At 40.8% G+C, this 576716-nt stretch overlaps 3 protein-coding genes, 2 long non-coding RNA genes and 3 pseudogenes across 8 annotated transcripts; 5 read left to right on the top strand and 3 right to left on the bottom strand.

The window, feature by feature from the left end:
- Positions 1 to 127710: 127710 nt before the first annotated feature.
- On the top strand, positions 127711 to 128537 carry LOC145793940 (vesicle-associated membrane protein 721 pseudogene; annotated as a pseudogene).
- An 840-nt stretch (positions 128538 to 129377) lies between these two features.
- Positions 129378 to 130672, top strand: LOC114323286 (uncharacterized). Its single transcript, XR_003651092.2, has 3 exons — positions 129378 to 129481; positions 130217 to 130264; positions 130538 to 130672. It is a non-coding gene; the product is annotated as an uncharacterized LOC114323286 (long non-coding RNA).
- Positions 130673 to 137048: 6376 nt separating this feature from the next.
- On the top strand, positions 137049 to 138475 carry LOC145793123 (uncharacterized). The gene is made up of 3 exons (XR_014333717.1): positions 137049 to 137213; positions 137386 to 137443; positions 138395 to 138475. It is a non-coding gene; the product is annotated as an uncharacterized LOC145793123 (long non-coding RNA).
- Positions 138476 to 138749: 274 nt separating this feature from the next.
- Positions 138750 to 140265, top strand: LOC114318106 (alkane hydroxylase MAH1 pseudogene; annotated as a pseudogene).
- A 19084-nt stretch (positions 140266 to 159349) lies between these two features.
- LOC145792497 (uncharacterized) lies at positions 159350 to 163342 on the bottom strand. 2 transcript variants are annotated; one of them, XM_082873182.1, is made up of 4 exons: positions 161499 to 163340; positions 161338 to 161418; positions 161219 to 161258; positions 159350 to 159613 (listed from the first exon to the last, which is right to left on the bottom strand). In XM_082873182.1, the coding sequence occupies exons 1-4, from the start codon at positions 161621 to 161623 to the stop codon at positions 159596 to 159598; spliced, it is 264 nt and encodes an 87-aa protein (XP_082729308.1). In that variant the 5' UTR covers positions 161624 to 163340; the 3' UTR covers positions 159350 to 159595. The 2 variants fall into 2 exon arrangements, with proteins under 2 accessions (XP_082729308.1, XP_082729307.1); XM_082873181.1 differs by lacking the exon at positions 159350 to 159613 and adding an exon at positions 159626 to 160196 and having other exon boundaries at positions 161499 to 163342.
- A 115513-nt stretch (positions 163343 to 278855) lies between these two features.
- Positions 278856 to 571744, bottom strand: LOC145792496 (uncharacterized). 3 transcript variants are annotated; one of them, XM_082873179.1, is made up of 6 exons: positions 571454 to 571744; positions 571252 to 571301; positions 570100 to 570219; positions 560312 to 560376; positions 560018 to 560192; positions 278856 to 278970 (listed from the first exon to the last, which is right to left on the bottom strand). In XM_082873179.1, exons 1-6 carry the CDS (start codon positions 571488 to 571490, stop codon positions 278956 to 278958), a joined length of 462 nt encoding a protein of 153 aa, XP_082729305.1. In that variant the 5' UTR covers positions 571491 to 571744; the 3' UTR covers positions 278856 to 278955. The 3 variants fall into 3 exon arrangements, with proteins under 3 accessions (XP_082729305.1, XP_082729304.1, XP_082729306.1); XM_082873178.1 differs by lacking the exon at positions 278856 to 278970 and adding an exon at positions 559130 to 559333 and having other exon boundaries at positions 571252 to 571353; XM_082873180.1 differs by lacking the exons at positions 278856 to 278970; positions 571252 to 571301 and adding an exon at positions 559130 to 559333 and having other exon boundaries at positions 570100 to 570226.
- On the bottom strand, positions 334996 to 336846 carry LOC114268555 (alkane hydroxylase MAH1 pseudogene; annotated as a pseudogene).
- LOC114306049 (putative germin-like protein 2-1) lies at positions 519318 to 520823 on the top strand. Its single transcript, XM_028251208.2, has 2 exons — positions 519318 to 519549; positions 520122 to 520823. The coding sequence occupies exons 1-2, from the start codon at positions 519432 to 519434 to the stop codon at positions 520670 to 520672; spliced, it is 669 nt and encodes a 222-aa protein (XP_028107009.2). The 5' UTR covers positions 519318 to 519431; the 3' UTR covers positions 520673 to 520823.
- Positions 571745 to 576716: the final 4972 nt, after the last annotated feature.

Raw genomic sequence — 576716 nt, 5'->3', positions numbered from 1 at the left:
TTAGGATCTTACAACTCTTATTTTGTTTATATATGTGTATCTCCTTTCAACTTGACAAGACCTTTATTAGGCCTCCAATAAAAAGAAGAATTAAATATGATATTTACAAATAAATAATGGAAGAAACCAAGAGGTGGGGGTTTAGAGAACAACACTGATTAAGTGCTCTAATTTTGGAGCACTAATGCTAGCTCTAATAAGCTGGGAGCAAGGATCCTCTAGAGTGATTTTTCCCTAAAGTTTCCTAGAGTGCTACATTGTGTGGTTGAGATTGCCAGTAAATCTCAACCACACAATGTAGCACTCTAGGAAACTTTAGGGAAAAATCACTCTAAAGGATCCTTGGTGAATAAGCTGGCAGTACAAGAAAAAAAAAAAAAAACAAAACAAAAGCCAAACTATCACATCAAGATGGGACCCACAACAATGTCACCACTGCTAGAAATTGAGGTTTTAGAGGCGTTTAAAAAATGCCGCAATAGGTCTTAAAAACGCCGTCAAATCCTTTTGTGACGTTTAGCACCAAACGTCGAAGATGCGGCCGTCGCTATAACTCTGTGGTGCTTTAGAAACGTCGCTATATGACAATAGGCGGCGTTTTCTAAAAAAACGCCGCTAAAAGTTCTACTAACGGTAACATGACATCACCATGCTATTTAGCGACGTTTTAAAACGCTGTCATATCTTTGATGCTATTTAATGATGTTTTTAGAAACGTCGTGATAGCCTTCTTTTTTTCTTTTTTTCTTTTTTAATTGTGCTAATTTTATGTTATTGAATTAAAAAATTTCATAACTCCCATTCACATAGTAAAAGCTTATCAAATGATAGTCCACAATCATTGTGCAAAAAAAAAAAAACATTCACACAAATCATTTGAATAACATTAAGGAGTCACCAAAATTGGATGCCTCTCTATTTGAGCCAAAATAGGAATACGAGTTCACCAAAATACAAATACCTATGAAATACAAGCAAAAAGCACAATTAAACACTTGTTTTAACAAGATTTTAGCTTCCAAAAAGTAAATTTTATTTCTTCTCTTCCACACACCTGCAAAGGGGTTTTGGGGAAGGAAGAAAGAAAATAAAAGAAAAGGATAGTAGAATAATTACCTAGATAGATAGAATACAGACACTAGAATAATTTCTTATTTAAGCATCTACCTGTGAGCTAAGATAACATCTTGTATAATGTATCTGTGTAGCCAGTCAATATTCCCACACATATAATCAAAGATGATCCTTGACCTGAAGCACACATTACTAGTCAGAAACATGAAAAATGATGCACCTTATATGACTAACATAATGAATATACAAATTTGAAACGCCCCGAATTTTAATTACTCGAAAACATTACCAAAGGCTGTAAATTTAGGTCCATTTATATATATATATATATATATCTAATACACTTGAGTAATAGAAACATAATAACACTAGTTCTCACTCTCAACGAATGTAAGAACAATAATACATGCCAAGCTTCCACTACGGAGCTACAAATATATAATTACAAACCACAAGATACATTTTTCATTCCCTTAACATCTATGATAAAATTTATATAAAAAGGTACATGGAATCCATACTCTTCAAGTAATGAATCCGAAATTCTCTTCCTGAAAAAGAATAAAACAGCGAGGGGTGAGCACAAATATCCAGTAGGAATCTCATAGTTCTACAACAATAGCTAACACATAGATAGAAATGATCATGCATGTAGAGTGATACCATATAATAAGGTGACATTTTGTAAGTTCAAAATATTATATGAAAAGTATCTTTTCTTAAAATTTCACTTGAACCTTTAAGAAAACTCCCTTCCATAAATGTAGTATCTCATCATTAGGAAGCCATAAATTTGCATTGAAAACAAGTACACTTAAGGAAGAACATCATCTTAAATTCATTAACCCGATTCCAAATTATTCCTCATTTCGTTTCCATTTTAATATTCCACATTTCATTTCCATTCTAATATTACACATTTCATTTCCATTTCCAATTACCATACTCCATAACATCAAAATCCAAAGGATTAGAGTTCAAACATAACACAAGAATCACAAACCCTTTTTAATTCAATTTCCCAATTACTTACAAAGCAAAGCTCATAATCTTCCCTTTTGTCACAAGCAATCCATTGAGTTCATCATCACTAGCCCATAATCCAATTACCCGCATGATGCCAATTTCAATCCTTAATCCATTTTCCTTCAATTCATTTATTCTTCTCAATTCATGAGTCAATTTCATTATCTTTCAACAACCAAACTGAGGCTACAACTCAGTGGTTTTCCAATCATACAAAACACACATAAACACTTCAAACTGTCATTTTACGGATATTTTGTCCACGGGATCGACACCCATGTATAAATTTCAAGACTTTCACTCAGGACACTCTAGCCAACTTAGTTATAATGGAGTCCATCCCCTTTCTTCTCCCAAACAGTGGAGCCCATCCCCTTTCTCCTCCCAAACAAACATACATATACAATGTATTTAATCACATAATCACACATGGAGTACATCCCCTTTCTCCTCCCAAACAATCACACACATATACAATGTATTAAAACACACAGTCATATTCAATGACAACCATTTCTCAGACTTATCATATTATTTACTCTTTTCAACTGGCACAATACATGTGATTCAAAATATGATTTTCAAAATAAAACAAGTGCCCTTAAAACATAACACAAGAATTTTCAAAATCTCTTTCCAAAACATACAGTTTAAATCCTCAAAATCCATTGCATTCTCCATGATATGCATGATTTATAAATAGTCCGGTTTTCCTAGTCAACATGCAATTTCTACAACAATCATAACTATCCTTTACGAATAGCCCATAACAAATATATCTAAACCGATAAATAAATTCCTTTAAAGATACGCTTTTCCAAAATCTCATATGGGAGTGATAATGCATATCAAGCTCCACCATCATCATTAATAATCCTCCTATTTCACATTTATAATGACAATTTCAATTATTTATACAAAATAACAATTTGATCCAATTAGGGCAAGCTCCTTTTTTTTAAAATTTTTTTTTAATATCAACCCAAACTCAATACAACCCAACACAACTCAACTTAATTCAACACAATTCAACATAGTCAACACAATTCAACATAATCAACACTATTCAACACTATTCAACATGATTCAATTCAACACCGCTAAATGTAATTCAACATAATTCAAGGTGAACTCTTAAATCCTCATTTCATCATTTCATCCCAAGTCTCATGCCATCCATATCATTAACAAATCTTTTTCCTCAAATTTCATTTCATATTATAGCATGATTTACAATATCCATAATAAAGGTTCATTTGCTAATTTTTAACATAATTTTCAAACACTTCCAAAATTCAATTAAACTTGTATATATATAATTCAATACCTCAATTTCATGATTCTACTTTCAATTTAGGCAAAATCATTAATTATCACCATGAATCAACTTAGGATTTTCAAGAAAAATTAAGAATTTTAAGAACAACTGAAACTTCTCACACCATTACTTTTAATTACAATTTTCCCCTTGATTATACACCGAAGGTTCATAATCCACAAGCTTAACCCAACAATTGAACCCCAACATTTCAAACCCTAAACCCCCAAATTCCATGATATAACACTATATGCTCAAAAATGGAGATTTTGTATTTATATAATCAAAATACCACAAATCTATCTATAAATGCAAGTATTGAAGAAGAACTAGGACCCCTACCTCAAGATTGGAAGCTAAGGGTGAAGACCCATCTTCAAACTTCAATGAAATCACAAAATAATCAGTCAAAATCTTGATCCTTGCTTGTTCTTCAACCTTGATGCAAGATCCATGGTGGATTTGTTGGTAAAAATGGATGAAATCAAAGTCTTGGGGGTTACGTTTTCGGACATGGAAGATGGGAGAGGAAGAGAGGATGAAAAAATGAAGTTTTTAGGCCAAAATGTCACTTTATAATGTCTGTTACCGACCTGGTCGCTCGAGCGAAGGAAGCATGGCTTGAGCATGGAAAAGAAGCTCTCAGATTTTCTGAAAACCCACTCTTCACTCGAGCGAAGAAAGTCTCGCTCGAGCGAGCATGCTTCCAGCTCAGAAACTCAAAATTGAAACAGGTGTAATTCTCTCGTTCGAACTCCGTTTTAGGTCGTTCTTGTGTCCAAATTGAAGCCCCGGAAACAAGCTTTCCAATGGTCCCAGACTCACATTCAAATTCAAAGTGTGGAAGGAGAAAATGGAAAAAGAGTGAAGGTTGGTCAAAAACTTAAACTCAAACTTGGGGCTTTTTATCTAATCTTACCTAAATACCTTGTTAAGGCTTTAATTAAGGTTCCAAACATCACCCAAGGGTCCTCAATTATAATATTTAAAGTTCACTTGCCAACCCATCAATATCAAGAGTCTGACAACCATACAAGTTTTAAGGTGACGGGCACCACTTTACATCAATCCAATGTGAATTAAAATCCAAGTCATTATAAAATTCTTTTGGATGTGAATTAAAATCCGAGTCATTACAAAATTCTTTTGGCTGACTTGTATGCCTTGAGAAAGTTAGGCATGTCAATCACAATTTGATTGAATCTTGCATTTTACTCATTACATAATACCAAGGTTGTGAACTCATACACTGTATTGAAGACTCTCTGTATTTTTTCAGAATTTTCACTTGTTTTCTGGCTCAGTGTATCTGTTGCAGTATTTAAATCTGCATTCAACTTGTCGATTTCATCTTTGTCATCTGAAGGAAGAAAAACCTGGACTATATTAATGGTTTTCGCAAGTAATAGATACTCTGTGACATTTCTTAGTGTCTGCACAGTGTAGTCTGATTGGTTCACAACAAACTTCAGAGTATGCATCACTTCACCACGGAATTCACCTTGTCCAACAGAAAGAAGTATACATCCATTCCTGGGTGATGAAAGAGCAGGTTTGTTAGGAAGAGACCAAAAAGATAAGATGGAAAATAATCATAGGATAGAAGTCAAAAAAAATTCTATTTGAAAAATGGAACACCAAGGAACAAAGGCACAGGAAATAAGCAACAAAAGTTCGGCTAAAGAAAATAACAATTAAGCTCCCAATTAGTGTGCAAATTCAAATTTTGATGGACATGGTAAGTAACGGTTTTATAAGTCCAGAGTTCCCAGTAGACTACCAGCAAATATATGTACAACATCTTATATTAGACTGCTAGTGTTTTGATGAAATTTAAAAAGAATGTTGAAGAAAATTTTGACTTGCCTTAATTTGATTTGAAGATGATTTAAAGAAATTAACATCTCAATCAATAATTTAAACAATAAATATTTGTACATCTTATATAGATTCTTTAAAAATAAAAAAAAAAACCAAACATGTAATTCCTTAATCTAGCAACTAGAATCAAGGGACCATTTATTCAAAGACAAAGTATTCATTTCTTCATTCATGAAACTGTCTGTGGCTGGACGTAAAATGAGTAATTGGGAAATTGAGATTGAAAATAAGCAATTAGGAAAAGTCCCACCTATAAGATGAATTGGTTTTACCCCCACAAACATACAAGCCATAAATTTGAAGGAACAGTTTCAACGATAAATAGTCTTCATTAGCAGAAAACTGCAAAGGGTTATTGATGTGTTACTGGTGTCACAAATCAAAACCAAATAAAAAGAAACCAAGCAAAAGTTGGGTAGTACATGGAGGTTGCACTTTCAGGGTACTCATAGTGTGTGTGTTTTTTAGGACTATGTGTTAGACTGTTCCTTTGCAGCTAAGGAAGTGAGATATGCGAACGAGATGCTTTCTCCAGATCTAACGTCTCCAACTGTTTAGATAGTAATCTTGTAACAAAAGTGTTGCAACTTTTGCTGACTTATTATACACATCTAAGTTCTAACTAAAGCTTCTTGGTTGCTTAAATGCAGTCAACATGATTCTAAAGACATGATTTGAAGAAATTCACTTTTAAAGCAGAATATGGCATATTACAACAAGTAAACCAGACATTCATTATATTTAGATAAAAAAGAAGGTTGATATGTGCACGTGTGACCAAAACATAACACCGGCCAAAAATGCAAGGGTGTGCACTATTTCATTCTCTGCGTTGAGACCCACGTACACAAGGAAGTCTCCTAATCTCTGGTGTAAGAAGAAAAATTAGATATAGAGAATAGTGTTGCAGCACAACCAATCCATAATCTAACAACAAACCACTCACCTTCCAAAACCAAGGCAATACCCCCAAAAAACAAAATTGTTGAGTCTATCAGTATAGTTACGAACTCATGAACAAAATGGAAGTGGCTGAAAGTTAAGAAAGGCAAATCAGAGCACAACCAAAATAGCTATATTAGTGAGTAGCACAGGTAAAAAAAATAGTTTGTCTAGAATTAATTATTTTGTCTCAAAACAAAGAGATAAAAGACATATAATATATGCATATGTAGCCTAAGATCTATTTATTTGTTCGATTATCTTTATTTAGATTTCTTGGAGAATTCCTTATCTTTTACTCTATTTATGTTTTCTTATACGGTTGCGCACGAGCCAAACTGGTGCAGTTTTAAGGAGGATATGGGATCAAACCATTCCTTTCGGTTCCAGGAAATTTAAAACCAGAATCGGACAGTTAAAACTATGTAACTGAACCATAAAAACCAATTTGATTCCATGATTTTAACCTATTCCAATTCAAAAAAATTTATTAAAAGAAGATCAATTAATTGCAACATAACATAGAAGCAACTATATAAATTTATTACTTAAATACTTGTCAAAAACTAAATGTAAGTCATAATATTTATGTGTGTAAACAAATATTGGTTATATTAATTTATTAGTGTGAGATTCTAACAAATTAAGAACAACTCAGTTGATTAATACATGTGAAGGTTAAGTTGGAAATTAAAGGTTTGATTTCTCCTCTCAACACCTTAATATTTTTTACTTTACCTACTACAATTAGTTTATAAAAAATAAAATCAACATAGGGAAAAGTTTGGTTTGGTTGAGTTCACTACGATTCTTTTGAGCCTTACTTCATGAATCAAACCATAATCAACGGTTCTTGATTATTTAGAATTGGAACCAAATCATCTCCTAAAAAATTTTAGTTTTCTTCTCTTTTGAATTTCCAATCTATTTTTAAAACCAACTGTGTTAACTATTTTTCCTTTTTCTTTTTATGCACTATTGAAGAGTGCAAAGTGTTCTATTATAAAACTTTTCTTCTCCAATTTCTGTTGGTGAAATGCAAACTTTTACTTGCATAATATTATATTTAAATTTTACACAAAGCATTATATTTTTTGAAATATTTTCACTTGTTTATTATAGTTTAGGCTTATTTTGTGTATATGTTCTAATAAATTTTATTCAATTAAACTATTATGTAATTTTATTTTTCGATAAGATCTTAAGATCCTTGATCTAATCATGTAAACCCCTTTGTCAATCCAATGTAACATCCTGGTTTTGACAATATGTTCATTACGGCTAGAAAATGGAAAAAAGTACAAAATAAAGTAAGCATGCAAGACCTAAGATCAGAACAACTGTACATTTAAGAAAATGCACCATCATGTAAACCAACAAACAGGAAAACGAAGATACCATGATCACTGAGGAATGAAAAAAGAAAAGAAAAATCACAGAGTAACACAATGAAAATGCCAATATAAAAAAATAATTTATGTATTGCAAACAAAATTAACAACAATATACAGGAAACCTGTGCCAAAAATGTAGCCAGCTGATATCTTAAGCTAGAGTTAGGACAGTTATCCTCTCAGAAATATGAACAGACGCAGAATGGTAGAGCCAAAACCCTCAACAACATATTCACGTATTAGCTAAACTGTTCAATCAATAAATGCCCTTGGCCCTCTCTGAAAAATCAAAAAGTAAACTTTTGGAGCATTTGATGCCTGAGATAAAATAAATTAGCAATCTATAGAACTATTATGAATATTTCATTTTGTTTTATCATATGTTTGTGTTGCAGCTCAAACAAGAATCAATGGTGGGACATAGACAACCTTGCAAAAAACTGATGTTCCATTCTGAATATTTCATTCTTGACACATCTGCTAAGAAATTGTTTTTATGAGCTGTAAAAAAACCCAAGGCCACCAATTTGTAGCTTACATAATACTAGTGATACATTAATTTCTGCAGTGTCAATATAATAATTAACAAGCTCTGTGATCTAATATGTACTTCCAAAATATTGATTCACAATTACGGTAAAATTTTTGTTGAACTATCATCTTTTTTGGCCCAATATTGTGTCCTACTATCCAAATTGTCGTATGAAAATTAGTGTAGAAGTTTCTTTCAATTCAAAAAAGAACCTAACAGATCAAATCTATTCACGAGGTTAGGAAAAGGGATCTTTGCGAGTACAATTTCTTGGAATTCCTTTATTTGGTATCAGAAACTCAGTCTCACATCATCTTCCCATCCAATCTACTTAGCCATGACCAGCTTTCAATAATTCAACAATATATTTTTATTGAGCAATTCAACAATTCAACAGACACACATATTGATGTATACAAATGTTATACATGCAATAAAATTTGAAAGAAATTGTCATGACCCGAACCCGCCCCATGGGTTAAGGACATAACCGGCCAATAATCACAAGATTACCTACGGCCTAAAAGCAAATCAGATATGTTTTAACGGAGTTAAGGGGGGCCAGACGGAAGCAATTTCAAACTTTTGTCTATAGAGCTGTGCTTACATGGCACGTCATAACATTTCTCAAACATACATTAATAACTCACATCAAGGAAAGTTAACATATAAGCTTTACACAACAGGATCATTCAAGTCATGGTCAGCCAATCAAAACTATATACAACCGTAATCCAAAGTTCTCGCCAACATGACAAAATATAACAAAATAGCAAAAGGGCGAAAACAAGTCTCGTGCGTGAGATGTATGGGCTGACCCTTCAAAACCTTGACTGTTTCATACAAACTTCACTGAGGCTGGGTTTAGACCTCCCTTGGCTCACCTACAGACACATGAATGAGCGTGAGTGAAAGCCCAGTGAATAATATCAAATAAAGAAGATATACGAACAATATTTAGAACAACATACATCAAACGGCCTTGGCCCAATTCATATTTCTATCTAGTATATTAATACATATACATATAGGTCAAGTGACTGGGGTTCCAAACATATCAAACGGCCTCGGGCCCAATTCATTCATATCCGACAGCCTTTGGCCCAATCATTCCTGTCCGACAACCTTTGGCCCAATCATTCGCGTCAAATGGCCTTTGGCCCATTTATTCATGTCAAACGGCCTTCGGCCCATTCATTCATGTCAAACGGCCTTTGGCCCAATCATTTATATCAAACGGCCTTTGGCTCATTCATTCATGTCAAACGGCCTTTGGCCCATTCATTGATGTCAAACGGCCTTTAACCCATTCGATCGTGTCAAACGGCCTTTGGCTCAATCATTTATGTCAAACGGCCTTTGGCTCATTCATTCGTGTCAAACGGCCTTTGGCCCAATCATTTATGTCAAACGGCCTTTGGCCCATTCATTCGTGTCAAACGGCCTTCGGCCCATTCATTCGTATCAAACGGCCTTCAGCCCAATCACTCATTCATGTCAAACATTTGTCCACAATTCAAATTAACAAACTTATAAGACTTATAGGGAAATAAGCAATTGGACAAATAATATACTTCAAAATATCTTTATTAAAATATTACTCACAATGTTTTGCCGGTGGAATCACCCTTAAGCTCGACCCTACACATTACATAACACATATGGGTCACAAACGATTCAATCCGTTCTTAATTCATACATCCCTCTTAGGCTTCTCTCTTATCCTTTTAACTTATTTATAATGTTCAATGCGTGCCTAAGAGTGGTTAGAAGTGAAAGAGAACGGAAAATGAAACACAGAACACTTTTACAAAATTTCAGAAAACAGGGTTCCCCGCTCGAGCCTGGCTTTTGCCGCTCGAGCGGACTCCTATGGTCTGCAAAAATACTGGTTGCCTCATTTTTACGCTCGAGCGTGAATTCGGACGCTCGAGCTGAAAGTCACACTACATGGCTCCCCGCTCAAGTGTGAATGTATTCGCTCGAGCGGACATCAATGTCTGCAAAACTTCTGGGAGCTCACATTTCACGCTCGAGTGGCAGTTTCCTCGCTCGAGTGCACTTCATGGATTCTGGGTTTTCCAGAACTGTTCTTGAGGCTCAAATTCGATATTCAAAGCCTTTAAAGCTCGAATTAAGGTACCAAAAATAGGGAAACACATTATATATCATAAGTATACAAGCAATATGAGGCCAATTGCTCGAAATCATGGTCACATTCTCAAATTATTCAACATTTCTCTTGTTATGATCAAAGCCCATGCATTCAAACTTCATATTCCCATTAATCAAACATGCATGTAAGTTTTGGCTTCCAATTCTATTCCAAATGGTACAGATAAGGCTTATGATCATGGAACTTATGAAAATCATGCATGCATGTGAGATTTGGTGCCTAATTCTTCTTATTCAACATGATTCATGCTTGAATATACAAAATTATAGCAATTATGCACATGCATGTTCATATAAGCTCCAAATTCAACAAATTCAATTCAAGTTATGCTCTTGATCACAAACAAACCTTGAACTTACAAAATTACAAATTCAAACTTATGAATTCATAATCAATTACTCACCTAAAGGCTTAAATCTTCCAAATTGTGGTTAATTCTTGAGTGTAGCTTCAAGATCACCAAGTTCCTTAGTCAAATCTCTATTTTGAGCTCCCTCTCTCTCTAAATTCGATTCTCTCACTTTCTAGAGAGCTAATTTCAGCCAAAATGAATTAAAAGAGAGGAATTGAGTGAGAATGAGCCTTTTTATAGGCTCTCTTAATCACATTTCTTTAACATTAATTAATTGAGCACTAACTCACCAATTTAATGTATTTGATTTGATCCGAATCAAATTTTAATTAAATTTCACCGTAGGCTCTAAAAATTACGCTAATCACAATGGCGGAGTCAATTTCAGTTTTTGTGGCCGACAAGGCCTTCAATTTTCAGTCTGTAACAGTAAGTTGAACAAATATTCCTATGATGAATAGATAGAAATTCAAAACCACATATAATCACATAAATGGCACACAAATCATATCGAACAGATAATCACAATCATAATTAAGATTAATTAGCATAATACGGGACATGGTTATCACAAAAATAGAGAGAGAGAGAGAGAGAGAGAGAGAACCGATTAAAGTTCAAAAACAAAGTAGAGACAGAGAGAGAGAGATCAAGTCAAAATGCCTCTCTCTAAATCTCTGCAAATGAGGATCAAGTAAGAATGCCTTCAAAACATTGATTTCATAGATCTAGAGAGAGAGAGAGAGAGAGACAGTGGACTCGTTACCTCGCCGGTGCAGATGACGGTGGTAATGGAGCTTCGAAATCGCTCTAAATCTCAAAATCGATCTGAATCTTCGAAATTGCTTCGAAATCGCTCTGAATCTTTGAAATCGCTGGTGTAGAGCTTCGATGAAGAAATGTGAGCATATAAGGGTTGAGAGAGAGAGATGTGTGCGTATTCAAGCTAAGACTCAGTGTTATTTATACTTACAGGATTGTGAGTGTTGTCTTCTTTGAAGCTCTCTTCAACAGCCGATTGATCTTTCAAGAGACGAAGCTTCTTCCTAGAGTTATCTTCTCTATCTTCTTCGTCACGCAGAGAGAGAGAGATGTGTGTACGTATAAGGGTTGAGAGAGAGAAAGGGCCCAGATTAAAAAATAAGCGTTTCAAAAAAGGCGCGTGTTTCTACCGCATTTGGAGGCGTTTTTAAACGCCTTCAATTAGAAACGGTGTCATTTTGGTTAAAAAAACGTCGTTAAAAATTAGAGAACGTGACATTTAATAAAACGCCGTTAAATTCCTAATTTCCTGTAGTGTGTCTATTTGTATAGCTCACTTCTACTTTAAACTTTTATAAATCAAACAAGCCCTTTTTCTAAACTGCAGGTGTGGATTCATCAAATTGGATTTGGTACTTTAGTTTATAAAGTTGAGAAGGTCTATGATGGTTCTGGCGAAGACCCATCTTGTAGTAGGTACGTGTTCACTTTCTATGATCTTCCTATTAACATTCTTGAAATGGATATTATGTTTACAATTATTGGATTTATCAAAATACAAAGCCAAACCTTAATTCAAATGGTTAAAGATTCTATTTATATGCTATGTGAGGTGCTAATAAAGAACTCTGATGTTGCTGCTAAAGACTTTTTAATTTTGAAAATTTACGCAGGTCAATGGTTGGGAAAAGTGTTTCGGACCATGTAGAATATTACGGTGTTCAGATGAGTGGCGAGAGCACATGCAGAATTGCAATGGATCCTCGTGTGGCCTCATATAGCACACAAGATCTTGAAGGTAATTTTATATTGTCCAGAGATCCTTTTGCTTCTGTTGTAGAAATGAAGATCGAACCAAGCATTGCAAGCAAATTTGTTTAGTTGGGTTGCGGTTTCTCTTAGAAGAGCTACTAGAGTGGTCATGCCAAAGGAACTTTCACATTCTTCATTTGGAGACCCTGTAGTGGTGTTGTTGATGAAGTATCAACTTCATGGTCGGGGTTGGGGAGGAAGTATGTGTATATATACACTAATTGTATTGTGTGCATTTCATCCTTGTTAATATGTGTTCCTTTTGTATATACTTCTTGTTAATAATATGAAGCGAATTCATAATATTTTTTCTGTCTCTCTGGGTTTTAGGTTAGCGTTCTCTCTCGCTCTCTCTCTCTCTCTCTCTCTCTCTCTCTCTGTGGCTTGCTTTAGCTGGGGATAGTGTAGATAGACTTGTTGACAATTGCATGGCACACATGGAATCCCACCTCATTTAACACCATATTTTGTGTTGTGATATTTAATTTTGTATTGAGTAGCATCTGATGGAAGAAAAATTATAATTTCTGGTAAGGCTGCATGTTGGGTGGTTGAAGAATGGTCGGGTCATATGGTACTGGGGCAAGTATTTTGAATCAAACTTCAACTTTAAGAAAGGGTGATTATATTAATCATGTTTTCCGAGTTTTTTTTTTTTTATAAAAAAAACAGAGGATTCATGACTCTTGGGATGTATGTTAAACACGAATTGATGGTATGGATCTTGACACATATCATATAAGCAATTCATATAGATTTTGCTTTTGACACACGACAATTCCTCTATGAAAACGGTTGCAACTTGCAATTAAAATGTATGATCAACATTGGTTTTGTATAGTGATGCAAGCTTTGACAATAAAGATTAAATTACTATTCCAATCTTTGAGTTTTTTCCAACATCAAAGGAGAAATAGCATCAGTAGATAGCTCATGACTAGCTTCTTATTTGTTTCTGCATGTGTATATACTCATTGTATTGCGTACATTCCATCTTTGATTATATGTTTGCTGAGTTTTGATATAAAGAGAATTCCAAATATATTCCTCTCTCTCTGTCTCTCTGTCTCTCTATTTTGAGATTCTCATCACATTGTACTGCTGGAAATACATCAGATTCAGGGAGAGAATTTTTTAGAACAGATGATCCCTGACCCTTTTGGATATATATGTTAGACACAAATTGATGGAACGGATCTTGATGCATGACATATTACCAAATTCATATAGATTTTGCTTTTGACACAACATTTGCTCTCTCTGAGACAGGTTGCTATCAAAATGTATGATCAGTATTTACGTTAGATAGTAAGCCAGCTTTTACTATAAAATATAAATTTTACTATTCCAATTTTTTTGAGTTTTTTCTAGCATTAAAGTAGAAACAATACAACATCAATACATAAACAGGAACCATAAAACTCTGATTTGAACAGGACAAGCTTCTTATTTGTTTCTGAGTTTGTGTTTCAATTTATCTTTGGTTATGCTGCTGCTGATTCAATCACGATTTCCTGCACAAACAAATTAATAGTTCTTCTATGAGTTTGTGATAGATTTTCTTTAAACTTAATGCTATGGTTGATTCTTGGATTTATTTTGGAATAATATGGTTTAGCAACTTGATGCGTAAGACCCGGTACCTGATTAGCACTTGGAGTTTTTTTCCTGTCCGGTGGTGCTAGCTGTGGCAACAGCTGCGGCTACAGCTTCTGGTTCAATGGTTGCTAGCGCTTTTTTGTCAGCTTTCTCTTCATTCACCTCCACGGACTCTACTTTCACAGGCTCTACAGCTGGAGCTTCCATTCAGTAGTGGCTGGAGTTTCTGGTTCAATGGTTGCTGGAGCCACATCTTTGGCTTTCTCTTCGTTTACTTTCATGGGCTCTATAATCCTACTATGCACAGTGGTGAAATAGGATTCATGTAACTAACTAACCAAGTATTGAGTTAATGCTTGTTTTGGTATTATTATTACTTTTTTTTTTTCCATTTTCTACGTTTTTAAAGACAAAAACAATGAAAATTTCGTAAACACTCCAAGTTTCATTTTTGCATGACAACAATTATGAAAAAATTCGAAAATATATATATTTTTTAAAAATTGTTCACCAAACAAAGTTTCTATATTTTTTGAAAAAACGAAATCAAAAAACAAAAAGCAAGAGGTTTTGCTTAGTTGGTTGGCAATTCTTCATCAAACAAAATTTCTATGTTTTCTAAAACTTAAAATCATAAAAGAAAAAAAACAAGGTTTTGTTGAGTCGAGGTTACAAACCATTCTCTGTCACCGTTTTCACGTCTTCAACCGATCCCTTCTCCTCCACTACATTCTTCGATTTCTCACTCTCTTTAGAAACATCAACCTTGTTGGAAACAATGGCCTCAACAGTGTCAACCGTCTTCAAGTCTTGTTTCACTTCTTCCACACCCCTCTTCTCAATCTTCTCCTTCAAATCTTTCTTATCATTATCTCCTTCCTTCAAATCTACAACAGTTGCAACATCTTTCTTCGAGTCACCATTTTTGTTTTCTCGTTTTTCACCCTCTTCTTTTTTTTCTTGTTTCACCGGTAAGACGTTGTTCTCCTTCACATCTTTGCTTTCTCCTTCAAATTATTCTCTTATTAGAAACATCTCCCATAGGGTGTTGAGCTGTTCCAGCCTTCTGTTTGTCTTGATCCCTTTCTTGCACAAACCACTTCAATGCGGCTTCCTGCTCTGTATCAGCAGTACTTACGATGCCCAATTCCTGAGCTACATTCTTAATACTGGTGCTCTGCGGCAATTTCCCTTTATCCTCTGCCATTCTGGCCACTGTAGCTATTCTTGCTTCCTTTTCTTTAGGTTTTGGTTCAATTCTCTCTTCCTGGTTAGGTTCATCACTAAGCCACCTGCAGTTGTCTGTCGACCCATTCAGATCAAACCAGTCAATCTGCACGTCCCTCTGATCTTGTTCATCATAGAGCTGCAGATTGTCGAAGTCCTCTTTCAGCTCCGCTATATCATCCAGTCCCTGACTTGGGCCATCCTCTCGAACCACATTAACCTCTGCTACTGTCGACAACACCATTTCGGGCTTGGCTTGGTCAACTGGCACAATGTAACAACACAGGTCATACATCCCTTCAGTTTAGTTTGCAAAGCTCTTAAGCAATGGACTGACATTCTCCTCCAAGGCCAACTTCCCTTCTTCTGCCATTGTCACCACCACGGGTTCAGATTGAAATATGAACGTGACTGTCATGTACAAGTCTGTGCTTTCAGGAATGAACACGGCCAATTTGGGTAGGTAGGAGGGGGTAATGTATACACTGGGGTCATACAGGATGGCCAGTGTATGTATTAGATTTAGGTTCCAGGGTGGGGGAACTTGGTTGTGGGCTGGAAAAGGGTTGGTAGCCACATTTGGCTTTTGGGGTTGTGCTATCACCTTGTTGTCAATGAGATCTTGAATCTCATGATGTAGCCTGTAGCATTGGTCTGTGTCGTTTATCACTTTTTGAATTGGATGATTCAGCTTCACCCTTGACGATGGCTCCAAAATAGGAGATGAAGAGACTGGATTGGACAAGGTTAAACCTCCTTGACTGTTGACAATATTTGAACTTGACAAATGATGTGGCATTTGTTCTACCTCTTGAGTTTTTCCTTGAGTTTCCTCTTGGCTTGAAGTAGCCACATTTTGTGCTTGAGGATTACCTTCTTCATCCTCGTGTAGAGATGCTATCGAAGAACTTGTGTCATTTACAACCACATTAATAGATTCCATAATAGATAATATACGTAGATTTTAAACACAAAAGGCTCTACTTCTAGTTGAATACCCTAGAAGAATACCCTCATCACTACGGGAGTCAAATTTGCCCAAATGCTCTTTATCTTTGAAAATGTAACATTTACTCTTGAAAATTTTGAAGTATTTTACATTAGGTTTCAACCCTTTCCACAGCTCATAAGGAGTTTTCAAAGTACCAGGCCTCAAATATACACAACTTATAACATAAATCGCTGTATTTAAGGCTTTGGCCCAAAAATTGAGAGGAACTTTCTTGCTTAAAAGATAAATCTAGCCATTTCTTTCACCACACAATTCTCTCTCTCAATAACACCATTTTGCTATAGAGTAATTGGAGCAGAAAATTCATGTTTGATGCCATGCATATCACAAAAATCTGAAAGAAAAAAAAAACTATTTTTGAACTCACGACCATGATCAGTTCGGATTCTAATGATACACCCAATGGTATCCCCACGTTCATTTTGGATCTTTAGGACCAATGATTTGAAAGTATCAAAAGTATCGGATTTTTCACGTAAAAAATTAACCCAAGTAAAGCATGTAAAATCATCAACGGTTAGAAAAATATATCTTTTATCTCCAATGCTCTCAGTGCGAGTAGGACCCATAAGATCCATATAAACCAACTCAAGAGGATGCTTGGTCATTAAGCCATTCACCTTCTTGTGCGGGGCACGAGTTTGGTTGCCCAATTGGCATAGCCCGCACACATGGTTCAAAGACTTACTCAATTTTGGCACTCCTCGTAGAAGTTCCTTATTGGCAATCTTAGTTAGGTCTTTGTAGTTGATGTGACCTAAACGTTGATGCCACAAGTCATGATTGCTTATGGTGGCTGAATGGCAAGTAAGATCACTTGTAACACCCTGTCCCACATCAGAAGTTTGCATGGGTGAACTTGGGCATATAAAGCACCACTATCTTGCTACTAAGTAACTTGGACTTTGTAGACACCCCATTTTTGACCGTCCTCAAGACTTGGACGTCACTGTTTGAACACACGGTGATCTTGCATGTTTGTGTTCGTTTGGAGTTCCCGGAGGCCTCGGCTCACGCGTCTTGCCTCAGGATCCCCGAACTCGACCGTTTAGTGTCTGGTTTTGCACCAAACACTTGCATCCTGCCTTGGAAGGGCAAGGTGGGGCTTGTAGACCATCCCCACCCACCACCGGCAGTGGCTAGATGCCACCGGCTGGTTTTTGCTGCCACCGGCAATATTGTTTGCCGGCCGGCACTCTTTGTTGCCGGTCAGCACTATTTTGTGCTGGTCGGCACTTTGTTTGGCCAAGATGGCATTTTTTTCCGGTCGATTGCTGTTCATCTGCTTTTGCAGATATTTTTGGACAGCTGTATTGCTTTTGCTCCCCTCCATACACGTGTATGGAGGGATCTCCCTCTTGCAAAGCTTGTCTTGTAAGCTTTACAAGAGGCATATAGAGAGGAACTCTCTCTAAGGCAAAAGGAGGAGGCTTTAGACATTTTTGAGGAGAGAAGACAGAGGAGAGCTCTGGTTTTTCCTAGGGTTAGGGTTACATACACAACCTATCTCTCTTTCCCTCTCATTTTGCACACTAGGTGTTTTGTGTCTTACTATTGCACACAAACACCTAGTGTTTCACCTTCCTCTTGGAGCTGAGGTTCTAAAGAGTGTGTTTTGAAGTTTTGGTGTTGGATTCAAGCCAAAGGAGGCCATTGGAGCACCATTGTTGAAGAGGACTACAAGGGTGAGAAACTAGTCCCTTTTTCCCCCATTTTTGCATTGATTTTCCACCTGTCTTAGAGCTGTTTTTGTGCTTATTGTATAACATAAAAAAGTTCTGTTTTTAAGCCCTCTTTATTGTTTATTAAGAGTGTTTCATTGTTTGAGGGGTGTTGACCACCCTTAGGCCTCAAAAGGCCTCTTTTTGGACCATTTTGTGTTAGCTCCGGGATTTTGGTGTTGAGGTCTCTTCACCACTGAAATCTTGAGGGATTTCAGTGGTGAAGATGATGCTTTGAAGTCCCAAGAAGGAGAGGGCCACCCCCTCTCCTTGTTGTCCTTGAAAAGGGCATACTTTGGCCTCTTAAGGAAGCCTATGCTTGAGTGTGTGTTGAGCATGTTTGGTTTGTTTTTCATGCTTATATATCCATGATATAACATGATTTCAAGTTGGTTTTGGAACTCCATGCATGTTTAGCATAGTTGCCATGTAATGCCTTATTTGTGCCTTAACATGTTCTAGGTTGTTAGCCTTGTTGGAGCATGTTTTAGGCTTGCATTTGTGAAGTTTATGTGCTTATTTTGCCATGTTTTAGCTCTGTCCATAGTCGTTTGGGTTGATCTTTGCATGCATTATATAGCTCATTTGTATTTGGGCTTGTTGGCCTTGAGTATGTGCATGTGTAGCATGCCATCTTTGCATTGTTTTGGTGATTTGGGATCATTCTACATGTCATTTCAGTCCCATTTCCATGCTTGTTTGATTGCCTTGCGTGCCTCTTTAATGCTTTGGAAGCATGTGTTGCAATGCTCCATGTTTTGGTCATGGTGTATGCCTTTGTATTTGGGCCACTTAGATGCCATCTAAGGAGTCCTTTGGCCTTGTTCTAACATGCTAAAAATCTGTTTTTAGTTGTTTAATGCACGCCATGTTTGGTCATGATAAGTGTAGTTCAATGCCTTATTGATTTGCCTTGAACACTTGGACTATTTGTTGCATGCTTGACTTGATTTATAACTTGATTTGGCATCATTTTATAACATGATTTTAGGGCTCATGTTGCATGCTAATTTGTCCATGTTTCCTTCTTTCAAGTGTGCTTGAATGTTGTTTGATTTATGCTTAAGTGTTGGTCCTTATGTACATGTGTGTGTGCATGCCATTTAGCCCTCACCTTTTAGCACAATGGCTACTGTTTTAGGCCTATTTTAGAGTTGCCTAATTCATGTTTAAGTCCATCTTTGCACTCATTTGTATTGCCATATGCATGCTTGTATGCTTGCATGAGTTAATTGCCATGCCACGTTGCATTCCTAGCTTGTATGCCTAGGTTGCATTGCATTTTGCATGCATGCCTTGTTCCTTGAATTGGTGATAGGAATAGGGCCTAATTTGTTTGATTGGTTTGCATGCATTTGAAACCAAAGTTGCATAATTGGTTCCTTGGGCCATCATGCATGGAAATGCGTGATTGGTGGTCCAAGAACCGAGGCACATGTCCCTTTGAGTCATTACAATGATAAGAGACATGGTTGGTGCATACATGCCTTGAAATATGCTGCCATGCCTTGTTTTGCCCTCTGTTGCTGTGAGTTGCAGGTTCTGCAGGAATACTCTGCCGACCGGCAGTGTAATGTGCCGACCGGCACTATTTTCTCTGCCGACAGCTTCAACTTTGTGCCGATGGCCATACAACACTGCCGGTGGAAATTTCATCTAGCCGGTGATGATCCCCTCTGTCCAAGGATGTAGTCCTGAGGTTTTGACAACCTCCAGAGGAGGAAAGGGAGGAAAACAGAGGCAGCTTGCGCATGGCGGCGCGCTTCTCGAGACGTTTTACTGTTTTCCTAAATTAGTTAATTTGTTAATTGATTAATTTGTAATATTTAATTAGCTTGCGTAGTTAATTAATTTGTAATATTTATTCGGTCCCTCCGAGCGAGGGCAAATCTGTAATAAGTGTGTGTGGGTGGTGTGTATGTCTTCCAACCTCACTTCTTTCTTCCCTTTTATTTACCTGCTTACGATGGTAGATTAAGGCACGTTTAATTTAGCATACCTTATGCTATGCATGTGTGCATTCATTCATTTATTGACATGCATTAGGCTCGGTACATCACGCTAACTGCATCAGTACTTCAATTCAAAAAACTGAATATGTGTTAATTGTGCATTTTCACATGACATGTTTAGGATAGTCGAGCCTATTCTAGCAATATTTTGTATGCGATGCATTAGGCACTTAACATGGACTTGGATCATGCATGTTTGCTAACAAGTTCTTTGTTTTGGCACGGAGTACTATGTATGTATTTCCGCTTTAGCATATCGCATGAGTGTGAATGTTACCATGACAGCATGCTTAACATGTGGCTAGATGCTTATGTGTTAAATTGTTTTGAATGCCTGTGGGTGAAGGCCGGATTGTTTGAGTTGGAAAAACTCATTGAAATCCGTGTTTTAGCCTACTTGCGAGTAGCAAATTCCAAAAGCATTTTCAAACCAAACGGATATGCAATGTTTCTTTCCAAATTAGGCAATCTAGTCTATACTTGTTTGCTGCGCGCATAACATAGTAATTCTAGGCTAACAATTGGTTTAAGAACATATAAAGTTTTCAAAAACGGATATCACGGTTAGTAGAGGCCGGTCTTCGGACCGGGCGAAAGGGGGTGCTCATAGCTGACCTTCCCCGATCGTACCCAAGCTCCCGAGCCGAGACAACTCCGGTGATGACGGACATGTGGCCTTCGGCACCGAGTCAGGGTTTCCTAAATTCTCCCATAAAAAATATTTAGGTGGCGACTCTGTATCTGGCAAAGCAGTCCATGTTTGGCACTACTTTTTCAAAAATCTGTTTCTCAAAACGATTTGCCAGATTTGGACTCTTTGGTTCAGATTAAGAACCGTGACACAAATCGAGTCCGAACTGTAGCACGAGGCCCCACGCGGGCGCTGTTACAGACTTAAGCTTTTAGGTATTGTTGGTTGACCTACAAGTTACTTGGGCCAGCAAGTAGTGGGGCATTACAAATGGTATCAAACCTAAGCCATGCATACAACTATGTGGGCCACTTATTATGGGCTGCCTGCGAGCTTGCCGTGGTATTCTAATTGATTATAAACCCTCATGAGGACGTAAGGATTTATAAGTGGAGGAGTTTGTAACACCCTATCCCACATCAGAAGTTTGCATGGGTGATTTTGGGCATATAAAGCACCACTATCTTGCTATTAAGTAACTTGGACTTAAGCTTTTGGGTATTGTTGGTTGACCCACAAGTTACTTGGGCCAGTAAGTAGTGGGGTGTTACATCACTGGTTGTGACAATACCATAGCAATTTTCTGATGTGCTCACACCATGCAAAACGGTATTTCCATTTTTGTCCAAAATCTCGCATTTATCTTTTGAAAATAATACCTCATGGTGTGAGTCACACATTTTGACTAATGCTCAAAAGATTAGCCTTAAGACCATTAACAAGCAATACACTATTCAATTTAGGTAGACCAGGAGCACTTATAGAGTCCTTACTAATGACTCTAAAGGTGTTTCTATCTCCAAATGTGACAATTCATCCTTCATAATTTTCAAGGGATGTGAAATAAGACTTGTCACCGAACATGTGACGAAAGCAGCCACTATCAAGATGCCACATGCGTAAGTCACGCGCTTTATAAGCAGTGTGAACAACAAAACAAGACAAGTCACTTTTTCTTACCCACACTCTTCTACTAGAGAGGGATCATCATGATTCTTGGGTGATTTCTTGGCGTTGAGAGTACCATTGTGAGCCATGGCATTCCGCATTGACATGTAGGGTTGTCTCCTAACCCACGAGGTATTAGGATTTCTTCTACCTCTTTGATACACCTTACCAAACAACTTAAAACAATAAGAACGAATGTGGCCATACCTACCACAATGATGACCAATAAAAATAGGTTTTACCTTCTTTTTACCATTCACACCAACTTTAGGTTAATGCTGAAATTATCAACAGGTTACACCTTTTCTTTTCCCTTTCCTTGAGTTCTTTTATCATGAGATGTAGAGGCATTCCGATGTTGCGGTTGATCACCTCTATAGCTGATCCCGCTCTTGTCTGAACTTATTTGTTGAGACCTAATGATATCTTCCAACATCTTTGACCCTTTGTTCCATAGATCAATTTTTTCCTTTGCACTTTTAAGTTCTTCTTCTTTCTCTTTGACAAGTTCCTCTAAAGCTGCTTGAGATATCTCGAGAGTTTCAATATTTTCTTTATAGATTACATAAATTTTCGGAAGCTCATTTCTCTCAGTCTCACACATCAATAGTTTTGCAGCAAGAGCTCGTTGATCACTAGCGATCTTGATGACATCATTCCTTGTCTTGGATATCTCCTTTTTTAATTTGATGTTCTCACTTTCACAAGCTTTGAATTTGACAGTGAGTTTGTTGTTTAACTTTGGCAAGTTTAGAGATTCTGTGTACAAGTTTTCATAAGCTTGTTGGAGCTCTTCACCATCTATTTCATCTTCACTCTCAGAAGATCCATTACCAACAACATACACAGATGAAACTACATCCTCCCGTTAATTCTCACCCTCTTCGGGTCTATCCAGTCAAGCAACTAGAGCATTGAAGCAAGAGGAACTAGAGGCTTGTGAAGATGATTCTGCTCTTTCATGGAATTGCATTAACACATCCCAAGCATCTTTATCATTAACGGAATGAGAGATGCATTGTTGTTCTTCTTCAGAAAGAGCTTCCCTAATGGTGTTCAAGACACGTTCACTGCTCTCCATATCAACTCTTTCACTTTCACTCCACTATTCTATAGGCTTGATAGATTTTTGATTTGTGACAGGATCAATCACAGATAGAGCTTCAATAGTTTTTTCAATTGTTCACCAACCTTATGGATCCCAAGCTCTGAGAAACACCATTATTCTACATTTCCAGAATAAATCGTTACTCCCATCAAAAGTAGGAGAATGATGGAGGTTGGCACCTCTTGCAAACTGAACAGGCCTTGGAGTAGATTAGGGAACATTAGAATAAAATGCCATGAAGGTACCCTCATCATCTTCTCCGGAGTTTGCTTCATCGGCCACTTGATCAGATTCACTCTCATTATCCCAAGTCACAGTGTAAACTTTTTTTTTGTTTTTTTTGGAAGGTCATTCAGGAGGCATATGCCCAAACCCTTGGTATTCATAACATTTGACTCCTTGTCCTCTCATTATCTTTTTCTCGAGTTTTGAAACAGATTTGAGTTTATCATTACCCTTATCCTTAGAACTAGATTCCTTGAAATTAGGCTTCTTTTTCTTAAAAAACTGTTTGAACTGTTTTGTAAATAAAACCGTCATTTCAGACTCTAGATCAATTTAGGATTCCTTACAACCTCATGAGTACTAGAAAAGGCCAACGTTTCTTTTTGTTTTTTTTCTTTGAAATCAAGTTTGCCTCAAAGGTTTGCAAGTTTCCAACCAGTTGATTAAGCTTGAGGTTATCAACATCCTAAGCCTCCTTTATAGCCATTACTTTCGATTGGAATCTATCGAGTAATGGCCTCAAAAAATTTCCAACGACTTGAGATTTAGGGATTTTTTTCACCGAGCGTGAAATAAGAATGCATGATATCACGGAGTTTGGCATAAAATTCATCAAATGTTTCATCCTCTCGCATAAAAAGAGTTTCAAAAGCTGAGGTGAGATGTTAAAGTTTTAATCTTTTAACAAAAGTGGTACCCTCGTAAATCGTTTCAAGAATATCCCAAGCTTCTTTTGCCACCTCATAAATACAAATACGATAGAGCTCTTCTTAGGTAACGGAGCAAAAGAGGGAATTGAGAGCTTTACTATTCCAGCTCGAGTTTTGATAATTAATTGTATCTTATTTATCAATTGAATTGGGAATTTCAACACCTTCAACAATCAATACCGGTTCACTCCATCCATAGATAACAAAATGTCAAACTTTCTCATCAATAGATTTTAAAAATGCCCTCATATGAGCTTTCCAATATGAGTAATTTATTCCATCAAGTAAAGGAGGTCTATAGGTTGAGTTACCTTCGCGAATCGAATCCATAAATACAAATCACAAAAAATCACACTCCTATTGCTTTGAAAATAATCAAAGAATGAGTAACATGCTCTGATACCAATTGAAAAATCTAAGTGATTCATGATTCAATTTAGATTTAATTACAATAAATCCCAAACACACAAAACTAACAAAATAAATCATCTATCACGTACAAAAGTGGTTTAGATTATTGTTTCACAATAGATAAATCTACACAAGAGATTTAACGTGGAAAAACCACAAATGAAGCACCTCCAATTGTGATTAAAAAAAAAAAACCACGGCCAAAGGCCACTACACAATCCATTATGAAGATAATGAAATTACACAAGTGCACAAACAATAATCTAACTCACTCTCATATTGTCTTCACTCCTTGTGCCGCTTCCACTAACGCCTTCGTCTCGGAATTGAATAACATGATGTTGAATCCACAACACCCACGTTGAATCCACAACTATGAGTTGTTTTGAACTCTTTCAAGGCATCCAAGCTCAACTTCTCAGAATCCACCAATGAACACTCTTGATGGTTGAATGGTGACAAGCTCCTTGATGTATAGAAATCAATCCAAATGAGATAGCAGTCTCACAATGACATCGAGGGAAACAATGAAAAGCTTCCTAACAGATTGCTCAAGAGTACTTGAGGCTGCAAACTCGAATGTGGGAGAGGCAACCCTAACAAACAACATAAGTTGCCTTTTATAGCAATCAAGGTTGCACAAACTACTCAAGTGAATGAGTGGTTGCTATAGCGGCGAGCCTAGAATGCATGCGCACATAAGTGCCTTTGCTTGAGCCACTGAACATGCACTTGAGCAGAGAAAACGAGCTCTCAAAAATTTTGCAAAGGGCTTGAAGTACTAAGAGCAAGGATTCTTTACTCGAGCAACGAACTGGTCACTCGAACGGTCCAAGAGAAAACAGAGGACAAAGTTTACATTTGAAAAGTGATTGTCCGCAGAATTGACAACTCAAGGGACCTAATAGAATAGATAATTGCAAAGAAAAAATTGATAATTGGTGGATACAAAGTGATCTTTTCTATTGAGGTTAAATTTTTTTATAACAAGTAAAAAAGTCAAATTCTCAAGCAACCTCTAACTCTACAACTAGCTTGAAAAAATCATGTCCCCATCTAAGTTTATAACAAATTTTATATATCAACCCACAAAAAACTTATATAAAATTACACAAAGTCTATTTATTTGGGGGAAAATATCATAAAGTTACCCATAATTTTAGATCAAATGTATTCTTGTTGTGAAACACTCCATGAATGATTTTTTTTACCTATAATCACAAAGTTGGCCATAATTTAAATTCTAATTAGATTTCTGAGTAGACCTACCGATAGAATTATTATATAAAATTTTGTGGCTGGGTTGAAATGTTTTCTTGTTCATTTAAATACATAACTGTAGACGTTTCCGAACGTCTCGGGAGGAGATCCCCCATTTTGTTCATTTGGGCTCACTACGGTTCGGACTCAAATTGTTGCGGTTCTTAATCTGATCTCGCAAAGTGTAATGCGAGATTGATAAATCACCAAAGAGTCCAAATCCGACAAATCGTTTTGGAAAATAGATTTTTGTAAAGAAATGCCAAACATGGACTGCTTTACCAGATACAGAGTCGCCACCTAAATATTTTATTTTGGAAAAATTTAGGAAACCCTGACTCGTTGCCTATGGCCATGTGTCCGTCATCACCAAAGTTGCCTCGGCTCGGGAACTTGGTTACGATTGGGGAAGGTCAGCTACGAGCACCCCCGCTCGCCCGATCAAAGATCGGCCTCTACTAACCACGATATCTAGTTTTGAAAACATTATGCATTCTTATACCGGTTATTAGCCTAGATTTACTATGTGATGCGCACAACATACAAGTATAGACTGGATCGCCTGAATTGGAACAAAACATTTCATGTTTTTTTGTTTTTTGAAAGCAGTTTGCTACTCGCAAGTAGGCTAAAAAATGCAGATTTTGCCACCCTCGGGTGGGCTTAGAAAACATGGTTTTGCCACTATCTAGTGGACTTAAAACTCACAGTTAATGCATTATTCCAATTCAGCTAATCCAACCTTCACCCACAGGCATTCAGGCAGATATATCACATAAGCATATAGCCTCATTGTAAGCATGCTATCATGGCAAACACTCACACACGTGCGGTATGCTAAAGCATAAAAGTTTACTGAGTACTCCAAGCCAAAGAAATAAACTATTTAGAAAACATGCATGAATCCTAACTGTACAGATATGCCTAATGCAACACATGCAGGAATGCAACTATAATAGGCTCGGCTATTCTAAGATGGCATATGATGATGCTACAGCTAACACATATTCAACTTGGAATTGAGATACAGTGCGGTTAGTATGATGCGCCGAGCCCGGTGCATGCAAGACAGATGAATGAATGCAAACATGCAAACATAAGTATGCTAATTGAAATATGCCCTAATCTAACCATCATAAGCTAGTGAATAAAAGGGAGAAAAATGTGGGGTTGGAAGACATACATCACACACACGCACAACTCATTACACAATTGCCTCGCTCGGAGGGTGCGAATAAATAATACAAACCAAATAAATAATTAACTACTCTAGCTAATTAAATATTACAAAACTCTAATTAATTAATAAATTAATTACAAAAAGGAGGTGGCCGCAGCTCCGTCTCGGAATGCTTGGATGATGCATGCTTGATTCGCTTCACTCGGAAACTCGTTGCCATGCCATTGTTGCCTCTGTTTGCACTGTTCTATACCTCTAGGGACTGTGAAAATCCTAGAGATGCCTCTAAGTTGCTCCCGGAGCATTGTGAGATGCCACCGGCCAAGGTAAAGATCCACCGGCCATTGATAAATGGTCATCGACCAGTTGTGAAGCCATCTGCTAGATATTTTTGGTCGGTCGGCACTATATGTAGTCGGACAGCCAAAGTTTCATGCAGAATCCTGTTTTGGCAGCAGCAGAGGACAGACAGTGCATGGCATGGAATATTCAAGACAATGTGTGCATGTCCATTTTCCCTATCATGTTATGGACTCAAGGGAGTGTGGGCCTCGGTCTTCGGGCCACCAATCACGCATTTCGATGCATGATGGCCAAAGGCACCAAGTTTGCAAATCAATGTAAATGAATGGACAAAAGCAATGAATGCTTCACACCCTATCATGTTGAGATCAAGGGCATCGAAACGACCGAGAATTGAGACGCGTCTTGTCACTTTAAGTACGAATGCGCCTCACTCCTCATGTTTGGTTTGACACCCCAAGCCAAACAAAATGCAATGCATGTGTGTAATATGACTCAAGTATGCAATATGAGGCTAAGTTTAGCAAAGCAGGCCAAATGCAATGCAAACTAAACATGTAAATGTACAATGTGCTAAGCATGCAATACTACAATGCAACCTAGATAGGCAACTAGGAAAAATGATAAGCACGTAACAATGCATTAATTGCAAGGATGCAACAATCATGCAATGTAATGAGCATTCTACAAGATACTAATGCATGATCCATGGACTTATACTAAGATGGAGGAACCTCAGCCACATCCCAAAACAGTGGCCAAAAGGGTGCAACAAAGGCACAAAACACACATGGAAACATGCATACACCAAGGCCCATCACCTAAGGCATTAAAGAGGCAACTCTAAGCATACTTAAAAGAGACAAACATGGGCATTTTACAAATATGCTGAGCTCTGAAATCATGCTAAGGGGAATGCCAAACCAAACACACAAGTGAAGCATGCCATGCAAAAGGGGCCCAAAGCTTGAGACCAACCAAAGGATTCGAACCATAGCCATACCAACTAAGCCTCAAAGGGCCAAGATGACTTAAATCAGTCCTAGGGTAGACCAAAGTAAGACTAGAACATGTATGGAACATGATCAAAACATGCCAAACAATGGGCCCAAAACAAAGGGCATTCAAAGCCACAAAAGGGAACATTCCACCACAACTATCACAACCAAACATGGCATGGATTACTTAATGCAAAACAGAGTTTTAACATGCAAAAAGGAACCCCAACACTCACTGATATGGCAGCTAAGAGACTCAAACCAAGAGGCATGCACAATGACTCATTTTAAGGCACAAAAGAACATGTCTTCAAAGCATGGAAAGGATGATGAATGTAAGCATACAAGCATGGATTATGGACTGAAATAGCATGGGAAATGATTCCAAATCACTGAAACAACTCAACTAAAGCATGCTTATGATTCACACACTCAAGGCTCACAAGCCAAGATGCATGGTGGCTATACCAAACATGGCAAAGATGACCAAATCAGTACCAAATAGACCTTAAGCATGGAAAAACATAACTAAAACCTTCATGAAGTCAAGCTAAAGTATGCAAGCATGATAGCCTAAATGCATGACACATGTTATGGCAATAAAGGGGACTACTAAGCAAGTGTATAATGCATGTAATGGACCATCAATCTGACCAAAAACAGAGGTATGATATGACCAAATAACACCAAAAAAACCTCTGAAATGGAGCCAAGTGAAGCTAAGCATGCATGCTACCCTTATGAGCCTTAAACACAAGCAAAAGAGACACAAAGGGAGAGGGGTGTCCCTCCCCTATACAAGGCCTCAAAACCCCTTCACCACCACTGAAAATCCTCTGGATTTCAGTGGTGAGAAGGACAACACACGAATATACCAAAACTCACCAAAGAAGGCACCAAAATAGGCCAAACAAGGCCTAAGAGGGGGAGGTCGACCCCCAACACCAAAATGACCTTAATGAAACATCTTAAACAACAAAAAAAAAAAGAACTTTTATCAGTTATACACAAAGCTCAAAGCATCATGCAAAGTAGGTTAAAAGCTAGTGCAAGAATGGGGAATATAAAGCAATAGTGCTCACCCTTGAAGAACACTTGAAGAACATCAACTCCAGCCCCCTCCTTCTGATCAAAACCAACTCAAAACTCCAAGAACAAACTCTCAACACTTCCAAAACCGAAGCATGGTGTAATACTGGGTGTCTTACTGCAAAACTAAGAACAAAACACCCTTTTGGACACTCTAACACACACAAATAAAGAGAGAGAGGGAGATATAGAGAGAGAGAGTGATATATATATCATATATATCTCTGATTTGCTGAACCCCCTCAAAGGAGAAGAGAGGTCTCCTTTTATAGAGCAAGACAAGGGCCTAAGCTTCTTGGAGAAGCTAAGGCAAAAGGGTCAAGGGGGTCAAGCTTCTAAGGGAAGCTAAGTCAAAGGTCCAAGCTTCTTGAGGAAGTTAAGACAAAGGTCCAAGCTTCCTCAAGAAGCTTAAGCAAGGGGTGCAAGCTTCTTCAAGAAGCATAGAACAAAAGGGTGCAAAGGGTGCAAATCCTCCATACACGTGTATGGAGGATTGGTCTGTGTGCTCCAGCTGGCACAGTTGGCATGCACAATGCTTGAAAAAGGCAAAAAAGAAGTCCCGGCCAGAAAATATGGCCGATTGACCAAATTAAAAGCTAGTCGACCAACAAAGGTGCCGACCGGCCATCACCAATGGTCGGTGGTAAGAGAATATGGCCGGTGACATCATGCCATGGCCGATGGGATCCGAGGATGGCTGACAAGCCATTCTCTACCCTCAGAAGTAAAAACAAACAAGTTCTTGGTCCAAAACCAAGCACAGAACAATCCAGTTAAGAGATCCTGAGGCAAGGCGCGCGGCTGAGACCTCCGGGAACTCAAAATGAACACGAACATGGATGATTATCAGGTGTTCAAACGATGACGTCCAAGTCTTGAGGACGGTCAAAAATGGGGTGTCTACAGTTGCCCCTCTTTGACAGAACTCGAAAGTCATAACAATGACGGGAGTGAGTGTCAAAGCCCAGAGACGACCCATTTTCGACAAGGCCGAAGAGTTAGACAAAGCATACAAGCTATAAATAAAGATATGTGCCCGAAGGCAGGGGCAAAATGCAAGGCAATGCACAAAGCCGAGTATAACTTATGATTATGCAAAGAAAGCTGTAACGAAGCAAATCATGCAACAGTTTTAAGCAATCAAACACAAATCCAACTACATTACAATGTAGAAAGGATGTAAGAGAATCATGTAATTCTCGATACGTCTCACACGGAGAATACAATACCTGTCCGGTTCGTTTGGTCACGCCAGCTTCAAATGAACCGTACATACAATATCGTGCCTGAAAGAGAAAGAAAACTTAACAGGTACGACACCGTTAGCAACATGCATAACAATGCAAGTAAAAAGTGCGTGACAACGCATGTGAAGGGTGCAAGACAATCCAATCGAAACAAGCATGACAATGCAAAGAGGGCATGCGCGACAACGCAAGCCGAGTGGAATGCATAACAATGCAGTTTGAAATAAGCATAACAATGCGAGAAGGTGTATAAACACATGTAAATAAAGCATACGTGGCAACACATACAATGTGTGAAGCAGGAATTGAAATATACACATGTAAGCAAAGCATGCAGTAACACATGCAATGTGTATGGCATGAATGAACACATGTAAGTAAAGCATGAAATAATGCATGCAATGTGTAACCTCTTGTAAGATGCATAAACACATATAAGTAAAGCACACGCAGAAACGTATGCAATGTGTAAAGCAAGCAAGGTATGAACACATGTAAGTAAAGTACACGCAAAAACACATACAATGTGTAACCATCTGAAAGATACATATACACACATAAGTAAAGTATGCAGTAACGGATGCAATGTGTATGATAGGAATGAACACATGTAAGTAAAGCATGCCGTAGCGCATGCAATGTGTAACCTCCTGTAAGATGCATAAACACATATAAGTAAAGCACACGCAGAAACACATGCAATGTGTAAAACAAGCAAGGTATGAACACATGCAAGTAAAGTACACACGAAAACGCATACAATGTGTAACCACCTAAAAGATACATATACACATGTAAGTAAAGCATGTAGTAACGCATGCAATGTGTATAGCAGGAATGAACACATGTAAGTAAAGTATGCAGTAGCGCATGCAATGTGTAACCTCCTGTAAGATGCATAAACACATATAAGTAAAGCACACGCAGAAACGCATGCAATGTGTAAAGCAAGCAAGGTATGAACACATGTAAGTAAAGCAATACGCGACAACGTATGCAATATGTATAAAAGGAACTTGAACACATGTAAGTAAAGCAATACACGACAACGCATGCAATGTGTATAAAAGGAACTTGAACACATGTAAGTACAGCAATACGCGACAATGCATACAATATGTATAAAAAGAACTTAAACACATATAAGTAAAGCAATATGCGACAACGCATGCAATGTATATAAAAGGAACTTGAACACATGTAAGTAAAGCAATACGCGACAACGCATGCAATGTGTATAAAAGGAAAAATGGGGCATATTCAACTGAAGCATGGTAAAGGCATGTTATTCATGATGTTGAGATGCAAATTCAGAACAAGACGAGGCATTATGTAATGCGAGACGCGTAACGAGCGTGGCAATTACAGTCAAAACAAAACAACGCAATACCACACGTTTAAAGCGATTTACAAGGCATATAAAAGCATACGAGAAATGATACTCTTTGCGCGCACCGAGCATCGCACATAGAAGACATGGCTCGAGGTCAACACGAAGGCCTGTTAATGTTCCAAAAGTGCATTTTCTTACACTGTCTTGACTAATGAAGGTGCCAAACCATATAAATGGCCCGAACAAGGGCGCGACAGGTGCATCGACCACAAGGGGAGGCCATCGGTATTAATCTAGACACTCTGCTACCCTTCTTCCCTTTTTCTTTACTTTCCTTTTTACTGGTAGTTTAAGCACATTGTACTGCCACAGGCAGATCTTACTTTTTCAAAACTATGTATATATTTTTTTTTGCAAAAAGTCATGATGGTAATGAAGCAACTATTTTGTCCAAAAAGGTGTTACACTTGTACTTTTCATGCATCGCATCGCATTACACAACAATGTAAATGAGGTTTGAATCTTTATTCGAAAAGTAAGCGTTTGCCTCGTAATAATCAGGTAACGAGTTGACTAACGACAAAAACAACTCGATAAGCAAAACAAAGAACTCGATAAACTAACCATGTGTAAATACAACTCGATAAGCAAAGTAAAAACTTAAAGAATGTGAAATACAACTCGATAAACAAATGTACAACAACTCGATAAACAAATAGACGTGACTTCGCAAAATCGGCACCAGAAGACATTGGTGAAGGTTCTAACCACAATTCCTCCACATGTTCAACTTCTAAATAGCTAATGGAACAAGAGGGAAGGCCATCGGCCATAGGGAAAGGCCATCGGCCATAATAAATGGCCATCGGCCAATAGTGGTGGTCGGTCGGCACTATTTTTGGCCGGTCGGCCATAAATGGCAAGAACCACCAGAATACTGACAACTGTCTTTCACTCAAACCTTATCCCCTACAAAAGCCTCAACTTCGTAGTTTTTCTCAATTCAACACTGATTTGCTCCCAATGGAAGAGTTTCTTGCCCAAAATCTCATAGCTTGGATTGCCAACTTGGATGGCTCGGAAAGGCTGAATTTCCAGGGCTTCGGCATAAATGCACTATTCACTCTGAGTCGTACTCCGCTGCACTTTCTGTTCCTCCATGTCGTGGCAAGGTTTTAGAATTCGGTAACGCATGTCTTTAGCTTTGGCGGGCAAGAGGTATGTCCTACCTTCGAAGATTTTCAAGTTTTGATGGAATCCGAGCACAACGAAGAAATCTTACCCCAACTTCGCTTTGGCCACGCCCAAGCTTTAGGGCCAATCTTGGCAGGGTTTTCGGCGACACGCCCTCTGTTTGTGCATGCTATCTCATTTCTTGCTTGCCTTGGGCTCTAGAGGATCTAGTGTCCGGTTGATCGAGGTTGCTGTAGACGTCCCCGAACGCCCCGGGAGGATGGGTCCCGTTCTGCTCATTTGGGGTTCACTATAGTTTGGATTCTCAAATTGTCACGGTTCTTAATCTGAACCAAAGAGTCCAAAGAGTCCAAATCCGGCAAATCATTTTGAGAAAACAGATTTCTTGAAAGAAGTGCCAAACATGGACTGCTTTTCCAGATACAGAGTCGCCACCTAAATGTTTTATTTTGGGGAAATTTAGGAAACCCTGACTCGTTTGCCTAAGGCCACGTGTCCGTCATCACCAAAGTTGCCTCGGCTCGGGAACTTGGGTACGATTGGGGAAGGTCACTTTGTGAGCACCCCCGCTCGCCCGATCAAAGATCGGCCTCTACTAACCATGATATCTATTTTTGAAAACATTATGCGTTCTTATTCCGGTTATTAGCCTAGATTTTACTATGTGATGCGCACAGCATACAAGTATAGACTGGATCGCCTGAATTAGAACAAAACATTTCATGTTTGTTTGAAAATGGTTTGATGGTGCTACCCGCAGGTAGGCTAAGACGTGGATTTGCCACCCTCAGGTGGGCTTAGAAAGCATGATTTTGCCACTTTCTAGTAGGCTTAAAACACACATTTGATGAATTGTTCCAATCCAAAAAACCCAACCTTCACCCACAGGCATTCAGGTAGTTATATCACATAAGCATATAGCCTCATGGTAAGCATGCTATTCATGGCAGTTACTCACACACATGCAAGGATGCTAAAGCATAAAACTTACCGAGTACTCCAAGCCAAAACAGAAGCTAATTAGAAATCCATGCATGATCCTAATTATACAGAAATGCCTAATGCAACACATGCAAAAGTGCAACTATAGCAGGCTCGGCTATTCTAAACATGACATATGAAATGCTACAGCTAACATGTATTCTACTTGGAATTGAAAATGCAATGCAGTTAGTATGATGCGCCGAGCCCGGTGCATGCAAGACAGATGAATGAATGCAAACATGCTATCATACTGTATGCTAATTGAAACATGCCCTATTCTAACCATCATAAGCTGATAAATAAAAAGGAGAAAGACGTGGGGTTGGAAGACATGCATCACACACACGCACACTTATTACAGTTGTGCCCTCACTCGGAGGGTCTGAATAAATAATATACAGTCCTGAATAAATAGTACAGTCCGAATAAGTACAAAACCCTAACTAATTAACAAATTAAATTAGGAAAGCAATAAATTGGCATGTAAGCCAGGGACTGCCTCAAATTTGCTCCGGATGGTGAATGATGCATGCTCGGGTTGCCTTTGTCGGAAAATCCCTTGGGATGCCCCGGTTTGCCTCTGTTTGTAATTGTTTTTGGAATGTATGCCAAGCTCCGTAAGATTGTCGATTTCTGATTTGCTGCAACAGAGGGCAACAAAGGGGCATGGCAAAGTATTTTCATATATGTATGAATGACTACCCTTCAGAGAGTGTAGTCCTCGATCCTCATGCCACAAATCATGCATATCGATACATGATGGCTGGGAGTCGAATTGCACGGCTCAATATGAAATGAATGCACATATAAACACAACAAGACCTAAACTCCATCATGTGTAATCTGGAGTGTCGGTGACTGGGAATTGAGACACGTTCCGTCACTCGAAGTACGAAACGTCCCTCGTTTCCCGTGCTCGGGCTAACTCCTATCCCAAACACAATGCAATATGTATGACATGCATGAATACAACTAATATACAACCTAGCATACACAATGCTATGAAATGGCATACACAATACACAATGGACTTATACCAACATGAGTGGACCTCAACCACACTCACATCAGTAGCCATAGTATGAAAATGTGACACTCGAAATACGTGCACACATGCACGCAAACCGAGGACCGATCGTAAGGCACAAATGCCACCCTAACAAGACATGGCAAGGCATGGAATATGGCATACAAACATGCAAGTTTCAGCACTGAAATGTGATGCAAAATGATCCCGAAACATGGAAACATGGCTCCCGATGCATGGAATGGCCCCGAAACACAAAACTAGGCATACGCATTGGCCTATAGCTATACAAAACACGCATTATTTTATCATGAAGCATGAAGACAGATGCAAGAAAGTCCCAAAACATTCATATTTTCAGTTTATAACAAGCCTCAAAAATGAACACAAATAGGGCTAATCTATCATGCAAAAATGGCCCTAGAATAGAGATTAAACACAAAGGGACAGCAGCTGGCCCCAAATGGAAAAGAGCCCTTCAACAAAGTTGGGGAGGGGCTCAAAAAATGGCACTTTACAGTTTACATAAAGCCACGAAAATAATCACAAATAAGGCCAAACTATCATGCAAGAAAAGGGCCTAAAAGAGGGGTAAAGAGACAAGTGGCAGCTGCTGTTCTCAAATAGAGGAGAGCCCTTCAACAATGTTGAAGAGGGGCTCAAAAAAAGATATTTCACAGTTTATGGAAAAGTCAAAAACAGCTCACAAATAGGCCTAAAATGCTATGCAAAAATTGGCCTAAAAGAGAGATAAAGAATGATAGCAGGAGGCCTTAAACAAAGGAGAGTCCTTCAACAATTTTGAAGAGGGGCTCAAAAAAAATTATTTTACAGTTTATGGAAAAGTCCAAAACAACTCAAAAATAGGCCTAAAATACTATGCAAAAATAAGGCCTAAAAGAGAGTTAAAGAGGCAAGTGATAGCTGCTGGCCTCAAATAGAGAAAGTCCCTTAATCAAACATGAAAAGGGGCTCAAAATATGACTATTTACAGTTTGGGTCAGAGCCCAAAAATGCAAGAAAGTATGGCTTAGATACAAAGCAAAAAAAGACTAGAAAAGGGAAGAAAATGACTCACCCTTGTAGAACCAAACTTCAGCAGCTTTTGGACCAAGGAAAGGTGCTCCTAAACTCTGTAAAACAGCCTCAAGTTGCTGGAAGTGGAGTGTGGGTTGATAGGCTATGAGTTGGTGTAGAAATGGTGTAGGAGCAAGGGTATTTTGAGGCTTGGAGCAGAGAGAGAGGGAGGCTTCAATGCAAGAGCTCCAATGGATTTTTCTAACCTTCTCAAATGTAGCTGGGGGTGCTGGTTATATAGGCAAAGGAGAGGAGAAAAAGGGGGGAAATCAAATTCAAATTTTCCCCCAAAAGGGCACCCCCCCGGATACAGGGTCTAGGGGAAAACAAAATACACAACTAGAAGGAACCAGGTGAGGGGATTCTGGCCGACTAGGTTCAGAAGGCTCAGGTGGCCGGCCGGCCACCTCCCCTGGTCGGCCGACCAGGGGTCAAAAGGGTCAATCATAATTACTGGTCAGCCTACCCAGAAAGATGGCCTCCCATGTGTACACAACACAACTATGTGGTTGAAACTCAGAAAAAGTGAACCAGGAGAGAGAAAAGACCATTTTTAAGAGGGGGTCAAAAGGGTCAGGCACAATTACTGGTCGGCCACCAAATATTGGTGGCCTCCCAGGTGTGTACAACACAAATATGGGGTTTAGGGTTCAAGAAAGTGGCCTCGGGGTGGTCAACATTGGCCTTTACGTGAGGAAAACGGGCGTCGGAGGGTGATGAAGAAATAAAGCTGGCTTTTCAGAACAATTGCTGGCCTCCCACCCTCCGACGAGCTTCCTAACTATGAAAATAAGGTCTCCACCAAAAATGAACCAAAACGGATGCAAAACGGAGGTTCGGGGGACCGAAACGCGCGGCCCAAGGCCCCGAAAATGGGCTGTTAAGCACCGGAGGTGGCGTTCGACCACAAAGTTGGTCTCTCGGGCCACAGTGTTCCTCAAAAGGGAGGAAATAAGGTGTATACCAAAAACCGCAGCAAACGGAGGTGGTTAGGTGGTCCCGAACCTAGGCACACGGCCGTCGGCTCCAAAAAATTGAAAACTGGGCTCCAAACGGGAAAAATGGCCTACGACCACAAAACGTAGCCTACGGCCATTGAGAGATGATCTATGAGACCTCTCCCTCCCTTTGGGAAGAGAAAACAGAGAAAACAAAGTCTGGTTCGCAAACCGAGGTCAGGCACGAAAGAGTCCAGAAGTTCGGAGGCAAGGCTCGCAGCCAAGACTCTAAAACTTCTGAACGAGCACTATATGCAATATCACCGAGCGCTCAACTGGTGACGTCTGAGTCTTAAGGTCGGTCAAAAATGCGGTGTCTACAGTTGGCAAAGGCTTGAAGGAGGGCAAGAGTTGCATTGCCGTGATATTGGCCGAGACATTGATGGGCTTGGACGCTTTCCATCGCCGGGAAACGACCAGATTTGCGAGGAGTCCACTATTGCTGCAGGTAATGTTTCCCACCCAATCTCACATATATATTGCTCACATCACTCAGCCCTCAGGCTCGGTTTTTCTCACAAAACCCTTTTCTCACTTTTCTCTCATCGTACATCTCTCTATTCTATATTCTCTCATTTTTCAACCCTTCCCAGGTGTGGTTGATGGACAAGTTGCAGGCTGTGGACTCTTGCCCAGCATACTCAGCTCGCGGCTACTTCTTCCGGCAACGCCTAGTCGATGCCCTTAATGAGGGATGGTGGTTCGATTGGATGTGCAGCTTGTCCGCAGACCGCATTGCATGGCTGTGCACTTGGCTCAACCTACCGGCAATGAGTTACAGCATGCCTCGACAGACTAGGATTCAATTGATTGGCTTAACTCACTGTGTGTTCTACTTTCCATTCCGGTTCTAGCGCCAGTTTGGCCATGATCAGACTTGCCCGCCAGAGGAGATAGAGTACCCAGCTGCATTTTCGGTCCTAGGCGTACAGCTTGCTCGATACGCCACGACATGGGGAACTAGAGAGCTCCTGGCCCCCGCTCCCACTTTCAGTTGCACCTTGTTTGATGAGTGCATAGATTGGCTCAATGAAGAGGCATCGATTGGGCCCAACTTAGCATCAGAGGCTTCGACCAGCTCTGGAAGGGAGGGCAGGAACACCTGACTTATCTATGCCCCGGATGTATTGCTTTATTAGTACTTCCAAGTTTTCTTTATGAATGTAATAAAAAGTAACTTTAATTTGTATGCAAGAGCAGGAGAACTCTGTATTGAAATCAATGAAATTGAAGGTTATGGGTACTGAAAATATTTCGCTTTGGTCCAAAAATGGTCTAAGTTGTAAAAAGATTAATTTGAACAAAGTCAACTTTTATCAAAACTTTTCAAAACCATTTTCGATATGGATCAGAACTGGACACGCCTGATATCTGTCACTGAGACACACAACCCCAGATCCCAGCAACTGGAAAGTTGCCCCTAGTCTGAACAGCACTGCACTGGAGATCACAACCGAACTCTTGAATGCTGAATAGACAAAGATGACCGAAGTGATCACATAGACAAAGTTGATCGGGGAAAAGTTTATGGCTGAACTTCAGGATGAAGTTGCCTACGTATCCCAAAGATGGGAATCAAGCCTTACGTAGTTCAGGCTTAGGTTCACTCGAGTATTTTCACTCTCCTTTTATGCTCTAACTTTTGCCAAGGCCACCCTTTGCGGGTTTTCAACCTTGCGAGCTCAGTTTTTATAATTTTCAATTTTTCATGCTCTAACTTTTGTCTAGGTTGCCCTATCGGGTTTTCGGCCTAGCGAGCCTCTCAGGGGTAATATTTCTTTAACTTGTCCATGTTGATCGGTTGTGAGAACTCTAGGCCATCTAGGTCCATCAAAACAACAGCTCCACCCGATCAGATAGACTTGATGATGTAGGGACCAGTCCAATTAGGTCTGAACTTGCCCCTAGGGTCGTGGATGGGAGCTTGGTTGTCTTTGAGCACCAGATCTCCTTCTTTCAAATTCCTGGACTTAACTTTCTTGTTGAAAGCCCGGGCAATTCTGCGTTGATAACCTTGAACGTGGTATAGTGCTTTCAGTCTTTTTTCGTCAAAGGGCATGAGTTCCTCAAATCTGCTCTGCTGCCAATCTGCTTCGGCTATCTGACACTCAGCCAGTACTCACAAAGACAGAACCTCAATTTCAATTGGTAGAACGGCCTCCATCCCATAAACCAATGAATATGGAGTTGCCCCGGTAGAAGTTCTAATTGAAGTCCGGTAGCCCCACAGAGCAAACGGCAGTTTATCTGGCCAATCCCGGTAGGTTTCCACCATCTTCAGCAGTATGTGTTTGATGTTCTTGTTGGCGGCCTCAACTGCTCCATTGGTTTGTGGCCAATATGTGGACGACTTATGAAAAGCCACGTTGTATTTTCCCAACAAGTCAATCACCTCTTTCTTGAAGTGGGAACCATTATTTGAAATGATCTCGTTCGGGACCCTGTAGCGACAAATGATGTTGTTTCTGATGAACTTCGCAACATGTGAAGCCTTCAACACCGCATAAGATTGGGCCTCAACCCACTTCGTGAAGTAGTCTATTGCGACCAGGATGAACTCATGCCCATTCGACCCCTTCGGAGTGACAGCCCAGATCACATCAATTCCCCAGACTGAAAATGGCCATGGCGAAGTCATGTTGTATAGCTTCGACGGCGGGATGTTTATGCGGTTTGCATGGACTTGACATTTGTGGCATCGCCGAACAAAGCCGATACAATCCTCCTCCATGGTGGACTAGTAATAACGCTGTCTGAGGATCTTTCGAGCTAACATCACCCTGTTCCTGTGTGCACCACATTCCCCTCTATGGATGGCCTCCATCAGGCGCTTCGATTCTTCGGTGTCAACACACAGCTTATGCATTCCCAGATGACCTCTCTTGTACAGTTTTCCCCCGCAGATGATGAACTGTACGGCCATTCTTCTGATTGCCCTTTTATCCTTGGCATTTGCCCCTGGTGGATATGCTTCTTTCTCCAAGAAATTCCAAATGTCGAAATACCAGGGGTTGTCGTCTTGAACCTCATCTATAGCAGCAATCGACTCGTATGCTGGTACAAATTTCTGGTCAATGATGACTGGACGCATCCGGACTCCAAAAGGGATGTCTATCATGGAAGATAGAGTTGCTAGTGAATCTGCGAACTTGTTGTTCTCTCTTAACAGATGAGCAAAATTTAGCTTCTCAAACCGAGGAATTAACAAGTCTAAGGTCTGATGGTACATTATCATTTTTTCTTCTTTGACTTTCCAATCTCCTTTTGCTTGTGACACAACAAGGTTTGAGTCCCCGATGACGTCCAACCGTTTTGCCCCTAGTTCTAGGGCTGCTTCTAGATCGGTAATGCATGCCTCATATTATGCTTCGTTGTTCGAGACTTTGAACCGGAGTTTGAAGGCTAGAGGGATACGGGAATTGTCGGGTGCTATCAGCAACACTCCTATTCCATACCCGTATTGGTTTGACGCTCTATCAAAGTACATCGTCCAAGTTTCATCTTCGATATGCAAAATGGTCTCATATGGGAATAAGTACTCAACTGCTTCACCTCCTTCCACTGGATGATCGGCTAGGAATTCTGCTACTGCTTTTCCCTTGACTGACTTGCGAGTCATATATTTCAGATCGAATTCAGAAAGCAGCAGCAACCAACGAGCAAGCCTACCCGTAAGTGCCGGTTTCTCAAAGAGATATTTGATGGGATCTAGTCTTGAAACCAACATTACGGAGTGAGCTAACAGGTAGTGTCGCAACTTCCTGGTAGCCCATACCAGGGCTAGACAAGCCTTTTCCAACAGTGTATAACGGGTCTCATAATCCAACATCTTCTTGCTCAGATAGTAAATAGCCTTCTTCACCTTGTCCTCCGATTCTTACGCGAGCACACAACCCATTGTAGTTTCAGTTACTGACAGATACAAAATCAACGGTTTCCCTGGCTCAAGTGGTGACAACACGGGTGGGTTCTGTAAGTATTCCTTGATCTGTTCAAAAGCAGCTTGGCATCGGCCATCCCACTGGAATTTCTTTCCTTTCTTCAAGAGGCCAAAAAGTGGTTCACAAGTCAAGGTTAATTTTGAGATAAACCGTCTTATGAATTGCACTTTACCCAAAAAGCCTCGCACCTCCTTTTCAGTCCTTGGTGGTGGCATTTCTAAGATGGCCTTGATTTTGGAAGGATCGACTTCGATACCTCTCTGTGTAATCAGAAACCCCAGTATTTTCCCTGCTGTAACACCAAACGTACATTTCTGAGGATTCAGCCGCAACCGAAATTCTCTGATCCTTTGGAAGAACTTTTGCAAGGCGGTGTAGTGGCCCTCTCTTTCTTTGGACTTGACAATCATGTCGTCCACGTACACCTCAACTCTTTGTGGATCATGTCATGCAATATTGTGGTCGTGGCCCGTTGATAAGTAACTCCAGGGTTCTTCAACCCAAATGGCATCACTCTATAGCAGTATGTCCCCCACGGGGTGGTGAAAGCAGTCTTATCCCGGTCTTCCGGTGCCGTCACTATCTGATTGTAGCCTGAGAAGCCATCCATGAACGAAAGCAAAGCATGTCCCACTGTGAAGTCCACCAACTCATTGATATGAGGTAAGGGAAGGTCATCCTTTGGACTGGCTCTGTTCAAATCCCTGAAATCCACGCATACCCTGATCCTGCCATCCTTCTTCAGCACCGGAACAATGTTGGCCAACCAAGTCGGGTATTCAGATACCAGCAGGAACCCTGCGTTGATTTGTTTGGTGACCTCTTCCTTAATCTTGAGAGCCCAGTTCGAGCAGATCCTCCTGAGTTTCTGCTTGATGGGTCGGGCCTCAGGGCCAAGAGGGATCCGGTGCTGTATAATCTCAGGATCGATTCCAGGCATGTCTTCGTAGGACCACGCGAAAACATCTTTGAAATCTTTTAATAAAGCGACTAAGCGCTCGTGTTCCTCCGAAGACAATGTGGACCCGATTTGAACCAGCCATGGGTCCTTCTCAGTACCAATATTCATAGTAGTGATTTCATCAACTAAAGGTTTAACAAATCTTTCCTGCTCTTGATCAATTAATCGTTGCAAAACCGGAGGAATTTCTTCCTTGTCATTTTTATCAAAATTTTGAAAGTCCTGATTCAAGAAATAAATCAAAGGCATAGAAAAGTACTCAGAAACCACAGCCACATCATTCTCATTAATTGCTTCCAAATCGTCCGATCTTTCTGTTACAACAGACTCAAAAGAGAAAGAAAAAGACGACCTAGACAAGACTGTGGCATCCGGGTTATCACGCCCAGGAATACCGGACTCAGTCTCAGTCGAGCTGGAACCTGATTCCGCCTCACAAGACTCAGTGGAATCAGATTTCAGCTCACTACTTGACCCGGTGCTGCTTGACAAAAATCCCTCCTCGTAATACCAAATGAGGGAGGGTGCGATGGATGCATCCAAAATGGTTGACGGTAGGCCCGCAGCCGTTTTATTCTCGATCATGCATACCGTGAAGTTATCCCCCAAGCAGTTTTGTACGATCAGAGGATCTAAAAGTAAACAAGCCAATGCTACCCCCATTTCACTTTCGGCGTCTGTAGACGTCCCCGAACGCCCCGGGAGGAACGAGCTCCCGTTCTGTTCATTTGGGGTCACTACAGCTCAGGACTCTCAAAATTGTCACGGTTCTTAATCTGAACCAAAGAGTCCAAATCCGGCAAATCTTTTTGAGAAAACAGATTTTTAGAAAAGAAGTGCCAAACATGGACTGCTTTGCCAGATACAGAGTCGCCACCTAAATATTTTATTTTGGGGAAATTTAGGAAACCCTGACTCGTTTGCCTAAGGCCACGTGTCCGTCATCACCAAAGTTGCCTCGGCTCGGGAACTTGGGTACGATTGGGGAAGGTCACTTCGTGAGCACCCCCGCTCGCCCGATCAAAGATCGGCCTCTACTAACCATGATATCTATTTTTGAAAACGTTATGCGTTCTTATTCCGGTTATTAGCCTAGATTACTATGTGATGCGCACATCATACAAGTATAGACTGGATCGCCTGAATTGGAACAAAACATTTCATGTTTGTTTTTTGAAAGATGGTTTGTTACTCGCAAGTAGGCTTAAAATGCAGATTTTGCCACCCTCAGGTGGGCTTAAGAAAAGATGGTTTTGCCACTATCTAGTGGGCTTAAAACTCACAGTCAATGATTTGTTCCAATTTAAGTAACCCAACCTTCACCCACAGGCATTCAGGTAGTTATATCACATAAGCAAATAGCCTCATGGTAAGTATGCTATTCATGGCAGTTACTCACACGCATGCAAGGATGCTAAAGCATAAAACTCACCGGGTACTCCAAGCCAAAAAAGAAGCTAATTAGAAATCTATGCATGATCCTAATTATACAGAAGTGCCTAATGCAACACATGCAAAAATGCAACTATAGCAGGCTCGGCTATTCTAGACATGGCATATGAAATGCTACAGCTAACATGTATTCAACTTGGAATTGAAAATACAATGCAGTTAGTATGATGCGCCGAGCCCGGTGCATGCAAAACAGATGAATGAATGCAAATATGCTATCATACTGTATGCTAATTGAAACATGCCCTAATCTAACCATCATAAGCGGGTAAATAAAAGGGAGAAAGACGTGGGGTTGGAAGACATACATCACACATACGCACACTTATTACAGTTATGCCCTCGCGGAGAGGGTCCGAATAAATAATACAGTCCCGAATAAAAGAATATTACAGTCCAAATAATACAGTCCAAATAATGTACAAATTCCTAATTAATTAACAAATTAACTAAGAAAATAAATAAACTGGCATGCAAGCCAGGGACTGCCTTGACTCCACTCCGGATGATGAATGATGCATGCCCGGGTTGCCTTTGCGCGGAAATCCATGACGATGCCCCGATTAGCCTCTGTTTACACCTTTTCTTGAAATGCGTGCCAAGCCTCGGAAGACCGCTGATTCTTGATTTGCTGCAACAGAGAGCAGGAAAGGGGCATAGCAATGTATTTTCACAGATATATACATGCCTCGATCCTCGGGCCACCAATCACGTATATCGATGCATGATGGCCGAGGGGTCGAATTGTGCAATTCAATATAGAATGAATGCACATATAAACACAACAAGAACCTAACTCCATCATGGATAATCCGGAGTGTCGGTGACTTGGAATTGAGACACGTTCCGTCACTCGGAGTACGAAACGCACCTCGTTTCCCGTGCCTGGGCTAACTCCTATCCCGACAACGATGCAATATGCATGACATGCATGAAATGCAACTAAGATACAATCCTAACATACACAATGTTATGGAATGACATACACAATGCAATAAGGTAATACACAACCGAGCATACACAATGCTATGGATGAAATGGCATACGCAATGCAATAATGGGCTTACACCAACATGAGAGAGCCTCAACCACACTCACATAGGAGGCCATCAGATGAAAACAAGACAACTCGAAATGCGTGCACGCGTGCACGCAAACCGAGGACCGATCCTCAGGCACCGAAATGCCACTCTAATGAGACATGGAAAATGATATGAAAACATGCAATTTTCAGTAGCAAAATGAGGGGTAAAACAGCCCCGAAACGAGGCGAAATGACACCCGATGTATGGAATTTCTCCCGAAATGCAAAACTAGGTACATGAAATGGCTTATAGCTATACAAAGCATGCACAATTTGAACATGAGATGAAAAGACAGAAGCAAGGCAGCCCCTAGATAAGCATTTTTACAGTTCTAAGCATGGCCAAACAGCAAACAAAAAGATGGCAAAACTAGCATGCAAAAATGGCCCTAAATGTGAGATAATGAAGCAAGTGGTAGATGCAAAGCCCAAACAGAAAAAGGCTCTTCTACAACACCGAAGAGGGACCAAAAGTAAATCATTTTACAGTTGATGGCCGGACCCAAAACAGTATGCAAATATGTCCAAAATGCTATGCAAAAATGAGGCCCAAAAGAGAGATATAACATGAAGTGTATAAAAGATACCTCAAACCATGAAAGGCCCTTAATGAAACATGAATAATGGGCCAAAATAAGACTATTTTAAGTTCCGTAAAAAGACCAAAAACAGAAGAACAATGGGCTGCCAAAGCATGCAAAAATGGGGACCAAAGAGGGGTATAATGACAAGTGGCACATGGAGGTCCCAAACAGTGATGAGCCCTTCTTCAATGTTGAAGAGGGACTCAAAATAAGGCTACCTACAGTTTACATCATGCTCCAAAACAGATCACACATAGGCTAAAAATACTATGCAAGATAACGGTATATAAGAAGGATAATGAAGCAAGTGCAATATGGGTGGCTCAAACAGTGTTGAGCCCTTAATGAAATAAGAAAATGAGCTCAAAAAAATGACCTTTTCAGTTTTGGTCGGAGCTCAAAACAGCAAGCATGTATGGCTAAGAAATGATACAAAATTAAGCTCAAAAGAGGAGAAATAGAACTTACCCTTGAAAACAAGTCTTTAGCAACTCTTGGCTTGAGTTTGCAGCACCTCTAAGCTCTGGAGAGCACCCTCAAACTGCTGGAGTGGAGGATGGAAGGGTAGGGGTTGGTGGTGTAGTGTAAAGTGGTGTAGGGTTTGAAGAATATAAGCTTGAAGATGGAGAGGGAGAGGGATATAATGCAAAGGGGCTTGAAGGGAATTTTTCTAACCCTTTTTTCAGAGCTGGCCAGCCAAGTATATCCACCAAAGAGGGGGAGAAATGGAGGGAAAAAGTGGGGGGGAAATGGATCAAGTTTCCCCCAAAAAAGGTTGTCCCCCGGATACAGATTTTTTGGGGGAAAAAAGTGCATAGCTGTAATGTACATAACCTAAGGATTATGGCCGGCCACTTTTTGGAGCTTCAGGTGGCCGGCCGGCCACCTCCCCTAGCTGGCCGGCCAAGGGTCAAAAGGGCCAAGTTGAATTAGTGGCCGGCCACTTCACATTGGTGTCCTCCCAGGTGCCCTTAACACAACCCTATGGTTCAAAATTGCAAAATGTAAAACAGGAGAGAGAATAGGCCATTTTTAGGAGGGGTTCAAAAGGGTCAAGCAACATTAGTGGCCGGCCACCAACTTTTAGGGTCCTCCCATGTGTGTACATCACAAATATGTGGTTAAAAGTTCAAGAAAATGGCCCAAGGGTGTTCAACATTGGCTCGGAAGTGAGAAAAACGGGCGTCGGAGGGCGTCGGAGGATATATAACTGGTTGCTAAAACAATTGCTGGCCTCCCACCCTTCTACGGCCTTCCTGGGGATGAAACAGAGGTACCTGCCAAAAATGAACGAAAATTGATGCAAAACGAATGTTCGGGGGCCAAAATGCGCAGTTCGGGGCCCCGAAAACTGCCTGTTAAGCACCGAAAGTGGCACTTGACCACGAAGTGGGTCTCTCAGACCTCAGTGTCCCTCAAAAGGGAGTAAATAAGATGTACGCCAAAAACTGAAGCAATAGGAGATGGTTAAGCGGTCCCGAACCGAGGCACACGGCCTGACAGCTCCGAAAACCGGAAACCGGGCTCCGAAATGGGAAAAATGGCCTACAGCCACAAAATGTAGCCCACGGCCACTGAGAGATGGTCTACGAGACCTCTCCCTCCCCTCAGGAAAAGAAATAGAGAAAACTGAGCCTGGTTCGCAAACCGAGGCAAGGCACAGAAGAAGGTTCGGAAATCCGGAGGTAGGGCTCACGGCCGCGACTCTGAGACTTCTAAACGAGCATAATATGCAGTATCACCGAGCGCTCAACTGGTGACGTCTGAGTCTTAAGGTCGGTCAAAAATGGGGTGTCTACAGCGTCCTCAGACTCCACTTTCTTGCTCTGCTCAAGCTCAACTGTTGGGTCTGTCTGCTCTTCGGCAATGTCATCCCCGGATAATTGCAGGTCAAAGAAGATCTCAAAACCTGGAAAGCGCTTCCTCTCCGTATTCAGCCACGGCTCTGGGAAGCCACAGAGTGAAAAGTCCTCCCATTCCTAGACGAAGCGTCCGTTTAGGGTACCCTGGATGGGCCGGTGCATTAACTCAAAAGGCTTCCCTGCCTGCTTTGCTCTGGCTCTCCCAGCCATCTCCTTGCATTTCCTTACCCAATCCTCTTTGGTGGGCAGATAACCCAAACCAAAGGTATGCGGGTTGTGTGGCACTTCGGCCAATACTGTAACGCCCTTCCGACCACTCTTTCCCAATCTCATCCAGGGGATGTGTTGGAGCTTGTTCATGAGGTATACTAATTGAGCACTGACGTACAACCCCTCATTAACAGCCATGATGCTTTGAACGACCCGGGCCTCAGCCAAGGTAAAACCCGACAAGAACACATCCTCCATACTGTGTTCGATTTCCAAAATTGGTGTAGATACTTCGGGCGGTGGATGAATTGAGGAATTTCCAAAAACGATGGCCACTCATTTCCCATGAGGGTATTTTAGCATCTGGTGCAAGGTGGATGAAACTGCCTTTACCTGGAGCAGCCACGACCATCTCAAGAGTAGATTAAAAGTGGCGGGAACCTCTAGGATATTAAAGTCTATCTCATGCTGTCCTGGACCAACCTAGGTTTGAATTGTTGCCGTCCCCATTATTTCTCTGCTCGTGTTGTCATATGCCCGAATCACCTGGGCTGTCAGCACAAAGTCTGCAGTCTTTAAACCGATTGCATATGCAGTCCTTGCCGGACATACATTGATGGCGAATCTGGTATCGACAAGAACCACCGGTATCCATTTGTTTCTACACTCCACAGAGATGTAGAGTGGCTTATTATGATTCGCACCCTCAGGTGGCAATTCCTTGTCGAAAAAAGTCAACATCGAGGTAGCTCCTCCCGAAAAAACTAATCCCACCAGCTGCTCTGACGTGGTTTCTATTGAGAGCTTGGCCTTGTCCATGGCCGATAAGACAGCTTGTCGATGGACTCGTGACGCCATAAGCAGTCCCCAGATGGAGATGTCTGCTTGTATCTTTTTTAACTGCTTCAACATGGCCTCGTCTGTAAGTTGCTTCTTTTTCGTTTCTCCGCCTCCTTGTCCTTCCCGGACGCCTCTGGTTGATCTAGATGTGGGGTCTAGAAATACCACCCACTCCTAGTCATATGGTCAACTTCACCAATGTACCAGGTATCATCTGGTTGATTGTTTGCCCAGTCCTTATTCGTGTGGGCAAGACATAGATCATCGTCCTCCCACCACATTCCATCGGCAGTCGACAGACACCTGTCCATCTCCGGTACAACTGTTTGTGTGCCCACAATACCTTCTGCCCATATACTCATAGCATCCTCTATCCTTGTGCACACAGCACTTTTGGTCCCCTCATGGGCTTTAGCTTTCCTGATTCTCTCAGAATTCTCGAATCTTCCCTGTTCCAACTGCGTCAGTACAGTTGGCTATTCAATGATTCCTGTATTCAAACTGCTCAGATCTCGAGCGAAATTCTTGGCACCGGCGCTCTCCAGCGATGCACTCCAATTCTCGACCCTTCTGGCCACAACTGATGTCCTCGCCCCTAACAGGCCCCGTTCCAACAGAAATTCTTCGACGACGTCTGGTAAGTCATCAAGCCACCCGGTAGCCTCTACTGATTCCTCGAAATCTGACCAGTTCACGGCCATGTCCCCTGGGCCTTGTTTGTTAAAAAATTAGAGGTCAGCAAAGTTCCCTTCCACAGCCGCTAAGTCATCTGATCTCTGATCAAATCCATCCCCTTGTATCACACAAAGCTCTGCCCTCTCTGGCAATTCTACACTTGGCCCGTCCTGACCTACTGACAAAATGTAGTCACTCGGACTATATATCTCTTCAGCAAAACTCCCAGATTCTTCGGATTCTGACTCAACAATGCCATTATCCTCTAAAATATCCCCTGTTCTGTCTTCGACAGTCGCCACCATTGGTCCGGGTTGGGTTCTGGAGATGTCCAACACGCACAAGTCAGTGCTATCGGGAAGGAACACTTCCGGCTTAGGTAGGTGAGATGGGGTGATGTAGATGCCGGGATCATATGACATGACCCCGGTCTGGATAGAGTTGATTCGTTTGGGAGGTGGAGCTTGGTTGTGTGGAGGGAGAGGGTTGGTTGTGACATTGGGTTTTTCTGGAGGCACAATCACCCCATTATCAATGAGATCTTGAATCTCATGACGTAATCAGAAGCATTGGTCGGTGCCATGACCGTGCTGTTGGTGAAATGCGCAATATTTGGCTGGGTTGTGGGAAGGGGCAAGTTTTTCCGGCAATGACTGCGGCTCTAGGGGCATCAAGTGCCCTTTTCTAATTAAAACCCCCAGAGCTTTGGACAAGGACATATATAGTGGAGCGAAGGTTCTTTGGCTTTTGGGTTGGTATTTGGTTGTTTGTGTATTACTTCCGGACGCACCGGAGAATGGCGTAGCTGCCATGGTTCTTAGAGAGGGGTTGGTGGTGACCATGCTCACCTCTGAGGCTCTTGTAGTTGCAGCGCCACTCGGGCCTGCATTAGTGTTGCGGTTGAAGGTCCTCCTGGGTTGCTCCCTATCATTATCAATCAAGCCCTGCTTCAAGGCATCCTCAATCTGTACTCCCATCTCATGCAGATCTGAAAAGGTAGGGAAGGGGTGCACGATCATTTTCTGCATCAGCTTAGGCTGGAGATTACGCACAATCATCTGAATTTGATCTTTATCGGTGGGCCTTAGGGTCATCATTGAGGCCCTGGCCCTCCATCTGGTTACGAACTCAAAAAAGCTCTCCTTAGGCTCCTGCCTTGTCGTCTCGAGATCACGGGTTGTAATCTCGATTTACGTGTTAGATGAGTACAGTGCAATGAACGCCTCGGCCATCTCATCCCAGTTCCTCTTAACATCATCTTCCAATTTTGCGTACCAGATGGACGCCACACCTGACAGGGTTCGGCCGAACAAAGACAACTTCTGTAATCTGGTGAGGCCCATTGGCCTTAAGATATCTGAAAACAATCGTAGATGTACCATGGGATCCCTAAATCCGTCGAAGTGGTCGATATGTGGCATCTTGAATCGGTCCGGCAGTGTCACAGCTGCGTCGGTATACCCATCTTCAATATCAGGGATGGTCTTGACTCCTTGGGATTTCTTGAACAACTTTTCAAGCTTGCTCAACTTCAACACTATAGGGTCCACCTCGCACTCAAAAGGTGAATCTGGTAAGTTGATTGGTGTTTTAGATAACTGGGGTAGGATCTGGGGTAGGATCGGGGGCGGAGGTGGCCCTGTAGGAACGTCCGTATCTTCCTGGACATTAGCCATCTCCTCGAGTGTTGGGACCCCGGGTGGGGGAGGAGCTTGATGTGAGGCTGATGTTCTGGCTTGATGCTGTAGCTGGGTGATTAGCTCTGCCTGCTGGGCCACGATCACAGCCTGCTGTTTGGCAAATTCCGTCTGGCGGGCAGTGTCTTGTTGCATGAGTTTCATGGTTTCTTGGAGTTGACGCATCATTGCCTCCATCCCTGACATGTTCTGCTGATCCATTTGAACTACCGGTATATGTTCCCTTTCTGCGGTGAAAATTGAGGCCTCGGCCTGACTGTCCACTGGTAAGGTTGACCATTGCTCTGGCAATCTCTGCTCGGATACACTGCGTCTTCTCGACCTTCGTCTGATAATCGGGGATAGAGAATAAAACACTGGTTGTCCGTCAACCAGATCCTCAGATCGATTAAGTCGACGAGCTCTAGTCCAGAGTGCTTGGGGAATATCTGCTGGGTCGGAAGCAATTGTGCTAAACTACCTAGCAAAAAGATAAATAAAGCAATAAAGAAATAAACAACCAGACAAACGGACAACATAACAGCTTAAAACAAACACACAACACACAGTTGGGCATCACAACACACGGTTGATAAGCTGAATACACTGTTCCTCAATGTTGATCATTGTTCCCAATTTGCTGCCCCCAAAACTGAACCTGATACCCGCAGATAACTGATTCCCAAAATACTGAACTGGTGCCCGATGGCCTGATACCAAAACTTGTGAGCTGATACATGCATTCCTGTAGAGGCCAACTCTAAAGCACATAACAAACAAGTGAGAGCCAAAACACCCCAATGTTGGGGTAGGGTTTCCCTGTCCTATTTTGTCAGGAGCTAGGGTTTCGCTACGCACGCAGAGGTTTCAAATAACCTAACATCGGGTAAGCAACCTGTCCTAGCTTGGAATGGTCACTATGGATTGCGAACAAGCACTAGGTCGAATGGTCAAAAAGGGTGCCCCGGTAAAAACCGAGGTTTGTGTTCCCATCGTGGCAGAGCCCGTAACCGGTCAGCCTTATGGCACGCTTCTCAAAGCGAGCCTCCGGTAAATTGTTCAGGAATAGCAGATGGCAAACACGGTGTCCTAGGCCCACCAATGCAAATGCAATGCAAATAACACATAGGTTTAGTCAAAACAAGATATCATGAGTTCGAGTCAAGTTCTCTAACTCCACAACAGAGTTGCCAGAAACTGTAGAGGTCCCCAAACGTCCCGGGAGGAGATCCCCCGTTTTGTTCACTTGGGCTCACTACAGTTCAGACTCAAATTGTCGCGGTTCTTAATCTGATCTCGCAAAGTGCAATGCGAGATTGATAAATCACCAAAGAGTCCAAATCAGGCAAATCGTTTTGGAAAACAGATTTTGGTAAAGAAGTGCCAAACATAAACTGCTTTGCCAGATACAGAGTCGCCACCTAAATATTTTATTTTGTGAGAATTTAGGAAACCCTGACTCGTTGCCTAAGGCCATGTGTCTGTCATCACCAAAGTTGCCTCGGCTCGGGAACTTGGTTACGATTGGGGAAGGTCAGCTATGAGCACCCCCACTCGCCCGATCAAAGATCGGCCTCTACTAACCATGATATCTAGTTTTGAAAACATTATGCATTCTTATTCCAATTATTAGCCTAGATTTATTATGTGATGTGCACAGCATACACGTATAGACTGGATCACCTGAATTGGAACAAAACATTTCATGTTTGTTTTTTTTTAAAGCGGTTTGCTACTCGCAAGTAGGCTAAAAAATGCAGATTTTGCCACCCTCGGGTGGGCTTAGAAAACATGGTTTTGCCACTATCTAGTGGACTTAAAACTCACAGTTAATGCATTATTCCAATTCAGATAATCTAACCTTCGCCCACAGGCATTCAGGCAGATATATCATATAAGCAGATAGCCTCATGGTAAGCATGCTATCATGGCAAACACTTACACACATGCGATATGCCAAAGCGTAAAAGTTTACCGAGTACTCCAAGCCAAAGAAAGAAACTATTTAGAAAACATGCATGAATCCTAACTGTACAGATATGCCTAATGCAACACATGCAGGAATGCAACTATAATAGGCTCGGCTATTCTAAGATGGCATATGATGATGCTACAGCTAACACGTATTCAACTTGGAATTGAGATACAGTGCGGTTAGTATGATTCGCAGAGCCCGGTGCATGCAAGACAAATGAATGAATGCAAACATACATACATAAGTATACTAATTGAAATATGCCCTAATCTAACCATCATAAGCTAGTAAACAAAAGGGAGAAAGACGTGGGGTTGGAAGACATGCATCACACACACGCACACTTATTACACAATTGCCTCGCTCGGAGGGTGCGAATAAATAATACAAACCAAATAAATAATTAACTACTCTAGCTAATTAAATATTACAAAACTCTAATTAATTAATAAATTAATTACAAAAAGGAGGTGGCCGCAGCTCCGTCTCGGAATGCTTGGATGATGCATGCTTGATTCACTTCACTCGGAAACCCGTTGCCATGCCATTGTTGCCTCTGTTTGCACTGTTCTATACCTCTAGGGACTGTGAAAATCCTGGAGATGCCTCTAAGTTGCTCCCTGAGCATTGTGAGATGCCACCGGCCAAGGTAAAGATCCACCGGCCATTGATAAATGGTCATCGACCAATTGTGAAGCCATCTGCCAGATATTTTTGGTCGGTCGACACTATATGTAGTCGGACAGCCAAAGTTTCATGCAGAATCCTGTTTTGGCAGCAGCAGAGGACAGATAGTGCATGGCATGGAATATTCAAGACAATGTGTGTATGTCCATTCTCCCTATCATGTTATGGACTCAAGGGAGTGTGGGCCTCGGTCTTCGGGCCACCAATCACGTATTTCGATGCATGATGGCCAAAGTCACCAAGTTTGCAAATCAATGTAATGAATGCACAAAAGCAGTGAATGCTTCACACCCAATCATGTTGAGATCAAGAACATCGGCGACCGAGAATTGAGACGCGTCTTGTCACTTTAAGTACGAACGCGCCTCACTCATCATGTTTGGTTTGACACCCCAAACCAAACAAAATGCAATGCATATGTGCAATGTGACTCAAGTATGGAAAATGGCTCAAGTATGCAATATGAGGCTAAGTTTAGCAAAGCATGCCAAATGCAATGCAAACTAAACATGCAAATGTACAATGTGCTAAGCATGCAATACTACAATGCAACCTAGATAGGCAACTAGGCAAAATGATAAGCACGTAACAATGCATTAATTGCAAGGATGCAAAAATCATGCAATGTAATGAGCATACTACAAGATACTAATGCATGATCCATGGACTTATACTAAGATGGAGGAACCTCAGCCACACCCTAAAACAGTGGCCAAAAGGGTGCAACAAAGGCACAAAACACACATGGAAACATGCATACACGAAGGCCCATCACCTAAGGAATTAAAGAGGCAACTCAAAGCATACTTAAAAGAGACAAACATGAGCATTTTACAAATATGCTGAGCTCTGAAATCATGCAAAGGGGAATGCCAAACCAAACACACAAGTGAAGCATGTCATGCAAAAGGGGCCCAAAGCTTGAGACCAACCAAAGGATTCGAACCATAGCCATACCAACTAAGCCTCAAACGGTCAAGATCACTTAAATCAGTCCTAGGGTAGACCAAAGTAAGACTAGAACATGCATGGAACATGATCAAAACATGCCAAGCAATGGGCCCAAAACAAAGGGCATTCAAAGCCACAAAAAGGAATATTCCACCACAACTATCACAACCAAACATGGCATGGATTATTTAATGCAAAACAGAGTTTTAACATGCAAAAAGGAACCTCAAAACGCACTGATATGGCAGCTAAGAGACTCAAACCAAGAGGCATGCACAATGACTCATTTTAAGGCACAAAAGAACACGTCTTCAAAGCATGGAAAGGATGATGAATGTAAGCATACAAGCATGGATTATGGACTGAAATAGCATGGGAAATGATTCCAAATCACTGAAATAACTCAACTAAAGCATGCTTATGACTCACACACTCAAGGCTCACAAGCCAAGATGCATGGTGGCTATACCAAACATGGCAAAGATGACCAAATCAGTACCAAACAGACCTTAAGCATGGCAAAACATAACTCAAAGCTTCACGAAGTCAAGCTAAAGTATGCAAGCAAGATGGCCTAAATGCATGACACATGTTATGGCAATAAAGGGGACTACTAAGCAAGTGAATAATGCATGTAATGGACCATCTATCCGACCAAAAATAGAGGTATGATATGACCAAATAACACCAAAAAAACCTCTGAAATGGAGCCAAGTGAAGCTAAGCATGCATGTTACCCTTATGAGCCTTAAATACAAGCAAAAGAGACACAAAGGGAGAGGGGTGTCCCTCCCCTATACAAGGCCTCAAAACCCCTTCACCACCACTGAAAATCCTCTGGATTTCAGTGGTGAGAAGGTCAACACACGAAGATACCAAAACTCACCAAAGAAGGCACCAAAATAGGCCAAACATGGCGTAAGAGGGGGAGGTCGACCCCCAACACCAAAATGACCTTAATGAAACATCTTAAACAACAAAAAACAAAACTTTTATCAGTTATACACAAAGCTCAAAACATCATGCAAAATAGGTTAAAAGCTAGTGCAAGAATGGGGAATATAAAGCAATAGTGCTCACCCTTGAAGAACACTTGAAGAACATCAACTCCAGCCTCCTCCTTCTGATCAAAACCAACTCAAAACTATAAGAACAAACTCTCAACACCTCCAAAACCGAAGCATGGTGTAATACTAGGTGTCTTAGTGCAAAACTAAGAACGAAACACCCTTTTGGACACTCTAACACACACAAATGAAGAGAGAGAGGGAGATATAGAGATAGTGATATATATATCATATATATCTCTAATTTGATGAACCCCCTCAAAGGAGAAGAGAGGTCTCCTTTTATAGAGCAAGACAAGGGCCTAAGCTTCTTGGAGAAGCTAAGGCAAAAGGGTCAAGGGGGTCAAGCTTCTAAGGGAAGCTAAGTCAAAGGTCCAAGCTTCTTGAGGAAGCTAAGACAAAGGTCCAAGCTCCCTCAAGAAGCTTGAGCAAGGAGTGCAAACTTCTTCAAGAAGCTTAGAACAAAAGGGTGCAAAGGGTGCAAATCCTCCATACACTTGTATGGAGGATTGGTCTGTGTGCTCCAGCTAGCACAGCTGGCATGCACAATGCCTAAAAAAGGCCAAAAAGAAGTCTCGGCCAGAAAATATGGCCGATTGACCAAATTAAAAGCCGGTCGACCAACAAAGGTGTCGACCGGCCATCACCAATGGCCGGTGGCAGGAGAACATGGCCGGTGACATTATGCCATGGCCGGTGGGATCCGAGGATGGCTAACAAGCCATTCTCTGCCTCAGAAGCAAAAACAAACAAGTTCTTGGTCCAAAACTAAGCATAGAACAGTCTAGTTAAGAGATCCTAAGGCAAGGCGCGTGGCTGACACCTCCGGGAACTCAAAACGAACACGAACATGGATGATCATCGGGTGTTCAAACGATGGCGTCCAAGTCTTGAGGACGGTTAAAAATGGGGTGTCTACAGTTGCCCCTCTTTGACAGAACTCGAAAGTCATAACAATGACGGGAGTGAGTGTCAAAGCCCAAAGACAACCCATTTTTTACAAGGCCAAAGACTTAGACAAGGCATACAAGCTACAAACAAAGATATGCGCCCAAAGGCAGGGGCAAAATGCAAGACAATGCACAAAGCCGAGCATAACTTATGATCATGCAAAGAAAGCTGTAACGAAGCAAATCATGAAACAGTTTTAAGCAATCAAACACAAATGCAACTACATTACAATGTAGAAAGGATGTTAGAGAATCGTGTAATTCTCGCTACGTCTCACACGGAGAATACAATACCTGTCCGGTTCGTTTGGTCGCGCCAGCTTCAAATGAACAGTACATACAATATCGTGCCTGAAAGAGAAAGAAAACTTAACAGGTACGACACCGTTAGCAACATGCATAACAATGCAAATGAAAAGTGCATGACAACGCATGTGAAGGGTGAAAGACAATGCAATCGAAACAAGCATGACAATGCAAAGAGAGCATGCGCGACAACGCAAGCCGAGTGGGATGCATAACAATGCAGTTTGAAATAAGCATAACAATGCGAGAAGGTGTATAAACACATGTAGGTAAAGCATACGCGACAATGCATACAATGTGTGAAGCAGGAATTGAAATATACACATGTAAGCAAAGCATGCAGTAACGCATGCAATGTGCATGGCAAGAATGAACACATGTAAGCAAAACATGAAATAACGCATGCAATGTGTAACCTCCTGTAAGATGCATAAACACATATAAGTAAAGCACACGCAGAAACGCATGCAATGTGTAAAGCAAGCAAGGTATGAACACATGTAAGTAAAGTACACGCGAAAACGCATACAATGTGTAACCACCTGAAAGATACATATACACACGTAAGTAAAGTATGCAGTAATGCATGCAATGTGTATAGCAGGAATGAACACATGCAAGTAAAGCATGCAGTAGCGCATGCAATGTGTAACGTCCTGTAAGATGCATAAACACATATAAGTAAAGCACACGTAGAAATGCATGCAATGTGTAAAGCAAGCAAGGTATGAACACATGTAAGTAAAGTACACGTGAAAACGCATACAATGTGTAACCACCTAAAAGATACATATACACATGTAAGTAAAACATGCAGTAACGCATGCAATGTGTATAGTAGGAATGAACACATGTAAGTAAAGCATGCGGTAGTGTATGCAATGTATAACCTCCTGTAAGATGCATAAACACATATAAGTAAAGCACACGTAGAAACGCATGCAATGTGTAAAGCAAGCAAGGTATGAACACATGTAAGTAAAGCAATACGCGACAACGCATGCAATGTGTATAAAAGGAACTTGAACACATGTAAGTAAAGCAATACGCGACAACGCATGCAATGTGTATAAAAGGAACTTGAACACATGTAAGTAAAGCAATACGCTACAACGTATGCAATGTGCATAAAAGGAATTTGAACACATGTAAGTAAAGCAATACGCGACAACGCATGCAATGTGTATAAAAAGAACTTGAACACATGTAAGTAAAGCAATACGCGACAACGCTTGCAATGTGTATAAAAGGAAAAATGGGCATATTCAACTGAAGCATGGTAAAGGCATGTTATTCATGATGTTGAGATGCAAATTCAGAACAAAACGAGGCATTATGTAATGCGAGACGCGTAACGAGTGTGACAATTACAGTCAAAACAAAACAATGCAATACCACATGTTTAAAATGATTTGCAGAATCCGCAAGGAATATAAAAGGATACGATGAAGGATACTCTTTGCGCGCACCGAGCATCGCACACAGAAGACATGGCTCGAGGTCAACACGAAGGCCAGTAAATGTTCCAAAAGTGCACTTTCTTGCACTGTCTCGAGTATTGAAGGTGCCAAACCATATAAATGACCCGAACAAGGGCGCAGGAGGTGCCTCGACCACAAGGGGAGGCCACTGGTATTAATCCAGACACTCTGCTGCCCTTCTCCCCTTTTGCTTTACTTTCCTTTTTACTGGTAGTTTAAGCACATGGTACTGCCACAGACAGATCTTACTTTTTCAAAACTGTGCATATATTTTTTTTTGCAAAAAGTCATGCTGGAAATGAAACAGCTATTTTGTCCAAAAAGGTGTTACACTTGTACTTTTCATGCATCGCATCGCATCGCATTACACAACAATGTAAATGAGGTTTGAATCTTTATTCGAAAAGTAAGCGTTTGCCTCGTAATAATCAAGTAGCGAGTTGACTAACGACAAAAACAACTCGACAAGCAAAACAAAAAACTCGATAAACTAACCAAGTGTAAATACAACTCGATAAGCAAAACAAAAACTTAAAGAATGTGAAATACAACTTGATAAGCAAATGTACAACAACTCGATAAACAAATAGGCGTGACTTCCCAAAATCAACACCGGAAGACATTGGGGAAGGTTCCAACCACAATTCCTTAACATGTTCAACTTCTAAACAGCTGATGGAACAAGAGGGAAGGCCATCGGCCAATAGTGGTGGTCAGTCGGCACTATTTTTTGGTCGGTTGGCCATAAATGGAAAAAACCACCAGAATGCTGACAGTTGTCTTCCACTCAAACCTTATCCCCTACAAAACTCTCAACTTCGTAGTTTTTATCAATTCAACACTGATTTGCTCCCAATGGAAGAGTTTCTTGCCCAAAATCTCATAGCTTGGATTGCCAACTTGGATGGCTCGGAAAGGCTGAATTTCCGGGGCTTCGGCATAAACACACTATTCACTCTGAGTCGTACTCCGCTGCACTTTCCGTTCCTCCATGCCGTGGCAAGGTTTTGGAATTCAGTAACGCATGTCTTTAGCTTTGGCGGGCAAGAGGTATGTCCTACCTTCGAAGATTTCCAAGTTTTGATGGAATCTGAGCACAACGAAGAAATCTTGCCCCAACTTCGCTTCGGCCACGCCCAAGCTTTAGGGCAAATGTGTGGGCTCACGATGCATGACGCTCGATCTTCAATTGGTGATGCAATGCTGGATGTTCCGTGTTTGATTTGCTGATTTTCTGATGCCGGTGACCGCGGCGACCATCATTGGCAGGGTTTTCGGCGACACGCCCTCTGTTTGTTCATGCTATCTCATTTCTTGCTTGCCTCGGGCTCTGGAGGATCTAGTGTCCGGTTGATCGAGGTTACCAAAGGCTTGAAGGAGGGCAAGAGTTGCATTGCCATGATATTGGACGAGACATTGATGGGCTTGGACGCTTTCCATCGCCGGGAGACAACCAGATTTGCGAGGAGTCCACTATTGCTGCAGGTAATGTTTCTCGCCCAATCTCACATATGTATTGCTCACATCACTCGGCCCTCAGGCTCGGTTTTTCTCACAAAACCCTTTTTTCACTTTTCTCTCATCGTACATCTCTCTATTCTTTATTCTCTCATTTTTCATCCCTTCCCAGGTGTGGTTGATGGACAAGTTGCAGGTTGTGGACTCTTGGCCAGCATACTCAGCTCACGGCTACTTCTTCCGGCAATGCCTAGTCGATGCCCTTGATGAGGGATGGTGGTTCGATTGGATGTGCAGCTTGTCCTCAGACCACATTGCTTGGCGGTGCCCTTGGCCCAACCTACCGGCAATGAGTTACAGCATGTCCCGGCAGACTGGGATTCAATTGATTGGCTTAACTCACTGTGTGTTCTACTTCCCATTCCGGTTCCAGCGCCAGTTCGGCCATGATCAGACTTTCCCGCCAGAGAGGATAGAGTACCCAGCTACATTTTCGGTCCGAGGCATACAGCTTGCTCGATACGCCACGGCATGGGGAACTAGAGAGCTCCTGACCCCCGCTCCCACTTTCAGTTGCACCTTGTCTGATGAGTGAATAGATTGGCTCAATAAAGAGGCACAGATTGGGCCCAGCTTGGCATCAGAGGCTTCGACCAGCTCTAGGAGGGAGCGCAGGAACACCTGACTTATCTATGTCCCGGATGTATTGCTTTATTAGTAGTTCCAAGTTTTCTTTATGAATGTAATAAAAAGGAACTTTAATTTGTATGCAAGAGCAGGAGAACTCTGTATTGAAATCAATGAAATTGAAGGTTGTGGGTACTGAAAATTTTCACTTTGGTCCAAAAATGGTCTAAGTTGTAAAATGATTAATTTGAATAAAGTCAACTTTTATCAAAACTTTTCAAAACCATTTTCGATATGGATCAGAACTGGACATACCTGAGATCTGTCACTGAGACGCACAACCCCAGATCCCAGCAACTAGAAAGTTGCCCCTAGTCTGAATAGCACTGCACTGGAGATCACAACCGAACTCTTGAATGCTGAGTAGACAAAGATGACCGAGGTGATCACATAGACAAATTTGATCGGGGAAAAGTTTACGGTTGAACTTCAGGATGAAGTTGCCTACGTATCCCAAAGATGGGAATCAAGCCTTACGTAGTTCAGGCTTAGGTTCACTCGAGTATTTTCACTCTCCTTTTACGCTCTAACTTTTTCCAAGGCCGCTCTTTGCGAGTTTTCAACCTTGCGAGCTCAGTTTTTATAATTTCCAATTTTTCATGCTCTAACTTTTGCCTAGGTTGCCCTTTCGGGTTTTCGGCCTAGCGAGCCTCTCAGGGGTAATATTTCTTCAACTTATCCATGTTGATCAGTTGTGAGAACTCTAGGCCATCTAGATCCATCAAAACGATAGCTCCACCCGACCAGATAGACTTGATGATGTAGGGACCAGTCCAATTAGGTCTGAACTTGCCCCTAGGGTCGTGGATGGGAGCTCGGTTGTCCGTAAGCACCAGATCTCCTTCTTTCAAATTCCTGGACTTAACTTTCTTGGTGAAAGCCGGGGCAATTCTGCGTTGATAACCTTGAACGTGGTATAGTGCTTTCAGTCTTCTTTCGTTAAAGAGCATGAGTTCCTCAAATCTGCTCTGCTGCCATTCTGCTTCGGCTATTTGACACTCAGCCAGTACTCGCAAAGATAGAACCTCAATTTCAATAGGTAGAACGGCCTCCATCCCATAAACCAATGAATATGGAGTCGCCCCGGTAGAAGTTCTAATTGAAGTCCGGTAGCCCCACAAAGCAAACAGCAGCTTATCTGGCCAGTCCCGGTAGGTTTTCACCATCTTCTGCAGTATGTGTTTGATGTTCTTGTTAGCGGCCTCAACTGCTCCATTGGTTTGTGGCCGGTATGTGGACGACTTATGAAAAGCCACGTTGTATTTTCCCAACAAGTCAATCACCTCTTTCTTGAAGTGGGAACCATTATCTGAAATGATCTCGTTCAGGACCCCGTAGCGACAGATGATATTGTTTCTGATGAACTTCGCAACATGTGAAGCCTTCAACAACGCATAAGATTGGGCCTCAACCCACTTCGTGAAGTAGTCTATCGCGACCAGGATGAACTCATGCCTATTCGACCCCTTCGGAGTGACAGCCCCGATCACATCAATTCCCCAGATTGAAAATGGCCATGGTGAAGTCATGTTGTATAGCTTTGACGGTGGGATGTTCATGTGGTTTGCATGGACTTGACATTTGTGGCATCCTTGAACAAAGCCGATACAATCCTCCTCTATGGTGGACCAGTAGTAACCCTGTCTGAGGATCTTCCGAGCTAACATCACCCCGTTCATGTGTGCACCACATTCCCCTCCATGGATGGCCTCCATCAGGCGCTTCGATTCTTCGGTGTCAACACACAGCTTATGCATTCCCAGATGACCTCTCTTGTACAGTTTTCCCCCGTAGATGATGAACTGTACGGCCATTCTTCTGATTGCCATTTTATCCTTGGCATTTGCCCCTGATGGATATGCTTCTTTCTCCAAAAAATTCCAAATGTCGAAATACCAGGGGTTGTCGTCTTAAAGCTCATCTATAGCAGCAATCGACTCGTATGCTGGTACAAATTTCTGGTCAATGATGATTGGACGCATCCGGACTCCAAAAGGGATGTCTATCATGGAAGATAGAGTTGCTAGTGAATCTGCGAACCTGTTGTTCTCTCTTAACAGATGAGCAAAATTTAGCTTCTCAAACCGAGGAATTAACAAGTCCAAGGTCGGATGGTACATTATCATTTTTTCTTCTTTGACTTTCCAATCTCCTTTTGCTTGAGACACAACAAGGTTTGAGTCCCCCGATGACGTCCAACCGTTTTGCCCCTAGTTCTAGGGCTGCTTCTAGACTGGCAATCCATGCCTCATATTCTGCTTCGTTGTTCGAGACTTTGAACTGGAGTTTGAAGGCTAGAGGGATACGGGAATTGTCGGGCGCTATCAGCAACACTCCTATCCCATACCCGTATTGGTTTGATGCTCCGTCAAATTACATCATCCAAGTTTCATCTTCGATATGCAAAATGGTCTCATTTGGGAATAAGTACTCAACTGCTTCACCTCCTTCCACTGGATGATCGTCTAGGAATTCTGCTACTGCTCTTCCCTTGACTGACTTGCGAGTCACATATTTCAGATTGAATTCGAAAAGCAAGAGTAACCAACGAGCTAGCCTACCCGTAAGTGCCAGTTTCTCAAAGAGATATTTGATGGGATCTAGTCTCGAAACCAACATTATTGAGTGAGCTAACAGGTAGTGCCGCAGCTTCCTGGTAGTCCATACCAAGGCCAGACAAGCCTTTTCCAACGGTGTATAACGGGTCTCATAATCCAACATCTTCTTGCTCAGATAGTAGATAGCCCTCTTTACCTTGTCCTCCGATTCTTACGCGAGCATACAGCCCATTGTAGTTTCAGTTACTAACAGATACAAAATCAATGGTTTCCCTAGCTCAGGTGGTGACAACACGGGTGGGTTCTGTAAGTATTCCTTGATCTGTTCAAAAGCAGCTTGGCATCGGCCGTCCCACTGGAATTTCTTTCCTTTCTTCAGGAGGCCAAAAAGTGGTTCACAAGTCAAGGTTAATTTTGAGATAAACCGTCTTATGAATTGCACTTTACCCAGAAAGCCTCGCACCTCCTTTTCAGTCCTTGGTGGTGGCATTTCTAAGATGGCCTTGATTTTGGAAGGGTCGACTTCGATACCTCTCTGTGTAATCAGAAACCCCAGCATTTTTTCCGCTGTAACACCAAACCGACATTTCTGAGGATTCAACCGCAACCAAAATTCTCTGATCCTTTGCAAGAACTTTTGCAAGGCGGTGTAGTGGCCCTCTCTTTCTTTGGACTTGACTATCATGTCGTCCACGTACACCTCAACCTCTTTGTGGATCATGTCATGCAATATTGTGGTCTCGGCTCGTTGATAAGTAGCTCCAGCATTCTTCAACCCAAATGGCATCACTCTATAGCAGTATATCTCCCACGGGGTGGTGAAAGCAGTCTTATCCCGGTCTTCTGGTGCCATCACTATCTGATTATAGCCTGAGAAGCCATCCATGAACGAAAGCAAAGCATGTCCTACTGTGAAGTCCACCAACTCGTCGATATGAGGTAAGGGAAAGTCGTCCTTCGAACTGGCTCTGTTCAAATCCCTGAAATCCACACGTACCCTGATCCTGCCATCCTTCTTTAGCACCGGAACAATGTTAGCCAACCAAGTCGGGTATTCAGATACCAGCAGGAACCCTGCATCGATTTGTTTGGTGACCTCTTCCTTAATCTTGAGAGCCCAGTCCGGGCGGATCCTCTTAAGTTTCTGCTTGATGGGTCGGGCCTCGGGGTCAAGAGGGATCCGGTGCTGTACAATCTCAGGATCGATTCCAGGCATGTCTTCGTAGGACCACGCGAAAACATCTTTGAAATATTTTAATAAAGCGACTAAGCGCTCGTGTTCCTCCGAAGACAATGTGGACCCAATCTGGACTAGCCGCGGGTCCTTCTCAGTACCAATATTCACAGTAGTGATTTCATCAACTAAAGGTTTAATAAATCTTTCCTACTCTTGATCAGTTAATCATTGCAAAATCGGAGGAATTTCTTCCTCGTCGTTTTTATCAAAATTTTGAAAGTCCTGATTCAAGCAATAAATTAAAGGCACAGAAAAGTACTCAGAAACCATAGCCACATCATTCTCATTAATTGCTTCCAAATCGTCCGATCCTTCTGTTACAACAGACTCAAAAGAGAAAGAAAAAGACGACCTAGACAGGACTGTGGCATCCGGTTTATCACGCCTAGGAATACCGGACTCAGTCTCAGTCGAGCTGGAACCTGATTCCGACTCACAAGACTCAATGGAATCGAATTCCGGCTCACTACCTGACCTGGTGCTGCTTGACAAAAATCCTTCATCGTACTGCCAAATGAGGGAGGGTGCGATGGATGCATCCAAAATGGTTGACGGTAGGACCGCAGCTGCTTCATTCTCGATCATGCATACCGAGAAGTTATCCCCCAAGCACTTCTGTACGATCGGACGATCTGAAAGTAGACAAGCCAATGCTACCCCCACTTCACTTTCTTGCTCTGCTCAACCTCAACTGTTGGGTCTGTCTCCTCTTCGGCAACGTCATCCCCGGATAATTGCAAGTCAAAGAAGATCTCAAATCCTGGAACGCACTTCCTCTCCGCATTCAGCCACGTCTCTGGAAAGCCACAAAATGGAAAGTCCTCCCCCTCCCAGACGAAGCGTTCGTTTAGGGTACTGTAGACACCCCATTTTTGACCGTCCTCAAGACTTGGACGTCACTGTTTGAACACTCGGTGATTATCCTTGTTTGTGTTCGTTTGGAGTTCCCGGAGGCCTCGGCTCGCGCGCCTTGTCTCAGGATCTCCGAACTTGACCGTTTAGTGTCTGGTTTTGCACCAAACACTTGTGTTTTGCCTTGGAAGGGCAGGGTAGGGCTTGTAGACCATCCCCACCCATCACCGGCAGTGGCTAGATGCCACCGGCTGGTTTTTGCTGCCACCGGCAAAATAGTTTGCCGGTCGGCACTATTTGTTGCCGGTCAGCACTTTTTTGTGCCGGTCGGCACTTTGTTTGGCCAAGATGGCATTTTTTGCCGGCCGATTGCTGTTCATCTGCTTTTGCAGATATTTTAGGACAGCTGTATAACTTTTTCTCCCCTCCATACACGTGTATGGAGGGATCTCCCTCTTGCAAAGCTTGTTGAATAAGCTTTACAAGAGGCTTATAGAGAGGGCTCTCTCTAAGGCTTGAGGGGAGAGGCTTAGACATTTTAGAGAGAAGAAAGACAGAGAAGAGCTCTGGTTTTCTAGGGTTAGGGTTAGATACACTCAATCTATCTCTCTTTTCCTCCCATTTTACACACTAGGTGTTTTGTGCCTTACTATTGCACACAAACACCTAGTGTTTCACCTTCCTCTTAAGATTAGAGTTCTAAGGGGTTGTTCTTGAGTTTCTTGACTGATTTGGAGCCAAAGGAGGCCATTGGAGCATCCTTGTTGAAGAGGACTACAAGGGTAAGAAACTTACACCTTTATTCCCCATTCTTGCATCAATTTTATACCTATCTTAGAGCTGTTTTTGTGATTATTGTATAACATAAAAAAGTTCTATTTTTAAGCCCTCTTTATTGTTTATTAAGAGTGTTTTGTTGTTTGAGGGGTGTTGACCACCCTTAGGCCCCAAAAGGCCTCATTTTGAGCCATTTTGTGCTAGCTCCGGGATTTTGGTTTTGAGGTCTCTTCACCACTGAAATCTTGAGGGATTTCAGTGGTAAAGATGATGCTTTGAAGTCCCAAGAAGGAGAGGGCCACCCCCTCTCCTTGTTGTCCTTGAAAAGGGCACATTTTGGCCTCTTAAAGAAGCCTATGCTTGAGTGTGTGTTGAGCATGTTTGGTTTGTTTTTCATGCTTATATATCCATGATATAACATGATTTCAAGTTGGTTTTGGAACCTTATGCATGTTTAGCATAGTTGCCATGTAATGCCTTATTTGTGCCTTAACATGTTCTAGGTTGTTAGCCTTTGTTGGAGCATGTTTTAGGCTTGCATTTGTGAAGTTTATGTGCTTATTTTGCCATGTTTTAGCTCTGTCCATAATCGTTTGGGTTGATCTTTGCATGCATTATAGAGCTCCTTTGTATTTGGGCTTGTTGGCCTTAAGTATGTGCATGTGTAGCATGCCATCTTTGCATTGTTTTGGTGATTTGGAATCATCCTACATGCTATTTCAGTCCCATTTCCATGCTCGTTTGATTGCCTTGCATGCCTCTTTAATGCTTTGAGAGCATATGTTGCAATGCTCCATGTTTTGGTGCCTTTGCATGCCTTTGTCTTTGAGCCATCTAGATACCATCTAAGTGGTCTTTTGGGCCTCATGTTATGAGCTAAAAACCTGTTTTAGGTTGTTCAATGCATGCCATGTTTGTTGTGATAAACATGCTTCAAAGCTTCATGACTTGCTTCAAGTGCTTAGACCATGCTTACATGCATTTGCTTGTCTTGCTTAATATGATTTGGCATCATTTTATGACATGATTTAAATGCTTAGGTTGCATGCTAGTTGCTCTCGTTTGTCCCTTTTAAGTGTGCTTGAGGGTTGTATAAATTGTGCCCAAGTGTAGGCTTTCCATCATGTGTATGTGTGCATGTGTTTTGGCTTCTTGTTTTGGTCATTATGGCTACCGTTTTGGGCCTTATTAGAGCTGCCCAAATCACATATAAGTCCATCTTGACATTGGTTAGCATTACCATTTGTATGCTTGTATGCTTGCATGAGTTTGTTACCATGCCATGTTGCATTCCTAGCTTGTATGCCTAGGTTGCATTGCATTTTGCATGCATGCCTTGTTCCTTGAATTGGTGATAGGAATTGGGAGTTTTGTTTGATTGGTGTGCATACATTTGAAACCAAAGTTGCATACTTGGTTCTTTGGGCCATCATGCATGGAAATGCGTGATTGGTGGTCCGAGAACCAAGGCACATGTCCCTTTGAGTCATTACAATGATAAGAGACATGGTTGGTGCATACATGCCTTGAAATATGCTGCCATGCCTTGTTTTGCCCTCTGTTGCTGTGAGTTGCAGGTTCTGCAGGAATACTCTGCCGACCGGCAGTGTAATGTGCCGACCGGCACTATTTTCTCTGCCGACAGCTTCAACTTTGTGCCGATGGCCATACAACACTGCCGGTGGAAGTTTCATTCAGCCGGTGATGATCCCCTCTGTCCAAGGATGGAGTCCTGAGGTTTTGACAACCTCCAGAGGAGGAAAGGGAGGAAAACAGAGGCAGCTTGCGCATGGTGGCGCGTTTCCCGAGACGCTTTCTTGCTTTAATTAAATTAGTTAATTTGTAATATTAATTAGCTTGCGTAGTTAATTAATTTGTAATATTTATTTGGTCCCTCCGAGCGAGGGAAAATCTGTAATAAGTGTGCGTGAGTGTGTGTATGTCTTCCAACCTCACGTCTTTCTTCCCTTTTACTTACCTGCTTTGATGGTTAGTATTAGGTCACGTCTAATTTAGCATACCTTATGCTATGCATGTGTGCATCCATGCATTTGTATTGCATGCATTAGGCTCGGTACATCACACTAATTGCATCAATGCTTCAATTCCAAACTGAATATGTGATAACTGTGCATTTTCACATGACATGTTTAGGATAGCCGAGCCTATTCTAGCAACATTTTGTATGCGATGCATTAGGCACTTCACATGGACTTGGATCATGCATGTTTGCTAACAAGTTCTTTGTTTTGGCATGGAATACGATGTAAGTATTTATGCTTTAGCATCTCGCATGCGTGTGAATGTTGCCATGACAGTATGCTTGCCATGTGGCTAGATGTTTATGTGTTAAACTGTTTTGAATGCCTGTGGGTGAAGGTTGGTTGTTTGAGTTGGAAAAACTCGTTGAAATCCGTATTTTAGCCTACTTGCGAGTAGCAAATTCCAAAGCATTTTCAAAACAAACGGATATGCAATGTTTATTTCCAAATTAGGCAATCTAGTCTATACTTGTTTGCTGCGCGCATAACATAGTAATTCTAGGCTAATAAATGGAATAAGAACACATAAAGTTTTCAAAAATGGATATCACGGTTAGTAGAGGCCGGTCTTCGGACCGGGCGAAAGGGGGTGCTCATAGCTGACCTTCCCCGATCGTACCCAAGCTCCCGAGCCGAGACAACTCCGGTGATGACGGACATGTGGCCTTCGGCACCGAGTCAGGGTTTCCTAAATTCTCCCATAAAAAATATTTAGGTGGCGACTCTGTATCTGGCAAAGCAGTCCATGTTTGGCACTACTTTTTCAAAAATCTGTTTCTCAAAACGATTTGCCAGATTTGGACTCTTTGGTTCAGATTAAGAACCGTGACACAAATCGAGAGTCCGAACTGTAGCGCGAGGCCCCACGCGGGCGCTGTTACAGGTACCCTGGATGGGCCGGTGCATTAACTCAAAAGGCTTCCCTGCCTGCTTTGCTCTGGCTCTCCCAGCCATCTCCTTGCATTTCCTTACCCAATCCTCTTTGGTGGACAGATAACCCAAACCAAAGGTATGCGGGTTGTGTGGCACTTAGGCCAATGCTGCAATGTCCTTCCGACCACTCTTCCCCAATCCCATCCCGGGGATGTGTTGGAGCTTGTTCATGAGGTATACTGATTGAGCACTGACGTACAACCCCTTATTAACAGCCATGATGCTTTGATCGACCCAGGCCTCAGGCAAGGTAAAACCCGACAAGAACACATCCTCCATACTGTGTTCGATTTCCAAAACCGGTGTAGATACTTCGGGCGGTGGATGAATTGAGGAATTTCCAAAAACGATGGCCACTCCTTTCCCATGACGGTATTTTAGCATCTGGTGCAAGGTGGGCGAAACTGCCTTTACCTGGTGCAGCGACGGCCGTCCCAAGAGTAGATTGAAAGTGGCGGGAACCTCTAGGATATGAAAGTCTATCTCATACTGTCCCGGACCAACCTAGGTCTGAATTTTTGCCGTCCCCATTACTTCTCTACTCGTGCTTTCATATGCCCGAATCACCTGGGCTGTCGGCACAAAGTCTGCAGTCTTTAAACCAATTGCATACGCAGTCCTTGTCGAACACACATTGATGGCAGATCTGGTATCGACAAGAACCACCGGTATCCCTTTGTTTCTACACTCCACAGAGATGTAGAGTGGCTTATTATGATTCGCACCCTCAGGTGGCAATTCCTTGTCCGAAAAAGTCAACATCGGGGTAGCTCCTCCTGGGAAAAACTAATCCCACCAGCTGCTCCGGCGTGGTTTCTATTGAGAGCTTGGCCTTGTCCATGGCCGATAAGACAGCTTGTCGATGGACTCGCGATGCCATAAGCAGTCCCCAGATGGAGATGTCTGCTTGTATATTTTTTAACTGCTTCAACACGGCCTCGTCTTTAAGTTGTTTTTTTTTTTGTTTCTCCGCCTCCTTGTCCTTTCCGGATGCCTCTGGTTGATCTAGATGTGGGGGCTTGAAATACCGCCCACTCCTAGTCATATGGTCAACTTCACCAATGTAACAGGTATCATTTGGTTGATTGTTTCCCCTGTCCTCATCCGTGTGTGCAAGACATAGATCATCGTCCTCCCACCACATTCCATTGGTAGCCGACAGACATTTGTCCGGCTCCAGTACAACTGTTTGTGTGCCCATAACACCTTCTGCCCATATACTCATAGCATCCTCTATCCTTGTGCACACCGCACTTTTGGTCCCCTTATGGGCTTTAGCTTTCTTGATTCTCTCAGAATTCTCGAATCTTCCTTGTTCTAACTACGTCCAGCTAGCTGTTCAATGATTCCTGTATTCAAACTGCTTAGATCTCGAGCGAAATTCTTGGCACTGGCGCTCTCCAGCGATGCACTCCGATTCTCGACCCTTCCGGCCACAACTGATGTCTTCGCCCCTGACGGGCCCCGTTCCAACTGAAATTCTTCGACGACGTCTGGTAAGTCATCAAGCCACCCGGTAGCCACTACTGATTCCTCGAAATCTGACCAGTTCATGGCCATGTCCCCTGGGCCTTATTTGTTGAAAAATTGGAGGGCAGCAAAGTCCCCTTCCACAGCCGCTAAGTCATCTGATCTCTGATCAAATCCATCCCCCTATATCACACAAAGCTCTACCCTCTCTAGCAATTCTGCACTTGGCCCATCCTGACCTACTGACAAAATGTAGTCACTCGGATTGTATATCTCTTCAGCAAAACTCCCAGATTCCCCGGATTCTGACTCAACAATGCCAATCTCCTCTAAAATCTCCCATGTTCTGTCTTCGACAGTCGCCACCATTGGTCCGGGTTGGGTTCTAGAGATGTCTAACATGCACAAGTCAGTGCTATCGGGAAGGAACACTTCTAGCTTAGGTAGGTGAGATGGGGTGATGTAGATGCTGGGATCGTATGACATGACCCCGGTCTAGATAGAGTTGATTCGTTTGGGAGGTGGAGCTTGGTTGTGTGGAGAGAGAGGATTGGTTGTGACATTGGGTTTTTCTGGAGGCACAATCACCCCATTATCAATGAGATCTTGAATCTCATGACGTAATCAGAAGCATTGGTCAGTGTCATGACCGCGTTGTTGGTGAAATGCGCAATATTTGGCTGGGTTGTGGAAAGAGGGATGTTTTTTCGACAATGGCCGCAGCTCTAGGGGCTTCAAGTGCCCTTTTCTGATTAAAACCCCCAGAGCTTTGGACAAGGACATATATAGTGAAGCGAAGGTTCTTTGGCTTTTGGGTTGGTATTTGGTTGTTTGTGTGTTACTTCCGGATGCACCGGAGAATGGCGTAGCTGCCATGGTTCTTGGAGAGGGGTTGGTGGTGACCATGCTCACCTCTGAGGCTCTTGTAGTTGCAGCGCCACTCGGGCCCGCATTGGTGTTGCGGTTGAAGGTCCTCCTGGGTTGCTCTATATCATTATCAATCAAGCCCTGCTTCAAGGCATCCTCAATCTGTACTCTCATCTCATGCAGATCTGAAAAGGTAGGGAAGGGGAGCACAATCATTTTCTGCATCAGCTAAGGCTGGAGATTGCGCACAATCATCTGAATTTGATCTTTATCGGTGGGCCTTAGGGTCATCATCGAGGCCCTGCCCTCTATCTGGTTACGAACTCAGAAAAGCTCTCCTTAGGCTCTTGCCTTGTCGTCTCGAGATCACGGGTTGTAATCTCGATTTGCGTGTTATATGAGTACAGTGCAATGAACACCTCGGCCATCTCATCCCAGTTCCTCTTAACATAATCTTCCAATTTTGCGTACCAGATGGCCACCACACCTAATAGGGTCCGGCCGAACAAAGACAGCTTTTGTAATCTGGTGAGGCCCATTCGCCTTAAGATATCTGAAAACAATCGTAGATGTACCATGGGATCCCTAGATCCGTTGAAGCGGTCGATATGTGGCATCTTGAATCGGTCCGGCAGTGTCACAGCTGCGTCGGTATACCCATTTTCAATATCAGGGATGGTCTTGACTCCTTGCGATTTCTTGAACAGCTTTTCAAGCTTGCTCAACTTCAACACTGTAGGGTCCACCTCGCGCTCAAAAGGTGAATCTAGCAAGTTGATTGGCGTTTGAGATAACTGGGGTAGGATCTGGGGTAGGATCGGGGGCGGAGGTGGCCCTGTAGGAGCGTCCGTATCTTCCTGGACATTAGCCATCTCCTCGAGTGTTGGGACCCCCGGTGGGAGAGGAGCTTGATGTGAGGCTGATGTTCTGGCTTGCAGCTGTAGCCGGGTGATTAGCTCTCCCTGCTGGGCCATGATCACGGCCTGCTGTTTAGCAAATTCCATCTGGCAGGCAGCGTCTTGCTACATGAGTTTCATGCTTTCTTAGAGTTGACGCATCGATGCCTCCATCCCTGACGTGTTCTGCTGATCCATTTGAATTACCGGTATATGTTCCCTTTCTGCGGTGAAAATTGAGGCCTCGGCCTGACTGTCCACTGGTAAGGTTGACCATTGCTCTGGCAATCTCTGCTCGGATACACTGCGTCTTCTCGACCTTCGTCTGATAATCGGGGATAGAGAATAAAACACTGGTTGTTCGTCAACCAGATCCTCAGATCGATTAAGTCAGCGAGCTCTAGTCCAAAGTGCTTGGGGAATATCTGCTGGGTCGGAAGCAATTGTGCTAAACTACCTAGCAAAAAGATAAATAAAGCAATAAAGAAATAAACAACCAGACAAACGGACAACATAACAGCTTAAAATAAACACACAACACACAGTTGGGCATCACAACACACAGTTGATAAGCTGAATACACTGTTCCTCAATGCTGATCATTGTTCCCAATTTGCTGCCCCTAAAACTGAACCCGATACCCGCAGATAACTGATTCCCAAAATACTGAACTGGTGCCCGAAGGCCTGATACCAAAACTTGTGAGCTGATACATGCATTCCTGTAGAGGCCAACTCTAAAGCACATAACAAACAAGTGAGAGCCAAAACACCACAATGTTGGGGTAGGGTTTCCCTGTCCTATTTTGTCAGGAGCTAGGGTTTCGCTACACACGCAGAGGTTTCAAATAACCTAACATCGGGTAAGCAACCTGTCCTAGCTTGGAATGGTCACTATGGATTGCAAACATGCACTAGGTCGAATGGTCAAAAAGGGTGCCCCGGTAAAAACCGAGGTTTGTGTTCCCATCGTGGCAGAGCCCGTAACCGGTCAGCCTTATGGCACGCTTCTCAAAGCGAGCCTCCGGCAAATTGTTCAGGAATAGCAGATGGCAAACACGGTGTCCTAGGCCCACCAATGCAAATGCAATGCAAAGAACACATAGGTTTAGTCAAAACAAGATATCATGAGTTCGAGTCAAGTTCTCTAACTCCACAACAGAGTTGCCAAAAACTGTAGAGGTCCCCAAACGTCCCGGGAGGAGATCCCCCGTTTTGTTCACTTGGGCTCACTACAGTTCAGACTCAAATTGTCGCGGTTCTTAATCTGATCTCGCAAAGTGCAATGTGAGATTGATAAATCACCAAAGAGTCCAAATCAGGCAAATCGTTTTGGAAAACAGATTTTGGTAAAGAAGTGCCAAACATAAACTGCTTTGCCAGATACAGAGTCGCCACCTAAATATTTTATTTTGGGAGAATTTAGGAAACCCTGACTCGTTACCTAAGGCCACATGTCTGTCATCACCAAAGTTGCCTCGGCTCGGGAACTTGGTTACGATTGGGGAAGGTCAGCTATGAGCACCCCCGCTCGCCCGATCAAAGATCGGCCTCTACTAACCATGATATCTAGTTTTGAAAACATTATGCATTCTTATTTCGGTTATTAGCCTAGACTTACTATGTGATGCGCACAGCATACAAGTATAGACTGGATCGCCTGAATTGGAACAAAATATTTCATGTTTTTTTTTTAAAGCGGTTTGCTACTCGCAAGTAGGCTAAAAAATACAGATTTTGCCACCCTCGTGTGGGTTTAGAAATCATGGTTTTGCCACTATCTAGTGGACTTAAAACTCACAGTTAATGCATTATTCCAATTCAGAAAATCTAACCTTCGCCCACAGGCATTAAGACAGATATATCACATAAGCACATAGCCTCATGGTAAGCATGCTATCATTGCAAACACTCACACACATGCGATATGCTAAAGCATAAAAACTTACCGAGTACTCCAAGCCAAAGAAAGAAACTATTTAGAAAACATGCATGAATCCTAACTGTACAGATATGCGTAATGCAACACATGCAGGAATGCAACTATAATAGGCTCGGCTATTCTAAGATGGCATATGATGATGCTACAGCTAACACGTATTCAACTTGAAATTGAGATACAGTGCGGTTAGTTTGATGTGCCGAGCCCGGTGCATGCAAGACAGATGAATGAATGCAAACATAAGTATGCTAATTGAAATATGCCCTAATCTAACCATCATAAGCTATTAAACAAAAGGGAGAAAGACGTGGGGTTGGAAGACATACATCACACATACGCATACTTATTACACAATTGCCTTGCTTGGAGGGTGCGAATAAATAATACAAACCAAATAAAAAATTAACTACTCTAGCTAATTAAATATTACAAAACTCTAATTAATTAATAAATTAATTACAAAAAAAGAGGTGGTCGCAGCTCCGCCTCGGAATGCTTGGATGATGCATGCTTGATTCGTTTCACTCGAAAACCCGATGTCATGCCATTGTTGCCTCTGTTTGCACTGTTCTGCACCTCTGGGGATTGTGAAAATCCTGGAGATGCCTCTGAGTTGCTCCCTGAGCATTGTGAGATGCCACCGGCCAAGGTAAAGATCCACCGGCCATTGATAAATGGTCATCGACAAGTTGTGAAGCCATCAGCTAGATATTTTTGGTCAGTCGGCACTGTATGTAGTCGGTCGGCCAAATCTTCCTGCAGAATCCTGTTTTGACAGCAGTAGAAGACAGACAGTGCATGGCCAGGAATTTTCAAGACAATGTGTGCATGTCCAATCTCCCTATCATGTTATGGACTCAAGGAAATGTGGGCCTTGGTCTTCGGGCCACCAATCACGTATTTCGATGCATGATGGCCAAATGCACCAAGTTTGCAAATTAATGTAAATGAATGCACAAAACCAATGAATGCTTCACACCCTATCATCTTGAGATCCAGGGCATCGGCGACCGAGAATTGAGACGCGTCTCGTCACTTTAAGTACGAACGCGCCTCACTCCTCATGTTTGGTTTGACACCCCAAACCAAACAAAATGCAATGCATGTGTGCAATGTGACTCAAGTATGCAATATGAGGCTAAGTTTAGCAAAGCATGCCAAATGCAATGCAAACTAAACATGCAAATGTATAATGTGCTAAGCACGCAATACTACAATGCAACCTAGATAGGTAACTAGGCAAAATGCTAAGCACGTAACAATGCATTAATTGCAAGGATGCAACAATCATGCAATGTAATGAGCATACTACAAGATACTAATGCATGATCCATGGACTTATACTAAGATGGAGGAACCTCAGCCACACCCCAAAACAGTGGCCAAAAGGATGCAACAAAGGCACAAAACACACATGGAAACATGCATACACCAAGGCCCATCACCTAAGGCATTAAAGAGGCAACTCTAAGCATACTTAAAAGAGACAAACATGGGCATTTTACAAATATGCTAAGCTCTGAAATCATGCTAAGGGGAATGCCAAACCAAACACACAAGTGAAGCATGTCATGCAAAAGGGGCCCAAAGCTTGAGACCAACCAAAGGATTCGAACCATAGCCATACCAACTAAGCCTCAAAGGGCCAAGATGACTTAAATCAGTCCTAGGGTAGACTAAAGTAAGACTAGAACATGCATGGAACATGATCAAAACATGTCAAGCAATGGGCCCAAAACAAAGGGCATTCAAAGCCACAAAAGGGAACATTCCACCACAACTATCACAACCAAACATGGCATGGATTATTTAATGCAAAACAGAGTTTTAACATGCAAAAAGGAACCCCAAAACTCACTGATATGGCAGCTAAGAGACTCAAACCAAGAGGCATGCACAATGACTCATTTTAAGGCACAAAAGAACACGTCTTCAAAGCATGGAAAGGATGATGAATGTAAGTATACAAGCATGGATTATGGACTGAAATAGCATGGGAAATGATTCCAAATCACTGAAACAACTCAACTAAAGCATGCTTATGACTCACACACTCAAGGCTCACAAGCCAAGATGCATGGTGGCTATACCAAACATGGCAAAGATGGCCAAATCAGTACCAAACAAACCTTAAGCATGGCAAAACATAACTAAAAGCTTCATGAAGTCAAGCTAAAGTATGCAAGCATGATGGCCTAAATGCATGACACATGTTATGACAATAAAGGGGACTACTAAGCGAGTGTATAATGCATGTAATGGACCATCAATCCAACCAAAAATAGGGGTATTATATGACCAAATAACACCAAAAAAACCTTTGAAATAGAGCCAAGTGAAGCTAAGCATGCATGCTACCCTTATGAGCCTTAAACACAAGCAAAAGAGACACAAAGGGAGAGGGGTGTCCCTCCCCTATGCAAGACCTCAAAACCCCTTCACCACCACTGAAAATCCTCTGGATTTCAGTGGTGAGAAGGTCAACACATGAAGATACCAAAACTCACCAAAGAAGGCACCAAAATAGGCCAAACAAGGCCTAAGAGGGGGAGGTCGACCCCCAACACCAAAATGACCTTAATGAAACATCTTAAAAAATAAAAAATAGAACTTTTATTAGTTATACACAAAGCTCAAAACATCATGAAAAATAGGTTAAAAGCTAGTGCAAGAATGAGAAATATAAAGCAATAGTGCTCACCCTTGAAGAACACTTGAAGAACATCAACTCCAGCCCCCTCCTTCTGATCAAAACCAACTCAAAACTCCAAGAACAAACTCTCAACACCTCCAAAACCGAAGCATGGTGTAATACTAGGTGTCTTAGTGCAAAACTAATAACAAAACACCCTTTTGGACACTCTAACACACACAAATGAAGAGTGAGAGGGAGATATAAAGAGAGAGTGATATATATATCATATATATCTCTGATTTGCTGAACCCCCTCAAAGGAGAAGAGGGGTCTCTTTTTATAGAGCAAGACAAGGGCCTAAGCTTCTTGGAGAAGCTAAGGCAAAAGGGTCAAGGGGGTCAAGCTTCTAAGGGAAGCTAAGTCAAAGGTTCAAGCTTCTTGAGTAAGCTAAGACAAAGGTCCAAGCTTCCACAAGAAGCTTGAGCAAGGGGTGCAAGCTTTTCCAAGAAGCTTAGAACAAAAGGGTGCAAAGGGTGCAAATCCTCCATACACGTGTATGGAGGATTGGTCTGCGTGCTTCAGCTGGCACAGCTGGCATCCACAATGCCTGAAAAAGACAAAAAAGAAGTCCCGGCCAGAAAATATGGCCGATTGACCAAATTAAAAGCCGGTCGACCAACAAAGGTGCCGACCGGCCATCACCAATGGCCGATGGCAAGAGAACATGGCCGGTGACATCATGCCATGGCCGGTGGGATCCGAGGATGGCTGACAAGCCATTCTCTGCCCTCAGAAGCAAAAACAAACAAGTTCTTGGTCCAAAACCAAGCACAGAATAGTCCAGTTAAGAGATCCTGAGGCAAGGCGCGCGGCCGAAACCTCCGGGAACTCAAAACGAACACGAACATGGATGATCATCGAGTGTTCAAACGATGATGTCCAAGTCTTGAGGAGAGTCAAAAATGGGGTGTCTACAATAACACTCATCATTTTTATTGTAATATTCAAATATGCCATTATTACATCATTTCAAAAATGAATTATGTATAAAATTTTCGGTGGTTACTTTTTTCCAAATATCTCTCAAAATTAAAAGGCGGGGAGGACATAGGCTCATAAGATTAAAGTGGTATGATTTGCTATACACTATCTATAATAAAATATGGGATATTGAGATATAGATAACTACAAAAATATATTTGTATTATTGAAAATAAAGTCTTACTAAAACAAATAAGAAATTTTAGAAATTAAAATTTTATTTCAAAAAATATTTGGAGGCTAATTCCTGTCATCATGAGAATTAGTGGTGCTCATGGATCGTGTTGAGTCGGGTGGTCTCTTATCCGTCATTTGTCCAGACGTAGGAGGATTGAAAAAAATCAGTCTGCATCCGTCGACTTAGTCAGTGGATGCGGATTGAGTGGGTTGTACAGGTTGGTGAGTGGTTGCAGATCGATTTGGCATTAGGCTTTACTGTTTTATGGCTTTTTTTGAACTATTTTAGAGTAATTTTTTACTATTTTAGACCTTATTTGATTCTAATTTTTTTTCTTCATTTTTTAATTAAAATAAAGACTAAATTTTCATATTTCATAAATAGCTAATATTATTACTAAATAAAATGTCTTTTTTTAGAAAAAAAAAAATTACTAGTAGGTCCTAATAATTAGACTCAATTCACATTAATAAGTCTTATTAATTCGTCATTGAAAGGTTATCTCAATAGAACCGTCGCTAAAAAAGAATTTTTGCGACAATTTTCTAAAACTGTCGCTTGACATTTTCTATAATGATTTTCTAAATTTATTACTAAAAAAATTGATAATTAGTGACGTTTTCTGTGAAGATAACACATGAAAAGAAGTTGTTCAATGCGGGGCCAAGGACTTGTTTGGGGAAAGTTGTTTGTTTTCACTCAATTAAACAAGTATAATACACAACTACCATTGCTGGAAAATCTACTTTTAACGGCATTTAAAAAACACTGTAGACCGCTCAAACTCTGCTCCACGCGCGAGGGCGCGAATCGTTGTTCTTGCTACTACAGTTCGGACTCCTGTCACAGTTCTGAATCTAATCTCATAAAGTGCAATGTAAGACTGATAAATCACCAAAGAGTCCAAATCCGGCAAATTGTTTTGAAAAATCAATTTTAATCAAAAAGCGCCAAACATGGACTACTTTGCCAAATTTCAGAGTCGCCACCTAAATATTTTGTTTTGGGGAAATTTAGGAAACCCTGACTCATGCCAAAGGCCATGTGTCCATCATTACCAAAGTTGCCTCAGCTTTGGAACTTGGGTACAAGAGCGGAAGGTCATGCAATGAGCACCCCTGCTCACCCGATCAAAGATCGGCCTTTACTAACATGATATGTTGTTTTTTAAAACACATGTATTCTTATTCTGGTTTATTAGCTAGCTTACTATGTGATGCGCACAACATACAAGTATAGACTCAATCACGCGGATTGGAACAAAACAACTCATGTTTGTTTTTGAAAGTGGTTTGAAAGTGCTACTCGTAAGTAGGCTAAGATGCGGATTTGCCACCCTCAAGTGGGCTTAGAAAACATGATTTTGCCATTTCAAGTGGGCTTAAAACTCACAATCATCGAGTTGTTCCAATTCAGGCAATCAAACCTTCACCCATAGGCATTCAAGTAGTTAATCACTTAAGCAGTTAGCCTCATGGCAAGTATGCTATCATGGCAGTCACTTACACACATGCAAAATGCTAAAGCGTAAACACTTATAGTGTACTTCGAGCCAAAAAAGAAGCTAGTTAGTAATCAATGTATGATCCTAGCTATGTTAAGATGCCTAATGCAACACATGCAAAATGCAACTAAAATAGGCTTGGCTATTCTAAGTTGTCATATGAATGCAAATTGATAACATGTATTGAAATTGGTGTTGAAATACAATGTAGTTTGTTTGATGCGCCGAGCCCGGTGCATGCAAGACAGATGAATGATGTAAACATGCGAGCATAAGGATGCTAATTGAAACATGCCCTAAAACTAACCATCGAAAGCTGGTAAATAAAAGGGAGAAAGAAAAGGGGGTTGGAAGACATGCATCACACACACGCACACTTATTACAACATTTGTGCTCTCGACGGAGGGTCCGAATAAAAGCTACACTAAGCTATGCTACTTAGTTACAAACCAAAACTAATTAACTAACAAGCTAATTAATTATTACAATCCAAGTTGAAACAAATAGCTATGCTAAGCTAATTAGAATATTACAAAACAAATCAAATGACTAATTTACGCGAACTAATCATAAATAATGAAATGGCCTCACGGGCAAGGAAGTGATGCATGCTCAGTCAGCTTTGCTCGGAAATCCACTACCGTGCCTCATGTTGCCTCTGTTTGCACTGTTTTGGACTTCTGAAAATTGTGCCAACTTCCAAGATGATTCTGATCCACCTTAGGACCATGCTGAGAGGTGGTCGGCCAAGAGGAAAGGCCATCGGCCAAAGATAATGGTCATCGGCCGATTTTGATTGTCGATCGGCAGATTAGATGGTCGATCGGCCACTACTTCCTGCAATTTCCTCCTTTTGCTGCAACAAAGCACTAACAGAGGCATGGCAGTGTATTTAGAAGAAAATGTGTGTGCAACCACACTCCTTATCATGTCACATGCTCAAAGGAGTGTAGTGCTTGGCTCTCGAGCCATCAATCACGCATCTCAATGCATGATGGCCAAAGAGGCCGAGTTGCACAAATCAATGACAATGAGTGCACACAAATAACACATAGGACTCAATGAACGTCTACCTTATCATGCATGATCAAAGATGTCGGTGACCTAAGGAATGAGGAGCGTTTCATCACTTCAAGTATGAAACGCCCCTCGTTCCTCGTGTTTGGATTGACGTCCAACCCAAACACAATGCAATGCAACAAACATGCAAGGATAGTGCAACAAACATGCAAGGATAATGCAACATGCAAACAACATGAACATGCAACAACATACTAGCAACATAAGCATGCAACAACATGCAAACAACAATGTCATGCAACAACATGCAAACAACAATACAATGGCAAGGGCTATGAAATGCAATACTCAATGGACCAAACCACATATGGACAGACCTAAGAGGGTCCAAAACAGTGGCCAACACACCAAAGCTTAGGCACAAAAGGGCCAAGAACATACACTCATGTGATGGCTCATCAACTAGGCATAAGAAAACAACTCTCAAACATGATGAAGAAGTGACAAATGTGAGAGTGTAGCAAGGAAGTAAGCTCTGGAATTACATTCCAAAGGATGCCAAATCATGCACATATGACAAATAAAGCATGCTAGTGGGCTCAAAGCTAAAAGCTAACCAAGAGACTCACACCATGGCCATAACAAGCAAGCCCCAAAGGGTCAAGGTGACTCAAAACAGTCCCAAGTCAAAACAAGGCTAGAAACACGCTTGAATAGGGCTAACTCATGCTAGAATGGAAGGCACAAAACATGACGCATACAAGGCCAATAAGGATGATTACACTATAGCTACCAAAACCAAGCATGAGATGACTTTGCCAACAAAAATCAGAGCTATGGAATGTCAAAATAACACCAAAAATGCACTGAAATGATAGCTCGCAAGCTTAGGCATGATGGCATACACAATGACTCATGTTTAAGGCATAAAGAACCAACCTTCCAAAGCATGGAAAGAGTAACAAATGTGAGTTCATGAACATGAAACACGCACTGAAATCACATATGAAATGATACCAAATCATGAAAGTAGCCCAAGCAATGCATGCTAGTGGCTTGGAAACTCAAAGATAGTGAGCTAGATTGAACCATGGCTATACAAAGCAATGTATGTATGACCCAAAACACTTAAAACAGAGCTAGAGCATGCTAAAACATGACAAAAGCTTGCTGGAGTTAAGCTAAAATCATACTAGAATGATGGTCTAAAGCACTATACACATTAGGCCAATGAATGGAATTGCACTACAAGTGCATGGAGCATGCAAAAGGCTATCAAACCAACCTTAGACAGATGTATAACATGGAAAAATAATACCAAAAACACGCTGAGATATGGCCAAAACATGCTAGAAATACATGCTCAAACATGAGGCATACAAAGTTAGTTTGTGAAAATTACACTACAAGTGTAAATAGCATGCAAAGGGTGATTAAACCAAACCAAAACAGAGGTGTGCCATGCTGAAATAAGGCTAAAAAAAATGCTAAGAACAAGCCAACACAAGCTTAACAAACATGCTCAAACATGAGGCCAACAAGGCAAGCATACAAGACACAAGGAGAGGGGATGACCCTCTCCTATTTGGGACCTCAAAACACAAGTTTTACCACTGAAAATCCATTGGATTTTAGTGGTTAAAAGGCCAAGAGAAAGTGATCTCAAAGGCCTAAAGTGATGGTGCAAAACAAAGCCAAACAAGGCATGCAAGGGAGTAGATCACCCCCAACACCAAAGAAACCTTAAACAAACATGTTAAGCACTAAAAATCAAAACTTTTGTAGTAGAAAGTTAGGCCTAAAACAACATGAAAATAGGGCCAAAAGCTTAATCAAAAACAAGGGTTTAAGAGGTTAGAAGCTCACCCTTGTAGAACAACTTTAGAGCAACAACTCCAGCAGCCTTTTTTTGATTAAAACCAGTCCAAAAACACCAAAACCAACTTCAAAGTGCCTCAGCAACAAGAGTGTGGTGTTTCACTAGGTGTTTGTGTGCAAAAGTGTGAAGAAAAGGCACTTTTGAGCACAAACAAGCACACATATAGAGAGAGAAGAAGAAATATAGAGAGAGATATATATATGTTTTATATATCAACTTTTCAGAACCTCTAGAAAAGGAGAGGGGTCTCCCTTCTTATAGAAAATTAAATCCTAAGCTTGTTGGACAAGCTAAGGGTTTGATTCAATCCCTCCATACACTATGGAGGATGAAATCTGTGCTCACCAGCTGTCACAGCTAGCACAAAAATATCTACAAAAGCAAATAAAAAGGCCTCGGCCAAAAGATATGGCCGATAGTCCAAAAAGAGTGTCGATCGGTCAAAAACAGTGCTAATCGACCATCACTGATGGCCGATGACAAGAAAACATGGCCGATAAGCACAAGGCTTGGCTGATGGGTTGTAGGGCTGACCAACAAGCCACCCTTTTCCCTCAGAAACAAAACCACAAGTCCTTGGTCCACAACCAAGTACAAAACAGACAAGTTGAGAGGTTATAAGGCAAGGCGCGCAGTCGAGACCTTTAGGAACTCAAAACGAACACGAACATGGATAATCATCGAGTGTTCAAATGATAACATCAAGTCTTGAGGACGGTCAAAAATGGGGTGTCCACAGCCGCTATAGGTACTAAAAACATCGCTAATTCTTTTTGTGAAATTTAATACCAAAGTCGACAATGCGGCCGTTGCTATAGTTTTATGACGTTTGGAAAACATCACATATTACTATAGGTGGCGTTTTTAAACGCCGCCAAATGCCCCACCTAACGACACTATGACGTCACTATGATTTTAGCGACGTTTTCAAAACACTGTCGTATCTTTTTAAAAAAAAACTTACTGTTAGCTTTAGAGTTAGGTGGCGTTTTAAAAATCGCCGTGATATCCTTCTTCTTTTTTTTAATATGAACAAGGACCTATTGATGTAGTAATAAATAAGAGGGCAGCCTAAATAGTAATAGATATATACGGTTTTAGAAACACATAAACGAACAAATTTAAGCTCAAAGCATTAATCTTTACATGCTTACAAACTCCAAAGGCCTTGTTACATAAAGATTTAAAAAAACAAAAAACAAAAAGTTAGGTCAAGAGGGTCTCATCAGAGAGTAAAATCCATTTTTCGGGTGTAGTCAATTTTGGGGTTGGGTAGTTATCTGTTGTGGGAATCCTAATGATGCTGCAGTAGTTGCAAACAGTTGCGGAGGATTGATGAGTAGCCGTTACTGATTGTTGCTCATTGACAGGGAGAGGTGATTGCCTCCGGTGGTGGCTCCAATCTGACCTCCATTGCTGCTGCTACTAGGATACTGAACCTACAACAACACGATTAAAACAATTTATTAGCCGGTCTAATTAATTAACCCAGTTATACCCAAATCATGAAATGGGTTTCAATACAGACTTGATAGTTTGATGAGGGTGAAAACATGTGAAGCATTGAGTTTTCACTCTCATTGACGAATTGCCCGGGTCTCAGTGAACATAGAATGTGGGTTTGGCTCAGAAGTTGCACTATCTCGGTCTTATTGTACTCTTCTCTTCTATAGGAATTAATTCTATATGGTTCTTGTTGAATACTGTGCTGGGTTCACATTAATATAAGTTATGGAAATTATTAATATTATTAGAATAAATAGTTCAATTAAAGAAATTATTAATATTATTGAGCTAGATAAATAATAGCTTCTTCTAAGAATTTAGTCCATGTAGAATGACCTAGAAGCCTTCAGTTCTAGTCAAGCAAAGAATAACACAAGCCAATCTGAAATGAAACATGGCATGACAAAAAATCTACTCTAATGCACAATATCAAAGTTGTGCAGATTTCTCCATAAAAAAAAGGCATGGAAGAGCTTTTTAGAAGAAATTATAACAAATGTATTACGTACAGGTTCTGAACATACTTTATTTTTATCTCTTTTCATGCTGCAATTTATATTAGTACCTATTATGTGATAACCCTGCTCCGTATTATGCTAATTAATCTTAATTGTGATTGTGATTATGTGTTTGATGTGATTTTGAGTACCATTTATATGAATATATGCGGTTTTGAATTTCTATTTGTTCACCGTAGGAAAATCTGCTTGACTTTTTGCTTTGGAATTTAAATTGAAGGCCCTAACAGCCACAGAAGCTGAAATTCACTACGTCATTGTGATTAGCGTAATTTTTAGAGCCTACGGTGAAATTTAATTGAAAATTGATTTGGATCAAAATAATTAGATTCAGAACAATTAATTAGGCTTTATTATTTAACTCTAATCAAATGTGATTAGTGAGAGGCTATAAAAGGAGCTTTATTATACTTATTCATCTATTTTGAGCTTAAAGCCGAAAATTGCTCTAAGGAAAGAGAGTGAGGGTCGGCTAGAGAGAGAGAGGGGGGACAATTGAAGTTTTGATCTTGAACTTGAATGATTTGAAGACCAACTCAAGAATTAAGCATAAGTTTGGAAGATTAAAGCTCCTAGGTGAGTAACCAACCCTTAACTCATGAGTTTGAGTTGTGATTTTGTGAATTGAAGATTAAATGGTGAGTTAAATCATGAGTTGTGTTGATTTTGATGAGATATGCACATGCATGCATAGAATTGCTATGAATTGCCATAAATTTGCATAATCTAACATGTAGCATGTCAATTATAAAAGATTGAGAGTTGGATCATACATGCAAGCATGTTTTTGTTGAGTTTCATGAGAATGAACACCATTTGCATCATTTGAAATAGAAATAAAGTCAAAATTGGCATGCATGTTTGATTATTAAAGATATGGAGCTTATATGATGTTTGAATGCATGAGCCATGATTATACAAAGGAATGTTGATTAATTTTGAAGAATTGGACCATGATTTTGAATGATTGGCCTCACGTTGCTTACATCCATATACTATATAATGTATTTGCATGTTTTGGACCGAAATTATGAGTTTTGGACCTTTGAAGGTCTAGTTTGAGCCTCAAGAACAATTCTGGATTTTCCAGAATTTGGCATGTCCGCTCGAGCGGGGAAAGCGCCGCTCAAACGGGAAATACGAGCTCCCAGAAGTTTTGCAGACATGGATGTCCGCTCGAGCGGGGACCCATGTAGTGAGATTTTCAACTCGAGCGCCCGACTTCACGCTCGAGCGCAAAAATGAGGTAACTAGTACTTTTGCAGACCTAACAAGTCCGCTCGAGCGGGGACCCCTATTTCAGAAATTTTGTAAAAGTGTTCTGTGTTTCATTTTCCATTCTCTTTCACTTCTAAGTACTCTTAGGCATGTATTGAGCATTACGAATGAATTAAAAGAATAAGAAAGAAGCCTAAGGGGGATATATGAATTGAGAACGGATTGAATCGTTTGTGACCCATATGTGTTATGTAATGTGTAGGGTCAAGCTCCAGGGCAAATCACCCAGCCGATCACTGTGAGTAGTATCTTAATAAAGATATTTTGAAGTATGTTATTTGTCCAATTACTTATTTCCCTATAAGTCTTATAAGTTTGTTAAATTGAATTGTGGACAAATGTTTGCTATGCCATATGGTTGGGCCTAAGGCCGTCTGCTACGGATGAAAGAATGAATTAGGCCTAAGGCCGTCTGCTACGGATGAAAGAATGAATGGGCCGAAGGCTGTCTGACATGAATGATAGTCTGACGTGAATGATAGTCTGACGTGAATGATAGTCTGACACGAATGACAGTCTGACACGAATGATAGTATGACATGAATGATAGTCTGACTCGAATGATAGTCTGACACGAATGATAGTCTAACTCGAATGATAGTTTAACACGAATGACAAGAATGAATGGGCCAGAGGCCGTGTGACAAGAATGAATGGGCCAGAGGCCGTGTGACAAGAATGAATAGGCCAGAGGCCGTATGACAATAATGAATGGGCTAGAGGCCGTATAGCATAAATGAATGGGCCAAAGGCCGTATGACATGAATGGATGGGTCAGAGGCCGTATGACATAAATGAATGGGCCAAAGGCTGTATGACATGAATGGATGGGCCAAAGGCCGTCTGACATGAATGATTGGGCCAAAGGCCGTCGGATATGGATAAATTAGGCCTGAGGCCGTTCAATGCGTTTGGAACCACAGCCACTTGACTTATATTGCTATATATATTAAATAGAAATATGAATTGGGCCCAAGGCCGTCTGATGTACGTTGTTCTGAATACCGTTCATGTATCTTCTTTATTTGATATTATTCACTAAGCTTTCGTTCACGCTCATTCATGTGTCTGTAGGTGAGCCAAGGGAGGTCCAAACCCAGCCACAGTGAAGTTTCTGTGAAACAGTCAACGTTTTGAAGAGTCAGCCTAAACGTCTCACGCACGAGACTTGTCTTCGCCTCTTTTGTTCTCTTGATATGGTTTGTCATATTGGCGAAACGTTGGATCACTTTTGTATATAAACTTTGGGTCTGACCAACTTAGACTTAAATGATCCTGTATGTACAGAACCTTGTGTTACTACATATTTTGATGTGAGTTATTAACATGTACGTATATGTTTGTTATGATGTGCCATGTAAGCACAGCTCTATAGACAAAGTTTTAAATTTGCTTCCTTTTGGCCCCTTTTACTCTGATGAGTTACGTCTAGTTTGGTTTGAGACCGTAGGTAATCCCTTGATTACTGGCCGATTATGTCCTTAACCCATGGGGGCCGGTTCGGATCATGATATATTACGTCCCACAAAACATTCTATTCAATTTATAGACTTTTCTCAGTATTAATTTATCTATTTTCGCCCTTAAGAGCCTGGGACCAGAATAACAATTATATCCTGCGTAAAATCTATTATATCTTCACTTCTCTCTAATCTTATACAGAACAAGGATCTGATATGAAATCTATATTGGTATCACAATCAATAGTGCATTGAGCCATTAAATATTAAAAGGAGAAGTACTGTATAGTAAATGTTAAACAAATAGAGCTCCAAAAACAAACAAACAAACAAAAAATAAAAATTTTGAAAAGAGTTGTAAACAAGGTAATATCGCTTTACCGATACTTCCAAGCCCAATTTTCTCACTCGATTTGATCTATAATTTTCACTTCCACAACTCCATCGTACCAGTTTTTCTACATACTCAAAGCCTAATTTCAAGCTAGAATTATTAGAGCCGCCATTACAGTATCTTGAGTACGGCAATAGTATCTATACTAGATCCCAACAAATTAAGCTGAAATTTTAACAACTAAACACAAAAATTTGCAGTTTCGATTTCAGTAAACAAACCACAAACAAGTGCAACGAGCAAGAGACATTTCAAGGACACAAACCGATTTCAAGCGAGTAAAGTCGTGAAGTGAAGAACAGAACTAACCTTTTCTTGCTGGAGACCGTTCATCGGAATTAAGCTGTGAAGTTAAAGCTGCTACAATACCATACTGGAATAGGAATTGGAAAGTAATTTCACAACTCAACAGAAGTTAACAACTATGATAAAACCATAAATGTAATTTCATACTTATCATAAAACTCAATTAACTTATTGTAAAACTCTTCAAACTATATTTTGAAAACACTATTTCATACTTGAAGTTGTGTTGTCAAAATATGCTTTTCTAATTTCCTTAACTTATTTTTCTTTTTTATTTTATTTATGTTTTTATTCCAAGATTGGTTTCATAGCAAATATCTCTTTTTTTGACTCATCAAAACAATTATCTACTAACCGCTCAAGGACAGATTTTCCTTCCTTGTACGTTTGGCTCTTTTCATGGGTAGTCTCCTAAAAATGAAAATGTAAAGTAATTAAACACCACAATCAAGTCAACTAAACACGTGAAAACCATAATCTTAAGAACTCTGCCTCATGCTCTTACGTATTTCCATCCCAAAATTGATCCACACCCAACGCAGAAAATGTCAGCAACAGTGTGCAATCTGGTTATCAAAATTCTTTCTTCTCCCTCTGTGACATTCACTCTGTTAGATATAAAGAAGCAAGACAAAACATAAGAACAATGAAATGTCAATGTACAACATCAACGACTTAAAATGTTACAAAGAGCATATAATTTAGCATGCCAATCCATTGCATCCTCAATTCTCCAATTCCCAGTTTGTTTGTTGAATTCTGATAATCTCGCAGTTCCAGAATCATATTTTTTCTCACATTTGAACATGAAAGAAGTGAAGAATAAGATTGAAAAACTAATGCTTTAAGACAATCAAATACTTATCTTCGATTGGAAGTGTAGACTCATTCACATTCTTTGTATAAGTGTTCTTGGAGATACAAGATTAAGCATTAAAAACCTAAGGAATATCAAATTATATTACAAAATTATCTATTAATTTGGGAGGCAACCAGAGAATCACATCAATTTTATTATTTTAGACAGCCCTAATACAAACGAGCACGGGTAATAACATGAAATAATGAGGCAAAACAAAAACCAATAGCATGTAAATTATTTGTAAAGTTGAGTGACTTACAGTGACTCCTGCACGAACCACAAATTTGTGTGGAACATTATTCACACCAAGTGAGATTTGAAAAATTTTAATGCTATACATCAAAGTCTTAATGGACGAATTAAATAATCCAAGAGAAAGAATGCACGTGGCAGTTCTAGAGAAAAACTACATTTTCATCACCCCTACAGAAAAAGTACTGATACATTACAACTACTTAAATAAAAAGAGTCAAAAGACAGGTAATAACATGCTTTCTTGCATAAAGCTCACACAAGCTTTTGATAACCAGCACAATAAAATTAGATCTCAGATGGTTATAAACAAAAATTTAATCTAACCTCAGATAGTAATCTGCCACCAATTTTTCCAATTTTGGTTTTAAATATACACATTTCTTGCACCAGCTTGCCATCCTACAAATCCAAGTAAATTCACATGACAACCCAACTCAATTCAATATAAGAGGAATCATAATCCTATGAATAAAAAGCAAGGGAAAAAATTCCACAAAAAAATAAATAGTAAAAAAAAAAACAAAACTGAAAAAAACTGTCATCACATCATAGCATGACCTTTCCACCAACAATCAATGGAACTTTTGTCTCAAAAGTTTTTACTGACCGTACTTGTTATTCTTAGTTGACAATCAATAGAACTTTTGTCTCGTGGCATAACCTATTAACCCTAGTTGTTACTCCATCAAATGTTCATATTTTATCTTTAAACCAGTAAAAGAGAAGTCCATTGCCAAAAAAAAAAAAAAAATGGCAGTATGTCAGGATTCTATTGATATCTCATCAAATTAAGAGGTGGTGCATATGACCATAACATGACACCCAACCTTAAGTACTCAGTAATTGTAATAACTTGATACCTGTTATTCCTAAACACCGACACCACTCCCGGCATCTCTGTTTCCATTTTTTCAATACAAAAACAATTTGTGAGTCATGGATATGAATTAATCAAATGATGAGAAATTGTTATAGTACTAGTTTCATCAATATGTACCGGTTACTTGGGAAGCTTGGTCCTCTGTCATCTTGGTTGCAAGGCCTCTGAAACCATGTCTGTAGCTATATATATGACATGCCCTGGCTTGTTCAACACTGTACCACAACATAGTCATCAATAGAACACAATGGGATCAACACAACCAATATTACCCACCAACACCAATTTGTATTTCAACCTTGAAAATTACTAGAATTTGATGTGGATCAAATAAAGGCATATTGAAGTTGGGGTAAGAGTATATCAACCAATACTGTTCGATATCATCTTATAAATAAATCTAGCATTCAACAAAGCCATTTGAAGATGAAGAAGAAAAATGCAAGATCAACAAAATTTGAGTGTAAAAACAGTGATTTACAATTCAAGAAGGGAAGAAAAGAGCACTGGGTTGACCTTCCTTTATGAATAGTAGTAAGCATTTGGTGGTTCTGCAACAAAATTTCATCTGGGTCATAACCATCTATAGACTACATACACCTGCATATAATTTTAAAGAGATAAAGGAAAGAACTTCAAATTTTCATCAGACTATCCACCAAGCTCATGAAACATCACAACACAGCCCAATTACACACCTTAGAAGAAAAACAGAAGCCAACTTCAGCAAGAAAAAGGCAAAGAAATAGATTAACAATACAACTACTATGTAGTAATAGTATTTCTTGATGAAACCATTTCCAAGTCTCCAACTGGTTTCCATAAATTTTTTTAGAAGAAAATTTGTCTATCACTACAACTAGATTTTTTTTTTTTCTTCTAAAAACTCCTTTAAAACACTAATTGTAAACCCAAACACAACTCTAAAAATATAGAAAATAAATTATTATTTTTAAATATTCTGGGAATAATTACCAATAAATGTAAAAATGATGATGATCGAGGCTTCAATCAATGCATCACCAAAGCCCTAATGGGAATCACAAAGAAGAAGGAGTCATCTCCATCTCTCTCTCTCTCTCTCTCTCTCTCTCTCTCTCTCAAACTCTCAACGTCATCAACTTGAAATGCAAGAAACTCACCGATTTTTTCTAGATCCATTTTCCATCAAAATAAATTTCAGGAAAGAAAACACATACATATCTTTCGTAACCATGGGAAACTTCTCTGTACGTTCAATCGGAACGTTGAGATCTTTCGTTATCTGACCAAACTCGACGGGAAGGAAGAGCTTAAGAGAGAGAGAGACAGAGACAGAGCGCGTGGGAGAGTTAAGACATTCAAAGGCGTTTTTAAACGCCTTCTTCTATCAAAATGGTACTGTTTTATTTTTTACAAATTGTGACATTTATCAAACGTCGTTAAATATTAAAAAAGACGGCATTTCAAAAACACCATTAAATCTCACTTTTCTTGTAGTGTACCATGTTCAAGTTGTGGAAGGACAAACTGTGGCCCCTAATTTTTCCATTATTCCATATATAAAGCATGACTTGAGGTAAAAGTTTCCAAAAAAGATGGTCTTGAAGTTAATTTTAGTGGTAGTTGGATGCAACGAATGAATGTTTCCTTGAAATTAAATTAAAACCATACAATGTTTCTATTGTACTTTGAGAAACTTGTTATTTTCTAATATCAATTGAAAATTGGATTTGTTGATATAATTTTTTTTGGTGTTGTTTGGTTGATTAATTTAATTATACAATATAAATCGCAAGCATGAAAAAGAATCAATTACAAACAAAGAGGCTTGAGATCTTTTAATGTAAAAAAATCCAACTGGAAAAAATTTGTGGGACTTGGTCCAATCAATCAATCCACTATAAACAACAAAATATACAATTTGTTGTTGGAAAATTTATAAAGAGGTAGTTGTGAATTGAAATAGACTCCATTTTGAATGAAAGGATGTAACCTTTAATGGTGTCTTTTTGTTTTAAAGGAAGGGTCAAACCTCCATTTGAATGAAAGGGTGCAAACCTTTCATTGTGTCTCTTTATTTTAAAGGAATGGTTATGTCCCTTCTTCATACCTTTTCTATTCAAATTGAATAGGTGCCAACAAAGCCTATATAAAGGTAGTCCCATTCCAATTTTGATTGATTCTGAAAATTCATTTTCCTTACCTTCATTTTGCTCTCTTGCATCCATTATTCTTCATATTATTTTAGGAAAAATTCAGAAAGTTATAGAACACAAGGTTCTAGTTTGCCGAACAAATTTGTTTGAAGTGCTACTACATATTTGTGAAGATCATTGTATCCTGGGAGATAGACGCCACATAACCGTAAGCACCGTAGCGGGGCGAATCTGTCTTAAGGGCAAAGTGTCACACACTCAACTTGGTCTTTAATTATTTAGTCGGTTCTACAAAATAAATTCTGTAAGTTTTATTTTATTTTGCTTGAATTAGTTTTTATTTATTTTACTTACACAGAAGATTGTTCCAACAATCATAAGACAAAATCGAATTTATTCTGTTTACAGAATTTTTTTCATCTGTTTCCTTTTCTCTTTCTTTTTTTAAGAAAATTATTTTTTGTGGATTTTCAAAATAATATTCTGGTTGGAAAAACAAATAGTGATTATGTGCTATTTGACAGATAGTAGTAATATACTGTCTATTTTCTTTGACAACTAGTAGTACGATACTGGTGTCATTAACAATTCAGAATATATTTTTGTGAAATTTTTTCAGAAATTAATTTTGGGTTTTAGAAATTATTTTCTGAGTTTTCATTACTTAAAATTCTGTTTTAGTATTTTAATTATTGAAGTGTTACAGAAATTAATTTTCTATGTGAAATTAATTTGGTTAAATAAAAATTTTATTTTATTTCCAAATTAATTGGAAAAAAAATAAAAGTTATTTTCTTATTTCTTTTATTTTACAGAATTTAATTTCCTGTGTGGAATTAATTTGGTTAAATAAAATTTTATTTTATTTCCAAATTAATTGGAAAAAATAAAAGTTATTTTCTTATTTCTTTTATTTTACAGAATTTAATTTCCTGTGTGGAATTAATTTGGTTAAATAAAATTTTAGTTTATTTCCAAATTAATTGAAAAAAAAAATAAAATTATTTTCTTATTTATTTTATTTTACAGAATTTAATTTCCTGTGTGGAATTAATTTGGTTGAATAAAATTTTATTTTATTTCCAAATTAATTGGAAAATAAAAGTTACATTCTTGTTTCTTTTATTTTTACAGAATTTAATTCTGTGAATTTGGTTTAATTTTCTGTGTAGTATAAATTCTAATTATAATTTTGTTTTATAAATTAGAATTGATGGCTATTGAAACTAATGTCCAAACAAGTACTACTGTGGTGGCTGCAATTGCACCAACCCCCTCTCCTGTGGTGACAGTACCAATAAATCATGGAGAGAAACCAGAGAAGTTCTCAGGAACTGACTTTAAAAGATGGCAACAGAAAATGTTGTTCTATCTTACAACTCTGAACTTGGCTCGTTTCCTCTATGAAGATGCTCCTATCCTGAAAGAGGATGAACCGACTGGCAAGTGGTTGCTGCGGTTGATGCCTAGAAACATGCCGATTTCCTTTGTCGGAACTACATCTTGAACGGACTTGACAACACATTATGCAACGTCTAGAGTCCTATCAAGACAGCAAAGGAACTTTGGGAATCGATGGAGAAAAAGTACAAAACGGAAGATGCCGACTCAAAGAAATTTGTGGTTAGCAGATTCCTAGATTTTGTAATGATTGATTCAAAAACTGTGATCAGCCAAGCTCAAGATTTCCAACTCATTCTGCATGACATTCACGTAGAAGGCATGTCTCTCAGTGAATCCTTTCAAGTTGCAGCCTTAATTGAAAAATTACCAAAAGGCTGGAAGGAATTCAAGAACTACCTCAAACACAAGTGCAAAGAAATTTCTATGAAAGAATTAATTCTGCGTTTAAGGATTGAGGAGGACAACCGCAATTCTGAAAAGCGGGCTGGTAAGCTTCCTATGGAGTCTAAGGCAAATGTGGTGGAACATGCTTCAAAAACCAAGAACCGAAAGTCTTTTGGAGAAAGTTCGTCACAAGGCTCTAAAGGGGGGGGATAATAAAAAGTACAAGTTTAATGGCAAATGTTACATCTGTGACAAAGAGGGACATCGGGCCAAAGATTGCCGTAGCAAAGGCAAAAGCAAAAGAAGAACAAGCAAGAAGCCTGCTTAAGCCCACATGACTGAAGTGGACAATATTTCCAATGGTATAAATGATATCAATCTTTCTGCAGTTGTTTCTGAGGCGAATCTTGTCGGAAATCCTAAAGAATGGTGGGTGGACACTGGTGCTACTCGCCATATTTGTGTCGACAAAAAGATGTTCACATCTTATTCTACAGTGGACAAGGGTGAACAACTCTTTATGGGCAACTCCTCAACTTCCAAAGTTGAAGGACAAGGAAAGATTGTACTTAAGATGACATCTGGAAAGGAACTCACTCTCAACAATGTGCTGTATGTACCGGACATTCGCAAGAATCTTGTTTCCGGATCTCTGTTGAGTAAGAATGGGTTTAGGCTGGTATTTGAGAGTGATAAATTTGTACTTACTAAGAATGGGATGTATGTAGGAAAAGGTTACATGTCTGATGGCCTTTTCAAGTTAAATGTAATAACCGTTGTACCCTCAGTTATTAATAATAATACATCTTCTTCTTACTTGCTTGAGTCTTCAAATTTATGGCATGGTAGACTAGGACATGTTAATTATGGATCTTTGCGTAGATTAATTAATACGGAATGTTTACCTAAATTTGACATTGATTCAAATCATAAATGTGAAATTTGCGTTGAGGCAAAATTATCTAAAACTCCTTTTCATTCAATTGAAAGAAGTACGGAACCACTTAAACTAATTCATAGTGATATTTGTGATTTTAAATCAATTCAAAATAGAGGTGGGAAAAAGTATTTTATCACTTTTATAGATGACTCTACTAGATATAGTTATGTTTATTTAATTCGAACCAAGGATAAAGCTTTGAAAACTTTCATTCAATATAGGAATAAAGTTGAAAATCAACTTGGTAAGAAAATCAAGAAACTTAGAAGTGATGGAGGTGGTGAATATGAATCACCTTTTGGTGAATTTTGTAAAGAACATGGAATAATTCATCAAACCACCGCTCCTTACTCACCTCAGTAAAATGGAATTGCTGAAAGGAAAAATAGGACTTTAAAAGAAATGATGAATGCCATGTTAATCAGTTCTGGATTACCTCAGAACTTGTGGGGGGAAGCAATAGTTTCTGCTAATTATATACTTAATAAAGTATCCCGAAAGAAAGTGAATCAAACACCTTATGAATTGTGGCATGGAAGAGTACCATCCTACAAATACTTAAAAGTGTGGGGGTGTTTGGCTAAAGTGGCTATTCCTAGTCCTAAAAAGACTAAGATAGGTCCTAAGACCATTGATTGCATTTTCATTGGTTATGCTAAGAATAGTAGTGCATATCGGTTTTTGATTCATAAATCAGAACATACCGAAATGCATGTAAATACTATTGTTGAGTCAAGGAATGCATCATTCTTTGAACATGTATTTCCAAATAAGACTAGACAAGAGACTAGTAACAATAAAAGATCTCATGATGCTATTACTAGTTAAGATCAAGAACATGATCAAGAACAAGAGCAGGAGTTAGATCAAAATGAGGAAGAAGAACCTAGGCGTAGTAAACGTGCTAGAACCTCAAAATATTTTGGTCCAGATTTCCTAACATTTTTGTTAGAAAATGAGCCTTTAACTTTTAAAGAGGCTATGTCCAGTCCTGAAGCTTCTTTATGGAAAGAAGCTGTCAATAGTGAAGTTGAATCCATCTTGCAAAATCACACTTGAGAATTAGTGGACTTGCCACCAGGTTGTAAACCTCTTGGGTACAAGTGGATTTTCAAAAGGAAAATGAAAGCGAGTGGATCAATTGACAAGTACAAGGCAAGACTTGTGGTCAAAGGATTTAGACAAAAAGAAGGTCTTGATTACTTTGACACATACTCACTGGTTACTAGAATAACATCCATTAGAATGCTAATTGCTATTGCATCTCTATACAATCTAGAAATTCATCAAGTAGATGTGAAAATCTCTTTCTTAAATGGTGAGTTAAATGAAGAAATTTACATGGAACAACCAGAAGGTTTTTCTGTTCCAGGAAAAGAAAAGAAAGTGTGTAAATTGGTTAAATCATTATATGGTTTAAAACAAGCGCCAAAACAATGGCATGAGAAATTTGACAAGGCAATGATGTCAAATGGATTTAAAATTAATGAGTGTGACAAATGTGTTTATATTAAAAACACAGACAAAAGTTATGTCATTGTATGTCTTTATGTAGACGATATGCTCATCATTGGTAGTAATAATGACATGATTAAAACTACCAAGAGAATGTTGAATAAACATTTTGACATAAAGGGCATGGGCATTACTGATGTAATTCTTGGTATGAAAATTACCAAAACATCAGAAGGTTATGCTTTGTCACAATCTCATTACATTGAGAAAATACTTGACAAATTCAGCAAAGATGATGATCATCTTGCTAGAACACCTGTAGATGTTAATTTGTATCTTTCTAAGAATGTACAGGAAAGTATTTCTCAATTAGAGTATGCCCAAATTATTGGAAGCTTAATATACTTGATGAACTGCACTCGTCCAAATATAGCTTATGCTGTAAGTATATTAAGTAGATATACGAGTAACTCAGGAGTAGAACACTAGAAAGAAATTATAAGGGTTCTAAGATATCTTCGATTTATTCGTAACATTGGGCTGAATTTTACTAGATATCCAGCAGTACTTGAAGGATATTGTGATGCAAATTGGATATTGGATACTAGAGACTCGAAGTGCACCAGTGGGTATGTCTTTACTCTTGGTGGTGTCGCTGTATCTTGGAAATCTTCTAAACAGACTTGTATTGCTAGGTCGACTATGGAATCAGAATTCATAGCTTTAGACAAAGCAGGGGAAGAAGCAGAATGGCTTTGCCACTTCTTTGAAGATATTCCAATATGGCCAAAATCGGTGCCTGCTATATGCATACATTGCGATAGTCAATCTGCAATAGATAGGGCACAGAGTCATATATATAACGGTAAGTCTTGACATATTCGTTATCAACATAATACCATAAGACAACTACTCTCTAATGGAATTATTTCCATTGATTATGTGAAGTCTAAAGACAACATAGCGAATCCACTAACCAAAGGGTTAACAAGAGAGTTAGTTGAGAATTCATCGAGGGGAATAGGACTAAAGCCTATTAAATAAGAGTTACCACAACGGCAACCCAACCTAGTTAACTGGAGATCCCAAGATCTAGGTTCAAAGGGACAACCAAGTTGTGAATGACTCAGAAGGATCGCTGGGGAGTCTAACTCCTACCCATTTCTATGATGAAATAGTGATGTCTGCAGCGTTTTAGGTTAAGTAAAACTTTTAATGATTCTTATATCTAGGTAAACCTAGTGGAGTATGGCAGGATACTCTTCATAAGAATCACCTATGTGAGTGTGAATTGGGCCGGTTCTATAAAATTTGTGAAGGGTTACAAGTCTTTAGAGCACTCATGAAAGACCAGGTTGTTCAGGGCCAAAATGAACACAATAGTGAGAACTAAACTGTGTCTGGAGATATACTGTGTGAGTTCTATTGTCTTGGTTTACATAAACAACTGAACAGTTCAAGACATCATGTTCACTGGTTAGCTAGTAAATCCGATAGTGTCTCACAAGGGGAGGTTCAAAGCCAAAAGCTACCTATCCTTTGCAGAATATTTCCAATTTCTGTACTCTCTGTATTTATATCATGTTGTTGCATTTTCTCTCTGTCAATTTCATTCATGTGGGGGATTGTTAGAAAATTTATAAAGAGGTAGTTGTGAATTGAAATAGACTCCATTTTGAATGAAAGGGTGTAACCTTTCATGGTGTCTTTTTGTTTTAAAGGAATGGTCAAACCTCCATTTGAATGAAAGGGTGCAAACCTTTCATGGTGTCTCTTTATTTTAAAGGAAGGGTTATGTCCCTTCCTCATACCTTTTCTATTCAAATTGAATAGGTGCCAACAAAGCCTATATAAAGGCAGCCCCATTCCAATTTTGATTGATTTCGAAAATTCATTTTCCTTGCCATCATTTTGCTCTCTTGTGTCCATTATTCTTCATATTATTTTAGGAAAAATTCAGAGAGTTATAGAACACAAGGTTCTAGTTCGCCAGACAAATTTGTTTGAAGTGCTACTACAAATTTGTGAAGATCATTGTATCCTGGGAGATAGACGCCACATAACCGTAAGCACCGTAGCGGGGCGAATCTGTCTTAAGGACAGAGTGTCACACATTCGACTTGGTCTTTAATTATTTATTCGGTTCTACAAAATAAATTTTTTAAGTTTTATTTTGTTTTGTTTGAATTAATTTCTATTTATTTTACTTACAGAGAAGATTGTTCCAACATTTGTTACTTAAAAACCAACAACCAAATCCACAGCATTGAATCCTTGAACTAGTTGGTATGCTTCTTGTATCAACCAAATCCAAATCTTTTTCAATAGATGATTGAGTGTTGAATCCACAACACTTATGAATCTACCATGGACTAAACACAATACATCAAACTAACTTCGGAATCCATCAAAATATTTACCACAATAAGAACAATGATGTAGAAAACTTGGAGATTGAATGATCTTCGACAAAATATGTTATAAAATATTCCAATCATGCATTGGTGCACCCTCTAGGGCCCTCTTTATGGTTGAGGTATCCCAAGATGACTTAAATACTTTTTTGAGGCTTATCCATGTGATACACCGACTTGAATAAATCAAAACTGGCACCTCCCGCTCAAGCCTATAAAATATTGCTCGAGCATATTTCAAACGAGCATTCTGGTCCTACCTTGCTCAATCCAACTTTGACCTCGCTTGAGCACACTACTTTCAAAAATTCTAAATTTGTTCACGGCTATACTAAAAGCTTGTATTTTGATACTTCATGAATTTGTACTCAACATTATATTTGGATGGTTTTCACTCCAAGATGATTCCAAATGAAATTCAAATTCAAATTCATATTCCTATCATGATTCAATTTGGATTTCTAAAAATAATTACAACTCAAATAGGTTTTGTTTAAGGAATTGAAAAATCTAACTAGAACATGATTCTAGTAACTATAGGCATTTTTTTTTTTTTTTTGGGTGGTGCGGTGATACTCTAAAAAGCTCAACCACATTAAGATAGTTAATAGTTTTGAATATGAAATGAAAGAACTATACAAATTATACAAATCAAAGAGAAAGAAACTAATCACTAACAGACAAAACCAAGATTTAACCAAGACACCAAAAAACATGTCTCATAAGAGAGACACTAAGACACCAAAATTTAACTCATTGTGATGCTCTTGCACTTCCCTTTTCTTTATTGGTGTGATTTGTTTTGTACCTTGTACTTGATTCTTACATCAACAACGTCTCTTTTTTGCCGATCAAAAGAAAAAAAAAAAAAAAAAAGACACTAAGACAAGAGATAAAATCTCACGAAACAAGACTTCAAAGAAGCCACCAAAGATGTCGAAACTCCACCAAGATCAATGGTAGTTCGCTAAGCAAATATTCACGAACAAGATTTATTCCAAATTGATGAACAAGAATCTTCCAAGAACAAGATCTAACAAAGAGGACCATCAAGTGCCAAAGGCCACATTGAGAAACTCTTCAAGGGGAGCACCTAATGATTGAAGTCTATAAAAAAATCTCATAGAGATCTATTGAGGAACTGGAAAATTTAATAAATGAGTGAAAGTCCCTTCAGCTTCATATCAAAGAGTCCTTTCTAAAGCTAATCCAGACCAAAATTGATTTTTTTTTTTTTTTTTTAGGTCATTTAGGCTAAAAGTCCATTTCTGAAACTTTTGAGCCAATAGACCCAAGCTTAAATCTTTTTGGGCCAAAAGGACGTTATTTTTTCAAAAGGATACTTATTTGTTCAAAGTTTACCTATATGTCTATCTATTCAAATGCCATACTATTTGTACATGTGTCACCTATCTATGTAACTGTCTATTCAAATATTATCTATACACGTGTCATCTATCTATTCAAATGTTCCACTATCTTTACACATGTCACGTATATATTCATCTATTTGTTCAATATTACTTATTTGTTCACCTCACTACCACCAACTGTCAGTGCTAGTCGCCAATAATTTTTTTGGCTCCAGACTATTTATCTTTTCAATATTTGTTGAAGAATTCAAAGATTAGATGGCCTATTATGTCAAAGAAGAAGGTGAGGATTAATGCTCCACACTGATGAAGGCACTCATGGAAATTGAAGATGTTGAATAAGAGTTGTTTTGTTGTTTGATATCTATTTTTACCTCTATTCTTTACCTTTTCTTTTTGCTCCCTCACCAACTTGTCGAAGTTATGTTAGCAAATGATTGGGCTTGTTTGTCGGTATCAACCTAGTTGGGATTGATTAAGTTTTGCTATGATGCTTTTGCACCTCGCCTCTCTTTATTGTTGTTTTTATCATTGTTCTCTATATAGTGTAAGATTTTCATCAGTAAATATTCTGTTTGGTGATCCAAAAAAAAAAACTCTTATACAATAGATATGTTTAATACCAAAGGAAATAAGTTCAAATACATATATGTCAAAACTTTGATTGACTTACCTAAAAGTAAACATAGACTAAGTCAGGGCCGGCCCTGAGATTTAGGGGGCCCAAGGCGACCTTGGGAAATGGGGTCTTTCTTACATTTAAAAAAAAAATTGATAGATAAAATGATAAGTTACAACAACTCTTTTTATTTGTTTGTAGCCAAATCTTCATTTTCATTCTCATTCAAACATTCAATAGGCTCTTCAACACCCAAATCTTCATTATCATTCTCATTACATTGATTAAGTTCTTCAATTAACAAATCTTCATCAACCAAACATGAACTTTCTATTTGTTTCTTTCTACCAAAAAATTTATCAAGCGCTCCCGATTGAGATTGAATAAAATTTACTAAATTTTGCTTCTTTTTCCTTTTTTCACATCCAGAAATATACTTCCTTGGAGGCATGACTACTCTATATAATCACAAATCCACACAAATTCACAATCACTGATCTCTGCATATAATATACTTTTAGAATTAGAGCATAACAAAAATTATAGGCTTCCGCTAAAGCACATAAATTAGGTAATTTTCTAATTTAAAGAACAAATTATATAGGGCAAGAAATTAGGAGGAAAATTAGGGCAAAAACTTCCTCCATTTAAATGTGATATATATATATATATATAGAGAGAGAGAGAGAGAGAGAGACTCATGGTTTTGTCGCCCAAAATTGTTAATGCTCAACGTCCGTCAAATATGGAGAAGAGGAGAGGACTGAGGGTTTCATCAGTCCAATGCGAGAGAGAGAGAGAGAGAGAGAGATGTTTTTCTTTCCATATTTCTTTTCTTTCAGTGACCTATGTTCTTAGCCTTAGGGTGGATATTATAAATTATAATGTGTTTCTTGTTTTTTGGTCCATGTCAGCTGGGCTTCTAATCTATCATGATATATATATATATATATATATTTACGCCCCCATATACAATTTGGGCTTATAGTATTTTGGATTTTTTTTTATATCTAAAACACAAAATCATATTTTAGGGCCCTATTTTCAGCCCAAATCTGAGGGCCCAAGGTGCAGTCCTCTTTGGCCTGCCCTCAGGGCCAGGCCTGGACTAAGTAGCTAGTTTTTCCATTGTTTTGTGTTAGATTAACCATGAGCTATCAAGTTTTGTACAATGAAAACTTAGTTTGGAAATATTAATACAATTGTGTGCCTTTTATTTGGAAATGTAAACATTGTTGACCATTGCATATCTTTTTTAATTACTGAATCAATTTCCAAAATGAATGAAGTACTAAGATTTCAAAGTTAGCATAGAAGTTTCCCAAGTCAACAGGCTAAGATTTCTTAAACTACGTTGACATGGATAACTTTAATTTAGCAAGAGTGTGTTCAATTAATTTTACGCCCACCAAGTAAATAACAAAGACTTGCATGAGCATAGGCCATATTTGATGAACAAAATTGTAGCTCATTCTAAAATCACAAATTACAAAGAACAAACTAATGAGTTTTTCATGATTTTGAGTAATTATTTCTTGCCAGATAATCAAGTTTTGAAAGTAATTATTGCAAAATCAATTAATGGTGAAAAAAAATTTAGACTAATTTGAATTCAACCTCAGGCTTTATAGTTGATTATCAATCAAATCCACCAAAAAAATAATCAAATAAATAAAAATTAATACTAGGTTTCATGAAATAAATATTATGAAAAATTTTCATCATTTAATTAATGTGTGGTATTTTATTGTGTGTGTAATCTAAGGGTGAAATTTTTTCATAATATTTCTTTCATGATGCCTAGTGTTATTTATCATTAAATATATATATATATATATATAATAAAATAAAAAATCATGCAAAAGAAAACCACGTGGTTAGTAATCTCTCAACATACTTGTCAAGTTGCTCAAATAAACCAACAAGTAAGGGGAAGGAAAAAAAAAAAAAAAAAAGAAAGAATCTAGGTTTACCAATGGTAATAGGAGTGATAAGAATGTTTTAATTATAATACTAGATAAGCTTTACATATTGAATAGTTCAAATATTAATACGGCTTCCAAGATAGGTCTATAGAGACTTAACAACACTCTCCAATTTAGAAAGCCACTTGGAGAGAACCCAAGTCATTTAAATATCATGTAATATGTCCCTGGTGTATTGATTTCACAACATCACCCTTTACAACTTACTAGTAATCACATGGCATAATATCCAAATTTTAGTATTTAAATTTAGAAAATAAAACAAATTTAATAGATGAAAAAGTTGTGAAATTCATTCGATGAGATAACAAATGTCATTTTGTTTCTTTTTCTTTCTTGGTCCTTTTTTTGTTAGGACAAACAAATGGTTCCTCATTAAATGTGAATCGTCAAGTTATAACCGATGAAAAATTATTGGGGGTCCCTCCATCGTTATATGTTCATATTTTTTATTAATCATTATATACGTACTATGATCCCTTATGCTTTTGAATCACCTAATATAAAATTATAAATTTTACCTTTTCAACCAATCACAACACTCTTAAAACATCACATGGTCATACTTCAAAAGTACCATAACATGATATGCATACCCAATACATTATGCATGTGACAAAATATTAAGCCTGCGTTTGGTTGTGTTTTGTAAATGTGATTTGAGAGTATGAGTTGTATTTTGAGTTTGTGTGTTGTAGAATTATGATTTGAGTGTAGAAAATTTGTTTGGTAAAGAGTTTTGAAAATAGTTTTGGAAAAGTGGTTTGATTTGAGTGGGGAATTGTTGATGTGACATTTGATATGTGATACAAAAATTTACAACTCATAACTAAACATACAATTCAAAATTATTTTAAAGCACATAAAAAATTTAAAAATTTTCAGAAAATATTTTTCCCAATTATATAAATGAATTGCAAAAAAAAAAAAAAAAATCTGTACAGCAGAGGACATCCGGGCGGATGTCCCTAGGGACGTCCGGGCTGAAGACCCCATGGACATCCGGGCGGTCTTCCCTGAGGCAAAAAAATCACAAAAAAGGCTGCTGATGCATAGAGCTCTCGGCAGAGATTTTGAAAATTGATTCCAAACACTCAACCAAACATCATACTGAAACACACCTGTAGAATTACATTTTCAATTCACAACCAAACAGAGCCAATATTTTCGTTTGGTTTTTTTATGAGGTGAAATTTTTTAAAGGATTTTTTTTAGTTTTTTAAAATAAAATTTTTAATTGAATAAATAATTGTAAATAAAAAAGTGATTAATTGATGAATACGATGTGATCTTTTCTATTGAGATTAAATTTTTAACTTTTTAAATTTTGTTCTTTTAACAAGTAAAAAGGTTAATTCTCAAACGGCCTCTAAATTTACAATTAGCTTGAAAAAACTTGCCCCCACCTAAGTTTATAACAAATTTTATACATCGACCCACAAAAAAACTTACATAAAATTACACAAAGTCTATTTATGCAGGAAAAAATTATCAGAAAGTTACCCATAATTTTAGATCAAATGTATTCTTGTCATGAAACCACTCCATGAATGATTTTTACATTTAATTTAAATTCGAATTAGATTTGGGTAAATTATCAATAGGTCCTAATAGTTAGACTTAATTTTCATTAAGTTCTATTAAAAATTAGTCCTAGTACAATCGTCGCAAAAAAAAAAAAAATTTATGACGCTTTGTTGCATATGTCATTAAAAATTGACAGTTAATAACTTTTTTTGTCACGATTATTATAAATTATTGCTAAAACTTATAATTATGATATTTTTATGTGAGGAATTTTTCAAATTGTCATTGAAAGTTGAAAATATGGATGTAAAAATAAATAAATAAATAAAATGACCAAACCGATTGAACCCCACCAAACCGGCTATATTTGGTCTTTTTTAACAAGAATCGGTCTACGCGGTTTTTAAATTTGATTTTTTTTTTTCGATTTAGTATCCTTTCAAATACCTTGTGCACTGAACTAAACCAAAACCGACCGCTTCCACATATAAATGATATTAATAAGTATAACAAATTATTAACCTTGATTAATTAACCTTATCATTTCTATAATCTAAGTTTGTAAACTCTTATTATATATAATCTTAACTCTAACTCATTATTCTTGAAATCTTAGTATTTTTAACCTTTTTTTTTTTGTTAATCTAAGAATTGAAAAGTATTTATGGATAGATTGGATATGTTGAAGTGATGGACAAACAACTAATTTAATATTTTTATATAGATTAGTAATTATATTAAAAAGTGACACAAGCGATTAAACCATACAAAACCAAACTGTTTCAATCGGTTTGATGGGAGAAGCGGTCTATATCGGTAGTCAAAATAATAAAATCGACATTATCGGTTCAGTGAATAATTTTACCTAAATACCGATCATACCGAACTGATTACATCCCTAATTGAAAATTAGTGACTTTTTTTTTGTAACGATTTTTTTAAACTATCTCTAAAACTTATAATTAGTGAAATTTTTTGTGACAAATTTTTTAAACCGTCACTGAAAATTAATAATTAATGATATTTTTTTAATAATATTTGAAAAAAATGTCGTTAATTACAACAGAACCTATTGAATAATAAGTTTACTTATTAGGAGTTAAACGTAAATCTCCATTAGGTTTCCAAATGTAGACCTACTGATAGATTTATTATATAAAATTATGTGACTAGGTTGAAATGTGGCTGGCTTTTTTTGAATTATTTTGGAGTGATTTTTTATCATTTTAGACCTTATTTGATTCTATTTTTTTTTTTTGTTCTTCATTTTTTATAATTAAAATAAAGACCGAATTCTTATATTTCATAAATAGCTAATATTATTATTGAATAAAATGTCTTTTTTTAAGGAAAATTTACAAACAAGTCATAATAATTAGATTTAATTCACATTAAATCTTATTAATTCATCGATAAAAAAAAATTGTGACAAGTTTTTTAAAACTATCGCTTGATATTTTCTATAACGATTTTCTAAATTTGTCATCAAAAAAATTAATAATTAGTGAAATTTTCAATCATGATCCTTTGTTTGGAGAACAAATTTGTGAAAGGACATACTGTAGGGATGTATTTTCTGAATACCAACACGTGGCAAGGTGACGCCGACGTGTCAGCCAAAGTGCCACGTGTCCTGGTTGTGACGCCGAGGTTATCTCGGCGAGGTCGAGGTTGTCTCCGAAGATATCGGAATCCGAGATAAGCGGATAATGGATAAGGGGCAAGAGTCCTAGAGTAAAGAGAAGACTTTGCTAAGATAAGGATAAAGCTCTTAGGGAGTTTTTATCTCTTCAGAAATCCAAAGTACAGAATTGGAGTCCATAGAAGTCAAGCTTCTAGTGGGACTAGGATTGAGTAAACTATAAAAAAGAGGCACCCCCGTGGGTCTAAGGTACGCAGTTTTATGCTTTTGATACTCAAGCTTGTGAGTTTAATACTTGATTTATCTTTGAGAGATATACTGACTTGATCGTCGGAGTGCCCCCGGGTAGACGAACCACCGCGGGATTCTTATATTTCTGTTATAGGTTAGTCAGGTGCCATCCATTCTGCCGGTGCTTTCCAGCTGGTTACTAAGCGGGCAGTGTGATCAGAAAATCACCCACACAATTTGGCACCGTCTGTGGGAACTTAGAAGAATAGATGGCCAGTAACGGACAGAGGGAAAACATTGGGGGCGACACTCCTGCTGGGAGTGGTAGACCAATTGACCTTGACGTTGAAGGAGACAACTACAATACAAAAACTCATGACCAGGGCCATGGAGAGAAAGACGTCGGCCAGGAGGGCGACGCTTCGAAGAGGACAGACCAAAGCAAGTATTATAACGAAGATAACCTTCAGGTATAGAGGGATAGGTGCCTACGGAGGGATGAGGAAGTAAAAGACTTGGCAAACAAGTTGGCAGACCTACAGTCAGTGGTCAACTTCATGATGCAAAACAATGTCATGCAGCCACCATACCCGCTGCAAGATACGCCGATGCCAGCAACTAACACCCAGAAGGGAGGAAGAAGAACAATCCCCGAAGTCTCTCAGCACACCAGGAGCGGAAGGCACTCTCACCGACCTTCCAGGGAAAGCGGACGAGAGGAGCCGAGATGAGAGGAGTCCCGAAGAATGTATCACACGAAGGACCTAGAACCGAAGGAACATCGGCATGTTCAAGGGCATGCGCTTTGCTTTGACACAACACATGGAGAGAGATCAAAACGAGCCCACCACGAGGCTAAAAGTAGTGTGCCGAAGAGATTGAAGTCCAGAGATAGCCGAGCTCCAGGAAGGAGTAAGGAAGACTTGAGAGATTACCTCAAGAGGAAGCAACAGAATGCTGAAGCCGAGGTAACTTTCCCGGTTAAGCCGAGGACACCATTCTCGATGGAACTGGACAAATTTCAAGCACCAAAGCGATTCAGTATGCCGAGGTTCCAAATATATGATGGTAAGTCAGATCCCAACTTCCATGTCGGGCTATACCTGAATTCGATGGCATTATATAGTGGGAACGAGCCGTTGCTCTGCAAAGTGTTCCCCTCGTCCTTTGGGGAAATTGCATCAGATTGGTTCCATAAACTACCGAAGGGAAGCGTAAAGACTTGGAAAGGCCTGGCCGAGATGTTTGTGGCCAGGTTTGTGACGAACAAACTGCAGCCATTGAGGGTGGACGCATTGATGGCTCTAAAGATCAGCAAAGACGAAGGCCTTAGGGCCTATGCGAAAAGGTACTATGAGGTGTTCAATCGAATACCAGAATGTAATCAAGAAGTAGAGGTCGTGTCATTCAAGAACGGCCTGAAAGACAATTGTCCACTACGGAAGTCTTTGGCAAAAACTTTGCCAAAAAGCATGGAAGAGCTCATGGCGAGAATTGAGAAATATGCCAGAGCCGAGGAGGACACATCGGGGAATAAGGAGGTAAAGCAGGAAAAAGGGAACGGCGAGCCGAAGCGAAGCCGAGGTGACAACGGATTTAACAAATCGGAGATAGAATTGAGGGGTAAACAAGCAGTGACGACTGTGTTCCGAATCCCAGTACACAAAGTCCTGGATCAAATCCGAAATCAACCTTATTTCAGAGCACCAGCAAAGGCCCCAGGGGAATACATGGGAAGGAACGTTGGTAGGCATTGTGCTTACCACAATGAAGAAGGGCACCCAACTCAGGACTGCAGAGCCCTAAAAGCATACTTAGAGGACTTAGTAAGGCAAGGCCATCTGAGGGACCTCGTCGACGAAGCTAGGACAAGAGAAGAGAAGACAAGATTGCCTTAAGCACCAACGGCCCCGCCTCCCCCAGCACAGCAACCACAGGGAGGGGGACCTAGGGTGGTTAATGTAATTCACTCAAAAGTGAACGAAAGCGACATTCGGAGAGAAACCCAAAGAGTAAAACACCTACAGCACGTGAACTAGGTCAGACATAAAAGACCTCGGCCTGAAGAGTGCCGAGGACCGATGATAGCCTTCACTGAAGCTGACCTAGAGATGGTCTAGCATCCGCATAATGATGCCTTGGTAGTATCCCTCCAGGTTGGGGAGTGCCAAGTAAAACGCATCCTAATAGATCAAGGCAACTCTTGTGACATCATGTACGTTAGATGTTACAAGGAGCTAGGCTTTCACCCAGACGACATGGAGCAATCGAATGGCCCGAAGGTCGGCTTCAATGGAACGCCGACGTGGCCACTGGGCGCAACAAGCTTGGAAGTACAAGCTGGCACTAAGAAGATCAAGACAGAATTCATGGTGATTGACACACCTTCACCATATAACATCATCTTGGGAAGGCCATGATTGCATGCAATGGGGGCAGTTCCCTTAATATTGCATCAACTACTGCGGTTCCCAATAGAGCATGGGATTGAAGAAGTTAGAGGAGATCAACTGCAGGCAAAAAGTTGCTCCATGGCAGCAATGAAGTCTACTTGCACAGCGTTCGAGAGCCAAAAGAGGCAGAAATTGAAGATGAGGACGTGGAAGTACTAGAAGACGTCGGCAAAGAACCAGCCGAGAAGAGCGAAGAGGCACTAAAGAAAATCCTCGTCCAGGATGGAGACGAAGAACGCTTCTTTCTTCTCGGCTCGGGCTTAGCCGAAGAAGAGGAAAAAGAGTTGGAGACTTTTTTAAGAGCCAACATTGAGGTGTTCGCCTGGACACCTTACGAAATGCCTGGCATTGACCCCGAGGTCACTTGCCATAGACTGAATGTCGACAGGTCGACAAAACCTGTGATTCAATGAGCCAGAAAACCGACGTTGATGCACGTCGAAGTAGTAGAAGAAGAAGTGGATAGACTTCTGGAGGCCAGGGCCATCCGAGAAGTTCATTACCCGACATGGCTATCCAACACAGTAGTGGTAAAGAAGAAGAACGGTAAATGGCGGGTCTGCGTAGATTTTACAAGCCTAAACAAAGCTTGTCCCAAAGACTGCTTTCCTCTACCCAAGATTGACCAGTTGGTAGACGCCACATCTGGACATGGAAGGATGAGCTTCCTGGACGCTTACAGAGGATACCACCACATAGCCATGTACCCTCCAGACGAAGACGAAGAGAAGACATCATTTATCACCCCGAAAGGACTGTATTGTTACAAGGTAATGCCTTTTGGGTTGAAAAACACAGGAGCAACTTACCAAAGGCTGGTAACCAAAATGTTCAAACACCTGATTGGCCAAACAGTAGAAGTCTACATCGATGACATGGTCGTGAAGACCAAGGAGCCTAAGAGTCATCTTGCCGACCTAAAAGAGGTATTCAAGATCCTCAAAACATATCGGCTCCGACTCAACGCATCAAAGTGCGCGTTTGGAGTTGGATCTGGTAAATTTCTGGGGTACCTGGTAACAAGAAAGGGCATAGAGGCCAGCCCAGATCAGATCAAGGCCATCCTAGACCTACAGAGCCCAACATCGGAAAAACAGGTACAAATGCTTACTAGAAAGGCCGCAGCCCTAAATAGGTTCATAAGCCGAAGCTCAGACAAATGTAAACCCTTCTTCAACCTGGTGAAGAAGACCACGGACTTCCTATGGACTGAGGAATGTGAGGCCGCTTTGGCCAACCTAAAGAAATATCTAACCACGGCTCTGGTCCTCTCGACACCTGAACCTGGGGAATAGTTGTTTTTGTACTTAGCTGTGTCAGAACACGCAGTAAGTGCAGTGCTAATCCGAGAAGAACAAGGAGAACAAAAGGCTGTTTATTATGTAAGTAAAACCTTAGCCGACGCAGAAACAAGGTATCTACCACTAAAGAAATTAATGCTGGCCTTAGTAATGGCCTCAGAAAAATTGAACCATTACTTTCAGGCGCACAAGATTGTGGTGCTCACAGAGTACCCACTGAAGTCCCTATTGCAACAAGGAGACTTAACAGGAAGAATCGCAAGATGGGCAGTTGCCTTGGGCCAGTATGACCTGGAGTTCAGGCCCAGAACAGCAATAAAGGGCTAAGTTCTGGCCGACTTCGTGGCAGAATTCACGCCTAAAACCATCGAACATCGGGCTCCGTTGAGCCAGGATGAGCATTGTCCCAGCAAGCAAGGAGAATCCCAACCTAAGGCAAAAGAGCAAAGGAAGGAAAAACTCAAACCCTACAGCATCTACATCGGCGACTCATTCAGACTGTTTGTCGATAAAAGTTCAAACCGACAAGGAGCAGGGGCAGGAGTACTGCTGATATCTCCAGATGGAGAAATAATAGAACAGTCCATCCGTTTAGCGTTCAAGGCCTCAAACAATGAAGTGGAATACGAAGCATTAATTGTAGGGCTAAAACTGGCAGCAACAGTAGAAGCAGATGAGGTAATCGTTTTTTGTGATTCACAGCTTATTGTTAACCAGTTAACAGGAGAATTTGCAGCCAGAGACGAAAGGATGTCGCATATGCAAAAGAGGTCATCAGATTGGCAGCCCTATTTCAGAACTGCCGACTACTCCAAGTTAGCCGAGATGACAACACCCACGTCGACGCGTTGGCTAACCTGGCAAGTTCAATGCAGACTGGAAAAACAAGGACAATTATGATCGACTATATGTCGGGCCCGAGCATAGAACCACAGAGCACAGAGCACAGAGTAGGAAGCAATGTGTGTGGACATGGGGCCAAGCTGGATAGATGCAGTTGTTGCATTCCTGAAAGAAGGAAAGCTGCCAGAAGATCGTAAGGAGGCACACAAAGTCAGATTGAAATCGGCAAGATTCAATTTGACAGCAGATGGACACCTCTATAAAAGGTCCTTCACTGGACCCCTTTTAAGGTGCGTACACCCTTTGCAGGTTGAAGATTTCCTATATGAAATTCATGAAGGAATTTGTGGAAGCCATGCTGGGGGCAGATCATTAGCCCACAGGGCCATTACCCAGGGGTATTGGTGGCCCTACATGCAAAAGGATGTTGAAGCCTACGTGAAGAAGTGTGAACAATGCCAAAGGTTTGCACCTTTGATACATCAGCCAGCTGCTGACCTAAACCCAGTATCCAGCCCTTGGCCGTTTTCCCAATGGGGCATGGATTTTGTTGGGCAACTTCCCCAAGCAACTGGGCAGAGAAGATACTTGCTGGTAGCAACAGATTACTTTACGAAGTGGATAGAGGCAAAACCTCTTGCCAAAATCCAAGATGTAGATGTCAAGAACTTTATATGGAGAAACATCATCACCAGATTTAGAATTCCAAGAGCAATAGTTGCCGACAACGGAACACAGTTTGACAGCAAACTCATCAAGAACTTTTGTGCAAAATTCAAGATCAAGAATTACTTTTCAACACCAAGTTTTCCCTAAAGTAATGGGCAAGCAGAAGCATCCAACAAAGTAATTTTGGATGGAATAAAGAAGAGGCTGCAGGCAGCAAAAGGAAAGTGGGTAGACGAATTGTCCAACGTGCTTTGGGCATATCGGACTACACTGAGAAGATCAACAGCGGAATCCCCCCTTGCCATGGCTTATGGCACAGAAGCAGTCATTCCACTGGAAGTCGGCATCCCAGGGATCCGAACCCAGGGAGTTGAGAACGGGACAAATGACATACTCTCAGCCCGAGATCTGGATCTTTTGGAAGAACGAAGAGAGAAAGCTGCAATTCAGCTCGCAGTACACCAGCAACAGCTTGCCAGAGCTTACAACAATAAGGTCAATCCAAGAGATTTTCAAGCCGGCGACCTAGTCCTGAGAAAAGTCGTCGGCAACAAGAAGGATCCTAGAGAGGGCAAGCTTGGCCCAAACTGGGAAGGACCCTATAGAATTACTTCGGTATTAGGCAATGGAGCGTATCGGCTTGAAGATAACGAGGGCAAAGCACTGCCAAAACCTTGGAACACTTGTAATTTGAAATTCTTCTATCATTAGATGTGCATTATTTTTGGCCGAGGTCATCAATAAAATCTTTTCCCTTTTCTTTAAACACATATGATTGATAAAGTTACATATTGGTGTTTTTGGAGACATGAATAATGAGAACCCAAGTAGAACTCAGGTTCACATTGGGGGCAGAGAGAAGACAGAGACACTTAATTCACTTGTTGAAATTTGTAGCAATTTACAAGTTGAAGTTAAGCCAAAATGGTTCCTTATCTTCACTTGTTGAAATTTGTAGCAATTTACAAGTTGAAGCTAAGCTGAGATGGTTCCTTATCTTCATTTATTGAAATTTGTAGCAATTTACAAGTTGAAGTTAAGCTGAGATGGTTCCTTATCTTCACTTGTTGAAATTTGTAGCAATTTACAAGTTGAAGTTAAGCCGAGATGGTTCCTTATCTTCACTTGTTGAAATTTGTAGCAATTTACAAGTTGAAGTTAAGCTGAGATGGTTCCTTATCTTCACTTGTTGAAATTCGTAGCAATTTACAAGTTGAAGTTAAGCTGAGATTATTCCTTATCTTCACTTGTTGAAATTTGTAGCAATTTACAAGTTGAAGTTAAGCCAAGATTACTGTTTCTCTTCGCTTGTTTAAATTCGTAGCAATTTACGAGTTGAAGCAAAGCCGAGGTTATTGCTAAACACTTGTAGCAATCTACAGGTTGGTTAAACCAAAGAAGATGCTTAACACTTGTTGAAATTTGTAGCAATTTACAAGATAACGTTAAGCCGACATATGATCATCTGTTGAAATTTGCAGCAATTTACAAGTTGAGGAAAAAGCAAAGTATGTTGTTTAAACACTTGTTGAAATTCGTAGCAATTTGCAAATAGATTATTGTTTAACATTTGTTATGTTAATCCTTGTTGATCCCTGTTACAGTATATGTTAATCCTTGTTGAAATTTGTAGCAATTTACAAGTAGGCTAGACCGAGATCACCGTTTAAACACTTGTTGAAACTTGAGAACAAGTTTGCAAAGTTAACATTGAGTAGTATATGTTTCACACTTGTTAGAATTTATGAAAAGTTTACAGGTCAGTATCTTGCCGAAGTAAAAGTTTTGTAGCTATTATACCCGAGGTATGTAACCCACAGAAGATTGCACAAAGGAGGCAAAGTATGAAAGGCATACAAAAAATTCTAAGTATAGAATCAAACAGAGGCAGTCAAAGAAAAGGCAAAAAAGAATGCAGTCATTCAAAGAAAGATAGTTATGTTAAAATATCCAACACAAACAGAAGGCACATCGGTCGTACAGAGAAGCTTCTACTGTCCAAGAAACAAAAAAGTACAAAAGACAAGAAAAGAGGGACATCAAAGTTATGATTCTTCTACTTTAGGCGCAATTTGAGACTGGACCTCGGCCGATTCTTGGAGAACTACCTCGGCTGATTCCTGGAGAGCTACTTCGGCAGTCTTTTCCACCTCGATTTCGGTGTCGATCTGCGCAAGGGTTTCATCAAGACTTTTTTCGGCTGGAGGAACGTCAGATGAGGCCTGTTCAGGAGTAGTTTCCTTGGCAACTACATCACCATCATCATCTTGAGTCAGGTCCAAGACCTGCTCATTCAGAGAAGGAGACTTAGGCCCAACGGCCTCCTTGGATTTCCTTACTAAAGCCTCATCCTCACCTTCCTCCTCATCTTCAGACTCAGATTCAGATTCTTCTTCAGCTTGACTTGGAGGTGGAGGAGGAGGAGGGAATGGGAGAGGAATAGCTTTGGCCTTGCACAGAGGTGAATCTTCAGGAATATTGAGCTTTTTGGCCAGGGACATCCAACCAAGGGAAAAGCCCCTGTTGCATGCCTACCTAACTTGTAATTTGTATTCCTCTGTAACATCGGCCATTCATTGGGCATAGGCTTTTTCGTCGGCCGCTTTGATTTCAGCGTCTTTAGTGGCCAAGGCCTCCTGAAGTTCCTTTTCGGCTTGGGCCTTTTTGTCCTCGGCTTCCTCTTCTCGGCCTCGGCAACCTTCTTGATGGCCTCAGCAGATTCGGCCTTTTCTTCGGCTAGGGATTGGGCTTTGGTGGCAGCCTCAGCCTGGTCTTCCAGTTTTTTCATTTTTGATTGAAGAGTTTTGTTCTCCTTTTTAAGGGCAAAAACCTCCCTCTTCCTGTCGGCCAACTTTGCCCTGTTTTCAAAAGCTTGCATAGAGAGAGAGTGGGCATGTTGAATGGCCTGAAAGAGCACAGGGCAAAAATTATTATAAAATTTTACAAAGTAAAAGAGAAGACAAGTTTCCATGTAAAGACACTTACTTGGACAGAACGTTAGAGCATAAAGGCATAGTTCTCATACTCACTCATCTTGGCATTCCGCTCAAGATCACCTGGGAGAAGTAGGGCGGTACTGAGTGCTACGCCAACATTAATGTCATCGGCACTATTGCTGGCAAGAACAGGCTTATCTTCTAAAGTAATTTCAGGCGTCCAGGGGACTTTTGGTATTCTGGACCCCAAGGTCGTCGCAGACGATGACCTCGGCTTCTTTGATTGTGTGGACTCTGATGGCTGCGTCTCAGCAGACCTTTTTTTGGGAACGGAAGTCGTCTTCTCACTCCCTGCCAATTGTGAAATTGTCAGGGTATCCTCAGCCTCAACTTCAGTGGCTTTAGCCTTTGGCTGGGTTTTCTTGGTTCGTTTCGGCTTTGGTGGGGGCATGGTTTGCGTTGGTTGAGCATCGACGTCAACAGGGAAATCGGCAAGGAGGTCTTGAGCAACGGGCTCTGGGTGACCCATCGCAGTAGTTTTGACAAGTCTTCGCCGACGTTTTCGTTCTTGTATTGGGACCAAGTATGGGGCCGAAGTAGATGGTTGATTGGTTGGGTTAGATGTTGACTCTTGATCTGTTCGTGATGTAGAGACGGTTTGAGTTGTGGCAGTAGGAGGAGAAAGGCTTTTTTTCTTTCTTTTGGGGACGTCGGGCAAAATCGATTTGTATGTAGGAATAAAGTTGAGAAGAAAATGTGCTTTTCTTTTGTGAACTGGCAAGTCCAGGAGTTTTTTTAGGTCCTTACTGGGAACATAAGATTGGCGGAAGTTTTTTGCTGGCTTACGAACGCCTGCAAGAAGAAACAGACATTAGAAACAGATAAAATATTGAAGACTTGAACAGAAACAACTAAGTATTGACACTGGGCTCTTACCCTTGCCCTCTTTAACTGATCGGGGAAGAGGGTAGAGATGGGCGTCCTCGTCTGCGCCAAACTCCCAATTTCCCGAAGCAATAACATAATCATCTCCAGCCCCCTTGTTGGAGTCTGGGAGGTCGGCTACGATTTTGAATTCTGTAGACCTCGGCTTAAGATAATAAATGAAGCCTTTTTCTTTCAAGTTAAGGGCACACATGGTGTAACAATACTGTATGTCGGCTAAGGTGATCCTAACGTTTTCCTGTTTAGCTAAGGCGATAATACCAAAAATCACTCGATAATAGTTGATTACCAGTTGCATGGGGTTCAACTTTGAAGAATCTCGTGAAAAAGGATGTTGAGTGGGAGCCGGAGTCCGCACTCGGTAAAAGCTACAATGGGAAGGGGCATGGCATTTTCTATAGGCATGATGGAGTCGTCATTCCCAGCCAGTCTCAGGTGGACATCGGCAGGGATGGAGAACTCTTACCTAAAGTACTCAAGTTTGGTTGGGGTATCTACCCTATGTCTCCATATACCCATGATATCGGCTTCTATTAGAAGGGTTGAAATTCAGAAAGATGTTTCTTATTGATGGGAACTCAGCAAACAGTGAAAGTAGGTGCAGGTTTTACTTTTTTCCTAAGTTATGGGTTCTACAAACAAATCCCAAACCTAAAGCTATGAAGATGAAGATCAAAGGTACAGATCTGGAAAAGATACAAAAAAACAGAAAACAAATACGAAGTTTCAGAGTCAAGAACAAAGATGGACTATTAAGAACATGAAGAATACAAAGGGTTGAAGGCCATGAAACAGTAGCAAGACGTGCAAGAAACACTAAGAATAATACATGTATTCAGGGCATAAGCAAAAAACAAAATCAACGCATTCAGATGTATGATCTACAAATTGATTACTTAAGTAAAGCAGTAGTAAACAAGAAATTTCAGGAAAGATCAAGAACTGGAATAGAAAGAAACAGATGCATACCAGAAAAAGGGAGGCCGGAAAGGGATTTGTCGACGTCCTACGACGGTTGCAAGAGCAGAAGACCGGTGGAAATCTCGTCGGAAGGGGTGAACGGAGAAGGATGCAGAGCTTTGGAAGCTTGAGCAATGGCAGATTTGAAAGAAAGAGTTTTAGAGAGAGAAAAAAGCAAGAGAACTCAGATGCAAAAGTGAAGAGACGAAAGAAATGGGGAAAGATTTTGTCAAAAAATGAAAACGGCGGCAAAAACAATCAATGCGCCTAAAAGAGCGCATACGTCAGACGGCGCATGTGAAGAAGAGATGACTTATGGGCGCGTCACAGGCACGAGCCAGTAAGAAAGAAACGCGTGTCTAAAACGGTTGAATTGAAGTGCATGAAAGCTCATGCGCGTAAAAAGTTCCTTAAAAATCTTTGATTTTTTAGGGAAAGCATGTCGGCCAGAAAATGAATGATCTCGGCTGTCAAATCTTAAGCCGATTTACTGGAAGAAAATACAGATATAGGTTCCATCACCTCAGAATGCCGAGGTAATAGAACCTAGGGGGCAGTTGTGGGGATGTATTTTCTAAATACCAACACGTGGCAAGGTGATGCCGACGTGTCAGCCAAAGTGCCACGTGTCCTGGTTGTGACGCCGAGGTTATCTTGGCGAGGTCGAGGTTATCTCCGAAGATATCGGAATCCGAGATAAGCGGATAATGGATAAGGGGCAAGAGTCCTAGAGTGAAGAGAAGACTTTGCTAAGATAAGGATAAAGCTCTTAGGGAGTTTTTATCTCTTCAAAAATCCAAAGTAAGTACAGAATTGGAGTCCATAGAAGTCAAGCTTCTAGTGGGACTAGGATTGAGTAAACTATAAAAAAGAGGCACCCCCGTGGGTCTAAGGTACGCAGTTTTATGCTTTTGATACTCAAGCTTGTGAGTTTAATACTTGATTTATCTTTGAGAGATATACTGACTTGATCGTCGAAGTGCCCCTGGGTGGACGAACCACCGCGGGATTCTTATATTTCTATTACAAGTCAGTCAGGTGCCATCTATTCTGCCGGTGCTTTCCAGCTGATTACTAAGCGGGCAGTGTGATCAGAAAATCACCCACACACATACTTTGGAAAAAAAGTTGTTCAATGCGGGACCGAGGACTTCTTTGGGGGAAAAAGTCGTTTGTTTTCACTCAATTAAAAGTGGTGGTTGCAAGTATAATCCACAACTACCATGTTCAAGTTATTGTGGAAGGACAAACTGTGGCCCCAAATGTTTCCATCTTTCTGTATATAAAGCATGACTTGAAGGTGAAAATGGTCTGGAAGGCAATTTTGGTAGTTGGGTGGTGTTTAAATGATAGGCAAGATAAAAAAAATATTATGCAATGTTTTATGAAATTTTTTTATCTTTCGATTAGTGTTTGGTATTTTATTATGTGTATAATTTAAAGGTGGAAAATCTTTATAAAGTTTTTCATAATATTTCATTCATGATATCTACCATTACTCTTAAAAAAATATAAGAAGGATGCAAGGAATGGAACTTGAATAAGTGCAAAGAAGAGAGGGATGCAATAGTATCTGAATGTAAATGTAGTTGTTTTCTTTTAGCACCTTAATGGAAATCTTATGGTGTGCACTCTTTTAGGGGTGTATATGATATGCACCTTTTTATAAAAATATATAATTTTATTATAGAATTTCGTATCATCAATCATAAATTGACGTAACAAAAGTGTTCAAAATTTTGTGATTAATATTGTAAAAGTTTATCATTTGGTTGTAACATTTTTTGTTACGCCAATGTGTGGTGAGATTACGTATTTTGTAATTGATTTTATGAAATTTTGTGATAAAATTATACACTTTTTTGGTAGCATTTCCCTACTTTAGGAGGATATTTTTTGTGTCTTCATACTAGTAAAAATATAGGAAAAATTTCAAATCAATGTATAATCTCAAAAATAATTACAAATTAATGATAAATTTTATTTATATTAATAATTAAAATTATAAAATTTTCTATGTATATGTAATAATTTTTTCAACATCTATGAAGTAAATTCCCCAAAAATATATTGTAAAGAGTTCTCATCAGATCTCTCAATTTTGAATAGAGTCGTGTTACTATACATATTTATTTTGGAGTGTATATTATATATAAGTTATATTTGTCATAATTAAATTATTTTTAGTTATAACTAAAAAATAATAATAAATCATAATTAAACATCACATAAAATATAACCAAATACTTTTTTTTATCATAATCAAAATAATAATTACAATTATCACAATAAGTCATAATTAGGTCACAATTAACATCAAAATATATTCAAATAACACAAATATTATAACTGTGGGATAGGTGGCTAGGGTTGTTAGCTGAGGTGCCACGTGGATGGACCAAGTTACCAAGATATGATGTGATCATATCTGAATCCGAGATATTCAGATAGAACATCAAGCTACCTATTTGGATAAAGATGAGACTTTTGAGGAAGTTCATCTAATCTGAATAGTGTGAGTTGTAATAGATGTTATCCTTATAAAGGATAGAGTCCTATGAAGTAAGACTTCTAAAAGGAGTTGGACACTAACCATTATAAAAGTGAGGCACCTTCGTAGGTCTAAGGTATGCTTTTATTTGTGATGTTTTTTTATTGTGAATTGTGTACTTTTCTGATATCTTTGAGAAATAAGTTGATTGACTTGATCGTCATAATGCCTCTGGATAGACGAACCACCGCGGTATTCTCATCTTCTTGTTGGCAAGTGGTTGGCTCAATCTATTCTATCAGTACTCTCCAGCTGAGTTCCCTGTTTAATTGTGTGGTTGGAAATCAACACTCACAATTTGGCGCCGCATGTGGAAATTTAGTTAGAATAGATGGCCATCATTGTGCAAGATCAACATGTCGGCGACGACGAGTTTAGCGAAGATGGAGAATGCGTCAACATTGATGGAATGAAGACCCTTCCAGAAAGGATGAATGCAAAAATAAGGGGGCATAAGCGCTCCCGATGAGATGAAGATGACCTTCAAGTAGCAAAAACATTGGCCTAGGTGAAGTAGATCCAAGATGGAAGAGTATAGCCTAATTAGAGCATATCCCAGATAAAAGAGCATAGCCTTAGTGAAGCAGATCCAAGATAGAAGACCATGGCTTAGGTAGAGTAGATCCCAGACGGTAGAGCATGGCCTAGGTGAAGTAGATCCAAGATGGAAGTGCATGGCCTATGTAGAACAGATCCTAGATGGAAGAGCATAGCCTAGGTGAAGCAGATCCAAGATGGAATATCTCAGCCTAAGTGAGCAGATCCTGGATCTTAGATCCCAGAAGACAAGATCTCGGCCTAGATGAGTAGGTTCGAGAAGACAAGGGCTCAGCCTAAGTGAGCAAATCCCAGAAGACAAAATCTTAGCCTAGATGATTAGGTTCAAGAAGACAAGAGCCCAACTTAAGTGAGCAGATCCCAAATCCAGAAGACAAGATATCAGCTTAGTTGAGTAGGTCCAATAAGACAAGAGCTCAGCCTAAGTGAGCAGATCCCGAATTCCAACTAGATCCTAGAAGACAAGATCTCGACCTAAGTGAGTAAGTCCAAGAAGCCAATAGCTCATCCTAGGTGAGTAGATCCCAAATCCCAAAAGACAAGATCTCGGCCTAGATTGTTAGATCCGAGAAGACAAGAGCTCAGCCTAAGTGAGCAGATCCCAGATCTAGAAGAGAAGATCTTAGCCTAGATGAGTAGGTTCGAAAAGATAAGAGTTTGGCAAAGGTGAACAATTTTGAAAAGATCAGAACTTACCGTAGGCGAACAGAGTTGAGATAAAACAAAGCTTACCTGAGATTAGAAGATCTTGACGATAAGAGATTGTCGAGGCCTTGGAATGTGGCTTGATGAAATTTGGAGCTTGACTCTAATGGTGTCAATAACCTCAGCCAAAGTATTAATAAAATACTAGTATCGACTTTGTTCATTACAAAATGTTGTTTACGAGATAAGACTGAAAAAGTCTTAAGGCAATGTTCCCATGGTGAACAAAGCGATTAACTTAGACTTGCCATGATGGCAGAGTTGAACTAAGGATAAGGCGATATTCTTGTGGTGAACAAGGAAATTAACTTAGACTTTCCATGATGGCAGAGTTGAACTAAGTATAAGGCAATGTTCCAGTGGTGAACAAGGCGATTAACTTAGACTTGCCATGATGACAGAGTTTAACTAAGTATAAGGCGATGTTCCGATAGTGAACAAGGAGATTAACTTAGACTTGCCATGATGGTAGAGTTGAACTAAGTGTAAGGCGATGTTTCAGTATGAAGCAAGGCGAAACTTGCTATATTTTGGTCGGTTTGTACGAAAAGCCGAGGTAGATAGTGCTCTCGGGGTACTAAGGTCAAGCCTCAAGTGTTTAGTTTGGGCGAGCCAAACGCAATAACCTCAGTCATGGATGTCTAAGTTAGACTTAGGCAAGAATCAAGCGATACATCCTTAATGTGAACATAAGGGACACTTAAGTTCACATTAGGGGGCATGAAGCATGGATGAGTATAACACTTGTGAAAATTTTTAGAAAAATGTAACAAGTTTAAGTTATCCGAGATGATAGATAGAAGTTCTATTTGAGGCATGATAATCATAGATGATTAATTATTCGAGGTGTTCTGATCTGAGATGATTCATTACTATCCGAAGTGTTTTAGCTCAAGACGAATGTTCAAATTATGCTGCTTAGAAAGACGAGAAAAAGTCCAAGTATGAAAACATACAAGACATAAAGAAAAGGCAGTAAGCATACAAAAGCAGCATTCAACACTTAGATGAAAAGAGGAATTGCATTAAAGGAAGAACTTGTTCCATCACAAAAGAAGGCACATCGGCCCGAAATGTCAGAAATTGCTCTATAGAAAGGATTAAAACTATTCAAAGGAAAAGAAAAAGTACAAATAGAAAGAAAAAAAAATCCTAAGTATCAGGAGCATTGTTCTCTAACTGATCAACCTTGGCATTTGGCGTTGTATGCATTCTTTTCAGCCGTTATCTTGGCATCGATTTTTATCATGTTGACCCTTGAATGGGGAACAACCCCTGAGTGAGTTAACTTGGGCTTGCCAAGAAGATAGAGCTAAAACTAAGTTAAAATGATGTTCTAACGAGGAACTTTGCATTTAACTTAGGCTTGTCATGAAGACAAAGATGAACTAAGTTAAAGAGATGTTTCAAAAAGAAACAAAGCGAAACCAGCCATGATCTGGCTAGTTTGTGCGAAAAGCCAAGGGGGCAGAAAAACATAGATGAGTTAATGAAGACTGAGTCAGTGATTTGAAAGTGATACTTGGTGAAATTTTCAAAAAAATTTAAGTCTTGGCCTTTTTAATAGGCCTTAGCGTCTGCTCCTTGCTGGTTAGTGCCTCTGCTAGTTTCTTCTCAACTTCAACAGCTTTCTTTTCAGTGGCCTTAGTAATGGCCTTAACTTTGGCAGTAATAACTTGGTCCTTTTGTTTCATGTGCTTCTCTTCCGAGATGTTGAGTTGTTAGAGACATGAGAATGTTGGATTGACTATAAGGGGATGGAGTGGATTGCAGAATTATGACATCAGGGATGTTAGCAAGAAAGTCTTCTATGATAAGAGTTCGGCGAGACATTTCGTCATTGGTTACAATGATGGTTACTCGCAAATAGGGCAGTTAAAGGATTATCAAGGTCTAAGGCTGGAAGCTTAGGACCTTGGTCTTTCCTATACCTGGTTCTAGCTGCAAGATTGTTGCTATGGCAGTGTTTTCACTACCATTGAGATTGTGGGTTGATGCGTGGAGCAGTTGATAAAGTGAATGGCTACTAGTCTAGTTCAATTGGTAGAGTTTGAACTTTGGGCACGAATGTCATAGTAATGAATGCTTCAAGAACAACGATGATGGTTTGCAGAGGCCAAGTGAAAAAGAGAGTTTGAGGACACAGAGAAAGATGAAATGGGAAAGTAAAAAGGTTTTACTGGAATGGAAAGAGGTGACAGATTGTAATGATTCAAGTTTCTTGGGAGACGTGTGATGTTTGATGTTAGGTGACGTCTAATGGGGTGGTGTGTGTCAATTATGGGACGTATTGGCAACCAATGAAGAGGCAACACATCATGATGTTGGTATGATAGTTAAGACGACAGATTTCGAATCTTGATGTTCTTGAACTAGCAAGTTATGACCTCGGCTAGTAATGCGATCTTTGTTGAGCAGATGATCTCAATTGAGAAGTGTGATCTCGGTTGAGATGATAATCTCAGTTGAAAAGTGTGATCTCGGTTGAGATGGCTATCTCGATTGAGATGATGATCTCGGTTAAGATGATTGATCTTGGTTGACATGATGATCTCGGTTGAGATGTTGATCTTGGTTGAGATGATGATTTCAGTTAAGATGTTGATCTTGATTGAGATGTTGAATTTGGATGGGACAAAACTTGTTTGTTCTTGGTTCTTGATCAGTTGATACTAGAATCTTGATATTCTTGAACTAGCAAGTCATGATCTCTACTAGTAATGTGACCTCTATCGAGATGTTGGACCTGGATGAGATAGAACATGATGGTTCATGGTTCTTGGTTCTTGGTTTATTCTTGATTCTTGATTTTTGGTAAGTGGACATTTAAATCCTTGTTTCTTTACGCCGGTGAGTCATGATTTTGGTCGGAAGAGCATCTCTAGCATGTTGTTTAGCCGACATGTTGAAAGATGAAACGATGTAGGTTCCATGACCTCAGGTTGCGAAGGTAATAGAACCTAGATGCAATTGCGGAGGCATATTTTTTGGTTTGTCCACGTGGTTGAGGTTGTTAGCTAAGGTGCCATGTGGATGGACCAAGTTGCCGAGATATGATATGATCATATATGAATCCGAGATATTCGGATAAAGGAAAAGAGTCCTAGATAACATTAAGCTACCTATTTGGATAGAGATGAGACTCTTGAGGAAGTTCATTTAATTTGAATAGTGTGAGTTGTGATAGATGTTATCCTTGTAAATGATAGAGTCCCATGAAGTAAAATTTCTAGAGGAAGTTGGACACTGACCATTATAAAAGTGATGCACCTCTGTGGGTCTAAGGTATGTTTTCATTTGTGATGCTTTTGATTGTGAATTGTGTATTCATTTAATATCTTTGAGAGATAAGTTGACTGACTTGATCGTCATAGTGCCCCTAGATAGACGAACCACCACGGTATTCTCATCTTTTTATTGGCAGGTGATTGGCTCAATTTATTCTGTCGGTGCTCTCCAACTAAGTTCCCTGTTTGGTTGTGTGGTCGAAAATCAACACTCACAATAACTTAGACATATAATACACACCCTAAAATAAGATATGTATTATAAAAATTTTATTTTATCATATAATATGTCACTAATGTATTGATTTCACAGCATCATCTTTTACATCTTGTAGCAATCACATGACATTATATCCAAATTTTTATATTTAAATTTAGACAATATTACAAATTTAAGAGGTGAAAAAATTGTTGTTAGGTTTTTGTAACAATATTCAAAAATTGTTGTTAGGTTTTTGTAAATTGCAGTGAAGCCTGGTTAGTGACTATGAGGTAACCTTTTCCTCATGTCAAAAGACAAATACAGAGGGATAAGCAGAGGAAATGCAAATAGATGGTATGGGGAGCATTCACATTTGTTCAAACAAATACTTCTTGATCACTAGATGTTTGACTTTTTTCAGTCATTCGCATATTCTCTTATCGAAGATCTAGCCATCAGATCACTACTAGGATTTGAATCTAGTGTTTGTCGAACTCCAATAGCCACATACACACTTTTATCATGGGATCTATGATTTTCACACGTTGCATCACATTCTTTCATGAGAAATCTTCTAGAGGTTGTGCACATTGTGTTTTCAAGTAAATGTATTTCTTGGATATTCTTGTGTGTTTTTAAGATATAAATATGAAATTCCTTACTTGCTCAACCATATTATTTTTGTTTTTTCCTTTTTGTTCATTGTTTTTGGTGCTTGTGGTTGGTTTTAGTGAGGGGGAGTTTGGTTAATCATTGTAGGAGAGTTTATTTAGCATGAATTTACATTGATTGGTTTTGAAAGGGAGATTTGTGTAAATTGGTTTGCATGCTGATATGTATTGCTTATTGCTCACATGCTATTGATTATTATATCAACATGTCCTTACTTGTATGGTTTATGCTGTTGCTTTACTTGACTGAGCTTCCTTTAACAATTCATGACAAAAAGGGAGAGAATTTTATAGGAGAATTTGTTGAGAATTTTTTTAGTGTGGTTACATGTTTAAAATTTTCATCTATTCATACTGCATGTTCTTTAAAAAAAATTTCATCTATTCATGCTTCAAGATAATCTTGTTTGCTTTCATATACTCTTGTGTTACTAATAATTGTTTTGCAAATCATTGCATTAATAATTGTTTTGCAGATATTGACCTTAAGAAAGCTATCTTGGTTGGTTAGAATGGGTTGGGGTGTTTAGGATTTTCTTTGTTAGGTGTGTTTTGTCTCGGAATTACCAAAGGGAGAGATTGTTAGGTTTTTATAATTAGCAATCCCGTTTGACAAAACTCCTTTTAGTTGTAATTTTATTCACTCTTTTGTTTAAGTGAGGATGTGAGTGTTTAGATGTGAATCCAACATGAATTTTGGCTATGCATATGAGTTTGTGATTTTGAGCCTTTTATATTTGTCACTTGACTATGTACGGGGAAAGGAGTTTGTGATTTAGAAAAGATGTGATATGTAGTTTGTGATCTGGGAAAGATGTTTCACCGCTGGAACAGTGAAATGTGCACTAGAATGGTCGGCTTTACTCACACCGCTCAAGCGGTGAAGTGTGCACTCAAGCGGTCTTCGCGATCCTATTTATTATAAAGTGCACCGTATGTTGTTTTTAGGGTTTAAGCCGTCCAAATTCTGCGAGAACAGAGCTACTCAGGTTTTATATGTTGGAAGGTATTTTTATAAGTGTTTCCTTTATGATTTGAAAGTAATTTGTGGATCTACGAGTTTCATATTGGTATCATCAAGGGGTTTGTGTTTATTCTTTTTGTCCACAAAAGAGAGAGAGGTGCTCTTCAATGGATTCCGGGAAATTTAGGCCTGAAATTTTTGTGGATTCCGAAGTGGCTCATCATTGTGTATTCAACATCAGCATGGTGAATTCAACGTTGGGCAAGATGATTCCGATGAGAAGAATGTCGTAGAAGAGGCACATCGGGGTCGGTTCAATTAGAGCGCGGATTCGCTAGGTAGTTGAGGGTATGCATGTGTAATTTCTTTTTATCCTCTTAGTGGATTATTTTGTAGTTTTGGTTGGTGATTTTTATCACAATTGGGGACGCTCTAATTGTGATTTTTTTCACGTTAAATCGTTGTGTCGTTATATTTTTGATTGTTTGATTGAGATTGGTATTCATTACTTAAAATTGAAATATAATCACAAATCAATATTTAGAAAATTATTTAAATTTTTCAGGTGTAAAATTCATTCCATAAGGCAACAAATGTCATTTTCTTTCTTGGTCCTTTTTTGTTAGGACAAACCAATAGTGCCTTAATATATGTGAATCATCATACTAGTGGCCACCCCAAAAATTTTTATTGATGAGGTCGGTTAAAAAAAATTAAGGCAACATTTGGTTTAATTTTTAAATTAAAGTTGGATGATAAAAATTAACAAATATGTTTCGTTAATCAATTTTTAAAACTCTTTTTAACATTATTTTTTCTCTCTCCTCTCTTCTTCTCTTTTTTTTATTATTTATTAATAAATCAATCGATTAATTTTTCTTTATCCTCTCTCATTTTCTCACAATCTACACCTCAGTCAATCGAATTTTCTATCACACCCATCTATTTAACTTCGAAAAATAAAAAATAAAAATAAAACTATAAATCCTTCCGAAATTATTTTTAAGAATTATAATCAAACAAATTTTTAATTTTTAAAACTCTTTTCAAAAACTAAACCAAATAGAACCCAAGTTTTAAAATTTTTATTAAAAACAAGTTAAGTTAATTAACATTTGAACTTACACTACAAGAAAATTGGGTTTATGAGACGGAACTTTTTGTGACGGCACATTTGCCGTCGCAAAAAATGACTTTTTGCGACGGCACAACTTGCTGTCGCAAAAAACGTGACCTTTTGAGACGGGACAACTTGTCGTCGCAAAAAAGTGACCTTTTGAGACGGCACAACTTGCCGTCGCAAAAAAATGTGACTTTTTGAGACGGCATAACTTGTCGTCGCAAAAGAATGTGATGTTTTGAGACGGCACAACTTGCCGTCGCAAAAAATGTGAGTTTTTAAGACGGCACAACTTGCCGTCGCAAAATATAGAGTATTTGCAACGGCATAAAATGCTGTCGCAAAAAAAAATGTATTTGCGACGGTACAAACTGTAGTCGCAAAAAAAAAATGCGACTTTAATAGGTACCGTTGCAAAAAAAAAAAATATATATATATATATATTGTGGCTTTGAGACGGCTTCATATATATAGTCACAAAATGGTTTAAATAAATGCAACGGTATTTTTCTATCACAAAAAAAAATTAAAAAAAAAACGACGTCGTCTTACTCTTTTGAACATTTCTCTTTTCACCCATTTTTTCTTCTTCCTATCTCTCTGTCTCTGTCTCTGTCTCTCTGTCTCTTTCTCTCTCTTACTCATCACTCTTCTCTGTCTGTCTGTATCTCCCTTTCTCTATTTGTCTCTGTCTCTCTTCTCTCTCTCTCTCTCTCATTCATCACTCTTCTCTATCTGTCTGTCTCTTTCTTTCTCTCTGTGTCTCTGTCTCTCTTCTCTTTCTCTCTATCACTCATCACTCTTCTCTGTCTATTTGTCTGTCTGTCTCTCTCTTTTTCTCCGTGTCTCTCGTCTATTTCTCTACTCTCTATCTCTTTCATCTATCTTCTCTCTCTGTCTTTCTTCTCTCTTTTTTTTTCTCTCTCGCTCTCTCGCTCATCTCTCTCTATCTCTCTCTCGTTTATCTCTTTTCGCTCTTTTTTTTTCTCTCTCTCTCTGTCTCTCTCTCTTTGTCTATATCTTTTCACCCATTTTTTCATCATCTTCTCTCTCTTTTCTTTCTCTCTCTCATTCATCAATCTTCTCTCTCTGTCTGTCTATTTCTCTCTCTCTCTCTTTCTCTCTGTCTCTCATTCATCTATTTCTTCTCTCATCTCTTTTCTTTCTTTGTCTCTTTCGCTCATCTCTCTTCTCTCTATCTCTCTCACCCATCTCTCTTCTCTCTACCTCTTTCACCTCTCTCTCGTTCATCTCTCTTCTCTCTGTCTCTCTCGTTCATCTCTTTTATCTTTATGTCTCTCTCGCTCATCTTTCTTCTCTTTTCTGTCTCTTTTTCTGTCTTTCACTCTCTATCTCTTTATTTTTTTTTCTCTCTCTCTCTCTCTTCTTTATCTCTCTATCTCTCTCCGCCATTGTGTTCACCTTGCTCACTCTCTCCGTCTCATCTTCTCTATTTACCGAGCTCTCCACTACAAGAAAATACACTTTTACCGACCACTTTGTCTTTCTCTCGCTCATCACTCTGTCTTTGTCTCTCTCTCTCTCTCTCTCTATCTCTCTTCTCTATCTGTCTCTCACCACCCATCTCCTCTACCACCTTCACCACTACTGTAAATGCCATTCCACTACTACCACTATTGCCACTCCACCTCTACGACTATCATTACTACCACCATCGCTACAACTCCACTACCACCACTACTACTACCATTATCTCTCCACCACCACCGCTACTCTATCTCCTATACTATTACCACAACTTCACCACTAATCTCCTTCGCCACCACTACCACCACCACTATCACCTCTTATCCACCACCTTCACCACTACTGCCACTCCCTATCCACTATCACAAAAAATTAGTTCTTGATTTTTAGTAACAGAAAAAAAAAATGAGTCGCAAAAAAATATTTTTCATTGACCATAAAAAATTAACTTTATTTTAATAGAAAATATTTTTCATTAAAATATTATCCCTGCTTCTACCAAATAAAAATAATAATAATAATTTTTTATTCATTAAAATAAAATGAAACAAATAAATTTTCAACCTTAATAACTAAAAAAAAAATAAAAAAATTCATTAACTATAAAAAAAATTTATTTTAACAAAAAATAAATTTTATTATCGTCGTGAAAAAAAAAAAACCATTTTATCATTTAAATATTCATTTATGATGGAAATTAAAATAAAAATAAAAAAATTCTCATTCCCCCCCTCTTCCCATTCCCGCTCCCCCCTCCCCAAAAACCCAAAATCCCCAATCTGTTTCTTGTTTTCCATTCCCACTCCCCCCTCCCCCTCCCCCCAAAAACCCAAAATTCCCAATCTGTTCAACCAAAATCCCCAATCAGGTTCTTCTCCCCACCCCCCCAAAACCCCAATCTCTCCTTCCGTTTATCTCTCTACCCATTTGTCTCTCTAGGTTTTAGGGTTTTGAGTGTGAGAGAGATGGGGCAACAATCTTTGATCTACAGCTTCGTGGCTAGAGGAACAGTGGTTCTCGCCGAATTCACTGGAAATTTCACGAGCATCGCTTCTCAGTGCCTCCAGAAACTCCCTTCCTCCAACAACAAGTTCACCTACAACTGCGATGGCCACACCTTCAACTATCTCGTCGAAGACGGCTTCAGTCTGTCCTTCTTCCTCTCATTATTTCATTCCATACCTCTGTTGCTAATCTATCTATTTTCATCTCATCGTAGTTTTGATTCATGCTTTCTTGATTAGATTCTATAATCTTATTTTGATTTCGTGACTCTGTACTTGCTTTAGTTTCTATAATCTTAGTTTTGATTCATTTTTGGCATTCATATTCCAGATTTCTTATTCATTCAACTGCTTATGGATATGTAAGCTCTTTAACTCCGGCACTTCCTTCAAGAATAAAGCGGGTGTTCTACATGTCAAGTGAAGGCAACAATTTATTGCATGAGGTAAATAGTACATCACATGCTTGTTCGTTATACCATGCATAGTGGAACAGATGTTGTACTCATAATGTATTATTTTTATATCCATTCCTCACTTAACAAAGAAGACCTATTCTTGTATACTTGCCATTAGTCATTACTATGCTACAAAGGTCCTATGTGTCTGGAACTCATTTTATTCAGCGTGAGAAATCAATGATTGAAAAATAAAAAAATAAAAAAAAATGAAGAGAATGAGTGTCATTTTACTATGATTACATTTGTACACTATGAATTGCAAAGGATATTCTTGTTGCATTCCCTGTTGGATTGATCGACACATCAATAACATGTTGGATATTTTGAAAGTCCAAGTTTTCACTTTTATGTAAGATATGAATATCATAGAAATTAGACGTCATATTTTGGAAAATCATCCTTTTCCCCTCACCCTGAGTAATGTGATGGTTAATTTTTCTACCCAATACTGAATCTGTCAAGTAATGTGATGGTTAATTTTTCTTCTTTTTCCTAGAGAACTATGTTGGTTATGTGACAAATATTTTCTCGAACAATAAGGTATGTGATATGCTACAACTATCGTGATTTTCTTGTTTCAATGATTTATTTATTTATTTTTAATTTTGAGCTTTCATTTTAATCCTCATCTAATTTTACAACTTTTGTTTGTTTGAGAACCTCATGTCAAACCCCACCTTCTTTGCCAGCATGCTAAGGCAATTGATCCTATTCCACTAGTTCTGATGTGTACTGAGCAAACATACTTTGGTTACCTTCTTATGGCCTGTGCTTAAAGCAAGTGCAGTTTGATGAACCAGAAATGTCTAGTGGAGTGAAATTTTTATTTTTTCAGTTGTGGCTTGTCTTACATTTTTCAGTATTACATATTTGGTCTAAGATGTTGCAGTGTAGCCCTGAACTTATTGAACCGCAATAGAGTGTGGAGTATATGTCTAGGGGAGTGAAATTTTTATTTTTTCAGTATTACATATTTGGTCTAAGATGTTGCAGTGTAGCCCTAAACTTATTGAACAGCAGCAATAGAGTGTGGTGTATCAGAATCCACAGATTTTCTTTTGAGTTGCATATTCTTTGATATTAATACTTCATTGTAAAAGTTCATGTTAGTATATCTATGACTTATTTTTTCTGCTGTCTAAATAATGTCTGTGCTTTCTATTGAATAGGTTTTTCCTAATGTAAACCCAACTGTCCTGGATTAGTTGAGGACTATTGACTGCATCATTTATGCTATGGGATCCCTTTTTACTTCCATCTGCCCATCTCTGGTAACACTATCAACCAAACTGAAACTTTTTCGGGATAGTCTTTGCAATTTTAATTAGTTATTTATTTTTTGTTTTCAGTAGGCAAGCTTGTATTACTAAGAAAAACTAGAAAAAGGTGAAGTGGATATACAAATCAGTTTTGTCACCAGAAGGAACATTGTCAAGGCCCATTACAGAGATCTTTTTGTGATATTATAATATTATGGGGTTATTACAGAAACGTGAGTCTTGGGCTATTAAAGCAGCTGAAAATACATGAACATTGCTTCTTTGCTCTCTTATTAAAACTTGTCAATCATTTAAAGGATTTTTAATCTCTATGGTTGCTACTTGCTATGTCATACTCCTATCACATGCTGGAGGTTTGGTGGCTTATCTACTCCATGTTTTAATTTGTTCATCTATCAGTTAATCAATTGAACGGAACTATTATTGACAAAGATACTTGGAATCCATAAATAAACAAAGGCATATTCTTATGTTCACCTTATTTAAATTATTTGCTGTACTAATTATGCATTGTATATCTAAGCTTATCTACTAATCTAAAATTTGAATGAAAATATGTTCTTGGAACTCTTTTTGTTGCCTTACTTTGATCACTGTTGTGGGTAATGGTTCTCTAATCTTGTTTTTTCTGTTGATATGAAACAGTTGTCATCAGTGGTTTGTTAATTGGGAAAACAAAAGAAAGTTTTTAATTTCTATCTTGTACTGATCATTCTCCATACATAGGTTTTACTTGGCATTGGGGAGATCATCGCTTCAAGGTCTTGCCCCAAGGTAATCTTCTATCAAGGCATCATGTGTATGCTCTTTGACTAGAAAAGAGTCTGTCGAGTAATTGTTGTAAATTTGGTTGATAGTTCAGGAAGTTACTAATTCCTTTGTGATTGGCTCTGCTGAAAATATTCAGTTGAGGCCCTTAATTCCTTTGATGTTCGGATGACATTAATTATATTCGAAGATTCTAGCTATTAAACACCTATTGTGGCTCTTATTATGTAGGGTTTTCAACATTGTTATGTTGTATTAATGCATTTACTTCCTTTATAGGTACTTTTGTTGAATGGTATTCATGACCGAGAAACTAGCGGCTTTTCTGCTGCTTGCTTTGTAACTGCCATTGCAGATGCTCTAAATCGAACTTATGGGGATCCTCATAATTGTCTCAAGAACCATGTAAGTAGGTAAATTAAATTGTTAAAACTGTTTACATGTCAAGTAAATTTATTATAATAATATCATAAATAAATTTCTTTAAAGGATACTTGTTAGCCTATAAATCGGCAAAACAACTTTATTTGCAATGAAGTTTTATTTCTCAGGTTGCTTACGTATGTTGAGGATTCTAATTTGGTATCTCGAAAATATGTCAATATTTCTTTCTTTGTTGTTTTCATTACATGGAATATGTGCAAATTAATGGATTTTTTTTGCTTTCTAGAGGTTTGGTTGTATGAGGGCTTGTAAGTAAAGAATGTTTTTGCTTACTGGACTCACTCGCAAGAGTGTTGATCATGGGTCCTACTGAGAGATGTTTGCACTACATAGGTGATATGTTGCAAGTGTCGAAGAAGTTTCATTGTAGTGCCCAAAGTTATGCAATTTATTTTCACTATCCCCTCTTCAACATTGTACTGAGCATTTCTGATTCTGTTACAAATTTTCTATACAAGGCCACCACGGTTATAGCTGCAGCTGATCAAATTGCCTTTCATATTCTAGGTGTCCTTGAAGCGTTTTTTGGCATCGAGACCCACAATTTTGCAGTGCAATGGCCGGACAGGGGGTGACAGTTAGGCAAGGAGGGTTTGTGTGTCATAATGCCTTCACAATGACTTGAATCCTCGGCATGTAAAATATGGGACCCAAAGTAAATGGCTCATCCTGTCTAGATCTCAATTTTATTTATGAAAGTGAGAATTTAAATGCAATTTGTTTTATTATTTTAGTAATGAAATTTGGTTTATGTTATTTTGAATTATGAACAAAATTATGTATTTAAACATTATATATGTATTATGGAACATTATGTAGTGGGATAATTTTGTTAATGTGTAATTATATGAATGGAAAAATATTTTATTATGAAGAAATTGTTATTTTTATATTATTATAGAGAAATTTTAATATTTTTATCGTAGGACGTTTTTTTTCTTTTTTGCGACAGCATTACACCGTCACAAAAAATAGAAAATTTTAATATTTTTATAAATTTTGTTACAGGTTTTACTTTTTGCGACAGAATTATACTGTCGCAACAAATAGAAATTTTATTATTTTTTAATACTTTTTGTGACGGCATTACACTGTTGCAAAAAAAGAAATTTTCATATTTTTAATATTTTTTGCGACGGCACAACACCGTTGCAAAAACAGTGTTTTGCCATTGAAAAAATAGACTATTAGCGACGGTATTTTTTGCCGTCTCAAATAACATTTTTAGCGACGGTAAAATAGTGTCGTCGCAAAAAAGTCAAGAAATTTCAAACGTTATTAGCGACTTCACAGTGTCGTCACAAAAAGGCACAAATGCCGTCGCAACCCCTCCATTTGCGACCCCCTCTTGCCGTCGCAAAAAGTCATTTTGCCATCCCAAAAAGTATTAGCGACGGTATACCGTCGCAAAAAGTTAATTTTTTTGTAGTGTTATTTAAACTTCTCTACCTTCAAATAATAAAGTTTTAATAAAATACTATCATCTTAACAAAATAAAATAAAAAAATATTAAAAAATACATAAATTATCGTATTTGATTATATGTCATTTTTTTGTAATTGTCATAATAACCTCATTGTCAATAGTGTCCAACACATCTTTATATTTATATATATGTGCATATATCTCATTTGGTTTAAGTCTTGAGAAAAAGAATATAACAAAGAAGAATTAGGTTCCAAATGAGTTTTGATTTCTAATGGAGGAGGTCCCATATATTTTTTTTAATGGGATCAATATGTTATTAAATAATTTTTTTACCATAATTAAAGTAAAAGGGCACTTGATATTTACTTAAAATACGAATTATCCCTTGTGATTTGAAAATTTAAAAATATCCTCTTATCAATATTTTTTATTTAACCGAATTAATTGAAAATTTAAAATTTCTAACTACTCTTTTATACAATAATAAAGTTACTTGAATTAATAATTGAAATAAATTTCTAATATCATTAAAAACTCTTAATTGATATGATAATTTATTAATAATAAGGATAATTTGTTATGAAATTAGAAATTTGAAGGGGTGAGATATACTTTCTAAAATTACATGAAGCTATTTGCATTTTAAACAACTTTTAAGGGAAAAATATTAGAAAATCCCATATGGGAATCAATTACTTCAACCAGTCTCATGAATTTTCTAATACAATGATAGGTCTTATTTATTTTGATAACCTTACTGTGAGATCCCAATTTGAATTTTGGTATGATTTGGCAAATAGTTCTACACTTCCTCATTGGAGGACGCCGTCATAGGGAAGTTTGATCCAATTTTTGGATCACATTTCCGTCACCCAAACGTAACACTGCAACATAATATTTTAATGTAATACACAAAAAATTTCTTTGTGTATTTTTCTCAAGCATAACATTTCAAACGTAACAATTCAATATAACATACTAAAAAAAATAAATAAATTTTTCTCAAACGTAACACTCCAATAAATAGCAATAATTAAGGAGATTATAATAACAAATAAGTTATTATACATCTAAAAAAATTAAATAGATCGAAAAAATTATGAAACTAACTAAAATATAATTCTAACCTATATGATTTATCAACAACTCTCACAAATTTTAAGATATACTTATAATTTACTTAAATAAAAAAAATCAAGAATTTTTTATAAGGCGAAGGGTAGATGCCACTTCCATCACCCTCTTAATGGAGTCGGCCCTGCCCAAAGTCATACCCCACTCACTATACCCTTCAGATAACCTGAGCATTATGCATGTGACAATATATTAATGTTTCGTTTGGTTTTTCTATACATGTCAGCAGTGGCGGAGTCAGAAAATCAAATCAAAGAGGAGATTTATTAATTATATTATTGAAAAAAATTTCAAAAATATTTAACACAAGTTTTTATGATTGATTTCGAGAAACATCAAAAAAAATAATGTTATTTATAACTAGTGTATCATAAATAATATAAAAAAATATGGATATAAGTCTTAAAATAAATTATATAATGATAAAAAAAATTTATACAAAATTTGATTAAAAATTTAATATAATGGTAATACCACATCATCATTAGTATGTGATATCACCAACTAATAGTAAATAAACACATAGAGAGTGAACCTTACATGTCAGATGTAACTAACAATCTAATAAATTTCATATCTTTATAGTGAAATTAGTTATACTTACATGTCAATAATAATTGCATCACCGTTACATTCAAAAATTTTCATAAAATTTTCATAGATGATATGATTTATAAAAGTCTCTTCATTTTCATTCAAAACAATCATTATTGTTCTCATAATTTTCAAAATGTCATTGACATTCCACTCTAATAATATTTTTGTAATTTTTTTTATTTAAAATATTTTCTTTATATTTGCAACAAAACAACAACAACAACAACAACAACAACCAATTAGTACACATTAATATGTGTTTGGGAGGAGAAAAATTAAGTACACACCTAACCTTTGACATAATACACAAAATGGTGGTCTCCAAGACTTGAACCCATAACCTTAAGGTTATTAGGCCAAGTCTTAACCATTAAATCAATAATCACCCTCTTTCTTTACATTAAAAAAAAAAAAAAAAAATTATTCAGGAGGGCATGTGACCCCCTCGTCCTTGGCTGCCTCCGCCACTGCATGTCAGATATATTAATGGTTCATTTGGTGTTTTTTATGAGGTAGTTAGAAAATAAAAAAAAAAATTGATCATTTTTAATTTTTTAAAAATAATTTTTTTTAGTTTAATTAATAATTATAAAGAAATAATTAATTAATATATACGATATAACCATGTGCTATTGAGATTATATTTTAAAATTTTTAACTTTTTTTTCGCAGAAAATTAGAAAGTCACTTCTGAAATGACTTCTAAATTTGTAACTAGCTAGAAAAAAGTTGCCACCATCCAAAAGTTTATAACAAATTTTATATATTAATCCACAAAAAACTTATATTAAATTACAAAATGTCTATTTATATTCAGAAGAAAAAAAAAAATCAAAAAGTTACAATTTCACGTCAAATGTATAGATTTAATTTGTGAGACCACTCTCTGAATGATTCTTGGCCTTCAATTTAAATTCGAAATAGATTTCTCATTGATAGAATTTTATATAAAATTAAGTGACTGGATTGAAACGTTTTTTCATAATACATAACACTCATCATTTTAATTATAATATATGAATATAGTATTATCACATCATTTAAACAAACTATGTATAAAATTTCTGATGGTTGCTATTTTGCCAAAGGGTCCGGACTGTCTCCAGTCTAGATCTGACATAGTGTAGTCCAGTTGAGTCCATTAGACCCACTTATGAATCCTTTTTTGATAATTTGAACCGTTCACATTTTAGGATTTGTTAAGTATATTATTCTTGTAAAAAATCACGTCAATTAGATAACAGATATTATGTATTCAAATCACTTTTGTCCTAAAAAAATAGACGGTCAGAAAATTAACAGTTCATAAAAAAGTGATCCAAAAACATAGTATCCGTTATCCGATCGAAGTGATTTTTTATATAGATAATTTACTCAACAAACCTTAAAATGTCAATGATTTTAATTATCAAAAATAAGCCAAAAGTGAGCCCAATGAGCTGGATTGGACCCTCCAGTCTAGATGGTAGACTGAAAGCAAGCCCCACCTTTGCGAGAAATATGAAATTAAAAGTCAAGTGTTTTGGATCTAATCTTCTAATTTTGATTTTTTTTTTCTTTTCAATTATCTCTCAAAATTTAAAATTGAAAGGACTTGGGCTTATAATGTACTTTATCTGTAAAAATATAGGGGAAATTACTGTACAAAGAATGTTTCAAAAATTAATTACAAAGTTATGGAGAAGTATATGAATTTACTTTTTAATATATGTCAAGTTATCATTAATTTAAAAATAATTTTTTAAACCCCATTGGAATGAAATTTTTCCAAAAATATTTGTGTTATTATATAAAGTTTGCATCTCACTCAGTGTAGATACGCTTTTTTTTCTTTTTCTTTTTTAATTTCTAAAAATACCCATAAGAAAGAATAGTTACGTACAAGAACGGCTAGTAATGTTCTAGATTTCAATTTTTTATTAATTGAAAAAAAAAAAAAAAAAAAAACTCGCAGCTACCGTACAAGATCATTCTATTACGGAAAATTCTATTTTAAAAACTCTCATATTATATGTATCTTTAGTTATGTTATTTTTTTCTTTAATTATGACTAATTTTTTTTCTTTAATTATATCATTATTTTGAAATATTTGGTTATGACTTTTTTGTATTTGGTTATGACTTTTTTTTTTTTTTTTTTTTTAGTTATGACTCAAAAATTATAAAATTATATTATTTTCTTCCGTAATTATAAGGTATATATAATACACATACCGGTGTGCTTACCTTTCAAATACATATAATTTGAATTTTACAAGTCAGATGATGGAGCAATCATTAAAAAAATTTCTTCACTTAAATTCTATATCATATGCATTATGTTACATATTTTTATAGTATATAATATGTATTTTATGATAAATATTAAATAATTTTTTGATAAAGTTACGATAATTTATAATTTAAAAATAAAATTACACTTTTTTTTGATAATATTACATATTTTTGTAGTAATGTTACGCATTTTATATTGCCACAAAATGCATAATTTTATTTTTAATAATAAATATCACAAAAATATCACAAAAGTACATAATAAACGTGTATATGGTATACATTCATGTTCGGATCTCAACATAATAGAACTTGAGAGGTCCGTAGGGTCCGACATGGGTCTTATTTTGATAAAATGTATAATGTTCATAAAAAATTTAGAGTGATCCGATAATCGTAACATTTTTATTTTATTGCATTTGTCTCAAAAAAAAACGAATGGTCTATTTCAAATATGTATTTGTTGCTCATTTTTTTTTTCTAGACTAATGTGATAAAATAAAAAAGTAACAATTATCGGATCGCTCTACATTTTTTTCATGGATAATATATATTGCGAATCCTATAAAATGAACAGTTCGAATTATCAAAACGGGATCCATGTTGAGCTTTACGAGTCTTACAAGTTCTATCATTTTTTAGGGCTGAGCAAGGAATCTGTAAAATCCGTAATCCGATCCGGTCCAGTCCAATCCGATAGGTTTGGATTGGTTTTTTGAATCCGTGGTTCAGTTCCGGATTGAGAATTTCAAAATCCGTAGGCCACGGATCGGTTCTGGATTGAACTCCACGGTTCCGGATTGGAACCGATCTGGACCATCTAGAAATAATCTATATTTTTATACTATATACCTTCCCACACCATATAATTTCTTATATGATATAAATACTAAAATGTAAACCTAATCCAGGTCCAGCAGCTTCACCTCACTCATTCACGCCTCTCACTCTTCTGAGGTCTCTATATCGATGGTGTCTCTCTCTCTCTTCTCTTTCCCATCTCAGACTGAGTTCTCTCTCTCACACTCTCATCCATCTCAGATCAGATCGGTGTGCTGCTGCTCGTCTCTCTCTGTCGGTGAGCTCTCTCTCTCTCTCTCGGTGTTCTCATCTCTCATCTCTCTCTCTCTCTCTCAGATCGGTGACTATTTTTGTTTATTTGTCTTCCTCTTTCGGTGAGCTCCTCTCTCTCTCTCTCTCTAACACTCTGAAATAGGTTTAATCTCTAACACTCTGAAATGGGTTCCCAGATCATCCATCGCAGATTAGATCGATTGTTTCATGTCATCTACAGTGGATTCGGTAAATGTAAGTAGGAGGTTTTTTTTTTCTGTTTTTATTTTTATTATTTTTATGTTTTCATTATGTTTTTATTTAGATCGATTGTTTATGTTTTATGTTTTCATTATGTCACACTCTGAAATGTGATTGTTCATGTTATCTGGTTTTGTTCTGTTTTATCTCAAACTGAGTTTTCTGTGTTTTTTTTTTTGATCCATTTGAACCCATGATTTATAGCTTGGATTATTAACCTGTTTATGAGTTTCTTTATCAACAGTCTTTCTTGATGGTGCAACAATTGTGCCATCTATATAGCCAAATAGGTCATTGCAAATCAGGATCAATGTAAATTGGTCTCTCCATAACAGAATATTTTTTAATCAAATTTTAACAGATACATGGTTGATAATATTGTGGAGATGAACAGTTAAAGAAGAAAGTGGAAAGAGCTGATGGCCAATGGCCATATTAGTAAGAGAGAAAGAGGGAGACAAAGTATATGAGAGAGAGATGTCTCTGGCTCCAATACCATAAAATACTGGAGGACCCAAACAGGGTTGAGAATGTATATTCATATATGGGAAGGATTTGACAAAACCCTCGTTTGAATATTTACAATAATACCCACAAATGTGTACAACATTTATAACATTACATCCTAACACAGTTTTCTCTGGATGTGCATCTCTTACTAATAAAATATAAGAATGCTTTTAATTAAAATAGGGACTTGAAATTTATTGATCTATCTTAGTTGTTTACTAAGATTGGTGGTAGTTACTGATTAATGATTAATGATTCTGTTCTTAGAATGGGGTAAAAGACCCATTTTGTTTGCTTTGCACCTAAAGAAAGGGACCCATTTTGTTATTTAATTATTTAAATCCGTGGTCCTAAACCGATCCAATCCGTGTTTCAACGGATTGGTTCGGATTGGTTCTACAATTTAAATGGATTGGATTGGTTTTAATTTTTCAGGAACCGTAGATAACGGATTGGTCCTAGTTTTCTCCCAATCCGGACCAATCCGGTCCATGCTCACCCCTATCATTTTTATTCACCCAAAAAAAAGTTCTATCATTTTAAAATCTCTTTACATCAGTGAAGCTGAATTCCCACAACAATTCCCCTTTTGTGTATCCACTTTGGTTGTTGATACATGAACTGATGAACTTTTAATGCATTTTGAGTATTGCTATGCTTTAAAAAGCTGTCTTGGTAGTTGATGGATTCTTGACCAGACAGTCTAAAGTTGAATAAAATCGTTATATAAATCTCCATCCATATACATATTACTTGCATTGTTCTACTAAGACCTAGAACAAAAACCCAAATGGCCTCACTAGGCTACTATGAAGTCCTACCAGCACTTATATGCTTTCTCTTCCTTTTCTTCCTATCCACCACCGTTGATGATGTGCTTCCTTGGAACTGGCCTCTTTTTGGGATGCTACCGACTCTTCTCTGCCATGTGCACCAGATCCACGACTGGGCCACCAAACTTCTATGCCAAGCCGGAGGTACTTTTCTATTCAAAGGCCCATTTTTTGCTAACATGAACATGTTGGTAACTGTTGATCCATCCAACGTGCACTACATAATGAATTCCAACTTCTTGAATTTCCCAAAGGGTCCTCAGTTTCTCAAGATTTTCGACGTTTTTGGAAACACGTTTATCAATTCTGATTCAGATATGTGGAGAAACCAAAGAAAACTTGCTCAATTACAACTCAGTCACCCCCGGTTCCACCGACTTTTGGTCAAGACCACCCAAGATAAGGTGGAGAAAGGATTCATCAAAGTTCTTGAACATGTCTCCAAACAAGGCCTAGTGGTGGACTTGCAAGACTTGTTCCAAAGGCTAACATTTGACGCCACTTACATACTTGTCACCGGCTATGACCCTGGTTGCCTCTCCATCGACCTTCCTCATGTTCCCTTCGCCAAAGCCATGGATGATTTCACGGAAGCTATCTTTATTCGCAACATAGTCCCTGAGAGTGTTTGGAAGTTCCGGAGGTGGGTAAGTATTGGACATGAGAAGAAATTGAGAAACGCTCGCAAAACCCTAGATCATATCATAGAGAAATATATTTCCATGAAGAGAGATGAACTTATCAAAGTAATCAAATTGAATGATGAAGAAGAAGAAGGTGTTGATCTGTTAACATTGTATTTAAATGAAGAAGAGATAAAAAAATGACGATAAGTTCTTGAGAGACACCGTTTTAAATTTCATGATTGCAGGGAGAGATACGACTAGCTCAGCTCTCACGTGGTTTCTTTGGCTTGTTTCAACTCACCCGGACATAGAAGAAAAGATCAGAGCAGAACTCAAATCAAATATACCAACAAAAGAAGCTAACAAATGGAGATTATTCGGCATAAAAGAGGTAAGCAAACTAGTTTATCTACACGGTGCACTATGTGAAGCATTAAGGCTATATCCACCAGTTCCATTCCAACACAAAAAGCCTCTAAAACCAGACACACTTCCAAGTGGGCATTATGTTGATCCAAAAATGAAAATATTATTCTCTCTATATGCAATGGGGAGGATGAAATTCATATGGGGAGAGGATTGCGTGGAGTTTAAGCCGGAGAGATGGTTATCTGAGTGAGGAACGATCAAACATGAGCCATCTTACAAGTTCTTCGCGTTCAATGTAGGACTGAGGACTTGTTTGGGGAAAGAAGTTGCGTTCACTCAAATGAAGGCGGTTTCGGCTGCAATAATCCATAACTATAACATTAGAGTTGTTGAAGGACACCCTGTGGTTCCTAATGCTTCTATCATTCTCTGAATGAAGCATGGCTTGAAAGTTAAAGTTACCAAAAGATGGCCTTGAAATTAATTTTAGTAGTAGTTTGGGGTATTTAAAAAGTGTAGTTAGTAGTTTGGGGTATTTAAAAAGTGTGTAGTAGTTTGGGGTATTTAAAAAGTGTAGTAAGTATGCAATGATTAGAATTTCAATAAGTAAAATGAATGTTTCAAAATAAATGTTGATTGTTGCTCTCTTTTAGCATATTGCCTAATTGGTTAAAGCTGTAATATATTGTTCAATAAAGATGACATTTGGGTTTATTCTTGTGTATATGAAAAAAAATTGTGAGAATGGTGATTATATGTGGTTGTGTTTTACTCACGTGCTTATGTTTTGATTTCTTTGTATGTAGAGGGGTACTATACCTATTTTCTTAAGACCTCCACTAAATAAATTATTTTCCTCCCTCTTTTCTTTGGACCCATCATAATATTTAAAATACTCCTTTCTTTGAACCTTCTCTTTACCACAACTTTTCCTTTAGCAAACCTCCTCTTCTGCCACCCTTAACTCCAGCCACTTTTAGCATTGCCTCTGGTGGCCCACCCCAACCCTTGCCTTATCCCCTAACACTCTTTCGCACCTCCATCATTGCCTAGTAGTAGCCCTTCCTCACCCCAGCTTTTCTTCAACCATTTTTCTGTTTTGTATTTGAATTTTTTTGAAATAACTAGGACCAAATGAAATTGATTTGTCTTGTCGTGTTCCATTGAACAAACTAAGTTTGTTTGACTGGAAATGATTGAACAAATCAAATTTGTTCGGTTCTAACCGATCGAACACAACAAAATTGATCAAGTTTGACTTTAGTAGTCTGAACATCCTTAAAATCTTTGACAATGAAAAATCGAACAATATTTGTTCGACAAATTAGAACCGAACAACTCAATTTTTGTCAAAATCATATAAAATTCATCAAAATGATAACCAACTACACTCAAACATTTCTTAAACATCAGTGAAATATATTATTTCAATACTGAAACCAATGAACATGGTCTCCTTATATAGGAGAAAGAAGACAAGATAAGGACTAAGATACATAGCTATCTCTATATATATCTTAACATATCTATCTACAGAAACATAGCTATCTATATACATTAACAGCCCCCCTCAAACTCAAGGAGGATACATATCAACCAACTTGAGTTTGGAAACAAGTTCAATGAAGTGGCCAGGAGGATAAGCCTTAGTGAAGATGTCAGTATGTTGATTAGCAGAAGAGATCTGATAGAGATGAACAGTACCATGAGTGACAAACTGACGAATAAAATGGCAGTCAATCTCAATGTGCTTGGTGCAATCATAAAAAACATCAATGTGAGCAATCTGAATAGCACTATGATTGTCACAATAGAGATCAGTAACACCAGAGGGGGTAATATCCACGTCAACAAGAAGCCAACGAAGCCAGAGAAGCTCCTGAGTAGTATCAGGAAGAGCATAGTATTCGGCTTCTGTACTTGAACGTGCAGTAAGAGACTTTTCTTGTTGTACCAAGAAATAAGAGAATCACCTAAGAAGAAAAGAAACCTGTAGTAGAGCGGCTAGGGATGGAAATTTAACCCGACCCGATGGGGACCCGACCCCCCAATCCCGATTGGAACGGCTTTTCCCCGAAAATTATCCCCATAGGGCCGGGAATGGTATTGAAAATTAAATCCCTGATGATTTTCGGGCCGGAAACGAGGATATGTTCCCCAGCCCCAGCCCCAGCCCCGGCCCAGGCCCGACTTAATCCTCGACTAATCCCTGTATATATATATTATATGTTTAGGGTTATTTTGTGTCACTTCTCTCAGCCTCTCTCTCACTCACATCACACTCACTTCTCTCAGCCTCTCTCCCTCTCTCTCTCTACTGTGCAGTTCTTGTGATGAAGATCAATAGCGGATGTGCAGATGGACGAAAGAGAGACGACGAATCAAACCCCCCTCTGACGACGACGACGAAGCAGAGAGCAAAGAGAGAGAGAGAGACCACCAAATCAGACCCTTCTCCTCCGATCCATCCTTCGACGACGACGAGCCCCACCTCTTCTTTCTCATCATCCTTCTCCGACGAGTGCCACATCCTTCTCCTCTGAGACCTCCGATGACGACGACGTTCCCTTTGCCACGCCAGATTTGAGCAGATGGATCTCTCTCTCTCTCTCTACTTAGATCTATCTCTCTACTCAGATCTGTGTGTTGTTAATGTTGTTTGATAATATTGTTGTTCCTACTGTATTTTTTTTTTTTTATCCGGGGAATTTTCGGGGTCGGGGAAACCCGATCCCCGTTAAGGGACGGGGACGGGGATGGTAATAGGTTCCCCGTCGGGGAACGGGGCCGGGGACGGGGACATTCTTACCATCGAGGATGGGGACGGGAAGGGTGATCCCCGGCCCCGCCCCGCCCTGTTGCCATTCCTAAGAGCGACGGTCAGTAGAATCCCCAGCCCAATCAACATCGGAGAAGGCACGAAGCTGAAGAGAGAAGTGGGCAGAATAATGAAGACCATGAAACAAGATGCCTTTGAGATAGCAAAGGATACAAACTAAAGCATCATAATGAGGTATACGAGGAGCCGACATATACTGGATAGCAATATGGACAGCATAGGCAATGTCAGGACGAGTAATAGTAAGATAGACAAGGCTGCCAACCAGCTGACGATATAGAGTAGCATCAGAGAGTAGAGTGCCATCAAAAGGAGTAAGATTACTCTAAGTCTCCAGGGGAGTGGAGGCAGTCTTGCAATCTATAAGACCAACACAAGCGAGGAGATCGAAGGTATACTTAACCTGAGAGAGAAACGAACCCGTGGAGTCATGGGAGATTTCAAGACCCGAGAAATAGCTAAGAGGACTATGGTCTTTCATCTCGAAATGATGGCTAAGAAACTGTTTGAGGCGAAGAACACCATCCACATCATCACCGGTGATAATTATGTCATCCACATAAAGCAGAAGCAGGGTGGTCCCTTGAGTAGTTTTCCACACAAAAAGAGCAGTATCATAAGAACTGGAGGTGAAACCATAATCATGAAGAGTAGAGTTGAACTTGGCAAACCAAGTGCGTGGGGCTTGCTTAAGAACATATAATGCACGTTGAAGTTTGCAGACCTTATGAGGCGGATAAGTAGACTCAGGGAGAGTTTGCATGTAGACCTCCTCTAGAAGATCACCATTAAGGAAAGCATTTTGAACGTCCATTTGAGAAAGGTCCCATTAGCGAGTGGCAGCAACAACAATCAAGCTGCGAACAGAGGTAAGATGGGCAACAGGAGCAAAGGTCTCCTCATAATCAATACCATATTCCTGGTTGAAGCCTTTAGCAACAAGGCGAGCTTTGTATCTCTCAATAGAGCCATTAAGGTGGGTCTTGATTTTGTATACCCATTTGCAGCCAATGACAGTCTTCCCAGAGGGAAGATCAACAACGTCCCAAGTATAAGTTTTGTCTAAAGCCTGCAACTCATTAGTCATAGCATGCTACCAAAGAGGATTAGAACAAGCCTCGCGATAGAAGGTAGGTTCATGAGTTGAAAAAGCAGTGGAACCAATAATATAATCATGAAGACGAATAGAAGGTTGTGTTACTCGGTGTGGCCAAGTAGAGGGTGAAGGAGCCAAAGGGCATGGGAGTAACGCAATAGGAAAGGAGCATCCTAAGGGAGCAAGAGCAGAACCATCAGAGCGAGCAGGCTCATGGGCAAGACCAGTAGGCAGTGATGTCTCTAAAGGGGTAGGTAGGGGCCCTGTATCAATCTCATTAGAAAATAGATCTGTGGAAGGGTTAGTAAAAAATAGAGAGGGTGAGGGAGTGGATAAGTGGAATTGGAAAAGGGAGGAAAACATTTTGTGTTCCCAAAAAATCACATAACGAGAGATACGGAGGTGCTGGGAGATAGTATCACAACAACGATACCCTTTATATTCAATACCATACCCCAAGAAGCAACAAAGACATGAACGAGGTTCAAGTTTGTTGTGTTCATGAGGTTGGAGAAAAACAAAACATGTAGAACCAAAGACCCTAAGATTGGGGTAAGGGAGACAAGTGCCATGCAAACACTCATAGGGAGTGTGATTATGAATGACAGGCATAGGGATACAATTTATAGTGTAAGCAGCAGTGAGAGCGGCTTCGCCCCAAAAATTTTCCGAACAAGAGGAAGAGAGAAGGAGAGCTCGAGTAGTGTCAAGAATATGACTATGTTTCTGTTCAGCAGGTCCATTTTGTTAAGACGTGCCAGGACAGAAACGATGAGGCTGAGTACCATGACTCTGAAGAAAAGAAAGAAAATCATAATCCTTATATTCCATGGCATTGTCGGAGCGAAAGATCTTAGTAGTTTTAGAAAATTGGGTTTGGACCATTTAACAAAATTGTAATAAAGTTGTTTGAGCTCAGAGCAATTTTTCATAAGAAACAACCATGTAAAATGGGAAAAATCATCTATAAAAATAACAAAATAACATGTACCTCCCATAGTATGAGTAGGGAAGGGGCCCCAAACATCAGAATTGATGAGATTAAAAGGCATAAGAGAAATAGAGTCACTTTTATTAAATGATAAAGCAGGTTGTTTGACAAGTTGGCATGACAAACAATCTAAAGTTTCAAAACTAACAGGACCTAATTGACCACTAGAAATTATAGACTTTAACCGACCGATAGAAAGATGTCATAAACAACAGTGCCAAAACTGAAAAGGAGATAAAATAGGAGCAGTAGTAAGAGCTGTTAGTTGAGAAGAAACCTGAACATAAAGGTGAATGAGTTCATAGAGACGTCTATGCTTACGGCCGATCCCAAGAGTCCGTCCTGTCTGAGGGTCCTGCATCAAATAACCAGTATGAGGAAAGGTACCAGTTAGACCATACTCACATAAATGACCAATGGAGAAAAGATTTAAAGTAAGAGTAGGTATAAGGTACATATGAGATAAAGATAAGTGAGAGGTGGAAATAGAACCAACATGACTTACAGACAAAAGAGACCCGTCAACAGTATGAATAGAAGGAACATGAGGATTAGAAGAGAGAGAAATAAAAATAGTAGGATCAGAGGTCATGTGATTACAACAAGTTGAGTCAAAGAACAAGGAAGTTTTACCTGAGGTGACAGACAAAACAGTAGAGGGAGGAGTACCAAAAGCGGAGAGAAATTGTTGAAACATGGCTTCGACATCGGTTTGAGAAAAGACTGGAGTAGAAGGGTCTATAGGCATAGAAGAAGGTAAATCCTCTAAGGCAGTAGCAGCAGCAATGCGATGAACATGCATAGATTTAAACTGATTCCCAGAACATTGAGAGTTGCCCTATGAAAAACTCCCAGTGGAAGAACCATTGTGAGAGGATGAACTAGGAGAGGCTCGGGTTGGATTTTGGAAGCAATCTTGTTGTAAATGACTAGGACCAGTCTTGTTGCAAAACCGGTAAACTCGAACTGGACAATGAGCCAAAAGATGAGTAGATGGAAGACCTCGGTTTTGACAGTAATTTCAAGTAGTGGACCACTGTTGTGAAGAAGAACTACGAGTCTGGGGAGTAGCAAGAACAGAGTCCACAGGGTGTGGATGGAGAGGACCAAGCCTAGTTTCCTCTGATAGTAGTTCTGAAATAGCCTGCTCAAGAGTGGGTAAAGGAGTGCGATGAAGGAGAGATGCGCACATCGGCTCAAAATGGGGAGTTAGAGCCATAGGAAAATTGAACCAATCACTGTTGGTCACAATAAGTAGTAAACAGAGCAGCATCCTCAGTATGGGGCCATGGAGGTTCAGAGAGAGCAAGCTGATCCCAAACAGAATAAATTTTAGAGAGGAAATCATTAATAGTCTGAGTTGGCTCTTGGCGCATACGGTGAAGATGGATCTGAAGCTGATATTGGTGAGCAAGACCAGTAGTCTGATATTGGTTTTTCAAAAAATCCCAGATATCTTTTGCTGAGTGGAAATAGAGTCAAGTTGGAACTGACCAAACTGAAGGCTGATAAATGTAGTAGATGTATTCCAAAGCCAAGTGATAATCTGATAGTTCTTACTGTCCCAATCCTCTAAGCGGTCTACATATTTGGCAGCTGATTCAGCGGTCTCTTGGGTGGGTTTGCGCACATCCCCAATGATAATACGCCAAAGTTTCTTGCCTTTAAGGAAGCCAGACATGGCTTGTGCCCATAAGACATAATTGGACCCGTCAAGAACAACTGAAATAGGGTGGTAAGAAGAGTCTGGGCGATCCATGGAAAAAAACAACACTATAGATGCAGAATTTGAAAAATCGAGGGTACCAGTGAATTCAGAGGGTCGAAAACAGTGAGAAACCAGTCTGAACTGGCCCAAAAAGGCCAAAAACTAGACTGAATCGGCCTATTGAATAGGCTGAACTGGATTAGGGCTGACGTCAGCAACAACGTGCATCAGTTAGGCACGTATGATTGAGGTTGCTCAAGCGGGTGAAACGGCGCAAGTCTGTGGTGTCTAGGGCGCAAGCAGCTGAGACGGCTCAAGCAACTGAAGCTGACATAAGACATGTAAGATAGCGGAGACGGAAGTGATTGGCGCACCGGCGACAAAAGCGATGCGTGAAGGCGCGTGAAGTCTGATCTGAGGACACCGTTAGTGGCGTTGGAATCGTTAAAAGATTCCGAGCACTATGGTAAGCTGTGTGAAAATTTTAGAGAATAAAAAGAATCTGAATAGTGATGGAACTGGGATAAATACCAGAAAATGTAAAGCTTTTTGGTTAATGAGCCATAACTTTGCTCTCTGATACCATGCTAAAACAAGTTAAGAGAGAGAGAGAGAGAGAGAGAGAGAGAGAGAGAGAGAGAGAGAGAGTCTCTATGAAATATATTATTTCAATACTGAAACCAATGTACACGGTCTTCTTTATATAGGAGAAAGAAGACAAGATAAGGACTAAGATACATAGCTATCTATCTACAGATACATAGCTATCTATATACATTAACATATACGTCTAAACTATGATATTTTTTTATTTTTATTTTTGTTCGTTATTATCTTTTTCATGTTCTATATGGAAGTTAATTTTCAAGAAAGAGAGGAGCCGAAAAGGGAGCCATCGGTAAGAGAGGGGCTAGGCTTGCTGATGGAGTTGGAAGAGAGATGAGGTAGCCGCAAGTAGTGATGGGTTGGTGGGATAGGGTTAAGGTTAGAATTTTGTTGATTAGGAATGAGGATAAGGTTAGTATTTCATATTAGAGTAATTTTGTAATAAAAAAATAAATAGAGAAAGTGGAAATCCTATGATAAAAAAATGGGAGCTATTAGCGTCTCTCTTACATGAAGCATGGCTTGAGGGTGAAAATTTTGTTAAATGTTACCATTTTCTTGTGTTTTGTTTGGTTCCTCAGAATAAGATGGAATGGAATAGAAATGTGATTTCTTAAGCCTTACTATGGTCAAAATGGTTAAAGATGGTTCTTTAATGGTGAAAGATGATTCCTTTAATTTGATATTATTTTTTAAATCTAATAAGAGTAAATATATTTTTATAATGATTATTTCATTTCAGTTAATCAAACACTACCTAATAAAAATTTTCTATATTTCTACGAAACACAATGTTACCTAATATATGTAGATTTTTAATTGGTACTAATTATGCAATATAGTTGTGGAACAATTTGATCTTGCAAAACATGAAGAAAAAAAATATCCAGGTGATTGGTCATTTAAAAATTATCAAATTGAATTTTTATATTTTTAAATAAGGGTTTGGATTCTCTCAAAATTGGTCATCCAACTTCTAATAAATGTTTGAGCTTTGTGGGTCCATTTTGGACCGGCCTCGGTAATCTAAACCATTCATTTTTGAGGATTTGTTGAGTAGAATATTCATATAAAAATTAAGTTGAATAGACATTCATAGCTATATAATTTAATTACATTTGTTCAAAAAAAATAGAATATAAATATAAGTTTTTGAATAACTATCTATTTTTTGTAATATAACTGTGATTCAAATATATAGTTACCGATATTCGATCATCTTGATTTTTTTTTAAATATTCTACTCAACGAATTTTAAAAAGTAAATGGTTTAAATCACCAAGGTCAGCTCCAAAATAAGTATACCAAGCCCAAATACTCTCTGAAATTGAGATGACCAAATTGATAGAATGAATACATACCCTTAAATAAAGATTTAACAAAAAAACAAAACAAAAAACAAAAAAAACAAAAAACAAAAAACAAAAAAACAAAACAAAACAAATACACAGGTTACTTAAAATAATTCAGATTCCAAATACATATTAATCTCTTAACTAATCATAAAATGTCACATTACTTCGATTCTAGGACCTTTAGCTTCTTACGTTGGAGGAAAATGTGAGCAAGCAAGCATTGAAGAACTCCGAAGTTGGAAGCATGCCTACCCAACAAGATACAGTATAAAATATTAACCAAAATCACATAGTAAAGTCATTACCAAAGAATAGCCATAATTTATGTTGATTTATTCACCAGTAAACTTTCCCCTTTAATCTAGCTTAATGTTTGTTTTGTGTTAAAAAAAAAATAAAAATATAAAATAAATAAATAAATAAGCACTAATGAGGAAGAATGGTGCTGAGTTTATGCAATGGAATGGAGATTTCCATTTTAATAGGGGAAGATTATTTCTCTCTTGATCTTATGCATATTATTATTATTATTATTATTATTTGGGTTAATTACCCATAGGTCTTGTTATAAGGACCTGTGCACCATTAAGGGTTTGTTTGGCATGTGCTAAAATAGCACATGTTATTTCAGTACATTATTTTATTTGGGTTAAATCACCTCTTTATCACATCACTTTAATCCCAACTTATATTTTATATTTTTTTTTATAAAAAGTTAAAAAGTATACTAATCTAACACTTCCTAAACAATCCCTAACTCTCACAAGTGTTTGTATAGATCAAAAAGTTCTACAAGTGTTAGTGACGTTTCTCTGTAACATTTTTTCAACTGACGCTAAAAGCTAACCATTAGTAACACGTTTTTTTTTTTTATATAAAAATGCCACTAAAATAATAAAAAATAGAATTTGTGGTAACAATTAAAAGTAAATAGGACTTTTTGATACATAAAAAATTTAAAAAGATTTATTAATACACCCATCTTTCACTACAAGAAAAAGGGGCTATTGCAATGGTTCTTTTATGGCGTTTATGAAAATGCCATTATAAATTAATGAAACACAACGTTTTGAAAAGCGTTGTCTATAATATCAGTTAAACGGTGTTGTATTGGGTCAAGTTATTGACCGTTCAAACCTCCATCTCTTTTAACCTAGTCTCTCTCTTTTTCAGTCTCTTCCACAACTCAGTCTCTCTCTCTTCCAAAACTCTCGATTTGAAGATCTCACTATCATTTTCACTCTCATTCTCAAACAAACTCGCTCGCTCGATTGCAAATTTTGCATTTGATCTCTATTATGTCACTCTCACACACTATGGTTTGTACTTCATCGATCTCTGTCACTTGCAATCCGACTCTCTAGCAGTTTTTCATTGATCTCTATCGCTCGAGGGCTTTGCTCTAGCTGTTCTTCATTGTATTCGAACTCGAACTCAATCTGTTCTTCATCAAATCGCAGATCCAAAACCCATATCATTCTTGAACCATATCGATCTCTCTTGCTCTTATCTCAGGTACATTTTTCATTCTCTACTTTCTCATTGTCAAATCTACTAATTAACTCCGTAATTTTTTCATTCTTTAGTTTTTTTTTAAAAAGAAAAAAAACTAGTTTATATAATTTGTGATGATCTTACTGTTCTAGTTCTTTAGATTATTTACGATTTTAGCATTGCAATCTATTTGGGAAAAAAACTAGTTAATATTCACTTGATCCCTGTCTTGAATTGGATGTTGTGTTTCATTGCTTACTTGACGACTTCTCTTCTGAATATTCTGCCAAGATGAATAAATTACTTGGTTTGCCTGAAAACAATGATGATTCTCTAAGGAATCCACCATGGATACAATGTTGTATACAATTCGTTCTTCTAACCAAGCTGGTACTTCTTCAAGGAGTGGGCGTTACTATATATGTTGTACTGAACTTGTTCTAAAGTAGGCAATGCTACCAAGTTGTGTAGGCTTTTGTTAGCATAGTCAATTTGTATGTATGTTGTGGTCACTAACTAGGGTTTTGAAGGGGTTTCGGCACAGAACAAGTTAGTGTATATTTTGTATCTATTATGGTCATAGTTGGGTTATGAATGGACCTAGAACAGTAGTACAACTTAGTGGATATATGTTTTGAAAAGTGCCTATGAAGTTCCATTTAGTTTCTAGAACTAGTTGTAATTCAAGTTTCAGCTGTTCTTAGATCCACTTAAATGAATACTCTAGTTTAAGATGGTTTCTTGGTTATGCATAGCCTTATTTGTTTCATTCTCTTTTTGAGGGCATATTTTTTTCTTTAATTATAGGGATAGTGTCTTGTGTTTCTATCCGTTTTGTTGCTTCCAGAAGTCAGGATATCTTCCATGAATGTTTTGTATGTTTCTCATGCTCCAGAGGATAAAAATCAGATTCTAATATTATTGCGAGCGCTGTATACCAGCAGTTTTATAACCAATATCATAATTTATGAACCTAAATTTATTTTGCAGGAAGTAGTCAACTTCGCCTGTTGGATAAGATCTTCATGATCACCTTATAACTAAAATTTTTATCTGTTATTCTTTCGGCCCAAGTAACTTTACTCAACCCTAGAGATGCATTATAAGAAAATCAATAGCTCTTCCTTGGGAAATTTAGAGAATCCAAAAAATTTGAATCAATAAACTTGTGAGGTGTATGGAAAATTTGAAATGGTTGGTTAAGGTAGTTGTTTTGAAGAAGATCATATGTTTTTACTTCTAGAATCTTTATCTCCAATTTGTTTTTGTCTTTCTATTCTAAAAATCTCAAAACATTAAAGGTTGGGACCATCTAAGCTTGTTGGTGGATAGTCTAAGAAGTTGGATGGATCAACCTTGATAGTTCCATAGATTGTATCTTTGGTGGGAGTGGACCCATTAATGATTGGCCCATTAGTTCATATACTTAGAGCATCAGTATCAAGCTCTTCAAAATCATTTTTTAGCTAAAAACTTCAAAAAAATCAACTCCATCAAACTCATTTATAGCTCGTCAAAATTTACAATGGCTACAGTAACTCGTTATAACAAACGAGGCACTGTTCATCGCTATTTGTGTGTTACCGGATGTCCGGCAGGAAGTCCGGCCGGACGTCTGGTCGGTTAATAGGTCAACGACAAATTTTTTTTTTCTTTCTTTAAGAATTGTTTGGCTGGTAACTTATCAATTTAATAAAAAAAGAAAGACTAACAAACATAATAAGAAAATAATATTTAATAAGAATAAGTTAGAATAAATAGTTTGATGTAGTAGGTGCTAAAAAGTGAGTAGCTAAAATAATAAAATAGCTTTAATTTAACTAAAAAATTAAAGAGTTTGGTGTGGATGCTCTTACAACTAGATTTGGACACATGTCAAAATCTAGACAACTAAATCACCACGAATCCAATTGATTTTTTGTTATATAAAATATTTCACGATTTTTCGTGTTAATTAAACTTAATCATTTTATGATGACGATTTGGGTTACAGGTACTTTCATTTTGTGTCATGTATTTATGATTGGTATTGCAACTACATGTATATGGGCAGTAGTGTATTTTTATTTATTTATTTTTAATTGAGTGTCCTAACTAGTTTACGTACATGTCAATTATTCTTAGAGTTCTGCAATTAACAATCAGATAAATCTCTAATGACTCTTGAGGTGACTTGAATTCAAGATTTTAAATCTATACTCAAGTCTTTATCACTTGATAATACGAATAGTAATATATAATAAAAATTACAATGATAGATCCATATATATTTTTATAAGTTGCGAAATCAAGATCATTATCTAGTTATGGGGTTGCTTTCAGAAACACTCCATATTTCTCTATGTGTCAACCATTGTAACTCCATTAAAAAAATATGGAGTATTAAAAAATTCATTTTAAGTAAGAAAATGCTATTTGTATAAATATTGATATGTATAGGCCTCTTTTGAGAAGGTAAAAAAAAAAAGTCAGCTTATTACTTTATTGATTAAAAAGTCAAAAAAAAAAAAAAAACTCTTAGTTTATTTTAGGATCTGTTGAGTACTTAAAAGTTAAAGGTGCCAATTATTTGCAGGTTAATACAAATTCTGACGAGGCGATGAAGAAGTTTATTTTGGCATCTATTGGGAAAAAAATGGAGAGAGTGGAAGGCTAGAGTTAAAAAAATGGGATATATGTCATTCGACAATTATGTTGATAGGCTAACTCATTGACCTGAAAGAGTACATGAGCATCAATGGCGGAACTTGGTGTGGACTCGCCTTTTTCCGCACCCCGCCTTTCCGAAAGGGTTTGAAATAAAGGCCTTACAATTTGGACTCCCGCGATTCTGAATCTCGTCTCACAAAGTGCAATGTGAAATTGATAAATACTAAAGAGTCCAAATCCAACAAACCATTTTGAAAAATCGATTTTAAATCAAATAATGCCAAAATTAGACTGCTTTGCCAGATACAGAGTCGGTACTTAAATATTTTATTTTGGGAAAAATTAGGAAACCTTGACTCGTGCCAAAGGCCACGTGTTTGTCATCACCAAAGTTGCCTCAGCTCGAGAAGTTAGGTACGAGATGGGAAGGTCCTGAAATGTGCACCCCCACTCGCCCGATCAAAAGATCGGCCTCTACTAATCACAATATGATTTTTATAAACATTATGTATTCTTATTCCGGTTATTAGCTAACATTACTATGTGACGCACACAAGCAAGTATAGACTACATCGCAAGATTTGAAACAACTCAACTCATGTTGGTTTGCGAAAATGGTTTGGATTTGCCACCCTTAAGTGGGCTTAAAGTTACGGATTTGCCACCAAACACAATGGGCTTAAAACATGATTTTGCCACAACAAAGTGGGCTTAAAACTCACATTCATTGAATCGTTCCAATTCAAACAACAAGCCTTCATCCACAGGCATTCATGCATTTTAGCAAGTAAGCACATAGCCTCATGGCAAGCATGCGAAACATGGCAGTATGGCAATCACACTTATGCAAGTATGCTAAAGCATAAAACTCACTGAGTACTTCAAGCCAAAACAAGAATTAGTTAAAAAAATACGTGATCCTAACTATACAAGATGCCTAATGCAACACATGCAATAATGCAATTAATAGGCTTGGCTACTAAGCATGGCATATGAATCGATTTGAACAACATGCGATTAAACATGTATTCAAATAAGATATTGAAATGACGATGCAATTTGAATGATACGCCGAGCCTCGGTGCATGCAATACGAGATGAATGGATGCAAGCATGCAAGCATAAGGTATGCTAATTAAAAATGTCCCTAATCTAACCATCGAAAGCGATTAAATAAAAGGGAGAAAGACATGGGGTTGGAAGATATACACGCACGCTAGCACACTTAATACAACATTATGCCCTCATAAAGGAGGGTCCGAATGAATAAGCTAAGCTAATCAAACTAATCTAATTAAACTAATTAGACTAATTATTACAAGTCAAATGAATAACTAGTAAACTAATTACAAACTATTACTACACTTTAATCAACTAGTAAACTAATTAATTAAAACAAATGCACACTAACTAAGCATGTAAGGCATTAAACTATGCTGCCACTGCTCCACCTCGGGAAGTGGAAGATGTATGTGCTCGGTTTTCTTCCCGAAAAGACCTCTGTTATGCTCTCAAGAGGCTCTGTTTACAGGGTTGAGCACACTTCATAATCTTTCTGCTTCAACTTACCAAATATTTGCTGAGGGTTACACCAGTGACCTGTCGGCCCTAAATGGTTGCTGCCGGCCCTCTGTTGGCCAAAAGGGTGCCTTGTCGACCAGAAATGAAGCCTTGTTGGCCATTGGTGAGGCACTACCGACCACTGATGCTCTGGGTCACCATACTGCAACGGAGCACAAATAGAGCAAAATGAAGGTTTTTCCAAGGGTATGTTTGTACTGTACCCCTTCGTATTATCTCAAAATCTCAAAGGAGTGGCACACTTGGATCCAAAACCACTGATCACGCAATTTCATTGCATGATGGCCAAAGATCCAAGTTGTATAATTTCAATAAATGCACAAATATGACTCAAATGACCACCATCCTATCATGCATGATCAAGGGTGATGGAGACCAAGGAAAATGACACATTTCATCACTTTTGAGTATGAAATGTCCCATTCGCCTTGTGTTCAAACTAACGTCCGATTTGAACACATGCAATGCAACACAAAGAATGCTTATCTTGCCTCTTTTACTTGTTCAATTTTGTTTACTCATTTTACATTACCGATCTATTCTTTAATTGATTAAGTCCATTAGTGAGTGTCCTCTAAAGGAAAGAGAGCTCAAACCAAAGATTCTTTTAGGCATGAAAGAGACCTCATGCCGTTGATAATGAACCCCAAAAGGGATTAAACCATTAAGCACAAACATCTCAATTTCATGCTTTAAACAAGCAAATGGTTTAAACCACTTTCAAAGCAAACAAAAGAGTAAAGAATGGAGGGAGGTTGCAGAGATTTTAAGTGTGGAAGTGGAGTGCAAAACAACACTAAAACATGCTTTGAACTTAAAACAATGATGATTAAAGCATGAAGACACCAAGCTAGTGAAGGAATTAACCCTATAACTATGCAATACAAGCCTCAACTGAATTAACCAACCCAACATAGAGCCAAAACAAGTCAAAACAGAGGCAAAAACATGCTGGACTTAAGCTAAATTAAGCTAGAAAAACATGCTAACTCATGAAGCTAACTAGGCATGCAAACAAGATACAAGGAGGGGAGGCTAACCCCTCCAATTTTGGACTACAAAATAGGGTTTTTATGACTAAAAAACCTCTGAAATTCAGTAGTTAAAAGGCCTAAAAAATTTGGTTTGAAAGTGATGAAAAGATGGCATAAAAGCTTAACAAGCTTAAAAGCAAAAAGGATGGACAACCCCTTAACTCAAAAGAGCTCAAAGCACCACTTTTAGGCCTCAAAAATAGAACTTTTTACATGCCAAAACCAGCCCCAAAATAGTAGAAAAAGATGGCAAAACAAGTATTGAAAGCAAGCTTAAGTAATAAGCGTTATACCTCTTGAAGCAAAGGCACAAAATAGGCAACAATCCAAGCCCAAACCACTTGCTAGAGCTCAAACCAAGTCTTAATGAACCTCAGCTCAAAGAGAAGTAACTTCTATCGAGGAAGTGTATGTAAAAGTGTAGAGAAAACAAGCTTCAAGACACAAAATTGTGTGAGAGAGAGAGAGAGAGAGTCTTTTTTGTCTTCAAATTTGTCTAACCCCTCCACATGCAAGAGAGGGGTCTATATATAGAAAATACAAATCCCTTCACAAAGATCCAGCCACACACGTGTTAGAAGATGCATGAACCTATGCAAACAGCTAGCACAAAATATCACAAAATATCTGTAGAAAAGGTTGATGGTCGGCCGGCCATCACTGATGGCCGGCAAGGCTTTAGTGATGCCGGTAGGGCAAAAACCATGGCTGGCAGCCTTCAAGGATGGCCGGCAGGCCATCAAAAACTTCACCCTGAAAAGACCTAAGCATGATCCAAAGATGAGGCAAAATGGATGCTGGGTTTAGAGAACTCAAACCTGTGGCGTTTTGCCGTGGACTTCGAGCGTTCGGTGGGCAATCCAACTCATTATCGGATGTACCTACAAGAACATCCAAGTCTTAAAGAGGGCGTCAAAAATGGAGTGTCTACACTTGGTCTAATATTGGGGCACTTGGAAGGCACAGGTATCATTTAATGCTGCTAGTTCAATGAATTATTTGTATTAAATTGTTTATTGAACTCTATTGTAATCTCATAAGATGAGTTTGTTCATTAATAAATTATCATGTGTTTGTGTTCATATGTAATAGAAAAAAAAGTACGAAAAGCAAAGAAATTCGGAAGAAGAAAACATTAAATCACATAACCGGCAAAAAACCATTCTTAGTTGTTTGAGTAGAGGTAAATAGTTTCTTTATGTTTCAAATTGAAATTGTATATTTTGATTTTGTTACTTATTTTTAATTGTAATTAAAGCAAATAAATAAAAAGAATGGAGTTCCGGCAATTCGCTTAAAGGTGTGGATGGTTGGGTACTCAAAGGATAACAAACCAAGTATTGATAAAGTTGCTGAGGTCATGGTGTGTAGCTTGGTTGCTTCTTTCTCTCTCTCACAATTATGATTGTTTTCATGATTCTCTTATCAGTTTTGTTAATATAAATTTTATTGGTGGCTAATTAACTAATTAACAATTGTAGACACAAATGAAGGAGCTTGGGACACAATCCAATGCTACAGATGAAGAGATTATCACACAGGTTTACAACTGAATCACATTGTATTGAATTGTCTTAATAGTATATGTCATCGTTCCTGCATTATAAGTTTCTTTAATTTGGGGTACGATGATCATGATTATAAGATTGTTAACTTTTCTTTCATAGACTGTGTGCTTGATGGGAGTTACTGAGAAATACAAGGAATTGGCCAAGTACAATCTGAGGTAGCTATCATCCAAACCATAGTTCCTTCCACACTTTTTGGGGTATTATTATAATTGGGAGTTTCTTTGTAGTTTTTTTCAAATGTTATCAAATCGTTGTTAGGTTAAAGATTTTGATGAAAATCAAAAGATGAATAAAGGATCTTGGACCTGAGAGATAAGGAGTTTGTTTTCTTTTAAATTATTTAAAAACATGCTTATCATTCTCAAAGTTTAATGTAGTATAGCTATATTTTTATTACCCCTATTAATTATACTTCTGGAGGCTTTGTTAAGCTGTTTGACTAAGTAGTATTTGGAGTGAGGGGAGCTATAATTTGTTGGAGTTGTTTTCTTCTTTTAGCTTATTTTCCTATGAACTCGATACTCTATTTAACACTGTTGTTCTTTATTGAGCTAAGTGTTCACTGTGGGTTGAGTGATTTAGTTGTCTTATATTGTGAGTTTGCTGCAAACAGTGTTATATTGGTTCTTAATGCTATATTTCATTTGTGTGCTCTTATGATTCTAGGTCAGCTTTATCTATGTTAGGACATGAAGATGCATGCATATGGTTTACATATTGTCCAGGTTAATGCTAGAGTGTATGGAGGAATAGATGGAATTTTGTTGGTTGGACTTTATTTTGGTTAGGATTCAGTTTTGTGGTCTTTTGAACTTGTTCATTATCCCTATTTCCTTTGTATATATGGATGTTGAATAGGTTATTCAGATCAAATCTTTTAGTTGCTGATCTATTTAGGCTTTAGCCTTATTTAGTTGTGGTAGGTCCTGGGGTATGCCCCTTGGAAACTTGTAAATTTTCTTATTTTATTTTATGATTTATTCACTAAAAAAAAAAAAAAAACTCTTTGGTAGCTAGTTGCTTATGCGATATTAGGTGAATATTTTTATCTGATTGTAATTTTGATCATATTTCATAATCAAGAGAGAGAACCAAAAAAAAAAAAAAAGGTGGCACTTTTTAAAAAAGGCCACCAAATGACGTCATGATGATGCGTTAGTCTGTGATGGAAATGGAAGCGGACGTCAAAGATTTTATGACGTTTTAAAAAAAGCCGTCTAATAGTTGTAGTGACAGTTTTCAAATGTTGTAAAGCTATTACAGCGGCCGTATCAACGACGAAAATTTTAAATGTTGCTGTAACATTTTACGACGTTTTTCAGGCTTTTAGCAGCGTTTTTAACTCAAATTTCCTGCAGTGTTTATAACAGGACTTTTCAGTTTCTTATTATTTTGTATTGTTATATTATATATGACAGGCCCAATTTGCATTCGGCCTATGTGCGAAGATGGGCCCATACTGAATTGCTATTTAAGAAGTTCAGCCTAAGCTCGGTGTGATAACTAAAAAATGCAAGTTATTTATGCTAAATTATCAGCCAGTCCTATCCGTTATGATTATTTACCCAATAAATCTTTGAGTGAGAATTTTATGGATCTATTAGTTTTAAAAATCATACTTTTGCAGTTGAAATCATTAGAAAGTAGAGAATTTGATGTGAAAATTGCAGATTAACAGATTAGGTTGTAAGGTTAAAATTGAAAACATAGCCCTATTAATTTAAAGTAAGACTTGTTAGGCATGTTTTATTAGTAGGATTATAGCATATGATTGAAATTGTTAGTTCATGGACTCACGATCCCATATTTGATTGCAAATTTTATTAATTAGATTACATGTACAACGGACATTCAATCCAATAAAATTGATGAATTTTTAATACTGAGAGAGATTAAGAATCATAATTTTAAGTATAAAAGTAAAAGAAAAAAAATGGTTATCTCACTAATTTAATTGAATAACTAATCTTACACTATTTCATGAAATTATTAATTTTTTTACTATTAATTTCATTAATCAAGGCGGTTTGGTATAAAGTCCGGTCTATCATACCAGCACATAAGTCTTCATTAGCCTGGGAGGAAATATTGTTTGGCTCATATTGTTGTTGGGATCAACAGGCCCTATTTGTGAAAGGTAAAAAAAAAGCTGCTGGAAATCAGGGTTTTAGCGGCGTTTAGGTCTCAAAAACGCCTTCAAATCCTTTTGTGGCGTTTAGCACCAAACGCCGAAGATACGCCTTTGCTATAACTTTATGGCGCTTTAGAAACGTCGCTATACTACTATAGGCGGCGTTTTACAAAAACGTCGCAAAATGTCCTACTTACACCACTATGATGTCATTAGTGACGTAGGCACACCTGTAGACCTTTACATGGCGTTTTCATAAACGCCGTTAATTCTGCTAATTCAAACCATTATCTCCCAATTCAAAATACCCAACGGTAAGATATGACGTCATACTGACATTTTTAGTGGCATTTAAAAACGTCGTGGAAGATTTTTTTTTTTTAAATTTGAAATTGTGGTAATTTATTTCTTTGCTTGTTTAAATTTAAACTGTAACAATTACAATAAAAGTAAACCAAATCTACTCCATATAAATAACAAACAAACAAGAACACCATTGATTCTCATTCAACTTGAATAGCAATAAAGATCAAATGAGAAGGAAAAAACAACAAAAATAACTAGTATTAGAACCATATCATGACCAGTCCCGCATCAGATTAAAAACTAGTTATGAATTAGTGGTTTGTTGCATCAACCAAACATGCATCAACTAGTTGTGATTGTAAAAATTCATGAATATACAATCATCAAAAAGAAAACAAAAAGAATTTGTTGCTTTAACCCCAAGCTCCACCAACCCTTGTGCCTTTGTCACGAGTTATCGTACTCCTGGTAAGAAACAGTAAGAGAGAAATATCAGATAAGCTGGTTATGTTCATTTAAACAATCAAATGCACAACTAACTAGAATACTCAAAATACATTATAGAAATATTGCAAGACTGTTTGTAAGAGAGAAATATCAGATAAGCTGGTTATGTCCATTTCTTAAATCGATTCGAATTAATGCTTGTAAGAACCTCAAATCCTTGCCAAATGCCATGCATAGCAGCAACAATAATGAATTCAAAAATCTTAGCCTAGTGGACATAAGAGGTTGTGAAAACATGGAGTCCCTCCCGGAAGGTTGGTTCTGGTTCGCCACATCGAATCTGAGACTTGCTTATCTACGACTGCAAAAAGCTCGAGGCCCTACCATACAACCTCAGTTCTCTTCAAGTGCTGAAAGTATAGAAATCCCCTACAGGAATTGTCTCCAATTGGAGTTCTCGGACAAACCTCAGTTCACTTAACATCAACACGATCATGATCAGTAAGCCTCCATCAGAGTGGGGTTTGCATAGATTACCCTCTCTTAGAAACCTCCTTCTTAATGGTTCAACAGATTGCCCACCCCTTTGACTGCAACCTCTCTGTCAACATTTTCGAAACATCATCTTGATACAATCTTATACAAAGAATTGTTTCCAAGTCTCAATACAACTTCTCATATCCTTATACCTCCCTCAACTTGCTCAATGAAATAATAACAATTGCAATTTATTCAATAAAATTGAGGAAGATTATGTTTATACCCTGTTTTTCAAAGCTGTCAATCTGTCAACATACTAAGAACTAGTAAACCAACACCAATCAGATAACTCTTTCATTTTTTTTAACCAATCAATACTAAACAGGTACTAGGATTGAGTAGTCCTACAATAACATCAAAGAAACCCCCCCAAAAACTTAATGTACGACAAAAAATCTTCCACATACAATGCTTATCTAATTCAATTCCTACTGCCAAAGCCATCTTCTTTTGATCCTTGGCTGTCTATAAAAATCTGCAATCTATGGGATGACTCTTCCCTTTGTACAATATGTAAACAGCCAAAACGGTAAGCCCACTCTTCAAGGCTCATCACTCATGTACATATAAGGGAAATAGGAGTAAATTGAATCTGTATCCTGAAACAGAGAGCTTAATCAATAAGTTGGATCATAGATCTGATTTATGTCGACATACAGTAGTCATTTGCTGATCACTGTGGTAATGCCTGTTGGAATGGAACTAAACAGAGGAATAACCGGGTTGACAACTGGTTAAACAATAACCCACAGTTTAGTGGCAAAACAGATCTCAAATTTGTATGTAAGGGACCGAAGAGATGACTTGGACTCTAGAGGGGCTCCCACTTATTTTTGTTTACGAAAACATTGAAAATAAAAATTACAGCAATTAGGCCCTTAATAATTAGAACCTAAAAATGGGAATATTGAAATCAACAGAGGTTCTGGATATAAATATTATAGGATCTACTTACTATAATATCTCTCAGGAATACTATAATCTACTGAAGCAATTGAGTTGTATTTTCAACACCAAATCACACTATGTCTTAATAGATTTAGAAAGTGAGAAATGAAAAAATAGTGATGTTGGTACTTTTACCTTGTTAGTTCTTCTTCTTCTCTTTCTTTGAAAGGTGAACCTATATTTAATAAGAGCAAGTATTGTAATTAATAAGATATTGTATTTGTCAAAAAAGCTTTGATTAAATGATTGCTCACCTCTTGGGATGAAAATGCATGAGATTGTTGTTGATGTGACATTGGCCGAACAGTGGGATGACTACTAAGTGAATCCTCAACCTATCATTCAATAAGAGGCTTAAGTTGTATATTAGCTCTAAGAAATTTAAAGTAATAACTAGTAAAAATAATTAAAATACCTGTTGCCTATGTAATGGGTTTGAGGGTGCAACAACTGGATCAACGGGCACGCCTGCAGCTTGCAATTGAGATTCCAAAAACTAAATTCGTGACTGAAAATTATATATTTTGCGTATTCCCACATGATGTATCCTATATTTTTAGAAATTTCATATCTGTGCAGTATCACATGTCCATGATTTTAAGATCGTGTGTGGAGGAAGAGAAATTTTCCTAGATGAGGAGCTGAAATGGAGGAAAACATATATAGATCAAATTAGAAGAGGGAATAGGGCAGGAAACAAGAGAGAAAAACAGAGCAGATAAAACAGAAGATTTTGAAAAGGTTACATGAAGGAAAAAAATTGTTAACTCCATAATGGAATCATACTAATCAAATTTTAGACACCAAACAGTGGAGAGTTTTGACATGCTCAAAATTTCTTCCAGGTCATCAATCAAGCAGAGTCCCTTTGAATGTTCCTCAAAGGAATAAACCTGCAGCAAGTATGCAAAGCAGCATCCTTGGGCGATTTCTTTCAAATCATATTTTCCAAATACCCGTTTTCAATTTATTTTTCCAACTCATATTGTTTTGTGAAGTCGTAAACACAACTTCAACTAATTTTTGTATAACTTTTTTTAAAGTCGTGTTTTCATAACATAACTTTCCAAAAACCGACATGAGTACAGGAAATAACTTCAAAACAACTTTTGTACCAGAACAAGCCAGAAAATATTACCAGCTCTGGTAGTGGGAAGGGGAGACAAAATGAAAACCACTAAAATTAATGCATAAAAAACTTGAAATTATTGAATTGTCATAGTTCAAAATTTATCATCAAATTACAACATCAACACATTGAGTTTACAGACTAAAACATGCAACAGACAGGTAATTAGCGCAATTTACAAGCAGATAGTGGACTGTTACCACAACCCTAACAACAATGCCCAAAAATAATGACAATACAGAAATAATTCGCTAAAAATCAATCAATCAAAAGAATAGAACCTAAATAGCTAGCTTTCCTCCTTTTTTCCCCAAAAATAAAATAATAAAAACAATGCCACAGCCTACAAGACATCAAAGTAAAAACAAATGAAAAGGAAATACACAAGGACAAAATTTATCATAGGGTATCTCATTAAGTAGAAATGCTAGAAGAACACAGTGTATATCTACTGTATCTTTTTCTGTGTTGATTAATGCTAGAAGAACACAGTGGTTTTAGCCAAGATGTAGAATAAGGCAGGGGAATCCATTGTCTCAATATCTCTTTTTATTGGTGATTCAAGTTATCTTTTAGTTTTGAGATGGGTATCCCATTAAGTAGAAATGCTCCAGTAATGAATCACTTGTTTGTGGATGATTGTTTTATTTGTATGAAGTTGGGCATGGAGGAAGTATGGATTCTGAAATGGTTTTTAGAGGCCTTTTGTCATCATTCCGGGATCATTATTAATTTCAAAAAGTTGGACTTGTTTGTTAGCTTGAATATGTCGGCTTCTTGCAAGGAATTCTTGAGTAATTGCCTGGGGGTGAAGTTAGTTGCTAAACCGGGAATATATTTTGGTGTGTTGTCTTGGACCATTGACAAAACCATAAATATTTTGACAGCCTCTACCTTACAATTGTGGTCTCTTTAAATGGACCAATAGGCTCATGAGGTAACCCATAAATTATAGGCCTAGCCTGTTGCAATACAACAAGAAAAGAAGAGTAAATTACATCAACCATCTCGAGATTAAAGGCTATTTTGGGAAGTTGCTATTTTAGCACCAAAAAAATAAAAATAAAAATTCTACCCAAAACAATAAAAAATTCTACCGAAAAAAAAAGTCAACTCTTTTCTTTATTTCTCCGCACATTATTTCGTAAAAAATTAAGAAGTCCTTTAAAAAGTTAATTTTCAAACACTCAGAGACAGTATAATAACCCATATAAATTAGTACTATTACATTGATATCTTTTTTGGCAAGCTTAAAGTGATTGCAAGAATACAAATGGTTCGTAGACACATAAATAGACATAGATAATAATACATATATCATTTCAATACAAAAGAAATGATATCATTTTTTTCTTCATACAATTAATAAATTATTGTTGAAAAGAGAACTACATATTTTATGAATTAAAATCTTATAAGAGTCTAATGTAATTATGTCACATTTATAAGACTCGATATATTTTTCGCAAATTTTAAGAGAGAGTAGTGTAATTTATCCAAAATAAAAAGTCAATTTGCAACATAAGATGGTTCCCACAATTAAAAAAGCAAAAAGAAAAAAGCAAAGTTTATACTCAATACCCAACTTTCCCCCAACCCTAATCAGCATAAAGAAGGCACTCAATGAGCAGAATAACATGGAAGGAAAAAAATATAGAAAAACAAGCTCTAGTCTAGAACACCAATAGTGTGTTTGGGTTGAGAAAAAAAAAATATTTAAAAAAGATGTAAAGTTTGTGTCGTGCTATTTTAAATTTCAATATGTTTAAAATTGTAATATTTCAATTTTAACAAGTGGCAATCTTGGTGTAAGTACGTAAGCAAATTGAGTCAAGTCAAATAATGAATTATTTATATTTAGAGAAGGCAAATCTAACAAAAGTATTCAATGTAGTAGCAAAAATGACGTCAATGACAATATAACAAATAAAAAAATCCATCGGATGTTCTATTTACCTTGGGCTCATCTGGGGGATCATACTGCAGAATCCAGTCCTATTAGTAGAGAAGATAAAGAAAATGAATCAACATGAACTATTATAGATTCCATCTTGAAATGAAATAGTTCAGTCATAACAATTGGTACTTTTCCAGTGTTCCTTGTAGACAATTTTTGCAACCTTTTCGTACATCTCATGGTAGTAAATTAGATGCTTGTAAACAGTTTTATACAGAGTTAGCTGAAATAAATAGAAAAATAAAATTTCACAGCAATGCCAACTAACAGCAGACATCACCATGGCATGCTTGGCAGAATTAATTTCATTTATCATCTAAAGGTGCAAAAGTTTTTAACTGCTATAAATCCCTTCCTCATTTTTTCTTTCTGTTTGGGGTTGAGGACTATCATTGCTGGCATACCATATTCAACACCAACAAGAAAAAGAAAGTAACATACCACTGTAGGAATATCAAGACCGCGAGCAGCAACATCAGTACATAATAAGATGCCCTTCTCTGCTTTGCAGAAGTCAAAAAAAGTGGATGTACGTCTCTGCTGCTTTTGCTTTCCATGGATATCAAAGCAATCTACGTGAATGTATCTGAGAAGTTCAGAGTGGAACTTGACTAAGTTACATGAAGAGAAGAAAACCATCACTTTCTTTGAGAGATTCCTCTTCAAGAAGGAATACAAAAGAATAAATCTCTTGGCACTTGGTACAACACAATAGCCTTGCTGCAGCCCTTCATTAGTGACCTATAATAGCAGACATCTTATCAGGTTCTAGAAGCGGGTACTGAAGAAAATCACAACACACTGAATAAATTCCAACGATTAATTTACGTTCTTCCGTCCATCATCCACATCAATATAGACAGGAGTTGTCTAAAACGATAACCGAGCAAGATCCTCAACCTGAAAATTTATAAATATTTCTACTTAAGCTTCCATAAACACAGAATTTATAATTTTGGTGTTGGAAACACTTGCAATGTTCAAGCAACAAAATTAGGAAAGTCTTATCAGAATTTTATTCACTGTGAGAGTTTCTATAAAGAAAAGAATTCAGAGATATTGATAAATAAAAAAAATATTGAGTTCAAAACAATGTATGTTTACCATCTAAATAAACAAAGGAAACAATAAAAGCATGTACAAAAATACCTTCTTAGTCTGGGAAACTGAGAATAGAGCTGTTTGCCTCTTCTGCACATCAGATAACATCTCAATTAATTCAGACACAATGAAAGACACCAAATATACACTTGTATAACATTCGTATAGGTGACAAGAAGTAAACTTGAAGCATTTCAGTTACTGTAGGAACAAATTAACACATTGTAAAATCAATTATGAAGCTTCAGGGGTGAAATGCAGCCAGAAAATTGATCCCAGGTGCAGGAATCAACAAGGCAATGCAGAAAGCAACAATGTCTCAAACATTAGATTTTCCTTCCCGGGTCATTCATTCAGTCCCTTTGGGAAATCATATCAATTGGCATGTTTGTAAAATCTAAACCATATGACTCAAAAAGGTAAAATGCGCAATTATCTTCATCAGGAGGAAAAAAATCATTCTCGAGGCGTATATTTTGAAAAAAAAAGTTTCAAATAGATATAGAACAGCCTACATAATTTTTTCAATTCAAAAAATTGAACAAGAATCTTTCAATTCAGAAGATTTTTTAGATTTTCCAATTAAATTATGCAGAGAGAATAAAAACAATCACATGATATTAATTTAATGAAATAAGGTGCTAAAACAATTTCATATCATATAAGGTCTTTATTCATAATAGCTGGCATGACACTCTGTACCACATTACAGTCAATAATACAAATGACTAAAATATGATTTACCTTTGGCAGAATCTTAATAATTTGCTTCATTTCTTCTTCAAAGTTTGCTTCCAATATCCTCTTGGCTTCATCAATTATGAGACACTGCAAGTCCAAAAAAAGAAACTTAAGGGCTAGTTTGGCAAGTTTGGAAAAAGCCTTATTATGTTGATGGGCTCATGTAAAGTCTTAAATATTTCATTCTAAAATCATGAATAAAATTATCTTAATATATTGATTTTGTTTTTGACCCCCCCCCAAAAAAAAATTGCAAATATATACTTTTTACAATTAATAATGTAAGTAGCAGAGTGTTCCCAATATATGAACCCAAATTAATTTATTCCAAATAGTTGTACAAGAATGACTTCAGCTATATATATATACATATATATTTATATTCAGGTCAGAATCAAATATCAGTTCAGATTAATTCAAATCAATTTAGCTTAATTCAACAGGACATGTAACATGATTCAAATATCAGTTCAGATTAATTCAAATATCAGTTCAGCTTGAGCGAGAGAGAGGGAGAGAGAGAGAGACACAGATAGAGATAGAGATAGAGATAATGGAGCTCACCGATCTGAATCGCTGAGATGAAATTCGAATTCGATTTCGAGAGAGAACTGAAATGGCTCTGATGAATCACCGATCTGTTTCGCTAAGACCGAGTTGAATCTCTGAATCACAGAGCTAAACTGATAGAGATAATTAGGGTTTAGACAGCAGAGAGAGAGAGACAGTCGCTCACCGATCTGAATCGATTTTGAGAGAGAACTTCGAAATGGCTCTGATGAATCACCGATGTAAGATCTTGGAAATGGCTCTGATGAACGCTCACAAGTTTGCTGTCACCGATCTGAATCAATTTCGATTTTGAGAGAGAGAAAGAGTGAGCGAGCGCGAGTGAGAGTGAGAGTGAGAGTGAGAGTCAGATTCAAAATAAAGGTAAAAGAGGGAGAGGGAGAAGGTGGGACAAAAGCCATTTCAAGGCGTTTATAAACGTCTTCTATTCATGAAACGGCGTCGTTTTGATTAGAGAAAAATGCGACGTTTATGAAATGCCGTTAAATATTACAAATAGTGGCGTTTTAAAAAATGCCGTTAAAAATTCACCTCCAAACCTGATATTTCCTGTCGTGAAGTCTCGCTCTCTCCCTTTTTCTCCCTCTCTCTACATGATCATTTTAAGGGTTACAATGGTCTTTTGCATGAATTTGGGTAGAAATTAAAAAAAAAAAAGAAAAAGAAAAATGTGGATAAAATATAAATAAAATGTAATTATATTTCACTTTCATATCTATATATATATATATATATATTTTAAATTCTTGTCCAAATTCGTAATGCAAACACAACATTAAAGTAATACTATAATGATCATATTTTTTAAATATTTATCTATGATCATTTTTGGTGTTAAAAGATTCAATTTTTCAAATAATAGAAATTAAATGATGTAAATAGAATTTGTGTGAGTGATTTTCTGATCACACTGCCCGTTTAGTAATCAGCTAGAGAGCACCGGTAGAATAGATGGCTTCAGTCAACCTGCAACAGAAAGAGAAGGCTCCGGCGGTGGTTCTTCCACTTGGGGGCACTCCGACGATCAAGTCAGTATATCTCTCAAAGATAATCAAGTGCTAAATTCACTGCTTAAAGTATAAATTGCGTACCTTAGACCCATCGGGGGTGCCTTTCTTTTATAGTTTACTCAATCCAGGTCCTACTAGAAGCCTGACTTCTATGGACTCCCATTCAGTGCTTACTTTGGACTCTACAAGAGATAAGGATAAAACTCCCTAAGAATACTATCCTTATCCATCTTGAAGTCTTTCTTCATTCTAGGACTCATGTCTCTTATCTATTTATCTCGGACTCCGATATCTTCGGAGATAACCTCGGCCTAGCTGAGATAACCTCGGCGTCACGTCCAAGACACGTGGCACCTCGGCTGACACGTCGGCGTCACCTTGCCACGTGTTGGTACTTAGAAAATATATCCCCACAACTGCCCCCTAGGTTCTATTACCTCGGCATCCTGAGGTGATGGAACCTATATTGGTATTTTCTGTAGTACATTGGCCTAACATCTTTAGCCATGATCAACATCAAGGCCAACATGTCTTCTTTAAAGAACAAGATTTCTAATGAACTCTTTCATGTGCATGAGCTGTTATGCACCACTATTTCAACCGTTTCATTCACGTGTCTTAACCTCATTGGACCGTGCTTGCGATGCGCCTGTAATCTGTTTTGCGTCTATGTCCGCCGTCTGACGTATGCGTTGTTCCAGGCGCATTAAATCATTATTGCCGCCGTTTCAACTTTTGACAAAACTTTTTCCCCCCTCTTTCGTCTCTTCACTTTTGTATTCAGTCTTTCTAGCTTTCTCTCTCTCTAACTCTTTTCTCTCGAATCCGCCATTGTTCCAGTCTTCAAGCTCTGCAACTACCTTCATTCCTTCATTCTAGTGAAGCTCTCACCATTCTATTACTTCTGTAACCGCTGCCTGACTTCGGCGATCCTTACACCGGCTTCTTTTCTTCGGTGAGTTTACTATTCCTTTCGTTTTCAATTTTTTTTTGATACTCTTCATTTACCTGTTGCCATTACTGTTTTGTTCAAATGTTAATCCTGTGAATCGCATACTTTGAATGCGTCTATTCTGTGATTTTTCCCTTGCCCATGTTTTGATCACACGCACTGTTTCACCACTTTCTTGCACTTTTGCCACTGTTCTTGACCTTATACTTCTTGCATTTTTTATGCTCTTGATAGCCTATCTCTGTTCTGGATTCTGAAACTCCGTTCTTGTTTTCTGTTTTTTTGTGTCTTTTCCAGATCCGTGCTTTTGATCTTCGTTTTCATAGATCTAGGTTTGGGATTTGTCTGTAGAGCCGCCAATTCTTAGGAAAAACTGAAACAATCCTCACAAATTCTTGCATAGGCACATACCCTAGTGTTTTGCTGAGGTCCCAATAACCCTTTCTTAAAACATCTTCTTTCTGAAATCCAGTACCTTTAGTCAAGCCGATATCATGGGTATGTGGAAACACAGGGTAGACACCCCGTCCAAGCTAAAACATTTTAGGCGAGAGTTTGAAATTCCGGCCGACGTCAACCTGAGGTTGGCTGGGGATGATGACTCCATAATGCCTACAACTACCTCCATGCCTTTCCCTGTGGTGGCCTTCATTGAATGTGGACTTTGGCTCCCACTTAACACCCTTTTCCGTGAAATACTTCACTACTACAAGTTGAACCCCATGCAACTTTCCATCAATTCCTATTGGACCATTAATGGTATCATAGCTTTGGCCAAACAAGAAAACGCTAGGATCACACTAGCCGATATCCAATACTGCTACACTGTGTGTGGCCTCAAAAAAGACACCGGTTACGTTTACTACCTTAAGCCGAGGTCAACCGAATACAAAATCGTCGCCGACCTCCCTGACTCTAACAAGGGAGCTGGGGATGACTATTTCATCATTTCGGGGAACTGGGAGTTCGCCCCAGATGAAGACCTCCATCTCTTCCCTCTCCCTCGATCAGTCTTTATAGAGGGTAATGGTAAGAGCCCTGTATTCATATTTACTCGTTTTCTTTCAAAGTCTTTAATATTGTATCTGTCTCTAATGTCTGTTTCTCTTGTAGCTGTTCCTAAGCCACCAAAGAACTTTCGCCAATCCTTCTTTCCCAGCAAGGATTTAAAGAGACTTTTGGACCTGCCGATCCATAAACGGAAGGCGCCTCTACTTCTGAATTTTATTCTAACATATAGGTCAGCTTTGCCCGACGTCCCTAAGAGGAAGAAGAAAAGCCTCTCTCCCCCTTCTGCCACAACTCCCCAGACTGCGTCCACATCTCAGCCAGATCAAGGGTCAACCTCTGATCCAGCTGACCAATCGTCCACCTCGGCTCCATACCTGATCCCAATATCCCAACGAAAGCGTCGGCGTCGACTTGTGCGTACAGCTAAGATGGGCCGCCCAAAACCAGTTGCAAAAGACCTCTTAGCCATCCTTTCTTCTGATGTTGAAGCTCAACCAACACAGACCCAACTTCCACCAAAGCCAAAACAAGTAAAAAAAGCTCAGCCAAAGGCGAAGGTAACTCAGGTTGAGTCTGAGGATACTTTGCCGATCTCTAAGCTGTCTGAGAGTGACAAATCTCAACCCTCTGCTGGGAAGAGGCGCTCTGAAACCCAACCATCCGAATCTACAAAATCGAAGAAGCCGAGGTCAGCCTCTGCAACGACCTCGGGGTCTAAAAAACCTGATGCCCCCTGGGCCCCCGAAAGCACCCTTGAAGACAAACCTGTTATGGCTAGTGATAGCGCCGATGACATCAATGTCGGCGTTGCCCTGAGTACTGCTTTGCTTCTTCCAGGCGATTTGGATCGAAACACCTAGTTCAGCGAGTACGAGAATTACGCTCTGATGCTTCAGAGATCTGTTCAAGTAAGTGTTTTCTTTTTGGTAATTTTCTGTCTTCTTCCTTGTACTTAGAAATTCTTCAATAACTATTGCCTCGTGTTCTTTCAAATCATCCAGCATGCGCACTCTTTCTCTATGCAATCTTTTGAAAATCGGGAGAAGTTAGTCGAGATAAAGAAGGAATTTTCTACCCTTCAAAAAGCCAACAAGGGTCTACAATAAAAAATGAAGAAGTTGGAGGACCAGGCCGAGGCTGCCATCAAAGCCCAAACTGAAGCCGAAGAAAAGGCTGAATCTGCCGAAGTGATCAGGAAAGTCGCTGGTTCACAGAAAAATGAGGCTGAGGAGAAAATGGCCCAGGCCCAAAAAGAGCTCCAAGAGGCCCTGGCCACCAAGGAGGCTGAAATCAAGGATGCCGATGAGAAGGCATATGCTCAAGGCATGGCCGATGTCACAGAGGCCTATGAAATACAAGTGAAGCAGGCATGCAACAAGGGTTTCTCCCTTGGTTGGATGTCTCTTCTGAAAAAACTTGAAGAACCCGAGGACTCGCCTCTTCGTAATCCCGACGCTATTCCTCTTCCATTCCCTCCACCTCTAAGTCAATCCGACGACGAGTCTGAATCTGAGTCCGAGGAGGAGGCCTTGGTGAGGAAAGCAAAGGAGGAAAATAGGCCCAAGTCCCTTCCTTCAACTAAGCAAGTCCTGGACTTGACTCAAGAGGAGGAGGGTGATGAGGTTCCCAAAGATGCTGCAGCTGAGAAGGCATCCGCCGATGTTTCCTTTGCTGAGAAGAGCCTTGATGAGACAATTCAGCAAATTGACGCCGAGATAGCGGCCAAGAAGTCTACAGAGATGTCTTCTCAACAGTCGTCTAAACTTCAAACCCAATCAACTGCTGTTGCTGAGGAGTCTTGGCTTTTTGTTTTGCCTTTCCTTGTCGTTTGTACTTTTGCACTTTTTGTTTTTCAGACAATGTAAGCTCTGCACATGGCTGATGTGCCTTATTGCTTTTGAATGTCCAATTCAACTTTCTTTCTCTTGAATGCCTGCGCCTTTGTCTTTTCTTGACTGCTTTTGCATGTTTCTATACTTAGAATATTTTGCGTGTCTATAGTGTGCTCTTCCTTCTTTGTGCAACCTTCTCGAGGTGACGCACCTCGGTTATTCCAATTTGTAAACTTTTCTTAAGTTTTTTTTTTAATAAGTGCTGATCTCAGTTTAACTTCAACTTGTAAATTGCTATCAATTTCAACAAGTGTTAAACAATGATCTTGGTTTAACTTTAACTTGTAAATTGCTACAAATTGCAGCATGCGTTAAACAATGATCTTGGTTTAACTTTAACTTGTAAATTGCTACAAATTTCAACAAGTGTTAAACTTGTAAATTGCTACAAATTTCAACAAGTGTTAAACAATGACCTCGGTTTAACTTCAACTTGTAAATTGCTACAAATTTCAACAAGTGTTAAACAATGATCTCGGTTTAACTTTAACTTGTAAATTGCTACAAATTTCAACAAGCGTTAAACAATGACCTCGGTTTAACTTCAACTTGTAAATTGCTACAAATTTCAACAAGTGTTAAACAATGACCTCGGTTTAACTTTAACTTGTAAATTGCTATCAATTTCAACAAGTGTTAAACAATGATCATGGTTTAACTTTAACTTGTAAATTGCTACAAATTTCAACAAGCGTTAAACAATGATCTTGGTTTAACTTTAACTTATAAATTGCTACAAATTTCAACAAGTGTTAAACTTGTAAATTGCTACAAATTTCAATAAGTGTTAAACAATGACCTCGGTTTAACTTCAACTTGTAAATTGCTACAAATTTCAACAAATGTTAAACAACGATCTCGGTTTAACTTCAACTTGTAAATTGCTACAAATTTCAACAAGCGTTAAACAATGACCTCCATTTAACTTCAACTTGTAAATTGCTACAAATTTCAACAAGTGTTAAACAATGACCTCGGTTTAACTTCAACTTGTAAATTGTTAAAAATTTCAACAAGCGTTAAACAATGACCTCGGTTTAACTTCAACTTATAAATTGCTACAAATTTCAACAAGGGTTAAATAATGATCTCAGTTTAACTTCAAGTTCTAAATTTCTACGAATTTCAACAAGGGTTAAACAATGATCTCGGTTTAACTTCAACTTGTAAATTGCTACAAATTTCAACAAGCGTTAAACAATGAACTCGGTTTAACTTCAACTTGTAAATTGCTACAAATTTCAACAAGTGTTAAACAATGACCTCGGCTTAACTTCAACTTGTAAATTGTTACAAATTTCAACAAGTATTTAAACAATGATCTCAATTTAACTTCAACTTGTTAATTGCTACAAATTTCAATAAGTGTTAAACAATGATCTTGGTTTAACTTCAACTTGTAAATTGCTACAAATTTCAACAAGTGTTAAACAACTTTGTCTTCTCTTGCCCCCTAATGTGAACCTGAGTTCCACTTGGGTTCTCATTATTCATGTCTCCGAGAAACCACATTATGCATTTTTATCAGTCATAAGAGTTAAAGAATTCTGCTAAGATTTTATTGGTCACGTCGGTAAGAAAAACAAGTAACATCTAATGATAGAAAAATTTCAAATTACAAGTGTTCCAAGGTCTTGGCAATGCTTTGCCCTCATTATCTTCAAGCCGATATGCCCCATTTCCCAATACCGAAGTGATTCTGTAGGGTCCTTATCAATTTGGGCCAAGTTTGCCCTCCCTGGGATCCTTCTTGTTGCCGACGACTTTTCTCAGGACTAGGTCGCCGACTTGGAACTCCCTTGGATTAACCTTCTAGTTATAAGCTCTGGCAAGCTGTTGCTGGTATGCTGCAAGCTGTGTTGCAGCTTTCTCTCTTCTTTCTTCTATAAGATCCAGATCTCGAGCTAAGAGTATATCATTAGTCCCGTTCTCAACTCCCTGGGTTCTGATCCCTGGGATGCCGACCTCCAGTGGAATGACTGCTTCTGTGCCATAAGCCACGGCAAATGGGGATTCCCCTGTAGATCTTCTCGGCGTAATCCGATATGCCCAGAGTACATTGGGCAATTCGTCTACCTACTTTCCTTTTGCTGCCTGCAGCCTCTTCTTTATCCCATCCAAAATTACTTTGTTGGATGCTTCCACTTGCTCATTGCTTTGGGGAAAACTTGGTGTTAAAAAGTAGTTCTTGATCTTGAACTTTGTACAGAAGCTCTTAATTAGCTTACTGTCAAACTGTGTTCCATTGTCGGCAACAATTGCTCTTGGAATTCCGAATCTGGTGATGATGTTTCTCCATACGAAGTTCTTGACATCCACATCTCGGATCTTGGCAAGAGGTTCTGCTTCTATCCACTTTATGAAGTAATCTGTTGCTAGCAGCAGGTACTTCCTTTGCCCAGTTGCTTGGGGCAATTGCCCAACGAGATCTATGCCCCATTGGGCAAATGGCCAAGGACTGGACACAGGGTTCAGGTTAGCAGCTGGCTGGTGTATTAAAGATGCAAACCTTTGGCATTGTTCACACTTCTTCACGTAGGCTTTTGCATCTTTTTGCATGTAGAGCCACCAATACCCCTGGGTAATGGCCCTGTGAGCTAGCGATCTGCCCCCAGCGTGGCTTCCACAAATTCCTTAATGAATTTCATATAAAAAATCTTCAACCTGCAAAGGGTGTACGCACCTTAAAAGGGGTCCAGTGAAAGACCTTCTGTAGAGATGTCCTTCTGCTGTCAGACTGAATCTTGCCGACTTCAATCTGACCTTGTGTGCCTCCTTGTGGTCTTCTGGCAGCTTTCTTTCTTTCAGGAATGCAACAATTGCATCCATCCAGCTTGGTCCTATGTCCACACATATTACTTCGTGCTCTGTGGTCGGCGGTTCTATGCTCGGGCCTGACAAATAATCAATCATTATTGTCCTTATTTTTCCAGTTTGTATCGAACTTGCCAGGTTGGCCAATACGTCAGTGTGGCTGTTATCATCTCGGCTAACCTAAAGAAGTCGGCAGTTCTGAAATAAGGCCGCCAATCTGATGACCTCTTTTGCGTAGACTAACATCATTTCATCTCTTGTTGCAAACTCGTCCGTTGTTTGGTTGACTATAAGTTATGAGTCACAAAAGACTATTACCTCATCTGCTTCTGCTGCTGCTACCAGCTTTAGTCCAGCAATCAATGCTTCATATTCTGCCTCATTGTTTGAGGCCTTGAACCCCAATCGAATGGATTGTTCTAATATCTCTCCATCTGGAGATATTAGTACTACTCCTGCCCCCACTTCCTGTCTGTTTGAACTCCCATCAACGAACAGTCGAAAGGAGTCGCCGATGTAAATGCTGCAGGGTCTGAGTTTCTCTTCTTTCCTTTGTTATGTTGCATTCGGATGTGCTTCTTTCTCCTTGCTTAGGCATTGCTCTTCTCGGCTCAACGGAACCCGGTGTGCGATGGATTCTGGTGTGAACTCGACCACGAAGTTGGCCAAAACTTGGCCTTTGATTGTTGTTCTTGGCCTGAACTCCAGGTCATACTGGCTCAAGGCTACTGCTGTAACAACCCTCACCACTGTTTACTGATAAACTACCGATTACTGCTAAACTGAGACTGATTATGATTGATAACTAAAGTAATTGAACTGATTGAAAGACTGAACTGATTGACTGAAATCTGAAACTGACTGATTGAGTATATCTGTTTGAATTGCATTATCTATTAGTTTGACTGTTTGATTATCTATTCATGTTTTATGTTTAAATTGCAAATTGAAGGCGTTATCGGCGGCCGAACCAAAAATCGATTGATGTTTTAGGATCATTGGAATTTATGTGAATTTATGGTGTAATTATCTAAAAATCGATTTGGTACAATTAAAATTAGATTAAATATTGATAAATTACATAGTTTGACTTAATTACATTAGTGCCACTTAGTGGCCACTACCTTACACATTTTGAGACTTGTATACACATTGAATCAAAACATTCCATCAATCCATTCTCCTTGTTATTGCCGACCATAGAGAGAAAGAAACTAGAAGAGTTGATTTCAACTTGTTTCATTGTGAATTGGCTTGAATCTTGGTAGAATTGAAGGTTGATAGCAACATTAACCCATAATCCAAGACCTAAGGTAGATCATTGACCTTCTTCATTGTGTATTTGAGTTTATTCTTGCATGATTGATGGGTCTTTAGTGATCTAAGGCTTGAATTGGTTCAATAGTGTTGAATTATAGCTCAATTGTTGCATGCGTGTGCATATTGAGAAGTTTTGAGGTTGTAATTCATCATTCCTCACTTGCATGTCTATATTTTGAGAGTAGACCATGAATTCATCATGTTTTTGTAAGAATTGGCTCACTAGAGCATGAAATTGAAGCTTAGAATTGAGTTAAACTCATGCATGTTCATTTGAGATCATATTCATGAATATTGGTTTGAAATTGAGTTGTTTGAAACACCCTTGGGCCTTGATTTTACAAATTGAGCTTTGAATCATGTTATTCTATGTATTTACAAATGTTTTACAGGAAAAGGGCCCAAAGGAATTGAATTTGATGCATTGAAACTTGGTTTTGAGCTTGAAGTTCAAATCTAGAATTTCCAGAATTTGGACTCACGCTCGAGCGGAGTCACTGGTGCTCGAGCGTGAAATTCGTGCTCCCAGTACTTTGCACTGTTTTGATGTTCGGTCGAGCGGAATAGTTGACGCTCGAGCAGGACCTTGTGTTTCACGCTCGAGCGGCTATCGAGCACCCATCAGGCGTGATTTTCACACATCCAGTACTTTTGCCCTGTTTTGCAGAACGCTCGAGCAGGAAAGTCTACGCTCGAGCAGAAACCTTTGTCTGCATTCACGCTCGAGTGGAGTAACCTACGCTCGAGCGGATCCCCTGTTTTCTGAAAATTTTGAAAATGTTTTCTGAATGCATCTTTGCATCCTGATCCCATCCTAGGCATTCTTGGCCTAGTTTAAGGCATCTTAATGAGGATATAGATGTAGAACACATCGAGGCAAATTAGGGATTAAGTTATTTTCTTTCCCAACTGTGTAGCTTAGTGTGTGTTCAATCTGTGACTGTGTAGATTTGGCATCTGGGGACGCGCTCTAGCTTTACTGTAGCCCAGAACTCTGTGAGTAACAACTGTGTAAAGATATGTTCAAAATGATTATCTTCTGAACAATCGAATTGTACTGTTTTCTGAACTGATACTGTTAACTGAATGAATGTATGTCCTATATATTCTGAACTGTATTGTAGCATCCTTAGCAACTACTATTTACTGTTACTGTTACTGTTACAGAGATCTCTGTCGGTTCCCTCATTAAAACCACTACTGTTTACTGATTGATGGCCATCATTGACTATTCGGTCTTTCAAGACCTACTGTTTACTGTATTGCTATGCTAAAGGATGTACCACATATGACTGTACTAACTGAACGACTGAAATACTGATTTAATGAACTGTTTTCATTACTGTAAGGACATTCATTCCAAACCTCTTTACGCATTATGTTATTCACTGGGCTTTAGCTCACTGCTCATATATATATGTAGGTGTACAGGCACCAGACCACGGCTAGAAGCGTCGGGGTAAACTCCAGTTTTGTCAAGCCAACCACTGTGCCTCACTGCGAGGTTCCAAGCCTGCCAAGCTATGGCTTAGGGGTGTTTTAATTTCCCCCGTCTGTCTCTGTAACTGTTTTGCTTACTATATAGACTGTATAGACTGTTACTGTACTGCTTAATAGGGATTATGTCCCTGAACTGAATGATTGTATATATATATATGTACATACTGTTTTGTACTGTTTATATATATGTATGAAAAGTCTTTTTGCATACAGACTGTCACAGCTCATTAAACATTGTTTATTTACTGTATTGGCTTCCGCCAGCCCCTGCACTCTATTTTACTGTATTACTATTAAGCAGGCCTTCGGTAATCTCGGATTACTGGCCAGTTATGGTGCTAAATCTATAGCGGCGGGTTTGGGTCGTGACAGAGTGGTATCAGAGCGATACTGTAGACGTCCCCAAACGCCCCGGGAGGAACGAGCTCCCGTTCTGTTCATTTGGGGTCACTACAGCTCGAACTCTCAAATCGTCACGGATCTTAATCTGAACCAAAGAGTCCAAATCCGGCAAATCGTTTTGAGAAAACAGATTTTTGAAAGAAGTGCCAAACATGGACTGCTTTGCCAGATACAGAGTCGCCACCTAAATGTTTTATTTGGGGAAATTTCGGAAACCCTGACTCGTTTGCCTAAAGCCACGTGTCCGTCATCACCAAAGTTGCCTCAGCTCGGGAACTTGGGTACGATTGGGGAAGGTCACTTCGTGAGCACCCCCGCTCGCCCGATCAAAGATCGGCCTCTACTAACCATGATATCTAGTTTTGAAAACATTGTGTGTTCTTATTCCGGTTATTAGCCTAGATTTACTATGTGATGCGCACAGCACACAAGTATAGACTGGGTCATCTGAATTGGAATAAAACATTTCATGTTTGTCTTTGAAAGATGGTTTGCTACTCGCAAGTAGGCTTAAAATGCAGATTTTGCCACCCTCAGGTGGGCTTAGGAAAAGATGGTTTTGCCACTATCTAGTGGGCTTAAAACTCACAGTCAATGATTTGTTCCAATCCAAATAACCCAACCTTCACCCACAGGCATTCAGGCAGTTATATCACATAAGCAAATAGCCTCATGGTAAGCATGCTATTCATGGCAGTCACTCACACGCATGCAAGGATGCTAAAGCATAAAACTCACCGAGTACTCCAAGCCAAAACAGAAACTTATTAGAAATCCATGTATGATCCTAATTATACAAAAATGCCTAATGCAACACATGCAAAATGCAACTATAGCAGGCTCGTGTAGCACGTCCGCGAGGGACCCCGCTACAGTTCGGACTCGATTTGTGTCACGGTTCTTAATCTGAACCAAAGAGTCCAAATCTGGCAAATCGTTTTGAGAAAACAGATTTTTAGAAAAGAAGAGCCAAACATGGACTGCTTTGCCAGATACAGAGTCGCCACCTAAATATTTTAAAATGGGGGAATTTAGAAAACCCTGACTCGGTGCCGAAGGCCACATGTCCGTCATCACCGGAGTTGTCTCGGCTCGGGAGCTAGGGTACGATCGGGGAAGGTCAGCTATGAGCACCCCCTCTCGCCCGATCCTAAGATCGGCCTTTACTAACCGTGATATCCGTTTTTGAAAACTTTATATGTTCTTATTCCATTTATTAGCCTAGAAACACTATGTCATGCGCACAGCAAACAAGTATAGACTAGATTGCCTAATTTGGAAAGAAGCATTGCATATCCGTTTGTTTTGGAAAAATACTTTGGAATTTGCTACTCCCAAGTAGGCTAAAATACGGATTTCAACGAGTTTTTCCAACTCAAACAATCCAACCTTCATCCACAGGCATTCAAATAGTTTAACACATAAGCATCTAGCCACATGGTAAGCATGCTATCATGTTAACATTCACACGCATGTGAGATGCTAAAGCATAAATACTTACATCGTACTCTGTACCAAAACAATAAACTAGTTAGCAAACATGCGTGATCCTAGTTCATGTTAAGTTCCTAATGCATCACATACAGAATGCAATTAGAGTAGGCTCGGCTAGTCTATAAATGACATGTGAAAATGCACAAGTAGCATGTATTCAAGTTAGATTTGAAATACTTATGCAGTTAGTATGATGCGCTGAGCCTGGTGCATGCAATACTGATGAATGATGCACGCATGCATAGCATAAGGTATGCTAAAGTAAACATGTCCTAATACTAACCATCAAAAGCAGGTAAGTAAAAGGGAGAAAGAAGTGGGGGTTGGAAGACATGCACACACGCACCCACACTTATTACAAGTTTGCCCTCGCTCGGAGGGACCAAAAGAATTATACAATCCGAATGATAAATCGACTATCCTAGCTAATTAATTATTACAAACCCTTAATTAATTAACAAAATAAATGCAGCAAGAAGGTGGCCGCAGCCCTGCCTTGGGATGCTTGAGTGATGCATGCTCGGATCCGTCTCGCCCGGAAAGCCCGTACCATAACACTGCCACCTCTGTTTATACTGCCCTGTCTCTCTGAAAATTGCCGAAACTCCAGGACAGGTTCCTTGCATGCTGCAGAGCACCACCGGCTAGGGGAAATTCCCACCGGCAGTTCACAACTTCCATCGGCTGTTTATTGGGTCACCGGCATTTCAAAAAGTGCCGGTCGGCACTAAATTCTGTCGGTCGGCAGAAGCTCCCTGTAGAAGACAGTTTTGACAACAACAGAGAATAGACAGCATATGGCATAGGATTTCAGGCACATGTATGCATGGACACACTCCCTATCATGTAATGGACTCAAGGGAACATGGCCCTCGACCCTCGGGCCACCAATCACGCATTTCGATGCATAATGGCCAAAGGGTCAAGTATGCATTAAAATGTCAAATGCAATGCACACAAAACATACAAGGGACCCAACCTCAATCATGGTTGGTCAAGAGGCGAGGCAATGCACAACAATGCACATGCGACCTAAGCATGCAAGCAAACAGACAAACATGCAATATAACTACATGGCACACACAATGCTGACAACATAACATGCACAACGTATTAAAACATGGCATACACAATGCAAGATGGACTTACACCAATGTGAGTGGACCTCAGCCGCACCCACATCAGTGGCCATAAGATGAAAATGAAGTGCCTCGAAATGCGTGCACACGGGTACGCAAACCGAGGCAATGGCATATGCAATGCAATGGCATGGAAAATGATATGCAAACATGCTAATGGGATTTCAGCACTGAAATGTGGGGGAAAACAGCCCCGAAATGAGGTGAAAGTACACCCGATGCATGGAATAGTCCCGAAACATGAATTTTGGCACCCGAAATGGCCTATAGCTATACCAAACATGCACAATATGGACATGCAATGAATAGAAAGTAGCAAGGCAGCCCCAAAATAAGCATTTTTCCAGTTCAAAGCATGGCCAAACAGCAAACATAAATAGGGAAAAACTAGTATGCGAAAATGACCCTAAATATGAGATTATGAAGCAACTCACAGCTGCTGACTCCAAACAGGTTAGGGCCCTTCAACAACATTGAAGAGGGGCCCAAAATATGCACATTTACAGAACTGTAAAAACCCCAAAAACAAACATAGGTATGTCTAAGCTCTTATGCAAGAAATGGGCCAAAAGGTGGCCAAAGAAGCAAGCATACAAAAAATTCATCAAACAGCCAAAGACCCTTAATGAAACATGACAAGGGGGTCAAAATATGGCTGTTTTTAGTTCGGACCAAAGTCCAAAAACAGCAACATCAGGGGCTGCCAAGGCATGCAAAAATGGGACCCAAAAGAGAATATAAAGGCAAGTATAGCATGGAAGTCCCAAACAGTGTTGAGCCCTTCTTCAATGTTGAAGAGGGGCTCAAAATAAGCCTACTTACAGTTTACATCATGCTCCAAAACAGATCACACACAGGCCAAAAAATACTATGCAAGATTATGGCATACAAGGGGGATAATGAAGTAAGTGCAAGATGGGGACCTCAAATGACAAAAGTTCCTTAATGAAACATGAAATAGAGCTCAAAATAAGCCTAGTTCTAGTTAGGGTCGGAGCCCAAAACAGCAAGCATATATGGCTAAGGAATGATACAACAATAAGCTCAAAAGAGAGGGAATGCTACTCACCCTTGAAGACCAAACTTTGATAGCTTCTTGGCTTGAGTTTGGTGACTCCTAGGCCTTGAAGAAAGACCTCCAGCTGCTGGAATGGAGGATGGAAGCCTTGTGCTATGGGGTGTAGTGCAAATGGAGCAAAGATCCTTACACTTTGAAGTTAGAAGGGAGAGATACAAAGGGAGAGATTGTATGTATCTCTCTGGAATTTTCAGAACCTTACACTTAGAGAGGGAGGTTCTCCTTTATAGGCAAAACAAAGTGTAAAGCTTCTTGAGGAAGCTTAACAAGGGTGCATATCCTCCATACACGTGTATGGAGGATCCAGTCTGTGCCCTCCAACTGGCACAGCTAGCATCCACTCAATCTGCAGAAAACTCCGGAAGGTCGTCGGCCAGCAAAAATGGCCGGTCAGCACAATAAATTTCCGGCCGGATAAATAGATTGCCGATAGGTGCTTCCAAGGTCAAAAAATGGTCGGTGGGTGTCTAGATTGAAGCCCCAGAAGTTAGCTTTCCAATGGCGCAAACCTTACATTAAAATTCGTTCTGTGTAAAACGTTATGCCCTTTTTGGTGAAGCCGCGCAGATTCGGTCCAACCGGGATGATGCCCAACTTCAGCTGCTCATATCTCTCCCACCCGGACTTGGCTTTAAGAGATTCTTGAGTGCAAAATGAAGCCCCGGGAGTAAGCTTTCCGACGGTGGTGGTCCCATAGCTAAATTCCAAGTGTACGGACAGATAAGCCCGATTTAGCGAGGGCTGCTCGACTTGCTTCTACCCGGATTCATGCCGAACTTCTCCCAAACTAATTTTTTCCTCTCCTTTCCTCTCTTCTTCAACTCCAAACCCCTAAACAAAGTGCTTTGAAGGATTTTCCTCTCTCCTTGCCGAAGAAACTGAACATTTGCCCTGCACACCTTTCTCCGCCAAGCAAAACATCAGTGGTGCCCAAGTCTTAAGGGCGGTCAAAAATGGGGTGTCTACAGCTCGGCTATTCTAAACATGGCACATGAGATGCAACAGCTAACAAGTGTTCAATTTGGAATTGAGAATACAATGCAGTTAGTATGATGCGCCGAGTCCGGTGCATGCAATACAGATGAATGATGCAAACATGTTGTCATACTGTATGCTAATTTCAACGTGTCCTAATCTAACCATCATAAGCGGGTAAATAAAAGGGAAGAAAGACGTGGGGTTGGGAGACATACAACACACACATGCACACTTATTACAGTTATGCCCTCGCGCAGAGGGTCCGAATAAATATACAGTCCCGAATAAAAGAATAGTACAGTCCAAATAAATATTGCAGTCCAAATGATGTACAAATTCCTAATTAATTAACAAATTAACTAAGAAAGCTATAAAAACTGGCATGCAAGCCAGGGACTGCCTTGATTCCGCTCCAGATGATGAATGATGCATGTCTGGGCTGCCTTGCACGGAAATCCACTGGGATGCCCCGATTAGCCTCTGTTTTGTAATTTTTCTTGGAAAGCGCGCCAAGTTCCGGAAGGTTGCCAATTCTTGATTTGCTACAACAGAGAGCAGGAAAGGGGCATGGCAATGTATTTTCACAAATGTATGCATGCCTTGATCCTCGTGCCACCAATCACGCATCTCGATGCATGATGGCCGAGGGGTCGAATTGCGCAACTCAATATAGAGTGAATTCACAAGTAAACATAACTAGACCTAACTCCATCATGGATAATCCGGAGTGTCGGTGACTTGGAATTGAGACACGTTCCGTCACTCGGAGTACGAAACATACCTCATTTCCCGTGCCCGGTTTAACCCCTATCCCAAGCACGATGCAATATGCATGATATGCATGAAATGCAACTAAGATACAACCTAGCATACACAATGCTATGAAATGGCATACACAATGCACGAGATAACATGGTATACACAATGCGCTAACATGCAACCTAGCATACACAATGCTATGAAATGAAATGGCATACACAATGCACAATGGACTTACACCAACACAAGTGGACCTCAGCCACACTCACATAGGAGGCCATTAGATGAAAACAAGACAACTCGAAATGCGTGCACGCATGCACGCAAACCGAGGACCGACCCTCAGGCACTGAAATGCCACTCTAATGAGACATGGCAAAGACATGGAATATGATATGCAAACATGCAAAAATCAGTAGCAAAATGAGGGGCAAAACAGCCCCGAAACAAGGCGAAATGACACCCGATGTATGGAATTTCTCCCGAAATGCAAAACTAGGTACATGAAATGGCTTACAGCTATACAAAGCATGCATAATTGGTACATGGAATGAAAAGACAGAAGCAAGGTAGCCCCAAGATAAGCATTTTTACAGTTCAAATCATGGCCAAACAGTAAGCACAAGTGGGACTAAATTATCATACAAAAATGGCTCCGCAAGGGAGGCAATGAAGCAAGTGGTAGATGCAAAGCCCAAACAGAAAAAGACTCTTCTACAACACTGAAGAGGGACCAAAAATATGACTACTTACAGTTTATGGAAACCCCCAAAACAATATACAAGTATGCTCAAAATGCCATGAAAGGTAGGGCCCAAAAGAGGTCAAAACAGAAAGTGTACAAAAAATTCATCAAACAGCCAAAGACCCTTAATGAAACATGACAAGGGGGTCAAAATATGGCCATTTTCAGTTCGGACCAAGGTCCAAAAACAGAAGAAAAATAGGCCAAAAAAAAACATGCAAAATGAGGCAAAAACATGGATTTCAAAGCAAGTAGCACATGGGGTATCTAAACGGTGATGAGCCCTTCTTCAATGTTTAAGAACGGCTCAAAAAAAGCTCACTTATAGTTTATGACATGCCCCAAAACAGATTACACATAGGCCAAAAATAACATGCAAGATTAGGGCCTAAAGGAGAGATAAAGAAGGAAGTGCAAGATGGGGACCTCAAATGACAAAATTCCCTTAATGAATCATGAAATAGAGCTCAAATAAATGGTACTTTAAGTTTTGGTTGGACCTCAAAACAGCAAGCAAAATGGCTAGAAAAATGTTACAAAATTAAGCTCAAAAAGAGGGAATTGACATTTACCCTTGAAGACCAACCCTTGGTTGCTTCTTGGCTTGAGAAGTGATGCCTCCTAGCTGCTGGAAAGCTCCCCAAGCTGCTGGAAATGGAGTAGTGGTGGTGATGCTAGGTAGTGATGAAGGAATGGTGCAAGGAACTTGGATGCTTGAGCTTGGAAGAGAGAGATTGAGGGAGATGTGTATACAAGGCTTAAGGCAAATTTTTTCCAACCCTTAGACAAATGCTGGAGGCCAGTTATATAGGCCAAAGAGGGGAAGAAAAGGAGGGAAAAAAATTGGGGGAAAACAAGCCAAGTTTCCCCCCAAAAGTTGTCCCCCCGGATACAGATTTTTGGGGGGAAAAAAGTATACAACTGTAATGTACTCACCCTGAGGAGCAAGGCCGGCCAGGTTTTGGAGCTGCAGGTGGCCGGCCGGCCACCCTCCATGTCCGGCCGGCCAGGGGTCAAAAGGGCCAAGGTGAATTAATGGCCGGCCACTACAAATTGGTGTCCTCCCAGATGCCCTCAACACAGCCCTGTGGTCAAAAATTGGCAACAGTGAACCAGGAGAGAGAACAAGCCATTTTTCAAAGGGGTTCAAAAGGTTCAGGTGGAATTACTGGCCGGCCATGTGATATTTGTGTCCTCCCAGGTGTGTACAACACAAATATGTGGTTTAGGGTTCAAGAAAATGGCCCAAGGGTGTTCAACATTGGCTTTGAAGTGAGGAAAATCGGGCGACGGAGGGCGATGAAGGGATAAAGTGGTTTCTAAAACAATTGCTGGCCTCCCACCCTTCTACGGCCTTCCTACCAATGAAACAGAGGTCCCTGCCAAAAATAAACTAAAACCAATGCAGAATGAAGGTTCGGGGGCCGAAACACGCAATTCGGGGCCCCGAAAACGGACTGTTAAGCACCGGGAGTGGTGTTCGACCACGAAGTCGGTCTCTCAGACCACAGTGTCCCTCAAAAGGGAGCAAATAAGAAGTATGCCAAAAATTGAAGCAAATGGAGATGGCTAAGCGGTCCCGAACCGAGGCACACGGGCAACGGTTCTGAAAAATCGGAAACCGGACTCCAAACGGGCAAAATGGCCTACGACCACAAAACGTAGCCTACGGCCACTGAGAGATGATCTACGAGACCTCACCCTCCCTTCGCGAAGAGAAAACAGAGAAAACCGAGCCTGGTTCGCAAACCGAGGCAAAGCACAAAAGAGTCCGGAAGTCCGGAGGCAAGGCTCGCAGCCGAGACTCTGAAACTTCTAAACGAGCACAAAATGCAATATCACCAAGTGCTCAACTGGTGACGTCTAAGTCTCAAGGTCGGTCAAAAATGGGGTGTCTACAGTTGCCCCTTTTTGACAGAACTCGAAAGTCATAAGTGACGGGAGTGAGTGTCAAAGCCCAGAGACGACCCATTTTTGACAAGGCCTAAGACTTAGACAAACATACAAAATAACACAGATGTGCCCGCAGGCAGGGGCAAAATGCAAAATGATGTGCAGAAATATTTTGAAGATTAGACTTATACGCTACGCGAAGTCGGTTTGATAATTGGACTTATACGCTACGCGAAGCCGGTTTTGAAAGTTGGACTTATACGCTACGCGAAGCCGAACATCACTCATGATCATGCAAAGAGAGCTGTAATGAAGCAATTATGCGAAATAAATGCAACATTTTAAGCGAATGCTAGGCAAGCAAGTAAACTCGAGCCAAACTACACCTCGTGCAAAAAGGATGGAAGAAAATTATGGAATTCTCACTGCGAATACAGTGTGCATGTGTGATAGACACACAGAGCGAACATGTGATTGATACACAAAAAGGTGAGCACAAAGTGTGATAGATGCACTAAGTGAACAAGTACGATAGATACACAAAACGGGAGTGTGTGATTGATACACAGAGCGAACGCGTGTGATTGATACACAAAGTAGGCATAGTGTGAGCGTGTGTGATTGATACACAAAGTGGGCAAAGCGAGTGTGTGATAGATACACTATTTGAGCAAAGTGTAATTGATATACAATGGGTAAAGTGAACAAAGTGTGATGGATACACTAAAGGTGAACACAAAGTGTGACAGATGCACTTAGTGAACAAAGTATGATTGATATACTAAATGTGAACACGAAGTGTGATAGATGCACTTAGTGAACAGGTATGATGGATATACTAAAAGGGAACACAAAGTGTGATAGATGCACTTAGTGAACGAGTATGATGGATATACTAAAAACGAACACAAAGTGTGATAGATGCACTATGTGAACAGAGTGTGATTGATATACTAAAAACGAACAAAAAGTGTGATAGATGCACTATGTGAACAAGTGTGATGGATACACAAAAGGTGATAGATGCACTATGTGAACAGAGTGTGATTGATATACTAAAAACGAACACAAAGTGTGATAGATGCACTATGTGAATAGAGTGTGATTGATACACTAAAAGTGAACACAAAGTGTGACAGATGCACTAGGTGAACAAGTATGATGGATACACAAAAGGTGAAGACAAAGTGTGATAGATGCACTTAGTGAACAAAGTGTGATTGATACACTAAAAGCGAACACAAAGTGTGATAGATGCACTATGTGAACAAGTGTGATGGATACACAAAAGGTGAACACAAAGTGTGATAGATGCACTATGTGAACAGAGTGTGATTGATACACTAAAAGCGAACACAAAGTGTGATAGATGCACTATGTGAACAGGTATGATAGATATACAAAGCGAGAGTATGTGATTGATACATAGTGTGAACGCGTGTGATTGGTACACAAAGTAGGCATATTGTGAGCATGTGTGATTGATACACAAAGTGTGATAGATGCATTGAGTGAACAAGTGTGACAGATACACTGAAGGTTGAGCACAAAGTGTGATAGATGCACTAAGTGAACAGCGTATGATAGATATACTAAAAATGAACACAAAGTGTGATAGATGCACAATGTGAGCAGAGTATGATTGATATACTAAATGTGAACACGAAGTGTGATAGATGCACTTAGTGAACGAGTGTGATGGATACACGGAAAATAAACGCAAAGTGTGATAGATGCACTATGCGAACAGAGTATGATTGATATACTAAATGTGAACACGAAGTGTGATAGATGCACTTAGTGAACGAGTGTGATGGATACACTGAAAGTTGAGCACAAAGTGTGATAGATGCACTATGTGAACATAGTATGATTGATATACTAAAAGTGAACACAAAGTGTGATAGATGCACTTAGTGAACAAGTATGATGGATATACTAAAAGCGAACACAAAGTGTGATAGATGCACAATGTGGGCAAAGTATGATTGATATACTAAATGTGAACACGAAGTGTGATAGATGCACTTAGTGAACGGAGTATGATTGATATACCGAAAATGAACACAAAGTGTGATAGATGCACAATGTGAGCAGAGTATGATTGATATACTAAATGTGAACACGAAGTGTGATAGATGCACTTAGTGAACAGGTATGATGGATTTACTAAAAGCGAACACAAAGTGTGATAGATGCACTATGTGAACAGAGTGTGATTGATACACTAAAAGTGAACACAAAGTGTGATAGATGCACTTAGTGAACAAGTATGATGGATATACTAAAAGCGAACACAAAGTGTGATAGATGCACTATGTGAACAGAGTGTGATTGATACACTGAAAATGAACACAAAGTGTGATAGATGCACTTAGTAATAGAGTATGATTGATATACTAAAAGCGAACACAAAGTGTGATAGATGCACTATGTGAACAGAGTGTGATTGATACACTGAAAATGAACACAAAGTGTGATAGATGCACTTAGTGAATAGAGTATGATTGATATACTAAAAGCGAACACAAAGTGTGATAGATGCACTATGTGAACAGAGTGTGATTGATATACTAAATGTGAACACGAAGTGTGATAGATGCACTTAGTGAACAGAGTATGATTGATATACTAAAAGTGAATGAAGTGTGATTGATACACTAAATAAATGAGGTGTGATTGATACACTAAGCGAACGAAGAAAGTGTGATAGATATACTAAAGAAATGAAGTGTGATTGATACACTAACTGAATGAAGTGTGATTGATACACTAAATAAAGGATCTCAAATGGAACTTCTTTGAATGAACCGTACATACAATATCGTGCATGAATGAGAAAGAAACTTGATAGATACAATGCAATACAATGCATGATGTTCAAGGAACGCAATAAACAAGCGTAACGGCACTTTAGAAAGCACCTCATGAGGTGAGTGGCGATAAACCGCTCTACTCTGACGGGGATCTCCCCTCGTGCTCTTCGAACACTTACCTTCAACTCACAGTACAAAGGCTCTGAAATACTGACAAGGATTCTTCACGTAGAACACTTTGGATGTTGCCTTTCTTCCTGATCACATTCACAACTTTCCCTATTCTCCAACGGGGTGACAGACTAGGTTGGTTCAGTATCCAGAATTGAGGTGCATACACGCTATCTCAACCTATGTGGCTTCCATACAGATTTCAAGCCGAGGACACGCCTCTGGGTATTTAAACTAGACTTTAGTCCCGGAAATCTCGAACCTTTACGTTCTAGGCATCAGCCATTCGAACTCTAGTTTCCACCATCGCAGTTGGTCTCCTAGGAACTCATTGCGAACACAGCCAAGATGCCTCTGGCAGGGAATGGTACTCAGGGAGAGCACTTTTGATCGCCATTCTGACTTGAGGCAGACTTGATCTTGAGCTTGAGGTAGAGGCGCACTCATACTTCGGAGCATTGGCAAGACCTGAAGAGGTACACACGGAATGTAGTCTCGGAACTTACCGAAGTTGAAACAAACTCAGATACCCGACATTTTCTCTTTTCTTTTGCTTTGCAGTCTGGAACCCATATAGCTTCAGATAGGTCCTGGTTTTATTGTTCCCACATGACCTGGGTTGAACCCTGCGGGTTTTTTTTTTATGAAAGAACAAATCTTGTTTTGCACAGATGTGGAGAACGGCACGGCACTCGGAGCACAAAACGATTTTATTTTTGAAATTGCGAGATGAGTTTTTGACCAAGTATTGAGCCTACGACTGAACATAGCAAAATGACTCAATAAGGAAATAAAAGGCACACAACCTAGACACATCGAGTAACACTCGAAACGACTCAAAACAAGAATCGAGATAAAACAAAAAGACACGACACTCAGACGTGCACAGGGAGCCTGTTTCACCGGGTAGTGTTTCTCACCCTTTCTCATTTGTGGTTCTCACATCACTCGGCCCTCAAGCTCTGTTTTTCTGAAAAATCCCTCTTCTCACTTTTCCTCTCATCGCACATCTCTCTATTCTTCAATCTCTCATTTTTCAATCCCTCCCCTGGGTGGTTGATGGATAAACAGCAAATTGTGGGCTCGTGCCCCTAGCATTCTGCTAGATTCTCTTTCTTCCGCTCACAACTAGTGAATTCCTCCCACGGAAGGGTTGCGCTACAACTGGGTGTGTAGCAAATCTGCAGCTAACATCAGTTGATGATGCTTTGCTGGGGAGTTTGGACGTGATAAGATCTGTCCAGATGATGGAGTGGAAAATCTTGCCCCATTCTAGTTCGTGCTTCGCACTTTGCTTGATACCTCGTTGCTTGGAGGATGTGAGAGCTTTCTGCCCTTTGTTGTGCCCTTTTCTGGCGAATACGGTGCCCTTTTCGACAAGTAGAGTGCCCTTTCCGGCAAGTATTTTGAAAAAGGGGAAAAGACAGAACACCTGACTCAACTATGCCCCCAGTTCATCATTTTGACCATTTTTTGTTTTTGCTTTCTACTAAAATAGTTTTGACCAACATGAGAGTTAGATTAATGCGCTTGTTCGATTTTCTGATTTAAAATCATGCAAGTTAGGCTATGAGCACTGTGAGTTTTCCTTTTTTGGGTCCAAGAAATGGTCCAGTTTTGAAAAATGGAGTACTTTTCGAGAAGATTAGTCAACCTCAGTAAAAATTCTCAAAAACTATTTTTGCAAACGACCACTGCTCAACGAGCACGGAACCTACTCTTGAGATGTACAACCTCGGACCCATAGCAATGGAAAATTGCCCCTTGTCTGAAGGACACTGCATGGCAACGGAAAGTTGCCCCTCGTTTGAAATGACACTGCGGCGTTTTGAATGGCAACGGAAAGTTGCCCCTTGTTTGGATAGCACCGCAGCGCATTATAGTCAGTCCTCAAAGCGACGAACACAACCAGACTCTCAGATACAGAGAAGACAAAGATGACCAAAACCATCGCATGGACACAATCGAATTTGAAGTGTTTTACGGCTGGACTTCAGAATGAAGTTGCCTACGTATCCCAAACATGGGAATCAAGCCTTACGTAGTTCGGGGTTAAGGTACACTCGGGTATTTAACCTCTCATTTTTAGGCTCTAACTTTTGCCAAGGCGCCCGTTGCGGGTTTTCGACCTTGCGAGCTTTGTTTTTCTTTTCTTTTCAATTCTTTTCTTCTTTTTTTGATATTATTTTCTTCTTTTTTCTTTTGTTGTTCTTTTTCTTCTTTTTCTTGCTCTAACTTTTGCCTAGGTCGCCCTTCCGGGTTTTCGGCCCAGCGAGCCTCTCAAGGGTAAAAGTGTAGCTTGGTCCATGCCAAATGGTTATAGGGTTTCAAAGCCATCCGTATCCAGGAGAGTGGCTGTTGATTTGCAAGAGGACTCATCTTCAGCTCTTCGAGCATGTCTGATATCTTTGCCCCTAGTTCGAGGGGTACTTCTGTTCTAGCTTTGCAAGCTTCTTCTGATCTTCTGATCTTTTTGATCTAACTTTCCTGGCCTCTTGTTCGAGGGCTGCTTCAAATCTGGCCACACAGGCCTCACATCGTAGTTGACCGTTGAACCTTCTGAATTCAAGTTCAACGTTTGGAAGCGAAGGGGTTGAGTCTCGAGGCTGAGAGCGATCCTAGGCTGCACAATCTCAAGAGCGATTCCACACAGGTCTTTGCAGGACCGCGCAAAACATTTTGTTTTTGAAAGTTTTTAGGAAAGCGACAAATCGCTTGCGCTAAAGATAGTGTGAAACTAGTCTGGATTAAGCCAGGGTCCTTCTCAGTACTTACGCTAACAAGCATGATTTCATTCATTAAGGGCTTAGCACGCCTCTCTTTCTCTCGAATGATCAAAGTTTTGCAAAACCCGAGGAATTCCTTCCTCTTCGTTTTCACCGCAGTGTTCGAAAAGTTTTAAAAAACTTAGGTCGATGCAATGAATTCAAGGCACAGAAAAGACACGGCTTCTAGTCAGATACTGCTATCTCAATTGGAATTTCTGGTACAATTGGCACAAGGCAGAAGCAAACACAAGAGTGTAAAAATCACTACTGTTTCATTCAAAATCTTTTGGTATCATTGGCTCCTCGGCAGAAACAGACTCACAAAGAAGCGAAAAGACAGATGCAAAACAAAATAATGATATCTGAGGTAACACCCCCGGAATCACCCGACTCCTACACAACAAGACTAACTCGATTCAACAAGACAGACTCAATAGGACTGACTCGACACAACGAGACAGACTCATTAGGACTAGCTCGATACAACGAGACAGACTCGACAGGACTGACCCAATATAACAAGACGGACTCAACAGGACTGACTCGATACAACAAGACAGACTCAACAGGACTGACTCGATACAACAAGACAGACTCAATACCCAAGTCAGAAAGTAGAATAAACAACATTCACAAATGCTCAAAATAGTGCGTGCCATCCATCACATCTGGAGTAAACTAAGCACCGCCGGTAAGTGGTTCATCCCTCGATCACATAAAAACACAGGTCCAGAGTACCCGGGGGATATCAGACCCTTCTGATGCTATGGTTCCAAGACTACTTAGCAAAAGGGAAAACTGACAGCATCTCAGCCCAACTTCACCAAAACAGATACGAGCATAGTAGGATGACTGTGTCCTCTACTAAATTCTGCCCCCAAAATTCTGCCTCAAATTTGATACCCTCAGGTAAAACTGATTCCCAAATACTGAACTGGTGCCCGCAGGCCTGATGCCCAAACTACTAAACTGGTGCCCGCAGGCCTGATGCCCAAACTTGTAGACTGATACATGCATTCCTATGGAGATGCACTCTAAAAGCACATAACAGATAAGTTAGAGCCAAAACACCCCTATGTTGGGGTAGGGTTTCCCTGTCCTATTTTGTCAGGAGCTAGGGTTTCACTACGCACGCAGTGGTTTCAAACAACCTAAATCGGGTAAGCAACCTGTCCTAGCTTGGAATGGTCACTATAGATTCCGAATATGCACTAGGTCGAATGGTCAAAAGGGTGCCCCGGTAAAACCGGGGTTTGTGTTCCCATACTGGCAGAGCCCACAACCGGTCAGCCTTATGGCCATGCCTTGACAAGACAAGCCTCCGGCAAACCGTTCAGGAATAACAGATGGCAAACACGGTGTCCTAGGCGCACCAATGCAAATGCAATGCAAAGAAACACATAAGTGTAGTCAAAACCAGATATCATGAGTTCGAGTTAAGTTCTCTAAATCCCTAGCAGAGTCGCCAGAAACTGTAGACGTCCCCGAACGCCCCGGGAGGAACGAGCTCCCGTTCTGTTCATTTGGGGTCACTACAGCTCGAACTCTCAAATCGTCACGTATCTTAATCTGAACCAAAGAGTCCAAATCCGGTAAATCGTTTTGAGAAAATGGATTTTTGAAAGAAGTGCCAAACATGGACTGCTTTTCCAGATACAGAGTCGCCACCTAAATGTTTTATTTTGGGAAATTTAGGAAACCCTGACTCGTTTACCTAAGGCCACGTGTCCGTCATCACCAAAGTTGCCTCGACTCGGGAACTTGGGTACGATTGGGGAAGGTCACTTCGTGAGCACCCCCGCTCGCCCGATCAAAGATCGGCCTCTACTAACCATGATATCTAGTTTTGAAAACATTGTGTGTTCTTATTCCGGTTATTAGCCTAGATTTACTATGTGATGCGCACAGCACACAAGTATAGACTGGGTCGTCTGAATTGGAATAAAACATTTCATGTTTGTTTTTGAAAGATGGTTTGCTACTCGCAAGTAGGCTTAAAATGCAGATTTTGCCACCCTCAGGTGGGCTTAGGAAAATATAGTTTTGCCACTATCTAGTGGGCTTAAAACTCACAGTCAATGATTTGTTCCAATCCAAATAACCCAACCTTCACCCACAGGCATTCAGGCAGTTATATCACATAAGCAAATAGCCTCATGGTAAGCATGCTATTCATGGCAGTCACTCACAAGCATGCAAGGATGTAAAGCATAAAACTCACCGAGAACTCCAAGCCAAAATAGAAACTTATTAGAAATCCATGTATGATCCTAATTATACAAAAATGCCTAATGCAACACATGCAAAATGCAACTATAGCAGGCTCGGCTATTCTAAACATGGCACATGAGATGCAACAGCTAACAAGTGTTCAATTTGGAATTGAGAATACATTGCAGTTAGTATGATGCGCCGAGCCCGGTGCATGCAATACAGATGAATGATGCAAACATGCTGTCATACTGTATGCTAATTTAAACATGTCCTAATCTAACCATCATAAGCGGGTAAATAAAAGGTAAGAAAGACGTGGGGTTGGGAGACATACAACACACACACGCACACTTATTACAGTTATGCCCTCGCGCAGAGGGTCTGAATAAATATACAGTCCCGAATAAAAGAATAGTACAGTCCAAATAAATATTGTAGTCCAAATGATGTACAAATTCCTAATTAATTAACAAATTAACTATGAAAGCTATAAAAACTAGCATGCAAGCCAGGGACTGCCTTGATTCCGCTCCAGATGATGAATGATGCATGTCTGGGCTGCCTTGCGCGGAAATCCACTGGGATGCCCCGATTAGCCTCTATTTTGTAATTTTTCTTGGAAAGCGCGCCAAGTTCCGGAAGGTTGCCAATTCTTGATTTGCTGCAACAGAGAGCAGGAAAGGGGCATGGCAATGTATTTTCATAAATGTATGCATGCCTCGATCCTCGTGCCACCAATCACGCATCTCGATGCATGATGGCCGAGGGGTCGAATTGCGCAACTCAATATAGAATGAATGAACATGTAAACACAACAAGACCTAACTCCATCATGGATAATCCGGAGTGTCGGTGACTTGGAATTGAGACACGTTCCGTCACTCGGAGTACGAAACGTACCTCGTTTCCCGTGCTCGGTTTAACCCCTATCCCAAGCACGATGCAATATGCATGATATGCATGAAATGCAACTAAGATACAACCTAGCATACACAATGCTATGAAATGGCATACACAATGCACGAGATAACATGGCATACACAATGCGCTAACATGCAACCTAGCATACACAATGTTATGAAATGAAACGGCATACACAATGCACAATGGACTTACACCAACACAAGTGGACCTCAGCCACACTCACATAGGAGGCCATTAGATGAAAACAAGACAACTCGAAATGCGTGCACGCGTGCACGCAAACCGAAGACCGACCCTCAGGCACTGAAATGCCACTCTAATGAGACATGGCAAAGACATGGAATATGATATGCAAACATGCAAAAATCAGTAGCAAAATGAGGGGCAAAACAGCCCCGAAACAAGGCGAAATGACACCCGATGTATGGAATTTCTCCCGAAATGCAAAACTAGGTAAATGAAATGGCTTACAGCTATACAAAGCATGCATAATTGGTACATGGAATGAAAAGATAGAAGCAAGGTAGCCCCAAGATAAGAATTTTTACAGTTCAAAGCATGGCCAAACAGTAAGCACAAGTGGGACTAAATTATCATACAAAAATGGCTCCGCAAGGGAGGCAATGAAGCAAGTGGTAGATGCAAAGCCCAAACAGAAAAGGACTCTTATACAACACTGAAGAGGGACCAAAAATATGACTACTTATAGTTTATGGAAACCCCCAAAACAATATACAAGTATGCTCAAAATGCCATGCAAGGTAGGGCCCAAAAGAGGTCAAAACACAAAGTATACAAAAAATTCATCAAAAAGCAAAAGACCCTTAATAAAACATGACAAGGGGGTCAAAATATGGCCACTTTCAGTTCGGACCAAGGTCCAAAAACAGAAGAAAAATAGGCCAAAAAAAACATGCAAAATGAGGCAAAAACATGGATTTCAAAGCAAGTAGCACATGGGGTATCTAAACGGTGATGAGCCCTTCTTCAATGTTTAAGAACGGCTCAAAAAAAGCTCACTTATAGTTTATGACATGCCCCAAAACAGATTACACATAGGCCAAAAATAACATGCAAGATTAGGGCCTAAAGGAGAGATAAAGAAGGAAGTGCAAAATGGGGACCTCAAATGACAAAATTCCCTTAATGAATCATGAAATAGAGCTCAAATAAATGGTACTTTCAGTTTTGGTCGGACCTCAAAACAGCAAGCAAAATGGCTAGAAAAATGTTGCAAAATTAAGCTCAAAAAGAGGGAATTGACATTTACCCTTGAAGACCAACCCTTGGTTGCTTCTTGGCTTGAGAAGTGATGCCTCCTAGCTGCTGGAAAGCTCCCCAAGCTGCTGGAAATGGAGTAGTGGTGGTGATGCTAGGTAGTGATGAAGGAATGGTGCAAGGAACTTGGATGCTTGAGCTTGAAAGAGAGAGATGGAGGGAGATGTGTATACAAGGCTTAAGGAAAATTTTTTCCAACCCTTGGACAAATGCTGGAGGCCAGTTATATAGGCCAAAGAGGGGGAGAAAAGGAGGGAAAAAAATGGGGGGAAAACAAGCCAAGTGTCCCCCCAAAAGTTGTCTCCCCGGATACGGATTTTTGGAGGGAAAAAAGTATACAGCTGTAATGTACTCACCCTGAGGAGCAAGGCCGGCCAGGTTTTGGAGCTGCAGGTGGCCGGCCGGCCACCCTCCATGGCCGGCCGGCCAGGAGTCAAAAGGGCCAAGGTGAATTAATGGCCGGCCACTACAAATTGGTGTCCTCCCAAATGCCCTCAACACAGCCCTGTGGTCAAAAATTGGCAACAGTGAACCAGGAGAGAGAACAAGCCATTTTTCAAAGGGGTTCAAAAGGTTCAGGTGGAATTACTGGCCGGCCATGTGATATTTGTGTCCTCCCAGGTGTGTACAACACAAATATGTGGTTTAGGGTTCAAGAAAATGGCCCAAGGGTGTTCAACATTGGCTTTGAAGTGAGGAAAATCGGGCGACGGAGGGCGATGAAGGGATAAAGTGGTTGCTGAAACAATTGCTGGCCTCCCACCCTTCTACGGCCTTCCTACCAATGAAACAGAGGTCCCTGCCAAAAATGAACCAAAACCAATGCAGAATGAAGGTTCGGGGGCCGAAACACGCAGTTCAGGGCCCCGAAAACGGACTGTTAAGCACTGGGAGTGGTGTTCGACCACGAAGTCGGTCTCTCGGACCACAGTGTCCCTCAAAAGGGAGCAAATAAGAAGTATGCCAAAAATCAAAGCTAATGGAGATGGTTAAGCAGTCCCGAGCCGAGGCACACGGCCAACGGTTCCAAAAAATCGAAAACCGGACTCCAAACGGGCAAAATGGCCTACGACCACAAAACGTAGCCTACGGCCACTGAGAGATGATCTACGAGACCTCACCCTCCCTTCGTGAAGAGAAAACAAAGAAAACCGAGCCTAGTTCGCAAATCGAGGCAAAGCACAAAAGAGTCCGGAAGTCCGGAGGCAAGGCTCGCAGCCGAGACTCTGAAACTTCTGAACGAGCACAAAATGCAATATCACCAAGTGCTCAACTGGTGACGTCCGAGTCTCAAGGTCGGTCAAAAATGGGGTGTCTACAGATACTTACCACGAGTTATACCGCACACACGTGTCCAAGTGAGCTATAGGATGTCCTAGAAAAGCGATTAGGGCATTACATGAGCATGTTAAGTGTGTGGTTATGACATGACGGAATATATGCTAATGTGTTAACTTGTTTAAACAAATGACTGCCTATGTTGATAACTGTTATAACTGCCTATAGTGAAATGGATAATGCAAGAACTACAAATGAATCTGAATCCTCATCCTCTGAGGCAAGAATGACAAGACTGGAAAGAATGATGGAACTAATAACTGAAAGACTAGATCAACAACTGAACCAACAGCCCCCACCTCCTCCTCCGATACAGCCGGAACAGAATGTGAATGTTAATGATGGGGACATAATTGCTCTTACCCAAAAGTTCAGCAAAATAAAACCGCCATCCTTTCAGGAAGGCCTTGAACCGTTAAAAGCTGAAGCATGGGTTCTTGAGACTGGAAAGTTATTTGAGGTGTTTCCGTGCTCTAAAGCACATAAAGTACTGTTAGCTACCTTCACCTTGCAAGAAGAGGCTAGAAGATGGTGGATGCTTATCCGTGATGACAACACTGTTATGACTTGGGCTTAATTCAAAGCAGCCTTCTTTGAAAAGTATTTCCCTCAGTGTGCCAGGGATAGGAAAGTAACTAAATTTGAACAGCTGAGATAGGGCACAATGTCCGTTGCTGAATATGAAACAAAGTTTACTGAACTTGCCCGTTATGCACCACACATGATGGACACTGATTACAAGAAGGCTAGAAAGTTTGAAGGCGGCCTTAATGTTGCAATTTTGGAAAGGATAAATGTTTTGAAGTTACCAAACTATGTAAATGTTCTTGACTGAGCTTTGATGGCTGAATCGAATATTGAGGCACTGAAAACTGAAACACCAGCATCTGAATGGCGTGGTAAAAGGCAGGGTTTTAAATTCAAGAAAGGCAAGCATAACTGTAGACGTCCCCGAACGCCCTGGGAGGGTGAGTCCCGTTCTGTTCATTTGGGCTCACTACAGTTCGGATTCTCAAATTGTCACGGTTCTGAATCTGAACCAAAGAGTCCAAATCCGGCAAATCGTTTTGAGAAAACAGATTTTGAAAGAAGTGCCAAACATGGACTGCTTTGCCAGATACAGAGTCGCCACCTAAATGTTTTATTTTGGGGAAATTTAAGAAACCCTGACTCGTTTGCCTAAGGCCACGTGTCCGTCATCACCAAAGTTGCCTCAACTCGAGAACTTGGGTACGATTGGGGAAGGTCACTTCGTGAGCACCCTCGCTCGCCCGATCAAAGATCGGCTTTTACTAACCATGATATCTATTTTTGAAAACATTATGCGTTCTTATTCCGGTTATTAGCCTAGATTTACTATGTGATGCGCACAGCATACAAGTATAGACTGGATCGCTTGAATTGGAACAAAACATTTCATGTTTGTTTGTTTGAAAATGGTTTGATGGTGCTATCCGCAAGTAGGCTAAGACGTGGATTTGTCACCCTCGGGTGGGCTTAGAAAAACATGATTTTGCCACTATCTAGTGGGCTTAAAACTCACAGTGAATGAATTGTTCCAACCCAAATAATCCAACCTTCACCCGCAGGTGTAGACACCCCATTTTTGACTGACCTTAAGACTTAGACATCACCGATTGAGCGCTCGGTGACGTTGCATATCGTGCTCGTTCAGAAGTCTCAGAGTCGCGGCCGTGAGCCCTGCCTCCGGATTTCCGAACCCTCTTCTGTGCCTTGTCTCGGTTTGCGAACCAAACTTGGTTTTCTCTATTTCTTTTCCTGAGGGGAGCGAGAGGTCCCGTAGACCATCTCTCAGTGGCCGTGGGCTACATTTGGTGGCCGTAGACCATTTTGCCCATTTCGGAGCCCGGTTTTCGGTTTTTCGGGACCGTTGGCCGTGTGCCTCGGTTCGGGACCGCTTAACCATCTCCGTTTGCTCTAAATTTTGGCATACATCTTATTTTCTCCCTTTCAAGGGACACTGGGGTCTGAGAAACCCACTTCGTGGCCGAACGCCACTTTCGGTGCTTGGCAGCCCTTTTTCGGGACCCCGAACTGCGTGTTTTGGCCCCCGAGCATTCGTTTTGCATCGATTTTCGTTCATTTTTGGCAGGTGCCTCTGTTTCATCACCAAGAAGGTCACTGGAGGGTGGGAGGCCAGCAATTATCTTGGCAACCAGTTATATTCCATTTTCGCCCTCCGACACCCGTTTTTCTCACTTCCGAGCTAATGTTGAACACCTTGGAGCCATTTTCTTCAACCCCAAACCACATATTTGTGATGTACACACATGGGATGACCCTAAAAGTTGGTGGCTGGCCAGAAACTCCAATTGAACCTTTTGAACCCCTCCTAAAAATGGCTTGTTCTCTCTCCTGTTTTAGAGTTTCCAAATTCGAACCACAGGGTTGTAATGAGGGGACCTGGGAGGCCACCTTTTTGTGGTGGCCGGCCACTAAAGCAAGTTGACCTTTTTGACCCCTAGCCGGCCGGCTAGGGGAGGTGGCCGGCCGGCCACCTGCAAGTCCAAAAGGTGGCCGGCCATGATCCTCTCAATTGGCACTTTACAGCTGTATAGCTGTTGTTCCCCAGAAACATCTATATCCGGGGGATATTTTGTGGGGGAAAGCCTTGGTCCTTTTCCCCCACCCTTTCCTTCCATGCTCCCCCTCCTTTTGGTCCCTATAACCAGCTGCAAGCATTGGTATTGGGGGTTAGAAAAAATCATCTTCAAGCTTGCATGCAAAAATCCTCCTCCATCTCTCTCATTTCCTTGAAAACCTCCAAGTCCAACACCACCATCTCTTCTACACAACCAACCCCCACCCTTCCATCCTCTATTCCAGAAGTTTGAAGGTGTTCTCCAAGGCCTAAGGAGCCACAAACTCAAGCCAAGAGGCAACCAAAGTCAAGCCTTCAAGGGTAAGTAGTATTTTTCCTTTTTTGAGCTTATTTTGGTATCTTTTCTTAGCCATATGTGCTTACTGATTTGAGCTACAACAAAAACTTAAAAGGTCATTTTTTTGAGCTCATTTTCTTGTTTCATTAAGGGCTCAACCCTGTTTGAGCCCCCCATCTTGCACTTGCTTCAATATCTTCCTTGAATGCTATTTTCTTGCATGCTTTGGCAGCCCATTATGCTTCCATTTTTGGGCATTTTACAGAACTAAAAATAGTCTTATTTTGAGCCCCTCTTAAACATTGAAGAAGGGCTCATCAGTGTTTGGGACCTCCATATGCCACTTCATGTTATATCCCTCTTTGGTCCCTTTTTCTTGCATGCTTTGGCAGCCCATTATGCTGCCATTTTTGGGCGTTTTACAGAACTGAAAACAGTCTTATTTTGGCCCATTCTTCATGTTTCATTAATGGCCTTTGGCTGTTTGATGGATATTTAGCATACTTTGTGCTTTGGCCATCTTTTGGCCCATTTCTTGCATAAGAGCTTATCCATATCTTTGTTTGATTTTAGGGTTTTTACAGTTCTGTAAATGTGCTTATTTTTGGCCCCTCTTCAATGTTGTTGAAGGGCCCTAACCTGTTTGAGGGCAGCAGCTGTGAGTTGCTTCATAACCTTACATTTAGGGCCATTTTTGCATGCTAGTTTTGCCCCGTTTCGGTTAGCTGTTTGGCCATGCTTTGAACTCTAAAAATGCTTATTTTAAGGCTTCCTTGCTTCTGTCTTTTCATTCCATGTATCAATTATGCATGCTTTGTATAGCTGTAGTTCATTCTATGCGCCTAATTTGCATTTCGGGAGAGATTCCATGCATCGGGTGTACTTTCGCCTCATTTCGGAGCTGTTTTCCCCACATTTCAGTGCTGAAATTCCATTAGCATGTTTTCATATCATTTTAGCCATGTTGCATTCTATATGCCATTTTAGCCATAATGAATCGCGTATGCCATTGCCTCGGTTTGCGTGCCCGTGTGCACGCATTTTGAGGCACTTCATTTTCATCCATCGGCCTCTTATGTGAGTGTGGCTGAGGCTCTCTCATGTTAGTATAAGTCCATGTTTGCATATGCCATTTTAGCCATATCGCATCGCGTATGCCATTGCCTCGGTTTGCGTGCCCGTGTGCACGCATTTCGAGGCACTTCCTTTTCATCCATCGGCCTCTTATGTGAGTGTGGCTGAGGCTCTCTCATGTTAGTATAAGTCCATGTTGCATTCTATATGTCATTTCCATGCCATTGCATTGCGTATGCCATTGCCTCGGTTTGCGTGCCTGTGTGCACGCGTTTCGAGGTACTTCCTTTTCATCTATCGGCCTCTTACGTGAGTGTAGCTGAGGCTCTCTCATGTTAGTATAAGTCCATGTTGCATTCTATATGCCATTTTAGCCATATTACATTGCATATACCATTGCCTCGGTTTGCGTGCCCGTGTGCACGCATTTCGAGGCACTTCATTTTCATCCATTTTCCTCTTATGTGAATCTGGCTGAGGCTCTCTCATGTTAGTGTAAGCCCATATCATATTTCCATGTCATTTGCATTGCGTATGTCATTTTCTCAGTTTGCGTGCCCGTGTGCACGCATTTCGAGGCATCTTTTTTTACAGCATAGTGCATACTAGGTTGTATCTTAGATCGCATTCTGTCATTTTCTCAATTTGCGTGCCCGTGTGCACGCATTTTGAGACATCTCTTTTTTCATAGCATTGTGCATACTGTAGACGTCCCCGAACGCCCCGGGAGGAACGAGCTCCCGTTCCGTTCATTTTGGGGTCACTACAGCTCAGGACTCTCAAATTTGTCACGGTTCTAAGTCTGAACCAAAGAGTCCAAATCCGGCAAATCGTTTCGAGAAAAATAGATTTTTGAAAGAAGTGCCAAACATGGACTGCTTTGCCAGATACAGAGTCGCCACCTAAATGTTTTTTAATGGGAAATTTAGGAAACCCTGACTCGGTGCCAAAGGCCACGTGTCCGTCATCACCAAAGTTGCCTCGGCTCGGGAACTTGGGTACGATTGGGGAAGGTCACTTCGTGAGCACCCCCGCTCGCCCGATCAAAGATCGGCCTCTACTAACCGTGATATCTATTTTTGAAAACATTGTATGTTCTTATTCCGGTTATTAGCCTAGGTTACTATGTGATGTACACAGCATATAAGTATAGACTGGGTCGCCCGAATTGGAACAAAACATTTCATGCTTGTTTATTTGAAAGATGGTTTGCTACTCGCAAGTAGGCTTAAAATGCAGATTTTGCCACCCGCAGGTGGGCTTGGAAAAGATGGTTTTGCCACTATCTAGTGGGCTTAAAACTTACAGTCAATGATTTGTTCCAATTTAAACAACCCAACCTTCACCCACAGGCATTCAGGTAGTTATATCACATAAGCATATTGCCTCATGGTAAGCATGCTATCATGGCATTCACTTACACGCATGTAAGGATGCTAAAGCATAAAAGTCACCGAATACTCCAAGCCAAAACAAAAACTCATTAGAAATCATGCATGAATCCTAAGTATACAGAAATGCCTAATGCAACACATGCAAGAATGCAAACTATAGCAGGCTCGGCTATTCTAAACATGGCATGTGAAATGCTACAACTAACATGTATTCAATTTGGAATTGAAAGTACGATGCAGTTAGTATGGCGCGCCGAGCCCGGTGCATGCAAAACAGATGAATGAATGCAAACATGCTATCATACTGTATGCTAATTGAAATATGCCCTAATCTAACCATCATAAGCGGATAAATAAAAGGGAGAAAGACGTGGGGTTGGAAGACATACAACACACACACGCACACTTATTACAGTTATGCCCTCGCGCAGAGGGTCCGAATAAATATACAGTCCCGAATAAAAGAATATTACAGTCCAAATATTACAGTCCAAATAATATACAAATTCCTAATTAATTAACAATTAAATAAGAAAACTGTAAAACTGGCGTGCAAGCCAGGGACTGCCTTGCTCCGATGAATGATGCATGTCTGGGCTGCCTTGCGCGGAAATCCACTGGAATGCCCCAATTAGCCTCTGTTTTGTGATTTTTCTTGGAAAGCGCGCCAAACTCTGGAAGTTTGCTGATTCTTCATTTTGCTGCAACAGAGAGCAGGAAAGGGGCATGGCAATGTATTTTCACGGATATATGCATGCCTCGATTCTCGTGCCACCAATCACGCATATCTATGCATGATGACAGAGGGGTCGAAATGTGCAACTCAATATAGAATGAATGCACGTGTAAACACAACAAGAACCTAACTCCATCATGGGTAATCCGGAGTGTCGGTGACTGGGAATTGAGACACGTTCCGTCACTCGGAGTACGAAACGCACCTCGTTTCCCGTGCCCAGGCTAACTCCTATCCCGAACACGATGCAATATGCATGATATGCATGAATGCAACTAAGATACAGCCTAGTATGCACAATGCTATGAAAATGAGATGTCTCGAAATGCGTGCACACAGGCACGCAAACCGAGAAAATGACAGAATGCGATCTAAGATACAACCTAGTTTGCACTATGCTGTGAAAAAGAGATGCCTCAAAATGCGTGCACACGGGCACGCAAATCGAGGTAATGACATACGCAATGCAAATGACATGGAAATATGATATGGGCTTAAATTAACATGAGAGAGCCTTAGCCACGCTCAAATAAGAGGCCGATGGATGAAAATGAAGTGCCTCGAAATGCGTGCACACGGGCACGCAAACCGAGGCAATGACATATGCAACGCAATGGCATGGAAATGGCGTATAGAATGCAACATGGACTTATACTAACATGAGAGAGCCTCAGCCACACTCACATAAGAGGCCGATGGATGAAAATGAAGTGCCTCGAAATGCGTGCACACGGGCACGCAAACCGAGGCAATGACATACGCAATGCAATGGCATGGAAATGACATATAGAATGCAACATGGACTTATACTAACATGAGAGAGCCTCAGCCACACTCACATAAGAGGCTGATGGATGAAAATGAAGTGCCTCAAAATGCGTGCACACGGGCACGCAAACCGAGGCAATGGCATACGCGATGCATTATGGCTAAAATGGCATATAGAATGCAACATGGCTAAAATGATATGCAAACATGCTAATGGAGTTTCAGCACTGAAATGTGGGGAAAACAGCCCCGAAATGAGGCGAAAGTACACCTGATGCATGGAATCTCTCCCGAAATGCAAATTAGGCGCATAGAATGAACTACAGCTATACAAAGCATGCATAATTGATACATGGAATGAAAAGACAGAAGCAAGGCAGCCTCAAAATAAGCATTTTTAGAGTTCAAAGCATGGCCAAACAGCTAACCGAAATAGGGCAAAACTAGCATGCAAAAATGGCCCTAAATGTAAGGTTATGAAGTAACTCACAGCTTCTGACCTCAAACAGGTTAGGGCCCTTCAACAACATTGAAGAGGGGCCCAAAATAAGCACATTTACAGAACTGTAAAAACCCTAAAATCAAACAAAGATATGGATAAGCTCTTATGCAAGAAATGGGCCAAAAGATGGCCAAAGCACAAAGTATGCTAAATATCCATCAAACAGCCAAAGGCCCTTAATGAAACATGAATAATGGGCCAAAATAAGACTATTTTCAGTTCTGTAAAATGCCCAAAAATGGCAGCATAATGGGCTGCCAAAGCATGCAACCAAAGAGGGATATAACATGAAGTGGCATATGGAGGTCCCAAACACTGATGAGCCCTTCTTCAATGTTGAAGAGGGACTCAAAATAAGACTATTTTTAGTTCTGTAAAACGCCCAAAAATGGAAGCATAATGGGCTGCCAAAGCATGCAAGAAAATAGCATTCAAGGAAGATATTGAAGCAAGTGCAAGATGGGGGGCTCAAACAGGGTTGAGCCCTTAATGAAACAAGAAAATGAGCTCAAAAAAATGACCTTTTAAGTTTTGGTCGGAGCTCAAATCAGTAAGCACATATGGCTAAGAAAAGATACCAAAATAAGCTCAAAAAAGGAAAAATACTACTTACCCTTGAAGGCTTGACTTTGGTTGCCTCTTGGCTTGTGTTTGTGGCTCCTTAGGCCTTGGAGAACACCTTCAAACTTCTGTAATGGAGGATGGAAGGGTGGGGGTTGGTGGTGTAGAAGAGATGGTGGTGTTGGACTTGGAGGTTTTCAAGGAAATGAGAGAGATAGAGGAGGATTTTTGCATGCAAGCTTGAAGATGATTTTTTCTAACCCCCAATACCAATGCTTGCAGCTGGTTATAAGGACCAAAAGGAGGGGGAGCATGGAAGGAAAGGGTGGGGGAAAAGGACCAAGGCTTTCCCCCACAAAATATCCCCCGGATACAGATGTTTCTGGGGAACAACAGCTATACAGCTGTAAAGTGCCAATTGAGAGGATCATGGCCGGCCACCTTTTGGACTTGCAGTTGGCCGGTCGGCCACCTCCCCTAGCCGGCCGGCTAGGGGTCAAAAAGGTCAACTTGCTTTAGTGGCCGGCCACCACAAAAAGGTGGCCTCCCAGGTCCCCTCATCACAACCCTGTGGTTCGAATTTGGAAACTCTAAAACAGAAGAGAGAACAAGCCATTTTTAGGAGGGGTTCAAATGGTTCAATTGGAGTTTCTGGCTGGCCACCAACTTTTAGGGTCCTCCCATGTGTGTACATCACAAATATGTGGTTTGGGGTTGAAGAAAATGGCTCCAAGGTGTTCAACATTGGCTCGGAAGTGAGAAAAATGGGTGTCAGAGGGCGAAAATGGAATATAACTGGTTGCCAAGATAATTGCTGGCCTCCCACCCTCCAGTGACCTTCCTGGTGATGAAACAAAGGCACCCGCCAAAAATGAACGAAAATCGATGCAAAACGAATGCTCGGGGGCCAAAACACGCAGTTCGGGGTCCCAAAAAAGGGCTGCCAAGCACCGAAAGTGGCGTTCGGCCACGAAGTGGGTTTCTCAGACCCCAGTGTCCCTTGAAAGGGATAAAATAAGATGTATGCCAAAATTTAGAGCAAACGGAGATGGTTAAGCGGTCCCGAACTGAGGCACACGGCCAACGGTCCCGAAAAATCGGAAACCAGGCTCCGAAATGGGCAAAATGGCCTATGGCCACCAAATGTAGCCCACGGCCACTGAGAGATGGTCTACAGGACCTCTCCCTCCCCTCAGGAAAAGAAACAAAGAAAACCGAGTCTGGTTCGCAAACCGAGACAAGGCACAGAAGAGGGTTCGGAAATCCGGAGGCAGGGCTCACGGACGCGACTCTGAGACTTCTGAACGAGCACGATATGCAACGTCACCGAGCGCTCAATCGGTGATGTCTGAGTCTTAAGGTCGGTCAAAAATGGGGTGTCTACAGTTGCCCCTCTTTGACAGAACTCGGAAGTCACAAGTGACGGGAGTGAATGTCAAAGCCTAGAGACGACCCATTTTTGACAAGGCCGAAGACTTAGACTAACATACAAAATAGCGAAGAAATGTGCCCGCAGGCATGCCCGCAAGCAGGGGCAAAATGCAACCGACAATGCAAGCAGCTGAACATTACTTATGATTATGCAAAGAAAGTTGTAATGAAGCATACCATGCAACAGTTTTTAAGCAAGAATGCAAAGCAACAACTATATTTCATGCAGTTAAGAATGCGGAGAATTGCTCAATTCTCGTCGCGTCTCACACGGAGAAGATACGATACCTGCGCGATTCGTCTGGTCACACCAGCCTCAAATGAACCGTACATACAATGTCGTGCCTGATGGTGCTGGGGATCTCCCGCTTCTTCTTGGTTGAACTGCAGGTACTACTTTTCTCCCTGACTATGGTCACAGCTTTCCCTATTCTCCAACAGGGTGACAGACTAGGTTGGATCAGTATCCAGAATTGAGGTGCATACAGATGCTATCTCAATCTATGGGGCTGCCATACAGATTTCAAGCCGAGGATATACCCCTGGGTATTTAAACCAGACTTTAGTCTCGGAAATCCCGAACCTTTGCGTTCTAGGCATAAGCCATTCGAACTCTAGTTTCCACCGTCTCAGTTGGTCTCCTAGGAACTCACCGCGAACACAGGCAGGTGGCTATACCAGACCACGGGAAGTCGTTCGGGCACGACAAACACCAAAGGAATTGCACCTTTAGAGGATTTAAGGTCTCCTAGACCGGGGTGAGTACACAGGACAGTGCGATTGAGGTGCGTGGAATAGTGCGAAGAGATGCATGCACAATGCAAGGCTTAGCACACAGCTTATGACACAATACTCTGCTTAATCTGGGCACACAGCTCTTTCGGGCACACAGCTCATTTCGGGCACGCAGCTTATTTTGGGCACATAGCTCGTTTTCGGGCACACAGCTCGACTCTGAGCACACAGCTCATTTTGGTTTGCATTTTTGAACACACAGCTCAAATACTTGAATTTCTGAACACGCAGCTCATACTCTTTGTCGTGATCGCGCAACTCACACTGATCGAGAGTTGAACACGCAGCCCAAACATTGATTTTCTGAACAAACAGTCCAAATTGAAGGTGAACACGCAGCCCATACTGATTGAAAGTTGAACACGCAGCCCAAACTTTTAAATTTTCTGAACACACAGCCCAGATTGATGGTGAACACACAGCACACCCTGATTGAAAGTTGAACACGCAGCCCAAACTTTTGAATTTTCTGAACACACAGCCCAGATTGAAGGTGAACACGCAGTACACCTTAATTGAAAGTTGAACACGCAGCCCTAACTCTGATTTTCTGAACACGCAGCCCAGATTGAAGGTGAACTGCCCACTCTGATTGAAAGTTGAACACGCAGCCCAAACTTTTGATTTTCCGAACACGCAGCTCGAATTGAAGGTGAACACGCAGCCCACTCTGATTGAAAGTTGAACACGCAGCCCAAACTTTTGATTTTCCGAACACGCAGCTCGAATTGAAGGTGAATACGCAGCCCACATTGATTGAGAGTAGAACACGCAGCCCTAACTCTGATTTTCTGAACACGCAGCCCAGATTGAAGGTGAACACGCAGCCCACTCTGATTGAAAGTTGAACACGCAGCCCAAACTTTTGATTTTTCCGAACACGCAGCTCGAATTGAAGGTGAACACGCAACCCACTCTGATTGAAAGTTGAACAAGCAGCCCAAACTTTTGGTTTTCCGAACACGCAGCTCGAATTGAAGGTGAACACGCAGCCCACTCTGATTGAAAGTTGAACACGCAACCCAAACTTTTGATTTTCCGAACACGCAGTTCGAATTGAAGGTGAACACGCAACCCACATTGATTGAGAGTAGAACACGCAGCCCTAACTCTGATTTTCTGAACACGCAGCCCAGATTGAAGGTGAACACGCAGCCCACTTTGATTGAAAGTTGAACACGCAGCCCAAACTTTTGATTTTTCCGAACACGCAGCTCGAATTGAAGGTGAACACGCAGCCCACTCTGATTGAAAGTTGAACATGCAGCCCAAACTTTTGGTTTTCCGAACACGCAGCTCGAATTGAAGGTGAACACGCAGCCCACATTGGTTGAGAATAGAACACGCAGCCCACATTGGTTGAGAGTAGAACACGCAGCCCTAACTCTGATTTTCTGAACACGCAGCCCAGATTGAAGGTGAACACGCAGCCCATTCTGATTGAAAGTTGAACACGTAGCCCAAACTTTCGATTTTCCGAACACGCAGCTCGAATTGAAGGTGAACACGCAGCCCACTCTGATTGAAAGTTGAACACGCAGCCCAAATTTTTGATTTTCTGAACACGCAGCTGGAATTGAAGGTGAACACGCAGCCCACATTGGTTGAGAGTAGAACACGCAGCCCTAACTCTGATTTTCTGAACACGCAGCTCAGATTGAACCTACAGGATGCGATGACGGAACTTGCAAAAGTTGAAACAAACTCAGATGTCCGACATCTTCTTCTTTTCCTTTTGCTTTGAAGTTTGGAAACTATATAGCTTCAGACGGGTTCTGGCTTTACTGTTCCCACACGGGTCGGGTTGAATCCTGCGTTTTTTTTTTTGAAAGAACAAAATCTTGTTTTGCACAAATGTGGAGAATGACACGGCACTCTGAGCACAAGACAATTTTTGAAATTAAGAAATGTGTTCTTAACCGGGCATTGAGCCTACGACTGAACACAGCGAAAAAGATTGAACAAAGGAAAAGAAAAGGTAAACAACCTAAACACATCGAGCAACATTCGAAGCGACTCACAACAAGAATCAAGACAAACAAAACAAAAGACACGGCACACGGACGTGTTACAAAGACGAGAGACCTCTCAGTATGCGAGGAGCTAGTTTCTTCGGGTATTGTTTCCCACCCTTTCTCAATTGTGATTCTCGCATCACTCGGCCCTCAAGCTCTGTTTTTGCTGAAAAAGCCCTTTTCCTTACTTTTTCTCTCAGCGCACATCTCTCTATTCTTTAATCTCTCATTTTTTTATCCCTCCCCTGGGTGGTTGATGGATGAACAGAAAGTTATGGGCTCACACCCAACATAATCAACTCGCGGCTATTTCCTTCGGTGACATCTGTCGATGCGCCGGATGAGGGAATGGGGCATCTCGATCCATTCCAATTCGTGCTTCGCACTCGGCTTGATACCTCGCTGCTTGGAGGATAGGAGAGCTTTCAACCCTTTGTTGTTAACTTCAGTTATCCCCTTTTTCTGGCGGGTAGAGTGTCCTTTCTGGCAAGTAGAGTGCTTTTTCTGGCAAGGATGTTGACAATGAGGAAAAGACAGAAAGCCCGACTCAACTGTGCCCCTAGTTCATTATTTCGACCATTTTTTGTTTTGGTTTTCTACTAAAACAATTTTGCCAACATGAGAGTTAGATTAACACACTTGCTCGATTTTTGATTTGAAATCATGCAAGTTAGGCTGTGAGCACTGAAAATTTTCCTCTTTTGGGTCCAAGAAATGGTCCAATTTTTGAAAAATGAAGTACTTTTCGAGAAGATTAGTCAACCTCAGTAAAAATTCTCAAAAACTATTTTTTCAAACGACCACTGCTCAACGAGCACGAAACCTACTCTTGAGATGCACAACTTCGGATCCATGGCAATGGAAAATTGCCCCTTGTCTGAAGGACACTGCATGGCAACGGAAAGTTGCCCCTTGTTTGAACGGCACCGCGGCGCATTGAATGGCGACGGGAAGTTGCCCCTTGTTTAGATGGCACCGCAGCGCATTGAATGGCAACGGAAAGTTGCCCCTTGTTTGGATGGCACCGCAGCGCATTATAATCAGTCCTCGAAGTGATGATTGCAACCGAACTCTCGGATACAAAGAAGGCAAAGATTATCAGAACCGTTACATGGACATGATCGAATTGGAAGTGTTTTAGGGCTGGACTTGATAATGAAGTTGCCTACGTATCCCAATGATGGGAATCAAGCCTTACGTAGTTCGGGGTTAAGGTACACTCGGGTATTAACCTCTCCTTTCTTTTTTTTCTTTTTTTTTTTTTTTTTTTAGGCTCTAACTTTTGCCAAGGCGCCCGTTGCAGGTTTTCGACCTTGCGAGCTTTGTTCTTCTTTTTTTTTCAATTTTTTTCGTTTCTTTTTCCTTTTTTTGATTTTCTTTTGTTTTGTTCTTTTTTTTTGCATCTTTCTTTTTTGTTCTCTTTTTTTGTTTTCTTTTTTTTTCTTGCTCTAACTTTTGCCTGGGTCGCCCTTCCGGATTTTCGGCCCAGTGAGCCTCTCAAAGGGTAAAAGTGTAACGAGTCCATGCCAAATGGTTTTGAGATCCTGAAATTATCTGAATCTAGGAGAATGGCTGTTGTTCTAGCTTCGCAAGCTTCTTCTGATGAGATCTGATCTTTTTGGTCTGACTTTCCTGGCCTCTTGTTCGCGGGCTGCTTCAAATCTGGGCACACAGGCCTCACGTCGTAGTTGACCGTTGAACCTTCTGAATTCAAGTTCAAGGTTTGGAAGCAAAGGGGTTGAGTCTCGAGGCTAAGAGCGATCCTAGACTGCGCAATCTCAAGAGCGATTCCACACAGGTCTTCGCAGGACCGCGCAAAACATTTTATTTTTGAAAGTTTTTAAGAAAGCGACAAATCATTCGCGCTGAAGATAGTGTGAAACCAGTCTGGATCAAGCCAGGATCCTTCTCAGTACTCACGCTAACAAGCATGATTTCATTCATTAAGGGCTTAGCACGCCTCTCTTTCTCTTAATTGATCAAAGTTTTGCAAATCCCGAGGAATTCCTTCCTCTTTGTTTTCACCGCGGTGTTCAAAAAGTTTTGAAAAACTTAGGTCAATGCAATGATTTTGGGGTGCAGAAGATTAGGCGAAAAGTACTGCTGTTTCATTCAAACTTTCTGGCACAATTGGCACATGGTCGAGGCAAACACAAGAGCGTGAAAAACCACTGCTATTTCATTCAAATCTGTTGGTGTAACTGGCTCCAAGCAAGAACAGACTCAAAGCAAAACGAAAAGACAAACACAAAACAAAATGGTGATGCCCGAGGTAACACCCTCGGAATCACCCGACTCCTATACAACAGGACTGGCTCAAAACAACGAGATAGACCCAAAACAAAAAGAGACTGACTCAAAATAAAAAGACAGACTCAAAACAAAACTGCAGAAATGATTCAACACCCAAGTCAGAAACTACAAAACTAGCATTTGCAAATGCTCAAAATAGTGCGTGCTATACGCCACATCCGAGGTAAACCGTGCGCCGCCCGCAGGTGGTCCAACCCCTGATCACATACTTGCATTATCCTCGAAATCCACCAACCTGGTGGTGACAGACTTTGCCGAGCTTGGAGGGAGGATGACTTCATTATCAATCAAATCTTGCACTTCGTGGCGAAGACGGAAGCAATTGTCGGTGCTGTGACCAGTTTGTTGATGGTATGCACAGTACTGGGTACCATCATGCTTAGCTGGAAGAGGACTCGGGAGAGGCCGAGGCTCGAGGGGTTTGAGATGCCCTTTTTTGACGAGGATTTGAAGGGCCTTAGACAAAGGCATATAGAGGGCATGGAAGACTCTGCGACCTTGGGGTGGATAATTCGAGGCTTGCTGACTTTTGCTGGGCGCACTCAAAAAAGGGTCGGCAGGTGTTGCCTTGGCTCTCTGATCTTTTCTAGGTGCAGGGTTAGGATTGGAAGGAACTGTTCTGGCACGACGGTCCCCATCTTTATTTTCCTTCTGGCTTAAACTGCTCTCGGCCTGAGTGGGGAAGATGTCATCTATAGTTTTTACAGCAACTGCGAACACCTGCTGTTTATTCAATCCTCCGGCTTTCAAAACCTCAACAGCCCACAGGAGTTGTTCGTAGGGATCGGTGTCCATCTTCATCTTGTTCTTACCACTCGCCTCGGCTTGGTAGAAGGTTTGAGTTGCTACATCAAAGCGGAGCCCCGTTGTTGTCGACATGCCATTGCCGGAACTTGGGATGGCTTCAGGTTGGCTAAGTTCGATTACAATTCGTCCCAGTAGCAGGGGCTCCTGCGATATGAAATTTCTAGCATACGATGCATTTGACGGCGGAACCGACATTCTGCAGGCTAGATCTGCCACGGATCTTTGAAGGTCACCAATCATTCCCATCAACTCCAATGTGGTGGGCTCGCGGGTTTGAAATGACTGGGGTTCCCAGATCGGATGTGCGGCAGGTGACCTGGGTGGGTGTGGCACTTCACCGTCGGTATAACCTTGCAACGTGATTCCTTGGTCCAATGTGGTTGCCATAACCACAATTTCTTCCGAATTTTGCGCCATCACGAGTTTTGCTGAACTGAACAGAGGTGATGTGACTGGTGACTGACGGATCAGATGGACTGGGTTGGTGACTAATGAATCTGAAGAACCGGTGAGCCTTTTCCTGTCTTGCCTCAGCAAAGGGGAATACTGGTTGCTCTGAACCGAATCTTTCAACCTTGAAAGAAAAAACACGCAGCATCTCAGCCCAATCTCACCAATACAGACATGAATATAACTGAATAACTGCATTCGACCACTGGTCACGGTTCCCAAAATTACTGTCCCCAAAACTGAACCTGATACCCGCAGATATAACTGATTTCCGAAAATACTGAACTGGTGCCCGCAAGCCTAATACCCAAAATACTGAACTGGCGCCCGCAGGCCTGATGCCCAAACTTGCAAACTGATACATGCATTCCTGTAGAGACGCACTCTAAAGCACATAACAGATAAGTGAGAGCCAAAACACCCCTATGTTGGGGTAGGGTTTCCCTGTCCTATTTTGTCAGGAGCTAGGGTTTCACTACACACACAACGGTTTCAAACAACCTATAAACGGGTAAGCAACCTGTCCTAGTTTGGAATGGTCACTATGGATCCGAATATGCACTAGGTCGAATGGTCAAAAAAGGTGTCCCGGTAAAACCGGGGTTTGTGTTCCCATACTGGCAGAGCCCACAACCGGTCAGCCTTATGGTCATGCCTTGACAAGACAAGCCTCCGGCAAACCGTTCAGGAATAGCAGATGGCAAACACGGTGTCCTAGGCGCACCAATGTAAATGCAATGCAAAGAAACACACAAGTGTAGTCAAAAACAGATATCATAAGTTCGAGTCAAGTTCTCTAAATCCCCAGCGGAGTCGCCAGAAACTATAGACGTCCCCGAACGCCCCGGGAGGAACGAGCTCCTGTTCTGTTCATTTTGGGGTCACTACAGCTCAGGGCTCTCAAATTGTCACGGTTCTAAGTCTGAACCAAAGAGCCCAAATCCGGCAAATCGTTTTGAGAAAACAGATTTTTTGAAAGAAGTGCCAAACATGGACTGCTTTGCCAGATACAGAGTCGCCACCTAAATGTTTTTTTAATGGGAAATTTAGGAAACCCTGACTCGGTGCCAAAGGCCACGTGTCCGTCATCACCAAAGTTGCCTCGGCTCGGGAACTTGGGTACGATTGGGGAAGGTCACTTCGTGAGCACCCCCGCTCGCCCGATCAAAGATCGGCCTCTACTAACTATGATATCTATTTTTGAAAACATTGTATGTTCTTATTCCGGTTATTAGCCTAGGTTACTATGTGATGTATACAACATATAAGTACAGACCAGGTCGCCTGAATTGGAACAAAACATTTCATGCTTGTTTATTTTTGAAAGATGGTTTGCTACTCGCAAGGAGGCTTAAAATGCAGATTTTGCCACCCGCAGGTGGGCTTAGGAAAAGATGGTTTTGCCACTATCTAGTTGGCCTAAAACATTTGATGATTTATTCCAATTTAAGTAACCCAACCTTCACCCACAGGCATTCAGGCAGTTATATCACATAAGCACATAGCCTCATGGTAAGCATGCTATTCATGGCAGTCACTCACACGCATGCAAGGATGCTAAAGCATAAAGCTCACCGGGTACTCCAAGCCAAAAAAGGAAGTTAATTAGAAATCCATGCATGATCCTAATTATACAGAAATGCCTAACGCAACACATGTAAAAATGCAACAATAGCAGGCTCGGCTATTCTAAACATGGCATATGAAATGCTACAGCTAACATGTATTCAACTTGAAATCGAAAATACAATGCAGTTAGTATGATACGCCGAGCCCGGTGCATGCAAAACAGATGAATGATGCAAACATGTTGTCATACTGTATGCTAATTGAAATATGCCCTCATCTAACCATCATAAGCTGGTAAATAAAAGGGAGAAAGACGTGGGGTTGGAAGACATACAACACACACACGCACACTTATTACAGTTGTGCCCTCGCGCAGAGGGTCCGAATAAATATACAGTCCCGAATAAAAGAATATTACAGTCCAAATATTACAGTCCGAATAATATACAAATTCTTAATTAATTAATCAAATTAACTAAGAAAGCTTTAAAACTGGCGTGCAAGCCAGGGACTGCCTTGCTTCTGATGAATGATGCATGTCTGGGCTGCCTTGCGCGGAAATCCACCGGGATGCCCCAATTAGTCTCTGTTTAGCAGTTATTCTTGGAAAACGTGCCAGACTCCGAAAAGTTGCTGATTCTTCATTTTACTGCAACAGAGAGCAGGAAAGGGGCATAGCAATGTATTTTCACAAATATATGCATACCTCGATCCTCGTGCCACCAATCACGCATATCGATGCATGATGGCAGAGGAGTCGAAATGTGCAACTCAATATAGAATGAATGCACGTGTAAACACAACAAGAACCTAACTCCATCATGGATGATCCGGAGTGTCGGTGACTTGGAATTGAGACACGCTCCGTCACTCGGAGTACGAAACGCACCTCGTTTCCCGTGCCCGGGCTAACTCTTATCCCGAACACGATGCGATATGCATGATATGCATGAATGCAACTAAGATACAGCCTAGTATGTGTAGACACCCCATTTTTGACCGACCTTAAGACTCAGACATCACCGATTGAGCGTTCGGTGACGTTGCATATTGTGCTCGTTCAGAAGTCTCAGAGTCGCGGCCGTGAGCCCTGCCTCTAGATTTCCGAACCCTCTTCTCTACCTTGTCTCGGTTTGCGAACCAGACTCGATTTTCTTTGTTTCTTTTCCTAAGGGGAGGGAGAGGTCCCGTAGACCATCTCTCAGTGGCCGTGGGCTACATTTGGTGGTTGTAGGCCATTTTGCCCATTTCGGAGCCCGGTTTCCTGTTTTTCGGGACCGTTGGCCGTGTGCCTCGGTTCGGGACCGCTTAACCATCTCCGTTTGCTCTAAATTTTGGCATACATCTTATTTGCTCTCTTTCAAGGGACACTGGGATCGGAGAAACCCACTTCGTGGCCGAACGCCACTTTCGGTGCTTGGCAGCCCTTTTTTGGGACCCCAAACTGCGTGTTTTGGCCCCCGAGCATTCGTTTTGCATCAGTTTTCGTTCATTTTTGGTAGGTACCTCTGTTTCATCACCAGGAAGGTCACTGGAGGGTGGGAGGCCAGCAATTATCTTGGCAACCAGTTATATTCCATTTTCGCCCTCCGACACCCGTTTTTCTCACTTCCTAGCCAATGTTGAACACCTTGGAGCCATTTTCTTCAACCCCAAACCACATATTTGTGATGTACACACATGGGAGGACCCTAAAAGTTAGTGGCCAGCCAGAAACTCCAATTGAACCTTTTGAACCCCTCCTAAAAATGGCTTGTTCTCTCTCCTGTTTTAGAGTTTCCAAATTCGAACCACAGGGTTGTGATGAGGGGACCTGGGAGGCCACCTTTTTGTGGTGGCCGGCCACTAAAGCAAGTTGACCTTTTTGACCCCTAGCCGGCCGGGTAGGGGAGGTGGCCGGCCGGCCACCTGCAAGTCCAAAAGGTGGCCGGCCATGATCCTCTCAATTGGCACTTTACAGCTGTATAGCTGTTGTTCCCCAGAAACATCTGTATCCGGGGGATATTTTGTGGGGGAAAGCCTTGGTCCTTTTCCCCCACCCTTTCCTTCCATGCTCCCCCTCCTTTTGGTCCTTATAACCAGCTACAAGCATTGGTATTGGGGGTTAGAAAAAATCATCTTCAAGCTTGCATGCAAAAATCCTCCTCCATCTCTCTCATTTCCTTGAAAACCTCCAAGTCCAACACCACCATCTCTTCTACACCACCAACCCCCACCCTTCCATCCTCCATTCCAGAAGTTTGAAGGTGTTCTCCAAGGCCTAAGGAGCCACAAACTCAAGCCAAGAGGCAACCAAAGTCGAGCCTTCAAGGGTAAGTAATATTTTTCCTTTTTTGAGCTTATTTTGGTATTCTTTCTTAGCCATATGTGCTTACTGATTTGAGCTCCGACCAAAACTGAAAAGGTCATTTTTTTGAGCTCATTTTCTTGTTTCATTAAGGGCTCAACCCTGTTTGAGCCTCCCATCTTGCACTTGCTTCAATATCTTCCTTGAATGCTATTTTCTTGCATGCTTTGGCAGCCCATTATGCTTCCATTTTTGGGCGTTTTACAGAACTAAAAATAGTCTTATTTTGAGCCCCTCTTCAACATTGAAGAAGGGCTCATCAGTGTTTGGGACCTCCATATGCCACTTCATGTTATATCCCTCTTTGGTCCCTTTTTCTTGCATGCTTTGGCAGCCCATTATGCTGCCATTTTTGGGTGTTTTACAGAACTTAAAATAGTCTTATTTTGGCCTATTATTCATGTTTCATTAAGGGCCTTTGGCTGTTTGATGGATATTTAGCATACTTTGTGCTTTGGCCATCTTTTGGCCCATTTCTTGCATAAGAGCTTAGCCATATCTTTGTTTGATTTTAGGGTTTTTACAGTTCTGTAAATGTGCTTATTTTGGGCCCCTCTTCAATGTTGTTGAAGGGCCCTAACCTGTTTGAGGTCAGTAGCTGTGAGTTGCTTCATAACCTTACATTTAGGGCCATTTTTGCATGCTAGTTTTGCCCTGTTTGGCCATGCTTTGAACTGTAAAAATGCTTATTTTGAGGCTGCCTTGCTTCTGTCTTTCCATTCCATGTATCAATTATGCATTCTTTGTATAGCTGTAGTTCATTCTATGCGCCTAATTTGCATTTCGGGAGAGATTCCATGCGTGATTGGTGGCACGAGGATCGAGGTATGCATATATTTGTGAAAATACATTGCTATGCCCCTTTCCTTCTCTCTGTTGCAACAAAATGAAGAATCAGCAACTTTTCGGAGTCTGGCACGCTTTCCAAGAATAACTACTAAACAGAGGCTAATTGGGGCATCTCGATGGATTTCCGCGCAAGGCAGCCCAGACATGCATCATTCATCAAAAGCAAGGCAGTCCCTGGCTTGCACGCCAGTTTTACAGCTTTCTTAGTTAATTTGATTAATTAATTAGGAATTTGTATATTATTCGGACTGTAATATTTGGACTGTAATATTCTTTTATTCGGGACTGTATATTTATTCGGACCCTCTGCGCGAGGGCACAACTGTAATAAGTGTGCGTGTGTGTGTTGTATGTCTTCCAACCCCACGTCTTTCTCCCTTTTATTTACCAGCTTATGATGGTTAGATTAGGGCATATTTCAATTAGCATACAGTATGACAGCATGTTTGCATCATTCATCTGTTTTGCATGCACCGGGCTCGGCGTATCATACTAACTGCATTGTATTTTCGATTTCAAGTTGAATACATGTTAGCTGTAGCATTTCATATGCCATGTTTAGAACAGCCGAGCCTGCTATAGTTGCATTTTTGCATGTGTTGCATTAGGCATTTCTGTATAATTAGGATCATGCATGGATTTCTAATTAACTTCCTTTTTTGGCTTGGAGTACCCGGTGAGCTTTATGCTTTAGCATCCTTGCATGCGTGTGAGTGACTGCCATGAATAGCATGCTTACCATGAGGCTATGTGCTTATGTGATATAACTGCCTGAATGCCTGTGGGTGAAGGTTGGGTTACTTAAATTGGAATAAATCATCAAATGTTTTAGGCCCACTAGATAGTGGCAAAACCATCTTTTCCTAAGCCCACCTGCGGGTGGCAAAATCTGCATTTTAAGCCTCCTTGCGAGTAGCAAACCATCTTTCAAAAATAAACAAGCATGAAATGTTTTGTTCCAATTCAGGCGACCTGGTCTATACTTATATGTTGTATACATTACATAGTAACCTAGGCTAATAACCGGAATAAGAACATACAATGTTTTCAAAAATAGATATCATGGTTAGTAGAGGCCGATCTTTGATCGGGCGAGCGGGGGTGCTCACGAAGTGACCTTCCCCAATCGTACCCAAGTTCCCGAGCCGAGGCAACTTTGGTGATGATGGACACGTGGCCTTTGGCACCGAGTCAGGGTTTCCTAAATTTCCCATTAAAAAAACATTTAGGTGGCGACTCTGTATCTGGCAAAGCAGTCCATGTTTGACACTTCTTTCAAAAAATCTGTTTTCTCAAAACGATTTGCCGGATTTGGACTCTTTGGTTCAGACTTAGAACCGTGACAATTTGAGAGCCCTGAGCTCTAGTGACCCCAAAATGAACAGAACGAGAGCTCGTTCCTCCCGGGGCGTTCGGGGACGTCTATAGCAGGCACTCAGGCAGTTATATCACATAAGCGATTAGCCTCATGGCAAGCATGCTATCATGGCAGTCACTCACACGCATGCAAGGATGCTAAAGCATAAAACTTACCGAGTACTCCAAGCCAAAACAGAAGCTAATTAGAAATCCATGCATGATCCTAATTATACAGAAATGCCAAATGCAACACATGCAAAAATGCAACTATAGCAGGCTCGGCTATTCTAGACATGGCATATGAAATGCTACAGCTAACATGTATTTAACTTGGAATGGAAAATACAATGCAGTTAGTATGATGCGCCGAGCCCGGTGCATGCAAAACAGATGAATGAATGCAAACATGCTATCATACTGTATGCTAATTGAAACATGCCCTAATCTAACCATCATAAGCGGGTAAATAAAAGGGAGAAAGACGTGGGGTTGGAAGGCATACATCACACACACGCACACTTATTACAGTTATGCCCTCGCGCAGAGGGTCCGAATAAATAATATACAGTCCCAAATGAATAATTACAGTCCAAATATGTACAAAACCCTAATTAATTAACAAATTAAACTAGGAAGCAATAAATTGGCATGCAAGCCAGGGACTGCCTCAAATCTGCTCCGGATGATGAATGATGCATGCTCGGGTTGCCTTGTGTAGAGAATCCCTCGCGATGCCCCGGTTTGCCTCTGTTTGCAATTGTTCTTGGAATGCGTGCCAGGCTTCGGAAGGTTGCTGATTTCTGATTTGCTGCAACAGAGAGCAACAAAGGGGCATGGCAAAGTATTTTCACATATGTATGCATGACTACTCTTCAGGGAGTGTAGTCCTCGATCCTCGTGCCACCAATCACGCATCTCAATGCATGATGGCCGAGAAGTCGAATTGCATGACTCAATATGAAATGAATGCACATATGGACACAACAAGGCCTAGACTCCATCATGGATAATCCGGAGTGTCGGCGACTGGGAATTGAGACACGTTCCGTCACTCGAAGTACGAAACGTCCCTCGTTTCCCGTGCTTGGGCTAACTCCTATCCCAAGCGCAATGCAATATGCATGATATGCATGAATGCAACCCTAACATGCAACCTAGCATACACAATGCTATGAAATGGCATACACAATGCACGATGTAACGAGGCTGTAGAACGCGCCCGCGAGGGACCCTCGCTACAGTTCGGACTCGATTTGTGTCACGGTTCTTAATCTGAACCAAAGAGTCCAAATCCAGCAAATCGTTTTGAGAAATAGATTTTTGAAAAGAAGTGCCAAACATGGACTGCTTTGCCAGATACAGAGTCGCCACCTAAATATTTTTTAAGGGGGAATTTAGGAAACCCTGACTCGGTGCCAAAGGCCACGCGTCCGTCATCACCAAAGTTGCCTCGGCTCGGGAGCTTGGGTACGGTTGGGGAAGGTCTGCTATGAGCACCCCCTCTCGCCCGATCCGAAGATCGGCCTCTACTAACCATGATGTCCGATTTTGAAAACGTTATGTGTTCTTACCCCGATTATTAGCCTAGAATTACTATGTCATGCGCACAGCACAAAAGTATAGACTAGATTACCTAATTTGGGAATAAGCATTGCATATCCGTTTGTTTTGGAAAAATGTTTTGGAATTTGCTACTCGCAAGTAGGCTAAGAAATGGATTTCAACGAGCTATTCCAACTCAGACAATCCAACCTTCACCAACAGGCATTCAAGCAGTTTATATCACATAAGCAGCTAGCCTCATGGTAATCATGCTATCATGGCAGCACTCACACGCATACGAGGATGCTAAAGCATAAATACTTACATCGTACTTCGTGCCAAAACAAAAACTAGTTAGTAATCATATGCATGATCCTAGTTCATGTTTAAATGTCTAATGCGACGCATACGGAATGTCACTAGAGTAGGCTCAGCTATTCTAGGAATGACATGTGAAAATGCACAAGTAGCATATATTCAAGTTAGATTTGAAATACTAGTGCAGTTAGCATGATGCGCCGAGCCCGGTGCATGCAATACTGATGAATGATGCACGCATGCATGGCATAAGATATGCTAAATTAAACATGACCTATTACTAACCATCAAAGCAGGTAAGTAAAAGAGAGAAAGAAGTGGGGGTTGGAAGACATGCACACACTCACCCACACTTATTACAAATTTGCCCTCGCTCAGAGGGACCGAAAGAATAGTACAAATTAACTAACTCGCAAGCTAATTAATTATTACAAATTACCTAATTAATTAACAAATTAACTAAGCTTAGAAAAACAAGAAAAAGGGCCTCGGGAAGAGGGCTCAATGCACGCGTGCTCGGGTCTTGCTCGGAAGTCCACTGCCATGCGTAGGTTGCCTCTGTTTTCCCTGCTCTGCCACTCTGAAGACCTCCAAAGTCTCAGACTTGCTTCCCTGGACATTGGGAGACACCACCGGCTGAGGAGAATGGCCACCGGCAGTAAGATGTGATCATCGGCTGTTGATGAAGCTATCGGCCACGGATGGATTGTCGGTCGGCACTCCATGCAGTCGATCGGCAAAAAGCTCCTGCAGAATCTGTTTGACAGCAGCAGAGAACAGAGCTTTGCATGGCAATGTAATTCAAGCAATGTATGCACCAACCATGTCCCTTATCATGTTTATGACTCAAAGGGACATGGTCCTTGGTTCTCGGACCATCAATCGCGCATTTCGATGCGTGATAGCCCAAGAGACAAAGTTATGCATGTTGATTTCAAAGGTAATGCAATGCACATAGTCAAACGAAGGGGCTTCTACCTCTATCATGACTCACTTCAAGAGGTGAGGCAATGCATGCACAATGCAATGCAAACTAGGCATGCGAGCTAAGGATGCAACATGGCAATGCAATGCATTCATGCAAGTATGCAAGCAAATATGCAAGGCAAACATGCAAACAAGCAAAGGGTGGACTCAAGCATGGTTTAGGCAGCCCTCACTAAGCCCAAAAACAGTGGCCAAAGTGCCCAAAAATGAAGGACTAATGGCATGCAAACATGCATGCAAATGATCTCCAACACTTCAAGCATTAAAGAGCAATTCTCAAGCACACTTAAGAGGATGCAAACATGGACATATAGCATGAAAATTAAGCTCTGAAAATCATGCTATAGGAGGTGCCAAACCAACTAAACAAAGCAAGCATTTGGTCCAAATACTTGAGGCAAGGCAAGGAGACTTTAACCATGGCCAAGCCAACCAAGCCCCACAAGGCCAAGAAGACTTAAAACATGTTCAAGGCAGACCTAAACAATGCCAAGGGAACACCTAGATGGCATCCAAGTGTCCTAAAAATGGAAGCATGCAAAAGAGACCAAACATGGAGCATTCAACACAAGCTTTTAAAGCATCAAAGAAGCATCAAGAAGCAAGCATGCAAGAATGTTATGAGGACTGAAATAGCATGGCAAGTGGTTCCAAACCACTGAGACAAAGCAAGGATGGCATGCTAGAAGGGCCAAAGCTTAAGGCATACAAGAGAGTTTGCATGGTAGCTATACAAAGCAAAGCATGGATGACCCAAATGACCAAAAACAGTCCCTTAGCATACTAAAACAAGCATAAAAGCTTCACAAAGCTAGGCCAAAACACATGAGCATGGTAGTCTAAATGCTAGGCACATGTTGAGGCAAATCATGACATTACAAGGCATGTATGCAAAGCAAGCATGGTGTACCAAAACCAACTAAAAGCAGAGGCATATTATCACATAATAAGCACAAAAATCAGCTAAGGCATGGTCAACATGAGCCTAAGCATGGTGCTCCCTCAAGAGGCAAAAATGGTCCTCTTCAAGGACAACAAGGAGAGGGGGTGGCCCTCTCCTTCTTGGGACCTCAAGGCACCATCCTCACTTCTGAAATCCCTCAAGATTTCAGTGGTGAGGAGGCCCAAACACCAAGGTCTCGGAGCTCACTCAAAATGGCACAAAATGGATCCTTACAAGGCTTAAAAGGGGTCAAACAACCTCAAATCACAAAACACTCTAAACAAACTATTTAGAGGGCCTAAAAACAGAATTTTTTTATGTTATATACTAAACACAAAAATAGTTGTAAGGTAGGAAAAAATGCAATGCAAAAAAGGGGTAAAAAGGAGCAAGCTTCTTACCCTTGAAGACCCTCTTCAAAAATGGAGCTCCAGCAGCTTCTTTAGGTTGAAACCAGCTCCAAAACCTCCAAAACAACCCTCAAGAGGCCTCAGCTCCAAGGGATGGTGTAATGGTGGGTGCTTGTGAGCAAAAGTAAGACAAAACACACACACTAAGCTCAAGAGAGAGAGAGAGAGAGAGAGAGAGAGATATAGGATAGATATATAAATCCTAACCTAAAACCAGAGCTCTCTAACTATGTTTTCTAACCCTAATTCCAAGAGAGGAGCCCTCTTCTTATAGGCAACTCCCTCTTGTATGGCTTTCAAAACAAGCCATCCAAGAGGGAAATCCCTCCATACACGTGTATGGAGGGGAACAGAGTGGGTGCCAGCTGTCAAAAAATATCTACTAAAAGTAGATGAACAGTGATCGGCCATTCAAAATTGCCATTTTGGCAAAATAAATGGCCGACCGGCAACAAAGAGTGCCGACCGGCAATATACATTGCCGATGGCACAAAATCACTGGACGGTGGCCTCAAGCCATGGCCGGTGATGTGTGGGGATGCCTCACAAGGCATTCCTTGCCCCTTCAAGGCAAAACACAAGTGTTTGGTGCAAAACCAGACACAACACGGTCGAGTCGAGAGATCCTGAGGCAAGGCGTGCAACCGAGACCTCCGGGAACTCAAGACGAACACAAACAAGGGTAATCACCAAGTGTTCCAATGGTGACGTCCAAGTCTTGAGGACGGTCAAAAATGGGGTGTCTACAGAGGCATACACAATGCTTTAACATACAACCTAGCATACAGAATGCTATGAAATGAAATGGCATACGCAATGCATAATGGACTTACACTAACATGAGTGGACCTCAGCCACACTTACATCAGTAGCCATTAGATGAAAAATGAGACTCTCGAAATACATGCACGCATGTACGCAAACCGAGGACCAAACCTAAGGCAACAAGTGCCACTCTACCAAAGCATGGCAAGGCATGGAACATGGTATGAAAACATGAAAATTTCAGTGCTTAAATATGATACAAAACATCCTTGAAACATAGAAACATGGCACCCGATGCATGAGATAAACCCCGAAACTTAAAATTAGGCGCATGGAATGACTTATAGCCATACAAAGCATGCATTATTTGATGATGAAGCATGAAGACAGAGGCAAGACAGTCCCAAAACATGCATATTTCCAGTTTATAACAAGCCTTAAAAATGAATGCAAATAGGGCTAATCTATCATACAAAAATGGCCCCAAAAGAGAGATTATACACAAAGGGACAGCAGATGGCCCAAAATGGCAAAGAGCCCTCCAACAAAGTTGAAGAGAGGCTCAAAAAAAGGCACTTTACAGTTTACATAAATCCACGAAAATAATCACAAATAAGGCAAAACTATCATGCAAGAAAAGGCCTAAAATAGGGATAAATAGACAAGTGGCAACTTCTGTTCTCAAACAGAGGAGAGCCCTTTAGCACTGTCAAAGAGGGGCTCAAAAAAAGAGGTTTTACAGTTTATGGAAAGATTCAAAACAGCTCACAAATAGGCCTAAAGTACTATGCAAAAATTGGCCTAAAAGAGAGATAGAGAAGCAAGTGATAGCAGGAGGCCTCAAACAGAGGAGATCCCTTCAACAATGTTGAAGAGGGGCTCACAACAAGTTATTTTACAGTTTATGGAAAAGTCCAAAACAGCTCACAAATAGGCCTAAAATACTATGCAAAAATTGGCCTAAAAGAGAGTTTAAGAAGAAAGAGGCAGTATCTGGCCTCAAACAGTGAGAAGCCCTTCTACAATGTTGAATAGGGGCTCAAAAAAAGTTATTTTACAGTTTGGATCGAAGCCCAGAAATGCTTACAAACAGGGCTAACATATTATACAAGAAAAGGGCCAAAAGAGAGATAAAAGGGAAAGGGACAGCAGATGGCCTCAAACTGAGAAAAACCCTTAATCAAACATGAATATTAGCTCAAAATAAGACTATTTCTAGTTTAGGCCAAAGCCCAAAAATGCTTACAAGTAAGGCTTATAAATGAAGCAAGATAAGGCTAGAAAAGGGAAGAAAGTGACTCACCCTTGTAGAACCAAACTTCAGCAGCTTTTGGACCAAGGAAAGGTGCTCCTAAACTCTGAAAAATAGCCTCAAGTTTCTGGAAGTGGAGTGTGGGTTGATAGGCTATGAGTTGGTGTAGAAATGGTGTAGGAGCAAGGATATTTTGAGGCTTGGAGTAGAGAGAGAGGGAGGCTTCAATGCAAGAGCTCCAATGGATTTTTCTAACCCTTCAAAATACAGCTGAGGGGCTGGTTATATAGGCAAAGGAGGGGAGAAAAAGGGGGGGAAAATGAATTCAAATTTCCCCCCAAAAGGGCACCCCCCCGGATACAGGGTCTGGGAGGAAACAAAATACATAGCTGGAAGGAACCAGGTGAGGGGATTCTGGCCGACCAGGTTCAGAAGGTTCAGGTGGTCGGTCGGCCACCTCCCCTGGTCGGCCGACCAAGGGTCAAAGGGGTCAAGCAAAATTACTGGTCGGCCACCTCATATTGGTGGTCTCCCATGTGTGCACAATACAACTATGTGATTGAAACCCAAAAAAAGTGAACCAGGAGAGAGAAAAGACCACTTTTTAGAGGGGGTCAAAAGGTCAGGAACAATTATTGGTCGGCCACCAACTATTGGTGGCCTCCCAGGTGTGTACATCACAAATATGGGGTTTAGGGTTCAAGAAAGTGGCTCCAGGGTGGTCAACATTGGCTTTCAAGTGAGGAAAACGGGCGTCGGAGAGCGATGAAGAAATAAAACTGTTTTTTTAGAACAATTGCTGGCCTCCCACTCTCCTACAAGCTTCCTAACTATGAAAATAAGGTCTCCACCAAAAATGAACCAAAGCGGATGCAAAACGGGGGTTCGGGGACCGAAACGCGCGGCTCGAGGCCCCGAAAATGGGCTGTTAAGCACCGGAGGTGGCGTTTCACCACGAAGTTGGTCTCTCGGACCCCAGTATCCCTCAAAAGGGAGGAAATGAGGTGTATACCAAAAATTGGAGCAAACGGAGGTGGTTAGGTGGTCCCAAACAGAGGCACACGGCTGTCGGCTCTGAAAAGCCGAAAATCGGGCTCCAAACGGGAAAAATGGCCTACGACCACAAAACGTAGCCTACGGCCACTGAGAGATGATCTTTGAGACCTCTCACTTCTTTCGGGAAGAGAAAACAGAGAAAACAAAGCCTGGTTCGCAAACCGAGACAAGGCACGAAAGAGTCCGGAAGTCCGGAGGCAAGGCTCGCAGCCGAGACTCTGAAACTTCTGAACGAGCACAATATGCAATATCACCGAGCGCTCAACTGGTGACGTCTGAGTCTTAAGGTCGGTCAAAAATGGGGTGTCTACAGTTGCCCCTCTTTGATAGAACTCGGAAGTCATAAGTGACGGGAATGAATGTCAAAGCCCAGAGACGACCCATTTTTGACAAGGCCAAAGACTTAGACAAACAGGTGAGATAAGCAGTGATGTGCCCGCAGGCAGGGGCGAAATGCAACCGACAATGCAAGAAGCCGGAGGTAACTCAAGGATCATGCAAATGCAGCAAGCTGTAATGAAGCACATATTCACAATAGATGCAACAGTTTTAAGCAAGAGTGCAAAGCAACAACTACATTTCATGCAGTTAAGAATGCGGAGAATTATTCAATTCTCGCCACGTCTCACACGGAGAAGATACAATACCTGCGTAGTTCGTCTGGTCGCACCAGCCTCAAATGAACCGTACATACAATATCATGCCCTGAAAAGAGAGAGACTCAACAAGCACAACATTGTTAACAACATGTTTTCAATACGCTATTGAATGCAGACAATCGCGGCGTTGATAGAAAAGTGCATCGCAATGCGAGGAGTAACGTGCGTGACAATGTGGGTTAAGCATGAGGGTATGACAACACCTGTGAAACGTGCACAATAGTATGAGTGGCGTGCATGAGAATGCAAGTGACGTGTGTAACAATGCAGAGCAAGTGCAAACTAGAATGCATGTTTGTCATGAAACGACGAGCAAAGAAATGCAAGTTTTTGATGAGGGCAACTCAATCGCGACCTCTGGTTTACCTTCCGGAGGGGTCACAACGTGTTCAAAAAGGATACATCTCACTTTTGACGAGCAATGATGACAGACGCACTGAAAGTTGGAGTTGAAGTTCCGGTAGGGCAATTTCGCGACAGAAAGTGCACTTATCTTGTACTTTTTCAGGTCCTGGGGACTCCAATCCTTCCCAAAATTTGCAGAGAGCTTGGTGGACACTTGGGGAACACCACCGACCAGGTCTTGTCCCAGGGAGAGGCCACCGACCAGCTTTTTGCAAAGGGGGTGGTCGACCTGTCACAAAAGGTGGTCGGCCGACCACTTAGCCTAAATCCAGGGCAGTTTAGTCTTTTCACTCTCATTTCTTTAAATACACTCGGCCAAACACTTTTTCCTCACAACTCCAACTCTGAAATCAGTCCCTCTCCCTTCCTAGAGCATTCTCCCTCTCGGATCTGCGCTCCATACGCATTTTCCAACGCTCCACGCAAGTTGTTTTCGCGAAATCTTTCAGTTTTCATCACTTTGGACCGATTAAATTTTGATTTCGGTGCTTCTTTTCTCATTTTCACCACTTGAGGTAAGTTTGTCTCAACATTTGGAAGATTTCCTCGGGGGTTGACTTTTGTTGACTTTTTCATTTCCCGAGAGTTGACTTTTGTTGACTTTTTTCAATTTTGGCTCATTTTGCTCATTTTTGCTACTTTTTGCAGATTTCTTGAAATGGCGGCTCACTTTCCCCACGGCGGAGGTTCTCCATTCGCCGGAGGCGAGCCTGACATCATGTCTTTGCATCCGAGGGTTCGCCCCTTTATCCCCGAGAGGTACAATCCTTCGCCTCATGTCCTCCATCGGGCTATTTTTTATCACTTCACTGATTTCGATGATTGAGCGCTTGGGGATCTGCTTTTGCGAGAGCCATAGTCTCACCTCTCTCATGAGGCATGAGAGGTATTTATTTCGCCCCTTTTTTACATTTCTGCAACGTATTCCGCATTTTCGTATGTTTCATGCCTTTTGCTATGCATATCTTCTCTCTTTAGCACGTAGCTTGTTCTGACGCTTAGCCCATGATAGAGTATTCTGTTTGTATTTTGTACGCTTGAATTTCTGATCATGTAGCCTATGACCTGATGGTGAACACACAGCACACATATATGTTGACAGTTGAACACACAGCCCAAACTCTGAATTTCTGAATATGCAGCCCAAGTTAAGGGGAACACACAACACACACTTGTTGAGAGTAGAACGCGTAGCCCAAACTCTGAACTTTTGAACACGCAGCCCAAGTTGAGGTGAACACACGACCCACTGATTTGTTGAAATCTGAACACACAGCCCAAACTCTGAATTTCTGAACACGTAGCCCAAGTTAAGGTGAACACACGGCCCACTGATTTGTTGAAATCTGAACACACAGCCCAAACTCTGAATTTCTGAACACGCAGCCCAAGTTAAGGTGAACACACATCACACTGATTTGTTGAGAGTAGAACACACAGCCCAAACTCTGAACTTTTGAACACGCAGCCCAAGTTAAGGTGAACACACGGCCCACTGATTTGTTGAAATCTGAACACACAGCCCAAACTCTGAATTTCTGAACACGCAGCCCAAGTTAAGGTGAACACACGGCCCACTGATTTGTTGAAATCTGAACACACAGCCCAAACTCTGAATTTCTGAACACGCAGCCCAAGTTAAGGTAAACACACAGTACACTGATTTGTCGAGAGTAGAACACACAGCCCAAAATTTGAACTTTTGAACACGCAGCCCAAGTTAAGGTGAACACACGGCCCACTGATTTGTTGAAATCTGAACACACAGCCCAAACTCTGAATTTCTGAACACGTAGCCCAAGTTAAGGTGAACACACGGCCCACTGATTTGTTGAAATCTGAACACACAGCCCAAATATTTCGATGTTGAACACTCGGCTCAAACTTTGAGGTGAACACACAGCCCACTGGTTTTGAAATCTGAACACACAGCCCAAACTCTGAATTCTGATTTGATTCTGCATATAGCTTATACATTCCATTTGCACGCAGCTTGTATATCTCATTTGCACGCAGCTTGTTTATTTCATTTGCACGCAGCTTGTTTATTTCATTCTGAAACTGAATATATGTATTCCCCGTGAATGCAGGTGTCCTCTCGTGTTACACGGGGATACGGCTTCATCGTTGCGAGAGAGTGGTACGCATAGCTCCCAGAGCCCGTTCGCGATTGGGTTGACCTAGCAGGATTCGGCCCCTTTTGTGCCGGGATATCTCGTCATCCAGCTAGCAGGACGTTGATTTGCGCCTTGGTGGAGAGGTGGTGGGACACCACCAACTCTTTTCATTTCTCATCCGCCGGGGATATGACCATGACCCCGTTTGACTTTGCCGTATTGACTGGCCTTGACGTGGGAGGTTGGGCGATCCCATATGACGAGGACATGGGCCAGTGGGAGGCTGCTTGGATCTTCTTACTGGGAGCTCGTCCATCGGTCGACCGATCCTCGGGCCGAGTTCGGTACACTTGATTTTCTTCCCATTTTAGGCATACTGAGCCCGAGACTCTGGAGGAGATTACGCAGTACGCCCGCGGGTTTCTGATGTTCCTCTTCGGGACCACTCTGTTCTCCGACAGGGGGAACACCATTGGGCTATATCTGCTGGGTGCCCTGGCAGACCTCACACAGGTTAGTCAGTATGATTGGGGTGGCGCCAGCTTGGCTACCCTTTATTGCTATATGAGCGCGACCTCCCGCGGACGGGGGAACACAGTCGGCGGCTACTGGAGAGCCTGGGAGGTACCTTCTGCCCTCTTGATTTTCATTTCTGCTTCTCAATGTATGTATATTGTACACACGACACACTTTATACTCTGTCCTGACATCCTGCACTCAGCATTCTGTATTTTGATGGCTTCTGTCCTTTTTTCACAGTTATGGGTTTTTGCATATTTTCCCGTACTAGCACCAGAGCTAGAGGTGGAGGCGCCCCTTGTGACCCCCTACTCTCTTGTTTTCGAGGGCCAGTACCGGCCGTGGCCTCGGGAGACTCTTCTCTACCTACGGCAGTACTTTGACACAATGCGGCCGTCAGAGGTAATCCAAAACTCCCAATTCCCAATGCTCTCATCTTTGGTTTATTCCGTACATCTATGGTTTCTGATCAGCCTATGCCTTGGTTACCCGCAGATTACCTGGCAGCCCTGGTTGCCTTTGGGTGGGGACCTTCGATTTCAGTTTGCCGGAGGATGGGGCTCTTCCCGATATAGGATCTTGTTCGAGGGGCCAGTTGGTAGGGCCTGGTTCCTGGGGGAACGCTTCCTTCGTCAGACTATGGGCTTTCCTGAGCCGAGTGTTCCCTCAGCACCTTCGGATGATATGCGGCTCACTGATAGGCTTACTCCCCAGGGTGTCATTGACGCTAGACTGGGCACCGATGCACTGCTGCATCTAGAGGACAGGGCGTACGCGACTTACCGTCACACCTACTTGATGCCTCCTTTGACAGGTGTCCGTGCTCCCTCGAGGAGGTCCACTGATACGCCGTCTTTAAGTCGAGCCCGGGCTGCAGGTGCCCCTTCTACTAGTAGGGTCGGTACATCGAGAGGTGGGGCTGGACTGGTCCCCCCGATTCCTCCGACTTATCATCATGCCGGATGGCCAGACATGCCGACCGAGTTGACAGGATGGCGATACGGGACCTCCTACACATTCCGATAGAGCCTCCCATGCCTGATCATCGATATGTTATTGATCCCGACTCACCGCCGGTATGCCCCACTATTTTTCATCTATCATTCAAACACTTAGACATTCCTTTATTCACTGATGATTATGAGCTTGTATCTGCAGCCACCCAAAGAGTACATGGAGGGGGTGATTGGATTGGTGGCCTCACTTGAGGGCATGGTCTTGCAGAGAGAGGCACAGCTGTCCGTTATGGGTTTCCAGGTACTCTTTAGTTTTCCCACATTTACCGTACTTCTGACGACATGTTGACCTTGAACATTTTACTGCTTTGATTGATTGTATGTGTAGAGCACATCTGACACATCACATTCATATACTGTATCTGCATGCACCCTCATTTCATGTAGTTTGCTTGCATCTGTATCTGATGCACACATTTTGAGCTGATGTATTCACATTGCACTTTTTATTTTCAGATGCCTCCAGTATATCCGCCACAGGCCGGGCCATCTCGACCTTCTCGGGGAGCCGGGAGAGGGGAGTCGTCCCGTAGACGCAAGGCACATATCATAGATAAGGAGCCTGATGAGGACGAGGAGGAGGCTACAGATCGTCAGTCAGAGACCTCTGCTGACAGAGAGGAGGGTTCCGACCTTGGTTCCGGCAGTGGAGAGGAGGCTGAGGAGGATCCCGAGGACGACAGCTCTGACTCAGATGGTGCCGGTGGTGCAGAGCCTGTTTCACAGAAGAGGATGAAGAGGGCCTCTTATTCCTGCTCTTGAAAGCATTGGTGCAGCTGTTTCCTGCTTTATTTATCTTTTTTACTAGTAGTTGTTAGCACATTGTATATTATTAGGCAGTTTTATTTTCTGTAAAACTTGTACCTTTGCTGTAAAATGTTGTAACAAAGGAAGCATGATGGAATGAAACAGGCTTTTTTTTGTTTTTTTTTTTGAAAAGGTGTTGTATTTTATGTTCTCAGCATCGCATCGCATCATTTTGTAAGTAAAGAGGTTGAATGGTAAATGTGCATTTGTGTACGTGCCAAGTTAGGTAGCGAACCGACATGACAAACTAAATAACCTAATCTTACTGAGGAACAACAACAAAAAACTCAGCAAGTTTACAACTCGATAAGAAAAACACAACAAAATTGATAAACAAAAAGTAACAACTCAAATGCACAAGACTCGGCGACTCGATTAAACAAGACTCGGTAAACATAACAGCTCGACTAACAAAACAACAACTCGATAAGCAAAACAACAATTCGATAAGCAAAACAACAACTCTATAAGCAAAGTGTATTTCGGACGATCTGGGCGACAGGATGCATCCAAAACAGAGAGAAATGGAGGCTTTTTGGCACTCCCGGTGCATGGAAATGCTAGGAACTTTCTTCTGGAGAGTAAGACAGGGCCAAATACACAGCCTGCAGCATGGCCGACCACTTTTGGGAGCTGGCCGACCAGCTTTTTGCATTTGAGGGAGGGAGAGGTGGCCGGCCGGCCACTTAGCCCAGCCACCACCAAATTTTCGACACGTGTCCCCCCGAACAGTGCCCTTTTCCCCTTTAAAAGGTCCTAGCTCCATGGCTCATTCATTTCATCTCAGTTTTGCACCAAAATGGAAGCGTTTCTCGTCGGAAATCTCACAGCTTGGATTGCTTCTTTAGACGGCTCGAAAAAGTTGAACTTCCGGGGCTTTGGCTTGAATGCACTATTCACGCTGAGCCGTACTCCACTACACCTTCATTTCCTTCATGCCGCGGAAAGGTTTTGGAACCTGGTAACACACGTCTTTAGCTTCGGCGGGCAAGAGGTATGTCCAACTTTTGAAGACTTTCAGGCTTTGATGGAATCCGAAAGTTGCGAAGAGATCTTGCCTCAGTTTCGCTTCAGTCACGCCCAAGCTTTAGGGTGGATGTGTGGACTCACCACGCATGACGCTCGGTCTCTGACCTGTAATGGGGAACTGGACATCCTCGGATTGATTTATCGCTTTTCTGACGCAGGTGATCGTGGCGACCATCATTGGCAAGGTTTCCGACAACATGCCCTTTGCTTGTGTATGCTATCTCACTTTCTGCTTGTGTCGGGCTTTGGTGGGTCTAGCTTTCGCCTGATTGAAGTTGCTCAAGGCTTGAAGGATGGAAAGAGTTGTATTGCGATGACACTGGCTAAGACGCTGATGGGTTTGGATGTTTTCCATCGCCGGGAGACGATCAGATTTACGGGGAGTCCACTACTGCTGCAGGTAATGTTTCCTACCCAATCTCACATATATAATGCTCACATCACTCGGCCCTCAGGCTCGATTTTTCTCACAAAACCCTTGTCTTACTTTTCTCTCATCGTACATCTCTCTATTCTTTATTCTCTCATTTTTTTATCCCTCCCCAGGTATGGCTGATGGATAAATTGCAAGTTGTGGACTCTTGCCCAGCCTACTCAGCTCGTGGCTACTTCTTTCGACAACGCCTAGTTGATGCCCTTGATGAAGGATGGTGGTTCAACTGGATGTGCGATTTGTCTGCAGATCGCATCGTCTGGCGTTGCCCTTGGCTCAACCTACCGGCAATAAGTTACAGCATGTCCCGACAGACTGGGATTCAATTGATTGGCTTGACTCACTGTGTATTCTACTTTCCGTTCCAGTTCCAACGCCAGTTTGGCCATGATCAGGTTTGCTCGCCAGAGGGGATAGAGTATCCGGCTGCCTTCCCGGTTCGAGGCGTACAGCTTGCCCGATATGCCACAGCCTGGAGGACTAGAGAGCTCCTGGCCCCCGCTCCCACTTTCAGTTGCACTTTGTTTAACGAGTGCTTGGATTGGCTCAATGAAGAGGCACAGATTGGACCCAGCTTGGCATAAGAGACATCGACCAGCTCTGGGAGGGGGCGCAGGGACACTTGACTTGACTATGCTCCGGACTCATTGCTTTATTAGTGCTTTCAAGTTTTCTTTATGAACGTAATAAAAAACAACTTCGATTGAATGCAAGAGTAGGAGAACTCTGTTTTGAAAATCAATGAAGGTTGTGGTACTGAAAATTTTCCGCTTTGGTCAAAAAAATGATCTTAGTTGTAGAAAGATTAATTTGAACAAAGTCAATTTTTATTAAAACTTTTCAAAGCCGTTTTTCATACGGATCAGAACTGGACACGTCGGAGATCGGTCACTGAGATGCACAACCCCGGATCCCTGCAATTGGAAAGTTGCCCCTAGTCTGAAGAGTACCGCGGCACTGCATGGCAACGGAAAGTTGCCCCTAGCCTGAATAGCACTGCACCGGGGATTCCAATGGATCCTGATAGACAAAGATGACTGAGATGATTAAATGGACAAAGTTGATTGGGGAAAAGTTTATGGCTGAACTTCAGGATGAAGTTGCCTACGTATCCCGAAGATGGGAATCAAGCCTTAAGTAGTTCAGGCTTAGGTTCACTCGAGTATTTTCACTCTCCTTTTACGCTCTAACTTTTGCCAAGGCCGCCCTTTGCGGGTTTTCAACCTTGCGAGCTCAGTTTTTATGTTTACCAATTTTTTTTATGCTCTAACTTTTGCCTAGGTCGCCCTTTCGGGTTAGCGAGCCTCTCAGGGGTAATATTTCTTCAACTTGTCCATGTTTATCGGTTGTGAAAATTCTAGGCCATCTAGGTCCATCAGAACCACAGCTCCACCTGACCAGATAGACTTGATGATGTAGGGACTAGTCCAATTGGGTCTGAACTTGCCCCTTGGGTCGTGGATGGGAGCTCGGTTGTCCTTGAGCACCAAATCTCTTTCCTTTAGATTCCTGGACTTAACTTTCTTGTTGAAAGCCCAGGAAATTCTGCACTGATAACCTTGAACATGGTACAGTGCTTTCAGTCTTCTCTCATCAAAGAGCATGAGTTCCTCAAACCTGCTCTACTGCCAATCTGCTTCGGCTATTTGACACTCAGCCAATACTCGCAATGACGGAACCTCAATCTCGATAGGTAGAACGGCCTCTATCCCATAAACCAATGAATACGGAGTCGCTCCGGTGGAAGTTCTAATTGAAGTCCTGTAGCCCCATAGAGCAAATGGCAGCTTATCTGGCCAATCCCGGTAGGTTTCCACCATCTTCTGCAGTATGTGTTTGATATTCTTGTTGGCGGCTTCGACCGCTCCGTTGGTTTGCGGCCGGTATGTGGATGACTTATGAAAAGCCACGTTATATTTCTCCAACAAGTCAATCACTTCCTTCTTGAAGTGGGAACCATTATCTGAAACGACCTCATTTGGGACCCCATAGCGACAGATGATGTTGTTTCTGATAAATTTTACAACGTGCGACGCCTTCAACACCGCATAAGACTGGGCCTCAACCCACTTTGTGAAATAATCTATCGCGACCAGGATGAACTCATGCCCATTTGACCCTTTCGGAGTGATAGCCTCGATCACATCAATTCCCCAAACTAAAAACGGCTATGGCGAAGTCATGTTGTATAGCTTCGACGGCGGGATATTCATGCGATTTGCATGAATCTGACATTTGTGGCATCGCCGAACAAAACCGATACAATCCTCCTCCATGGTGGACCAGTAGTGACCCTGTCTGAGGATCTTTCGTGCTAGCATTACTCCGTTCATATACGCACCGCATTCTCCTCCATGGATGGCCTCCATCAGGCGCTTCGATTCCTCGGCTTCAACACACAGCTTATGCATTCCCAGATGACCTCTCTTATACAGCTTCCCCACACAGATGATGAACTGAACGGCCATTCTTCTAATTGCCCTTTTATCCTTGGCATTTACCCCTGGCGGGTATGCTTCCTTTTCCAAGAAATTCCAAATGTCATAATACCAGGGGTTTTCATCCTGAACCTCATTTATAGCAGCGATCGACTCATAGGCTGGCACAAATTTCTGGTCAATGACGACTGGACGCATCCGGATTCCAAACGGGATGTCTATCATGGAAGATAGAGTTACTAAAGAATCTGCGAACCTGTTGTTCTCTCTTGGAAGATGAGCAAAGTTTTCAAACCGAGGAATTAACAAGTCCAAGGTCTGGTGATACATCATCATCTTTTCTTCTTTGACTTTTCAGTCTCCTTTTGCTTGAGACACAACAAGGTTCGAGTCCCTGATGATGTCCAACCGTCTTGCCCCTAATTCCAGGGTTGCTTCTAGACCGGCAATGCATGCCTCATATTCTGCTTCGTTGTTCGAGACTTTGAACCGGAGTTTGAAGGCTAGAGGGATACGGGAATTGTCGGGTGCTATCAGCAATGCTCTTATCCCATACCCGTATTGATTTGACGCTCCGTCAAAGTACATCGTCCAATATTCATCGTCGATGTGCAAAATGGCTTCATCTGGGAATAAGTACTCAACTGCTTCACCTCCTTCGACTGGATGATCGGCTAAGAACTTTGCCACTGCTCTTCCCTTGACTAACTTGCGTGTTACATATTTCAAATCGAATTCGGAGAGCAACAACAACCAACGAGCTAGCCTACCCGTAAGTGCCGGTTTCTCGAAAAGATATTTGATGGGATCGAGTCGTGAAACCAACATTACGGAGTGAGCTAACAGGTAGTGCCGCAGCTTTCTGGTAGCCCATACCAAAGCTAAGCAAGCCTTCTCCAATGGAGTATAGCGAGTCTCATACTCTAGCATCTTCTTGCTCAGATAGTAGATGGCTCTCTCCACCTTGTCCTCTGACTCTTGCGCGAGCATACAACCTATTGTGGTCTCGGTTACTGAAAGGTATAGTATCAACGGTTTCCCCGGCTCTGGCGGTGACAACACGGGCGGGTTCTGTAAATACTCCTTGATCTGTTCGAAAGCAGCTTGGCACCGGCCGTCCCATTGGAATTTCTTGCCTTTCTTCAGGAGACCAAAAAGTGGTTCACAAGTCAAGGTTAATTTTGAGATAAACCGTCTTATGAATTACACTTTACCCAAAAAGCCTCGCACCTCCTTTTCAGTCCTTGGTGGTGGCATTTCTAAGATGGCCTTGATCTTTGAAGGGTCGACCTCGATGCCCCTTTGTGTAATCAGAAATCCCAGTATTTTTCCCGCTGTAACACCGAACGTACACTTTTGAGGATTTAACCGCAACCGAAATTCTCTGATCCTTTGAAAGAACTTTTGCAAGGCGGTGTAGTGGCCCTCTCTTTCTTTGGACTTGACAATCATGTCGTCCACGTACACCTCAACCTCTTTGTGGATCATATCATGCAATATTGTAGTCGCAGCCCGTTGATATGTAGCTCCAGCATTCTTTAACCCAAACGGCATCACTTTGTAGCAGTAAGTCCTCCACGGGGTGGTGAAAGCAGTCTTTTCCCTGTCTTCTGGTGCCATGACTATCTGATTGTAACCTGAGAAGCCATCCATGAACGAAAGCAAAGCATGCCCCGTTGTGAAATCCACCAACTCATCAATATGCGGCAAGGGAAAGTAGTCCTTCGGACTAGCTCTGTTCAAATCCCTAAAATCCACGCACACTCGGATCCTGCCATCCTTCTTTGGTACTGGGACGATGTTGGCCAACCAAGTCGGGTATTCGGATACCAGCAGGAGGCCTGCGTCGATTTGCTTGGTGACCTCTTCCTTAATCTTGAGAGCCCAGTCGGAGCGGATCCTCCTGAGTTTCTGCTTGACGGGTCGGGCCTCGGGGTCAAGAGGGATTCGATGCTGTACAATCTCAGGATCGATTCCAGGCATGTCTTCGTAGGACCACGCGAAAACATCTTTGAAATCTTTTAATAAAGCGACTAAACGCTCGTGTTCCTCTGAAGACAACGTGGACCCGATCTGGACCGGCCGCGGGTCCTCCTCAGTACCAATATTTACTGTGGTGATTTCATCAACCAGGGGTTTAACAAATCTTTCCTCCTCTTGTTCAATTAAGCGTTGCAAAATCGGAGGAACTTCGTCCTCGTCGTTTTCATCAAAATTTTGAAAGTCTGAATTAATGCAATAAATCAAGGGCACAGAAAAGTACTAAAAAACCACAGCTATTTGATTCTCATTAAGCACATCCAAATCTTCTTACTCCTCGGTTACAACAGACTCAAAAGAGAAAGAAAAAGACGACCTGGACAAGACTGTGGCATCCGGGTTATCATCCCTAGGATTACCAGACTCAGACTTAGTCAAGTTGGAACCTGATTCTGACTCACAAGACTCGGTGGAATTAGATTCCAGCTCACTACCTGACTCGGTACTGCTGGACAAAAATCCCTCTTCATACTGCCAAATGAGAGAGGGTGCGATAGATGCATCCAAAATAGTTGCTGGCGGGCCCGTAGCCGTTCCATTCCCGATCACGCATACCAAGAAGTTATCCCCCAAGCACTCCTGGTCGATCGGAGGATCTGAAGGTAGACATGCCAGTGCTACCCCCATTTCAAGTTCGGTGTCCTCAGACTGCACTTTCTTATACTGCTCAACCTCAGCTGATGGGTCTGGCTGCTCTTTGGCAACGTCATCCCCGGATAATTGCAGCCGAAGAAGATCTCAAAACCTGGTACGTGCTTCCTCTCCGCGTTTAGGCATGGCTCCGAGAAGCCGCAAAATGGAAAGTCCTCCCCTTCCCGGATGAAGCGTCCGTTTAGGATGCCCTGAATGGGCCTATACATCAGTTCGAAAGGCTTCCCAGCCTGCTTTGCTCTAGCTCTTCTAGCCATTTCCTTTCCCTTCCTCACCCAGTCCTCTTTGGTGGGCAGATATCCCAAGCCAAAGGTATGAGGGTTGTGTGGCACTTCGGCCAATGCTGCAACGCCCTTCCGGCCGCTCCTTCCTAATCCCATCCCGGGGATGTGTTGAAGCTTGTTCATGAGGTATACAGATTGAGCGCTGACATATACTCCCTCATTAACGGCCATGATATTCTGTACAACCCGGGCCTCAGCCAAAGTAAACCCTGATAAGAACAAATCTTCCATGTTGTGCTCGATTTCCAAGACTGGTGTAGACACTTCCGGTGGTGGATGGATTGATGAATTCCCGAAAACAATAGCTACCCCTTTCCCGTGAGGGTACTTCAACATTTGATGCAAAGTGGAAGAGACTGCCTTGACCTGTGTAGACACCCCATTTTTGACCGACCTTAAGACTCAGATGCCACCGATTGAGCGCTTGGTGATGTTGCATATCGTGCTCATTCAGAAGTTTCAGAGTCTCGGCTGTGAGCCTTGCCTTCGGACTTTCGGACTCTTTTGCGCTTTGCCTCGGTTTGCAAACCAGGCTCTGCTTTCTCTGTTTTCTCTTCCCAAAGGGAGGGAGAGGTCTCGTAGACCATCTCTCAGTGGCCGTAGGCTACGTTTTGTGGTCGTAGGCCATTTTTGCCCGTTTGGAGTCCGGTTTCCGGTTTTTCGGAATCGTTGGCCGTGTGCCTCAGTTCGGGACCGCTTAATCATCTCCGTTTGCTTCGGTTTTTGGCATACTTCTTATTTGCTCCTTTTTGAGGGACACTGTGGTTCGAGAGACCAACTTCGTGGTCGAACACCACTCCCGGTGCCTAACAGCCGGTTTTCGGGGCCTCGGGCTGCGCGTTTCAGCCCCCGAACCTTCGTTCTGCATCGGTTTTGATTCGTTTTTGGCAGGGACCTCTGTTTCATTGTTGAGAAGGTCATGGAAGGGCGGGAGGCCAGTAATTGTCCTGTCAGCCAACTTTATCCCTTCATCGCCCTCCGTCGCCCGATTTTCCTCACTTCAAAGCCAATGTTGACCATCCTTGGGCCATTTTCTTGCACCCTAAACCCCATATTTGTGATGTACACATCTGGGAGGCCACCAATATTTGGTGGCCGGCCAGTAATTGTTGTTGAACCTTTTGAACCCCTTTGAAAAGTGGGTTGTTCTCTCTCCTGGTTCACTATTTCCAGTGTTTAACCACAGGGTTGTGTTGTGCATACATCAGAGGCTCTCTTTTTGGGGTGGCCGGCCACTAATGCTTCTTGACCCTTTTGACCCCTAGCCGACCGGCCATGGGAGGTAGCCGGCCGGCCACCTAAACCTTAGATAGCTGGCCGGTCATGATCCTTGCACCCTGTTCCTTACAGCTGTATATTCTGTTTCCCCCCAGATTGTGTATCCGGGGGGGTGCATTTTTTAGGGGAAACTTGATTCATTTCCCTCCATTTTCCCCCCCTTTTTCTCCCATCTTTTGTCTATATAACAGCAGCTCCAGCTGCTGGTTTGAGGGTTACAACATTTGCCTTAGGCCCCTTCCATTGTATCTCTCTCCCTTTACACTTCCAAGCTTCAAACCTCTCAAACCCTACACCATTTCTTCACCAACCCATAGCCCCACCCTTCCATCCTTCATTCCAGAAGCTTGAGGTTGTTCTCCAAAGCTAAAGAGCCACCAAACTCAAGCCAAGAGTTTCCAAAAGATTGGTCTACAAGGGTAAGCTCCATTTCCCCCCTTTTGGTCCATATTTTGCATGCTTTTTTAGCCATACTTGCTTGCTGTTTTGGGCTCCGACCCTAACTGGAACTAGGCTTATTTTGATCTATTTTTCATGTTTGTTTAAGGGTATTTACCTGCTTGAGGTCTCCTTGTCGCACTTGCTTCATTATCTCCCTTGTATGCCATCTTCTTGTGTAGTATTTTTGGCCTATGTATAAACTGTTTTGAGCTCTTTCATGAACTGAAAAGTGGCTTATTTTGATCCCTTCTTAAACATTGTTGAAGGGCTCATTGCTGTTTGAGGCTTCCATTTACCACTTGCCTTTATATCTCTCTTTTGGCCATATTTTTGCATGATTTGTTAGCCTCTTTTGCTTCTGTTTTTGGGCTCTGGTCCGAACTATAAGTGGCCTTATTTTGACCCCCTCTCCATGTTTAATTAAGGGTCTTTCACTGTTTGAGGCATCCTTTATATACTTTGTGTTATATCTCTCTTTTTTGCCTTATTTTGCGTAGTATTTTAGGCTTGCATGAATACTGTTTTGGGTCTGTCCATCAACTATAAAGTGCAATATTTTGGGTCCCTCTTCAACATTGTTGAAGGGCCCCTTTGTGTTTGAGGCCAGAAACCACCACTTGCTTCTTTGTCCCTCTTTTGGTCCATTTCTTGCATGAGAGCTTAGCCATACCCGTGTTGGTTTTTGTGGTTTGTTATAAACTGTAAAACATCATATTTTGGGCCCCTCTTCAACATTGTTGAAGGGCCCTCATCTGTTTGAGGCCTGGAACTGTGACTCACTTCTTTATCTCACATTTAGGGCCATTTTTGCATGCTAGTTTAGTCCCATTTGCATTCACCGTTTGACCTTGCTTAGAACTGTAAATGTGCTTATTTTATGGCTGTCTTGACTCGTTCTTTACATTCCATGTTCAAATAATGCATGTTTTGTATAGCCATAGGCCAATGCACGTGCCTAATTTCATGTTTCAGGTCGCATGTCATGCATCGGGTGCCATCTTTCCATCTTTCGGGGCTGTTTTGCATCACTTATTGCCCCTGAAATTTGCATGTTTGCATACCATGTTCCATGCCTTGCCATGCTTTGGTAGAGTGGCATTCGTGCCTTAGGTTCGGTCCTCGGTTTGCGTGCACGTGTGCACGCATCTCGAGTTGTCTCATTTCCATCTAATGGCCTCTTATGTGAGTGTGGCTGAGGTCCACTTGTGTTGGTGTAAGTCCATTGTACATTGTGTATGCCATTTTATTTCATAGCATTGCGTATGCTAGGTTGTATGTTAGCGCATTGTGTATGCCATGCTATCTCGTGCATCGTGTATGCCATTTCATAGCATTGTGTATGCTAGTTTGTATCTTAGTTGCATTTCATGCATATCATGCATATTGCATCGTGCTTGGGATAGGGGTTAGCCCGAGCACGGGAAACGAGGTACGTTTCGTACTCCGAGTGACGGAACGTGTCTCAATTCCAAGTCACCGACACTCCAGATTATCCACGATGGAGTTAGGTCTTGTTGTGTTTATATGTGCATTCATTCTATATTGAGTTGCACAATTCGACCCCTCGGCCATCATGCATCGAGATGCGTGATTGGTGGCATGAGGACTGAGGCATGCATACATTTGTGAAAATACATTGCTATGCCCCTTTCCTGCTCTCTGTTGCAGCAAATCAAGAATTAGCAACCTTCCGGAGCTTGGCGCGTTTTCCAAGAATAATTGTAAAACAGAGGCTAATCGGGGCATCCCAGTGGATTTCCGTGCGAGGCAGCCCAGACATGCATCATCCATCATCTGAAGAAGAGTCAAGGCAGTCCCTGGCTTGCATGCCAGTTTATTATTCTTCTTAGTTAATTTGTAAATTAATTAGGAATTTGTATATATTTGGACTGTATTATTTAGACTGTATTATTTGGACTGTACTATTTATTCGGACCCTCTGTGCGAGGGCATAACTGTAATAAGTGTGCGTGTGTGTGATGTATGTCTTCCAACCCCACGTCTTTCTCCCTTTTATTTATCCGCTTATGATGGTTAGATTAGGGCATGTTTCAATTAGCATACAGTATGACAGTATGTTGGCAACATTCATCTGTTTTGCATGCACGGGCTCGGCGCATCATACTAACTGCATTGTATTTTCAATTCCAAGTTGAATACTTGTTAGCTGTTGCATCTCATATGCCATGTTTAGAATAGCCGAGCCTGCTATAGTTGCATTTTGCATGTGTTGCATTAGGCATTTCTGCATAATTAGTATCACGCATGGATTTCTAATTAGCTTCTGTTTTGGCTTGGAGTACTCGATAAGTTTTATGCTTTAGCATCCTTGCATGCGTGTGAGTGACTGCCATGAATAGCATGCTTACCATGAGGCTATTTGCTTATGTGATATAACTGCCTGAATGCCTGTGGGTGAAGGTTGGGTTATTTGGATTGGAACAAATCATCAACTGTGAGTTTTAAGCCCACTAGATAATGGCAAAACCATCTTTTCCTAAGCCCACCTGAGGGTGGCAAAATATGCATCTTTAAGCCTACTTGCGAGTAGCAAACCATCTTTCAAATAAACAAACATGAAATGTTTTGTTCCAATTCAGGCGGTCCAGTCTATACTTGTATGCTGTGCGCATCACATAGTAAATCTAGGCTAATAACCGGAATAAGGACACATAATATTTTCAAAAATAGATATCATGGTTAGTAGAGGCCGATCTTTGATCGGGCGAGCGGGGGTGCTCACTGTAACAACCCTCATACTGTTTACTGATTAATGACCGATTGATTACCGATAATCACCGATTACTGCTAAACGGAACTGATAATGACTGATAATTGAAACTGAATTGAATGAATACATCTGTTTGAACTGCATTCTATCTGTTGATTGTTTATTTGATCTGTTCGTATTTTAGTGATTAAACTGCAAATTGAAGGCCTTATCGGCGGCCGAATCCAAAATTGATTGATGTTTAATGATCAACATAATTTATGTGATTTTGTGGTGTATTTACCTGAAAACTGATTAGGTATGATTAAATTAGATTAAATAAGCTAATTAAAGAGTTGGACTTATTTACCGTTATGCCCTTGAGTGGGCCACTATCTCAAATACACACACTTGAGCCTTATACTTGAATCAAAACACATTTGCTCAGCCATTTCTTCTTGTTCTAGCCGAATTTAGAGAGAGAGGAAGTGAGAGTCTTGAGTTCATTTCAATATTGCTTAGAATTTGAAGAGAATTGAAGGTTGATTGTTGCTTTGTGGTCCTACACTTGTAATTGAGGCTCTAGGTAAGAGAACTCAACCTTTATTGATGTGTTTGAGCTAGTTCTTGCATGATTCATGCTTCATTGTAGAACTAAGTCATGTTTTGGTTCATTGTTGTTAAATGAAGCTCAATTCTTGCATGCATGTGTTCTTGATTGAATTTGGAGTTGAGTCATGGCAAAATGTTACATGCATGTTCACAACTATGTCTAAGTCCATGAGTTCATCTTGTTTTTGAAGGTTTGAGCTCTTTTGAAACAGCATTGAAGCTTTGAAAATGATTTAAGATCATGCATGTCATGTTTGAAGATTGTTCTTGAAAATGATTTGAAATTGGGTTTGAATTAAACACCCTTGGGCTTTGATTTCTCAAATTGAGCTTTGAAACATGATATTCTATGTGTTTATAAATGTTTTCCAGAAAATGGGCCCAAGAGGATTGGTTTTGATGCTTTTGAGCTTGGTTTTGAACCTGGAGCTCGAATCTGGATTTTCCAGATTTCGCACTTCCGCTCGAGCGGAGGAAGTGCCGCTCGAGCGTAGAATTCGAGCAACCAGCATCTCTCTGCACTGTTTGGCAGTCCGCTCGAGCGGAGGATTGGGCGCTCGAGCGGAGTCTTGTCTCAAGCTCGAGCGGGCGTCGAGCGGGGATTTCACCCATCCAGTACCTTTACAGTACGCTCGAGCGGGAAAGTTTACGCTCGAGCGTGTACCTTTGTTTGCCTGTACGCTCGAGCGGGGAAACCTGCGCTCGAGCGGGACTCTGTTTTTCTGAAAATCCTGAAAATGCTTTTAAATGTACATTTTTCCATCCTCATCCCATCCTAGGCATTCTTAGGCCTAGTTTAAGACATTTAGATGAGGATATCGTTGTAGAACACACCAAGGCAAATTAGGGATTAAGTTATGAGATTTCCCAACTGTGTAGCTTAGTGTGTTCAATCTGTTAACTGTGTAGGGTTGGCGACTGGAGAGACACGCTCTAGCATACTGTAGCCCGAACTCTGTGAGTAACAACTGTGTAAAGATATGTTCAAAAATGATTATCTTCTGAACAACTGAACTGTACTGTTTTCTGAACTGATTACTGTTAACTGAATGAATGTATGTCCTATATTCTGAACTGTATTGTGGCATCCTTAGCACCTACTGTTTACTGTTACTGTGACAGAAATCTCTGTCGGTTTCCTTGTGGAACCACTACTGTTTACTGACTGATGGCCATCATTACTGCTCGGTCTTTTAAGACCTACTGTTACTGTTATGCTAATGGATGTACCACATATGACTGTTTACTGTACTGAACAACTGGAATACTGATTGAATTGAACTGTTTTCATTACTGTAAGGACATTCATTCTAAACCCCTTTACGCTTTATGTTATTCACTGGGCTTTAGCTCACTGCTCATATATATATGTAGGTGTACAGGCACCAGAACGGAGCTAGGAGCGTCAGGGTAACTCCAGTTTTGTCAAGCCAGCCTTTGTGCCTCACCGCGAGGTTCCGAGCCTACTGTTAAGGCTTAGGGGTGTTTTAGAATTTCCCCCTTTTGTACTGTTTCACTGTTTTGTATAGACTGACTGTTTACTGTACTGTTATACAGGGATTAGGTCCCTGTACTGTGTGACTGTTAATATTGTGTATACTGTTCTGTACTGTTTTTGTATAATGTATGAAAAAATCTTTTTGGCATACAGACTGTCACAGCTCAATGGACATTATTTATTTACTGTATTGGCTTCCGCCAGGCCCTGTACTCTGTTTTACTGTATTACTGTTAAGCAGGCCTTCGGTAATCTCGGATTACTGGCCGGTTACGGTGCTAAACCCATAGGGCCGGGTTTGGGTCGTGACAGAGTGGTATCAGAGCGATACTTAACCACGAGTTATACCGCACACACGTGTCCAAATGAGCTATAGGGTGTCCTAGAAAAGTGATTAGGGCATCGCATGAGCATGATAAGTGTGTGATTATGTTATGACTGAATACGTGCTAATGTGGTAAACTGTTAAACAAATGACTGCTTATGTTTAAAACTGTTATAACTGCTTATAGTGAAATGGACAATGCAAATGAACCTGAGTCCTCATCTACTGAGGCAAGAATGGAAAGAATGGAAAGAATGATAGAACTGATAACTGTTAGACTGGAACAACAACAGAACCAACAGCCCCCACCTCCTCCTCCTCCGGTACAGCCGGAGCCTAATGTGAATGTGAATGATGGGGATATTATTGCTCTCACCCATAAATTCAACAAGATGAAACCGCCATCCTTTCAGGGAGGCCTTGAACCGTTAAAAGCTGAAGCTTGGGTTCTGGAAACAGAGAAACTATTTGAAGTGTTTCCGTGCTCAGAAGCGAATAAGGTATTGTTAGCTACCTTCACCCTACAAGAAGAGGCCAGAAGGTGGTGGATGTTAACCCGTGATACAAATACTGTTATGACTTGGGCTCAGTTCAAGGAGTCCTTCTTTGAAAAGTACTTCCCTCAGTGTGTCAGGGATAGAAAAGTGACCGAATTTGAACAACTGAAACAGGGCACCACGTCGGTTGCCGAATATGAGACGAAATTTACCGAACTTGCCCGATATGCACCGCATATGGTGGATACTGAATATAAGAAGGCCAGGAAATTTGAAGGTGGCCTTAATGTGGCAATACTTGACCGGATAAATGTTTTGAAATTACCGACTTTTGTGGGTGTTCTCGACCGGGCATTGATGGCCGAGTCGAACATTGCAGCAGTGAAGCAATCTGAAACACCAACAACTGAATGGCATGGTAAAAGGCAGGGTTTCAAATTCAAGAAAGGCAAGCACAACCCAGCCAACAAGAAACAGAATACGGGGTTGACAACTAGCCCCAGCCAAGGGAGTGGTTTCATACCACCCTGTTCTGAATGTGGCAAGAAGCACAAAGGGGTTTGCTACAGAATATCTGGAGCCTGTTACAGGTGTGGCAAGGTGGGCCACATGGTTAAAGACTGCCCCTCTGCTCCACAAGCCAGTGGTAAAGCTGCACCAAGCGCAGCAGCATCAACTGTAGCACCAAAGCCTAACCCCAGAGCTACCGGGAAAGAGCCTGTGAGGCAAGGCCGAGTGTTCGCACTAGTACCGGGAGATGTGCAGAATACCGAGACCGTTGTGTCAGGTATCCTCTCTATCTGTATGCAAAATGCATATGTATTGATTGATTCGGGGTCTACGCATTCTTATGTATCGCATGCTTTTTCACGGAAATTGAATAGACCCTTAGAACCTATGAACTATCTGCTAGCCGTATCATCACCGTAGGGGGATCCATGACATGTGCTTATATGTACCCCGCATGTGAAATTATTGTTGGGGATATGCATCTGTTTATTGATTTACTGCCATTGAACATTGATCATTTTGACATAATATTGGGGATGGATTGGTTACAAAAATATCATGCCACTATTGATTGTGTGACCAAGCAAGTTGTTTTTCATCCACCTGGTCTGCCTGAATTTGTGTTTAATGGGCGTGGAGTAGTACCTCCTCCGTATTTGATTTCGTCAGTGAAAGCTGTTAAATTAATTAGAAAGGGGTGTAAAGGATATCTGTGTTCTGTACTGACTGTGCCTACTGATGATAGTATTAAAACTGATGTGAATTGTATTCCTATAGTCAGAGAATTTCCAGATGTTTTTCCAGATAATCTTCCAGGAGATTTGACTGACAGGGAGATTGAATTTACCGTTGATGTGATTCCCGGAACACAACCAGTTTCTAAAGCTCCCTACCGAATGGCCCCAACTGAACTGAAAGAATTGAAAGTGCAACTGCAGGAACTGCTGGATAAGAAGTTTATCAGGCCCAGTACTTCACCCTGGGGTGCACCGGTTTTGTTTGTAAAGAAGAAAGATGGCTCACTGAGACTGTGCATCGACTACCGTGAACTGAATAAGGTAACTGTAAAGAACAAATACCCATTGCCACGCATTGATGATTTATTTGATCAGTTACAGGGTGCACAAGTGTTTTCTAAGATTGATCTCAGATCCGGATATCATCAACTGAAGGTTAAACCGGAAGACATTGATAAAACTGCTTTTAGAACAAGGTATGGACATTACGAATTCTTAGTTATGCCTTTTGGAGTCACGAATGCACCAGCTGCATTTATGGACCTCATGAACAGAATCTTTAAACCATACCTTGACAATTTTATTGTTGTATTTATTGATGACATATTGATTTACTCCAAGAGTATGGAAGAACATGAACATCACCTGAGACTTGCCCTACAAACCTTAAGAGAACAGAAACTGTATGCTAAACTGTCTAAATGTGAATTTTGGCTTGATCATGTTATGTTTTTGGGGCATGTTGTTAGCAAAGATGGGATTTCTGTTGATCCGCAGAAAATTGAAGCCGTAGTGAACTGACCTAGACCAACAAATGTGACTGAAGTCCGAAGCTTTTTGGGATTGGCTGGATATTACAGAAGATTTGTCAAAGATTTCTCCAAAATTGCCCTACCATTGACTCAGTTAACTCAAAAGGGGACATCATTTAATTGGACTGATCAAAGAGAATCTGCTTTCCAGGAGTTGAAAACTCGACTTGTGACTGCGCCAGTTTTGACCTTACCATCAGGTACGGATGGTTATACTGTATATAGTGATGCTTCTCATAAGGGTTTGGGATGTGTTTTAATGCAGAATGGGAGAGTAATTGCCTATGCTTCCCGTCAACTGAGACCGCATGAAAAGAACTACCCGACCCATGACCTGGAACTTGCTGCAGTGGTGTTTGCACTGAAAATTTGGCGTCACTATCTGTACGGGGTGACATGTGAAGTATACACCGACCACAAGAGTTTAAAGTATTTCTTCACACAGAAAGAACTGAATATGAGACAACGGAGATGGCTGGAACTGATTAAAGACTATGATCTACAGATATTGTACCATCCGGGAAAAGCCAATACCGTTGCCGATGCATTGAGCCGGAAATCGATAGGACACTTAGCCTGTTTGCTTACAGGACAGAAAGAGTTGCTTTGTGACCTTGAAAAATCTGAAATAGAAATTGTTTTGAGAGAACAAGGTGGAACCTTAGCTGCTATTTCTGCTCAACCGGCGCTGATTGAAGAGATTAAAGAGAAACAGCAACTGGATGACTTCTTGAAGAAGATCATCGAAGAAAGAGAATCTAAACCGAGACCGGGATTCAAATTTGAGAATAATGTACTGAAATTTCAAGAAAGACTGTGTGTACCGAATGATACTGAACTGAAAAGAAGAGTTCTGCAAGAAGGCCACAATTCGAAATTGTCTATCCATCCGGGGAATACGAAAATGTACCAAGATCTGAAACAGAATTTCTGGTGGCCGGGAATGAAGAAAGAAATTGCTGATTTTGTATCCAAATGTCTTCATTGCCAACAGGTCAAAGCTGAACATCAACGACCTGCCGGACTATTGCAACCCCTACCCATACCAGAGTGGAAATGGGAGCATATCACGATGGATTTTATCGTTGGATTACCTCGCTCCAGAAAAGGTATGGATTCAATTTGGGTTATTATTGATAGACTAACCAAATCTGCTCACTTCTTACCTGTCAAGACGATTTATAATGCGGACAAATTAGCTGTCATCTATATTGATGAAATTGTAAGACTGCATGGAGTGCCTGTGTCTATTATTTCTGACAGGGATTCGAAGTTTACATCGAGGTTTTGGCAAAGCCTACAAACTGCACTGGGTACTGAACTGAGACTGAGTAGTGCCTATCATCCTCAGACAGATGGCCAATCAGAAAGGACCATCCAAACTCTGGAGGATTTACTGAGAATGTGCGTCCTTGATTTTCAGGGAGACTGGGAAAGTCATCTGCCATTAGTTGAATTCGCCTACAATAATAGCTACCATTCGAGTATTGGTATGGCGCCCTTCGAGGCATTGTATGGCAGAAAATGTAGATCTCCAATTTGCTGGGCAAAAGTTGGAGATGGGCCTTTACTTGGGCCCGAGATTGTTTATGAGACAACTGAGAAAGTGAAACTGATACAACAGAGATTGAAAACTGCACAGAGCTGACAAAAGAGTTATGCTGACGTTAGAAGACGAGACAGAGAATATGAAGTGGGTGATCACGTTTTTGTGAAAGTGACACCAATGAAAGGCCAGACTCGTTTTGGAGTCAAAGGCAAGTTAGCGCCAAGATACGTCGGACCATACGAGATCATTGAGAAAATCAATCCGGTGGCGTATCAAGTTGCGCTTCCTCCTGAAATGGAACATATGCATAACGTCTTCCACATTTCGATGTTAAGAGATTATCTCCGGGATCCGTTCCATGTGATTGAGCCTACTCGGATAGTGTTGAGTGATGACTACACTTACGAGGAACGGCCTATACAGATTGTAAACCGACGGATCAAGAAACTGAGGAACAAAGAGATCCCGTTAGTGAAAGTTGACTGGCAAAACCACGGTGGCGTGTATGCCACTTGGGAAAGGGAAGATGACATGGCCAAAAGATATCCTGAACTGTTTCCACTGAATCCTGTTTTCTTCCAGAATGAAGGTAACTCGAGTTTAGAGGACTAAACTCTTTTTAAGGAGGGGAGACTGTAACAACCCTCATACTGTTTACTGATTAATGACCGATTGATTACCGATAATCACCGATTACTGCTAAACGGAACTGATAATGACTGATAATTGAAACTGAATTGAATGAATACATCTGTTTGAACTGCATTCTATCTGTTGATTGTTTATTTGATCTGTTCGTATTTTAGTGATTAAACTGCAAATTGAAGGCCTTATCGGCGGCCGAATCCAAAATTGATTGATGTTTAATGATCAACATAATTTATGTGATTTTGTGGTGTATTTACCTGAAAACTGATTAGGTATGATTAAATTAGATTAAATAAGCTAATTAAAGAGTTGGACTTATTTACCGTTATGCCCTTGAGTGGGCCACTATCTCAAATACACACACTTGAGCCTTATACTTGAATCAAAACACATTTGCTCAGCCATTTCTTCTTGTTCTAGCCGAATTTAGAGAGAGAGGAAGTGAGAGTCTTGAGTTCATTTCAATATTGCTTAGAATTTGAAGAGAATTGAAGGTTGATTGTTGCTTTGTGGTCCTACACTTGTAATTGAGGCTCTAGGTAAGAGAACTCAACCTTTATTGATGTGTTTGAGCTAGTTCTTGCATGATTCATGCTTCATTGTAGAACTAAGTCATGTTTTGGTTCATTGTTGTTAAATGAAGCTCAATTCTTGCATGCATGTGTTCTTGATTGAATTTGGAGTTGAGTCATGGCAAAATGTTACATGCATGTTCACAACTATGTCTAAGTCCATGAGTTCATCTTGTTTTTGAAGGTTTGAGCTCTTTTGAAACAGCATTGAAGCTTTGAAAATGATTTAAGATCATGCATGTCATGTTTGAAGATTGTTCTTGAAAATGATTTGAAATTGGGTTTGAATTAAACACCCTTGGGCTTTGATTTCTCAAATTGAGCTTTGAAACATGATATTCTATGTGTTTATAAATGTTTTCCAGAAAATGGGCCCAAGAGGATTGGTTTTGATGCTTTTGAGCTTGGTTTTGAACCTGGAGCTCGAATCTGGATTTTCCAGATTTCGCACTTCCGCTCGAGCGGAGGAAGTGCCGCTCGAGCGTAGAATTCGAGCAACCAGCATCTCTCTGCACTGTTTGGCAGTCCGCTCGAGCGGAGGATTGGGCGCTCGAGCGGAGTCTTGTCTCAAGCTCGAGCGGGCGTCGAGCGGGGATTTCACCCATCCAGTACCTTTACAGTACGCTCGAGCGGGAAAGTTTACGCTCGAGCGTGTACCTTTGTTTGCCTGTACGCTCGAGCGGGGAAACCTGCGCTCGAGCGGGACTCTGTTTTTCTGAAAATCCTGAAAATGCTTTTAAATGTACATTTTTCCATCCTCATCCCATCCTAGGCATTCTTAGGCCTAGTTTAAGACATTTAGATGAGGATATCGTTGTAGAACACACCAAGGCAAATTAGGGATTAAGTTATGAGATTTCCCAACTGTGTAGCTTAGTGTGTTCAATCTGTTAACTGTGTAGGGTTGGCGACTGGAGAGACACGCTCTAGCATACTGTAGCCCGAACTCTGTGAGTAACAACTGTGTAAAGATATGTTCAAAAATGATTATCTTCTGAACAACTGAACTGTACTGTTTTCTGAACTGATTACTGTTAACTGAATGAATGTATGTCCTATATTCTGAACTGTATTGTGGCATCCTTAGCACCTACTGTTTACTGTTACTGTGACAGAAATCTCTGTCGGTTTCCTTGTGGAACCACTACTGTTTACTGACTGATGGCCATCATTACTGCTCGGTCTTTTAAGACCTACTGTTACTGTTATGCTAATGGATGTACCACATATGACTGTTTACTGTACTGAACAACTGGAATACTGATTGAATTGAACTGTTTTCATTACTGTAAGGACATTCATTCTAAACCCCTTTACGCTTTATGTTATTCACTGGGCTTTAGCTCACTGCTCATATATATATGTAGGTGTACAGGCACCAGAACGGAGCTAGGAGCGTCAGGGTAACTCCAGTTTTGTCAAGCCAGCCTTTGTGCCTCACCGCGAGGTTCCGAGCCTACTGTTAAGGCTTAGGGGTGTTTTAGAATTTCCCCCTTTTGTACTGTTTCACTGTTTTGTATAGACTGACTGTTTACTGTACTGTTATACAGGGATTAGGTCCCTGTACTGTGTGACTGTTAATATTGTGTATACTGTTCTGTACTGTTTTTGTATAATGTATGAAAAAATCTTTTTGGCATACAGACTGTCACAGCTCAATGGACATTATTTATTTACTGTATTGGCTTCCGCCAGGCCCTGTACTCTGTTTTACTGTATTACTGTTAAGCAGGCCTTCGGTAATCTCGGATTACTGGCCGGTTACGGTGCTAAACCCATAGGGCCGGGTTTGGGTCGTGACACTCACGAAGTGACCTTCCCCAATCGTACCCAAGTTCCCGAGCCGAGGCAACTTTGGTGATGACGGACACGTGGCCTTAGGCAAACGAGTCAGGGTTTTCTAAATTTCCCCAAAATAAAATATTTAGGTGGCGACTCTGTATCTGGCAAAGCAGTCCATGTTTGGCACTTCTTTCAAAATCTGTTTTCTCAAAATGATTTGCCGGATTTGGACTCTTTGGTTCAGATTACGAACCGTGACAATTTGAGAGTCCTGAGCTGTAGTGAGCCCAATATCGAACGGAACGGGGGGGAGCTCGTTCCTCCCCGTGGCGTTCGGGGACGTCTACAACCTGGTGCAACCACAGTTTCCCCAAAAGTAGGTTAAAGGTTGCGGGAACGTCCAAGACATGGAATTCAATGTTGTGTTGTCCTGGACCAACCTGGGTCTGAATTTTGACAGTCCCCATCACCTCCCTGCTTGTATTATCATAGGCTCTGATCACTTGAGTAGTTGGCACAAAGTCCGCGGGCTTCAACCCGATCGCATATGTCGTCCTTGTCGGGCATACATTAATGGCAGATCCCGTGTCGATAAGAACTACTGGCACCCACTTGCCTCTACATTCCATGGAGATGTAAAGGGGTTTGTTATGATTTGCGCCCTCAAGCGGCAATTCTTTATCTGAAAAGGTCAACGTTGGGGAATCTCCTCTCGGAAAAACCAATCCAATTAGCTGCTCTGGTGTGGTGTCTATAGAAAGCTTGGCCTTGTGCATGGCTGAAAGGACAGCCTACCTATGTACTCGTGATGCCATAAGCAGTCCCCAGATGGAGATGTCTGCTTGTATTTTCTTTAACTGCTTCAGTACAGCCTCCTCTTCAAGCTGCTTCTCCTTCTGTTTCTCAGATTCTTTATCCTTCCCAGATGCCTCTAGCTGGTCCAGGTGCGGGGGCTTGAAATACCGCCTGCTTCTCGTCATATGGTCGACCTCTCCGACATACCAGGTGTCATCTGGCTGGTTACCTCCCCAATCCTCATCTGTGTGGGCAAGACATAAATCATCGTCTTCCCACCACATTCCGTCGGCGGCCGACAGACACCTGTCCGGTCCCGGTATGTTCGTACTCGCAGTACCTTCTGCCCGCATGCCCTCAGCATCTTCTGTTTTTGTGCACACAGCATCCTCAGCCCCTTCATGGGCTTTTGCCTTTCTGATTCTCTCGGAATCCCAAAACTTTTCTTGTTCTACCTGTGTCAGTGTGGTTTGTTGTTCAACTTTCTGTGCATCCACAATGCTCAAGTCCCGAGCGAAATTCTTCGTACCAGCGCTCTCAGGCAATGTAATCTGACTTCCGGCTCTTCCGGCCACAATTGATACTCTCGCCCCTGCTGGGTCCTGTTCTGGTTGGGCCTCTTCCACCACATCTGGTTGATCATCCAGCCATCCAGTGGCCTCTGCTGATTCCTCATAATCAAACCAGTTGACTGTCGCGCCCCCTGATTCTTGGTCATCAAAAAACTGTAGGTTGGCAAAGTCCTCCTCCACAGCCGTCAGATCATTTGCCCCTTGCTCAAATCCATCCCCCTGGATCACACACAGCTCTTCATTCTCTGGCAATTCTATACCCAGCCCAATCTGGCCTGTTGACAAGATGTACTCACTTGGATCGTAGGCTTCCCCAGCAAAACTCTCAGACTATTCAATTCCAGACTCAACGATTCCATTTTTTTTCTGAAGTCTGCCCTGCCCCATCTTCGATGGTCACCACCGTCGGCTCTGGTTGGGTTGCGGAGATGTCCAACATGCATAAAGAGTTGGTGCAGTCAGGAAGGAACACCTCCGGCTTGGGTAGGTGGGATGGGGTGATATAGATACTAGGATCGTAAGATGCGACCCCAATTTGGATGAAATTGATTCTATTGGGATGGGGAGCTTGGTTATGCGGTGGGAGAGGATTGTTCGTGACATTGGGTTTATCGGGAGGCGCAATCACCTGCTTGTCAATAAGATCCTGGATCTCGTGACGCAATCTAAAACAACGGTTGATGTCGTGACCGTGTTGTTGGTGATACGGGCAGTATTTTGCTGGGTCATGAGAGAGATGAAGTGGATTTGGTAGTGGCCTCGGCTCCAGGGGTTTCAAATGCTTTTTCATGATCAATACCCCTAGAGCTTTGGACAGGGGCATGTATAAGGGTGTGAAGGTTCTTTGGCCTCTGGGTTGATATTTGGTGGTCTGGGTGTTACTTCCGGATGCACCGGAGAAAGGCGTGGCTGCCATGGGTCTTGGAAGGGGAGGGGGAATGGTGGTGACCATGCTCACCTCTGAAGCTCTTTGAGTTGCAGCGCCACTCGGGCCTGCATTGTTGTTACGGTTGAAAGTCCTCCTTGGTTGCTCCCTATCTTGGTCGATCAGACCCTGTTTCATTGCATCTTCAATCTGTACCCCCATCTCGTGCAGATCTGAAAAAGTGGGAAAGGGGAGTACAATCATCTTTTGCATTAATTTTGGCTCGAGATTGTGCACAATCATTCTGATCTGGTCTTTATTGGTGGGCCTTAAAGTCATCATCGAGGCCTTCACCCTCCACCGGGTTACGAAATCCGAGAAACTCTCCTTGGGCTCCTGCCTTGTTGTTTCGAGATCACGAGTTGTAATCTCAATTTGGGTGTTGTAAGAGTATTGCGCAACAAAGGCTTCAGCCATTTCATCCCAACTTCGCTTGACATCGTCCTCTAACTTTGCATACCAGATGGCGGCTGCACCCGACAGGGTCCGACCAAATAGTGAAAGCTTCTGGGGTCTAGTTAGGCCCATTGGCCGCAGTATATCTGAGAATAGCCGGAGGTGGACCATGGGATCCCCAGACCCGTCAAAGCGATCGATCTGCGGCATTTTAAATCTATCCGGTAGGGTCACGGCCACATCGGTATATCCGTCTTCGATATCCGGAATAGCCTTTACCCCTTGCGATTTTTTAAAGAGCTTCTCGAGCTTGCTCAGTTTCAGCGCTGTTAGGTCTATTTCGAACTCGAAGGGAGAGTTCGGTTGGTTGATAGGCGTAGGCGCCTTGGACAGTTAAGGCAGAAGTTGGGGAGGAGCCGGCCCCGTTGGAAGGTCTGTGTCCTCCGGGACGTTCTGGACATTTGGCAAGGTGTTCCTGGCATTTGGCAGGACATTCTGGACAGTTGGTGTCTGCTCTGGTAACGGGATCCCTGGAGGGGGAGGAACTGGATGTGAGGCTGACGCTTCGGCTTGCTGCTGGAGCCGGGTAATTAGCTCTGCCTGCTGGGCCATGATTGTGGCCTGCTGTTTAGAGAATTCCGCTTGACAGACAGCGTCCTCCTGCATTTGCTTCATGCTCTCTTGGAGCTGACGCATCATTTCCTCCATTCCGGCTACACTTTGCTGATCCTGCTGACTGACTGGCATGTGTATTTCTATGGCAGAAACTAAAACCTCAGCCCGACTGTTCACTGCTAGGGTAGACCACTGTTCTGGTAACCTCTGCTCAGACGCACTGCATTTTCTTGGCCTTCTTCTGACAACTGGGGGTAGAGAATGAAACACTGGCTGTCCGTCAACCAGATCCTCGGATCGATTGAGCCGACGACCCCTTGTCCAAAGTGCTTTGGGAATATCTACTGGGTCGGAAGCAATTGTGCTAAAACTGCCCTAGTAAAAGATAAATAAAGCAATAAGGAAATAAATAAACAGATAAACGGACAGCATAACAGTTTAAAGTAAATACACAACACACAGCTGGGCATAACAACACATGGTCGATAAGCTGAATACACATTGTCCTCAATCACTGATCATTATCCCTGAATCACTGTCCCCAAAGACTGAATCTGATACCTGCAGATAACTGATTCTCAAACACAGACTGATGCCTGCAGGCCTGATGCCCCAAACTCGCAAACTGATACATGCAACCCCTGTAGAGACACTCTGATAGCACATAACAGATAAGCGAGAGCCAAAATACCCCTATATTGGGGGAGGGTTTCCCTGTCCTATTTTACCAAGAGCTAGGGTTTCACTACGCATGTAGGGTTTCAAACAACCTATATCGGGTAAGCAACATGTCCTAGTTTGGAATGGTCACTATGGATCCGAATATGCACTAGGTCGAATGGTCAAAAAGGGTGCCCCGGTAAAACCGGGGTTTGTGTTCCCATACTGGCAGAGCCCATAACCGATCAGCCTTATGGTCATTCCTTGACAAGACAAGTCTCCGGCAAACCGTTCAGGAATAGCAGATGGCAAACACGGTGTCCTAGGCGCACCAATGCAAATGCAATGCAAAGAAACACATAAGTGTAGTCAAAAACAGATATCATGAGTTCGAGTCAAGTTCTCTAACTCCCCAGCAGAGTTGCCAGAAACTATAGATATCCCCAAACACCCCGGGAGGGTGAGTCCCGTTCTGTTCATTTGGGCTCACTACAGTTCAGATTCTCAAATTGTCACGGTTCTGAATCTGAACCAAAGAGTTCAAATCCGGCAAATCGTTTTGAGAAAACAGATTTTGAAAGAAGTGCCAAACATGGACTGCTTTGCCAGATACAGGGTCGCTACCTAAATGTTTTATTTTGGGGAAATTTAGGAAACCCTGGCTCGTTTGCCTAAGGCCACGTGTCCATCATCACCAAAGTTGCCTCGGCTCGAGAACTTGGGTACGATTGGGGAAGGTCACTTCGTGAGCACCCCCGCTCGCCCGATCAAAGATCGGCCTCTACTAACCATGATATCTATTTTTGAAAACATTATGCGTTCTTATTCCGGTTATTAGCCTATATTTACTATGTGATACGCACAGCATACAAGTATAGACTGGATCGCCTGAATTGGAACAAAACATTTCATGTTTGTTTGTTTGAAAATGGTTTGATGGTGCTACCCGCAAGTAGGCTAAGACGTGGATTTGCCACCCTCGGGTGGGCTTAGAAAAACATGATTTTGCCACTATCTAGTGGGCTTAAAACTCACAGTGAATGAATTGTTCCAACCCAAATAATCCAACCTTCACCCACAGGCACTCAGGCAGTTATATCACATAAGCGATTAGCCTCATAGCAAGCATGCTATCATGGCAGTCACTCACACACATGCAAGGATGCTAAAGCATAAAACTTACCGAGTACTCCAAGCCAAAACAGAAGCTAATTAGAAATCCATGCATGATCCTAATTATACAGAAATGCCTAATGCAACACATGCAAAAATACAACTATGGCAGGCTCGGCTATTCTAGACATGGCATATGAAATGCTACAGCTAACATGTATTCAACTTGGAATGGAAAATACAATGCAGTTAGTATGATGCGCCGAGCCCGGTGCATGCAAAATAGATGAATGAATGCAAACATGCTATCATACTGTATGCTAATTGAAACATGCCCTAATCTAACCATCATAAGCGGGTAAATAAAAGGGAGAAAGACGTGGGGTTGGAAGGCATACATCACACACACACGCACACTTATTACAGTTATGCCCTTGTGCAGAGGGTCTGAATAAATAATATACAGTCCCAAATGAATAATTACAGTCCAAATATGTACAAAACCCTAATTAATTAACAAATTAAACTAGGAAGCAATAAATTGGCATGCAAGCCAGGGACTGCCTCAAATCTGCTCCGGATGATGAATGATGCATGCTCGGGTTGCCTTGTGCGGAGAATCCCTCGCGATGCCCCGGTTTGCCTCTGTTTACAATTGTTCTTGGAATGCGTGCCAGGCTCCGGAAGGTTGCTGATTTCTGATTTGCTGTAACAGAGAGTAACAAAGGGGCATGGCAAAGTATTTTCACATATGTATGCATGACTACCCTTCAGGGAGTGTAGTCCTCGATCCTCGTGCCACCAATCACGCATCTCGATGCATGATGGCCGAGAAGTCAAATTACATGACTCAATATGAAATGAATGCACATATGGACACAACAAGGCCTAGACTCCATCATGGATAATCCGGAGTGTCGGCGACTGGGAATTGAGACACGTTCCGTCACTCGGAGTACGAAACGTCCCTCGTTTCCCGTGCTTGGGCTAACTCCTATCCCAAGCGCAATGCAATATGCATGATATGCATGAATGCAACCCTAACATGCAACCTAGCATACACAATGCTATGAAATGGCATACACAATGCACGATGTAACGAGGCATACAAAATGCTTTAACATACAACCTAGCATACACAATGCTATGAAATCAAATGGCATACGCAATGCATAATGGACTTACACTAACATGAGTGGACCTCAGCCACACTCACATCAGTAGCCATTAGATGAAAAATGGGACTCTCGAAATACGTGCACGCATGCACACAAATCGAGAACCAAACCTAAGGCAACAAATGCCACTCTACCAAAGCATGGCAAGGCATGGAACATGGTATGCAAACACGCAAATTTTAGTGCTTAAATATGATACAAAACAGCCCCGAAACATAGAAACATGGCACCCGATGCATGAGATAAACCCTGAAACTCAAAACTAGGCGCATGGAATGACTTATAGCTATACAAAGCATGCATTATTTGATGATGAAGAATGAAGACAAAGGCAAGACAGTCCCAAAACATGCATATTTCCAGTTTATAACAAGCCTCAAAAATGAATGCAAATAGGGCTAATCTATCATACAAAAATGGCCCCAAAAGAGAGATTATACACAAAGGGACAGAAGCTGGCCCAAAATGGCAAATATCCCTTCAACAAAGTTGAAGAGGGGCTCAAAAAAAGGTACTTTACAGTTTACGTCAATCCACGAAAATAATCACAAATAAGGCCAAACTATCATGCAAGAAAAGGCCTAAAATAGGGATAAATAGACAAGTGGCAGCTGCTGCTCTCAAACAGAGGAGATCCCTTCAACAATGTTGAAGAGGGGCTCAAAACAAGAGGTTTTACATTTTATGGAAAGATTCAAAACAGCTCACAAATAGGCCTAAAGTACTATGCAAAAATTGGCCTAAAAGAGAGATAGAGAAGCAAGTGATAGCAGGAGGCCTCAAAAAGAGGAGATCCCTTCAACAATGTTGAAGAGGGGCTCACAACAAGTTATTTTACAGTTTATGAAAAAGTCCAAAACAGCTCACAAATAGGCCTAAAATACTATGCAAAAATTGGCCTAAAAGAGAGTTTAAGAAGAAAGAGGTAGTATCTGGCCTCAAAAAGTGAGGATACCATCTACAATGTTTAAGAGGGGCTCAAAAAAAGTTATTTTACAGTTTGGCTCGAAGCCCAGAAATGCTTACAAACAGGGCTAACATATTATGCAATAAAAGGGCCAAAAGAGAGATAAAAGGGAAAGGGACAGAAGATGGCCTCAAACTGAGAAAAAACCTTAATAAAACATGAATATTAGCTCAAAATAAGACTATTTATAGTTTAGGCCAAAGCCCAAAAATGCTTACAAGTAAGGCTTTTAAATGAAGCAAGATAAGGCTAGAAAAGGGAAGAAAGTGACTCACCCTTGTAGAACCAAACTTCAGCAGCTTTTGGACCAAGGAAAGGTGCTCCTAAACTTTGAAAAACAGCCTCAAGTTTCTGGAAGTGGAGTGTGGGTTGATAGGCTATGAGTTGGTGTAGAAATGGTGTAGGAGCAAGGGTATTTTGAGGCTTGGAGTAGAGAGAGAGGGAGGCTTCAATGCAAGAGCTCCAATGGATTTTTCTAGCCCTTTAAAATGCAGCTGAGAGGCTGGTTATATAGGCAAAGGAGGGGAGAAAAAGGGGGGGGGGAAATGAATTCAAATTTCCCCCCAAAAGGGCACCCCTCCGGATACAAGGTCTGGGAGGAAACAAAATACACAGCTGGAAGGGACCAGGTGAGGGGATTCTGGCCGACCAAGTTCAGAAGGTTCAGGTGGTCGGCCAGCCACCTCCCCTGGTCGGCCGACCAAGGGTCAAAGGGGTCAAGCAAAATTACTGGTCGGCCACCTCATATTGGTGGTCTCCCATGTGTGCACAATACAACTATGTGATTGAAACCCAAAAAAAGTGAACCAGGAGAGAGAAAAGACCACTTTTTAGAGGGGGTCAAAAGGGTCAGGAACAATTACTGGTCGGCCACCAACTATTGGTGGCCTCCCAGGTGTGTACATCACAAATATGGGGTTTAGGGTTCAAGAAAGTGGCTCTAGGGTGGTCAACATTGGCTTTCAAGTGAGGAAAACGGGCGTCGGAGAACGATGAAGAAATAAAACTGGTTTTTTTTAACAATTGCTGGCCTCCCACTCTCCTACAAGCTTCCTAACTATGAAAATAAGGTCTCCACCAAAAATGAACCAAAACGGATGCAAAACGGAGGTTCGGGGATCGAAACGCGCGACTCGAGGCCCCGAAAATGGGTTGTTAAGCACCGGAGGTGGCGTTTGACCACGAAGTTGGTCTCTCGGACCCCAGTGTCCCTCAAAAGGGAGGAAATGAGGTGTATACCAAAAATCAGAGCAAACGGAGGTGGTTTGGTGGTCCCGAACCGAGGCACACGGCCGTCGGCTCCGAAAAATCGGAAACCGGGCTCCAAACGGGAAAAATGGCCTACGACCACAAAACGTAGCCTACGGCCACTGAGAGATGATCTTTGAGACCTCTCCCTCCCTTCGGGAAAAGAAAACCGAGAAAACAGAGCCTGGTTCGCAAACTGAGACAAGGCACGAAAGAGTCCGGAAGTCCGAAGGCAAGGCTCGCAGCCGAGACTCTGAAACTTCTAAACGAGTACAATATGCAATATCACCAAGTGCTCAGCTGGTGACGTCTGAGTCTTAAGGTCGGTCAAAAATGGGGTGTCTACAATAACCCATTAAACAAGAAACAAAATACGGGGTCAACAACTAGCCCCAGCCAAGGGAGTGGTTTCATACCACCCTGTTCTGAGTGTGGCAGGAAGCACAAAGGGGTTTGTTACAAAATATCTAGAGCCTGTTACAGGTGTAGCAAGATGGGCCACATAGTTAAAGACTGCCCCTCTGCACCGCAGGCCAATAGTAAAGCTGCACCAAGCGTAGCAACATCAACTGTTACACCAAAACCGAACCCCAAAGCTACCAGGAAAGAGCCTATGAGGCAGGGTCGAGTGTTCGCCCCAGTACCGGGAGACGTACAAAATACCGAGACCGTTGTGTCAGGTATCCTCTCTATTTGTACTCAAAATGCATATGTACTGATTGATTCGGAGTCTACACATTCATATATGTCGCATGCTTTTTTGCGAAAATTGAATAGACCCTTAGAACCCATGAACTATCTGTTAGCTGTATCTTCACCCGTTGGGGGATCCATGACTTGTGCATATATGTACCCTGCTTGTGAAATTATTGTTGGAGATGCACATCTGTATATTGATTTACTGCCACTGAACATTAACCATTTTGATGTAATATTGGGAATGGACTGGTTAACAAAATATCATGCCACCATAGACTGTGTAACGAAACAAGTAGTTTTCCGTCCACCTGGTTTGCCTGAATTTGTGTTTAATGGAAGTGAAGTAGTACCTCCTCCGTATTTGATTTCATCTGTGAAAGTTGTTAAATTGATTAGAAAGGGGTGTAAAGGATATCTGTGTTCTGTATTGACTGTATCTACTGATGATAATGCTAATGTGAACAGTATTCCCATAGTTAGAGAATTCTCAGATGTTTTTCCAGATAATCTGCCAGGGAATTTGATTGACAGGGAGATTGAATTCACCGTTGATGTGATTCCAGGTACCCAACCGGTATCTAAAGCTCCTTACTGAATGGCTCCGACTAAATTGAAAGAATTGAAAGTGTAACTGCAAGAACTATTAGACAAAAAGTTCATCAGGCCTAGTACTTCACCGTGAGGCGCACCTGTCTTGTTTGTGAAAAAGAAAGACAGCTCATTGAGACTGTGTATTAACTACCGTTAACTGAACAAGGTAACTGTGAAAAATAAATACCCATTGCCTCGTATTGATGACTTATTTGATCAGTTACAGGGTGCTCAAGTGTTCTCTAAGATTGATCTCAGATCCGGATATCATCAGCTGAAAGTTAAACCAGAAGACATAGACAAAACTGCTTTTCGAACGAGGTATGGACATTACGAATTTTTAGTTATGCCTTTCGGAGTTACCAATGCACCTGCTGCATTTATGGACCTCATGAACAGAATCTTTAAACCGTACCTTGATGACTTTATTGTTGTATTCATTGATGACATCCTGATTTATTCTAAGACTAGAGAAGAACATGAACATCATCTGAGACTTGCCCTACAGACCCTAAGAGAACAGAAACTTTATGCTAAACTGTCTAAATGTGAATTTTGGCTCGATCATGTTATGTTTTTGGGGCATGTTGTTAGCAAAGATGGAATTTCTGTTGATCCGCAGAAAATTGAAGCTGTAGTAAATTGGCCTAGACCAACAAATGTGACAGAAGTCCGAAGCTTTTTGGGACTAGCCGGGTATTACAAAAGATTTGTCAAAGATTTCTCCAAAATTACCTTACCGTTGACTCAATTAACTCAAAAGGGAATGTTATTTGACTGGACTGACCAAAGGGAATCCGCTTTCCAAGAGTTGAAAACTCGACTTCTGACTGCACCGGTTCTTACCCTACCTTCAGGTACGAATGGTTATACTGTATTTAGTGATGCTTCTCATAAGGGTTTGGGGTGTGTTTTAATGCAGAATGGGAGAGTAATTGCCTATGCTTCCTGACAACTGAGACCGCACGAAAAGAACTACCCGACCCATGATCTGGAACTTGTTGCAGTAGTATTTGCACTGAAAATCTGGCATCACTACCTATATGGGGCGACATGTGAAGTATATACCGACCACAAGAGTTTAAAATATTTCTTCACACAGAAAAAACTGAACATGAGACAGCGGAGATGGCTAGAACTGATTAAAGACTATGACCTTCAGATATTGTACCATCTGGGAAAAGCCAATACCGTTGCCGATGCACTGAGCCGAAAATCAATTGGAAACTTAGCCTGTTTGCTCACCGGGCATAAAGAATTGCTTTGCGACCTTGAAAAATCTGAAATTGAAATTGTTTTGCGAGAACAAGGTGGAACCTTAGCTGCTATTTCTGCTCAACCGGCACTGATTGAAGAAATTAAAGAGAAACAGCAACATGATGACTTCTTGAGGAAGATCATCGAAGAAAGGGAATCTAAACCGAGACCGGGGTTCAAATTTGAAAATAATGTACTGAAATTTCAAGAAAGACTGTGTGTACCGAATGATTCTGAATTGAAAAGAAGAGTTCTGCAAGAGGGCCACAATTCAAAATTTTCTATCCATCCAAGGAATACGAAAATGTACCAAGACCTAAAACTGAGTTTCTGGTGGCCGGGAATGAAGAAAGAAATTGCTGATTTTGTATCAAAATGTCTTCATTGCTAACAAGTCAAGGCGGAACATCAACGACCCGCAAGCTTACTGCAATCCTTACCTATACCGGAGTGGAAATGGGAACATATTACTATAGATTTTATTGTGGGATTGCCTCGCTCCAGTAAAGGTATGGACTCAATTTGGGTTATTGTTGATAGACTGACTAAATCTGCTCACTTCTTACCTGTTAAGACAATATATAATGCGGACAAATTGGCTATACTCTATATTGATGAAATTATTAGACTGCATGGAGTGCCTGTGTCCATTGTTTCTGATAGGGATTCAAAGTTTACATCGAGATTTTGGCAAAGCTTACAGACTGCATTGCGTACTAAACTGTGACTGAGTAGTGCCTATCATCCTCAGACAGATGGCCAGTCAGAAAGAACCATCCAGACTCTGGAGAATTTACTAAGAATGTGTGTCCTTGATTTTCAGGGAAACTGGGAAAGCTATTTGCCCTTAGCTGAATTCGCCTACAACAACAGCTATCATTCAAGTATTGATATGGCGCCTTTCGAGGCATTGTATGGAAGAAAATGTAGATCTCCAATTTGCTGGGCAGAAGTTGGACATGGGCCTTTGCTTGGGCCCGAGATTGTATATGAAACAACTGAAAAAGTGAAACTGATACAACAGAGACTGAAAACTGCACAAAGCAGACAGAAAAGTTATGCAGATGTCAGAAGGCGAGACAAAGAATATGAAGTGGGTGATCACGTTTTTGTGAAAGTGACACCGATGAAAGGCCAGACTCGTTTTGGAGTCAAAGGCAAGTTAGCGCTAAGATATGTCGGACCGTATGAGATTATTGAGAAAATCAATCCAGTGGCGTATCAAGTTGCGCTTCCTCCTGAAATGGAGCATATGCACAACGTCTTCCACATTTCTATGTTGATGGACTACCTCCGGGATCCTTTTCATGTGATAGAGCCTACTCGTGTAGTGCTGAGTGATGACCACACTTACGAGGAACGGCCTATTCAGATTGTAAACAGACGGATCAAAAAGTTAAGGAACAAAGAGATCCTGTTATTGAAAGTCGACTGGCAAAACCATGGTGGCGTGTATGCCACTTGGGAAAGGGAAGATGACATGGCTAAAAGATATCCTAAACTGTTTCCACTGAATCCTGTTTTCTTTGAGAATGAAGGTAACTCGAGTTTAAAGGACTAAACTCTTTATAAGGAGGGGAGCTGTAACAACCCTCACCACTGTTTACCGATAAACTACAAATTACTGCTGAACTGAGACTGATTATGATTGATAACTAAAGTAATTGAACTGATTGAAAGACTGAACTGATTGACTGAAATCTGAAACTGACTGATTGAGTATATCTGTTTGAATTGCATTATCTATCTATTTGACTGTTTGATTATCTGTTCATGTTTTATGTTTAAATTGTAAATTAAAGGCGTTATCGGCGGCCGAACTAGAAATCGATTGATGTTTTAGGATCATTGGAATTTATGTGAATTTATGGTGTAATTATCTAAAAATCGATTTGGTACGATTAAAATTAGATTAAATATTGATAAATTGCATAGTTTGACTTAATTACATTAGTGCCACTTAGTGGCTACTACCTTATACATTTTGAGACTTGTATACACATTGAATCAAAACTTTCCATCAGTCCATTCTCCTCGTTATTGCCGACCATAGAGAGAAAGAAACTAGAAGAGTTGATTTCAACTTGTTTCAATGTGAATTGGCTTGAATCTTGGTAGAATTGAAGGCTGATAGCAACATTGACCTATAATCCAAGACCTAAGGTAGATCATTGACCTTCTTCATTGTGTATTTGAGTTTATTCTTGCATGATTGTTGGGTCTTTAGTGATCTAAGGCTTGAATTGGTTCAATAGTGTTGAATTATAGCTCAATTGTTGCATGCATGTGCATATTGAGAAGTTTTGAGGTTATAATTCATCATTCCTCACTTGCATGTCTATATTTTGAGAGTAGACCATGAATTCATCATGTTTTTGTAAGAATTTGGCTCATTAGAGCATGAAATTGAAGCTTAGAATTGAGTTAAACTCATGCATGTTCATTTGAGATCATATTCATGAATATTGGTTTGAAATTGAGTTGTTTGAAACACCCTTGGGCCTTGATTTTACAAATTGAGCTTTGAATCATGTTATTCTATGTATTTACAAATGTTTTCCAGGAAAAGGGCCCAAAGGAATTGAATTTGATGCATTGAAACTTGGTTTTTAGCTTGAAGTTCAAATCTGGAATTTCCAGAATTTGGACTCACGCTCAAGCGGAGTCACTGGCGCTCGAGCGTGAAATTCGTGCTCCTAGTACTTTGCACTGTTTTGATGTCCGCTCAAGCGGAATAGTTGACGCTCGAGCAGGACCTTGTGTCTCACGCTCGAGCGGCCATCGAGCGTGATTTTCACACATCTAGTACTTTTGCCCTGTTTTACAGGACGCTCGAGCGGGAAAGTCCCTGCTCGAGCGGAAACTTTTGTCTGCATTCACGCTCAAGCGGAGTAACCTACGCTCGAGCGGATCCCCTATTTTCTGAAAATTTTGAAAATGTTTTCTGAATGCATCTTTGCATCTCATCCCATCCTAGGCATTCTTAGGCCTAGTTTAAGGCATCTTAATGAGGACATAGATGTAGAACACACCGAGGCAAATTAGGGATTAAGTTATTATCTTTCCCAACTGTGTAGCTTAGTGTGTGTTCAATCTGTGACTGTGTAGGGTTGGCATCTGGGGACGCGCTCTAGCTTTACTGTAGTCCAGAACTCTGTGAGTAACAACTATATAAAGATATGTTCAAAATGATTATCTTCTGAATAATCGAACTGTACTGTTTTCTGAACTGATACTGTTAACTGAATGAATGTATGTCCTATATATTCTGAACTGTATTGTGGCATCCTTAGCAACTACTGTTTATTGTTACTGTTACTATTACAGAGATCTCTGTCGGTTCCCTCGTTGGAACCACTACTGTTTACTGATTGATGGCCATCATTGACTGTTCGGTCTTTCAAGACCTACTGTTTACTGTACTGCTATGCTAATGGATGTACCACATATGACTGTACTGACTGAACGATTGAAATACTGATTTAATGAACTGTTTTCATTACTGTAAGGACATTCATTCCAAACCTCTTTACGCATTATGTTATTCACTGGGCTTTAGCCCACTGCTCATATATATATGTAGTTGTACAGGCACCAGACCGTGACTAGAAGCGTCGGGGTAAACTCTAGTTTTGTCAAGCCAACCACTGTGCCTCACTGCGAGGTTCCGAACCTGCCAAGTTATGGCTTAAGGGTGTTTTAATTTCCCCCGTCTGTCTCTGTAACTGTTTTGCTTACTGTATAGACTGTATAGACTGTTACTGCACTGCTTAATAGGGATTAGGTCCCTGAACTGAATAATTGTATATATATATGTACATACTGTTTTGTACTGTTTATATATATGTATGAAAAGTCTTTTTGCATACAGACTGTTACAGCTCATTGGACATTGTTTATTTACTGTATCGGCTTCCGCCAGCCCCTGTACTCTGTTTTACTGTATTACTGTTAAGCAGGCCTTCGGTAATCTCAGATTACTGGCCGGTTACGGTGCTAAACCCATAGGGGCGGGTTTGGGTCGTGACAACTGCCCATCTGGTTATTCTTCCTGTTAAGTCTCCTTGTTGCAACAAGGATTTCAATGGATGTTCTGTTAACACCACAATCTTGTGGGCCTGGAAGTAATGGTTCAGTTTCTTTGAGGCCATTACTAAGGCCAGCATCAATTTTTCTAAGGGTAGATACCTTGTTTCTACATTGGCCAAGGTCTTGCTTACATAGTAAACGGCCTTTTGCTCCCCTTTTTCTTCTTGGATCACCACTGCACTTACTGCATGTTCCGAAACCACTAAGTACAAAAACAACTCTTCCCCAGGTTCAGGTATTGAGAGGACCGGAGCCGTGGTCAGATATTTCTTTAGGTGGGCCAAAGCCTCTTCACACTCCTCCGTCCCTAGGAAGTCTGTGGCCTTCTTTACAAGGTTAAAGAAAGGTTTACATTTGTCTGAGCTTCGGCTTATGAATCTGTTTAGGGCTGCGGCCCTTCCAGTAAGCATTTGTACCTGTTTTACCGATGTCGGGCTCTGTAACTCTAGGATGGCCTTGATCTGATCTGGGATGGCCTTGATCTGATCTGGGTTGGCCTCAATGCCCCTTCTGGTCACCAAGTACCCTAAGAACTTACCGGATCCAACTCCAAATGCGCACTGTGATGCGTTGAGTCGGAGCCGATATGTTTTGAGGATTTCAAAGACCTCTGACAGGTCGGCAAGATGACCCTTAGGTACCTTGGTCTTCACGACCATGTCGTCGATGTAGACTTCTACAGTTTGGCCGATAAGGTGTTTGAACATCTTGGTTACCAACCTTTGGTAAGTTGCTCCTGCATTTTTCAATCCGAAAGGCATTACTCTGTAACAGTACAGGCCTTTTGGGGTGATAAATGCTGTCTTCTCCTCATCTGGGGGGTACATGGCTATCTGGTGGTACCCCTTATAAGCATCCAGGAAGCTCATCCTTCCATGTCCAGATATGGAGTCCACCAGCTAGTCAATCTTGGGTAGAGGAAAGCTGTCTTTGGGACAAGCTTTGTTCAGGCTTGTAAAGTCTACGCAGACCCTCCACTTACCATTCTTTTTCTTTACTACCACTGCGTTTGATAGCCATGTCGGATAATTGACTTCTCTGATGGCCCTAGCCTCTAGAAATCTGTCTACTTCCTCCTCCACTGCTTCGACGTGCATCAACATCGGTCTTCTGACTCGTTGTATTACGGGTTTGGCCAACCTATCAACGTTCAGTTTGTGGCATGTGACCTCGGGGTCAATGCCAGGCATTTCATAAGGTGTCCAAGCAAACACCTCAATGTTTGTTCTCAAAAAAGCCTCCAACTCTCTTTCTTTTTCTTCAGCTAAGCCCGAGCCGAGAAGAAAGAAGCGTTCTTCATCCCCCTCCTGGATGAGTATTTTCTTCAGTGCCTCTTCACTCTTCTCGCCTGGTTCCTTGCCAACATCATCTAGGACCTCCATGTCCTCGTCTTCGATCTCTGCCTTTTCTGGTTCTCGAATGCTGCAGGTGGCTTTTATTGCTGCCATGGAGCAATTTTTTGCCTGCAGTTGATCTCCTCTGATTTCTTCGATCCCATGTTCTGTTGGGAACCGCAATAGTTGATGCAATGTTGAGGGAACTGCCCCCATTGCATGCAACCATGGCTTTCCCAAGATGATGTTGTAAGGGGAGGGTGTGTCGATTACGGTTAACTCTGTCTTGATCTTTTTAGTGCCAACCTGCACTTCCAAGCTTACTACTCCAAGTGGCCATGTCGGGGTTCCATTGAACCCGACCATCGGGCCGTTGGATTGCTCCATGTCATCTGGGTGAAGGCCCAGCTCCTTGTAACATCTAACATACATGATATCGCAAGAGCTGCCTTAGTCAATCAGGATGCGTTTTACTTGGCACTCCCCAACCTGGAGGGATACTACCAAGGCATCGTTATGAGGATGCTGGACCATCTCTAGGTCCACTTCAGTAAAGGCTATCATCGGTCCCTAGCACTCTTCAAGCCGATGTCGTTTCTTTCCGACCTGGTTCACGTGCTGCAGGTGTTTCACCCTCTGGGTCTCCCCCCGTATGTCATTTTCGTTTATCTTCGAGTGGATTACATTAACCGCCCGAGGTCCTCCTGTCTGTGGTTGCTGTGCTGGGGGAGGCGGTGCTGCTGGTGCTTGAGGCAACCTTGCCTATTCCTCTCTTGTTCTGGCTTCGTCGACCAGATCTCTCAGATGGCATTGCCTTACCAAATCTTCCAAGTGTGCTTTCAGGGCTCTACAACCCTGAGTTACATGCCCCTCTTCATTGTGGTAAGCACAGCGCTTGCCAACTGTAGACGTCCCCGAACGCCCCAGGAGGGATGAGGTCCCGTTCCTTTCGTTTTGCGGGTCTACTATAGTTCGGACTCTCAAATTGTCTCGGTTCTAAATCTGAACCAAAGAGTCCAAATCCGGAAAATCGTTTTGAGAAAACAGATTTTGAAAGAAGTGCCAAACATGGACTGCTTTGCCAGATACAGAGTCGCCACTTACATGTTTTATTTTGGGGAAATTTAGGAAACCCTGACTCGTTTTCCTAAGGCCACGTGTCCGTCATCACCAAAGTTGCCTCGGCTCAGTAAAAATTCTCAAAAATTGTTTTTGCAAACGGCCACTGCTCAATGAGCGTAGAACCTACTCTTGAGATGCACGACCTTGGATCAGAGGCAATGGAAAATTGCCCCTTGTCTGAAGGACACTGCATGGTAATGGAAAGTTGCCCCTTGTTTGAATAGCACCGCAGCGTATTGAATGACAACGGAAAGTTGCCCCTTGTTCGAATGGCACCACAGCACATTGTAGTCAGCCCTCAGAGTGACGAATACAACCAAATTCTCGGATACAGAGAAGACAAAGATGACCAGAACCATCACATGGACATAATCGAATTCGAAGTGTATGTGGATGGACTTCAAGATGAAGTTGCCTACGTATCCCAAACATGGGAATCAATCCATACATAGTTCAGGGTTAAGGTACACTCGGGTATTAACCTCTCCTTTTGCGCTCTAACTTTTGCCAAGGCCGCCCATTGCGGGTTTTCAACCTTGTGAGCTATGTTTTTCTTCTTTTCAATTTTTTGTGTTCTTTTCTTTTCTTTTCTTTTCTTTTTTGATTTTCTTTTTTTGTTCTTTTCTTTGCATCTTTCTTTTTTTGTTCTTTTGTCATTTTCTCTTTTTTGTTCTTTTCTTTGCATCTTGCTCTAACTTTTGCCTGGGTCGCCCTTTCGGGTTTTCGGCCCAGCGAGCCTCTCAAGGGTAAAAGTGTAGCTTGGTCCATGTCAAATGGTTCTGAGATCTCGAATCCTTCTGAATCCAAGAGAGTGGCTGCTGTTCGCTGACGATGCAGGAGTCCATCCCGTGGAAGCTGAATTTGCCCCTAGTGTTGTAGATCGGAACTCAGTTTTTCTTTAGCAATACTTTCTTCTCTCTTCCCCTCTGGGATTTGGCATTCTTGCCGATCTTTGTTAGCTTGAGAAACATCCCAATTTTTTTGACTCTTCGAGCACATCTGACAGTTTTGCCCCTAGTTTGAGGGCTTTTGATCTAGCTTCGCAAGCTTCCTTTGAAAACACTTGATCTTCTTGATCTGACTTTTCTTGCCCTTAGTTCGAGGGTTGCCTCGAATCTGGCCACGCAGGCCTCATGTTGTAGTTGACCATTGAACATTTCTGAACTTAAGTCCAAGGCTTGACGATGAGGGGTCGAGTCTTGAGGCTGAGAGCGATCCTAGGCTACACAATCTCAAGAGCGATTCCACACAGGTCTTCGCAGGATCGCGCAAAATATTTTTTGAAATCTTTTAAAAAAAAACGACTAGTCACTCGCGCTGAAGACAGTGTGGGACCAATCTGGATCAAGCCAGGATCCTTCTCAGTACTCACATTAACAAGCATGATCTCGATCATTAAAGGCTTAGCATGCCTCTCTTTCTCTCAATTTGATCAAAGTTTTGCAAATCTCGAGGAATTCCTTCCCCTTTGTTTTCATCACAATGTTCAAAAGGTTTTGAAAGACTTAGGTCAATGCAATGATTTTCAAAGCACAGAAAAGCAGGTGAAAAGCACTGTCGTTTCATTCAGAACTTCTGGTATAACTGGCACAAGGCAGAAGCAAGCACAAAAGCATGAAAAACCACTGCTGTTTCATTCAAATCTTCTGGTGTCATTGGCTCCTCGGCAGAAACAGACTCACAAGGAAGCGAAAAGACAGACGCAAAACAAAATAATGATATCTGAGGTAACACCCCCGGAATCATCCGACTTCTGTACAACAGGACTGACTCGATACAACAAGACAGACCCTTAATCAAAAAGACTGACCCAAAACAAAGAGACAGACTCAAAACAAAACTACAGAACTGACTCAACACCCAAGTCGGAAGCTACAAAAACCAGCATTCGCAAATGCTCAAAACAGTGCGTGCCACACGTCACATCTGGAGTGAACTGAGTGCCGCCCGCAGGTGGTTCATCCCCCGATCACATAATCACATTATCCCCCACAAGTTCACTGATCAAGTGCCGATAAACTTTGTAGGACCTGGTGCGGCAATGACCCCGTTGTCAAACAGATCTTGTACATCATGGCGCAGACGAAAGCAACTGACGGTGTCATGACCGGTTTGTTGATGGTAGGCACAGTATTTAGTCTGATCATGCTTTGCAGGGATAGGATCGGGTAGGGGCCGTTGTTCCAACGATTTTAGATGCCTTTTCCGGATTAAGACCTCTAGAGCCTTTGACAAAGGCATATGAAGTGGGGTGAAAACCCTCTTGACTCAAGGTGGGTATTTGGTTCCTTGTGAGCTACTTCCGGACGCACCGGTGAATGGGGTAGCTGTTTTTGATACGGTGGTGGTAACCATGCCCACATCAGAAGATCTTGCAGCTGCATCACCACTGGTGGTCGCATTCGAACTGCGGGAAAATGCCCTCCTGGGCTGCTCCTTCTCCTGGTTAAGAAGGCCCCGTTTCATAGCATCCTCGATCTGTACTCCCATCTCATGTAAGTTTGAAAAGGTGGGGAATGGGAGAACGATCATTTTCTGCATAAGCTTGGGCTGGAGATTGCGCACAATCATCCGAATTTGATCTTTGTCAGTGGGCCTAAGGGTCATCATTGAGGCCTTGGCCCTCCAGCTGGCTACGAAATCAGAAAAACTCTCCTTAGGCTCTTGTCTTGTTGTCTCAAGATCACAGGTTGTGACCTCGATTTGCGTGTTATAAGAGTACTGCGCAACGAAGGCCTCGGCCATCTCATCCCAGTTCCGTTTGACATCATCTTTTCTAGCTTGCTCACCTTCAGCGCTGTAGGGTCTAACTCGAACTCAAAGGGTGAACCCGGTAGGTTGATCGGTGCCTTAGACAGCTGGGGTAAGATTGGGGGCGAAGCCGGTCCTGTCGGAATGTTCGTATCTCCCTAGACATTTGGTGCCTCCTCGGGTGCTGGAACTCCTGGTGGGGGAGAGGCTTGGTGCGAAGCAGATGCTCCATTTTGCTGTTGCAGCCTGGTGATCAGCTCAGCCTGCTGGGCCATGATCGCAGCCTGCTGTTTGGCAAATTTCGCATGCCGGGCCGCGTCTTGCTGCATGAGTTTCATACTTTCTTGGAGTTGACGCATCATTTCCTCCATCCCTGCCATGTTCTGTTGTTTCGGCTGATTGACTGGTGAGGTGACTAAAAATTGATAAAAACTGAGGCCTCAGCCTGACTATTCACTGGTGGGGTGGATAAGGGCCACTGATCTGGTAACTGCTGAACCGGTGATCTGTGCCTAATTGGCCCTTTTTACCCTGCCTCTGGTAAACGAACACTGATTGCCTTTGAACTGAATCTCTGACCCAACAAAGTCTATCAACACAAGTTCGGTGTACCCGGGGGATATTAGAGCCCTCTGAAGCTATGGTTCCCAGACTACCTAGTAAAAGAGAAAACATGCAGCATCTCAGCCTGATTTCACCTGAACAGATATGAGCATAGTTGAATGAGTGTGCTCTCTTCTGAATTCTGCCGAAAATTCTTCCGGTGAACTGATACCCTCAGGTAAAACTGATTCCCAAATACTGATGCCCGCAGGCCTGATACCCAAACTTGCAAACTGTTACATGCATTCCTGTAGGGACACACCCTAAAAGCACATAGCAAGCAAGTGAGAGCCAAAACACCCCTATGTTGGGGGAGGGTTTGCCTGTCCTATTTTGTTAGGAGCTAGGGTTTCACTATGCACGCAGCGGTTTCAAACAACCTATATCGGGTAAGCAACCTGTCCTAGTTTGGAATGGTCACTATGGATCCGAATATGCACTAGGTCGAATGGTCGAAAAGGGTGCCCCGGTAAAATCGGGGTTTGTGTTCCCATACAGGCAGAGCCCACAACCGGTCAGCCTTATGGTCATGTCTTGACAAGACAAGCCTCCGGCAAACCGTTCAGGAATAGCAGATGGCAAACACGGTGTCCTAGGCGCACCAATGCACATGCAATGCAAAGAAACACACAAGTGTAGTAAAAAACAGATATCAAGAGTTTGAGTCAAGTTCTCTAACTCCGCAGCAGAGTCGCCAGAAACTGTAGACGTCCCAGAACGCCCCAGGAGGGATGAGTCCGTTCATTTTGCGGTACAGTTCGGACTCTCAAATTGTCACGGTTTTAAATCTGAACCAAAGAGTCCAAATCCGGCAAATCGTTTTGAGAAAACAGATTTTGAAAGAAGTGCCAAACATGGACTGCTTTGCCAGATACAGAGTCGCCACCTAAATGTTTTATTTTGGGGAAATTTAGGAAACCCTGACTCGTTTGCCTAAGGCCACGTGTCCGTCATCACCAAAGTTGCCTCGGCTCGGGAACTTGGTACGATTGGGGAAGGTCACTTCGTGAGCACCCCCGCTCGCCCGATCAAAGATCGGCCTCTACTAACCATGATATCTATTTTTGAAAACATTATACGTTCTTATTCCGGTTATTAGCCTAGATTTACTATGTGATGCGCACAACATACAAGTATAGACTGGATCATCTGAATTGGAACAAAACATTTCATGTTTATTTTTTAAAGTGGTTTGATGGTGCTACCCGCAAGTAGGCTAAGACGTGGATTTGCGACCCTCGAGTGGGCTTAGAAAAACATGATTTCGCCACTATCTAGTAGGCTTAAAACACACATTTTATGAATTGTTCCAATTCAAATAACCCAACCTTCATCCACAGGCATTCAGGTAGTTATATCACATAAGCATATAGCCTCATGGTAAGCATGCTATTCATGGCAGTCACAGTCACTCACACGCATGCAAGGATGCTAAAGCATAAAACTTACCGAGTACTCCAAGCCAAAACAGAAGCCAATTAGAAATCCATGCATGATCCGAATTATACAAAAATGCCTAATGCAACACATGCAAAAATACAACTATAGCAGGCTCGGCTATTCTAAACATGGCATATGAAATACTACAGCTAACATGTATTCAACTTGGAATTGAAAATACAATGCAGTTAGTATGATGCGCCGAGCCCGGTGCATGCAAAACAGATGAATGAATGCAAACATGCTATCATACTGTATGCTAATTAAAACATGCCCTAATCTAACCATCATAAGCGGGTAAAGAAAAGGGAGAAAGACGTGGGGTTGGAAGACATACATCACACACACGCACACTTATTACAGTTGTGCCCTCGCGCAGAGGGTCCGAATAAATAATATACTGTCCCAAATAATTACAGTCTAAATATGTACGAAACCATAATTAATTAACAAATTAAATTAGGAAAGCAATAAATTGGCATGCAAGCCAGGGACTGCCTCAAATCTGCTCCGGATAATGAATGATGCATGCTCGGGTTGCCTTGTGCGGAGAATCCCTTGCGATGCCCCGGTTTGCCTCTGTTTGCAATTGTTCTTGGAATGCGTGCCAAGCTCCAGAAGACTGTTGACTCTTGATTTGCTGTAACAGAGAGCAAGAGAGGGGCATGGCAAAGTATTTTCACATATGTATGCATGACTACATATGTTTTGCACACATGGAAGGCCCTCTTTCTGTGGTGGCCGGCCACTAATCATACTTGACCCTTTTGACCCTTGGCCGGCCGGCCATGAGGAAAGCCGGCTGGCCACGTTCAACCTCAATAACTGGCCGGCCAAAATCCTTGCACCAAGTACAGTGCAGATACACCCTCATTTTCCCCCCAGATTCTGTATCTAGGGGGCTGCATTTTGGGGGGAAACTTGGATTGTTTTCCTCCCCTTTTTCCCCCCCTCTTTTCCACCCTTCTTTGTCTATATAATAGCAGCTCCAGCTCTGGTTTAGGGGTTAGAAAAATCACCTTTGAGCTCCCATATTGCATCTCTCTCCCTCTACACTTTCAAGCTTCAAACCTTTCAAGTCCTACACTCATTTCTTCACCAACCCATAGCCCCACCCTTCCATCCTCCATTCCAGCAGCTTGAGGTTGTTCTTCAGAGCCTAGGAGTGCTGCATCTTAGTCCAAAAGGCTGTCAAAGACTAGTCTTCAAGGGTGAGTCCCTATTCTCCTTTTTTGTGCTTTATTTTGTTCAATACATTAGCCACACTTGCTTGCTGTTTTGGGCTCCGACACTAACTGGAGCTAGGCTTATTTTGAGCTATTTTTCATGTTTTTTTAAGGGCCTCTCACTGTTTGAGGCCTCCTTATTGCACTTGCTTCATTGCCTCCCTTGTATGCCATTTTCTTGTGTAGTATTTTTGGCCTATGTATAAATTGTTTTGAGGCATGTCATAAACTGTAAAGTGGCTTATTTTGAGCCCTTCTTCAATGTTGTTACAGAGCGCATCACTATTTGAGGCTTCAATCTTCCACTTGCCTTTATATCCCTTTTTTGGCTCCATTTTTGCATGATTTATTAGCCTCTTGTGCTTCTGTTTTTGGGCCCTGATCCGAACTGTAAGTGGCCTTATTTTGATCCCCTCTTCATGTTTCATTAAGGATCTTTTACAGTTTGAGGCATCCTTTTTGTACTTTGTGTTATAGTTCTCTTTTTGGCCTTGTCTTGCATAGTATTTTGAGCATGCTTGTGCACTGTTTTTGGCTCGGCCACCAACTGAAAAATGACATGTTTTGGGTCCCTCTTCAACATTGTTGAAGGTCCCTCTCATGTTTGAGGCCATCAGCCATGACTTGCTTCTTTATCTCGCATTTAGGGTCATTTTTGCATGCTAGCTTAGCCCCATTTGCGTTCGCTGTTTGGCCTTCCTTAAAACGGTAAATATGCTTTTTTGGGGGCTTCCTTGAATCTGTCTTCACATTTCATGATCAAATAATGCATGCTTTGTATAGCTATAGGTCATTGCGTATGCCTAGTTTTGCATTTCGGGTCTCATTCCATGCTTCGGGTGCCATGCTTTCATGATTCGGGGCTGTTTTGCATCATATTTCGCTTCTGAAATTTGCATGTTTGCATATCATATTTCATGCCTTGCCATGACTTGTTAGAGTGGTATTTGGTGCCTTAGGGTCGGATCCTCGGTTTGCGTGCATGCGTGCACGCATTTCGAATGTCTCATTTTCATCTAATGGCCTCTTATGCGAGTGTGGCTGAGGTCCACTTGTGTTAGTGTAAGTCCATTTATGCATTGTTTATGCCATTTTATTTTATAGCATTGTGTATGCTAGGTTGTATGTTAGCGCATTGTGTATGCCATGTTACCTCGTGCATCGTGTATGCCATTTCATAGCATTGTGCATGTTAGGTTGTATCTTAGTTGCATTCATGCATCTCATGCATATTGCATTGTGTTTGGGGTAGGAGTTAGCCTAAGCACGGGAAACGAGGTACGTTTCGTACTCCGAGTGACGGAACGTGTCTCAATTTCCAGTCCCCGACACTCCGGATTATCCATGATGGAGTCTAGGTTTTGTTGTGTTTTCATGTGTATTCATTCCATATTGAGTTGTGCAATTCGACTCCTCAGCCATCATGCATCGAGATGCGTGATTGGTGGCACGAGGATCGAGGCATGCATACATTTGTGAAAATACATTGCCATGCCCTTTTCCTGCTGTCTGTTGCAGCAAATCAAGAGTCAGCAGTCTTCCAGGACTTGGCGCGCTTTCCAAGAAATCATTGCAAAACAGAGGCTAATTGGGGCATCGCAGTGGATTCTCCGCACATGGCAACCCGAGCATGCATCATTCATCATCCGAAGCAGCGTCGAGGCAGTCCCTAGCTTGCATGCTAGTTTACAGCTTACCTAGTCTAATTTGTTAATTAATTAGGATTTTGTAATTATTTGGACTGTAATATTTATTCAGGACTGTATATTATTTATTTGGACCCTCTGTGCGAGGGCAATGTTGTAATAAGTGTGCGTGTATGTGTTGTATGTCTTCCAACCCCATGTCTTTCTCCCTTTTATTTACCAGCTTATAATGGTTACACTACAAAAAAAAGTGTTTTTTGCGACGGCAAAACGCCGTTGCAAATGGTCCGTGCGCCGCCTCTAATACTTTTTGCGACGGTAATTTGGTTTTTTGTGACGGCAAGTGGGGGTCGCGACAAAGGGGGTTGCAAAAGGGCTTTAGCGACGGTAAGTGCAGTCGCCATTATTTTTTGCGACGGGAGACTGCCTTTTTTGCGACGGCAATGTTCTGTCGCCAATAATGGAAGAAAATTTGAGTTTTTGCGACGGCACAGTATTTTCGTCGCTAAAAAAGGTTTTTTGAGAGGGCAAGAATGCCGTCGCTAAAAGTGTCGTAGCTGATACTATTGCCGACGGCAGCCTAAGCCGTCGCTAAAGGTTTTATTTTTAATTACATTGCGTAGCTTTTGCGACAGTATGGCTGCCGTCGCAAAAGCCTCGTAAAATTTTTTTGCGACGGGTTGTTATGCCATCTCAAAAAAAAAAAAAAAAAACCTGTTGGTTTATTTTAAAAAAATAAAAAAAAAAACCTGCTGTTAAAAAAAAAAAAAACCTGTTGTCAAATAAAAACCAGTTATTTTATTTTAAAAAAATTAAAATAACCTGTATTAAATGAAAAATAACTATAAAAAAAATCCAAAAATTACATAATAATATAAATACATACATAAACAAAAGTTGACAAATAATGAAAATTCATAATGTTGTTACATTCATAACAATACAGAAATAAAAATTCATAACAATAAAAATTATGCCACTACATAATGTCGCATACTACATACATAATGTTGTTCACAAATTTAAATAGCATAAATCAAAATCAAAACCAAAAGTTTTCGTCTTGATTCTTTCGTGGGTTACAAAAACAAAAGTTGGTCATAATCTTTATACGCCCGCATTCCACAAGAAGCAAACTGCTACTCAGGAAATATCTGCAAAAAAACAAGATAAAAATAATTAATAACCATATAATGGTGTTAATATTTTAATTACAGAAAAATATAAAAAAAAATTGACTACTATATAATTAGAAAGATAGTTTAGTAAATAATTTTGACTAGACCGAAATCCGACTCTAACTCCCAAACCGGGAACCCGATTCGAGCCCCGTTTTCTCCCACAAGTCTCTCGTGCCTAGGCGGTCGCGTGTGCCAAGTTTCATGTTAAACCGACGCCATTTGGTCATTTTGGAGCATTAATGCCTCGAATTCAAGTTTCTTAAGGAACTAGTTTGCCTAAAGTGAAATCCGGACCGGGAACCCGATTCGAGCCCCGTCTTCTCCCACAAGTCTCTCATGCCTAGGCGGTCGCGTGTGCCAAGTTTCGTGCTAAACCGACGTCGTTTGGTGATTTTGGAGCATTAACGCCTCGAATTCAAGTTTTTTAAAGAACTAGTTTGCTTAAAGTGAAATCCTGCTCTAACTCCCAAACCGGAAACTCGATTCGAGCCCCGTCTTCTCCCACAAGTCTCTCGTGCCTAGGCGGTCGCGTGTGCCAAGTTTCGTGCTAAATCGACGCCGTTTGGTGATTTTGGAGCATTAACGCCTCGAATTCAAGTTTCTTAAGGAACTAGTTTGCCTAAAGTGAAATCCGGCTCTAACTCCCAAACCGGGAACCCGATTCGAGCCCCGTCTTCTCCCACAAGTCTCTCGTGCCTAGGCGGTCGCGTGTGCCAAGTTTCGTGCTCAACCGACGCCGTTTGGTGATTTTGGGGCGTTAACACCTCGAATTCAAGTTTCTTAAGCAAGTAGTTTACCTAAAGTGAAATCTGGCTCTAACTCCCAAACCGGGAACCTGATTCGAGCCTCGTCTTCTCCCACAAGTCTCTCGTGCCTAGGCGGTCGCGTGTGCCAAGTTTCGTGCTAAACTGACATCGTTTGGTGATTTTGGAGCATTAACGCCTCGAATTCAAGTTTCTTAAGGAAGTAGTTTGCCTAAAGTGAAATCCGGCTCTAACTCCCAAACCGGGAACCCGATTCGAGCCCCGTCTTCTCCCACAAGTCTCTCATGCCTAGGCGGTCGCGTGTGCCAAGTTTCGTGCTAAACCGACGTCGTTTGGTGATTTTGGAGCATTAACGCCTCGAATTCAAGTTTTTTAAAGAACTAGTTTGCTTAAAGTGAAATCCTGCTCTAACTCCCAAACCGGAAACTCGATTCGAGCCCCGTCTTCTCCCACAAGTCTCTCGTGCCTAGGCGGTCGCGTGTGCCAAGTTTCGTGCTAAATCGACGCCGTTTGGTGATTTTGGAGCATTAACGCCTCGAATTCAAGTTTCTTAAGGAACTAGTTTGCCTAAAGTGAAATCCGGCTCTAACTCCCAAACCGGGAACCCGATTCGAGCCCCGTCTTCTCCCACAAGTCTCTCGTGCCTAGGCGGTCGCGTGTGCCAAGTTTCGTGCTCAACCGACGCCGTTTGGTGATTTTGGGGCGTTAACACCTCGAATTCAAGTTTCTTAAGCAAGTAGTTTACCTAAAGTGAAATCTGGCTCTAACTCCCAAACCGGGAACCTGATTCGAGCCTCGTCTTCTCCCACAAGTCTCTCGTGCCTAGGCGGTCGCGTGTGCCAAGTTTCGTGCTAAACTGACATCGTTTGGTGATTTTGGAGCATTAACGCCTCGAATTCAAGTTTCTTAAGGAAGTAGTTTGCCTAAAGTGAAATCCGGCTCTAACTCCCAAACCGGGAACCCGATTCGAGCCCCGTCTTCTCCCACAAGTCTCTCGTGCCTAGGCGGTCGCATGTGCCAAGTTTCGTGCTAAACCGACGTCGTTTGGTGATTTTGGAGCATTAACGCCTCGAATTCAAGTTTCTTAAGGAAGTAGTTTGCCTAAAGTGAAATCCGGCTCTAACTTCCAAACCGGGAACCCGATTCGAGCCCCGTCTTTTCCCACAAGTCTCTCGTGCCTAGGCGGTCACGTGTGCCAAGTTTCGTGCTCAACCGACGCCGTTTGGTGATTTTGGGGCGTTAACACCTCGAATTCAAGTTTCTTAAGGAAGTAGTTTACCTAAAGTGAAATCCGGCTCTAACTCCCAAACCGGGAACCCGATTCGAGCCCCGTCTTCTCCCACAGGTCTCTCGTGCCTAGGCGGTCGCGTGTGCCAAGTTTCGTGCTAAACCGACGTCGTTTGGTGATTTTTGAGCATTAACGCCTCGAATTCAAGTTTCTTAAGGAAGTAGTTTGCCTAAAGTGAAATCCGGCTCTAAATCCCAAACCAGGAACCCGATTCGAGCCCCGTCTTCTCCCACAAGTCTCTCGTGCCTAGGCGGTCGCGTGTGCCAAGTTTCGTGCTAAACCGACGTCGTTTGGTGATTTTGGAGCATTAACGCCTCGAATTCAAGTTTCTTAAGGAACTAGTTTGCCTAAAGTGAAATCCGCCTCTAACTCCCAAACCGGGAACCCGATTCGAGCCCCGTCTTCTCCCACAAGTCTCTCGTGCCTAGGCGGTCACGTGTGCCAAGTTCCGTGCTCAACCAACGCCGTTTGGTGATTTTGGGGCATTAACACCTCGAATTCAAGTTTCTTAAGAAAGTAGTTTACCTAAAGTGAAATCCGGCTCTAACTCCCAAACCGGGAACCCGATTCGAGCCCCGTCTTCTCCCACAGGTCTCTCGTGCCTAGGTGGTCGTGTGTGCCAAGTTTCGTACTAAATCCGGCTCTAACTAGTCCCGTCTTCTCCCACAAGTCTCTTAACTTAGAATGTAAAGAATGCAAAGATACATTTTAGCTTAGAATGCAAAGATACATTTTATACTTGATCTTCTGGTGGTGGTGTATATGGATTCTCATCTTCTGCAGATTCCCTAAATGCCCGGTGGCCACTCGATGCATCAGGAACCTATGTTAGTCAATGCATAATGTGTTAATCATATTCAAATTTTATACATAATCTTGAGTGACAATTGAACTATCAAACAATTTCATTTATATGGAACCTGTCTGTTGGGATCTACACTCGGCCCCTGTGACACAAGGGCCATCATCTCAGCTCTCATCTGCTGTAAATGTGTAGAGAACTCTGCTCGCAGCTCCTCCCTCAACTCATCCCTTAGCTCTGCACGAACCTGCTGTGTGATCTGATCAATAGTCAATGGCTGGGGTGTTGACTGTGATGGCCCAGCACCATCTTTATACACCGCTCTCCGAGGCACAATTCTCCCGTATGTGCGACAATATCCATGTATGTCATGACCTATCAACTCATGGAAAATGGCATTCTTAGCCTCCAAAGTCCGACCATTCTCAGGTAGCATAGAGAGTTGACGATTAAACTCATCCTGTATTGAATAAGACATACAAGTATATGCCAGATTAAGATGGTTGACACACAAAAAATAAACTTTAAATACAATCAAAGGTGTTTGGAAACTACCAAGGTCTGGATAACCTCTGGGTCATCTCCTCTACGTGTCATAAGCCAAACATTCATCTTATCAGTAGACTCCCCCTTACTGGTCATCTACATTTTTTTAGAGATATGAAAATTAGAATCCAAATAATTTGCAAATATACAATGTTTATTTATGTACAAAAATAAAACAATAAAATGTAAACCTCATACCGTATCTGAGAGAAAGTAGTACGCCCTGTGGTATGAGCTATGCCGTGAGCTCGCCGATTTTTAGCGTTCCTACTTGCAATTTTCTATAACAGGTTCAACAAATGTAAGTATGTAAATATGATTTGTATGTTTACATATCATAAATATAACTTATTTGTATACCTCAGCATCGGAAGTACGCCATTACTCCACAAGTTGTTCCCACTGGCTTGGCACAATGTGCATAGGAACATCATCCTTCAGATTAGGATCAGAACTTCTAGGCTTGAAATACTTAGCCTTAATCTTGTTCTTGTGATCCTTCCATATGCTGTTGCAGTTTTTCATGCAGATTGGCTTGTACTCTTCTGGACATATATTCAAATTGTCCTATAAAACACAATTTCAAAGTTTAAGGCAAAGTATAACACAAATTTGGAAATCGAATTTGTGGAAAAAAATATACTTTTACCTTCACATCCTTCCAGATAACATCAACAATATCATCAGGCACATTGTTCCAGTCAAGAAAAGTAAGAGGAACAATGTTACCATTCCGCACAATAATGCCAAGTTGAGTAGTTAACTTAGCCACGTTATCCCCTATTGGACAGTAATTTTTATCAAATTGTATGTCCAGCTTTTTACCAGTACCCCACTCTTTAATGCCCTTGGCACATCCTCTACCACGTCTAATCGAGGTTGATGAAGAACTAACATGACCTGCGAGATACAACAACAATAAACAATATGCAATGGTAATAAACAAATGCAAATTTAAATAATGTGAATACAAATCATATCAAATAAACCTGAGGTGGGCTGTGAAGAAGTCGAAGGGTCTGCAAAATACAATGAGAATAAACAAGTTATATATAATGAGCATAAATAAATGTATGTGTAAATAATTTTCATACAAATCAAAGCAAATTTATATACCTGCAGATGGCTCATAAGCTGATGATGATAGCTGCTATGGTGCCACTGATGGTAGGCGTGGAGGCTGAGTACATGGTAGCTGCTGTGGTGCCACTGATGGTGGTCGATATGGTGGTACTAATGGCCCCTCAGATGGTGGTGGCACTAATGGCCCCTCCGATGGTGGCTGATGTGATGCCTCCTCTAATGGTGGTGCTACTGATGTCCTGTTATGTAGCACATCAGATATCATGCGCCGGGGATGATCAGGCTTCCTCTTCCTTCCCATAATAATCTGCAAGCAATATAACACTAATTGACATTAGAAACATAGACAATGGTTTGTCATCAACTATAATATGACATTAATTGAACTAATACAATTACGAGGACAAAATAAATTAAGAAATTGATGATTAACTACAACCTTGGCCTTAATTGAATTACTAATGTTGATTAAATATCAGCCTATTTGAACATCAACTGTTTCCCCTTCTGCGGCTTCCCTCACCCAACCAACTTCTTCATCACGAAGCATTATATTTTCTTCCAATTGTTGGCTCATGTATGGCTCGATTTGTGGATCAGTCGAACTCATGTCAAATAAACGTCTTTGAGACATCTTCACCACGACTTGCCAGTCTGGTTGTAACGGGTCTGCAACATACCAAACTTGCTCTGCTTGGGACGCCAAGATGAAAGGTTCATTGGTAATTCGCTCATCTCGGTACAACAAATGATTGAAGTTCACCAACGTGAAATTGAAGACATCTTCTTTCTTTCCGTGAATGTTGTCAACCCAATCACACTTAAACAACACATGTTTCTTCTCATTGGAATATCGAATCTCAATAATATCTGTCAATTGTCCATAATAGTACACAGACCCCACACGAGGATTCTTGTCTTTTCGACTAGCATAACTTATGGTATCTGCCTTCAAAGCTACACCACAATTTTGTGTGGCTCGACGATCATCCATGGCCTTTACTCGATACCGAAACCCATTCAGTATATACCCATTGAATCTCCTTGCCAGGTTATGAGGACCATTTGCCAATAGAATAATCTCTTCAGAAAATATGACATCAGTAGTCCTTCGCAAAGTTTGGACCTATTTAACACGAAAATGTAAAATTTGAAATGTAGATCGACTTAAGTAACTAGAATCTATAGAGTTAAATACATACATGTTCCTTGAACCAAATGTGAAAAGTTTCAAAATGTTCACGCCGAAGTTGATGATCGTCGACACGAGGCATTTTGAGCTTAAGTACTTCAAGGTGTTTGCTGTGTAGATTGAAATTTTAGCAATACAAAAAATTTAGTTGAAAATTCAATAAAACATAATAAAATATTGAGTGAGTGACTTAACCTACTTTATAAAAGGTTGAACCGCGCTTGTATTGAATAAGATGTACCGATGAGCTTGTACCCAAGAAGTATTATCAAGATAAAAGCTTGTGTTTTCACCAATAGCATGACCCAAATTATCAGCACCACTATAGTTCCTCACGGGTCGACTAGATTTGGTTTCCACATCATTGAGATATTGTGCACAAAAATTCATGCATTCTTCCATAAGATATCCTTTAGCAATTGATCCTTCAGGATGAGCTCTATTACGCACGTATTGCTTCAAAGTAAGAAGATACCTCTCAATTAGATACATCCATCGAAACTGAATCGATCCACCCAATAAGGCTTCATCAGCTAGATGTATAGGCAAGTGCTCCATTATATCAAAAAAACTCGGAGGAAATATTTTCTCTAGATGACAAAGTGTTATAGCGATACGATCTTGAATATATTGCAAATCCGTCGCACGATTCACTTTCGAACACAATTGTCTAAAGAAATTGCTCAATTCAATCAAGGGTTCAATTACATTCTTCGGTAACGATCTTCGAATAGCCAATGGAATAAGTTGTTGCATCAGAATATGACTATCGTGGCTCTTAAGACCCCCAATGCTTCTATCATGTAAGCGCACACGACGTGATATATTGGATGAATACCCGTCAGGAACTCTTACTTCCTTCAACACTTTCAAGAACAAATCTTTCTCATCCTTGGTCATCGTGAATTGTGCTGGTGGTAAATAGGCTTTATTCGACCCTCTTAACTGTAAATGTAGGGGTTTTCTAATATTCATATCTTGTAAATCATGCCGAGCATTACCACCATCCTTCGATTTTCCTGCAACCCCTAATATTGTCCACAACACATTGTCACAAACATTCTTCTCTATATGCATCACATCGAGGTTGTGTCTTATTAGATTGTGCTCCCAATATGGCAATTCATAAAAGATACTCTTTTTCTTCCAACTATGGGTGCGATGTCCAGCTTTCTCCTTCTCTACCTGTCTCCTATGCCTCTCCTTAAGGTCATCCCTCTTGTATTGGGTTAAAATACCCTCAGATTCTAATTGTAGCAACATCTCAGTTCCAGACAACAATTTTGGTTTGAGTCTAACTTCCCTACTATCATCAAATGATACTTTATCCTTCTGAAATTTATGGCCAGTATGTAAAAATCTGCGATGACCCAAGTACGATTGTTTCCTACTATGCTTCAACCAACACGATGTAGTTTGCTTATTGCAATAAGGACATGCATATTCGCCTTTAGTGCTCCATCCTGACAAGTTTGCATATGCAGGAAAATCACTAATTGTCCACAGTAAAGCTGCATGCATTTGAAACATTTGATTTGTTGATGCATCAAATGTTGACACACCCTCATTCCATAGTTCTTTCAACTCCTCAATCAACGGTTGCATATACACATCAATCTTGTCACCAGGTCCTTTCGGGCCGTCAATAAGCACGGATAAAATTAGAAATGGTTGCTTCATGCACATCCATGGCGGCAAGTTATATGGAATGAGCACAACAGGCCAAGTGCTATGAACTATGTTCATCGTCCTGAATGGGTTAAAACCATCAGATGCTAAGCCAAGCCTTACACTTCGGCAATCATTACTAAAGTCAATATTCCGATGGTCAAAATCTTTTCATGCAAGGGAGTCAGCAGGATGCCTGAAGACACCATCATCAGTTCGTTCCTCTGCATGCCATCTCATGAACTTGGCCGTCTTGGATGACATAAACAACCTCTGCAACCTTGGCTTTAAAGGAAAATACCTCATCTGTTTTGTAGCTATTTGTTTGCCACCTTTGTTAGGACCATTTAAACCACCATCACCATTTGATTTCCATCTAGAACTGTTGCATATGACACATTTATCAAGATTGGCGTCCTCGTTTCGAAACAACATGCAACTGTTCGGACATGCATCCCACGTCTCATACGTGAAGCCCAAATCTGTTGTGACCTTTTGAGCTTTATAATATGAGTCCGGGAGTTTCACACCCAACGGGAACGCGTCATTCAATAACTCAAGCAACATGTCAACAGACTTGTCTGTTCACTGATTAAGCACTTTCAAATGTAGAAGTCGAAAAATGAATGGCAAAGATGTGAACTTCTGACAACCCGGATACAATTCACTTTGTGCATCTTGAAGAAGTTTGAAATACTTTGCAGTCTCTGCATTTGGACCGAGCTGAGGTTCAGATGCATGGGGATCAGGCCCCTGTGGTTCATCACCCTCAACACTTGTACCGGCATGTGGATTTCCCATAGCCCCTTGTATCATTCCAATCATATCATCCCCAATGTCTAAATTACTTAATGTTTTATTCTCTCGATTACTATGCAGAGATACGTAAGATTCCCCATGATTAATCCAATGTTTGTATTTTTTAAAAAAACCATTCAAAATCAGATGCTCCTGTACACCATCTCATACAAAATAGTATCGATTCTCACACTTCCTACACGGACAACTGATCATCGAACCTTCAACCGTATTGGTGTAGGCAAACACAAGGAATTCATCAATCCCATTAATGTATTCGCTCGACATCCTATTTGGCAAATCAATCCAACTCTTATCCATCATCTGTACACATAAATAAAAAGAGACCATAATAGCCATAACTAGCTAGTGTCTTTTTATGTAAAATTGGGTATGAATTATTGAATAAATACAAATATCAAGTCAACTTCCCCCATGTGGGGATACAATCAAAAGGAAAATGCTACCTATAATCTTTTTCCTTTTTTTTACTCCAAAATGAAAGTGAGCAGATCTCATTTACATTTATAAATGTGGACCTCATTATTTTGTGTCAACAGTTATGATTCGGACCTCACAAAATATCGCCCCCACAATCACTACTCACTTCTGATTGGTCCAAGTAAGAAAAAAATAAAAAATAAAAAATAAAAAACAATACAAACACATAATTGATCCACACCACTATGGGGGTGGTGAGAGTCTCCCTAAAAGGGGGTCCCAAACATTTTTCTTGTGTCTATAAGTGAAAAATACAGATAAAAAATGTGATTATATGTAATATTGCTCAATAAAAAAAATATAGTTTCCTCACCTCCTATTGATTGTTAAAAATAAAAATAAAAAATGAAAAATGAAAATAAAGAGATGGTCATAAAGATTTGGAGTACAAATGCATTTCAACAGATATCGCACCAACTTAATAGGTGTCTGGCTGTTTTAAATTTTTTTATTTTTCTTAGTTCTGATATGGACTTTAACTGGGTTTGGCCCAACAAGAACTATAATGATATGAAGAAGAGAATGGGACAATGAGACTTCGTAAACCACACTCAACACCACCCCACTCCATATGATGGTAAAGTTTGTGGATGTGATAAAATTTAAAAGCAAGTACATTTTCAAGTGGAGAGGACATGCGAACCAGTAAATAGTGTCTCTAGTTACTGTATAAATCTCTATATATCTCCATATATATATGCACATTGTAACAAAAGGGATGCCCAGCTAGAGAGATGAGAGAGAAGCCATGAATGATAAGGATGCTTCTTTAAGACTACTCTGTTAAAGTGGGGATGTTCTTTATCTTTTTTTGTTTTTTGGATTCTACACTTGCAAGTTAAGAAAACAGAAAGGTGATCTAGTATCATTTAATTGGCAGAGAAAACAACAAAACCATGTGAGATTTTTACAAGAAATATATATATATATATATATATATTCGTATATAGTTATATAATTGGAGGATGATTTAATCTTAGCTAGTGGAGACTGTTTGACACTATACTTGGATCATGAATTTTGGTAGTAATTTAAAAACAAAAAGAAAGAAAAAAAAAAAAGAAAAAAAGAAGGTGAGTTTACATTTCATCCTCTTTTTCTTTTTTCCTTTATCAAATCTCTATCCCAACACAGTTTAATTGTAATACAAAATTTGGATAGAATTTACATTTGAAAGAACTTGCAAGGGAATAGTAGTTAGTGCACAAATTTACATTTGAAAAGAAATTTACATTACATATGAGATAACGATGGAAAATTATTGGATGCTCCTGGAGGGTTGGTTACTTTGTCCTCACAAACAATTACATGACCCTTTTTATTCTTAAACTATCAATTTAAATAATTATTCCTTGTAACTATGGACAATGCTATGATACACACCCTTTTGAGAGTGTGTACTATATACAAGTTATGCCACCATAGAATTTTCCTTTAACTATTGATATTAGTTGAATTTATTTTAATTTGTTGATGAGTTAAATAATCTTTTACAGTGTGTCAAATCTATAGACGAACACATTATTAATTGAGGACATTGATTCACTTTGTCTTATAATAAGAAGATAAATTTTTAGATATCATGCAACAAAACACAACTAATTATTTTAAAAATATTCAATAAAACACAAAATATAGCTAATTGTAATAAAACTATGTATCCCTAGAAACAACTAAGTTAAGCTATTACATGCACAATTATTTGAGTGTCGGCAAGTACATATTTTTTCAAAAATATGAACACAATTAATAATTTGAAATAAAATAAAATAAAATAAATAATTTAAGGGATGTAATTATTGAAATTGATAGTTCAAACCATAAGTGATACAAGAATATCATAATTTAAGAAACAAAATGAGTTTTTCACGATTATGTTATTTGTTCCCATAAGCTAAATTTGTAATTCTTTGATTGATTTTATATTAGGATAATGAGAAATAAAGCCATGTAATTAAATGAAACATGTCAAACATCATAATAGAGTAAAATTCACATAAGTTGGTGAAAGCCTAAAGGGGGACATTAAAGTTTCAACCATGATATGAGTGCAAAGGAGGTATCAAACACAACATAATACACTTCCATTCAAAACTTAACGTAACATAACACCTCTTTGATAGTAATGTATCAATGGGTTGTCTTTTCATTTGGACGAGCTATTTAAGACCATCTTGCATATCTACACTGTCATGTCAAAGCCTTTTTGGAGCCATCTCATTGGTCCATCTGTCTTTTGTAGTCTATATGTTAAGTCAGCATGATCTAATTGTTTCATCGCATCGATGTCTATGGACCTAGTTATGCATTTTTTTTTTTTTCACATTTTTTTATTATAGATAAGATAATTTACGATTTAAAAATAATATATATTTTTATGACAATATTATATATTTTATGGTTAAAAAATTTTAATAAAAAAATATATAATATTATTACAAAATATATAATTTTATATTTAAATTATAAATTATTGTAACTCTATTAGAAATTTAAGTAATAGTTGTCTTTCATTTTGGGCTTCTGTTGCCTGCTTAAACAATTAGGCAGATTTTGGTTTGGTATAGTAACATTGGAGATCTAAATTAGTTTTGGTAGCTGTCATGTTGGTAAAGAATCAAAACCCTAAGTTCTGAGATTGTGATTTGTGATTATGTCTAATTCCAATTACAAGCATATGGATGGCAACACAACAACAATACTCAACAAGCTAAGAGTAATTTTAATCAATTCACACAAGGAAAAAAATCGATTTAGATCTAAGCTTAGCCATCAATAATCTGGACATAAATGATTTTAACGTGAAAAACAATTCCTAGATGGAATACTTCAATTGTGATTATCAAAAAACTACGAGCCAAGAGGCTAAAGCAAATATACATTCATCTATATATATATATACAGAGAGAGAGAGAAAGAGAGAGAGAGAGAGAGCATACGCAGAGAGAGCCGTTGCCGTCGTCGGACCAACCAGAGCCGTTGTCGTCGCCGCCGCACCGCCGCACCACCGTACCACCGCTACAGAGAGCCGTTCGCCTTCGTAGGTCGTTTGAGGAATTTGGGGGAAAAAATGTTTCGAAGAATTAGGGATTTGGCTGAAATCATCAAGCGGCAAGATGAAAGGGAAGGGCGGGGCTAATTTTTTTTTTTTTACTTTTTGCGACGATTCGTTTTACATCGTCGCCAATGGTTGCTAATTACATCATAAAACGGCCCCGTTTTAATAAGCCCCTTTTTGCGATGGAAGTTTGTCGTCGCAAATGGCCACTGTTTGCGACAGCAAACATATGCCGTCTCAAAAGTAATATTTTTTGCGACGGTAAAAAATGCCGTCGCAAATAATTCGGCATTTACTAACTGTCCGCGTGGTTTTATTACCGACGGGACAAACGCCGTCGCTAATGCCTTTATTTGCGACGGTATAAGTTGCCGTCGCAAAAAACCATTTTTTGCGACGGGAGGCGCGCCGTCGCTATTGCTTCCGTCGCAAAAAACCATTTTTTGCGACGGGAGGCGCGCCGTCGCTATTGCTTCCGTGTTGTTTGACCCCTTTTCTTGTAGTGTTAGATTAGGATATGTTTCAATTAGCATACAGTATGACAGCATGTTTGCATCATTCATCTGTTTTGCATGCACCGGGCTCGGCGCATCATACTAACTGCATCGTATTTTCAATTCCAACTTGAATACATGCTAGCTGTAGCATTTCATATGCCATGTTTAGAATAGCCGAGCCTGCTATAGTTGCACTTTTGCATGTGTTGCATTAGGCATTTCTTTATAGTTAGGATCATGCATGGATTTATAACCTAGCTTCTGTTTTGGCTTGGAGTACTCGGTAAGTTTTATGCTTTAGCGTCCTTGCATGCGTGTGAGTGACTGCCACGAATAGCATGCTTACCATGAGGCTATATGCTTATGTGATATAACCGCCTGAATGCCTGTGGGTGAAGGTTGGGTTATTTGAATTGGAACAATTCATCAAATGTGTGTTTTAAGCCCACTAGATAGTGACAAAATCATGTTTTTCTAAGCCCACCCGAGGGTGGCAAATCCACGTCTTAGCCTACTTGCGGGTAGCACCATCAAACCATTTTCAAATAAACAAACATGAAATGTTTTGTTCCAATTCAGGCGATCCAGTCTATACTTGTATGCTGTGCGCATCACATAGTAAATCTAAGCTAATAACCGGAATACGAACACACAATGTTTTCAAAACTTGATATCATGGTTAGTAGAGGCCGGTCTTTGATCGGGCGAGCGGGGGTGCTCACGAAGTGACCTTCCCCAATCGTACCCAAGTTCCCGAGCCGAGGCAACTTTGGTGATGACGGACACGTGGCCTTAGGCAACGAGTCAGGGTTTCCTAAATTTCCCAAAATAAAATATTTATGTGGCAACTCTGTATCTGGCAAAACAGTCCATGTTTGGCACTTCTTTCAAAATCTATTTTCTCAAAACGATTTGCCGGATTTGGACTCTTTGGTTCAGATTCAGAACCGTGACAATTTGAGAATCCGAACTGTAGTGAGCCCAAATGAACAAAACGGGACTCACCCTCCCGGGGCGTTCGGGGACGTCTATAGTTTCTGGCGACTCTGCTGGGGAGTTAGAGAACTTGACTCGAACTCATGATATCTGGTTTTGACTACACTTATGTGTTTCTTTGCATTGCATTTGCATTGGTGCGCCTAGGACACCGTGTTTGCCATCTGCTATTCCTGAATGGTTTGCTGGAGGCTTGTCTTGTCAAGGCATGACCATAAGGCTGACCGGTTGTGGGCTCTGCCAGTATGGGAACACAAACCCCGGTTTTACCGTGGCACCCTTTTGACCATTCGACCTAGTGCATATTCGGAATCCGTAGTGACCATTCCAAACTAGGACAGGTTGCTTACCCGATAGGTTGTTTGAAACTGCTGCGTGTGTAGTGAGACTCTAGCTCCTGACAAAATAGGACAGGGAAACCCTACCCACCATAGGGGTGTTTTGGCTCTCATTTTCTTGTTATGTGCTTTTAGAGTGCATCTCTACAAGAATGCATGTATCAGTTTACAAGTTTGGGCATCAGGCCTGTGGGCACCAGTTCAGTGTTTCTGGGTATCAAGGGCCTGCGGGCACCAGTTCAGCATTTTGGGAATCAGTTATATCTGCGGGTATCGGATTCAGTTTTTGGGGGGGGCAGTAATTTTGGGAACAGTGATCAGCAATCGAATGCAGTTATTCAGTTATGCTCATGTCTGTATTAGTGGGATTGGGCTGAGATACCGCATGTTTTCTCTTTTAGGGGGGGTTTAGAGACTCGGTTCAGAGCAACCAGTGTTCTCCTTTGCTGAGGCAAGACAGAAAAAGGCTCACCGGTTCTTCAGATTCGTTAGTCACCAATCCGGTCCATCTGATCCGTCAGTCACCAGTCCGGTCCATCTGATCCGTCAGTCACCAGTCACATCACCTCTGTTCAGTTCAGCAAAACTTGTGATGACGCAAAATTCGGAAGAAATTATGGCAGCCGCATCAGACCAAGGAATCACATTGCAAGGTGATACCGATGTTGAAGTGCCACACCCACCCAGGTCACCTGCCGCACATCTGATCTGGGAACCCCTGTTATGTCAAACCTGTGAGCCCACCACATTCGAGTTGATGAGAATGATTGGTGACCTTCAAAGATCTGTGGCGGATCTAGCCTGCGGAATGTCGGCTCCGCCACCAACCACATCGTATGCCGGGAACTTCATACCAGAGGAGCCCCCGCTACTGGGACGAATTGTAATCGAACTTAGCCAACCTGAAGCCATCCCAAGTTCCGGCAATGGCATGTCGACAACAACGGGGCTCCGCTCTGATGTAGCAACTCAAACCTTCTACCAAGCCGAGGTGAGTGGTAAGAACAAGATGAACGTGGACACCGATCCCTACGAACAACTCCTGTGAGCTGTTGAGGCTTTGAAAGCCGGAGGATTGAATAAACAGCAGGTGTTCGCTGTTGCTGTAAAAACTGTGGATGACATCTTCCCCACTCAGGCCGAAAGCAGTTTAAGCCAGAGGGAAAATCGAGATGGGGACCGTCGTACCAGAATAGTTCCTTCCAATCCTAACCCTACACCTAGAAAAGATCAGAGAGCCAAGGCAGCACCTGCCGACCCTTTTTCGAGTGCGTCCAGCAAAAGTCAGCAAGCCTTGAAGTATCCGCCCCGAGGTCGCAGGGTCTTCCATGCCCTCTACATGCCTTTGTCTAAGGCCCTTCAAATCCTTGTCAAAAAAGGGCATCTCAAACCCCTCGAGCCTCGGCCTCTCCCGAGTCCCCTTCCAGCTAAGCATGATGGTACCCAGTACTGTGCATACCATCAGCAAACCGGTCACAGCACCGACAACTACTTCCGTCTTCGCCACGAAGTGCAAGATTTGATTGACAATGAAGTCATCCTCCCTCCAAGCTCGGCAAAGTCTGTCACCATCGGGTTGGTGGATTTCGAGGATAATGCAAGTATGTGATCAGGGGTTGGACCACCTGCGGGCGGCGCACGGTTTACCTCGGATGTGGCGTATGGCACGCACTATTTTGAGCATTTGCGAATGTTAGTTTTGTAGTTTCTGACTTGGGTGTTGAGTCAGTTCTGTAGTTTTGTTTTGAGTTTGTCTCATTGTCTCGAGTCAGTCTTCTTGATTAAGGGTCTGTCTTGTTGCATCAAGTCAGTCCTATTGTACAAAGTCGGGTGATTCCGGGGGTGTTACCTCGGGCATCACCATTTTGTTTTGTGTTTGTCTTTTCATTTTGCTTTGAGTCTGTTCTTGCTTGGAGCCAGTTACACCAACAAATTTGAATGGAACAGCGGTAATTTTCACACTCTTGTATTTGCTTCTGTCGTGTGCCAGTTGTGCTAGAAGTTCTGATTGAGATGGCAGTATTTGACCAGAACTGTGTCTTTTCTGTGCCTTGAACTCATTGCATTGACCTAAGTTTTTAAAACTTTTTTCTAACACTGTGGTGAAAACAAAGAGGAAGGAATTCCTCAGGATTTGCAAAAATTTGATCAACTGAGAGAAAGAGAGGCGTGCTAAGCCCTTAATGAATGAGATCATGCTTGTTAATGTGAGTACTGAGAAGGATCCTGGCTTGATCCAGATTGGTTCTACATTGTCTTCAGCGCAAGCGACTAGTCGCTTTCTTAAAAGATTTCAAAAAAATGTTTTGCGCGGTCCTGCGAAGACCTGTGTGGAATCGCTCTTGAGATTGTGCAGCCTAGGATCGCTCTCAGCCTCGAGACTCGACCCCTTGCTTTCAAACCTCAAACTCGGCCTCAGAAAGTTCAAAGGTCAACCATAATGTGAGGCCTGCATGGCCAGATTCGAAGCAGCCCTCGGACTAGGGGCAAGGAAAGTCAGATCAAGAAGATCAAGTGTTTTCAAAGGAAGCTTGCGAAGCTAGATCAAAAGCCCTCAAACTAGGGGAAAAACTGTTAGATGTGCTTGAAGAGTCAAAAAATTGGGATGTTTCTCAAGCTAACAAAGATCGACAAGAATGCCAAATCCCAGAGGGGAAGAAAGAAGAAAGTATTGCTGAAGAAAAACTGAGTTCCGATCTACAACACTAGGGGCAAATTCAGCCCCCCCATTGGATAGACTCCTACATCATCAACGAACAACAGTCATTCTCTTGGATTCAGACGGATTCGAGATCTCAGAACCATTTGACATGGACCAAGCTACACTTTTACCCTTGAGAGGCTCGCTGGGCCGAAACCCAGAAGGGCGACCCAGGCAAAAGTTAGAGCGAGACAAAAAATGCAAAAAGAAAAGAAAAAGAAAAATGCAAAAAAATATATATCAAAAAAAAGAAAGAAAAATTGAGAAAAAGAAAAAAAAAAGAACAAAGCTCGCAAGGCTAAAAACCCGGAAGGGCAGCCTTGGCAAAAGTTAGAGCGCAAAAGGAGAGGTTAATACCCGAGTGTACCTTAACCTCGAACTACGTAAGGCTTGATTCCCATAGGCAACTTCATTCTGAAGTCCAGCCACAAACACTTCCAAATTCGATTGTGTCCATGCGATGGTTTTGGTCATCTTTGTCTTCTCTGTATCTGAGAGTCTGGTTGTGTTCGTCGTTCTGAGGACTGACTACAATGCGCTGCGGTGCTATCCAAACAAGGGGCAACTTTTCGTTGCCATTCAAAACGCCGCAGTGTCATTTCAAACAAGGGGCAACTTTCCGTTGCCATGCAATGTCCTTCAGACAAGGGGCAATTTTCCATTGCTATGGGTCCGAAGTTATGAATCTCAAGAGTAGGTTCCATGCTCGTTGAGCAGTGGTCGTTTGCAAAAATAGTTTTTGAGAATTTTTACTGAGGTTGACTAATCTTCTCGAAAAGTACTCCATTTTTCAAAACTGGACCATTTCTTGGACCCAAAAAAGGAAAATTTTCAGTGCTCATAACCTAACTTGCATGATTTTAAATCAGAAAATCGAACAAGCATGTTAATCTAACTCTCATGTTGGTCAAAATTGTTTTAACAGAACGTCAAAAACCAAAAATGGTCAAAATAATGAACTAAGGGCAAAGTTAAGTCAGGTGTTCTGTCTTTTCCCGTTGTCAACATACTTGCCAAAAAAGGGCACTCTACTTGCCAGAAAGGACACTCTACCCGCCAGAAAAGGGGATAACTGAAGTTAACAACAAAGGGCTGAAAGCTCTCTCATCCTCCAAGCAGCGAGGTATCAAGCCGAGTGCGAAGCACAAATTGGAATGGATTGAGATGCTCCATTCCCTCATCCGACGCATCGATAGATGTCACCGAAGGAAATAGCCGCGAGCTAATTATGTTGGGCTTGAGCCCGCAACTTCCTGTTCATCCATCAACCGCCCAGGGGAGGGATAAAAAATGAGAGATTAAAGAATAGAGAGATGTGCGCTGAGAGAAAAAGTGAGGAAAAGGGCTTTTTCAGCAAAAATAGAGCCTGAGGGCCGAGTGATGTGAGAATCACAAATGAGAAAGGGTGGGAAACAATACCCGAAGAAACTGGCTCCTCGCGTACTGAGAGGTCTCTCGTCTTTGTAACACGTCTGTGTGTCGTGTCTTTTGTTTTGTTTGTCTCGATTCTTGCTTTGAGTCGTTCCGAGTGTGTCTCGATGCGTTTAGGTTGTTTACCTTTTCTTTTCCATTGTTCAGTCTTTTTCGCTGTGTTCAGTCGTAGGCTCAATGCCCAATTAAGAACACATTTCTTAATTTCAAAAAATTGTCTTGTGCTTAGAGTGCCGTGTCGTTCTCCACATTTGTGCAAAACAAGATTTTGTTCTTTCAAAAAACGCAGGGTTCAACCCGAGCCATGTGGGAACAGTAAAGCCAGAACCCATCTGAAGCTATATAGGTTCCAAACTTCAAAGCAAAAGGAAAAGAGGAAGATGTCGGACATCTGAGTTTGTTTCAACTTTTGCAAGTTCCGTCATCGCATCCTGTAGGTTCAGAATGAGCTGTGTGTTCAAAATTAAAAGACTACTGAGTTATGGGCCGTGTGTTCAAATTGAGCAGTGTTATGTTAGGAGCTACGTGTTCCAAAAAATTGAAGTATATGAGCTGTGTGTTCAGAATTGCAGTACGTGAGCTACGTGTTCAACAAAAAGTATATGAGCTGTGTGTTCAGAATTGAAGTATATGAGCTGTGTGTTCAGAATTGAAGTATGTGAGCTGCGTGTTCAACATAAAGTATATGAGCTGCGTGTTCAAAAATTGAAGTATATGAGCTGTGTGTTCAGAATTGCAGTACGTGAGCTGCGTGTTCAACATAAAGTATATGAGCTGTGTGTTCAGAATTGAAGTATGTGAGCTGCGTGTTCAACATAAAGTATATGAGTTGTGTGTTCAGAATTGAAGTATATGAGCTGTGTGTTCAGAATTGAAGTATGTGAGTGTAGACACCCCATTTTTGACCGACCTTAAGACTCAGACGTCACCAATTGAGCACTCGGTGATATTACATATTGTGCTCGTTCAGAAGTTTCAGAGTCTCGGCTGCGAGCCTTGCCTCCGGACTTCCAGACCCTTTTATGCTTTGCCTCGGTTTGCGAACCAGGCTCGATTTTCTCTATTTTCTCTTCGTGAAGGGAGGGAGAGGTCTCGTAGATCATCTCTCAGTGGTCGTAGGCTACGTTTCGTGGTCGTAGGCCATTTTGCTCGTTTGGAGTCCGGTTTCCGGTTTTTCGGAGCCGTTGGCCGTGTGCCTCGGTTTGGGACCGCTTAACCACCTCCGTTTGCCCCGGTTTTTGGCATACATCTTATTTTCTCCCCTTTGAGGAACACTGTGGTCCGAGAGACCAACTTCATGGTCGAACACCACTCCCGGTGCTTAACAGTCAATTTTCGGGGCCCCGGACTGCGCGTTTCGGCCCCCCGAACCTTAATTTTGCATCGGTTTGGGCTCATTTTTGGCAGGGACCTCTGTTTCATTATTAGGAAGGTCGTAGAAGGGTGGGAGGCCAGCAATTGTTCTGTCAGCCAACTTTATCCCTTCATCGCCCGATTTTTCTCACTTGAAAGCCAATGTTGACCACCCTAAGGCCACTTTTTCCAGCTCTAAACCACATGGTTGTGTTGTGCACACATGGGAGGCCACCACTATCATATGGTCGGCCACTAATGTTGATTGACCCTTTTGAACCCCTCCAAAAAGTGGGCTTTTCTCTCTCCTGGTTCACTTTCTCCAGTTTTTGACCACATGGTTGTGTTGTGCACACATGGGAGGCCACCAATATCATATGGTCGGCCACTAATTCTCATTGACCTTTTTGACCCTTGGCCGGCCGGCCATGGAAGGTAGGCGGCCGGCCACCTGCAGCTTGGATAACTGGCCGGCCATGATCCTCAAGGTTGGTACATTACAAATATGTATTCATTTTCCCCGGATTTGGTATCTGGGAGGGGGTTACCATTTTGGAAGGAAACTTGGTTGGTTTTCCCTCCATTTTTTCCCCCATTTTCCCTCCCTTTTTGCCTTTACAACAGCAGCTCCAGCTGCTGGTTTGGAGGTTGAAAAAATTTTCCTTAAGCCTTGTATACACATCTCTCTGCATCTCTCTCTTTCAAGCTCAAGCATCCAAGTTCCTTGCACCATTCCTTCATCACTACCTAGCATCACCACCACTACTCCATTTCCAGCAGCTTGGGGAGCTTTCCAGCAGCTAGGAGGCATCACTTCTCAAGCCAAGAAGCAACCAAGGGTTGGTCTTCAAGGGTAAATGTCAATTCCCTCTTTTTGAGCTTAATTTTGCAACATTTTTCTAGCTATTTTGCTTGCTGTTTTGAGCTCCGACCAAAACTGAAAGTACCCTTTATTTGAGCTCTATTTCATGATTCATTAAGGGAATTTTGTCATTTGAGGTCCCCATCTTGCACTTCCTTCTTTATCTCTCCTTTAGGCCCTAATCTTGCATGTTATTTTTGGCCTATGTGTAATCTGTTTTGGGGCATGTCATAAACTCTAAGTGAGCTGTTTTTGATCCCTTCTTCAACATTGAAGAAGGGCTCATCACTTTTTAGATACCCCATGTGCTACTTGCTTTGGAATCCATGTTTTTGCCTCAATTTGCATGTTTTTTTTAGCCTACTTTTCTTCTGTTTTTGGACCTTGGTCCGAACTGAAAGTGGCCATATTTTGACCTCCTTGTCATGTTTCATTAAGGATCTTTGGCTGTTTGATGAATTTTTTGTATACTTTGTGTTTTGACCTCTTTCGGGCCCTACCTTGCATGGCATTTTGAGCATACTTGTATATTGTTTTGGGGGTTTCCATAAACTGTAAGTAGTCATATTTTTGGTCCCTCTTCAGTGTTGTAGAATAGTATTTTTCTGTTTGGGCTTTGCATCTACCACTTGCTTCATTGCCTCCCTTGCGGAGCAATTTTTGTATGATAATTTAGTCTCACTTGTGCTTACTGTTTGGCCATTCTTTGAACTGTAAAAACGCTTATTTTGGGGCTGCCTTGCTTCTGTATTTTCATTCCATGTACCAATTATGCATGCTTTGTATAGCTGTAAGCCATTTCATGTACCTAGTTTTGCATTTCGGGAGAAATTCCATGCATCGGGTGTCATTTCGCCTTGTTTCGGGGCTGTTTTGCCCCTCATTTTGCTACTTATTTTTGCATGTTTGCATATCATATTCCATGTCTTTGCCATGTCTCATTAGAGTTGCATTTCGGTGCCTGATGGTCGGTCCTCGGTTTGCGTGCACGCGTGCACGCATTTCGAGTTGTCTTGTTTTCATCTGATGGCCTCCTATGTGAGTGTGGCTGAGGTCCACTTGTGTTGGTGTAAGTCCATATTGCATTGTGTATGCCATTTCATTCCATAGCATTGCGTATGCTAGGCCGTATATTAGCGCATTGTGTATGCCATGTTTCCTCGTGTATCATGTATGCCATTTCATAGCCTTTCGCATGTTAGGTTGTATCTTAGTTGCATTTCATGCATATCATGCATATTGCATCGTGTTCGGGATAGGAGTTAGCCCGGGCATGGGAAACGAGGTACGTTTCGTACTCCAAGTGATGGAACGTGTCTCAATTCCCCAGTCACCGACACTCCGGATTATCCATGATGGAGTTAGGTTTTAGTTGTATTTTCATATGCATTCATTTCATATTGAGTTGTGCAATTCGACTCCTCGGCCATCATGCATCGATATGCGTGATTGGTGGCACGAGGATCGAGACATGCATACATTTGTGAAAATACATTGCCATGCCCCTTTCCTGCTCTCTGTTGCAGCAAAATGAAGAATCAGCAACTTTTCAGAGCTTGGCACGCATTTCAAGAATAGGTGCAAACAGAGGCTAATTAGGGCATCGTCATGGATTTCCGCACAAAGGCAACCCGAACATGCATCATTCATCACCCGGAGCAGAAGAAAGGCAGTCCCTGGCTTGCATGCCAGTTTTTATAGCTTTCTTAGTTAATTTGTTAATTAATTTGGAATTTGTGCATTATTTGGACTGTAATATTTATTTGGACTGTACTATTCTTTCATTCGGGACTGTATATTTATTAGGACCCTCTGCGCGAGGGCAATGTTGTAATAAGTGTGCGTGTGTGTGATGCATGTCTTCCAACCCCACGTCTTTCTCCCTTTTATTTACCTGCTTATGATGGTTAGATTAGGGCATATTTCAATTAGCATACAGTATGATAGCATGTTTGCATTCATTCATCTATTTTGCATGCACCGGGCTCGGCGCATCATACTAACTGCATTGTACTTTCAATTCCAAATTGAATACATGTTAGCTGTAGCATTTCATATGCCATGTTTAGAATAGCCGAGCCTGCTATAGTTGCATTTTTGCATGTGTTGCATTAGGCATTTCTGTATAATTAGGATCATGCATGGATTTCTGATGAGTTTCTGTTTTGGCTTAGAGTACTCGGTGAGTTTTATGCTTTAGCATCCTTGCATGCTTGTCAGTGACTGCCATGAATAGCACGCTTACCATGAGGCTAATTGCTTATGTCATATATTTGCCTGAATGCCTGTGGGTGAAGGTTGGGTTATCTGGATTGGAACAAATCATTGACTGTGAGTTTTAAGCCCACTAGATAGTGGCAAAACCATCTTTTCCTAAGCCCACCTGAGGGTGGCAAAATCTGCATCTGTAAGCCGACTTGGGAGTAGCAAACCATCTTTCAAAAACAAACATGAAATGTTTCGTTCCAATTCAGGCGACCCAGTCTATACTTGTATGCTGTGCGCATCACATAGTAAATCTAGGCTAATAACCGGAATAAGAACACACAATGTTTTCAAAACTTGATATCATGGTTAGTAGAGGCCGATCTTTGATCGGGCGAGCGGGGGTGCTCACGAAGTGACCTTCCCCAATCGTATCCAAGCTCCCGAGCCGAAGCAACTTTGGTGATGACGGACACGTGGCCTTAGGCAACGAGTCAGGGTTTCCTAAATTTCCCAAAATAAAATATTTAGGTGGCGACTCTGTATCTGGAAAAGCAGTCCATGTTTGGCACTTCTTTCAAAATCTGTTTTCTCAAAACAATTTGCCGGATTTGGACTCTTTGGTTCAGATTACGAACCGTGACATTTGAGAGTCCTGAGCTGTAGTGACCCCAAATGAACAGAACGGGACTCACCCTCCCGGGGCGTTCGGGGACGTCTACAGTTTCTGGCGACTCTGCTGGGGATTTAGAGAACTTGACTCGAACTCATGATATCTGTTCTTTACTACACTTATGTGTTTCTTTGCATTGCATGTGCATTGGTGCGCCTAGGACACCGTGTTTGCCATCTGCTATTCCTGAACAGTTTGCCGGAGGCTTGTCTTGTCAAGGCATGACCATAAGGCTGACCGGTTGTGGGCTCTGCCAGTATGGGAACACAAACCCCGGTTTTACCGGGGCACCCTTTTTGACCATTTGACCTAGTGCATATTCGGATCCATAGTGACCATTCCAAACTAGGACAGGTTGCTTACCCGTTTATAGGTTGTTTGAAACCGCTGTGTGCGTAGTGAAACCCTAGTTCCTGACAAAATAGGACAGGGAAACCCTACCCCAACATAGGGGTGTTTTGGCTCTCACTTACTTGTTATGTGCTTTGGGGTGCGTCTCCATACGAATGCATGTATCAGTTTACAAGTTTGGGCATCAGGCCTGCGGGCACCAGTTCAGTATTTTGGGATTCAGTTTACCTTAGGGTATCAGTTTACGGGCAGAATTCTGTAGAGGCACAATCATTCAGCTCTGCTTATATGGGTTATCGTGAAAACAGGCTGTGATGCTCTCTGTTTTTCCTTTTGCTAGGTAATCTTGGAACCATAGCTTCAGAAGGCTCCGATATCCCCCGGGTACATTGGACTAGTGCTGATAGACTTTGTTAGGTCAGAAGCTCGATTCAAGGGAAACCGGTGTTCTTTCGCTGAGGCAAGGTAAAGAAAAGCCGGTCAGGGCTTATCGATTCATCTAATCCGTCAGTCGCCAGTCACATCACCTTTGTTCAGACTCAGCAGACCGTGATGGCACAAGGTTCGGAAGAATTTGTGGCCGTGATAGCAACGCTAAATCAGGGAACTGCCATGCAGGCTGAGACCAGTATTGAAACGCAGCGCCCATCTGGGGCATCTGCCTCACATCTAGCTTTGGGACCCCAGCCGAACTTTGACCTAATTCTGCCAGTTGAAGATTTGCAGTATCCGAATCCTCCAGAAAGGTTGACTCAAGCTCAGGTGCTCAGACCCCTGGTGCAGCCTAATGAGAGAACTCAACCCTTTCATGTTGATGAGTTCAATCTGATTGCAGTGAAAATTGCAAACCTTGAGAAGCAATTCAAAAAGGCACAGGGCCTTAACTCCATTCCCGACATTGAAGATGGGCAAACCGAGGCTGCCTTCCGACTCCCAGACAGATTCAAAATGCCATATATCGACCGTTTCGACGGGTCTGGAGATCCAATGGTACATATCCGACTTTTCTTGGATGTCCTAAAGCCGATGGGTCTGACTAAGCCACAGAAACTCTCTCTGTATGGGAGAACCCTGTCGGGTGTAGCAGCCACTTGGTACGCTAAGTTGGAGAATACAGTGAAGCAAAATTGGAAAGAATTGGCTGAGGCCTTTGTTGATCAGTATTCTTACAATACCCAAGTTGAAATGACCATCCAAGAGCTTGAAGCAACCCGCCAGAACCCAACAGAGCCTTTTGTGGAATTCATTGCGAGGTGGAGAGCAAAGGCAGCACAAATGACAGATCGTCGCCCTTCTGAGAGGGATCAAGTGCAGATGATGGTGTGAAACCTCGAGCATGATATGTTGCAAAAGTTGATAGTCGCTCCACTATTCATTTTCAAAAGTCTACATGAACTGGGGGTTCAGGTCGAGAATGCGTTCAACAGTGGGATCATTCCCAGAACAAGGGAACCAACAAAGAGGGTGATTTCAGGGAGTACCAACGCTGGAAGTAGAACTATTCCCGAACCCACTGAAGTCAACACAGTCGTCACAGTCAACCCTTTTGCCAAACCAAGCCTACAACCAGCCAACCCAGCCCAAGCTCAGGGCAGAACTTTCACTCCCCTCTATATGAGCCTGATTATCGCACTAAAACTCCTGATGGAAAAAGGGCATCTCAAACCCCTCGATCCTCAACCTTTTCCCGACCCACTCCCAGCCAGACATAACCCCTCCAAGTACTGTATGTACCATCAGCAGCGCGGTCATGGCACCGACCATTGCTACTGCCTTCGTCATGAGATCCAAAATCTCATCGACAATCAGACGATAGCTCCACCTTCAGACCCCAATGACCAAACATCTCCTGCCTACCTCAATCTCATCCACATACTGCCATCCACCTATGACCCCAGCATATACATCACCCCGGCCCATCTACCCAAGCCTGAGGTGTTTATCCCAGAAATCATGGACTTATGCATGATGGGTGCACCTGAACCTCAACCATCTCAAACCCGTGAACCCACTACTTCTGAGTTGATGGGAATGATTAAAGATCTTCAAAGAACTGTGACAGATCTGGCCTCCGGGACATTGGCTCCATCATCGACCATACCACATACCGGGAACTTCATGTCAAAAGGCTCCCCGATGTTGGGACGGGCTGCATTTGAGGAAGGCCAATCCTTTGGCAAAGTGGAGGCGAGTGGAAGGAACAAGATAGGGGCGGACATGGATCCCAATGAACATCTTCTGTTGGCTGTTGAGGCTTTGAAAGCCGAGGGACTAAACAAAGAGCAAGTCCTCGCAGTTGTTGCAAAAGCTGTGGATGACACTTTCGCTACTCAGGTTGGGGGCAGTCCGAATCAAAGGGAACATCGGGAGAAGGGCTATCATACCCGAGATGATCTTGTTATCTCTAATCCTCCACTCGGAAGAGATCGGCAAACCAGGCCAACACCTGCCAATCCCTTTGCTGGTGCGCCCAGTAAAAATCCACAAGCCTTGAAGTACCAACCCCGAGGTCGGAGGGTCTTCCATGCCCTCTATATGCCTTTGTCCAAAGCTCTCGAAATCCTTGTTTGACAAGGCCATCTCAAACCCCTTGAGCCTCGGCCTCTCCCAAGCCCTCTTCCGGCTACACATGATACTACCCAGTACTGTGCGTACCATCAACAAACCGGCCATACTACCGATGACTGCTTCCGTCTTCGCCATGAAGTACAGGATCTATTTGACAATGGGGTCATCCTCCCGCTGAGCTTAGCAAAGTCTATCGGCACTAGATCGGTGAATTTGGGGGGATAATGTTATGTGATCGAGGGATGAACCACCTGTGGGCGGCGTTCATTTTATTTCAGATATGGTGTATGGCACACACTGTTTTGAGCATTTGTGAATGCTGGTTTTTGTACATTGTGACTTAGGTATTGGGTCAGTCTTGTTGTTTTGTTTTTGAGTCTATCTTTTGTTTTGAGTCAGTCTCTTTTGTTTTGAGTCTGTCTTGTTGTATCGAGTCAGTCTTGTTGTATAGGGGTCGAGTGATCCCGAAGGGTGTTACCTCGGACATCACTGTTTTGTTTCTTGTTTGTCTTTTTGCTTTCTTTGAGTCTATTTCTACCGAGGAGCCAGTTGTGCCAACAGATCTCAATGAAACAGCAGTGATTTTCGCACTCTTGTATTTGCTTCAGCCGTGCGCCAGTTATGCCAGAAGATTTGAATGAAACGGCAATGCATCTTACCTGCTCTTTTGTGCCTTGAATTCATTACATCGACCTAAGTTTTTCAAAACCTTTTGAACACTGCGGTGAAAATGAAGAGGAAGGAATTCCTCGGGTTTTGCAAAAATTTGATCAATTGAGAGAAAGAGAGGCGTGCTAAGTCCTTAATGAATGAAATCATGCTTGTTAGTGTGAGTACTGGGAAGGATCCTGGCTTGGTCCAGATTGGTTCAACATTGTCTTCAGCGTGAGCGACTGGTCGCTTTCTTAAAAGATTTCAAAAAATGTTTTGTGCGGTCCTGCGAAGACCTGTGTAGAATCGCTCTTGAGATTGTGCAGCTTAGGATCACTCTCAGCCTCGAGACTCGACCCCTCTGCTTTCAAAACCTTGAACTCGAATTCAAAACGTTCGACGGTCAACTACAATGTGAGGCCTGTGTGGCCAGATTCAAAACAGCCCTTGAACAAGAGGCAAGGAAGTCAGATCAAGAAGACTAGATGTCATCAAAAGAAGCTTGCGAAGCTAGGTCAGAAGCACCCTTCGAACTAGGGGCAAAAAAAATGTCAGACAGCTCGAAGAGCCAAAGGTGGATCATTCCGCAAGTCAATGAAGATCGGCAAGAATGCCAAATCCCAGAAGGGAGGAAAGAAGAAAGTATTGCTAAAGGACAGCCGAGTTCCTATCCACAACACTAGGGGCAAATTCAGCCCCCATTGGATGGACTTCTACTTCGTCAGCAAATAATAGCCATTCTCCTGGATTCAGACGACTTCAGGATCTCAAAACCATTGGACATGGACAAAGCTACACTTTTACCCTTGAGAGGCTCGCTGGGCCGAAAACTCGGAAGGGCGACCCAGACAAAAGTTAGAGCAAGAAAAAAAAAAGAAAAAAAAAGAAAAAGAACAAAAAAAGAAAAGTGCAAAGAATGAAAAAAATAATAATAATAAGAAAAATGAAGAAAAATGCAAAGAAAAGAAGATCAAAAAAGAAAAGAAATGAAAAGAATTGAAAAGAAAAGAAAAACAAAGCTCGCAAGGTCGAAAACCCGTAACAGGCGCCTTGGCAAAAGTTAGAGCATAAAAAGGAGAGGTTAAATACCCGAGTATACCTTAACCCCGAGCTACGTAAGGCTTGATTCCCATCTTTGGGATACGTAGGCAACTTCATTCTGAAGTCCAGCCATAAACACTTCCAAATCGACTGTGTCCATGCGATGGTTCTGGTCATCTTTGTCTTCTCTGTATCTGAGAGTCTGGTTGTGTTCGTCGCTCTGAGGACTGACTAAAATGCGCTGCAGTGCTATCCAAACAAGGGGCAACTTTCCGTTGCCATTCAAAACGCCGCAGTGTCATTTCAAACAAGGGGCAACTTTCCGTTGCCATGGAGTGTCCTTCAGACAAGGGGCAATTTTCTATTGCCATGGATCCGAGGTTGCGCATCTCAAGAGTAGGTTCCGTGCTCGTTGAGCAGTGGTCGTTTGCAAAAATAGGTTTTGAGAATTTTTACTGAGGTTGACTAATCTTCTCGAAAAGTATTCCATTTTCAAAACTGGACCATTTCTTGGACCCAAAAGAGGAAAATTTTCAGTGCTCATGGCCTGACTTGCATGATTTTAAATCAGAAAATTGAACAAGCATGTTAATCTAACTCTCATTTTGGTCAAAATGTTTTTAGGATAAAACTAAAACAAGAAATGGTCAAAATGATGAACTAGGGGCATAGTTGAGTCAGGCTTCCTGTCTTTCCCATTGTCAACATACTTGCCAAGAAGGGCACTCTACCTGCCAGAATAGGGCACAACTGAAGTTAACAACAAAGGGCTGAAAGCTCTCTCATCCTCCAAGCAATGAGGCATCAAGCAAAGTGCGAAGCACCAACTAGAATGGGGCAAGATATTCCACTCCATCATCTGGACAGATCTTATCACGTCCAAACTCCCCAGCAAAGCATCATCAATTGATGTTAGCTGCAGATTTGCTACACATCCAGTTGTAGCGCAACCCTTCCGTGGGAGGAATTCACTAGCTGTGAGCAGAAGAAAGAGAATCTAGCAGAATGCTAGGGGTACGAGTCCACAATTTGCTGTTTATCCATCAACCACCCAGGGGAGGGATGAAAAATGAGAGATCGAAGAATAGAGAGATGTGCGATGAGAGGAAAAGTGAGAAAAGGGCTTTTTCAGAAAAAACAGAGCTTGAGGGCCGAGTGATGTGAGAATCACAAATAAGAAAAGGGTGGGAAATAATACCCAGAGAAACTGGCTCCTCGTGCACCAAGGGGTCTCTCGTCTTTGTAACACGTCTGAGTGTTGTGTCTTTTGTCTTGTCTCGATTCTTGCTTGAGTCAATCCGAGTGTGTCTCGATGTGTTTAGGTTGTTTACCTTTTGTTTTCCATTATTGAGTCTTTTTTCGTTGTGTTCAGTTGTAGGCTCAATACTCGGTCAAGAACTCATTTCTCAATTTCAAAAAATCATCTTGTGCTCAGAGTGCTGTTCCATTCTCCACATTTGTGCAAAACAGGATTTGTTCTTTCATAAAACTGCAGGGTCCACCCCCGACAAGTGTGAACGGTAAAACAAGGACCTATCTGAAGCTATATAAGTTCCGGACTGCAAAGCAAAAGAAAATAGGGAAAATTTTGAGCATCTGAGTGTGTTTCACCTTCAGAAAATTCTGAGATTGCATTCCATATGTACCTCTTCAGGCCTTGTCAGTGCTCTGAAGAATGAGTCTGCCTCTACTCCAAGCTTAAGCATGCTTCAAGTCAGAATGGCAATCGAAGTAGCAGCAGCAGATGTTATCTCTCGCCAATATGAACAGGGTGTGCCCTTTTTGAGCTGAGTGTGTTGCAAAGTCCTCTAAGAGGTAAATCAGAGGCACCAGAGTACATATTTGATGCTCCTCTACTACATAGAACGTGAACTTTCATATACACTGTTGTTGCATGCGTGCCGCGCATCATCGTAGAATATGCTTGCTTTCGATTCCGCATAGAATATGCTTTGCTTGTTTTATGCATAGAATATGCTTGCTTTCAATATTGCGTAGAATGTGCTTTCATACTTGCATAGAAAATGCCTGTATATTTTCAATGGAAAATGCCCCCATACTTGCATAGAAGATGCATCGTATCGCACTGTCTTGTGCATTTCAAATCACTCGCACTGTTTAGCGTATTGCACTGTCTTGTGCATTTCAAATCACTCGCGCTATTTAGCGTATCGCACTGTCTTGTGCATTTCAAATCACTCGCGCTGTTTAGCATATCGCACTGTCTTGTGCATTTCAAATCACTCGCGCTGTTTAGCGTATCGCACTGTTTTGTGCAGTTTATCATTCGTGCTATTTAGCGCATCGCACTGTTTTGTGCAGTTTATCATTCGCGCTATTTTGCGCACCTCAATCGCACTGTTTTGTGCAGTTTATCATTCGCGCTATTTTGCGCACCTCAATCGCACTGTTTTGTGCAGTTTACATTCGCGCTATTTTGCGCATCGCACTGTTTTGTGTAGTTTATCATTCGCGCCATTTTGCGCACCTCAATCGCACTGTTTTGTGCAATTTACATTCGCGCTATTTTGCGCATCGCACTGTTTTGTGCAGTTTACATTCGCGCTATTTTGCGCATCGCACTGTTTTGTGCAGTTTATCATTCGCGTTATTTTGCGAACCTCAATCGCACTGTTTTGTGCAGTTTACATTCGCGCTATTTTGAGCATCGCACTGTTTTGTGCAGTTTATCATTCGCTATTTTGAGCACCTCAATCGCACTGTTTTGTGCAGTTTATCATTCGCGTTATTTTACGCACCTCCATCGCACTGTCTTGTGCATTTCAAATCAATCGCGCTGCTTAGCGTATCGCACTATTTTGTGCATTGTACCATTCGCGCTATCTTGCGCATCTCACCTGTACTTGTTAGTGCATTGTATCGCGCTATCTTGCGCACCTTATCTGTATCGCACTGTTTTGTGCATTCACCTTGCTCGCATTGTTTTGTACACCTTTAGCATCGCACTATTTTATGCATCTTTTTAGCACTGTTTTGTGCGTTCACTCTGCATCGCACTGTCTTGTGCACTCCCTGGTCCAGGAGACCTTAAATCCTCTGGCCTAAGGAGACCTTAAATCCCGCATCATCATTCGCGCTGTTTTTCGCGCATCGTACTTGCATTTTACTTGTATTTCTTCGCACTGTCTTGTGCACTCCCTGGTCTAGGAGACCTTAAATCCTCTAAAGGTGCAATTCATTTGGTGTTTGTCGCGCCCAAACGACTTCCGGTGGTCTGGTATAGCCACCTGCCTGTGTTCGTGGTAAGTTCCTAGGAGACCAACTGAGACGGTGGAAACTAGAGTTCGAATGGCTTATGCCTAGAACGCAAAGGTTCGGGATTTTCGAGACTAAAGTCTGGTTTAAATACCCAGGGGTATATCCTCGGCTTGAAATCTGTATGGCAGCCCCATAGATTGAGATAGCATCTGTATGCACCTCAATTCTGGATACTGATCCAACCTAGTCTGTCACCCTGTTGAAGAATAGGGAAAGCTGCAACCATAGTCAGGGAGAAAAGTAGTACCTGTGGTTCAACTGAGAAGAAGCGAGAGATCCCCAGCAGCATGAGGTAAGTCATTACCAATTGCCCCTGTGAGGTACCTTCATTTCCTAGCTATTACATTGCATTTCAGCAACTACATCACAGTGCATTGCATGAATCCTCAATTATCAAACCGGCTTTGCGTAGCGTGTAAGTCCAATTTTCAAACCGGCTTCGCGTAGCGTATAAGTCCAATTACCAAACCGGCTTCGCATAGCGTATAAGTCCAATTATCAAACCGGCTTCGCGTAGCGTATAAGTCCAATCTTCAAAATATTTCTGCGTATCATTTTACATTTTGCCCCTGCCTGCGGGCATGACTGCGGGCACATCTGTGTTATTTTGTATGTTTGTCTAAGTCTTCAGCCTTGTCAAAAATGGGTCGTCTTTGGCTTTGACATTCACTCCCGTCATTTATGACTTTCGAGTTCTGTCAAAGAGGGGCAACTGTGGACACCCCATTTTTGACCGACCTTGAGACTCAGACGTCACCAGTTGAGCACTCGGTAATATTACATATTGTGCTTGTTCAGAAGTTTCAGAGTCTCGGCTGCGAGCCTTGCCTCTGGACTTCCGGACCCTTTTACCCTTTGCCTCGGTTTGCGAACCAGGCTCGATTTTCTCTGTTTTCTCTTCGCGAAGGGAGGGAGAGGTCTCGTAGATCATCTCTCAGTGGCCGTAGGCTACGTTTCGTGGTCATAGGCCATTTTGCCCGTTTGGAGTCCGGTTTCCGATTTTTCGGAGCCGTTGGCCGTGTGCCTCGGTTCGGGACCGCTTAACCACCTCCGTTTGCCCCGGTTTTTGGCATACATCTTACTTGCTCCCCTTTGAGGGACACTGTGGTCCGAGAGACCAACTTCGTGGTCGAACACCACTCCCGGTGCTTAACAGTCAATTTTCAGGGCCCCGAACTGCGCATTTCAGCCCCCCGAACCTTCATTTTGCATCGGTTTGGGCTCATTTTTGGCAGGGACCTCTGTTTCATTATTAGGCAGGTCGTAGAAGGGTGGAAGGCCAGCAATTGTTCTATCAGCCAACTTTATCCCTTCATCGCACGATTTTTCTCACTTGAAAGCCAATGTTGACCACCCTAAGGCCACTTTTTCCAGCTCTAAACCACATGGTTGTGTTGTGCACACATGGGAGGCCACCAATATCATATGGTCGGCCACTAATGTTGATTGACCCTTTTGAACCCCTCCAAAAAGTGGGCTTTTCTCTCTCCTGGTTCACTTTCTCCAGTTTTTGACCACATGGTTGTGCTGTGCACACATGGGAGGCCACCAATATCATATGGTCGGCCACTAATTCTCATTGACCTTTTTGACCCTTGGCCGGCCGGCCACCTGCAGCTTGGATAACTGGCCGGCCATGATCCTCAGGGTTGGTACATTACAAATATGTATTCATTTTCCCCGGATTTGGTATCCGGGAGGGGGTTGCCATTTTGGAGGGAAACTTGGTTGGTTTTCCCTCCATTTTTTCCCCTCTTTTCCCCCCCTTTTTGCCTTTATAACAGCAGCTCCAGCTACTGGTTTGGAGGTTGAAAAAATTTGCCTTAAGCCTTGTATACATATCTCTCTCCATCTCTCTCTTTCAAGCTCAAGCATCCAAGTTCCTTGCACCATTCCTTCATCACTACCTAGCATCACCACTACTCCATTTCCAGCAGCTTGGGGAGCTTTCCAGCAGCTAGGAGGCATCACTTCTCAAGCCAAGAAGCAACCAAGGGTTGGTCTTCAAGGGTAAATGTCAATTCCCTCTTTTTGAGCTTAATTTTGCAACATTTTTCTAGCTATTTTGCTTGCTGTTTTGAGCTCCGACCAAAACTGAAAGTACCATTTATTTGAGCTCTATTTCATGATTAATTAAGGGAATTTTGTCATTTGAGGTCCCCATCTTGCACTTCCTTCTTTATCTCTCCTTTAGGCCCTAATCTTGCATGTTATTTTTGGCCTATGTGTAATCTGTTTTGGGGCATGTCATAAACTGTAAGTGAGCTTGTTTTGATCCCTTCTTCAGCATTGAAGAAGGTCTCATCACTGTTTAGATACCCCATGTGCTACTTGCTTTGGAATCCATGTTTTTGCCTCATTTTGCATGTTTTTTTTAGCCTATTTTTCTTCTGTTTTTGGACCTTGGTCCGAACTGAAAGTGGCCATATTTTTACCCCCTTGTCATGTTTCATTAAGGATCTTTGGCTGTTTGATGAATGTTTTGTATACTTTGTGTTTTGACCTCTTTCGGGCCCTACCTTGCATGGCATTTTGAGCATACTTGTATATTGTTTTGGGGGTTTCCATAAACTGTAAGTAGTCATATTTTTGGTCCCTCTTCAGTGTTGTAGAAGAGAATTTTTCTGTTTGGGCTTTGCATCTACCACTTGCTTCATTGCCTCCCTTGCGGAGCCATTTTTGTATGATAATTTAGTCCCACTTGTGCTTACTGTTTGGCCATGCTTTGAACTGTAAAAATTCTTATTTTGGGGCTGCCTTGCTTCTTTCTTTACATTCCATGTACCAATTATGCATGCTTTGTATAGCTGTAAGCCATTTCATGTACCTAGTTTTGCATTTCGGGAGAAATTCCATGCATCGGGTGTCATTTCGCCTTGTTTCGGGGCTTTTTTTCCCCTCATTTTGCTACTGATTTTTGCATGTTTGCATATCATATTCCATGTCTTTGCCATGTCTCATTAGAGTGGCATTTCGGTGCCTGAGGGTCGGTCCTCGGTTTGCGTGCACGCGTGCACGCATTTCGAGTTATCTTGTTTTCATCTGATGGCCTCCTATGTGAATGTGGCTGAGGTCCACTTGTGTTGGTGTAAGTCCATATTGCATTGTGTATGCCATTTCATTCCATAGCATTGCGTATGCTAGGCCGTATATTAGCGCATTGTCTATGCCATGTTTCCTCGTGCATCATGTATGCCATTTCATAGCCTTTCGCATGTTAGGTTGTATCTTAGTTGCATTTCATGCATATCATGCATATTGCATCGGGTTCGGGATAGGAGTTAGCCCGAGCACGGAAAACGAGGTATGTTCCGTACTCCGAGTGACGGAACGTGTCTCAATTCCCCAGTCACCGACACTCCGGATTATCCATGATGGAGTTAGGTTTTATTTGTATTTTCATATGCATTCATTTCATATTGAGTTGTGCAATTTGACTCCTCGGCCATCATGCATCGAGATGCGTGATTGGTGGCACGAGGATCGAGACATGCATACATTTATGAAAATACATTGCCATGCCCCTTTCCTGCTCTCTGTTGCAGCGAAATGAAGAATCGGCAACTTTTTAGAGCTTCGCACGCATTTCAAGAATAGGTGCAAACAGAGGCTAATTGGGGCATCGTCATGGATTTCCGCACAAAGGCTACCCGAACATGCATCATTCATCACCCGGAGCGGAATCAAGGCAGTCCCTGGCTTGCATGCCAGTTTTTATAGCTTTCTTAGTTAATTTGTTAATTAATTTGGAATTTGTACATTATTTGGACTGTAATATTTATTTGGACTGTACTATTCTTTCATTCGGGACTGTATATTTATTCGGACCCTCTGCGCGAGGGCAATGTTGTAATAAGTGTGCGTGTATGTGATACATGTCTTCCAACCCCACGTCTTTCTCCCTTTTATTTACCTGCTTATGATGGTTAGATTAGGGCATATTTCAATTAGCATACAGTATGATAGTATGTTTGCATTCATTCATCTGTTAGCTGTATTGTACTTTCAATTCCAAATTGAATACTAACTGCATTGTACTTTCAATTCCAAATTGAATACATGTTAGCTGTAGCATTTCATATGCCATGTTTAGAATAGCCGAGCCTGCTATAGTTGCATTTTTGCATGTGTTGCATTAGGCATTTCTGTATAATTAGGATCATGCATGGATTTCTGATGAGTTTCTGTTTTGGCTTGGAGTACTCGGTGAGTTTTATGCTTTAACATTCTTGCATGCGTGTGAGTGACTGCCATGAATAGCATGCTTACCATGAGGCTAATTGCTTATGTGATATATCTGCCTGAATGCCTGTGGGTGAAGGTTGGGTTATCTGGATTGGAACAAATCATTGACTGTGAGTTTTAAGCCCACTAGATAGTGGCAAAACCATCTTTTCCTAAGCCCACCTGAGGGTGGCAAAATCTGCATCTTTAAGCCGACTTGCGAGTAGCAAACCATCTTTCAAAAACAAACATGAAACGTTTCGTTCCAATTCAGGCGACCCAGTCTATACTTGTATGCTGTGCGCATCACATAGTAAATCTAGGCTAATAACCGGAATAAGAACACACAATGTTTTCAAAACTCGATATCATGGTTAGTAGAGGCCGATCTTTGATCGGGCGAGCAGGGGTGCTCACGAAGTGACCTTCCCCAATCGTACCCAAGTTCCCGAGCCGAGGCAACTTTGGTGATGACGGACACGTGGCCTTAGGCAACGAGTCAGGGTTTCCTAAATTTCCCAAAATAAAATATTTAGGTGGCGACTCTGTATCTGGCAAAGCAGTCCATGTTTGGCACTTCTTTCAAAATCTGTTTTCTCAAAACGATTTGCCGGATTTGGACTCTTTGGTTCAGATTTCGAACCGTGACATTTGAGAGTCCTGAGCTGTAGTGACCCCAAATGAACAGAACGGGACTTACCCTCCCGGGGCGTTCAGGGACGTCTACAGTGAGCTGCGTGTTCAACATAAAGTATATGAGCTGCGTGTTCAAAAATTGAAGTATATGAGCTGTGTGTTCAGAATTACAGTACGTGTGCTGCGTGTTCAGCATAAAGTATATGAGCTGTGTGTTCAGAATTGAAGTATGTGAGCTGCGTGTTCAACATAAAGTATATAAGCTGTGTGTTCAGAATTGAAGTATATGAGTTGTGTGTTTAGAATTGAAGTATATGAGCTGTGTGTTCAGAATTGAAATATGTGAGCTGCGTGTTCAACATGAAGTGAATGAGCTGTGAGTTCAGAAGTTAAAATTTATGAGCTGCGTGTTCCGAATTAAGAATGAGCTGCGAGCAAATGAAAATGAATGAGCTGCGCGTTCTGAATTGAAATATGCGAGCTGCGTGTTCAAACTGAAGTGAATGAGCTGTGTGTTCAGAAGTGAAGTGTATGAACTGTGTGTTCAGTATAAGTTGCGTGCAAATGAAATGAATGTGCTGAGTGTTCAGAAGAAAAATGTGTGGGCTGCGTGTTCACAAGTGAAATGTATGAACTGTGTGTTTAGTATAAGCTGCGTGGAAATGAAATGAATGAGCTGCGTGTTCAAAAGAGAAATGTGTGGGCTGCGTGTTCACAAGTGAAATGTGTGAGCTGTGTGTTCAAAGTGTGATGTATAAGCTGCGTGCAAATGAAATGAATGAGCTGCGTGTTCGACTTCTAAAAACTGTGGGCTGTGTGTTCACCATCAAGAGTTCGGACTGCGTGTTCAACTTTCAAAAATGGGCTGCGTGTTCAGAAATTCAAAAGTTTGAGCTGCATGTCCAATTTCTTTCAACAAGTGTGTGTTGCGTGTTCACAATCAAAATGGGCTGCGTGTTCAACTTTTAACAAATGTGTGCTGCGTGTTTACAATCAAAAATGGGCTGCGTGTTCAGAAATTCAACAGTTTGGGCTGCGTGTTCAACTCTCAACTAGTGTGTGCTGTGTGTTCACCTCAACATTTGGGCTGCGTGTTCAGACTTCAAAGACAATGAGCTGCGTGTTCAACTCTCAACCAGTGTGGGCCGCGTGTTCACCGCAAGAGTTTGAGCTGTGTGTTCAGATTTCAAAAACTGTGGGCTGTGTGTTCACGACGACAAGTTTGAGCTGTGTGTTCAGATTTCAAGAAAATGTGGGTCGCGTGTTCACCGCAAGAGTTTGAGCTGTGTTCAGATTTCAAGAAACTGTGGGCTGTGTGTTCTCGACAACAAGTTTGAGCTGTGTGTTCAGATTTCAAGAAAATGTGGGCCGCGTGTTCACTGCAAGAGTTTGAGCTGTGTGTTCAGATTTCAAGAAACTGTGGGCTGTGTGTTCACGACGACAAGTTTGAGCTGTGTGTTCAGATTTCAAGAAAATGTGGGCCGCGTGTTCACCGCAAGAGTTTGAGCTGTGTGTTCAGATTTCAAAAACTGTGGGTTGTGTGTTCACGACGACAAGTTTGAGCTGTGTGTTCAGATTTCAAGAAAATGTGAGCCGCGTGTTCACCGCAAGAGTTTGAGCTGTGTGTTCATATTTCAAGAAACTGTGGGCTGTATGTTCACGACAACAAGTTTGAGCTGTGTGTTCAGATTTCAAGAAAATGTGGGCCGTGTGTTCACCGCAAGAGTTTGAGCTGTGCGTTCAGATTTCAAGAAACTGTGGGCTGTGTGTTCACGACGACAAGTTTGAGCTGTGTGTTCAAATTTCAAGAAAATGTGGGCCGCGTGTTCACCGCAAGAGTTTGAGCTGTGTGTTCAGATTTCAAGAAACTGTGGGCTGTGTGTTCACGACAACAAGTTTGAGCTGTGTGTTCAGATTTCAAGAAAATGTGGGCCGCGTGTTCACCGTAAGAGTTTGAGCTGTGTGTTCAGATTTCAAGAAACTATGGGCTGTGTGTTCACGACAACGAGTTTGAGCTGTGTGTTCAGATTTCAAGAAAATGTGGGCCGTGTGTTCACCGCAAGAGTTTGAGCTGTGTGTTCAGATTTCAAGAAACTGTGGGCTGTGTGTTCACGACAACAAGTTTGAGATGTGTGTTCAGATTTCAAGAAAATGTGGGCCGCGTGTTCACCGCAAGAGTTTGAGCTATGTGTTCAGATTTCAAGAAACTATGGGCTGTGTGTTCACGACAACGAGTTTGAGCTGTGTGTTCAGATTTCAAGAAAATGTGGGCCGCGTGTTCATCGCAAGAGTTTGAGCTGTGTGTTCAGATTTCAAGAAAATATGGGCTGTGTGTTCGCGACAAAAGTTTGAGCTGTGTGTTCAGATTTCAAGAAAATGTGGGCTGCGTGTTCGCGACAAAAGTTCGAGCTGTGTGTTCAGATTTCAAAAATGTGGGTTGCTTGGTCACGCCAAAAGTTTGAGCTGCGTATTCAGAAATTCAAGTGCTTGAGCTGCGTTTTCAAAATGCAAACCAAATGCTGTGTTATAGACTAAGTGTTCAGATTGAGCAGTGTTATGAGCTGTGTGCCCAGAAAATGAGCTGTGCGCCCAAAAACGAGCTATGTGCCCAGAAAAAGAGCTGTGTGCCCGAAAACGAGCTGTGTGCCCGAAAACGAGCTGTGTGCCCGAAGAATGAGCTGTGTGCCTCAGAAGTGAGCCGTGGGCCCCCAAACGAGCTGCGCGCCCGAGGTCTGCCGTGTGCCCGAAAAATGAGCTGTGTGCCCCAGAAATGAGTTGTGTGCCCAGAAAAAGAGTTGTGTGCCTGAAAACGAGCTTTGTGCCCGAAGAACGAGCTGTGTGCCTGAAAAAAAGCTGTGTGCCTGAAAACGAGCTGTGTGCCCGAAGAACGAGCTGTGTGCCCGAAAAAGAGCTGTGTGCCCGAAAACGAGCTGTGTGCCCGAAGAATGAGCTGTGTGCCCCAGAAGTGAGCCATGTGCCCAAAAATAAGCTGTGTGCCCCCAAATGAGCTGTGTGCCCGAAGTCTGCCGTGTGCCCGAAAAATGAGCTGTGTGCCCCCAAAATGAGCTGTGCGCCCAAAATAAGCTGCGTGCCCGAAATGAGCTGTATGCCCGAATGAGCTGTGTGCCCGAAAGAGCTGTGTGCTAGATCAACAGAGTGCTGTGTGTCGAACTGCGTGCCGAATGAACAGAATATTGTGTTGTGAGCGGTGGACCAAACGAACAAAGTGTTATGGTGTGAGCTGTGTGCCAACTGAATGGAATGCTATGTCGTAAGCTGTGTGCTAAGTCTTGCATTATGCATGCATCTCATCGCACTATTTTGCGTTGTGACCATTACTTGCATTGTGCATGCATTTTGCCGCGCTATTTTGTGCATCGCACTGTTTGGTGCACCTTACCTGTATCGCACTGTCTTGTGCACTCACCTGGTCTAGGAGACCTTAAATCCTTCGGTCTAAGGAGACCTTAAATCCTGTATCATCATTCGCGTTGTTCTGCGCATCGCACTTGCATTTATTCGCACCGTCTTGTGTACTTTCCGGTCTAGGAGACCTTAAATCCTCTAAAGGTGCAATTCCTTTGGTGTTTGTCGTGCCCGAACGACTTCTGGTGGTCTGGTATAGCCACCTGCCTGTGTTTGCGGTGAGTTCCTAGGAGACCAACTGAGACGGTGGAAACTAGAGTTCGAATGGCTTATGCCTAGAACGCAAAGGTTTGGGATTTCCAAGACTAAAGTCTGGTTTAAATACCCAGGGGTATATCCTCGGCTTGAAATCTGTATGGCAGCCCCATAGATTGAGATAGCATCTGTATGTACCTCAATTCTGGATACTGATCCAACCTAGTCTGTCACCCTGTTGGAAAATAGGGAAAGCTACAACCATAGTCAGGGAGAAAAGTAGTACCTGTGGTTCAACTGAGAAGAAGAGGAAGATTCCCACATCAGCATGAGGTAGGACATTGCCGAGGTAAGTCATTACCAATTGCCCCTGTAAGATACCTTTACCTCTTAGCTATTACATTGCATCTTAGCCACTACACTGCAGTGCATTGCATGAATCCTCAATTTTCAAACCGGCTTCGCGTAACGTATAAGTCCAATTTTCAAACCGGCTTCACGTAGCGTATAAGTCCAATCTTCAAAATATTTCTGCATATCATTTTGCATCTTGCCCCTTGCCTGCGAGCATGCTTGCGGGCACATCTTTGTTATCTTGCCTGTTTGTCTAAAGTCTTCGGCCTTGTCAAAAATGGGTCGTCTCTGGGCTTGGACATTCACTCCCGTCACTTATGACTTTCGAGTTCTGTCAAAGAGGGGCAGCTGTAGACACCCCATTTTTGACCGACCTTGAGACTCAGACGTCACCAGTTGAGCGCTCGGTGATATTACATATTGTGCTCGTTCAGGAGTTTCAGAGTCTCGGCTGCGAGCTTTGTCTCCGGACTTTCGGACTCTTTTGTGCTTTGCCTCGGTTTGCGAACCAGGCTATGTTTTCTCTGTCTTCTCTTCCCGAAGGGAGGGAGAGGTCTCGTAGATCATCTCTCAGTGGCCGTAGGCTACGTCTCGTGGTCGTAGGCCATTTTGCCCGTTTGGAGCCCGGTTCCTGGTTTTTCGGAGCCGTTGGCCGTGTGCCTCGGTTCGGGACCGCTTAACCATCTCCGTTTGCTTCGGTTTTTGGCATACATCTTGTTTGCTTCCTTTCGAAGAACACTGCGGTTCGAGAAACCGACTTCGTGATCGAACACCACTCTCGGTGCCCAACAGTCAGTTTTCGGGGCCCCAGACTGCGCGTTCCGGCCCCCGAACCTCCATTTTGCATCGGTTTTGGTTCATTTTTGGCAGGGACCTCTGTTTCATTGCTAGGAAGGTCATAGAAGGATGGGAGGCCAGTAATTGTTCTGTCATCCAACTTTATCCCTTCATCGCCCTCCGTCGCCCGATTTTTCTCACTTCAAAGCCAATGTTGACCACCCTTGGGCCATTTTCTTACACCCTAAACCCCATATTTGTGATGTACACATCTGGGAGGCCACCAATATTTGGTGGCCAGCCAGTAATTGCTTTTGAACCTTTTGAACCCCTTTGAAAAGTGGGTTGTTCTCTCTCCTGGTTCACTTTCTCCAGTTTTTGACCACAGGGTTGTGTTGTGCACACATGGAAGGCCCTCTTTCTGTGGTGGCCGGCCACTAATCATACTTGACCCTTTTGACCCTTGGTCGGCCGGCCATGAGGAAAGCCGGCCGGCCACCTTCAACCTCAATAACTAGCCGGCCAAAATCCTTGCACCAAGTACAGTGCAGATACACCCTCATTTTCCCCCCAGATTCTGTATCCAGGGGGCTGCATTTTGGGGGGAAACTTGGATTGTTTTCCTCCCCTTTTTTCCCCCCTTTTTTCCACCCTTCTTTGTCTATATAACAGCAGCTCCAGCTCTGGTTTAGGGGTTAGAAAAATCACCTTTGAGCTCCCATATTGTATCTCTCTCCCTCTACACTTCCAAGCTTCAAACCTTTCAAGTCCTACACTCATTTCTTCACCAACCCATAGCCCCACCCTTCCATCCTCCATTCCAGTAGCTTAAGGTTGTTCTTCAGAGCCTAGGAGTGCTGCATCTTAGTCCAAAAGGCTGTCAAAGACTAGTCTTCAAGGGTGAGTCCCTATTCTCCTTTTTTGTGCTTTATTTTGTTCAATACATTAGCCATACTTGCTTGCTATTTTGGGCTCCGACCCTAACTGGAGCTAGGCTTATTTTGAACTATTTTTCATGTTTTTTTAAGGGTCTCTCACTGTTTGAGGCCTCCTTGTTGCACTTGCTTCATTGCCTCCCCTGTATGCCATTTTCTTGTGTAGTATTTTTGGCCTATGTATAAATTGTTTTGAGGCATGTCATAAACTGTAAAGTGGCTTATTTTGAGCCCTTCTTCAATGTTGTTGAAGGGCTCATCACTATTTGAGGCTTCTATCTTCAACTTGCCTTTATATCCCTTTTTTGGCTCCATTTTTGCATGATTTATTAGCCTCTTTTGCTTCTGTTTTTGGGCTCTGATCCGAACTGTAATTGGACTTATTTTGATCCCCTCTTCATGTTTTATTTAGGATATTTTATGGTTTGAGGCATCTTTTTTGTACTTTGTGTTATAGCTCTCTTTTTGGCCTTGTCTTGCATAGTATTTTGAGCATGCTTGTGCACTGTTTTTGGCTCAGCCACCAACTGAAAAATGCCATGTTTTGGGTCCCAAGGGCCCTCTCATGTTTGAGGCCAGCAGCCATGACTTGCTTCTTTATCTCGCATTTAGGGCCATTTTTGCATGCTAGCTTAGCCCCATTTGCATTCGCTGTTTGGCCTTCCTTAAAACTGTAAATATGCTTTTTTTGGGACTGCCTTGAATCTTTCTTCACATTTCATGATCAAATAATGCATGCTTTGTATAGCTATAGGTCATTGCGTATGCCTAGTTTTGCATTTCGGGTCTCATTCCATGCTTCGGGTGCCATGCTTTCATGATTCGGGGCTGTTTTGCATCATATTTCGCTTCTGAAATTTGCATGTTTGCATATCATATTTCATGCCTTGCCATGTCTTGTTAGAGTGGCATTTGGTGCCTTAGGGTCGGTCCTCGATTTACGTGCATGCGTGCACGCATTTCGAGTGTCTCATTTTCATCTAATGGCCTCTTATGCGAGTGTGGCTGAGGTCCACTTGTGTTAGTGTAAGTCCATTTATGCATTGTGTATGCCATTTTATTTCATAGCATTGCGTATGCTAGGTTATATGTTAGCGCATTGTGTATGTCATGTTACCTCGTGCATCGTGTATGCCATTTCATAGCATTGTGCATGTTAGGTTGTATTTTAGTTGCATTCATGCATCTCATGCATATTGCATTGTGTTTGGGATAGGAGTTAGCCCAAGCACGGGAAACGAGGTACGTTTCGTACTCCGAGTGACGGAACATGTCTCAATTCCCAATCGCCGACACTCCGGATTATCCATGATGGAGTCAGGGTTTTGTTGTGTTTTCATGTGCATTCATTCCATATTGAGTTGTGTAATTCGACTCCTCGGCCATCATGCATCGAGATGCGTGATTGGTGGCACGAGGATCGAGGCATGCATACATTTGTGAAAATACATTGCCATGCCCTTTTCCTGCTCTCTGTTGCAGCAAATCAAGAGTCAGCAGTCTTCCGGGACTTGGCGTGCTTTCCAAGAAATCATTGCAAAACAGAGGCTAATTGGGGCATTGCAGTGGATTCTCTGCACATGGCAACCAGAGCATGCATCATTCATCATCCGAAGCAGCGTCAAGGCAGTCCCTAGCTTGCATGCTAGTTTACATCTTACCTAGTCTAATTTGTTAATTAATTAGGATTTTGTAATTATTTGGATTGTAATATTTATTCGGGACTGTATATTATTTATTTGGACCCTCTGTGTGAGGGCAATGTTGTAATAAGTGTGCGTGTGTGTGTTGTATGTCTTCCAACCCCACGTCTTTCTCCCTTTTATTTACCAGCTTATAATGGTTAGATTAGGGCATGTTTCAATTAGCATACAGTATGACAGCATGTTTGCATCATTCATCTGTTTTGCATGCACCGGGCTCGGCGCATCATACTAACTGCATCGTATTTTCAATTCCAAGTTGAATACATGCTAGCTGTAGCATTTCATATGCCATGTTTAGAATAGCCGAGCCTGCTATAGTTGCACTTTTGCATGTGTTGCATTAGGCATTTCTGTATAGTTAGGATCATACATGGATTTATAACCTAGCTTCTGTTTTGGCTTGGAGTACTCGGTAAGTTTTATGCTTTAGCATCCTTGCATGCGTGTGAGTGACTGTCATGAATAGCATGCTTACCATGAGGCTATTTGCTTATGTGATATAACTGCCTGAATGCCTGTGAGTAAAAGTTGGGTTATTTGAATTGGAACAATTCATCAAATGTGTGTTTTAAGTCCACTAGATAGTGGCAAAATCATGTTTTTCTAAGCCCACCTGAGGGTGGCAAATCCACGTCTTAGCCTACTTGCGGGTAGCACCATCAAACCATTTTCAAATAAACAAACATGAAATGTTTTGTTCCAATTCAGGCGATCCAGTCTATACTTGTATGTTGTGTGCATCACATAGTAAATCTAGGCTAATAACTGGAATAAGAACACACAATGTTTTCAAAACTTGATATCATGGTTAGTAGAGGCCGATCTTTGATCGGGCGAGCGGGGGTGCTCACGAAGTGACCTTCCCCAATTGTACCCAAGTTCCCGAGCCGAGACAACTTTGGTGATGACGGACACGTGGCCTTAGGCAACTGTAGACACCCCATTTTTGACCGACCTTAAGACTCAGACGTCACCGATTGAGCGCTTGGTGATGTTGCATATTGTGCTCGTTCGGAAGTTTCAGAGTCTTAGCTGCGAGCCTTGCCTCCGGACTTCCGGACTCTTTTGTGCTTTGCCTCGATTTTCGAACCAGGCCCTATTTTCTCTATTTTCTCTTCCCGAGGGGAGGGAGAGGTCTCAAGATCTTCTCTCAGTGGCCGTAGGCTACGTTTCGTGGTCGTAGACTATTTTGCCCGTTTGGAGTCCGGTTTCCGGTTTTTCGACGCCGTTGGCCGTGTGCCTCGGTTCGGGACCGCTTAACCATCTCCGTTTGCTCCGGTCTTTGGCATACATCCTATTTACTCCCTTTTGAGGGACACTATGGTCCGAGAGACCAACTTCATGGTCGAACACCACTTCCGGTGCCTAACAGTTAGTTTTCGGGGCCTCAGGCTGCGCGTTTCGGCCCCTGAACCTTCATTTTGCATCGGTTTGGGCTCATTTTTGGTGGAGACCTTATTTTCACTGTTAGAAAGCTTGTAGGGGGGTGGGAGGCCAGCAATTTTGCTGAAAGCCCAACTTCAGCATGAATCCGGGAAGGAGAAAAATCTGCGCGGCTTCACCGAAACGGGCGTAACTCTTTGCACAAGTGGAATTAAGATATGAGGCCACCACCATTGGAAAGCTTACTTCCGGGGCTTCATTTTGCACTCAAGAATCTCCTAAGTCCAAGTTCGGGAGGAGGGGAGATGTGGTTGGCTGAAGTCCGGTTGGACCGAATCTGCGCGGCTTCACGGAAAAGGGCATAACTTTTTCTACAGGAGAAATTTTAATGCAAGGTTTGCGCCATTCGAAAGCTAACTCTGGGGCTTCATCTTAGGGGGTGGCTGGCCACTTTTCCCCTTTGACCTGGCTGGCTGGCCACTTTTTCTGGCCGGCCGGCCACTTACCTGGTGGGTGACTTTTTTTCCCCTTTTAAACTGGCCGGCCATTTTTGCCCCTGTGAGTGCATTCCAGGCATGTATTTCTTTTTACACTTCACCCATGTCTGAGGGTTTGGCACTTTTGGAGGGAAACTTGACTCATTTTCCCTCCATTTTCCCCCCTTTTTCCCCCTCTTTGGCCTATATATCAGTAACTCCAGCTGCTGGTTTAGGGTTACCAAAATTTCCCTTGAAGCTCCCTTCTGGTATCTCTCTTTCTCTATACTTCCAAGCCCAAAACCTCCAAGTTCCTACACCCTTTTCTTCACCACCACCTAGCACCATACCTCCAACCTCCATTGCAGCAGTTTGAAGTTGTTTTCCAGAGCTAAAGAGTCACCAAACTCAAGCCAAGAGTTGCCTAAAGTTTGGTCTTCAAGGGTAAGCACCATTATCTCTCTTTTTAGCTTATTTTTGCATCCTATCTAAGCCATTCTTGCTTGCTGTTTTGGGCTCCGACCCTAACTGGAACTAGGCTTATTTTGAGCTATTTTTCATGTTTGTTTAAGGGTATTTACCTGTTTTAGGTCCCCTTGTTGCACTTGCTTCATTATCCCTCTTGTATGCATATTCCTTGTGTAGTATTTTTGGCCTACGTGTAGACTGTTTTGAGGCATGTCATAAACTGTAAAGTTTCTTATTTTGAGCCCTTCTTCAACATTGTTGAAGGGCTCATCACTGTTTGTGGCTTCCATTTGCTACTTGCCTTTATATCTCTATTTTGGCCATATTTTTGCATGATTTGTTAGCCTCGTGAGCTTCTATTTTTGGACTCTGGTCCGAACTGAAAATGGCCTTATTTTGACCCGTTATTCATGTTTCATTAAGGGTATTTCATGGTTTGAGGCATCCTTTATACACTTTGTGTTATATCTCTCTTTTTGGCCTCATTTTGCATAGTATCTTAGGCTTGCATGCATACTGTTTTGGGTCCGGCCATCAACTGTAAAGTGAAATATTTTTGGCCCCTCTTCAACATTGTTTAAGGGCCCCTTTGTGTTTGAGGCCAGAAACCACCACTTGCTTCTTTGCCCCTCTTTTGGCCCATTTCTTGCATGAGAGCTTAGCCATACCTATGATGGTTTTTGTGGTTTGCCATAAACTGTAAAATATCATATTTTGGGTCCCTCTTCAACATTGTTGAAGGGCCCTCATCTGTTTGAGGCCTGGATCCGTGACTTGCTTCTTTATCTCACATTTAGGGCCATTTTTGCATGCTAGTTTTTCCCTACTTGTGTTTGCTGTTTGGCCTCGCTTAGAACTGTAAACATGCCTGTTTTGGGGCTGCCTTGAATCTGTCTTCATATGTCATGAGCAAATAATGCATGCTTGAGGTAGCTACAAGTCATTTCATGTGCTTAATCTTGCATTTCGAGACCATTTCATCCATCGGGTGCCATGTGTTAATGATTCGGGGCTGTTTTGGGTCATGTTTTGCTGCTGAAATCTTCATGTTTGCATATCATTTTCCATGCCTTGCCATGTCTCATTAGAGTGGCATTTTGTGCCTTAGGATCGGTCCTCGGTTTGCGTGCATGCGTGCACGCATCTCGAGTGTCTCATTTTCATCTAATGGCCTCTTATGCGAGTGTGGCTGAGGTCCACTTGTGTTAGTGTAAGTCCATTCATGCATTGTGTATGCCATTTTATTTCATAGCATTGCGTATGATAGGTTGTATGTTAGAGCATTGTGTATGCCATGTTACCTCGTGCATCGTGTATGTCATTTCATAGCATTGTGTATGCTAGGTTGTATCTTAGTTGCATTTCATGCATATCATGCATATTGCATCGTGCTCGGGGTAGGAGTTAGCCCGGGCACGGGAAACGAGATACGTTTCGTACTCCGAGTAACGGAACGTGTCTCAATTCCCAGTCACCGACACTCCGGATTATCCATGATGGAGTTAGGTTTTAGTTGAGTTTTCATGTGCATTCATTCCATATTGAGTTGCACAAATCGACTCCTCGGCCATCATGCATCGAGATGCGTGATTGGTGGCACGAGAATCGAGGCATGTATACATTTGTGAAAATACATTGCTATGCCCCTTTTCCGCTCTCTGTTGCAGCAAATAAAGAATTAGCAATCTTTCGGAGCTTGGCGCGTTTTCCAAGAATAATTGCAAAACATAGGCTAATTGGGGCATCCCAGTGGATTTCCGCGCAAGGCAGCCCAGGCATACATCATTCATCAGAGTCAAGGCAGTCCCTGGCTTGCATGCCAGTTTACAGCTTTCCTAGATTAATTTGTAAATTAATTAGGATTTTTGTATTTATTTGGACTGTATTATTTGGGACTGTTTTATTTGGACTGTACTATTTATTCGGACCCTCTGCGCGAGGGCACAACTGTAATAAGTGTGCGTGTGTGTGTTGTATGTCTTCCAACCCCACGTCTTTCTCCCTTTTATTTACCCGCTTATGATGGTTAGATTAGGGCATATTTCAATTAGCATACAGTATGACAGTATGTTTGCATCATTCATCTGTTTTGCATGCACCTGGCTCGGCGCATCATACTAACTGCATTTGTATTTCAATTTCAAAGTTGAATACTTGTTAGCTGTAGCATTTCATATGCCATGTTTAGAATAGCCGAACCTGTTATGGTTGCATTTTTGCATGTGTTGCATTAGGCACTTCTGTATAATTAGGATCATGCATAGATTTCTAATTAGCTTCTTTTTTGGCTTAGAGTACTCGGTGAGTTTTATGCTTTAGCTTCCTTGCATGCGTGTGAGTGACTGCCATGAATAGCATGCTTACCATGAGGCTATTTGCTTATGTGATATAACTGCCTGAATGCCTGTGGGTGAAGGTTGGGTTATTTGAATTGGAACAATTCATCAAATGTGTGTTTTAAGCCCACTAGATAGTGGCAAAATCATGTTTTTCGAAGCCCACCCGAGGGTGGCAAATCTACGTCTTAGCCTACTTGCGAGTAGCACCATCAAACCATTTTCAAAATAAACAAACATGAAATGTTTTGTTCCAATTCAGGCGATCCAGTCTATACTTGTATGCTGTGCGCATTGCATAGTAAATCTAGGCTAATAACCGGAATAAGAACGCATAAAGTTTTCAAAACTAGATATCATGGTTAGTAGAGGCCGATCTTTGATCGGGCGAGCGGGGGTGCTCACGAAGTGACCTTCCCCAATCGTACCCAAGTTCCCGAGCCGAGGCAACTTTGGTGATGACGGACACGTGGCCTTAGGCAAACGAGTCAGGGTTTCCTAAATTTCCCCCAAAATAAAATATTTAGGTGGCGACTCTGTATCTGGCAAAGCAGTCCATGTTTGGCACTTCTTTCAAAAAAATCTATTTTCTCAAAACGATTTGCCGGATTTAGACTCTTTGGTTCAGACGTAGAACCATGACAATTTGAGAGTCCTGAGCTGTAGTGACCCCAATATCGAACTGAACGGGAGCTCGTTCCTCCCGGGGCGTACGGGGACGTCTACAGCAACGAGTCAGGGTTTCCTAAATTTCCCAAAATAAAATATTTAGGTGGCGACTCTGTATCTGGCAAAGCAGTCCATGTTTGGCACTTCTTTCAAAATCTGTTTTCTCAAAACGATTTGCCGGATTTGGACTTTTTGGTTCAGATTACGAACTGTGACAATTTGAGAGTCCTGAACTGTAGTGAGCCCAATATCGAATGAAACGGGGAGCTCATCCCTCCCGGGGCGTTCGGGGACGTCTACAATAATCCGCAGTGTCGGTGACTGGGAATTGAGACACGTTCCGTCACTCGAAGTACGAAACGTCCCTCGTTTCCCATGCTCGAGCTAACCCCTATCCCAAGCACAATGCAATATGCATGACATGCATGAATGCAACTAAGATACAACCTAACATGCACAATGCTATGAAATGGCATGCACGATGCACGAGGTAACATGGCATACACAATGCGCTAGCATACAACCTAGCATACACAATGATATGAAATGAAATGGCATACTCAATGCACAATGGACTTACACCAACATGAGTGGACCTCAGCCACACTCACATTAGTAGCCATGAGATGAAAAAAGAGACACTCGAAATGCGTGCACACATGCACGCAAACCGAGGACCGATCCTAAGGCACAAATGCCACTCTAACAAGGCATGGCAAGGCATGAAACATGGTGTGCAAACATGAAAATTTCAGTGCTGAAATATGATGCAAAACAGCCCCGAAACATGGAAACATGACACCCGATGCATGGAATGAACCCGAAACACAAAACTAGGCATATGCATTGGCCTATAGCTATACAAAATATGCATTATTTGATCATGAAGTGTGAAGATAGAATCAAGAAAGTCCCAAAACAAGCATATTTAAAGTTTTAATTAAGGCCAAAAAGTGAACACAAATAGGGCTAAGTTAACATGCAAAAATGGCCCCAAAAGAGAGATAATGAAGCAAGTAACAGCTTCTGGCCCTAAATGGCCAAGAGCCCTTCAACAAAGTTTAATAGGGGCTCAAAATGAAGCACTTTACAGTTTACAACAAGCCACAAAAACAAACACAAGTATGGCTAAACTATTGTGCAAGAAATGGGCCAAAAGGGAGACAAAGAAGCAAGTGATGGTTTTTGGCCTTAAATAGAGGAGGGACCTTCAACAAAGTTGAAGAGGGGCCCAAAACATGGTGTTTTACAGTTAGTGACCAAACCCAAAACAGTGCACATGCAAGCTTAAAATACTATGCAAAATAAGGCCTAAAAAGAGGTTTAAACACAAAGAGAAAAAAGAGAGCTTCAAAAAGTAAAAGTCCCTTGATAAAACTTGAAGAGGGGGTCAAAATAAGGCTATTTACAATTTGGACCAGAGCCCAAAAATACAAGAACAAGGGGCTAACAAAATATGCAAAAATAAGGCCAAAAGAGGGATAAAGAGGCAAGTGACAAAAGGAAGCCTCAAACAATGAAGAGCCCTTGAACAATGTTGAAGAAAGGCTCAAAATAAGCCACTTTATAGTTTATAACCAAGCTCAAAATAGTTTAAAAATAGGCCTAAAATACTATGCAAGAAAGAGGCATACAAGAGAGGTAAAGAAGTAAGTGTAAAAAGGAAGCCTCAAACAGGGAGAGGCTCTTAAACAAACATGAAAACGAGCTCAAAATAATGCTATTTTTAGTTAGGGTCGGAGCCCAAATATGCAAGAAAGAGGAGCTAATATATTGAGCAAAAATAGGGCCAAAGAGAGGAATAGAGGACTTAACCTTGAAGACCAATGCTTCAACAACTCTTGGACCAAGTTTGGGAGCCCTTGACCTCTGGAAATGGCCTTGAAGTTGCTAGAATGGAGTGTGGATTGGTTGGCTTGGAGATGGAGTAGAATGGATGTAGGATTTGAGAGGTTTTGAGGGTTGGAGTGTAGAGAGAGAGAGATACAATGCAAGAGCCTTAAAGCAAATTTTATAACCCCCCAAAAGAGAGCTGGAGGGCCTGGATATATAGGCAAGAGTGTGGGAAAAAAGTGGGGGAAATGGATTTCAAATTTCCCCCCAAAAGTGCAGCCCCCGGGATACACAATCTGGGGGGAAACAAAATACAGATTTGTAATGTACCAGAGGAGGGGAGTTAGGCCGGCCTGGTATTTAAGTTGTAGGTGGCCGGCCGGCCCTCCCCATGGCCGGCCGGCCAAGGGTCAAAAGGCTCAAGAAGTATTAGTGGCCGGCCACCCCAGATTGGTGGCCTCCCATGTGTGCACAACACAACCATGTGGTCAAAAACTGGAGAAAGTAAACCAGGAGAGAGAAAAGCCCACTTTTTGGAGGGGTTCAAAAGGGTCAAACACAATTACTGGCCGGCCATGTGATATTGGTGGCCTCCCAGGTGTGTACAACATAAATATGTGGTTTAGGGCTGGAAAAAGTGGCCTTAGGGTGGTCAACATTGGCTTTCAAGTGAAAAAAAAAGGGCGACGGAGGGCGATGGAGGAATAAAACTAGTTGTCAGAACAATTGCTGGCCTCCCACCCTTCTACGATCTTCCTAACAATGAAACAGAGGTCCCTGCCAAAAACGAACTCAAACCGATGCAAAATGGAGGTTCGGGGGCCGAAACGCGCAGCCTGAGGCCCCGAAAACTGACTGTTAGGCACCGGAAGTGTTGTTCGACCACGAAGTTGGTTTCTCGGACCGCAGTGTCCTTCAAAAGGGAGTAAATAAGATGCATGCCAAAAACCGGAGCAAACGGAGGTGGTTAAGCGGTCCCGAACCGAGGCACACGGCCAACGGCTCCGAAAAACCGGAAACCGGACTCCAAACGGGCAAAATGGCCTACGACCACGAAACGTAGCCTACGGCCACTGAGAGATGATCTACGAGACCTCTCTCTCCCTTCTGGAAGAGAAACAGAGAAAACTGAGCCTGGTTCGCGAACCGAGGCAAAGCACAAAAGAGCCCCGAAGTCTGGAGACAAGGCTCGCAGCCGAGACTCCGCAACCTTAGAACGAGCACAATATGCAACATCACCAAGCGCTCAATCGGTGACGTCTAACTCTTAAGGTCGGTCAAAAATAGGGTGTCTACACCAACGTTCCTTCCCATAAATTCCCCTAGTGCCCTCGCTAGTGCCCTCGCTGGTGCTTTGAAATAGGGTTGGTTCCGTATTTGATCCAGGACTTTGTGGATCGAGATTCGGAACACAGTCGTCACTGCTTGTGCAGACCTTAGGTCTGCCTCTTGCTTGTTCGGTCCATTGTTACCTCGGCCTCGCTTCGGCGAGCCGTTTGTTTTCTCTTGCTTCGTCTCCTTGTTTCCCGACGTATCCTCCTCGGCTCTGGCATACTTCTCGATTCTGGCCATGAGCTCTTCCATGCTTTTTGGCAATGTTTTGGCCAATGACTTCCGTAATGGACAATCATCTTTCAGGCCGTTCTTGAAAGACACGACCGCCACCTCCTGGTTGTATTCAGGTATTCGATTGAATACCTCATAGTACTTTTTTGCATAGGCCCTAAGGCATTCATCCTTGGTGATTTTTAGAGCCATCAATGTGTTAACCCTCAAGGGCTGTAGTTTGTTCGTCACAAACCTGGCCACAAACATCTCGGCCAGGCCTTCCCAAGTCTTTACGCTTCTCTTTGGTAGTTTATGGAACCAATCTGATGCAATCTCCCCGAAGGATGAGGGGAATACTTTGCAGAGCAACGGTTCGTTCCCACTGTATAATGCCATTGAATTCAAATATAATCCAACGTGAAAGTTGGGGTCTGACTTACCATCATAGATTTGGAACCTCGGCATACTGAATCTCTTTAGAGCCTCAAATCTGTCTAATTCCACTGAGAATGGTGTTCTCGGCTTGGCATGTGAAGGTACCTCAGCATAGGCATTCTCCTGCCTCCTCTTGAGGTAATCTCTCAAGTCTTCTTTGCTTCGTCCAAGAGCTCGGCTATCTTTTGACTTTAGTCTTTTCGGTATACTACTCTCGGTTTCGTGGTGAGCCCTTTTCAATCTTTCTCCATGAGGTGTGTCGAAGCATAGTGCTTGCCCCTGAACATGCCGATGTTCTTTGGGCTCTGCCTCCTTTGTGTAATGCATCCTCTATGATTCTTCCCTTCTGGACTCTCCTCGTCCAACCTCCCTGTTGGGTTGGTGAGAGTGTCTTCTGCTCCTGGTGTGCTGAGGGGCTACGGGGATTGTTTTTTGCCCTCCCTTCTGGGTATTGGTCGCTGGAATCGGCGTGTCCTGCAGTGGGAACAGTGGCTGCATGACATTGTTTTGCATCATGAAGTTGACGACTGATTGCAGGTCTGCCAACTTGTTTGCCATCTCTTTTACCTCATCATCCCTCCGTAGGCATCTATCCCTCCATACCTGGAGGTTATCTTCGTTATAGTACCCGCTTTGATCTGGATCCTTTGGTACGTCGCCTGTCTGGCCGACGTCTTTCTGTCTGTGGCCCTGGTCACGAGTTTCTGCATTGTGGTTGTCTCCTTCGATGTCAAGGTTGATAGGTCTGCCACTCCCAGCGGGAGTGTCGTCCCCAATCTTTTCCTTCTGTCCGTTACTGGCCATCTATTCTTCTTTCTTTCCCACAGACGGCGCCAAATTGTGTGAGTGATTTTCTGATCACACTGCCCGTTTAGTAATCAGCTAGAGAGCACCGGCAGAATAGATGGCTTCAGTTAACCTGCAACAGAAAGAGAAGGCTCCGGCGGTGGTTCTTCCACCTGGGGGCACTCCGACAATCAAGTCAGTATATCTCTCAAAGATAATCAAGTGTTAAATTCATTGCTCAAAGTATAAATTGCGTACCTTAGACCCATCGGAGGTGCCTTTCTTTTATAGTTTACTCAATCCTGATCCTACTAGAAGCCTGACTTTTATGGACTCCCATTCAGTGCTTACTTTGGACTCCACAAGAGATAAGGATAAAACTCCTAAGAATACTATCCTTATCCATTTTGAAGTCTTTCTTTATTCTAGGACTCTTGTCTCTTATCTGTTTATCTCGGACTCCGATATCTTCGGAGATAACCTCGGCCTAGCTGAGATAACCTCGGTGTCACGTCCAAGACACGTGGCACCTCAGCTGACACGTCGGCATCACCTTGTCACATGTTGGTACTTAGAAAATATATCTCCACAGAATTATCAGTGACCTATGAATATAATATGATATAAATACAATGATATGACAAAAGTTAAATTTAAAAAAATTACAAATACGATGGTTAAGATATTAAGACTAGCTGTCGGTCCTCCCATTTTGGATTTGAACCATCAAGTGGCTCCTTTAATTTATTCATGCGGTACAAGGTGAACTTGATTGGTTTGTAATGCAAATCAAACCAAAAATTCATTGAGTTGAGGGTCAATCAATCCTCCAAAGAAGTCTATTCTCGTCGGCAAACTTAAATTATATTTTTGTACCCGTTTGACAATTGTAAAAATAGGTCCAAAACACTGCCGAGCAAACTTACTCTGCAACAGGACCTCCAATCCTAAAATCATAGACCAAATTCTAAAGTGTATTCACTTATTTTAATAATTAAGACTGAATCGTATATTCAAACTGTTAAATTAAATCCAATTGTTTAATTTATTCTGGTTCGAATTAATTTACAATTTTTTTAATTTTTTTCTCAACTAAAGTATGATCATTCTGTCTATTCAAACGGTTGAATCTTATACTCATATGACCTAAATGGAATTGACGGAGCTAACAGTAGTTAATAAGTAAATGTTTTTGCTTTTGTTTTTGTTTTTTTGATTTTTTGTTTTTCGTATAAAATCAAAATTTTATTTTCTGTGTGACCAAGCAATCCCTTTCCTTCTCCCTCTTTATCTCTCTATCTATTTCCTTTGGTCTTGTTTGATTAATATGATTAATAGTGAAAGAATTAATAATCTCGTAAATTAATGTAAGATTAGTTATCCAATTAAATTAGTGAGATAATCATTTATTACTCTTCATTTTTTTTTTCTTTCATATTAAAAATTATGATCCCCAGCCCAACCCTTCTCAATATTAAAAATTTGTCAATTTCGTCAAATTGAATATCCGTCGTATATGTAATCCGATTAATAAAATTGGCAATCAAATTAGTGAGATAACAATTTCTTATTTTAATTTTTTTTTTAAAAATACCAATAAATTATATTTTGCTATTAAGATTCCTCATGAGTCTAATCAAATTTCATTGTGAATAATTAATTCTTTTTCTTCATAATTTATTCTCCAAAAGTTGGGCAATTCTATTTTCACACACTAATTCCACTGAGTTCACACACTTAATAAAAAAAATTATTAATACAATTTTGTCTTAAAATAAAAATATTATAATACTCTCATCGTCTCCTACTCAAACCATATTTCTAAAATGCCACAACCATCCTCTATTGTCAACGCCACCTCTCTCATCCGTCATCTCCTCCTGTGGCCTCTTTTCTTATTCGCCTGCAATTACTTTTCGCCATGAACCATACACTCTCACAAGTCTCTCACCATGAATCACTCAATATTGACTGTGGAAGTCTAGGATGGAGGGGGGATGAGCTAGAAGTGGATGGTGGTAGCGATAGAGGGTTGAAAGTGGCGGCAATGACAGTAAAAGATGACTGGATGAATGAAAAAAGAAAAAAGAAAAAAAAGATTTTGTTTGGTATAGTTTTAGAATATGCTTTCAAAAATAAATTAAAAAAATTCTTATTTTAATATGGTTTCATCTTTTTAGGGGCAAGCAAAAAGATTCAAAAATTAAAAAAATATTTTTTTGATATTTATTTTTGTCAAATTAATTTATATTTTTCTCATAAAATTTTTAAAAATTTGATTCAAAAATTGAAACCAAACATAGCCTTAGAGTTTTAAAATTGAAAATGAGGGCAATATTGAAATATAGATATGTGTACTGAGAAATTATATTTTTGTAATGTGTGTATTGAGAAAGTATTCATTAAGTGTGTGTACTAAGAGAAATTAGTGTGTAAAAATAGAATTATCCCAAAAAGTTTGCTTCTTCTTAATGGTTTGTTTTATTCCAAATCTACCCTTATAATTAAATATAAATAAAAAATTGTATAAACAAATTTAATTTACTTAAAAATTATATTTTTAATTGTAAAAATTAAACAAATTATATTGAACAATATTATAAAGAAGAATTTGATCAAAAGTTCTAGCATAAGATTCATCATTTTATGTTGTCTCGTATTATGAAAATATGTGGTAAATAATTCAAAAAGCCTAATTTTACTAATATTACATTAAAAGAGGGAAATACTACCATAGCAAATCCAGATACTTTTAAAAAAAATAATGAATTTTATGTCAACGTTTTTATTTAATAGAATTTGCATATTTTTAAAATTTCAAAAAGATTTTCTTTCAAACGTAAACTTGGAACAAAACATATGACGATGGAGAAATTATTTTTTTGGAAACAAGTTATCAAAAATAGGATTTAATTGTGGATATCAAAATTTGATAGGATTTTCAATAATATTGTATTAATTATTGTTGGTTTCCTATGAGTGCATGGATGGGATTGAGACTTGTTGAGTATAGATTATCCAAGGCATATTTTTCTGTCTTCATGTCTGTCTGTACTTTGGAATTAACAAGAGCAGCCATATAATCTCATCACCTTATCTTTTTAGAATCCATCCAAACACCAAACAAAAAAACAAAAGAATCCAGCCAACCACTTACAACCCTACTAAGAAACAAGGCACAGAAGTGTGAGTTTGTATTTCTCTCCTTCAAAATATGACAAATCAAAGGGAAAAAACAACAAATCTAACACACACACACTTCCTTATTACAAAATAGACTACTACCAAAACTCAAATGCATAGATCATCAACTTAAACACACAACCCAACTAAAAATCACTTCATAACATCATCAGACCAAGTACTCCTCTCAAATCCATCTATTGGCAACTCTAACCTTCAAGCCATGCTTCATGTAGAGAATGATCGAAGCATTAGGAACCACAGGGTGACCTTCCACAACTCTAACATTGTAGTTATGGATTATTGCAGCCGAAACCGCCTTCATTTGAGTGAAAGCAACTTCTTTCCCCAAACAAGTCCTCGGTCCTGCATTGAACGCGAAGAACTTGTAAGATGGCTCATGTTTGATTGTTCCTCTGTCAGATATCCATCGCTCTGGCTTGAACTCCAAGCAATCCTCTCCCCACACAAATTCCATCCTCCCCATTGCATACAAAGAGAAAAGTATTTTCATTTTCGGGTGAACACGATGCCCCGTGGGCAGTGTGTCCACTTGAGTGGGCTCTTTGTGTTGGATTGGAACTGGTGGGTAAAGCCTCAATGACTCACACAATGCAGCGTGCAAATAAACCAACTTGCTTAGCTCTTTTGCCTCGAAAAGCCGCCATTTCTCAGTTTCTCCTTCAGTTATAACCGATTTAAGCTCTTCTCTGATCTTTTCTTCGATAGTTGGATGCTGCGAAACAAGCCAAATAAACCATGTGAGAGCTGAACTAGTCGTGTCTCGACCTGCAAGCATGAGATTCAAAACAGTATCCCTCAAGAACTTATCATCGCGCTTTAAATTGAAGGTGTCATCTTCAATCAAGTATGATGTTAGTAAGTCCACAGCTTCTTCTTCTTCTCCCTCTTTTAACTCGGCTTTTTTGCTTATTTCTTCTTTCTTCATCGATACATAATTATTGATAACGCGATCTAAGGTTTTCCAAGCTTCGCTTAATTTCTTCTCGTGTCCAATCCCTAGCCAACTTTGGATCCTCCACACGGTTTCAGGCACGACGTGCCTCATAAGCAAGGCTTCTTCGGCGTCATCCATGGCTTTCGCAAAGGGTACATCTGGAAATTCAATTGAAAGACAACCCGGGTCATAACTAGTTATCAAAATACAAGTAGTATCAAATGTGAACCTTTGAAATAAATCTTGCAAGTCCACAATTAGGCCTTGTTTGGACACATGGTTAAGAACCGGGATCAACCCCGCCTCCACTTTTCCCCGACTGGTCTTGACTAAAAACCGATAGAATCGATGGTGGTTGATCAACACGCGGGCGAGCTTTCTCTGATTCTTCCACAGATCTGCGTCGGAGTTGAAAATCCCATCTCCCAAAACATCAAACATTTTCAAGAACTCAGGTCCTTTAGGGAAATTAGGGAAATTGGAACTCATGACGTGGTGCACGTTAGCAAGATCAACTGTGCTTAACATGTCCATGTTAGCAAACCAAGGGCCTTTTAGCAAAAACGTACCACCAGTGCGCCCTAGGATTTCGGTACACATTTCATGAACCCGGTTCACATGGCGGAGCATGCTCGGCAACATGCCAAGAACCGGCCAGTTCCGCGGCAAGCCATTGTTGTCACCAAAGAAATACAAGATAATGAAGAAGATGAATGTTAAGAGCACTTCAAAATAGCCTAGTGAGACCATTTTTGAGCTTTTGTGTGAAAAGCTTTTTCTTTCTTTTTTTATATTTTTATTTTCTAGATGGGATTTCTGTGAAAAGCTTGGAATGTGCTTGCACGATATATATAGGAAGGTACAAAAAATTCCTGTAATTTCTGGTTAGATCCTTATAATCTCACAAATAAATAAATAAATTACTTAAATTAATTAAAATCCTCCTACCCATATAAGTTATGCTTTAAGCAAATAAAATTTATTTACTGGTTAAGTTATTACTTAAGTTATGCTTTAATTCATTAATATCACTACAATGGAAATCATAATGAGTCTCATGAATCCGAATATAATGGTGAAATTCATATTTAAATTTGAAATAAATCCAAACAAAACACCATAATAATAATACTAATCAAATAGTGATAGTATTTACCCAAAATGAAAAGAAAATCAATGTTAACGTCATAGTTAAATTTGACAAAACCAGAAAACTTTTTGTGGAACTTTAATATTAAAACTTGGCCAGTATTGAACTTTCCATATAAAAAAAGATATAATCCAAAACGATTCAACATCCTATTTTCAAAAGGAAAACGATAAACTAATGCACTTTATTGCACATAAATCTGACCGTGACATATATAGGATTGTAGATAAAATTCACGATATATATTGGAAGGCAAATAAAATTCCTGTAATCCTGGTTAGATCCTTATAATCTCACAAATAAGTAAATTACTTAAATTAATTAAAATCCTACAATCCATATAAGTTATGCTTTAAACAAATAAAATTTGTTTACAAGTGAAGTTATTACTTAAGTTATGCTTCAATTCATTAATATCATTACAATGGAAACCATAATGAGTCTCATGAATCTAAATATAACGGCGAAATTCATATTTAAATTTGAAATAAATCCAAACAAAATACCATAATAATACTAATCAAATAGTGATACCATTTACCCAAAATGAAAAGAAAATCAATGTTAACGCTATAGTTAATTTTGACAAAACCAGGAAGCTTTTTGTGAAGCTTTAATATTAAAACTTGGGCAGTATTTAATTTTCCATATAAAAAAAGATTTAATCCAAAAGGATTCAACATCTTATTTTTCAAAAGGAAAACGATAATAAAATGCACATTATTGTACATAAATCAGACCGTGATATATATAGGAAGGTAGATAAAATTCAAGATATATATTGGAAGGTAGATAAAATTCCTGTAATCCTAATTAGATCCATATAATCTCACAAATAAGTAAATTACTTAAATTAATTAAAATCCTCCTATCCATATAAGCTTTGCTTTAAGCAAATAAAATTTGTTTACAGGTTAAGTTATTACATAAGTTATGCTTTAATTCATTAATATCATTACAATGGAAACCATAATGAGTCTCATGAATCCGAATATAACGGTGATATTCATATTTACATTTGAAACAAATTCAAACAAAACACCATAATAATACTAATCAAATAGTGATACTACCTACTGTAAATAAAAAAAAATCAATGTTAACGTTATCGTTAATTTTGACAAAACCAGAAAGCTTTTTGTGGAGCTTTAATATTAAAATTTGGGCAATATTTAACTTTCCATATAAAAAAAGATTTAATCCAAAAGGATTCAACTTCTTATTTTTCAAAAGTAAAATGATAACTAAATGCACTTTATTAAACATAAATCTGACCGTGATATATATAGGAAGGTAGATAAAATTCACGATATATATTGGAAGGTAGATAAAATTCCTGTAATCCTGGTTAGATCAATATAATCTCAAAAATAAGTAAATTACTTAAATTAATTAAAATCCTCCTACCCATATAAGTTAAGCTTTAAACTAATAAAATTTGTTTATAGGTTAAGTTATTACTTAAGTTATGCTTTAATTCATTAATATCATTACAATAGAAACCATAATGAGTCTCATAAATCCGAATATAACGGTAAAATTCATATTTAAATTTGAAATAAATCCAAGCAAAACACCATAATAATAATAATAATCAAATAGTGAGACTATTTACCCAAAATGAAAAGAAAAACAATGCTAACGTTATAGTTAATTTTGACAAAACTAGAAAGCTTTTTGTGGAGCTTTAATGTTAAAACTTGGGCAGCATTTAACTTTCCATATAAAAAAATATTTAATCCAAAAGGATTCAACTTCTATTTTTTCAAAAGAAAAACGATAACTAAATGCACTTTATTGTATATAAATTTGACAGTGATATATATAGGAAGGTAGATAAAATTCACGATATATATTGGAAGGTAAATAAAATTCCTATAATCCTGGTAAGATCTTTATAATCTCACAAATAAGTAAATTACTTAAATTAATTAAAATCCTCCAATCCATATAAGTTATTCTTTAAACAAATAAAATTTGTTTACAAGTTTAGTTATTACTTAAGTTATGCTTCAATTCATTAATATCATTACAATGGAAACCATAATGAGTCTCATGAATCTAAATATAACGGCGAAACTCATATTTAAATTTGAAATAAATCCAAACAAAACACCATAATAATACTAATCAAATATTGATACTATTTACCCAAAATGAAAAGAAAATCAATGTTAACGCTACAATTAATTTTGACAAAACCAGAAAGCTTTTTGTGAAGCTTTAATATTAAAACTTGGGCAGTATTTAATTTTCCATATAAAAAAATATTTAATCCAAAAGGATTCAACTTCTTATTTTTCAAAAGGAAAACGATAACAAAATGCACATTATTGTACATAAATCAGACCGTGATATATATAGGAAGGTAGATAAAATTCACGATATATATTGGAAGGTAAATAAAATTCCTGTAATCCTAATTACGTCCATAGAATCTCACAAATAAGTAAATTACTTAAATTAATTAAAATCCTCCTATCCATATAAGCTTTGCTTTAAGCAAATAAAATTTGTTTACAGGTTAAGTTATTACATAAGTTATGCTTTAATTCATTAATATTATTACAATGGAAACCATAATGAGTCTCATGAATCCGAATGTAACGGTGAAATTCATATTTACATTTGAAACAAATTCAAACAAAACACCATAATAATACTAATCAAATAGTGATACTATCTACCAAAAATAAAAAGAAAATCAATGTTAACGTTATAGTTAATTTTGACAAAACCAGAAAGCTTTTTGTGGAGTTTTAATATTAAAATTTGGGCAGTATTTAACTTTCCATATAAAAAAAGATTTAATCCAAAAGGATTCAACTTCTTATTTTTCAAAAGTAAAATGATAACTAAATGCACATTATTAAACATAAATCTGACCGTGATATATATAGGAAGGTAGATAAAATTCACGATATATATTGGAAGGTAGATAAAATTCCTGTAATCCTGGTTAGATCCATATAATCTCAAAAATAAGTAAATTACTTAAATTAATTAAAATCCTCCTACCCATATAAGTTAAGCTTTAAACTAATAAAATTTGTTTATAGGTTAAGTTATTACTTAAGTTATGCTTTAATTCATTAATATCATTACAATAGAAACCATAATGAATCTCATAAATCCGAATATAACGGTGAAATTCATATTTAAATTTGAAATAAATCCAAGCAAAACACCATAATAATAATAATAATCAAATAGTGAGACTATTTACCCAAAATGAAAAGAAAATCAATGCTAACGTTATAGTTAATTTTGACAAAACTAGAAAGCTTTTTGTGGAGCTTTAATGTTAAAACTTGGGCAGCATTTAACTTTTCATATAAAAAAATATTTAATCCAAATGGATTCAACTTCTAATTTTTCAAAAGAAAAACGATAACTAAATGCACTTTATTGTATATAAATTTGACAGTGATATATATAGGAAGATAGATAAAATTCACGATATATATTGGAAGGTAAATAAAATTCCTATAATCCTGGTAAGATCTTTATAATCTCACAAATAAGTAAATTACTTAAATTAATTAAAATCCTCCAATCCATATAAGTAATGCTTTAAACAAATAAAATTTGTTTACAAGTTAAGTTATTACTTAAGTTATGCTTCAATTCATTAATATCATTACAATGGAAACCATAATGAGTCTCATGAATCAAAATATAACGGCGAAATTCGTATTTAAATTTGAAATAAATCCAAACAAAACACCATAATAATACTAATCAAATAGTGATACTATTTACCCAAAATGAAAAGAAAATCAATGTTAACGCTATTGTTAATTTTGACAAAACCAGAAAGCTTTTCGTGAAGCTTTAATATTAAAACTTGGGCAGTATTTAATTTTCCATATAAAAAAAATTTAATCCAAAAGGATTCAACTTCTTATTTTTCAAAAGGAAAACGATAACAAAATGCACATTATTGTACATAAATCAGACCGTGATATATATAGGAAGGTAGATAAAATTCACGATATATATTGGAAGGTAGATCAAATTTCTATAATCCTAATTAGATCCATATAATCTCACAAATAAGTAAATTACTTAAACTAATTAAAATCCTCCTATCCATATAAGCTTTGCTTTAAGCAAATAAAATTTGTTTACAGGTTAAGTTATTACATAAGTTATGCTTTAATTCATTAATATCATTACAATGGAAACCATAATGAGTCTCATGAATCCGAATATAACGGTGAAATTCATATTTACATTTGAAACAAATTCAAACAAAACACCATAATAATACTAATCAAATAGTGATACTATCTACCGAAAATAGAAAGGAAGATTTGGGGAGTAATTCCGATGGTTGTAATGTGGTCCACTTGGAAGTGCAGAAATGAGTGTGTGTTCAGTGCAATCACCCCGAATCTGGAAGATCTTTGTGAGGTAATCAAGCTTCGGATTGCCTTTTGGGTAAAACCTTACTTTCCAGATTTCTGCTTTACAGTGCAGGACTTCATCTGCAATTTAAGCCAAATCAGAAGGTGCTTGGGTGGGTCTGTGGGCGGTATGTGAAGGGTATGTCAGTGTGGGTTTAGGCTCCTGGTTTGTGGACAGGCTGTCTGCCAGGTATGCGTCTGTGACCTGTTATTATGCTGTCTGGTATGTTGAATGAACTTCAGCAGGCTTGGGTATGCATGATGCTCTGTTGGGTGGAAATTCTGGAATAAGGCCAGAGGAGTAGTTCTAATGGAAATTCTGATATAAGGCCAGAGCAGTAGTTCTGGTTTGCCTCTGTGCAACATTGAAGTTATATGCCATGCAGTATGGTTGTTCTAATGGAAGCAAAACAGGGTTTCATCTAATTCTTTCCCGGCATAGAATCTGCTATGGCTCAGTTCTGGGTGTCCACACCTTACTTCCTTGCTGTCCAGATGAGCTAGGCTTATGGGTTGGCTTCATCTGTGTCCTGCATTGTTTTGCAGGCTGTTGAGTCTTTTGTTCCCTTTTGTGTTGTTGTTCTGCTCTTTCATTTTGGAGCTTCGAGCTTCAGTAAGCTTATAGCTCCTCTTTATTGATGTCTTGTATCCTTCTTGTATACTTTCATCAATAAAGATTTCTCTTTGCCGATCAAAAAAAAAAAAAAAAAAAAAAAAAATCTACCGAAAATAAAAAGAAAATCAATATTAACGTTATAGTTAATTTTGACAAAACCAGAAAGCTTTTTGTGGAGCTTTAATATTAAAATTTGGGCAGTATTTAACTTTCCATATAAAAAAAGATTTAATCAAAAAGGATTCAACTTCTTATTTTTCAAAAGTAAAATGATAACTAAATGCACTTTATTAAACATAAATCTGTCCGTGATATATATAGGAAGGTAGATAAAATTCACGATATATATTGGAAGGCAGATAAAATTCCTGTAATCCTGGTTAGATCCATATAATCTCAAAAATAAGTAAATTACTTAAATTAATTAAAATCCTCCTACCCATATAAGTTAAGCTTTAAACTAATAAAATTTGTTTATAGGTTAAGTTATTACTTAAGTTATGCTTTAATTCATTAATATCATTACAATAGAAACCATAATGAGCCTCATAAATCCGAATATAACGGTGAAATTCATATTTAAATTTGAAATAAATCCAAGCAAAACACCATAATAATAATAATAATAATAATCAAATAGTGAGACTATTTACCCAAAATGAAAAGAAAATCAATGCTAACGTTATAGTTAATTTTGACAAAACTAGAAAGCTTTTTGTGGAGCTTTAATGTTAAAACTTGGGCAGCATTTGACTTTCCATATAAAAAAATATTTAATCCAAAAGGATTCAACTTCTAATTTTTCAAAAGAAAAACGATAACTAAATGCACTTTATTGTATATAAATTTGACAGTGATATAGATAGGAAGGTAGATGAAATTCACGATATATATTGGAAGGTAAATAAAATTCCTATAATCCTGGTAAGATCTTTATAATCTCACAAATAAGTAAATTACTTAAATTAATTAAAATCCTCCAATCCATATAAGTTATGCTTTAAACAAATAAAATTTGTTTTTTAAGTTATGCTTCAATTCATTAATATCATTACAATGGAAACCATAATGAGTCTCATGAATCTAAATATAACGGCGAAATTCGTATTTAAATTTGAAATAAATCCAAACAAAACACCATAATAATACTAATCAAATAGTGATACTATTTACCCAAAATGAAAAGAAAATCAATGTTAACGCTATAGTTAATTTTGACAAAACTAGAAAGCTTTTTGTGAAGCTTTAATATTAAAACTTGGGCAGTATTTAATTTTCCGCATAAAAAAAGATTTAATCCAAAAGGATTCAACTTCTTATTTTTCAAAAGGAAAACGATAACAAAATGCACATTATTGTACATAAATCAGACCGTGATATATATAGGAAGGTAGATAAAATTCACGATATATATTGAAAGGTAGTGTAGACACCCCATTTTTGACCGACTTTAACACTCAGACGTCACCGATTGAGCGCTTGGTGATGTTGCATATTGTGCTCGTTCTGAAGTTTCAGAGTCTCAGCTGCGAGCCTTGCCTCCGGACTTCCGGACTCTTTCATGCTTTGCCTCGGTTTGCGAACCAGACTCGGTTTTCTCTGTTTCTTTTCCTGAGGGGAGGGAGAGGTCCTGTAGACCATCTCTCAGTGGCCGTGGGCTACATTTTGTGGCTGTAGGCCATTTTTCCCATTTCGGAGCCCGGTTCCCGGTTTTTCAGAGCCGTCAGGCCGTGTGGCTCGGTTCGGGACCGCCTAACTATCTCCGATTGCTCCGATTTTTTGTATGCATCTTATTTACTCCCTTTTGATGGACACTGAGGTCTGAGAGACCCACTTCGTGGTCGAATGCCACTTTCGGTGCTTAACAGGCAGTTTTCGGGACCCCGAACTGCGCGTTCTGGCCCCCGAACATTCGTTTTGCATCGGTTTTCGTTCATTTTTGGCAGGTACCTCTGTTTCATCACCAGGAAGGCCGTAGAAGGGTGGGAGGCCAGCAATTGTTTCAGCAACCAGTTATATTCCTTCGGTGCCCTCCGACGCCCGTTTTTCTCACTTCCAAGCCAATGTTGACCACCCTAGGGTCACTTTCTTCAATCCTAACTCCTATATTTGTGTTGTACACACATAGGAGGACACCAAAAGCTGGTGGCCGGCCAGTAATTCCACCTGACCCTTTTGAACCCTTCCTAAAAATGGCCTATTCTCTCTCCTGTTTTACAGTTGACAATTTTGAACCACAGGGCTGTGTTGAGGGCATCTAGGAGGACACCAATTTGTAGTGGCCGACCATTAATTCACCTTGGCCCTTTTGACCCCTGGCCGGCCGGCCATGGGGGGTGGCCGGCCGACCGCCTGCAACTCTGAAAGTTGGCCGGCCATGATCCTTGCAATGTGTATATTCCAACTGTATATCTGTTTCCCCCCCCCCAAAAAACCTGTATCCGGGGGACAACTTTTGGGGGGAAACTTGATTCATTTTTCCCCCACTTTTTCCCTCCATTTCTCCCCCATTTTTGTCTATATAACAGAGCCTCCAGCTCTGTCTTGAGGGTTGGAAAAATTGCCTTGAGCTTGCATATACATACCTCCCTCCATCTCTCTCTTTAACCCTAAAAAACAACCAAGTTCTACCCCTTTTTCTTCATCACCACCTAGCACCACACTACCACTTCCATTCCAGCAGCTTGGAGGTCTTCTCAGAGGCTAGGAGGCAGCTTTTCTTGGTCCAAGAGGTAGCAAAGGATTGGTCTTCAAGGGTGAGTTGATTTCTCCCTCTTTCTAGCTCATTTTTGCAAGTTTTCTTAGCCCCTTTTGCTTGCTGTTTTGAGCTCCGACCATAACTGGAAATATTATTTTTTTGAGCTCATTTTTCTGTTTCATTAAGGGTCTTACCCTGTTTGGGACCCCCATCGTGCACTTGCTTCATTACCCCTTTGTATGCCATAATCTTGCATAGTATTTTTGGCCTATGTGTTATCTGTTTTGGAGCATTATGTAAACTGTAGATAGGCTTATTTTGAGCCCTTCTTCAACATTGAAGAAGGGCTCATCACTGTTTGGGACCTCCATGTGCCACTTGTCATTATACCCCTCTTTGGTCCCCTTTTTTGCATGATTTATTAGCCTATTGTGTCTCTATTTTTGGACTTTGGTCTGAACTGAAAATGGCCCTATTTTGACCCCCTATTCATGTTTCATTAAGGGTCTTTTCCTGTTTGATGAATGTTTTGTATACTTTGTGTTTTGACCTCTTTCGGGCCCTACCTTGCATGGCATTTTGAGCATACTTGTATATTGTTTTGGGGGTTTCCATAAACTGTAAGTAGTCATATTTTTGGTCCCTCTTCAGTGTTGTAGAAGAGTCTTTTTCTTTTTGGGCTTTTCATCTACCACTTGCTTCATTGCCTCCCTTGCGGAGCCATTTTTGTATGATAATTTAGTCCCACTTGTGCTTACTGTTTGGCCATGCTTTGAACTGTAAAAATGATTATTTTGGGGCTGCCTTGCTTCTGTCTTTTCATTCCATGTACCAATTATGCATGCATTGCATAGCTATACGCCATTTCATGCGCCAAAATTCATGTTTCGGGACTCGTTCCATGCATCGGGTATCATTTTGCCATGATTCGGGGCTGTTTTGCATCTCATTTTGCCTATGAAATTTGCATGCTTGTATGCCATATTTCATGCCTTGCCATGTCTTGTTAGAGTGGCATTCCGTGCCTTAGGTTCGGTCCTCGATTTGCATGCATGCGTGCGCGCATCCCGAGTTATCTCATTTTCATCTCATGGCCTCTTATGTGAGTGTGGCTGAGGTCCACTTGTGTTAGTGTAAGTCCATTTATGCATTGTGTATGCCATTTTATTTCATAGCATTGCGTATGCTAAGTTGTATGTTAGCGCATTGTGTATGCCATGTTATCTTGTGCATCGTGTATGCCATTTCATAGCATTGTGTATGCTAGGTTGTATATTAGTTGCATTCATGCATGTCATGCATATCGCATTGTGCTTGGGATAGGAGTTAGCCCGAGCACGGGAAACGAGGAACGTTTCGTACTTCGAGTGACGGAACGTGTCTCAATTCCCAGTCACCGACACTCTAGATTATCCATGATGGAGTTTAGGTTTTATTGTGTTTATGTGTGCATTCATTCCATATTGAGTCATGCAAATCGACTCCTCGGCCATCATGCATCGAGATGCATGATTGGTGGCACGAGGATCGAGGCATGCATACATTTGTGAAAATACATTGCTATGCCCCTTTTCCTGCTCTCTGTTGCAGTAAATCAAGAATTAATAGTCTTCCGGGGCTTGGCGCGCTTTCCAAGAATAAATTGCAAACAGAGGCTAATTGGGGCATCCCAGTGGATTTCCGCGCAAGGCAGCCCAAACATACATCATTCATCAGAGTCAAGGCAGTCCCTGACTTGCATGCCAGTTTATAGCTTTCCTAGATTAATTTGTAAATTAATTAGGATTTCTTGTATTTATTCGGGGCTGTAATTATTTATTTGGGACAGTATATTTATTCAGACCCTCTGCGCGAGGGCACAACTGTAATAAGTGTGTGTGTGTGTGTGATGTATGTCTTCCAACCCCACGTCTTTCTCCCTTTTATTTGTCCGCTTATGATGGTTAGATTAGGGCATATTTCAATTAGCATACAGTATGATAGCATGTTTGCATTCATTCATCTGTTTTGCAAGCACCGGGCTCGGCGCATCATACTAACTGCATTTGTATTTCAATTCCAAATTGAATACATGTTAGCTGTAGCATTTCATATGCCATGTCTAGAATAGCCGAGCCTGCTATAGTTGCATTTTTGCATGTGTTGCATTAAGCATTTCTGCATAATTAGGATCATACATGGATTTCTAATTAGCTTTTGTTTTGGCTTGGAGTACTCGGTGAGTTTTTATGCTTTAGCATCCTTGCATGCGTGTGAGTGACTGCCATGAATAGCATGCTTACCATGAGGCTATTTGCTTATGTGATATAACTGCCTGAATGCCTGTGGGTGAAGGTTGGGTTACTTAAATTGGAACAAATCATTGACTGTGAGTTTTAAGCCCACTAGATAGTAGCAAAACCATCTTTTCTTAAGCCCACCTGAGGGTGGCAAAATCTACATTTTAAGCCTACTTGCGAGTAGCAAACCATCTTTAAAAAACAAACATGAAATGTTTTGTTCCAATTCAGGCGATCCAGTCTATACTTGTATGCTGTGCGCATCACATAGTAAATCTAGGCTAATAACCGGAATAAGAACACACAATGTTTTCAAAACTAGATATCATGGTTAGTAGAGGCCGATCTTTGATCGGGCGAGCGGGGGTGCCCACGAAGTGACCTTCCCCAATCGTACCCAAGTTCCCGAGCCGAGGTAACTTTGGTGATGACGGACACGTGGCCTTAGGCAAACGAGTCAGGGTTTCCTAAATTTCCCCAAAATAAAATATTTAGGTGGCGACTCTGTATCTGGCAAAGCAGTCCATGTTTGGCACTTCTTTTAAAAAAATCTGTTTTCTCAAAATGATTTTCTGGATTTGGACTCTTTGGTTCAGACTTAGAACCGTGACAATTTTAGAGTCCTGAGTTGTAGTGACCCCAAATGAACAGAACGGGAGCTCACCCTCCCGGGGCGTTCAGGGACGTCTATAGTTTCTGGCGACTCCGCTGGGGATTTAGAGGACTTGACTCGAACTCATGATACCTTGTTTTGATTACACTTGTGTGTTTCTTTGCATTGCATTTGCATTGGTGCGCCTAGGACACCGTGTTTGCCATCTGCTATTCCTGAACAGTTTGCTGGAGGCTTGTCTTATCAAGGCATGACCATAAGGCTGACCGGTTGTGGGCTCTACCAGTATGGGAACACAAACCCTGGTTTTACCGGGGCACCCTCTTTGACCATTCGACCTAGTGCATATTCGGATCCATAGTGACCATTCCAAACTAGGACAGGTTGCTTACCCGTTTATAGGTTGTTTGAAACCGCTGCGTGCGTAGTGAAACCCTAGCTCCTGACAAAATAGGACAGGGAAACCCTACCCCAACATAGGGGTGTTTTGGTTCTCACTTACTTGTTATGTGCTTTGGGGTGCGTCTCCATACGAATGCATGTATCAGTTTATAGGGTTTGGGCATCAGGCCTGCGGGCGTCAGTTCAGTATTGTGGGTATCAGGCCTGCGGGCATCAGTCAGTATTTGAGAATCAGTTATCTGCGGGTATCAGATTCAGTTTTGGGGACAGTGATTCAGGGATAATAATCAGTGTTGGAGGACAGTGTGTATTCAGCTTGTCAACCGTGTGTTGTTATGCCAGGCTGTGTGTCATGCATTTATTTTAAGCTGTTATGTTGTCCGTTTATCTGTTTATTTATTTCCTTTTCGCTTTATTTATCTTTTGCTAGGGCAGTTCTAGCACAATTGCTTCCAACCCAACAGATATTCCCCAAGCACTTTGGACACGAGGTCGTCGACTCAATCGATCCGAGGATCTAATTGACAGACAGCCAGTGTTTCATTCTCTACCCCCGGTTGCCAGAAGAAAGCCAAGAAAGCGTAGTGTGTCAGAACAGAGGTTGTCAGAACAGTGGGTTACTCCATCAGAGGACAACATGACTGAGGTCTTGATTGTTGCTATAGAAATAAACATACCAGTTAGTCAGATGGATCAGCAAAATACATCAGGGATGGAAGCCCTGATGCGCCAGATGCAGGAGAGCATGAGACAAATGCAAGAGGATGCCGCCCGTCAAGCGGAATTCTCCAAACAGCAGGCCGCGATCATGGCCTAGCAGGCCGAGCTGATTACCAAACTGCAACAGCAGAATGCGGCATCTGCTTCACATCAAGTTCCTCCTCCGCCAGGGGCTCCATTACCCGAGCAGGCACCTACTGTTCAGAACGCTCTGCCAAACACCCTGAACACTGTGCCAAATATCCAGAACCTGCAAGAGGACACGAACCTTCCAACGAGGCCAGCTCCGCCCCCGTTTCCGCCTCAACTGTCCAAGACCCATACACCCAACCATCTGGACTCCCCCTTCGAGTTCGAGATTGACCATACAGCTCTGAAACTGAGCAAGCTAGAGAAGCTCTTCAAGAAATCACAAGGGGTAAAGGCTATTCCGGATATCGAAGATGGATATGCCGATGTGGCCGTGACATTGCCCGATAGGTTCAAGATGCCGCAAATTGACCGCTTTGATGGATCCGGAGAACCCATGGTCCATCTTCGGCTATTCTCAGACATCCTGCGGCCAATGGGCCTAACCCGACCACAAAAGCTTTCATTGTTCGGCCGAACCCTGTCGGGTGTGGCCGCCATCTGGTACGCGAAGTTAGAGGATGAGGTCAAAAGAAATTGGGATGAAATGGCTGAGGCCTTTGTCGCACAGTATTCGTACAACATCCAGATCGAGATTACAACTCGTGATCTCGAAACGACAAGGCAAGAGCCCAAGGAAACTTTCTTAGACTTTGTAACCCGGTGGAGGGCAAAGGCGTCGATGATGACTTTGAGGCCCACTGATAAGGACCAAATCCGGATGATTGTGCGCAATCTCCAACCGAAGTTGATGTAGAGAATGATTGTACTCCCCTTTCCCACTTTCTCAGATTTACATGAGATGGGGGTACAAATCGAAGACGCGATGAAACAAGGTCTGATTGACCAGGATAGGGAGCAACCTCGGAGAACATTCAACCGTAACAACAATGCAGGCCCGAGTGGCGCTGCAAATGCAAGAGCTTCGGAGGTCAGCATGGTCACCACCATTCCCCCTCCCCTTCCAAGGCCCATGGCAGCCACACCCTTCTCCGGTGCATCCGGAAGTAATACTCAAGCCTCTAAATACCCGCCCAGAGGCCAAAGAACCTTCACCCCACTATACATGCCTTTGTCTAAGGCTCTGGGGGTCTTGATTAGAAAGGGGCATCTAAAACCCCTAGAGCCGAGGCCATTGCCGAATCCACTCCCTCTCTCTCACAACCCAGCCAAATACTGTGTATATCACCAGTAGCACGGCCATGATACTGACCAATGTTTCAGGCTGCGTCACGAGATTCAAGACCTCGTTGATAAAAATGTGATTTTGCCACCAGAAAAACCCAACGTCACAACCAACCCCCTCTCTACACACAACCAAACTCCACCTCCCAAAAGAGTCAACCTTATCCAGACTGGGGTCGTGTCTTACGATCCCAGCATCTATATTACTCCTACCCATCTACCTAAGCCGGAGGTGTTCCTCCCCGACTGCACTGACTTCTTGTGCATGTTGGACATCTCCACAACCCAACCAGAGCCGACAGTGGTGACCATCGAAGATGGGGAAGGACAGACTTCAGAAAAGGATGGGATTGTTGAGTCTGGGATTGAATAGAGTTTTGCTGGGGGAGCCTATGATCCGAGCGAGTACATCCTGTCAACAGGCCAGATTGGGTTGGGTTTAGAATTGCCAGAGAAAGAAGAGTTGTGTGTGATCCGGAGGGATGGATTTGAGCAAGGGGCAGATGATCTGACAGCTATGGAGGAGGACTTTGCCAACCTACAGTTTTTCGATGACCAGGAACCAAGGGACGCGGCAGTCAACTGGTTTGACTATGAGGAATCGGCAGAGGCCACTGGATGGCTCGATGATCAACCAGATGTGGTGGGAGAATCCCAACCAGAACAGGGCCCGGCAGGGGCAAGAGTATCAGTTGTGGCCGGAAGGGCCGGAAGTCAAGTTATATTGCCGGAGAGCGCCGGTACGAAGAATTTCGCTCAGGATGGAAGCATTGTGAAGATTGAACAACAAGCTGCACTGACGCAGATAAAACAACAGGGTTCTGAGAGAACCGGGAAAGCCAAGATCCATGAAGGGATCGAAAGTGCTGCGGGCACAAGAACAGAGGATGCTGTGGGCATGCAGACTGAAAGTGCTGTGAGCACAAACATGCCCGAACCAGATGGGTGCCTTTTGAATGCCAGCGGAATGTGGTGGGAAGACGATGACTTATGTCTTGCCCACACAGACGAAGACTGGGGAAACAATCAACCGGATGACACTTGGTACCTCGATGAGGTTGATCACATGACGAGAAGTGGGCGGTACTTCAAGCCCCGCACCTAGACCAACCCGAGGCATCCGGAAAGGATAAAGAAGCGGAGAAACAGAAGGAGAAGCAGATTGAAGAGGAAGCTGTGCTGAAACAGCTAAAGAAGATACAAGCAGACATCTCCATCTGGGGACTGCTTATGGCATCGCGAGTACATAGACAAGCTGTCTTATCTGCTATGGACAAGTCCAAACTCTCCATAGATACTACACCAGAACAACTGGTTGGGCTGATTTTTCCGGGAGGAGGTTCCCCAGCATTAACCTTTTCAGACAAGGAACTACCGCCTGAGGGCATAAATCATAACAAACCCCTCTATATTTCCGTGGAATGTAGAGATAAGTGGATACCGGTGGTACTTGTTGATACCGGGTCCGCTATTAATGTCTGCCCAACCAGAATAGCGTATGCAATCGGGTTGAAGCCCGCAGACTTCGTGCCGACTACTCAAGTGATCAGAGCATACGATAATACCAGTAGGGAAGTGATGGGGACTGTCAAAATCCAAACCAAGGTTGGTCCAGGACAACACAACATTGAATTCCATGTCTTGGACGTTCCCGCAACCTTTAACCTACTTTTGGGGCGACCGTGGTTGCACCAGGTCAAGGCAGTCTCTTCCACTCTACATCAGATGCTGAAGTACCCTCACGGGAAGGGGGTAGCGATTGTTTTTGGGAATTCATCAATCCATCCGCCGCCGGAAGTGTCCACACCTGTCTTGGAAATCGAGCATGGCACTGAGGATGTGTTCTTATCGGGGTTCACTTTGGTTGAGGCTCGAGTGGTACAGAATGTTATGGCTGTGAATGAGGGGGTGTACGTCAGCGCTCAATCTGTCTACCTCATGAACAAGTTACAACACATCCCCGGAATGGGATTGGGAAGAAGCGGCCGGAAAGGCGTCGCAGCATTGGCCGAAGTGCCACACAACCCTCACACCTTTGGATTGGGTTATCTGCCCACCAAAGAGGACTGGGTGAGGAAGGGGAAAGAGATGGCCGGAAGAGCCAGAGCAAAGAAGGCTAGGAAGCCTTTCGAATTAATGCATCGGCCCATTCAGGGTACCCTAAACGGACACTTCGTCCGGGAGGGGGAAGACTTTCCATTTTGTGGCTTCCCAGAGCCATGGCTGAACGCGGAGAGGAAGCGCGTGCCTGGTTTCGAGATCTTCTTCGACTTACAACTTCCCAGGGATGACGTTGTCGAAGAGCAAACAGACCCATCAGCCGAGGCTGAGCAGTACAAGACAGTGGATTCTGAGAGCACCAAACTTGAGATGGGGGTAGCGCTGGCGTGTCTACTTTCAGATCCTTCGATCGACCAAAAGTGCTTGGGGGATAACTCCTCGGTTTCCATGATTGGAGATGAAACAGCTGCGGGCCTTCCAGCGACTATCTTGGATGTATCTATCGCACCCTCTCTTACTTGGCAGTATGAGGAGGGATTTTTGTCCAGCAACACCGGGTCAGGTAGTGAGCCGGAATCTGATTCCACCAAGTCCTGTGAGTCGGAATCAGGTTCCAGCTCGACTGAGTCTGGTAATCCTGGGGATGATAACCCGGATGCCACAGTTATGTCCAGGTCATCTTTTTCTTTCTCATTTGAGTTTGTTGTAACCAAGAATTCGGACGATTTGGATGAGCTTAATGAGAATCAAGTAACTGTGGTTTCTGAGTACTTTTCTGTGCCCTTAATTTATTGCATAAATTCAGACTTTCAAAATTTTGATAAAAACGACGAGGACGAAATTCCTCCGGTTTTGCAACGTTTAATTGAGCCGGAGCAGAAGAGATTTGTCAAACCCTTAACAGATGAAATCATTACCGTGAATATTGGTACTGAGGAGGACCCGCGGCTGGTCCAGATCGGGTCCACGCTGTCTTCGGAGGAACGCGAGCGCTTAGTCGCTTTATTAAAAGATTTCAAAGATGTTTTCGCGTGGTCCTACGAAGACATGCCTGGGATCGATCCTGAGATTGTACAGCACTGGATCCCTCTTGACCCCGAGGCCCGACCTATCAAGCAGAAACTCAGAAGGATCCGCCCAGACTGGGCTCTCAAGATTAAGGAAGAGGTCACCAAGCAGATCGATGCAGGCTTCCTGCTGGTATCCGAATACCCGACTTGGTTGGCCAACATCGTTCCAGTGCCGAAGAAGGATGGTAGGATCCGGGTATGCGTGGATTTCAAGGATTTGAACGGAGCTAGTCCGAAGGACGACTTTCCCTTACCGCATATTGATGAGTTGGTGGACTTCACAGCAGGGCATGCTTTGCTCTCATTCATGGATGGCTTCTCAGGGTACAATCAGATAGTAATGGCACCAGAAGACAGAGAAAAGACTGCATTCACCACCCCGTGGGGAACATACTGCTACAGAGTAATGCCGTTTGGGTTGAAGAACGCCGGAGCTACTTATCAACGGGCCGCGACCACAATATTGCACGACATGATCCACAAAGAGGTCGAGGTGTACGCGGACGACATGATTGTCAAGTCCAAAGAAAGAGAGGACCACTACACCGCCTTGCAAAAGTTCTTTCAAAGGATCAGAGAATTTCGGTTGTGGCTAAATCCTCAGAAGTGTACATTTGGTGTTACAGCGGGAAAAATGCTGGGATTTCTGATTACACAAAGGGGCATCGAGGTCGACCCTTCAAAGATCAAGGCCATCTTAGAAATGCCACCACCAAGGACTGAAAAGGTGGTGCGAGGCTTTCTGGGTAAAGTGCAATTCATAAGACGGTTTATCTCAAAATTAACCTTGACTTGTGAACCACTTTTTGGTCTTCTGAAGAAAGGCAAGAAGTTCCAATGGGACGGCCGATGCCAAGCTACTTTTGAACAGATCAAGAAATATTTACAGAACCCGCCCGTGTTGTTGCCGCTAGAGCCGGGGAAACCGTTAATACTGTACCTTTCAGTGACTGAGACCACAATGGGCTGCATGCTCGCATAAGAATCAGAGGATAAGGGGGAGAGGGCCATCTACTATCTGAGCAAGAAGATGTTGGACTACGAGACCCGCTACACTCCACTCAAGAAGGCTTGCTTAGCTTTGGTATGGGCTACCAGGAAGCTGCGGCACTACTTGTTAGCTCACTCCGTAATGTTGGTTTCACGACTAGATCCCATCAAATACCTTTTCGAGAAACTGGCACTTACGGGTAGGCTAGCTCGTTGGCTGCTGTTGCTCTCCGAATTCGATCTAAAATATGTGACACGCAAGTCAGTCAAAGGAAGAGCAGTGGCAGAGTTCTTGGCCGATCATCCAGTCGAAGAAGGTGAAGCAGTGGAGTACCTATTCCCAGATGAAGCCATTTTGCACATCGACGACGAATATTGGACGATGTACTTTGATGGAGCGTCAAATCAGTACGGGTATGGGATAGGAGTGTTGCTGATAGCACCCGACAATTCCCGTATCCCTCTAGCCTTCAAACTCCGGTTCAAAGTCTCGAACAATGAAGCAGAATACGAGGTGTGCATTGCTGGCCTAGAAGCGGCCCTAGAACTAGGGACAAGACGTTTGGACGTCATCGGGGATTCGAACCTTGTTGTTTCTCAAGCAAACGGAGACTGGAAAGTCAAAGAAGAAAAGATGATGATGTACCACCAGACCTTGGACTTGTTAATCCCTCGGTTTGAAAAGCTAAACTTTGCTCATCTTCCAAGAGAGAACAACAGGTTCGCAGATTCTTTAGCAACTCTATCTTCCATGATAGACATCCCATTTGGAATCTGGATGCGTCCAGTCGTCATTGACCAGAAATTTGCGCCAGCCTATGAGTCGATTGCTGCTATAGATGAGGTTCAGGACCAAAATCCCTGGTATTATGACATTTGGAATTTCTTGGAAAATGAAGCATACCCGCCAGGGGTAAATGCCAGGGATAAAAGGGCAATCAGAAGAATGGCCGTCCAGTTCATCATCTGTGGGGGTAAGCTGTATAAAAGAGGTCATCTGGGAATGCACAAGCTGTGTGTTGAAGCCGAAGAATCAAAGCGCCTGATGGAGGCCATCCATGGAGGAGAATGCGGTGCGCATATGAACGGAGTAATGCTAGCACGGAAGATCCTCAGACAACATTACTACTGGTCCACCATGGAGGAAGATTGTATTGGTTTTGTTCGGCGATGCCTCAAGTGTCAGATTCATGCAAACCGCCTAAACATCCTGCCGTCGAAGCTGTACAACATGACTTCGCCATGGCCATTTTCAGTTTGGGGAATCGATGTGATCGGGGCTGTCACTCCGAAAGGGTCGAATGGGCATGAGTTCATCCTGGTTGCGATAGATTATTTCACGAAGTGGGTCGAGGCCCAATCGTATGCGGTGTTGAAGGCGTCACACATTGCAAAGTTTATCAGAAACAACATCATTTGTCGCTATGGGGTCCCGAACGAGATCGTTTCAGATAATGGTTCCCACTTCAAAAAGGAAGTGATTGACTTGTTGGAGAAATACAACGTGGCTTTCCATAAGTCATCTACATACCGGCCGCAAACCAACGGAGCGGTCGAGGCCGCCAACAAGAATATCAAACACATACTGCAGAAGATGGTGGAAACCTACCGGGATTGGCCAGATAAGCTGCCATTTGCTCTGTGGGGCTACAGGACTTCAATCAGAACTTCTACCGGAGCGACCCCGTATTCATTGGTTTATGGTATGGAGGCCGTTCTACCTATCGAGATTGAGGTTCCATCATTACGAGTATTGGCCGAGTGTCAAATAGCCGAAGCAGATTGGCAGCAGAGCAGATTTGAGGAACTCATGCTTTTTGACGAGAGAAGACTGAAAGCACTGTACCATATTCAAGGCTATCAACGCAGAATTGCCCGGGCTTTCAACAAGAAAGTTAAGTCCAGGAATCTAAAGGAAGGAGATTTGGTGCTCAAGGACAACCGAGCTCCCATCCACGACCCAAGGGGCAAGTTCAAACCCAATTGGACTGGTCCCTACATCATCAAAGCTATCTGGTCAGGTGGAGCTGTGGTTCTGATGGATCTAGATGGCCTAGAGTTCTCCCAACCGATCAATATGGACAAGTTGAAGAAATACTACCCCTGAAAGGCTCGCTAGACCGAAAACCCGAAAGGGCGACCTAGGCAAAAGTTAGAGCACAAAAAATTGGAAAATATAAAAACTGAGCTCGCAAGGTTGAAAACCCGCAAAGGGCGACCTTGGCAAAAGTTAGAGCGTAAAAGGAGAGTGAAAATACCCGAGTGAACCTAAGCCTGAACTACGTAAGGCTTGATTCCCATCTTCGGGATACGTAGGCTACTTCACCCCGAAGTTCAGCCATAAACTTTTCCCCGATCAACTTTCTCCATTTTGACCATCTCGGTCATCTTTATCTATCAGCATTTATTGCAATCTCCGGTACAGTGCTATTCAGACTAGGGGCAACTTTCCGTTGCCGCGACGATGCAGAGCTATTCAGACTAGGGGCAACTTTCCGTTGCCATGCAGTGCCGCGGTACTCTCCAAACTAGGGGCAACTTTCCAGTTGCAGGGATCTGGGGTTGTGCATCTCAGTGACAAATCTTAGGTGTGTCCAGTTCCGATCCATATCGAAAATGGTTTTGAAAAGTTTTAATAAAAGTTGACTTTGTTCAAATCGATCTCTTTACAACTAAGACCATTTTTGGACCAAAGCGGAAAATTTTCAGTACCACAACCTTCAATTTCATTGATTTCAAAACAGAGTTCTCCTGCTCTTGCATACAATCGAGGTTGCTTTTTTATTTACATTCATAAAGAAAACTTGAAAGTACTAATAAAGCAATAAATATGGGGCATAGTTGAGTCAAGTATCCCTGCGCCCCCTCCCAGAGCTGGTCGAAGCCTCTGACGCCAAGCTAGGCCCAACCTGTGCCTCCTCGTTGAGCCAATCCAAGCACTCGTCAGACAAAGCGCAATTGAAAGTGGGAGCAGGAGCCAGGAGCTCTCTAGTCCTCCATGCTGTGGTATATCGGGCAAGCTGTGCACCTCGGAACGGGAAAGCAGCCGGGTACTCAATCCCCTCTGGTGGGCAAACCTGATCATGACCGAACTGGCGTAGGAACCGGAATGAAAAGTAGAACACACAATGGGTTAGACCAATCAACTGGATCCCGATCAGCCAGGACATGCTATAGCTCATTGCCAGGAGATTGAGCCAAGGACAACGCCAAGCAATGCGATCTGCGGACAAATTGCACATCCAGTCAAACCACCACCTTTCATCAAGGGCATCGACTAGGCGCTGCCGAAAGAAATAGCCTCAAGCTGAGTAGGCCGGGCAAGAGTCCACAACCTGCAATTTGTCCATTAACCACACCTGGGGAGGGATGAAAAATGAGAGAATAAAGAATAGAGAGATGCACGTTGAGAGAAAAGCGAGAAAAGGGTTTTTGTGAGAAAAACCGAGCCTGAGGGTCGAGTGATGTGAGCAAATACATATGCAAGATTGGGTGGGAAACATTACCTGTAGCAGCAGTGGACTCCCGGCAAATCTAGTCGTCTCCCGGCGATAGACAGAATCCAAGCCCATCAGCGTCTCGGCCAAGGTCATAGCGATGCAGCTCTTTTCTTCTCTCAAGCCTTGAACAACTTCAATTAGACGAATGCTAGCTCCGCTGAAGCCCGGGGAAAGCAGGAAGTGAGACAGCAGGCACAAGCAAAGGGCGTGTTGCCGGAAACCTTGCCAATAATGGTTGCTGCGGTCACCGGCGTCAGAAAAGCGATGGATCAAACCAAGGATATCCAGTTCCCCATTACAGATCAGAGATCGAGCATCATGCGCGGTGAGTCCACACATCCGCCCTAAAGCCTGGGCATGACCAAAGCGGAACTGGGGCAAGATCTCTTCATGACTTTCAGATTCCATCAAAGCTTGAAAATCTTCAAAAGTTGGACATACCTCTTGACCGCCGAAGCTAAAGACGTGCGTCACTGGGTTCCAAAACCTCGTCGCGGCATGGAGAAAAGGGAGATGTAGCGGAGTGCGGCTTAGCGTGAATAGTGCATTCAAGCCGAAACCCCGGAAGTTCAACTTTTCCGAGCCATCTAGAGAAGCGATCCAAGCTGTGAGATTTTCAATGAGAAACACCTCCATCTTTGTGCAAAACTAAGATGAATTGAATCAAAGCACGGAGCTAAGGCTTTTAAAGGGAGAAAAACACTATTCAGGAGGACAAGTGTCAAAAATTGGGCAGCCGCAGGGTTAAGTGGCCGGCCGGCCACTTTTTCTGGCAGGCCGGCCACTTTTTGTTTCAAAACTGGCCGGTGGCCCTCCCCTCTGCAATAAAACTGGCCGGCCGGCTCCCAAAAGTGGCCGGCCATACTCCAATGTATGCTTTCAGCCCTGTTTTACCCTCCGAAGGAAAGTTTCAAGCATTTCCATGCAACGGATGTGTCAAAGGCCTCTATTTCCCTCTGTTTTGGATGCGTTCCATTGCCCAGATCGTCCGGAGTACACTTCGTTTTGTTAAGTTTTAATTATCGAGTTGTTGTTTTGTTTATCGAGTTGTCGTTTTGCTTATCGAGTTGTTTGTCGAGCTGTCGTGTTTCGTGTTTTGAGTTGTTACTTTTTGTTTAAACTTTTTGTTTGAGTCTTGTTTATCGAGTTGTCAACATTATTGAATTTTGTTTATCGAGTTGTAAACTTGCTAAGGTTTTGTTATATCTTAGAAAGTTGAGTTGTTGCGTCGGTTCACTACCTGACTGGGCAAAATGCACAACACACATTTCCATTCAATCTTATCATGATGCAGAATGATGCGATATGATGCTAAGTGTTTAAAATACAATGCTTTTTTCAAAAGCTGTTTCATCCCATCATGTCTCGCTTGTTACAACATTTTACAGACTAAGGCACGAGTTTTACAGAAAATAAAACTGCCCGATAATGTACAATGTGCTACAACTACTAGCAGAAAGATAAATAAAATAGGAAACAGCCGCATCTGTGCTCTCAAGAGCAGTGATAAGAGGCCCTCTTCGTCCTCTTCTGTGGAATAGACTCTCTGCCACCATCGCCATCGTCTGAGTCGGAGTCGGAGTCGTCATCCTCGGGATCCCCCTCAGCCTCACCTTCACTCCCGGAACCAAGGCCGGAGCCGTCATCTCCATCAGCAGATGTCTCCGACTGACGATCTGTAACCTCCTCCTCCTCATCCTCATCAGGCTCCTCCTCCACAACATGTGCTCTGCGTCTGCAAGACGACCCCTCCCCTCGAGAAGGCCTGGATAGCCCAGCTCCTCGGAAAGGCCTGGATGGCCCAGCTCCGCGAAAGGGCCCAGATGGCCCAGCTTGCCGAGAAGTCCCAGGTGGCCCGGCCGGCGGCTGACCATATACTGGAGGCATCTGAGAACAAAGAGATCAAATTAAATACATCAGTCCAAATATGTACATCAGATGCAGATGCAAGCAAAACTACATGAAGTGAGTGCATAAAAACACAGTGTACAAGTGGAGTGTGTGTCAGATGTGCTCTACACAAGTAGTCTATCAATACAGTAGAAATCAGTATGTCATCAGAAGTATGATAAATGCCAGAAAACTAAAGGGTACCTAGAAGCCCATGATAGACAACTGTGCCTCCCTCCGCAAGACCATGCCCTCGAGTGAAGCCACCAGTCCGATCACCTCCTCCATGTACTCTCTGGGTGGCTGCAGATACAAGCTCAAATCATCAACGAATAAAGGAGTGTCTAGGTATTTGAATGATAAATGAAAAGCAGTAGAACATACCGGCGGTGAGTCGGGATCAATGACATATCGATGACCGGGCATCGGAGGCTCTATCGGGATCGGAATCGGAGAGGTAGTCCCAAACTGCCACCCCATCAGCTCAGTCGGCATGTCCGGCCATCCAGGATGAGGAAAAGTCAGAGGAATCGGGGGAACCGATCTACCCCCACCTCTAGATGCACCAGCCCTGCTGGTGGAAGGGGCGTCTGCAACCCGAGCCTGGGGCTGGCTCGAAGATGGCATACCAGCAGGCCTCATCATCGGAGTGCGAACTCTTGTCAATGGAGGCATCAGGTATGTGTGACGGTAAGTGGCGTAGTCCCCCTCCTCAATATATAGCAAAGCATCAGTGCCCAGCATAGCATTGACAACATCCCGGTAAATGAGTATATCAGCAATCCGCATGTCGGCTAGAGGTGCTGAAGGAGGGTCCTGAGAAGTATACCTCCAAACCTGGCGCAAGAAACGCTCCCCCAGGAAAAAGGCCCTACCAACCGGCCCTTCGAACAGGAGTCTGTACCGAGAGGCACCCCACCTTCCGGCAAACTGGAAACGGAAACCCTCACCTAAGGGCGCCCACGGTTGCCATGTAATCTGCAGATAACAGGTGCATGAACCAATCAGAAATCGAAGATGTACAGGACAAATCAAAGACGAAAACAGAAAGAACTGAGAGTTCTAAAGTACCTCCGATGTTCGCACCGTGTCAAAATACTGTCGCAGGTAGAGGAGACTCTCGAGGTCTTGGCCGGTGCCGGCCCTCAAACACAAGTGAATACGGGGTCATGAGAGGTCCCGCTACCATCATCTCCGGGGCCAACGTCGGGAAATACGCATACACCCACAACTGTAGAAAACAAAGTGGAACATGAAAATGCTGAGGGCAAAATGCACAGTACAGAGTATAAAGTGCGCCGTGTGTGCAATGTGCAAGTAATGAGGAGCAGAAATGTAAATCAAGAGGGCAGAAAGTACCTCCCAGGCTCTCCAGTAGCCGCCAAGTAAATTCCCCCGTCCGCGGGAGGTCACGCTCATATAGCAATAAAGGATGGCCAAGCCAGCACCACCCCAGTCATATCGCCTGACCTGTGACAGGTCCACCAAGGCACTCAGCAGATAGAGCCCAACAGTGTTCCCTCTATCAGCAAACAGAGTGGTCCCGAAGAGGAACATCAGGAAGCCGCGGGCATACTGTGCCGCCTCATCAGGAGTCGCGGGCTCCATCTCCACCCGCCGGAAATGGGAAGAGAACCAGGTATATCGGACTCTCCCCGAAGCTCTGTCAATAGGCGGGCGAGTCCCCAACAGGTATATCCAAGCGGCTTCCCACTCGCCCATGTCATTATCATATGGGATCGCCCAGCCTCCCACATCAAGGCCGGTCAATACAGCAAAGTCGAAAGGGGTCATAGTCATGTCCCCAGTGGCAGAGAAATGGAAAGAGTTGGTGGTGTCCCACCATCTCTCCACCAGGGCGGCCATCAGCGTCCTCCCGGCAGGACAACGAGATAGCCCAGCACAAAAGGGCCCGAACCCCGCTAAGTCAACCAAATCCCGAACGGCCTCCAGGAGCTCGGCATACCAGTCTCTAGCTGCGGTGGAGCCATACCCTCGCACGTTGCGAGAAGTCACCTCCATTCAGAATGAACACATGTTTCAGCATGAAATGAATAAAGCTGCGTGCGAATAAAATGAATAGGCTGCGTGCAAAGTAAAGTAAGTGGGCTGCGTGTTCACCATCAATTTGGGCTGTGTGTTCAGAAAATCCATCTGGGCTGTGTGTTCAGAAAATCAATCTGGGCTGTGTGTTCAGAAAATCAATCTGGGCTGTGTGTTCAGAAAATCAATTTGAGCTATGTGTTCAGAAAATCAACTGAGCTGTGTGTTCAGAAAATCAGTCTGGGCTGTGCGTTCAGAAAATCAATTTGAGCTGTGTGTTCAGAAAATCAACTGAGCTCTGTGTTCAGAAAATCAATCTGGGCTGTGTGTTCAGAAAATCAATCTGGGCTGTGTGTTCAGAAAATCAATATGAGCTGTGTGTTCAGAAAATCAACTAAGCTGTGTGTTCAGAAAATCAATCTGGGCTGTGTGTTCAGAAAATCAATTTGAGCTGTGTGTTCAGAAAATCAGTCTGGGCTGTGCGTTTAGAAAATCAATTTGAGCTGTGTGTTCAGAAAATCAACTGGGCTCTGTGTTCAGAAAATCAATCTGCGTTGTGTGTTCAGAAAATCAATCTGGGCTGTGTGTTCAGAAAATCAATTTGAGCTGTGTGTTCAGAAAATCAATCTGGGCTGTGTGTTCAGAAAATCAACTGAGCTGTGCGTTCAGAAAATCAATCTGGGCTGTGTGTTCAGAAAATCAATTTGAGCTATGTGTTCAGAAAATCAACTGAGCTGTGTGTTCAGAAAATCAATCTGGGCTGTGTGTTCAGAAAATCAATCTGGGCTGTGTGTTCAGAAAATCAATTTGAGATGTGTGTTCAGAAAATCAACTGAGCTGTGTGTTCAGAAAATTAATCTGGGCTGTGTGTTCAGAAAATCAATCTGGGCTGTGTATTCAGAAAATCAATTTGAGCTGTGTGTTCAGAAAATCAGTCTGAGCTGTGTGTTCAGAAAATCAGTCTGGGCTGTGCGTTCAGAAAATCAATTTGAGCTGTGTGTTCAGAAAATCAACTGGGCTGTGTGTTCAAAAAATCAATCTGGGCTGTGTGTTCAAAAAATCAATCTGGGCTGTGTGTTCAGAAAATCAATCTGGGCTATGTGTTCAGAAAATCAATCTGATCTGTGTGTTCAGAAAATCAGTCTGGGCTGTGTGTTCAGAAAATCAATTTGAGCTGTGTGTTCAGAAAATCAACTGAGTTGTGTGTTTAGAAAATCAATCTGGGCTGTGTGTTCAGAAAATCAATCTGGGCTGTGTGTTCAGAAAATCAATTTGAGCTGTGTGTTCAGAAAATCAGTCTGGGCTGTGCGTTCAGGAAATCAATTTGAGCTGTGTGTTCAGAAAATCAACTGGGCTGTGTGTTCAGAAAATCAATCTGGGCTGTGTGTTCAGAAAATCAGTCTGGGCTGTGCGTTCAGAAAATCAATTTGAGCTGTGTGTTCAGAAAATCAACTGGGCTGTGTGTTCAGAAAATCAATTTGGGCTGTGTGCCCTAAAAAAATATCAGTGTTTGGGCTGCGTGTTCAGCTCCAAATCAGTGTGTTGGGCCGCGTGTTCAACCCTCAACCGATGTGTGTCGTGTGTTCACAATCAATTTATGGGCTGAGTGCTCAGGAATTCAAGTGATAAGAGTGTGTGTTCAGAACGGAAGCAGAATGCAAGAAAAATTCATAATACGTTACAGAAAAGTTAAAAACGAAGTAAATACCTCTCGTGCCTCATGGGAGAGATGATACTCAGGCTCCCGCAGGAGGAGATCCCCGGGTGCTCGCCCGTCGAACTCACTGAAACGATGAAAAACAGTCCGCGGAAGAACGTGTACTGGTGGATCATACCTCTCGGGGATGAAGGGACAGACCCTCGGAGGCAGAGACATGATGTCAGGCTCGCCTTCGGCGCCCGGAGAACCTCCACCGTGGGGAAATTGACTCGCCATTTCAACAAATTTGCAAAAGGGGCAAAAATGAGCAAAAATGAGCCAAAATTGGAAAAAGTCAACAAAAGTCAACTCTCGGGAAATGAAAAAGTCAACAAAAGTCAACTCCCGAGAAAATCTTCCAAATATTAAGACAAACTCACCTCAAGTGGTGAAAATAAGAAAAGAAGCACCGAAATCAAAATTTAATCGATTCAAAGTGCTTGAAACTGAATGTTTTCGCGAAAACAACTTGCGTGGGGCGTTGGAAAACGCGTATAGAGCTCAGAACTGAGGGAGAAAATGGTTTTGGAAGCAAGAGGAGAAGATTTCGTGGTTGAGGTTATGAGCTCAAAGTGTTTGGGTGAGAGAATATAAAGAAAAGAAGGTGAAAAGACCAATTTGCCCGCGGATTTGGGCAGATAGCCAGTCGGCCACCTTTTCTGGCTGGCCGGCCATTTTCTTTTTGAAAAGTGGCCGGTGGCCTCCCCTTGGGAAAATAACTGGCCGGTGGTATCCCCCACATGCTCACCTAGCTCTCTGCAAATTTTGAGGAAGATCGGAGTTCCCGGGACCTGAAAAAGTTCAAGAAAAGTGCACTTTCTGTCGCGAAATTGCTCCGCTGGAACTTCAGCTTCAAGTTCTGACATGTGTCTCATCATTATTCATCGAAATCAAAATGTATCCTTTTTGAATGTGTTGTAGCCTTTCCAGGAAGTGAATCGGAGGCCGTGATCAAGTCGCCTTCGCCGAAACACGCGTTTCCTTGCTCGTTATTTCGTAACAAACGGGCACCTTGATTTATGCTCGTTTTGCACTATCATGCACATAACTTGCATTCTCATGAGCATACTTGCATTATTATGCACATTTCTTGATATTGCCATACCTCTGTGCTTGAGCATGCGTTGTCACGCACGTTCCTTTCTCGCATCGCGAGGCATTCACTCGCCAGCATTGCGTGTGTCAAACTTTCGGAATCACATTGAATATATGTTGTTAGCATATTGTGCTTGTTGAATTTCTCTGTTTTGCAGGCACGATATTGTATGTACGGTTCATTTGAGACTGGTGTGACCAGACGAATCGCGCAGGTATCGTATCTTCTCCGTATGAGACGCGACGAGAATTGAACAATTCTCCGCATTCTTAACTGTATGAAATGTAGTTGTTGCTTTGCATTCTTGTTTAAAACTGTTGCATCTATTTGCGAATACTTGCTTCATTACAGCTTGCTGCATTTGCATGATCATTGAGTTACCTCTGGATCTGTGCATATCGCTTTGCATTTTTCCCCCTTGCCTGCGGGCATGCCTGCGGGCACATCTCTGTTTATCTTGTACGTTTGTCTAAGTCTTCGGCCTTGTCAAAAATAGGTCGTCTCTGGGCTTTGACATTCACTCTCGTCACTTATGACTTTCGAGTTCTGTCAAAGAGGGCAACTGTAGACCCCCCATTTTTGACCGACCTTAAGACTCAGATGTCACCGATTGAGCGCTTGGTGATGTTGCAAATTGTGCTCGTTCTGAGGTTTCAGAGTCTCGGCTGCGAGCCTTGCCTCCGGACTTCCGGACTCTTTCATGCTTTGCCTCGGTTTGCGAACCAGAATCAGTTTTCTCTGTTTCTTTTCCTGAGGGGAGGGAGAGGTCCCGTAGACCATCTCTCAGTGGCCGTGGGCTACATTTTGTGGTTGTAGGCCATTTTGCCCATTTTGGAGCTCGGTTCCCAGTTTTTCGGAGCCGTCAGGCCGTGTGGCTCGGTTCGGGACCGCCTAACTATCTCCGATTGCTTCGGTTTTTGGTATGCATCTTATTTACTCCCTTTTGAGGGACACTGAGGTCTGAGAGACCTACTTCGTGGTCGAATGCCACTTTCGGTGCTTAACAGGCAGTTTTCGGGGCCCCGAACTGCGCGTTCTGGCCCCCGAACATTCGTTTTGCATCGGTTTTCGTTCATTTTTGGCAAGTACCTCTGTTTTATCACCAGGAAGGCCGTAGAAGGGTGGGAGGCCAGCAATTGTTTCAGCAACTAGCTATATTCCTTCGGCGCCCTCCGACGCCCGTTTTTCTCATTTCCAAGCCAATGTTGACCACCCTAGGGTCACTTTCTTCAATCCTAACCCCTATATTTGTGTTGTACACACATGGGAGGACACCAAAAGTTGGTGGCCGGCCAGTAATTCCACCTGACCCTTTTGAACCCTTCCTAAAAATGGCCTATTCTCTCTCCTGTTTTACAGTTGACAATTTTGAACCACAGGGCTGTGTTGAGGGCATCTGGGAGGACACCAATTTGTAGTGGCCGGCCATTAATTCACCTTGGCCCTTTTGACCCCTGGCCGGCCGGCCGGCCATGGGGGGTGGCCGGCCGGCCACCTGCAACTCTGAAAGTTGGCCGGCCATGATCCTTGCAATGTGTATATTCCAGCTGTAAATCTGTTTTCCCCCCAAAAAAACCTGTATCCGGGGGACAACTTTTGGGGGGAAACTTGATCCATTTTCCCCCCACTTTTTCCCTCCATTTCTCCCCCATTTTTGTCTATATAACAGAGCCTCCAGCTCTGTCTTGAGGGTTGGAAAAATTTCCTTGAGCTTGCATATACATACCTCCCTCCATCTCTCTCTTTAACCCTAAAAAACAACCAAGTTCTACCCCTTTTTCTTCATCACCACCTAGCACCACACTACCACTTCCATTCCAGCAGCTTGGAGGTCTTCTCAGAGGCTAGGAGGCAGCTTTTCTTGGTCCAAGAGGTAGCAAAGGATTGGTCTTCAAGGGTGAGTTGATTTCTCCCTCTTTCTAGCTCATTTTTGCAAGTTTTCTTAGCCCCTTTTTCTTGCTGTTTTGAGCTCCGACCATAACTGGAAATATCATTTTTTTGAGCTCATTTTTCTGTTTCATTAAGGGTGTTACCCTGTTTGGGACCCCCATCTTGCACTTGCTTCATTACCCCTTTGTATGCCATAATCTTGCATAGTAGTTTTGGCCTATGTGTGATCTATTTTGGAGCATGATGTAAACTGTAGATAGGCTTATTTTGATCCCTTATTTAACATTGAAGAAGGGCTCATCACTTTTTGGGACTTCCATGTGCCACTTGTCATTATACCCCTCTTTGGTCCCCTTTTTTGCATGATTTATTAGCCTATTGTGTCTCTATTTTTGGACTTTGGTCCGAACTGAAAATGGCCCTATTCTGACCCCCTCTTCATGTTTCATTAAGGGTCTTTGGCTGTTTGATAAATTTTTTGTATACTTTGTGTTTTGACCTCTTTCGGGCCCTACCTTGCATGGCATTTTGAGCATAATTGTATATTGTTTTGGGGGTTTCCATAAACTGTAAGTAGTCATATTTTTGGTCTCTCTTCAGTTTTGTAGAAGAGTCTTTTTCTTTTTGGGCTTTGCATCTACCACTTGCTTCATTGCCTCCCTTGCGGAGCCATTTTTGTATGATAATTTAGTCCCACTTGTGCTTACTGTTTGGCCATGCTTTGAACTGTAAAAATGCTTATTTTGGGGCTGCCTTGCTTCTGTATTTTCATTCCATGTACCAATTATGCATGTATTGCATAGCTATAGGCCATTTCATGCGCCAAAATTCATGTTTCGGGACTCGTTCCATGCATCGGGTATCATTTTGCCATGATTCGGGGCTGTTTTTCATCTCATTTTGCCTCTGAAATTTGCATGCTCGTATGCCATATTCCATGTCTTGCCATGTCTTGTTAGAGTGGCATTCCGTGCCTTAGGTTCGGTCCTCGGTTTGCGTGCATGCGTGCGCGCATCCCGAGTTGTCTCATTTTCATCTCATGGACTTTTATGTGAGTGTGGCTGAGGTCCACTTGTGTTAGTGTAAGTCCATTTATGCCTTGTGTATGCCATTTTATTTCATAGCATTGCGTATGCTAAGTTGTATGTTAGCGCATTGTGTATGCCATGTTACCTCGTGCATCGTGTATGCCATTTCATAGCATTGTGTATGCTAGGTTGTATATTAGTTGCATTCATGCATGTCATGCATATCGCATTGTGCTTGGGATAGGAGTTAGCCCAAGCACGGGAAACGAGGGACGTTTCGTACTTCGAGTGACGGAACGTGTCTCAATTCCCAGTCACCGACACTCTAGATTATCCATGATGGAGTTTAGGTTTTGTTGTGTTTATGTGTGCATTCATTCCATATTGAGTCATGCAAATCGACTCCTCGGCCATCATGCATGGAGATGCGTGATTGGTGGCACGAGGATCGAGGCATGCATACATTTGTGAAAATACATTGCTATGCCCCTTTTCCTGCTCTCTGTTGCAGCAAATCAAGAATCAACAGTCTTCCGGGGCTTGGCGCGCTTTCCAAGAATAAATTGCAAACAGAGGCTAATTGGGGCATCCCAGTGGATTTCTGCGCAAGGCAGCCCAAACATACATCATTCATCAGAGTCAAGGCAGTCCCTGGCTTGCATGCCAGTTTATAGCTTTCCTAGATTAATTTGCAAATTAATTAGGATTTCTTGTATTTATTCGGGACTGTAATTATTTATTTGGGACTGTGTATTTATTCAGACCCTCTGCGTGAGGGTACAACTGTAATAAGTGTGTGTGTGTGTGTGTGATGTATGTCTTCCAACCCCACGTCTTTCTCTCTTTTATTTATCTGCTTATGATGGTTAGATTAGGGCATATTTCAATTAGCATACAGTATGATAGCATGTTTGCATTCATTCATCTGTTTTGCATGCACCGGGCTCGGCGCATCATACTAACTGCATTTGTATTTCAATTCCAAATTGAATACATATTAGCTGTAGTATTTCATATGCCATGTCTAGAATAGCCGAACCTGCTATAGTTGCATTTTTGCATGTGTTGCATTAGGCATTTCTGCATAATTAGGATCATACATGGATTTCTAATTAGCTTTTGTTTTGGCTTAGAGTACTCGGTGAGTTTTTATGCTTTAGCATCCTTGCATGCGTGTGAGTGACTGCCATGAATAGCATGCTTACCATGAGGCTATTTGCTTATGTGATATAACTGCCTGAATGCCTGTGGGTGAAGGTTGGGTTACTTAAATTGGAACAAATCATTGACTGTGAGTTTTAAGCCCACTAGATAGTGGCAAAACCATCTTTTCTTAAGCCCACCTGAGGGTGGCAAAATCTGCATTTTAAGCCTACTTGCGAGTAGCAAACCATCTTTCAAAAACAAACATGAAATGTTTTGTTCCAATTCAGGCGATCCAGTCTATACTTGTATGTTGTGCGCATCACATAGTAAATCTAGGCTAATAACCGGAATAAGAACACACAATGTTTTTAAAACTAGATATCATGGTTAATAGAGGCCGATCTTTGATCGGGCGAGCGGGGGTGCCCACGAAGTGACCTTCCCCAATCGTACCCAAGTTCCCGAGCCGAGGCAACTTTGGTGATGACGGACACGTGGCCTTAGGCAAACGAGTCAGGGTTTCTTAAATTTCCCCAAAATAAAATATTTAGGTAGCGACTCTGTATCTGGCAAAGCAGTCCATGTTTGGCACTTCTTTCAAAAAAATCTATTTTCTCAAAACGATTTTCCGGATTTGGACTCTTTGGTTCAGACTTAGAACCGTGACAATTTTAGAGTCCTGAGCTGTAGTGACCTCAAATGAACAGAACGGGAGCTCACCCTTCCGGGGCGTTCGGGGACGTCTACAGGTAGATAAAATTCCGGTAATCCTAATTATATCCATATAATCTCACAAATAAGTAAATTACTTAAATTACTTAAAATCCTCCTATCCATATAAGCTTTGCTTTAAGCAAATAAAATTTGTTTACAGGTTAAGTTATTACATAAGTTATGCTTTAATTCATTAATATCATTACAATGGAAACCATAATGAGTCTCATGAATCCGAATATAACGGTGAAATTCATATTTACATTTGAAACAAATTCAAACAAAACACCATAATAATACTAATCAAATAGTGATACTATCTACCCAAAATAAAAAGAAAATCAATGTTAAAGTTATAGTTAATTTTGACAAAACCAGAAAGCTTTTTGTGAAGCTTTAATATTAAAATTTGGGCAGTATTTAACTTTCCATATAAAAAAATATTTAATCCAAAAGGATTCAACTTCTTATTTTTCAAAAGTAAAATGATAACTAAATGCACTTTATTAAACATAAATCTGACCGTGATATATATAGGAAGGTAGATAAAATTCACGATATATATTGGAAGGTAGATAAAATTCCTGTAATCCTGGTTAGATCCATATAATCTCAAAAATAAGTAAATTACTTAAATTAATTAAAATCCTCCTACCCATATAAGTTAAGCTTTAAACTAATAAAATTTGTTTATAGGTTAAGTTATTACTTAAGGAATGCTTTAATTCATTAATATCATTACAATAGAAACCATAATGAGCCTCATAAATCCGAATATAACGGTGAAATTCATATTTAAATTTGAAATAAATCCAAGCAAAACACCATAATAATAATAATAATCAAATAGTGAGACTATTTACCCAAAATGAAAAGAAAATCAATGCTAACGTTATAGTTAATTTTGACAAAACTAGAAAGCTTTTTGTGGAGCTTTAATGTTAAAACGCAGCATTTAACTTTCCATATAAAAAAATATTTAATCCAAAAGGATTCAACTTCTAATTTTTCGAAAGAAAAACGATAACTAAATGAACTTTATTGTATATAAATTTGACAGTGATATATATAGGAAGGTAGATAAAATTCACGATATATATTGGAAGGTAAATAAAATTCCTATAATCCTGGTAAGATCTTTATAATCTCACAAATAAGTAAATTACTTAAATTAATTAAAATCCTCCAATCCATATAAATTATGCTTTAAACAAAAAAAATTGTTTACAAGTTAAGTTATTACTTAAGTTATGCTTCAATTCATTAATATCATTACAATGGAAACCATAATGAGTCTCATGAATCTAAATATAACGGCGAAATTCGTATTTAAATTTGAAATAAATCCAAACAAAACACCATAATAATACTAATCAAATAGTGATACTATTTACCCAAAATGAAAAGAAAATCAATGTTAACGCTATAGTTAATTTTGACAAAACCAGAAAGCTTTTTGTGAAGCTTTAATATTTAAACTTGGGCAGTATTTAATTTTCCATATAAAAAAAGATTTAATCCAAAAGGATTCAACTTCTTATTTTTCAAAAGGAAAACAATAACAAAATGCACATTATTGTACATAAATCAGACCGTGATATATATAGGAAGGTAGATAAAATTCATGATATATATTGGAAGGTAGATAAAATTCCTGTAATCCTAATTAGATCCATATAATCTCACAAATAAGTAAATTACTTAAATTAATTAAAATCCTCCTATCCATATAAGCTTTGCTTTAAGCAAATAAAATTTGTTTACAGGTTAAGTTATTACATAAGTTATGCTTTAATTCATTAATATCATTACAATGGAAACCATAATGAGTCTCATGAATCTGAATATAACGGTGAAATTCATATTTACATTTGAAACAAATTCAAACAAAACACCATAATAATACTAATCAAATAGTGATACATTCTACCCAAAATAAAAAGAAAATCAATGTTAACGTTATAGTAATTTTGACAAAACCAGAAAGCTTTTTGTGGAGCTTTAATATTAAAATTTGGGCAGTATTTAACTTTCCATGTAAAAAAAGATTTAATAAAAAAGGATTCAACTTCTTATTTTTCAAAAGTAAAATGATAACTAAATGCACTTTATTAAACATAAATCTGACCGTGATATATATAGGAAGGTAGATAAAATTCACGATATATATTGGAAGGTATATAAAATTCCTGTAATCCTGGTTAGATCCATATAATCTCAAAAATAAGTAAATTACTTAAATTAATTAAAATCCTCCTACCCATATAAGATAAGCTTTAAACTAATAAAATTTGTTTATAGGTTAAGTTATTACTTAAGTTATGCTTTAATTCATTAATATCATTACAATAGAAACCATAATGAGTCTCATAAATCCGAATATAACGGTGAAATTCATATTTAAATTTGAAATAAATCCAAACAAAACACCATAATAATAATAATAATCAAATAGTGAGACTATTTACCCAAAATGAAAAGAAAATCAATGCTAACGTTATAGTTAATTTTGACAAAACTAGAAAGCTTTTTGTGGAGCTTTAATGTTAAAACTTGGGCAGCATTTAACTTTCCATATAAAAAAATATTTAATCCGAAAGGATTCAACTTCTTATTTTTCAAAAGGAAAACGATAACTAAATGCACTTTATTGTATATAAATTTGACAGTGATATATATAGGAAGGTAGATAAAATTCACGATATATATTGAAAGGCAAATAAAATTCCTATAATTCTGGTAAGATCCGTATAATCTCACAAATGATTAAATTAATTAAATTAATTAAAATCCTCCTACCCATATGAGCGATGCTTCAAACAAGTAAAAATTGTTTACAGGCAAAGTTATTACTTAAGTTATACTTTAATTCATTAAAATCATTACAATGGAAACCATGATGGGTCTCATGAATCCGACTATAATGGTGAAATTCACATTGAAATTTGAAATAAATCCAAACAAAACACCGTAATAATACTAATCAAATGGTGATACTGTTTACCCAAAATGAAAAGAAAATCAATGCTAACGTTATAGTTAAGTTTGACAAAACCAGAAAGCTTTTTGTGGAGCTTTAATATTAAAACTTGGGCAGTATTTAACTTTCCATATAAAAAAGAATTTAATCCAAAAGGATTCAACTTCTTATTTTTCAAAAGGAAAACGATAACCAAATGCACTTTATTTTACATAAATCTGACCGTGATATATATAGGAAGGTAGATAAAATTTATGATATATATTGGAAGGTAGATAGAATTCCTGTAATCCTGATTAGATCCTAATAATCTCACAAATACGTAAATTACTTAAATTATTTAAAATCCTCCTACACATATAAGCTATACTTTAAACAAATAAAATTTGTTTACAGGTTAAGTTATTACTTAATTCATTAAGATCATTACAATGGAAACCATAATGGGTCTCATGAATCCGAATCTAACGGTGAAATTTATATTTAAATTTGAAATAAATCCAAACAAAACACCATAATAATACAAATCAAATAGTGATACTATTTACCCAAAATGAAAAGAAAATCAATTCTAACGTTATAGTTAATTTTGACAAAACTGGAAAGCTTTTTGTGGAGCTTTAATATTGAAACTTGGGCAGTATTTAACTTTCCATATAAAAAAAGATTTAATCCAAAAGATTCAACTTCTTATTTTTCAAAAGGAAAACGATAGCTAAATGCACTTTATTGTACATATATCTGACCGTGATATATATAGGAGGGTAGATAAAATTCACGATATATATTGGAAGGTAGATAAATTCCTGTAATCCTCGTTAGATCCTTATAATCTCACAAATAAGTAAATTACTTGAATTAATTAAAATCTTCCTGCCCATATAAGTTATGCTTTAACCAAAGAAAATTTGTTTACAGGTTAAGTTATTACTTAAGTTATGCTTTAATTCATTAAGTTCATTACAATGTAAACCATAATGGGTCTCATGAATCCGAATATAACAGTAAAATTGATATTTAAATTTGAAATAAATCCAAACAAAACACCATAATAATACTAATCAAATAGTGATACTATTTACCCAAAATGAAAAGAAAATCAATGCTAACGTTATAGTTAATTTTGAAAAAACCAGAAAGCTTTTTGTGAAGCTTTAATATTAAAACTTGGGCAGTATTTAACTTTCAATATAAGAAAAGATTTAATCCAAAAGGATTCAACTTCTTATTTTTCAAAAGGAAAATGATAACTAAATGCACTTTATTGTACATAAATCTGACCGTGATATATATAGGAAGGTAGATAAAATTCACGATATATATTGGAAGGTAGATAAAATTCCTGTAATCTTGGTTAGATCCTTTCGATCTCACAAATAAGTAAATTACTTAAATTAATTAAAATCCTCCTACCTATATAAGCGATGCTTTAAATTTGGTTTCCATTGCAATGGAAACCATAATGGGTACATATTTAAATTTGAAATAAATCCAAACAAAACACCATAATAATACAAATCAAATAGTGATACTATTTACCGAAAATGAAAAGAAAATCAATGCTAACATTATAGTTAATTTTGTCAAGACCAGAAAGCTTTTTGTGGAGCTTTAATACTAAGACTTGGGCAGTATTTAACTTTCCCTATAAAAAAAGATTTAATCCAAAGGATTCAACATCTTATTTTTCAAAAGGAAAACGATAACTAAATGCACTTTATTGTACATAAATCTGACCGTGATATATATAGGAGGGTAGATAAATTTCACGATATATATTGGAAGGTAGATAAAATTCCTGTAATCCTAGTTAGATCCTTACGATCTCACAAATAAGTAAATTACTTAAATTAATTAAAATCCTCCTACCCATATAAGCAATGCTTTAAACAAATAAAATTTGTTTACAGGTTAAGTTATTACTTTTATAGCAATCCCGGGTTTTTACCCCTTATGTACAGGGATCCGTACTTGTTTCCGTGGATGTTAATTGTTGTTTATGTCTTGTTTCCATCCTTCAATACATGTTATTTGAGTTATAGGATGTGTTTGGTAGGTTGGTTTCAGGTTGGGAGTGATTGGGAGCAAATGGTTGCTGCCCAGAATTTTGGTTCTTCGCTCGAGCGAGACTTTTGTCGCTCGAGCGAGCTCTGTGTTTTAGATTCTTCGCTTGAGCCAGGATTCCTTCACTCGAGCGAAATTTGAGTTTTGTGCCTAGTGGCTCAAGCGAGAAGTCTTGCGCTCGAGCGTACGTCTGCGTCTCATTTTGACCTGAGAGCTGTGTTTCTTGGCTCGAGCGAGCTTTCCTTCACTCAAGCGAGTGAGGTGTATGTTTTGGGTTCCTTCGCTCGAGCGAGCATTCTTGCACTCGAGCGTGCTTCTTAGTTGTAGACCTGAAGCTTTAAATTGTTGGCTCGAGCGAGGCTTTCTATGCTCGAGTGAGTTTTCTTTGTGTCTGGTCGCTCGAGCGACCAATCCTTCGCTCGAGCGAGCCTGTGTTGTATCAGCAGGTAGTAGCGGGTAAACACTTCACTTTTTCACCTCTTTTGTTTTGGAAACCCTAGATCCAAGCTTCCTCTCTCTCTACAAACCTTCTCTTTAGGTTTTCGTCTCCCTCTAATGTGAATCTACCCTAAGTCCTTTGTTAAAAAGGTAGAGGGTGACTTGGGCTTCGTTTTAATCTGAAAGTTTGGCGATTTGGAGCATTTTGGTTTTTGGTCTTCATCTCCATTTGAGCTCTAACTTCGAGGTAGGGATATCTTACTCCTTCTTATGAGCTTTGTCTTTAAATTTTGGCATTTTGATATGTTGGGGGTTGTTGTGTAATTTTTAGAAAATTTGGGGTCTTTATGTAATTTTCATAAAAGAGGGGTTTTGGACTAATTGAACCCATGTGTATTTGTAACATTGAAAATGGAAGTTATGTTATGAAATTGATAGAAATGGGACCTTAGGGTCGGTATTGAGAATTATGGGAAAATGCCCTAATCAGTTTGAATAAATTGATTTGTAAAATTAATTTTGATAAATGCGGAATTGAATGAAGAACAATGGAATTGGGAAGATATGGGATTAAAGGGTGTAGTTGAATAAATCTATCGCTCACCTAGTTGAAATGTTGATTATATATATATTTGGTGCACTTATTTCCCGTTTAGAAATAACTGCTTTGGGTTATCGGTGGAGGATAGTCTTGATTGTTGTAGACACTGCATGATGATTAGGCAAACTAAAACTAATCAATTGAGTGTGCTATTAGATATAGCTGTTGGTATAATACATCAAACTATGTATTGAATGATTGACTATGTATATGATAATTATTTATATACATTGTATTGTATGGGAGAAGAAAGGGGCTGAACTCCACGGTTTATTGGAAGAAAGGGGCTGGACCTCTAAACTGGAAATTGGTTGACATTGATACAGAACTGAAATATGTATCATTCGTGAAGTATGGAAGTGTTTTTGTTTCATTAATACTACACTACAATGTGTATATTATTTGAGACGTATGGAAATGTTTTGTTTCATTAATACAGCACTACAATGTGTATTATTTGAGATGTATGGAAGTGAATTTATATGTTATTGATACAGCACCAAAATGTGTATCCATCATGAATTTCGAAAATGTTTTAGTGATGAATTATAATTTCATGAAATGATTTGGCTAGGGTACTGAGCCTTGTTTTCAAACTCAAAGTTGAATAAGAAATGGAACTGTAATGTGATAAATGGATGTATAAGTGTTGACCATCTATCAACTGCTAATCTTTTAGTCATTGTTTATAGCTAGTTTAGTGTATTTCTACTGGGCTGTGGCTCACCCTATACGGGACACCATTTTCAGGTACAGGTAGCATGTCACCTCCAAGGACATAGCTTGGGAGGCTAGAGGCAGACAGACTGTTTGGTCATTTTGTTTTCCTTTGATGTATTACATGTAAATTCAAGCCAAGGGCTTAATATGTATATGAGTTAGTACTCATTTCTTGTAACCAAGTGTTGGCTTGGAAAGTTGTAAGCCCACAGGGCGTTTACTTTTGTTCTCAACATGTAATACTTTTGTAAGAACTACACTGATAAATAGAAAGATGTTTATTTCTCTTATTGTTGCATGTCAAGAATGATGGGTTTATGTATTTTTTTGAGGGCGTGACAACTTTAGTCATGCTTTAATTCATTAAGATCATTACAATAGAAACCAAAATGGGTATCATGAATTCGAATATAATGGTGAAACTCATATTTAAATTTGAAAAAAAATCCGAACAAAACACCATAATAATACTAGTCAAATAGTGATACTATTTACCCAAAATGAAAAGAAAATCAATGTTAACGTTATAGTTAATTTTGACAAAACCAGAAAGCTTTTTGTGAAGCTTTAATATTAAAACTTGGGCAGTATTTAACTTTCCATATAAAAAAATATTTAATACAAAAGGATTCAACTTCTTACTTTTCAAAAGGAAAACGATAACTAAATGCACTTTATTGTACATAAATCTGACCGTGATATATATACGAAGGTAGATAAAATTCACGATATATATTGGAAGGTAGATAAAATTCCTGTAATCTTGGTTAGATCCTTATGATCTAAACAATAAGTAAATTACTTAAATTAATTAAAATCCTTCTACCCATATAAGCGATACTTTAAACAAATAAAGTTTGTTTACAGGTTAACTTATTACTTAAGTTATTACTTAATTCATTAACATCATTACAATGGAAACCATAATGGGTCTCGTAAATTTGAATATAACGGTGAAATTCATATTTAAATTTGAAATAAATCCAAACAAAACACCATAATAATACTAATCAAATAGTGATATTATTTACCCAAAATGAAAAGCAAATCAATGCTAAAGTTATAGTTAATTTTGACAGAACTAGAAAGCTTTTTGTGGAGCTTAAATATTAAAACTTGGGCAGTATTTAACTTTCCATTTAAAAAAAGATTTAATCCAAAAGGATTCAACTTCTTATTTTTCAAAAGGAAAACGATAACTAAATGCACTTTATTGTGCATAAATCTGACTGTGATATATATATAGGATGTGAAGACCTGGTCTCTTTCTTCTATTTCTTTCTCATTTCTTTGCTCTATCTTCCTTTTGCTTCCATTGGAAAAGAAACGTTTGGAAATAACTCCCTAAATAAAGTTCTTATTCTTGTGTTGTTCGGTGTCGAGTTTCACTTGTTCGGAGAAGTGCAAGGATAGGTCTGGAGGGCTCGGGAGCGAAGAGGAATTTTGTCTGGGCTGTTGGGCCAGGGCTGCACGTGTGAGGCCCAGGGCCGCACGTGCGGGGTTAGGCCGCATGTGCAGGAAGAGGGGATTTTGGTGGATTGCATACTACTTAAAAAGCATAAGCGGAGAATGGTGTTAGAGAGCCACCTCACGTGCGGGGGTGAGAGTCGCACGTGCGGGAAGGGGCGCTCCGCACGTGCGGGGATGGGCGCCGCACGTGTTGCACTCTAGCAGTCCAAAACTCTATTTTTTCTTCTCTTTTGGTCCGAATGTGTATCTCATTTTTGACACTACTCTCTCACTCTAAACCCTATTTTTCTCTCCCTTCTCTCTAAAAATCATTATCAAACACCAAAACTCTTTGATTCTTGCAATCTTTGGGCCAAGATCCTCATTATCTTCCTCTAAATCTTGAAGATCAAGAATGGGAGCTCTTCTTGGTGTGGTGAGGGTTGAAGGATCATCTATCTAAACTAGGGCTTTTCTTCTCCATCTTCTCAAAGACCTTGAGGTAGGGAATTCTTGACTCATATATACATGTTTTGCTTCATAAATGTTAATTTTAAAGCTTCTATGAGGTTGTTGTGTTAGTTTTAATCTTGCACTAAATGAAGAGAGAGAACGGGAGTTTTGAAAGAGGGGTTTTAAATCTCAACTTCCTTTTTATCCATGAGAATGGTCTTTGTGCTAAATGTAAGAAAATTATGGTTTTGATTGGGTTTCACCATGAAATGGGAGGATTGTTGGGTTTTTGGTGAAAACCCTAGAAATTGGGGGTTTATGAAAACATGAGAAAACCTATGAAATTCTTCTTTTCTTGTGTTTAAATAAGTAAATGAGTGTGAATTTCACAAGGTGATATAATGACATGATAATTTCTTGATATAAAAGAGTGGAGGACTTTTTTCCTTTTTTCTTTTTTTTTAAACTATTGTTGAATGTATGGAAATATTTAAGCGGAAGATGATAATTGATGTGCATTATGGATTGTGAGAATTAATGTTTGAAAAACATTACATGTAGTCTTGATGAGACTATATTGCTAAGAATTGTGAAAGGGGAATTGTGGCTAAGTGTAGATAACATATGGTTATCTTGGGGAAGAGCATGGAAAAGAGGTAATGGAAGATGTGATTGTTGACATTATTGTAGAGACCTTGAAAATAAGGAAATGTTAGAAGATATGGGAAATCATTGCATTGCATATTCATTCAATTATTATTTTTGCATGGTAAATTTTGATTAAAGGTATTTATGTCATGAAAGAAAATAATGTTGTGATAAGAACTATGGAAATGTGTATGGGGTAAATACGGTGGTAAGTCCGGTTAGGGGGTGTAGATGAATTTGATAAGTTGGCCTGAGTGTCCATGGTGAAAGACCAGAAAACTGCGCGGATAGATGTCTAGCCTTCTGGTTAATACTGGTAAAAATGACAGTTTGGTAGTACTTGTAGAGTCTACTTGCAGACACTAGCCTAGGGATTACCAGTGTCGTATTTACCGCCCATATTGATTAAAATTGGAAGTTTTTGAAATGTGTTGAGATTGCTAACTTTTATTGAAATGGAAATTTTAAGAAGAGCATGAAATGAAATTTTCTTTAAGAAAGCATGGCACAGCATGAACATTAGCATTTTTATTGAGAATTGCATAACTGTATATACTTTGTTAGAATTCTCCACTTGGCTTTATGCTTACCCCTATGGGACTTTGGTGTAGGTAAAGACATGGTGATCCCGCTAAGTTGAGGGCGCAGATAATTGTAAAGAGTGCATAGCTCTTATTTTTGTTGCGATCTTTTTGTAAGTCAAGGGCTAATGTGTTTGGGTCTGAGAGACCATTTTGTGTGATCAGGCTATTGCCTTAGAAGATGTAAGCCCTTAAGGGCATTTTATTGTTTTGAGAATTGATGCTTCACATGCTATAGATTCATGTATCCTTTTATGTTGTGAATGTATACCGCATGTGAAACTTTTGTATTAAACCCATTTATTATATATATGAAAATGGAAGGATTATTGTCATTGTGTAGTGAATGTTTATTAATTTGGGGAGTTCATGTTGAATCATGTTCGGGGCGTTACAACTTGGTATTAGAGCTACCGAGTTTGAATGCTTGGGGCTCGCAGGAAGTGGTTGTTATACCATAATGGGTTTGTTTCGCATGATTAGGAAATGTTTTGTTTCATTGTGATTATGTAATAGCATGCTTACATGACTATGTGGGTATGGGATTAGACTTTTGGGATGTTATTTGCGCCTATTAGATTCCTTGAGGTCTTATTAGAAGGGTACTTGATCAATACTCATTCTACTAAAAATTCTTGGTTTCTCATGGGACGAATCTCATCACTAAAGGATAATTCGATGTGTTTATGTAACTACGTGCTTATGTGGGGTGAATTAAATTGTTTATGTGTTAAGATGTATATAATTGCTATAGTTTGACGTGTAAGGCAAGTTGCGAGCACATTTAGAATTATGTGCTAAATTTTCTATCTTGTTCCGTAATTAGGATGTTAGGAAGGGTTCAAAGTCGTGGTGGTAGAGGCGGAAGACGTGGTAGGGGCTGTCGGGCAATGGGGGCTTTAGCCCGGGAATTGGCGAGGGCATTGAGGGAGTCCATAAACATACTTAGGACGGAGACCCAAGCTTGGGAGAATGTTGCAGAGACAAGGGCGAGCTTCCTCACGAGGGAGTTCTTGTGGGCCAAGCCAGATGAGTTTCATGGCAGCCCCGAACCAAAGAAAGCGGACAAATGGATAGAACAAACCGTGAAGACTTTTGACATGCTTCATTAAGAAGATAGCGAATTGAGGGTGACTCTTGCGAGTTACTACCTCAAAGGGGACATGGGCCAATGGTAAAAATATGCCAAAGGCCGAATAGAGCCGACTTGGGAGGCGTTTGTGGTGGCTTTCCAAGACAAGTATCTACGTCCTACGGCTAGGGAGAGGCTGAGGCAGGAGTTTAAGGACCTTAAGCAACTAAATATGTCTGTGGCCGAGTTTGAAGCGGTCTTTTCTAGTTTGTCCCGATTTGCACAGGAATTGGTAGCGACGGAAGAGCGTCGTTGCATCGAGTTCGAGCAGAGATTGAGAACTAAGATTCTATTCAAGGTTGCCGGGAACATGATCCAAAATTATGATCGCCTTGTGGAGGTAGCCGCACATATGGAGATTATTGTGGAGGCCGAGGAGGAGAGACTTCGAAATTCGAGGTCTAGGGGCCAAGGGTCACAGGGGGACTTTAGGCCCAACAACAAGAGTAAGAGTACCTTTTCATCCCAGTGTCAGTCGCAACAATCTAGATCAACTTTTCCCTTGCCTAGTGCGAGCCCGGGAAAGAGTGCACCGAGTGGGTTTTCTTGCTTCAAATGTGGCCAACCGGGTCACAAGGCCTTTGCGTGTCCACAGAAGGGAGGAGGACAGCAGGTGTTGCCACCACCACCACCTAACCGATCTCAGAGTCAGACTCAGAGTAGGGGTTAGGGACTTGCTATCAGTGCGGTCAATCAGTGCACATGAAGAGAGCTTGCCCTCAGTTGGGAGGGACGTCTGGCGCTTCAGGGTCTAGGCAGACACAGAGCCATCAACAGGCTCACTCAGCTCAGACTTCACAAGTCCATCAAGGAGCTACTTCGGCTAAGTTTATACAGCCGACCTATGCTCCGAGGGACGAGCAGGTTGATCAAAGGCCGCAAGGGCGCGTGTATGCAATTATAGCACCAGAGCAGTTGCCAGGATCCTCGGTAGTGAGAGGTATTTTCATTGTGTGTAATTCTTTGGCCAATGTGTTGATAGATACAGGTGCGTCTCATTCATTCATATCTGCTGCATTCGCATCTGCATTGGGGTTAGAGGTGACTCAGTTAGCATCTCCACTCAGAGTAGAGTCTCCAGTTAGGGGTACAGTTAACCTGGATCGGGGTTGTCATGGTTGTGAGATAGAGGTTGCTGGGCGTAGACTCCCGTTTTCTTTTGCGTTGTTTGACATGTTGAGTTTTGACGTCATCCTAGGCATGGATTGATTCTCTTCGTATAGGGCAGTGATTGATTGTTTTCGGCGAAGGGTCACAGTGTGCACATCGAGTGGTGATTGTTTTTACTTTCAGGGAAACCGGGTTGATAGGGTCTTGTCGCCAGTATTTGATCCTCGTAGTAAGAATGAGCTTAGTGGTCTTCTTGCTACTCTTCTGGATAATGAGAGTGGCAGAAATCGAGTTGAGTTGCCAAGGGTAGTTTGTGAATACCCAAACGTGTTTTCCAAGGACCTTACTAGTTTGCTACCCCACCGAGAGATTGAGTTCACCATCGACTTAGTGTCTGGAACGGCACCAATTTCTATGCCGCCGTATAGGTTTGCACCTGCGGAGTTATATGAGTTAAAGATTCAACTCCAAGAGCTTCTAGACAAGGGCTTCATTCGCCCTAGTACGTCACCTTGGGGAGCGTCAGCCCTCTTTGCAAAGAAGAATGATAGGTCGTTGCGATTGTGTATCGACTACCATAAATTGAATCGAGTTACCGTTAAGAACAAATACCCTTTACCCAGAATAGATGACTTGTTTGATCAACTTAGAGGGTCTTGTTGCTTTTCAAAAATAGATTTGAGGTTGAGGTACCATCAGTTGAGAGTCTGGGAGGAGGACATCCAAAAAACGGCCTTTCATACGCGATATGGCCACTATGAGTTCCTTGTGATGCCGTTTAGATTGACTAATGCACCGGCTTCTTTCATGGACTTCATGAACCAAATCTTTAGGGAGTATTTGGACCATTTTGTAGTCGTCTTTATAGACGACATCCTTATCTATTCAACTTCCGAGGAGGAACACGAGCCTCACTTGAGGATAGTGCTCAATTTGCTTAGAAAACACCAGTTGTATGCTAAATTTGAGAAGTGTGAGTTTTGGCTCACCGAGGTGAAGTTTTTGGGCCATGTAGTGTCAAGTGAAGGGGTGATTATAGATTCTTCAAAGATAGATTCGGTACAAGATTGGGAGCAACCTAAGAATGTCTTTGAGATCCAGAGTTTCAAGGGGTTGGCAAGGTACTATCACTGTTTTGTGAGGGACTTCTCTAGACTAGCCGCACCTTTGACTAGGTTGACTAGTAAGGGAGTTAAGTTTGTGTGGAGTGAGGCTTGTGAAAAGTCTTTCCAAGAACTCAAAACTAGATTGACTACGGCACCGGTGTTGATCATTCCGGAGAGAGGCTTGCGTTACACCGTTTATTGTGATGCGTCTCAGGATAGGCTTGGTTATGTTTTGATGCAAGAGGGAAAGGTCGTAACCTATGGTTCACGGCAATTGAAAACCCATGAGAAGAACTACCCTACCCACGACTTAGAGTTAGCCGCAGTGGTGTTTGCCTTGAAAATTTGGCGACATTACTTGTATGGTGAGAAGTTTGAGGTTTTCTCTGACCATAAGAGCTTGAAGTATTTGTTTTCCCAGAAAGACTTGAACTTACACCAACGGAGGTGAATGGAGTTTTTAGAGGACTACGATTTTGAGTAACACTATCACCCGGGAAAGGCCAATGTAGTGCCTGACGCCTTAAGTCGAAAGACTGTGAGTAGTTTGGCGAGTGTAGCCATTCGAGAGTGGGCTATTGTAGCTTGACTTTTCCGTGCCCCCTTTCAGAAAGCTCGAATTGGTCCTACAGTTCGGACTCCTATCACGGTTTTGGATCTAATCTCACAAAGTACAATGTAAGATTGATAAATCACCAAAGAATCCAAATCCGGCAATTGGTTTCGAAAAATCAATTTTGAATCAAAAAGTGCCAAACATGGACTGCTTTGCCACATTTCAGAATCGCCACCTAAATGTTTTGTTTTTAGGAAATTTAGGAAACCCTGACTCGTGCCTAAGGCCACGTGTCCGTCATCACCAAAGTTGCCTCGGCTCGGGAACTTGGGTACGAGGGGGAAAGGTCATGAAATGAGCACCCCCGCCCGCCCGATCAAAGGATCGGCCTCTACTAAACGTGATATGTTTTTTTCGAAAACACATGTGTTCTTATTCTGGTTTATTAGCTAACTTACTATGTGATGCGCGCAGCATACAAGTATAGACTAAATCACTCGATTTGGAACAAAACATCTCACGTTTGCTTTTTGAAAATGGTTTGGAATTGCTACTCGCAAGTAGGCTAAAGCACAGATTTGCCACCAAACAAGGTGGGCTTAAAACATGATGATTTGCCACTTCAAGTGGGCTTAAAACTCACATTTTGATGAATTGTTCCAATTCAAGTAATGAAGCCTTCATCCATAGGCATTCATGCAATTATAGCAATTAAGCAAATAGCCTCATGGCAAACATGCTATCATGGCAGTCACTTACACACATGCAAGGATGCTAAAGCATAAACACTCACAGTGTACTCCGAGCAAAAAAAGAAGCTAGTTAGTAATCATGCATGATCCTAACTATGTTAAACAATGCCTAATGCAACACATGCAAAATGCAACTAAATAGGCTCGGCTATCTAAGATGGCATATGAATGTAACACTTGACAGCATGCCGTTAAACACGTATTCAAGTAGGTATTGAAATACAATGCAGTTTGAATGATGCGCCGAGCCCGGTGCATGCAAGACAAATCAATGCTAATTGAAACATGCCCTAAAACTAACCATCGAAAGCTGGTAAATAAAAGGGAGAAAGACGTGGGGTTGGAAGACATTCACACACACACGCACACTTATTACAACATTTGCCCTCTCGACGGAGGGTCTGAATAAATAAGCTAACTAGCAACGCTAAGCTAAGCTAATTATTACAAACCAATTAATTAACTAACTCTAGCTAACTAATTATTACAAACCAAATTGAAAATAGCTATTTTAAGCTAATTAGAATATTACAAAGATGAATTAAAATTAGCTAAGTTAACTAATTAATTACAGAAACTGACAAATTAACTAACTAAACAAAGCAGTTAAAATGGCCTCGAGGGGAGGGAGATATGCATGCTCAGTTTGCTTCGCCCAGAAATGCATTGCCGTGCCACAAGTTGTCTCTGTTTGCACTCACGGTGACCTCAGAACATCAAACGCACTTTCAAGTTGCATCTGCCCCAAAAACATGAGCATTCTGGACAAATTTGCTGCAAATGGCCGGCCGGCCACTTTAACTGGTCGGCAGGCTACCTCAACTGGCCGACCGGCCACTTTAACTGGTTGGCAGGCTAGTGCAAGTGGTCAGTTGGCCACTTCCCTTTCCAAAACCTCAACTTTGCTGCAACAGAGATCAACAAAGGCACAACAATGCATTTACAAGGAAATGTGTGTGCAACTACTCTCTTTATCATTTCTCAAGCTCAAAGGAGCATAGTACTCGGCTCTCAAACCACCAATCACGTATCTCAATGCATGATGATGGCCAAAGAGCCAAGCTCGCACAATATTAGTGAATGCACAAACAACACATAAGAGCCTCCGCCTCTATCATGCATGATCAAGAGGGTTGGCGACCAAGAAACGCAACACGTTTCATCACTTTAAGTATGAAATGTGCCACATTCCTTGTGTTTGGATTAACGTCCGATCCAAACACAATGCAATGCGAACAAGATGCTTATCTTCCAATGCTAAAGTGGCATGCACAAGATTCTATCCTGTAAACAATGCATGCATGGCATGTTTAGAAGGTAAGGCATCAAAGCTAGTGAAATGTATTACACATGAGGCATGCAATATCAATTTCAAATAGTCAAACCACATATGGACAAACCTAAGATGCTCCAAAACAGTGGCCAATACACACCAAAACTTAGGCACAAAAGACAAGAAACGCATGCTCACTCATTTGCTTACAAGCAAGGCATAAAGCTCAACTTCTCAAAGGCATTGAAAGAGCGATACATATGAGTGTATGATAGTGAAACATGCTCTGAAATCATATATCAAATGCCATATCATGAAAACAACACAAGTATAGCATGTTAGGGTCCTTAGGCATTGAAACTAGTAAAGGACACAACACAAGGACCATGCAATACAATGCTCAATGGACCAAACCAACCCTAAACAGACCTCATTCATTCCAAAACCATGGCCGAAATGCTCTGAAATGATAGCATGAAAGGCAAGGAAAAGATGTTCATGCATTGGCTCATCAACAAAGGCATGAGGCACAACTCTTAAACACAATCAAATGGTGATATTCATAAGAGTATGGCAAGGCTATATGCTCTGAAATTACATGTTAGATGATGCCATATCATACAAATATCACAAGTAAGGCATGGTAGAAGGCCCAAAGCATAAGGCTAGTAAAGGGCACTATACAAGATGCATGCAATACATGGCACAAATGACCAAACCAACCCCGGATAGAGGTTAAACATGCCAAAACAGAGGCCTAAACATGCTGAAATTGTGGCCCAAAAGCTTAGACAAGCATGCATACGTATCGGCTTATAAACGAGGCATAAGGCATAACTCACAAAAGCTATGAAAGAGTGGAATATGTGAGACTGTGACTACACCATATACACTGAAATCATATGAGAAATGAGGCCAAGGCATGCAATCATCACATACACAACATGTTAGGGACTTTGAAACTCAAAGCTAGTCAAAGCCACTTACACTACAACCCTACAAGGCAAGTCTCACATGGCCAAGACCACTCAAAACAGAGCTAAGACATGTTAAAATAAGTAGGATTACACTACAAGTATAAGATAAAAGCAACCAATGACCAAACCAACCAAAAACAGAGTTAAGGCATGTCCAAAAAGTCACAAAAACAAGCTTGAACTCAACTCAAGAGAAGGAGAAATGTATGCTCATTTGGTAGGCCGACGAGACATGCAAGCAAGACAAGAGGAGGGGGGGACCACCCCTTCCTATTTGGGACCTCAAAAAAAGTTTTTCACCACTAAAATTCCCCTGGAATTCAGTGGTTAAAAGGCCAAAACAAGATGATTTCAAAGGCTTTAAAAGAAGGCAAGAAGCTTAGCAAATAAGCCACCAAAGAGGATGCAACACCCTTAACTCCAAAAACACTTTAAACTACCATTTTTAAGCCTTAAAAACAAAGGTTTTTGTAGTTGAAAGCTAGGCCTAAAATAGCATGCAAAGATGGCTAAGTTAAGCAACTAAAACAAAGCTTTAAAAGGATTAGAGCCTTACCCTTGAAGATCAATAGCAAGACAGCAACTTCAGCAACAATTTTGGACCAAAACCAATGCAAAGACCTCAAAACAAGCTCCAAGGGACCTCAGCTCCAAAATGAAGGTGTTTAACTAGGTGTCTTAGTGCAAAAGTGTGAAGAAAACTCACTTTTAGACTCAATATAGCACAAATATAGAGAGAGAGGGGGAGAATTCTAGAGAGAGAGGGATATGTTAGCCCTAAAATTTTCTGAACCAAAACCAAGGGAGAGGAAACTCCCCTTATATAGAGCAATGTAAGCACAAGCTTGCCCAAATGAGTCCAATGAGCCATAGCTGGCTCAAAAGATCTGAAAATATCTAAAAAGGAGAAAAAGTGGCTGCCGGCCAGTTAAGTGGCCTGCCGGCCACTTTACTAGCCGGCTGGCCACTTAAAGTGGCCTACAAGGGAGAAAAGTGGCCGGCAAGTGCCACAAGTGACCGGCAAGGCCCTCTCCTTCCCTAGGCAAGAGGCAACAAGGTTGGGCCCAAAAACCAAGGCCAAAACACAAAGGGTTAAGAGGCTCAAAGATAAGGCACCCAGCCAAGACCTTCGGGTGCTCAAAACAAGCACAAACATGTGCAATCATCGCGTGCACAAACGATGACGTCTGAGTCTTAAGATCGGTCAAAAATGGGATATCTACAGCTATGTTGGGTGAATTCGACGAGTTCTAACTGCAATTGGGTGAGTCTAAAGAATGGGCAACATTATTTACTTTGAGCGCTCAACCTATCTTGATTAGCAAAGTTGTAAAGGCACAACAAGGGGACCATGAAGTGGAGTTAATTCGTGATAGAATCTCAAATGGAAAGGAAGAGAAGGGTTTGAACATTCACTCAGATCAAAGTGTACATTACCTAGGTCATTTGTTTGTGCCTGAATCTTGTAGGGAGGAAGTGCTTCGGGAGTTCCATCACTCACGCCTTGCGGTACATCCGAGAGGCACCAAAATGTATCAAGACCTTAGCTGTTAGTTTTGGTGGAGGGGTATGAAGCGGGATGTCGCATCCTTTGTGTCTAAATGCCTTACTTGTCAGCAAGTGAAGGCCGAGCACCAGAGACCAGCGGGTTTGTTACAACCCTTACCTATAGCCGAGTGGAAGCGGGAGCACGTTACCATGGATTTCGTAGTTTGGCTTCCTAGAATGCAGCGGGGCAATGATGCCATTTGGGTAATTATTGATAGGTTAACTAAGTCCACACATTTCATTCCAATGCGTACTAGCGACTCAGTTGAGCACTTGGCAGAGTTGTATGTTAGAGAGATAGTTTGACTTCATGGGGTTCCGGTAACCATTGTGTCAGATAGGGATCCTCGTTTTACCGCCCAGTTGTGGCAAAGCCTTCAAGAGGCATTGGGAACCAAGTTAACCCTTAGCACCGCTTACCACTCTCAAACAAATGGGCAGTCAGAACGCACCATTCAAATTTTGGAGGACACGCTTAGAGCTTGTGTCTTAGATTTCAAGGGATCTTGGGAGAGGCATTTATCGTTGATTGAATTCGCCTACAACAATAGTTATCAGGCTAGCATTGAGATGGCACCGTTTGAGGCCTTGTACGGCCGACTGTAGACACCCCATTTTTGGCCGACCTTAAGACTCAGACGTCACCGATTGAGCGCTTGGTGATGTTGCATATTGTGCTCGTTCGGAGGTTTCAGAGTCTCGGCTGCGAGCCTTGCCTCCGGACTTCCGGACTCTTTCATGCTTTGCCTCGGTTTGCGAACCAGGCTCTGTTTTCTCTATTTTCTCTTCCCAAAGGGAGGGAGAGGTCTCGTAGATCATCTCTCAGTGGCCGTAGGCTACGTTTCATGGTCGTAGGCCATTTTGCCCGTTTGGAGTCCGGTTTCCGATTTTTCGGAGCCGCTGGCCGTGTGCCTCGGTTCGGGACCGCTTAACCACCTCCGTTTGCTCCGATTTTTGGCATGCATCTTATTTGCTCCCTTTCGAGGGACACTGGCTCGAAAAACCAACTTCGTGGTCGAACACCACTTCCGGTGCCTAACAGTCAGTTTTCGGGGCCGCAGGCTGCGCGTTTCGGCCCCCGAACCTCCATTTTGTATCGGTTTGGGTTCATTTTTGGCAGGGACCTCTGTTTCATTGTTAGGAAGGTCGTAGAAGGGTGGGAGGCCAGTAATTGTTCTGACAACAAGTTTTATTCCTCCATCGCCTTCCGTCGCCCGTTTTTCTCACTTGAAAGCCAATGTTGACCACCCTAAGGCCACTTTTTCTTGCCCCAAACCACATATTTGTGTTGTACACACCTGGGAGGCCACCAATATCACATGGCCAGCCAATAATTCTATGTGACCCTTTTGAACCCCTCCTAAAAGTGGCCTTTTCTCTCTCTTGGTTCACTTTCTCCAGTTTTTGACTACATAGTTGTGTTGTGCACACATGGGAGGCCACCAATCTGGGGTGGCCGGTCACCAATCTTGATTGACCCTTTTGACCCTTGGCCGGCCGGCCATGGGGAGAGCTGGTCGGCCACCTGCAACTTCAGTAACCGGCCGGCCATGATCCCTTCTTCTGGTACATTACAGATATACATTCTGTTTCCCCCCAGATTTTGTATCCGGGGGGCTGCACTTTTGGGGGGAAACTTGAATTCTTTCCCCCCCATTTTTCCCCCCTTTTCTCCCCCTCTTTTGCCTATATAATAGCAGCTCCAGCTCCCATATGAGGGTTAGAAAATTTGCTTTGAAGCCTCTTGCATTCAATCTCTCTCTCTCTATATTCCAACCATCAAAACCCCTCAAGTCCTACACCATTTCTACACCATCTCCAAGCCAACCAATCCACACTCCATTCCAGCAGCTTCAAGGCCATTTCCAGAGGTCAAGGGCTCCCAAACTTGGTCCAAGAGTTGTTGAAGCATTGGTCTTCAAGGGTAAGTCTTCTATCCCTCTCTTTAGCCCTATTTTTCCTCAATATATTAGCTCCTCTTGGTTGCATATTTGGGCTCCGACCGTAACTGAGAATAGCATTATTTTGAGTTCCTTTTCATGTTTGTTTAAGGGCCTCTCCCTTTTTGAGGCTTCCTTTTTACACTTGCTTCTTTACCTCTCTTGTATGCCTCTTTCTTGCATAGTATTTTTGGCCTATTTATAAAATGTTTTGAGCGTGGTCATAAACTGTAAAGTGGCTTATTTTGAGCCCTTCTTCAACATTTTTGAAGGGCTCTTCACTGTTTGAGCCTTCCTTTTTTCACTTGCCTCTTTGTCCCTCTTTTGGCCGTATTTTTGCATGTTTTGTTAGCCCCTTGTTCTTGTATTTTTAGGCTCTGGTCCAAACTGTAAATAGCCTTATTTTGACCACCCCCTTCATGTTTGATCAAGGGTATTTTTCTTTTTGAGGCTCCCTTTTTACACTTTGTGTTTAAACCTTCTTTTAGGCCTATTTCTTGCATAGTATTTTAAGCTTACTTGTGCACTGTTTTTGGCTCGGCCATAAACTGTAAAATACCTTATTTTGAGCCCCTTTTCAACTTTGTTGAAGGGATCTTCATTATTTGGGGCCAGCAGCTGCTACTTGCTTCATTACCTCTCTTACGGGGCCATTTTTGCATGCTAGCTTAGCCCTATTTGTGTTCACTTTTTGGCCTTGCTTAAAACTGTAAATATTCTTGTTTTGGGGCTGTCTTGATTCTGTCTTCACACTCCATGTTCAAATAATGCATTCTTTGCATAGCCATAGGTTATTCCATGCGCCTAGTTTCGAGTTTCGGGTCTCATTTCATGCATCAGGTGCCATGTTTCCATGTTTCGGGGCTGTTTTGCATCATATTTTGGTACTGAAATTTGCATGTTTGCATATCATGTTTCATACCTTGCCATGCTTTGGTAGAGTGGTATTTTATGCCTTAGGTTCGGTCCTCGGTTTGCGTGCTTGTGTGCACGCATTTCGGTCATCTCATTTTCATCTCATGGCTACCGATGTGAGTGTGGCTGAGGTCCACTCATGTTGGTGTAAGTCCCTTGTGCATTGTGTATGCCATTTCATTTCATAGCATTGTGTATGCTAGGTTGTATGTTAGCGCATTGTGTATGCCATGTTACCTCGTGCATCGTGTATGTCATTTCATAGCATTGTGCATGTTAGGTTGTATCTTAGTTGCATTCATGCATGTCATGCATACTGCATTGTGCTTGGGATAGGAGTTAGCCCGAGCACGGGAAACGAGGTACGTTTCGTACTCCGAGTGATGGAACGTGTCTCAATTCCCAGTCACCGACACTCGGATTACCCATGATGGAGTTTAGGTTTTGTTGTGTTTATATGTGCATTCATTTCATATTGAGTCGTGCAATTTGACTCCTCGGCCATCATGCATCGATATGCGTGATTGGTGGCACGAGGATCGAGGACTACACTCCCTGAAGGGTAGTCATGCATACATATGTGAAAATACTTTGCCATGCCCCTTTCTTGCTCTCTGTTACAGCAAATCAAGAGTCAGCAGCCTTCCGGAGCTTGGCACGCATCCTAAGAACAATTGCAAACAGAGGCTAATTGGGGCATCGCAATGGATTTCCGCGCAAGGCAACCCAAACATGCATCATTCATCATCTGAAGAAGAGTCAAGGCAGTCCCTGGCTTGCATGCCAGTTTATTGTTTTCTTACTTAAAATTGTTAATTAATTAGGGTTTTGTAATTATTTGGGACTGTATATTATTTATTCGGACCCTCTGCGCGAGGGCACAACTGTAATAAGTGTGGTGTGTGTGATGTATGTTTTCCAACCCCACGTCTTTCTCCCTTTTATTTACCCGCTTATGATGGTTAGATTAGGGCATGTTTCAATTAGCATACAGTATGATAGCATGTTTGCATTCATTCATCTGTTTTGCATGCACCGGGCTCGGTGCATCATACTAACTGTATTGTATTTTCAATTCCAAGTTGAATACATGTTAGCTGTAGCATTTCATATGCCATGTTTAGAATAGCCGAGCCTGCTATAGTTGCATTTTTGCATGTGTTGCATTAGGCATTTCTGTATAATTAGGATCATGCATGGATTTCTAATTAGCTTCTGTTTTGGCTTGGAGTACTCGGTAAGTTTTATGCTTTAGCATCCTTGCATGCGTGTGAGTGCCTGCCATGATAGCATGCTTACCATGAGGCTAATTGCTTATGTGATATATCTACCTGAATGCCTGTGGGTGAAGGTTGGGTTATTTGGATTGGAACAATTCATCAAATGTGTGTTTTAAGCCCACTAGATAATGGCAAAATCATGTTTTTCTAAGCCCACCCGAGGGTGGCAAATCCACATCTTAGCCTACTTGCGGGTAGCACCATCAAACCATTTTCAAAATAAACAAACATGAAATGTTTTGTTCCAATTCAGGCGACCCAGTCTATACTTGTATGCTGTGCGCATCACATAGTAAATCTAGGCTAATAACCCGAATAAGGACACGTAATGTTTTCAAAACTAGATATCATGGTTAGTAGAGGCCGATCTTTGATCGGGCGAGCGGGGGTGCTCACGAAGTGACCTTCCCCAATCGTACCCAAGTTCCCGAGCCGAGGCAACTTTGGTGATGACGAACACGTGGCCTTAGGCAAACGAGTCAGGGTTTCCTAAATTTCTCCAAAATAAAATATTTAGGTGGCGACTCTGTATCTGGCAAAGTAGTCCATGTTTGGCACTTCTTTCAAAATCTGTTTTCTCAAAACGATTTGCCGGATTTGGACTCTTTGGTTCAGATTTAGAACCGTTACAATTTGAGAGTCCGAACTGCAGTGAACCCCAAATGAACGGAACGGGGGACTCGTTCCTGCCGGGGCATTCGGGGACGTCTACAGTTTCTGGCAACTCCGCTGGGGAGTTAGAGAACTTGACTCGGACGCATGATATCTGTTTTTGACTACACTTATGTGTTTCTTTGCATTGCATGTGCATTAGTGCGCCTAGGACACCGTGTTTGCCATCTGCTATTCCTGAACGGTTTGCCGGAGGCTTGTCTTGTCAAGGCATGACCATAAGGCTGACCGGTTATGGGCTCTGCCAGTATTGGAACACAAACCTCGGTTTTACCGGGGCACCCTTTTTGACCATTCGACCTAATGCATATTCGGATCCATAGTGACCATCCCAAACTAGGACAGGTTGCTTACCCGTTTATAGGTTGTTTGAAACCGCTGCGTGCGTAGTGAAACCCTAGCTCCTGACAAAATAGGACAGGGAAACCCTACCCCAACATAGGGGTGTTTTGGCTCTCACTTGTCTGCTATGTGCTTTTAGAGTGCGTCTCTATAGGAATGCATGTATCAGTCTACTAGTTTGGGCATCAGGCCTGCGGGGACCAGTTTAGTAGTTTGGGCATCAGGCCTGCGGGCACCAGTTCAGCATTTTGGGATTCGGTTTACCAAAGGGTAACAGTTTACAGGCTGAATTTTGGGGCAGAGTTCAGTAGAGGGCACAGTCATCCTGTTATGCTCATATCTGTTTTGGTGAAATCAGGCTGAGATGCTGCATGTTTCCTCTTTTGCTAGGGTAGTCCTGGAACTATATTCCCCCGGGTACATTGGACTAGTGCTGATAGACTTTGTTAGGTCAGAGATTCAATTCAAGGGGAACCAGTGTTCTTTCGCTGAGGCAAGGCAAAGAAAGCCAGTCAGGGCTTACCGATTCATCTGATCCGTCAGTCGCTAGTCACCAGTCATATCACCTTTGTTCAAACTCAGCAGACCGTGATGGCACAGGGTGCGGAAGAATTTGTGGCCGTGACAGCAGCGTTAAATCAGGGAACTGCAATGCAGGATAAGACCAATGCTGAAACGCAAAGCCCATCTAGGGCATCTATTTCGTATCCAGCTTCGGGACCCCAGCCAAACTTTGACCCACTTCTACCAGCTGAAGACTTGCAGGGTCCAGATCCCCGAGAAAGGTCGACTCAAGCTCGAGTTTCCACAACCCTGGTGCAGCCTACTGAGAGGCTATGTTTCTCTGATGTTAATGAATTCAATCCGACTGCAGTGAAAATTGTGAACCTTGAGAAGCAATTCAAAAGGGCACAGGGCCTTAACTCCATTCACTACATTGAGGATTGGCCCACCGAGGTTGCCGTAAGGCTCCCAGTTGAGAGTACCAATGCTGGCGATAGCACTATTTCCAAACCTGCCAAGGTCAACACAGTCGCCATAGCCGACCCTTTTGCCAAGGCCAGCCTACAAATAGCCAGCCTACAAATAGCCAGCCCAGCCCGAGCTCAGGGTAGATTTTTCACCCCCTTCCATATGAGCCTAACCAGCGCATTCAAAGTTCTGATGGAAAGAGGGCATCTCAAACCCCTTAATCCTCAACCTTTGCCAAATCCCCTCCCTGCCAGACATAACCCTAGCAAATACCGTGTACATCATCAACAGCGTGGCCATGGCACCGATGGTTGCTACCACCTTCGTCATGAGATCCAGAATCTCATTGACAACCGGACAATAGTCCCACCTCAAAACCCCAAGGACCAAGTACCTCATCCACATCTCAACCTCAGCCATACACTGCCACCCACCTACAACCCCAGTATATACACCCCGACCCATATACTCAAACCCGAGATATTTATCCCAGAAAGCATGGGCTTAAGCACGATGGATGTACTTGAACCCCAATCATCTCAAACCCGTGAGCCCACTACTCCTGAGCTGAAGAGAATGATCGAAGATCTTCGGAGAATTGTGACAGATTTGGCCTCCGGGACATCGGCTCCGTCATCAACCACATCACATACCAGGGAGTTCATGTCAAAAGGCTCCCCAATTTCGGAATGGGCTGTATTTGAGGAATGCCAATCCCTTGGCAAAGTGAAAGCGAGTGGAAGGAACAAGATGGCGGCGGACATTGATCCCTACGAACATCTTCTGTTGGCTGTTGAGGCTTTGAAAGCCGAGGGACTGAACAAAGAGCAAGTGCTCGCAGTTGTTGCAAAAACTGTGGACGACATTTTCGCCACTCAAGTTGGGGGCCGTTTGAATCAAGGGGCAAGCCGGGAGAAGGGTCGTTGTATTAGAAACGTTCATTTCAGCTATAATCCTGCACTCAGAAGAGATCAGCAAACCAGGCCAGCATCTACTAATCCCTCTGCTGGTGCGCCCAGCAAAAATCCACAAACCTTGAAGTACCAACCCCGAGGTCGGAGGGTCTTCCATGCCCTCTATATGCCTTTGTCCAAAGCTCTCCAAATCCTTATTGGACAAGGACATCTCAAACCCTTGAGCCTCGGCCTCTCCCGAACCGTCTTCCGCCTACACATGATGCTACCCAGTACTGCGCGTACCATCAGCAAACCGGCCATACTACCGACAGTTGCTTTCGTCTGCGCCATGACGTACAAGATCTGTTTGACCATAGGGCCATCCCCACGCCAGTCCAGCAAAGTCTATCGGCACTCGATCAGTGAACCTGTGGGGGATAATGTGATGTGATCAAGGGATGAACCACCTGCGAGTGACACTCAGTTTACTCCAGATGTGGCGTGTGGCACGCGCTGTTTTGAGCATTTGTGAATACTTTTTTTTTTGTAGCTTCTGACTTGGGTGTTGAGTCAGTTCTGTGGTTTTGTTTTGAGTCTGTCTCTTTGTTTTGAGTCAGTCTTTTTGATTAAGGGTCTATCTTGCTGTATCGAGTCAGTCCTGTTGAATAGGAGTCAGGTGATTCCGGGGGGTGTTACCTCGGGCTTCACCATTTTGTTTTGTGTTTGTATTTTCGTTTTGTTTTGAGTCTATTTCTGCCTTGGAGCCAGTAATGCCAGCAGATTCGAATGAACAGCAGTGGTTTTTCATGCTTTTATGTTTGCTTCTGCCGTGTGCCAGTTGTACCAGAAATTCCAAATGAGATGGCAGTATCTGACTATAAGCAGTATCTGACTAGAAGCTGTGTCTTTTCTGTGCCTTGAATTCATTGCATCGACCTAAGTTTTCCAAAACTTTTTGAACACTGCGGTGAAAACGAAGAGGAAGGAATTCCTCGGGTTTTGCAAAATTTTGATCAATTGAGAGAAAGAGAGGCGCGCTAAGCCCCTTAATGAATGAAATCATGCTTGTTAGCATGAGTACTGAGAAGGACCCTGGCTTGATCCAGACTGGTTTCACACTATCTTCAGCGCGAGCGATTTGTCGCATTCTTAAAAATTTTCAAAAACAAAATGTTTTGCGCAGTCCTGCGAAGACTTGTGTGGAATCGCTCTTGAGATTGTGCAGCTTAGGATCGCTCTCAGCCTCGAGACTTGAGCCCTTGCTTTCAAACCTTGACCTTGGATTCAGAGTGTTCAACGGTCAACCACGATATAAGGCCTGTGTGGCCAGATTTGAAACAGCCCTCGAACAAGAGGCACCAAAGTCAGATCAAGAAGATCAGACCTCATCAGAAGAAGCTTACAAAGCTAGAACAGAAACACCCCTCGAACTAGGGGCGAAAATGTCCGATGTGCTCGAAGAGCCGAAGATGGATCCTTCTGCAAATCGATACAACAGCCACTCTCTTGGATACGGATGGCTGCAAAACTGTAAAACCATTTGGCATGAACTTGTTACACTTTTACCCTTTGAGAGGCTCGCTGGGCCGAAAATCCGGAAGGGCGACCCAGGCAAAAGTTAGAGCAAGAGAAAAGAACAAAAAAAAAAGGAAAAGAAAATAACAAAAGAAAAAAAGAGAAAAGAAAAAAAAATGAATGAAAAAAAAGGAAAAAAAAAGAAAAAAGAATGAAAAGATACAAAAATTGAAAAAAAAAAAAAAGAAGAACAAAGCTCGCAAGGTCGAAAACCCGCAACGGGCGCCTTGGCAAAAGTTAGAGCCTAAAAATGAGAGGTTAATACCCGAGTGTACCTTAACCCCGAACTACGTAAGGCTTGATTCCCATCTTTGGGATACGTAGGCAACTTCATCCTGAAGTCTAGCCGTAAAACACTTCAAATTGATTGTGCCCATGTAATGGTTTTGACCATCTTCGCCTTCTCTGTATCCGGGAGCTCGGTTGCAATCATCGCTCTGAGGACTGATTACAATACACTACGGTGCCATTCAGACAAGGGGCAACTTTCCGTTGCCATTCAATGCACCGCGGTGTCATTCAAACAAGGGGCAACTTTCCGTTGCCATTCAATACGCTGCGGTGCCGTTCAAACAAGGGGCAACTTTCCGTTGCCATGCAGCTCTCTTCGAGCAAGGGGGCAATTTTCCTCCAAATCCGAGGTTGTGCGTCTCAAGAGTAGGTTCCGTGCTTGTTAAGCATTGGCCGTTTGCAAAAATAGTTTTTGAGAATTTTTATTGAAGTTGACTAATTTTCTTGAAAATTGTTCCATCTTTTCCAAAAACTAGACCATTTCTTGGACCCAAAAAAGGAAAATTTTCGGTGCTCATAGCCTGACTTGCGTGATTTTAAATCAGAAAATTGAACAAGCATGTCAATCTAACTCTCATTTTGGTCAAAATTGTTTTAGTAGAAAGCCAAAAACAAAAATGGTCGAAATGATGAACTAGGGGCATAGTTGAGTCAGGTGTTCTGTCTTTTCCCCATTGTCAACATACTTGCCAGAAAGGGCACCATACTTGCCAAGAAGGGCACCATACTTGCCAAGAAGGGCACCATACCTGCCAGAAAAGGGCACCACTGAAGCTATCCGCAAAAGGGCAGAAAGCTCTCGCATCCTCCAAGTAACGAGGTGTCAAGCCAAGTGGGAAGCACGAACTGGAATGGATCAAGATATTCCACTCCCTCATCTGGACAGATCTGATCACGTCCAAACTCCCCAGTAGAGCATCGTCAACCGATGTCAGCTGCAGATTTGCTACACACCCAGTTGTAGCACAGCCCCTCTGTGGGAGAAACTCACTAGCTGCGTACAAAAGAAGAAGAATCTAGCGGAATGCTAGGGGCAAGAGCCCACAGCTTTCTGTTTATCCATCAACCGCCCAGGGGAAGGATTTAAAATGAGAGATTGAAGAATAGAGAGGTGTGCGCTGAGAGAAAAAGTGAGAAAAGGACTTTTTTAGAAAAACAGAGCTTGAGGGCCGAGTGATGTGAGAATCACAAATGAGAAAGGGTGGGAAATAATACCTGGAGAAACTGGCTCCTCGCGTACGGAGAGGTCTCTCGTCTTTGTAACATGTCTGTGTGTCATGTCTCTTGTTTTGTTTGTCTCGATTCTTGCTTTGAGTCATTTCGAGCGTGTCTCGATGTGTTTAGGTTGTTTTACCTTGTTTTTCCTTTGTTGAGTGGTGTTTAGGTTGTGTGCCTTTTATTTCCGTGTTGAGTTGTCTTGCTGTGTTCAGTCGTAGGCTCAATACCTGGTCGAAAACTCATCTCTCAATTTCAAAAATAAAATAGTTTTGTGCTCAAAGTGCTGTGCCATTCTTCACGTTTGTGCAAAACAAGATTCGTTCTTTCATAAAACTGCAGGGTTCAACCCAAGTCATGTCAGAACAGTAAAACCATGACCTATTTTGAAGCTATATGGGTTCCAGACTACAAAACAAAAGCAAAAGAGGAAAATATCGGGTATCTGAGTGTGTTTCAACTTCGGAAAACTCCATGATTGTGCTCCGGATGTACCTCTTCAGGCTTTGTTAGTGCTCCGAAGAATGAGTGTGCCTCTACTCCAAGCTTAAGCCCGCTTCAAGTTAGAATGGCAATTAAAGCAGCAACAGATGTTACCTCTCTCTCTGGTATGAACAGGGTGTGCCCTTTTTTTTTAGCTGAGTTTGTTGCAAACCCCTCCGAAAGGTAAATCAGAGGTCGCGTTTGAATTTGGTCTCGTTAAGGCTTGTATTCCCTTATTCGGCATTTTTTTTTAAATATGCGTTGTCGCGCACGTCCTATTTGCATCGTGATGCATTTTCCACTTGCATTGTTATGCACGCTCTCTTATTTGGAAACACTGGGATACGTCCTTATGTTTTCTCTTCCCATTCTGAAACACCAGGATACGTCCCTACGTTTCTCTCTCTTTCCGAAACACCGGGATATGTCCCTACGTTTCTCTCTCTTTCCGAAACACCGGGATACGTCCCTATGTTTCTCTCTCTATTCGAAACACCAGGATACGTCCCTATGTTTCTCTCTCTTTTCGAAAAACTGGGATACGTCCCTACGTTTCTCTCTCTTTCCGAAACACCGGGATACGTCCCTATGTTTCTCCCTCTTCGGTTAAAAGTACCATTCTGAAACACCGGGATACGTCCCTATGTTTCTCCCTCTTCGGTTAAAAGTGTTCGGAATACGTTCCAATGCTTACACCATTCTGAAACACCGGGATACGTCCCTATGTTTCTCCCTCTTCGGTTAAAAGTGTTCGAAATACGTTCCAATGCTTACACCATTCTGAAACACCGGGATACGTCCCTATGTTTCTCCCTCTTCGGTTAAAAGTGTTCGGAATACGTTCCAATGCTTACACCATTCTGAAACACCAGGATACGTCCCTATGTTTCTCCCTCTTCGGTTAAAAGTGTTCGGAATATGTTCCAATTATGTTTCTCCCCCTTCGATTAAAAGTGTTCGGAATACGTTCCAATGCTTACACCATTCTGAAACACCGGGATACGTCCCTATGTTTCTCCCCATCGGTTAAAAGTGTTCGGAATACGTTCCAATGCTTACACCATTCTGAAACACCAGGATACGTCCCTATGTTTCTCCCCCTTCGGTTAAAAGTGTTCGGAATATGTTCCAATGCTTACACCATTCTGAAACACCGGGATACGTCCCTATGTTTCCCCCTCTTCGGTTAAAAGTGTTGGGAATACGTTCCAATACTTACACCATTCTGAAACACCGGGATGCGTCCCTATGTTTCTCCCTCTTCGGTTAAAAGTGTTCGGAATACGTTCCAATGCTTACACCATTCTGAAACACCGGGATACGTCACTATGTTTCTCCCCCTTCGATTAAAAGTGTTCGGAATACGTTCTAATGCTTACACCATTCTGAAACACCGGGATTCGTCCCTATATTTCTCCCCCTTCGGTTAAAAGTGTTCGGAATACGTTCCAATGCTTACACCATTCTGAAACACCAGGATACGTCCCTATGTTTCTCCCCCTTCGGTTAAAAGTGTTCGGAATATGTTCCAATGCTTACACCATTCTGAAACACCGGGATACATCCCTATGTTTCCCCCTCTTCGGTTAAAAGTGTTCGGAATACGTTCCAATACTTACACCATTCTGAAGCACCGGGATACGTCCGTATGTTTCTCCCTCTTCGGTTAAAAGTGTTCGGAATACGTTCCAATACTTACACCATTCTGAAACACCGGGATACGTCCCTATGTTTCTCTCCCTTCGGTTAAAAGTGTTCGGAATACGTTCCAATGCTTACACCATTCTGAAACACCGGGATACGTCCCTATGTTTCTCCCTCTTCGGTTAAAAGTGTTCGGAATACGTTCCAATACTTGCACCATTCTGAAACACCGAGATACGTCCCTATGTTTCTCCCTCTTCGGTTAAAAGTGTTTGGAATACGTTCCAATGCTAACACCATTCTGAAACACCGGGATACGTCCTTATGTTTCTCCCTCTTTGGTTAAAAGTGTTCGGAATACGTTCCAATTGTAGACACCCCATTTTTGACCGTCCTCAAGACTTGGACATCACCGTTTGAACACCCGGTGATCATCCATGTTTGTGTTCGTTTGGAGTTCCCAGAGGTCTCGGATACGCGCCTTGCCTCAGGATCTCCGAACTCGACTGTTTAGTGATTGGTTTTGCACCAAACACTTGTGTTTTGCTTTGGAGGGGCAGGGAATGCCTTGTGAGGCATCCCCACACATCACCGGCCATGGCCAGAGGCCACCGGCTGGTGTTTTGTTGCCATCGACAATATATATTGCTGGTCGGCACTGTTCATTGTCGGTCGGCACTCCTTTTTTACAAAATGGCAATTTTGAGCAGCCGATTACTGTTCATCTGCTTTTGCAGATATTTTAAGACAGCTGTATGTCATTTTGTTCCCCTCCATACACGTGTATGGAGGGATGGACCCCTTGTTAGCTTACCTTGTAAGCTTTACAAGATTGGCTCCTCTTCCCCTCTTGGCTCTAGGTTAGAAATTTTGGAGTGAAAATTGGTGTGAGAGCTCTGGTTTTAGGTTTAGGGTTTGATATATATTCTATCTCTATACCTCTCTCTCATTTAGCCTTTGTGTGTGTTTAAGTGTGTTTGTGTCATACTATTGCACACAAACACATAGTGTTACACCTTTGCTTGATTTCTTGAAGGACCAGAGGTTGTTCTTGAGGTTCTTGAGCTGTTTTGAGCTCAAAGAAGCTGTTGGAGCTTCATCTTTGAAGAAAGTCAACAAGGGTAAGAAACTAGTCCCATTTTACCCCATTTTTGTATTGTATTTTTACCTCTCTTGAAATTGTTTTTTGGCTTTTCATATAATACAAAAACGTTCTGTTTTTAGGCCCTCTAAATAGTTTATTTAGGGTGTTTTGTTGTTTGAGGTTGTTTGACCCCTCCTAAGCCTTGTAAGGCTCCATTTTGTGCTATTTTGAGTGAGCTCCGAGACCTTGGTCTTTGGGCCTCCTCACCACTGAAATCTTGAGAGATTTTAGAGGTGAGGATAGTGCCTTGAGGTCCCGAGAAGGAGAGGGTCACCCCCTCTCCTTGTTGTCCTTGAAATGGACCATTTTTGGCCTCTTGAGGGAGCACCTAGCTAAGCTTCATGTTGGCCATGCCTTGGCTGCTTTTTGTGCTTATTATGTCATAATATGCCTCTGTTTTTTGTGGGTTTTGGTACACCATGCATGCTTAGCATACCTACCTTGTAATGCCACTTTGTTGCCTTAACATGCCTTAGGTTGTAAACCCTTGTTCAAGCATGTTTTAGGCTTAGCTCTGTGAAGCTTTTGTGCATATTTTGCCATGTTTAAGGTCTGTCCTAGGTTGTTTGGGTCGGCTTTGGCATGCTTAGTATAGCCCCTTTGCATTCCGGCTTGTTGGCCTTAAGTGTGTGAATGTATAGCATGACATTCTTGCAGTGATTTAATGGTTTGGCATCATTCATAGCATCATTTTAGTCCACTTAGCATGCTTATATGCTTGCATTTCATGGCCCTTTTGATGCTTCAAGAGTTGGTGTTTCATGCTCCATGTTTATGCCATTGTGTATGCCTCTAGGCTTAGGTCATTTAGATGCCATCTAAGTGGTTCTTGAGGCTTACTTTTGCATGATTCGGGACTGTTTTGATTCAATTTGGTCATTTGCTTCATGAGTCATATGGCCATGTTCTAGGTACTTGGGTTTGGTTGCATGTATAGCTTGCATTGGTAGGTTAATTTGGCATCATTTCCTACATGTTTTCAAGGCTTATAATACATGTCATATGTCCATGATTACCCCCTTTTAAGTGTGCTTAAAAGTAGCCCTTTGAGGCTTAAGCGTTTAGGCCTTAACATGTGCATGTGTGTATGTGTGTTTGGTTCCATTTTCTTAAGCTTTTGGCCATTGTTTTGGGCCTATTTAGAGCTGCCCAAATCATGTTTAAGCCCATACTTTGCATGCTTGCATGCACATCTTGCATTTCCATGTTGCATCCTTAGCTTGCATGCCTAGGTCGCATTGCATCTAGCATGCATGTCTTGTTCCTTGATCTAGTGATAGGAATTGGACTTTGGTTTGTTGGTTTGCATTGCATTTGACATCAAAATGTGCACACCTGGTCCCTTGGGCCATCACGCATGGAAATGTGCGATTGATGGTCCGAGAACCAAGGAGCATGCCCCTTTGAGTCACTAACAGGATAAGGGACATGATTGGTGCATATATGGCTTGAATTGTATTGCCATGCTCTGCCTTGCCCTCTGTTGCTGTCAATTGCAGATTCTGCAGAAACTTTCTGCCGACTGGCAGTGCTATGTGCCGACCGGCAATCTTTCCATGGCCGATGGATGCATTCACAGCCGGTGATTTCATGCCACTGCCGGTGGCCATTCTATTCAGCCGGTGGTGTCTCCCAATGTCCGGGGAAGCAATCCTGAGACTTTGGCAGTCTTCAGAAGAGCATAGCAGGGAAAACAGAGGCAACCTATGCATGGCAGTGCGCTCCCGAGCAAGACCCGAACATGCGCGCATCGAACTCTCTTCCCGAGGCGGTTTACTGTTTTTCCTAGCTTAGTTAGTTTGTTAACTAATTAGATAATTTGTAATAATTAATTAGCTAGGTTAGTTAATTCGTTATTTAATCTGTATTATTTATTTGGTCCCTCCAAGCGAGGGCGAACCTGTAATAAGTGTGGGTTCGTGTGTGTGCATGTCTTCCAATCCCCACTTCTTTCTTCCCTTTTACTTACCTGCTTATGATGGTTAGTAATAGGACATGTTTAAATTAGCATACCTTATGCTATGCATGCGTGCATCCATCCATTGGTCTTGCATGCACCGAGCTCAGTACATCATGCTAACTGCATTTGTACTTCAATGCCAAACTGAATACGTGCATCAATTGATTGCATTTCACATGCCATGTTTAGGTTAGCCGAGCCTACTCTAGTGACATCCTGCATGTGTTGCATTAGGCATTTAAACATGGACTTGGATCATGCATTGTTTACTAACGAGTTTGTTGTTTTGACATGGAGTACGATGTAAGTACTTTCATGTTTTAGCATCCTCGCATGTGTGAATGCTATCATGACAACATGTTTACCATGTGGCTAGATGCTTATGTGATAAACTATTTGAATGCCTGTGGGTGAAGGTTGGATTGTCTGAGTTGGAAACACTCGTTGAAATCCGTATTTTAGCCTACTCGCGAGTAGCAAAATTCCAAAACATTTTTTTTTAAAGACAAACGGATATGCAATGCTTATTTCTAAATTAGGCAACCTAGTCTATACTTGTTTGCTGTGCGCATAACATAGTAATTCTAGGCTAATAAATGGAATAAGAACACATAATGTTTTCAAAAACGGATATCACGGTTAGTAGAGGCCGATCTTCGGGTCGGGCGAGAGGGGGTGCTCATAGCTGACCTTCCCCAATCGTACCCTAGCTCCCGAGCCGAGGCAACTCTGGTGATGACGGACATGTGGCCTTCGGCACCGAGTCAGGGTTTCCTAAATGCCCCCATAAAAAATATTTAGGTGGCGACTCTGTATCTGGCAAAGCAGTCCATGTTTGGCACTTCTTTTCAAAAGATCTGTTTTCTCAAAACGATTTGCCAGATTTGGACTCTTTGGTTCAGATTTAGAACCGTGACACAAATCGAGTCTTAACTGTAGCAGCGAGCCCTCCCCACGCGGGCGCGTCTACGCCAATACTTACACCATTCTGAAACACCAGGATACGTCCCTATGTTTCTCCCTCTTCGGTTAAAAGTGTTCGGAATACGTTCCAATACTTACATCATTCTGAAACACCGGGATACGTCCTTATGTTTCTCCCTCTTCGGTTAAAAGTGTTCGGAATACGTTCCAATGCTTACACCATTCTGAAACACCGGGATACGTCCCTACATTTCTCCCTCTTCGGTTAAAAGTGTTCGGACTACGTTCCAATACTTACACCATTCTGAAACACCGTGATACGTCCCTATGTTTCTCCCTCTTCGGTTAAAAGTGTTCGGAATACGTTCCAATACTTACACCATTCTGAAACACCGGGATACGTCCCTAGGTTTCTCCCTCTTTGGTTAAAAGTGTTCGGAATACGTTCCAATACTTACACCATTCTGAAACACCGGGATACGTCCCTATGTTTCTCCCTCTTCGGTTAAAAGTGTTCGGAATACGTTCCAATACTTACACCATTCTAAAACACCGGGATACGTCCCTATGTTTCTCCCTCTTCGGTTAAAAGTGTTCGGAATACATTCCAATGCTTACACTATTCTGAAACACCAGGATACGTCCCTATGTTTCTCCCTCTTCGGTTAAAAGTGTTCGGAATACGTTCCAATACTTACACCATTCTGAAACACCGGGATACGTCCCTATGTTTCTCCCTCTTCGGTTAAAAGTGTTCAGAATACGTTCCAATACTTACACCATTCTGAAACACCGGGATACGTCTCTATGTTTCTCCCTATTCGGTTAAAAGTGTTCGGAATACGTTCCAATGCTTACACCATTCTGAAACACCGGGATACGTCCCTATGTTTCTCCCCCTTCGGTTAAAAGTGTTCGGAATACGTTCCAATGCTTACACCATTCTGAAACACCAGGATACGTCCCTATATTTCTCCCCCTTCGGTTAAAAGTGTTCAGAATACGTCCCAATGCTTACACCATTCTGAAACACCGGGATACGTCCCTATGTTTCTCCCTCTTCGGTTAAAAGTGTTCGGAATACGTTCCAATACTTACACCATTCTAAAACACCGGGATACGTCCCTATGTTTCTCCCTCTTCTATTAAAAGTGTTCGGAATACGTTCCAATACTCACACCATTCTGAAACACCGGGATATGCCCCTATGTTTCTTCCCCTTCGGTTAAAAGCGTTCAGAATACGTTTCAATGCTTATACCATTCCGAAACACTGGGATAAGTCCCTATGTTTCTCTCTTTGTCCCCTTCCTCACACGATTTCAGCGTGTCTGGAATTTATCTTAGGGTGCATGGAGCGCGCTCCTGATTAATTTTCTTTATTCTTCCTCCACTCACGAGTCCAACGTGGTTGGAGTATGTCACCATTTTGCATCTATTGTACTCTCTGTTGCATCACATCTATTATCTATTGCATCACATCTATTACATCCATTGCATCATATCTGTTTTATTGTCCGGTCTAAGGAGACCCTAAATCCTGCATCTTTATTCGCACTGTCTTGTGCACTCCCCGGTCTAGGAGACCTTAAATCCTCTAAAGGTGTAATTCCTTTGGTGTTTGTCGTGCCCGAACGACTTCCCGTGGTCTGGTATAGCCACCTGCCTATGTTTGCGGTGAGTTCCTAGGAGACCAACTGAGACGATGGAAACTAGAGTTCGAATGGCTCATGCCTAGAACACAAAGGTTCGGGATTTCCGAGACTAAAGTCTGGTTTAAATACCCAGGGGTATATCCTCGGCTTGAAATCTGTATGGCAGCCCCATAGGTCGAGATAGCATGTATATGCGCCTCAATTCTGGATACTGAACCAACCTAGTCTGTCACCCTGTTGGAGAATAGGGAAAACTGCGACCATAGTCAGGGAGAAAAGTAGTACCTGCGGTTCAACCAAGGAGAAGCGAAAGATCCCCAGCAGCATGAGGTAAGTCATTGCCAATTGCCCCTGTAAGGTACCTTTACCTCTTAGCTATTACATTGCATTTTAGCCACTACATTACAGTGCATTGCATGAATCCTCAATTTCTAAACCGGCTTCGCGTAGCGTATAAGTCCAATTATCAAACCGGCTTCGCGTAGCGTATAAGTCCAATTTTCAAATCGGCTTCGCGTAGCGTATAAGTCCTATTATCAAAATCTTCCTGCATATCATTTTGCATCTTGCCCCCTGCCTGCGGGCATGCCTGCGGGCGCATCTCTGTTTATCTTACCTGTTTGTCTAAGTCTTCGGCCTTGTCAAAAATGGGTCGTCTCTAGGCTTTGACATTCACTCCCGTCATGTGTGACTTTCGAGTTCTGTCAAAGAGGGGCAACTGTAGACACCCCATTTTTGACCGACCTTAAGACTCAGACGTCACCGATTGAGCGCTTGGTGATGTTGCATATTGTGCTCGTTCGGAGTTTTAGAGTCTCGGCTGCGAGCCTTGCCTCCGGACTTTCGGACTCTTTCATGCTTTGCCTCGGTTTGCAAACCAGGCTCTGTTTTCTCTGTTTTCTCTTCCTGAAGGGAGGGAGAGGTCTCGTAGATCATCTCTCAGTGGCCGTAGGCTACGTTTCGTGGTCGTAGGCCATTTTGCCCGTTTGGAGTCCGGTTTTTGATTTTTCGGAGCCGTTAGCCGTGTGCCTCGGTTCGGGACCGCTTAACCACCTCCGTTTGCTCCGATTTTTGGCATGCATCTTATTTGCTCCATTTTGAGGGACACTGTGGCTCGAAAAACCAACTTCATGGTCGAACAGCACTTCCGGTGCCCAACAGTCAGTTTTCGGGGCCTCGGGCTGCGCGTTTCGGCCCCCGAACCTCCATTTTGCATCGGTTTGGGTTCATTTTTGGCAGGAACCTCTGTTTCATTGTTAGGAAGGTCGTAGAAGGGTGGGAGGCCAGTAATTGTTCTGACAACCAGTTTTATTCCTCCATCGCCCTCCGTCGCCCGTTTTTCTCACTTGAAAGCCAATATTGACCACCCTAAGGCCACTTTTTCTTGCCCCAAACCACATATTTGTGTTGTACACACCTGGGAGGCCACCAATATCACATGGCCGGCCAGTAATTCTATGTGACCCTTTTGAACCCCTCCTAAAAGTGGCCTTTTCTCTCTCCTGGTTCACTTTCTCCAGTTTTTGACTACATGGTTGTGTTGTGCACACATGGGAGGCCACCAATCTGGGGTGGCCGGCCACTAATCTTGATTGACCCTTTTGATCCTTGGCTGGCCGGCCATGGGGAGAGCCGGCTGGCCACCTGCAACTTCAATAATCGGCCGGCCATGATCCCCTCTTCTGGTACATTACAGATATACATTCTGTTTCCCCCCAGATTTTGTATCCGGGGGGCTGCACTTTTGGGGGGAAACTTGAATTCTTCCCCCCCCCCATTTTTCCCCCTCTTTTGCCTATATAACAGCAGCTCCAGCTCCCATCTGAGGGTTAGAAAATTTGCTTTGAAGCCTCTTGCATTCAATCTCTCTCTGTCTCTCTCTCTGTCTGTCTCTCTCTCTGTCTCTCTCTCTCTCTCTCTCTCTCTCTATTTTCCAATCATCAAAACCCCTCAAGTCCTACACCATTTCTACACCATCTCCAAGCCAACCAATCCACACTCCATTCCAGCAGCTTCAAGGCCATTTCCAGAGGTCAAGGGCTCCCAAACTTGGTCCAAGAGTTGTTGAAGCATTGGTCTTCAAGGGTAAGTCTTCTATCCCTCTCTTTAGCCCTATTTTTGCTCAATATATTAGCTCCTCTTGCTTGCATATTTGGGCTCCGACCCTAACTGAGAATAGAATTATTTTGAGCTCCTTTTCATGTTTTTTTAAGGGCGTCTCCCTTTTTGAGACTTCCTTTTTACACTTGCTTCTTTACCTCTCTTGTATGCCTCTTTCTTGCATAGTATTTTTGGCCTATTTATAAAATGTTTTGAGCGTGGTCATAAACTGTAAAGTTGCTTATTTTGAGCCCTTATTCAACATTGTTGAAGAGCTCTTCACTGTTTGAGCCATCCTTTTGTCACTTGTCTCTTTGTCCCTCTTTTGGCCTTATTTTTGCATGTTTTGTTAGCCCCTTGTGCTTGTATTTTTAGGCTCTGGTCCGAACTGTAAATAGCCTTATTTTGACTCCCCCTTAATGTTTGATCAAGGGTCTTTTACTGTTTGAGGCTCCCTTTTTACACTTTGTGTTTAAACCTTCTTTTAGGCCTATTTCTTGCATAGTATTTTAAGCTTACTTGTGCACTGTTTTGGGCTCGGCCATAAACTGTAAAATACCTTGTTTTGAGACCCTATTCAACTTTTTTTAAGGGCTCGTCATTATTTGGGGCCAGAAGCTGCTACTTGCTTCATTACCTCTCTTACGGGGCCATTTTTGCATGCTAGCTTAGCCCTATTTGTGTTCACTTTTTGGCCTTGCTTAAAACTGTAAATATGCTTTTTTTGGGGCTGTCTTGATTCTGTCTTCACACTTCATGTTCAAATAATGCATGCTTTGCATAGCCATAGGTCATTCCGTGCGCCTAGTTTCGAGTTTCGGGTCTCATTTCATGTATCGGGTGCCATGTTTCCATGTTTCGGGGCTGTTTTGCATCATATTTTGGTACTAAAATTTGCATGTTTGCATATCATGTTTCATACCTTGCCATGCTTTGGTAGAGTGGTATTTTATGCCTTAGGTTCGGTCCTCGGTTTGCGTGCATGTGTGCACGTATTTCGATCATCTCATTTTCATCTCATGGCTACCGATGTGAGTGTGGCTGAGGTCCACTCATGTTGGTGTAAGTCCCTTGTGCATTGTGTATGCCATTTCATTTCATAGCATTGTGTATGCTAGGTTGTATGTTAGCGCATTGTGTATGCCATGTTACCTCGTGCATCGTGTATGCCATTTCATAGCATTGTGCATGTTAGGTTGTATCTTAGTTGCATTCATGCATGGCATGCATACTGCATTGTGCTTGTGTAGACACCCCATTTTTGACCGTCCTCAAGACTTGGACGTCACCGTTTGAACACCCGGTGATCATCCCTGTTTATGTTCGTTTGGAGTTCCCGGATGTCTCGGCTACGCGCCTTGCCTCAGGATCTCCGAACTCGACTGTTTAGTGTCTGGTTTTGCACCAAACACTTGTGTTTTGCCTTGGAGGGGCAGGGAATGCCTTGTGAGGCATCCCCACACATCACCGGCCATGGCCAGAGGCCACCAGCTGGTGTTTTGTTGCCATCGGCAATGTATATTGCCAGTCGGCATTCTTTGTTGCCGGTCGACAGCCCATTTTGTCAAGATGGCAATTTTGAGCAGCCGACTACTGTTCATCTGCTTTTGCAGATATTTTAATACAGCTATATGGCATTTTGTTCCCCCTCCATACACGTGTATGGAGGGATGGCCTTCTTGTTAGCTTACCTTGTAAGCTTTACAAGATTGGCTCCTCTATAAGAGGAGCCCTCCCCTCTTGGCTTTAGGGTTAGACATTTTAGACAGAAAGACATTGTTAGAAGCTCTGGTTCTAGGGTTAGAACTTATACATATTTTATCTCTATATCTCTCCCTCCCTTGAGTGTTCTAGGTGTATTTGTTCATAGTATTGCACACAAACACCTACCATTACACCTTCCCTTGACTATTGAGGTTCTAAGGGATTGTTTTCAGAGTTTTGGAGCTGGTTTGGAGCTTAAGGAGCTGCTGGAGCTTCATTTGTGAAAGAGGTCTTCAAGGGTAACAATCTTGCCTTTTTATTCCCCATTTTTGCATTGTATTTTTGCCTATCTTAGAACTATTTTTGAGCTTAGTGTATAATATAAAAAAGTTCTGTTTTTAGGCCCTCTAAATACTTTGTTTAGAGTGTTTTGTGGTTTGGAGTTGTTTGACCCCTCTTAAGCCTTGAGGGGCTCCATTTTGTGCCATTTTGAGTGAGCTCCGGGACTTTGGTGTTTGGGCCTCCTCACCACTGAAATCTTGAGGGATTTCAGTGGTAAGGATGGTGCCTTGAAGTCCCAAGAAGGAGAGGGCCACCCCCTCTCCTTGTTGCCCTTGAAAAGGACCATTTTTGGCCTCTTGAGGGAGCACCTAGCTAAGCTTCATGTTGACCATGCCTTAGCTGATTTTTTGTGCTTATTATGTCATAATATGCCTCTGTTTTTAGTTGGTTTTGGTACACCATGCATGCTTAGCATACCTACCTTGTAATGCCATGTTTAGGCCTTAACATGCCTTAGGTTGTAAACCATTGTTCAAGCATGTTTTAGGTCTAGCCTTGTGAAGCTTTTATGCTTATTTTGCCATGCTAAAGGTCTGTCCTTAGTCATTTTGGTCGGCCATGATGTGTTTGGTATAGCCCCTTTGCATTCCGGCTTGTTAGCCTTAAGTGTGCGAGTGTGTAGCATGCATTACATGCTTTGTTTTAATGATTTGGCACCGTTTATAGCATCATTTTAGTCCCCTTAGCATGCTTGTATGCTTGCCTTGGATGCCTCTTTGATGACTTATGAGCTTGTGTGGTATGCTCCTTGAAAGTGCATTTGTGCATACTTTTGAATTCAAGCCATTTAGATGCTGTAGACGTCCCCGAACGCCCCGGGAGGGTGAGCTCCCGTTCTGTTCATTTGGGGTTACTACAGCTCAGGACTCTCAAATTGTCACGGTTCTAAGTCTGAACCAAAGAGTCCAAATCCGGCAAATTGTTTTTGAGAAAACAAATTTTTCAAAGAAGTGCCAAACATGGACTGCTTTGCCAGATACAGAGTCGCCACCTAAATGTTTTATTTTGGGAAAATTTAGGAAACCCTGACTCGTTTGCCTAAGGTCACGTGTCCGTCATCACCAAAGTTGCCTCGGCTCGGGAACTTGGGTACAATTGGGGAAGGTCACTTCGTGAGCACCTCCGCTCGCCCGATCAAAGATCGGCCTTTACTAACCATGATACCTATTTTTGAAAACATTATGCGTTCTTATTCCGGTTATTAGTCTAGATTTACTATGTGATGCGCACAACATACAAGTATAGACTGGATCGCCTGAATTGGAACAAAACATTTCATGTTTGTTTTTTTGAAAGATGGTTTGCTACTCGTAAGTAGGCTTAAAATGCAGATTTTGCCACCCTCAGGTGGGCTTAGGAAAACATGATTTTGCCACTATCTAGTGGGCTTCAAACACATAGTCAATGATTTGTTCCAATCCAAATAACCCAACCTTCACCCACAGGCATTCAGGCAGTTATATCACATAAGCATATAGCCTCATGGTAAGCATGCTATTCATGGCAGTCACTCATACGCATGCAAGGATTGTAAAGCATAAAACTTACCAAGTACTCCAAGCCAAAACATAAGCTAAGTTAGAAATCTATGCATGATCCTAACTATACAGAAATGCCTAATGCAACACATGCAAAAATGCAACTAAGATAGGCTCGGCTATTCTAAACATGACATATGAAATGCTACAGCTAACATGTATTCAACTTGGAATTGAAAATACAATGCAGTTAGTATGATGCGCCGAGCCCGGTGCATGCAAAACAGATGAATGAATGCAAACATGCTATCATACTGTATGCTAATTGAAATATGTCCTAATCTAACCATCATAAGCGGATAAATAAAAGGGAGAAAGACATGGGGTTGGAAGATAAACAACACACACACGCACACTTATTACAGTTGTACCCTTGCGCAGAGGGTCCGAATAAATATACAGTCCGAATAATACAGTCCAAACAATACAGTCCGAATAATATACAAATCCCTAATTAATTTACAAATTAACTAAGAAAGCTATAAACTGGCATGCAAGCCAGGGACTGCCTCGACTCTTCTTCAGATGATGGATGATGCATGTCTGGATTGCCTTGCGTGGAAATCCACTGGGATGCCCCAATTAGCCTCTGTTTTGCTATTATCCTTGGAAAGCGCGCCAAGCTCCGGAAGGTTGCTGTTTCTTGATTTGCTGCAACAGAGAGCAGGAAAGGGGCATAGCAATGTATTTTCACAAATGTATGCATGCCTCGATCCTCGTGCCACCAATCACACATCTCGATGCATGATGGCCGAGGGGTCGAATTGTGCAACTCAATATAGAATGAATGCACATGAAAACAAAACTAAAACCTAACTCCATCATGGATAATCCGGAGTGTCGGTGACAGGGAATTAAGACACGTTCCGTCACTCGGAGTACGAAACGTACCTCGTTTCCCGTACTCGGGCTAACTCCTACCCAAGCACAATGCAATATGCATGACATGCATGAAATGCGACTAAGATACAACCTATCATACACAATGCTATGAAATGGCATACACGATGCACGAGGTAACATGGCATACACAATGCTCTAACATGCAACCTAGCATACACAATGCTATGAAATGAAATGGCATACACAATGCACAATGGACTTACACCAACATGAGTGGACCTCAGCCACACTCACATAAGAGGCCATGAGATGAAAATGAGACAACTCGGAATACGTGCACACATGCACGCAAACCGAGGACCGAACCTAAGGCACGGAATGCCACTCTAACAAGACATGACAAGGCATGGAATATGGCATACAAGCATGCAAATTTCAGCGCTAAAATATGATCCGAAACAGCCCTAAATCATGACAATATAGCACCCGATGCATGAAATGGTCCCGAAATGCAAGATTAAGCACATGAAATGACTTGTAGCTACATCAAGCATGCATTATTTGCTCATGACATGTGAAGACAGATTCAAGGCAGCCCCAAAATAAGCATTTTTACAGTTCTAAGCAAGGCCAAACAGCAAACACAAATAGGGAAAAACTAGCATGCAAAAATGGCCCTAAATGTGAGATAAAGAAGCAACTCACAGCTGCTGACCCCAAACAGATTAGGGCCCTTCAACAATGTTGAAGAGGGGCCCAAAATAAGACCTTTTACAGTTGGTGTCCAGACACAAAACAGCATATATACAAGACAAAAATACTATGCAAAATATGGCCAAAAAGAGGGATATAACACAAAGTATAAAAAGAATGCCTCAAATAGTAAAAGACCCTCAATGAAACATGAAGAGGGGGTCAAAATAAGACTGTTTTTAGTTCTGAAAAGAGCCTAAAAATAGAAGCACAATAGGCTAACAAGTCATGCAAAAATATGGTCAAAAGAGAGTTATAAAGGCAAGTAGAAGATAGAGGCCTCAAACAGCAATGAGCCCTTCAACAATGTTGAATAAGGGCTCAAAATAAGCCTCTTCTCATTTCATGACAGAGCTCAAAACAGTTTGTACATAGGCCAAAAATACTACGCAAGATAATGGCATATAAGGGAGATAATGAAGCAAGTGCATCGAGGAGGCCTCAAAAAGTGAGAGGCCCTTAAAAAAAAGTAAAAAGGAGCTCAAAATAAGCCTAGTCCCAGTTAAGGTCGGAGCCCAAAACAGCGAGCAAATATGGCTAAGAAATAATACAAAAACGAGCTAAAAAGAGAGAAAATGGTGCTCACCCTTGAAGACTATGCCTTGGCACCCTTTTGGCTTAAGTTGCAGCACTCCTAGGCCTTGAAAAAGAACCTCCAGCTGCTGGAATGGAGGATGGAAGGGTAGGGCTATGGGTTGATGAAGAAAGGGATGTAGGACTTGAGGGTTTTTTTTGCTTGGAAATAGAGAAGGAGAGGGATATAATGCAAAGGCTCTTGGGTGATTTTTCCAACCTCTAAACCAGAGCTGGAGGCTGGTTATATAGGCAAAAAGAGGGGGAAAATGGGGGGAAAAATGGAGGGAAAATGAACCAAGTTTCCCTCCAAAAAAATGAACCCCCGGATACACAATCTGGGGGAAAAGAGATGCATATTTGGAATGTGCCCGCAGCAAGGATCATGGCCGGCCAGTTATCCAAGTTGCAGGTGGCCCATAACTGGCCGGCGTGCCACCTCCCATGGCCGGCCGGCCAAGGTTCAAAAGGGTCAGTGAGAATTAGTGGCCGACCATATGATATTGGTGGCCTCCCATGTGTGCACAACACAACTATGTGGTCAAAAACTGGAGAAAGTGAACCAGGAGAGAGAAAAGCCCACTTTTTGGAGGGGTTCAAAAGGGTCAATCAACATTAGTGGCCAACCATATGATATTGGTGGCCTCCCATGTGTGCACAACACAACCATGTGGTTTAGAGCTGGAAAAAGTGGCCTTAGGGTGGTCAACATTGGCTTTCAAGTGAGAAAAAGGGGCTACGGAGGGCGATGAGGAAATATAACTGGTTGCCGGAACAATTGTTGGCCTCCCACCCTTCTACGACCTTCCGAACAATGAAACAGAGGTCTCTGCCAAAAATGAGCCCAAACCGATGCAAAATGAAGGTTCGGGGGGCCGAAACGCGTAGTCCGGGGCCCCGAAAACTGACTGTTAAGCACCGGGAGTGGTGTTCAACCACGAAGTCGGTCTTTCGGACCACAGTGTCCCTCAAAAGGGAGCAAATAATAAGTATGCCAAAAATCGAAGCAAATGGAGATGGTTAAGCGATCCCGAACAGAGGCACACGGCCAACGGTTCCGAAAAACCGGAAGCCGGACTCTAAACGGGCAAAATGGCCTACGACCACAAAATGTAGCCTACGGCCACTGGGAGATGATCTACGAGACCTCTCCCTCCCTTCGCGAAGAGAAAACAGAGAAAATCGAGCCTGGTTCGCAAACCGAGGCAAAGCACAAAAGAGCCCGAAAGTCCGGAGGCAAGGCTCGCAGCCGAGACTCTGAAACTTCTGAACGAGCACAATATGCAATATCACCAAGCGCTCAACTGGTGACGTCTGAGTCTCAAGGTCGGTCAAAAATGGGGTGTCTACAGATGCCATCTAAGTGGTCTTTTGGGCTTTGTTTTATGTGCTAAAACTCTGTTTTTGGTCATTAAATTCATGCCATGTTTGGTCTTGCTAAGTGTAGTTCAATGCTTCATTAGCTTGCCTTGAATGCTTGGGCCATTTGTTGCATGTTTAGCCTATCTTGTTTGCTTGGTTTGGCACCATGTCCTTGCATGATTTTCAGAGCTTAATGCATGCCCCATGTCCATGATTATGCCTCTTTCAAGTGTGCTTGAGAGTTGCCCTTTTGCGCTTGAGTGTTAGCCCTTTAACATGTGCATGTGTGTATGTGTGTTTAGTCCTCATTTCATAGAACTTATGGCCACTGTTTTGGGCCTAATTAGAGCTGCCTAAATCCTGCTTAAGTCCACCCTTTGCTTGCTTGCATGCTTACCTTGCATGTTTGTTTGCATGCTTACATGTACATCTTGCATTCCCATGTTGCATCCTTAGCTTGCATGCCTAGGTTACATTGCATCTAGCATGCATGTCTGGTTCCTTGATCTAGTGATAGGAATTGAGCTTTGGTTCATTGGTTCGCATTGTATTTGACATCAAAATATGCACACTTGGTCCCTTGGGCCATCACGCATGGAAATGCGCGATTGATGGTCCAAGAACCAAGAAGCATGTCCCTTTGAGTCACTAACATGATAAGGGACATGATTGGTGCATACATTGCTTGAATTGCATTGCCATGCTCTGCCTTGCCCTCTGTTGCTGTCAATTGCAGATTCTGCAAGAACTTTCTGCCGACTGACAGTGCTAAGTGCCGACCGGCAATCCTTCCTGGGCCGATAGCTTCATCAACAGCCGGTAATCACATGCCACTGCCGGTGGCCATTCTACTCAGCCAGTGGTGTCTCCCAATGTCCAGGGAAGCAATTCTGAGACTTCGACAGCCTTCAGAGGAGTATAGCAGGGAAAACAGAGGCAACTTGCGCATGGCAGTGCACTTCCGAACAAAACCGAGCACGCACGCATCGAACCCTCTACCCGAGGCCCCTGTTATTGCTTTTCTTATGCTTAGTTAATTTGTTAATTAATTAGGTGATTTGTAATAATTGATTAGCTTGTAGGTTAATTATCTGTAATATTTATTTGGTCCCTCCGAGCGAGGGCGAATCTGTAATAAGTGTGGGTGCGTGTGTGTGCATGTCTTCCAATCCCCACTTCTTTCTTCCCTTTTACTTACCTGCTTTGATGGTTAGTAATAGGACATGTTTAAATTAGCATACCTTATGTTGCGCATGCGTGCATCCATGCATTTGTCTCGTACGCACCGGGCTCGGTACATCATGCTAACTGCATTTGTACTTCAATTCCAAATTGAATACGTGCATCAATTGATTGCATTTCACATGCCATGTTTAGGTTAGCCGAGCCTACTCTAATTGCATCCTGTATGTGTTTCATTAGACATTTAGACATGGACTTGGATCATGCATTGATTACTAACGAGTTTATTGTTTTGGCATGGAGTACGATGTAAGTATTTTCATGCTTTAGCATATCGCATGCGTGTGAATGCTATCATAACAGCATGCTTACCATGTGGCTAGATGCTTATGTGATAAATTGTTTGAATGCCCGTGGGTGAAGGTTGGATCGTCTGAGTTGGAAAACTCGTTGAAATCCGTATTTTAGCCTACTTGCGAGTAGCAAATTCCAAAGTACTTTTTAAAGACAAACGGATATGCAATGCTGTAGACACCCCATTTTTGAGCGTCCTCAAGACTTGGACGTCACCGTTTGAACACTCGGTGATCATCCATGTTTGTGTTCGTTTGGAGTTCCCGGAGGCCTCGGCTACGCGCTTTGCCTCAGGATCTCCGAACTCGACCGTTTAGTGTCTGGTTTTGCACCAAACACTGACATCTTGCCTTTGAGAGGCAGGGTAGGGCTTGTAGACCATCCCCACCCACCACCGGCAGTGGCTAGAGGCCACCGGCTGGTTTTTGCTTCCATCGGCACTTTTTATTGCCGGCCGGCACTATTTTTTGCCGGTCAGCACTATTTAGTGCCGGTCGGCACTCTTTTTGGCCTAGATGGCATTTTTGGCCGGCCGACTACTGTGCATCTGCTTTTGCAGATATTTTAAGACAGCTGTCTTGCTTTTGCTCCCCTCCATACACGTGTATGGAGGGATCTCGCTCTTATGAAGCTTGTCTTGTAAGATTTACAAGACAAAAAGCTTATATATAGAGAGGGGCTCTCTTTTGTTGCTAAGGTTAGAGACTTGAGATATTTTGGAGAGCTTAGAAAGCCATTGTTAGGGTTTGAGTTCTAGGGTTAGGGTTAGATACACATTATCTCTCTCTTTTTCCCTCTTGTGTGTGTTAAAGTGTGTTTAGTCCATACTATTGCACACAAATACCTAGTGTTTCACCTTCACCTAGCTACTGAGGTTCTAAGGGACTGATTTTGAAGTTTTGGTGTTGGATTCAAGCCAAGGAGGGCCATTGGAGCACCATTTGTGAAGGGGTCTTCAAGGGTAAGAATCTAGCCTTTTTATTCCCCAATCTTCCATTGTATTTCCACCTATCTTAAAATCATTTTTGAGCTTAGTGTATAATACAAAAAAGTTCTGTTTTTAGGCCCTCTTGATTGTTTATTAAGAGTGTTTTGTGGTTTGGAGGTGTTTGACCCCTCTTAGGCCTTGAAAGGCCTCATTTTGTGCTATTTTGTGCTAGTTTCGAGACTTTGGTGTTTGGGCCTCTTCACCACTGAAATCTTGAGGGATTTCAGTGGTGAAGATGGTGCCTTGAAGTCTCCAAAAGGGGAGGGCCACCCCCTCTCCTTGATGTCCTTGAAATGGACCCATTTTGGCCTCTTGAGGGAGCCTATGTTTGAGTGTGTATTGAGCATGTATAGACTGTTTTTCATGCTTATATTTCCATAATATAACATGCTTTTAAATTGGTTTTGGTACACCATGCATGCTTAGCATACCTACCATGTAATGCCATGTTATTGCCTCAATGTGCCTTAGGTCGTTAGCCCTTGTTGGAGCATGTTTTAGGCTTAGTCTTGTTTAGCTTTTGTGCATGTTTTGCCATGTTTTAGGTCTGTCCTAGGTTGTTCGGGTCGGATTTGGCATGCTTAGTATAGCTCCTTTGTATTCGGGCTTGTTGGCCTCAAATATGTGGATGTGTAGTATGCGTTGCTTGCATCATTTCGGTGGTTTGGAACCACCCCACGTGTTATTTCAGTCCTTTTAGCATGCCTAAATGTTTGCATTTTGTGGCCCTTTTGTTGCTTCAAGAGTTGATGCTCCATGCTTCATATTTGTGCCATGATGTATACCTCTAGGATTAGGTTGCTTAGATGCCATCTAAGTGATTCTTGAGGCTTGTTTTGCATGATTTGGGACTGTTTTGATTCACCTTGATCAATTGCTTCATGCGCCATGTGGTCATGGTTCAAGTCCTTGGGTTAGTTCCAAGCTTTTATACATGCTTTGCTTGTTTTGTTTACTTGGTGTGGCACCATTTACAACATGATTTTCAGAGCTTATGTTGCATACTAATTAGCCCATGCCATCCTTTTTCAAGTATGCTTGAGAGTCCCTCTTTTGTGCCTAAGTGTTGGCCCTTAATAATGTGCATGTGTGCATGTGTTTTGGTCCTTTATTTTAGTCATTTTGGCCACTGTTTTGGGCCTATTTAGAGCTGCCCAAATCATGTTTAGGACCACCTTTGCATCCATTAGCATTGCCTCATGTTTGCTTGTATGCTTGCGTAAGTGCCTTGCCATGCCATGTTGCATCCTTAGCTTGTATGTCTAGGTTGCATTGCATCTTGCATGCATGCCTTATTCCTTGACTTGATGATAGGAATTGGGCCTTAGTTTGTTTGATTGATTTGCATTTCATTTGACATGAAAGTTGCATACTTGATCCCTTGGGCCATCATGCATGGAAATGCGTGATAGGTGGTCCGAGAATCGAGACACATGCCCCTTTGAGTCACAAACATGATAGGGGACATGAACGGTGCATATATGCTTTGAATTGTGCTGCCATGCTTTGCCTTGCCCTCTGTTGCTGTCATTTGCAGATTCTGCAGGAACACTCTGCCGACCGGCAGTGTAAAGTGCCGACCGGCAATACTTTCACTGCCGATAGCTTCATCAATGGCCGGTGGACATATGCCACTGCCGGTGGCAATTCCATGCATCCGGTGATGTCTCCCAGCATCCAAGGAATCAGTCCTGAGGTTTTGGCAGCCTCCAGAGGAGTGAAGGAAGGAAAACAAAGGCAGACTATGCATGGCGGTGCGATTCCGAGCAAGATCCGAGCATGCGCTGCATTGGTCCTCCCCCTGAGGCGGTTTACTGCTTTTCTTAGCTTATTTAATTTTCTTAATTAATTAGGCAATTTGTAATATTTAATTAGCTTGCGTAGTTAATTAATTTGTATTATTTATTCGGTCCCTCCGAGCGAGGGCAAATCTGTAATAAGTGTGTGTGAGTGGTGTGTATGTCTTCTAATCCCCACTTCTTTCTTCCCTTTTACTTACCTGCTTTGTTGGTTAGTATTAGGGCACGTTTAATTTAGCATACCTTATGCTATGCATGCGTGCATTCATGCATTTGTATTGCATGCACTAGGCTCGGTACATCACGCTAACTGCATTTGTACTTCAATTCCAAATTGAATACGTGCATCAATTGAATGGCTGCATTTCACATACCATGTTTAGGGTTAGCCGAGCCTATCTAATTGCATCATGTATGTGTTGCATTAGACAATTTAACATGAACTAGGACACGCATGTTTGCTAACTAGTTTATTGTTTTGGCACGGAGTACGATGTAAGTATTTACGCTTTAGCATCCCGCATGCGTGTGAATGTTGCCATAACAGTATGCTTGCCATGCGGCTAAATGCTTATATGATAAACTGTTTGAATGCCTGTGGGTGAAGGTTGGGTTGTTTGAGTTGGAAAAACTCGTTGAAATCCGCATTTTAGCCTACTTGCGAGTAGCAAATCCAAAACATTTTCCAAAACAAACGGATATGCAATGCTTATTTCCAAATTAGGCAATCTAGTCTATACTTGTTTGCTGCGCACATAACATAATAATTCTAGGTTAATAAATGGGATAAGAACACATAACGTCTTCAAAATCGGATATCATGGTTAGTAGAGGCCAGTCTTCGGACCGGGCGAAAGGGGGTGCTCATAGCTGACCTTCCCCGATCGTACCCAAGCTCCCGAGCCGAGACAACTCCGGTGATGACGGACATGTGGCCTTCGGCACCGAGTCATGGTTTCCTAAATTTCCCCATTAAAAAATATTTAGGTGGCGACTCTGTATCTGGCAAAGCAGTCCATGTTTGGCACTACTTTTTCAAAAATCTGTTTCTCAAAACGATTTGCCAGATTTGGACTCTTTGGTTCAAGATTAAGAACCGCGACAGCAAAATCGAGAGTCCGAACTGTAGCGGGGTCCCCTCGCGGACTTGTTACAAATGCTTATTTCCAAATTAGGCAATCTAGTCTATACTTGTTTGCTATGCGCATAACATAGTAATTCTAGGCTAATAACCGGGATAAGAACACATAACGTTTTCAAAAACGGATATCACGGTTAGTAGAGGCCGATCTTCGGATCGGGTGAGTGGGGGTGCTCATAGCTGACCTTCCCCAATCGTACCCAAGCTCCCGAGCCGAGGCAACTTTGGTGATGACGGACACGTGGCCTTTGGCACCAAGTCAGGGTTTCCTAAATTCCCCCACAAAAAAATATTTAGGTGGCGACTCTGTATCTGGTAAAGCAGTCCATGTTTGGCACTTCTTTTCAAAAATCTGTTTCTCAAAACGATTTGCCGGATTTGGACTCTTTGGTTCAGATTAAGGATCGTGACACAAATCGAGTCCGAACTGTAGCGAGGGCCCCACGCGGGCGCGTCCACAGCTTGGGATAGGAGTTAGCCCGAGCACGGGAAACGAAGTACGTTTCGTACTCCGAGTGACGGAACGTGTCTCAATTCCCAGTCACCGACACTCCGAATTACCCATGATGGAGTTTATATGTGCATTCATTTCATATTGAGTCGTGCAATTCGACTCCTCGGCCATCATGCATCGATATGCGTGATTGGTGGCACGAGGATCGAGGACTACACTCCCTGAAGGGTAGTCATGCATACATATGTGAAAATACTTTGCCATGCCCCTTTCTTGCTCTCTGTTACAGCAAATCAAGAGTCAGCAGCCTTCCAGAACTTGGCACGCATCCCAAGAACAATTGCAAACAGAGGCTAATTGGGGCATCACAATGGATTTCCGCGTAAGGCAACCCGAACATGCATCATTCATCATCTGAAGAAGAGTCAAGGCAGTCCCTGGCTTGCATGCCAGTTTATTGTTTTCTTAGTTAAATTTGTTAATTAATTAGGGTTTTGTAATTATTTGGACTGTAATTATTTGGGACTGTATATTATTTATTCGAACCCTCTGCGCGAGGGCACAATTGTAATAAGTGTACGTGTGTGTGATGTATGTTTTCCAACCCCACGTCTTTCTTCCTTTTATTTACCTGCTTATGATGGTTAGATTAGGGCATGTTTCAATTAGCATACAATATGATAGCATGTTTGCATTCATTCATCTATTTTGCATGCACCGGGCTCGGCGCATCATACTAACTGCATTGTATTTTCAATTCCAAGTTGAATACATGTTAGCTGTAGCATTTCATATGCCATGTTTAGAATAGCCGAGCCTGCTATAGTTGCATTTTTGCATGTATTGGATTAGGCATTTCTGTATAATTAGGATCATGCATGGACTTCTAATTAGCTTCTGTTTTGGCTTGGAGTACTCGGTAAGTTTTATGCTTTAGCATCCTTGCATGCGTATGAGTGACTGCCATGATAGCATGCTTACCATGAGGCTAATTGCTTATGTGATATATCTGCCTGAATGCCTGTGGGTGAAGGTTGGGTTATTTGGATTGGAACAATTCATCAAATGTGTGTTTTAAGCCCACTAGATAGTGGCAAAATCATGTTTTTCTAAGCCCACCCGAGGGTGGCAAATCCACGTCTTAGCCTACTTGCGGGTAGCACCATCAAACCATTTTCAAAATAAACAAACATGAAATGTTTTGTTCCAATTCAGGCGACCCAGTCTATACTTGTACGCTGTGCGCATCACATAGTAAATCTAGGCTAATAACCGGAATAAGGACACGTAATGTTTTCAAAACTAGATATTATGGTTAGTAGAGGCCGATCTTTGATCGGGCAAGCGGGGGTGCTCACGAAGTGACCTTCCCCAATCGTACCCAAGTTCCTGAGCCGAGGCAACTTTGGTGATGACGGACACGTGGCCTTAGGCAAATGAGTCAGGGTTTCCTAAATTTCCCCAAAATAAAATATTTAGGTGGCGACTCTGTATCTGACAAAGCAGTCCATGTTTGGCACTTCTTTCAAAATCTGTTTTCTCAAAACGATTTGCCGGATTTGGACTCTTTGGTTCAGATTTAGAACCGTGACAATTTGAAAGTTCGAACTGTAGTGAACCCCAAATGAATGGAACAGGGGACTCGTTCCTCCCAGGGCGTTCGGGGATGTCTACACCGACCTTGTAGGTCACCAGTCTGTTAGGCTGAGGTGGGGGATGCACCATTGTTGGGTTCGGAGATCGTTAGAGAGACAACCGAGAAAGTTTCTCTCATTCGGAAGAGGTTAGCCACAGCTCAAAGGCAACAGAAAAGTTATGCCGATAAGAGACGACGACCCTTATCTTTCGAAGTAGGTGGCCATGTTTTCCTTAAGATCTCACCTAGACGGGGTTTAATGAGGTTTGGCAAGAGTGGAAAGTTATCTCCGAGGTTTATTGGACCTTTCGAGATATTGGAAAAGATAGGGGAAGTGGCATACTGGTTAGCCTTACTGCCACAACTTTCAAGGGTTCATAATGTGTTCCATGTGTCAATGCTTAGGAAGTACAAACCCGACCCTTCTCACGTGTTGGATTGGGTTGATTTGGAGGTAGATGAAGATGCCTCTTATGAAGAGCAACCGGTTCAAATCTTAGATACCCGGGAGCAAGTGTTGCGGGGTAAGACCATGCCGTTAGTGAAGGTGTTGTGGAGACATCATGGGATTAAAGAAGCGACTTGGGAACGGGAAGTGGAGTGTAGCACTCGACTTTCTTCGTGCGCCCCCTTTCGGAGAGGCGTGAATTGGTTCTACAATTCGAACTCTTGTCACGGTTCTGAATCTAATCTCACAAAGTGCAATGTGAGACTGATAAACACCAAAGAGTCCAATCCGGCAATTCATTTTGGAAAATCGATTTTGAGTCAAATAATGCCAAAACTGGACTACTTTGCCAGATTACAGAGTCGCCACCTAAATATTTTATTTTGGGGAAATTTAGGAAACCCTGACTCGTGCCAAAGGCCACATGTCCGTCATCACTAAAGTTGTCTCGACTCAGGAACTTGGGTACGAGAAGAGAAGGTCCTGAAATGAGCACCCCCGCTCGCCCGATCGAAGATTGGCCTCTACTAAGCATGATATGTTGTTTTATAAACACATGTGTTCTTATTCCGGTTATTAGCTATCTTTACTATGTGACGCACACATGCAAGTATAGACTAAATCGCAAGAATTTGAACAAATCAACTCATGTTTGTTTGTGAAAATGGTTTGAAAGTGTCACCCTCAAGTGGGCTAAAGCGTGGATTTGCCACCCTCAAGTGGGCTTAAAACGTGATGATTTGCCACTTCGCAAAGTGGGCTTAAAACATACATTCGTCGAATTGTTCCAATTCAAGCAATAAAGCCTTCATCCACAGGCATTCATGCAGTTAACCATATAAGCAAATAGCCTTATGGCAAGCATGCTATCATGGCAACACTCACACTCATGCAAGTATGATAAAGCGTAAAAGCTTACCGAGTACTCCAAGCCAAAACAGAAATTATTAGAAATATGCATGATCCTAACTATACAAAATGCCTAATGCAGCACATGTGTAGATACCCCATTTTTGACCGTCCTCAAGACTTGGACGTCATCGTTTGAACACTCGATGATCATTCATGCTCGTGTTCGTTTTGAGTTCCTGAAGGTCTCAGCTGCGCGCTTTGCCTTAGAACCTCTCAACTTGTCTGTTTTATGCTTGGTTGTAGACCAAGAGCTTGTGGTTTTGTTTCTGAGGGAAGGGGGTGGCTTGTTGGCCAGCCCTACAACCCATCGGCTAGGCCCTGTGCCTATCGGCCTTTTCTTCTTTCCATCAGCCATCAGTGGTGGCCGATCGGAACCCTTTTTGGCCGGTCGGCCATGTTTGTTGGCCGAGGTCTTTTTATTTGCTTTTACATATATTTTTTTGCCAGCTGTGACAGCTAGTGAGCATAGATCTCATCCTCCATACACGTGTATGGAGGGATTTGAACCAAACTTTAGCTTGCTATGGAAGCTTGGGACTTGATTTTCTATAAGAAGGGAGGCCCCTCTTCCTTTCCAGAGGTTCTGAAAATTTGATATACAAGATATATATATCTCTCTCTATATTTCTTCCTCTCTCTCTATATTTGTGTGAGTTTTTGCCTTAAAGTGTGTCTTCTCTTCACTTTTGCACTACAACACCTAGTAAAGCACCATTGCTTTGTTACTGAGGTACTAGAGGACCTTGTTTGGACTCTCAAAGTTTGTTTCTTTGGCTCAAAAGCTGCTGTTCTAAAGAGGTTCTTCAGGGGTGAGTCCCTTACCTCTTTAAGGCTTTGTTTTCATAACTTATTTAGCCAACTTTGCATGCTTCTTTTGGCTTAGCTCTCAACTGAAAAAAGTCTTGTTTTGAAGTGCTTAACATGTTTGTTTAAGGCCTCTTTGGTGTTGGGGGTGGTGTACTCCCTTGCATGCCTTATTTGCTAGGCTTTTGAGCCATCACTTTAGGCCTTTGTTTTAGCCTTTATTTGGCCTCTTCACCACTGAATTCCAGAGGAATTTCAGTGGTGGAAAGTGCATTTTGAGGCCTTAAATAAGAGGGGGTTGTCCCCCTTCCTCTTCTCTTGTATGCTTGTGTTGATGGCTCACGAAGTTGGCATGTTTTTATACCTCTTTGTGGCTCCATTTCAGCATGTCTTAGGCCTTGTTTTGCCATGATATAACACTTTTTTGGCTTGGTTTTATCACATCATGCATGCTCCTTGCACTTGTAGTGCAAATCCTCTCACTAGCCTAATATGCATCATGCTTTTGACCATTATTCTAGCATGTTTTTGGCTCCACTCCAGTAAGATTTTAATCATGTTTTGCCATGCTCAAGCTCTATTTTATGTTGTTTTGGTCATGCATGCCATGCTTTGTATAGCCATAGTGCATTCTTGCTCACTAGCTTTGAGTTTCATGGTCTCTAGCATGGCTTACTTGAGTTGTTTGCATGCTTTGGCTTCATTTCTACCATGATTTCAGTATGTGTAGTATGGCCATACTCTCTCATGCTTCACTATTTCAATACTTTTGGTGAATCATGCTCTATGCTTTAAGTATGAGCCTATATGCATGCCCTATTGCCTAAGCTTTTTGGGCCGCCATATCAGCGCATTTTTGGTGTTATTTTGACATGCCATAGCCCTGATTTTAGTTGGTGATGCCATCTCATGCTTGGTTTTGGTGGGTGTAGTGTAATCCTCTTTGTTGGTCCAGTATGCTCTATGCTTCATGCCTTAATTCTAGCTTGTATTGGCTATGTTTAAGCATGTTTTGGGTCCTGTTTTGACCTGCCTCGAGACTGTTTTAAGTCAACTTGGCCCTTTAGGACTTGCTTGATATGGCTATGGTGTAAGTCCCTTGGCTAGCTTTAAGCTTTGCGCCCACTAGCATGCTTTATTTGTCATATGTGCATGATTTAGCCTCACTTGGATTGTAATTTTAGAGTTTACTTCATTGCTACACTCTCACATTTGTCACTTCTTCATCATGTTCGAGAGTCGTGCTCTTATGCCTAGTTGATGGGCTAATGCATGAGCATGCATTTTCTTGTTTTTCATGCCATCATTTCAGCATTTTGGCCACTGTTTTGTACCCTCTTAGATCTGTCCATATGTGGTTTAAGTCCATTAAGTGTTGCATTACATAGCCCTTGCCATTGCATTATCTTTTCATGTTGTTGCATGACATTGTTGTTTGCATGTGGTGGCATGCTCATGTTGCTTGCATATTGTTGTTGCATGCTCATGTTGTTTGCATGTTGCATGTTGCATGACATTGTTGTTTGCGTGTTGTTGCATGCTCATGTTGTTTGCATGTTACATGTTGCATTATCTTTGCATGTTTGTTGCATTTCATTATGTTTGGATCGGATATTGATCCAAACACGGGGAACGAGGGGCATTTCATACTTGAAGTAATGAAACGCACCTCATTCCTTAGGTCACCAACACCTTTGATCATGTATGATAAGGTGGAGGTTCATTGAGTCCTATGTGTTATTTGTGTGCATTCATTGTCATTGATTTGTGCAACTCAACCTCTTTGGCCATCATGCATTGAGATATGTGATTGGTGGCTCAAGAGCCAAGCACTACACTCCTTTGAGCTTTAGACATGATAAGGAGTGTGGTTGCACACACATTTTCTTACAAATACATTATCATGCCTCTGTTAGTGCTCTGTTGCAGCAAAAGGGAGAATTTGCAGGAAGTAGTGGCCGATCGACCACTTAGTCTGCCGATCGGCTATCAGAATTGGTCGATAGCCATAAAATCTGGCCGATGGCCACTCCTCTTAGCCGATCACCTCTTAGCATGTCCATAAGGTGGATCAGAAGTATCTTGGAGGTTGGCATAATTTTCAGAGGTCTAAAACAGTGCAAACAGAGGCATCATGAGGCACAACAGTGGATTTTCGGGAGGACGCGACCGAGCATGCATCATTCATCATTCCGAAGCGGAGCTGTGGTAGCCTAATTTAAATGCTTTTCATACTTAATTTGTTTTGTAACGTAATTAGTTTGATTAATTAGTTGGTTTGTAATTAATTTTTCGGACCCTCTGTCGAGAGGGTGAATTTTGTAATAAGTGTGCGTGTGTGTGATGCAGTCTTCCAACCCCCATTTCTTTCTCCCTTTTACTTATCAGCTTTCGATGGTTAGTTTTAGGGCATGTTTCAATTAGCATTCTTTTGCTCGCATGTTTGCATTCATTCATCTGTCTTGAATGCACCGGGCTCGGCGCATCATACTAACTGCATTGTATTTCAATACCAATTTGAATACATGTTATCTAGTTACATTCACATGACATCTTAGAATAGCCGAGCCTATCTTAGTTGCATTTTTCCATGTGTTGCATTAGGCATTGTTGACCTAGCTAGGATCATGCATGATTACTAACTAGCTTCTGTTTTGACTCGGAGCACACTGTGAGTGTTTATGCTTTAGCATCCTTGCATGTGTGTAAGTGACTGTCATGATAACATGTTTGCCATGAGGCTAACTGCTTAAGTGATTAACTGCTTGAATGCCAATGGGTGCAGACTTGATTGCCTGGATTGGAACAACTCGATGATTGTGAGTTTTAAGTCCACTTGAAGTGGCAAAATCATGTTTTTTTAAGCCCACTTGAGGGTGGCAAATCCGCGTCTTAGCCTACTTACGAGTAGCACTTTTAAACCACTTTCAAAAACAAACATGAGTTATTTTGTTCCAATCCGCGCGTTTGAGTCTATACTTGTATGTTGTGCGCATCACATAGTAAGTTAGATTAATAAACCGGAATAAGAACGCATGTGTTTTCAAAACAACATATCATGTTTAGTAGAGGCCGATCCTTTGATCGAGCGAACGGGGGTGCTCATTTCAGGACCTTCCCCTCTCGTACCCAAGTTCCCGAGCTGAGGCAACTTTGGTGATAACGGACACGTGGCCTTAGGCACGAGTCCGGGTTTCCTAAATTTCGCAAAAAACAAAATATTTAGGTGGCGACTCTGAAATCTGGCAAAACAGTCCATATTTGGCGCTTTTGATTCAAAATTGATTTTTCAAAACCAATTGCTGGATCTGGAATCTTTGGTGATTTATCAGTCTTACATTGCACTTTGTGAGATTAGATTCAGAACCGTGATAGGAGTCCGAACTGTAGTAGCTAGAACTACAATTCGCGCCCTCGCGCGCGGAGCGGAGTTCCAGGTGGTCTACAACATGCAATAATGTAATTAAATAGGCTCGGCTATCTAAGATGGCATATGAATGCGACAGTTTGATACACGTATTCAAATAAGTATTGAAATACGATGTTGTTTGAATGATGCGCCGAACCCGGTGCATGCAAGACAAATGAATGATACAAACATGCAAGCATAAGGTATGCTAATCAAAACGTGCCCTAATCTAACCATCGAAAGCGGCTAAATAAAAGGGAGAAAGACGTGGGGTTGTAAGACATGCACACACGCACGTATACTTATTACAACATTATGCCCTCGCGAGGGAGGGTCCGAATGAATAATAGCTAAGCTAATCTAAGCTAAGCTAACTAATCTAATTAAACTAATTAGATTAATTATTACAAACCAATTGAATAACTAGAAAACTAATAATTATTACAACACTTAACTAATTAGCAAACGAATTAATTAAATTACAAAACCAATGTACACTAAACATGTAAAGCATTGAACTACATTGCCTCAGCTCTGCTTTAGAACATGAAAGATCCATGCATTCGATTTTCGCCCTGAAAAGCCCATCGGTTTGCTCTTGAGAGGCTCTGTTTGCAGGGTTATTCCAAGAACTTTCTGCTCTGCCTTACCAACTCACTTCTGAGGAATGCACCAGTGGCCTGCCGGCTATGATTGGTTGCTGCCGGCCAAAGAGAGGCACTATCGGCCATCAGTGAGCCACTGCCGGCCATTGGTGTACTGAATCGCCAAACTGCAACAGAGCACAAACAAAGGAAAAATGAGGGTTTTCCAAGAACATGTATGTACTGTGCCCCTCCTTATCATCTCAAAACATCAAAGGAGTGGCACTCTTGGATCCAAAACCACCAATCAAGCATTCACAATGCATGATGGCCAAAGATCCAAGTTGTACACGTTCAATAAATGCACAAAACAAGACTCAAAGCGCTACCACCCTATCATGCATGATCAAGGGTGATAGAGACAAAGAAGATTGGCTCATTTCATCACTTTGAGTATGAAATGGACCAATCTACCTTGTGTTCAATATAACATCCGATTGAACACATGCAATGCACACATCATGCTTATCTTGGTCATGTGTTTACTTGATTCATTTTATTTACTCATTTTAGAATTACCAAGCCATTCTTTAGTTGGTTAAGTCCAAGATGAGTGTCCTCTAATGAGAGAGGGGTCAACCAAAGGATGGTTTAAGACATAAGAGAGATCATGCCTTTGGCTAGGAGGATCCCTCAAAAGAGAGTTAAAGCCATTGAGCACAAGCTCCATCCCAAGCTTAAACACATTCATAAGGTTAACCAACCCTCAAAACAAATGGAAAAATGAAGAAATGAGGGAGGTTGCAGACTTTTCAGTGCTGAAATGGCAAGAAAAATAATGCTAAACATGCAAGCAACACAAGCATAACATGTTAAGAGCCAAAAGCATTAAAACTAGTAAAGAGCACTACACTAGAGGCATGCAATATCAGGCTCAAATGACCAAACCAGCACTAGACAGAGCTTAAACATGCCAAAATAGTGGCTAAAACACGCTGAGATAGAAGCATAAAAGGGTGATAGTTATTTCAGTTCAAAACCACCCCAAAAATAGCACAAAAAGATGGCAAAAACAAGTATAAAAACAAGCTTAAAAGGTGATAGTTATACCTCTTGAAAGGAAGAGTAGTTCTTGGCACCAATTCAAGACAAAAGCCTCTTAAGGAGCTCCAAGATAACTTCAAGCAACTTCAGCCCAAAGATGAACCACCTTGGTCAAGGATGTATAGGCTGAAGTTTGATGTATACAAGCTTCTAAGCACCAAAGCTCAAGAGAGAGAGAAATCTAGAGAGAGAGGTTTGTAGAGAGAAAGGTTCTAGAGAGAGAGGCTCCCAAACGTTTGCACCTAAAATGTTTCTAACCTTCAAAACCATAGAGAAGGCTCTCTATATATATACAAATGAGGCTCCAGGTCAAAAATATCCCAAAAGGGACATCTGGAACAGCTGGAACAAAAATATCTGCAAAAAATTGCCTTTTTGCATCAATGGCCGGCACTGCTTCATTGATAGCCGGCACATGATCATTGTTAGGCAGCAATGGTCACTCTTGGGTGGCAGGTGGCCGGCATAGGCCATTCATGGCTAGCACATGGCCAGAAAAGCTCATTTACGGCCAGCATCCTTCACCTCTGGTTGGCCAGAAAATTTTTCTTTTTGGGCCCGACTTCAACAGGACATAACTCCTTCATATGGACTCTTTTGCAGGTCATTCTTGAGCCTAAATTTAAGCCCTAGAAGTCTTCTTTCCAATGGTGGCATCCTCACATCAAAATTTCAAGTATGAAAAAAGTTATACCTCTTTTAGTAAAGACTGCTCAGTTTCGATCCTACCCGGATTCATGCCGAACTTCTCCCAAGCTAGTTTTCTTCTCTCCTCTCCTCTTTTCTTTAACCCCAAACCCCTAAATAAGGTGTTTTGAAAGATTTTTCAAAGATTTCACCTCTCTTTCATTCATTTCCACTTTTATCCTTGCTCGATTTATCGAAAAGCGCAACATTTAACGAAATGTGAGCCTCGGAACATCGTAGAATCATTTTTCAAAAATATTGTGAAAGAGAGGGTTTTAAGGTCTAAAATCTTTTAGTCAAAATAGTTTTGGTCCAAGAATGGGGTATGAGGTTGGGATTTGACGCTCTCCTTGCCAAAGAAATCGAACCTTTGCACTGCACAACTTTCACCACCAAGTAAATGATTAGTGGCGCCCAAGTCTTAAGGGCGGTTAAAAATGGGGTGTCTACAGTTGCCCCTCTTTGACAGAGCTCAGAGTCATGAAATGATGTGAGTAAATGTCAAAGCCCAGAGACGACCCATTTTTTACAAGGCCGAAGACTTGGACAAACAAACAAAATGTAAATGCAGTTGGTTGAACCCAAAGGTTGCTTACATATCCTTTTGCAAGGAATCAAACTAGCGTAGTTTAGGGGTAAGATGCAAATGATATGCAAGATGTAGAACAGTTAAGATGATTAAAATGTAATGAGACAATGCAAATGATATGCAATGTAATTGAATAATCAAACCAGAAGCAGTGCAAAACCACACAAATATCATAAAGGGATGGAAATGCAACAACAAACTATGTTTAACATAGAAAATGTGTTGAAACCCTCAAACCACAATTCTCTTAGTGGAATAGGCGTGTGCACATGCAGAACTATGTGTTTCGTAGAAAGAATACAAGTAATTGGGTGGGATGATATAAGTGAGGAATGATCTGCTGAGGAAAGATCGTGATCCTACATGCTGAATGTAACAAAACAAAGTACAACGCAATGGATGCAATGGATGCAGTGAATAAGGTGCGCGGCCAAACCACATTTTACCTAGAAAAGGTATGGACACAAAACAGACCACACCTAACACAAAAAAGGTGCTGAAACCCTCATACCACAATTCTCTTAGTGGAATAGACGCATACACATTATCACAAAACCATGCTTCAACAATGGAAATGTATGAGCACATGCCAGACTAAGCTTAACATGGAAAGGATGCAAGTGATAAAATAGATAACGTAATAGATGCATGCAATAAATGCTATATGCAATGTAATAGATGTAATAGCTAAAATGCAATGTAGTAGATAGGAAGTGAAAGTACCTTACAGGGGCAATTGGTGATGACTCACCTTATGCTGCTGGGGATCTCCTGTTTTTGTATCTTGCGTTTCCAAACTACAAGTAGCACTTTTCTCCCTGGCTATGGTCGTAACTTTTCTTATTTTCTAACAGGGTGACAGACTAGGTTGGTTCAGTATCCAGAATTGAGGTGCATACACGCTACCTCAACCTATGGGGCTACCATACAGATTTCAAGCCGAGGATACACCACTTGGTATTTAAACCAGACTTTAGTCTCAGAAATTCTGAACCTTTACGTTCTAGGCATCGCCATTCGAACTCTAGTTTTCACTGTCTCAGTTGATCTCCTAGGAACTCACCGCAAACACAAATAGGTGGCTATACCAGACCACCGAAAGTCATTCGGGCATGACAAACACCAAAAGAATTGCACCTTTAGAGGATTTAAGGTCTCCTAGACTAGATGAATGCACAAGAGAGTGCGAAGTAGAGTGAATGCACAAAATAGTGCGATACAAGTGTACAAAACAAGTGCAAGTAAGGTGCGCAAAATAGCGCGAGTGCAATGCACTAACAAGTGTAGGTAAGGTGCGCAAAACAGCGCGAGTAATGCACTAACAAGTGCAGGTAAGGTGCGCAAAATAGCGCGAGCAATGCACTAACAAGTGCAAGTAAGGTGCGCAAAATAGCGCAAACAATGCACTAACAAGCGCAGGTAAGGTGCGCGAAATAGCACAAACAATGCACTAACAAGTGCAGGTAAGGTGCGCAAAACAGCACGATGCGCAAAAAAGCGCGAGCAATGCACTAGCAAGTGCAAGTAAGGTGCGCAAAATAGCGCGAGCAATGCACTATGCAAAAGATATGAACATTTTCTATGCAAGATGAGAGCATGTAATGAAATGCACAAGATAGTGCGATGCGCAAGAAAGCGCGAGTGTAAACTGCACAAGAAAGTGCGATGCGTAAGAAAGTGCGAGTGTAAACGCAGGATTTTAAGGTCTCCTATATCATAGAATGCACAAGACAATGCGAGTGAGATGAAATAGTGAAATAGATGCACTGAGCAAGATCATTTGTGCGATAAATGCATGGTGTTAATTGAAAGCATGTTCGATGCATGAAAAAAGCATATTCTATGCAAGAGGGAAAAACATATTCTATGCAACACTGAAAGCATATTCTATGCATAAGACAGGCATATTCTATGCAATATTGAAAGCATATTCTATGCAAGAATCATAAACGATGCGCAGCATGCATGCAACAGAAGTGTATATAAAAGTGCACATTCTATGCAATAGAGGGGCATCAAATATGTACTTTGGTGCCTCCAGTTTACCTCTCGAAGGACTTTACAATATGCTCACCTCTGCAAGCTGCTTTAATTGTCATTCTGACTTGAAGTAGGCTTAAATTTGGGGTCGAGATACACTCATACTCTAGAGAAAGGCAAGGCTTGAGAAGACGCACCTGGAATGCAGTCTCAGAATTTGCCGAAGTTGAAACATGCTAAGATGTTGCAAATTTTTCCTTTTTTCTTTTGCTTTGCAGTCCGGAACCCATATAGCTTCAGATAGGTCCTGGTTTTATTGTTCTCACAATGACCTGGGTTGAACTCTGTAGTCTTATGAAAGAACAAATCCTGTTTTGCACAAATATGGAGAATAGCACAACACTCCGGGCACAAAATGATTTTTTGAAATTGAGAGTGAGAATGAGTTCTTGACCAGGTATTGAGCCTACGACTGACCAAAGTCAAAACGACTCAACAAAGGGAAAGACAAGGTAAAAACAACACAAACACACTAAACGACTCAAAACAAGAATTGAGACAAACAAAAACAACAAACACAACACTCAGATGTGTACCACTAATGGGAGACCTCTCAGTTCCCGAGGAGCCTGTTTCTTCGGGTATTGTTTCCCACCCTTTGTCATTTGTGATCCTCACATCACTATGGTGCTCAATCTCTATTTTTCTGAAAAAGCCTTTTTCTCTCAGCGCACATCTCTCTATTCTCCAATCTCTCTTATTTTTTTATCCCTCCCCTGGGTGGTTGATGGATAAACAAAAAGTTGCGGGCTCTTGCCCCTAGTATTCTACTAGATTCTCCATCTTTCGCTCGCAACAGTGAGCTTTCCCACAGAGGGGTTGCGCTACGACTAGATATACGACAAATCTGCAACTGCAACTGACATCGATTAACGATGCCCCTAGCTTAACTTGACCGAGATAAGTTGCAGCATGTCCCACCGGCCAGGTATACAATTGATTGGTCTCACATACATCATGTTTTTTACATCCCCATTCCGGGTCAGACGCAGTTTGAGCATGATCGTCCCAGATGAGGGAACCGAACATCCCGCTCCATTTCTAGTTCGTATTTCGCACTTGGCTTGATACCTTATTTCTTGGAGGATGTGAGAGCTTTTAGCCCTTTGCTTGTTAGCTTCAGTTGTGCCCGTTCTGGCGAATATTATGCCCATTTCTGGCAAGTATGGTGAGAATGGGGAAAAGACAGAAAACCTGACTCGACTGTGCCCCTAGTTCATCATTTTGACCATTTTTTGTTTTGGCTTTCTACTAAAATAATTTTGACCAATATAAAAGTTAGATTAACATACTTGTTCGATTTTTTGATTTGAAATCATGGAAGTTGGGTTGGAAGTCGGGTTGTGAGCACTGAAAATTTTCCTTTTTTGGGTCTAAGAAATGGTCCAATTTTTAAAAAAGGGATAATTTTTGAGAAAATTAATCAACCTCATTGAAAATCCTCAAAATTATTTTTGCAAATGGCCACTGCTCGACCAACATGGAATCTACTCTCGAGATGCACAACCTCAGATCTGGACTTAAATTGTCTGATAGCTAAATCTTCCAATGGAGTAGGACAATCAATTTTGAACCAAGACAAACCAATTTGCACATGGATAAGATAGCCGAGTTTGAACAAGGATAAACCAATCAACATGGATGAGCCAAGCTGGCTGAAAATGATTAGGGCCGAACTTCAAGATGAAGTTGCCTACGTATCCCAAACATGGGAATCAGGCCTAACGTAGTTCCGAGTTGAGGTTCACTCGAGTGTTGACACTCTCCCTTTATGCTCTAACTTTTGCCAAAATTGCCCTTCCGAGTTTTTAACCTTGCAAGCTCTGCTTTTCTTTTCTTTTCATTTCTTCTTTTCTTTTTTTCTTTTCTTTTTTTTCTTTTTGTCATTTTTGTTCTTTTCTTTTTCTTTTTCATTTTTGTTCTTTTCTTTTTCTTTTTCTTGCTCTAATTTTTGCCTGGGTTACCCTTCCGGGTTTTCGGCCCCGCGAGCCTCTCAAGAATAAAAAAAGTGTAACTTGTCCATGTTGACTGGTCGTAGGATCTCAAAGCCATCTGAATCCAGGAGAATGGCTATTGTTCACTGATGATGTATCCAATCAAATCTGAATTTGCCCATAGTGTTGCGAATAGGAACTTGATTGTCCTTCAGCAATAAACTTTCTTCTCTCCGTTTCTCGGATTTGGCTTTCTTGCTAGTCTTCATTGGTTTGCGGAATGACTTATCTTTTGAGTCTTTGAATGCATCTGACATTTTTGCCCCTAGTTCAATGGCTACTTTTGATCTAGCTTTGCAAGCTTCCTTTGATAACATCTAACCTTCTTGATCTGACCTTTTTGCCCCTAGTTCAACGGTTGCTTTCGGTCTGGCCATACAAGCCTTACATTGTGATTACTCGTTGAATAGTTCAAGGTTTGAAAGCAAAAAGGGTCGAGTCTCGAGGCCGAGAGTGATCCTATGCTGCACAATCTCAAGATCAATTCCACACATGTCTTCGCAAAATCACTCAAAGCATTTTTTGAAATCTTTTAAAAAAGCGACTAGACGCTTGTGCTGAAGACAATGTAGAACCAATCGGGATCAAGCCAGGATCCTTCTCAATACTCACATTAACAAACATGATCTCATTCATTAAGGACTTAGCATGCCTCACTTGCTCTTAATTTGATCAAATTTTGCAAATCCAGAGGAATTCCTCCCTCTTTGTTTTCATCACAGCGTTAGAAAAGTTTTGAAAAACTGTGGTCAATGCAATGACTTAAAGGCACAGAAAAAGTAGGTGAAAATCTCTGCCGTTTCATTCAGATCTTCTGGCGCAACTGGCTCAAAGGTAGAAACAGACGCAAAAGAAATAGTGTAAAAGACAAACACAAAACAAGCAAGTGATGCCCGAGGTAACACCCCCGAAATCACCCGACTCTAACACAACAGGACTGACTCGATACAACAAGACAGACTCAACTGATTCAGTACAAAAAGACTGACTCAATACAACACAACAAGACTGACCCAACACCCAAGTCAGGAAGTAAAGTAAACAGCATTCGCAAATTGCTCAAAACGGTGCGTGCCATCCACCACATCTAGAGTAAAATGAGAGCCATCAGTAGGTGGTTCATCCCCCAATCACATAGTCACATTATCCCCCAAGCTCGTTGATCCAGTACCGATAAACTTTGCAGGACCTAGTTGTAGACGTCCCCGAACGCCCCCGGGAGGAACGAGTCCCCCCCGTTCCGTTCGATATTGGGCTCACTACAGTTCGGACTCTAAAATTGTCACGGTTTTTAATCTGAACCAAAGAGTCCAAATCTGGCAAATCGTTTTGAGAAAACAGATTTTTAGAAAAGAAGTGCCAAACATGGACTGCTTTGCCAGATACAGAGTCGCCACCTAAATATTTTATTTTGAGAAATTTAGGAAACCCTGACTCGTTGCCTAAGGCCACGTGTCCGTCATCACCAAAGTTGCCTCGGCTCGGGAACTTGGGTACGATTGGGGAAGGTCACTTCGTGAGCACCCCCGCTCGCCCGATCAAAGATCGGCCTCTACTAACCATGATATCTATTTTTGAAAAAACATTGTGTGTTCTTATTCCGGTTATTAGCCTAGATTTACTATGTGATGCGCACAGCATACAAGTATAGACTGGATCGCCTGAATTGGAATAAAACATTTCATGTTTTGTTTTTGAAAGATGGTTTGATGGTGCTACTCGCAAGTAGGCTAAGACATGGATTTGCCACCCTCGGGTGGGCTTAGAAAACATGATTTTGCCACTATCTAGTGGGCTTAAAACACACATTTGAATGAATTGTTCCAATCCAAATAACCCAACCTTCACCCACAGGCATTCAGGCAGTTATATCACATAAGCAATTAGCCTCATGGTAAGCATGCTATCATGGCAGTCACTCACACGCATGCAAGGATGCTAAAGCATAAAACTTACCGAGTACTCCAAGCCAAAATAGAAGCTCGTTAGAAATCCATGCATGTTCCTAATTATACAGAAATGCCTAATGCAACACATGCAAAAATGCAACTATAGCAGGCTCGGCTATTCTAAACATGGCATATGAAATGCTACAGCTAACATGTATTCAACTTGGAATTGAAAATACAATGTAGTTAGTATGATGCGCCGAGCCCGGTGCATGCAAAACAGATGAATGAATGCAAACATGCTGTCATACTGTATGCTAATTGAAATATGCCCTAATCTAACCATCATAAGCAGGTAAATAAAAGGGAGAAAGACGTGGGGTTGGAAGACATGCATCACACACACGCACACTTATTACAGTTGTGCCCTCGAATAAATACAGTCCGAATAAATAATACAGTCCAAATATGTACAAAACCTTAATTAATTACCAAATTAACTAAGAAAACAATAAACTGGCATGCAAGCCAGGGACTGCCTTGACTCCGCCCCGGATGATGAATGATGCATGCTCGGGTTGCCTTGCGCGAAAATCCACGGCGATGCCCCGGTTAGCCTCTGTTTGCAATTTATTATTGGAATGTGTGCCGAGCTCTGGAAGGCTGCTGATTCTTGATTTGCTGCAACAGAGAGCAAGAAAGGGGCATGGCAATGTATTTTCACAAATGTATGCATGCCTCGATCCTCGTGCCACCAATCACGCATCTCGATACATGATGACCGAGGAGTCCAATTGTGCAACTCAATATAGAATGAATGCACATGAAAAACACCAAAACCTAAACTCCATCATGGATAATCCGGAGTGTCGGTGACTGGGAATTGAGACACATTCCGTCACTCGAAGTACGAAACGTCCCTCGTTTCCTGTGCTCGGGCTAACCCCTATCCCAAGCACAATACAATATGCATGACATGCATGAAATGCAACTAAGATACAACCTAACATACACATTGCTATGAAATGGCATACACGATGCACGAGATAACATGGCATACACAATGCGCTAACATACAACCTAGCATACACAATGCTTATGAAATGAAATGGCATACACAATGCACAATGGACTTACACCAACATGAATGGACCTCAGCCACACTCGCATAAGAGGCCATTAGATGAAAATGAGACACTCGAAATGCGCGCACACATGCACGCAAACCGAGGACCGACCCTAGGGCACAAATGCCACTCTAACATGACATGGCAAGGCATGAAATATGATATGCAAACATGCAAGTTTCATCACTGAAATGTGACACAAAACAGCCCCGAATCATGAAAACCTGACACCCGATGCAAGGGATGGTCCCGAAATGCAAGATTAAGCACATGAAATGACTTGTAGCTACATCAAGCATGCATTATTTGTACATGAAGTATGAAGACAGATTCAAGGCAGCCCCAAAACAAGCATATTTATAGTTTTAGGTGAGGCCAAACAATGAACACAAATGGGGCTAAGCTAGTATGCAAAAATGGCCCCGAAAGAGAGGTAATGAAGCAAGTCAGAGCTGTTGGGCCCCAAATGGCCAAGAGCCCTTTAACAAAGTTGAATATGGGCTCAAAATAAAGCACTTCTCAGTTTACAACTGAGCCCAAAACAGTACACAAGCATGCTCAAGATACTATGCAAAACAAGGCTAAAAAGAGAGCTATAACACAAAGTACAAAAAGGATGCCTCAAACAGTAAAATACCCTTAATGAAACATGAATAGGGGGTCAAAATAAGGCCATTTTCAGTTCAGACCAGAGCCCAAGAACAGAAGCACAAGAGGCTAATAAATCATGCAAAAATGGAGCCAAAAAAAGAGATATAAAGGAAAGTGGAAGATAGAAGCCTCAAACAGTGATGAGCCCTTCAAAAACATTGAAGAAGGGCTCAAAATAAGCCACTTTACAGTTTATGACATGCCTCAAAACAATTTATACATAGGCCAAAAATACTACACAAGAAAATAGCATACAAGGGAGGCAATGAAGCAAGTGCAACAAGGAGGCCTCAAACAGTGAGAGGCCCTTAAACAAACATGAAAAATAGCTCAAAATAAGCCTAGCTCTAGTTAGGGTCGGAGCCCAAAACAGAAAACAAGTATGGCTAATGTATTGAACAAAATAAAGCACAAAAAAAAAAAAAAAAAAATAGGGACTCACCCTTGAAGACCAATCTTTGACAGCTCCTTGGCTTGAGTTTGGTGGCTCCTTAGCTCTGAAAATAGCCCTGAAGCTGCTGGAATGGATGATGGTAATGTGGTGCTAGGTGGTGGTGTGGAAATGGTGTAGGGCTTGAGGGTTTGGAGCTTGGAAAGATAGAGAGAGAGAGAGAGATACAAGGCAAGAGACTCAAAGGTGATTTTTCTAACCCCTAAACCAAAGCTGGAGCTGCTGTTATATAGACAAAGAAGGGTGGAAAAGAGGGGGGAAAAAAGGGGGGGGAAACAATCCAAGTTTCCCCCCAAAATGCAGCCCCACGGATACAGAATCTGGGGGGAAAAGGAGGGTGTATCTGCACTGTACTTGATGCAAGGATTCTGGCCGGCCAGTTATTGAGGTTGAAGGTGGATGGCTGGCTTTCCCCATGGCCAGCCGGCCAAGGGTCAAAAGGGTCAAGTATGATTAGTGGCCGGCCACCACAGAAAGAGGGCCTCCCATGTGTGCACAACACAACCCTGTGGTTAAAAACTGGAGAAAGTGAACCAGGAGAGAGAATAACCCACTTTTCAAAGGGGTTCAAAAGGTTTAAAAGCAATTACTGGCCGGCCACCAAATATTGGTGGCCTCCTAGATGTGTACATCACAAATATGGGGTTTAGGGTGCAAGAAAATGGCCCAAGGGTGGTCAACATTGGCTTTGAAGTGAGAAAAATCGAGCGACGGAGGGCGATGAAGGGATAAAGTTGGCTGACAGAACAATTACTGGCCTCCCATCCTTCTATGACCTTCCTAGCAATGAAACAGAGGTCCCTGCCAAAAATGAACCAAAACCGATGCAAAAAGAAGGTTCGGAGACCGAAACGCGCAGCCCGGGGTCCCGAAAACTGACTGTTAGGCACCGAGAGTGGTGTTCGAACATGAAGTCAGTTTCTCGGACCACAGTGTCCCTCAAAAGGGAGCAAAAAAGATGTATGCCAAAAACTGGGGTAAACAGAGGTGGTTAAGCGGTCCCGAACCGAGGCACACGGCCAACGGCTCCGAAAAATCGGAAACCGGACTCCAAACGGGCAAAATAGCCTACGACCACGAAACGTAGCCTACGGCCACTGAAAGATGATCTACGAGACCTCTCCCTCCCTTCGGGAAGAGAAAATAGAGAAAACGGAGCCTGGTTCGCAAACCGAGGCAAAGCACAAAAGAGTCCGGAAGTCTGGAGGCAAGGCTCGCAGCCGAGACTTTGAAACTTCTGAACGAGCACAATATGCAATATCACCGAGCGCTCAACTGGTGACGTCTGAGTCTCAAGGTCGGTCAAAAATGGGGTGTCTACACTAGTACGACGATGACCTCGCTGTCAATCAAATCCTGTATTTCGTGGCGAAGACAAAAACAAAGGTTAGTGTCATGACCGGTTTGTTGATGGAAGGCACAGTACTTGGCAGAATCATGCTTGGCTGGAAGGGGATCCGGGAGAAGCCGAGGCTCAAGGGGTTTGAGATGGCCCTTTCCTATAAGGATTTGGAGAGCTTTGGACAAAGTCATGTAGAGGGGATTGAAGACCCTCTGACCTCGGGGTTGGTACTTCGAGGTTTATGAGGTTATGTTGGATGTACCAGCAAAGGGATTGGCAGGTGCTGACTGGGTTTGATGATCTCTTCTGAGTGTAGGATTGGAGCTGAAAGGAACGTTTCTGGCATGACAGCCCTTTTCCCGGCTTGCCCCTTGATTCAAACTACCCCCAACTTGAGTGGCAAAAGTGTCATCCACAATCTTTGCAACAACTGTAAGCACTTGTTGTTTGTTCAGTCTTTCAGCTTTCAAAGCCTCAACAACCCATTGAAGATGTTGATAGGGACCAATGCTCGCCCCAACCTTGTTCTTTCCATTTGCCTCTACTTTGCTAAGGGATTGGGTCCCTATATTAGAGCGAAGCCCAGTTGTTGTCAACATGTTATTGCCCAGACCTGGGATGGCTTCAGGTTGGCCCTTTTCAATTGCAGCTTGCCCCAAGATTGGGGAGCCTTTTGCCATGAAATTTCTGGCTTGTGTTGTGGTCAATGATGGAGCCAATATCCCAAAGGCTAAATCTGCCGCTGTTCTCTGAAGATCTTCAATCATTCTCATCAACTCAGAAGTAGTGGGTTCACAGGTTTGAGATGATTGGGGTTTGAATGCATCCATCATGCATAAGTCCATGCTTTCTGGAATGAACACCTCAGGCTTGGGTACATGGCCCGAGGTGATGTATATGCTAGGATTGTAGGTAGACGGGAATGTATGGATTAGATTGAGATGGGGAGGTGACGGGTCAGTACTAGCGCGAGGTCCTTTTAGTGAAACTATGGTCTCTTCACCAATAAGATCCTGAATCTTATAACGGAGGCGAATACAACGGTTCGTATCATGACCATGTTGTTGATGATAGGCACAGTATTTAGCTGGGTCATATCTTGTTGGAAGAGGATTTAGAAGGGGTTGAGGTCCTAGGAGCTCTAGGTGCCCTTCTTCTCCCAGCATTTTCAAAGCTTGAGAGAGACTCATATAAAGAGGATGGAAATTTCGGGCTTGGGACCGAGTTGAAGTGGTTGGTTTTTGGCCATTGAGGGAAGTGATGATAGTGTCCACTTCTGAGCATTTCACAGTCGTGCTACCATCAATAGTAGCATTGGAACTACGAACAACATTCTTCTTTACAGGCTCATTATCTTCCACAGAGATCCCTTGTCTGAAGGCATCCTCGATTTGAACCCCCATTTCATGAAGGTTTGGGAAGGTAAACAGAGGTAGGACGATCATCTTTTACAGCAACTTGCTATGCAGATTCCGAACAATCATCCTGATCTGATCTTTGTCGGAAGGCCATGTAGCCACCATTGAGACTTTTCCTCTCCATCTCATCACGAACTCTGAGAAACTCTCATTTGGCTCTTGGCAGTTGACTTCAAGATCACAAGTTGTGACCTCGATCTGTGTGTTATAGGAGTATTGACCAATAAAGGCCTCAGCCAGCTCTTCCCAGTTCTGTTTCACAGAGTCCTCCAATTTAGCATACCAGGTTACGGCTATCCCAGACATGGTTCGACCGAAGAGAGATAACTTCTGGGCTGGGGTCAAACCTATTGGCCTTAGGATATTAGAAAAAAGGCAGAGATGCACCATTGGGTCTCCAGAGCCATCAAAGCGGTCGATATACAACATTTTAAATCGCTCTGGTAAGGTAACTGTAAATTTAGTATACCCGTCCTCTAAATCCAGGATAGAGTTCACTCCTTGTGCTCATTTGAATAACTTCTCCATTTTATTGACTTTAAGTGCAGTTAGGTCAACCTCAAATTCAAACAAAGCTTGGGCTTGATAGACAACAGCTTTCGAGGCCTGTTCTGGGATTGGCTCCGCCGGATTGCCTTGAGTCTCTTGGACATTAGCAGTACGGGCAGTGGCTCCGGGTGTCGGGTTACCCGTGGGAGGTGCATGAGATATAGTAGCCGTAGCTGGCTGTGGTTGTTGTTGTTGTAGCCGGGTTATCACTTCGGCCTGACAAGTTGTGACTTCAGCCTGACGGACTGCGTCCTGCTGCCTCAATTATCTGTTGCAGGTGTTGTATCTGTTCTTCCACACTGGCTGGGGGATACTGAGCCATGGGAATGGGTGATTGATCTCGTGCTAAGCTGAATGCAGACAACTGTTCCCAGACCAAACTAGACCCGGGTGAACAGAGGTGTGACTGCTGTAGAAACTGCACTGGTGAATTCTACCTGAACTTCCTTCGTCTTGTAACCGGTGGGGGTGAGGTAAACACAGGTTGCTTCTGAACCAATTCCGACCTAACAAAGTTTATCGATACAAGTCCAGAGTACCCAGGGGATATTGGAGCCTTCTGAAGCCATGGTTCCAGGACTACCATGCAAAAGAGAAAACAAACAGCATCTTAGCCCAATTTCACTAGAACGAATATGATCATAACTGAATGACTGTACTCCACACTGAATTCTGCCCTAAAACAGATACCAACTTGGCAACTGATATGCAAATCCCTGAACAATTTCACTGTAAAGCACATACCAGTTAATTGAGAGCCAAAACACCCCTATGAGGGGGTAAGGTTTCGCTGTCCTAGTTTCGTCAGGAGCTAGGGTTTCACTACGTACGCATGCGATTTCAAACAAACCTACATTCGGGTGAGCAACCTATCTTAGTTTGGAATAGTCTTTAAGGCTTCCAATATGCAACTAGGTCGATTGGTCGAAAAAGGATGCCTCAGCAAGACCACCTAATATACCTCTCGCTCCTAACACCGAGCAGTGAAAGGAGGATCAAACGGTAGAGCGGTGATCCAGATCTAAGGTTTGTGTTCCCATCGTGGCAGAGCCTGCAATCGGTCAGCCTTATGGCAAGTTTTTCCAAGCAAGCCTCCAGCAAACCGTTCAGGAATAGCAGATAGCAAACACTGTGACTTCGGCGCACCTATACAAATGCAATGCAAAGAAATACATAAATATAGATAAATCAACATATCATAAGTTTGAGTCAAGTTCTCTAAATCCCCAGTGGAGTCGCCAGAAACTGTAGCACTCGAATTTCTTTGCGCGCCCCCTTTCAGAGAGGCGCGAATAGGTCCTACAGTTCGAACTCCTGTCACGGTTTTGAATCTAATCTCACAAAGTGCAATGTGAGACTGATAAACACCAAAGAGTCCAATCCGGCAATTCATTTTGGAAAATCGATTTTGAATCAAATAATGCCAAAATTAGACTACTTTTCCAAATTACAGAGTCGCCACCTAAATATTTTATTTTTGAAAAATTTAGGAAACCCTGACTCGTGCTAAAGGCCACGTGTCCGTCATCACCAAAGTTGCCTCAGCTCAAGAACTTGGGTAAGAGAGGGAAAGGTCCTGAAATGAGCACTCCCGCTAGCCCGATCGAAGATCGGCCTCTACTATGCATGATATGCTGTTTTATAAACAGATGTGTTCTTATTTCGGTTATTAGCTATCTTTACTATGTGACGCACACATGCAAGTATAGACTAAATAGCAAGAGTTGGAACAAATCAACTTATGTTTGTTTGTGAAAATGGTTTGAAAGTGCCACCCTCAAGTGAGCTAAAGCGCAGATTTGCCACCCTCAAGTGGGCTTAAAACATGATGGTTTGCCACTTCGCAAAGTGGGCTTAAAACATACATTCGTCAAATTGTTCCAATTCAAGCAATAAAGCATTCATCTACAGGCATTCAGATAGTTAATCATATAAGCAAATAGCCTTATGGCAATACTCACACTCATGCAAGTATGCTAAAGCGTAAAAGCTTACTGAGTACTCCAAGTCTAAACATAAACTATTTAGAAATATGCATGATCCTAACTATTCAAAATGCCTAATGCAACACATGCAATAATGTAATTAAATAGGCTCGGCTATCTAAGATGGCATATGAATGCGACAGTTTGATACACGTATTCAAATAAGTATTGAAATATGATGCAGTTTGAATGATGCGCCAAGCCCGGTGCATGCAAGACAAATGAATGATACAAACATGCAAGCATAAGGTATGCTAATCAAAACGTGCCCTAATCTAACCATCAAAAGTGGTTAAATAAAAGGGAGAAAGACGTGGGGTTGGAAGACATGCACATACGCACGCACACTTATTACAACACTATACCTCGCGAAGGAGGGTCCGAATGAATAATAGCTAAGCTAAGCTAACTAATCTAATTAAACTAATTAGACTAATTATTACAAACCAATTGAATAACTAGTAAACTACTAATTATTACAACACTTAACTAATTAGCAAACGAATTAATTAAATTACAAAACCAATGTACACTAAACATGTCAAGCATTGAACTACATTGCCTTAGCTCTACTTTAGAACATAGAAGATGCATGTATTCAGTTTTCGCCCCGAAAAGCCCACCGGTTTGCTCTTGAGAGGCTCTGTTTACAGGGTTATTCTAAGAACTTTCTGCTCTGCCTTACCAACTCACTGCTGAGGAATGCACCAGTGGCCTGCCAGCCATGTTTGGTTGTTGTCGTCCATCTGCAGGCCAAAGAGAGGCACTGCCGGCCATAAGTAAGCCATTGCCGGGCACTGGTGTGTTGAATCGCCAAACTGCAACAGAGCACAAACAGAGAAAAAATGAGGGTTTTCCAAGAACATATATGTACTATGCCACTCCTTATCATCTCAAAATATCAAAGGAGTGGCACTCTTGGATCCAAAACCACCAATCAAGCATTCACAATGCATGATGGCCAAAGATCCAAGTTGTACACTTTCAATAAATGCACAAAACAAGACTCAAAGCGCCACCACCCTGTCATGCATGATCAAGGGTGATGGAGACAAATGAGATTGGCTCATTTCATCACTTTGAGTATGAAATGGACCAATCTACCTTGTGTTCAATATAACATCCGATTGAACACATGCAATGCACACATCATGCTTATCTTGGTCATGTTTTACTTGATTCATTTTATTTACTCATTTTAGCATTACCAAGCCATTCTTTAGTTGGTTAAGTCAAAGATGAGTGTCCTCTAATGAGAGAGGGGTCAACCAAAGGATGGTTTAAGACATGAGAGAGATCATGCCTTTGGCTAGGAGGAACCCTTAAAAGAGAGTTAAAACCATTGAGTACAAGCTCCATCCCAAGCTTAAACACATTCATAAGGTTAACCAACCCTCAAAACAAATGGGAAAATGAAGAAATGAGGGAGGTTGCAGACTTTTTAGTGCTAAAATGGCATGAAAAATAATGCTAAACATGTAAGTAACACATGCACAACATGTTAAGAGCCAAAAGCATTAAAACTAGTGAAGAGCACTACACTAGAGGCATGCAATATCAGGCTCAAATGACCAAACCAACTCTGGACAGAGCTTAAACATGCCAAAATAGTGGCTAAAACACGCTGGGATAGAAGCATAAAAGGCAAGAAAATCATGCGCACATGTTGGCTCACAAGCAAGGCTCAAAACACAACTCTCAAAAGCAATGAAAGAGTGGAATAAGTGAGAGTGTGACAAAGATATATGCACTGAAATCACATGAAAAACAATGCTACAGCATGCAATCATCTCATGCAAGACATGTTGGAGGCCTTAAAACACTAAGCTAGTAAAGGCATTTGCACTATAACTATACAATACATGGCTCATATGACCAATACCACTCAAAACAGAGTTAAGGCATGTCAAAACATTACCAAAAATGTGCTAGAGTCAAGCTAACACAAGCTAGAATGATAGGCTAACTCATTAGGCATGCTAGGCTAGTAAGCATAATTACACTACAAGTGCAAGAAGCAAGCAACAAGTGCACCAACCAACCAAAAAAAAAGTTGAAACATGTCAAAATAGAGACTAAAACATGCTTGAATAAAGCTAAAACATGCTAGAATGAAAGGCTAACACATAGCATAAACTAGACTATTAAGCACCATTGCACTACAAGTATACAAAGCAAACCTCAAGTGGCCAAACCAGCTCAAAATAGAGCTAAAGTAGGTCAAAAAAGTGGCAAAAACATGCTGATATCAAGGCATAAAAAGGTAGAAAAACATGCTCACATATTAGGCTATATACTCATACAAACAAGATACAAAGAGGGGAGGCCAACCCCTCCTACTTTGGACCTCAAAACATAGTTTTTGTCACTGAAAAACCTCTGAGTTTCAGTGGTAAAAAAGGCCCAACAATTTTGATTTGAAGGTGATGAGAAATGGTGCAAAAAGCTTAACAAGTCAAAGAGCAAAAAGGGTGACAACCCCCTAACTCAGAAGGAACCTCAAACCACCATTTTTAAACCATAAAAACAGATATTTTTTTCAGTTCAAAACCACCCCAAAAATAGCACAAAAAGATGGCAAAAACAAGTATGAAAACAAGCTTAAAGGGTAATAGTTATATCTCTTGAAGGGAAGAGTAGTTCTTGGCACCAATTCAAGACAAAAGCCTCTTAAGGAGCTCCAAGATAACTTCAAGCAACTTCAGCCCAAAGATGAACCACCTTGGTCAAGGATGTATAGGCTAAAGTTTAATGTATACAAGTTTCTAAGCACCAAAGCTCAAGAGAGAAAGAAATCTAGATAGAGAGGTTTGTAGAGAGAAAGAGGTTCTAGAGAGAGAGGCTCCCAAACTTTTGCTCCTAAAATGTTTCTAACCTTCAAAACCATGGAGAAGGCTCTCTATATATAAAAAAATGAGGCTCCAGGTCAAAAATATCCCAAAAGGGACAGCTGGAACAGCTGGAACAAAAATATCTGCAAAAAATTGCCTTTTTGCTTCAATGGCCGACACTGCTTCATTGATGGCCGACACATGATCATTTGTTGGCCAGCAACGGTCACTCTTGGATGACAGGTGGCTGGCATAGGCCATTCATGGCCGGTACATGGCCAGAAAAGCCCATTTATGGCCAGCATCCCCCACCTCTGGTTAACTAGAAAAATCTACTTTTTTGGCCCAATTTCAACCGGACATAACTCCTTTATATGAACTCTTTTGCAGGTCATTCTATAGCCTATATTGAAGCCCTGGAAGTCTTCTTTCCAATGATGGTAGCCTCACATCAAAATTCCAAGTGTGCAAAAAGTTATACCTCTTTTAGTGAATACTGCTCAGTTTCAATCCTACCCGGATTCATGTCGAACGTCTCCCAAACTAGTTTTCTTCTCTCCTCTCCTCTTTTATTCAATTCCAAACCCATAAATAAGGTGTTTTGAAATATTTTTCAGAGATTTCACCTCTATTTCATTCATTTTTACTTTTTTCCTTGCTCGGTTTACTGAAATGCGCAACATTTAACGAAATGTGAGCCTCGGAACATCGAAGAATAATTTTTCAAAAATATTTTGAAATAGAGGGTTTTAAGGTCTAAAATATTTTAGTCAAAATAGTTTTGGTCCAAAAATGGGGTATGAGGTTGGGATTTGACGCTCTCCTTGCCAAAGAAATCGAACCTTTGCACTGCACAACTTTCACCACCAAGTAAATGATCAGTGGCGCCCAAGTTTTAAGGGTGGTTAAAAATGGGGTGTCTACACGGAGGTCTACTCCAAGTATCCAAATTTATTTGAGCATGCTTAATGGTTTTATTTCAAAATTGTACTGTTCCCTAGTGTTGAAGGAAAAAGCGTTAAATTGTGGGTCACATGTTGCTTTATGTATTGTTAATTTGAGCATGAGATTGTGAAGGAATGATGTTTTGCTATAGATGTTTTGTTTCATATGTCTTGTATAAACAAATATTGCTTTGATGAAATGATGATGAAAGGAATGGTAAATGTCGGTTGAACATAGATGTTGTGACCTCGGTTTGTTGGTAAATGTCGTTTGTTTGTTGCTTTATGTATTGTTTAAATGTCGGTTAAAAGGATTGTGTTACTAGAACACCTCGGTTTGTTGGCTTGTTTAAATTTCGGGGACGAAATTTCCTATGGTGGGGAGGTTGTGAGGACCGAGTCTCTTTCTTCTATTTCTTTCTTCATTTCTTCGCTCTATCTTCCTTTTGTTTCCATTGGAAAAGAAACGTTCAGAAATAACTCCTTAAATAAATTTCTTAATCTTGTGTTGTTCGGTGTCGAGTTTCACTTGTTCCGAGAAGTGCAAGGATAGGTCCGGAGTGCTTGGGAGCGAAGAGGAATTTTTCTGGGCTGCTGGGCCAGGGCCGTACGTGCGGGAATAGGGGATTTTAGTGGATTGCATTCTGCTTAAAAAGCACGAGTAGAGAGTGGTGCGGGAGAGCCACCGCACGTGCGGGGGTGAGAGTCGCACGTGCGAGAAGGGGCGCTCCGCACGTGCAGGGATGGGCGCCGCACGTACGGCACTCTGGCAGTCCGAAACTCTATTTTTTCTTCTCTTTTGGTCCGAATGTGTATCTCATTTTTGACACTACTCTCTCACTCTAAACCCTATTTTTCTCCCCCTTCTCTCAAAGAAACATCATCAAACACCAAAACTCTTTGATTCTTGCAATCTTTGGGCCAAGATCCTCATCATCTTCCTCTAAATCTTGAAGATCAAGAACCAGGGCTCCTCTTGGTGTGGTGAGGGTTTAAGGATCATCCATCTAAACTAGGGCTTCTAAAAGACCTTGAGGTAGGGAATTCTTGAGTCATATATACATGTTTTGCTTCATAAATGTTGATTTTAAAGCTTCCATGAGGTTGTTGTGTTAGTTTTAATCTTGCACTAAATGAAGAGAGAGAAAGGGAGTTTTGAAAGAGGGGTTTTAAATCTCAACTTCCTTTTTATCCATGAGAATGTTCTTTGTGCTAAATATAAGAAAATTATGGTTTTGATTGGGTTTCACCATGAAATGGGAGGATTGTTGGCTTTTTGATGAAAACCCTAGAAACTGGGGGTTTATGAAAATATGAGAAAAACTATGAAATTCTTCTTTTCTTGTGTTTAAATAAGTAAATGAGTGTGGATTTCACAAGGTGATATAATGAAATGATAATTTCTTGATATAAAAGAGTGGAGGACTTCTTTTTTTTTTTTAATTATTGTTGAATGTATGGAAATATTTAAGTGGAAGATGATAATTGTTGTGCATTATGGATTGTGAGAATTAATGTTTGAAAAACATTACATGTAGTCTTGATGAGACTATATTACTAAGAATTGTGAAAGGGAAATTGTGGCTAAGTGTAGATAACATATGGTTATCTTGGGGAAGAGCATGGAAAAGAGGTAATGGAAGATGTGATTGTTGACATTATTGTAGAGACCTTGAAAATAAGGAAATGTTAGAAGATATAGGAAATCATTGCATTGCATATTCATTCAATTATTATTTTTGCATGGTAAATTTCGATTGAAGGTATTTATGTCATGAAAGAAAATAATATTGTGATAAGAACTATGGAAATGTGTATGGGGTAAATACGGTGGTAAGTCCGATTAGGGGGTGTAAATGAATTTGATAAGTTGGCCTGAGTGTCCATGGTGAAAGACCAGAAAACCGCGCAGATAGGTGTCGAGATTTCCAGTTAATACCGGTAAAAATGATAGTTTGGTAGTACTCATAGAGTCTACTTGCAGACACCAGCCTAGGGATTACCAGTGTCGTATTTACCGCCCCTATTGATTAAAATTGGAAGTTTTTGAAATGTGTTGAGATTGCTAACTTTTATTGAAATGGAAATTTTAAGAAGAGCATGAAATGAAATTTTCTTTAAGAAAGCATGGCATAGCATGAACATTAGCATTTTTATTGAGAATTGCATAACTGTATATACTTTGTTAGAATTCTCCACTGGGCTTTATGCACACCCCTATGGGACTTTGGTGCAAGTAAAGACGTGGTGATCTCGCCAAGTTGAGGGCGCGAATAATTGTAAAGAGTGCATAGCTCTTATTTTTGTTGCGATCTTTTTGTAAGCCAAGGGCTAATCTGTTTGGGTCTGAGAGACCATTTTGTGTGACTGGGCTATAGCCTTGGAAGATGTAAGCCCTTAAGGGCATTTTATTGTTTTGAGAATTGACACTTCACATGCTATAAATTCATGTATCCTTTTATGTTATGAATGTATACCGCATGTGAAACTTTTGAATTAAACCCATTTATTATATATGTGAAGATGGAAGGATTATTGACATTGTGTAGTGAATGTTTATTAATTTGGGGAGTTCATGTTGAATCATTTTCGGGGCGTTACATAGGAAGGTAGATAAAATTCACGATATACATTGGAAGGTAGAGAAAATTCCTGTAATCCTGCTTAGATCCTTATAATCTCATGAATAAGTAAATTACTTAAATTAATTAAAATCCTCCTACCCATATAAGCGATGCTTTAAACAAATAAAATTTGTTTTGAGGTTAAGTTATTACTTAAGTTATGCTTTAATTCATTAAGATCATTACAATAGAAACCAAAATGGGTCTCATGAATCTGAATATAACGGCGAAATTCATATTTAAATTTGAAATAAATCCAAACAAAACGCCATAATAATACTAATCAAATAGTCATACTATTTACCCAAAATGAAAAGAAAATCAATGTTAACGTTATGGTTAATTTTGACAAAACTAGAAAGCTTTTTGTGGAGCTTTAATATTAAAACTTGGGCAGTATTTAACTTTCCATATAAAAAAAGATTTAATCCAAAAGGATTCAACTTCTTATTTTTCAAAAGGAAAACGATAACTAAATGCACTTTATTGTACATAAATCTGACCGTGATATTTATAGGAAGGTAGATAGAATTCACGATATATATTAGAAGGTAGATAAAATTCCTGTAATCCTGGTTAGATCCTTATGATCTCACAAATAAGTAAATTACTTAAATTAATTAAAATCCTCCTACCCATATAAGCGATGCTTTAAAGAAATAAAATTTGTTTACAGGTTAAGTTATTACTTAAGTCATGCTTTAATTCATTAAGATCATTACAATGGAAACCATAATGGGTCTCATGAATCCGAATATAACGGTGAAATTCATATTTAAATTTGAAATAAATCCAAACAAAACACCATAATAATTCTAATCAAATAGTACTATTTACCCAAAATGAAAAGAAAATCAATGTTAATGTTATAGTTAATTTTGACAAAACTAGAAAGCTCTTTGTGGAGCTTTAATATTAAAACTTGGGCAGTATTTAACTTTCCATATAAAAAAAGATTTAATCCAAAAGGATTCAACTTCCTATTTTTCAAAAGGAAAACGATAACTAAATGCACTTTATTGTACATAAATCTGACCGTGATATATATAGGAAGGTAGATAAAATTCACGATATATATTGGAAGGTAGATAAAATTCATGTAATCCTGGTTAGATCCTTATAATCTCACAAATAAGTAAATTAATTAAAGTAATTAAAATCCTCCTACCCATATAAGTTATGCTTTAAACAAATAAAATTTGTTTACAGGTTAATTTATTACTTAAGTTATGCTTTAATTCATTAAGATCATTACAATGGAAACCATAATGCTCCTGGTCTCATGAATCCGAATATAACGGCGAAATTCATATTTAAATTTGAAATAAATCCAAACAAAACACCATAATAATACTAATCAAATAGTAATACTATTTACCCAAAATGAAAAGAAAATCAATGTTAACGTTATGGTTAATTTTAACAAAACCAGAAAGCTTTTTGTGGAGCTTTAATATTAAAACTTGGGCAGTATTTAACTTTCCATATAAAAAAAGATTTAATCCAAAAGGATTCAACTTCTTATTTTTCAAAAGCAAAACGATAACTAAATGCACTTTATTGTACATAAATCTGACCATGATATTTATAGGAAGGTAGATAGAATTCACGATATAGATTAGAAGGTAGATAAAATTCCTGTAATCCTGGTTAGATCCTTATGATCTCACAAATAAGTAAATTACTTAAATTAATTAAAATCCTCCTACCCATATAAGCGATGCTTTAAACAAATAAAATTTGTTTACAGGTTAAGTTATTACTTAAGTTATGCTTTAATTCATTAAGATCATTACAATGGAAACCATAATGATCCTTGTCTCATGAATCCGAATATAACGGTGAAATTCATATTTAAATTTGAAATAAATCCAAACAAAACACCATAATAATTCTAATCAAATAGTGATACTATTTACCCAAAATGAAAAGAAAATCAATGTTAACGTTATAGTTAATTTTGACAAAACTAGAAAGCTTTTTGTGAAGCTTTAATATTAAAACTTGGGCAGTATTTAACTTTCCATATAAAAAAGATATTTAATCCAAAAGGATTCAACTTCTTATTTTTCAAAAGGAAAACGATAACTAAATGCCCTTTATTGTACATAAATCTGACCGTGATATATATAGGAAGGTAGATAAAATTCACGATATATATCGGAAGGTAGATAAAATTCCTGTAATCCTGGTTAGATCCTTATAATCTCACAAATAAGTAAATTACTTAAATTAATTAAAATCCTCCTACCCATATAAGTTATGCTTTAAAGAAATAAAATTTGTTTACAGGTTAATTTATTACTTAAGTTATGCTTTAATTCATTAAGATCATTACAATGGAAACCATAATGATCCTGGTCTCATGAATCCGAATATAACGGCGAAATTCATATTTAAATTTGAAATAAATCCAAACAAAACACCATAATAATACTAATCAAATAGTGATACTATTTACCCAAATTGAAAAGAAAATCAATGTTAACGTTATAGTTAATTTTGACAAAACCAGAAAGCTTTTTGTGGAGCTTTAATATTAAAATTTTGGCAATATTTAACTTTCCATATAAAAAAAGATTTAATCCAAAAGGATTCAACTTCTTATTTTTCAAAAGGAAAAGGATAACTAAATGCACTTTATTGTACATAAATTTGACCGTGATATATATAGGAAGGTACATAAAATTCACGATATAAATTAGAAGGTAGATAAAATTCCTATAATCCTGATTAGATCTTTATAATCTCACAAATAAGTATATTACATAAATTAATTAAAATCCTCCTAGTATGACACACCTCCTAAGCTTAAGGACCCGGGTGCCCCAACCATTGCATGCATTATAGGGGACCATTTCATTGATAGGGACTTGTTAGATTTAGGGGCTAGTGTCAATTTGTTGCTGTACTCTATGTACGAGGAATTTGGGCTTGGCGAGTTGAAGCCCACTACTGTCACTCTTCAATTGGCTGACCGGTCCCTCAAAGTGCCACGTGGCATGATTGAGGATGTGTTAGTGAAGGTCGATAGGTTTTACTTTCCTGTTGACTTTTTGGTTTTAGATATAGAATCGGTATCCAGTTCTAGGAAACAAATCCCGGTGATCTTAGGTCGACCTTTCTTGGCTACGGCCAATGCTTGCATTAATTGTCGGACCGGGGTTATGGAAGTTTCATTTGGTAACATGCAAGTGAAACTTAATGTTTTCCAAGCATCCCAACAACCTCATGAGAGAAATGAGTGCTTATTAGTGCATATTGTGGATGAGATTGTGGAGGAGGCTTTGCCCTTCATTCTTGTAGAGGGCCCTTTAGAGACTTGTCTAGCTCATTTTGGGTTTAAAAATTTTGATATTGATGGGTCAGTTGAGGAGGTGAATGTCTTACTTAATGCTTCTTCTACACCGGATTTTCCTCCATGGAAAGCCTGGTTTGAGTCACTTCCTCCTCTGTCGAGAGAGCCTGCCATACCATCTTTGGTCACACCACTTACACTTGAGTTGAAGCCACTCCCGGCCACACTCAAGTATGCATTTTTAGGGCCCCAAGATACTTTACCAGTCATCATTGTATTTGACTTAACTGTAGAGCAGAAGAGTCAGTTGATGAGTGTTCTCGTGGCACATCGGAGTGCTATAGGGTGGTCAGTGGCTGATTTGAAAAGGATAGATCCCTCTGTGTGCATGCATTATATACACTTAGAGGAGGACACCAAACCTTCTCGCGAAATGCAACAGAGACTGAATCCTAATATGAAAGAGGTGGTGAAAAAGGAAGTATTGAAATTGTTGGATGCGGGTATCATATACTCCATCTCAGATAACAAGTGGGTGAGTCCCACACAAGTGGTGCCCAAGAAGTCAGGCATCACCGTTGTTGAGAATGAGAAAGGAGAGTTAGTCCCCACACGAACCACTACTAGGTGGCGAGTGTGCATTGATTATAGGAGACTAAATTCCTCGACTAGGAAGGACCATTTTCCCTTACCTTTCATTAACCAAATCCTAGAGTGGTTAGCGGGGCAGGGTTTCTATTGTTTTCTTGATGGCTACTCGTGGTATAATCAAGTCCCGGTGTACCCCGCTGACCAGGAAAAGACCACATTCACATGCCCTTTTGGCACTTGTGCTTACAGGCGCATGCCCTTTGGGCTATGTAATGCACCAGTGACTTTTCAATGGTGTATGATGGCCATTTTCCCTGATATGATGGAGAAATTCTTAGAGGTTTCTATGGATGACTTTTCGGTGTTTGGACCGTCTTTTGAGGAATGTCTTAGGAACTTGACTAGAGTGTTAGAACGATATACTGAGACAAACCTAATCTTGAGTTGGGAAAAGAGCCATTTTATGGTTCGTGAGGGTATAGTGCTGGGACACATTGTGTCCCCTCGAGGTATAGAGGTAGACAAGGCTAAGGTTAACCTCATTGCAGGCCTTCCTCCACCCAATTCCGTGCGTCAAATTAGGTCTTTCTTAGGGCATGCAGGTTTTTACTGTAGGTTCATCAAAGACTTTGGTAAGATATCACGTCCTTTGTGTAGTTTACTGGTTAAGGACGCACCTTTTATCTTTGATGAGGCATGCTTAAAGGCATTTGAAATACTGAGAATGGCCATGACCACTGCCCCAATCATGAAATCCCCAAATTGGTCGCTTCCCTTTGAAATCATGTGTGATGCCTTCGATTATGCTGTCGGGGCTGTGTTGGGTCAAAGGGTCAATAAGGCACCATTTTCTATATACTATGCTAGTCGCACTCTCTCGGATGCACAATTGAATTACACTACCACCGAGAAAGAGTTGCTAGCTGTGGTCTTTGCCTTAGACAAATTTCGGTCCTATCTCCTAGGTTCCAAGGTCATAGTCTTCACTGATCATGCCACTTTGCGGTATTTACTATCTAAGAAAGAGACCAAACCTAGGTTGATTAGGTGGATTTTGTTGCTTCAGGAATTTGTCTTAGAGATCCGTGATAAAAAAGGATCTGAGAATGTGGTGGCGGATCATCTCTCCTGAATCCTCGTTGAGTATACTAGTGACCCTCTTATTTTGCATGATTTGTTTCCGGAAGAACAACTCTTTGAGCTGTCACAAGCGAGCCCCCCGTGGTTTTCACATATTGTGAATTACTTGGCCATTGGGTAAATTCCGCAGAATTGGTCTAAGCAAGACAAAGACCGATTCTTTTCGCAGGTCAGGTATTACTTTCGGGAGGATCTGGAGTTGTTTAAATATTGCTCTGACCAAGTGATCTGACGTTGTGCGCCGGAGAGTGAGGTGCATATCATTCTTACATTTTTTCATTCTTTTGCATGTGGTGGTCATTTTAGTGGGCATAAAACAACCGTCAAGATTTTACAAAGCGGGTTTTATTGGCCCACAATTTTTAAAGATGCCCATCAATTTTGTAGAACTTGTTTGCACTGTCAGCAAATGGGTTCGATGTCTCGGCGTGACATGATGCCAATGTCCCCTATTCTTGTGGTAGAAATATTTGATGTTTGGGGGATTGATTTTATGGGCCCTTTCCCGTCGTCGTTCGGGTTTGAGTACATTCTCTTGGCAGTAGATTATGTGTCTAAGTGGGTGGAGGCAATAGCTACCCGAACAAACGATCATAGAGTGGTAATCAAATTTTTGCATGAAAATATCTTTAGTTGTTTTGGGCTTCCTAGAGCCATAATAAGTGATCAGGGTACACATTTTTGTAACCGGTTCTTTGAGTCGGTAGTTAAGAAATACTCTATCGCTCATAAAGTTGGCACTCCATACCACCCTCAAACTAGTGGCCAAATGGAAGTCTCAAATAGGGAGGTAAAGCAAATAATTGAGAAAACGGTGAGGCCGGATAGGAAAGATTGGTCACAATGGTTAATTGATGCATTATGGGCTTACCGCACTGCTTATAAGACACCCATTGGGATGTTACAATATAGAGCAGTGTTCGGCAAAGCTTGCCATCTCCCGGTTGAACTTGAGCACCGAGCATTGTGGGCCATAAAGAAATTTAACTTCGATATGGCCACAGCTGGGCTCAACCGGAAATTGCAACTCAATGAGCAGGAGGAAATCCAGAATGATGCACATGAGAGTTCGAGAGTTTTTAAAGCTCGGACTAAAGAATTCCATGACAAGCACATTAACAGAAAATCCTTTGAACCCGGCCAAAAAGTGTGGCTTTTTAATTCAAAATTGAGACTCTTTCTGGGTAAGCTAAGATCTAGATGGGATGGACCCTTTTGTGGTGGTTGAGGCATTTATTCATGGCGCCGTTAGGGTGCAAGATCCAAAGAATGGCCACACTTTCAAAGTGAATGGCCAAAGACTGAAACCATATATAGAGGGGATTGGGATTGCGAATGGGGATATGATTGAGTCCATTGCTTTGATGGACCCTTTTTACTATGATTAAGAGATTAATGTCTTCGTTTCTTTTCTTTCCCTTCTATTCTAATCTATTTTTCTTTATTCTTGATGTGCTTTACTTGCATCTAGGAGACTTTAAATCCTCTAAAGGTGTAATTCCTTTGGTGTTTGCCGTGCCCGAACGGCATCTAACGGTTTGGTATAGCCACCTAACCGTGTTTGTAGTGAGTTCCTAGGAGACCAACTGAGACAGTGGAAACTAGAGTTCAAATGGCAAAGCCTAGAACACAAAGGTTTGGGATTTCTGAGACTAGAGTCTGGTTTAAATACCTAGGGGTGTGGAGATTGTTTCAAAACTACCTCGGCTTGAACTCTGTATGGTAGCCCCATAGGTTGAGGTAGCTTTATGCGCCTCGATTCTGGATACCGAATCAACCTAGTCTGTCACCATGTTGGAGAATAGGGAAAGTTACAAACACAGTTAGGGAGAAAAGTAGTACCCGTGGTTTTCGTGTGAAGATTACATCTTTAGTAGGCATTCCGATATTTTCTAAAATGCTAAACTTATTTCGGATGTCAATTGAAGGTAGGAATGGTTAAGTATACTTTGGGTTGTACTTGGTTTTTGTTAATTGTTGTTTTTGGTCAGTAGCTCGAAGGCTATAAACTACACTGGGTTTTATTACCTGGGGGATTCTGAAGTGGCAACTTTATGCCATAACTCTGGTGCCTTTTGTTAGGTGGAGGGAGCTAGTTTTCAATTTTCTTGAAGCATGTACCCTTGCGAGTGCTTCTTGTTTTTGTTAAACTATGCTATTGCAATGTAGCAGAAAAAGGTTATTGCATGCGTCTGGGTGGAAGGGACCCTCCGTAGCCTGCGTGAGGCATTGATGTGTGTTTTTATTTTTAGTTTGTAGCACATCTCTTATTAACTAATTTCTGAGATGCTTAGCTTTTGTGGTCTCAGTCATATTTAAGAGCAATTTAAGGTGCTTAGACTTTTGTAGCATTATCTTATTTACAGTAAGGCAACCTTGTGTTTTTCTTTTTCTTTCCAATAAGTTTTCTATTAAAAAAATAAAAAATAAAAAATTGTTATACCTGTTCAATTTTAAACAAATACATATATAAAAAAAGGAGGGGGGTTATAGTTGTTCAATTTAAAAATAAAAAAGAAAAAAGAAAAAAAAAAAGAAAAAAGGGAGGTAGCCCAGACCGCTCGAGCGGTTGGGGTCGGCGCTTGAGCGGCCCAACGTGAGATGGGTACTGCTTATCGGTGTTAGAGCGTCCCAAATGCGCCATAGGAGCAGCCCAAAATCACCGCTCATGCGGCCCCACTTGGCGCGCGAGTGGCCCAGCTCGAAAAAAAAAAAAAAGTGCACGAGCGGGTGGGCTCGCCGCACGAGCAGCCCAACCCAAATCAGCTACTATCTAACGCCGCAGGAGCGGCCCAAAAAAGCCGCACGAGCAGCCCAAATTAAAAATAAAAAAAATTCAAATTTGGTTTTGTTTTTATTTTTATTCTTATTCTTATTTACTTATTAGAAAATAAAAAAAAGATTTTGTTTTGTTTTTCTTATTATTATTATTATTATTATTATTATTATTATTATTATTATTATTATTTACTTATTTGAAGAAAAAAAAACTATTTTTTTGTTCCACTTCTTTTATTTATTTTATTCTATTTATTTTCGTTTAAAAAAAAAAAAGACAAAGACAAAAAATTGACCTTATCTACACACCTAACACACACTCCCAATCTCAATCAATCTCGGATTTCGTTCTCTCTCTCTCTCTCTTTCACAACCCCACACAAACCCACATTCTTCTTCTTCTTCTTCTTCTTCTTCTTCTTCTTCTTCTTCCTTTTTCTTCCCTTTCATTCTTCTTCCTTTTTATTCCCTTTTCTTCTTCTTTCTTCTTCCTCACCACTATCATCTCACTGCCGGCATCATTTCCCTCTCCGTCCGACGAATCTCTGGCAACCACCATTTTTTCCAGCAGATCTCTACACTTTTTCTCTCTTTTTTCACTTTTTCAAGGTAATTTTTTTTTTTTTTTGTGTAGATTTATGGGTGTAGGAGTTAATATGTAGCATCTTTATCTTTGCTTGTTGATGATTTGGTTCTAACTTTCCCCCCCCCCCCAAAAAAAAAAAAAAAAAAAAAAAAAAAAAAAAAATTGCAGTGAAGAAGACGATCGCCGCATGTGCGGCCATCTCCGACGCACGTGCAGGCCAAGCCAAAAAAAAAAAAACCCCCCAAAAATCATGGTGCTAATAATAATACTAATTTAGTTTTTTTTTTATTTGCTATATTTGTTTAGTTTAAATTGTTTCATTGGTGATTCTGGTTAGTTTAATTAGTTAATGGATTATTTTTATTTTTATTTTGCTTGTTTAGTTAGTGATTTCATTTTTATTTTTTTATTCTATGATGTAATTGTTCATTTAATTATTAAGTAGTTTAGTTTTTATTTTATTTTATTTTCTAAATTTTTATTTCATTTTCTTTTCTTCTATTAAAAAAAATATATGTTTTGCTTAGGTTATTTTATTCTATACTTTAGTCTCTTTTGTAATTTAGTTATTTTATAGTTTAGTTAATTTAATTTAATGTCATTTTTATTCATTTATTTAATTATTTTCGTTTTTATCTTAAAAAAAAAACAATTGGCGCCGTTAACTTAGATTGTTTAATTTTATTTTATTTTTTTATTTATTTCATATTTGTAGTTCCACTGTGAGTTTGTAAATAAATAAATACCAATCAATTCGGTGGTGTGAGGATGATGCGGTTTTGAATAATTTATGCATACATGCTATAACTGAAGAGTGTTAATATAATGGTTCCACATTTTTGGTTGTGTTGGTTGAACTATTTTGTGCAGATATGGCTTCATCATCCCGCCGAGCACCCAAACGGCCTCGCAATGACAACATTGCATTCAGGGATATGCCAACCGATGCTTGGGCCACCAAACCAGTGGCATGTGATACGTCCTTTGATGTGGACTTCTTTCATCGCCATCAAACCACTGCGTGGAGTATTTAACAACTCGAAGACCGGGGCCTCCTGGGCATCTGCACTGTCACTGAATTGGCATACCCGCGCATTGCGCGACTCTTCTATCAGCATATGTACGTTAGCGACGAGGCCCCCGGGAACTCTTTGCTCCCTTGTTGATGGAGTGGAATTAGTGGTCACTCCAGCTTCAATTGCCGAGGTCCTCCACTACTCCATGGACCCTATCACTGTAGAACAGTTCCCGGTATTCACTCGGGAACTCACCATCCCAGAACTGGTGACTGAGTTTTATGAGGGGCGTCAGGAGGAGGACAACCGTATGAGCATCCGGCGGGCTAATTTACCACATTGCCTTCTCTTCCTCGATGTGGTCCTGAAAAAGAATGTCATTCCTATTGGCCACAAGGAAGATCGGTGAGGGGACTTCCTCCGTGCCTTACATCGATTTGACTTTGGGTTTTGGATTGACATCTCTACCTTGATCTACAATCAGATGTATCGAATCCTAAATGAAGTCAAAATACGCAATACCTGAGGCAGTTCTACATGGGCCCTCTCTTTTGCCAACCTCATTACAGTGCTCATAAAAGCCCAAGAGACATACCCACTTCAGGCCAATGAGGCTTAGCTTCTGCCGCCCACATTTTATGGTAAAACCCACTGGCGCCAAACCACTGCTCGCCTGCCGCCTCCACTAGTCCTTCCCGAGGGCCCGACCAATCCTAATGATGCCCCAGTCGAGCCCACCGCCGCACCAGCGCCAGCACCACTGCCATTCCGTATGACGAGGGCGCAATATCAGGCTCTTTTGGATAATCAAGCCGCCCTTCAGCAATCTATGGTTGATCTCCGGACCGACTACCAGGCTTACCGGGATTATTCACAGGCGGCGTTTGGTGGGTATCAACAGTTAGTTGCCTCTCTGCACACTGACTTCTATGCATACCGGGATTCGAGTGGGCAGCGATTTGATCAGTGTGATTAGCGGTTTGATCAGTTTGATAGGCAGTTCGATTAGCAAGGCACTAGGGTTCATGATGAGGCGTTCGAGACTCGGACACTGATGCATGCCCTATTTGAGCAGCATTTCCCACCACCACCGCCAGATCCACATAAGTGATTTATGTATATTTCCTTTATTTTCTTTCCTTATTCATTTTTTTTTTGTTTTATTTTCTTTTCCTTTCTCTTTTCTACTGTACCAGGAAAAAAAAAATTGTTTGGGTGTCCTTGCCTCGCTGGATGTGCGCCCATGCTGTCTGGTAAGATCCTCTCTTTCATTTTACTATCTAATGTCTACTTGCTTACATTGAGGACAATGTTATGTTCCAGTTGGGGGGTGAGGGTATTTGTAATAACCATTCATGTTCGTACTTGCTGCACTCGATTGCACCATTTCACTTAATGTTTACTTTGTGACAATATGGTAATGATATGAGCATATGTTAATTGGGGAACATAGTGGGCTTGTATGAAAAGGGTTTATTGGGTAAATACTCACATGTGATGTTTGCACTAGGACAGTTGTTTGTGTTTGTGGTATTAGTACACTTGTCATGAGTATGCCTTAATTTACATGAACACATTATCATAGTAGTGACCTCTTTATTATAATCCCTGGTGTACATCATTGATAATGGTTGAGGTTGCAGAAAAGAATAAATGAGTAGCCAAGATTCTTGTTAAAAAAAAAAAAAAAAAAAGTTGACTTGTTTGGGTTCGTAGCCTCTTTAACTCGAGTTACTAAGCCCGTAGGGGTGTCTTTACACCTAGTGTCCTAAAACCGTCTGGTTTGGGAGTCATTGGCCCAATACTTGCCGCATGGGTTAATTAGAAAGCTTAAGGGACCTAGACATTGCACAGTTAATGAAAAATAAGGAGAATGACTAGTTCAGGTTCGTAGCCTTTTCAGCTCGAGTTATTAAGCCCGTAGGGGTGTCTCTACACCTAGTGCCCTAAAACCGTCTGGTTTGGGAGTCATTGGCCCAATACTTGTTACATGGGCTGACTAGAAAGCTTAATGGATCAGGATATTGCACAGTCTTCTTTCAAAACAAAAAAAAAAAAAAAAAAGCTTGGTTGCAACAGTTTAGTTTTTCTGTATATGTTGAGTGTTATTATGAGTTACACTGGGCTATTATAGTGGACAGTTAACTAATATAGAGATTGCACTTTACACCGAGAGTACTAATGATGTGTCTACTAGCATTCACAAGTACAGGGGACTCTACTTTTGTATTAACTAAATTGTGGTTTAAGCTCAATAGATTCCTTCATACTTGTCCACTATGCCTTCAATGACTCATCATGTTTTAATATCACACTGTAGTGGCACATAAGTTGGTTGTTGTGTGGAGCAGTGTGGTTAATTGTTGTTGAGCGGATATGAATATGTTGATGTTTGTGGGTATCATTTCTGAAAATCCTCTCGAGACTATACTCGTCCACTTGGGGTAACCTTGTGGTTTAAAGGCTTGTTGCATATGCTAAATGCAATTGTGATCCCTACGAAAGTGGCTGAGAGTATTTTACTTTTCTTATTTCTTTTGTTTTGCTTGAGGACTAGCAAAATTAAAGTTGGGGGGTGTCATGTTGGCCGAGAGGTACCACATTGAGGCCACTTAAGTTACAGTTTTAGTCTTTCAATTTTATTTATTTGGTGGAGATGATGTGTTTCGTGCACTTGTACAGATTTGGCAGGAAATATGAAACTTCAATCAAAAGGAGCGCGAAAGCAGATTCCCCGTGTGAGAAGTGAAAAATCTGAGCCAGCCAGACTACCGCACGTGCGGCCAAGCTTCACCGCACGTGCGGCCCACCACTGCACGAGCGGTCCACATGGCCGCACAAGTGGCCCACCTAGGGACACATGCACGAAATTTTTGGTCTGTTTTGCTCCGACTAAAAGACAGAAAATTGGCCAAACCTAGGGTTCGAAAATTATATACAGAATAGAGGGAGGCTAGGGTTCCAAAGGGATGCTATTCTACCAAAGCTTGAAGGACACTTCCATGGGAGTTTCTTCGTCATCTTCTTCCTCTTTCCACTCCTCCATGAGTGGCTAGTCGTGTTTTCTAGGGTTTTGATGAAACCCTAGCCATGTAATGGAATTTTTCATGAGCTTTAATTGTAAATTGGTTTGAATGAATGTATGGATGTTTTAGAAGTTTGTAATAGTTGTTTCGTTCATCTCTTCAAGCAGTTTACTCTCTGTGATTGTTTAATGCTTTTCATACATTAGTATTCTTTGTGTTTGTATTCAAAGTACGAGACGAGTCATGCTATGAGAGACGGGTCGTTTTGCTAACATAGTTTAGAGCAAATGACTCGTACTACTTGGGATGATTCGTGCCTGTACATTGAATGCAACAACCCTCTTGATCAATATTTCAAACTTGTAGTTGTGAAATATTGGATAGTTCAAACCGAATCGCGATTGATGGTTGATGTTAAGTCTCATTTATATGGTTAGTGGTGAATTCTCTACCCTAGGATTTTTTCCCGAAAATTAATATCTCAAACCCTAAATTTTAATTGTCAATATAATTCTTCAATTTTGTTTAATTGTTGTTTAGGTATAAAATCAATCTTATCTTTTTAATCAAAATTAATTTAGGAATTTTGCGATTGAATTAATCTAATTTCACATTTGTCCCTGTGGATCGATACCTGGACTTGCCATTATTCTGATAGAATTTGGTATAGTTTAGTGATTATTTTTGGTGTGTTCAACGACCCATCAAATTTTGGCGCCGTTGCCGGGGACTTCTGGAAAAATTAGTTAATTTAGAGTTACATTCTTATTTTAATTTTTAGTTTAGGATTTTATGCTTTTGTGTTGCTAAGTGTGCAGAGAGTTTGAAATTGAAGCTATTACCGAAGTGCAAGCGGAGCACAACCGAGTTTAAAAAAAAATAAATGCAGCACTAAAGTGCGTAAATAGAAGCAAATACTTGCAAGCAAAGAACCAAAGTGCTAAAAAGAAAGACGAAGCTCAATTAGAGGTTGGAGACAGCGTCTACACGTCAAGCACTCGCAAGATGAGTAAAGCATTTTCGTTAAATCGCTGTGAGTATTTCTCCCTTTAATATTTTACTTTCGTAACTTAGTGCACAGAGTCGGAACTTTTTGTGTGTGTGGGTAGTGTATGGACGGGCGTCGTTCTTGTCGCCCTGAATTATGCAGTTTGGACCTTGAACTAGAAAGGACCCTTAGGGGACTTAGGGTCTCTGCCGTGTTCCTAGGCTTGAATATTCATATTCATACATTGAGCCATTAGAGATGGCAGACCCTGATGTCCCAAATGTGACTAATCGGACCCTTAAGGATTATTTCACACCCACTGCATTTATTTCACCATCATGCATCCAATTACCCAACACCACTGCTGCTCATTATGAGATTAAGTCTAGCACCATACAAATGCTCCCCCTCATTCCATGGACTAACTCATGATGATCCTTATAAGCATTTGAATGAATTTCTAGAAATTTTCTCAACATTGAGGATCCATAATTTCACAAATGAGGCCTTAATGTTGTGATTGTTTCTATTCTCATTAAAAGATAAAGCCAAACACTGGCTAAATTCTTTACCTGCTAATTCAATCACAACTTGGGACCAGGAAATGAAATTCATAAGTGCTAATGTGATTATGTACTTATGTGGAGTGAATTACAGTTGTCTATTGTGTTAGGACGCGAGTGAAATAGCTTCGGCACATTTGTGAATGTGCTAATCCTTTTGTTACCTTTATTAGGATGTCAGGACAAGGTCGTGGTGGAAGGCATGGTAGGCCTAGGAGGTAGGAGATGCCTATCCCGGATGAGATTCTGACGTAGGATGAGGGAGTTGGTTAGGGCAATGTGGCCGAACCGGTTGGTCTGCAGGCCTTTGGTGCCTTAGCCCATGAAATGGCAGGAGCGTTGAGGGAATCTATGGACATTCTCAGGGCTGAGAATCAAGCCCTGACCCATGTCGCTGAAGCAGGGCCTTCTTTTTTGAAGAGGAAGTTCTTTTGGTCGAATCTAGACGAGTTTTTGGGTGACCCTAAGGAGCCACTAAAGGCTGATGAGTGGCTTGAGAAGATGACGAAGACGTTTGAGATGCTTGGCATCGAAGACGGAGGCTTGCGAGTGACCTTGGCGTCCTTCCAACTGAAGGGAGACACGGGTCAGTGGTGAAAGTTCGTGTGGGGACGTATTGGATGGACTTGGGAGGCCTTTGTTGACGCCTTCCAGGAGAAGTTTTTGCCTCCCACTGTCAGGGAGAAGTTGAGGGACCAGTTCTGTCAGCTCAAGTAGTTGAATACACCTGTGGCAGAGTTTGAATCCACATTCACCAGTTTGTTGAGGTTTGCACTAGAGTTGGTGGCGACCGAGGAGCGTAGGTGCTTGGAAGTCGAAAAAAAATTGTGGACCAGACTCATGTTTCGAGTGGTTGAGTCCATGACTAGGGAGTATGGGCGCCTGGTGCAGGCTGCAGCCCATCTTGAGACCATTATGCATGCAAAGGAAAAGAGGATGAGGGGCTCTAAAAGGAGTCAGGATGGTCAGAGGGACAACAAGAGGAAGAGGGGTTCTAACCCTCAGCAGTCCCAGGGAGCATTTTCGAGATCTACCTGTCCAGTGCCGAGTTCGGGTTCTAGAAGTGGCGGTCAGGGACACGTTACTTGTTTCTAATGTGGTCTATTGGGCCACAAGTCTCCAGCTTTCCCACAGAGAGGAGGAGGGCAGCATGCAACATCTTCTTCAGCTCGTTCTCAAGTCTAAAGTCAAGGTAGAGACCAGCCGCTCACTTGTTATCAGTGTGGATAGGCGGGGCACCTGAAGAGGTTTTGTTCATAGTTGGGTAGCACATCTAGTGCGTCTGGTTCGAGGCAGACACAGAGCCACCAGCTAGCACAGTCAGTTCAGGCCTCAAGGGCCAATTAAGGAGCCTATTCGGCTCAGTCTGTGCAGTAATCTTATGCTCCAAGAGATGAGCAGGTAGATCAGAGGTCTACAGGGCGCGTGTATGCTATTACAGCGATGGACCTTGTACCGGCTCCATTTGTAGTGAGAGGTACCTTTCTATTTTGCAACTCGGTTGCTAATGTGTTAATTGATATGAGTGCATCCTATTCCTTTATATCTGTTGCATTTGCATCTGTTTTGGAATTAGAGTTGGCGCAGTTAGCATCTCCTATTTGTGTTGTGTCACCTATTGAGGGTGAGATGGTTCTGAAACAGCGGTGTCGGGCTGCGATATAGAGGTTGTCGATTGTCGGCTTCCTTTCTCTTTTGTGTTGATTGACATGTCTGGGTTTGATATAATTTTGGGTATGGACTGGTTATCGTCATACCGGGCTGTTATAGATTGTTACCACCAGAGGGTTACTGTATGTACCTTGAGCGGAGATTGTTTTCATTTCTTGGGGGATCGGGTTGGTAGAGTCTTACCACCGGTGTATGATTCGCGAGGGCGGAGTGAGCTTTGTTGTCTTCTCGTTAGCTTTATGAGTAATGAGCGTGATGAGACCTGGACTGAGTTGCCAAGAGTAGTCTGTGAGTACTCGGATGTTTTTTCCGAGGATCTTGTTAGTTTACCACCTCATTGAAAGATCGAGTTCTCTATTGACTTAGTGCCTAGCACGACACCGGTTTCCATGGCACCGTATCGTTTTTCCCCAGCCGAATTAAGTGAGTTAAAGATTCAACTCTAGGAGTTACTAGATAAGGTCTTTATTCGCCTTAGTATTTCACCTTGGGGAGCACCGGCCCACTTTGCTAAAAAGAAAGATGGGGCTTTGAGACTTTGCATTGACTATCGAAAGTTGAACCGGGTTACGGTTAAGAACAAGTACCCTATGCCTCGTATAGATGATCTGTTTGATCAGTTGAAAGGATCCCGTTGTTTCTCTAAGATAGACTTGAGATCGGGTTACCATCAGTTGAGGGTTAAGGAGGAGGATATCCCGAAGACGGCATTCCGTACGCGGCATGGCCATTATGAGTTTCTGGTGATGCCCTTCGGGCTTACCAATGCACCTGCTATGTTCATGGACTTGATGAACCGGATCTTCTAGGAGTTCTTAGATCGCTTTATAGTCGTCTTTGTGGACGACATTCTAATTTATTCACCTTTTGAGGAGGAGCACGAGGAACACTTATAAGTGGTGCTGGAGTTACTTAGAGCCCATAAGTCATATGCTAAGTTTGGGAAGTGTGAGTTCTGGCTAAGAGAGGTTAAATTCTTAGGCCACGTAGTATCCGAGGAAGGGGTGACTGTAGATTCATCCAAAATTGAGGCAATGCAAGATTGGGCATAGCTTGAGAATGCTTTTGAGATCTGTAGTTTTCTGGGTTTAGCCGGTTATTACCGTCAGTTTGTGAAGGATTTCTCCAGGCTAGCTTCGCCTTTGTCTATATTGACACGAAAATGGGTCAAATTTGTGTGGAGTGAGACTTGTGAAAAGTCGTTCCAAGAGCTTAAAGTTAGACTAACCACTGCTCTAGTCTTTATTATTCCGAAGAGGGATTTGGGTTATGCAGTGTATTGTGATGCCTCACGAGAGGGTTTGGGTTGTGTATTGATGCAAGAAGGGAAAATAGTAGCCTATGGCTCATGACAGTTGAAAACACATGAAAGGAACTACCCTACTCATGACCTAAAGATAGCAGCTGTGATATTTGCCTCGAAGATTTGGAGGCACTATCTTTATGGTGAGAGATTTGAGGTGTTCTCAGATCATAAGAGTCTGAAGTATCTGTTTACATAGAAAGACTTGAATCTGAGGTAGAGAAGGTGGATAGAGTTCATAGAAGACTATGACTTTGAGTTGCATTATCATTTGGGAAAGGCCAATGTTGTGGCCGATGCCCTAAGTAGGAAGTCCATTAGTGATGTAGCTTGTATTGCCATTTGGGAATAGGAGATGTTGGGTGCTCTTGGTAAGTTTGACTTGCATTCGGGCGGGTCTGTCGAATCTGTAGCCTTGTTCTCTGTGGTTGCTCAAGCTACGCTTGTGAATCGAGTATTGGAAGCGCAGAAGGGTGACGTTGAGGTAGAATCCCTCCGGGAGAAGATCTCCAGTGGGAAGGTAGAGAAGGGTTTGACTGTGTATCCCGACTTGAGTATGAGGTACCGTGACCGCTTGTTTGTGCCGGAGTCTTGCAGAGAGGAAGTACTTTGAGAGTTTCTTCATTCACGCCTTGTGGTGCATCCGGGAGGAACAAAGATTTATCATGATCTGAGCCGCCAGTTTTGGTAGAGGGGTATGAAGAAAGATGTGGCGGTGTTTGTATCGAAATGCCTTACTTGTCAGCAAGTGAAGGCCTAGCATTAGAGGCTAGCAAGTTTGTTGCAACCCTTGCCTATAGCTGAGTAGAAGTGGGAGCATGTCACGATGGAATTTGTCATGGGTCTTCTGAGGACTCATCGGGGTAGTGATGCCATTTGGGTGGCAGTTAATCGGTTGACTAAGCCGGCGCATTTTATCCCTATGTGCGTGAGAGATTCGGTAGATTATCTTGCTGACTTGTATATTCGGGACATAGTGAGATTGCACGGGGTCCTAGTGTCGATTATCTCAGATAGAGATCCGCGTTTCACTGCCCGGTTATGGCAGAGTTTGCAGAGTGCCTTGGGCACTTGACTTTTAGCACGGCTTACCATTCTCAGACTGACGGGCAGTCCGAGCGCACTATTCAGATCCTTCAGGATATGCTACGAGGCTGTGTCCTTGACTTTAAAGGGTGGTGGGAGAGACACCTACCATTAGTGGAGTTTGCCTACAATAACAGTTTCCAATCGAGTATTGGCATGGTACCGTTTGAGACCTTGTATGGCCAACCGTGTAGATCTCCAGTGTATTGGGCTGAGGTGGGTGATGCACCTTTGTTGGGTCCAGAGTTGGTGTGAGAAACGATGAAGAAAGTAGCATTTATCCGTAAGAGGTTGGTTACGGCCTAGAGTCGCCAAAAGTGTTATGCCGACCGTAGGAGGAGGCCTTTGTTGTTCAAGGTGGGTGATCACGTCTTTTTGAAAATATCACCTAGACGGGGTTTGATGAGGTTTGGGAAGAGTGGGATGTTGTCCCCTCGATTTATTGGCCTTTTTGAGATCCTTGAGCGGATGGGGAGGTTGCCTACCATTTGGCGTTGTCGCCGCAATTATCCAGAGTGCATGTCGTGTTTCATGTTAGTATGCTTCGGAAATATGAGCCGGACCCATCACATGTATTGGATTGGACCGATTTAGAAGTAGATGAGGATGCTTCGTATAAGGAGAGACCGGTGAGGGTCTTGGATAGACGGGACCAAGTCTTGTGAGGCAAGATAATTCCCTTGGTCAAGGTATTGTGGAAACATCACGGAGTTGAGGAAGCAACTTGGGAGCGTGAATTGGGAGTCCGAGAGAAATATCCGAACTTGTTTGCTAATGTTTGACTTTGTATTGAGATAATAATTGTTGTTAAAGAAAAGTATGAAAATTGTATATGTTTAAATTATGAGAACACTATGTATGTTATGGACATCTTGGAAACATGAGTTTATTGTAAACATTACATATGTTTGGGAATATGGAATATCCCGTGTATTGTGTTACCTAGGGAGCATTGTATATGCCATGTACATTTCTCGAAAATTTGAATTTTTATTAAACATTGTTAATGTTTTGGAAATTATGAATTTCGTTTCAATATGGGGCTCGTGTATCGAGTTGGTGAGAATGAATGGCCGGAGGATGGGTCATAGTATTGGATTTTGTAAGAATAACATGGTTGGGAATGACCAAACGTAGATTTTGAGCTTAATTTGTAATTTCGAGGTGAAATTCTTTAAGGGGGGAAGGTTATAGTGATCCCGGATTTTAACTCGGCTCTTATGGTATTTTGAACTCGGGTCTTGTGGTTTAATGTTGTTGTTTATGCATTTTTCCTCTCTTACTCTTTGAATTTGAGTTTTGGAATGTCTTGGGCATGTTGAGAACAAGTTGGTTGCTAATTGGTCTAGAACCTTGTTGCCCAGAATTTTGGTTTTCCGCTCGAGTGGATCCTTTTGCGCTCAAGCGGGGTTTGCACTCCTTCAGTACCTTATGCGTCTGCAAACATACTGCAGAAGTGTTTTTTACACTCGAGTGGAGTTTATTACGCTCGAGTAGGTCTGAGCTCGAGCGGCCCCTTTGGCGCTCGAGCTGCTATCTGAAATCTGTAAAATACTAAACGAGTGTATTCTACGCTTGAGCGGGTCTCTTTGCGCTCGAGCGGGTAGTGCTTTGTTGTTGTGTCTTGGCGCTCGAGTTGCCTTTATTGCACTCGAGCAGGTCGAATGTTTGTGTTTGACGCTCGAGCGTCGAACTCTCTGCTCGAGCGGACTGCCCATATATCAGATTGCGAAAGTGACTTTTTAAATCACTTTTTCTGTCATTTCTCTCTCTCAAACCTTCCAAAACCCTAAGTTGAGAGTCTCTCACTCTCAAATACCCTCTCTCTCTTCATTTTAGCCTAGATCAAGTGATCTTTACACCCTTGGGTCTTTATTAAAAAGCTTGAGCTCTTCAAGATCTCCATTTCCATCCGAGTAGAAGTTGATCTCGTCATCTTTGGAGTTTATCTCTTGCTTGGCTTGTCTTCTCTTCTTGAGGTAGGGATAATCTACTCATTTTTATGAGCTTTAACATAAGCATTGATCATCTTGTATAACTGGTTGGTTTGGGTAAAGTTAGGGTTTGAGTTTGAGATTATGAAAGAGGGGTTTTCTTATGTGGGCTCCTAATGGGTATGTAAGACCTTGAATATGGGTTAAGTGTGTATACTGGGTGAGATTTGGCCTTGGGTGCACTATTTGAGGAAAGGGGGAAAAAATGCCCTAATTGAATTAAGGGAATTATTGGTGTATTTATGAAATTGATGTGGAAATATGAAATTGGTTTGAAAATCATGAAATTTGAGGAAATTGTGATTAAATGGTGTAGTTTGATTGATGAATCACTCATCTATGGAAAATATGATAAATCATCTGTTGAGAAATTTATTTATCTATTTAGATATATCTGTTTGGGCTATCGATGGAGGATAACCAAGATTGTTGTAGAAACTGCATGATTGTAGACGCGCCCGCGAGGGACCCCCGCTACAGTTCGGACTCGATTTGTGTCACGGTTCTTAATCTGAACCAAAGAGTCCAAATCCGGCAAATCATTTTGAGAAAACAGATTTTTTGAAAGAAGTGCCAAACATGGACTGCTTTGCCAGATACAGAGTCGCCACCTAAATATTTTATTTTTGGGGAAATTTAGGAAACCCTGACTCGGTGCCAAAGGCCACGTGTCCGTCATCACCAAAGTTGCCTCGGCTCGGGAACTTGGGTACGATTAGGGAAGGTCAGCTATGAGCACCCCCTCTCGCCCGATCCGAAGATCGGCCTCTACTAACCATGATATCCGTTTTTGAAAACGTTATGTGTTCTTATTCCAGTTATTAGCCTAGAATTACTATGTTATGCGCACAACACAAAAGTATAGACTAGATTGCCTAATTTGGGAATAAGCATTGCATATCCGTTTGTTTTGGAAAAATATTTTGGAATTTGCTACTCGCAAGTAGGCTAAAACACGGATTTCAATGAGCTATTCCAACTCAGACAATCCAACCTTCACCCACAGGCATTCAAGCAGTTATATCACATAAGCAGCTAGCCTCATGGTAATCATGCTATCATGGCAACACTCACACGCATGCAAGGATGCTAAAGCATAAATGCTTACCGAGTACTCCAAGCCAAAACAAAAACTAGTTAATAATCATATGCATGATCCTAGTTCATGTTAAGATGGCTAATGCAACACATGCAAAGATGCAATCCAAACAGGCTCGGCTATCCTAAACATGGCATGTGAAATGCTGCAACTAACAAATACTCAACTTGGAATTGAAATACGAGTGCAGTTAGCATGATGTACCGAGCCTGGTGCATGTAAGACAAATGTATGGATGCACGCATGATAAGCATAAGGTATGCTAAATTAAACATGCCCTAGTCTACCATCATAAGCAGGTAAATAAAAAGGGAGAAAGACGTGGGATTGGAAGACATGCACACACGCACCCACACTTATTACAAATTTGCCCTCGCTCGGAGGGACCAAATAAATAATATACAGTCCCGAATAATGAATTACTTATCCTAGCTAATTAATTATTACAGTCCTTCTAACTTAACAAATTAAATGCAGAAAAAAAAAGACGGCCGCAGCCCTGCCTCGGGATACGCGAATGATGCATGCTCGGTCCATTTTGCCCGAAAACCCGTGCCATGCCACTGCTGCCTCTGGCTTCTCTGAAAACTGCCAAAGTCCCAGGGTATCTTCAATGAGCACTAAAGAACACCACCGGCTAAGTGAAATGTCCACCGGCCATGGTAAAATTCCGTCGGCTACTTTCAAGTCCATCGGCCTCATATTCTTTGCCGGTCGGCATTCTACAGTACCGGTCGGCAAAAACTTCCTGTAGAAAACAGTTTTGACAGTAGCAGAGGACAGGTAGTGCATGGCATAGAATTTCAAGCACATGTAAGCATGGTCATGTTCCCTATCATGTATTGAACTCAGGGGAGCATGGCCCTTGATCCTTGGGCCATTAATTGCGCATGATAGCCTAAGGGACCAAACTTGCCATTCAATGTAAAATGCATGCAACACACAAATGAGGACCAAGACCCTATCATGCCAAAGTCAAGGGCCTCGGTGACCGAGGGTTGAGATGTGTTTCATCACTTGTAGTATGAACACCTCTCACCCTCACACTAGGTTTGACACCCCAAACCAAGCAATGCAATGCATGTTGTGCAAACATGACTCAAAAATGCAACAAGAAACTAAGATGCAAAACATGTCAAATGTGATGCAATGCAAACTATCATGCAAACAACATGGTAATGCCACTAGCATGCAACACTACAAGCAATACTACAATGTACACTAGATAGGCAAGTATGTAAGGAGGTGGGCATGCAACAATGCACAAACCATAAGAACACCACAACATGCAATGTCATGAGCATACTACAAGATGCAAATATATGATCCATGGGCTTACACTAAGATGGAGGACCCTCAGCCACATTCCAAAACAGTGGCCAAAAGTGATGGAATGATGGGTAAATACTCATGCAAACTTGCATACCAAAGAGCATAAGGCTAAGGCAAAAAAGAAGCCTTCCACCACAACTATCATAACCACACATGGTATGAATGGAATAACCAAAAAAAAAAAACAGAGTTTTGATGCATTAAAACACACCCCAAAACGCTCATGAATGGCAACCCAAGTGACCTAAACATGCAAGCATGCACAATGCCCATTTCAAGGCACAAAACTACAACACCTCAAGGCATAAAAGGATGATGAATGCTGTCATACAAGCATGATATAGGGACTGAAATAGCATAAGAAATGACTCCAAATCATTTAAACAACCTAACCAAAGCATGCTAATGACTCATTTGCGCAAGGCCAAAGTTCTAGAATGCAAAGGAGCTATGCAAAACACGACGAGCATGACAAAAACAGTGGCCAACAGACCTAAAGCATGACAAATCATGACCAAAAGCTTCAAAAAGCTAAGCCAAATCATGAAGATATACTAGGCTAAATGCATGGCACATTGCTAGGCAAAGTAAGGAATTACAAAGCAAGTACAAGATGCATGCTAAGAGCTACAAATCCGACCAAAGAAAGAGATATAACATGACTAGTAGGCACCCAAAAACCTCTGAGATGGGACCAAAAACAACCAAGCATGCATGTTGCCCTTTTAAGCCAAAACAAAGGTAAAGGAAGGACAAGGGAGAGAGGGGTGTCCCTCCCCTACACAAGACTCCAAAATCACTCCATCACCACTGAAAATCCACTGGATTTCAGTGGTGAGAAGCCCTACACAACAAAGCAAACAAAACTTAAAGAAAAAGGCACCAAAATAGCCAAAAAGAGGCCTAAGGGGAGGAGTTCGACCCCCAATGCCAAAACACCCTTAATGAAAGATGTTAAGCAAAAAAAAACAAGACTTTTTCATGATATATACAAAGCCTAAATCAGCATGCAAGACAGGTAGAAAACTAGTGCAAGATTGGGGAAACTAAAGCAAGTGTCTCACCCTTGAAGACACCTTGAAGAACAGATGATCCAGCCACTCTCTACTGATCAAAATCAGTCCAAAACCTCAACAAACAACCCTCAATGCCTCTCAATCTCGGAGTAAGGTGTAATGGTGTGTGTGTTAGTGCAAAAGTAAGGTCAAATGCACTTTTAGGCTTCCAAACACACCCTAAGGATGAGAGAGAGGGAGATATAGAGAGAGAGGATGATATATCAGATATATAGATATAGAAGCTCTGGTTTTTTTGATTCAAAAGCTCTAACCCCTAACAAAGGGAGAGGATAAGTGCTTATATAGGCAAAGGCCAAGGTTCTAGGCTTCTCCAAGAAGCTAGATAAAAAGGGCAAAGCGTGCAAAAAGGTTCTTGGCTTCTTGGAGAAGCTAATACAGCTGGCCAAGCTTCCCCAAGAAGCTTGGCTAAAGGGTTCAAGCTTCTAGAAGGAAAGGGGGTTCAAAGGTTCACACCAGCCAAAAACCGCACGGGGAGGAGTAATGGTGCATTCCAGCTGGCACAGCTGGCACGCACCATGCCTCAAGGGTGCAAAGGAGTCACACCGGCCAGCAAAAGAGGTCGCTGGCAAAATAAAGTGCCGGCTGGCCAAATATAGTGTCGACCGGCCATTGATTTTAAGAAACCATGGCCGGTGGCACCCATAAACAGCCGGTGATGCTAGGGGAAGGCCGGTGGAATGTGGGGATGGCCAACAAGCCATTCCCCGCCATTCAAGGCAAAAGAACAAGTGTTTGGTGCCAAAACCAAACACGGAACAGTCGAGTCGAGAGATCCTGAGGCAAGGCGTGCAGCCAAGACTTTCGAGAACTCAAGACGAAACACAAACAAAGAGGATCACCGAGTGTTCCAATGGTGACGTCCAAGTCTTGAGGACAGTCAAAAATGGGGTGTCTACAGTTGCCCCTCTTTGACAGAACTCGAAAGTCATAACAATGACGGGAGTGAATGTCAAAGCCCAGAGACGACCCATTTTTTACAAGGCCGAAGACTTAGACAAGCATGCAAGACAAACAAGGTATGCGCCCGAAGGCAGGGGCAAAATGCAAGACAATGCACGAAGCCAAGCATAACTTATGATCATGCAAAGAAAAGCTGTAACGAAGCACACATGCAACAGTTTTAAGGTAGCGTACACCAAACTACACTACAATGCAGAAAGGATGTAAGAGAATTATACAATTCTCGATACTTCTCACTCGGAGTATACCATACCTATCCGATTTGTCGGGTTGTACTGGCCTTAAATGAATCGTACATACAATATCGTGCCTGCAAAGAAAACAAACTTAACAGGTACGATGTTATTAACAACACGCATATTAAAGTACTTGAAAATGCGTGACAACGCAAAGCAAGTGGGAAGCATAACAATGCTGTGAAGGCACAGACATGTAAGTGGAGCACGCGGTCCACGCAGGCAACGAAATTGATCATGAGCATGCGGTCTACGCAAGTAATGAAATTGGACCTAAGAATGCGGTCTACGCAAATAGAACATGCGGTCTACGCAAGCAAAACATGCGGTCTGCGCAGGCAAAACATGCGGCCTACGCAAGTAATGAAATTGATTACAAACATGCGGTCTACGCAAGTAAAACATGCGGTCTACGCAAGGAAAACATGCGGTCTACGCAAGTAATGAAATTGATTACAAACATGCGGTCTACGCAAGTAAAACATGCGGTCTACGCAAGCAAGACATGCGGTCTACGCAAGAAAAACATGCGGTCTACGCAAGCAAAACATGCGGTCTACGCAAGTAATGAAATTGATTACAAACATGCGGTCTACGCAAGTAAAACATGCGGTCTATGCAAGCAAGACATGCGGTCTACGCAAGCAAAACATGCGGTCTACGCAAGTAATGAAATTGATTACAAACATGCGGTCTACGCAAGTAAAACATGCGGTCTACGCAAGCAAGACAAGCGGTCTACGTAAGCAAAACATGCGATCTACGCAAGCAAAACATGCAGTCTACGCAAGCAAAACATGCGGTCTACGCAAGTAATGAAATTGATTACAAACATGCGGTCTACGCAAGTAAAACATACGGTCTACGCAAGCAAGACATGCAGTCTACGCAAGTAGTGGGTATGAGAAGAGTTGAATGTACACACGTAAGTAGAACATGTTATTCACGATGCTGGAATGTAAAGTACTGTAACACAGCATAATTTGTGGAAATCCTCAAGACATGAAAAGGATACGGGAAGGGACGTTCTTCGTACGTATCGAACATCGCTCGCAGAAGTTGTGGCCTGAGGTCAACTCGAAGGTCTACGTTTCAAAAGTGTGCTTTCCCACATTGTCTCAAGTGATGAAGGTGCCAAACGATGTAGTTGACCCGAACAAAGGCGCGGAAGGTGCGTTGACCGCAAGGGGAGTTTTGCTAGTATCAATTCCGACACTTTGCTACCCTGTCATTCTACGTTTTACTTTCCTTTTTACTGGTGGTTTAAGCACATTGCGCTACCTCGGGCAGGTTTTATTCTTTCTCAAAATTACATGTTTTGCAAAACACGTGATGGAAACGAAACGACCATTTTGTTCAAGAGATGTTTGCACTTGTAAATTTTCTATGCATCGCATCGCAAGGTATCACACCACAATGTGAACGAAATTGAACCTGTTTTGAAAATTGAGTACTTGCATCGTAATAATCAGGTAGTGAACCGACTTACAACTCGATAAGCAAAACAAAGGCATCATATAACCAATCAAGTGTGAGCACAACTCGATAAACAAATCAAAGACTTAAAAGGAGTGAAATACAACTCGATAAGCAAATGTTCAATAACTTGATAAGCAGACAGGTGTGACTCCGCAAGAATCGATCACCAGAGGGGATTGGAGGTGGTGGAGTTCCCCAATCCCTAGCATAAACAACTTAGGGAACAAGGAGGAAGCCCATCGACCAGGGGTAGAGGCCATCGGCCACAAGAAATGGCCATCGGCCAGGAATCTGTTCAGTCGGCAAAAGTAATGGCCGGTCGGCTCAATATTTGGCCGGCCGGCCATGAATGAAGGAATCACCAGAATGTTGACACCTGTCCTCCACCCAACCTTATCTCCTACAAAAGACCTCAGCTTCGTAGTTTTCCTCAATTCCACACTGATTTGCTCTAATGGAAGAGTTTCATGCTCAAAATCTTACAGCTTGGATTGCTAGCTTGGATGGCTCGGAAAAGTTGAATTTTCGGGGTTTCGGCATAAATGTACTATTCACTCTGGGTCGTACCCCGTTGCACCTTCCGTTTCTTCATGCCGCGGCGAAGTTTTGGAATCCGGTGATGCATGTCTTTAGCTTCGCTGGGCAAGAGATATGTCCTACCTTTGAAGATTTTCGAGCCCTAATGGAGTCCGAGCACAACGAGGAGCTCCTGCCCCAACTTAATTTTGGCCATGCCCAATCTTTAGGGCAAATGTGTGGACTCAGTATGCGTGATGTTCGGCCTTTGATTTGTGACGGGATGCTAGATATTCCGAGTTTGATCAATCGGTTTTCAAATGCCGGTGATCGCAACAACCATCGTTGGCAAGGCTTCCAGCGACACGCCCTCTGTTTGTGCCTGCTATCTCATTTTCTATTCGTCTCAGGCTTTGGAGGGTCTAGTGTCCGGCTGACCGAGGTTGCCCAAGGCTTGAAGGAGGGCAAGAGCTGTGTTACCATGACTCTGGCTGAGACGTTGATAGGTTTAGACACCTTTTATCGTCGTGAGACGACCAGATTAGCAGGGAGTCTACTACTACTACAGGTAATGTTTCCCACCCCATCTCACATATGTATCGCTCACATCACTCGGCCCTCAAGCTCGATTTTTCTCACGAAAACCCTATTTTCACTTTTCTCTCATCGTACATCTCTCTATTCTTTATTCTCTCATTTTTCATCCCTTCCCAGGTATGGTTGATGGACAAATTACAGGTTGTGGACTCTTGCCCAGCATATTCAACTCGTGGCTATTTCTTCCGGCACCGTCTAGTCAATGCCCTTGATGAGGGATGGTGGTTCGCTTGGATGTGCTGCTTGTCCGTAGACCGTATTGCTTGGCGGTGCCCTTGGCTCAGCCTTCCGGCAATGAGTTACAACATGTCCCGGCAGACTGGGATTCAATTGATTGGTCTCACTCACTGTGTATTCTACTTCCCATTCTGGATTCGGCGCCAATTTGGCCATGATCAGACCTGCCCGCCAGAGGGGATAGAGTATCCTGCTGCATTCCCAACGCGAGGCGCACAGCCTGCTCGGCAGGCCACCGCGTGGAGGACGAGAGAACTCCTGGCCCCCGCTCCCACTTTCAATTGCACTTTATCCGATGAGTGCTTGGATTGGCTTAATGAGGAGGCACAGGTCGGGGCCAGCTTAGTATCAGAGGCTTCGACCAGCTCTGGGAGGGGGCGCAGGAGCACCTGACTTGACTATGCCCCAGATTTATTACTTTATTAGTACTTTCAAGTTTTCTTTATGAATGTAATAAAGAGCAACTTTGATTGTATGCAAGAGTAGGAGAACTTTGTTTTGAAATCAATGAAATTGAAGGTTGTGGTACTGAAAATTTTCCGCTTTGGTCCAAAAATGGTCTTAGCTGTAAAAAGATTAATTTGAACAAAGTCAACTTTTATTAAAACTTTTCAAAACTATTTTCGATATGGATCAGAACTGGACACGTCTAAGATCTGTCACTGAGACGCACAAACCCTGGATCCTAGCAACTGGAAAGTTGCCCCTGGTATGAATAGTACTGCAGCATTGCATGGCAACGGAAAGTTGCCCCTAGTCTGAATAGCACTGTACCGGAGATCATGACCGAACTCTTGAATGCTGAATAGACGAAGATGACCGAGATGGTCAAATGGACAAAGTTGGTCGGGGAAAAGTTTATGGCTGAACTTCAGGATGAAGCTGCCTACGTATCCCAAAGATGGGAATCAAGCCTTACGTAGTTCGGCTTAGGTTCACTCGGGTATTTTCACTCTCCTTTTACGCTCTAACTTTTGCCAAGGTCGCCTTTTGCGGGTTTTCAACCTTGCGAGCTCAGTTTTTATATTTTCCAATTTTCTATGCTCTAACTTTTGCCTAGGTCGCCCTTCCGGATTTTCGGCCTAGCGAGCCTCTCAAGGGTAATATTTCTTCAACTTGTCCATGTTGATCGGTTGGGAGAATTCCAGGCCATCTAGGCCCATCAGAACCACAGCTCCACCTGATGTAGGGACCGGTCCAATTAGGTCTGAACTTGCCCCTAGGGTTGTGGATGGGAGCTCGGTTGTTTTTGAGCACCAAATCTCCTTCCTTTAGATTCCTGGACTTAACTTTCTTGTCGAAAGCTCGGGGAATTCTGTGCTGATAACCTTGAACATGGTACAATGCTTTCAGTCTTCTCTCATCAAAGAGCATGAGTTCCTCAAACCTGCTCTGCTGCCAATCTGCTTCGGCTATTTGACACTCAGCCAATACTCGCAATGACGAAACCTCAATCTCAATAAGTAGAACGGCCTCCATCCCATAAACCAATGAATATGGAGTCACTCCGGTAGAAGTTCTAATTAAAGTTCTGTAGCCCCACAAAGCAAATGGCAGCTTATCTGGCCAATCCCGGTAGGTTTCCACCATCTTCTACAGTATATGCTTGATGTTCTTGTTGGCGGCCTCAACTGCTCCGTTGGTTTGCGGCCGGTATGTGGACGACTTATGAAAAGCCACGTTATATTTCTCCAACAAGTCAATCACTTCCTTCTTGAAATGGGAACCGTTATCCGAAATGACCTCGTTTGGGACTCCATAACGGCAGATGATGTTGTTTCTAATGAACTTTGCGACGTGCGACGCTTTCAACACCGCGTATGATTAGGCCTCGACCCACTTTGTGAAATAATCTATCGCGATCAAGATAAACTCATGCCCATTCGACCCTTTTGTAGTAACAGCCCCAATCACATCAATTTCCCAAACTGAAAATGGCCATGGTGAAGTCATATTGTACAGCTTCGACGGCGAAATATTCATGCGATTCGCATGGATCTGACATTTGTGGCATCGCCGAACTGTAGACGCGCCCGTGAGGGACCCCCGCTACAGTTCGGACTCGATTTGTGTCACGGTTCTTAATCTGAACCAAAGAGTCCAAATCCGGCAAATCATTTTGAGAAAACAAATTTTTTGAAAGAAGTGCCAAACATGGACTGCTTTGCCAGATACAGAGTCGCCACCTAAATATTTTATTTTTGGGGAAATTTAGGAAACCCTGACTCGGTGCCAAAGGCCACGTGTCCGTCATCACCAAAGTTGCCTCGGCTCGGGAACTTGGGTACGATTGGGGAAGGTCAGCTATGAGCACCCCCTCTCGCCCGATCCGAAGATCGGCCCCTACTAACGATGATATCCGTTTTTGAAAACGTTATGTGTTCTTATTCCAGTTATTAGCCTAGAATTACTATGTTATGCGCACAGCACAAAAGTATAGACTAGATTGCCTAATTTGGGAATAAGCATTGCATATCCGTTTGTTTTGGAAAAATATTTTGGAATTTGCTACTCGCAAGTAGGCTAAAACGCGGATTTCAATGAGCTATTCCAACTCAGACAATCCAACCTTCACCCACAGGCATTCAAGCAGTTATATCACATAAGCAGCTAGCCTCATGGTAATCATGCTATCATGGCAACACTCACACGCATGCAAGGATGCTAAAGCATAAATGCTTACCGAGTACTCCAAGCCAAAACAAAAACTAGTTAATAATCATATGCATGATCCTAGTTCATGTTAAGATGGCTAATGCAACACATGCAAAGATGCAATCCAAATAGGCTTGGCTATCCTAAACATGGCATGTGAAATGCTGCAACTAACAAATACTCAACTTGGAATTGAAATACGAGTGCAGTTAGCATGATGTACCGAGCCTGGTGCATGTAAGACAAATGTATGGATGCACGCATGATAAGCATAAGGTATGCTAAATTAAACATGCCCTAGTCTACCATCATAAGCAGGTAAATAAAAGGGGAGAAAGACGTGGGATTGGAAGACATGCACACACGCACCCACACTTATTACAAATTTGCCCTCGCTCGGAGGGACCAAATAAATAATATACAGTCCCGAATAATGAATTACCTATCCTAGCTAATTAATTATTACAGTCCTTCTAACTTAACAAATTAAATGCAGAAAAAAAAAGACGGCCGCAGCCCTGCCTCGGGATACGCGAATGATGCATGCTCGGTCCATTTTGCCCGGAAACCCGTGCCATGCCACTGCTGCCTCTGGCTTCTCTGAAAACTGCCAAAGTCCCAGGGTATCTTCAATGAGCACTGAAGAACACCACCGGCTAAGTGAAATGTCCACCGGCCATGGTAAAATTCCGTCGGCTGCTTTCAAGTCCATCGGCCTCATATGCTTTGCCGGTCGGCATTCTACAGTGCCGGTCGGCAAAAACTTCCTGCAGAAAACAATTTTGACAGCAGCAGAGTATAGGTAGTGCATGGCATAGAATTTCAAGCACATGTAAGCATGGTCATGTTCCCTATCATGTATTGAACTCAGGGGAGCATGGCCCTTGATCCTTGGGCCATCAATTGCGCATGATAGCCTAAGGAACCAAACTTGCCATTCAATGTAAAATGCATGCAACACACAAATGAGGACCAAGACCCTATCATGCGAAAGTCAAGGGCCTCGATGACCGAGGGTTGAGATGTGTTTCATCACTTGTAGTATGAACACCTCTCACCCTCACACTAGGTTTGACACCCCAAACCAAGCAATGCAATGCATGTTGTGCAAACATGGCTCAAAAATGCAACAAGAAGCTAAGATGCAAAACATGTCAAATGTGATGCAATGCAAACTATCATGCAAACAACATGGTAATGCCACTAGCATGCAACACTACAAGCAATACTACAATGCACACTAGATAGGCAAGTATGTAAGGAGGTGGGCATGCAACATTGCACAAACCATAAGGACACCACAACATGCAATGTCATGAGCATACTACAAGATGCAAATATATGATCCATGGACTTACACTAAGATGGAGGACCCTCAGCCACATCCCAAAACAGTGGCCAAAAGTGATGGAATGATGGGTAAATACTCATGCAAACTTGCATACCAAAGAGCATAAGGCTAAGGCATAAAAGAAGCCTTCCACCACAACTATCATAACCACACATGGTATGAATGGAACAACAAAAAAAAAACAGAGTTTTGATGCATTAAAACACACCCCAAAACCCTCATGAATGGCAACCCAAGTGACCTAAACATGCAAGCATGCACAATGCCCATTTCAAGGCACAAAACTACAACACCTCAAGGCATAAAAGGATGATGAATGCTGTCATACAAGCATGATATAGGGACTGAAATAGCATAAGAAATGACTCCAAATCATTTAAACAACCTAACCAAAGCATGCTAATGACTCATTTGCTCAAGGCCAAAGTTCTAGAATGCAAATGAGCTATGCAAAACACGACGAGCATGACAAAAACAGTGGCCAACAAACCTAAAGCATGACAAATCATGACCAAAAGCTTCAAAAAGCTAAGCCAAATCATGAAGATATACTAGCCTAAATGCATGGCAGATTTCTAGGCAAAGTAAGGAATTACAAAGCAAGTACAAGATGCATGCTAAGGGCTACAAATCCAACCAAAGACAGAGATATAACATGACTAGTAGGCACCCAAAAACCTCTGAGATGGGACCAAAAACAACCAAGCATGCATGTTGCCCTTTTAAGCCAAAACAAAGGTAAAGGAAGGACAAGGGGGAGAGGGGTGTCCCTCCCCTACACAAGACTCCAAAATCACTCCATCACCACTGAAAATCCACTAGATTTCAGTGGTGAGAAGACCAACACAACAAAGCAAACAAAACTTAAAGAAAAAGGCACCAAAATAGGCCAAAAGAGGCCTAAGGGGAGGAGTTCGACCCCCAATGCCAAAACACCCTTAATGAAAGATGTTAAGCACAAAAAAACAAGAATTTTTCATGATATATACAAAGCCTAAATCAGCATGCAAGACAGGTAGAAATCTAGTGCAAGATTGGGGAAACTAAAGCAAGTGTCTCACCCTTGAAGAAACCTTGAAGAACAGATGATCCAGCCACTCTCTACTGATCAAAATCAGTCCAAAACCTCAACAAACAACCGTCAATGCCTCTCAATCTTGGAGTAAGGTGTAATGGTGTGTGTGTTAGTGCAAAAGTAAGGTCAAAATGCACTTTTAGGCTTCCAAACACACCCTAAGGATGAGAGAGAGGGAGATATAAAGAGAGAGGATGATATATCAGATATATAGATATAGAAGCTTTGGTTTTTTTGATTCAAAAGCTCTAACCCCTAACAAAGGGAGAGGATGAGTGCTTATATAGGCAAAGGCCAAGGTTCTAGGCTTCTCCAAGAAGCTAGATAAAAGGGGCAAAGGGTGCAAAGGGGTTCTTGGCTTCTTGGAGAAGCTAATATAGCTGGCCAAGCTAAGCTTGGCCAAAGGGTTCAAGCTTCTAGAAGGAAAGGGGGTTCAAAGGTTCACACTGGCCAAAAACCGCACAGGGAGGAGTGATGGTGCATTCCAGCTGGCATGCACCATGCCTCAAGGGTGCAAAGGAGTCACACCGGCCAACAAAAGAGGTCGCCGGCAAAATAAAGTGCCGGCCGGCCAAATATAGTGCCGACCGGCCATTGATTTTAAGAAACCATGGCCGGTGGCACCCATAAACAGCCGGTGATACTAGGGGAAGGCCGGTGGAATGTGGGGATGGCCAACAAGCCATTCCCCGCCCTTCAAGGCAAAAGAACAAGTGTTTGGTGCCAAAACCAAACACGAAACAGTCGAGTCTAGAGATCCTAAGGCAAGGCGAGCAGCCAAGACTTTCGGGAACTCAAGATGAAACACAAACAAAGAGGATCACCGAGTGTTCCAATGGTGACGTCCAAGTCTTGAGGACGGTCAAAAATGGGGTGTCTACAATGATGATAAGGTAAATTGAAACTAATCAATTGGATTATGTCATTGAATATAACGGTTGGATATAAACATTGTATATGTCATTGAATTGGTCATTGTATATGACAACGTGTTTAAATACATTGTATATGTATCTTGTTTGGGAGGAGATAGGGGATGTACTCCATTGTTTGGGAGGAGATAAGGGATGGTCTCCATGGATAATTAAGTTGGCCGGAGTGTCCAGGGTGAAAGTCCCGAAAGCTTATTTACATTTGGGTGCCGGTGCCCTCAGACGTAATTCCGTAAAATGGCAAGTTATTGGAAGTGTTGAATGATGTCTATGATGTTTGTTATTGAAGTATTGTTATATGAGTTGCAGTTTCATTTTAAATTGTTTGATTAATATTGAGCTATGTCAATGAATTGATTTAGATAAGTAATGGGAAGTGGATTAATCATAATGCAAGCATTGACTAATTATGGAGAGGAAATGATGTACTTGTGTTCCATGTGTTAAACATTTATCGGATACTAATTCTCATTTAATGTTTAGCATATCTCTACTGGGCATTGGCTCACCCCACTTGGGACACCATTTTCAGGTACAGGTGACATGCCGCCTCCAAGATCATAGCTTGGGAGGTTTAGAGGCTGAGGGCTTCTTTTGTTGTTACACCTTGGGTACATGTAATTCAAGCCCAAGGTTTTATATGTAAAGGAGTTAGAACTTTCCTTTTATTATATCCAAGTTATACTTGGAAAGGTGTAAGTCCATAGGGCATTTATTTTGTTTGTTAACATATAACATCTTTTGTAAGGAACACTCTAATGAATGTAAATATAATGTTTCTTTTATTATTTATGGATCTTGTGCATGATTGTTTTTAACCATATTTTGAGGGTGTTACAACACCCAGGGACAGAACAATTAAATAAATAAAGGCAACAACAATTATGAATATTGTCCGTTCCAAATCTCATCTTTAAACCTTGCATAGTTTGTACATTATGGATTTTACAACCAAATCTCAAAATAGTCAATCTCTCTTGGGAAATACACCCCTTACCACATTCACAACCTTACCACCATTCACAACCCTACCATGTCGAGGCCACGCCTATTTTAAAAAACACACAAGGGTATACGAGCCAAGGTTCAAGACTAACTCCACACATAATCACCTGAATAGAACAATTTCACAATCATAAAAGGCCACATATATTCCATTCATAACGTTTAGCATCAACACCTCTCATTGAGATACACCCTCATGTTCCAATACAAAACTCAACATATGCACATCAAGTAGCATGAAATCACATAACCACATAACAAATAACGAGTTGCCACTACGAAGATGGTTAGTTGTTCTAGAAATCCTTTTAGACCTCTAAGTAGAAATCACGTTGATTAGGCGCATTTCCAATAAGATTTCTAAGAAAATTTCTGGACCCGACACAACATCCTCAAGACTCAACCCCATGCCCACATAAACATATAATATCTTAGCACATATGCATGTTATCACATAGAATGCAAACGACGCTCACAATCCCGAGGTAAACCCAATTGTGGTCAAAACCACTTCCCATGAGCCAAGGTATTCAGTTCGCTTTGATACCATGTTGTAACGCCCCGTATTTTACTACTTGGATAACCTTACCAATATTCATTTATTAAGTTCATTTACAAATAATATTTCATCCTTGGATGAAATGATGAATAATTGAATATACATATTCCCTCTCGTTATACAACAATGACATTAAATGTACATATTCCCTACCGGAGTGTCTAAGGTGAAAGTCCCGAATTCGGAGCGCCTTTCATGAAAATCACGATTGGCCATCAAAAGCCTCCGAATTCGGAGCGCCCTTCGTGGAAATCACGATTAGCCTATACACAAAAGCCTTTGAATTCGGAGCACCCTTCATGGAAAACACGATTGGGCCGATTAAGCCTCCGATAACCTTACCAATATTCATTTATTAAGTTCATTTACAAATAATATTTCATCCTTGGATGAAATGATGAATAATTAAATATACATATTCCCTCTCGTTATACAACAATGACATTAAATGTACATATTCCCTACCGGAGTGTCTAAGGTGAAAGTCCCGAATTCGGAGCGCCTTTCATGAAAATCACGATTGGCCATCAAAAGCCTCCGAATTCGGAGCGCCCTTCGTGGAAATCACGATTAGCCTATACACAAAAGCCTCTGAATTCGGAGCACCCTTCATGGAAAACATGATTGGGTCGATTAAGCCTCCGAATTCGTAGCAGCCTTCGTGAATAACACGATTCGCCAACATATGGAAATCACATATGACCAACATCAAAAGCATCTGAATTCAGAGCGGCCATTGTGAAAAACCTGTTTGGGCCGAATAATCCTCCAAATTCAAAGCTCCTTTGATGGATATGATTGATAAGCGTAAACACAATCGAAGTAATAAATATAATTTAATCTACAAGCATTGATCGAAATAACATAGTCATTTAGAATAAAATGTTTTATTCAAATGGATCAAAATTAGAGTACATGATTCACATTAAAAAAAAAAATTAGAGTACATGATTTAAGGAACAATATTCATAAAAGTTATTCAGCTCCATCCTCGTCATCCGTCTTCTCGGCCTCGAAGGCCTCAAATGGAAAAGTATAACTCTGATACAAGGGTGAAGCCGGATCAACTCCCACGGCTTGGAGAGCCTTGATCCATCCATGCTTAAATCCGCAATTTTCACATCGACAGACTTCCTCGGCTAGTTTTTCCTTCGTCTTCTCTATTTCAATTTTTCGGCCGTCATAGAATCCTTTTTCATAGGAACTAGCCTTCGCGGATTCTAATATGAATAGACTCACCGTTTCTCGGTCGGCAATCGTGTGATGCAAAACTCGGCGGTCTACTCTCTCCACAACAATCGGATTCACTTTATTCGCAGAACAAGTCTCAGTGGCGTTTGCCCTCTTTAGCTCATTTTTGGCCTTCTCCGCGTAGGTTTGCAAGCTCTAAATATGAGCATCCTTTTTCTCTATCTCTCTTCGAGCGGCACGAAGACGCATGCCGATTTCATAGGAGGTATACAAACCCTTTACTGCTCCATGGATGCCCTGGCGAAAAATTTCATAATCAGCCCGGCCGACCAAGGACGGTTGAACTTCTGGCAGAAAAATCTGTCCAGCGAACTCGACTGCTACAGTTGGGTCGCGAACAATCGAATCCACTTCCGTCATCGGTTTGTTCCCCACAAAAACTGAGAAACTTAATGGGCGCGGTGTCACACTGGTTTCTCCTCTCGAGCGTGGTAGAGGGGAGTTACCACGTTGCTATTTTTCCTTTCTGGGTGACTTACTCCGACGACGTGGGGACTGGAATTTCTCATGCTCCCTCAACGTCCTACTCCCCGTGCGCGTAGTCTCACGACCTCGATTCATCTCTGCGTCCAGTTCTGCCAGCGTCCTACCTTCCCCTCTGCTGTTAAAGAATAGTCTTCTGGCCATCCATAGTCATCCACACTGCTTTTTTCCTCTCCCAATTTGTTGGATTTGAACGCAACAATGGAACCTCCGCGCACGTAGCCCCCACCCCATTTATTCATTACGGGTGCAGCACTCCCGAGGCTATCTCATCAAAGCTAAATTTCAAAACCTTAAATTCCAAACCTTATATTCGGTGTTCCACTTCATTCATTAGCTGGGGCAAGGGCAGATTCATTAATCTAATTGGCTAAATAGATTCATTAATCTAATTGGCCAAATGTTGAGGCCTTGCGCCGATAAGTTCATGTGCCCCAGCCACTCCATGAACCACCAGTATTCGGCGTTCCAGTTCATTCATTAGCTGGGGCAAGGGCAGATTCATTAATCTAATCGGCCAAATGTCGAGGCCTTGCGCCGATAAGTTCATGTGCCCCAGCCACTCTGTGAACCTCAGTATTCGACGTTCCAGTTCATTCATTAGCTGCGGCAGGGGCAGGGATAGATTCATTAATCTAATCGGCTAAATAGATTCACTAATCTAATTGGCCAAATGTCGAGGCCTTGCACCGATAAGTTCATGCGCCCCAGCCACTCCATGAACCATCAGTATTCGGCGTTCCAGTTCATTCATTAGCTGGGGCAAGGGCAGATTCATTAATCTAATCAGCTAAATAGATTCATTAATCTAATCGGCCAAATGTCGAGGCTTTGCGCCAATTTACTCATTATTTTATCGAATGTCTAATTTATTCATGATCTCACATCCTACCAAATTGTTAACGGCCGATTCGTTAATTTATTCGGCTAAATTGCATAGGATGTTTAATTTGATCTTACATCCTACTAGATTGTTAACTGCCGATTCGTTAACTTATGTGGCTAAATAGCAAAGACATTTTTATCGGATGTTTAATTTACTCATATGCAGCAGACAAAAGCGTAGAAAATTTTCATTAATAAATTGAAAGCATATAGTATATGCAGTAGACAGAAAAGCATAGGAAATTTTCATTAATAAATTGAGCACAGCTAGTAGTCATTTTACAGATGAAAATTACCTTACATTTAACTTCCAATCGAAGTAAAGAAATGAAAATCTACTAACAAAAACCTACAAAAACTATGCATCTAAGATGCCTAACAAAAATCAAAATATCACCCTAATTCAGGGTCAAACTCCAGCGGCTCAACGTCCACCTGCTTGTATGGAATCGGCTGCGCCAATGTCACATTAGCGGCAGTGAGGGCTTTGAGCCAGCCGTGTTTGAAGCCCCAATTCTCAGACTTGGGCACTTCCTCCACGTAGTTCTCCAAGACGGTGTCCTTTCCAGCTTGGAACGCTTTGGAAATCTCGGTGTCGACCATTTCCTTTGCCTTCTTTGACTCTTCCAAATTGGCTTCCAGCTTGGCAATCACCTCATTGGCCAACTTGAGCGCGTCTTCGCTCGCATTTGGCCTCTCTTCGGCGGCCAGCCTTAGTAGGTCAGAATTCTTTTCCTTTTCGGCCTCGGAGTCGGCTCTCGCACGTTCCTCCTCCATTTTCGCTACCTCGGAATCGACTCTTTAAGAGGCTTCCACAACCTTGCTCTTTTCATTTTCAATTTCGACTTTTAGCAAGCCGATTTGTTCAATGGCGTCATGTTGACGGCGGCCGATTTCGGCTATCCTGCCCACCGTCTGCAAAACAAGGAATTAGAGTTATAAAAATTTTAAAAATATATATATATATATATATATATTTAGGCGAAAGCCTGAAGATAAGGCTCAAGTAATGTACCAACAAGGATGATTAAGAGGCTAATGCAATTGACAGTAAATCAAGCTCTACCCGGAAAGTGGCTCTGTCGATCGGCAGAAAAATTGAGGAGGCCATGCTCAAGGCCACGGCCGGATTGTTCAAGGCCAACGCATCGGAAGCAATCAGTACATTCCTTATCTTTGGTTGAATAGTGAACAGAACAACCAAGTCTGACTCCTCAATACGCGGTTGTTTATTGGTTTGGTCCTCTTCAGAGACGACTTCGCGCTCGACGGGGTGTTTTTTCCCCCTTTGCTCGGCCTCCTGACCCCCCTATTGTACTTATTCTGTCTTGGCCATTTCAGTCTGAGCCGTTTCTTCCACAATAATAGGTAGAGAAGACTTAGTGACGACAATAGGTGGAGTTTCAGATTGGATGGTCTCGGCTCTCCTTCGGGCGGCCATCCTTTCGGCATTTTTCCTCATGGCTAGCTATGTGAGTGACTCACCAGCCAGGTTCTCAGGATACGCATCGGGAAGGTCCCCTAAGTCTGTAAAAATGTCTTCAAAGGAGACGTCCCCTCAGCCTGAAGTGGGTGGAGGGTTGGATAGATTGAGGCCGGCTTCCTCAAAGGCCAAGTTTAGAGCCTCGTCTACTTTATCTTCCGACTGGTTCGGCTCCTCGGTGACTTCTTTGGCTACTTGTTCCTCCACCTGCTCCGAATCAGAGGCTTCCAAACCAATCTACCTTAGGTTTTTGAGGTTGGAGAAGATAAGGCCCGTAAGCTGCTCTTTGCCCCTCGGAATCGAAATGTTGTTTGCTGCCGAAAATGTTGAGTAAGTTGGCTCGTATCTTAGAAGAATGTGGGCCGCCCTCCCTTGTTTCTAAAGGTTTGGACGGCCAAAGAACTGGAGTGCGACTTTAATTTTCCCAAGTACGGCGTCGTCGATCGAAACCAGAACTTTCTTCAAATCATTGCCTGCACAAATAAAACGATAAGTAAATAGAAGGAAAGCCAGGTAAATATATAGCAAAAAAAAAACACATAAGGAACTATACGGCCACCTGGTTCGCCTTTTCATCTAGGCACGGGATCTAGGTGATCTTCACCCTCGCCGAATGCCCAGTTGCCTCGGACAATGACCATTACATCGTCAACACACTTGCCAGAGCTGGCAAGCATACTCACCAAGTGATGGTCGGTGTCCTTGGCCATGAGAAAATAGCGCCCCTGCTGGCTAGAAGATTTGGCCAAGGCATAACAATGCCGAATAGCAAGTATACCAAGATTGATCCTAAGGCGTCGGTTTGACTCTATAATCCCCATTATGAATTTTACATTACGTTGGGAATAGATTAGACCCCAGTGGTGAAGGACGACCCTTAAAAATGGGTGAAGGTGGAAATGGACTCCGCCCTTAGCAATTGATAGGAGAGGAAAGATGATTGTACTTTCATCAGTCCTCTCCATATCAATGGTGTTGTTTGTCACGAGTGACAGATGGACATCGTTGGGGATGAAAAAATGGCGTCAAAAACCAGAAATTTGATCCACAGAAAGGATGCCCTTTAAATGTTTTGTCATCCTAGCCAGTCTAAGGAGAATACAAAACTAAAAACAAATAAGGAAATGGGATTCGAAATGAAGGAGAAGAGAACTTACAAGAAGTAGAGGAGGCAATGAGAAACGAGAGGAAGTTGCAGAGGTCGCGAAATGGAAGAGGTACACTGAAAGGCAGACTAGAAGCTTTGAGTATTCAAAAAACATACATTCGAAAGGACAACATAGTTTCAAATCGCATTAAATGAAGGAAGCGTACGAAGGGGTGGGAAGATGTAATGATGCCTAAAAAGCGTGTGTGTTCTGACATATGCGTTGAAATAAGGTTAACTGCCGTTTTTTCTTTGACTTTCCAAGTTCGAAACCATACACGCCGTTCGAAACCAAATATGCCGACTAACTATTGTTAATAAGATGTTTGGGGGGTAATTGTGGGAGCCGGATAATGTTGATATACATGCAAGAAAGCCAAATACAGGTCTGAGGATAATCAGGATAAATATTGTATTCGGCTCCGTCCTGGACGATGCCAAAGCCGAATAGATTAATCGGCCGTAGAATCAGTTGAACAAAAGCCGAATAAATAAACGTGCAATGGATCAAGAGTGGGCCCGACCCTGGGACCCAAATAAAATATAAATAGAGGAACATAGGTCAAAGAAAGGAACGTGAGAACAGACCAAAGAAACTTAAGTTACAAGCAAACTAGAGACATATACTAACTTGTCCGTCGGAGTGCTAATTCTGGCACCCCCGACCAGAGTGTTAATCCCTTTTTTTAGGTGGCCATCAGAGGACCAGGAACGTCTATCAGGATACCAGAGTATTTCCAAACCTACTTCCCCATAGATACAAATGAATAGGGTGTTAGTGGACAATGGGACAATAGTGAACCAGCTTCCGAAGTCCTCTATGAAAAAATTAGGAAAAAGAAACCCCAGATTAATCACAACCAGCACAACCATTACTGGTTTCGCTGGGGATAAACAGATGGCTCAGGGTATTCTGCCCATCAACTTGAGTGTGGGAACCAGAGATTGCATGACAACATTCTTTGTTATAAACAGTAATGCCAAGTATAATGTGTTGCTTGGCAAGGATTGGATCCACACCAACAAATGTATGCCTTCTTCTCTACATCAGAAAATAATAATAGCCCTAAGCAATGGAGAGGCAGAGGAGATCAACGCAGACCCTCAACCCTTTTATCGCTTATGTTGATTTTACAGAGGCCAAGTTATGCACTAAAGGAGTGGCACCACTCAGTGTACTGAGGAAGCCTGATGGAACAGCTGAAGTGATGGCTAATGAGGAAGTAGCACACCTGAAGCACTTAGTGCAGAAGAGTGCTAATGAAGAGTTCGTCACCAAAGATGACAATGATGCCTGGTTGTAGACAAGAAGATAAGAACCAAGAAGCCAGACCCTTGGCCTTAGTCAAGTTTTTAGCATTGGACATAAAGTCAATAGTTCAGAAGGTTTAGGAACAAGAGAAGAAAGCCATGGTGGTTGGCTGTAATCAGGAGCAACAAAAGGCTAGGCCTTTGTGCATTAGACATTGATACAAAAGTCCAGGAAATACAGGAAGAAGAAGCCTTATAGACAGATTTTGTCTATGAGGAAGAAAGCAAAGATTTTGAACCAGAGAAGGTGGGAGCAGAACAAAATGAAGAAGTTGCTTTGAAGGAAGAAGAAGTCAAAGGAGAAGCATTAGTAAGTGCTCAAGTACAAGACCCCTTGGAAGAAGTCAATTTAGGGGGAGGTTCTGCATAGCAACCCACTTATATCAGTGCTTGGTTAAGTTCTATTGACAGGATCCAGTTATTAATAGTCCTAAAGCAATATAAGGATTGTTTTGCGTGGTCTTATAGTGAACTGCCTGGATTGGATAGGTCATTAATGGAACATAGGCTCCCTATGAAGTGTAACTTCAAGCCACACAAGCAGAAACCAAGACGGATGAGCCCTGAAGTGGTTCAGAAAGTGAAGGAGGAAATTCTCAGGCTCCTTAAAGTAGGCTTCATTAGAACAACCAAGTATGTCGAATAGTTATTTAACATTGTGCATGTGGTTAAAAAGAATGGCAAGATGAGGGTATGCATCGATTTTAGAAATCAGAATTTGGAAACTCTAAAAGATAAATACCCCATGCCTATAGTTGATCTATTGGTGGACAGTTTAGCAAGGCACAGGATTTTGTCTATGATGGATGGGTATTCTGGTTACAACCAGATCTACATTGCAAAAGAGAATGTCCACAAGATAGTATTCAGGTGTCCTGCGAATATTGGCACCTTCGAATGGGTGAAAATGCCATTTAGTCTAAATGCTGGGGCAACATATTAGAGGACAATGAATACTATCTTTCATGATCTTATTGGAGGATACGTAGAATGTTACATTGATGATATTGTTGTAAAGTCTCAGACTATGGAGGAACACTTGGTTCACTTGGTAGCAACTTTCGAAAGAATGAGAAAGTTCAAGTTGAAGCTTAATCCTCTTAAATGTGCTTTTGGTGTATCAGTTAGAAACTTCTTGGGATATGTAGTGCACAAGAATGAATACAGATTGATTAGAACAAAGCCAAAGCCATCATTGAGGCCAAACCTCTATCAAGTAAGAAAGAATTACAAAAGTTCCTTGATTAGGTTAATTTTCTTCGAAGATTTATTTCTAACACTACAGGAAAGACTAAAGTATTTTCTTCTTTGCTAAAGTTGAAAAATGAAGAAGAGTTTGTGTTGACAGTAGAGCATCAAGCTGTTTTAGCCTACTTGGCCAACCCTCCAGTGTTGATGCCACCAAGGAGAGACAAGCCCTTGAAGTTATACATTGCTGCAACAGAAGATTCATTGGGAGTTTTCCTAAGTCAGGACAATGAAGAAGGCAAGGAGCAAGCAGTTTATTACCTTAGTACATTTTTAAACTCTTGTGAATATAAATACTCAGCTGTAGAAAAGCTGTGTCTTGCATTGTACTTTGCGGTAATGAAATTAAGATATTATCTTTTGCCTACTGCTGTCTTGGTAATTGCAACCACAGACTTGGTTAAGTACATGTTGTCTAGACCTATGTTGAAAGGAAGAATTGGCAAATGGATATTAGCTCTATCAGAGTTTTATCTAGAATATGCCCCTCAAAAAGCAGTAAAATGTCAAGTTTTGGCTAACTTCTTGATAGATCATCCATGTCAAATAGAAAGCCAAGAGATAATAAACCTTGGTATGGTCAATGTTGAGCCATGACAAATGTGGTTCGATGGATTAAAACCCAATGGTTTGGTTGGAATTGGTGTTATAATTAAATCACCACAGGGGGTAGAAACCACACATTGTTCAGAGTGGATGAAACTACTTGTTCCAATAAACAAGCTGAATAGGAAGCTTTAATAATGAGACTTGAGATACTTATTGGATTACAAGCTCATGCAGTTAATAAATTTGGAGATTCCCAATTGGTAATCAACCAAGTAAAAGAAATCTTCAAATGTCAAAGTGCAAGCATGTTACCATATTATGTTGCTGCACTGCATTTGCTCTCTTAGTTTCAGATAGCCAATGTGACTTATATCCCAAGATTCATGAACCATAAGGCCAACGATGTAGCTCAAAAGGCCTCGAATTTCAGAAGAAAAGGGAATACCCAAGTGGACATAAGTCAAGCAACATATCAGAAGTTAATACCACATTTAGCTAAAAAGGGTATCATGGTAGAAGTTAACCAGAATAACTTAGAAGAGCATGATTAGAGACATCCAATCATTCAATATTTAACTGGCCCATCTTCGAAGGCCAACAAGAAAATTAAATTACAGTCGATGCAATATATAGTGTATAACAATGCTTTTTACAAAAGGGGAGTAGATGGGTTGCTGTTAGAATGTTTAGGGCCAAAGGACGCATTGACTGCTATGGTTAAGGTGCATGAAGGCATTTGTGGTGCCCATCAGCCTGGTGTCAAGATGAGATGGTTGCTTCGAAGGCACTCCTACTATTGGCCAGCTATCCTAAAGGATTACATAGAGTATGCAAAAGGATGTCAAGCATGCCAAAAGCATGGCATGATAAGACATGTGCCAGTAATTGATTTGCATGCAGTTGTGAAGCCTTGGCCATTCAGAGGAAGGGCAATGGATGTGATAGGGAAAATACATCCTTCCTCTTCGAAACAACATTGTTTCATTCTAGTGGCTACAGACTACTTCACTAAATGGGTAGAAACTAAGCCTTATAAGGCAGTAGATCAGATTGAAGTTATTGGATTTATTAAGGAATTGATCCATAGGTTTGGCATACCACAGACCATAACTGTAGACAATGGGACTGTATTTTATGGAAAGATGGTAAAATCTTTTGATGCAGAGTTTGGAATTAGCCTTGTTAATTCCATCCCTTATTATGCACAAGCAAATGGTTAGGCTGAGTCATCTAACAAATCTTTGAAAAAAGGAACACAAAGAGTTGTGGAAGACAATCCTAGGGATTGGCATAACTTGTTGTTAGATGTGTTATGGGCCTATAGAATTTCTCCAAGGTCAAGTATAGGGATCACTCCTTATGCCTTAGTATATGGACATGATGCAAAGTTACCTGTGGAAATTAATATTAAATCCTTAAAGGTAAGATGCCAGGACTAGTTAACTTCTAAGCAGTACCATCAAAGCACGTTCTTGGAATTAGAAAATGTGGATGAAGCTAGAATCTCAACATTAAATAGTATTCATTTGTAAAAGAAGAAGGCAACCAAAAACTAGAATAAGAAAGTCAGGCACATTAGCTTTGATGAAGGTGATTTGGTATGGAAAATAATACTTCCAATAGGAATTAAAAGCCATAAGTTTGGCAAATGGTCACCTAATTGGGAAGGACCATACCAAATTCATAGAGTCTTGCATAGGGGAGCATACCATCTGAGAAATCTGAATGGATATGTGCATCCCAAGAAAATCAATGGCAGGTATTTGAAGTCTTACTATCCAACTGTGTGGGAAACACAATAAGTATGAGAAATGCAACAGTAAAATTAAATAAAAGTGCATGAAGCACTCAGATAGAAAATAAAGATTTCATTTCATAAAGAATTGAGTATACGCAGTCACAAATTGGACCAAAAATCAGTACAATGTTTTCAGTTGTTCCCTTAGAATTGATTCTCTACCCCTAAGGGATGGGAACAACTGGATGGCTATAGCCATGTCTTGTCTTTTGTTAGCTAGCCCCTGGTTAGTAATTTGCAACTTCTTGGCATTTTGATCCAAGGCTAGGTTGACTGCTGCTAGCTCTTCTTCCAGTTGAGCTTTTTTCTCCAACAGTTGGGATCGAAACTGGGAGGCATAGGAGTGTTGTCCCTTCAATTCAAACACTTCAGCATGGATATGGGATACAAACTCTTTATCCTTCAGCAATTTTTCTTCTGCAGCCTTAGCCATTTGGCAAATATTGATGTAAAAGTCTATGGTGGCTACTGCCTGAGATAGGTGGCTTAAAAAGGCCAGATTGGATTGCTCAAAGGCCTGGCAACATTTAAGGAAACCATTCTTGATGATAGGCCTCTGTAAAGCTTCAAATGGAATCCTCAAAAATGTTTGCAGTAAATCCAAGTAAGTGCCCAAGTCCACTCGAGTTAAGGAAGCTTTAGTAGTAGTGGAGGAGCTCTTAATAATCTCTAGCAAAGAATCAGCAAGGATCAATGGCTCAGCCTCACTGCTTGGTACCCGAGCTAGTGAAAAGATGCCAAACAAACTGGCCAGTGGAGTGTAGCTTGACTTTTTCGTGCCCCCTTTCGGAAGTTCAATATAAGTCCTACAGTATTGGACTCCCACGGTTCTGAATCTGATTCCACAAGTGCAATGTGAAATAGAAAATCACCAAAGAGTCCAAGTCTAGCAAATCTTTTAGAAAATCGATTTTGAATCAAATTGCCAAAAATAGACTGCTTTGCTAGATATAGAGTCGCTACCTAAATATTTTTGAAAAATTTAGGAAACCCATGACCCGTGCCAAAGGCCACATGTCTGTCATGGCCGGCACATGGCCCTCAACTACCATTCACGGCCGATAGTCTCTCACTCTAACCTACTATCCTTTTTTGTGCTAAACAGTGCTACAAGCATGTGTTTTGTTCTGCTTTTAGTCTATTTTAGAGTCTTGTTTTGAGTCCTTTTGCGCTTTAGCAAGTTTGTTGAGTTCTATTCGTTTTGCTTTGCTTATCGAGTTGTATTTGTGTTGTTTCTGCTTATCAAGTTGTTGTTGTTTTGTTTATCGAGTTGTTGTCATTTTGTTTATCAAGTTGTATATTGTTTTCAGTTGCTGGTCGGTTCATTACCCGATTAAGAATGTTGTGTCAATGCGAATGTTCAGTTTTCATTATCAAACTCAATCTCATTTCCATGCTAAGTGGTGCTCATGATGCAAAATATAACACTTTTTCAAAGAAAAAAAATCGGTTTTCATTATGATCATGGTTATTTTTACAAAAGGGCAGTACAAGTTTTTGAAACAAATAAAACCTTTTTGAAATTATACAATGTGAAAACTATAAAGAAAAGGAAACTAAGCAAAAACACAAAAAATCAGCGCTGGTCACCTCAAGCTCGAGAAGCCCTCTTCGTCCTCTTCCTCAGAGGAGAGGACTATGGGGCACTGTCTCCATCGATACCACTGTCTGACTCTCCCTCTAAACCAAAGCCATCTCCGCTCTCCAGCTCGGAGCTCGCCTCGGCATCGCCCCCGTTCTTGGAACCCGAGCCTACTCATCATCTCAACTCTCAGATGACTCTGAATGCCGACTCGCTGCCTCCTCAGAGTCGGTCGTCTCAACATCATCATCACTCAGAATGGGCTCTGAAAGGCAGCTCCTATCTCGGGTGCCTCTAGCTCTGCCTCGGCCGCGTGTTGGAGCACGCCTCTCTCTCCTCCCTACTATCAGAGAAGGTACTACTGGTCAGGTGCTGCAACTACCGCTGGCGCCATCGGTATGGGTGGGATCTGAAAAAATAGTTGTCACATCAGTTATAGCATGTGTATCAGATGCAAGCAGAATATGCAGAGTAAGTGTATGCAGAAATCATATACAGTGTATCAATGCAGTGTGTGAATACAGTGTGTGATTGTAGTGTGTGGATGCAGTATGCAAGCGGAATGTATCAGATGCAGTCTATCGAAGCAATGTATCAGTGTAGTTTGGGAAGTTTTCAGTTGAAATGTCAGTGTCAGTGTGTCAGTTGAAATTTGATGTCTATGATGTAAAAATGAAGAAATTACCTAAACACCGTAGAGGCTAAGCAGCGCCTCTTTCCTCTGTACCATCCCCACTAGCGAGGCTATCAGCTTGAGGGCGCCTCCTGTATACTCGATGGAAGCCTGCAAATGTATTTGAATGATTAGTATCTGTAAATGAATATATCTAAAATGAAATATGGAGTGTAAATATAAAGTGTGGTTCATACCAGAGTCGAGCCTCGTACCCCGACAAGCTCATGACCAGCTGCTGCGGGCTCGATTAGGATCTGCTAAGCATCCCCGGTGTGTCGCTTGCAAGTCAGCATGGTGGGAAACTCTAGCCAATCAACCCTCTGTCCCGCTCAAGAAGCCCCTCTACTACGGGCCCTGCTCGCCCGGGTCACACTGCGTCTTGTTTTCGCAGCAAGAGCTCTCGCCTCCTCAGCTCCACGAACGTCGGTCAGGGGCGGCATCAGGTGTGTCATGATGAAAGCTGCATTGTCACCCTCAGCTTGGAAGAAGTCGACGTCAAGGCCCATAATGAACTGGATGAACTCCTCAACAAATAGGCTCTCTGTGGACCGCATGGACTCTGGTGGAGCCATCGGGATGATCAGGCCCAGTAGGCCCATAATTTGGCGCACGAAGCGCTCACCCAAGAACCAAGCCCAGCAAACCGGACCCTCAAGCAGAATGCGGTAGCGGGAGACGGCCCAGGCATCGGCAAACTGGTCTTGGACCCCCGTGGCATCAAGGCCCATGGCTGCCATGTGATCTGCAAACAAGAGTTGTACAGATTATTAGTTGCTGTCAGTTATTAAATGTGCCAAGCAAAACAGTTTCAAAGCAAAAATGATTGTGCTTTCGGATTACCTCATGGGTAGCTACTGTGTCAAAGTACTGCTTGAAGAATGTGAAAGGCTCACGAGTCCTATGGTGAAGCTGACCGTCGTATATCCCCGAATAGGGAACTGTCAACGGAAGCTCTTTTACAGGCTCCGTGGCGAGAGTCGGAAAGTATGCGTATACCCATAGCTACAGGAAAAATGCAGTGGTATGTGATTAATACAATATCAAGCTAATACAGAAAGTGCAAAATAGAAAGCATAGTGTATGAATAGTGTTTGAGCAGATACAAAAATGTGAAGTAGAAAGCATGTGGTGAAATAAATGTAAGGCAGAAATTGTAAAGAAAATGTAAAGTACAAAGAGGGAACTAAGATGTGTACCTCCCAGGCTCGCCAATAGCCTCCAATCGAGTCTCCCCACAAATGGGAGGTAGAGCTCATATATCCGTATAGTGTGGTGAGGCCAGCTCTGCCCCAATCGTAGAAATAAACCCGAGGAATGGTCACCAGGGCACTCAGCAAATACAGGCCAACGGTATTTTACCTGTTCGAAAATAAGGTGGTACCGAAAAAAAACATCAGGAAGCCCCTGGTGTACTACTCGATCTCCTCTATTGTCTCAGGCTCAGTCCCTCTGAATCACTCTACGAACCAAGTGCATCTGACCATCCCCGTCCGGTATATGGGTGGGTATGCCCCCAGCAGCTTGAACCAGGCTACCTCTCACTCCTCTACAACTGTATCAATAGGGATCGGATCGCCCCCTACGTCTAAGCCAGTGATCATGGCAAAGTCGTAAGGAGTCATCATCATCTCCCCCGCGGTGGAAAAGTGGAAGGAGTTGGTGGTATCCCACCACTTCTCCACCAGTGCTCCTAGGAGTGGACGGCTAGTAGTGAACCAGGTCAAGCTAGAGCAGAAGTGGCCGAAGCCCGCCGCATCAATTATGTCACGAACTCCAGCTGGGAGCTCGTCATACTAGTCTCAAGCAGTCGTAGCACCATAGTCTCTAAAGGCGTGAGACTCATCATGTGGCAAAAGACAAATGCATCAGATAAGGATAGTACATGAAATGCATAAGATATAAGGCAGTGCATGAAATGAAATCAAATGCAATCAAGTGAATCCGATACAAGGCAGTGCAGGAAATGCAAGTAACTAAAGGCAGAAATACATGAAGCAGAAATACATGAAAAATAGGGTGCTTACCTCAACGGCAATGGCCGACAAGTGAGAATCTGGCTCCCTTAGCAAAAGGTCCTCCGGTACACCGCGAGAAAACTTAGTGAAGCGTCTGATGCCTCCGGAAGTGGGCAATATATGTTTCTGTGGGCGATATCTCGCCGGATCGAAAGGCCGTACCCTCAGTGGCAGCGGCTCAACCTCGGGCTCAAACTCTGCCTCTAAGTCAGCCTCAAGGTCAGTTATCGGCTCCTCTACCTTCGACAATAGGTGGAACTACCAGGGAAACCTCCGGAGGAGCCCCGTCATCAGGAATCTCGTCCGCCATTTGAAAATAGGTGCGAGATGGGGTGAAAAGTGAAGAAAAATGAAGAAAAATGGTAAACTTGAAAAAAGTCAAACCCTAGGAGAGAGAAAATGGAGAAAAGAGCCAAAGCGGGAAAAAGTGCTCAAAACTCGAGAGAAACTCGAGGGGAATAAGCCTAGAATGGTGGAAATAAGGAAAGAAGCGCCGAAATCAAATTTCAATTGGTTCAAAGTGAAGGAAATAAAGAGATTTTAGCGAATCAACTTCGCGTGAGGTGTTGAAAACTTGTAGAAAGCGCAAATCTAGAGAGAATGAGTGTTTAGAGAGAGAGGGAGATGATTTTTGGAAACTTAAAATTGTGTTTTCGATGCGCGATGTTCGTCACTTGTCAACATGAATGAAGTGTATCCTTTAGATACATTGTAATTATTTTGAGAGATGAATCAGAAGTTGCCTTTGAGTTTGTTTTCGTCAAATCATGCTTTGATATCTTGCATTGAACATGCATTTCTTATTTGTTGCATGGAACATGCACTTCACTTTGTGGCATAGTATATGCATTTCACATATGTTGTTGTAAGATATGCATCTCACGAGAATTGCCTGCGTGTCTTGCATTCGTTCTTGAATCATGCATGGAATGTGCATCCACTTTTAAATCATGCATGGAATATGCTCCTGTTATCAATCATGCATAGAATATGCTTCTCAATAGTTTTTTTTCTCGCATTGAACATGCCATTAAAATTGTATCTCAGTTGTTTGTCTTGCATAAAACATGCATTCTTACTAAATTACACATGTTAGGTTTCTTTCTTGGAAATGCACGATATTGTATGTACGGTTCATTCAAAGGAGTTCCAAGTACAATCGTTCGTGCCCTTCAGATCGCATCCTTTTACTCTTCCTCTTCTCGCATGAGACACGTTAGGACTCCTTCGGTTAAAAACATTTGAGTGCGTCCTGGTGTTCACACCACCCCCTCGGTTAAAAACATTCGGGTGCATCCTGGTGTTCACACCACCCCATTTCAGTTAAAGACATTCGGGTGCGTCCCGGTGTTCACACACCCCTCTTTCAATTAAAAAACATTCGGGTGCGTCCCAGTGTTTACACCACCCCCTTTCGATTAAAAAACATTCGGGTGCATCCTGGTGTTCACACCACCCCCTTTTGATTAAAAACATTCGGGTGCATCCCGGTGTTCACACCACCCCCCCTTTTGGTTAAAAACATTCGGGTGCGTCCCGGTGTTCACACCACCCCTTTAGTTAAAAACATACGGGTGCGTCCCGATGTTCACACCACCTTCTTCGATTAAAAATATTCAGGTACATCCCGGTGTTCACACCACCCCTTTGGTTAAAAATATTTGGGTGCGCCCGGTGTTCACACCATCTTTTTTCTCCTTCCTCATGCGACGCGTTAGAACCTCGGTTGAGACCTTGGGTGTGCAGGACGGTTAGGTCACCTTTCGCCTTTCCTGCGCGTCGCGTAGTTGAGTTTTTATTTTCTTACATCCTTTCTGCATGAAATGTAGTTTGGACTTGTGTTTGTTTACTTACATCTTTTCATGATCGGAATTGTTGTGCCTCATTTCAGTTTGTTTAAGTATGGTATTTCTTTGCATAGCATTTGCATTTAAATGTTTCATTGTACAGCCTCATTGCATGATCATAAGTTATGTTCCTGCATCATGCATATCATTTGCATTTTGCCCCAGAACTACGCTGGTTTGATTCCTTGCAAAGGGATACATAGGCAACCTACGGGCGCAACCATTTATTTCTGTTTTGATTGTTTGTCTAAGTCTTATGACCATGTCAAAATGGGTCATCTCTGGGCTTTGACATTCACTCACATCATTTCATGACTCCAAGTTCTGTCAAAGAGGGTTAATTGTAGACACCCCATTTTTGACGGTCCTTTAAGACTTGGATGTTCTTGCAGGTACACTCGATGACGAGTCAGTTTGCTCACCTAGTGCTCGAAGTCCTCAGTGGAACGCCACAACTTTGAGCCTTTCAAACCCTACATCTTACACCCGATGGCGAGTCTGTAGACACCCAATTTCAAACCCTATAGCCTTTCAGACCATGAAATTGGTGTCCTAAGCCATTTAAGGTTAGGGAGGTGTCTCACTTTTCTTTATTCCTTGCTTCTAAGGCTTTTGCACCTTTGTTTCACACTTTCAAACCAACCTATGTTAGCGTGATTTTTTAGCTTTTTGTAGCTATACTCCAACATGTTTTTGCCTTTATTTTAGACTGTTTTAGCTCTGTTTTGAGCTATTTGGGTCAGTTGAATCTTGTTTTACATGGTTGTAGTATAAAGGTCCTCACAAGAATGGTGTTTTAGGCCATTAGGCACCTCTTGGTTGAGTTGATTGTATGCTTTGGTGTCATTTTTCACTTCATTTCAGCACTTATAATCTCTGCAACCTCCTTCATTTCTTGGCTTTTCAAATTTGCTTTGAGGGTTGTTTCAAACTTGGGATTCTTTAAGCTTGGGATTGAGGTCCATGCTTAATGGTTTAATCCTCTTTTGAGGGTTCATTACCAACGGCATGAGACTTCTCTCATGCCTTAAACTACCCCTTGTTTGACACTTCCTTCCCTTTAGAGGACCTTAATTCACCTTGAATGGTTAATAAAGTTAAAATGAGCAATTAAAACTTGGAACTAAAAGTGAGCCAAGATAAGAATTTGGTTGTGTTTTTGATGTGTTCAATCGGATGTTAATTGAACACACGGAACTTGGACCATTTCATACTTGTTAGTGATAAAATGATCCAAGTCTCCAAGGTCAACTTCTTCCCTTGATCTTTCATGAAAGTGAGGAGGTTTATGTCTCACTATTGCATTTATTGAACTTGCACCTCTTGAGTCACAAGCCATCATGCAATGAAATTGCTTGAATTGGTGGTTTGTGGTTTAAGTTCACAACTCCTTGGATTTATTCATGAAAAGGAGGGGTGAGTTGTACAAACAATCTGTGAGAATGCCTTCCTTTTGCTCTGTTTGTCCTCTGTTGCAGCAGGTGAAATAGTGCATCAGTGGCTGGCAGGCCACCATCCATGGCCAGTAGGTGGCTTGCAAGGCACCACCGGCACTTGGACAACAGTCTCTACCAGTGGCCGGCTGACCACTAATGAAAACCTCAGCAGAATGTTGGTAAGACGGAGCAAAATGATCCTAGAAGTGTTCAACTCTGCAAACAGAGGCTTCCGAGAGCAAAATAGAGATCTTTTCGGGCGAAAACCGAGCATGCGCATGCAGATCTTTCACTTCCCGAGGCAGAGCAACAAATTAGCTTAGTTTAGTTACTTTTAATTATTAGTTGCAAGTCTTGTAATTATTTAATTAGTTAGCTAGGTAATTAGTTCAAAATGTTGTAATAATTAGTTAATTAGTTTAGCTATTTATTTCATTTTGGTTTGTAATAATTATCCTAATTAGTTTAAGTAGCGTAGCTTAATTAGCTTAGCCCTAATTAGTTGCTAGTTAGTTTTTCTTTATTCATACGAACTCTCCGTCGTGAGAGCAAAATTTAATAATGTGTATGTCTTCCAACCCCACGTCTTTCTCCCTTTTATTTAATCGATTTTAATGGTTAGATTAGGGACATGTTTTCAAATTAGCATACCTTATGCTTGCATCCATTCATTTGTATTGCATGCACCGAGACTCGGCCCATCATTCTAACCGCATTGTAGTTTCAAAACATTCTTTGAATACGTGCTTAGAGCGCATGCTATTTAATTGAATCACGTGTCACATTAGTAGCCGAGCCTATTAATTGCATTATTGCATGTGTTGCATTAGTCATTTTGCAAAGTTACGAGTCATGCATATTTTTCTAAATCATATCTTCTTAGCTTGGAGTACTATGTGAGTTTTTAGTGCTTTAGCATACTTTCATGAGTGTGAGTGATTGCCATGACTAGTATGTTTGCCATGAGGCTAAGTGCTTACTTGTTTAACTGCTTGAATGCATGTGGATGAAGGCTTGTTATTTGAATTAGAACGATTTAACGAATGTACGTTTTAAGCACACTTTGTTGAGTGGCAAAATTCGCAACTTTAAGCCCACTTGAGGTGGCAAATTCAAACCATTTCCGCAAAACAAACATGAAATTGAGTTGTTCCAATTCGGGAAAACCAGTCTATACTTGCTTGTGTGCATTACATAGTAAAGCTAGCTTAACAACCAGAACAAAAACACATAATGTTTATAAAAAATCATATCATGATTAGTAAAGTGTCGATCTTTGATCGAGCGAGCGGGGGTGCTCAATTCATGACCTTTCCCTCTTGTACCTAAGTTCCCGAGCCGAGGCAACTTTGGTGATGACGGACACGTGGCCTTTGGCATGAGTCATGCGTTTCCTAAATTTTTCCAAAATAAAACATTTAGATGGTGACTCTGTATCTGGAAAAGCAGTCCAATTTTGGCATTTTTGATTCAAAATCAAATTTCCAAACGATTTGCCGGATTTGGACTCTTTGGTGTTTATCAGTTTCATATTGCACTTGTGAGACTAGATTCAGAACCACGGGAGTTCGAACTGTAGGGCTTCTTTTTGAGTTTTCGAAAGGGGGTGCAAAAGAGCTGAGCTACACCCAACAAGGTTTAAGTTTAAGGCCTATTGGCCAAAAAGTTTCAAGAACGGACCTTCGACCTAAGAGCTTCTGCAATGAGCTTTTAAAAGAGGCATGTTGGGTAATTTTTTGATCAGCAAATTAAAATTTTATTAAAATATGAAATTAAAGATACAGGAAGATGACAAGCATCGAGAGAGGCATGTTGGATATGTTAGCTACCATCTTCCTATTTTACCTCCTCGAATGGACTAGCTACGACATAAATCATTTTAACAAAAAATTTCAAAGCTAGCTACATATGAAGAGTTTTGGAAGGCTCTTTAAACAGTTTGTGTGAATAAATAAGTAAAATAAAGAGTAGTGTTGGAGTTTCTCTACGTGTCCTTATAACTATACCAAATTTATAAAATTTATTGCATTTTTTTTATACAAAAACTCAAAAATTATAAGATAAATTATAAACATATCCCTGGACATTTACTTAGAAGACAGATTGTCCCTTGTGATTTTGGAAATTACATCTTACTATTTCAAGTTTCTAATTGCATAATAAATGACCTATTTTGGTTTCGTTTGGCTAAAGAGGTTGGGCTAAATTAGCCACTAAAACACAAAATAGGCTAAAAAGTCAATAAAATAAAATGTCATATCCAAATCATACTTATTTCAATTTTTCTCTTGTAGAAGTCAAAAAAGTCAAAAAATAAACCCAAACGAACTTTTTAGTGCCAAGGTAAAACAATCTTAACTCAAAAAATCCAACTAAAGAAGCTTTTTCCAAACGACAACTTTATTAATAAATCATCGGCTCAATTAGTAATTTTTAATCATGTCATAAATATATTTTAAAATAAGGAAAAATTAGTGAAACATCCTTCTCCAACTTTGTGTAGTAGAAGAGTTCAAAGATATTTTATTATTATTATTATTATTATTATTATTATTATTATTATTATTAGCTAAGGTCCCTCAACATTTTCACAGAGAAAATTCAACTCAAAGAAATTTTGCCTAACTCAGAGAAATTTCACCCGACTTAGAGAAATGTTGGCCTAACTCAGAGGAATCACGAAATTTCTCTGAGTTAGGGCAAAATTTATCTAAGTCCGACAAAATTTCTCTGAATCAACTTTTCTCTGTAGAAATGTTGAGCGACCTTCACTACTATGAAAATATTGTATGTCATTTATTTTATAAAATCTTAATACCAGGGACCTTAAAAAAAATTCTCCTATTTTTTTTTTCATGTGGCCATTTATAATTTTGAGGTAATAAGAGGGATTTTTGTATTTTTTGATAGTATATGGGAATTTTCATAATTTTGCCAAATTCAAAAGAAGAAATTTTTTAAAATCTTAACGCTTATATGATTTAGGATTAATTACACTAATCCCCGTTAAGACAAGTCCACAAGTTTGGTATAATTATATTATAACCGGAAATATAACTTTCATAAAAAATATTTTGTCCTTCAATCATGCTATTAGTACCTGAAAAATGATAGGGCGAATTACACTAACGGTCCCTATAGTTTAGGACTTGTGTCACTTTAGTCCATGACTTTTCAATCGTGACACATTTGACCCTAAATTTTGAATCTTGTTCCAAATAAGAAAAATTGAAAATATTATTACTCAATTTCAAAGGTAAAGTCGTCAATTTGATAAGATATAAACTAATCTAACAAAAATAAATGTCAAAAAAATATTTTTGAATTTTCAAAATTATTTCTACTTACTAAAGATGAAATTATGTAAAATTGATAAATCTTTTACACATTTATTTATTTATTTATTTATTTTACCAAATTAGCTTTTATTATGTGTTTGAATAATGATCATGTAATGGATTGTTGTTTTTATTTTCATTAAATTAGTTTTTATTTTTTAAAAATTCAAATATGATGATAACTTTGATATCATTATTAAATCAATCCATTAAATCAAAAAATCTAAAACGAAAAATATTTCATTTATTAAATATATCGATTACACATTAAAGCCTAACAGCTACTCATTACATGATCATCATCCAAATACATAATAAAAATTAATTTGGTAAAATAAATAAATAAATGTGTAAAAGATTTATCAATTTTACATAATTTTATATTTGGTGGATAGAATTAATTTTTCAAAATTCAAAAATATTTTTTTGATATTTATTTTTGTTAAATTAGTTATATTTTATCAAATTGACAACGTTTCCTTTCAAATTGAGTAATGGTATCTTCAATTATCCTTATTTGAAACAAAATTCAAAATTTATGATCAAATGTGTCACAATTGAAAAGTCACAAACTAAAGTGACACGAGTTCCAAATTATAGAGACTGTTAGTATAATTCGCCCAAAATGATAATACCAACATTTTAACAATAAATTTTATATCTTTTGTTTAATTATACATGTGTCTATATATCATTGGTATTAGCTACACTTGTTTTATCATCGGTGTTAATCACAATCCAGTAAATTTTTTCACAAAACATTAAGAATCTTTAGTAATTTTTTTTTTTCAAAAATAACGTTTCATGGAAGTTATTTGCAATGGGAGGGAGGGTCTCTAATCCACTTTATAGATTGGACAGTATTGTTGAGCTCGTGAGACTCATTACGGGTCCCATTTTAATAATCCGAACCGTTCAATATGTAGAGTTTGTAGAGTACTTCATTTTTGCAAAAGTTTAGTTTAATCTGATATGCATAACCCCTTGATCTGAATATATTTTTATTGGCAATTTATTTTTAAAATCTCATTTACCATTAACAAAAATATAATTTGATCAAGGGACTATTGATATCTGATTAACGTAACTTTTGGCAAGGATAAAGTACTCGGCAAGCTGTACACATTAAACAGTTCAAATGATCAAAATAAAATTTGTGATAAACCTCACAAATCCAATAATACTGTTCAATCTACAAAGTGACTGGAAACCATCCTTTCCCTATTTGAAAATATCACCATTGCTGCTACGCAATTATAGCACTTTTCCCTAAGCATCTTGTACAAGATTACAATAGTTGATTGTTGTCTCCTAACTATTCACGAGTGGCTTGGGAAGTTAATAAATAATCAATTTATTTGCTTATTTGTTATAAGTTAATGTATTATTTCTCTATTGTTTATATATTTTTTTGAAAGAAAAATAGAAAGTCACTGAATAAGCAAATTCTAAACCATCCCGATATGGGAGATTATAGAAAGATAAAAGAAACGTCATCACTATATGAGACAAAGAGTACTGTTTAAAATTTTTTATTTTTATATAATAATAACAAGAAGGTTGATGTTATGGTACACATCCTAAAAAATTGAGACGAATTACATGTAAGTCATAATAAGTGAACTTATTATCTAATAGGTCTTATTAGACTTGATCCTGAGATTTTCGAGGCCTAAAGTCAATAATGAACTAATAAATATCACTACATCATTTCGGACCTTTCACATTTTTTTTTTATTCAACTAAATTTTTTTTTGAAGGTAAAGAGTAAAGGATTTGTATCAAAAGAGTTTGGTTAGGAATTAGATAAGGAGAGAGAGTGGACCATTTTTATTTTCAATGAGCCTCTTAATTTTTCAATGAGTCAATTTATTTTAAGTTAGTTTGGGCTTCATTAATTTTTCTTAGACTTAAAATTAACCTAATATATTACCCTAAACTATAATAGGAGGGGACTCCTTTTTTTGGTGTATTTTGAGGGGCCCTAAGCCATGGCCTGGTGGGCCTACGCCTAGGGCCGGCCCTAAGTTCTATGATAATTAATAGCATTTTTTATCAAACAGTATTAAAAAAAAAAGGCCAATAATTGTTAATTTTCAGCGACAGTTTGAAAATTTGACACTGATTATAAGTTTTAGCGAGAGTTTAAAAAAATAATCACAAAAAAGTCACTAATTTGTAACTTTAGCGACAGTTTGAAAAATTCGTCATAGAAAAATGTCACTAATTGTAAGTTTTAGTGACAATTTATAAAAATTGTGATAAAAAAAGTCAATAATTGTCACAAAAAATTACTTTTGGCGATGATTTTACTATGATTTATTTTCAATAGGATTTAATGGGAATTAAGTCAAACTATTATGACCTATTAGTAGTTTACCCCAAATGTTGTAAGGACATTGTCCATAATTTTATTCCCCATTTACATGAGATCTGACCAGATCTAAACCAAAAATAGTTGCTGAAGTACAATCTTCTCTCTATATCTGTTTCTCTCATTTGATCTCTGAATTTTTCAATCTTTTCTCCACTACACGCTTCTATTTTTCTGTTTTAATGGATAAAATTTTCAAATTCTGAACAGTTTTCGAGTTTTAGTTACATGTTGTGAAAACTGTAAAATTTTACTACTTCAATTTTTTGGTGCTGAAATGAATCATGTTTTAAAACCGCAAAATTTTACAATTTCAAAACATTCTTTAGAATTGTAAAATTTTACAGTTTTGTAACATGTTTTCCACTTTGATTAATAAGAATAAATGCTTAATAAAATTATACTCTGAAACTGTAACATTTTACAGTTTAAAAGCTTACTTTTTAGTTTGATCAATATTGTAGATTATTTACTTAAACCCTACAAAAATTGAAAAATAATATATGTTTTTTTTCCCATTATCACTGTATGTTATTGTTATGTTTTTTTTTTAGTTTTTTCAATATTTAGCAAATTTTGCTATGTTTTTTCACTATAATTTCTCTATTTTTTTTCTTCCCCAATATTTTGGACATTTCGGTCAGTCTCCAACGATGTTTTGACGTCTAGCAAGTATTATGGACATTTTAGTGACTTTTAGTTACGTTCAGAACACTCTGACAGTACTTCGGTGAACTTCCGACGATACTTTAATGACTTACCCATGATGTTGAACATTCTGGCGAGTCTCAAGTGACTGTCTGACGGAAGTCCGACGATAGTAGGATGTAATAGCTTTTTTAAATTTATAAGGGTAAATTACACTGACCTCCCCTATAGTTTAAAAAATAACACTGCCCTCCCATGCTTTTGAAATTAATATACAGATTCCCCCTGCTGTTAACTTGATGTTAATAAAGTTACAAAATCAGTGACATCAGCCTCCATAAATATGCCAATACCCAAAATACCCTTGTCATCCTTTATAAAACAATACACTCCCTTGCTAACTATTTCCCTCCAATTCACAGAGCACATGTTAACTTTCTCTCCAAAGTCTCTCTCTCTCTCTCTACAACATTGCTTGACATAGATGAAAATATCATGTGAGCTCTCTCTCTTTTTCTCTCCTAGTTATGTGGATGTTATTTATGGGTGAACTATGTAAATTTTTTTTTCTTTTTTTTCTGTATGCATGCATAGATACAGTGATATGGCATCATTAAACAATGGAAGAAACACACTGAAATATGTAAACCTTGTTCAAGAAATGATCAACCAAAACTATATGACAACAATATAATTTCAAGACAAAAAGTAAGATGCAAGTTCGAAACTCCTCAGTCACAATGGCAAACAAAAATCTCATCATTCACTGATACGACAGGATCTATTGACCATAACATGGAGTCACAAATTATAAATAAACATTACAAAAATTACAAATTCACAAATTACAAATAAACAACACAAAAAAATTTACAAATTTAGGGCAGCCCACAATTTCTATAAGCAAATTACAATCAAGGACTTGAATGTTCCAAGTTTTTTTTTCCTTAGACAAACATGACTTTAGACAAACCTGGACCACCTCAAAAGATCTGTATGTTACAACTTAGAACAAAGACTCAAGATGACTATTCTTGGTGGGCACACAATTTAAATTCATGTATCTTTCTTTGAAGTCCCATTTGGATCCATCTCAAGTGTTTTTGCATCAACATTGAACTTCAAAGAACCAAAACAATTCACATTAAATTGAACTTGACAAACAACACCCTTAAAAATTGTACCCAAAAACTAGTTCAAACATACAAAAACAGAGAGAGAAAGTAGAATGGAGCTAATTAACCTCTCACAGTCAACAATGAAGGAATGGCATTTAGGTTTGGAGTGGTGGTTTTGTTGGAAACCTCTCTCTTCCCTGAAAAAGAAGAAGGCTTGAAAGCTCTAATTGGACTTGTAAATGCCCAACCCCAACTCTTACTTCTTCCATGCGCCACCGCCACTGCCACTGCCGCTGGTGTCAACTTCCTATTTTCTTCAATTAAAGATGAAACCCAGCAAGAAGATGAAGAGGATAAAGAAGTGATCATGAACCTACTAAAAATCCCATCACACTTGACTCTCTCCATGATGCATTTCCGTTCTCCATCGTCGCGGTGGTGGCCTTCTCTCTGAGACTCGACTCGCCCGAGAGTGTAGTCTCTGAACCCAGTAGAGATTCGCTCGAAAAAGTCCCCAAAAAAGCTCTTGCTTTCACACCTGATGGATCTAGATCTAGAAACTCTCCGGCCAAACGCCGCCGGGTTCAGACTCTTACTCTAATCCACCACTACCGTCGCCGCCACAAACTCCTCCCTCTTCTTCGATCTCTGTGACAACGAACCCAGTGACGAGGAATCACTTCTCCGAGTACTAGATTGCTTCGAAAGGTAAAGAAACGACCAGAACCCTCTCTTCCAAGGACTATGTCTTTTCACAATATGGTTCATGGGTATTAAGGTCAATTCGGCTGTCAAGTTAACGTTGTTCATGCTAATTTAACGGGAAGGGAGAATCTGTATATTATTTTCAAAAGTAGGGGAGGATAATGTTATTTTTGAAACTACAGGGGAGGTCCCTGTAATTAAGGTAAACCTCAAGGGAGGTTAGTGTAATTTAGCCAATTTATAAAAAAAAAATGATTTTTTGGTAATAATTAAAAATATATAGGACTAATTGGTACAAGTCTTTATTTTGGAATTAGATGGATTTTGAATTTTGTATATGAGACTTATTGATAAGTGTACGGGAAAGAAATAAACCTTCTCGTATAATCCTGCTGATCAAGTCTGCGCTCCTCCAAACGTCGTCCCTTTACTCCCTGAAAATACAAACGTGAGCTAGCCGGCGGGTGTGTGCCGGAAACCCCTCCGATGCCTAAGTCAGAAAAATAGGCAAAGACAAAAAGCTCTGTGTATCAAAGTTGTGTTACCTCTCCATAGGTGATGTTTGTGAGTTTTTATAGGTTTCATGTGGCATAATCCAAATAGGACTTTTACTTCTCCATGCAGAGTCCTCCTAGGATTCATACTCTTGAAGGATAATGCTTATCCTTCAACACCCCCTCACTGCTTAAACCAAGTGAGATGGTTTTACCATGGACTACCATACAACCGAGATAACTATCAGATCGGCTCTTTACTTCCTCACTTCTACCTCGGCTTTGCATGCCAAGACCGAGCTATTCGCAGAAGAGTTGGACCGAGCTAACCAAGAACAAAAGTCCTGAAGAAGGGTTCGTATATCTCGGCTAAAGATTACGACCGGGCCAACCAATTTGACCGTGGCGACTGAGATAACAACAAGGCCTTCTTAGACCGAGCTAATGAAAAAAGCCATTTTACTCCGCATTTCTTACTTCGGCCCAAAGCGGACCATTACCCAATCTCGGCCCAATTTATTTATATAAATTACCCTCTCAATAAGTGTCCCATAATTGATTTATTTTCACTTTATTTTATTTATTTATTTATTGTTTCCACGTGTAAGAACGTATAAAAAATATTAATTTTGAAACTAAAAACTAAGTGAGTAGCACGCCATCTATGAAACTAGTAACTAAATTTCTACGGGATTAACGATGTATATACAATTCAATAACAAAAGCATAATAGATGTAATTTTGTATTTCGATTAAAAAAAAAATTCTTTTTTTTATAATGATTTCAAAAGTGATTACAATTGTTGTGATGCACTTCAAAATTTTGTATTATAAATTTTTTATTTTTTTCATAATTTTGAAATTAAATATATATATATATATATATAAAAGTTTGAATGAAAGTTAAAATTTGGATAAAATTAGGCTTATATGAACCAAGCCTACTTGAGACCCATTAAACTCGTATTTTTAAGCACATGAATAGGTTCTAGGTTTTAAAAATATAAGAGAGACAAGTACGAACCTAACCTATTATTAATCGGTAAAAGTTTATGAATGTGGACCTTATTAAAATGCTTAACTCAAAGCTAATTGATTATGAATGGAGAGACTCTTACCACCCAATTGTTATATTGTTAACTGTTTGCAAACTAAAAAATTACAATTATAATTTATCTATTAAAAAATAAATGGGTGCAGTTGAAGAACCATTCATGGAGTTAGACAATACGTTCACCAAAGAGAAGAGTAGGTAAAAGGACATTAATTATAAGCTTTGTATTGAAAAATAGTAGACGATTTCTCAATCACTCTTAATTATATATTATAGGGAAAATGGAGAAAAAAGTTTCATATGAGAATCAGTTACTTCAATCAGTTTCATAAATTTTCTAATACACTGATATGTATTGTTTGTTTTGATAACCATATTGTGAGTTCATATTTTGAATCTAGTATGATTTGACAGACGTTTTTACCCTTTCTCATTGGGGGACGTCATCTTAAGGAAATTGGATCTAATTTTTGGATCACGTTTCTGTAACGTGACACTCCCAAAAAACTGTTTAGAAGTTCTATACATTTCAAATGTAATACTTTACGACAGTGATTCGTAACTCGAATCTTGTGGCTCGAGAGTGGCTCGATTTTTGTTTTCAGCAGGAGAAGGAGGAGGGAGGAGGGAGGAGGAGGAGGAGGAGGAGGAAGGAGGAGGGAGGGGGCCATAAAAATGGCTGGAGGAGGAGTCGGGGCCGGAGGCGGGGCTGCGACGATCGGAGCTTCTGCGACGGGCGAAGGCGGCGGAGGCGACGAGCTCCTCGCGACGAGGACATTGGGCGGAGGCGGCGGAGGCTCCCTCTCTCCTCTTCCCCTCTGTTCTTCTTCTGGTTTCAACGAAGAAGAAGAAGAAGAAAAGGAAGAAAGAAAAAGAAAAAAAAAAATCGAATTGCAAAATGACGTCGTTTTGCAATTCGAGCCGATTTCAAGCCACGATTTTCGAGCTACCAATCTTTATCCAATACTTTAATGTAATACATTAAAAAACTCCTTAATATACTTTTCTCAAACATAACATTCTCAAACAATTAAGGAGATTATAATGACAAATAAATTATTACACATCCAAAAAGATTAAATAGATAAAAAAAAATTATAAGACTAATTAAAACATAATTCTAACCTACAGAATTTATCTAGGGTATGGCTTCTGTCCAGTCCGGGATCAGACTGGGCCGTGCTGTTGGACCTGTGGGGGGCCACCACAGGTCCCGTTTTGATAATCTGAACCGTTCAATGTGTAGAACTCATCGAGTACTATATGCCTATAAAAAATCATGTTGATCGGATATCGATAGCTATATGATCAAATCAGTTTCGTATTAAAAAAATTAGACGGTGAACAAATTAACGGTTGACAAAAAACTGTTTTGATCATATAGCTATCGATATCCGATCAACGTAATTTTTTTCAGACATATAGTACTCGACGATTTCTACATATTTCACGATTCAGATTATCAAAATGAGACCCGTGATGAACCCCTACAAACTCAACAATATCAGACTGGATAGAAGCCATGCCTATTTATCTATATAGATACGTATGCCATGCTTGCTTTGTCAACTCATTTCAAGCACATGGCATAGAAAGTCTAATTTGCTTTCCTTGATGAACAGTCAACTCCTTTGGAATTTAACGATGAATTCAAAACTATAGCTTAACACCCATTTGATTAGACAGATTGTAGTATAAAATTAAAATAATTATTTTACGAGACTCATATTTTATTATTTAATTTTAATTTTTATAATTTAAATTAGATTCTGTCGGATATTTTATCAATAAAATTGTGAAAATTTTTAATTCTATCACTAATAATACAAAATAAATATATAATTATAATTGTACATCTTCATATATATTACAAAACAAATATTGCGAATTACACTAATAGTTCGTATAATTTGGGACTTGTGTCATTTTGGTTTTTTATTTTTCAATTGTGGTACATTTGTTCCTGAAATTTTGAATCTTCATCCAAATAAGAACAATTGAAAATACCATTACTTAATTTCAAGGGTAAAATCGTCAATTTGATAAAATATAAGCTAATTTGACTAAAAAAATGTCAAAAAAAAATTAATTTTTAAAAATTATTTCTATCCACCAAAGATAAAATTATGAAAAATTGATAAATCTTTTAGACATTTATTATTTTTTTTAACCAAATTAATTTTTATTATGTTTTTGGATTATAATCATGTAATGAGTGATTGTTTGGATTTTAATATATAATCGATATATTTAATACATGAAATGTTTTTAGTTTTGAATTTTTTGATTTAATTGATTGATTTAATAATGATATCAAAGTTGTCGCCATATTTGACTTTTGAAAAAATAGAAAATAATTTAATGAAAATAAAAACAACCACCCACTACATGATTATCATCCAAATACATAATAAAAATTAATTTGGTAAAAATAAATAAATGAATAAATGTCTAAAAGATTTATCAATTTTACATAATTTTATTTTGGGAGCTTTTTTCATAAATCCATCTTTAATTACTTATGTTCCATCCAATTCATATTCTTTTTGACTATTCCATTAAGTCCTATTTGAGATAAGAAGATCAAAATACCATTTTCATCTACTTATGTTCTATTTAGTTCATATTATTTTCTTATGTTTCAATAAGTCCTATGGGTGACATAATTACCAAAATACTCCTAATGTGAATGTTCACACCATCAATGTGAATGTTCATATCGTCAATGTGTAGCGGCCCGTCCTATGTACAATGTGAATATTGACATTGACATGTTAACATTCACATTGATAGGAGTGTAAACTTAGCCCGCGGCCTGTGAGCGACCCGGGGCGAGCCCGGTCCGGCCCGTGACAATGTGAATATTCACATTGACATATTAACATTCACATTGATAGGACGTTAAAATTGGCCCGCGGCCTGTGGGTGGCCCAAAGCTCGCCCGTTGTTGGGGCGGGCCTGGCCCGTTGATAATGTGAATATTCACATTGACATGTTAACATTCACATTGATAAGAGTGTAAAATTGACTTGCGTCCCATGGGCGGCCCGAAGCCCGTGAGCGGCCCGGGGCGAGCCCGGCCCGGCCCGTGACAATGTGAATATTCACATTGACATACTAACATTCACATTGATAGGAGTATAAAATTGGCTCGCGGCCCGAAGACGACAACCTCGGGTCGGGTCGGTGGGCCTAGGCCTAGGCTCGAGCTTAGGCCGGGCTTGGGCGGGCCTGGCCATTTTTTTTTAATTCTTTTTAATTTTTTCTACCAAAATTTTATTATTTTCCACAAAAAAAGACATTGTGCCACAGGCGGGCTGGGCCTCGGACCGAGCCTTGAATGGGCCTTAAGCGGGTCGATGGGCCAGGCTGGGCTTCAAAGTGATGGCCTAGGCCCTAGCCTAGGGTCTCGGACATGCTCGGGCTCGGACCCAAATGAGCCTGCCCCGGGCCATAGGCGGCCTTCGAGCAGCCCACGGGCGGCGGGCCAATTCTACATTCCTATCAATGTGCATGTTAACATGTCAATGTGAATATTCACATTGTCAACGGGTCGGGCCTACCTTGGGCCGCGGGCGAGCTTCGGGCAGCGAGCAAATTTTACACTCCTATCAATGTTAATGTTAACATGTCAATGTGAATATTCACATTGTCACGGGTCGGGCCAAGCCCGCCTCGGGCTGCGGTCGGGCTTCGGGCCGCCCACAGGCTGCGAGCCAATTTTACACTCTTATCAATGTGAATGTTAGTATGTCAATGTGAATATTCACATTGTCAATGGGCCGGGCTAAGCCCGCCCCGGGCTGCGGGCGGGCTTTTGGCCGCCCAGAGGCCGCGGACCAATTTTATACTCTTATCAATGTGAATGTTAACATGTCAATGTGAATATTCACATTGTCAACAGGTCGGCCGGGCCCGCCCCGGGTCGCCGGCGGGTTTCGGGCAGCCACGGGGCACGGGCCAATTTTATACTCTTATCAATGTGAATGTTAACATGTCAATGTGAATATTCACATTGTCAACAGGCCGGGCCGGGCCCACCCCAGGCTGCCTACGGGCCGTGGGCGGGTTTTGGGCAGCTACGGGGCGCAAGCCAATTTTATACTCTTATCAATGTGAATATTCACATTGTCAACGAGCCGGGCCCCCCCACGGGCCGTGGGCGGGTTTCGGGCAGCCACGGGGCGCGGGCTAATTTTACACTCCTATCAATGTGAATGTTAACATGTCAATGTGATTATTCACATTGTCAACGGGTCGGGCCGGGCCCGCCCCGGGCCGCGGGCGGGCTTTTGGCCGCCCACGGGACGCTGGCTAATTTTATACTCTTATCAATGTGAATGTTAACATGTCAATGTGAATATTCACATTGTCAATGGGCCGGGCCGGGCTTGCCCCTAGCCGCAGGCGGGCTTTTGGCCGCCCATGGGCCGCGGACCAATTTTATACTCTTATCAATGTGAATGTTAACATGTCAACATGAATATTCACATTGTCAACGGCCCGGACTGGGCCTGCCCCGGGCCGCCCATGGGCCACGAGCGGGTTTCGTGCCGCCACGGGACGCGGGCCAATTTTACACTCCTATTAATGTGAATGTTAACATATTAATGTGAATATTCACATTGTCAACGGGCCGGGCCCGCCCCGGCTCGCAGATGGGTGTCGGGCTGCCCACGTGCCAATTTTACATTCCTACCAATGTGAATTTTAAAATATAAATGTTCACATCATAAAATTGCTAATCGTTCAAAAAATATTTATAAGGGTATCAAAATTAAATATAAGGGCATAAGTGTCCAAGAAAATAGTGTAAATCAAGAAAATGGACTTTATGGAATAAAACTATACATACATGGGACTAAATGGGTTAAAAAATTCCTTCACGGACTTCTTGAGTTAAAACATTTCCAAATGGGATTTATCAATAATTTTCCCTTTTATTTTTAATGGATAAAAATAATTTTTAAAAATTCAAAAATATTTTTTTGACATTTATTTTTGTCAAATTAGTTTATATTTTTATCAAATTGATGATTTTGCTCTTCAAATTAAGCAATGGTATCTTCAATTGTTCTTATTTGGAACAAAATTTAAAATTTATGGTCAAATGTGTCACAATTAAAAAGTCAGAGACCAAAATAACACAAGTCCCAAACTATAAGGACTATTAATTTTATTCACCCAAACAAATATGAATAAGAGATAATTATTTATCTCGCTAATTCAACCCAATAACCAAATCTATACTAATCTCATAGATTGTTAATTCTATTACCAAACATAATGTAAAAGTATTGCCTACAAAATTAATTTCTATTTGGGTTTTTTATCAATAAAAAAAATGAAAGTAATGAATAAAAAATTTACAAAGATAAACCAAATATTATTTTCAAACATTTATGGTGTATTATAAAATGCATTTTTTTCTTTTAAATTTTAAAGGCATTTATGTGTAGTGAATATATGAATTATTATTTCTTGCTCTATGTACACAATTTAATTGAGGAATGTAAGTAAATTTTATCTTGTTAAATCTAATCACTTAAAGAGCATCCAAATATTGTAAAACTTCAATCTTTCTGTTTCTTGAAGAAATATTTAAATAAATTGAGACAAATTATAATTATAATAAATTGAAGAAATATTCAAGAGATGGTGAAATACAGTTTTACCATCTACACAGATACTAATAATTTACAAATGATGATGCATATCGAGAATTTATTCATAAAAAACTTATGGTAGATGATATAGTGTGGTGTGGTTGAAATTGTCCACTATAAAAAAACAAAAAACAAAAAACAAAAAATGAATTAGAAAAGTCAATAGAAGCATTTCAATAAGCAGTCAGAAAAAAGATATTAGAAAGGGGTTTAGTTGTTGAAGAACCGTTCATCATTGAATTAAATGGCGAACGAAGAAAAAAGCTACCCATTGAGGACTTGGTAATTCGTCTCTCACTAGCATTGGAAAATACTTAATAAAAATATTCAACTACTCTCATCTATCTATATCTATAAATAGACAGACTTTCCGTGCTTAGATATCTATCTCCTTCTTCAAGTAACTAGGCATAGAAATTCCAATTTGCTTCCGAGAAAAAAAGAAGCTATTGCAATATTGTGTTTTTTCGTTTTCGAGTGATAAAAATGGGCACTCACCTTATCCTTGTAACCGTAGCTATCATGGCGCTGGCTTCCACACTTGTCTCTGCTTCAGACCCTAGTCCTCTACAGGACTTCTGTGTTGCTATCAATAACTCTGATGGTATATTTTATGCTCATCTCTATCTCCCAACTTTGAGCCTTCCAAACTTAAGTTTTAGATTTTGAAATATGATTTTAGTGAAAACACTTATTCAAAGCGATTGTATTTTGATAATAATTAAAAACTCAATTTTTCGTCGCAATTCATGTTAGTTTTTCATTTAGAAGTCAAATACTGATTGATTAATTGTACTTCTTGTAACATAAATTTGTTTTTTTTTTGTCATTTTGATAATCAATATTTTAGTGGTGCCAATTTTGTATTCATAGTATTAAATATGTATTAAAACAGTCTCCCTCGCTGACATCGTCAATATTCATCATCAAAATAAGTAGTATTTTTTGAACATAACATTAGCTAAAAAAATGGTTGATTACACTTTTGGTCCTCAAAATATACAATATGTTCATTTTGATCTCCAACATTTTAATTGTTTTAATTTGTAAAGGACCAATATTTAGTTTCTTAGATGTCATTATTCTAACATTATTGAAAATTAGTTAGTATATATAACATTTTATTTCTTTCACCCAATCTTACTGAAGCACAACTCTATTTCTTTTGCATTGCAGTGTTTGTGAATGGCAAAGTCTGCAATGACCCAAAGCTTGCCACATCCGATGACTTCTTCTTTTCTGGCCTACTTACTCCTCAAAACACATCGAACCCAGTTGGATCGATGGTCACTCCCGTAAACGTTATGCAAATACTAGGCCTCAATACTCTTGGCATCTCCTTAGCTCGCATCGACTTTGCACCTTATGGCCTCAACCCACCCCACACGCATCCTCGTGCAACTGAGATCATCGTGGTCTTGGAAGGTTCTCTCTACGTCGGCTTTGTGACCTCCAACACTGACAACCGTCTCTTCACAAAGGTCTTGTACCCAGGAGATGTTTTTGTGTTCCCGCAGGGTCTCATTCACTTTCAATTTAATAATGGAAAGACTAATGCAGTAGCTCTTGCTGCCCTAAGTAGCCAAAACCCCGGAACCATTACAGTTGCTAATGCAGTATTTGGCTCGAAACCAATGATTTCTGATGATGTTCTTGCCAAGGCATTCCAAGTAGACAAGAAGGTGGTAGACTATCTTCAAGCTCAGTTTTGGTATCCCAACAACTAGAGAAACAAACAACAGAGAACCCATGAATCTATTTGTTAAACTTTAAGCAAATATGATTTAATAGATAACATAAATAAGTGGGTTGGTTATGAATGATTTCCTTAAAATTGTTTTCCTATGATTTTATAATAATGAAGTTTGTTAAATAGTACTCTTTATCTCTCTTCTCATATAATGATGACATTTTCATGATATTTTTCTAGGCTTCCTATTGATAGAATGATTACACACTTGATCTTTCTTTAGGGTTTCATATCAATAGCTATTAGACAACAACAGATTGAAATTTCTTTGCTTTGAAATTTCTCTATAAAAACTTGAGAGACCCCAACTACTATGAAAATATTTCGTGTTCTTTATGCTATAAAATTTCTCTGGTTTGAAATTTCTCTAGTTTGCTCAAAAATTTCTCTGTGCTTTGACCAATTTTGTTTGATTTGTTCACATTTTTCTCTGTAGTTTGAACAAGCCAGAAAAAATTATAGAGAAAATTGTGCTACTCACAAACCAATTCTTCAATAATTTTTACAAGAAAACAACATGCTAAGTTCATCAAAGAACTTAAAATACAAAATCTACTTACAATTTAAAAAACAGCAAACACTACACATCCCGACAGATCAGAAATAAAATTCAAAGTTAGAAATCCAGTGAAAATCAAACTAGAAACACAAATTAGTGGAAGTTTAATGTGGGCAGGGAAAATTCAAATGCCAGAGAAAATCAGAGAGACAACTAGCCATAGAAATTCAAGCAAGGCACAGAGAGAAAGAGAGTCCAATGTATTTGGAGAAAATTAATCTAAATGGGATATCTTAGTGCTAGAGACAATTCATCTCAAAAGGAAAATTACACACAAGGAAACAACTAATCAATAAAAATCAAACAAGTAACCTATATTGGTGAGAGTTTAATATTTTCAGGGAAAATTCAAATACCAAAGAAAATTCAGCTCAAGGAACAACTAACCAATGAAAATCAAACAAATAACACAAATTAGTGGAAGGTTAATGTCGTCAAGAAAAATTAAAATGCCAGAGAAAATCAAAGAGACAACTAGCTATAGAAAATCAAGCAAAGTACAAAGATTAAAGTGAATCCAATGTGTTTAGAGAAAATTGTGATGGCAGAGAAAATTCATCTCAATGGAAAAATTACACACAAGGAGACAACTAACCAGTGAAAATCAAACAAGCAACATAATTTGATGGGTTAGGAAAAATTCAGATGCCAGAGAATATCAATCAAAGCACATAAGTTAATATGACTATAATTGTGGTTAGAGAGAATTCGGTGTGACGACCGGGTCTTTTCCTTCTTTCTTTTTTTCTTTCTTCGTTTCATTGCCCTTTTATCTTTGTTGGGTTTGAAACGTCTGAAATTGGTTTTCTAGTTCTTATTTCATTCGGTGTTGAATTTCGGATGTTTTGGAGGGTGCGCAGGTGAGTCCGGAGTGTCCGGGAGCGAAGCGGGAAACTTGGGCTGCTGGGCCAAGGCCGCACGTACGGGGCCCTAGGCCGTACGTGCGGAGAAAGGCCGCACGAGCGGTGGGAGAGGCCGCTCAAGCGGTAGAGGTTGAAACCCAGAATTTTGCATTCTGAAATGGGCCGCACGAGCGGTGGAGGTGGGCCACTCGAGCGGTGGGAGAGGCCGCACGAGCGGCCGACTGGGCAGTCCGAAACTCTATTTTTTTATTTCTTTTTGGTCCGAATACATCTCTCAGTTTGGTCATCTCTCTTTCACTCTAAACCCTATTTTTCTCTCCCTTCTCTCTAGAAAACCTTCTAAAGCACCTAAAACTCTTTGATTCTTGCAAATCTTGGGTCAATATCATCATCATTCCTCACAAATCTTCAAGATCCAAGCTAGGGCTCCTCTTGATGTGGTGTAAAGTGAAGGATCAACCATTTTGACTCTAGGGTTTCATCTCATCTTTCATCAACAAGCCTGAGGTAGGGATTTCCATGATTTTCTTCAATGCTTCCCCTATAGATAGACATGTGTTAAGTTTGTATTGCATAAAACCATGTGGTTATGGATTATTTTTGAAAATCATGATAGAGGGTATAAGGTATGAATGTAGAGATAGAAATTTCATGAGATGGGTTGGTGTTGGGTTAAATTTGGGGTGTGATTCATTATATTCATGATTAGAGAGGCAAAGCCCTAAATTTCGTAGTAATGCCTATTATATAAAAAGGGGGTTAACATTGTAAAATAATGATGTCATGAGTTTAAGAAATGAGACTAATGATTTGGAAGTTGAATTAAGAATAAATTGGGTTTTTGGGTTGAAATGTTGACTTGTGTTAGATTGATTATACTTAAACACGATCAACTGATGTTTTTTTTTTTTTTGTTATTTGTTAAAAAGGAAATTTTAATCATGAGTTTAGAATATTTTCGGGTGCACTACCTTTAAATAGAAATTGTGTAAATTACAACCTCGTTAGCCATGATTGAAATCCCTTATTTTAAATGAAGAAAATTGAGTTAGTTATGTTTTGGTGTAATGAAATAAATGGATTGAGGCAAAGGGTGGAGAACATTAATGTGGAGGAATAGGTAATTGATTTTGAAATGAAAGAATGGAAGACTAACATTTTGTAAATTTCAGAAAATTTACTTGAGATTGAATCACAAATGTACTTTATTTTACTATTGTGTAATTGGACCCAAAGTTTCATGTGAAGTGGCTAATGGTATTATGTGTTTAATATATATATATATATACATATGGTTAGAGGTTTTGTCCTTGGTCATCGGTGGAGGATGACATTGTGAATGTTGTTATGATTATGTGACTGTAGTACACTTGTGTTATCTGTGAATGTGGTTTGAAATGATGGTTGGAAGATGTGTAATGCGCTGAGAATCAGAGGTACCATTACCTTCTAGCTAGCGCTTGGAGAATTGGCTGTGCTGAGAATCAGAGATACCATTCCCTTCCAACTAGCGCCTGGAGAATTGGCTGCGCTGAGAATCAGAGGTACCATTCCCTTCTAGCTAGCGCCTGGAGAAATAGAGCAGAGGTACCATTCCCTTTCAGCTGGTGTCTCGTAAATTGGCATGTTGTTGTGAGGGGTGTATCATTGACTTACCGTGCTGCAGGCACGTAGAGCAAGGGTTATTTATCGTTGTTGTTCAGTTTGATTGCGTGTATAATGTGTTTTGATAATTATGATTTTGTAAGGTAAATTGTCTCATATGTTGAGTAGAGGTGTTTATGTAGACTTAGATGTGCTAGAGAGTGGTTGAGGGAGTTTCCATCATAAGTTATTTTATTGAAGGTATTCCTTACATCTTGAGTCAGATCATGTTTATATTTGGGTTACGAATAACGTGAGGAAAACGGATTTAATAAACGTGTTTTCAAAAAAAAAATAAAGGGGATATTACGTGGTCTTTTGTTACAAATGGAAAATATGGTTATCGAGTAACAATTATCTTGAAATGCGAGATGGGTAAGGAAAGCGAAACTTGGTTTTGTTGTTCAAACTGAATGTTTTTGAGAAAAGTATTATGTAAGTATACTTTGGTTATAAAACGTCACATTATTTATATGATATGAGATTAGCATTCATGATCATAGCTATCTGTAAGTTGTTATTGTTGAGGATCATGTTGAGATCTCTATTGGACTTTATGTATAGTGATTCTGGTATTCCCTTTACTGTTCAGTTTTATTCCGGACTCGGTTCCGTGGAGTTGGCAGTTGTGTCTACCTTGTTGTCGTCCTTTAATTCCATTTGATTGAGTTTTAGGATGTGTTGGGCATGTTTCGAACAGATGGGTTGAGCCTTGGTCTAATTTCTTGTTGCCAGGTTTTTGGTCGTTCCGCTCAAGCGGGTCGTCTAGCGCTTGAGTGGAGATTACACACTCCCAGTATTTTCGTGCTCTGCAAAACTTCTGCAGGTGTGATTTCTACGCTCGAGCGGATTTCCTGCGCTCGAGCGGGTCGCGCTCGAGCGGGTAGTACTTTTTTGGTGTAAGTTCTGGAAGGGGAAAATCTAAGCTCGAGTGGGCTGGTTTTCACGCTCAAGCGGATGTACTTTATTCTTGTGTCTTGGAGCTCGAGCGGGCCTTCTTACGCTCGAGCGAATTCAGTATTTTGTTCTTGGCGCTCGAGCGTTGTGTTTTCCGCTCGAGCGGACCTGTCGTATATCAGAAGGCAGTTGGGTATTTTTAAGTCACTTTTTACATCCTCACTCTCTCTCTTACTTTTCAAAAACGCCATTTGAGAGCTTCTTTCTCTAAAACCTCCACTTCTCTCTAAGTATTGATCTAGTAGAAGTTGTTTCCTCACCTTTGGCCTTTACAAAAAGGTTGTTGATCGTCGAGGACTATCTTTTGATCCGAGAAATTTGTGATTTTGAGCATCTTCATTTTCGTCATCTCCTTCGTTGGGTTTCATCTTTTGTGGTAGGGATTCCTACTCACTCTTATGGGTTTTGACCTAGATTTTTGGGCACTTTGTTAAATAGTTTGATTTTGAGATCTAGGGTTTCAAAATGTATAAAAGGGGGTTTGTTATTTTGATTCTAAAATGTGTATTTTGGGTTTCAAAATAATGATATTGTTGTTGGTTGTTGATATTTGGACTCTTGGGTCTATATTGGGAAATGGGGTAGAAAACCCTAATCTGTTGTATAAATTAATTGGTATAATTAATTTGGAAAAATTGTTGTTATTTGGAATTGAGTTGGAAATAATGAAATTGGCTCATTATATTGTAAAATGGTAGAGTTGGATTTATTAATCACTCATTCTTGAAAACATTGATATTTTATTTGTTGGAACTTTTATTATCTGTTTAGAAATAATTGCTTTGGGCTACCGGTGGAGGGTAGTTTTGATTGTTGTAGACAATGCATGATGATTAGGCAAACTAAAACTAATCAAGTGGATGTGTCATAGAATATGACAGTTGATAGAATACATTAACGTTATGTATTGATTGATTGTGTATATGACCTATGTGTATATACGTTGTGTGTATAGGAGGAGATAGGGGATGTACTCTACGGTTTAGGGGAAGATAGGGGATGGACCTCTAAACCGGATGTTGTTTGGGAGGAGATAGGGGATGGACTCCACTGATACAGCTCATATGCTTGTCAGTTAGTGTGTTGATATAGCTCATGTGCTTATCTGTTGAAGTGTGGATATAGCTTGTATGCTTATCCGTTGAGATGATGATGTAGCTTATATGCTTATCTGATAAGATGTTGATACAGCTTGTATGCTTATCTATTGCGAACTGGGAAACGTTTAATATGAATTATTATTTCGTTTAGAGTGTGTGGCCAGGTTCTGAGCCACGGGTATGAATTTGGAAATTGGATAAGAAAAGAAAATGAAATGAAACATAGACATAGTGGTCATGTAATGGAAATGGTTTATGAATTGATTTATGGGAGTTAAACATTTATCAATTGATAATGTCTTAGTTACTGCTCATATTGTGTTTAGCATATCTCTACTGGGCGTTGGCTCACCCTATATGGGACATTATTTTTAGGTATAGGTAGCATGCCACCTCCAAGGACATAGCTTGGATGGTTATAGGAGTTGAAGACTCTTTTTGATTATTTTGCCTGTATTACATGTATATCAAGCCAAAGGCTTATTTTGTATAAAGCTAATACTCTTCTTTTGTGTAACCAAGTGTTGACTTGGAAAGCTGTAAGCCCGTAGGGCATTTCCTGTTGTTGTTAACATGTGATACTGTTATAAGAACTACTCTAATGAATGGAAACGTGTTGATTTTCTTATATTACTGCATGTCTGAATGATAGGTATTATGTATTTTTTTTAGGGCATTACAACTTGGTATCAGAGCGTACCGAGTTCGAATACTTTGGGTACGTGAGAAGTGATTAGTATCACAATGGGTTTGTCTCGCTCGATAGAGACTTAGATATAGTGTCATATGCTATGTGTTTAATTGATAACATGCTTATGTGACTATATGGGTATGGAATGTAGTTTCTAGGATGTTGATTGGATCCTTGGGTTTCTGGGAGTCTTGTTGGAAAGGCACTTGATCAATGCTGTTTCTAATTGGAACTCTAGTAACGCCTCGGGATTGTCATTATCCAGAAATGAAATTCGTAGTTGCTTGCATGATTATGTGCTTACGTGGAGTGAATTACAGTTGTCCATGCATTAGGACGTGAGTGTTATAGCTTCGGCACATTTGTGAATGTGCTAATAGTGTTGGTTACCTTTATTAGGATGTCAGGACGAGGACGTGGTAGGCAGGAGATGCCTTTACCAGATGATATTCCGGCACAGCAAGAGGGAGTTGGTCAGGCCAATGTGGCCGAGCCAGTGGGTCAACAGGCTATGAGTGCCTTGGCCCGAGAAATAGCAGGAGCTTTGGGTATTCTCAGAGCTGGGAATCAGGAGCAGGCCCACGCAGCTGAGGCAGGGCCTTCCTTCTTGAAGAGGGAATTCTTCCGGTCCAATCCGGACGAGTTTGTTGGGGGATCTGAAGGAGCCACTTAAGGCTAACGAGTGGTTGGAACAAATGGAGAAGACGTTCGAGATGCTTGGCATCGAGGACGGGGCTTTAAAAGTGACCTTGGCATCCTTCCAACTGAAGGGAGATGCAGGTCAATGGTGGAAGTACGAGAAGGGCAGTGTTGGTGGTGCATGGGAGGCGTTTGTGAATGCTTTCCAGGAGAAGTTTTTATCTTCAACTGCTAGGGAGAAGCTAATGGAACAGTTTTGCCAGCTTAAACAGCAGGGTTTGTCAGTGGCCGAGTTTGAGGCTACTTTTACTAGCTTGTCTAGGTTCGCACCTGAACTTGTGGCGTCTGAGGAATGTCGTTGCTTAGAGTTTGAGCGGAAGTTGAGGCGTGGACTCAAGTTGAGGGTTGGAGGGTCCTTTATTCGAGAGTATAGACATTTGGTGGATACTGCAGCTCATATGGAGATTATGATGCAGGAGGAGGAGGAAGGGCCGAGAGGCTCCAAGAGGAGCCAATATGGTCAGGGTGATAGCAGGAGACAGAGGGGTTCTAACCCTCAGCAGTCTCAGGGTGGTTTGGCTAGATTGACCTTTCCAGTGCCGAGTGCAGGCTCCGGGAGAGGTAACCAGGGAGGTGTGACTTGTTTCACTTGTGGCCAGCTGGGTCACAAGTCTTCAGTTTGCCCGCAGAAGGTAGGGGGTCAGCGAGCTGCCTCTTCTTCAGCTAGACCTCAAGGCCAGAGTCAGGGCAGGGGCCAGCCTTTGTCTTGCTATCAGTGTGGTCAGCCTGGGCACCTGAAGAGGTTTTGCCCATAGTTGAGTGCCACTTCGGGGGCGTCTGGTTCTAGGCAGACGCAGGGTTATCAGCCAGCTCAATTTGCGTAGGCCTCGAGGGCCAATCTGGGAGCTTCGTCATCCCAGTTTGTGTAGCAGTCTTTTGCTCCTAGAGGTGACAGGTGGATCAGGGGCCTACAGGGTGTGTGTATGCTGTTACCACGCAGGACCTAGTACCGGCTCCATCAGTTGTGAGAGGTACCTTTCTGTTTTGCAACTTGGTTGCTAGTGTGTTGATTGATACAGGTGCATCTTATTCTTTTGTATCTGCTGCATTCGCATCTGTGTTGGAGTTGGAGTTGGCACTATTAGCATCTCCTATATGTGTTGTATCACCTGTTGGGGGTGAATTGATTTTGAAACACGAATGTAGAGGTTGTGATATAGAGGTCGCCGACCGTAGGCTTCCTTTTCCTTTTGCTGTTATGCCCATGAAGGGTTTTGATGTTATTCTGGGTATGGACTGGCTATCGTCATACCGAGCTGTTATTGATTGCTACCGCCAGAGGGTCACAGTATGTACCTTGAGCGGGAAGTGTTTCCATTTCTTGGGGGATCAGGTTGGTAGTGTGTTACCACCGGTGTATGATCCACGAGGGCGGAGTGAGCTTAGTGGTCTTCTTGCTAGCCTTTTGAGTAGTGAGTGTGATGAGACCCAAAATGTGTTGCCGAGGGTGGTTTGTGAGTATTCGGATGTTTTTCCCGAGGATCTTGTTAGTTTGCCACCTCACCGAGAGATAGAGTTCTCTATTGATTTAGTGCCCGGCACGGCGCCGATTTCTATGGAACCTTACCGTTTTGCCCCAGCCGAGTTGAGTGAGTTGAAGATTCAGCTCCAGGAATTGTTAGATAAGGGCTTCATCCGCCCTAGTGTTTCGCCGTGGGGAGCACCGGCCCTCTTTGCTAAGAAGAAAGACGGTGCCTTGAGATTGTGTATCGATTACCGGAAGTTGAATCGGGCTACAGTCAAGAATAAGTACCCTATGCCCCGTATAGATGATTTGTTTGACTAGTTGAAGGGTTCCTGTTGTTTCTTTAAGATAGACTTGAGATCGGGTTACCACCAGTTGAGGGTCAGAGAGGAGGATATTCCAAAGACGGCATTCCGTACGCGGTATGGCCATTATGAGTTTCTGGTGATGCCATTTGGGCTTACCAATGCACCGGCAGTCTTCATGGACTTGATGAACCGGATCTTCTGGAAATTCTTAGATCATTTTGTAGTTGTTTTCGTGGACGATATTCTGATTTATTCGCCTTTTGAGGAGGAGCACGAGGAACACTTGAGAGTGGTGCTTGAGCTGCTTAGAGCCCATAGGCTATATGCCAAATTTGGGAAATGTGAGTTATGGCTAGGAGAGGTCAAGTTCTTAGGCCATGTGGTATCCGGGAAAAGAGTGTCTGTTGATACGTCCAAGGTTGAGGTAGTGCAAGATTGGGCACAGCCTAAAAGTGTCTTTGAGATCCGTAATTTTCTGAGATTAGCTGGGTATTACCTCCGGTTTGTGAGAGATTTCTCCAGGCTAGCTTCACCATTGACTAGATTGACGCGGAAAAGGGTCAAGTTTGTGTGGAGTGAGACTTGCGAAAAGTCGTTCCAAGAGTTGAAAGTTAGATTGACCACTGCTCCGGTCTTGATTATTCCGGAGAGAGGGTTGAGTTATGCAGTCTATTGTGATGCCTCACGAGAGGGTTTGGGTTGTGTGCTGATGCAAGAGAGGAAAGTAGTAGCTTATGGCTCACGTCAATTGAAAGTTCACGAGAAGAATTACCCTACACATGACCTAGAACTAGCAGTTGTGATTTTTGCTTTAAAGATTTGGAGGCACTACCTTTATGGTGAGAGGTTCGAGGTGTTCTCGGACCATAAGAGTTTGAAGTACCTGTTTACACAGAGGCACTTGAATTTGAGGCAAAGAAGGTGGATGGAGTTCATTGAGGACTATGATTTTGAGTTGCACTATCACCCGGGAAAGGCCAATGTTCTGGCCGATGCCCTTAGTAGGAGATCCATTAGTGATGTAGCTTGTATAGCCATCCAAGAATGGGAGATGTTGTGTGCACTTGGCGAGTTTGATTTGCTTCTGGGCAGATCCGTTGAGGCTGCGGCCTTGTTTTCTGTTGTTGCACAGCCTACACTCGTGACTCGGGTGTTAGAGGCACAGAGAGGTGACCTTGAGGTGGAATCCCTCCGAGAGAAGATCTCCAGTGGGAAGGTTGAGAAAGGTTTGACGGTGTATCTCGACCTGAGTGTGAGATACAGAGACCGTTTGTTTGTGCCGGAGTCTTGCCGAGAGGAAGTACTCCGAGAGTTTCACCATTCACGCCTTGCGATGCATCCGGGAGGCACTAAGATGTATCGTGATTTGGGTCGCCAGTTCTAGTGGCGGGGAATGAAAAGAGATGTGGCAGTTTTCGTGTCTAAGTGCCTTACTTGCCAGCAAGTGAAGGCCGAGCATCAGAGGCCAGCGGGTTTTCTACAACCCTTGCCTATTGCCGAGTGGAAGTGGGAGCATGTCACTATGGACTTCGTCGTAGGTCTTCTAAGGACTCAGTGGGGTAGTGATGCTATTTGGGTGGTTGTAGACCGGTTGACTAAGTCGGCGCATTTTATCCCTATGCGCGTGAGAGATTCGGTAGATCATCTCGCCGACTTATATATTCGGGACATAGTGAGATTGCACGGAGTCCCAGTGACGATCGTCTCAAATAGAGATCCTCGTTTTACTGCTAGGTTGTGGCAGAGTCTGCAGAGTGCCTTGGGTACTAGATTGACCTTTAGTACGGCTTACCATCCTCAGACTGACGGGTAGTCCGAGCGTACTATTCAGATCCTTGAGGATATGCTTCGAGGTTGTGTCCTTGACTTTAATGGGACGTGGGAGAGGCACTTGCCCTTGGTGGAGTTTGCCTACAACAACAATTTCCAGTCTAGCATCGATATGGCACCATTTGAGGCCTTGTATGGCCGACCGTGTAGGTCTCTAGTTTGTTGGGCCGAGGTAGGTGATGCACCTTTGTTGGGTCCGGAGTTGGTTAGGGAGACGACGGAGAAAGTTGAGCTTATCCGTAGGAGGCTTGTTACAGCCCAGAGTCGCCAAAAGAGTTATGCCGACCATAGGAGGAGGCCTTTGGCGTTTAAGGTAGGTGATCAACGTTTTCTTGAAAATATCACCTAGGCGAGGTTTGATGAGGTTTGGGAAGAGTGGGAAGTTATCCCTTCGGTTTATCAGTCCCTTTGAGATCCTTGAAAGGATTGGGGAAGTTGCTTATCGTTTGGCTTTGCCACCGCAGTTGTCCAGGATGCATGACGTGTTTCATGTGAGTATGCTTCGGAAGTATGAGCCGGATCCATCCCATGTGTTAGATTGGACCGACTTAGAGGTAGATGAGGATGCCTCGTATGAAGAGAGACCGGTTCGGGTCTTGAATAGGCGGGATCAAGTTTTGCGAGGCAAGACCATTCCCTTGGTAAAAGTTTTGTGAAAACATCACGGAGTGGAGGAAGCCACTTGAGAACGTGAGTTGGAAGTCCATGAAAAGTATCCGGACATGTTTGTTGATGTGTAATCATGTAATGAAATTTTGTAATAATATTGAACTTTAAGAACATTATATATGTCTTAAGTTGTAAAACATTGTAAATGTTTTGGTAAATGGAAGCTGTGTTAACGTTGTGCATGTTGAGTATATTGTGAAAATGCAAGCGTGATATTAATGTTGCATGTGTTAAGGAATTGTGGAAAATGAGTTGCAATGGGTAAATTTCAAAGGAATGCATGTTGATAATGCAGGTTGTTATGTATAATGTGATATGCCTCTTGAAAAGAGATGGGATTGACCGGTAACGGGTCGGATTATTTAACATTATGTTGTAATATTGTTGGGAATGGAGAAAACTTGTTTTTGAAAAACTTGTATTTAATTTCGGGGACGAAATTCTTTAAGGGGGGAAGGTTATAGCGATTCCGGTATTCCCTTTACTGTTCAGTTGTATTCCGGACTCGGTTCCGTGGAGTTGGTAGTTGTGTCTACCTTGCTGTCGTCCTTTAATTCCATTTGATTGAGTTTTAGGATGTGTTGGGCATGTTTTGAGCAGGTGGGTTGAGCCTTGGTCTAATTTCTTGTTGAGCCTTGGACCAATTTTTCAAAGAAAAAATATGCTAACTCAAAAATTTTGGGGTAAATTATAAATACGCTAACCATAGAAGAGAAGACTGGTTAGAAATACATTATTATTATAAGCTTTGTATTGGAAAATATTAGACGATCTTTTAATGATTCTTTTAATCGTATATTTTTATTGTTGTATGGAAGGATAGTTAGAAATTTTATATTTTCTGCCAACCTTATTGTAGGAAAAATAGGAAATATTACACAGCGGAAATAAATGTAATTAGGCATACCTTTTATGCTCAAACTGAATCTTTGGGTCATGTGGATGAATCACGTGCCTCTATTGATGTCTTCAAACAATTCCGAGTAGTAGAATAGAATTACTAGAGAACTACTCACACTATTCACAGTACAAAGGCTATTATGTGTTTCTATGGAGAGAGAAAGAATAGAGAGTCTAGGAGAGAGAGAAAGATACTGATTACCTATAGGGTTAAAACCTTACTCTCCCAAAAACAATACGTATATTATGTGGGAGAGTTATAACCAACCATAACTCTATCTCTTCAAGAGATGAGATAGTGGGTTAATCACACTTATCCTCGGGATAAGTTAATCCAAGTCCAACTTGACTGGATCTCTCTTTATGGGTCTTGGGTCATGCCACCATGGGTGACCCAATCGGGTATGAATTTTAAACCCGACCCAATTTTCAACACTTATTAAGACAAAAGAGTATTTATAATTTTTAGAGTCACAATAAACAATCTAAATTTTAAATAAAACTCACAGAATGTATCTATATAGTCCTTCAAGTTGTTATGAAAATAATCTCTAACATATACCCATTTATGTATTTGCCTTTTTGATATAACTCAAAATGATAATTTTTTTTTAACCTAATCAAAGATGTTGAATAAGCATTCATCATGGAAGTAGACAAGGCAACCAAAGAAAAGAAGACTGGATAAAAAGACATTATTTTATATAGAGATATAGGTACGTATGACATGCTAGCTATGTCACCTCATTTGAAGCACACGGGTAAAAAGTCCAATTTGCTCTCCTTGGTGAACAGCCTTGGCTCCTTTGGAAGTATAGTGACGAATTCAAAACTCTCGTTTAAGAACATATTTAATTGAGCGGATTAGTAAATATGATTCAAATTATTAATTTACAAGACTTATATTTTGTTGTTTGGTTTCAATTTTTATTATCTAAAATAGATTCTAATAGATATTTTACAACAAAATTGTGGAATTTTATACGATTAAAATATTGAGGATCAATTCTTCTTGTTGCAGTGATAGTCACTGAAAGGTCATCTCAAAAAATCAAAAAAATGTCTTTTAGTAGTAAAATTTAAAATGTCTCTATTAAATGCACCTTTAGAGACCAAATAACTTAATCCCGAAAGGGTTTACTTGTTACCACAAAAAATTTGGTCCCAAAAGGATAATAATTTATTATTAAATGTCTTGGTGAACCTAATTAGTTATGCTGTGTTTGGTTGAGAGATTTGTGAAAGAATTTGGAAAGGGAAAGAAAAAATATAGATAAACTGTAAATAAAATATAATTACATTTCATCTAATTTCACAAATCCTTTTTCTTTCTCTTTTCAAATTTTCTAATTAAACACAATATTAAAGAATATCCTAATAACGTAAAACTTTAATCTTTTTCTTTATTCAAAAAATATTTTAATAAGTTGAGATATAAATTATAATATTTAAAGCAGATGTTGATAATATCCTAATATCTTTAATTTTGAATCAAATGATTAAATTATGCTGACCTAATCATTCTCTTTCTTCAAGAATATTGTTTATGCTCCTTGCATTTTGTCTTTATGAATCAATCTTCTCAAGACACAAGAATAAGTCGGATACTAATAATTTACAGATGATTATGCACATCTAGGACTTATTCATAAAAACTTATGGTAGATGATGGTGCGGTGTTGTTGAAATTGTCCATTTAAAAGATAGAGGAAATATCATTTTGTCTCTCAAATTTTTATTTGTTTTTTAATTTGACCCTTAAACTTTGATTAATATTAATTTTATATCTAAAATTTTAAAATTTTGATCAATTTGGCCCTACCGTCACATTTTGTCTACAATTGAACGAAATGTGCTGATGTGGCACCAAAGTTTATTAGAAATTTTGTTTTACCTCCCAAACAATACCTTAAAACTCAATTTGTCCCCTAAATTAAATATCAATTTGTCTCTCAAACTATACCTTAAAAATCAATTTACCCCCACATCAGCACATTCCGTCCAATTGTAGACGGAATGTGACGGCAAGAGCCAAATTGATCAAAATTTTGAAAGTTTAAGCGTAAAATTAATATTAATCGAAGTCTGGGAGTCAAATTAAAAAACGCGTAAAAGTTTGGGGGATAAAATGATATTTTCTCTAAAAAAATAATAATAATAATAATAAAAACTATTTAAAAAAATGGAAGAGAAAAGTCAATAGCAGCATTTCAATAAGCAGTTAGAAAAAATTAAATGAGAATGGGGTTTAGTTGCTGAAGAACGGTTTGTCCTTGAATTAAATGGTGAATGATGAAAAATGTTACCGATTGAGGACTCGTTAATTCTTCTCTCATTGGCATTGGAATGAAAAATTCAACTACTCTTATCCATAATAGGTACGCTTTCCATGCTAGATATCTATCTCCTCCTTCAAGCAATTAGTCATAGAAATTCCAATTTTCTTCAATTACAATGGGCACCCACTTTATCCTTGTAACCATAGCATCATGGCTTTGGTTTCACTTGTATCTGCTTCTGACCCTAGTCCTGTACAAGATTTATGCTCGTCTCTCTCAACTTTCACATGTGTTGCTATCAATAATTCTGCTGGTATATTTTATGCTCGTCTCTCTCAACTTTGTGCTTTCCAAACTTAAGTCTTAGATTTTGAAATATAATTTTAGTGGCAAAAATTATTTAAAGCGATTGTATTTTGATAATAATTAAAACCTCAGTTTTCAGTTTTCCATTTTGAAGTCAAATATTGATTGATTAATTGTATTTTTCATTGTGTAAATATCTTGTTGTGTCATTTTGACAATCAATATTTTAGTGGTGCCAATTTCATATTCAAAGTATTAAATATGGATTAAAGTTGTCTCCCTCTCGCTGACATCGTCTATATTCGTCATCAAAATAAGCAGTATTTTATGAACAAAAGATACACATTAGCCACAAAAAAAAAAGAAGTTAATTACACTTTTGGTCCTCAAAATATATGATATGTTTCATTTTGGTCTCCATCATTTTAATTGTTTTAATTTGTGAAGGACCAAGGTTTAATTTGTTTGATGTCATTATTGTAACATTATTGAAAATTGATTAGTTTATATAACATTTTCTTTCTTTCACCCAATCCTAACTAAAGCACAAGTCTATTTCCTTTGCATGCAGTGTTTGTGAATGGCAAAGTCTGCAATGACCCAAAGCTTGCCATAGTCAATGACTTCTTCTTTTCCGGCCTCCTTACTCCTCAGAACGCATTGAACCTAGTTGGATTGAAGGTCACTCCCGTAAACGTTATACAAATACTAGGCCTTAATACTCTTGGCATCTCCTTAGCTCGAATCGATTTTTCACCTTATGGCCTCAACCCACCCCACACGCACCCTTGTGCAACTACAGTCATCGTGGTCTTGGAAGGTACTCTCTACGTCGGCTTCGTGACCTTCAACACTGACAACTGTCTCTTCACAAAGGTCTTGTACCCAGGAGATGTTTTTGTGTTCCCACAGGGTCTCATTCACTTTCAATTTAATAATAGAAAGACCAAATCCCACAAGGTCTTGCCGCCCTAAGTAGCCAAAACCCCGGAACCATTACAGTTGCTAATACAATATTCGGGTCAAATCCAATGATTTTTGTTAGGTTTTATTCCTGGCAATTTCGTTTAACAAAACTCTTTTCAGTTGTAATTGTATTCGATCTTTTTATTTCAGTGAGGCTATGAGTTTTAAATGCAAATCCAACCCAAATTGTGCCTTGCAAAGAAGTTTGTGGTGTTTAATTCTTTCATACGGCTGTTTGTGCGCTCGAACAGAGAATTTTTGGTTCCAGAAGTTTGATTGCCTGCAAAAGTACTGGGAGTTGCATTTTTCCGCTCAAACGGAATTTCCTATGCTCGAGCGTATAGCGATCCCGGGTTTACCCTTGTTGTACAGTGATCCGGACATGTGTCCGTGGATGTTGGTAGTTGGTTATTATCGTGTTTACATTCCTTTTTCTTCGTATTTGAGTTATAGGATGTGTTGGGCGGATTTGTTTCAGGTTGGTTGAGTTTAGAAACCAAAACTAGTTGCCCAGATTTTTGGCCTGTCCGCTCGAGCGGAGGTGTTGGCGCTCGAGCGGGGAATACACCCATCCAGTATTTGTTGTGCAGTGTTGTACGCTCGAGCGTAGGGTTGGGAGCTCGAGCGGAGGCCTGGTTCTGCAAAAGTGCTGGGCGAGTGCATTCTGCGCTCGAGCGGGAGGTTGGCCGCTCGAGCGGAAGTCTGTGAGTGGCCGCTCGAGCGGGGTGTTTTACGCTCGAGCGGAGACCTGGGTTAAAGTCCCGAATTTGTGACTCTTCAAATCACTTTTTCACTTTCTCTTCTCTCTCTTACTTTTCCAAAAAACACCATTGTTGAGTCTCTCTCTCTAGATACTACCTTCTCTCTAGGTTTTGATCTAGTAGGAGTGATTTGCTCACCTTTGGCCTTTACAAAAAAGTTGTTGATCGTCGAGGGCTACATTTTAATCTGAAAATCACGGGTTTTGGAGCACGTTGGGTTTTGTCGTCTTCTCCTTTGGGACTCCGAATTTGAGGTAGGGATATCCTACTCCTCTCTATGGGTTTTGTCTTTAAATTTTGGTATTTTGAGATGTTGGGCTTGGTTTGGTAATTTTGTGAAAGTTTGGGGCTTTTGTGTAATTTTACAAAAGTTGGGGTTTTATTCATAATAAACCTAGATGCATGTTTGGCATAGAAAAATGGAATGATTGTTGAATCATTGATGAAAATGGGACCTAAGGGTTGAAATGTTAATTATGGGAATTGACCTAATTACATTGTTTAATTAATTGGGATAATTAATTGAAAAGAATGAAGAAATGAAATGTTGATTGAATATCCATTGTGCATTTATTTTCTGTTTAGAAATAACTGCTTTGGGCTATCGGTGGAGGATAGTCGTGATTTTTGTAGACAATGCATGATGATTAGGCAAACTGAAACTAATCAATGAAATGTGTCATGGAACTTGACGGTTGATAAAATACATTAACTGTATGTATTGGGTGATTGTATATAGAACCAATGTGTTTATATACGTTTTGTGTAGAGGAGGAGATAGGGGATGTACTCCGCGGTTTAGGGGAAGATAGGGGATGTACCTCTAAACCGGTTAGTGTTGGGAGAAGATAGGGGATGAACTCCGTAGATACAGCTCATATGCTTGTCTAAAGAAGTGAAGATAGAGCTTATATGCTTATCTTTGTGATGTGTGGATATAGCTCATATGCTTATCTGTGGATATTGTGGTTATACATATCTGTTGTGGAATGTGGATATAGCTTATTTTCTTATCTGAGTATGTGGATATTGTTGATATACATATCTGTTGAGAATGTGGTTAGTGCTTATATGCCTGTCCGTTGAAAAAAAAGGGAAAAATGAAAGGAAACTTGGACTCATAAGTCGTATGACATAAATATGTGATTTATGTGATTGTATCAGTGTTGGCCATCTATCAATTGCTAACATTTTAGGCATTGTTCATGGTTGGTTTAGTGTATTTCTACTGGGCTGTGGCTCACCCTATATGGGAATATCATTTTCAGGTGCAGGTAGCATGCCACCTCCAAGGACATAGCTTGGGAGGCTTGAGGCGGACAAGTTTTGTCGTTTTACTTTTGATGTATTACATGTAACTTCAAGCCAAGGGCTTAATGTGTAAACGAGTTAGTACTCTTTGTTTGTAACCAAGTGTTAGCTTGGAAAGCTGTAAGCCTGTAAGGCATTTTGTTTTGATGTTAACATGTAATACTTATGTAATGAAACTCTAATGTATAAAAGAATGTGGTTAATTTATATGTAAATGCATGTCTTATCTGATGGGTTTATTGTTATTATTTTGAGGGCGTTACAGAGCGTCAGTCCGCTCGAGCGGCCATTCTTGCGCTCGAGCGGAGATCGCGGAACAAATTGCTATAAATATGTGTTTCGGTCAGATTTTAGGGTTACAGTTTCCAGATCTTCTTCTTGGATATTAGGGTTTATATCTGGGGCTTTTTTGCTAGTTTCTTTGACGTTTGTTTGAGTTTAAATCTGGTTTGAAAAGTATATATCAAAGGATTGTTTGTTTCGTTCAATACAAAAGAGAGTACTGTTCTTCAGTAAATTCTGTGGAATTCGAGCCAAAAGCTTTGGTGGATTTCGGAGTGGCTCACCGTCATGAATCAACATCGGCGTTGTAGATTCAATGTTGGACAAGACAATTTTGAGGTGAAGACGGGGCTGAAAGAGGCACATAGGGGTCGGTTCGATTTGGGCGTGGATTCGCTAGGTAATTGAGAGTACACTTGTGTAATTCATTTATGTCTTCTTAGTGAATTGTTTTGTGGCTTTTGTCCGTGGTTTTTTTTCACAATTGGAGGCACTCCAATTGTGATTTTTCCATGTTAAATCGTTGTATTGATTTGTCTTTGATTGTTTGATTGGGATTGCTATTTACTCATTAAAATTCATATATAATCACAAATCAATATCTAGGAGATTTCTAGATATTTCAATTTCTAATGCTGTTCTTGCCAAGGCATTCCAAGTAGACAAGAAGGTGGTAGACCATCTTCAAGCTTAGTTCTGGTATCCCAACAACTAGAGAAATAAACAATAGAGAACCCATGAATCTATTTGTTAAACTTTAAGCAAATATGATTTAATAGATAGCATAAACAAGTGGGTTGGTTATGAATGATTTCCTTAAAAATTGTTTTCTCGTAATTTTATGATAATGAAGTTTGTTAAATGATCCTTAAAATTGTTTTCTTATAATTTTATAAAATTGAAGCTTGTTAAATAGTACTCTCTCTCTCTCTCTCTCTCTCTCTCTCTCTCGCTCTCTCTCATATATTGCTAACACTCTCTTAATCTTTCTCACAACTCCCATATTCAATTTTTAAGAGACGACAATGGACCAGCTAACTTTTGGTGAACTTGGTTATGTTTTCTACGTCAAGGATATTAGAAATGTAACACCCCAACTTTTATTACTTGGATAATGTTACATTTTTCCTTTAAATCAGTCCATTTCAATAATAATAAACATCAAGGATATTTAGGAAGAAATAAATTATAATGTTCTCTCTCGTGTGCATGTAATGAAATACAATACACGTACATAGGCGTTACGTCATCAATTATAAAATAACGAAATATATAAAAGGGATTAACCCTTTTTACAATACATTGGCATTCTACCTGCATTTAAAAGGCCCCATGGCCAACAATTAACAGACTTCAAGTCTCGAGCAACTCTTCACTCCATACTTGAAAAATGATTAGCAACGTGGGATGAACACAAAGGTCTAGTAGGAATCCCAATAATCCTAAACAATAGCAATATATAGATAACTGTGATCATGAATGCTCTACGTATATATATGTATATAAGATATATGACATTTCATACTTCAAAATATGTTGGAAAATGGTTTATTATAGGCTTATTTTTTAGCCCAATTTGTGTGGGCCCCAAACGTCTTTTTGCGGTGGGTCCGAAGAGGTGACGTGTTCCTTGCTGCGTGGCAAGTTACACAGTGAAGACGGAACGTTAAAACCATTTATGAGTGAATGGAAAGTTGACGTCGTTTTCGGGTTTAACATTAATTTTTATTTAGATAAAATTCTTTTGAATTTTTTTAATAAAAAAAAAATTATTGTGGGAATTTAATTTAATTCTAAAATTCAAATTTTGGGTTCCTATATAGTTTCCTAAAATTTGTCTTTGTAAGAATTTAATTTAATTCTAATTTTAAATTTTTAGATTCCTAAGTGGTTTCCTAAATGTTTGTACATTTTCATTTATTTATTAAACTATTCAATTTGTTTAATATATATATATATATATATTCAATTGATTTAATATATATATATATATATTCAAAATAGTTTATGTAAATGAATTTGGAACAGTTGCTCAAACAGACATTTGTTTTCCACTAACGGACAAAAACCTCCATTCATTTAATGGGTGCATTGTTTAAGTTTGGTGTGCACCGTTTTACTTAAACAGTGGCACCTGTTCGGACCATTTTTTGGTTGCCTATAAATATAAACTTTTTCAGCAGTTTTAGGGATTCGGAAATTTAGTGATAATTTGTTCCTTTGTGTTATCCAGATTTTTCTACTTTTGCATTATTCTTCATTCTAATTTTAGGAATAAATTTTCAGAGAGTTAGAACATAGGTTTGGTTCGCCGAACAAATTTATTTGAAGTGCTTCTATAAATTTGTGAAGATCGTTGTATCCTGGGAGATAGACGCCACTCAACCGTAAGCACCGTAGCGGGGCGAATCTGTCTTAAGGACAGAGTGTCACACACTCGACTTGGTCTTAATTTTATTTCGGTTCGTTAAATAAATCTGGTATGTTATTTATTTATTTTGTTTGAATTTATTTTCAAGTTATTTTATTTTACACAGAAGATTGTTCCAACAATCTTAAGACAGATTCGAATTATTCTGTTTACAGAATTTTTCGTTTGTTTTCCTTTTTCTTTCTTCATAAATAATTTCGGAAGAAAATTATATTCTGTGAATTTACAAAATAATATTCTGGTTGGAAAAACAAATAGTGATTATATGCTATTTGACAGATAGTAGTAATATACTGTCTCTTTTCTTTGACAACAACTAGTAGTACGATACTGGTGTCATTAACAATTCAGAATATATTTTTGTGGAATTTTTTCAGAAATTAATTTTGGGTTTTAGAAACTATTTTCTGAGTTTTCATTAATTAAAATTCTGTTTCAGTATTTTAATTATTGAAGTGTTACTAGAATTAATTTTCTTGTGTGGAATTAATTTGGTTAAATAAGATTTTATTTTATTTCCAAATTAATTGAAAAATAAAAATTATAGTTTTTATTTCTTTTATTTTTACAGAATTTATTTTCTTTTGTGAAATTAATTTGGTTAAATAAAATTTTATTTTATTTCCAAATTATTTGAAAAATAAAAGTTATAGTTTTTTATTTCTTTTATTTTTACAGAATTTAATTTTCTGTGTGGAATTAATTTGTTTAAATAAAATTTTATTTTATTTTCAAATTAATTGGAAAATAAAAGTTATATTCTTGTTTCTTTTATTTTTACAGAATTTAATTCTGTGAATTTGGTTTAATTTTCTGTGTAGTGTAAATTCTAATTATAATTTTGTTTTATATATTAGAATTGATGGCTACTGAAACGAATGCCCAAACAAATACTACTGTGGTGGCTGCAATGACGCCAACCCCCTCTCCTGTTGTAACAGTACCGGTAAATCACGGTGAAAAGCCAGAGAAGTTCTTAGGAACTGACTTTAAAAGATGGCAACAGAAAATGTTGTTCTATCTTACAACTCTGAACCTGGCTCGTTTCCTCCGTGAAGATGCTCCTATCCTGAAAGAGGATGAAACCGATCGGCAAGTGGTTGCTGCGGTTGATGCCTGGAAACATGCCGATTTCCTTTGCCGGAATTACGTCTTGAACAGACTTAACAACACATTGTACAACGTCTACAATCCAATCAAGACAGCAAAGGAACTTTGGGAATCGTTGGAGAAAAAGTACAAAACGGAAGATGCCGGCTCAAAGAAATTTGTGGTTGGCAGATTCTTAGATTTTGTAATGGTTGATTCAAAAACTGTGATCAGCCAAGCTCAAGATTTCCAACTCATTATGCATGACATTCACGCAGAAGGTATGTCTCTCAGTGAATCCTTTCAAGTTGCAGCCTTAATTGAAAAATTACCAAAAGGCTGGAAGGAATTCAAGAACTACCTCAAACATAAGCGCAAAGAAATTTCTATGGACGAGTTGATTGTCCGTTTGAGGATTGAGGAGGACAACCGCAATTCTAAAAAGCGGGCTGGTAAGCTTCCTATGGAGTCTAAGGCAAATGTGGTGGAACATGCTTCAAAAACCAAGAAACGAAAGTCTTCTGGAGAAAGTTCATCACAAGGCTCTAAAGGGGGGGATAATAAAAAGTACAAGTTTAATGGCAAATGTTACATCTGTGACAAAGAGGGACATCGGGCCAAAGATTTCCGTAGCAAAGGCAAAAACAAAAGAAGAATAAGCAAGAAGCCTGCTCAAGCCCACATGACCGAAGTGGATAATATTTCCAATGGTGTCGATGACATCAATCTTTCTGCAGTTGTTTCCGAGGCAAATCTTGTCGGAAATCCTAAAGAATGGTGGGTGGACACTGGTGCTACTCGCCATATCTGTGCCGACAAAAAGATGTTCACATCTTATTCTACAGTGGATAATGGTGAACAACTCTTTATGGGCAACTCCTCAACTTCCAAAGTTGAAGGACAAGGAAAGATTGTACTCAATATGACATCTGGAAAGGAACTCACTCTCAACAATGTGCTGCATGTACCGGACATTCGCAAGAATCTTGTTTCTGGATCTTTGTTGAGTAAGAATGGGTTTAGGTTAGTTTTTGAGAGTGATAAATTTGTACTTACTAAGAATGGGATGTATGTAGGAAAAGGTTACTTGTCTGATGGCCTTTTCAAGTTAAATGTAATGACCGTTATACCCTCAGTTATTAATAATACTACATCTTCTTCTTACTTGCTTGAGTCTTCAAATTTGTGGCATGGTAGACTAGGACATGTTAATTATGGATCTTTGCGTAGATTAATTAATATGGAATGTTTACCTAAATTTGACATTGATTCAAATCATAAATGTGAAATTTGTGTTGAGGCAAAATTATCTAAAACTCCTTTTCATTCAATTGAAAGAAGTACGGAACCACTTGAATTAATTCATAGTGACATTTGTGATTTTAAATCAATTCAAACCAGAGGTGGGAAAAAGTATGTAATCACTTTTATAGATGACTATACTAGATATAGTTATATTTATTTAATTCGAACCAATGATGAAGCTTTGGAAACTTTCATTCAATATAAAAATGAAGTTGAAAATCAACTTGGTAAGAAAATCAAGAAACTTAAAAGTGATAGAGGTGGTGAATATGAATCACCTTTTGGTGAATTTTGTAAAGAACATGGAATAATTCATCAAACCACAGCTCCTTACTCTCCTCAGCAAAATGGAATTGCTGAAAGGAAAAATAGGACTTTAAAAGAAATGATGAATGCCATGTTAATAAGTTCTTGATTACCTCAGAACTTGTGGGGGGAAGCAATTCTTTCTGCTAATTATATTTTAAATAAAGTACCCCGAAAGAACATAAATCAAACACCTTATGAATTATGGCATGGAAGAGTACCATCCTACAAATACTTAAAAGTGTGGGGGGTGTTTGGCTAAAGTGGCTATTCCTAGTCCTAAAAAGACTAAGATAGGTCCTAAGACCATTGATTGCATTTTCATTGGTTATGCCAAGAATAGTAGTGCATATCGGTTTTTGATTCATAAATCAGAACATTCCGAAATGCATGTAAATACTATTATTGAATCTCAAAATGCATCTTTCTTTGAACATGTATTTCCAAATAAGATTGGACAAGAGACTAGTAATAAGAAAAGATCTTTTGATGCTATTACTAGTAATGATCAAGAACATGATCAAGAACAAGAGTTAGATCAAAATGAAGAAGAGGAACCTAGGCGTAGTAAACGTGTTAGAACCTCAAAATCTTTTGGTCCAGATTTTCTAACATATATGGTAGAAAATGAGCCTTTAACTTTTAAAGAGGCTATGTCCAGTCCTGAAGCTCCTTTATGGAAAGAAGCTGTCAACAGTGAAGTTGAATCCATCTTACAAAATCACACTTGGGAATTAGTGGACTTACCACCAGGTTGTAAACCTCTTGGATATAAGTGGATTTTCAAAAGGAAAATGAAAACGGATGGATCAATTGACAAATACAAGGCAAGACTTGTAGTTAAAGGATTTAGACAAAAAGAAGGTCTTGATTACTTTGACACATACTCACCGGTTACTAGAATAACATCCATTAGAATGCTAATTGCCATTGCATCTCTATACAATCTAGAAATTCATCAAATGGATGTTAAAACCGCTTTCTTAAATGGTGAGTTAAATGAAGAAATTTACATGGAACAACCAGAAGGGTTTTCTGTTCCAGGGAAAGAAAAGAAAGTGTGTAAATTGGTTAAATCATTATATGGTTTAAAACAAGCGCCTAAGCAATGGCATGAGAAATTTGACAAGGCAATGATGTCAAATGGATTTAAAATTAATGAGTGTGACAAATGTGTTTATATTAAAAACACAGATAAAGGTTATGTCGTTGTATGTCTATATGTAGATGATATGCTCATCATTGGTAGTAATAATGATATGATTAAAACTACCAAGAAAATGTTGAATAAACATTTTGACATGAAGGACATGGGCATTGCTGATGTAATACTTGGTATGAAAATTACCAAAACATCAGAAGGATATGCTTTGTCACAATCTCATTACATTGAGAAAATACTTGACAAATTCAGCAAAGATGATGATCATCTAGCTAGAACACCTGTAGATGTTAATTTGTATCTTTCTAAAAATGTACAGGAAAGTATTTCTCAATTAGAGTATGCCCAAATTATTGGAAGCTTAATGTACTTGATGAACTGCACACGCCCAGATATAGCTTATGCAGTAAGTAAATTAAGTAGATATACGAGTAATCCGGGAGTAGAACACTGGAAAGCAATGATAAGGGTTCTAAGATATCTCCGATTTACTCGTAACATTGGGCTTAACTATACTAGATATCCAACAGTACTTGAAGGATACTGTGATGCAAATTGGATATCGGATACTAGAGACTCGAAGTCCACCAGTGGGTATGTCTTTACTCTTGGTGGGGCGGCTGTATCTTGGAAATCTTCCAAACAGACTTGTATTGCTAGGTCTACTATGGGATCTGAATTCATAGCTTTAGACAAAGCTGGGGAAGAGGCAGAATGGTTTCGCCACTTCCTTGAAGATATTCCAATTTGGCCAAAACCGGTGCCTGCTATATGCATACATTGCGATAGTCAATCAGCAATAGGTAGAGCACAGAGTCATATGTATAACGGTAAGTCTCGACACATTCGTCGTCGACATAATACCGTAAGACAACTATTCTCTAATGGAATTATTTCCATAGAATATGTTAAGTCTAAAGACAACATAGCGGATCCACTAACCAAAGGGTTAGCAAGAGAGTTAGTTGAAAATTCATCGAGGGGAATGGGACTTAAGCCTATTAAATAAGAGTTACCACAACGGCAACCCAACCTAGTTGATTGGAGATCCCAAGATCTAGGTTCAAAGGGACAACCGAGTTGTGATTGACTAAGAAGGATCACTGTGGAGTTCAACTCCTACCCATTTCTATGATGAAATAAGTGATGTCTGCAGCGATTTAGGTTAAGTAATACTTTTAATGATTCTTATATCTAGGTAAACCTAGTGGAGTATGGCAGGATACTTTTCATAAGAATCACCTATGTGAGTGTGAACTGGGCTGGTTCCATAAGATTTGTGAAGGGCTACAAATCTTTAGAGCACTCATGATAGACCAGGTTGTTCAGGGCCAAAATGAACACAATAGTGAGAACTAAACTGTGTTTGGGAATATACTGTGTGAGTTCTATTGTCTTGGTTTACACAAACGGCTGAACAGTTCAAGACATCATTTTCACTAGTTAGCTAGTAAATCCGATAGTGTCTCACAAGGGAAGGTTCAAAGCCAAAAGCTACCTATCCTTTGCAGAATATTTCCAATTTCTGTACTCTCTGTAATAGATCATGTTGTTGCATTTTCTCTCCGTTAAATTCCATTCATATGGGGGATTGTTGGAAAATGGTTTATTATAGGCTTATTTTTTAGCCCAATTTGTGTGGGCCCCAAACGTCTTTTTGGGGTGGGTCCGAAGAGGTGACGTGTTCCTTGCTGCGTGGCAAGTTACACGATGAAGACGGAACGTTAAAACCATTTATGAGTGAATGGAAAGTTGACGTCGTTTTCGGGTTTAACATTAATTTTTATTTAGATAAAATTCTTTTGAATTTTTTCAATAAAAAAAAAATTATTGTGGGAATTTAATTTAATTCTAAAATTCAAATTTTGGGTTCCTATATAGTTTCCTAAAATTTGTCTTTGTAAGAATTTAATTTAATTCTAATTTTAAATTTTTAGATTCCTAAGTGGTTTCCTAAATGTTTGTACATTTTCATTTATTTATTAAACTATTCAATTTGTTTAATATATATATATATATATATTCAATTGATTTAATATATATATATATATTCAAAATAGTTTATGTAAATGAATTTGGAACAGTTGCTCAAACAGACATTTGTTTTCCACTAACGGACAAAAACCTCCATTCATTTAATGGGTGCATTGTTTAAGTTTGGTGTGCACCGTTTTACTTAAACAGTGGCACCTGTTCGGACCATTTTTTGGTTGCCTATAAATATAAACTTTTTCAGCAGTTTTAGGGATTCGGAAATTTAGTGATAATTTGTTCCTTTGTGTTATCCAGATTTTTCTACTTTTGCATTATTCTTCATTCTAATTTTAGGAATAAATTTTCAGAGAGTTAGAACATAGGTTTGGTTCGCCGAACAAATTTATTTGAAGTGCTTCTATAAATTTGTGAAGATCGTTGTATCCTGGGAGATAGACGCCACTCAACCGTAAGCACCGTAGCGGGGCGAATCTGTCTTAAGGACAGAGTGTCACACACTCGACTTGGTCTTAATTTTATTTCGGTTCGTTAAATAAATCTGGTATGTTATTTATTTATTTTGTTTGAATTTATTTTCAAGTTATTTTATTTTACACAGAAGATTGTTCCAACAAAATATACTTACATAAATACAAATTTTCAAAAGATCCTTTTTAACATAACAAGAAACAAAAGATCAGTTCTTACCTTTCAAAACTTTTCATTTGCATTTAAAGAAATCTCAACCATTCATCACATTACCACGATCTCCTAAGATCGATCTAAACAATATACTCGTTCTACATTCCAACTCATTATGGCTACAAAGACAATTACTATATATTATGGCTTTAAACACAAGCATAAAATGAACGTTCACAAATACATATATATAAGCAACAATAGAAGTGTCAACACACATTACCATATTTTACCAGTCACATGCATAGAAAGCCAATAATGCATCCCTTTTCATCACAACACAAGTATGATGATACATTATGCGTAATTAACACATAACAGACCTCGGCTTCGTCAAGCCATAACTACCACAACCCACTTTACCGGGAGTGAGCCGGAGAGGAGAGGAACCCATTTCAAAGTGCCAAACTTTACCAACCTCGAGCCAGAGGGGAGAGAAACCCATTCTCACTTTACCGGGTGCAAACAGGAGGGGAGAGGAACCCATGTGAAAGTGCCAAACTTTACCAGGCGCAAATCCAGAGGGGAGAGGAGCCCATATCAATGCACACTTTCATTTAACTCAACAATTGGCACATTATTCCAAGTTTCAATAATTATTTAACAACGGCAATACCATCCTCTACCGATGGTCAAAGACGCAACCTCATAAACAACAGGTACCAAGTCCATGAATTCAATTTCATCCTCTTAATTTAGATTTTATCAACATTTATATGTTACATAACTTTCATCTTTCAACTCCAATTCACGCCGTTTTCAAAACTCATAATTAAAGTCTATTCCATCACTACCATTCCCTTTTTATGATGCATTTCAAAATATTCAAATTTGGTTCAACAAGTAGTAATTCGTCACGGATACAATTATTCACTTGTTTTAAAGAAAAAAAATCATCAGCACCGCTTACTTTTCATTTTACAAAAGTATATAAATGCTTTATTGAATTCCAAAATTTATTTTCCCTTCTTTATTTTCTTACATACCCATTTTCACATGTGTAATACACAATACCCCATATGGTTCAAATAAAATAAAATCATCAATTTTTCCCTCTTTCTCATAACCCATAAACAATTAATTAGGGCTTTTTACTCTAATCCTTTTAAACATTTTCCTTAGACATACAATCTCATATATTGGCAATAAAACACACAATTTAATTCTAAATCATAAAATCCTAACCCTTATCACTTTCTGTTCAAAAATACCCAACAAATCAAGTTTTTAATGCAATAAAAACTATCACATGTCTATCTATAACGAGGTTTTCCCTAAATTGTGAATATTTAATTTTGTAAAGAAAAAATAGAATTGATGTTGGTTTTATAAAATTGGAACGATAATGATGATGGTAGTGGAGTTAGATATGAATTATCACTCCTATCTTGAAATGTTTGAAAGTATATCTTTATTGGAAATTATTTATCTAATTAGAGATATCTGTTTTAGGCTATCGGTGGAGGATAGCTATGATTGTTGTAGAAATTGCATGAAAACTAAGTGAATTGAAACTAATTTCTCATCCATTTGTACTAAGCATTATAAGATATGTGACACATTGAAAATGTTTATTATTTTGAGAAAAATGGGTGAATACCTTAGTGAATCTAGGTAGGGAGTGTAGTTGTGGTATTAAGTTGGCTTGTGTGTCCTTGGTGAAAGTCAAGAAACCTGCGCGGATAGGTGTTGAGCATTCCGGTTAGTATCGGTAAAAATGGCAATTGCTACTGCTTGTAGCCTATTTGCAAACACATCCTAGAGATTCCCAGTATTGTATCCACTGCCTTGTTTTCTAATGTAAAGCAAATGATTTCATGAATTGTGATATAAACTTGGTGTTGTATGATTTTGGAAAGAAATATAAAATATTTTGACACTAGCATTGCATTTGCATTCACTTTATAACTTTGTTAAGATTCATACATTGTAATAGAGTATCTCTACTAGGCTTTGGCTCACCCTATGTGGAAAATCATTTTTAGTTGCTGATGATATGCCTTCGCCATGGCAATAGCTTAGGGGGACTACGAGCCAAGAGCTTCATTTTTTGTTATTGTTATATCTATTTTTGTATAAGCCTAGGGCTTTATTTGTATTGAGTTTAAACTCACTTTTGTTGAACCCAAGTACCATCTTGGAAAGTTGTACCCACTAGGTCGTTTATATATCTACTTAACTTTTATTTCATATCTTTTGCTTACGACACATACTATAGATTCAAGGTTATGACTTATAAATGTATTATTGCATGTGTTATTCTTTTGTAAAATGAAATCATGGGAATGTAAAGATATCATATTCCGAAATGTATTGTTAATTGGAAAATATTGTGAGATGATTTTATTGTTATATTTTGGGGGCGTTACAGGAGGGGTGAGAGAGAGATATAAAGAGAGAGGAATGAAGACAAGAATGTGTGAGAGAAAGATGAGAAAGAGAAACGAGAGGATTGAGGAGTGGGGTGACAAAAGAGTTGTTGTGTAGTCAAATCATTTGTTTTATTTATTTATTTATTAATAAGAAAGGGCCAGTTTGTGTATTGGAAAGATATATTTTCTTTGGGAAGAAAAGAATTAAAATTAAATGTGAGTCTTACACTTTTAAAATATTTAGGTGAACAAATCTGACGTCGTTATTGAAGTACATAAATATATGCATATACATATTTTGGTCGGTTCAAGTTAGGTAGATTCTAAATCATTTAGCCCGACATTCGATCGAAAATTGAAAAAGTTTTATGTGATTGAACTGCAGCCGACTGTGTGATTGGTGAAACTACTCATATTATGGTCGGGTCAGTCAGGTTCGGGTTGAATCTTCGAGTGATTTGGATTTTTGAACATCCTTTTATCAGCAAAAAAGAGAGTTCATAAATAAAATAAAGTAGGTACACTGAGGTGCACTCAGCATTTAGCCATGTTAAATGATCATATCTCAATAAAGTTGTAAAAGCTATTTGGTAGTCCTAGGCAAAGGGCACGGCCACATGGTGTCTTAGGTGAGTTGTGATTGGTGAATAGGATGAGACTCACGATTTTGTATCATGTGATTAGAAAATAAGATAGGACATGATGAATTGTGATTGGTCAAGAATATAATCATGTAATGCCCCTGCACCACCATATAATTTTTCATAAATTCGGCACACGAACATAATTAGCATATCATATGCAAGCACCAAAGACCAAACAAACATTGACAAAGTCGGAAAAAAAAAAAAAAAAAAAAAAAAAAAAAAAAAAGAGTAGATTTCACCAAAAATGCAACAACAATAAAATGGGTTGATGATTACAAAATTCAGATGATTGATCACATCTTTAACAAGACCTTGAAGGGTATGTCCCCAACCCAGTAATCCTTTCTTTGTTTGATCCAATTATGAGGTTAGAGAGGATGATTGGGGATCACTACGGAAAATAGAGAACTTTTGGCATGGGATTCTTCATCTCTAAATTTCTGTCTTCTTATGTCTTAAATATATTTTTAATTAATAGATTATGTCTCAATATTTATGTATTTTGAGTTTCACATACCACATGTAATCATTAAAACAAATTCAGATTTTAGAGATAAAATTATTTTTTATCAACGAAATATTTTTGTTATCTGAAGTGTCATTATTATATTTTTGTTATCGAATTTTGGACATTAGTGACGAATTATTATCCTTTTGGGACCATAATTTTTGTCTAAAAAATTAAACATTTTATGGACTAAATGTTCAAAATTTTGTTGTTAAAATTCTTGTTTTTTTACTTTTTGGGACAATATTTTAGTTATTATCCTCATGATGACCGATATTAATCCCCAAATATTTTTTGCAACAAAATTTTCACTTTTAGGAGAGGGGGGGGGGGAATCAGTCCTTAAAATTTTTATATAGGGAAATATTATGGTGCACACCTTTCAAAGGGTGTACACCATATGCACCTTTTAACTAAAAAAAATGATATAATTTCAATTTTCTAAGTCATAACTCTAAAAAATAATAATAATAATAATAATAATAATAATAATAATAATAATAATAATTCACAACGAAATACAACATGAGATATAATTAAAGAACTCATGAGTCGTAATGATACTTTCAATTTTACCAACCAAATAAAATAAAATAAAATAAAATAATGTCATAACTAAGAAGAAAATTGGTCATAACTAAATAAGAAAATGACATAATTAGGGGTGCATATGGTACACCATTTTTAAAGGGGTGTGTTAGGTTTTTGTTGTTGGCAATCCCGTTAAACAAAACTTTATTTAGTTGTATTTTTATTCACTCTATTGTATCTGTGAGTTATGAAGTTTAGATGCGAATCCAACCTGAGTTGCGCCTATGTAGAGGAGTATGTGCTGACATTCCGATCTTGACTTGAGCATTTCTTGTTTGCCACTTCGTTGACTAAGTACAAGGATCGAGCTACCTAGTCAGCTCATCGGGGGGTCCAAGGGCATCTAATATCTTTTGTGTGCTCGAGCGGTGAAGTGGTTCATTTGGTATCTCTGCCAATGTTCTAAACTTTTCGGGGACAAGTTTTACCGCTCGAGGTAGAAGTTGAGCTCGAGCGGTAGGCCTATATGTCGCCTTTAGTCACAGTGCTCAAGCAATGAAATAAGCGCTTAAGCGACCTTCACAACTCTGTTTAGTGTAAAGTGCGTTGTTTGTTATTTGTAGGGTTGAACCTGTCCAAATTCTCATAAATGAGTAAAATACAAAGTGTTCTATATTGGACAGTGTTTAAATATGAGTTTCTTTAATGTATAGATGGTGATCAATTGATTAACGAACTACATATTGAAAATCACCAAAGGTTGGTTTTGTTCTTTTATTCATAAAAGGATAAAGGTGTTGATCAGTGGATTCTAGACAGCTTGGGTATGAAGCTTTGGTGAATTCTGAAGTGGCTCATCGTCGTAGATTTACAACGGCGTTGTGGATTCAAGATTGGGCAAAGCAATTTCATAGTGAAGATGGTGGTGGAAGAGGCACATTGGGTTCAGTTCAATTCAGGCATGGATTTGCTAGACAATTGAGGGTTCTCGTATGTAATTCTTTGTCTTCTTAATGGATTGTTTTGTAGCTTTGGCCCATGATTTTTTTTTATCACAATTGAAGGAGTCCAATTATGGTTTTTTTTTATGTTAAATTGTTGTGTCGATTTGCCGTTGATTGTTCGATTGGGATTACTATTCATTGTTTAAAATGAATTATAATTACAAATCAATATGTTGAGAATTTGTAGATTTTTCAGGGTGTATATTAGAATTTTCCTTTTATATATTGTAATGAATGATTTCTGAAGCAGACATCCCACGTCGGAAAAAAAAAATATATATATATATATATATATATGAGTATTCATGAATAAAGAAAATCCATAAACCAAACACAACTAGAATCCTCCCAATAGAGTTTAATCATTACACTTGTGCATATTATGATTGAGTTTTCATTTTTTATAGAAAAAAGGAAAGATTTTAACTAATAATATGTTAAGAACTATTTTTACAAGCTTAAAGTACATTAAACAAAAAATGCAATCTTTATATTAGCTAATCACTTTAGCTAATATGTATTCCAATAATACTCTCTACTTAGCTAGTTATTTTGAATGCTTATTTGTTTTTAGTTCTTGTTTTCTAAGAAAAGACAAAAAAAGAGGAGAAAGGGAGATTGAGTGAATATATCTATTGTATAGAAAATTTTATTTTACCTCTAAACTATACTTTGATGATCAATTTAATTCATGTACTTCTTATAATTTTAATTTTACACCTAAACTATTTGATTAAAGATCAATTTTACCCCTACTTTGATCGATTTTTGTGCCCTTTTCACTCGAATTAGATCTGTGGAGAATGGTTTAGAAATACTCTTCTGATCCTGGGGGACACTCGTGATCCTCTGCAAGTCACCTGAAAAGGAATAAACACTCCAATTAGGAGTGCCAGAATTAGCACTCCGACGAGCAAGTCATTCTCTGCACTCAAGATTACTTGTATTCTAAGTTAAGCTTAATAGTTCTCACCTACCGTTCTAGAACTGAAGATCTTGTATTTATAATATTCTCTTTGGGCCTTTGGGCTGGGCCCATCCTTGTTCCGTTACATGTACCTCTACTCGGCATCTGTTCTACTGGTTGAGGTACTGGTTATTATATTTGGCTCCTTGATTGATTGGGGTATGTGCCGAATAGAGGTTACGTTTTGGGACCAGACACGCTTATCCATCCCCATGGATCTGATGAAATTCGGCTCCCACAATTGCCCTCGAAACACCCTACTAGCATCAGTTAGTCGGTGTGTTTGGCTTCTAGCCTGGGAAGTAAAAAATTCGGCAGTTAACCCTCTTCCCAATGTGTGTCAGAACGCGCACACACTTCTTAGTCATTGTAACACCTTCCCGCCCCTTCGTACACTGCTTCCATTTAATATGATTTGAAATTGTCTCTTCGAGTGTAACCAACAATGTATTTTTGCTATATTAAAATATATATGTTTAAAGTTTAACAAATAATAGATTCATGATTCTATTCCCCATTTACTTCTTTAGTTGTTGGGCCACCAGAAATAAAGCTTGAAGATAGTCTACCACCTTTGTGTCCACTTGGAATGCCTTGGCAACAACATCATCAGAAGTTTTTGGATTCGACCCTAACACTACATTTGCAATGGTAATAACACTTGGGTTTTGGCTACTCAGACCAGAGATAGCCACTGCATTAGTCTATCCCTCATTAAATTGGAAGTGAATGAGACCTTTTAGAAACAAAAAAAAACATCTTTTGGGTACAAGACCTTGGTGAAGAGATGATTTTCTAGATTGGAATTTATGAAACCAACGTGGAGGTACCCTCCAAGACCACAAGGATCTCAGTTTCGCGAAGGTGTGTATGGGGTGGGTTGAGGCCGAAAGGTACGAAGTCGATGCAATCTGAGGAGATGCCGAGAGTGTTGAGGCCTGGGGTTTGTATAACTTTAACAGGAGTGACAATCGACCCAGTTGGGGTTGATGTATTTTGGGGAGTAAAGAGGCAAAAAATAAAAATAAAAATAAAAATAATAAAAACTGGCTTTTGGCGAGTTTTGGGTCATTGTAGAACTTGCCATCCACGAAAACTGCGTGAAAATAAAATATAGATGTGTTTCAGTAAGTATTGGGTGAAAGAAATAAAATGTTAAACAAACTAATTAGCTTCAGTAATGTTACATGATGAGAAAATAAAAATTGACCCTTCATAAAACCAAAACAATTAAAATTTTGGGATCAAAATGAAATAAAATTGAATAGTTTAGGAACCAAATGCGTAATTTTTTATTTCAAAAATACTATTTATTTTGACAATGAATATTGGCCACGTCAACTAGTGTGACAACTTTAATGCATATTTTGATAATGAAATTGTCAAAATTAAAATGTTGAAAACTAAAATGACACCAAACATATATTTTCAAAGGCACAATGTTATGAGATAGAAGTGAGTATATAGTATATTAGTAGATTTGGAGTCCTTAACATCAACACATAAATCTTGTAGAGAATCGGAATCAAAAGCAAAGATAAGTGTGGAGGCCAAGGCCACTATGGCCATGGTTACAAGGAAAAAGTGAGTGGACATTTTAATTGAAGCAAATTGCAATTGATTGAAAGAAGGGTTAACGATAACTAGCATGGCAAAGAGGTTGTGTGTTTATAGATATAGATCGATCAGATTAGTTGAATTTGTCATTATATTTTTGACAACACCAAGTCTTCAATGGCTAACTTTTTTTTCTTCAATCATCTTGCAATGATGAACCATGAACCGTTCTTCAACAACTTTACAAGTTTATAATTTCTTTTTGGGAAAATTACGTGGATAATCCTTATATTTTATTTTTTTGTATCATTTTAGTTCTTACATTTTTAGTTTGTTCAATTTTTGATATTTAATTTTAAATTTTCTGTCCATTTGGTCTAATTGAGTATAAGTTCAAATGACAACATGCAGTCTCAAGATGAAGAACGGCTGCCAAGGCCACAGTTGCAGCAACAGATGCATCTCTCTCAACACGTGTATGCCAGTGTATGGCATAAGGAATACGTTAGAGACAAGAGGTTCATGTAGTGAGAGAAATGTAGGAGTGGGTTAGATTCAGTTAGTCAAATATAGTTAGTTAAGAGTTTATTATAACAAACTCTTAACCACTTTGTATAAATACTTGTAATCAAGATATTTTGGAAGAAGAAAAAAAATCATTCAGTTTTTTTCTTTTTCTTTTTTTCATGGCATCAGAGCCCTGAGCTCTCATGAGCACCAAAGTGCTTCAATGGAAAATCCTCTTTCTTTTATCTCTGTTTCTCCATCCATTCCACAGAACCTAAACCTTCTACTTTCAAACTTCAATTCCTTGGTAACAGTAAAATTAGATTCTACAAATTTTTTGATTTGGAAGAATCAAATTCAAAATATCTAATGAGCAACTAATCTTCTTGAGTTCGTTCTTGGATCGGTTTCTTGTCCAATCTCTAAAATCCTTGATTCATCTGGAAAAGCTACAATCAATCCAGAATTTCTTTAATGGAAGATGATGGATGCACATCTGCTCAGTTTCGTCACTGCTACACTATCATATCCTATATATGCTTCAGTGCGTCAATATCAACATCGCTTTGAAGTTTGGCTTGCTTTGGAAAAGCGATACACTTCTCTATCTCGTTCGCATATTCATCAATTGAAGAATAAGTAGCAGTCTGTTACGAAAAAAGGTTACACCATGAGTGAATATTTGACTCAAATCGAAGAGATCTCAAATCATCTTCGACTTGCTTTATCAATGATTGATGATAAAGATTTTGTGCTCTTAACTCTGAATGGCTTACCAGAGGAGCATGATGCTCTCAAAACAACCATACGTGCTCGAGTAGAATCCATTACAATGGATGATCTGTGTTCACTCTTAAGTTCTGAAGAAGTTCATATTGAGAATAAAGCTAAAATTGTTGTTCATGACTCTCCAGTAGCATATGCTACAACCAAAGGTTCTGAAAATTCACAGTCTCATCCTCAAGCTTCAAGATCACATTCACAACAAGGTTACAGAGGTCATGGTCAATCTCGTGGTTATAGAGGAGGTTGAAACAAAGGTGAGGTTTAATAATAGGCCTAACAGAGGGAGATATGGAGGAAATAGCTATCATTCAAACAGTAATGGTTGTTAGATCTGTGGAGGTTATAATCATAGTGCCTTTGAATGTTGGTGGCGAATGGATCCTAATTTTCAACCTCTACATTCAAATCCTTCCTTGCAATCCTCTTCTAATGTTGTGTCTCAACAAAGAGCTTATTCAGTCATAAGTGCTCAATCCTTTTCTTCATCTGCTTCTTCCACTCCTTGGTACATTGATTCCGCAGCCACAAATCACATTACCAATGATCTCACCAATCTTCAACTCTATCAACCATATCAAGGTCAAGATCTGGTCACTGTAGGTGATGGACAAACTATTCCTATACAGCACATTGGTAAGGGTTTGTTACTAACTCCTCACTACTCCTTTAAACTTAATCATCTTCTTCATACTCCACATATTGCTTCAAATCTACTTTTTGTTCATTAATTAGCCAAAGACAATAATTGTTTAGTTACTTTTGATGCTAATTCATTTTTTATTAAGGACAAACATACGAGCCAAATACTGCATAAAGGATCTAATGTGAATGGTCTGTATCACTTTGATGTCTCCACACCTACATCTTCACCTTAGGCTCATCTCACTCAATCACAAGTTTCATTATCTATTTGGCATCAAAAACTTGGTCATCCATCTCCTTTAAAATTTCATCATGTTGCCAAGCATCTCCCTACTGTTTTTCAGAATAAGGAACACCAGAACTTTGTTTGTACTCCATGTAGTGTTGCTAAGGTCCACCGATTGCCTTTCAAATTGTCAAGTACTACTGTTAAACAACCTTTTCCCCTTGTTCATAGTGATGTGTGGGGACCTTTTAATCTTTCTACTTCTGGTTATAAATACTATTTGTTGTTTGTTGATGATTTTACCAGATTTACATGGATTTATCCTCTTCATGTTAAGAGTGCAGTGTTTTCTACTTTCTTACACTTCAAATCTTATGCTGAAACTTAGTTTTCTACTTCATTACAAGTTTTAAGAACAAATAATGGGACTGAATTTGTTAACAATCAAATGCATGATTATCTTGTTGCTAATGGTATTCTTTGTCATCTTACTTGTCCATATACTGCTGAGCAAAATGGAGTGGTTGAGAGAAAACATCAACACATCACTAAGACTGCTATTGCTTTGTTGTATCAATCCTCAGTTCCTTTTCAGTTTTGGTTTGAGGCTATGGCTACTGCAGTCTTTCTCATCAATAGATTGCCTAGTTTGTCTTTTGGTCATAAGTCTCCTTTTGAGTTACTTTTTAAAACCTTACCGGATTATACCTTCCTTAAAGTCTTTGGTTGTCAGTGTTTTCCATGGCTTAGGCCTTATGTAGCTCACAAATTAGCTCTAAGGTCTATCCCTTGTGTGTTCATAGGCTACCACTCTACTGTCAAAGGCTACAGGTGTTTGGATCCTACCTCAGGAAAGATTTTCCTCTCTAGACATGTAACTTTCAATGAAACTTGTTTTCCCTATGCTGCTAAGTCGTCCCACTCTTCTAGCTTGTCTACCATTCAATCTTTCTTTCAAATCCCTTTTGCTTCTGATAACCCTATTTCTCCTATTCTTCCTAGCTCTTCTCCTATTCCTTATTTTCTTTCTCATGTTCCCCTTCCATCAGTGTTAGTTCTCTCTATATATGTGCCTTCTACTGACTTACCTACTACTATTCTTGTTTCCTCACCATTATCTACATCTATTTGTCTATCTCCACCTTCTGTCCCTGCAACTTCTATCAGTCCTCCTCCTGTCTTTCCTATCCCTAGTTCTCATATTCCTATTCAATCAATTGTTATTCATCTTCCTAAGCTCCCTTCTGTGCCTACCCTTAACACATATCCTATGATCACTCGGTCCAAAGCTTGTAATCTTACTACTTCCTCTCCTCTTGATCTCTCTACTACTGAGCCTACTACCTCTACTACTCAGGCTCTCTCTTCTCCTTTACGGACTGCAGCCATGAATGCAGAATTTCAGGCCCTTCAACAACAGGGTACCTAGACATTAGTCTCCTTACCTCCTTATAAAACTACTATTAGTTGCATGTAATCGCCCGTATTTTATTACTCTGATAACCTTATCAATATTCATTAATTAAGTCTATTTACAAATAACATTTCATCCTTGGATTACTACAAAAAAATTGCTTTTTTGTGACGGCAAAACGCCGTCGCAAATACCCTAAATACCGTCTCAAAAGGTTTTTTGCGACGGTAAGTGATTTTTTGCGACGGCAAGTGGAGGGTTGCAAAAGGTTTTTAGCGACGGCATAACGCCGTCGCCTTTAGTTTGCAACGGCAAAATGCCTTTTTTGCGACGGAAAAATTCTGTCACAAATAACGGGTGAAAATCTGGGTTTTTTTGAGACGGCATTGTGTTGTCGTCACTAAAAGTTTATTTGAGACAGCAACTGATGCCGTCGCTAAAAGACTATTGACGACGACAATAACACTGTCGCTAAAGGCCCTACTTTTCAACCAATTCCCCTACCTTTTGCGACAGTAAAGCTGCCGTCGCAAAAAACCGTGGTTCAATTTTCTTTTCGAGATGGTGTGTGTGCTGCCATCTCAAAAAAAAAAAAAACTATATTAAAATTATTAAAAATATGAAAATAACTTGTATTAAATGAAAAATAACTAAAAAAAAAAAACCGATAATTACATAATAATATAAATACATACATAAACAAAAGTTAGCACATAATGAAAATCCATAATGTTGTTCCATTCATAACAATACATAAATAAAAATTCATAACAACAAAAATTATCCCACTACATAATGTCGCATAATACATACATAATGTTGTTCACAAATCTAAATAACGTAAATCAAAACCAAAAGTTTTCGTCATGATTCTTCCGTGGGTTTCAAAAACAAAAGTTGGTCATAATCTTTACATGCCTGCATTCCACAAGAAGCAAACTGCTACTCAGGAAATATTTGAAAATAACAAAATAAAAATAATTAATGACAATATAATGGTGTTAATATTTTAATTACAGAAAAACATAAAAAATGAACTACTAAATAATGCCTTTATCTTCTTTTTTTTTCCCCACCAAAAATATAAAAAGAAAAAAAATTATTACGAGAGATTCCAAATTTATGTCCACTCAACTTATCATTTCACAATGTTGCATTGGGTTTTGATGCAATTCGCAATTGTCTACTATCTTTCATTGGACAACGCTAGAATTTTGTTATTCCACTAGTGTTTGTTTTGGTCTCTTAGGAAACGAAAACATTTCAAACATCCCATTAAAATCAAAAGGAAACTTTGTTCCCTACTTCAAACACAATAATACAATGCACCTTGAGGTTTGGGTGTCAACCGTATTTCCTAACAAAGTCCCCAATCTATCCACAGTATTGAAAGTACTAAACATTTTTCCATTTTTTGCTTCAGGATTCAAGTTCCCATGATATGAACAAAAGTGAAGACATCAGGACTAGCTGTCAATACAAGGCAAAAGCAGTAAAATTTGAGAGTAGAATTATCCTGGCATATTGTCACCAAAAGAATGATTGGTCAAAAAGTCAAAGAGCGTGTTAATTGGCAATAAAATAAACCACAAGATTATTAACCTTGATGAGTTCTTCTTGCATTTCAAGGAACTCCAATTTCCTCCTCCTTTCTGAAACAGAATCTTCAGATGGTAAGGCTACGACACCAACAGTATCGACAACCTCATCTGGAAGTGAAGACAATGTAGCCCCAACGATTTCCTCCGGCTTTAACTTTCCAGAAATAGTGAAGGCTCTGTGTACAGTATCAAAACAGGAAAAAGTCAAATGCAGTTCAAGTTATAGATTAAAACAAACTGGTGTGGCTTCCAATTTTGATTACAAAAATTAGAACTGAAAGGGCCTTTAAAATACCTGGAGAGGATCAAAAGTGAAGATGGTACTGAGTGATTGAGAGACAAATCCAACCAATCACGGAGCTAAAGAAAGAAATTATACACTTACATCAAACTTCTGAACCAAATATGTTAATTTATCAAAAGTGCTGTAAATGTAGCTGGGCTGTAAAATTAAGAGAGAGAGAGAGAGAGAGAGAGATTCATGTGTAGCTGATGTCAAGCAGCTGCCCATGCCAAATAATCTCCATCACACAAAAATACCTTTCTAATATTACAAAAAACAGATAGGAACGTTTTGTGGAATATCATCACCCCATGTGAGGGGTGATCATCCTCCATGTGCTGCAAGAGTGCAAAGCCAACAAAGGTGTGTTGGCCATGTGAAAAAAGATGCAACATGTGGAGAAAGAGCTGGCCATGTGCATGGACAGCCAAGCTCTCCCTCTGTTAGTGTATAAATGGAGGTTGTGGTGAGAGTTTAATTGAGAGAGTGAGAAAACAGAGCAAGTCAGAGAGTGAGATATGTGAGGCGGAGAGACCGTCTCTCTCGGTGTGAGCGAGGGAGACGGGTGAGTGGGTGAGTGAGGAGAGTGTGAGCTCCTCCTCTATTGTAATCTTTCTGTAATATTTTCATTGTTATAGTGATAACCGGCTACTCTCCCGTGGACGTAGACATTGAGGCCGAACCACGTTAAATATTGTGTCTCCTTGAGTGTGGGTGTGTTTTTCTGCATGGAATAATTTCTATAAGGTCTTGGGCGGGATCCCAGATCCCAACAAGTGGTATCAGAGCCTCGTCGGTGGCGTTTCGGAACAAAAACAGCGTGCTGTTTGAAACTGCCCAGAAATCAAATTGCTCGAAATCCAGTTTTGAGCATACCAGGAGCAAGGGCTCGACGAGAGGAGTCCAGAAACATAAAACAGACACCCAACGGACGCCGGACGCGCCCTCACGCGCGGCGGAAGGAAGAAGACGAGTGGGGGAGGCGCGTGTCAGGCACGCGCGTGCCACGTCAGCAGCAACGTGTCAGAATCGCCGCCACGTGTCATCCACGTGGCAGCCCGTCAGCAACAGCGTCAGCAGCCAGGTCATCGACGCGTGGCAGCCATGTCAGCGCCACGTCAGCACTGTTGTGCCACGTGTCTGCCACATCAGCAGTGGTGTTGACCAGTCAACCAGAGGCAGAAGGAAGGATCCAGTGCTTCGCAGCTACGGTGCAGCCGCAGATCTGAGGCGTACAAAATGTTTTGGCTAGATCTAAGCCATTTGGAGTCCGTTTTTGGCGATCCAATAGTGGTTTTCAACTATTTGGAGTATTCCGGACACATCCGTATGGTCAGATTTTGGAGACGGAGTTTCTGTAAAAAGAAGGCAGATTAAAGTGGCAGACGGCGTCAGGGGCAGTGGACGGAATATTCTGTTGGTACACGGAATATTCCCTGAACTTCTGAAAATTGCAATTTGGCCCAGAATTTTCAGAAAATTGTGGTGTGGCCCAGCTTTCGGGGATAGTTTTCAGTGAGGTCCCCGAAAATGCAGCAAAGATTGGTTCTAGCTAAACGGACCGCTCCGGACGCAACCGCGAGGTCAGAATAGTGAAATTCTGAACGGTTTGGAAAGATTGTCAAAACATGGGTGTTTGTCATCTTCAATACTCGAAGGAAGGTTGCTGGATATTGTGGAACGCTGCGGATTCACTGAAGAGGTTAGAATGGGCAGATTCTGACCAGATTGGACAACCAGATACAGATTGAGATAGATCATTGAAGACCAGAAGAGATCAGGCTTGATTAAATGGCAGATCGAGGGAGACCAAGATTGGTCAAGGGTGATCAGAGGATTGCAGAAATGATTATCTTCGAAGTTCGTCGGAGGATCTGGTTCAATCAAAAGAGAAGACCATTCATCAACGGATAGATGATTTGGCAACCAGTACAGGCTCAGGGAAATACTGTAGCTGTTGGAGCTACTGTATACGAGTAGGTACTAATGGTATGTGGACATGTAGAACAATAGTTGCAGAGGAGCATACTAAGCGCAGAAGTACAATTGCAGACGTGCAACAGTGCAAGGGTACGCTAGAGTGTCGTACAGAGGCGCGAGAAGAGTGTGTAGCAGCGTGTTGTTGACAGTTCACAGGAACTTCCAGACAGAGAAATTGAGACAGGTAAAACGCAGGAGTGCGTGCCAAGGAGTGGCAAGTCTTATTTCTCTATGGTGGTTTCTTTAGTTCCATGGCAGCAGATGATAGAGTTGATGCAGATCTCTCAAGCGAGCTCGACGTAGGGAGACCAGAAGCCATGGGTACGGGCACTATGCAAGGAATTGCATAGCTGACGATACTTTGACAGATGGAGCTACTGTCAACCATCAATCTACTGGACAACAAATCAGGGATTGCAAAGGCACAGACAACAAGCGTATGTGAAAACGCCAGGAGGTTGTTCAGAAGTGCAGAGGGCAAAGGCTGAAAGTTCAGAAATAAGCTCCGAGCAAGGAAAATTGAGGATGTTGATGTGTCAAACTCTGAAGTTTTCTAGTTGCTCCCGTGTTCATCATGCAAGGAGTTGCATGGTAATGCATGACAGTCAAGGGCATCCCAGCAGGGGGTGCAGGATATCTTGGTTGCGCAAGTTCAAGCATAGCAGGTATAGACATCCGAGACAGAAGCGTGGAAGAGATCTGTGGAAGATAGGAGCAGAGGCTCTCTCCAAATCAGAGAGTGGTGTGAGTTGAGTTGAGGATGTAGGATTCCCTCCTCCTCTTGTATCTCTGGTGTATTATCTCTAGCTTTCAAGGGATGCAGCGTCTCAGTGAAGAGATGCAAACTATGTTGAATTTGGGCGTGACAAGATTAGCAGCAATGTGTGTTGTGGATCACCTCACATGGGTTGAGGGGGTGATTTGTGGAATATCATCACCCCATGTGAGGGGTGATCATCCTCCATGTGCTGCAAGAGTGCAAAGCCAACAAAGGTGTGTTGGCCATGTGAAAGAAGATGCAACATGTGGAGAAAGAGCTGGCCATGTGCATGGACAGCCAAGCTCTCCCTCTGTTAGTGTATAAATGGAGGTTGTGGTGAGAGTTTAATTGAGAGAGTGAGAAAACAGAGCAAGTCAGAGAGTGAGATATGTGAGGCGGAGAGACCGTCTCTCTCGGTGTGAGCGAGGGAGACGGGTGAGTGGGTGAGTGAGGAGAGTGTGAGCTCCTCCTCTATTGTAATCTTTCTGTAATATTTCCATTGTTATAGTGATAACCGGCTACTCTCCCGTGGACGTAGGCATTGAGGCCGAACCACGTTAAATATTGTGTCTCCTTGAGTGTGGGTGTGTTTTTCTGCATGGAATAATTTCTATAAGGTCTTGGGCGGGATCCCAGATCCCAACACGTTTAGCCATATCCTGATGTCCTTGGATTTGGGAATTAATATATATTCTATAATTAGATGCATACCAACACCCAACACACATCCAATTCCATTTAATATAGATGTTCTTGAGCTTCTTAAAAGCCCTCCTCAGGCTGAATTTACGAAATTGCTTTTATGGAGAGACATTGTGTAGACTGCTTCAATCAATGTGTCAATTAGAATGTTATCTCCTTGAATTTCATCACAGTATTAAATTACAACAGCATGTCATGCTCTTAGGCTTTAGTCAAGGATTTTTTCATAAATATGTGCAGCTAAATTTTTTTGTGAAGAAGCACAAAATTCTACTTATACCAAAAAAGGTAGCTCATGTGCCAATGTAAAAAGAACCATCCCAGCCAACATAGTCAAACTAGTGAACCGGTGAACAAAACCCTTGGCAAAGCCAGTTAAAGAAGCATACAAACTGGAAGAACCCATATGGCCCAGCTATATTGTATGTCAACAAAATGAAGCATGCAGGCTGCAGAAACCATCTGGTTTTCTTTTGTTGAAAACATGAGATTTATGTAATCACAACCCGTGACTATTCAGAAAAACACCAATGGGATAAAATTCAAGCCAGGAATGTGTTGGGTATACCTCCTTATTGGAGTGTGGGACCCAATTGGTTTTGGAAAAAGAGTTTGATTTGGTTTAGTATTAATTATAATACATTTTTATATATTATATTTGTGGAAGCCCAATTCAATTTGGATACAATTAGGACTTGATTACAAAACCCTAGATCCACAATATAAGTATTGGCTTTTTTTGTGTGTGTCGTTGGGGACCTAGTTGTAGTGGCTAAGTAAATCAATTCGGCTGGGTTTGACTTTGAGCAGCAGCATTAACTTTTGTTGATCATCTTCGGTGGGTTATCATTGTGATAAGAATAGTGGTGCTCTGCTTGGTTGCTGTTTGGAGCATAGCTGGGTTCGGTATTTTTGGATCTTCTTCGACTCTAATTCTGAAGATTTTAGTTCTTCTATTTGGTGAGGTCTTTCTTCTTGTTTATTTGTGATTATTTGGAATTCACCTAAGGGTGATTTTGTGAGACCATTAGTGTCTCGTTTGTAATCGTTTGGAACTTATTTGGTTGATAGCGGAATCGGATTTCGATCCCGTGGACGTACCTCACATTGAGGGAACCACGTAAAAATTCTTGTGTTGCCTTTGATTTAATTTTTCCGCATTAGTTTTTATTCCCATTGATTGATTTACTTGTGGGGAATCACATCGATTTTCCCTAACAACTGGTATCAGAGCTTATGGTTTATTTGGATTTATTTATTTGTGTAAATCAATGGAGGGGAATGTGGGTTGCATGTCTAGCTTCAATGGAAGTAATTGGGTAACTTGGAAAACTAAAATGGAGGACCTATTATTTTGTAAAGATTTATATGGACCCATTGAGGGTGATTCTGGCAAACCCGAGGGTATGAAAGATGATGAATGGAATAGGCTTAATCGAAAAGCCGTTGGTGTTATCCGTCAATGGATTGATGACAGTGTGTTTCATCATGTTGCTACGGAAACTTCAGCACATGATTTATGGAAAAAATTAGAAAGCCTTTATGATAGGAAATCAGCCACAAATAAAGCTTTTTTTGTTTCGTAAGTTGGTTAATTTAAAATATAAAGAGGGCAGCCCTATTCCGGAACATCTGAATGAAATAAAGAGTATTGTTAACCAACTTGCTTCTATGAAAATTGTTTTTGATGATGAGTTGCAGGCTTTGATGCTACTTAGTTCTTTGCCCGAAAGTTGGGAGGCTTTGGTTGTGACAGTCAGTAATTCGGCGCCCGATGGAGTTGTTACAATGGGCCAAGTCACTAGTAGCCTGTTGAATGAAGAAACTAGAAGAAAATCAGCGGGTTCCTCTCATTCAGAAGCATTTGTTGTGAGAGGCCGAAGCAAAACAAGGGGGAGGAGTAAGACTCCTCATGGTCGTGATCAAAGCCGTGACAAATCGAAAGATGGTTCTTTTTCAAAGAAAGACATTGAGTGCCATTATTGCTATGAGAAAGGGCACATGAAGCGAGAATGCCGAAAAATCAAGAACAAAGAGAAAAGGCATGATAAAAGTGTGGATAAGAAGCAAGAAGACACAACAGCAGTTACTACCAATGGTGATCTCATGGTCGTTTGTGAAGATGATTGTATCAATTTTGTGGGCCAAGAGAGCAATTGGATGATTGATTTCGGTGCTTCTTTTCATGTGACTTCTCGAGTTGATTTCTTCACTACCTACACCGAAGGAGATTATGGTTTTGTTCGAATGGGTAATGAATGTTTGTCCAAGATTATTGGCATGGGTAATGTTTGCTTGGAAACAAATTTAGGTTGCAAGTTGTTGCTTAAAGATGTGAGGCATGTTCCCGACATTCGCCTCAATTTGATCTCTACTGGGAAGCTAGATGATGAAGGCTTCAACAACAAATTTGGTGATGGAATATGGAAGCTCACGAAGGGTTCTTTGGTGGTGGCTAAGTGCAAGAAGACTCATACACTTTATTCGATGCAAGGAAAAATTTGTAAAGGTGTTATCAATGTACTTGAAGAAGATACTTCTACCGAATTATGGCACAAGCGGCTTGGCCACATGAGTGAAAAGGGGCTGCAAGTTTTGTTCAAGAAAGAGCTTCTACCTGGTTTGAAAGGTACACATCTTAAAACTTGTGTTCATTGTTTGGCAGGTAAACAACATAGAGTTTCTTTTCATAAAAATGTTGCTTCTAGAAAAGAAAATGTTTTGGAGTTGATTCATTCGGATGTTTGTGGTCCTTTAAAAGTTAGAACACATGGTGGTGCACTTTATTTTGTTACTTTCATTGATGATTATTCAAGAAAAGTTTGGACTTTTCTACTAAAAACTAAAGATCAAGTTCTAGAAATATTTAAGCATTTTCAGGCCATGGTTGAAAGGGAAACAGGGCAGAAATTGAAGTGCATCCGATCAGACAATGGTGGTGAATACATTGGACCATTTGATGAGTATTGTCGCAGCCAAGGTATTCGGCATCAAAAGACAGTTAAGAAAACTCCTCAACAAAATGGAGTTGCCGAGAGAATGAACCGCACAATTGTGGAAAGAACAAGGTGTTTGCTTTCACAAGCTAAATTGCCAAGATCCTTTTGGGGTGAGGCATTGAAGACAGCGGTTGACGTGATCAATTTGTCTCCTTCATATCCTTTGAATGGTGATGTTCCAGAAAGAGTTTGGACCGGTAAAGATGTGTCTTATGAGCACTTGAGAGTGTTTGGTTATCGAGCCTTTGTTCACATTCCAAAGGATGAGAGGTCCAAGCTTGACAGCAAGTCAAGACAATGTATCTTTCTTGGCTATGGGTGTGATGAATTTGGGTATAGATTGTGGGATCCGGTCGACAAGAAAGTCATTCGAAGCCGTGATGTTGTGTTTCTTGAAGACCAAACAATTGAAGACTTTGGCAAAGGTGATCAACCGGAGCCAAAAACTAGTGATCTCATTGACATGGATCTATCTCCTTCATCTTCAGTTGATGATGAAAATGGGGGAGATGTGCAGCCACCTATTGAAGATGTAGAGGATGATGCTAATCCTAATGAAGTTGAGCCAGAAATTGAGGAAGAGCATCCAACTCAAGAACCGCCACCACAACTTGAGTTGAGGAAATCTACAAGGGACCGAAAACCTTCAAGAAAGTATCTTCCCAATGAATTTGTGTTGATTTCTGATCAAGGGGAGCCTGAGAGCTATCAAGAAGCAATTGAGCATGCAAAGAAAGGTGATTGGAAAAAGGCCATGGAAGAGGAGATGAACTCCTTACTTGAAAATCACACCTATGATTTAGTGAAGTTGCCTAAAGGGAGGAAAATTCTGAAAAATAAGTGGGTCTTCAAATTGAAGAATGATGGCAAGAATCTGATGTACAAGGCACGCCTTGTTGTGAAAGGCTTTGGGCAAAAGAAAGGTATTGATTTTGATGAAATTTTCTCACCGGTTGTAAAGATGTCTTCTATTCGGGTTGTACTTGGCATGGCTGCAAGTATGAACCTTGAAGTTGAGCAACTTGATGTGAAAACCGCATTTCTTCATGGTGACCTTGAAGAAGAAATTTACATGGAGCAACCGGAAGGCTTTGTGGAAAAAGGGAAAGAGAAATTTGTTTGCAAATTGAAGAAAAGGTTGTATGGCCTCAAGCAAGCCCCGCGGCAATGGTACAAAAAATTTGACTCTTTCATGATGAATAATGGTTTTTCTAAAACCACTTCGGACCATTGTGTGTTTGTGAAAAATTTTCCGGATGGTAAATTTATTATTCTTTTGCTTTATGTTGATGACATGTTAATTGTGGGTCAAGATTCTACCATGATAAACAGGTTGAAATTGAAGTTGAGCAAGTCTTTTGCTATGAAAGATTTGGGACCGGCAAAGCAAATTCTTGGTATGAAAATTGTTCGTGATCGCAAAGAGGGGCTGATTTGATTGTCTCAAGAAAGTTACATTGAGAAAGTTCTTGAGAGGTTTAACATGAATAAAGCAAAGCCGGTTGGTTATCCACTTACGGGTCATTTCAAGCTTAGTTCGAATCAATGTCCTACAAGTGAGAAAGACAAGGAAGAGATGTTGAAAGTTCCTTATGCTTCAGCAGTTGGTTCTTTGATGTACGCCATGGTTTGTACAAGGCCGGATATTGCTCACGCCGTTGGTGTGGTGAGTCGTTTTCTCTCTAATCCGGATAAAAAACATTGGACAGCGGTAAAATGGATTCTAAGGTATCTTCGAGGGACTTCGAAGGTGTGTTTGTGTTTTGGGGATGGTAAACCGGTGCTTGATGGGTTCACAGATTCTGACATGGCTGGTGATGTTGATTCTAGGAAATCTACTTCGGGGTATTTGATGACTTTTGCAGGGGGAGCTATGGCATGGCAATCTAAATTACAAAAATGTGTTACTCTCTCAACTACCGAAGCTGAATTTATTGCTATTACAAAAGCTTGCAAAGAAAAGTTATGGTTGAAGAAATTTTTGCAAGAGTTGGGTTTGAAGCAAGAAAAGTATGTGCTTTATTGTAATAGTCAAAGTGCTATTCACTTGAGTAAAAATTCTACTTTTTATTCGAGATCGAAACACATTGATGTGAGATACCATTGGATTCGTGATGTGTTAGATTCGAAGTTATTACAACTCGAAAAGGTTCACACAGATGATAATATTTCAGATATGTTGACAAAGACTTTGTCGAGAGACAAACATTTGAAGTGTCGAACTTTGGCGGGTATGGTTGATTTCTCCATCTAAGTCGGTAGGGGGAGAATTGTTGGGTATACCTCCTTATTGGAGTGTGGGACCCAATTGGTTTTGGAAAAAGAGTTTGATTTGGTTTAGTATTAATTATAATATATTTTTATATATTATATTTGTGGAGGCCCAATTCAATTTGGATACAATTAGGGCGTGATTACAAAACCCTAGATCCACAATATAAGTATTGGTTTTTTTTGTGTGTGTCGTTGGGGACCTAGTTGTAGTGGCTAAGTAAATCAATTCGGCTGGGTTTGACTTTGAGCAGCAGCATTAACTTTTGTTGATCATCTTCGGTGGGTTATCATTGTGATAAGAATAGTGGTGCTCTGCTTGGTTGCTGTTTGGAGCATAGCTGAGTTCGGTATTTTTGGATCTTCTTCGACTCTAATTCTGAAGATTTTGGTTCTTCTATTTGGTGAGGTCTTTCCTCTTGTTTATTTGTGATTATTTGGAATTCACCTAAGGGTGATTTTGTGAGACCATTAGTGTCTCGTTTGTAATCGTTTGGAACTTATTTGGTTGATAGTGGAATCGGATTTCGATCCCGTGAACGTACCTCACATTGAGGGAACCACGTAAAAATTCTTGTGTTACCTTTGATTTAATTTTTTCGCATTAGTTTTTATTCCCACTGATTGATTTACTTGTGGGGAATCACATCGATTTTCCCTGACAGAATGACCAGTCCACATGTTAATCTTGAAATTTCTATTTAACTTACGTGAAACGTTTACAAACCAAGCCAAAAGAGAAACTTCTTCAGGGGAGTTAGCATACCCATGATAGGATAGGCTGGTTCAATGTTACCTCACAATCCCCTTGTACACCAATAGGAATTAATGAGACCATTTAATGTAATTTGGAATTTCTACAAACACAAAAATGCTATCCAAAAATATAATTTCTTTATGAAACCATGGACCTTGGAATGAGATCCTTAGTCTGCATTTAATATTCTATACACTAGACATAATTCAAGGAGTTTTCAAGCTTTATACTTCTGTTTCAATTCTAATTGTCAAAGATGAAAAAGAGCAACAAACAAGTAGATCCAAGAGTGGGAGAAAGAGAAGGGAAAAAAAAAAGGAAAGAAAAAAACCTGTTGGCGCATTTCCTCAACTGAAAGTAAACCAAGCATGCCTCGCTCTCTACAGTCTTCACGAAGTTCAGCTTCTAAAAGAGACTCCAAACCCTCCGCTTGTATCATTTTATCATCGTTCTTTATCCTTACAAAACAAACAATAATAACAACAATAATTCAAGGATATCTACCATTCGAAAATGTAGGGCTTGTTTGGTTTGTATTTGAGAAACATGTTTTGAGATAAAAAGTACAAAAATTTGTTTGGTTTAGTTTTTTTTCAAAAGATGTTTTGAAAAATTATTTTGAGAGAAAGTGTTTGGAAAACTTGTAAATGAAACAAGTTTTGGAAAAAAAAATTTGGGAAAATTTATTTGGTTTGATTACTTTTAAAAACTTATTTGTAGAGAATTTTTTCCAAATTTTTTTGAGAAACACAAACCAAACAAAGCCATATTTTCCCTCAGGTCAAACCACCTTTATGTAAACATGCAATTCTTCAAATTATTCTTAACAAGGAATACTTTCGAAACTTAATCTATGATAGTCCTCAATAAAATAAGAAAAAGAAACTTATGCACAAAGATGAGCCTATGCATATTAACGTGCATATTTCTGTGAATCTGTGTCTGTGTATTTAATCCTTTTTTTAGCTCATTTTTCTACATCATGGAACAAGGTTCAGACTTCGTGGAGGGCCCGAATGACACATGATAACCAAGACAAGGTTCCAAGAAAATAATTGGGCCCCTCAATATTTCATAAAATAGCCCACTAGTCGCGGGCCATGACGCATGTGATTGCACGTATTTGGCGAACAGTTTTAACTTTTTATTACACAACCAGAGACTCAGATCAAAGGTGAATATATTTTTCATGCAGTGAGAGGGTAATTGGCTCAAACCTCTACAGCCCACAGCACTTTCTGGCACAACTTTTGTGAATTCCAGAAGTCTCATTTCAAGGGGCTTAAACTATTCCAAGGACACTACAATTTATCAGAATAAATCCACAATATCTTTCTTCCAAGTTAAGGAAAAATCAATCATCTAGGTCATAAATTCAAACTAGAGCACAGGCATGTCAAAAAGTTCAAGTCAACCTCAAAACAAGCCGTGAGATTTACGAAGATAGACCAAACAACCCAATCTTAGTTGTGTCCGAACTCACCCAGATCTTGAACGAATGCAGCAAAATCCACCCGCCACTGATGTAATCACCTTCGCATTCCATCGTGGATTCAACAAAACAATTGCAACATATAAGAATGTCCTGTTTATTTAAATGAAATGAAATCAAATGAAATGAAATCAAATGAAATCATCAAAATATATTCAAATAAGACAGAAAGATATAAGAAATTAGACCGCACCAGGAACACCGGCGAATCGGAGAGTCTCTTCAATCATGCGAATCTGAGCGGACCGATGTTCTTGAAGCTGAAAGCTTCGAGCCTGCTATTAATGGCTGCGGTGGTCCTTGAGCAGCTCCTTCACCACTGGAATGAGAGCAGCAGAGGGAAAGCCAACGGAGTGAGAAACAAAAGAGTGAGGATCCTTAACCCCGTCGCTCGACGCCATCGTCTGCCGTGCTCACAATCGTGAGAGAGAGAGAGATGGGGATTTTTGGTTCAAAAATTAGGGATTTGAGATTTGGGGATTTTTGGTTGAGTAGAGGGAAAAATGAGCGGGTGTAACGCCCTCAAAATAATAACATTAAACCCAACAAATAAGACAGGCATTGATATTCAAAAGTTCCACATTCTTTCATTTCTCAGAGTTTCATTACAAAAAGTATTACATGTTAACAACAAAAGCAAATGCCCTACAAGCTTACAGCTTTCCAAGTTAACACTTGGTTACAACCAAAAGAGTACTAAGTCATACACATTAAGCCCTTGGCTTGTATTTACATGTAATACATCAAAAGTAAAACGACACCATTATGTCCGTCTTAGCCTCCCAAGCTATGTCCTTAGAGGTGGCATGCTTCCTGCACCTGAAAATGATATTCCCATGTAGGGTGAGCCACAGCCCAGTAGAAATACACTAAACCAACCATGAACAATGACTAAAATATTAGCAATTGATAGATGGCCAACACTGATACGATCACATAAATCACATATTTATGTCATACGACTTATGAATCCAAATTACTTTTCATTTTCCCTTTTTCAACAGATAGGCATATAAGCACTACCCACATTCTCAACAGATATGTATAACAACAATATCCATATTCTCAGATAAGCAAATAAGCTATATCCACATTCTACAACAGATATGTATAACAACAATATCCACAGATAAGCATATAAGCTATATCCACATTCTACAACAGATATGTATAACAACAATATCCACAGATAAGCATATAAGCTATATCCACACTTCACAAAGACAAGCATATAAGCTCTATCTTCACTTCTCTAGATAAGCATATGAGCTGTATCTACGGAGTTCATCCCCTATCTTCTCCCAACACTATCCGGTTTAGAGGTACATCCCCTATCTTCCCCTAAACCGCGGAGTACATCCCCCATCTCCTCCTCTACACATAACGTATACAAACACAATGGTTCTATATACAATCACTCAATACATATAATTAATGTATTCTATCAACCGTCAAGTTCCATGACACACTTCATAGATTAGTTTCAGTCTGCCTAATCTTCATGCATTGTCTACAACAATCACGACTATCCTCCACCGATAGCCCAAAGCAGTTATTTCTAAACAAAAAATAAATGCACAATGGATATTCAATCAACATTTCATTTCCTCATTCCTCACAATTTATTATCCCAATTAATTAAACAATGTAATTAGGTCAATTCTCATAATTAACATTTCAACCCTTAGGTCCCATTTTCATCAATGATTTAACATTTATTCCATTTCTCTATTCCAAACATGCATCTAGGTTTATTATGAATAAAACCCCAACTTTTGTAAAATTACACAAAAGCCCCAAACTTTCACAAATTACCAAACCAACCCCAACGTCTCAAAATACCAAAATTTAAAGACAAAATCCATAGAGAGGAGTAGGATATCCCTACCTCAAATTCGGAGTCCCAAAGGAGAAGACGACAAAACCCAACGTGCTCCAAAACCCGAGATTTTCAGATTAAAAAGTAGCCCTCGACGATCAACAACTTTTTTGTAAAGGCCAAAGGTGAGTAAATCACTCCTACTAGATCAAAACCTAGAGAGAAGGTAGAGTTCTAGAGTGAGAGGCTCAACAATGGTAATTTTGGAAAAGTAAGAGAAAGAAGAGAAAGTAAAAAGTGATTTGAAAAGTCACAATTTCGGGACTTCAACCCAGTCTCCCGCTCGAGCGTCACTCACAGACTCCCTCTCGAGCGTCCAAACTTCCGCTCGAGCGCCGGATGCACTCTCCCAGCATTTATACAGAACCAGGCCTCCGCTTGAGCTTCCAACTCTACGCTCGAGCGGCACTCAGACAACCCCGCTCGAGCGGCCAATCCCACGCTCGAGCGTACAACGCTGCACAGGAAAATACTGAATGGGTATAATCTCCGCTCGAGCGCCAAAACCCCCGCTCGAGCGTACAGGCCAAAACCTGGGCAACTAGTTTTGGTTTCTAAACTCAACCAACCTGTAACAAACCTGCCCAACACATCCTATAACTCAATTACGAAGTAAAAAGGATGTAAACAAAATAATAAACAACTACCAACATCCACGGACACATGTCCGGATCACTGTACAACAAGGGTAAACCCGGGATCGCTATAACCTCCCCCCCTTAAAGAATTTCGTCCCCGAAATTAAGCACAAGTTTTCAAAACAAGTTTTTTTTTCTCCATTTTAAACAATGTTACACTATAACATTCGACAATCTGACCCATTACCGGCCATCCCCTCCATTTAACAAGAGGCATTTCACAATATGTAAACAACATATGTACTTTCAACATGCATTAACATTACGCATTATCTTTCCAATTCCAACAATACATTCAACACATATAGTGTCACATTCAACTTCCATACGAGGCAAGTTCCAAAACATACATCCAATAAACCAAAACATTTTCAATGTTTCACAACTTAAGACATATATGAAAGCTCTTAAGTTCAACAATTGTTCAAAATTTAAACACAAAATTACATATCAACAAATAAGTCCGGATATTTTTCACGGACTTCCAACTCACGTTCCCAAGTGGCTTCCTCCACTCCGTGATGTTTCCACAAGACTTTCACCAAAGGAATGGTCTTGCCACGCAGGACCTGATCCCGCCTATCCAAGACCCGAACCGATCTCTCCTCATACGAGGCATTCTCATCTACCTCTAAATCGGTCCAATCCAACACATGTGATGGATATGGCTCATACTTCCGAAGCATACACACATGAAACACGTCATGCACTCCGGACAACTGCGGCGGTAAGGCTAACCGATAAGCAACCTCACCAATCCTCTCAAGGATCTCAAAAGGACCAATAAACCGAGGGGATAACTTCCCACTCTTCCCAAACCTCATCAAGCCTCGCCTAGGTGATATTTTCAGAAAGACATGATCACCTACCTCAAACGCCAAAGGTCTCCTCCTACGATCGGCATAACTCTTTTGTCGACTCTGGGCTGTAACAAGCCTCCTACGGATAAGCTCAACTTTCTCCGTCGTCTCCCTAACCAACTCCGGACCCAACAAAGGTGCATCACCCACCTCGGCCCAACAAACTGGTGACCTACACGGTCGGCCATACAAGGCCTCAAACGGTGCCATACCGATGCTAGACTGAAAGCTGTTGTTGTAGGCAAACTCTACCAAGGGCAAGTGCCTCTCCCACGTCCCGCTAAAGTCAAGGACACAACCCCGAAGCATATCCTCAAGGATCTGAATAGTACGCTCGGACTGCCCGTCAGTCTGAGGATGATAAGCCGTACTAAAGGTCAACTTAGTGCCCAAGGCACTCTGCAAGCTCTGCCACAACCTAGCAGTAAAACGAGGATCTCTATCTGAGACGATCGTCACTGGGACCCCGTGCAATCTCACTACGTCCCGAATATACAAATCGGCAAGATGATCTACCGAATCTCTCACGCGCATAGGAATGAAGTGCGCCGACTTAGTCAACCGGTCTACAACCACCCAAATAGCATCACTACCCCGCTGAGTCCTCGGAAGACCTACAACGAAGTCCATAGTGACATGCTCCCACTTCCACTCAGCAATAGGCAAGGGTTGCAACAAACCCGCTGGCCTCTGATGTTCGGCCTTCACTTGCTGGCAAGTAAGGCACTTCGATACGAAAACAGCCACATCTCTCTTCATACCCCGCCACCAAAACTGGCGACCCAAATCCCGATACATCTTAGTACCTCCCGGATGTACCGCAAGGCGCGAATGGTGAAACTCTCGAAGTACTTCCTCTCGGCAAGACTCCGGTACAAACAAACGGCCTCGGTATCTCACACTCAGGTCGGGATACACCGTCAAACCCTTCTCAACTTTCCCACTGGAGATCTTCTCTCGGAGGGATTCTACTTCAAGGTCACCTCTCTGTGCCTCTAACACTCTAGTCACAAGTGTAGGCTGCGCAACAGCAGAAAACAAGGCCGCAGCCTCAACAGATTCGCCCAGTAGCAAATCAAACTCGCCAAGTGCTCCCAACATCTCCCATTCCCGGATGGCTATACAAGATACATCACTAATGGTCTTCCTACTAAGGGCATCGGCCACAACATTGGCCTTTCCCGGATGATAATGCAACTCAAAATCATAATCCTCGATGAACTCCATCCATCTCCTCTGCCTCAGATTCAAGTCTCTCTGTGTAAACAGGTACTTCAAACTCTTATGATCCGAGAATACCTCGAACCTCTCTCCATAAAGGTAGTGCCTCCAAATTTTCAAGGCAAAGATCACTGCTGCTAACTCTAGGTCATGTGTGGGGTAATTCTTCTCGTGTATTTTCAACTGACGTGAGCCATAAGCTACCACTTTCCCCTCTTGCATCAACACACAACCCAAACCCTCTCGTGAGGCATCACAATAAACCGCATAACCCAACCCTCTCTCCGGAATAATCAACACCGGAGCGGTGGTCAATCTAACTTTCAGCTCTTGGAACGACTTTTCACAAGTCTCACTCCACACAAACTTGACTCCCTTCCGAGTCAGTCTAGTCAACGGTGACGCTAACCTGGAGAAATCTTTCACAAACCGACGGTAATACCCAGCTAATCCCAGAAAACTGCGGATCTCAAACACACTCTTAAGCTATGCCCAATCTTGCACTGCCTCAACCTTGGATGTATCAACAGACACCCCTTCCCCGGATACCACGTGGCCTAAGAATTTGACTTCCCTCAGCCAGAACTCACACTTCCCAAACTTGGCATACAGCCTATGGGCTCTAAGCAACTCAAGCACCACTCTCAAGTGTTCCTCGTGCTCCTCCTCTGAAGGCGAATAGATAAGGATGTCGTCCACGAAGACGACCACAAATCGGTCTAAGAACTCCCGGAAAACCCGGTTCATCAAGTCCATAAAGACTGCCGGTGCATTGGTAAGCCCAAATGGCATCACCAGAAACTCGTAATGGCCATACCGCGTACGGAATGCCGTCTTCGGAATATCCTCTTCCCTGAC

This window comes from Camellia sinensis, chromosome 6, assembly GCF_055761805.1.
Source record: "Camellia sinensis isolate YWXY chromosome 6, ASM5576180v1, whole genome shotgun sequence".
NCBI lineage: Eukaryota > Viridiplantae > Streptophyta > Magnoliopsida > Ericales > Theaceae > Camellia > Camellia sinensis.
This window is presented reverse-complemented; position numbering and strand designations above follow the sequence as displayed.

What these genes read in the sequence shown, in the direction of transcription:
- LOC145792497 (XM_082873181.1), bottom strand. Translation starts at nt 161,623, where the DNA reads ATGTGGGAATACGCAAAATATATAATTTTCAGTCACGAATTTAGTTTT. An exon ending in ATGCATTTTCATCCCAAGAG is followed by an intron (nt 161,259 to 161,337) that starts GTGAGCAATCAT and finishes TATTAAATATAG; the next exon opens with GTTCACCTTTCAAAGAAAGA. An exon ending in GAAGAAGAAGAACTAACAAG is followed by an intron (nt 160,197 to 161,218) that starts GTAAAAGTACCA and finishes AAATGTTGACAG; the next exon opens with AGAGGTTGCAGTCAAAGGGG.
- LOC114306049 (XM_028251208.2), top strand. Translation starts at nt 519,432, where the DNA reads ATGGGCACTCACCTTATCCTTGTAACCGTAGCTATCATGGCGCTGGCT. An exon ending in TGCTATCAATAACTCTGATG is followed by an intron (nt 519,550 to 520,121) that starts GTATATTTTATG and finishes TTTGCATTGCAG; the next exon opens with TGTTTGTGAATGGCAAAGTC.
- LOC145792496 (XM_082873178.1), bottom strand. Translation starts at nt 571,314, where the DNA reads ATGGAATGCGAAGGTGATTACATCAGTGGCGGGTGGATTTTGCTGCAT. An exon ending in TGCATTCGTTCAAGATCTGG is followed by an intron (nt 570,220 to 571,251) that starts GTGAGTTCGGAC and finishes GTAAGGATAAAG; the next exon opens with AACGATGATAAAATGATACA. An exon ending in TTGAGGAAATGCGCCAACAG is followed by an intron (nt 560,377 to 570,099) that starts GTTTTTTTCTTT and finishes TTCTTTCTTTAG; the next exon opens with CTCCGTGATTGGTTGGATTT.